At 39.7% G+C, this 576,716-nt stretch overlaps 2 protein-coding genes, 2 long non-coding RNA genes, 1 other non-coding gene and 1 pseudogene across 12 annotated transcripts; 3 read left to right on the plus strand and 3 right to left on the minus strand.

Moving 5' to 3' along the window:
- The first annotated feature begins 62,910 nt into the window (after nucleotides 1-62,910).
- On the plus strand, nucleotides 62,911-115,800 carry TMEM154 (transmembrane protein 154). 4 transcript variants are annotated; one of them, XM_045465683.1, is made up of 8 exons: nucleotides 62,929-63,116; nucleotides 84,563-84,823; nucleotides 84,915-84,953; nucleotides 91,631-91,658; nucleotides 92,914-92,999; nucleotides 95,136-95,193; nucleotides 108,183-108,232; nucleotides 112,935-115,800. In XM_045465683.1, the coding sequence occupies exons 1-7, from the start codon at nucleotides 63,029-63,031 to the stop codon at nucleotides 108,196-108,198; spliced, it is 576 nt and encodes a 191-aa protein (XP_045321639.1). In that variant the 5' UTR covers nucleotides 62,929-63,028; the 3' UTR covers nucleotides 108,199-108,232; nucleotides 112,935-115,800. The 4 variants fall into 4 exon arrangements, with proteins under 4 accessions (XP_045321624.1, XP_045321639.1, XP_045321635.1 ...); XM_045465668.1 differs by lacking the exons at nucleotides 108,183-108,232; nucleotides 112,935-115,800 and adding an exon at nucleotides 104,158-106,570 and having other exon boundaries at nucleotides 62,911-63,116; XM_045465679.1 differs by lacking the exon at nucleotides 112,935-115,800 and having other exon boundaries at nucleotides 108,183-109,143.
- Nucleotides 106,946-108,086, plus strand: LOC123591405. Its single transcript, XR_006709306.1, has 2 exons — nucleotides 106,946-107,392; nucleotides 107,621-108,086. It is a non-coding gene; the product is annotated as an uncharacterized LOC123591405 (long non-coding RNA).
- Nucleotides 115,801-186,357: 70,557 nt separating the features above from the next.
- On the plus strand, nucleotides 186,358-417,187 carry FBXW7 (F-box and WD repeat domain containing 7). 5 transcript variants are annotated; one of them, XM_045465713.1, is made up of 14 exons: nucleotides 186,358-187,490; nucleotides 258,864-258,911; nucleotides 321,040-321,089; nucleotides 321,754-322,335; nucleotides 386,212-386,294; nucleotides 389,533-389,674; nucleotides 398,217-398,351; nucleotides 403,921-404,044; nucleotides 406,415-406,551; nucleotides 407,499-407,612; nucleotides 408,835-409,016; nucleotides 411,031-411,256; nucleotides 413,917-414,127; nucleotides 415,215-417,187. In XM_045465713.1, exons 4-14 carry the CDS (start codon nucleotides 321,823-321,825, stop codon nucleotides 415,481-415,483), a joined length of 2,136 nt encoding a protein of 711 aa, XP_045321669.1. In that variant the 5' UTR covers nucleotides 186,358-187,490; nucleotides 258,864-258,911; nucleotides 321,040-321,089; nucleotides 321,754-321,822; the 3' UTR covers nucleotides 415,484-417,187. The 5 variants fall into 5 exon arrangements, with proteins under 5 accessions (XP_045321669.1, XP_045321663.1, XP_045321656.1 ...); XM_045465707.1 differs by lacking the exon at nucleotides 258,864-258,911; XM_045465700.1 differs by lacking the exons at nucleotides 258,864-258,911; nucleotides 321,040-321,089.
- LOC123596384 lies at nucleotides 250,092-260,124 on the minus strand (annotated as a pseudogene).
- LOC123591431 lies at nucleotides 282,406-283,710 on the minus strand. The gene is made up of 2 exons (XR_006709314.1): nucleotides 283,170-283,710; nucleotides 282,406-283,051 (listed from the first exon to the last, which is right to left on the minus strand). It is a non-coding gene; the product is annotated as an uncharacterized LOC123591431 (long non-coding RNA).
- Nucleotides 365,348-365,454, minus strand: LOC123596547. Its single transcript, XR_006711723.1, has one exon. It is a non-coding gene; the product is annotated as a U6 spliceosomal RNA (small nuclear RNA).
- Nucleotides 417,188-576,716: the final 159,529 nt, after the last annotated feature.

The following is a 576,716-nucleotide window of genomic DNA, read 5'->3' on the forward strand; positions in this document are numbered from 1 at the left end:
AAAACCCTAGAGGAGAAAGCAGGAAAAGACCTCTCTGACCTCAGCCGTAGCAATTTCTTATTTGACACATCCCCAAAGGCAAGGGAATTAAAAGCAAAAATGAACTACTGGGACCTTATGAAGATAAAAAGCTTCTGCAGAGCAAAGGAAACAACCAACAAAACTAAAAGGCAACCAACGGAATGGGAAAAGATATTTGCAAATGACATATCGGACAAAGGGCTAGTATCCAAAATCTATAAAGAGCTCACCAAACTCCACACCCGAAAAACAAATAACCCAGTGAAGAAATGGGCAGAAAACATGAATAGACACTTCTCTAAAGAAGACATCCAGAAGGCCAACAGGCACATGAAAAGATGCTCAACGTCGCTCCTCATCAGGGAAATACAAATCAAAACCACACTCAGATACCACCTCACGCCAGTCAGAGTGGCCAAAATGAACAAATCAGGAGACTATAGATGCTGGAGAGGATGTGGAGAAACGGGAACCCTCTTGCACTGTTGGTGGGAATGCAAATTGGTGCAGCCACTCTGGGAAACAGTGTGGAGGTTCCTCAAAAAATTAAAAATAGACCTGCCCTATGACCCAGCAATAGCACTGCTAGGAATTTACCCAAGGGATACAGGAGTACTGATGCATAGGGGCACTTGTACCCCAATGTTTATAGCAGCACTCTCAACAATAGCCAAATTATGGAAAGAGCCTAAATGTCCGTCAACTGATGAATGGATAAAAAAAAATTGTGGTTTATACACACAATGGAGTACTACGTGGCAATGAGAAAGAATGAAATATGGTCCTTTGTAGCAACATGGATGGAACTGGAGAGTGTGATGCTAAGTGAAATAAGCCATACAGAGAAAGACAGATACCATATGTTTTCACTCTTAGGCGAATCCTGAGAAACTTAACAGAAACCCATGGGGGAGGGGAAGGGGAAAAAAAAAAAAAGAGGTTAGAGTGGGAGAGAGCCAAAGCATAAGAGACTCCTAAAAACTGAGAACAAACTGAGGGTTGATGGGGGGGGGAGGGAGGGAGGGGAGGGTGGGTGATGGGTATTGAGGACGGCACCTTTTGGGATGAGCACTGGGTGTTGTATGGAAACCAATTTGACAATAAATGTCATATATTGAAAAAAAAAAGAAATAACAACTGTTTATACCACTTCAGATATTAGCCAGGAAAGGAAAAATTACACTTAGTTTTAAGAAAATAAATAAATAAAGAAAGAAAGAAAGAAAGAAAGAAAGAAAGAAAGAAAGAAAGAAGAGTGTCCATTTACAACGCTTCCAAATGTAGATTGTAGAAGCTGAGTCCTTTGATTTACCACCTAGGGCTTGTGCACCTTGTAGATGAAGCCAGCAAGCTCCACCCTTGATCGCATAAAGCCCCAAAGAGAAAATGCCCTTCCGTGCTACTTGTGCATGTGACCTTCACAGACAAACTTTTACAAATCATTAAAGTATCAATTCCTGCCGTAGACATGAAAGAATAAGTCAGACAGACCTAAGCTCATGCTTTTGAATGTAAGCTCTCTGGGGTAGGCTAGCATGAGAGGATCAAGTAGGGAACACCAAGAGTCCAAGAGAGCACTGAGGTCAGGAAAATTATTTTGGGAGCTAGAAGTTTATATCAAGCCTGTGAAGGAGTGGCTGGAAAGTGATCTGGCTCATGTTACTCCTTGCTGCCTGCCCCAGCAGCACAAGGTGACTTCAAAGAAGTCTGCGGGAAAGGGTGTGCGGAAAGGACAAACCATCTTTCCACTAAACTTACTATTTGGTTTACTTTCCAGTAATTTCAGTTTCTCAGTGACTTTAACCAATTTAAGTATAACATTTACCCTAAGTAGTATGCTCAAAATCACTTCCCAATCCCCATGCCCCAAATCCAAACCATTAAAACTTGAGGCTCCACTTAAACCAGGTTTATGCTATCAATAAGGTTTTACGTAGGTCAAAAATCACTACATTAATGATATATTCTGAGGAACCAGGGCTCGCTGATTTCTTGGATAGAATCAGCTACTTTTCTCACTGTCTCATAAACGTCAGTTTCTGCCCGTCTATTTCTTCTATGATGATGATAGCTGCCTTATATTGGATGCTTATGGTGTGCGTGGCACTATGCTAAAAATTTTATGTTCATTATTTCATATAACAGTTGAATAGCAATTACCCTGGGCAGGCATTATCCTGATTTACAGGTGGGGAAACTAGTAAGTGTTGAAGCTGGAATTTAAGCATAACTTTAGAGGATAACTCTAACTGCATCCCTAGCTACGTATCTTTTTCCTCCAGGAATGCCCTTCCCACTTCCCTCTGCCCAATAAAATTCAGTGAAGGCCCAGCTTAAATTCTGTGTGCTCTGATAAGCGCTCCTAGTGCCTATATCGATCTCATCACAGAACTCGTAAAACCTTTATTTCTTGAACTCAGAGGAAGAGCGCATTAGTAAAACATGGAGTATTTGAGATTTCACAACTGATCACAGTTAAAGCACATTGAGGGCTTACTGTGTACAAGGAATTGTTCTAAGAATTATAGACGATTAACTGATTTCATGATCACAACAAAGCTGTGAGGTCAGAACTGTTATTATTTCCACTTTACAGATGTGTAAACTGAGGCAGAAGTTAAATGTCTTTCCTAAGGGCACAGATTTAATATGCATGAACACATAGAGTAGTACCCAGTACACTTTCTCTGTCTTTATCGTCGATTCATCTTCCCAGAAAGAAAATAAGGCCTCTTCCCTGAAACAGATGTTGGGCTAGAAAGTATCGGAATTGTTATTTCATTTAATTCACTCAACAAATATTTATCGAGGACCTACCATATGCCAGATACTGTTCTAGGCATCAGGAATACAGCATTGAAAGCAAGGGCCTTGTCATAACAATTCTGTAAAGGCGATTTATCAGCTTCATTATTACCAACGATAAAACAGGTCCATACAGTTAGCCAGTGAAGGCTTAAGGTTTAAATAGAACCCTCGCATATTTAAAAGTTCCAGGTCTTTCCCTTACAGGAAATAAGGTTAACCTCTGCCTGTGATCCACCTAATATTACCTATTCTCCCCCGTGGGACTTAATGCACTTGGAAATTAGAAACTACTGTTTCTCTTTCTTACATTTAGGTTACAATTTCCCAATAACATCACCGCCATCCTCAGATAGTATTTATGTAATGCATGCACGCTGTATTACTGGTGAGGCTGCTCCCTTCCTCTCCACGGGAAAGCCTTCAAGCAAATGTTCTGTTTGTTCAGGGACTACCCTTGTTGGGGGCATGGGGTAGGGTAGGATGGATGGGTCTTAAGCCCCAGTTTCTTTGCCTTTTCCTAGAGTCCCTAAAGTGACCCCTAATAACCCCCAAAGAACTCTACTACACAGGACACAAGAGAAACCATTGTGATCAAGAGAAAAAGCTGTTTTGGGAGTCAGAAAGCCTATTCTATTACCGTTTTTCATTTCTTACTTAACTCATGCCTGTGTATCAGGTACTATGATCCAGACACCGTCCAAAGCATTTTACAAATACTAACCCCTCTTCGATTCTTGATTTGAGTCCCAATTTTCCACTCACAAGTTGTGTGATTATGGTCAAGTCAGTTAACTTTTCTGAGCCTCCATTTCTTTATCTGTTAAATGAAGATAATAAATTGCAAGAGTCCAATGAAATGAGTCACATGCCAGTTTAGAAACCATTACAAGTGTGAGTTCTTGGCATTTTGCTAACCATCACTCTATAGACGTTAGATGTTTTTTCCCCCGAGGAGCTCCTGGTTTGTGATGCCAGGAGTGGATTGGACAAGCCTAAGCTTGTAGGGACTGGGTAATAGAATCGGCAACTACATCTCAGGTTACAGAAGAGCATGAAATACAGTAAGATGTCCATGATACTTAGAATGCCGTGTGTGTGTGTGTGTGTGTGTGTGTGTGTGTGTGTGTGTGTATGTAAATGATTACTACAATAAACCTAGTCAATGTTTAATCCAGAGTTTATCATGGTCCCCTCACTATCCCCTTTTCGAAATCTTAGTCACCCTTCAGGTCTCAGCTTAGTTATTGCTTCCTCCAGGAAGTTCTCCTAATTCCCCAGACCCACATAGGGGCTTTGTCTGTGTGTTCCCCCAGCATTCTGTGCTTCCCATCCCCTTTCCTTAATAGTTTTCTCCATCCAGCTTCTCAACCAGACCACAAGCTGTATGAAGCGCAAAAGCAATTGCGCTAAAGAAACATCAGCAAGACCACCAGCCACACCTACTTTCTCAGCACTGTATTCTCAGCATTTAACAGATATCCTGGCACTTAGTAGGACCTCAATAAATATTTGTGTGAAAAAGTGATTCTGTTTCTGGACTGAAAGGATATAGGGAGAACTGAGAACCACAGTATGTTTATAGAGGACCTCCAGAAAGCTACTGTGCTGGGAATAATGATCTCTTCTTATTACAATAAAGCACATAGCAATCATGTGCTCCTAAGGGGGATCTGAGACCAGTCCAACATCCAAAGTCACACTGCAAATGCGTAGGAAATCTCTGTTGATTTCTCATTCCTAGAAGACCTTTGCTCACTAGCCCGTTAAGCACCTTCATGTGACTGCAAATCCTTGAAGGTGGGTGTCTATAATGAAGGATTAAGTCCAGTTTTGAAAGTGAAGCTCAGGTCGGACAGGTGATCTTTTTTAAGAACTTGGTCTCCGAACTATAGACTAGCTTGGAAGAAACTGGAAGGGAAGCCAAACAGTGTTGCATTAGGAACTTATTTGGAGTGTACAAGTATCCTTGTCAGTTTCGGAAGGGTCAGCGAGTATCCTGTTCACTCAAGAATTTCATACATTGCAAGGAGATGAAATAGTATTGAGAATGAAATGAAATGTCATCCACAATGAAATGCAATGTCTGGGAAAGGGAAAAGAAGACAGGCAAGGATGATAGGGCTGACAGTCATGGGCAGACAGCCGTTTAGCATAAGTTAATTTACTGGCCAGCTCGATCCAAAAGGATGCTTCTATCTGGCTTGCAGTATGATATATTAGACTCTGACATGATGGGAGAAGGGGAGAGGGGAAGAAGGACGTTTCCAAGGACGTAATATATTTTATGTATGAATTGCAGAAGCACAAGAAAGACCCAGAAGAAACTGATAAGTGTTTTCATCTTTTTAGACTATGCTGTCCTTGTGTCTGTGCCAGCTCCTTCTCTGGAATTGTCCGGCTCAAGCAATTTGATGCATGATGTTAAACTATGTATCTCCATGGAGGCAAACAAAAAGTGTCATTGGGACTCAGCCAGGGATACACATATACCCACACCCATATGTATACGTGCACGGTGAACTTTCCATGAGAGTCAACTAGAAAGTAAGTCAGTCCTGTTACCTGCATATTTCTTATACTATGACTTTATACTGGATATTGGTAAACAAGGCCTCTGGTTGTAATTCAGAAACATGTTAAATGTGATGACCTTGGTTTCTGAAAGCTCAAAATGTTCACAAAGATTGGAAGACAACTTGATATAGTGCTTTTATAATTATAAGTGGCTGACAAAACCAGCTCCTAGTAAGGCATCTGAAACTTTTGCCTTTTCCCCCTGAATGTACAGGGAGGCAAGCACAGAAGCAATTGCACAAGAGAAACATCAAGGAGGTAATGAAGACAAAACATGATTAGACTTCAGCCACCCTCCTGGAGCACTTTGGACGGAGGATGGGGGTACTCAATACTTCCTTTAAATAACAGGGGTGATGGGGCGCCTGGGTGGCTCAGTCGGTTAAGCGGCCGACTTTGGCTCAGGTCATGATCTCACGGTCCGTGAGTTCGAGTCCCGCGTCGGGCTCTGTGCTGACAGCTCAGAGCCTGGAGCCTGTTTCAGATTCTGTGTCTCCCTCTCTCTGACCCTCCCCTGTTCATGCTCTGTCTCTCCCTGTCTCAAAAATAAATAAACGTTAAAAAATAAATAAATAAATAAATAAATAAATAAATAAATAACAGGGGTGAGAGTTTCCATCTGAAGGAAGTCAGGTCTTCTGACAATTGAAAGCTATTGTAATAACGATCTAATGACTCTGCCATTGCTATCATTTTTTGTCACATGATTGTCAATCAGAGTAAGGCCCAGGAAAAAGAAAAGCCATTGTCCTGGGCAGAATGACCGGGCTATGGCTCCTACCTTTGCAGTCATTCTACCTGCCTGATCTGAAAGTGTTTGTGGTGCCAGGGAGGAGCGCCCAGGTGGCTCAGTTGGTTAAGCGTTGGACTCTTGATTTCCACTCAGAACATGATTTCACAGTTCATGAGTTTGAGCCCCGCGTCAGGCTCTCCACTGACTGTGCGGAGTCTGCTTGGGATTCACTCTCTCCTTCTCTCTCTCCCCCTCCCTTTCTCTTTCCCAAAATAAATAAATAAACTTAAAAAAAAAAGTGCCTGTGGAATACCTTGCCTACTGACAGCTGCCTCTGGAAAAAACAGGAGGTATAATTTGATTTGCAAAGTGTCTATACACTTGCAATTTTGGTTTTAAGTATAAAATGAAATCGTATTATAAATGCACTTTAGGAGTTTATTGTATAAAGGGTATCCATGGTGTACCCTCTCAAATGCAAACTCTTAAAAACATTACAGATAATAATATTGTAACAAACGTATCCTTTGAGTTTGACTTTTAAATGGCAGATTTTCTTATAGTGAAATACCTTTATATTCTGGAACCTATTTCTGTAATCATTCTTTGTTTCAAAGCAATGCACTAATAAATCACTGAAATATAAAATATGTTCAGTAAATGTTTTCTTAAAGTATGGAACCAACACAAAGTTTCCCCCTTTATATTTCCTGAGGTAGAAATCTATTTTAACTATTATTTCATAAAAGAAATAAGAATTTGGCATCCAAAAAGTAAAAAGGACATGGCATAAAGGACAGTTGATAGTCTGACAACAAACACAGATGAAATATACTTGTATGAACATACACATTTTTGAGTTTAGAAGAATTGCAACCTGAAATTTTATTTTACAGTATGACATTGTATATAACTGTTAGTTTGATGATAAATGTTCAATTTATTTTCATGTTTTACCTTTATCATTCTCTATTAAACTCTGTTTCTCACAGATTTGTTAACAAAATTGGAATGACATTCTTTTTTTTTTTTTTTTTTTTTTTTGTGAGAGAGAGAGGAAATACCAAGTTGGGCTCTAAGCTGACACCATGGGCTTGAACTCATGAACTGTGAGATCATGACCTGAGCTGAAACTGAGAGTCCAACCAACTGAGCTACCCAGGCGCCCCCCTTAAAGACCCTATTTCTAAATAAATCCACATTCTACAGTTTTCATTGAACACGAGTTTGGGGGAGACATTATCTAACCCAGTACAATATGTGGCCCATTGCAGAAAATGGACAAAGGGGGTGGTTATCCATTTATAAGATGGAAAATTTATTTATTATTAACTTGTTTTTCTTACTACAGCTAACTACGTAATGATTGTTGACAATCAAAAGCAAATTTGACCTTTACCTTATCCTCAAGGACAGTGGCTCCCACGTGCTGTACCATGGAACAGCACATGTCCAGGGGATTTTCACAGCAAGGCATCTTTCCCCATAAACTCTGCAGGCTCTAAGGTGAGGCCCCCAGGGCCAGCCTCAGCTAAGAGTCACTGACTAGGAGCTTCTTTTAGGCATATGGATTCACAGTTCATGATCTCACGATTCGTGAGTTCAAGCCCCATGTCAGGCTCTGTGCTGACAGCTCAGAGCCTGGAGCCTGCTTCAGGTTCTGTGTCTCCCTCTCTCTCTCTGCCCCTCCCTGCTCGCTCTCTGTCTCTCTCTCAAAAATAAATAAAAACATTTATAAAAAAGTATTTTAAAAAAACAAGAGAAATAGGGTCTTTGCAGGGGTGCCTGGGTGGCTTAGTTGGCTGAGTCCAATTTCAGCTCAGGTCATGATCTCACAGTTCATGAGTTTGAGCCCCTCATCGGGCTTTGTGCTGGCAAGTCAGAGCCTAGAGCCTGCTTCAGATTCTGTCTCCCCCTCTTTCTCTGCTCCTCCCCCACTCACACTCCGTCTCTCTCTCTCTCTCTCTCAAAAAGAAATAAACATAAAAAAAAAAAAAAGAGGGTCTTCGCAGACATAATTAGATGTAATTTGTTAAGGATCTTGAGATGAAATCCTCCTGGATTTAGGGCAGCCCTAAATCCAATGATTAGTCTTCTAATAAAAAGAAGAAGGGACGGGCGCCTGGGTGGCGCAGTCGGTTAAGCGTCCGACTTCAGCCAGGTCACGATCTCGCGGTCCGTGAGTTCGAGCCCCGCGTCGGGCTCTGGGCTGATGGCTCAGAGCCTGGAGCCTGTTTCCGATTCTGTGTCTCCCTCTCTCTCTGCCCCTCCCCCATTCATGCTCTGTCTCTCTCTGTCCCAAAAATAAATAAACGTTGAAAAAAAAAAATTAAAAAAAAAAAAAGAAGAAGGGACACAAAGAGACACAGAGCAAAGGAGGCCGTGTGAAGACAGGCAAAGATTGGAGTTAATGCAGCCACAAGCCAAGGAATGCCAGGAATGGCCAGAAGCTGGAAGAAACAAAAGCATCCTCCCTTACAGCCTTCAGAGGACGCAGGGCCCTGCCAGCCCTTTGATTTTGGATTTCCAGCCTCCAGGACTGTGAGAGAATAAAGTTTTGTTGTTTTAAGTCACAGAGTGCTGACATAGCTGGGAAAGTAATGCAAACATCTTTTCCTTTTTATGACTCTCTTCTCTTTCTTCCAGAGCCTGCAGCAGCAAGGGTACTATGTTCCACAGGAGCTTCTGTGTGGAACCTCTTTCCGGACCACGTGACACATCTTCACAAACTCCTCCCTGGCTCTCAGGCTTCATGTGTCGGTCATCGTTCACCATCTTGACTTCTAACCCTGTGCCATTTCTCCTGTATTTGCCTCTGTTTGCTTCCTTGTGCCCTGAGTGTGTTTGTGCAGGCAGCTGGGTGCTTTGTCTGCTGCCCTTTTCCCCCACGTGAGGCCCAAGGAGGCTCAGAACCAACCCAGTGGATTTACTTCTGGAAGAATCAGTTATGTCCAGGTCTTTTCTAAGACAGTCCTGTTCCTACTATTCATCTTCTTGCCTCAGCATTCAGGCATTTGCCACCAGTATTTATAATTACTGGCCCATTTCAGAGTCTCTCTCTCTCTCTTTTTAACCAAAACAATGTCTCCGTATTTGGTGACCCTCCCTGGCCCCTGTGTGTCTGCTCTGGGGCTATAATAATCCCCTACTAAATTCAAGGCTAAAAGCAGACCCTCACTGCTCTCTTTAAGACAGCCAACATCATACCTTAATCAGCCAAGAAAGTACACGAATATTTACCGAGCACCAAGTTAAGGGCCCGGCACTGCATTGGAGGGTTTCATGAGTACATATCACCACGTATCCACCAACAGAAAGGAGGGAAATCCCTTAGTCTTCCTTTCCAGCCCGCTGGCTCTCCCCAAATGCTGGCCCTCTAAATTCCTCAGGGCACCCCGACACTGCAGACAGGATCTGTTTCCCTGCTCAGATACTTGGAGTTTCTCCAGCTAATGTAGAAACAGAGGAGAAAATAATTCCCTGCCTTTCCTGCACCCTATTTTTGTCTTTTGGGTAATAATCAGAGGGAAATGAAACCAGCTATGCAGCAGACATACCTTAAAGCCTCCTGTCCTGGGTTGTCTTCTCTGGCCCCTTGCCCAGCCTCTGCTTGTTCCCAAAGGCAGCCTGCTGAGGCTGAGCAAAGCTACCTCTGGTGCAGGGACTCCCTGGAGTTGCCAGGCTACAGGGAGTTCTGGAGGGCTTGCAGGAGAGGGGCGCGGGCAGCAGGCGTGATGGGGATTCTCAGGGAGCTCGGGCAGTAGCCATTGCCAACTTGTATAGAAAAATTTATCATTTTAACAACCAATATGGCCACACTGATGGGTGCCCAAGGATATGAGCCCTGCCTCACGGTGCCACCAATACTGAACAATTTAACTCTCTGAGATCTAAATTCTTCATGCATCAAAGGAAGCATATTTGTCCTGCCTACCTACAGTATTATTATGGGTCATAGTCTGTAATGAATACTCACTGCTGAATTGCAGAATTTAGATGACTTAAAAAAATTGTTTTAGGTTTATTTTTGAGAGAGAGAGAGAGAGAGAGCACACAAGCCAGGGAGGGGCAGAGAGAGAGGGAGACACAATCTGAAGCAGGCTCCAGGCTCTGAGTTGCAGCCCGATGCGGGGCTCGAACCAACGGACCTCAAGATCATGACTGGACTCTTAACTGACTGAGCTACCCAGGAGCCCTGGATGACTTTTTGTTGTTGTTGTTAATGTTTATTTATTTATTTTGAGAGAGAGAGAGACAGAGAGAGGCAGAAAGAAAGGAGAGAATCCCAAGCAAGCTTTGCGCTATCAGCTCAGAGCCCCATGAATCGAACCGCGAGATCATGACCTGAGTCAAAATCAAGAGTTGGACACTTAAACCAACTGAGCCACCCAGGTGCCCCAGAATTCAGATGAGTTTTACATAAATGTTACCTTTATATTCACCAGGACTAGCTGTATGACCTTGAGCAAATTATTTAATTTTTCTGTGCTTGTTTTCTCATCTGTAAAACAAGAGGTAAAAATAGTCCCTAACTCATAGGTTCGTCGTGAAGATTACATGAGTTGATACACATAGGATGACTGACACCATAATAATAATTAGGTGGCACTGAGCTGCCAGCTACTGAAGTCCCAGAAGTTGAAGGAAAGGTGTGGGTTCCGGTTGTAAAATGAAAGCCCCGAAGAAGACCAGAAAGAGAGGTTGTACTTTTGTTCTGTTTAGTTTGGTGGATATTTGTATTACTAGATGCTGATAGCTTCTAAAATGAACAGAAAAGGCAGAGAGGATTATTTTTCAGCTCTCACAAGCCTTCTAAAAAGTTTTCTCTAACTTCCTGAGTCATCAAATACCATGCACTGTCTTTTCTTGACAACCTTGTTATTTTTTCCACTATTCCCTTAGGGGACTTTGGGCAAATCATGTCACTTTCCAGAGCCTCACTTGCAGTTCTGTCAAACAAGGACAAACAAGTGAGAATCAAGCAAAATAAGGTATATGGGAGTCCTTTGAAAATGAGAAACATTGTATGAATGTTATGGAGGAAGACATTTTATGATTTATTAAATACACAAGCACAAACATCTCTTTAAGGTTGGAAATGCTCCCATAGGAGGCATTAAAGCCTCGAGAGAAACAAGACCTATGGAGATCGTCAAAAGGATGAAGACTATGTATCGTGAAGGCAGGTAGACCAGAAGGCTGGAGAGTGACTTAACAAGAGTGCTTACCTACAGAAAAGGTTAGACAGGATTATGGTCAACTCTTTCCATCTTCGCTGATGACAGAATACAAGAAAATGGGCATCAAAGAGAGGGATTTAGATTAGCCATAAAGACTTTTTCTGCTGGTGAGGATTTTCAAAGATTGAATGCCTGGCTCGATCTGCTTGGGGTTTCTTCCCCGAAGGTCCATAGATTTGGTATGCAGTAAGGACATGAGAGAGAATCAGCACTCAGGGGGCAGATCAGAGGTTTTCTAGGACTGAGGAGCTCCGGGTGGGAAAGGAAAGGGAACCAACCTCCCATTCCCGAAAAGATCCCCTATGTTCCCAAACTGCCATGTCCACATCCACACTTTTCTTTTTTTGTTTTTTTAAAATTTTTTTTTTTCAACGTTTATTTTATTTTTGGGACAGAGAGAGACAGAGCATGAACGGGGGAGGGGCAGAGAGAGAGGGAGACACAGAATCGGAAACAGGCTCCAGGCTCCGAGCCATCAGCCCAGAGCCTGACGCGGGGCTCGAACTCACGGACCACGAGATCGTGACCTGGCTGAAGTCGGACGCTTAACCGACTGCGCCACCCAGGCGCCCCACATCCACACTTTTCTTGAGCAAACTTAAATTTTGAGCTTTTGTCAATTTACTGATTCATGGCCATCCTCTATCTAAATTAGCATTCTTGCTTATTAAAGGATTGTTGCATTTACAGGTTAGGGGCACAGACATGGAAGTGGAAAATTCTATGTTCCCATCCTGATTTTGCCCCCTTCCAGTTGTGCTGCCCTGGTTAATTAGTTGATTGCTTTACATTGATTTCCTTATCTGTAAAATGGAGATAATAAAGGTTCTTACCTTAAGGGGACTGTCAGCATACTTGGCACAGAGCAAATGTCCCAAAGTGGTGGCCAATATTATGCTAAAGCGACCTTGACATAGTTTCAAAGAGGTGCCTCTTAGATCTTGCACTTGGAGATTTGTTTGTTCTATTAGCTCAGCGTTTTAGACTCACCCACTTTCTAGTCTGCAGTGTCTTCTTTTTTATCTAAAAAAAAAATGTATTCTCACTAGAAAATACATCTCTTTCCCTGTTTACTCTAGTTGCAATTCTCTGAACTTTCTCAAACTCCATTACATCTGCCTTGAAGGGAAGTGACCTGGAATTGTCCAAGCGATGTCCTCCCCAAAGGCAGAAGGATGGATTGAATAATTTATTAAGGTACCTTCTGGCAAAATGAATCTATGCAATGATGCTTAGGTTAAGGAATTTTTGTTTGCAGCCCGCCTCATCGGTTAGCAGAGATCTCATTGTAACACTAGAGGTCACTGTTAAAGCAATATTTCAAAAGCATAAGCCTTACATCAGCAATAAAATTGAGAAAAAATCCTTCAGAACACGGCAAGGGAAAAGATATTATACGGATAGTTTGAGGGCAGCAGCTGGGATTTTGTCAAGTTCCTAAATTGAAATCTGCTTCTAATCTCTTCTTGTTTCTCACCCCTAGAAAACAATTCCGCTTTCCCTGTAGTAGTAAGACCTCTACCTGGGAAGACCTAGGACTGAGAAATCTGCTCTGCCTGGCCTGCTGACTTCCAAATCAACCTCTCCTGCCCAGACACATGAGCCAAGACTACTTCTGTATTTCTGAGCATCTTCAACTCCCTTCCATTTATCAATCTTCCCTGTCTGCACCTGCCACTCAAAGCCTGCTAAACGGGAATTGGAGAATCTGTTTCCCAGACCCTTCACCTCCTCCAATTTCACATCCAAATAGACTCCCTTCTTAACTTCCCCACTGGTAATTAAGACCGGATTCAACCTGCAAATTAAGGCCCTCCATTCACCAAGTCCTGTTGATTTTACATCCTACCTGCCTTCTGTGCAATTGGAATAATAGCCGTACTCCCTCCCCTGTGTTGTGGAGATCAGATAAGGCTACCTTTAGGCAGCAGCCAGAAGAGGGCCCAGTGTTAGGCCACCCCTGTGCCAGAATCACGCCTCTCCCAGCAGCCATCCAGGGGGATCCCAGAACATGTGTAGCTCCTGTCAAGATCCCTCGGTCCCTCCCAATCTGTCATGTGAACATCAGGGCTGACCTCACCATGTCCCCTATCCTCACTGATGTCTCTCCCCATGAGACCCCCAGGTGACCTCTCATCCCTGGGAGTCTAATGCCCACCCTATTTCCTGACCTCATCTGGCATTCCTCCCCACCTCCAGCCCTCTGGAACTTGGGTCAGTCATCGGCAGAATCTTCCTTTCACTCTATCTCCTCGGAGTGTTCCTTTCACCTCCCTAACTGAAACTTGGCTCTGTCCCCTAGGGACACTGCTTCCCCTCCAGCCTCTGCAGTGGTGGTGGGATCTCTTCCATGGGGCTGGAGTGGGATGGAGCTCTTTTTGCTCCTTGTTGCTACCTCTAGACCAGGCTCCAGTCATTGTTACCACATTTTGATCATTTTGATATCTGTCTCACCTTCACTTTCCCCAGAATCATCCCGTCTTGAGTCTTAGCCATCTCAAAGGACACACAGATCAGCTTTCCAACGCGCTGATTTCTCCTCCAATGACCCTGTCCTCCACCTACCGGACCTCAATTGCTCACCCCCACGACCTTACCTTAGACAAGCACTGGCCAAAGGAACTTCGGGAGCTCATGATGGAAATATTTAATCTACTCTGTCCGGATGGCCTAGCCTTAGTCACAAGTGGTTGGTTGCTAAACACCTGAAATGTGACTAGTGCAACAGAAGGAAACAGGTTATAAATTTTATTTAATGTTTAACTAATTTAAATGTGAAGCATCTATCTATGCTTGTATTCTCCTTGTGCTGTCCTGCTTCTATAGCTGAACTTAGCTCTATGCTAAGATCAACTCACTTCCAGCGTCTTAGAGCCCGCCCCTCTCACTACTAAATTCTCCCCCCTTTCTTCATCAGTTTCTCGGTCTCCACAAGGTCATTTCCATCAGCCTACACACATGCTGTTGTCTCTCCCGTCTTAAGAAAAATCTCCCCATCTCCCCATCTTGGGACCCCAGCTCCCCATCTTGCACTGCTGTATTCCCCTCATTCTCTAGAGCAAAACTCCCAGAGAGAATGGCCTACACTCACAGACATCAACTTCTCTCCTCCTATTATTGCTTGAATCTCCACTCAGAAACTGCTCTTGACATAGTACCCATGACCCCGTATTGATAAATCCAGTAATTATTTCCCAACCCTCATCTAACTTGATCTATCAGCAGCATTGTACGGATTCTTGACTCTCTTCTCCTTGGAACACTTCCTTCACTTGGCTTTCAGGACAGCACGCTTGCCTGGTCTTTCTCCTGCCTTTCTGGCTGCTCCATCTTTCTGTCCTGTAATAGCTTCTTCTTCAATCTACAACCTCTGAATGTCAGCAGGCCCAGGGGTTAGGCCTGGGACCCTTTCATTTTTCTACCTATTCACTCCTCAGCCGATCTCACCCAATCTCATGGCTTTAAACATCACCCACATGCTGATCATTCCTGAATTTTCATATCTCCAATGCAGACCACTCCTCTGAAGTCCAGCCCAAATTATCCAGCTGCCAACTTGACATCTGTAATCTAACAGGTCCCAAACTGAACTCCCAATGTCTACCTCCCTGCAAAAATAGCTTGCTCCTCCTACAGTCTTCTCCATGTCAGTTAAGGCCAATTCCATTTTTTTCCAGCTGCTCAGCCAAAACCATTAGAAATACCCTTGGTGTCTCTCTCTCGATCGTGCACACACACACACACACACACACACACACACACACACACACGCACACACTATATCTGATCCATTAGCAAATTTTATAGACTTTGTGTATCTTCAACTGTAACCGGAAACTGATCACTTCTCATCACCTGCATTGCAACCTCTGTGTTCGGAGCCACCATCGTCTCTCTCCTGGATTATAGCACTAGTGGTTTCTCTGATCCTGCCCTTGTTTCTGCAATCTAGTCTCAAAAATCAGAAAAAATTCAAGTTACATCATGTCACTCTTCTGCTCAGCATGTTCCAGTGACAGTCACTCGGAGTAAAAACCAAAGTTCTTATCATGGCTTTCAAGGTCCCATGAGACTGGGACCCTATTATTGCTTTTACCACTTTCATAATTTCTCTTCCCCTCCTTCACCTGAGACTGGCCAAACCAACCTTCCCACTGCTACTGGAACTTATCACGTATGCTCCTGCCTCCGGGACTTTGCACCTGCTATTCTCTCTGCATGGAAGACTCTTCCCCAGATATCTTTGTGGCTAGGTCCCTCATTCCTTTGGTCTATTCAAATCTCACCTTTTATTGAGGTCTTTATGGACTCTGCTATCTAAGATTTTTACACCCCTCCTCAACACTGCATTTTCCCTTTTCCTGCATTATTTTTTCCCTTTAGCTCTTAGCACTATCTAACTAATTTTTTTTAATTTAGCTTTTTTATTGTCTGTCTCCCCAAGTAGAATATAAGCTCTATGAGGGCAAGGATTTTTGTTGGTTTTATTCACTGCTATCTCTGGATCTGTGTCTGTGATATAGCAGAAACTCAGCTATTTATTGAACGAATTAATAAAATAATTCCCATCGCATCCTTAGAACAGTGCCTAGCATATAGTAATTGTTTTATGAATCTCAGTTGGTATTTTTTTATTTCTTTTACTATCATCTCCACCACTACTCGATTGGGGCCTCCTTCCATCCCTGCAGCAGTTTGCAAGCCTCAGACTCTCACCCTCTCCAGCCTTGACTATCTCTCTGGTCTCAAAAGTTGTCTTCTAGCCGCTGGTCTTGCTTCCTGGAGACCTACCCACTGCTTCCATAGTTTGCTTCTCGAAAAAAAATTTGATTCTTTCATTCCTCCTATGGTCTCTGAAAGCTCAGTTCTCACTGTTTCCATAAAGCCTTGCTGTCCACTCCAACAAACACCGGGTCCCCTTCTCAACTCCAATGGCACTCACTGTTGATGCCAAGCAAATTCAACACTTGTCAGTATACTGAGCTATCATTTCAATTCAATCTGCTGGGCTATAATATAGTGCACTGTTATTTAGTAGTTTCATGAGGATTCATTGTTTCTCCTCAATTCATTTCTACCCCAGAACAATCTAATACTGCTTTTGTATAGTGCTTTAGCAACAAAGGGCTAGAAAGAGTATTGTATGAGCCCCTATGTCTCCATCCACAGCATGGAAGGGCTTAATAAAGAGTAGGTTCATCCTGTTACACGCTAGCTGAATTTTCAGTACTTACAGCCCACATGACAGACAGCACAGAGGCTTCAGGGCCAGATTAGTTCTGTCACTTTATGACCCAAATGAGAGACTTGTTTATGGAGCCTATTGCTTCACTTGCACAAATAGAGAAAATACCTAAAACACATGGTTATGTGAGCGTTAAAAGTACTCATAAGTAGGGGCACCTCGCTGGCTCAGTTGGTAAACCATTGAACTCTTGATCTCAGGGTTGTGAGTTCAAATCCCACGTTGGGTGTAGAGATTACTTAAAAATAAAATCTTTTTTTTTTTTAAGGACTCATAAATAAAGCCCAAAGTACTCAACATGATTTGATGTTCTCCTCTCTTGCCACCATCCCTCATCTAAGATGGTTCTCAAGAGACATCTGGGAATTATTTTCTTCTGAACAAAATCAGGTAAAACAGGATTCCTCAACCATGACATTATGTCGCTCTGAGCCTGACAGTTGTTGTGGGGATCTGTTTTGTGCATTGCAGCATCCCTGGCCCTGCCCCCTATCTACCACATGCCAGCAGCATGCCCCTACCCTCCAGTCCTGAAAACCAAAGATGTCTCCCCTGGAGGACAAAGTCACATTGGTTAAGGACCACTGAGATGATGCTTATGAAGTCATTCTGTAGGACATGCAGTTTATAAAAATGGCATACTATTTAACAGTTTATATACAACTGAGAATGACCTACTTACAGCTTAGGTAATTAGACAAAACTTGGGGATCAGGTAAGGGAAACAGAATGGAGAAAGAGGTCTTTGCTTCTCCCTGAAGAAGGAGATTCCTTCTGACCTTTTGCCTAAACTGCCCCTCCCTCCTGTGGGGGGACCAATTAGGGCAGGGAATGGGAGGCTGGATCAAACACACCCAGTTCCTATATCCAGGAGGGTCCGAGCAGATAAAGTGCCTTAAAGATCTGAGATACTTTCCTCTCCCCATTTGAAGTCAAGATATTAAGAAAGTAGAAAGAGATCTTTTCTCCTATATGCAAAATGATACAAAAGTCTGCTATAGTATCTTGGTAAATGTTGGAAAACCCCTGACTTGATGAGTTATAATCAATATTTAAAATAATTCATAGAGTACCTGATAAGATTCTCAAGGTGAGTATTTTGAAGAAAAAGGCAGCCTATATATAATATGATTGCTCTTACTTGGAATTAAAAAATTTTTTTTTTCAACGTTTATTCATTTTTGGGACAGAGAGAGACAGAGCATGAACGGGGGAGGGGCAGCGAGAGAGGGAGACACAGAATCGGAAACAGGCTCCAGGCTCTGAGCCATCAGCCCAGAGCCTGGCGCGGGGCTCTAACTCACGGACCGCGAGATCGTGACCTGGCTGAAGTCAGGCGCTTAACCGACTGCGCCACCCAGGCGCCCCATGGAATTTAAAGAATATTTTCAATATTTCTGAATCCAGCTTAAAAATTTTATTAAGAAAAACCATTAATGTATAGTGAAGGTTTAACTATTCCTATGTATAGTTATATTCATCCATTTTATGAAACAACAGTTTTTCTCTTGCTTCCTTTTCCATTGCAGAGGATTATGGAATTTCAAAACTGAAAAACGCTTCTGAATTTTTTAAGTTTTTAATCTTCTTGTGTCATGGGTCCTTTTGGCATTCTTGTAAAGCTTGTTGACCTCTTCCAGAATAATTTTTTTCCGGTTAATTAATTTTTTAATTTACATCCAAGTTAGTTAGCACATAGTGCAACAGTGATTTCAGGAGTAGATTCCTTGATGTCCCTTACCCATTGAGCCCATCCCCGTTCCCACTACCCCTCCAGCAACCCCTCTGTTTGTTCTGTGTAGTTTTTTTTAAAATTTTTTAACGTTTACTTATTATCGAGAGGCAGAGAAGGGGCATGAGAGGGGCAGAGAGAGGGGGAGACACAGAATCTGAAGCAGCCTCTAGGATCCAGCTGTCAGCACAGAGCCTGACATGGGGCTTAAACTCACGAACTGAGAGATCATGACCTGAGCCGAAGTCAGATGCCTAACTGACTGAACCACCCAGGCACCCCGTTTGTTGGCTATATTTGAGAGTCTTTTATGTTTTGTCCCCTGCCTGTTTTCTATTATTTTTGCTTCCCTTCCCTTACAGAATAATATTTTTAAATGCATAAAATAAAATGCCTAAGATTCCAGAAATGTCAATCATGTTGAGATAAAGTTATCAATATACATTATTGATATTTATCAATATATATTATTGATATATTATTGTTTATTTTTATGTTTTTCATTCTGATAAAATACACATAACTTAAAACTTGCCATCTTAACCATTTTTAAATATACCGGTTGAGTGACATTAAGTCCGTTTGCTCTGTTATGCAACCATCACCACCATCCATCTCCAGAACTATTTTCATCTTGCAAAACAAACTCTGTACCCATTAACCAATAAGTCCCCATTCTTCCCAGTCCCCCAAGCCCCTGGCCACCACTATTCTGCTTTCTATCCATAGGAATTTGACTACTCTTAGTACCTCACACAAATGGAATCATGCAGCATTTGCCCTTTTGTGACTGGCTTATTTTACTTTGCATAATGTCCTCAGTATTCATCCATGTTGTAGCCTGAGTCGGAATTTCCTTCCTTTTAATGCCTGAATAGTATTCCAGTTTGCTTAGCCATTCATTTGTCGATGAACATTTGGGTTATTTCAACTTTTTGGCTATTGTGAATATCGCTGCTGTGAACGTGGGCATACAAATGTCTGTCTGAGTCCCTGTTTTTGATTCTTTTGGGCATACACCCAAAACTAGAGTTGCTGGATCATACAGCTATTCTATTTTTAATTTTTTGAGGACCCACCATACTGTTTTCCACAGTAGCTTCATATTTTACATTCCTACCAACAGTGCATGAAGGCGCCAATTTCTCCACATCCCCCCAACACTTGTTATTTTCTGATTTTTTAGTAGTAGCCATCGTAATGGGTATGAGGTAGAATTTTCAGTGTTTTTTTTAAAAACCAATTTGTAATATGGTAATATATATATGCTCTTTATTAACATATTAATTTTAAAAACTCTAAGAAGTTCTAATCCTTATCATAATTTCAAAGTAACAGTGAGCCCGAGCAATATTTCAAGATATCTGCAACAATTGTCATATAATATGAAGATGCCTATGGTTTCTATTGGTAACAAAACCCAGCTAATATATGGCAAATAATGCTGCAGCGTGTTGACAACATTCACAATGGGAGAAAATGCCCATTTTTGGTTAAAGGTTACTGGAAACAAAATACAATATTTTCTCCCATACAAGTTTATAGACCCCCAGATATTATCTTTGAACATCTTGGGGGGCGAGGACCCCAGGTTAAGAATTACTGATCTAGTTTCTCTCTCATTTGATAGGTGAAGAGAGTGAGGCCTCCAGGCGTTAAGTGATTTGCCAAGAGTCGCAGTCACATAGCTGGTGACAGAGCTGGGACTAGAACTCAATTTCTCAGTTCCCAGTCCCATGTGTTCCTTATCCTAGACATCTCATGCAAAATGATCCCCACGTGAGTCCCCTCTCTGTGCACCACAGCCTTTTGTGTACTTCTTTGCACACAGTAGGCTCAGTAAAAAGACAGGATGAATGGTGTATATTATAAACAAGAGAAACCAAATGCATTATGCGATCAGCGCCCTTTGCTGAGAGTCTTAGTGTGGGGCTACTTTTTTCTAGCCAATGGCAACAATGAGATAGACATTACTATTTAATTTGTATGAATTTAAGAAAAGGAGGTTAAAACTTACAGGTGTTGTTTGCTTCCAACATACGTATGTAACAAACATTTTTCCCCCCAGTGAATTAGTGAACGGCTGATCTTTTAAAGTCATCTGACTAATATTTAGACATAGGTCTTAGAGATCAGTTTCAAGTTTCCAACTATTTTAAAAAATACTGTTATCTCATAAGTTGGGTGTTGTAGAAAACAGCTCAACAGCACATGTGACCACATCTGTTCTTACCTGTTTGGTTTGTTAAGAAAGGGCTTGCCCCAGCCTGAAAGCAAAAGAAACAGAAGTAAAGCCTCAAAGAAAAAGAACACAACGAACTCAACCTTTGCTTACATTGCCCAGGTCATCTCCAGACCCTTGCTTACACCTGAAGGAATCTGCTTAATCTTGCTGGTAGTTTTACATTTGTTCTTAAAACTTACGATGGCTTCTGATGAAAGCTAGATGACAATTCTTCTAAGGCATGTGCTTATTATTAGATGTATTTAGATTGGTTACATTAGTCAGCTGTATGACATGAGCTCTGCTGCAATGGATGATTTAATGCCCATGTTCCTAGTCGGTAGTGGGCTGGTTAATAGGACCAGTTTTCTGCATCTTTGGTTCTGAGAGAAGTGACAGAAACTTCCAAGCATCTGTTTGCTTCAGTTTTATCTGTCTGCCAACAGGACGCTTACCTATTCATTTGCCAAATAACTAGACTGGTATTTGTTCCTGGAAGGGAATCACCTCCATTGCTGATATGTCTGTGCACTTGGCGTGTCTAGCTTTCACCTGAGGCAAAGGGCCAAGTCTCTTAAGAAGTTTTATCTGTGTCAAGGCCAAAGGACTGTTGCTCTTTTTGTCTAAATAGATCGACTGTTCCCTAAGAAGATTTTAAACTCACTAGCAGAGAGAAACATCGGAATACTTTGGCGTAATCTTTATTTTGTTTTCTTGGCTTTGGGGAATGATATCAAAACCGTGTTAGACTTTCAGGCTTCTCGAGCTAGTTCCTGAGATACTTCCAGTGTTTGCTCTCTGACATACAGACCACATTTGACTCACAAATCTTATTTCTATGACACGGCATGTCCTATTTTTACTTTAAATATTTGACAATCTCAATCTCAATGTGTTTAAAGATGAATAAATGCACACGTTTCCAAGGCTGGGAAGCAGCCTCTCAGGTTTCCCAGTACCACATGCGGTGCTATGCTTAAGAAACCTGCTGTTCTTGGGGCGCCTGGGTGGCGCAGTCGGTTAAGCGTCCGACTTCAGCCAGGTCACGATCTCGCGGTCTGTGAGTTCGAGCCCCGCATCAGGCTCTGGGCTGATGGCTCAGAGCCTGGAGCCTGTTTCCGATTCTGTGTCTCCCTCTCTCTCTGCCCCTCCCCCGTTCATGCTCTGTCTCTCTCTGTCCCAAAAATAAATAAAAACGTTGAAAAAAAAGGAAAAAAAATTAAAAAAAAAAAAAAGAAACCTGCTGTTCTTAAAACATGTTTGACAAGAGAGTTCAGCCCTGTGGCATGTAACCAACTCTGGTTTTTAAGGTCCAGAATTATCATTTTATTTGATCTCCCAGACAATTATTTTCTTTCCCTTTTTATCTAGGCACCAGAATAGGCTAAAAGTGATGAGAAAGTGTGGCCCTGGATCCTCTGTAATCTGCCAGATCATCAATATTCTGAGCAAAGTAATGTAAATCGCCATTTATTTATTTATTTATAAGTTTCGTGTGTGTGTGTGTGTGTGTGTGTATTTAATGTTTATTTATGTTTGAGAGAGAGAGAGAGAGAGAGGGAAAGAGAGAGAATCCCATGCAGGCTCCTCACTGTCAGCTTGGAGCCCAAAGTGGGGCTCCAAACTCACCGGAAGCAGGGGCTGGAGCTCACCCCATCCGGAGCCCAACTCAGGAACTGTGAGATCATAACCGGAGCCAAAATCAGGTGCTTAACCGACTGAGCCACCCAGGCGCCCCTAAATCTCCCTTTAAATCCAGATTGCTACTGTGTGTTTCCAAAGTGAAAAATTATAATAATAAAATCAGTCAGTGGGTTATGGCTAAACCTTAAGAGATCAATTCTAACACTGAAGCCCACTGGGGAGCTTGGCGAGGGGTCTTAGTGACATTTGAACCCTTGCATCTTTGAATTCCTGTTTCTGGTGAGAGTTGCTGAGCAAAGAAGTAACACCGGTAGCAACTGAGCACCCCACGCCCCCACACACGCGTTTAGGAGAGCCCACCCAGGGAAAGGGACCATGGGGTCCAAACTCTGTTCATACAGAACAGAGCTTCTCTGTGCAACTGACATTACTGATTGGCCCTCAGGCCAGCAGCTTGCAGAACCAGGGGACAATGAGCTCTTGACATTCTTGGGGTAAACGATCATTTTGACTATTTATTCATGCGTTGTCACTGAGGCAGCAAACACTTAGTGAGTTTCTACTCTTGTAGCACTATTCTAGGTGCTGGGATACAGGGATATGGGGTGAATAAGAAAATAGGTCCCCTCTCTACTGAGCTTATATTCTAGTTGGGAGAGAAACAAACTACAGGACAGGGTAAGTTCATATAGTGATAAATTACACTATGATAGGATACAGTGGGATCTATAAGGGATACCTGTTTGGTTTTGAAACCCAAAATGTAGGCTTTTAACTCTGCCACATTGTCTGCCAGGCTAGGGCACTCTGGTTCATGGCTTTGCTCCTGTGGTTCCCTGTTCTGGAACGTTCTTTGTCCACATTTCCACAGTGCACAGTTAGGCTGTCCCTTACCACTACATACATATTAATATATTGTACACACACACACACACACACACACACACAAAACACACCCCTGAACCATCTGAAAATCAGTTGCAGGCATTCTGATGCCCTACCCGCAAATACTTAAGCCTGTATCTCTTTCTTTTTTATTTTTTTAATGTTTATTTTTGAGAGAGACACAGAACCAGAGCGTGAATGGGAGGTGGGGCACAGAGAGAGGGAGACACAGAATCTGAAGAAGGCTCCAGGCTCTGTCAGCACAGAGCCCGACATGGGACTCAAACTCACAAACCCCAAAATCATGACCTGAGTGCCACTGCTCACCTGACTGAGCCACCCAGGTGTCCCATGCATGTGTCTCTTAAGAACAAGATGATTTTCCCACATAACCACAATAATGGAGATGAGATCTTGGAATCTGAACTTCTCTGGTGCAGTGTTACCCCCGAGCAATGTAACAAACCATGAAGCAGTTCTAAAGTACCCTGGATGCACAGGCAGGGCCTCCTCAGTGTTGCCGCTGGGTGTCCATGAGTCAGAGAAGCAGAGATTTGTCGTGGAGGGATGTAAGTGTCAATGTCCCACGGGGGTCCACAAAGAACTCCGTGATTTCTGGGGTTGGAATTGCTCTGTTCTGTAGAGGTGCCTTTCCTTCGAGTGTGTGATGGGTGAAGATAATGAGTATTCATCTCCCCATTTCAACTGTTAAGGAGCATGGCCGGCAGGACCAGCTTCCTGGGCCCTGCAGTCCACAGGCTCCAATGTTTAGAGGGGCCCAATGCTGGGCTTAATGCTTGGCTGTTGCCATCTTGAAATTCTTAAATATTCTGGGGCGCCTGGGTGGCGCAGTCGGTTAAGCGTCCGACTTCAGCCAGGTCACGATCTCACGGTCCGTGAGTTCGAGCCCCGCGTCGGGCTCTGGGCTGATGGCTCAGAGCCTGGAGCCTGTTTCCGATTCTGTGTCTCCCTCTCTCTCTGCCCCTCCCCCGTTCGTGCTCTGTCTCTCTCTTCCCAAAAATAAATAAACGTTGAAAAAAAAAAATTAAAAAAAAAAAAAAAAAAGAAATTCTTAAATATTTTGAGCAAGAACCCTACATCTGCATACTTGGGCTTCATACCTGTTATCTAGCTAGTTCTAATCACAGGTCACAGGAATCCTAACAGTTCAGAAAATTATCAACTTTTATCTGCTTATAGAGAACCTTAACAACATGTGAAAGTTAGTAGAAACAGGAGATTTAGATCTACGCAGACTTCTTTGAATCTGATTTCTGTGGGGATTCTGTTTTCAGAGCATGCTAAGTGAGGATGATATCATTTTTCAGTGTCTGGCAAGCATTCTTCGGGCTGCTTCAGACAAGGATGAGGATCTGAAGGCCTACCGCACTTACCCACCTCAAGGCGACATTCGTCTAAGGCTTGAACATGGCTTCACCCAGGCCAACTTCTGTATCCTTGGTCACACTAACAGGTATGGCTCACTTCTGTTCCATCATTCACTGACCACTGATGTATGCTTTTCAACCGCTAATGATTCTGGATCCAATTACCAATTTAAAGGAATGACAGAGGCCAGAGGAATACTGGACTACCACGAATGCCATCAGCAAAATCCAGACTGGAAAACTCTCAGGATATACAACTGATTCTTTCATAAATAAATTGCAAGTCTCGAAAGAGAGAGAGAGAGAGGCTGAGGGAGAGAGAGAGAAAGGGGCAATTTAAAGATTAAAAACAACAACAGCAACAACAACAAGATTTAAAGAACACATTGACCAATCACAATATATGGATCTTATTTGGATGCTGATTTAAAAGAAAAACTGTAGGGGCGCCTGGGTGACTCAGTCGGTTAAGTGTCCGACTTCAGCTCAGGTCATGATCAGTTCGAGAGTTTGAGCCCTGTGTTGGGCTCTGTGCTGACAGCTCAGAACCTGGAGCTTGCTTTGGATTCTCTGTCTCCCTTTCTCTCTGCCCCATCCCCACTTGTGCTCGTTCTCCCTCTCTCTCTGAAAAATAAATAAAAGCATTACTTTTTTTTAATTTAAAAGAAAAACTATATGATTATGAAACAATTCAAAATTTGAATATTGACTATTTGCTCTACAGAATTTATTGTTAATTGTTTTACCTGTGGTCATTGTGTTATGGTTATTTTTTTAAAAAATCCTCATCTTTTACACATGCACCCCAATGTTTATAGCAGCACTATCAACAGTAGCCAAAGTATGGAAAGAGCCCAAATGTCCATTGATGGATGAATGGATAAAGAACATGTAGTATATAGATACAATGGCGTATTACTCGGCAATCAAAAAGAATGAAATCTTGCCATTTGCAAGTATGTGGATGGAACTGGAGGGTATTATGTTAAACAAAGTTAATCAGAGAAAGACAAATATCATATGACTTCACTCATACGAGGACTTTAAGAGACAAAACAGATGAACATAAGGGAAGGGAAACAAAAATAATATAAAAACAGGGAGGGAGACAAAACATAAGGGACTCATAAATATGGAGAACAAACAGAGGGTTACTAGAGGGGTTGTGGGGGGGGATGGGCTAAATGGGTAAGGGGCATTAGGAATCTACTCTTGATATCATTGTTGCACTATATGCTAACTAATTTGGATGTAAATTAAAAAAAATAAAATTAAAAAAAATCCTTGTCTTTTAGAGTTACATACAGAAATATTTTGGGATGGATTGATATGATGTTTGGAGGGTGGAATTGCCCTTGGCTTACCGGTTATTAGGGGCTGGGTGACTGGGATATGAGGGCTTATTATACTATTTTGTTTATTTTTGTATGTATTCAAAATTCTTCATTACGAAAAATTTTTTTAAATGCTTATTGGTTAAAGTAGTATTGGGTAATAACCTGAAGTACAAAATAAATGTCCACAAATCAATAGTAATATAAATAAGTATATTTGTATTGAGTGAATAAATAAATGGGGAAGAAGAGACAAATGGAAAAGAACTCCAGTAACGAACGTAGATACTTTCCCCTCAAGGAGAGTAACTCCTCACTCTCTGAGTGTGGCCTGGGCCTGGGTCTTGCTGAGGTGCCGTGGGAGGCGGGGAGACAAAGGGGAACTTTGCAGTGGAGAAACCTGACGAACACTACCTCAAGCGGGGTGATCAAGGCTCATCACATCAGCAGTCAGGCATAGTGATACTATTGTCCTTCGTACAATGTAATGAGAATGGCTCTTGGCCTCTGTGGTCTTCCTCCTAAAAACACATTAACCCAGTCTAATCAGGCAAACCCAAACTGAGGCCCATTCCACAAAACACCTGACCAGTATTCCTCAAAACTCTCAAGGCCATCAAAAACAAGGGAAGTCTGAGAAACTGTCATGGCCCAGAGGAACCTAAGGAGACATGACAAATGTCATGTGGTATCCTGGTCAGGATCCTGGAACGGGATCCATACATTTTGCCAATGGATATTAGGCAAAAACTAAGACAATATAAATGATGTATGGACTTTAGGTTAATAATCACATATTAGTATTGATTCTTTAATTGTAACAAATGTACCATACTACTGTAAGATGTTAATGATAGGGGAAATGGGGTATCTGGGAACTCTTTGTGCTATCTTTACAATAGATCTATAAATCTAAACTGTCCTAAAATAGAAAGTGTATTGTTGGTGTAAGTTGATTATTAAGTAGCGTGTGGTAGTATGATGGACTGAACTTCTCACTATTTCTCATTTCTTTTATTTCTCTTTTCTTTTTTGAGCGAGAGAGCGAGTGAGCAGAGGAGGGGCAGAGGGAGATAGAATCTTTGATTTTTTTGATGTTTATTTATTTTTGAGAGAGAGAGAGAGAGAGAGCGCGCACACGAGCACAAATAGGGGAGGGGCAGAGAGAGAGGGAGACACAGAATCCGAAGCAGCTCCAGGCTCTGAGTTGTCAGTACAGAGCCTGACCAGGGCTCAAACCCATAAACCCGAGATCGTGACCTGAGCCGAACTTGGAAGCTTAACTGGCTGAGCCACTCATGTACCCTGAGACAGAGAGAACCTTAAGCAGACTCCACACGAACCGTGAAATCATGGCCGTGAGGTCATGACTGTGAGATCATGACCTGAGCCAAAATCAAGAGTCAGAAGTTCAACTGACTGAGCCACCCAGGAGCCCCTAATTTCTCATCTCTACTTTTAATTTTCTTTTGCCCCCCCCCCCCACAAACCTGCATTCCTTAGCCAAAGACTGTTTTAAGTATGTCTATGAGAGAAGACATTGAAAGTGACTAAAAGGTGCTATTTCCTAGGCACCCTCTTGTCCTCCTGTTCCTCCAGGAGAGGCAGGTTGGTGCTCACTTCACACTTGGTACCAGATCCTACCTCAGGGCTGCAGATACATTGGCATGCCTGCCTCTTCTGCAGGAATGGGGAGCGGGGGTGCGAAAGGAAGAAAACTGTGATTAACACAATAATGTTTTCTAAGAATTCAGGTGAATTGGGCCTGTCCCTCCTCCCCCGTCTCAGCAGAAGCATCTCTCATTTACATCTTTATCATTACAGAGAGAAAACGCTTCTCTTGGAGAGCTCTCTTGAAAGACTTTGGTGGTAATTGTAATATGGGGAGGGAGAAATCTGGTGAGGTTACGGGATAAAGAATGAATCATGCAGAGAAAATATTTTTCTTTATTTTTACTTAAACCAGGGAGGGAGAAATATTCTAAGCAGAGTATATTCACAGGCATTTCACTCACAAATGGGTCCACTTGCTTGGCTGCCAGCTTCTTGTTCAAACATCTAGGATGTATCTCATTTACTCTGCACTTGGTAAAGTTTGTCTAGCAAGAGAGCCTATGCCAGCAGTGTGGGACTCTCCTGTACTTAAATTATCTTTCTCTTACTTCCAGTGACGGCTGAGAAGATGCAGTTCAATACTCTGAGTCTTCCTATCACTCAACAAGAATGCCCGGTGGGGCTTGGAAAACAACCTTATTGCTCGGATCACAGCTAGGTAGAGGGTGGTCTCCTGGGTGGAACCGTTCCTGCAGGGACAAGGTTTATCAAGCATCTACAAAGACAATTCTCTCTCTCTTTTTTTCTTTTCTTTTCTTTTTTTAAGAAAGGAAATGTTGGAGTCCTTGGATCAATTTTTCAATGTCTTTGGAAGCTTTAGGTGTTTGTTTTTCCTAAGTATATTCTTTGGAAAGCCTGGAGAGGAAAGAAAAGTGGTCCAATTGCACACAGATGGTAAACCCACAGCTCCCATCAACAGCAGCAAAGAAATAATCTTGACTCAAGCAGGCAAACTCTGAAATAGGAAATAAAGCCTTGTGAGAATGAGGAATGAAAGTCCCCGAGTCAGAATGATAGGCTGCTCCCGGGAGACCCACAAAATGGCACGGAGTCCTGTCCTTCCCCAAGAGAGGCATTTTAAAAATGGCAGCAAAGTAGATATTGAGCTGGGCAATCAATCAAGTCATTGGATACGTTGTTCAGATTTCCTGCAGTTTTCCTCACTGGACCATAAAGTCATGAAAGGACATTGCAAAGAACTACAAGAGACTATAAGTGAATATTCATCTTCTCTTGAGATAGGGAAATCCTTTCTAAATATGCCATTAAAATAGAACATAAGGAAAAAGATACAGTGTAAATGTAAATGAATATGATACAGTGTAAACTAAAAATGTCTGTATATATATTTTAAAACACTGTAAAAAAACATTAAAAGGCAAATGGAAACTTTGAATAATGTTTCCAACACACCTTGCAGACATGAGATTTAAAATCTTAATATATATGGCACAAAAACAGACACTCAGATCAATGGAACAGAATAGAGAACCCAGCAATGGACCCACAAATGTATGGCCAACTAATATTTGACAAAGCAGGAAAGAATATCCAGTGGAATAAAGACAGTCTCTTCAGAAAGTGGTATTGGGAAAACTGGACAGCAACGTGCAGAAAAATGAACCTGGACCACTTTCTTACACCATACACAAAAATAAACTCAAAATGGATGAAAGACCTGAATGTAAGACCATCAAAGAAACGATCAAAAAAAGCAGGCCAAAACCTCTTTGACCTCGGCCACAGCAACTTCTTACTCAACACGTCTCCAGAAGCAAGGGAAACAAAAGCAAAAATGAACTATTGGGACCTCATCAAAATAAAACTTCTGCACAGCAGTGGACACAATCAGCAAAACTAAAAGGCAACTGACAGAATGGGAGAAGATATTTGCAAATGACATATCAGATAAAGGGTTAGTATCCAAAATCTATAAAGAACGTATCAAACTCAACACCCAAAAAACAAATAATCCAGTGAAGAAATGGGCAAAAGACATGAATAGACACTTCTCCAAGGAAGACATCCAGATGGCCAACTGACACATGAAAAAATGTCCAACATCACTCATCTTCAGGGAAATACAAATCAAAACCACAATGAGATACCACCTTACACCTATGAGAATGGCTAACATTAACAACTCAGACAACAACAGATGTTGGTGAGGATGCAGAGAGAGAGGATCTCTTTTGCACTGCTGGTGAGAATGCAAACTGGTGTAGCCACTCTGGAAAACAGTATGGAGGTTCCTCAAAAAATTGACAATAGAACTACCCTATGACCCAGCAATTGCACTACTAAGTATTTATCCAAGGTGTGCTGTTTCGAAGGGGCACATGCACCCCAATGTTGCATCACTATCAACAGTAGCCAAAGTATAGAAATGTCCATTGATGTAGAAATGTCCATTGATGGATGAATGGATAAAGAAGATGTGGTATATATATATATATATACACACAATAGTGTATTACTCGGCAATCAAAAAGAATGAAATCTTGCCATTTGCAACTACGTGGATGGAACTAGAGGGTATTAGGCTAAGCGAAAATAGTCAGAGAAAGACAAATATCATATGACTTCACTCATATGAGGGCTTTAAGACACAGAACAGATGAACACAAGGGAAGGGAAGTGAAAATAATATAGAAACAGGGAAGGGGACAAAACATAAGAAACTCTTAAATATGGAGAACAAACAGAGGGTTGCTAGAGGGATTGTGGGAGGGGGGATGGGCTAAATGGGTAAGGGGCATTAAGGAATCTACTCCTGAAATCATTGTTCAAATCACTATATGCTAACTAACTTGGATGTAAATTTAAAAAAAATCTTACTGTATAAATAAAATAAAAGAGAAGGCCCTAATAGAAAAAAGTATGTAAATAAACAAACTGGCTATTTATAAAAGAAAAATTCAAATGGCCAATAATTTTATGAAAAGAATTGTCTAGGAAACAAGTAAACAAGGAAATGCACATTAAAACAATCACGAGGAAACATTTCCACCAAATAAATCACAAAGAAAAAATAACTAGCATTGGTAGACATTCATAAAAAATAGTACTTTCTTTTTTTTAATGTTTATTTATTTTTGAGAGACAGAGAGAGACAGATCATGAGCAGGGGAGGAACAGAGCGAGAGGGAGACACAGAATCGGAAGCAGGCTCCAGGCTCTGAGCTGTCAGCAGAGAGCCCAGTGCAGAGATGCAACTCACAAACTGTGAGATCGTGACCTGAGTTGAAGTCCGACGCTTAACCAACTGAGCCATCCAGGCTCCCCAAAAATAGTACTTTCATATATGCAGAATATAATTTGGTATGTTCCTAAAATTTGGCAATATGCATCAAAAGCCTTAAAAGTAAGTTTTTCTTTGGCCTAGGAATTATCATTAAGAAATAATTGAGCATGTTTATAAAAGTGTTCAAGGATGTTTATAAAAGTGTTCAAAAGGATGTTCAGCTCAGTATTGCTGATGATAGCAAAAAAGCCTCTGAGTTGGGTTGATAGCCATCAGCTGGGAAAAGGTTCGGTAACTTATACTGTGGCGTAAGTGGTTAAGAGCATGTACACTTGACAATGCCTGGGGTTCAGATCCTGGCTCTTCACTTAGTAGCTGGGTGGTTCTCTGTGTTTCAGCTTCCCTGCTTGTAAAATGAGGATAATTTTATAGCATCTGCCTCATTAAGTCACTGTGAGCATTAAATGGGTTACTGTGTGTAAAGTGCCTGCTATATTCGATGTGCTAACTGCTGTTACTATTATTGTTCTTTCTGTGGATCCAACATGGCCATTAAATATGTTGTAGAACATCTAAAAATACAGAGAAATGGATATGATACACGAAGTGGGGAAAAAAGCAGATTGCAGAAGAGTATCCATAATATCGATAACAACTTTGTAAATACATGATTTATGCATACATAGACAAAGAAAATATATGTCTGTATAGGCAACAGATCATATGTTAGCAGTGTTTATTTCTGGGGGACCTTTATTTCTTCTTAATCCTTTTCAGTATTTTATGAATTTCCATCACAACAATATAATCAGAGATGTAAAAAAAATACAAATCCGGGGCGCCTGGGTGGCTCAGTCGGTTAAGCATCTGACTTCAGCTCAGGTCATGATCTTGCCATCCGTGAGTTCGAGCCCCGTGTCAGGCTCTGTGCTGATGGTTCAGTGCCTGGAGCCTGTTTCAGATTCTGTGTGTCTCCCTCTCTCTCTGACCCTCCCCCCGTTTATGCTCTGTCTCTCTCTGTCTCAAAAACAAATAAACGTTAAAAAAAATTAAAAAAAATACAAATCCATTTTTAAACAAGCTTTATTTATTTATATTTATTTAAAGTTTATTTATTTTGAGAGAGAAAGAGACAGAGTGGAGGAAAGAGCAGAGAGGGAGAGAGAGAGAATCCCAAGGAGGCTCTGCATTGTCAGTGCAGAGCCCAATGCGAGGCTCGAAAACATGAACCCCACGAACCATGAGATCATGACCTGAACTGAAATCAAGAGTTGGACGCTCCACTGACTGAGCCACCCAGGCACCCCTACATGAAGATTATTTAGATGTAGCCCTGTTGCACATTCCCTTATCTGACAGGGGCAGGGTGAGGTGGAACATCCTTCCTGCTCCTTTGTTAAAGTCTTGAATTTCACTCCACCTCGTAGTCGGTAGCGCTTCCGTTTCCTTTCCCTGGCTCAAGGCTGGGCTCCATCCTGGTCCTCGAGGAGCTGGCAGGATTCTGGGTCCCATGAGTCCTATGAAGGAAGGAAGTGGAGCAGGAAGCCGGTATCTCCAGGGTAGGACTGGGATGAGTGGGGACCACTGCTGGTTTCTCTGTGGTAAGCAGTGGAAATTTGAGAAGACCGTATTGGGGCTTCTGCTGGAGTGGAGCCTGGTGTTAGAGTTGAATTTCAAATGTTGAAAACACTCGTTTTCCTGTTGCCTTGATGAACAGCAAGAAGTACTAGACAGGTAGCGTTCATCCCCACCTCTTGCTTTGGCAATCAGGGCAAGGTCTTTAAATGACTCGGCCTCCTGTGCTTGTCTTATTTCCCAGAATTGCAAAACGATGGCTTTGCTCGCGCCTCCCCCGGGGGAGAATGGAGGGTGAGAGAGGCCTGAGATCCTAATTGGCTAAGGAAGGCCACGGTACTGAGATGTGCAAATAAAACAGGTTTTTCCCTTTCTCCTTGGCTGAAAGCAAGAGAGAATTTGGGTGAGTCTAGGTCTCTGAGTCACTGATGGGCTAGTTTCAGTCTTTCCTGAGGCTTCTTGGTGTTTCTGTCTCTTGTTTCTGGAAGCTGGCATACAGTGGGTGCTTTACAAAACTTGCTGACTGGTAAACAGATAAATGAGCAGTTGAGAGGATGAATAAATGAGTAGATAGGCTGGTTGGCTGGAGAACAGGGAGCTGGAGGCTGACCTGCCTGAACGTCTTAATCTTCCCCTTCCTTTAAACTTCCAGGGAGTAAAGAGTGCAGTTCACTCACAATTTCTCCTGCTTTCAACACCAAAGCTGAGGCATTAGCGGGCTAAGCTAACTGGAGACAGCCAAATACTGATGATTTGGTGCAAATCAGGCAGGTTATTAATAGCTGTGGGTTAGAAAAGTGTTTTCCACGTGAAGTCTCATGGGAGAAGGACAACTAGCAAAATTTCCAAACCAAGTTCCAAATCCTGGGTGTTGATATAAATAAAGCTGGCGTGCATAGAGATCTAGGCAGACAGGTGGTCGGGAGCTCTCTGTCATTGGATATCGTAGGAATCTGGTGCTCAGAACTAGGACAACCAGTTTCTTCAGATCTTTGCAACGGGTCGAGTTTATTTACAGGTGAGAATGCAGAAATAAGGGCACTAGAGCAATGGGCTTCAAGCCACCCATTCACTCTCAGGGAATTGGAGCACAAGGGAGAAACCACGGATCACGGCAGAGTGGTTCCAGAAGGACTCAGGATCCAACCAGAGTTCTTCTGCCTGGGGCCCCTAGTCTCCCCACCAAGGGCTGCCAGCAGAGGCGAAGGCTAGGTGATTCCACAGGGAGAGCAGAGTCCCCAGAGGCCAGGAGCTGAAGAGGCCTGTACATTCTCCTGCTGAGATCTAGGTCATTATTATCTCCCCCTTCTTCGAACACTCCCTCTCCGCTGGTTCCTTCTTCCTCTGGAAACCAACATGCCCTGGGCTTTCTTATCTTAAAAAAAAAAAAAATCCTAAATTGCTCCCATCTTGAACTACCAGCACTCATTTCCCCTTTTATTATCAAACTTCTCAAAAAAGAGACCCACACCCAGTGTTCCTCCACTTCTTGGTAACTCGTGCTTTCCTTAATCTTTTAGAATAGAATTCCCCAATGCTTCTTAACTGAAATTGGAACCCAACATTACCATGCCTTCTGAGTCCCTAGATCAGTCGTCTCTGCCCAGTTTTTAGCCTTCTTGACTTTTTGGTAGCATCTTCTGACACTGATGACCACTGGTATCACTTGAAACTCTTCTTTTTGACTTCAGAGGCATTTCAGTATCTCGATTTCCCCTCCATGTCCTGCAATTTCTCTCCTCTGCTTGCAGAGTGCAGACAGTGCTTAGTGGGACAGTATGGCCCAGTGGTCACAGGTCCATACTCCGTGGTGCATAGAACAGTGCCTGGCGCATTGTAAGCACTCGAAATATGTAGCCCACAGGAAAAGAGCCTTCCCTCCATGGCCCTGCCTCCTCAGACCTCTTGCCCACTCCAGGGGTCTCCCCATGGGCAGTTGTGTCCCCACAACACCCCAAAGGCCCCTCTACTGGAGCACTTCCTCCAGCCCAGGCACCGGAATCTGTTACTGCAGGAAGGACCTGTTTCCTCTACAGATCTGAGAACTGCACAAGGAAAAGACCCTGTCTTTTTCACTTTTTCAGACCCAGTGAGTCACACTGTGTGGAGTTCCAGAGATTCTCATGTTTTTGTCTGCTTGTTTCTAGAAGGAAATTAGTGTAACCAAATGTGTGTCTTCAGGAGGCCCTTGCTTTCAAAGCTACAGATTTATGTTACTAACTCCCTGCTGGACATTTCCCATACATGTCTCAGTTTAACTGAACCCAAACTCATGGTTCAGAACCGTCATTCTTCCAGAAAGACTCAAAATCACAGCATGCTCGCTGCCTTCTCTCTATCATCCCTGACATACAGACCCCCAATTCCGGGGTATTGTATCTCCCCGCTCCTTCATCCAACCCATCTTTTCTTTTCCCAGAGCCCCATGCTGGCCAAGGCCCTTCCACCCAGACTGATACGGTGGCCTCCTAACTGTACCCCTTACCTCTCCACTCACCTCGCTTTGATTCATCAGACCACATTGGGGCCAAGTCAACCTTAAAGCTCCATTTTGGTTCTGTCACTTCTGTATCCTCAATTAACCACTAACAGGGTGTAGATAGTAATAGAGTCTGGGTGGGCCTCTAGTTCCCCTTCCCAACTTCCTGTGCCATTCCTTCCAACACAAACACTGGGTGACTTCCTTTCCCTAAAGACAGCAGGCATTCTCACCTTTGTGCCCTTCACTTGGAATATCCCTTCCCTAACTTTCCACCTAACAAGTTCCTAGTAATCACCCAGGTACATGCCACCTGCCGTGGACTGCCTTCTCCCAGTTTACCATGGCTAGAAGTGACACTTCTCTTCTCTGATCTCCTCAAACATTTAATTCGTACCTCCCAATATGAATGAGGGTAGATATATCCGTTTCTGTCTCATCCTCCCTTGAAGGAAGGGACATTATCCCTAGTGCTTTGCACATTTTAGGGGATAAATATTCATTTGCATGATTGAATGAATGAATTGCTTTATCAAAACTTTGTACTCAGGAGATCTGTGATCTCCAGTTAGCATCATGAGCTCATTTCGACTCTAGTTAAGTCTGTGATAGCTGGCCCCTCTAAAGATTCCATTAGAGTTAGGCTCTGGGGAAGTATATACAGCCTAAAAATGAGCCAAAGTAATGAATGAGCCATTCCTCAAATGTACGAGTTATTGAGCGCCAATGAAAGTAAGGGTAGGGGCATTTCATGGAAACAGTGGACCAGATGAGGCCCATTTGGAAAGGTTTTTCCTAGAGATCTAGGCCTGGAACTTACAGCACGTCTCAGATTCACCATTCAGTCCTTGGGTCCTGGCTGGATCAGCCTGGGGAACATAATTAGGAATTCCTCCTTCCTTTCCTGTTCATACATTTGTTTCTTTTCTCTCTTTTAGTCTCTGCCTATCCCATAACCCATTTCTGTAGAATCTTAGTTCCAGAACTTAGTATTTCCCGGGAACTAAGGGATAAGGCAGAAAACAGGAGGAGCAATCGATATTTTGCCAGCAAGAGGTGCCGTTTGTGACCCTCTAAAATCTGACACCATCCAGCTCAAAAGTCAGTCCCTAGTTTCCACAGAGCACTACAGACATTCAGTAGGAGGCCTGACCAATTCAGAATAGCCACAGGGATCTCCAGGAGATAGGAAGACAGGAATTAGCCTGTATTTAGTGGAGTTTTATAGGTAGTGATTAGACACTTGTTAAAAAGCAATTATTGAATGATTAAATACCTGTGACTGACCCCTTCCAAGAGCGTGGTCTGAAAAGCAACATCTTTACATCAAACAGGATCTTGTTTGGAAATCTAGAATCTGAGGTCCCCATTCAAGCCTACTGAATCAGAATCTGCATTTTAGCATGATCCTATACTGATCTGGGTCCACATCCAAGTTTAAGAAGCACTGCCATAGCTATTTTATATTGGTCTCTAAAAAACATGTTACAAGAGCCAGTATCATAAAATCTGTCTGTGACCTGCTCCACTGCAGAGACTTGCCTTCTTCTGAAAGGGCAAATGGTGGGAGGTATCACCATGGAAGATGTCATTAGCAAACCGTCCATTTCTCCCAGTGCTCATACGGTCACCTCCCTTCCTGGCTCAGATCAAGGGGCTGTTGTGACTTAAGAGGCTGTTGGAATGGAAGCAGTGGGGAAGAAGGGGAGAAGTGGAGGGGTGTATGGAGATACCAGTTCTCCACGGCTGTTCCTACTCTGCACACTGACTCCTGCCACTCCCCCTGTGGCAGATCAGGAGGGGTCAGAGCAAGAAGCCTTGGAAGTCTGAATGTTTCCTAAAGAACTACCAGCCCTGCTGGTTTAAGAGAAAGGCAGCCCCAAACCTGGAAATAATCAAAATATGCACCAGCAAATGAATGGTATAGCAAACAAATTATGGTATAGTCATATGATAGGATACTACTTAGCAATAAAAAGGAATAAATTATTATTATTATTTTTTAAAGTTTTTTTAACATTTATTTATTTTTGAGACAGAGAGAGACAGAGCATGAACGGGGGAGGGTCAGAGAGAGAGGGAGACACAGAATCTGAAACAGGCTCCAGGCTCTGAGCCATCAGCCCAGAGCCCGATGCAGGGCTTGAACTCACAGACCGCGAGATCGTGACCTGAGCTGAAGTCGGACACTTAACCGACTGAGCCACCCAGGTGCCCCTAAATTATTATTTTTTAAGTGTTTATTTATTTTTGAGAGAGAGATAGAGACAGAGACAGAGCATGAACAGGGGAGGGGCAGAGAGAGGGAGACACAGAATCTGAAGCAGGCTCCAGGCTCTGAGCTGTCAGCACAGAGTCCAACGTGGGGATCAAACTCACCAACTGCGAGATCATGACCTGAACCGAAGTTGGACGCTTAATGGACTGGGCCACCCAGGCATCCCAGGAATGAATTATTGATAAATGCAGCAACATGGACAAATCTCAAAATAATTCTTCTGAAAGCAGCCAGACCAGAGAGAGAGAGAGAGAGACAGATAAAGAGAAAGAGAAAGAGAAAGAGAGAGAGAGAGAAATACTTGTATGATTGCATTTTTATAAAACTTTTAAAAATTGTGAACTAATCTATGGTGACAGCAGATCAGTGGATCTTGAGAATGAGGGACAAGCAAAGGCAGGAGACTGGGATTACAAAGTGGGCATGAGGAAATTCATAGGGGTGACAGACACATTCTCTGTCTTGATTCTGGTGATGGTTTCCTGGATGTATGCACATGTCAAAATTTATCAAAGTATATGCTTTAGAATGTGCAGCTTATCATATGCCAATCATATGTCAATAAAACTGAGAATGAGACAGAGAGGGGTCAGAGTGACCAAGAGCCAGGAAAGAACAATGAGGAGAAAAGAATAATAGAAGCGTGGAGCCAGGGTGATGTAGGAACCAGAGTTAAGGCCAATCCTGGCACCTTCTGGCCTCCACACTGGGAAGGCAGCATGCCTTGTTGGGTCCCATCCTGGACATGCCAGACTAGAAATGAACTTAGCGGGGGGAGCCATCGAGGCTCCCAGTTCATCTTTGGTCCAAAGGATTCTTTTCAGAACCAATGGCAGGCTGGCTCCCAGGAACATAGGCTTTCTGCGATGGAGAACCCATCCTACCAAACTGGTCCTGAAATAGACCTCACTTCTCAGAGAAACAAAAGACAATGGGTCGGGAGGGACTGTCCATTCTGAGCCATACCTGGTTCTCTGTTTTCTAAGCCAAAGTCAGATGGCTTTCTGGTGGGAGAGTGAGGCATGGCTCACCAGGACAGTGGCCCCGTGGCCTCGGTGTGGCAGAGGGGAGGCACAGAGGGTAACCTGGGGTTGGGGACCTCCTTGAACTTGGCACCTGCTTAGCACATGGTAGGCGGGGCTGTCTCCCCATCACTTTCACCCTGGAGGTTATCCTCGTGTTGAATGGCTTATGGTGACCATGTTCAACCTCAGTGGCTACCACCTACTATATGACCACTAATGGTATGACATTGTTTATAAAGGACAGCCCTGACAGAGTCCCTCGCAGTTGGGTTTAATCAGCCACACAAGCTGACTTTCTTTTTAGTATCACCTCTGTCAACTAATCGGCAACAGCAATTTCCTCCAGAGCTAGAAGCCTGTGAGGGAAGCTGTACTTATTTTCAGTGGCTCTGAGGTGACCTCTCTTCTATAGACGGGGAAGGAGGCAGTGACATGCCCCTTCAGGAAAGGCTGACTAGAGATACGGTGTCATGGCCATTTACACAGCCTTCTGGAAGACAGATTCTAACTCTGGCTTCACATTTTTAAAATTAAGGTATAATTTACATATGGTAAAATTCACCCTATGTGTATAGTTCAGGGAGTGTTGATAAACACATAGATTTGTGCAGCTACCCCCATAATTAAGATATACAAGAGCTCCACCTTTTCCAGAATTCCCCCATACCCCTCTGTAGTCAACCCCACTGCCCAACCCCTCTCCCTGGTAACCACTGATTTGTTTTCTGTCCCTGTGGTTTCTCCTTTGCAAAAATATCACATAAATATCCTGTAAGTGGAAGCACATGGTATGTAGAATTTTGAGTCTGGCTCCTTTCACTTAGCCTGTTTCTGAGGTTCATTCATGCTTATAGCATGTCTCAGTGCTTCATTCCTTTTCATTGCTGGGTAATATTTTGTTGCACGGATGTAGCGTAGTTTATCCATTCCCGGTAGAAGGACATCAGGGTTGTTTCCAACTTTGGGTGATTTTGAATACAGCAGCCATAAACATTTGCATAAAGGTGGTTATGTGAACGCAGATGTTTATCTGAAGTGATTGCCCCATTTTATGTCCCCACCAGCAGTATACGAGAGTTCCGGTTGCTTCACAGCCTCACCAGTACTTGGTATTGCTAGCTAGGGTTTTTGTTTTTTTTTTTTTAAGTTTATTTATTTTGAGAGAGAGAGTGTGTGTGTGCAAGCAGAGAAGGGGCAGAGAGAGAGGGAGAGACAGGATCCCAAGCAGGCTTTGCGCTGAAACGGGGCTCAAACTCATGAAAGGTGAGATCATGACCCGAGCTGAAACCAAGAGTCAGGTGCTTAACCGACGGAGCCACCCAGGTGCCCCTGTTAGGTTGTTTTTTTAAGCCCTTCTAATGGGCGTGTGTGGTAGTACCTGGCTGTGGTTTTAATGTGCATTTCTCTAATAACAGACAATACTGAGCATTCTTTCATGTGCTTGTTTGCCATCCGTGGAGCTTTTCAGGCGACCTATTCAAACGTTTTGCTGCTGTTTTAGCAGCTGAGGTTGCCGCTTTCCACACGCCGGGGCTGTTCCCCTGACACCTGCCCTGCACAGGCTGCTTTCGAAACTGAGAGTAAAACAGGGCACCCTGAGAAATTGTGGGGAGGGGAAGAGCAGATAAAAAGATCAGTGTGATGCTGTCCAAAGAAAGGGTGTTTAGGTACAGTGTGGAAAACAGAAGGGGTGTTTTCTCAGATGGATCTATAAGGAGGAGGAAGACAGGAAGGGGGAAGGAAGCCCTGTGTCTCCTGCAGGAGGAGTAAAGGTATGCTACATTTGGCCTGGGGAGATGAGAAACACTGCTATTCTGGAAGACTACCCAATGAGATACTGTTTCCTTGGGCCTTTCTGGAGAAGTAGGGGGCAAGTAATAATATGCAGAGGCTAGGAGTTACAAGTACAAAAGGTGCAGCTGTGAGTATGAGACCATGGCTAGCAAACCACTTTGTGCCTCATTGTGTCTAGCTTGTTGTCAAAGTTCCTAAAGAGTATCTCCCCCATGTGGATGTGAGGTGTGGGGTCAGCATCCCTGCTGAAGCAGAGGCGACCCGGCCACCGCTGTGCATTTACCTCTTAGATTGGTCACGGAATGTTCTCAGTGCTGCTTGTGCCCAGCGCTCGCTATGTGAGGTGCCGGGTTGGTCATTTCCCTGCTGACCTGCCCTCCAGGTCTCTCTGGGGCCCCCCGGGGGTGCGCACCGGAAGAGAAAGAACGGTTCACGGACAAGCCGTGGCGCTGCTGATGGCAAGGACCCCAGCGTGGATGGGACTCACGGTAGGAAGGCAAGCTGGGGCAGGGAGCAGAAGCCTTCCACGCACATATGTTCCGAAAGATCACCTCGGAGAGGAAGTGAGCCTGGGATACAGTTATGTCAGCAACAGGGTCAACGCATAATTCAGGAGAAATCCCTTCCAGGGGCATCCGGTGGAAATGTGGCACCGTGGTGCCTCTTAGCCATCAGGCATCCTGCCGCAGATAGTTACCATGCTCCCCGACATGCAGGGCAAGGGCTGTGAAGTCATTCTTTTTGGTGGGTATTTTTTTTTTTTTAAGTTTATTCATTTATTTTGGGAGAGAGGGCATGAGTGGGGGAGGGGCAGAGAGAGCGAGAAAGAGAGAGGGAGAGAGTGAATCCTAAGCAGGCTCCACACTGTCAGCACAGAGCTAGATGCAGGGCTTGAACTCAAAAACCGTGAGATCGTGACCTGAGCTGAGAGTCGGATGCTTAACTGATTGAGCCACCCAGGCGCCCCTAAACCTTTTCTAATTTTTTCTAAGTTTATTTATTCATTTCAAGAGAGACAGAGAGAGTGGGTGGGGGAGGGGCAGAGAGAGAGAGAGAGAGAGAGGGAGAGAGAGGGAGAATCCCAAGCAGACTCCACACTGTCAACGCAGAGCCTGATGCAGGGCTCAGTCTCACAAACTGTGAGATCATGATCTGAGCCAAAATCAAGAGTCAGTTGCTTAACCGACTGAGCCACCCAGTCACCCCTTTTTTTTTGTATTCCCCACTCCCACACGATAGGGTCTAAGGGACGGGTGATGGATAAGGCTTGGGAGAAGCAGCAAGGATGCCTGAGGCCGACTCTCCAGATAGAAAACATGAGCTGCTTCTCTTACTTGCTCTCCCTGAGAGCTCTTTAGAAAACAATCATCCGTTTAAGCCACAGGCGTTCAGGCCAGGCCGAGTGGGCCTTGAAGAGGGGTGGACTCCTTTTTTTCCTTAGAAGGATTGTCTGGATGAAGCACTTCGGGCCAGAAACTGCTTTCACTCTCAGGATCCTACTCTGAAGGTTATAGACGTTTATTTGCAGGCTTGGAGATGTTCTGATTTCAAATATTTCTCTTTGCTCAGTACGTGGTTCCCCCGCCCTCCAGCCTTTCAGTGAACTCACCTGAGAGAAGTATTCCTTCCCTTTCTGGCTTGAATGGCATTAGAGGTCAAGGGTGGTTCTCTTCCTGGGGATAGAAGATAGCCACCCACACTCCCTTTAAGTTGGTGGGTGGTTTGACCCAGGGCACCGTGTATGACTAAGCGAGTTCATCAGAACCCAGGGCATCACGCGGTGGTTTCTGTTTCACTGCAGAAAGATCTAAAGAGGCCTGGCGCAGAGGCTTGCCCCTCAAAGGGCGCTCGCTTTGCACTGCACAACCTTCCTCCTCCAAACTTACACATCTCTGAGTCCTCACTGTCCTGGAGTCCCAAGCAGATTCCCTTGGGCAGAGAATTGCTAGAGAACATACTACTTACTCTATGGAAGGCTTCAAAGTCCAGCTGTTAATTTTTTTTTTTTTAATTTTTTTTTTTTTTTCCAACGTTTATTTATTTTTGGGACAGAGAGAGACAGAGCATGAACGGGGGAGGGGCAGAGAGAGAGGGAGACACAGAATCGGAAACAGGCTCCAGGCTCTGAGCCATCAGCCCAGAGCCCGACGCGGGGCCCGAACTCACGGACCGCGAGATCGTGACCTGGCTGAAGTCGGACGCTTAACCGACTGCGCCACCCAGGCGCCCCCAGCTGTTAATTTTTGAATGTGGTCTAGGCACTGTGGCAACATAGGAGTTTTGTGCATCGATTTCCGTAAGTACTGATCACGGCACCTTTGCTCTTATAAATCATTTAGATTTATGAGGTGGTGTAGTCCACTCTTACTTGTATCTGGCGGAGCCCAAGAACCTGAAGAAATAATTATTATAGACGTGCCGTTCGTAGATGCCCTTGAATAGTGCTCTCACCGCGCATATAAAATGTGAGCCCAGGGAGGTTTGGTGGCAGCCCTGTTTTCTCTTTGAGGTATACTGACAGGGGAGGCTGGGGGGGTTTCTTTCTGTTCCCAGAGAGCTCTTATTTTTTGGTATAGAGAGGAGGATCGAGCTAAATATTTAATTAGGCGAATAAACACCAGGAAAAAGTGAAGAACTTTAGTGTAAAGAGGGAGGTTTTAAGGATTGGCAAAGGTGACCTTCCTACACGGAATAATACATACCCATGGAAGAAAAATGACAAGATTTAGAAAAGCAAATTGTAGAGAACAAAAAAGTTGCCATAATCCCTCCCACCCGGGGTTCATCACCGTGGCCATGCTGATGCACGCTCTTCCTGAGTGTGTCAAAATGTGTGTGTGTGCACTTGCCTATGCACATGTGTGTTTGCTTATGATTTTATTTTTACAGAAAAAAGGCACACCTTGCATGTTTTCTAACTTGCATTTTATTTTATTTTTTAAGTGGTTTTAATTCCAGAAGTTAACATACGGTGTTACGTTAGTTTCAGGCGTACAATACAGTGATTCAACACTTCCATATTACCCAGTGCTCATCAAGATAAGTGTACTCTTAATCCCCTTCACCCATTTCACCCATGCCCCCACTCGCCTCCCCTCTGGTAACCATCAGTTTATTCTCCGTAATTAAGAGTCTGTTTCTTGGTTTGCCTTTCTCATTTTTTCCCCTTTGCTCATTTGTTTTGTTTCTTCAATTCCACACATGAATGAAATCATATGGTATTTGCCTTTGTAACTTGCTTTTTAAAAAATTGCTTTTAGGGGCGCCTGGGTGGCTCCGTCGGTTAAGCACCTGACTTCAGCTCAGGTCATGATCTCACCGCTCATGAGTTCGAGCCCCGCGTCGGGCTCTGTGCTGAAAGCTCAGAGCCTGGAGCCTGCTTCCAGTTCTGTCTCCCTCTCTCTCTGCCCCTCTCCCACTCATGCTCTGTCTCTTTCTCTCAAAAATAAATAAACGTTAGCCATACAGAGAAAGACAGATACCATATGGTTTCACTCTTATGTGGATCCTGAGAAACTTAACAGAAACCCATGGGGGAGGGGAAGGGGAAGGAAAAAAAAAAAAAAACAGGTTAGAGTGAGAGAGAGCCAAAGCATAAGAGACTGTTAAAAACTGAGAACAGGGGCGCCTGGGTGGCGCAGTCGGTTAAGCGTCCGACTTCAGCCAGGTCACGATCTCACGGTCCGGGAGTTCGAGCCCCGCGTCGGGCTCTGGGCTGATGGCTCAGAGCCTGGAGCCTGTTTCCGATTCTGTGTCTCCCTCTCTCTCTGCCCCTCCCCCGTTCATGCTCTGTCTCTCTCTGTCCCAAAAATAAATAAACGTTGAAAAAAAAACAAACAACAACAACAAAAAAAACTGAGAACAAACTGAGGGTTGATGGGGGGTGGGAGGGAGGGGAGGGTGGGTGATGGGTATTGAGGAGGGCACCTTTTGGGATGAGCGCTGGGTGTTGTATGGAAACCAATTTGACAATAAATTTCATATATTGGAAAACAAAACAAAACAAACAAAAAAATTAATAAACGTTAAAAAAATTTTTTTAAATTGCTTTTATGACAGTTTTTTCATTTCAATAGGTACTGAAACAGAATCATATGGATGTAGCACAATTTACCCAGCTAACTCCTTCTTAGGTCTTTTGCATCAAATGAATCAGTCAACTAACAAGTGCCAACTGATTTTGGCACCAAAGTCCAGAAAAGATCTTTCTGAATTAGGAAGAAAGTCAATATCATGCCATAGGCTGGGGAGAAAAAGACTATGTAGAATGGGGGAAAGAAACATAGTTTAATGTGCTGAAGCCCTAACAAAAATTAGGGTGAATATAATGGAAATCAGGTAATGGATCTAAAGTAATTTATAGTTTTGAAGCCGGATATTCTAACTTTTTTCTTATCACATCGAGCCTCAGTTTCTTAATCTATAAATGCAAATAATTGTTTCTATATCAAGGAGTAACTGCCAGCATTACATAGGGCATGTAAAATACCTGAAAGAAAGCCTGCCACAGAAGAGCATATGTGCTCAATATTTCTTAATGTTTTTCTACCTGTTTGTGGATTGTGGTTGCGGGAAACCGGGAAGAATGAGACCTTTACACTGTAAACAGATGCGTGTGCTGTTTGGATCTATTCTGCCAGTTGTTTGCAAAGGTGGTCAGAGTTAGGGAGTTCCATGGAGATGATTTTCAAGTCAGATAAGACTTCTACGGGTCTGTCGCCTTCAGGAAAACATTTTTTTCTACGGTTAGTCTAGTCGGCCCGACAGGCGTGTTGTGACGCTTTGGTTCTCAGGGTGTGGTCCCCAGAGAGCTGCAGTAACATTGCCTGGGAACTTTTTAAGAAATGCAAGTTCTCAGGCCCCACCTCAGACTTACCGCATCAGAAACTCTGGGGGTGGGTCCAGCAGTCTGTGTTTTAAGGAGTCCCGTAGGTGATTCTAATGTGTGCCAAAGGCTGAGAACAGCTAGTGTGGCAAGAGTCCCAGAAACCAAGACTCCTAGGTCTAGAATATACTCCAGCTCTCCAATACACTGTGGGACCTCGGGCAAGTGACTTTACTTCTTTAATCCTACATTTCTCATCTGGAAAATGGGAAAATAATATCTCCTTGCCACCTTAAATGGTTGTTTCATAGATAATAAATTTAGGAAGAGGAAAGATATTCAGATAATGTGTTATCTAAGTGGAGGGAATACTTATCCCCTGTCCTCAGGGAGGGCACTGTATAAAACATTCCTATCTGACGAAAAATGGTTCCATTATTATTTTTTTAAAGTTTATTTCTTTATTTTGAGAGTAACAGAGACAGAGAGTGGGGGAGGGGCAGAGAGAGAGAGAGAGAGAGAGAGAGAGAGAGAGAGAGAGAGAATCCTAAGCAGGCTCCACTCTCAGCGTGGAGCTGGATGTGGGGCTCGATCCCGTGACCCTGAGATCATAACCTGAGCCGAAATCAAGAGTCAGGCACTCAAGTGACTGAGACAGCCAGGCACCCCTCTCCTGCATAAATCTAAATCACCTTGCACAAGCATCTTCAGTATCTCAAAGATGTTCTGAAGATGGTGTCATCCAATGGGAATGAAAGGTGTTTGGCAAAGTAAAAAGCATGTATGAGAGGTAACATTTATTATTTGTTCTCTCTCTCTCTCTCTCTCTCTTTTTTTTTGGTCTTGGAAAAAATGAACATCACCCTGTGGGTGCTAACCCTTCATCTACATGAAGAACGTTATTAAGATGTCCCTCCAACTTCCTGACTTTTCTGGCTGAATAGTTCTGCTTTCTTTTTGCCTTTGCTTGAAAGCCTTCCTCTTCTCATTAGTCACTTTTGCTTCTCTGAGCTCTTTCAGGTTCTATAGGGACAGTCTCTCATGATGGTGCTGCCCAGACCTCTTGAGTTCGGGAGGGCAGAAATGCACACAGAACCCTGGTCACCATCAGAGAGAGTGCTGGGAGCATGGCTGCACAGTGCTAGCACCTGCCTCCACAAGCAAAGCGTTGTGCTGATGCCTCACAGCAAGGCTGTGGGGCTCTGGACACAGCTCAGATGCATTTCCCTTGGACTGTAGTTGCCCTAGTCATTCATGTTTTATTTTGCATTTCCCTTGGCGTGGCATCTATTTTATTTGTGCCTAATGATCTTTGCTCTTCTCCTGACACCTTTGATTACTCTAATAGAAAAAGAAACCTAACATATTCATATACATATCGAAATTTAGAATATATGTGGGTAAGAAATGCCAGAATCTCATATACAGTTCTCTTTGGGAAGTGAGATTACAAGCAATTTCATTAATTTTCTTCTTGCTTCTCTGAGGATTTAAAATTTTCTATGATTGACGCATCAGTTTTTAAATTATTTTTCAATAGTTTATTTTATTTTTTTAGTTTGTTTTGAGAGAGATAAAGAGAGCACGAGTGGGGGAGGGGCAGAGAAAGAGGAAGAATCTCAAACAGACTCCACGCTGTCAGCACAGAGCCCATGTGGGGCTCGAACTCATGGAGAGCATGATCTGAGCCAAAATCAAGAGTCAGATGCTTAACCGACTGAGTCACCCAGGCACCCCTCAATTGTTTAATTTTTTTTAAAAGCAAAAAATGAAATTGGAAAAGTAACTCCCTGCATGCTCACAGGACACCAAACAGGAAATGCTTGTGTTAAGTAACGTCTCACTGCCGCACCTGAGGTTCCATTCTGGAAGAATACAAAGCTTTGCTTGACCATAAGACCTGGTTTGTCCAACACTGTCCCAGTTTTAGCACTGAAGCTTGGCAAACCGGGACAGTTGGTCACCCTACCGCCTGGCCCTCTCCATCTTCTTCTTTTTGCTTGATCCACCATGGTCACCAACCAGTCTCTGCATGGCCCTTCTCTCATGTATCTGGCTCTGCCTTTGCTGGGGAGGTTCAGCTCAGTTGAGTCTTGCGGACAGGGAGGAGCCTCAGGAGCATCATTTGGGTTTGTTGGCTCAAGGGAGGCTCAGCAGTAGAGGGCTAATGTGAAGAGGCAATTGATCTGAGCTCACTACCCAGGGGAGGGAGTGCGAGCAAAGCCTGTGGGACACGAAAAGATGAAGATTCAGTAGAAGAGTCAGTGTTACGAAGGGAGCTGTTGATAGCGCTCCATGGTAGTGCTTCTCAAGAGGGTAAAGGGAAGGAGGGAATAATAGTCGAGGTCTTCTTCCTTTTGACATGAATTATTTGGGGACTTTGGTTAGCTGTATTTCTCCATTTTCGTTTAAATATGTTATATTTGCCTAATCTGGAGATCTTGGTTTACAAAGGGTTCATTCTCAATCAGTGGTTCTCAATCCTGGCTGCATAGGAAAATCACCTGAAAAGTTTCAAGAAAATATATGTATTATATATATATAATAAATATATATTAGGTATAATAAATAAATATATAATTACGTATAAAGAATTTACATATATTACATATAATATGAAAGTTTACATAAAGGAATTTTATATATTGTAATTATAGACTGTGTAATAATATGTAATTAACATATATGATAAAATTTTATATAAATTCATTTATATATATAATTATATGATACATATATATAATTTCCTAAGGATATATTTAAAAGACTTCATATAGGGGAGCTTGGATGGCTTAGTTGGTTAAGCGTCCGACTTTGACTCAGGTCATGATCTCATGGTTTGTGGGTTCAAGCCCCGCATCGGGCTCTGTGCTGACGGCTCGGAGCCTGGAGCCTGTTTCAGATTCTGTGTCTCCCTCTCTCTCTCTGCCACTCCCCCACTTGTGCTCTGTCTCTCTCTCTCTCAAAAATAAAATGTAAAAAAAAATTTTTTAAAGACTTCATATATATATAATTACATATGTAAATTGTAATACAATTATACATAAATATGTAATAACGTGTATATTACATATGTAACATGTAATAACATGTATATGACATATATGATATACATATTATATTTGCTATTTTATATATAAAATAAAATTATATATAATAAAATGTGTTAGGAATTCACATATATGATATTATCATTACATACTTAACCCTGAGGCTCTCAGCCAGTGGTTCAAAGTTATGGCTGTACAGTAGAATCACCTAAGGATTTCTTAAGAATGCAAATGCCAGGTCCCCACCCTCAAGGATTCCGGCTTAATGGGCTTGAGGTGGATCTGTGATACCACATTATATAAATATCCTCCAGGTTATTCTGAAGTGTAGCAGGGTGACAACCACTGACTTTGAAGGGGCAGCCAAGTAGGGGGTCAGTTGGGAGTGGTCAGAGGACCTGTTGGCCCAGCGCAAGGGCATTAACCCTGGAACTGGTCCAGTGTTGGTTTTTATTTTGCCCTTTTTGCTTATTGATCTTTTACATCTTACAAGGCTTGATGTTTTAAAATGTCTATTTTCCTTTTGGATCCTCAAATTTTATCTCCATCAGAATCACCAGGAAAACTTGTTAAAACAGAATTAAAAATAGACCTACCCTATGACCCAGCAATAGCACTGCTAGGAATTTACCCAAGTGATACAGGAGTGCTGATGCACAGGGGCACTTGTACCCCAATGTTTATAGCAGCACTTTCAACAATAGCCAAATTATGGAAAGAGCCTAAATGTCCATCAACTGATGAATGGATAAAGAAATTGTGGTTTATATACACAATGGAATACTACGTGGCAATGAGAAAGAATGAAATACGGCCTTTTGTAGCAACGTGGATGGAACTGGAGAGTGTGATGCTAAGTGAAATAAGCCATAGAGAGAAAGACAGATACCATATGTTTTCACTCTTATGTGGATCCTGAGAAACTTAACAGAAGTCCATGGGGGAGGGGAAGAAAAAAAAAAAAAGAGGTTAGAGAGGGAGAGAGCCAAAGCATAAGAGACTCTTAAAAACTGAGAACTGAGGGTTGATGGGGGGTGGGAGGGAGGGGAGGGTGGGTGCTGGGTATTGAGGAGGGCACCTGTTGGGATGAGCATTGGGTGTTGTATGGAAACCAATTTGACAATAAATTTCATAGTTAAAAAAAAACAAACCGGATTGCTGGGCCCCACTCCAGGAGTTTGTGATTCAGGAGCCCTGGGGAGGAGCCCAGTCATTTGCATTTCCAACAAGTCCCCAGGTTACCCTGGTGCTGCCTCTCCAAGAACCACACTTGGAGAACTGCTGTCTTATTTTCTCCTTTCATCCTTTAAGTATTTTGGTTCTCTGGATTTAGTGTTTAGCTAGATCTTAATTTTCCTCAGCTTTTGTTTCCCTCTTCCCATTAAACTATGCTACACTTGATTTTTTCTTATAGTTTATTTAGATTTTTCTTACTGCCTTTAATTTACACTTCATTTTATCTATCTATCTATCTATCTATCTATGTATCTATCATCATCTATCTGTTTTTGTTTGTTTGTTTTTGCCCTTTTGGCCCACGTAACAGACTGTTAGTTGCCCACTCAAGGGTCATTTTATATCCCCCTTTCCCGTTAGCCCCGCCCCAGTTTTGTTGAGGTGTTGAGTGGTCATCGGCCTCATGAGAGCCTCTAAAGTCTCAGGGGTGATCTTTTTTCCATCTTCATTAAGATGTAATTTATGGGGCACCTGGGTGGCTCAGTTGATTAAGCATCCAACTCTTGGTTTTGGCTCAGGTCATGATCTCATAGTTTGTGAGTTTGAGCCCCGTGTTGGGCTCTATGCTGACAGCGTGGAGCCTGTTTGGGGTTCTATCTCTCCCTCTGTCTCTCTCTCTCCTCCTCCCCTGCTTGTGCGCTCTCTCTCTCTCTCTCTCTCTCTCTCTCTCTGAAGATAAATAAATAAACTCTAAAAAAAAAGTGACTGGCAAATATATTTTAAAAAACTGTAATTGACAAATGATATTGTAAGATAAAGTGGACATCATGATGATTTGATGCACATATACACTATGAAAAGGTTTTTCCCATCTAGTTAATTAACACACCCATCACCTCACATGTTTATCTTTTATATGTGTATATGTGGAGGACTTTTAAATTCTACCATCTTAGCAAATTTCATTTATGTAAGACAGTGTTATCAGGGGTGACTCTTAATTAGACTAACCCAAGAAAGGTAATTCTACTTCCTTTGCCAGTGACTAGCGTAAAAATGGCAATGTGAAGGGAATTCAGCTGGGGGGCCCTGGGAAAGTTTTCCTTGTAAGCGGAACCAAGAACGTTCTTTGTGCCAGACTTCAGACTGTTGTGTGAAGGTTTGATCCTTAGAGAAGGAATAGCCATGTAGCATCTGTGAGGGAACAAGCCTCAAGACCAAAGTCAATCCCCTGAAGATAGCAGAGCGGAAAGGTGGAAGGAAACCAGGACCTTGATGATGTCCTTGAGCCCCTGAACTAACTCTGGACCCGCTTTGTTTCCAGACTTTTTGTCATGTGAGATTCTCCTTGTTTAAGCCATTTTAAATTAGGTCGTCTTTTTCTTGAAGCCCAAAGCATCCTATGTGATAGATGTTATTTTAACCATCTTAAGATCACTCTATTTTTATTTGTTTGCAGATACTTGTGGATACATCTTAAATTTCTTGAGATCAGGGATCACGATATTTTTTTGTTTAAAAAAATGCTTCATTTTTTAAAGAGCAATTTTAGGTTCACAGCAAAATTAAGGTACAGAGATTAACCATATACCCCTTCCCCCCCATATGTATAGCTTTCCCCATTAAAACATCTTCCACCAAAGTGGGGTATTTGTTACAGTTGAGGAAACTACACTGACACTTCCCAAAAGTTTACATCAGAGTTCACCTTTGGTGTTGTTTGGACAAGCGTACAACGTAAATCCACCATGACAGTGGATATCACACAAAGTTAATTTCACTGCCCTAAAAATCCTCATACTCTGCCTGTTTATCCCTCCCTCACCCAACCCCTGGGAACTATTTATCTTTTTACGTCTCCATAGTTTTGCCTTTTCCAGAATGGCATATCGGTTGGAATAATACAATATGTAGCCTTTTCAGATTGGTTTCTTTCACTTAGTAATATGCATTTATGTTTTCTCCCTGTCTTTTCATGGCACAATAGTTCATTTTTAAAATATGGTTATTTATTTATTTATTTTGAGAGAGAGAGTGTGAGCAGGGGAGGGGCAGAAAGAGAGGGAGAGAGAGAGAATCCCAAGCAGGCTCCATGCTGTCAGAGAAGAGCCAAGCCATGGGGCTCCATCTCACGGACCGGGAGATCATGACTTGAGCCGAAACAAGAGCCAGATGCTTAACCGACTGAGCCACCCAGGCGCCCCAATAGCTCATCTCTTTTTAGCACTGAATAATATTCCGTTGTCTAGATGTACCACAGGTAATTTATCTACTCACTGACTGAAGGACATCTTGATTGCTGCCAAGTTTTGGCAATTATGAACAAAGATGTTTCCAACATTCATGTGTAGGAGGTTTTTGTGTGGACATAAATTTTCAACTCTTTTGGGTAAACACCAAAAAGCATGATTGCTAGATTGTACGGTAAGAGATTATTTCGTTTTATAAGAAACTGCCGAACTGTCTTTGAAAGAGGCTGCACCATTTTGCATTCCCACCAGCAATAAGTAAAAATTTCTCTTGCTCCACATCCCTCACCAGTGTTTGCTGTTGTCAGCATTCCAGATTTGGGGCATTCTGAGAAGATATGTTGTTTTAATTTACATTTCCCCTGATGACATACGATGTAGAGCATCTTTTCACACGTCTCATTTCCATCTGTATATCTTCTTTGGTGAAGGTCTGTCAAGGTCTTTGGCCCATTGTTCAATCAGGTTGTTTGCTTTTTTATTGCTGTTTTAGTGAGTTCTTTGTATATTTTGGATTATAGTCCTTTATCAGATGTGTCTTTTGCAAATATTTTCTCCCGGTCTCGGTCTTGTCTTCCAATTATCTTGATATTGTCTTTTGGCATCATGACATTTTATGCAGAGTTTTTCCAAGGTTTCTGATACAACTCTGAGAGAACAAATTAATTATTTCGTTTCCATAAATATTAAGACTTACTTTGTATCAAACTTATGCTAATCACTTGGAACTAAAATGAAAATAAGCATATATGGGTTTTGGTTGTTCAAAACAAAAACAGGACATCTGGCCACCTTTAAAGACAGAGGTTTTATTGTAAGGATGTGTGTGGATGGACCTCTCGCATCTCATAGTTCTGGGCCTATCCTCTCCTTGCCTTCAGGTTATCTGACCCACGTAGGTCTCTCCTCTTATGTTTGTGAGTTCTACCTTTCTCCTTCCACTAACCAACTGCCAAAGGGCCAGAAATTCTTTCAGATTTCAGAGGGACATATTTATATTAGTTTATTATCACCTTTATAGGTAAAAGCCCTCAGGCCCACCAGTCTGTGATCACTAGACAGCTTTGGGTCAAGTGCCACCTTCGGTCAGCCAATAAATACCGCAAGACAATAAAATACCCTGATATACCTTCCTTGAAACTCTAAGAAGTTAGGAATGAAAGGCACCATGACTAGCATGCTTAAAGGGTTTAAAAGGGTGATTTAGAACGTAACTCCAGAACTTCTATCTTTATTCATTGTTGTAATACCTTCACTGTGTGACCCGTTTTCCATGTTTTAGAGAGCTGTTAATGACTTCTACCTTTTCAGATCAGAAGAATGAAGTAAAACAGAATCAAAGTCTTTCTTCCAAAATCATTAATGATTTTTGGGGCATCTGGGTGGCTCGGTCGGTTAAGTATACAACTCTTGATTTTGGCTCAGGTCATGATCTCATGGTTTGTGAGTTCAAGCCCTGCCTCGGGCTCTGTGCTGATAGTACGGAGCCTGCTTGGGATTCTGCTCTCCCTCTCTCTCTGCTCTTCCCCTACTCATGCTGTCTGTCTCTCAAAATAAATAAACAAATAAAATAAAATCAGTAATGATTCTTAATTTCTTTTGAGGAAAAGAAAAGGAAAGTAAGTTATCAGGGTTAAAACCAAAATGTGCTCGGGGCGCCTGGGTGGCGCAGTCGGTTAAGCGTCCGACTTCAGCCAGGTCACGATCTCGCGGTCCGTGAGTTCGAGTCCCGCGTCGGGCTCTGGGCTGATGGCTCAGAGCCTGGAGCCTGTTTCCGATTCTGTGTCTCCCTCCCTCTCTGCCCCTCCCCCGTTCATGCTCTGTCTCTCTCTGTCCCAAAAATAAATAAACGTTGAAAAAAAAATTAAAAAAAAAAAAAAACAAAAACAAAAACAAAATGTGCTCTATAGGAACAAACAATCAATCCCCAGTGTCAGGATTTCTAAAGGACTAACAATATTTAGAAATATTAAATTAACTAGTTAAGATAAAAATAATGTATAAGGCAATGTTGTCATTTCCCCCCCTTACAGTCAAATACTATTTACAGTATCATACTGGCATAAACTTCAAGAATAAAAAGAGTTACCTGGAAGATAGACTAGGTTCCTCTACTTAGTTAAATGGAAAATTTTTCAAGTTTTCATTTAAATTCCAATTAACATTCTCTGTAATAACATTGGTTTCAGGTGTAGAATTTAGTGATTCATCACTTACATACAAAACCCAGTGCTCATCACAAATGCCCTCCTTCACACCCGTTACTCATTTAACCTATTCCCCCCCACCCCCACCACTCCACTTCCCTCTGGTAAATCTCAGTGTGTTCTCTATAGTTTAGAGTCTGTTTCCTGGTTTCCCTTTCTCCCCGCCCTTGTATTCAACTGTTGTGTTTTTTAAATTCCACATATGAGTGAAATCATATGATATCTGTCTCTCTCTGACTGACGTATTTCACTTAGCATAATACTCTCTAGCCCCATCCACATTGTTGCAAATGGCAAGATTTCCTTCTTTTTGATGGCTGATTTTCCATTATATTCATATCACATCTTCTTTATCTATTCATCAGTCGATGGTCATTTGGGCTTCTTCTATACTTTGGCTATCATTGATAATGCTGCTATAGACATTGGGGTACATGTGTGCTTTGAATTAGTATTTTTGAGTAGTGCGATTGCTGGATTGCAGGGTAGTTCTATTTTTAACTATACTGTTTTCCAGGAACATTTTTATTTTTAAATGGGAAAACACAAGTGTGATTTCAGAATTATTCTTTGAAAAAATAATTTTTCTTTTCTTTCCTTTTCTTATTACTTAAAAAAAAAAAAAAGCTCTGGAAAGAAAAAAATGGGTGACGCTTTTATTTTCTGCCATCTACTGACCTGCATTTTCTCATGTGTCTACAGTGAGTGTACATACAGTGAGTGTATATGACTTTAAAATATTAAAGTGTTATATTAATATAAGAATGGTAAGTAAGTAAAAGGCAGAAATTTATTTGGTGTATGGCCCAGTGGGGTGCCATAAGTAAATAAGTGTTTTCTTTTTTAATGCTTTTGAGGGTGATGATCTCTCTTCCAGAGTTAGCAAATGTAAATGACACTAGATATCCTGGGGACACACTGTAGCCTATTTTGATTCATTGGAATTTAGAATTGTAGTAATAAACCTATTTGGGTAAGTGTCAGATGACGGCTACTTATACGAGTATTCGGGCTATGACTTCACTTGCCGTGTATTTAGATTGCACCCAAAAGGACAGCTGTGCAAGATCCTATTTTTATGTGCCTCCAATTCCTCAGTAACTTGTTTCATCCAAATTGTAGCAAGCCACCCAGTCCTCAGCGAAAACCCACCAACATCAATGCAATGCTTTTAAATGCAGATCCTTTTTTGCACATGGGCAGGGGAATGTTATTTAAAAGAAAATGTTTTTCATGGGGTGGACTTTCTAGACCACCCGTCAAACCATACCGCTATTTCATTGCCAAGGCATCCAGTTCCATTCCTCCGGGACTTTGTCCCTGCCTTCCTTTCCAACATTGCACTCCACTTTCCAACCACATGAGATGGCCCTTCCCTGAGCAAGCCAAACGCCTTCAGATCAACCCAAACAAACCCCCAGATACAGCTTTCAGGTGTTCAAATACAAAAACGCAAACATGAAAACCTCTATTCTCTTGTGTTTGATTTTTTTTTTCCCCAAAAAAGAGGCAAAGTGTTTTGCGAAACAAAACAGAACAAAACACCACCCTGAGGATGGAGAACAGTTTTATGCAATGGGAAAAAAATAACTACACCGGAGGAGGAAAATTTAGGCGGCGTGTGCACTGGGGAGTAAATATTCTCCCTTGTGAAGTTTCATGAATTTAAACTCCTGGCAGGGAGAAAGCGAGAATTATCTTGTTTCTGATTTAGTAACTTGTGACCATTTACAAAGGCATAAAAGAGATTTTTAAAATCCCATTTGAAAAAGGGCCGTTTTTAGAGTCTTTAATTCCTCTGTTCATTCAGCATGTGTTAATTGGTTTTAGGCTCTCTTGTGGGACAGAGCTTTGAGCTAGAGGAAGTCTTCAAGTTAACTCACACATGGTTCCTGCTTACCAGAAGCCAATGGTCACTTAGGGCAGAAAGAGATTATCTAAATTATAAAATCTAAATATGTTGTGATAAAGGTCACGGGTAGAGCTAAAAGGCTGCAGGTCCTATCAATATGCTTCCTCTCCAATAAGCACGGCCATGGACAACGTTTCGAGTACAGCTGTTCAGGAACTCAAGTCCAGAAATGCCATGAGTGGTAACACAGCATGACTCAGCCATATATATTTGCTGGCTCTGGACTGAGCAGTGGCCCTTGAAGGAGGAAGCAATAAGATGGCAGTGGCGAGTTGCGTGTGAACCACCCTCGCTTTACTGTCTACACTATGGTGTGATAGCCACGTTATGCAAAACTTCATGGCTTTGCCAAAAATAGCTCTTATTTTCTTCTGTGATTTTTTCCACTCAGGTTTGCAACTTGTGAAAGAAGAGTCTTAAGAGATCCAACGGTCAGCTATTGCTGCAATCCTAAATCTCCCCGTAGCTTATAATCATAAACATTCATTTTCATACCCATGGGTCTGTAAGTCAGCTGAGGTTTGGTTGAGCAAGGCTGGATTCCAGGTTTCTGACCTTGTTGAGGTCTGCTTCACATTATGGGGCTTGTGATCTCAGATCACAGAAATGCAAGAAGGCAAGCCAGATTATGTGATGGCTCTTAAAGAACTTTGCTCACACCCGGCATACTCTCTCCCCCTCCCCCCATATTTCACTGGTCAGGGCAAGTGATACATGGCCCGACCCAACATCACTAAGGCAGGAAAACAAATGCTGCCTATTTGGGTGGAAGAACTGCCAAGTAACAAGGGCGTGGACATAATTTCTATAATTCAGAGAATTATGACATACACGGGTAAGTGACGTCTTCCCACGCAGTGGAGCCACTGCTGACCTTTGGGCACTGGAACATGGTAACTGACAGCAGTGCCCGGTGCCCCTGTGTGTTTATAAGCTGATGTGATCATAACTGCAGACTTTGAAGACTCTTGTTCCTGTCTTTAAATGAGCTTTGAGCCTGCTGCTTTCCCAAACAGTGAAGGACACACATCCTCTTTTGTTTTCGGTGCCCTTGCTTGCCTATTCCCTTCCTCCTGCCCCTGTTCCACAGCCGCCATGCTTGTCCAACCCACCATGTTTATGGCTGCTCTGTTCCAGATTCTCAGCTGTCAGGCAGCTCTGGGAGTCCCCTGCCCTCCATTCTCATTCAGCCCGGTGCTATCACGTTGCTGTAAATACATGTCTGCATTTCTGAAGCTTGGTGTTGAAGAAAAGTCTTGAGAACCTGGCTGGGCTGTATGTAAACAGGTCCTGTCTTTGGAAACAGAGGGCCAGCTCTCCTCTGAAGATCTTTATGTGAGCTTGCCCCCCAAAGAATCTCACAGCCTCATGGTAAGTATGTGGGTACTGGTGCTGTAGAGGCCATCTAGTCAACCCCGCTGTTTTATTTATTTTTTATTTTTTTTTAAGCTTATTTATTTATTTTGAGAGAGAGAGAGTGCGAGCCGGGAAGGGACGCAGAGAGAGGGAGAGAGGGAATCCCAAGCAGGCTCTGCACAGTTGTTTCTCCTTATTTCTTTTTCTGATTTGCAATTTCCCCCGAAACCTCTCTGCCTTTATATGTTCTAGTGTCATTGGTGCCGAGGATTCAATTGGGTCGGACACCATCAGCTGAATCTAGGAAGTCAAATGAAACACGAAAACCAATAAAAGGCAAAGCATTTGTCATTCTGAAGTGGATGGTACAGATACTATGTATTTCCTAATGACATATGCCCAACTTAAAAATTACTTGATGGAACTTAGAAAAAAAAGTTATTGAGATATGATTTGATCAAAAATGAAGCAGCAGTGGAAGAAGCTGAGCTCCTTTTAACAGGTGTGGGAGGCCCCCGATGAGTAAGACTGGGGCAGTCATGTGGGGAGGACTTTCTCAGATCTTCTGGGTCTATTCTGACCAACGCAGTGGAGCCGGGGACAGAGGAAGGGCCTTTAGCTGTGCGGGAGGCAAGAGAGAGACTTCTGGGAGGGCTCCTTAGTGGAGGTATCTCCCAAAGATGTCCTGAAAGATGAGTTGCATTAGCCAGGGAAATAAATGTTCCTAGAAGTGGTAAGGGAAGCTGGGCTAAGGAAAGTTACACAGTCAAGCTTTACTCTTAATTCCAGGCTTCCTGGCAAACAAGGCAAAAAGGGGAACAAAATATAAGTACTATTTATTTCTTACTATGTGAGAATGGGGAAATATCTTTCCAGGAGCTAAAAACGAAACTCTAGAATAGTGATTCTCGAGTTTTAGCATGTGTAAAAGTCCCCTCAAACATCATTAAACATGCAGAGTTGTAGACCTGAGCTCCAGAGATTCTGACTCAGTAGTTCTGAGGTGGGGTCCAGGACTCTCAAATAAACAAGCCCACCCAAATAATTCCAATGTAGTTTCCTCTTTCCACCCACTTAAAAAAAATACTGCTATAAAAGGAATTTTTTAATCTACCTGCTCTTCATCTGTTCATTCAAAAAAAATATTAGGCACTGCCCTAAATGCTGGGGATAGACTGGAGAACAAGACAGAAAGGTCTTCTGCCCTCAGGGAGACTCTGGTCAGTTAGAGGATGGCCTCTGGGTCCCTGGACCGGTCAGCCTCTTCTCCTCAGGTGCTCCCCAAAGGGCCCTCCTTACCCAGATCGGCACTGCGTCCCACATGCTAATCGCCTCTTCTGTTCCTAACCACAGTCTTTCTCAGTTTCATTTTTGGTGACAAGGCCATCTGCCCAGACCCTGGAGACTCTGTCACAGAGCAGGGGCAAGCTGAGGCCTATGGTGGGAGGCCCTAGGAGTCTCCAAATGTTGCAGCAGCTTCTCTGAGTGACCTGTCGAAGAGGGTGTTACCAGAGTCAGCAGCAGCCTGAATTCAGGGACAGAGACCACTGAGGGTTCTGACAAGTGCAGATGGGCACTCGGTCAGGATGGACCAGCTTCAAAGACAGTGTGCTACTGACTGAATATTTTTGTCTCCCCCAAATTCAGATGTTGGAGCCCTCCCCTGCCAATATGATGGTATTTGGAGATGGGGCCTTTGGGAAGTGCTAAGGTTTGATGGGGTCATGAGGGTGAGGCCCTCGTGATGAGATTAGTCTCTCATAAGGGACACCAGAGAGTTTTCAATGCCATGTGAGGACACAGCAAGAAGGCAGTGATCTATAAACCAGGTAGAGGGTCTGCTGAGAACATGACCATGTGGGCATCCTGATCTTGGACTTTCAGTTTCCAGAACTATGAGAAAATACAGTTGACCCTTGAACAGCATGGGTTTGAACTGCATGGGTCTATTTATACACAGATTTTCTTTGATATGGTATAGCACTGTCAGTGTATTCTCTGCCTTATGATTCTCTTAATAACATTTTCTTTTCCCCAGCTTCCTTTAGTGTAAGAATTCAGTCTATAATACATACACAAAATTTGCGTGAATGGACTATTTGCGTTACTTGTAAGGATTCTGGTCAACGGTAGGCTATGAGTAGTTAAGTTTTGGGGGAGTCAAAAGTTATGCTGGATTTTTGACTATGTGAAGGGTTGGTGCCCCTAACCCCTGTGTTTTTCAAAGGTCAACTGTAAATGTTGTTTGAGCCACCCGATCTATGGTATCTTGTATGGCAGTCCAAGCTCACCAAGATACAACAGAATTGCCGTCAGCCACTCTCCTCGCTGTAGTTTCTCTGCACACTCTGGGGCTCAGTTTAATCCTGCCCCAGCCCTGCCTTGCCCACTTATCTGCATGGGGGCTCCTGCATGAGCCCCCCTACTCTTCCTACTACCATGTCTGAGATCCGGCCTTCTTGTTAAGCAAGCACTGAAGAGTCATCAGCTACCACCATCTAGCATTTAGACAAAGAAAAAAGCTTCAGAAAGTGTGTGCATGTGTCTCAGTGTGGGTGGATGTTTTGTGTGAGTATGCATGTGGGTGTGTTGAGAGACAATATATAGATGGACAAAGGCCAGACCATATATGTAATAATAAGACCGTAACCCACTGTCTGGAGCAAACAACTCAGGAACCCAGACTGCTATAAATCAAATTTGTACAAGTCAGACCCTATCTCTAGTAACTGGTCCATAACAACAGGCCCTACCTTTATTCTTTTTCCTAGTTGGAAAAGCCAAATATGGACCCCTAACCAGACACCAGAGCCAGTAATTAGAACTCGATTCTAGTTCCTCAGGTCAACATCCTCCTCTAAGGGCATACTCGAAGCCTTCTCTTTTCTGTCCACCATTAAGTTTTCCTACTCCTCTGACTGCCTTTGCGTCTCGGCCAAAATGCAAGTGATGGTGGTTGACTCCTTTGCTACATCAAGTTCGGAATAAACAGTGTCTGCTTGTTCTCATTTGGATAAGTGTGCGGGAGTGTGTAAGCATGTGTATGTGAGCATATGTGTGTGTGTGTGTGTGTGTGTGTGTGTGTGTGTGTATCTGTGTGTGTTGAGAAGGGCAAGGTTGTGAAGGAAGGAGAATTATACAGGGGGAGCCTGCACTCACTGTGAGATCTTATCACTTTTTGGTTTGCTCCCTGGATGTCCCTCCTTTCAGGGCCAATGGGGAGGGAGGGGTGGGCGGGGAGGAGGCAGGAGGGGAGGGAGGAGGATTTGGATGACAGTCACTTCTGTAATACAGACACTTGATTATAACAGCCAAACTTTGGGGGGAAGTAATAGAGTCCCCAGAACCTGTAACCAGTTTCCTCCCCTGCCCTTCTGAGCATGACAAGGTCTCATTGCATTTCCCAGCCATCATCCTTCCTTCCTTCCTTCCCTTTCTCCTCTCATCGTTGAAAGCCAATGGCAGGCCCCAAGATGAGGTCGTGTGCCTGCCTATGGGCCTGTATTCCCTCTAGAGTCTCCCCCGCATCTTGTGGTTGTGACTGGGCCCCTGACTTCCTGTTACAAGCTTATCAGGATTTAATCTGAGGCCAGGCAGCCTCTTGCCCAAATTAGCGGGTTAGTAAAATTAGAACAAACAGAGGTAAATAGCCCTTACCTAGCACACGGTATCCCTGTGATTTTAACTGCAGCACAGAGATTACTGAGGTGCTACAATTTTCTGATTGGTGATGGTAATTTTCCACCCTTAAGATAAGCTTAATCACGCTAAGGTTCTTAGAGAGCACAAGGGTCAAAAGAAAATGACATGGTTGTGCAGGCTTTCTCCAAGGCCTCAGTTTATTTTGCACATCATTCTAACTGATGTAGTGTTGCTCTGCTCAGGAGCAAAGCAGGGCACGCTGGGAAAACTTGTGAGGAGCTACCTGGCGGTGCTGCGGGGCTCCATAGAAAACTGCAGAGAAGAGTCTATGGTCCAGCCACAGACACCTGACTCTGCAACCCCTCCCCCCTCCCCTCCCCTCTCCTTCCCTCCCCCTGAGCCCTGGGCCTCCTCTCCTGCACGCGCTTGTCACAGATGGGGATGTGCTGCTAATACAGGAATATCTGCCAACCAGACTCAGCGCTAGTGGTTGGGGGGGGGGGGGGGTGCAGGGCCTGCACACTTGCTCAGGGAAGAGTCTGATTACCAGGTCTTTCCCTGTTGTTTTCCAATCAGCCATCCAGTTTTGAACTTGCCTATTTTCTTCAGCTGTTTGTCCTGTATTGTCACCTAGGCTGCAAAAGCATATTTTATCAGCTGACTTAAGCCAGTTTAAAACATTAAAATGAATACTGTAAATCCTTTATCAAAGTGAACTTTTCATGAATCACCAATGCATTTCTTGTGAATAAGAATGAAAGGCACTGAAAAGCAGCAACGCACTAACCCAATTCCATTTACCGCGAGTGTTCACACCAACGGGATCACTGGAGAGGAAGCTGACTGGAAGGGGGTGACGCATAGTACCTGCAGGCAGGGGTTAGACACAGGACGGGTGTCCAATGCCTCTCTCTCTCTGCCTGCCTTTCTTGGCATCTCCACAAACACGATTATGGAATTTCACTCTGTAGTGCTTAGGCCCTCAACCCAAACCAAGGGAAGCACTTCCATTAGAACACAAAACCCGAAAACACTCTAATCTCCCCAGCTGGCTGGTCTAAACAGACACCCCCTTCCTGCATTGTTTCAACTGGGCAGGGTTGCCACCCCCTTTCTACTCCTCCAACTCAGTCCTATTTTGTTGCTAACAACCTCCGAGAAATGTATTGTTATGTAAGGAGGAAGAAAAGTGGAATGCGGATTCCCGGCCCCCTTCCCCCACCAGAGCAAATTCTGCTTCAGAAAGGGGCCCTTTAAAAGGTCACTTCTTTTTTTTTTTTTTTTACCATAGATCCAGCCATCAAGCTCTTTGGTATTTTCCCAAAGGGGTTAAAAACTCATGTCTGTACAAGTGCGTGCACACGGATGTTGCCGGCAGCTTTATTCGTAATTGCCAAAACTTGGGAGCAGCCAAGACATCCTTCAGTAGGTGAATGAATTAAGAAGTGTGGTACGTTCAGACGACGTAGCGCTATTCAGCACCAGAAAGGAATGAGCTTATCACGCCACGAAAAGTCACGGAGGAACCTTAAATGCCTATTACTAAGTGAAGGAAGCCAATCTGAAAAGGCTACATACCGTATGATTCCAACCATGTGCCATTTGGGGAAAGGCAAAACTACGGAGGCAGTAAAAAGATCAGTGGTTGCCTGGGGTTAGGGTGGAAGGAGGGATGAGTCGGTGGAGCATGGAGAATTTTTAGGGCAGGGAAATGATTCTGGAGGATACGATCATGGTAGGTTTATGTCATTACACGTTTGCCGAACCCATAGAGTGTGCAACACATGAGAGAATGTAAACTATGGATTTGGGGTGATTACGATGTATCAGTGCAGGTTCATTCATTGTGACAACTGTACCACTTTAGGAGGATGTTGATCATGGGGGAGGCTGGGTATGTGTGGGGGTTGGGGCTATATGGGAACTTTCTGTACCTTCCTCTTAATTATGCTGTGAACCTCAAACTGCTCTAAAAAAATTAAGGCTTTATAAAGAAAAAAATATAAAAATAAAAACAAACAGTAAAAATCATTTCTCTCTAGGGAAGCAGAGCACATCCAGGCATGTGGATAGCATTGTCCTTTCTCTTCCTAGGAGTGAGGCGGCACTCAGGGCCCCGCAATGGTGATGTGCTTGGCTGCAGAGAGGTGGCCCGGTCATTTTCTGATGGTACAGGTACGTCCGCTCTCTGGGCCTGAGCTGTCCAACACAGCAGCTACACGAGTTATTTTCATTTAAATTAATAAAAAGAAAACTACAAATTCATTTTGCACTGGTCTCATCTCAAGTGCCCAATAGCCTATGTAGCTAATGGCTACTGCACTGGACAGTGCAGATTTGGGACATTTCCAGCATCTCAGAAAGTTCTACTGAATACTGCTGCTCTAAACTCTGGGCAGCCGCAGATTCTCACCTGGGGATTGAGTAAAATCACAGATGGAGAATGCTTGTGGTCCAGGACCCTCAGTCCCAGATCCCAAAAGCCATCTGAGCAATCGACACTGTTTTCTAAGAGACAATTACAAAAGATGGGGGCCCGTGGCAGGGCCGGGACTGAAAAGGGCTTGAGAGGTGTTACTGACTGAATCAGTGCTTGCAGAGCAACTTCTCTTTTGCAATCCTTGCTGGTCTGACAGGCTCCTGCAGAATTACATCACTTCCTAAAAAACAGGCAAACACCTCTCCTTCAAGTCAGCACCAACCCAAACAAGCAGGAAACAGGAAATGTTCAGGTTTCAGGGAGGCTGAAGCCCAGCGCAGCCCAGCACAGCATCATGCCGGGGCGAGCTGACAGGAAGGCTTCCGGGGCTGCCCTCGTCTTTGCCCTGGTGATCGCGCTCCTTCCCACCAGCCAGGCTCTGGGTAAGCTACCTCCCGGCTTTCCACCCCAGGAAAGGAGGATTACGAGGCTTGTTTAGTGCCCCGGGCTACAGAACTCTGCCGGGGAGGGGAACACCCAGAAAATCTAGTCCTTTCTATGAAAGAAGGAGAGAAAATCAGAATTGTAGTTTGGGGGGGTGGAGTTGGGGGCGGCTTGGCTGGCTTTCCCCGCAGCTGGCCAATCCTACCCCAGTTCACTCACGTGGGGTCCCTGTAATTTACCAGCTTTAACGGGCATGTTAAGAAAACCATAAACTTTTTGGCAGTTCGTGCAAAAGAACATTTCAGTCAGCTGAAACAGAGAAATAATGAATTTACTTTTAATAAGGTGGGCTGAGAAATCTGCTAGTCCTAAAACCTTTTGTGAAAAACTTGGGTATGGAAATATATGGCTAGAAATTATACCAAAGAAAAACAGTAAGTTAAAAAAAAAAAAGTAAACAAAATTATCTGAGGAGTTACCAGGCATCCATTCCAACTTATCAAGAGAAGTCTTTCATCTGTTTTTCTTTGATCTTGTTACGTTGGGGGATATTTTCTTTGCATTGATTGTTACTACTGAAACTTTATTGTTTTTTTTTAATTTAATCTCTTTAAATCTTTAGATTAAATCTTTTTAAAATCAGAGAGTGTGTGTGTGTGTGTGAGAGAGAGAGAGAGAGGCAGAGCATGAGGGGGGGGGGGAAGGGCAGAGAGAGAGGGAGACACAGAATCTGAAGCAGGCTCCAGGCTCTGAGCTGTCAGCACAGAGCCCGATGTGGGGCTCAAACTCATGAACCGTGAGATCACGACCTGTGCCGAAGTCGGGCGCTTAACCGACTGAGCCATCCAGGCGTACCGTGAAACTTTATTTTGAAAAGTGATGTGATTGTAGCCAATCAAAGGTATCGGAAAAGACAAAATGTTAAATCTCAGTATTTTGAGCTAAGAGCAGCAATCAGTTTATACCCTTGACAGTTGCTACAACAAAAGCACGATCAGCCTCAATTGCCTCTTACAGTTTTGTTGACTTGCCCTCGGGTAAATAAACTCACTGCCAATAGTTTATGTCAAGGGACAGTATTTCAAGCAAAAAGGAAGTTCTCAAGCTACAATTCTTTAAATAGGATGGGGGGGGGGGGCGGGGCATCAGGCCCTGACCTAGCAGATGTGGCAATTTCCTGGAGATTCACAGTCAACACCCCACCACACCATCCCACCAATTTCGCTTGCCCTGGGTGCTCTCCATGTGGTCTTGCCAGGCATCCGAGGTGGCAAATGAAAAGTGAAAGGCAAACCATTCCAACCAGAAAGATGTTTGGTTAAAATGGGAGGTAGTGTTTAAGGTGAGCCGGCGGGGGGGGGGTGGGGGGAGACAATGTGTTATCTTAGGCACGGTTTGGGGGCTGGGAGCGAGCACCAAGGTGACACAGCTCAAGTTGCATTTGGTGGCACAGGGGAGGTCGGAAGGCCAAGGTCCGTTGCCCCGCAGCTCTTCTGACTGAGGCTCCCCTGTTCTCTCCTCTTCCCCGGGTGGAGAGCCCTCTGGGCCAGACTCCTGTCCCCGCGGGGCGTCCCTTCACACCCCAGGAGGCAGAGCCCAGCCATCCCACTGCCACCTGTTGTGAGTCTTAGAGGTACCACCCGTGCCTCAAAGACGCGCTGAGAGTAATATTTAAGCTTGCCTGAGTATTTTCTTGACATTTCTGAGTCCAAGCGTCTGCCATGTGGGAGACGCAAAAGGATCATCTGAAGACCCAGTAAAAGTTTTCTTTCTAAAACCCACATCTGATCAGTGGCTCTTCCACATGAAGACCTTTGGTTGCTCCTCACTGATGCCCCTTAGACTCTCACTTCAACCTCCTTTCCATGGCATCTCCTCCCATGTGCCCTCCCACTGCCCAGCCACAGTCACACCCAATGGAGCATGTGCCCCAGGCCTGTGTGGCTCATGCTAAAAGTGAATGACAAGTTCTCTTTTTTCTACTTAATGAACTCCTAAAGACCCAGACTGAGAGTTAATGCTTCCTTGATGTCTCCTTTCACCGCCCCTTGCCTGGCGTTCTGCCTTTACCTGTATTATGCTTCTATAAACATAGCTAATCACATTAAATCCTAATTGTATATATGTCCGTATCTCCCACCAGCCTGTGAGCTCCTCCAGGGAAAATCCTCTGTAGCTCATCTTTGCCTTCCTCGAACCCTGTTCGAGCGATATAATGGATCTGAGGCTGATCACTAAAAGCTGATGAGCTCCTGAAAACAAGTATCGTTAGAATGTCAGGGAAGTCAGAGGTGAAAAGCTGCATTTCAGCCAAGTGCAGGGTTTATCTGGATAATCATCCAAGACACTTACTGGGCCCTGTCTGGATTTCCAAAGTCAGAAAATGCAAAAATGCCCACCTGCAAAAAGCTGTATAATCGAAGTCAAGGGGAAGTCTCTTACAAAGGCTGATTATATATTTTTAAATTAACGAATGCATATCATTGTGAGCCCATGGGGCCTAAGACTTCAGGATGTGAGTTGGTTTATAGGCGTCACACTTGTATTTCCTTGGATTCTTCAAAAAGTATCTTGGAGATGTTTGGTAGTAGAATCCAATCTGCTGAACAGCCTGACTCTCTTCCTTGCAAACATATTCCAGGATACAGCTCAAATCAAGCCAACCACAAACAGGCAACATAATCTCATACCTGCAGTTACCTGGACCTGTGTCAATACCTCTGAGTCAGTGTCTTTTCTCTCTATAGAGAGAGCCTGATGCAGACTTGATTATTATCCCAAGTGAAATAATCTGCTTAGAAATCACCAGGAGAGAAATGAGAAAACAGCTTTTCTGGGATTTTGACCAAACAGATGAGCCTAGTAGAAGAAAAGCTGTGGATTTAAGTATCTTGGCCAGGGTTGGATGCTAAGAAAATGCAGACTCAATGTCAAGGCAACATTGTGTCCAATGAGTGAGGGAGTCATTTCCACCTGGTTTCTTGCGCTGTGCCCTGTCGATGTCAGCTTGACAGTATCAGAAAGCTAAAAGCAACTTCCCAGACACCAAAAACATGGGATTTATTATCTGCTTTGGGCATAATGGTTTGTAGAAAGGAGGGCTAAGGGCATGACACAAAGAACAAGGAGGCTGTAACTGTTTTGGTGGCCAGGGTTAAACACTGGGTTTGACACGGACGACTGGGAGATTTTCTATGCTGTTTCAGGAGAGCATTAGCTAAACCTTGGGAAGAAAGAATTAAATAAAATACTAGTTACATAAATGGAGTTGCACTTCTCACACTGATCTCATTTCAACGAATGTGACTGGCATCTGCTATTGCCTGGGACAGTTCCAATTTCAAGTAGCAATAATGATGATACCAAACACATATAGTATTCATTGTATGCCAGGCGCTGTTCTAAATTATTTATACTAACTCATTTGATTTTCCTAACAACCTTAAACATATGTCCCTCTTTTACGTATGAGAAAATGGAGTCACTGAGAGGTTAAGTGACTTGCCTCAGGTCACACAGTTAAATAGTAAAGTAAGATTCAGTCTCAGGAATCCATGCTCTAACATATGCTGTGATACCTCTGGATTTTTAGGCTCTGCCAGGATATGTGGCTAGTTTCAGGTTTAGAAAAATATATCTCTGGTATCCTTCTAACTGTAGATGCATTCTTAGTTGGAGTCTAATGTTACTGCATATTAATAAAGGAGCTGTATCTGGTTGGGTCAGAGACTGGTCTACAGGAAAAAGGATGGAGGGAGTTGGGTTGAACTTTGGCCTTTAGAGGGGGAAGAAAAGGCTGCAAGGTGCAGAGTGAGCAACAGAGAATCAGGGGATTAGCATAGTTAAGACCAGAAGCCGGAAAAATGGAATGATGAAGTCATTGGGTAAGAGGCTTCGGGGTGTGGGAACCAGGGTCAGTCGCTGTGGGAGAGCGCTACTGACCAAGCAGCCTTCAGGGACCAAAAAACAAAACAAAACAAAACAAAACAGGCAGAAAGGGATTGATTGAGGCTTAAAGTCCCTCTGTGTCCAAAAGCCTGATCTAAGAAACCAGAAGAGGGCTGGATTTTGGCTGGGATGGGCCCAATTCTGCAAAGAAACAATAGAACCTGCAATTTGCCTACCTGTGTATAGTTTGCACCATCCTCAAATGTTGGCAAAGATGTGGAGAAACAGGAACTCTGCACCACCGGTGGGAGGGTTAGTGCAATCACCCAGTCCATCCTGCTGCTTAACCCATTCATTGGGCTTTTAATTTCAGTTATATTTTTTATTCTAGAAAAAATTTTTTCGTTTTCAGAAAAAAATATGTCTTGCTTTTATTTTTCCTTAAAAAAAATTTTGTTAATGTTTATTTATTTTCGAGGGAGAGAGAGACAGAGCATGAGTTGGGGAGAGGCAGAGAGAGAGACACAGAATCTGAAGCAGGCTCCAGGCTCTGAGCTGTCAGCACAGAGCCTGACATGGCACTGGAGCTCAAAAACCATGAGATCATGACCTGAGCTGAAGTTGGGCCCTTAACTGACTGAGCCACCCAGGCACCCCTGCTTTTATTTTTTCTTGTGTTATTTATTTCTTCTATGTCTTTGTTTTAAACATAGTATTATCTAATAGTTTTATCTGAAGTTTATACAGACCTAAGCCTGTTGTTCATCTCAGTTGATTCCCATTCATGATAGAAGTCCTGGGGGCACGAGGCACCTGGGTAGCTCAGTCACTTGAGCGTCTGACTTGGGCTCAGGTCATGATCTCGCGGTTTGTGAGTTCGAGCCCCGCGTCGGGCTCTGTGCTGACCACTCGGAGCCTGAGACCTGCTTCAGATTGTGTCTCCCTCTCTCTCTGCCCCTCCCCTGCTCATGCTCTGTCTCTCTCTCTGTGTCAAAAATAAACATTAAAAAAAACTAAAAAAAAAAAAAAAGAGAAATCTTGGGGGCACTGAGGATACAGTCTGGCACACAGAGGAAGACTCACCCCACTTAACAGAAATCCAACTTTTTTTTTATTCCATCACCAACGTATTGTAAATACTTTACCAATACAACCTAGTCCTGTCACCACAGAATAGTGTTTGGAAGAAATGGAGGCAGGGATGTGCTAGGCTTGAGGAGAGTCAGAGGTTAGACCTCAGGCTTAACCCCCAGCATTGGCATGGAGAGGGGGAGGCTGAGCAGGCCTCAGGGGTCAGACTCCAAGAGTTACAAGAGGAGGTGCCCAAACATCATTAAAGGCGCCAGCCAACAAACCAGAGTCTGCTGTGGAAGCAAGTTGACGCCAGAAACAGATGACCAAAGATGCCAAAGCTATTGCCAACGAGAAAGAAGCAGACAAAATCAAATTGAAATCAGAAGAGGGGCCAGGTCCACAGTGTCAGGATGAGGGTGAGGTCAGCCTGGCTGTGGAACACTGGTCTTTGACTTAAAACTTTGTGCTAATCACTGCTCCTTCCCTTCTTTTCTTTTCCTTAAGTTTATTTAATTTTGAAAGAGACAAAGAGAGCATGAAAGTGGGGGAGGGACACAGAGAGAGAGAGAGAGAGAGAGAGAGAGAGAGGAGAGAGAGAGAATCCCAAGCAGGCTCCTCACTGTCAGCGCAGAGCCTGATGTGGGGCTCAAACACATGAACCATGAGATCCTGACCTGAGCCCAACTCAAGAGTCAGTCACTTAACTAACTGAGCCACCTAGGCGCCCCATCCTTTTTCTAAAACCATGGCCTGGTGTTTCAGCTTTAACTTTTTTTTTTTTTTTTTTTAATTTTTTTTTTTAACGTGAGACAGAGAGAGACAGAGCATGAACGGGGGAGGGTCAGAGAGAGAGGGAGACACAGAATCTGAAACAGGCTCCAGGCTCTGAGCTGTCAGCACAGAGCCCGACGCGGGGCTCGAACTCACGGACTGCGAGATCATGACCTGAGCCGAAGTCAGACGCTCAACTGACTGAGCCACCCAGGTGCCCCAACTTTTTTTTTTTTTTAAGTTTATTTATTTCGGGGGAGAGAGAGAGAGAGAGAGCATGTGAGAGAGGCAGAGAAGGCCAAACAGGCTCTGTGATGTCAGCATGTCACAAACTGTAAGATTATGACCTGAGCCGAAACCAAGAGTGAGATGCTTAACCCAGGCGCCTAGGCACCCCAGCCTTAAGTTTTGAGCCAAGAGATGGACAGAAGTCCCCTGAAAGAATTATATAACCTCTCATATCCCTATGGCCCCAAACCTTTGCTCTAGGAAATCCCCATAGGTCCCCATATTCGTCTCCAAATTTAAATTTCCTATATCATCTTTTTCTTTTTTCCTTTCCTTTTCTTTTTTCTTTTTTGTTTTTTGAAACATTTTCTGGACCCTGGGGATTTCCTTGCTTTTTTGAGGTTTCTTTATACATTTAAAAAGTTGCTTCTGATATTTCATTCAGTATTTCTAGGTGTGGCATATTGGGAAAAATTTTCAGGTTACCAACCATACCAAAATACTGGAAAAGGAAATTTTTTTACACAACCAGTCTGGAGGACAATTTGGAAATATTTAGTCAGCTAAAAATGTTTGTAGCCTACAACCTCAACAATTTAATCTCAGGTGTATATACCAGCTCAAAAACAAATGTGTGGCAAAAAGTCATGGCCAAGAATGCTGACTGTAGCACTGTTTGTAAAGATGGAGAAAATAGAAACAACCTAAGTGTTCATGAACAGAAGAATATGTGAAACTTAATATAGTCACAAAATGAGGTGTCATATAGCTGGTAAAATTAATGAACTAAAGCCAAATGTATGAAGATGAATTAATCTCAACTGTAATGTTAGCCAAAAAAGCCAATTGAAGATTATTTTGCACAGAATGATTACATTTACTTAAAGTTTTAAAAACACTCCAGGGGCGCCTGGGTGGCTCAGTCAGCTGAGCATTTGACTCCTGATTTCGGCTCAGGTCATGATCTCGCGGTCGTAGGATCAAGCCCTGCACGAGGCTTCGCGCTGGGCTTGGAGCCTGCTTAAGATTCTCTCTCTCCCTCTGCCCTTCCCCTGCACACACATGCGTGCTCATGCATGCTTTCTCCCACAAAAGTAAATAAATACATAAAAACACTCCAAATTGTGCTTATATTGCTTAGGGACATAGGCATATTTTAAAAGTTGGGACTGATACACGTTAACTTTAGGAAAGCAATTACCGTTGGAAAGGGAGGGAGGGGAATGAGATCAGGGAGGAGTACAAGGAGGGCTTCAACTGTATCTATGATGTTGTGTTTCTTTCAGAAAAACATGGTAGTCCTGGGGTCAGCAAATGAAAACCCATGGGCCAAACTCAGCAAGCGTCCCGTTTTTTTCTGACCCGTAAGCTAGGAATGGTGTTCATATATTTAAATGGTTAAACAAAAACTTATATAATAGCCTGTATTTTGCTTTGTGGGCCACAAGATCTAAAACATTCATTCTCTGCTCTTTAAGGAAAAGTTTGCCAATCTGTCCTCTAGTCGATGTAGAAAATTGTAAGATAATTAGTGGTGGGTACCCAGTTATCTGTTACAGTAGTCTCTATTCTTTCAGGTAGGTATACTTTTATAATGAAAAATAATGAGAGTGCCTCTGAGTTTTTCTTGAGCTTTCTGCCATCGTCCCTTTCCATAATTCCCAGTCTCTTTGAAAGAAGTCAACACACCTTCATCTGGACCCACTGCAATCTGGCTGCTGTGTCAAACACAGCATTCCAATTGCTCTACCTGGGTCATCAGTGTCTTCTAAGAGCTAACCCCCAGGGACCCATTTCTGTCCCTATTGCACGTTTTCCTCCGTATCACTTAACATAATTAACCAATGATTGAAATTGTCCTCTTCCTTGGGTTTTGCAATGCCTTTTTCTCCTTGATCTCCTAGCACATTGAATGCTCCTTTCCAGTTTTTGTTTAGGAGTCTTTCTCTTCCACCTGCTCATTTCATAGCATGTCTGTCTTTTATTTCTGATTCCTTATATCATTCCTGGGCCATGGTATCCATGTTCGTGGCTTTCACCTTACTTCTTGGCTGATGATTCAAAACAAAACAAAACAAAACAAAACAACCTCCCACTAGGCCTATCTGCCCAGCTTTATACCTGCATTCTCGTCCTCAGTTTTTCTTGGACAATGTCACATGGGCCTTAGGCTCAGCATGTCCAGAACGGAACTCCCTCTCAGCTCCCTGCTAGTTTAAGCCCTTGTTAGCTCTCGCCTATTCTAGTTCATTAACTTCTTAACCTGTCTCTTGTGTTTAGTCTCCTCTTCAACCCTGTTTCACATGGCCTCCAGAGCAATAGCTCTATAACAAAAAGCGATCATTTCTTCCTGTATCTACCCCTTCGGTGAGATTTCATTTCCTTTGAGTAGATTCCAAATCCCTTGCCATTATTACGAGGCCCCTTATGAGTTGTCCTGAGTTCCTTTCTTGCTTAACCCTTGACACTCCCCACCACACGCCTGATGGTGCAACTGCTTGAATGTGCCAACGCTGTTGGGTCACTGAGCCTTCCCATGTGCGTCAACTGTGATGCCTTTCCCTGACACCTTTGCCTGATAAACTCCTGAGATTCAATTTAATGACTTTCTGTGAAGGTCACTAAGGTGACCTCCTCTGTGAAGATTTCCTGAATCTTCCACCCCCAGATGAACAAATACCTTCCTCTCCCATAGTCTCATGGTATTCTGTATACAATCATGGCTTTTGTTAAACTGTATTATAGGTATTGATTTATGTGCCATTGTCCCTACTTACCAGTGTCTTCCCTGGGAAGCATAGACCTGGTCTCATTCACCTTTATATCCCAGGACCTAGAATAGTGCCTGGTACATAATAGGCACACAACTGACTGGGGAATGAATGACATAAAATTTATCCAAGATTTACATATATTCATGACAAAGTCATAATCATTTAAATAATAAAATGAAACTATGGTCATACCTGGATAAATATGATTTTTTACTTACCCCACTTTTTTTTTTTTATTCCAAAATGTCAACTATCCCATATCTTTTCATGTATAAGTAGTTTACTTCTGTCTTCTCAGACCAAAACAGGCAACAATTACTGCTTCCCTTCTTGGAGAGAATACTATGTAACCACATCTATTGAGTAGTATTGAGAAAGTATTCTTATCTGTCTTCCTCTCAAAATAGGGATGGGGGGGCGCCTGGGTGGCTTAGTCGGTTGAGCATCCGACTTCAGCTCAGGTCATGATCTCATGGTCCGTGAGTTCCAGCCTCGCGTGGGGCTCTGTGCGAACAGTTCAGAGCCTGGAGCCTGCTTCAGGTTCCGTGTCTCCCTTTCTCTACCCCTCCCCTGCTCACGCCCTGTCTCTCTCACTCTTTCTGTCTCTCTTTCAAAAAGAAATAAAAACATTTAAAAAAAATAGGGATGGAGTTTAGACCCAGAAAATAGGTATTGAGCAGCCTGACGATTTGCAGAAAGACCAGGTAGTTACAAGCCTTTGGGGGAGGCTTTTGAAAGGAAAACAAAAGGAATATAATAAGTTCCATGGATAATACATTTCAAGCCAGTAAAAGAGGATTTGAAAACTCAAAAAAGAAATAAAATTTCTGTAACATAAAATAAATAGAAACATCTGCCTCGGGGGACGAGGACAGCACAGAAACATTTCCTCCTTAATTAAATATGGTGAAAGGAAAGTTCCCTACCAGGGCAGAGTCCAGCTGGTGGTGTTGCGTTCCTTTACCTTGAAATAAAACCAATAAATCTAGTCTGTTTTAGGAATTTGAATTTTTTTCTATGTTTTTTTTTTGCTGTACATGAACTAAAACCATCTTTATTATTTCCTACTTCCGCACCCCATTGTGGTTTTAATAAATAAGAGTCCAGTAGTTACTAGGGTTTCCTGACATCTGGTTTTTTCCTTCCACTTAGAAAAATATTTTTTAATTAAAAATACATTTATTCTTTTCTGAACATTATGCTTGTTTATTTATTCATGATTAAGACTACTATATTTAGCAAATAAAAATATAGGACACTCAGTTAAATGTAAATTTGAAATAAACACTTTTTTTTTTTTTTTTTAGTGTAAGTACATCTCATGCAATTCAGTGTAAGTATAGGCCACACAAATATATTGCATGGGACACATTTGTACTAAACAAATTATTTGTTGTTTATCTGATATTCAAATTCAAGTGGGCGTCCTGTACTTTATCTAGCAACCCTATGACTATCTTTTGTCAAGCAAAGACCATCCTTACATTGGTCTGTCACTAAAACCACAGACCTTTGGTTACGTAGCTAGTTAATAAATATTAGAAAAAAATTAGGCTGAGTCCTAGATCAGTTATTCAAATAAAAGTAAAGGAACCATGCTGAAAACAAAGCAAAACACAACACCCTAATGATTACATAGAACCAGGAATCCGAGAGTGGATCACCTTTAGAGAATCTACTCGTGCAACCCATCACAATAAAAACTAGAAGGAAAAAAAAAATCGTGGGATTGTATTAACAAATGCAGAAGGGGCGCCTCAGTGGCTGAGTCGGTTGAGTGCCAATTTCGGCTCAGGTCATGAACTCACGAACCGTGAGTTTGAGCCCCGCGACAGGCTCTGTGCTGACAGCTCAGAGTCTGGAAACTGCTTCAGATTCTGTGTCTCCCTCTCTGGCCCTCCCCCACTCACGTTCTGTCTCTCTCGAAAATAAACATTAAAAAATTTTAAAACAAAACAAAACAAATGCAGAAAAGAGGCTGGCAAGAGAGTGGAACTGAATTGCATCCCGAGCTCAAGCAGCAACACTGAATTTTCAGTGCTTGAGGCCTGTTAGGTTGTCCAGGAGGGAGGGGCAGGATAGAATCCCTTTCAAGGTAAAATAGGACCAGAAGCAGGCCGGCCTCAGACACTAGCCTCAGACACCTGGACTCAGAAAGTCCCATCCACGATTTGTTCCACTCAGACACCACTTCAGAGACCTGAGGAAATTGCCTCCTTCCTCGGCCTCCTGTAAGAATCTGTCAAACAATAGAACAATCTCTTGCTGTCTGCTCCCTCATACTGGTTACACCCTCTCCCCTTTCTCAGGCTGCTCCTGGTGAAGACACATCAGCCCCTGAGATACTAGCCCACATCTCCTTTCCCTTCGCTCCTGTCCTCCTTGTCTCCTATATGTCCACAAACATACATCTACCACTTGTTTTTGGGCTTGGCCCTGTCTTTCAGGTGCTCTCTCTGGCGACACTGAGCCCATGCTGATCTGAGCAAGGGGTGCATCGCCCAGACAGTGGGCCCGTGTGCACGGTGCAGGAGCCCGCCTTGTCTCCCCTCCCTACTCGGAGGGGGCTGATAGCAGGCCAGAGAGAGGACAAGGGCATGGCCAGGAACATCTGACTCCCACTAACTCTCTCGAATTGTAATTTTGAAACCGGCTATTCGAAAGAGAGATAGAAATCTAATAAAAGTAGAAAATATTCAGATTAGTAATGATAATAGCTATCATTTTAAGAAAATCCTTTTTGTTTCCATTTGTTTTTTTCCCCATTTGTTTCTTCATTTCAGCTCAGGTCATGATCTCACGGTTTGTGAGCTCAAGCCCTGCATCAGGTTCTGTGCTGACAGCGCAGAACCTGCTTGGGACTCTCTCTCTTTTCCTCTCTCTGTTCCTCCTCCGTGGTTTTCTCTCCCTCTCTCAAAAATAAATAAACATTAAAGAAAATACATACATTCCTTTAAACTGCCAGGTACCACAAGGCAGAACAGGTCTCCAGCATGCAAAAAGGTAGTCAGATGGTCAGAAATGCAGCTTCCCCAGGTGAGTAACTCCCAACTGAGACAGCCTCAGGGTCTGGGCAAGTCCGGTTAAATATGAGCAAGCTTTCTTTTGAAAAGACACCAAAATAAAAAGTTTAAAACAAACAAACAAAAAAGGCATCCGAGCATGGTGGGCCCCCTTTGTGGGCACGTTTTAATCTGATAGTAAATTACAAAAAAAGAAAAATAAAATCTGATAATAAACTGCAGCTGCAGGTGTGCTTCTGGAGGCAACGAGGTAAAAAATACAACCAAGCTTCGCGAGTAAATTCCCAGAGCAGACTACCGCATGCAAGCATTTTACCAGATGACCCTCCTCAAAATAAGCCAAAGAAACATTTGTTAACCTTCTTTCAGCATATGGTTGATGAGAAAGGGTGTACAAAATGCAGGCATTGCTGTATGTGAACTGCCTTTACTTTCTTTCTTTCTTTTCTTTTTTTTTTTTTACAGTTTGTTTATTTAGAGCATGCAAGCATGAGTGGGAGAGGGGCAGAGAGAGAGGGAGAGCGAAAATCCCAGGCAGGCTCTGCATTATCAGTGCAGAGCCTGATGTGGGGCTTGAACCCATGAACTGCAAGATCACGATCGAGCCAAAGACAGACAAGCAACCGACTGAGCCACCCTGGTGCCTCTGAACTGCCCTTTGATAGTTAAAACCCGCCCTTACCCTTCAGCACTATTGTCTTCATCTGTTCAACCATAGTTAAAACTCTGACCATACCTTCTTCAGGTAAATATGTCAGGAAAATACATTAGGTGAGTATTTCCACTTAATCAAAATGGTCAAATAGTACAACAGAGCTTACAGTGACAACCACAATCTCTCCATTTCCCTAGTCCTGTCCCCAGAGAGAATTAGGTCACCCAGCCTTTACATGTGGGAAACCATGGGAAACACTAGAATCCCCCCACCCAAACAAAACAAAAACTAGGAACATGAAATTGTATCATTCAGTATTTTTAACTTTGCATTCAACAGTTCCTCTCATTTAGATAACTTTTTAAAAAAAAATTTTTTTAACGTTTATTTTTGAGACAGAGAAAGACAGAGCATGAACGGGGAGGGACAGAGAGAGAGGGAGACACAGAATCAGAAACAGGCTCCAGGCTCTGAGCCATCAGCCCAGAGCCCGACGCGGGGCTCGAACTCACGGACCGTGAGATCGTGACCTGAGCTGAAGTCGGACGCCCAACCGACTGAGCCACCCAGGCGCCCCTAGACAACTTTTGAAGAAGACCACCTTAGATCCGTGTTTCTCTTTGTGACTAAGAATGTACAGTGTGTATTCCTGGAAGAGGGTGGATAGAGGCAGGAGGACATTATATTCTTGATAAAAAGGTAAGAGATGTCCCCGCATTTTCTCTCAGACTAACATGGCCTATTTACATTTCCTAAACAACTTTTACCCGATGGCAGACAGGGTTACAGGTGCTAGGGATACAAAAGACACCAAACTGTGGAGGCATCAGACAATAAACAAGCATGTGGGGGCGCCTGGGGGCTCACTTGGTTAAGCGTCTGGCTTTGGCTCAGATCATGATCTCACGGTTTGTGAGTTCGAGCCCCTCATTGGGCTCTCTCTCTGCTGTCAGCGCAGAGCTCTCTTCAGGTCCTCTGTCCCCCCAACTCCTCTGCCTCTCCCCTGCTCGCTCTCTCTCTCCCTCAAAAATAAAGAAACATTAAAAAAAAAAAAAGTACCTGAATGAAGTACTCTCAGATGATAAACAATAGGTTAGTACTGTTTTGAATCCAAGCAAATGGGAGAAAGGCAGAACGCTTCAGAAACCCACCTGTGGTCCATGCAGGCTGATATCCCAGTGGCCCAACACCAAGGAGCATCGTCCATCCACTTGGCCCTGGTGTCTCCCTGCATCCAACACAATCACCCTCCCACAGACAGGTTGCAGTCGGGTGAGCCTGGTACGTCATTGGTTCCCAGTTGTTCCCTGGCCCATCGCAGTCCTATTCCACAGATGCTGAACAACTGATTTGTAAACAGACACCAGCACCGAAGAGATAGACCATCTGATGGGTGCCTATACCTATTAATTTTGCTCTCAGACGCTTCTTTCTGTATAGGGTCTCCGCTCATCTTTTTTTTTTTTTTTTTTAATATTTATTTTTGAGAGAGAGACACACAGATTGTGAGTGAGGGAGGGGCAGAGAGAAACGGAAACAGAATCCGAAGCAGGCTCCAGGCTCCGAGCTGTCAGCACAGAGCCCGACGCAGGGCTTGAACTCATGAGCCATGAGATCATGACCTGAGCTGAAGTAGGACGCTTAACCGACTGAGCCACCCAGGCACCCTCCAATCACCTTTAAAGCTTAGTAACAACAAATTAAAATAAAGTCAATTGAATTACAATTTAACTCAGTTACTCTCAGCCTGGCATACTTACTGAAATCACTTGGGGAGCTTTTAAAACATGCCAAGGCACAGCCGCTATAGATACCCTCACTGATTTGGACAGAGCTTAAAACCCACCAGCTGATGTGGGTGCATGGGAAATGTTGTGGACAAGAGGCATCACTAATAACTAAACACAACTTAGACCAATGGCTCTCAAAGCATGGCCTCCAGGCCAGCAGCCACCTCATTTTGTTAGAAATGAAACGTTTTAGCTCCATCCCAGACCTACTGAAGCAGAAACTCTGGGAGCGGTGGTCAGCATGCTGTGTTTGAGAAACCCTCCAGGTGATTCTGAAGCTAAAGTTTGAGGACCCGTGGTTTAAGGGGGCTCAAGGCTTCAGTGGTGACTGTTAAGCTATTCCGTTCTGGCGACAGAGTCGGTAGCTGCTAGACAAGACTTTGGTATCCCACTGCCTGACCTCTTTCTTCTCCAGTTCGCCAACGAGGAGCACAGAGAACAGCAGTGGGGAGTGCTGGGTGGCCCAGGGCAAGACCAGAAATGGGGAGGGTCTTCAGCAGTGGTTCTCAATCCCGGCTGCACGCTGGAGTCACCTGGAGAACTGTAAAAAAAAAAAAAAAAAAAAAAATCCTGAGGCCTGCATTCACCCCAGATACAGTGAGGTGGAAAGGTTTGGGCATCAGGAGCGTTAGAAGGTCCACAGGTGATTCTAACGTGCAGCCAAGGCTGGGAACCCCCTGTTTGCTTTTATCTCACCCAACACTGACTGGCTCTTTGCTGTGCGCAAAGGTCCGGGTGAATGAGAAGCAGGCGGACTTCTTGAGTTTGGTGTCTTAAGTATCTTGAAATTCAGATACTCCCGTTTCTCCACAGAGCAGGGCAGAATTTGAATGCCTGACACCTGACTTGTGTTTCCGTTTGTTTCGTTATCTGAATTATGAAATCGTTGGCACAATTCGTGCATGGAGTCTACATAACAAATGAAAGAATGGGGCCTCTGATTGAGGCCCAACAGACTCCGTGGTATCCTGAGTTTAATGCCATTCTCTCAACATTGTTTTATTTTACGTTGGAACATCAGTGTGGCATTCTCTCAGCTGGTATGTGATGCCTTTTTATCTTTAACTTAAAAAAAAAAAAACAAAAACAAAACAACTGGAGCGTGGTTGCGTATTTGTTCCACTTTCCAGAAAAGAGAAGTCAGCTACTTTGCTTCACGGAGAAGCAGAGTCATTTCCACTGAGTGACGGTGTTTGGAGCAGTGATAAGGGCCGACGCGCCCACTCAGCTGCTCTTGCTGCCGGGTTCGCCTGGAGGCTTTTCTCCCAGTTTCCCACGCACGAAGATTCCCCCCAGGGTCCTTGCCAGGTTTGTGGAATCTGCGTCCCAGATGTGTTTGCATGGCCATCGTCAGCAGTCATTTGTCAGTGACTCCGTAACTGTGCGGTTGATTATCTGGTGCTTTTAGGATTGGAGGATTAAAAGCAAAGTGAGGGGTTGCAGCGTGGCTTTTCGCTGGCTCGTGCCTCTCCCTGTTCGCTGTCATGCCTGAGCCTCTCTATTTCTGTAGCGTTTTCAGTTTTACCCTCAGGCCATACATCACTTACCCTGAAATATGTCCAGACTTAGGTGAGAAGACAGAGCAATCAGATGAAGACGTCAGAGCAGGCAGATTAGTCCCCAGGGGGACGGCCGAGAAACCGGTAAGTCTAGAGCTGGGGGAACGAGAACGGAGCACTAAGCGAGTAGCAAATCTACCAACACCGGGCGCGTGTGTGTGGTGTCCTGTGGGTTACTTGGCATTTTCATGGTTGTGATTTCCTTTGCTCTTCACAGGAACACTGTGGGATAAGTAGGACAGGGCCTCCATCCCTGGCTTTTAAGAGAGGGTCGAGGGGCGCCTGGGTGGCGCAGTCGGTTAAGCGTCCGACTTCAGCCAGGTCACGATCTCGCGGTCCGTGAGTTCGAGCCCCGCGTCAGGCTCTGGGCTGATGGCTCAGAGCCTGGAGCCTGCTTCAGATTCTGTGTCTCCCTCTCTCTCTGCCCCTCCCCCATTCATGCTCTGTCTCTCTCTGTCCCAAAAATAAATAAACGTTGAAAAAAAAAAAAAAAAAGAGAGGGTCAAAGCAGCGAGGGGCCTTCCCAGGCCCTGCCGTTCTGAATCCACATCCTGCCCGCCCCGATGCTATGGAGATGTCCACAAAGTCCACACACGACATAAGACACGGCCCTGCACATTCTGCCCCACACACGTTCTGGGCTCACTTCCTGATACAGAGTTCTGGGTTCTCCCATAGGAGCACTAGACTCCTTAGGTTGTAAAATGTTGCTTTTACCCAAGAAGCATAAGGTGGTTCCTACAGGAGGTTACCATTGACTATTGTGGGCCTTAGCAAGTGTTGCTCAGAAAAAGCTGGGGTTTAGGGCACAAGGGTGTCTCAGTCCGTTAAGCATCTGACTTTGGCTCTGGTCATGATCTCATGGTCATGGGATTGAGTTCCGCATGGGGCTCTGCACTGACAGAGCAGAGCCTGCTTGGGTTTCTCTCTCTCCCTCTCTCTCTCTCTGCCCCTCCTGCCACCCTCTCTCAAAATAAATAAATACACTTAAAAAAAAATCACTGTCTCTAAAAAAAAAGAAAGAAGGAAAAAGAAAAGGCCGGGGTCCATAGATACGATGGAGGCAGAGTAGCTTTAGGGGGTGCCGTGCCCACGGGGGAAAGAGTTGCTGTCACCCCACAGGCCGCAGGAGGAACCTCCATAATGCTCTACGGAACAGTCCCCTGAGTAGCCCTCTGCACTGCCTGCTTTTGTGACCACTGGCTCCTCTGCGGTTCCCACCTTGGTTTTGTCCGCCTCTCGTTTCACCTCACTCTCACCTCTGTTCCCTTGGTGAGTCACTCTTGGCTCCTGAGTTGATTCTATGGCTCACCTTGGTTTTCTGACTCCCCTTTTGACGGCATCTAATGCTGCTGGGGCTAATGCCCACCGTTTTTCAACTTCCCCCCTTTCCCATCAAAGATACCCTGCATGCCCCGCACTTTTCTGACTTAGTTTCTGCTGGTCCTCATGGTGTGAGGCCCGGGCTGGAGCTATCTTGGAGAAGGCCACCAAGAGCAATTTGGTGCTGTCCTCTCTCCCCCTGCACCCAACACCCTTGTTCCTGCTCTCACCACACTTAAGACAAAATACAGACCATACGTGCATGGGTACAAACCAAAGGATGCAGGGGTGTTTATTGTAACATCATTGAAAATGCAAAAGAAACAACTTAAATCTCTGTCAATAGGAACAGGTAATGATACATCCAAATAATAGGGGGAAAGACAACTGTCTGTATATAGACATGAAATAATCTTGAAGGTCACATTTTTTAAGTTTATTTATTTAGTTTGAAAGAGGCAGAGAGAGAGAGAACCCCAAGCAGGCTCTGTGATGTCATTGCAGAGCCCAGTGTGGGGCTGGAACTCAAATCATGAGATCCTAACCTGAGCTGAGACCAAGAGTCAGGTGCTCAACCAACTGAGCCACCCGGATGCCCTTAAGATCAATTAAAAAAATTTTTTTTTATTTATTCATATTTGAGAGACACAGACACAGTGCAAGTAGGGGAGAGGCAGAGAGAGGGAGAGAGAGAGAATCCCAAGCAGGCTCCGCACTGTCAGCAGGACGCAGGGCTTGAACTCATGAAACCATGAGATCATGACCTGAGCTGAAACCAAGAGTCAGACACTTAACTGACTGAGCCACCCAGGTGCCCCTTAAGATCAAATTTTAAGTGAGAAAAGCAAGGGTCAGAGCAGTATATACATTTTGCCTCCCTTTGTGTTAAAAAAAAAAAAAAGAAAACAGGAAATGATACTTACACGTGCATTGAGTTTTTCTGGAAGGCAGCAGAGTGGGTTACCGCTGGGGAGGCACCTTGAGTGAGCGGGGGAGGTGGTGGTAGAGAAACTTCCTTTCTGAGCTTAGTATCATGTGTCTAGTACCAGTTCAGAAAATTCTAATTAAAAGAACAAAGTAAATACCCTAGAAGCAACATAGCAACATGGAAATAGATGGGGCGTTGGGGGTCCCCCCTTGGTTGTACACATTAGGACATCACGCCACAGGGGTAAATAATTTTTTCAAATTCTCACTACTATGAAGGGACAAGCTATGACTAGAAGCTTCGCTATCATTTGGTACCTATGCTGTAGGGAATGCAGCTATAAAACCCTATGTCACAGAACTTATAAAGGACAGGGTTGTCCCCCAGGGCAAGACATTCAGGACTCAGTTTCTCCATTTGTAAAATGTGAGCAAGGAAGTTGTTGGGGGGAGGAAATTAGGTTGTGGCTGTTTATCCTAGATCCTAGCACATGCTAAGCATATGATAAATGCCAGCCAGTGTTCTTTATTATTTGTGGCTGTTGTGGTGGTGGATGGGGTGGGAAGGGCTGTAAGGAACGTTGTAATGGAAGTATCTGGAGATGAAGTCTTGTAGGGTAAAGAAAAATAAAACAGAGAGGGAAAGAGACCCCTTGATTCTCATTTATTTAAATAGCCGCTAGAGATTCTGAGAGAGTGATGTTTAACGTGCAAAACGTATGTTAGGGTGTATGTGAGAGGGATGTTGGGGAGAGAAACTTCACCCCCTTTCACTCCAAAATGTCACTAGGGGCCAGCTGTGACCAGCACTGTCCCTTGTGCTAAAAAATAAGTGTACGTGACCCAGGACCATCTGGTGTGTTTCTTTCCATTTCTCTTTCATTCCTGATTATCTAAACACTCTCATTATTCCTGCCACCTTATTTCCTTTCCTATTTTCTCTTCTCCTGGGGCCACAGGTCAAATGGTGACTCAAATCCTTCCTTGGAGAGGTGTTGAACATGTCCTGCTGTGCATCTGGGCTGAATTGCTTAGAAGGAGCCCCACAAAGCCCAGGTTTCTGGGACCCATCCCTCTCTCTTCCCCTTTGTGCCAGGAAACTGCTTCCTTCCAGGCGAATCGGCGAGAACAGGGGTTCCCACTCTGGTTCACCACCTCGTGCCTTGTAATCATTGTATCCCTGTCTTATCGGAGGGAAAACATCGTGTGAATTTCAAGGCTCAGTTTCAATGATCGGCCACCTTGGGTTCACATCCTCCTCCACGATAGCTCTGTGACCATGGGCACGCTGTGTAACCTCTTTGCCCAGTTTCTATCTGAAAAAATGGTGAGGACAAAATGAGATAATCTGGGTAAAAGGCAGAGCACAGGATTTGGCTTAGTAAATTCTCTATAAAGGTTAGCCTGAAATAGTGGCGGCAGCCTCAGCAGGCCTAGAAGTAAGCAAAAGAAATAAAAAAGAAGTCTGGGTATTCGAGGAAGGTCTGTAAGCACTGGCCTCAGAGAATAGGGGGGTCAGTATTTTCTACTGCACCTGAGTGTGTGCCCCTCCCTTGCCAACCCCCCAAATATGTCTAGTCATTACTGGCTGGATCATCAGTGAATGATGCTATTTGGTCTCAATAGTTCTGCGAGCTGGATGACTTTAATGAGGAGATTGTCCTACTGGACAAATATCTTTTCCTGGATTAGGGTGATATATGATGCATCAAAGCTTTTAGCATATGTGTTAATATTATTAACTTATTACCTTATTTCAAAGACATAAATATTTCAAAGACTTAACCCAGACCGAGGTCAATACGTAGTAAATATTTTTTAAAATCCTCCTTTTGGGGGCCCCTGGGTGGCTCAGTTGGTTAAACATCTGACCCTTGGTTGCAGCTCAGGTCATAATCTCACAGTTTCATGGGTTCAAGCCTCACATCAAGCTCTGTGCTCACAGAGCAGAGCCTGCTTGGGATTCTCTCTCTCTTTCTCTCTCTCTCTCTCTCTCTCTTCCTCTCTGTCTCCGTCTCCCTTTCTCTCTCTGCCTCCCCCCGACTTGTACTGTCTCTGTCCCTCTCAAAATAAGTAAATGAACTTAAAAAAATAATAAAAAATAAAATCCTGCTTTTGGCATAAACACGTGAGGAACACCAGCTAGTTCTACTCTGCAGTTTGTAACTGACTCTGATGTTTTTGGGGGGGCATTTACCAATGTGATTATCAAGTGGATTCCCTGGTCTTGGGGGATACGGAAATGTTCGTGTACATAGTCCAACAAAAAATTAGACTGTGATCACACATATTTTTAAATAAAATAAATCAGAGGAATTCATGGTCATCCAGTCATGCGAATGGATAAGGTGTGGAATTGGCTCTGTTACTCAGTGCGGTGGTGGCCTAACCTACAGTAACAGAGGATGGCTTAAAGCAGCTGACTTTTCTGTTTGCATAGCACCTTTCACTTAGAATGTTCATATAAGTCACCTTACTTGATAAGTTTTCTATAGCCTAAATTCATGCTCTTACCCTCAGTGGGCCCCATTTGAATGATAGGCAACATTATGCCATAGTAACATGGAAACCTTTGGTTGCCTTACTGTGGTCACTACATAGCCGGGTGAGGAAAGATTTCTCAGATGATCATCAGGCTAATAGTCCTTCCCTGTCCTGTGATGAGCCCCAGGATGGTTTTAAACACAATCTGAAATTCAAAGAGAATAAACTTGTTTATAGCTTCTTAATAGGGGAAGCTCTTTCTATTCTAGGGAAAGATGCTTTCTATTAAATACATTTAAATATTGGTTCCCTAGTCTCTAAGGGAGCTTCCCCCTCGAGAATTTCCCTTTACAAATGAAATACATGTTGTGTTTTTATTTAGAATTCAGGAAGACTTGTGTCTGATAATCTCAGAGTCTCCATTCTCTGCAGCATGTGAGACTGAGGCTGATGTCTAATCAGTCTCCCCAGTTTCCACGAATTCTTCTGCACTGATAGGCAACCTTTTATGAAAAACTAGGACAGCATGCATTGCTTTATACCTGAGTGCTGTGTGGCAAGTAGTTAACTTCCAGGAAACATGAATTTGGATTTATCCAGAAATGTTATAGAAATAGCATGGTGTCCTCTAGAAGATGTTCTGGAATATCACCCTTGACATGACGAAGCTTCTCTTTGCGTAAGTGTGTCCAAAGTATCTGGTTAAGGCCCAACTGCCTGTCTCAGTGGGAGGTTTATCTCTGGGCTCCGTCCGATTGCATGTCCAATATACTCCCAGCTTGAACTCCATTTATGTTAAATCAATACTCTGTCACAATGAACCGGATGACCAAATGCAGTAGATCAAGTTTACCACTGGATGCATGTAGGGTAAATGTAAAAATCATTGAAAACATAACATACTAGCTTTGTCTCCATGGCAATCTCAATTTTGTGTGTGTTCCCTCAGGGTATGTTGAGGACCCGGAACAGTCAGCAGATGGGCCCCTGGAAGTGGAAAGCCGCGATGGAGACTCTACCATTCAGACGACGTTGGCTGCAGTGACCACAGAAATATTAATCACAAATACAAATTTTACCTACATTGAGGAGGATGCAGATCAGCACGAGTTTATATTAATGGTGTTGATCCCGCTGATTTTATTGGCCCTCCTATTTGTAATACTGGTAATCCTTGTAACACGCTATAAAAGGAAAAGAACTAAACAAGGTAAATATTCTGTGTGTTCCCACTTCCAGACAATTGCTTCATGTGTTAATGAACAATCAATAAGGCAAAAACACTTTCTGCTTTTACACAGAGCCTTCTAGCCAAGGATCTCAGAATGCCTTACAGACATGTGAGTATGATCCTAATTAATGCCTGTTGGGAGTTGGGGCTGGGGGAGGAAAAGGAACGGAGAGGTTTTAAAGCGAAGCAACAAGGACTACATAAAATAGTAAGTGGTGAACACTCCCTTATTTTTCAAACAGAGAGCGGCTTCAGCCTCAATTGAAATTTAAATCACACAACTGCCATCTCTGTGCTTAATCCAGACAAGGGCCCAGTCTAGAACTGGCCAATAGGTCCGTGCGACATTCCCTGAGTCGGAGGAAATAATCGAGCTGGCAAAGCAGTGGGTCAGATTGGGGTTGAGGATGAGGAGGCTGAGACCTTGGGCTCAAGAAGAAGATTCTCTCATACAGATTTCCGTCCAAGATACTGTTTTCTCCTCCATGCCACATCCCAATTTGATTGTGTAAAGGCCTGAGTAAAGCATCATTCTTATTCTCATTAAAGCTATGACAACTTGGGGCGCCTGGGTGGCGCAGTCGGTTAAGCGTCCGACTTCAGCCAGGTCACGATCTCGCGGTCCGTGAGTTCGAGCCCCGCGTCGGGCTCTGGGCTGATGGCTCAGAGCCTGGAGCCTGTTTCCGATTCTGTGTCTCCCTCTCTCTCTGCCCCTCCCCCGTTCATACTCTGTCTCTCTCTGTCCCAAAAATAAATAAACGTTGAAAAAAAAAAAAAATTAAAAAAAAAAAAAAAAAAAGCTATGACAACTTTTGTATGAAATTCCTAATGGGCTCAAGATTACCGTCATCAATCTGGAAGCAATCTGATGGAGAATTCCTTAGGTCAGAGATACACGCGATGGGTATTCAGTGCCAATTCTCGGAGCAACACATACTAGGTGTCACGGTAGTTCCAAGTCCAAAGCAGACTTGACTACTTCTGGCTTGTGCTGGTAAAAAGGACCCCAATTAGATTTTTAAGTTGAAGCCTTTAGTTCTTCCAAAAATCACTCAAGGGGTGAGACCATCCCTGATAAGCTCCATATTGATATGTGCACACAAAACTCGCTCTCTATCCCTCACACTCACTAATGGGGCACCTCTGGCTTTGAAATCAAGCTCTTGGCCTGTGGATCTTGCTCACTGTCCTCACACCAGAAGAGGCTTTGAGATCACGACAGGAGCTATAAATGATCATTTTCCATTATGCCAGCAGGTATGGTAAATGTGAGCTAGGGAAGAAGCCCTGATGTGCATTACCTTTCTTGGCAAGAGCCAATGTAAGAGATTCCAAAGGAGTAGGAAATACACCTGCTTTCTCCACTGCTTGAAATTTCAGGGTGACCTAGTAACAGTGGTCACATGGGAGCTCCTTTGTAAGCTAAAGAAAAAGATAAAGCAAACAGAGATGTCTGGACCCCATTGTTTTGACCTCATGGAAAGTAAGAATTTCCTGCCTAAACCATAGTCCCTCAGCCAGTCTTACCTAATGGTGTCATGGGGTTTGGAGGGAGGATGCCGGGTGTCCAGTCAAATGTTCGTGCTCCTAGGCTCTAAATACAGAAAGGGCTTTTTTTTTTTTTTTTTTTTTTAATGTTTATTTATTTTTGAGACAGAGAGAGACAGAGCATGAATGGGGGAGGGGCAGAGAGAGAGGGAGACACAGGATCGAAAGCAGGCTCCAGGCTCTGAGCCATCAGTCCAGAGCCCAACGCAGGGCTCGAACTCACGAACCCTGAGATCGTGACCTGAGCTGAAGTCGGACGCTCAACCGACTGAGCCACCCAGGCGCCCCAGAAAGGGCTTTTTGATTAAACTTCATTGTGAGAACCTTAAAGTTCAAAAGCCATTCATGATCAACAACGGGCCTCGATCTCAGACATGGCTCATGTACCCCGCATTGGGTACATGAACTGTTGGCTGTTCCCGGAGTGTGGCTTACACTTTTATGACATTAACGTGCCTGGTTGCCACTGTTCCTCTGTGTCAGATTTCCTTCTTGTCTGCGTGGCAAATTGCCACCCTATTCTTCAATGCCCAGTTCTTTTATGAAGCCTTGAGTAATCACTCCCCAGGCAAAATTAATCACACCTCTTCTGTGCTCTTACAGACTGTGTTCACACTTACTGTGCACAGTGTTTACACTGGCATGAGTTGCTGATTTGTCCTTTTTTCGTTAATTTTTATTTTTTGGTCTCTCTTACGAGGTTATGTTCTCTTTAAGGTCCAAGAGAATCAAGAACTTGTCTTATTTATCTTGTTTAGTAGTATGACATCAAGGTTAGAGTATGGACTCTGGAACCACACTGCCTTGTTGGCTTTTTTCTTAGCCCTCTGACTTCTCTGATTCAGCTTCCTCATTTATGACATGGGCAAATCCAACACCTAGCTGACAGAGACGGTATGAGAATGAAATGGGTTCATGTATGTAAATCACTTAGTAGGAAGAGTAGCTGGCATATTGTGTTACCCTATTAGTATGATTACCCCTTTTACCCAACCTAGTGCCTAGCCCGACACATATATTAGCTGCTCAATGAACGTTTGTTGAATGAATGAGTTAATAAAACAATCTTAGAACTTTTTTTAAAGAACAGCTATTCTCAGAGATAAAAACAAATTTGCAACTTATTCTTAATACCAATTGGCACCTTCTTTTTGGTTTAAATATGCCTCACTGTAAGAGAACACAACAGAAGGGCATCTGGGTGGCTCAGTAGGTCACACATCTGACTCTTGGTTTCAGCTCAGGTTATGATCTCATGTTTTTGTGAATTTGAGCCCCACATCAGGATCTGCGCTGACAGTGGGGAGCCTGCTTGAGGTTCTCTCTCTTCTTCTCCCTCTGCCCCTCCCTGATTGGTACGGTCTCTGTCTTTCTCAAAATAAATAAATAAACTTAAAAGAGAGAGAGAGAGAGAGAGAACACAACACAGATATCTTGAAACGTCCAAACAATTGCTAATCACAAGTTTTGATAGAGAGAAATTTATTTAAATATTTTCTTTTACTAGTCACTCCTTTGGTATAGATACAGACGGTTAACTGCTTAACAGATGGATGTCTCCTCAAACAAACTAAATGCTGAAAGGTTAACAACTTCCGTCCACTGAAGTCCCCCTATTCACATAACACCACATTATAATGCAAGTCAATAAAAGGAGAATACTTAAATTAACAAAATGTTATTTAAATATTTTTTTCCGGGGCGCCTGGGTGGCTCAGTCGGTTGGGCGGCCGACTTTGGCTCAGGTCATGATCTCGCGGTCCGTGGGTTCGAGCCCCGCGTCGGGCTCTGTGCTGACAGCTCAGAGCCTGGAGCCTGTTTCGGATTCTGTGTCTCCCTCTCTCTGACCCTCCCCCATTCATGCTCTGTCTCTCTATCTCAAAAATAAATAAACGTTAAAAAAAATTAAAAAAAAAAATAAATATTTTTTTCCAGGAAAAATAGAACTGTCATACTGGGTCAGACCAGTAGTTTTCTTGGAAAGTATCCAAAACAATGTTTTGTGGAAGGGCATGGATGATGTGCTCTCAGAAAGTTAGACACATTGGTATTTCCCTCACCTGAATAGAGCCTGGTATGCGCTTCTGCACCAGTTTGACCACCGGGGGGCGCCTTCCCAACTCATTTAGAAAGAACACTTCTCGGGGCTCAATCAGTTAAACCTCTGACTCGTGATTTCTGCTCAGGTCACGAACGCACAGTTTGCGGATTCGAGCCCCATGTCGGGCTCTGTGCTGTCGGTTCGTAGCCTGCTTGGGATTCTCTCTCCCTTCTCTCCCTGCCCTTCCCCCACTCTCTTGCTTGCTCTCTCTCCCTCTCTCTCTCTCAGAATAGATAAAAATTAAAAAATATTAAAAAAAAAAAGAAAGAACATTTCTTCCTATTGGAAATTACTTTTTCTCTTTGGGCCTGTCCATTTCGAGTCCAGGAAAAGGGAAATGCTGTGTACTAACCTGATGCTCTATTACCATTCTTCCCAGACCTGCAGGCATTAAATTTGCAGTTGTTATTATTTAACATTTATTAAGTGTTCTGATGCGCTGTGTCTGAGAGAGCTGCAGGGAAAACAGCTGGCAGGAAACCATCACTTTAAATAGACTGTGGCTACATGACGCCTGGGTCTGCTCAGTACATCTCCAGAAAGAGTCTGTCTCTTGCTCAGTGTTCGGCATGGAAAAAAGATAAATGAGCCACTTTCCTGTGGGGCTCCTGCCCTCAACCCCTCGCCCCAGCGATGCCACCATCTGAGGTACACAGAGGAGGGTAGCTGGCAGTGGGGGGCATTGTCAGGCTGAGTGGGTGTAGCTGGGAACCGCAGGCCGAGGACGAAGTGGGTAGGAGGGTGTGAAATGGAAGGACTGTAGGAGGGAAAATGGAATCGAGTGCAGGTGGGGGGCTGTGTAAGAGGTACATTTGCCCTCCGGTGGCAAAGGGAGTAGATGGCTATTAATAAAGAGATGTAGGCCAGGTGGAGTGGAGTGGGCAGGACCTGATTGCTGAGGACACGTAATTGGTCTCCCTCCTGGTTTAATGCTCTGCTCTGGTGTGCTCTCCCAGATGTTTTTCTGTTGCCATGGTGGCTGGGGCAGGGGTAATGGTCTCGGAGCAGGGGAGACGAGGCCGCAGAAGGCTCTTTGCTCTGTTTGAATACTGATTACAGGAGCTTCCCATTTGGTGCATCTGGAGTACTTTTGTAATGGGTTTTTAAACTTTTCCATCGTCTGCAGGCAGGGTTAGCTTTTGCTCACCACAAAGCCTGCAGGCGCTCAAATTATAAAGATAAATCCATGCCCTCTACGGTGGGGCTGTGGGGCCACTAGCTCTCTGAGAAATTAGTTGGGGGTGGTTTACTAAGCAGGGAAAGAGGGGGAAGGAAAGAGAGGGAGTGACAAAACAGGGGGATCTTTATGGGTCACCTGTAGGGAAGGCTCAGTTGTGTATGGGCTTTATTTAAATTTTTTTTTTTTTCAACGTTTATTTATTTTTGGGACAGAGAGAGACAGAGCATGAACGGGGGAGGGGCAGAGAGAGAGGGAGACACAGAATCGGAAACAGGCTCCAGGCTCCGAGCCATCAGCCCAGAGCCTGATGCGGGGCTCGAACTCACGGACCGCGAGATCGTGACCTGGCTGAAGTCGGACGCTTAACCGACTGCGCCACCCAGGCGCCCCGTATGGGCTTTATTTATAGTAAAATCCTTTAAGGAAATAGCACGTCAATTTTAGATGAAAGATATACATATATAAAATATAAATGAACATACTCCCCTTTCCCCAGTCTAAGTGCCTGAGGAGTCAGACACCTGCAGGAAGCATCAGGTTCCTAGCAGGGGGCAGAAAGATATAACCCATAGGCCCTAGAAGGTAAGCAGTGGTGGCTCGAAACTTCCATCTGTGCCCAGCTTTCCTGGATCAGCGATGCCATGAAAGCTTGCCAACCCACAGGAAATTATAGTGGCTCCCAGCTGCCAGGAGCTCAGTTCCAGGTTCTTGCTGGTTGTGTTTGCTCGATGGGGACCTACATTTCTGCAGGCCAGGCAAAAAGAGACCTCCAGTTGCCAAGGATCAGGACCAGTCGACTATTTGGTGGGCCTCTACAAAGTGGTTTGCCTCTCAATGGTTTTCACATCATAAAAGGTGCTGTGGGTCTATGCTCTCCACTCACTTGACATCATCGCCTCGTTTCTCTGGATGCATCACTTCCCCTGCCAAACAAAACAGAGCTTGAGCTGGGTCATTGGGCTCTGATTCTTGCCACACGTTCATCTGGAGCCTGATGGGCATTTGACAAACTGTTACCTGGTTCTCACCTCAACCACAGCAACAAAAAGCAAGTTTGCTCAAAGCTTTGTTTTTATGATATAGTTAAGTCCAAGACATTGGGTATGAATTTAACCCATGTTAGACCATCCAAATTAAGGCCTACTCATTTATTCAATACATATTTACTGGGTGTTTGCCAGGTATCGTGCTAGCTGGATGGGAGGTGGGGGGATAGCAGGACAACAAGACAGGCACGATCTCTGTCCTTCTGAAACTGTGGGAGCGACCAACAAAATTAAGCAGATGGATTGACCAATGACAAACGTGGCAAATTCTATGAGGAAGCAAGCAAGGTGCTGAGCTGGGGGACAACTGGAAAGGTGGACCCTACTTCAGAGATAAGAGGGAGGGAGGGTGCTCCCTGAGGAGAGAGTATAAGCTAAGACCAGAAGGGTGTGAGGGGTCCAGCCATGCAAGCAGCAGGGGTGAGAGCAGAGTTCCAAGGGGAGCCCTGATGAGTACCCTACAACCTGCTCTGGGACAAAGGGACAGTCACAGTGCTGGGCTTGGTGTGTCACACAAAAAGACAACAGCAATGTGTTGAACTGGGATGTGTTGGAGTAAGGAAGGGGCCAACGAACAGTCCCTCTTGTCTGACTCTCCCTTGCTTCCCATTGCCACTGTTTTCTTCTTCAGATGGATTAAAAAAAATAATAATGAAAAGGGAGAAACATCTGATTTGAGGTCAACACTCTCAGAGAACCATCATATCTTTTAAAAAAATACAGATTTCATGTGGTAAATTAGGACCTCATTTCAATATGGTGCGTGTTTGACTTAAGAGTTATTGCTCCCTAAAATGCAATTTACTTAAAGTTGTCTCCTGTCTTTGGAAAGGAGATTTCAGCTGTTGTTGAACTAAAAAGTTGTTCTAGACAATGAAAGCTAACATGACCTTTATATCTATTCTCTTTAGATGAACTGGGAAGTGAGAACATCAAAGTGTAAGTTCCTGCTGCCTCCCACCCAGCTCAGTGTAGACGAAGATATCCGGGAGAGGAGTAGATTAGAGAGCCATCTGCCTTTTTAGGAGTTTTTATTCTGACACCCTTGAGGGTCCCCTTTCATCCTGGGCCCCAGGAGAGGGCCCTTAGCAGCCCAAGGGGGAAGGGGATGCACCTGTCTCCCAACCTCAGTTCAGTGGGAGATCTGGGTGAAGAACAGGGTCCTCTCCAGAAAAAAAAAAAAAAAAAAAAAAGTCTTTGAATGCTACCAGTTCCAAATGCATTGTAGTTTAAATATTCTGACCCTGGGTGTATTTCAAGGACGTTGGTTCATTTATTCTGATTAAAAATTTTATCACCAGGAAAGATAACATTCCCTGGTAGGAAAGGGGAGTCCTGGCAGAGGCATAAAGTTCATGCTGCAGAATCACAGTGAGGGCGGGAGGGAGAAGGGGAATGGAAGGGGAGAGGGAGGAAGGATGGAGGGAGGAGTGGGCAGAAAGAGAACAAGATGCCACCAGAAGAGTGTTCTGGGGCGATGTCACCACCTCCTCCAGCCTTCCCCCCTAGCAACCTTGCTTGTTTAGACACTTTGCTGGCTTCCTCCATACGCCCTCCTCTCACACCCAGGCTCCTCTACGTGCCTTCCTTTCGCGCCCCAGCCGTGGTTCTGAGCTGGTGGTCTCCTCCCCAGCCCCATTTACGTTAACCAGGGGCTTCTTTTCCATAACCGTGTGCTCTGAATCCTGGGAAGTGAGGGCAGTGGGTTTCTGAAAGCAACGACTCCATTTCTCTATGTCAGAAAAGCCTGGGAATTGAAAGGAGGGGTGATGAAAGCAGCCTGTCCACAGTGGCCTCTTGACTTGGGGCACAGATCAGAAACCTCAAGGAAAGGGAAGTGAAATTAAGCAAGGCTACCATGCTAAATAGGGCAACTCCCCAGAGGAGCCTCATGGTAGAAGCCTGGCAACTCAACTTGGTACCTAATTTAGGGAAGCAGTCAGAGTCTCCTGGGCTCCCTTGCAGCCCAAGAGCTGGGCCGTGCGCCTTCCATCATTGGATCAGTGATAGATGAAGGCTTATTGTAGTTCGAGCCTTTCCACCTCTTAGAATTTGGTGAGTAGGGCAAAGCCCCAATCTGCCGTGGAGTGTCACATACCAGGTCAAGTTCACCTTTCCCGCAGTCAACATTCTGGGCTTTCCCAAAATGAGACTCGGCACACCACACTCCTTTGTGTTTCTGTTCTCGCTCCAGCCCCATTTTTGAGGAAGACACACCCTCTGTTATGGAAATTGAAATGGAAGAGCTTGACAAATGGATGAACAACATGAATAGAAGTGGTATGTGGTAACCTAAAGTTGCTTTTCCTGTCCTCTCTGGCATGTGAAGTTTGCAACGGTTTTATAAATGTCCCGTAATTGTTGGAATGTGACGGTGTGAGCCCAATCCGCGTTAGATCTGGAGCATGCGGGTAATCAACTTAGGTCTGACTATCCTTAAAGACTCAGTTTAAGGGGTGCCTGGTGGATCAGTGGGTTAAGCGTCCAACTCTTGATTTCAGCTCAGCTCATGATCTCACAGTTTATGGGATCAAGCCCTACAGCAGGCTCTGTGCTTGTAGCAGTGAGCCTGCTTGGGATTCTCTCTCTTCCTCTCTCTTTCTCTGCCCTCCCCTGCTTGTGTTCTCTCTCTCTCGCAAAATAAGTAAATAAACATTAAAAAAAGAAAAGACTCAGGTTAATTACTGCATCACATGGTGCCATTTGTTTTTATTTTTGTACAATCTTTTCAAACAGACTTTTTCAAGAAGAAGATGATTTTTTTTTCAAACGAGGAGCTCTCTGGGTCCAAACTATCTGGAAAAAGCTAGCATCTGGCATTACCTTATCTACTGTAGAATTTAGAGATCTATGATTTTAATCTGTATATGGATGTAAAATTTTGCCACGTATAATTTACATAGATCAGTGCTGTTCACTGCCATATGCAAGAGGCACCAGCCATATGTGGCTATTTAAATTAAAATTTAAAAAATTAAATAAAGTTAAAAATTTTCAGTCACACTAGCCACATTGTGAATGCTCAGTAGCCACTTGGGACGCATAACTACTGTATTATACACACAAATCTAGAACATTTCCATCACCAAAGAAAGTTCTATTGAACAACACTAATACAGATAGTAATATAAACATCCTCCTGTAACTTACTTCCTAATTGATATCTGGAAGTAATCGCTGTATGTGTTCCTTACTTTTCGTTAAATCAATATGTGGGTTTAAAAAAGGTGGTAGCAGGGCACCTGGGTAGCTCAGTTGGTTGAGCGTCTGACTTCACTCGGATCGTGATCTCACAGTTTGTGAGTTCAAGCCCCGAGTTGGGCTCTGTGCTGACAGCTCCAATAACTGATTTTTAATGCTCAGATTATCTTCATGAAATCCACTATTTATATTATCATATCATTTGTATTGTTAACATTCAACTTTAAAAAATACCCTGGGGTCTGTCAGATTCAACAATAGTGAAGCCCCAAATCCAGAGACCTGTTATTAGAATTATTATACCAGAGGCTTATCAACATAAGCTTTCCCAAAGATTAGAACCATTCGATGAACTTGTACAATTTTGAATGGAACAGTTTTTCATAGCCCAAGACTGAGGCAAGGAAGGCTCTGTAAAGCATTTGGGGACAGGGGCAGGTTACTATAATAATCGTTAAGGCAGTTTCATTTTGTTGTTTTTAGTTTGTAAAATACACATACATAATAATTTGGCAAATGCAAAAATAAAAGTAGAAAGAAGAAAAAAATTATACCACCCAAAGACAACGTCTCTTAATAATTTGCCATCTTTCCTTTTGTGCCCGAGATAATAGTCATACATCAGGATCCCATTACACTCACAAAACCAGAAACCCAGAAAAAGGCATATCTATTTCGTAACTACAGCAGAGAGTTATTTTGACACATAGGCGATGGAGTCGATGGATTTTGTTTTTCCTTACAAATAACCGTGACATGATAGGAGAGAACTCTGACGACTTTAAGAAGGTTAGTCGTTCCTCAATTCACTGGCTGCCTTTTGATCATGCATCCTGACTGAAATCATTCTACAGGCTCATCAGGACCTCCGGTAAAGCTATTTTATTCCAGTGTCTAACCTGAAACATGCAGATTCTAGCTTTTGGAGCAACAGTGAGGTTCTTTGGGGACTGAATAACCAAGCAGTGATGAATTGTGCCCTTTCCAACAGGGCCAGAGGCATGTTGAAGTCTTGTATCTGTACTACTAATGCTTTTTTCCATTTCAAGAGCCTTGCCATCATTAATCTTTTAACCTCTGGAACTCCCTAGTGAGGCCATTTCTGTACAAGCAACCACACAGAGCTGGGAAATGTGGCGCTCAAATGCATGAGTTTTGTGGGTAGAAAATAGAATTTTGGTGATTAACAACGAGTTTGCTTTTATTCTGTCCTAGCTGATTGTGAATGTTTACCTACTTTAAAGGAAGAAAAGGAATCAAACCACAACCCAAGGTACTTCTAATTTCTACCATTGATTATATGTGTGTGTGGGGGGGGGGGGGAGGGTATTGGAGACCAGGGTAGAGCATTTTCATTTACCTTCTCTGCGCTTGTAAATTTTATGTGACAATTTACATGGGTATATAGGTGTGTAGTGTGGAGAAAAGAAAGGTACAAAAGTACAAAGTAAATAGAAAGATACAAATAGAAAGGTACAAAGTAAATATCCTAGTGACTCTATCTTTTGAAGTAAATGAATACTGGCATTTTCTTTGTCCTTCTGAAGAGATACTGTTGAGTCGGCTTCTGTTTTAGCCACAAAACTTTCCAACTGTAACAAACTATAGGTTTGTTTACCTTGGATAAATAGATGTTTGGTAAGGAAAACAGATGGAAGCGACAGCCTTACTGGATAACTGTAAATATGAGTGAGCAAAATGAACATATAAAAAACAAAACAGAACAAAACAAAACCCCACCTGGATTGGATTGTCATAGGAGAGAAATTAAATGAGAATTTTAAAAACATATTCCATTCTACCACTAGGTGGCTCTGCTTGATAGAAAATTTTAGTGGTCAGCACCCCAGAATCTTGTTTAAATTTTGCTACCTATTGTGAGGCTAGAAATGACCACGCCTGGGGTGTTTTTGATCAGAGGACTGTTTGGTCAGGACGTGGGAAGTGTCGCAGGAGAAAGGATTGATGATTCAGCAACGTGGGGACTTGTTCCACACAGCAGCGCTGTGATTTGGGGGCACCAAATTGTTGGTAGGGGTGACTCAGAGGTGATCAGCGAGTAGGGAACTTGACTGAGCCTGTGACTGAGACTTTACGCTTCTGTTGGAGTAGATAGAATAATCTTTCAGAGCAGGGTAAATACCACCCGTCTTCTCTCCCTCCATGTTAACCAGAGGTCTTGTGCCTGTCATCTTAAATGCTTCCAGAGTGCAGACATTTGTCACGGGCAGTCCCTGAGGCTGGAGCCTTGCAGGAAAAGACTGATAGTGGATGGTGATCGGGGCAGTCAGATGTTTGTCTTCTAGCCCCTTTTTCTGCTGCTTCCCTTAAACCTTATCTGAAAGGTCATCACCCTACATCTCACACATCACACCTCTGCAGTCTTAGTGAGGTAAACCTCGGCTCTGATTCGGAAGTCCGTTTCTTATTGAAGATTTCAGTCAACGTTACCAGTCCAAGTTTTTGCATGTTAAAAATTCATCACTGGTTCAGAAAAAATTCTATCCCATGTAAATGAGGTACCAGATATTAACAAGTAGATGAAAGGGAAAAAAATGCTAGCGGGAGCATCACAAAGGCAATTACAAAAGGATATTTTCTCTGCATTTTAATCTTACCTAAAAATGAGTCATGTGTATGTTCAGCACATGGCTACATGGCTCAGATCACCACCAAAACCCTATAAATATCTTATGACTGTATTTCTGATGGGCACCCACAAAGTGGCATGGAACACCGGTGGTTTTTATACATCTGCCTCTTGGTTTTTGGAATTATTGGCAACATAGAAGAAACTTAATGTTGAGAACTATATGGTTGGGAAAGCATCTTAGAAATCACATTTTTGAAATATTGAAAGGTTGGCCTTTGAAATAAGCTCTAGGTCATTTCTGCCTGTAAGACAAAAAGCCTTAACCCATTTGGAGAGCTGCTTTATGCTAAACTATTGTTTTTAAGGGGAATGTCTACATTCCTCTGTTGGTCCAGAACTGTTCGGCTTTAATTCACAGGACAGCCATCAGGCCTTACGTCATTCCCTCTCAGTGAAGCCAGCACCAGCATTAAGAACCAGCAATGGCAAGTCCCAAGGCTTTGGTGCCACAGATACTTTCTGACTGCCGCAAAGAGTAGTAAAATATTGTAAAGCAAATCTAATTTTTAGTCACTGAAAAGTCAGAAAGGTACAAAGCACTCAGAACAAAGTCTGTCACAAAATAAGCTCTCAATAAGTGTTGGTATTCTTATTATTCACTTAACATTGATATACATAAATTGGCTGCCTTTTGGGCTAGTGAGCTTGTGTCCAAAGGCCCAGGCCCACTCACAGTACTGGTTGGGGCATTTTTTTTTTTTTTTAAGACTGTATATTTTAGAGCAGTTTTAGGTTTACAGCAAAACTGAGCAGAAAGTACAAAGAGTTCTAATACCCCCACACATGCACAGCCTCCCCGGCTGTTGGCATCCCACACCACAATGGTACATTTGTCACAATCAGTTAACCTACTTTGATACATCATTACCCCCAAAGTTCCCCATTGGCTTTTAGCTCTGTGACTCATCCTTCCTCTACCATTTAAGCAGTGTACAAGTGACTGCAATGCTTCAGAAAGTATGTAACAGTCACTGAAGATTGAACTTAGTAGAAAACACACTTCTCCATCCTCTTGCTAAACTAAGACTTCTGGACTCTATTTAAAGGGCTCAATCCCTGTTGATGCTAGAAGGACACCCTGACGCAAAACCTCTTAGGCATAAAGTCCATGTAGTTCTGGAAAAAGGAGTCGATCTGGTCACCATCCTACACTTAATGCACCACATTGGATACAAAGACTTTTCTTGTTAGGGTCCATAATCTCCGGCCTTTCAGAACTTTCCCCATGTATCCCATTGGCAAGCCATTGTTCATTACTTTGCCCTGTCCTCGTTGAATGGACATTTTCTTTTATGCTGTGGAACCTAAAATCTAGCACAGATTTTAATAAATGCCAGAGACATACCGAGCACTATGGGAAGTTTATACTGTGGTTTTTGTATCTTTAAAAAATCCATAAGAAAAGACAACAAAGGAATTGTGGAGGAGGGAGAGTTTTATATTCTTATTTCCTTATTGTTATTTCCTTAGCATTTTCCTCCTAATTCGTATTGGTTCTGTGCTCGGCGGTATAAGGGGTAGTGGGAAGAGTGTTAGTGGAAGTCGTGTCCAAGGGGTGTGGCAAGGCTGTGGGAGAGGTCTGCTCTAGAGTTGAAGAGAATTTCATCACTGACACGGTTCATCTTTGCCAGCACATGGTGACAACAAAAAGCAGATCTATTGAGTTGGTTTTATTATTGTTTAAATTCTCTGTAAAGAACGCACTCCCTTATTGTCTACCCCCACCCTCACAGAACCTTCCTGAATGGAGCTAGATAGTGGGAACAAGAAGGGGAGAATCCCTTTCGTCATAGTGCTTAAGGTGTAGCCAGCCTGTCCCTTCTTCCGGAGGCCTTTATACTTAGACAATTTCCTGCAAGCACGATGTTCTGTCTCTGTAAGCTTAGGTGAATAACCACAGAAAAGGAACTGCAAATAACAGCCAAGGGTCCATCTTCTTTCCTTTATGCCAGTTGGCCACAGTGATGAGTTTATATTGAGTGGGGAACGACTAGGGAAAAAATCGATTTGGTTTCATTCAAGTAGATTTATAATTTTGAAAGCTCATGAATAACAAAAACAATAAGACATTTGTATAGCATTTTATATATGCCAGATGCCTAGGTACTATCACCTAGGAAATTAACTAGTTAGAGGGTGAATAACAGCATCCCTGTTCTGGTTTTGTAATAATTCTATTGTTTATCTTATGATTCATGTCTGAGCTCAATGACATAAAAATGGATCACTTCAATATTTCTCAGGAAAATCCAGTTTAGTTTAATAAAGAATTCTGTGAATTTCTTCCTGTTTCCTCTCTTCTCTTCACCTTTCTCTCTTTTTTTTTCTTAGAAAAGTATGATTGTTGATGTAATTTTACAAAATATATTTACTGAACACTTAATATGAACACCTAATGCCAGACAGGGCCTGGCATTGTCTATATCATGCCAGTTCGACCAGTTAAAAATGAAACAATCTGTATGAGGAAGCCTGGAACTCAGAGATGTTAAGTGATTTGTCCAATTTACACAGCAAGTTTATGAAATGTAATATTTCTTTTAAAACTACATTTTCATTCTCTTTTATTAATTAGTTAAAATAAGAGATATTCCACAAACTAAAAGATAAATTAGAGATTAAAAAAAAAAAGAAGGAACACACAGCAGCAAGAAAGGCAGCCACCATGAGGCTGATACGTGAAAGTATTTGGTAGATGATGCATCCGTCGTCCCATATATTCATTGAAAAGATCATTAACTGCAAGAACACAGTGGTTTTAGTGAACTCTTTTGACCTCTTTGCTCAAGTAAATCTCTGGCTACCTCCAGTTATTTTCTTTGTGAGTTTCTTTCCTCTTTTCCTTTTTTAGTCTCTCAAAAGTCTTTTAAAACTCAACAAGTATTTAGGAAGTATATTAAGTGCCAACTGGTTTCCCTCAAATCTGAGCTCTGTATTATGAGGGATACAAAGTAACATATGAGGAGTACAAAGTAACCATTTATAATCCTGCAGGATGATAATCTCAAATAACATTGTTAAAATGCAGGTGTGTGTGTGTGTGTGTGTGTGCGTGCATGCTCATGTGGTGAGTGAGAGATGTACTAAATTTAATAAAACACAGCCTGCTTGAATAGTGGCCCAGATTATGTCTACTGTGGGCATGATCTATGTGTCTTGGATGAATTTTAGGCCTGCCTGTGATGTTAGCCAGATGTGTGACCTCTATAATTCCCCCCAGGGCCAGGCCTCTTTCGAGAAGGAGAAGGGACGTTATACTGATGAAAAGGAAGGGAGCACGATCTTATTGTTATGTGAGTTTGTGCTATCCTGAGCTCTGTACTTCCGCAAAACCAAGTTAGGGAGCATCATCATGTGAGAAAGGTTTAACGTAGGTTTATTACCATCTTCAGAGCTAAGCAACATTAGCTGTGGTCATAAAGAGGGATTGTTAGAAGATAAACCGGTCAGGAGAACAAAGATGGCTTATCTGATCCTACCTGCAACCAAGGGGGCAGTTAGGAAACAAGGTGTTAAGAGCTGTATCTGTCCTCATTTAACTGCTAGCATTCCAATTAAATGCTTTCTTAAAAATAACAAATCGATGCTTTTTCATCAATTCAATTTGTTTTTATGGTTTGTAGGCCTGTTACTATAAAGGCCTTTAGGAAAGCTGTCCCACATTCTGAAAATATCTGTATAACACTCTGAGAAAAATTCCTCACTAATAGACAAGACACTAAAACTGCAGGAATGAACACCGAGGCAGACAACAGAGGTTGGAAGCAGGATTACTTACTTTATTTGTTGCAGTCGTGTGGCAGTTTGCCAAGGTATTTTTAACAGAACTCTAGGATTTGCCAGAGTTAACAACGTCTGGGCTCATTTGATCATTTCACAGAGATGATAAATAGCCCCAAAGACAGCAGGGAACGCGTCTAACTAAATAGAGGGAAGAACGTGAGCGAGAGAATGGCTCTGGGCTCAGGTAGCGGGCCAGATCCCAGGCTGCTGACTTGCCCACAGGCCTGATGGCCACCGCACCACGGCCAGTAAAAACTCGCACGTGGGATTTGCAACACTAGGAATGACCTGAGGTCCCATAGCTGAGGCAACTTGTATCCACGTTGGGACCGTCTTGTGTGGCAGACCCTGTCACGCTGCTCACTGTCCACAGAGCTGAGCGCCGAGTGCCACGTGTGAGCTTCTGTGCTCTTCGGTGCTTGAAGTTGAAGCAGGAGGTGGACAGCGTCACACGTGAAGCCTTCAGAATGCTTGTAGAGTGTTCTAAACAAACCGCATTTAAGGGCGTTCTCAGAAATGGAAAGTTTGTTTGGGAAGATGGTTTCTGAAAGCCTTTGGATATTTGAAGCAACGTTCAAGCTTGTAGTTCACTGACGGATATTTGCTAGCTTAGAATCTGCAAAATAAGGATAACATACGTTCATGGGTTTGCACGTCAGGCCTGCAGCATAGGGCCTTGTATTTGCTCACCTATCCTTTACAACAACCCTAGAAGGTACATGGTATTATTATGCATGTTTTGCGGATGAGAATAGGAAACTTCGGCTAAGAGAGGTCAACTTATCCAAGGTCACATAGCAAGGAAGTGGCTGAGCCCTGGTTCAAGCTCTGGCCATCTGACCCTGTGCTCTTATCTACTGTGCTAAAAGAGCCACTGTTAGCGCACATGAACATTAGTACTACCATAAAAGAGCAACACGAGGTGTGAAATACCAAGGCATAAACGTAACCAAAAAATGAATGGCGTAACATAAAAAGAAATTGTTCAAAAATGTTTTGAGGGACATAAAAGATTTTTAAAAATAGAGATGTACTGTGTTCCTGAATGAAAGACTCAACAATGTAAACATTTAAATTTACGGGTGCCTGGGTGGCTCAACTGGTTAAGCATCTGACTTTGGCTCAGGTCATGATCTCCCAGTTTGTGGGTTCGAGCCCCGCGTTGGGCTCTGTGCTGACAGCTTAGAGCCTGGAGCCTGCTTGGGATTCTGTGTCTCCCTCTCTCTCTGCCCCTCTTCCACTCATGCTCTCTCTCTCTTTCTCTCTTTCTCTCAAAAATAAACATTAAAAAAATTTTTTTTAATTAAAATTTAGAACTCTGCCTTACACTTTAGATTAAAATAGACTCCAAATAAGCTTAAATGTTAAAAAAAGAAAAAAGTCCAGGGAAAATATAGAGGAATTTTATTATAACTCTGAGTTGGGAACTAGTTTGAAAGCATGACACACAAGTCAGAAACCATATCAGAAAAGCATAGTTTTAACTACATTAAAAACTCTAAATTTCTGTACTTCTAAAAACACAATAAATAGAATGAGAAGGAAAATAAAAACCGGGGTAAGGTATTTCCCATACACGTATAATAAATAAAAATTATGATTCTTAAAACACAAAGCAATAAAAAGATAATAGTCCCATTTTAAATATGAGTAAAAATTATCAATAAGCAATTTTGCAAAAGAAGGGATGGAAATTACCAAGAGAGCTTTAAAAAATGTTTGTTTTTCTCAGAAATTATAAAAAAGTAAATATACTATTTTCACCTATTGGATCAATAAAAAATGAAAATAATAATATCCAGTATGGGGAAGGATGTGGGGAAAAAGATATTTCCCTAAAGAAAGTGTGGGGAGAAAGTAAATTGTACAAAATATCTAGGGAAGGGGGAATTTGAAAATGGGCTCCTCAAGCTTTAAAAGAGCACACATTTTAACCTGGTAATTCCCCTTCTAGCCATTTACCCGAAGGTAACAAATGGAAGTGTGCAAAGATGTAGCATTTTTTAGGCTAAATAAAGACTATTGGAAAGGGTCTACATGTTTAACAATAAGGGTGTGTAGTTTAAAAATGCTTTTTCATCTCATGAGGCAATGAGATCCTCTAGAGCCACTAAAAAGATATTGTGTATTTATTAGCAAGGACTGAGGTCTCCAGGCGAATGAGAGTGAGCAAAGCAGTCGATAGCACAATATACGTAATAGGATCCTACTTTTGTACAAGAAGAATGTATGTCATTATCAAGGGAAGAAAGTTTGGAAGAGTGAACACCAAAATGTTGACTGTAGTAAGATTGTTGGTATTTTTGCTTTGCTTATTTGTATTTAGTTTTCCAACAGAGGCTACGGATTGGTTTTATAAAAATTAAAAAAAATCACATCTGTTGTAACAGCTGGACGCAGATCAGCGTTGTGGACAAAAGAGGGCTCGTGCCCACTACGAGTGAGGCTTTGTGTTATACTGTGCTTAGGGGAGCTGAAGTTTCCAGATAAGGCCACAGAAGGAAAACCCGCAGTTCAGAGACTTATGTTCTATAGAGATGAACTTCTGGATCTTAGAAATAATATTCTGCTACCACCCAGTTTCCAAGAAATGGAACCTCTTTGCCCGGTTTAAGAGTGGTACAGGGTAACTTAAATGAAGGGGTTGTTAAATCTGCTCTTCAGCTAAAAACTTTCTTAATTTTCCATCAGCTTCCCACTGTAAATAAATTTTGCTACAGAAGTTGTCCTTTTGTTCACAATTGTCCTCCTCCTCCTTTCGTACTGGTTGTCCGCCCTTATCACATCATCTTCCCCCGGTCTTCACAACACAAATACAAACACATAACCATACACACTATGTTTCCCCTCCCCTTTCGTGGATAGATCTATTTATCTGGCTACCTATCCGTCTACCAAACTGCTTCAAAGTCTTTTTGGAAACACATGCTGTTTCCCTGAGCAGGAGAGCCCTGAAGTAGGAGTAAGAAGAATACAGTCCGTTGCAGACTACCCATGTCTGTGAGCTAAGGAGATACGATGTTCTGTTGGTTATTATCATTCGGGCACTTCCTTGGACACAAAGGTCACTTCAAGTAGGGATGTTCTGGAATTTGAGTGATGGGACACAAAACTGAAAAAAGAAGCAGGAGGAGAGGGAGAGTGGCCTGCTCTCCAGGAGACGTGGGTGGAGGTATGGTCTCACTGGGGAAAAGCTGCAGAGCCAGCTATGTGGCCAAGATAGCCAAGTTAGAAACAAAAGCCCAAATTAGCCAGCCAGCACAGTCATGTCCGAATACCATGTCCGTAATTTATGTCTATTCACACCCCAAGATGCCTAATGGTTGAATTCTAAATGACACGGAGAAAGCACCTCCGGATCCTTTGTGGATACGAACAAAATGGGCTTTTGAAAACACGCCAGGACCACCAACTCCTGAAAAAAACAATGCATGGAAATTTTTTTAAAAAAGGAAAAAAAAAAAAGGCAATTTGGCATCTATTCATAGAGAATGGGATTCGTTTTAATTAAGGGTGGGGGGAGGGACCCCCAACTCCATCTGGTTCTCTCCACATCAGCACGAGGGAGGGATATTGGAGCAAGAGCTAGGGATTATTTCTTGGCTTTCATGGATTTCCTCCTCAGGGATCAAGTATAAAATCCAAACCAACCTTTGTTTCAGAAACTGTAAGCTGGACACTGTTGGCTTCCTGACTGTTTACGTTCTCTTGAGTCACCTCCACAGTGGAGTGACCAGCTCTTGGTAGCTTCTTGGAAATACACTATTGTTCTCTCTCTCTCTCTCTTTTTTTTTTTTACAGTGACAATGAATCCTGAAACTGAATGGTGCTAATGTTTTCCAAGGAGCAGCCCTGGAGGGAGCCTGCTGAGCCTGCCAACGGAGGATGAAGAGAATGCAAATTTAATTAATTTCAAATCAACATAGACACAAGAACCTTTTGCTGTGCCTCCCAACGCCCACTCTCCCTAACGATGGCATCACCTGTACTTGGAAGAATGCACGATTGAGAAGCGCCGGGCAGAGGCTTGGCTGCCATCCACCGTGGCTTCTGAGGGTGGAGGAGCCACGGGATGCGTTCGCCTCTCCTCAGCGCCTGTTCCCTCCTCTCCACCAACCTCTAGCTGCCTGTACTCACTGCGGCCACACTCTCCAGGTCCTTGTTCCCTTTCTGCTTCATTCCTTGGAGTTTAAATCAGGAAGCTGTTTTACATACGGCCTCCTTCTGGGTCACCTTGTTACCTAATTAGCTTTGGATAATTTCCTCTGATTAGTCAAGTCCTCTGATAGGTCCTCTGCCTTCAGCAGGAACTTTCTTCCTCAAGGCCAGTTACGTCATGGAAAAGACAGCGAACAAAGCGCGTGCTTCACTCTATACATCATCCCCGGGGGTTGGGAAGCGCGTCTACCTGCCAAGAAGACAGAGTGAGAGTCCACCGTCCTGAGGAGATGTTGTCTGGTGACCTGCGGACTCTGAGTTGGCCAGACAGGCCCCTTGGGCACTTCTCGGAGGAAGAGGAATCTGCAGTGAAGGAGTGAGATGATCTCCCTCTCGGCCAAGATCACCAGCGTGGTCACATTTCTCCAAAGCTCGTTCTTGCTCTCACCACACCTCTTTGCCTTTGTGTGAAGAGAACATGGGCACAGGGGGTCATCTGCCAACGCTTTATATTTTTGAGATCTTTAAAGTCGTTTGCAACAAACAGAATAGGAACAGGCAGATACCTGCGCCCGTGGCAGGCATCACCCACTGTACCTTCCTGTCAGGCTGGCACAAGCCTCGTGTCTCCCTGGACACAGCTTTCCAGGAGGCCGCTATCAGTCCAGCAGAGGTGACATTCTACATGGGGTTTGTTGACATTCTTGTACAAGAAGCAACGGCGCCAGATGCAGAAGGGCCTGCTTATCATTCCCATTCACGGAAAATCAATCCTCACTGAATCCTTGATTGTCTAATTCTGACCTTTAAAGCAATCTAGCAAACTGGGAGTCCTCGGGTCTTCCGCAATACCTGATATTGTATTCCAGGAAAGAAACAAAGAGTGAACACTTTATTTATTTTACTTTCCACATGTAAACTGAGGGGAGACGAGGTTCACCACACATTTGCTGCTGAATTTGGGGTCTTGGGTTCGAAAGGCTGCCTTAATACATAACAAAACTACCCCTCTCCCCCTTCTCGGAATCCCTCTGACTGGTACGCACCTTCTGAACTATGCCCATCACTTTAAAGGCAGAGCTCCAAGCCAGGGAAATCTTTCCGTACAATGAAAGAGAACTATCTGGTTGTGTTTAACCACTGCTATTGTGTTATCCTGGGACTTCATGGAACTGTGGCAAAAGACAGTCTTTGTGGTATATAATGTCAACAGATTCGTCTGTCATATCCTCGTTAGCACATCCTAATAAGGCATTTTTGTTTTCACGTCTGCTTTGCATATTCATATTCAATTTGTGGTCGACAGTGACTCTCAGATATTTATGCCAAAATTGCCATTTTCTGAATTATTATTTCTGCCTATTTTGTTACTTTGTTTCTTCTCCACGTTTTGACTCTTTGAAGAGTCTTAGATTGCTTCTTTCTCTCTCTAGGTATCTAAGATTTTTGCTGAATACTTACGCCTATAAACTTTATCCAAGTCTATCAACCAATGCACCTAAAAGGTCAGAGAATGATAAGGGGTCTTGAAATCCCATTTTGATTAAGCAATACTTTATGAATATTTTAATACAGTTAAAATATTCTCATTCCGTATTTAAGATAACTTTAAATTTCAGAAGAAGCAAGCTTCAGTAACATGTCATTGAATTTATGTCTGCAAAATGTCCTAACCTCTATAATTGCACAGTCTACAAGGAATTTTTTTTAGAAGGTAGTTTATTCTAGCAAGGTCTATGAACCAAAGCAGTGAAGGGTCAATCCTAGCATCCTGTATCTTTTTATTACTGTTCAATCAATAGGTATCATATATTTATGATAATTTCAATAACTGCTTTTAAACCCAAACTTAATTTTTATGTTTCAGACTATTGTTGGTAAAAATCACATTAATTTGCCCTAATTGGGTAGCCAATCAGAGCAAAATCTGACTTTAGAAAATTTTAAAGATATATAACTTTCACTGCATATTTTTGTACACTTTAAGCAAACTAGGTTAACAATATTGCCTAGTTAAACTCCTCAGGGAACTTGTTTTAATAAACATACAAGATTATCGATGTGTTACTCTTCTTTTTTAAGCTTATTTATTTATTTTGAGAGAGAGAAAGAGAGAGAGCGTGTGCATGCGAATGGGGGAGGAGCAGAGAGACGGAGAGAGAGGATCCCCAGGCCGATTCTGGGTGGGAAACCTGATGCGGGGTTCCATCTCAGGAACCAAGAGATCATGACCTAAGCTGAGATCAAGAGTCAGGCACTTAATAGACACCTAACTGACTGAGCCACTCAGGTGCCTCTATCAATCTGTTACACTCTCTCTCTCTTTTTTTTTTTTTTTAATTTATTTTATTTTGAGAGAGAGACAGTGTGAGTGAGTGAATGGTAGAGAGAAGAGAGAGACAATCTCAAGCAGGCTCTGCACAGTCAGCACAGAGCCCGATGCAGGGCTCGAACCCACAAACCCGTGAGATCATGACTTGAGCCGAAGAGTCGGACACTCAACCAACTGAGCCACCCAGGCGCCCCTCAGTCTGTTACTCTTAACTCAGTGATATGACTCCTCTTTCTGGGAAGCTCACTGTTATCTAAAAACAGGCATACAGCATGGATCAAAAGTCATATCCAGGGAGTGACAAATGCCTCTCGCAATGTAAAATGTTTTAAAACATGCCTTTGTCTATTTTTAAATTTTGACTGTTTAAACTATCAATTTGCACCATCTCTGGAAGAAGGCCCCTATGACAAGTAAACATAAAATATAGGCTTTAGTTTCAGTTTCTGTCAGAATTAATACAAATTCTGAAGGTAGTAGGGTGCTAAGACACAGCTTCATACTGGGAAGACACTGCTGAAATTCTCATTGTGGGGAAAGCATTGAGTTTTAAATTTTTTTTTTTTTCAACGTTTATTTATTTTTGGGACAGAGAGAGACAGAGCATGAACGGGGGAGGGGCAGAGAGAGAGGGAGACACAGAATCGGAAACAGGCTCCAGGCTCTGAGCCATCAGCCCAGAGCCCGACGCAGGGCTCGAACTCACGGACGGCGAGATCGTGACCTGGCTGAAGTCGGACGCTTAACCGACTGCGCCACCCAGGCGCCCCAAAGCATTGAGTTTTATGCTGGATTAAATTTACACATGCTACTTTTTCACCGTCAGAAGATACTCAGGATGAATCCTGGGGTTCCACTCAGTGTACACAGCAGGCAGGCCAGAGTAGCTCTACCCATAGGTTACATTTCTTCAGTCTTAAAATAATAAGAAAAGTCACTGTATAATAGTGTGGAATGGAATTAGTCAAATTTTTTATTAATAATTGCATAATTCAAACAATGAATTGCCTAAATTACTTTGCTCGTTTGAGCAGCTCTTTGACATTGCCTTGGTATTGTCCTGTCTGGCACCACAATTTTATTTTCCTCTTAGTCCTTTTGGGAGTAGCTATTTGTAGATACTCGGTGGGGTTTCTTGGTTTGTTTTGTTTTTTTGTCCCATTACCTCTTCTAAATAGCATGTCATATTCGTGAGATAGCAATCCATACAATTATATAAAATAAAACCTTTAAAAATCAATTCAGTAGATGCTCTATGCTCTTTTTAAAACGGTATCTTAAGAAGTTAAATTTCTAAGCCAAAGTACATCCAATAACATTGAGACTTTCATTTCAGTGCCATACAAGTTTAGAAATACAACACTGAACCATTGAAAACAACCAAAGGTGAATAGATGTTTTCCAGTTGGACTTCAGGTGTAGAGGGCTCGGGAAGTCATATTCCTCACATCCCATCACATTATCATCACTGGCTTTTGGTACTTTATGCATGAGTAATTGGGCCTTTTACATGAAAGATATTCTTCACATTTTCACTTCTTTGGTCTGCATGGAAAGAACAAAATGAATGATACATAGAAACTACAAATTGTAAGCAACACTTTCTCCGGTATAAAGATCAGTGGAGAGTAATCACTATATTACTCTGACTTTGGTGAAACCCTGACATTATAATTAACATCAAGAACATGGGAAAACTCTGCATGTTTAATAAATGCTAGCCTTCAGAAAGAGCAGAGGTTATAGTTTTCCAATGAGTGAAAAAATAATCTGGTAGATCATTAATAATTTCACTTGTATGCATCTTGTTTTTAAAGTTAAGTGAAAATAATGTAAAAAATGCTGTATTAGACTCTCATTTTTCAAGTAATATAAAGCCTTTCCTCAGAAGGTCACTAAGATCATCAGATGTTTATTTATCACTTGGCTTCAATGTATAATTTCTATCTTATAAGTCTCATGTCAGAAATGGTCCCATCACTATTGATTAGAACTGATTTGCAAAACTACTAAAGTTTTAAGACTGATTACAGGTTTTAGGTTCTTTTCTCCTGCCTTGTATGCTGAGAATAATATATGTAATAATATTTTTCCTTTATAGCTTATGGCTTTAGAAATGTCAGATATCCATTACATATGTATAAATTATGCTCAGCTGTATGATTTTTATAAAAAATTAATAAGTACATACACGCTGGTAAGCTAAAGTGCTCATTCAGCAGTGTTAGATGGAAAAGCATTTTTGAATTTAACTGAAAAATAAAGCATTATAAGAGAGGAGTAAAGAGTGTCTTTGACAGTAGTTTCTATGTGATTAATGTATATAAACACTTAAGATAAATGCTTATTTGAAAGTAAGGTGTTTGTTTACTAAAATGTTGTTGACTAAGAGTAAAGGAGTGAATTATACATCTGTTTAAAGGAAAATTCTTTTAATTTTACTTGTGACTATGAAAAAGAAGGATTGTTACCTTTTATAATTATCTCTTTTGATCCGTATACCTTTTTTTTTAGTTTTTTTAATGTTTCTTTATTTTTGAGAGAGAGAAAGAGAGAGACAGAGTGTTAGCAGGGGAGGGGCAGAGAGAGAGAGGGAGACGCAGAATCTGAAGCAGGTTCTAGGCTCTGAGCTATCAGCACAGAGCCTGATGTGGGGCTTGAACTCAGGAACTGTGAGACCATGACCCGAGCCAAAGTCGGAGGCTTAACCAACTGAGTCACCCAGGTGCTCCGATCCACACACCTCTTTAAATAAATGATGCAATACCAATTTTAAAGTTCTTGTAGAATTCAACCTGCTTTATACAAAATTGTCTACCCTAAAAATTAACTGGGTTTTCTGCACACCTAAAAGATGTTGTAACACATTCTTGTCTTTTTTCTTTACAAAATATTTTTAAATTGAGAAACGAAATTTCAATTGTCTATGGAATGTAATTTTTAAAAGTATTTCTAGTAAAAATAGAAAAATCATAGGGGCGCTTGAGTGTCTTAGTTGGTTAAGCATCCAGCTCTTGGTTTCAGTTTAGGTCATGATGTCACTGTTCATAAGTTCGAGCCCCAGGTCAGGCTCTAAACTGACAGTGCAGGGCCTGCTTGGTATTCTCTCTCTCTCTCTCTCTCTCTCTCTCTCCCTCTGCCCCACTCCCATACTCTCTCTCTCTCTAAAATAAAATAATAATTAAGAAATTAAGAAAAATCTTAGAGCTAAAGCCTTCTCTTTTTCCTAATTTCTCGCTTTTGTTCACGTCTTTAATTTTAATTTCATTTTCTACACCTTGACATTATAATAGTTGGAACAAGGCTGACAGACAAGTTCATAACACATAGATAATATGAAGACATCCGTGAAAAAGGATGCATTCCTGCACACAAACCAGTCGGTACATTGACAAACAACGAGCAGAAAGATTCCCCTTCAAGGCCCCAACTAACATAAAACCTGGTCAGTTACGGCATTGATACACCCCTAGAGTCTGCTGCAAGGTATACGTCCTGCCTATGTTAACCAGAGTGACTATGTGACTGACGTGATGGGGCAGATCGGCCTCGAGATGGCTTGGACCCAAAGAGCAGACAGCCCCACGGTCTCAGGGAAGGGATATGAAGAGAGAACAATAATACTAACTGGAACTTATTGTGTGTATCAGTTGGGAATTAAGTTCAGCTTCTAATACTAGACACACAAAATGAAATTATTTCAAGCAAGATCTTTTTTGGTCACACATGAAAGAATACAGAGGTAAGCTGGTATGGTAACTCCATGGCATCTGAGCCCTGGATTCCTTCTAACCCTCCCCCCCTCCATTAGTGCAAAGCTCCCATCCTCAGGGGTGCCGTTCGGTACACATGCCCCAGCGTGGTGTCCACAATAAGGACAGAAAGGGAACCAGCACAGGGCGAGCCCCTCTAAAGAGCTTTCCTGCCAGCCCGTTGAAACAACTCGGCCTACATCTCATTAGCCAACCTATCTGCAAGGCAGCAGGAAACTGTAGGGTTGGTACAGGTAGGGTCTCAGGGTTGGTACATCATCATTCCCAACAATGAGGGTCTGCTTCTCAAAGCAGTGAAAGAATATTGGGTATCTGATGAGGTAGCAACACTGGCCATAAGGTGCTAAGTACTTACCATATATCGTCTTGTTTTAATCCTCGCCATATACTTAAAAAAAACGTTTACTGATTTTGAGAGGGAGAGAGAGAGAGCTCCCATGTGCACGTGCACACACACACACATGCACGCGAGTTGAGGAAGGGCAGAGAGAGAGGACGAGAGAATCCCAAGCAGGCTCCACACTGCCAGCACAGAGCCCAATGTGGGGTTCCATCTCGTGAACTGTAAGATCATGATCTGGCCGAAATCAACAGTTGGATGCTTAACCTACTGAGCCACCCGGGCACCCTTCACAATATACTTTTACGATAAGATTAGGGAACTTATGAATTTGTCTCATGTCTTCCTAACTCCAAAGCACATGATCTAAACGTCTACACTAAACTGCCTTCCCAGTAATAAGCAATAGGAGGGTGTTTAAGAAGGTGTCAGTCATTGTCAAGGAGGCCTGAAGGTGGGCAGATTCAGACCAGAAGTAACAGAAGCTTCAGGAGGGCAGTGAAGGACCCCAGGACCAGTAGAAATGGTATATCATGCTGAGAAAAAAAGTCAGGGTTTGGAATAGGGGTGATAAGGTAAAAAAAACTTAGTTTCTGGACCTAGGTTCCGGTAAGGGTTTGGTCACTGAATAAAGAAATAACGAATGAAACTTAGTGGCTTAAAACCAGCAACAATCATTTATTTTGCTCGTGAGTCTGCAATTTGGGTGGGGCTCATTGGCAACAGCCTATCTCTGCCCAGCATCATCTGGGCAACCGAATTGGGGCTGGGGGATCTGCTTTCAAACGGCTCACTCACATGGCTGGCAAGTTGGTACCCAGCTGTTTGATTCGGAACCCAGCCAGGCGTGTGGGCCAGGGGCCTTGGTTCCTACTACATGGGCTTCTCCATGGCTGCCACACAGCATAGTAGCTGGATTTCAAGAGCAATATCCCAAGAGAACAAAGTGGAAGTACGTGGCATTTTTAGAAGCTAGACTTAGAAGTCACATATCATCACTTCTGCCATACTCTGTCACTTGAAGCGGTCACAAAGTTCAAGGGGGAGAGAACATAAACTCCCCCATTCAATGGGAGAAGTGTCAAGAGCGAGTGGGATAGGAGATATGTTACAGGCATTTTGGAAAACGCGATCTGCCAAAATTTGCATGGCCTCATGTAACACAGAAGAAATATAACAGTCAGTCACACACCAAGTGTCCCTAGGAATATTTGATTTCCCTTGAGTCCAGGGAAAAGATGGATGATGGCCATCTTTGGCTTGGACATACATCCCTGGTCCAATAATTTTGGGCAGGTTTCATCAACTACATGAGGCATGACACATAACATAGAAGAGCCTAGAAGAGTGGGTGGATCAGACACAGAGAAACTTACGAGTATTTTCAGTACGTACAGTTATAACGGGACCAGATTAGATTGTGAGCACCTTGAGGATGGGGATTAAACAATGTTAGGCAGGGGCGCCTGGGTGGCGCAGTCGGTTAAGCGTCCGACTTCAGCCAGGTCACGATCTCGCGGTCCGTGAGTTTGAGCCCCGCGTCAGGCTCTGGGCTGACGGCTCAGAGCCTGGAGCCTGTTTCCGATTCTGTGTCTCCCTCTCTCTCTGCCCCTCCCCCATTCATGCTCTGTGTCTCTCTGTCCCAAAAATAAATAAACATTGAAAAAAAATTTAAAAAAAAATGTTAGGCATCTCTGTATCCTGAACAGTGCGTGGCACTAGTAAAAATGCTCAATAATCATGGAAAAACTAATCAGCCACTGAGCTAAGAGTCACTGCACTACCCTTACTCGTACCAAATCAGTATTTATCACCAGTGAAAACAGGACCCAAATAGAGGTTTGCTTATTTCCTGTTACCATTTTCTACCCAAGTTTCCAGTTTCTACCCAAGTTCACCTTCCAACTGATAGATTCTGTTATCATTTTTTATCTTTATTTGAAATTATCCTATTATATGTGCTTTTTATTTCCAGCTATCTTAAATCCAATCCGGAAGCTGGCAGAGAACAATCATAATTGAACCAACGAGCAAGTGGAGGTGGAGGAGAAAAGGTGGACCCCATTTGGAGGGGAAGGAACACAAGGAGGGACCGGCAGGTCACTGAAACCCTCTCAAGATGCTCTTTTGGCTCAGCGCTGGGCTCTTCTTCTTTGCTCTCTTGAATGTCCATGGGGAAAAGAAACACAAGTTGTATTAATAAAAAGGTTAAATGATCTATTTTAGGTAATGACACAAGAAAGATGTGGATTGTTTCTTCCCTGGATAGGGAGACAGATGAACAAAATAAGAGGTGCTGTAAATCCTCCTTGAAACGTTTCCCAGCCAGCACTCAATGTAGACAAAGCCAACCAAGTCACCTAATGGGGCAAGAGAGTAAACTATGGGACCCATTTATTTCTCAGCTCCATGAATCTGTAAAGAAACTCTTCCATCTTGTTACATGTGGTGACTAATGCCTTTTTACCTCATGTGAATGTGCCTTCCTGTTTGTAACCCAGAAGGACCTTTCTGTTCTGTTCCAGACGGACCTCCATCCTTCCTCTTTGCTTATACTCCCCAACCCTCTGCCTTCAGGGACCTGGGAGGGAGAGATATATCTGGGGAGGCAGCCAAATGAATTGATGTTAAGACTTGTGTTCTGAGTGGGGCTGGAGCACAAACAAGGGGAACAAAGTGGGCTGAAGGAGGGGGTAGGGAAAGTGGGAGGAAAAGTTCTTGGGGAGTTCTCTGGCTAAACAGGTGAAACCAAGACTAGTTGTGAAAAACAAAGGGGCAGGATAGGAGTCAAAATCTGGGACACAAATCTGAAGCAGGAGTTAGAAGCAGACTAGAAAGGGTTGGGAGTGAGGTGAGATGGGGTCTGGGTGATTTTGACAATGGAGCTGAGCTATCCAGAGTCTTCCTTCAGTGGCCACTGGATGCACAGGGAATGGTGGCCCGCCTGGCTTAATGGTAGAAGGGCAGAAAGGACACTAGACAATAATACCTTGTCTACGGTAGAGTCGGCTCACCTCCCTGTTAAGTTGAGAAACCCAGTTCCAGAGAAACAGTGTGAATAAGAAGGCTAGACTAGGATTCATGCTCCCACAGTGTTGGGACACATCCCCTAGCCCCTATGAGAGCTGTGAGAGTGGTGACAGCTAGCTGGATTGTCTGAGAAGGGCTATGCCACCTTCATCTCTGGTCAGATCCAGAGCAGGCCACACGAGGCACGGCAGGGCAAGGCCCGACACTTTCTTCTGCATAGATTTTTAAAATTTATCCTAAATGAATGCACCTCCCTAATTTTTTCTCCTTACGTGTAACGTAGGTGTGTTTGTTTAAACAAGACTCTTGATTCCATGAGGAATTTTCCAACTCAAAATACCTCAGACGAAAAGAAACGTACAGGCTCCGGTAACCAAATTGGGCAAAGCAGGAAGTCGCTGCTCTCAGAGAGAACCTGACGCAGGTTCAGCTACAGCGAGCAACAGCCACACCAGGGACTCAAACGCGATGAAAGGTTCTTCAGTATTCTTGTCTTCCGTTCATTGTCTGAAACAACCTTCTCCACGGGGCTACAGCTATTGTAGCTAGTGGCTCCAGGGAGCTCATCTTTCCGTCTTTACCACCAGAGCAGAAGGGAATCTCTTTCTCTCCCCCAGTTAGGAAACGTCCCCTGGAAGGAATTAGATTAGACTGGCTGGGTTTTATGCGTAACCCTGTGAAAATGGTATTGGGACTGACTGGGGTTGACATGTCCTTGTACTACCACAGTATTCATGTGTGTGTGTGTGTGTGTGTGTGTGTGTGTGTGTGTGTGTGTTTGTGGTACACATTGGTTGGTTGGTTGTGGGGAAGAGAGTTTATGAGGAAGCAGTTTCGAAAGGGGATCGGAATGCCATGACCACACTCAGGGCATTTGGGACCAGCCAAGGACACAGATACCCCCTACACGTGTTCTTCTCTCCCGTTCCACTTACCTATCCACGTTCAGAGCCACAACTCCAGAGTGGGCCAGGTTCTCAGGAAGGTGGATCTACTGATGCTTTTCGTTTCCTTCTTTGCACATTTTTGGTATTTTCTAAATGTTCTACATTTAGATACATAAATTTGTATCACCTTTGTAATTTATGTTACAAAAATGAGAGTGGGTAAGTTCTCCTTAGTGGAGGCAGAAATATTAAGAACTCATAGAAAAATCCAATATTCTTCCAGCAAAGGAATGTCTTTTGAAACTCAGTTGCAAAGCTGCATGAATATATTTAGGTGTATGTGACCAGGACCACTTTTTGTAGAAAAGAAGAAAGGGTTCTGCGGGAGGGTTGGTAAGAAGCCCTCAAAGCCTTGCCAGGGTGGAATGTATAGTTTTTCTTCTGCGTGCCTTCCTGTATCCTGGGCTGAACGTGGACACACTTTGCCATTTCTCTTCAGGGACTATGGGAGAATCAGGGCAGTTTTTGAAACTCTGCCTTTACCTTATGGATCATGTCACCATTTTAGGACAGGAGCAGAACGTATTAAAGCAGTTGTCAAGGTCTTGAGACGCTGAATGTGAACAAGTCAGAATTAGAAAGGTTTTCTCTCTCCCTAACGCATAATGTCTAATCACTTGGGTTCTTTTCATTTTTATTTTTTTACTGTAAGGATCTTTAAATATTAAAGAATATTTTGAATAAAGAGCAAAAATATCCTCCATTTAAAATTCTCTCCCTTGTTTACTTCTGTAGTTGCCACAATTTCTCCAGTTAATACATACACTTTTTATAGAGTTAAAAAAAAGTAGTGAGAATAAAGTCCAGTTAAAATCCACCCCCCCCCCCCAGAGAAAATCATTCTTAATTCCCCCAGCCTAGCATGAAAATTTCTATTCTTAGGAGTGATGTGGAGTCTCCAGCAACTCTTTCTAAGAAAGGGAATGAGAGCAGAAGGCTGAGAGGGAACCCTGGTGGGGTCACGCAAGGCCACTGCCTCAAGCCCAAGAGGGCATGCTTTCCTGAGGAGAGCAGGACTCCTTAGCAGCTGCTGTGGGTGGGTTTAGAGGGGTCCATGGGAGAGGGACCCAGCCAGAAATCCTGGAGAGAGAAAAAACACTAGAAGGCTTCCCTGAAGATGCCACTGGGATCCATTCGTTCAGCAAAAATTTCTTGAGAGCCCCCTATGCACCAGGTAATAAAGATGCAGAGGAGAGGTGAGATAGCGTGGGGAAGCCCAGAGCCTCTGGAGCCAGACTGGCTGGGTTTAAATGCTGGCTCCACGCTTCTGGACAGGTTACCAAACCTCTCTGCGCCCTACTTGCCTCGTAAGACTTTTTTGAAAAAACGCATGAGAGGATCCATGTGAACACTCTGAACAGAGAGTGCCCGGTGCGTGGTACGGATGGTGGAGTGCTGGCTCTTACTATTGTCTCTGCCCTTAAGGAGATCACAGTCCAGAGGCCGAAACGGCATAAACTGAAAGTCTGTGGAACGAGATGAAGGGCCTGCCAGGCTCATTTTGTTAAGATGCAGAGCTGTCGGGAGGCTCTCCTGTGGAACAGCTTGTGGGAAATCACGCTGCCCAGGAGTCTGGCTCCAGGCACCATTTTGTAGGTCATTGGATCACAGAAGGCACTGTCACCTAGTGAGAGTCATTCCAACTGGGAATGACAGCATGATGATGAAGGCTTTTAGTGAGTACTCACTCTGCGACAGATACTTTTAGACATGCGCCATGTGAATGAACCCACTTAATGCCCCCAAGTAAGTACACTATTACCCCCATTTTACAGAGATGGGGTAACTTGCTCATGGCGCACAGGTAGTATGTGGTAGAACTGGGATTTGAACCCAGCTGGTCTGTTTTTATTTCATTTAAAAAAAATTTTTTTAACGTTTATTTAAACGTTAGAGACAGAGCATAATGGGGGAGGGGCAGAGAGAGAGGGAGACACAGAATCGGAAACAGGCTCCAGGCTCTGAGCCATCAGCCCAGAGCCCGACGCGGGGCTCGAACTCACGGACCGCGAGATTGTGATCTGAGCTGAAGTCGGACGCTTAACCGACTGAGCCACCCAGGCGCCCCCAGCTGGTCTGTTTTTAAAAGCGGTCTGCATGTTCCCAGGCTCACCGTGCAGATGCGCCATTTTCATTGACTACAAAGGGATTGTGTGAGGGGTGACCCTGAATGACATTTTGCCCACATATTTGAGTATCATTCATTCGTTCCTTCAGTTGACATTTGCTGAGCCCCTTGCTCTAAGTGGGGCACGGTGGGACCTATTGGGTACAGAAAAGAAGCAGCCAGTGTCCTCCCATCAAGCTGTTTTGGGAGATAAGGCTTGTGCCCAGATGCAGAGTGACAAGTTCCCGGGGAGGAGCAGATACAGGGCTCAGAGACACAGAGGAGGAAAGATGACTGGGTTGGGGACAGCAGGCAAAATCCTGAGGGAGAAAGTTGAGCTGGAGCAAAGTCTTAAAGGTCAGAGGGTTGTGACAAATGGTCATTGGAGAAAATGGCATTTCAGTTCCTAGGGAAGAGCACGAGGAAAGGCACAGAGTCGGGGAGCGCATGACAATACAGTGTGGCTGCAGCACGCAGGGCGTGTGAGGGAGAGCGAGCTGCACACGAGGAAGCAGGCACCGGGAAGCTGGGGCCTTGAACTCTGCCTTGGGAAGTTGGATTTCATTTAGCAGGAATGAGAGCAAAACGCTCAGCACTGGGATTTGGAAGAATGATCCTCACATGTGGAGGGTGAGTTTCAGGGAGAGAAACAAGTAACGGGAAATGAGTGGAGCAGCAGAGAAAATCCAGGAAAGAGGAGAAAAGAAACGGGAAGGACACAGGGAGGCCAGGTCACTGCCCACCCTCCCTCAGCCACTTAAAAGCCTTCAAATGCCTCCCCTTTGTTTTTCAAATGAAGCTCAAAGTCCTTAATATTTGTCTGAAAGCCACCTTTGCCTCCTGGATCCCTCATGGCTCCTAGTGCTTTAGCCAACAGCCTCCTTTCAACCCCTGGAGAGTACCCTGCCCCTTCCTTCCTCAGACTTTCTCACGCGCTCTTTCCTCTGTCACCTCATGCCCCTCCCTGCTCAAATCAGGCCCACCCATCCTTCAGTCTTCAGCCAAGCCAGAGCCTTCCCTGGCCCCCCATTGTGTGTTCTCAGTACCTTTTCTTCGTAGCCCGTGCTGCCATTGCAGTTTCACAGTTGTTTGCGTGATGGTACAACTAATCCCTGTCTTGGCTATAAGCTTCACGAGAACAGATAATCCCCTGCCCTCGAGAGCAAGCATCGGGAGAACCGATAAACGTCTGTTTGCCTTATTCTTGTACCCCCAGCGCCAATCGTCTCTTGCGCTAGTGTGCCCTTAGAACATTAAATCAACGAAAGGAGCAGACACGGGATTCGGCAACTGACTGAATAAGAGAAATGAAAATGAACACCGGGCCTTGAGCCCTAGTGGCAGGAAGCGTGGTGTGGCCATTTGCTGCAGCAGGGAACACAAGAGAAACCAGTTTTTTTTTAGGTTACGGTTTTCAGATTAGGAATCTAGCGTTGTGCAAATTGATTTGGAGGTGCCAGCAGTTCATTAATTTGTCCAGCAGGCCGCAGTGACTTTAACACTACAATTTACGGGAAATATTACAGCTAGAGAAAGGAAGAGTGACGAGTTTGAGGGTATATTAGTGAGAATTAGTTGCCTGCATGTAGCAGAATATCCAAGAGGATTTATCGTTGTCTCACCTAGAAGAAATTTGGAGGTAGGACACCCAGGGCTGGTATGGTGGCTCTATGGTCATCCGAGACCATGGTCTCTATCTTTCTGTGCCACTCTTCTTAGCATGTGGGTTCTATCCTCAAAGCTGCCTTTGGCCCCAGATGACTGCTGGAGCTCTGGTCATCATGCCCATCCTTCTGGCAGGAAGGAAAAAGACGGAAGGTGAGAGGCGCTCCCCTGAAAGCCCGATACACTTACATCTCATTGGCCAAAAACACTAGAAATGCGGTGCATCCAGCTTTAAGCAACGCTGGAAAATGTAGTCCTTTAGATGGGTGCATTGCTACCTTGAAGAAAGTCAAGGGTCCTATTAAGAATATTGTCTATCGGATGAGCAATGGCTGATCCACCACAAGAAGCGACAGCCTAGATGAGATACTCGCAGTCATGAGAGAAATGGGCAGTTTCACAAATGCTCCCCCACCTGACAGGAATGAGCGTCCAGTCACAGGTACACGGAATTTTAGAGGTGCAAGGAATTTCAGTGATCACTTAACACAATCCCTGCATTTTGCTGATGAAGAGACGTGACCCGTAGAAACAGGTTTGGCCGATGTCACACTGCAAGTGGGGGGCGGAGCTGAGGCGAGAACCAGATTCCCTGGATGCAGTGGTGGAACAGAATGTGGGGAGGGTTTGGAGCAGCTCCAGAGGAACACACATGCCTGCAGAAAGGCTCGCTTCGTGCAACACTGCGGTGATTCAAAGGCGAGGCTGGCATGGAACAGTCTTGGGTTTGAATCCTAGCTGTGTGACCTCGGGCAAGTTACCCAGTTTCTCTGAGCCTCACCTCCTCATCTATGTAATGGGGTGATGGCCCAGAGCAGGCACTTTATTACCGCTAGTCGTCATTTTCGTTATTATTAGAAAGAAATGTTTTTAGAATAACAATCAGTGAACAACCAAAACAGGAATGAATGAAAGTACACCAGACAGCTAGCCACCTAAGATGCTTTTACTCTTTGTTTGCTGAGAGATTTAAAGCTGGATAGGTGGTATCTTACACGCCCTAGCATTAAATTCTATCACGCGAGCTTTCTGCACGTGCCCTACTGAGAATCTGTGCTTCCTTGGACTCCTTGTGGCCTGCCTGCCGACCACGCCATTCTCCTCTGTGACCCCTGTGCCCCTGATAAGCACACCAATTCTGTAACAGGGTAACCAGACACAGACTTCCTCCACGTCTCGATTTCAGTTTCCCTTTCCCACCCTCACATACCCCTCTCACTCCTTCACCTTCTCCCCACCTTCCCCTCCCATTCATCAGGCAGCATATTTTGCGTGTTTATGTAAGACTGAGCTTAGTGTTGTGGGACACTCCAAAGAAGACAATAGTCATAGACTCTGGCCTTGAATTATTTTCAATATGGTGACAAATGCGTGAGCCGTAATGACATTTTCTTAGGCACTGTGACTTGGAGGTAAGGTACATATATCTGTTCTATAGCTATATTGTTCCCCCTTTGCTGTCATTTCCCCAACTCTGTCATCACCTACTCTTTGCAACTTTACATAGTTTTGTGTCATTAATTCTTGCGGAATTTTAAAGGCTGGGAAATAGTTATATTTATGGCTTCTTCTTTCCTATCTTTAAAAAAAAAAAAACATCAATTCCATATCAATGCTCAAGGTAAAATAGCATTAAATTACCAAATGAAACATGCAAAATCTGTAAACACTACGTGAGATCCTCATTAAAATTAATTTATTTTCTTTGGGCAAATACCAGGTTCCAGTTTTATTTGGAAATGCGGAATTTATGTCTGTTGTAAAATATAGTAATAAGTCCCATATTGCTGTGGCCAGAACTATATGCCAGCTGGAGAGGAAATAGAACTCAGTATTTGCCTGTCTGGGAAGGTTTCACATCCAGAGAGCCTGAAGACCTCTCTGTAGTCAGAATGCTCTTGAATTTCCCCTCCTACAGGGTTCTGCTTCTGCCACTAGCTAGCTGAGTGACTTTGGGAAAGATGCTTCACTTCCCTGGGCCTCACTTTCCCCATCCGCAAAACAAAGCAGCTAGATTAAATCATCTCCAAGTCAACAGCTGTCACACCAAGTATGCACAAAAAGCATCTCTCTGGGCAGCTTCTTAAAAATTCGAAGTCTCGAGTCACCAGGCCAAAGGGGGTTTGGCCCAAGGACCAGTTGTCCTAATGAGCATGTCAGATCATTCCGAAGCAGGGTATCTGTAGACCACACAGAAATCTGCCAAGAGCTCTTATTCAGCCTCAGTGGGCTGCATCTTCCTCTGAAACATATTGCAAATATAAACTCTCAAAGAAGAAGGAGATGGAGAAGGAGGAAGAGAAAGAAAAAGAATAAGCAAGAACCCTATTCCCCCTAAGAGCAGAAGTTTGAAGGACAGGCACCGTGGTTCCCAGGGCTGACTGTTGGCACTGACCTCTCTCTGCCCTGAGTTGCTGAGCACTTGCATCTCGACACACACTGGGGAAGCTTGATCGGAGGCTGCCTTTTCCATTAGCTTACTGTTCCCTATGAATGAATGTCTTATCTGTTTCAAAGTATAAGACCTCTGGCAGTGAGGTCTGCTTTGACTTCCTGGGCATTTTTAGCAGCCTCTGCACAGTGCCACATGAGACCCGCAAGACTCGCTCAGATACCGATACAAGTGAGGCATGAGTAACTCTGAGTCCTGTAAGAGGAGGTCTTCTCAGTTTTCCACCCGTGGGAAACCTCACGTGTGGCTCCGTCAGCACCCACGTACAATACTTTCACAGGCCAGCTCCCTTCATTATAGATCTGAGAGGGAGAGGCTTAATTTCCCCTGATGAGCTCTTCCTTTTGCTAGTTTAGGGTGATGGGTACAACTGGGCACCCTTTGGCGTTTAAATTAGGGACTGCTTAGTACAGGAAGTTGAAATACCTACAACAGTGGCTAAAACTTCCTTTGTGCTGGGCAACATTCTAAGTACTTTACTCGTACTATCTCCTGTAAACCTCTCGACACACCTACGAGAGAGGTATTATGATTGCATTCAGTTTCCAGAAATGGAAGCCCAAAGAGGTTAAGTAACTTGCTGAGGGTCACCATCTCGTAAGCAGGAGACCCAGGATCCCAGACCAGGGCAGTCTGACTCTGCAGTGGAAGTTCCAGATCACTTGGCTCTACTGCCTCTCTTATGTTTTGGGGAGTCTCAGCTCTCCCTCAGCTGTGGCCTGTGACCCCAAAGGTCTCCTTCGCCATTCCTTTCCCACGTTTCCCGTTTGGAAGGGCTGTGTGGAGAGAGGGCCAAGCAAAGAGGGATACTGCTCTTGGGGATAATGGAGGACAGCCTGGAGGACTTCCTTCCCAGTAAACATTCAGAAATCTGGGGAAAGCAGATAGCTTCGTAGGCAGAGAAAATACTGGAGCTGCTCAGCAGTGATGATCAGACCCTTCGGGGCCCTGCTGTAAACATACCTGCAATTGCAAGAGAGAAGCTGGAGTAGCTTATAAGCCCCTCTCTGCCACGCTCCAATGACTTCCAAGGCAAAGGTCTAGTGTATTTTCCTTTGAGGGCTGTACTCTGCCCCTGCCCCCCCCAAATAAGTATGCTCCTCTTGTTCTTCAGGTGATTAGATAAAAAGATAAAATGCCTTGCACATCTACAGTTTCCTCCTGCAGGAAGTGAGCGGATGGGAGAGATTCACCGTAATGATGAGTCACCACCTGGATTTGAAACAAACACACCTACAAAGAGAGCAGGGTGTAGACTCAGTAAATAATCAGCCGACTGGCACTTCTGAAACCAATTGCTGCCACGGATTTGCTTTCTGATTTTTTTCCTCTTCATTTTTTACTGCTTTGGAGCCGTCCTAAGCAGCAGCCTGTTCCTTCTCTCCATTAAGATTCAGAGCGATCCCTCCCCCTCTACCTTCAGAGTCCTGGGAGCCAGGCTCAGCAACAGAGGGGAGAAATGAGGGCAGGGCTAAAGAGGAACATATAAAAAATAAATGAGCCATTCATAAAAATGAATATTATTACCAAAAGGAGCCGTCTGCCAACATCTCCATGTATATATTAACTCAGCTGCTGGGCTTTGTAACAACGCAGAATTAAGCCAATGCATCATCTTTTTAGTAGTTGCTCAGTTGATCTACTATTAACTTTAAACAACCAATTGTGAACTGAGCACTTCACCGTGCGGTAATGATGATGAGCCTTCGCCCGGTACTATTTTTTTATAACGTAAGCTAGAAAATTGGTAAAATAAATTCAGCTGTGCTTAGTATGCTCCCGTAGCCCTTCAAAACCAGACATTCAGGTGTAGGAGGGAAACTGCTCAACTCAACCAGCTTTGTGAAGTCATTTGCACAAATTCTAAAAACCGCCTTTATTTTTCTCCAGCTTAGCATTTCTTTCCCTGAAAACCCGAAATGCCAAGATGTTGGACTTTTTGCCGTCTACATGAGAGATTGCAGATGGCTTCTTTTTCTTCACACTGAAAGACATGCATATTGGATGCCTGTCTTTTCCTCCGAGGCCTGCATGTCGGTCTAGGTGACAGTATGAAAGGAGCCAGCAAAGAGCCTGTGTTGACAGCAGGGTCCTGGAGACACACCGAGCACCTGTTTCTCGAGTCTTGCTCGGCACTTTACTGGGTCGCCCCAGGCTTTTTGTTCTTTGCTTCTCAAGGCTGGTGTTGTGATCTGGCCCCTGGTCGTAGGTTGTGACTCTGAAGAAGAGTGACTGATTTCCACATGTGGCTTGTGGAATCCATGCTGTTCCTTTGCAGCCACACCTTGTAAATCTCTCCAGGCTACAAGCTGGTGTCTGTCCCCTGTGGTTCCGAGAACAATTCGCAGCAAACACTGACTGGAAGGGCCATTATGGTCGTTGATGTTCTCACCATCTGGAATGGTTACAGTTGTCAGGATCCGAGATGACTCAGTGTGCTGAGGAATCATTTCTCTAATGGCAGCACTAATCAGGAGGGACGAAGCCGTTGCTAAGTGCCGCTGCATGGAGAAAATACCATGCCAGATGAAAAGGAAGGGCCGTTGATTTGCTTTCGCTCATTTGAAAATAAAGTGGCTTGGAATGTCATTCTTGTTTCTGTCTAGCGACAGGCCATCTTCCGTGACAGGCCATCTTCCGTGTCAGGCGCTGGCACCTCGGGCCAGCCTTCAGGAGCATTGGCTGTTTCCATGGGCAAAAGACCTGTGCTGTGCTGTCCTTTCTGTGTGCCCTGAGATCGGGCAACTCTCTGATGGAGGCTTAGCAGTTTGGTGTAGAAAGGGTAGCACAAACAGATGTGGATGGTCTTTTAATGCAGCGCTAGCCCTCGTACTATTCCTTGCAAACCCTAACCCTGCCATGGACACCCTACTGCTGTCCCAGTTGGACCCTGTGGAAATGCCCATCCACACTGGAGACGGAGGTGGGGGGGGGGGGGTCATCATGCTCATTCTGGACCTTAACTGTTGCCTTCAGAAGGAATCAACCCTGACGACTCCTTGATTTTGGACTTCCAGACTCCAGAACTGTGAGATAATACTTTTTTTTTTTGTTTTTTTTGTTTTATGCCACTCGATTTGTGGTAATTTGTCATGGCAGCCTTAGGAAACTAATTCAGCGGGGGACCAGCAGACCTTAGATGTCACGAGAAGACATCAGACGAGAGCCACACAGTCTCCCCGTATGACTAAGGGTTTTCATCAGCTCCTTTCTGAGTTGCTGCACCAAATATCCTTAGAGTTTGTGCTTGAGGTCACTGTATTGTAAAACATAGGAAGTTTTCGTTTCATGGTGGGGGCGGGAGTTGATTTATTTGAATCCACTCCTTTTGTTACCATCAAAGGAGTCCTAAATCCAGGCTGAAAAGCTCACCCCCTAACCTTTTCCCCATAGGGCGGAAACAAGCATACCATGACAATTTCCCCTGGAGGTGACAGTTCAGGGTATCCTTTGTAACTATGTCACAGTCTTTGCCATGCGGGGGCCACATCATCCTTTTCTCTAATCTTCTTCCCATCCCTCCTGTTACCTCGGCCTTCTTTGCCTCGTGCAGGTACATATCCATTTCACCCATGATCCTAAGAATCCTGATATAAGGAAATCTAACAGCATCCTTAATCTTAAAATGAAAGCGAACACTTATGTAGCATTTGCGTATTACTAAAAGAACTCCATTTAATTCTCCAACCAACTTGTGACTATCCCTCTTTGGCAGACAATAAAATTGAGGCCCGGAGAGGCTAACTCGCCTAAAGTCAACAACCGGTAAGTGATAGGACTGACATTAACCCACAAAGTCTGGCTCGAGAGTCCGATGTGGATTCGCTGTGCAAACTGCCCTAAGGTTAGCAAGCAAGGAAAAGGCACAGTGGGGGGGGGGGGGGGGGGGCTGGCCACTACATGCTACCTTCTGCTTCCCAATGTTCACCTGCCATTTGGGACTATCCCACTTGAGACTGAAGTCCCCCCGTGTAACACGCTGATCCAGGCAAAGACTCACAGCTCCACCTGTAATTCCTCACAGCAATACCACGACTGAGCTGGGATGGTTAAAGTGAGCCTCTACAGCAATGTGGACGGCAGCGTGCTGTACCAATGGTACTCAGGATGTGCCCTGCCGCCTTGCTCCCAGGCTTCCTCTACCATGGAGCCCATCTTATTCCCTTCCCCAGAGGTGAGGTTGGAAAATTATGTCTAAATCCAGCCCAAGGGCAGGGGGAGGCTATGAGGAGAAGAGGTGGCCCTTCTGGTCTGCCTGCCTTGCTCCCTCCCACTTCTGGCTCCCTGCTGAGATCCAGCCTCCTTCTCTGGGAATGACCACACCCACATCCCACGGGGAAAATCCCGCCTGCCTCTTTACCCATGTGGCTGTGGTCTTATCCTCTAATCTCAACAGGACCTCCACATCCTGATATCACACACCCTGAGGTCTGCAGGTTGAGGAGCAAAAGGAGGGACCGTCCATTATATCCTCTCGGTAATGGAGGAGGGCAGTTTCTGCTCATGACAATAGTCATTTCATCCTCCTGTAACTTGTCAACGGAGATGCATTCTTAGCTCTGTTGGCTATTTCCTCGTTGCTACAATCAAAAAGACATTCCATTAAAGCAGTGAATAAGAAAAAAGGAACTGAATTTACCGAGGAGCATGAGAAACATTTGTTTTTTGTTTCACACATTCATTGCAAATGAAGGTGATGAGACCACAGCTGACTCACAGGGTTAATCAATTAGCCCACAACACTTAGAAAATGAACTTGACAGTGACACAGCAGTAGAAGCTAACACCTGGCTTCCAGGAAGCTGTCCCGAGCCTACATGCTTTATACTCTCTGGTCCCTACTGCCCAAAACATTACGGTTTTGCAGGCACCAGCTTCTGATTCTGCCTGTGCCAATGACTCTGACAGTTAGCTCAAAGCTAAGGCGTGGTGTGTTAGAACATGATTTCAAATTTAGTGACATTTCAGTGCTGGTCAGAGGCCGCATACACTGCAGAAATGGAAGGATGGTTTTTGCTTTGGGGACAATCTGCAGGATGCCTTCTTAAACCACTGCCTGATGAAAAAGAGAATCCCCCTTCCCCTAACCACCCCCCACACCCCGCCCCACCAGCGGAACCCTATTTCTGATTTTGAAGTAAACGCAAGTTGTATGTTATGTGCTGAAAATGAAGTTATCTATTTTTTTTAAAGCCATTTCTGATTCAAAGCAGCAACTTGCTATAGTGATTATGATAGTGGTTTAAGATCAAGTTCTTCAAAAGAGAAATAAGATCATCCCAAATGTAATTATGTTGAAATATGAAACATTAAAAGCTCAGCTTACCAACAGTTCATAGTCTGGGCTATTATGAAAGCAACTGAGTCAACTACAGAAAAGCTTCCAGCAGAATCCACCAAGACACTTAGAAAATAAAGATTATTGGGGCTCCTGGGTGGCTCAGTCGGTTGAGCATCTGACTTGGGCTCAGGTCATGATCTCGTGGTTTGTGAGCTCGGGCTCGCGTTGGGCTCTGTGCTGACAGCTTGGAGCCTGGAGCCTGCTTCGGATTCTGTGTCTCCCTCTCTCTCTGCCCCTCCCCTGCTCATACTCTGCCTCTCTGTGTCTCTCAAAAATAAACAAATGTTAAAAAAAAAGAAAGAAAAAGAAAATAAAGATTATTGATTTTTTTTGTTGTTGTTAAGGAGCAAGAAGAAAACTTAGTGATTCAACTTCTAATCTTAAAGACGAGAGGGGAAAAAGAGGTTTGTAGATAAGTTTGAACAAATTTCTCAGCCCCAGAAGGGATGTTTTTTAGTCTTGTGAAGTGTCCCCATCTGGCCTCTGAGCGGCCCGTGTTAAAACACACAGCCGCAGGTTGTTCCTAGTGGCTGACCTGAACTGAATGCCACAGTGAACTGGACAAGGGCCTCTTCGTCATTTTTAACACCTCCCTTGTGCTTAGCTCCTGTCCAGCTCACTAAAGGTTAGAGATATTTCACATTTTTTGCAATTTTTTTTTAAGCACCAAGGCTGACTGGTTGCATTGACTGTGGTTACCACACTCCTGCTCAGTCTTGCTAGTGATGGGGAAGTCTAGTGTTTGTAGCATCATCTCTTGTCCGCGTGCTTTCTCTCTCTCTCTCTCTCTCTTTTGTTTTTGTTTGTTTCATTGCAGTGAAATTTCTCCTAACCTTCTGACTGGCTTTGTTTTGGCCTATCTACTGAGCTAGGAACCAGGAGGCCTGGATTTTGAAGCTTAATCTCACTATCATGTAGTAGGTCGGACTTCGAGTTGTTCCCTAATGTCCTCTGTAACTCATTTCCTTATCTGTAATGTGGAATTTATGAACCAAAGGATCTTTAATTTGATGTGACTTTCGATGCTTTTTAGTATGGTGAAAATATTTTTTCTCTCTTTTTTTTAGATGAAGACATTGAAGATTAGGGAAGTTAAATGAATTGCTTCAAACTACCACCTTCCAGGATTGAGAATAAAAATGAGGTAATAAGGAAAATCTATTAGAGTAACTTATTTAATACTCCAAATTCATAGTAGTCTTTGGCAAAATATCGAGGTAGATAAAGACTGTTTTCTTGCCTTTCAGCTCCCCACTTATCTCTGAGCACCAAATCTGGAACCACTGTTTGCCAAGAGGGACTGGTAATGCAATCATAGCCGGTTCAATGCGGCTTTTGATATTACACTGAAGGACAGCTGTATATAGCTTGTATACCTCAGAAAAGATAATACTACAAAAAGTATTGGTAATTAAGCAACTTTTAGAAACATGAATGTAGCATTCTAGTAGCTTTTCAGTGTTAGCCTTTTGCTACTACTATAGAATCTTGAACATAAGAAGATGAGTGCACAATGAGACAGCATCTGGAGGAAAACGGACAAGATATTGGCAGCTTAGAAGACAATCTCTGGGGTGAACATCATTCTCTGTTCTTCCTTCCTAAAAACTTGACAATTTAGAAGGCAACACAATATGAAACAAAGTTACCTCAGAGAGTGAATAAAACATGATTAATTTTCTGATACCTTCATTTCAGTATATTTTGCCTATTTTAATTAGCTAAAAAATGTTGACCTAAATTCTTTTTTTTCATTTTTCTTTTCTTTTCTTTTTTTTTTCTTTTCTTTTCTTTTTTCTCTTTCTTTTTCTTTTCTTTTTTTTTTTTTTTTACATAGAGAATACCTTTATGTATTTTTTTAAAGTAATCCCTATAGGGATGCCTGGGTAGCTCAGTTGGTTAAGCAGCCAACTCTTGATTTCAGCTCAGGTCATGATCTCAGGGTTGTGAGATCGAGCCTGGCATCAGGCTCCACACAGGTGTGGAGCCTACTGTCTCTCTCCCCCTCTGCCCCTCCTCCCTCTTGTGTCCTCTATAAACAAATAAATAAATAAATAGGGGCACCTGCATGGCTCAGTCAGTTAAGTGTCTGACTTCGACTCAGGTCATGATCTCACCGTTCCTGAGTTTGAACCCCGCGTCGGGCTCTGTGCTGACAGCTCAGAGCCTGGAGCCTGTTTCAGATTCTGTGTCTCCCTTTCTGTCTCTGCCCCTGCCCTGCTTGTCCTCTGTCTCTCTCTCAAAAATAAACACTAAAAAATTTAAAAAAAAAAAAAAAAAAAAAAAAAATAAATAAATAAATAAATTTAAAGTAATCTCTATGTCCAATGCCAGGCCTCAAATTCATGACCTGAAGATTGAGAGTCATGTGCTCCACTGACTGAGCCAGCCAGGTGCCCCCCAAAATATCAATCTAAATTCTTTTTTTTAATTTAATTTAATTTTTTTATTTTTACATTTATTTATTTTTGAGAGACAGAGAGAGACAGAGCGTGAGTAGGGGAGGGGCAGAGAGAGAGAGAGAGAGAGAGAGAGAGAGACAGACACAGAATCTGAAGCAGGTTCCGGGCTCCAAGCTGTCAGCAGCACAGAGCCCAACTCGGGGCTCGAACCCACGAACCGTGAGATCATGACCTGAGCCGAAGTCAGACGCTCAACCAACTGAGCCACCCAGGTGCCCCTCAACCTAAATTCTTAAAGCAAATCTAGAACAATACCTTGGTTCAGGGCTACAAACAAGAACCCAGTGCCAGGGGTTCATGTTAGGCTTGGACCAACAGCCTTAGAGTCATGGGGAGACTTTTTTAAGATGAAGATTTTCCAGGTCCTAGCACTAGATGTTTTGAATCAGTTGAAGTGGCATGGGGCCTGGGCATGTGTATTATTTTACATTTCCAGATGTTTGTCAATATCTACTGGTGTGATGCATCGGCCATATGCCCAGGTCCTCTTTGAGAGGTACTCCATTGTTTCAGACCAATAGTGGAGACAGTATATAGCAAAATTTCAGAGCAAGTCAGAATCAAGTCACAATCTAGGGAATAGATGGCACGCTCATACTGGGTACTTGAAGAAAGATTAATAAAGAAGAGAATTACAAAAACATGGGTAGGGTGTAGGGAAATCCACAAGGAGACTAGCAACAGTATGGAGTCACTACAACCTGAAGCCTAAAGAGTCAAGGAAAGGGAGTGGTTATTGGAACAAACAGAGGCCATATGGACAGGACCACCTGACAGGATTTGTGGTCTTGAAAAAGGATGCAGCCATTGTATGTCAATGTTCAGGGCAGCATTATTTACAATAGCTAAAAAGTGGAAACAATCCAAAGGTCCATCAACAGATGAATGGATAAACAAAACACAATAGGTTTATGCAATGAAATATTATTCAGTCTTAAAAAAATAAAATTCTGACACATGCTACAATGTGAATGAATCTTGGACACATTTTGCTAAGTGATACAAGCCAGACACAAAAGGACAAATATTGTACGATTCCCCTTCTAAGGGGTGCCTAGAATAGGCAAATTGATAGACACAGAAAGTAGAATAGAGGTTGCTAAGGGCTAAGGGGAAAGAGTGATAGTTACTGTTGAATGGGTATGGAATTTCTGTCTGGGATGATGAGAAAGTTCTTGAAATGGATTAGTAGGGATGGTTGTACAACATTTTAAGTGTGTTGATTTGTATACCTAAAAATGGTTAAAATGGTAAATGTTATGTGTATTTTACCACAATTTTTAAAATGCAGATAGAAAAAAACAAGAAAAAACCAGGGTGCGGCCAACTCACAGCAATTCCTCAAGGAGAAGGTCAGCTTCTTTGTTCTTCTCCTGCCCAGTCTTCAGCCAGAGTCTCTTACCAGTTGAACCCAACTGGAATGCACAGAGCAAGGGAGCCCATTGATGTAGTTCATGAAGATCAGCCATGCAGGGGACAGAACAGGGTGGAGACGAGATCTGAAGAGACAAAAGGCAGCTGAATAGCATGGGGCTCCCGTCATTCAATCATCTACTCTGTAGAAGAAGCATCAATCCTACCACCAGAACAACATCAAAAAAGCATTGGAATGAGAAAAGCTGGTGGCAGGTGTTTTCCCCTTACCCAGAAACAACCTCACACAACCAGTGAACACAGTGATGAGTTTTCAGATTAACCCAGAAAAATCTTTGTTTAAATGCCACAATAGTCATTCACATCTTTTGATCTAGAAATCCCATTTCTAGGAAACTACCTTAAGGAAATAATCAGAGAGTAGACTCAAAATTACACACAAAGAGATTCACTGAAACGTTATTTATAATCACAAAAAAAAGAAACATGAAACGTCTGGCATGTACCATATCTTAAGTGGGAAGGCAGGCAACAGGCTGAATATACCTGTAACGTCAATTGTGCAAGAGACTACAAACTATACTAATACATTAGAGAGGTCATCTTCAAATGATTGGATTAAGAATGATTTCTTTTCTTTTTCAAGCTTTCTTATTTTTCAACATTTCTGTGTTGAACATGATTTACTTTGATAAGAAAAAGCAACACATGTTATTTTTTAGAACCTCGTGTCTGCCTCGCAGATAAACACTCTCAATACAGTGACCTATGGAGTTTTCCCTGCCATCCTCTGTAAAAGGCATTGATTACCTGCTGGCTGCCTATTAATTTGAAGGGAAGCAGGCGGGGTGGGGGGGGGGGGGAGGGCAGCCACCTCCTCCCAAACAGACAGCGTGTGGGGCTGAGGGTGCAGCTTCCTTTGATGAAATATTGCTAAACGATGAAATTCTATCTCCCGCAAGAAATTATTTCTGCTGGCTGTGCAAACGTCAGGCTGGAGCCTGCCCTTGGAGAGGCGGCTGCATTACTATGTATTTGTAAAATCAGCAGAGCCTATGCATGAATGGTCACAGCGGTTGATTTTACAAGCTACTCACGACGGGCATCTGCGCATAGAAAACCATAGCTCAGAGAAGATTTAACCTATTGTGATTCCTTCTGATTTCATGCTTTGCCATCTTGAAAGGGTGTCATTTTACCCAAGAGAAAATGCTCTTGGGTAAAATGACTATAGAGACATAGGAAACTACAATATATTAGCCTATATAGAAAGGGACACTTACACAGGCCAGAGGTCCTGCTGGGTCTGCCAGGTGCTGGGCCTCTACACTTCAGACTCCATATTGGTGATATGCCACATCAGTATTTGGTGGCACCAAGGCACCTATCTGCTTCTGACTTCACACTAAGTCATTGCTTCAAGCCAGCAAATGGTAAGAGTTTTTAACTCACACAGACTGTGCTTTCTTCAGACTGCATCTTGGTGAAGTCCCCAAACTTCATCCTGTCTGCCTTCCCCAAAGTATCATTTAAAAAAAAATATTTGTCTAGTTTTGAGAGAGAGAGACAGAGAGAGAGAGAGAGAGCGCGCGCGAATGGGGGAGGTGCAGAGAGAGAGGGGGACAGAGGATCCGAAGCGGGCTCTGCACTGACAGCAGAGGGTCCGATGTGGGGCTCGAACTCATGAACCATGAGGTCATGACCTGAGCCAAAGTTGGAAGCTCAACTGACTGAGCCACCCCGGCGCCCCTGAATTTTGCCCTTCAAATCATCTTCTGGGGGTTGTGATGTTTTAACTAGGGAAATTAATTTTGCCATCTGTGAAATCAATAAAACATTACAAAAAATTACAAGAGTGCTTCCAATTTAAAAAATTAGAATACAAAAATCAACCATTGAGAGAAGTCATTCTTGTGGCTAAGAATGATTAGAGTAGACCCAACAAAAAAACTTGTGAAGCCTTTTCAACAAGCTGCTTGCATCACATCCCCAGAGACACTGACCTACTAGGTTTTGGGTGGAGAATGCACACTGAAAATGCTTTACTTAAGAGAGATCACATTAGAATTACTGGAAGAAATGAGGCAATTCTAATAGCCCTTATTGTTAGTAGAATATTTTCTGAACGACAATATATCATTTTCCTTTATGCTTGGTTGCATCCAGACAAGAAGATGTTTACCCACTGCTTATTCTTGCCCCAGACCACTGATTTAAGATTCTAGTAAGATCCAAGGAGACAGCCATCTTAACCTAAAGCAGAAGGATTCTCCTCCTCTATTAATAACGTCTTTCCTAACTGAGCAGCTCATTTTTCCCATAATTTTCCAAGTTATGGCTGAGAGTTCCTGATCTCAGGCCAGAGCGAGAAGGAATTCATATTTCTTATTGACTCATGTGGTATTATTTCTAGACAGAAATTAAGTGTGAGCATAAATAACTTGGCCAAGGGTACAAAGGATGAAGATAGACATATCTGAAGATGCCTGCAGATGCAGAACTTAACAGTGTGGATGCATTTGACTCTAATTATGCATCGATTCCCATGGAGGAAGGTGGAAATCTTTTTGGTCAGTATTGGACAAGAACATAATTCTTTCTCTCCCCTCCTTCTATCCTACATAAATGTATCACACTATTGAAGTTATCAAAACAGTATCATATCAGACAAGGCCAGAAAAGGGGGCAAGGCTGCCTTGGTTTTTTGTACATGTGATCAGAGTTCTGAAAAAGTTGTCAAACTACCATGTCAGGTAGTAAACGTTCAGTTAACACAAAGGAAAGTGTTTCAATCAGAGGATCATTTCTTTATTAATTTAGAAATACAGAGTGGTAATTGTATGTTACTATTACTTCATAGCCAATTATTCCATCTATCTGGGTTGAGCCCTCAGAAAAGGTCTTGATAGCACCTGCTGGGAAGGAAAAGACACAGATTCACTTTCAAGCGGCAATGCTTTCAAAAACAATGACTCTTTGTGGGCTCTCAGCAGATACAAAGTGATCCATACAGACAAAGTTGGTGACTTACACTGCCAGAAAGAGATATTACCAACTTGAGTGACTGCTTCAAAATTTCTCAGGTGGTTTAGGATTTCTGTCCCCTATCTTATTAGGGATAGGTTAGAAGGACAGAGTTCCAAACCATATCTGGGATGAAATAATAGTAATTGCTGGGCAAAAAACTCCCTTGAAGATGAGACTAACTGAGAGTAATTCACAAACAGAACTACTCTGCGTCTCTGCTTCTCAGGACTTCCTTCTAAGCACGCCACTGTTATCAAGAGTTTATGTTCAAAGCTTTACAGCATCTGTCCTAGATCTTTCCAGAAAAAGGATTGCTAAGCAGGAACAGAATGATCGCATCGTTCACACTTGAACTCAATGTGATGAGCACATTTGTTTGTCCTCATTAAGTGCAGTGTAGCGGGTGCTAACCGACATGCAGAGGCAGCAAGCTGGGGCACGGCTAGGGAGCCGGGAGCTGGTCAGGAGAGCTGGGCTCTGCCTGCAGCCTGGGGAGATTACTGCTTCTCTGAGCTCTCAGGGAGAGCTTGTCAATAAGAAGAGGCATTTAGGGGGAGGTTGTCCAGAAGTTCCCGGGATTCCAGGAAATGCCCAAAGACACCCGGGGCGGGGGCGGGGGGAGGGCGCAGGAGGAAAGCCAAACAGGGGCAATACCTACAGGCCCTTGCTCCTCTTTCAAACAGACCATCTCTGATTGGATCCTTTATCTGTATTGAGTTCTAAGGAAGCCTGATCTTAAAGGTGTAAAAACCACAAGACTAGCTAACCTTCACGTTCTTTACTTACAAAAAGGCGAAGTGAGCATATCTTTTTTTCATGGTCAAACATCATGGCAGCTAGAGCATGGATTCTGGAGCCAGCTTGCCTGGGTTCAACCCTCATCTCTTATGTCTAGAGCGGTGTGACCTTGGGCAAGTTTCTTAACTTCTCTATGCCTCAGTTTTCTCACCTATAACATGAGTAATAGCAGTGCCTGCTGCATAGGATTCTTGTGAAGATTAGATGAGGTCATCGATATGAAGCCCACAGAACAGTGCCTGGCACATAAACAAGTGTTTCCTATTATTATTGGCCCCAGCTAGCAGCAAGCTTCTGGCCAGCATGGCTAATAAAGCCACAAAAGGAAATGCAGAAGAGCTCACTCATTCCGCGGAAAGGTGCTTGGGAGCATAATTGGATTTGCTGAAAGTGCCTTTTTAAAAGGTACTGTTGGTTTCTGATTCACATTTGGGAAGAAAAGCAGAACAGAAGGTGATAAATTCCTTTATGGGAGAGCTTGGCAGGAAAGGCAGATGCGACTGTAAAGTTAATTGGTGAATGGGAGGCAGGACCCCTGGGCAAAGGCGGACTGACGGCATGAACACGTTCTCCCTCTCCCGCTCCGGTTTGTGGTGATTAATTCATTAGGGATTCTGAAAGGCCATTCTTGGGTGGCTGCTGGTCCTGTCTTTGCCCAGACAAGGATGATGTCAGCATATAGTTTATGGAGTTCTGCAATCCTCCGGAGAATTCCAGGAGCTTCTAGAGCGTCTCCAGGCGGCTGGCCAGCACTCTGAATACTGGATCCCACTTGAGCCTTGTGTATTGCGACTTGCTTGCCTCCATCATGATTTCTATTGTTGTTGTTGTTCTCTGTACAAGCACTGGGGCATGAGAAATAACCTCAAAATTTCCTTACGTAAGACTCATTTTCCTAGCCCTGCTGGCTTGAATCTCCCTGGGAATTGGGCTCCATTTCTCAGCCCCTCCTCTAATTCATGAAGAACACAGAGTGAGATAACACACCAGGGATATGCCAAGTTTAAGATGCAAAATTTAAGATCGTCAAATGTGTCGTTATTTTATATGCCACTAAGAAAGAAAGAAATACTTGCTAATTAGACTATAATACCAACTTAAAAAAATGTTTGAAAATACTCCTTCCAACTGACTTAGACGTTTTAAAGTCACACATCATTCTTAATATAAATACATGCATACATAAAAAGGAAAATATCAGGTTAGGTACTCCTAAAATGTTTTTCATGCCAAGTCTGAGTCTTCTGAATCACTTTTAAATCCTCGGTCAAAATATCTGTGTTCCTTCACATAATATCATTCTCTGTGCTGTCAGGGGCAATGGGCATGTAAAATGTCAATGTCAAATCATAGTGTAAATTTCTGAAGACACTGTAGACGGCCTGGGGACTCAGCACAGGTGGGCCACCCATGCCACATCTCGATTGAAACGCCGCATGAAGAGCTATGACAGGTCTGTGCCTGTGCCAGAAATGACAACTCGTTCATGACTGCCATCAGGCCAGCAGTAACTGTAAGTTGCATCCCGAGTGAAGGAACATCTAAGTGTGCAAAAAGAAATGTGTATCTTAGAATCCATGAATTGGTAATAAAGGTTTACACTTGTTGTTTTAAGAGGATGGGTTTAATTCCCAGGAAACTTTTCAAAGATTGTTGAAAAACTGTACCTCATCCCATTAGTCAGAAGATACACAGCAACGCTCTGGCCTTTTCCAAGAACTTGACAGTTCCTCCTATCAGGACATGCTGGAGGATCAGAAGATTCCAGAGGGGAGAGCCAGTCTCAGGAGAGGATGGCTGCTCATGGGATGTGTTTTACATTCACCCAAAGTGTTGTCCCCTTAAATGAGCCATTTATTTGTGTGATGGCATTGTTATTCTCCGTTAAAATACAAATACCCTTAAAAAGGTCATTCAGTATCACTGTCTGATTAATGATTTCTCCCTTTTAGAGTGGAGTTTGCCAAAAGTTTATTTAAAGGAGCCAACCCTTTAAACCACACCATTTTTTTTAAAGTAATCTCTATGCCCAAAGTGGGGCTCAAACTTATGACCCTGAGATCAAGAGTCACATGCTCTACCAACTGAGCCAGCCAGGCACCCCTCTGAAGGAGCCAGGTTTTTAAAAAGAAAAATCTTGGGGTGTCTGGGTGGCTCAGTCAGTTAAGCATTGACTTTGGCTCAGGCCATGATCTCATGGTTCGTGGGTTCAAGCTCCACGTTGGGCTCTGTGCTGATAGCTCAGAGCCTGGAGCCTACTTCAGATTCTGTGTCTCCGCTGTTCGTGCTCCGTCTCTTTCTCTCTCTCAGAAATAAACATTAAAAAAGAAAAAGAAAAAAGAAAAGTCTCTGAATGTTTCGATAGCATAAAGCTTAGATCATAAAAGACCACATATTGTATGATTCCATTTACATAAAATGCCCACAGTGGGCAAATGTCTAAAGACAGAAAGTAGATTAGTAATTGCCAAGGGCTGAGGGGAGGAGGGTGGGGATGACCGATAATGGGTCCAGGGTTTCTTTTTGGAGACTTAAAACTGTTCTAAAATTAGATTGTGGTGATGGTTGCCCAACTCTGTGAGTATACTAAAAACACTGACTTGTACACTTTAAGTGGGTGAATTGTATAGTATATGAATTATATCTCAACAAGGGATTTAAAAAAAGACACTTATCAGAATGTGTTCCGTGTGTGTTAAATAACCTAACCAGAAGTTCTTTTACACTTATCCCAAGGATATATATTTAATAAAAACTTAGAATTATTTTGTCCAAAGCAAAGCAGAATGCTAGGGACTATGGCAAAAAAGAAGTGATCTCTCCTTGGAGGAACCCATAATCAAGGAGGAACAGGAGAGAGACGTATATGTAAATAACTGGGGACAGGGGAAATATTCTGAGAGAACTGAGGACATTTGGGTGAACTCAGGACCTGACTTGGCCTCAAAGGCATTGGACTTTGTTAGGTAGGTGTGGGGAGATAGGAACAGGGGCAGAGGTGAAATAGAGAAATGTTTCAGATCCTCTGCAAGCTGAGAGAGGCTGTTGGCAAGAGGCCCCAGTCCAGGTGAGTTGATGGGTCCAAACCACCAAGAGCTCCTCCAGACAGAGTTTAAGAATTGATGAGCCAGAGAGAGTGAGGGTCAGTGGAGTGAAACCAGAGAAGGTTCTGAGACTGAGTGGGGAAATGTTGTCCCCAATGTGAAAGGAGCAGGAGCCCTGAGCAAAGTCACTCAGCTGCTGGGACAGATCCTGAACTCAAATCCGGGTTTCCTAACTCTCATCTCAGTCATCCCTCCCCTCGAATTACTGTCATAACACATTCTGTGCCATCGCCGCACCCGCCATCCGTGGTCCTGGGAGACTGTAGCCTAGTGGAAAAGTGCAAGCTTCAGAGAGGTGGAAGACAGAAGTCAAAGAGACAGTGAAGTAAGAACCTACTCTTAGTCTTTTTCCTTATGTCTTCAACCTCTCTTTCTTAACCTTAGGATCAGAAGCACTCATGTTCCACGAACACCCATTCCTGTCCCACTGACCCCTGTTCTTTATGGGATGCTGTTGACCTGGTCTGCCCATTCTGGAAGCTTGACTGCAACTAACAGTAGGATTTGTGAAGGACAGCTTTCTTTCTTTCACAAAATCCCTAGATTGTTTTTTTTTCTTTAATTTAGGAATTTATTTAAAAAAAAAACTCAGATAAGTTTGAGATTGATTGAATCCATACTTTGGTAATGAGCAATACAAAGTCAACAAATTGTTGACCCAGTCAAAATTTACACACGCTAAACTTATAAAAATACACAGAACAGTTCTGGTGTTAACTTTTATTCCGTCCTTACTGAGCATTTCATGTGATTCTTAACCAGATTTCACTGAGGTCACTGTGTCTGTGTTGGTCGTCACGATCTTTTCTTTTTCTTTCCCTGGATATTTTCATTAAGTAATCCCCTACTAGGCTCCATGCCGTTCCTCGTCCATGCTTGTTGTCATCAAAATGGCGATTTCCTCGCATGAAAGCTTTTCATTTTCTTTCTCCATCTGCAGTGGCCCAAAGTGCTCCTTTTAAGAACAGAATCCTCGTCAACTGTGGTTCTCTCATAGGCCAGCTATGTATGCATGTGGAGCAGGAGGCAAGTGTTTCCTCCAGCGGCCACCTGTTATCCAGGAAATTCTCCCTCCACCACCCCCTCTCTCAAGTGATTCTTTGCTCTGTGTTGAGCTGTCCCTGTAAGCTCTCAGAGAAGCAGAGAGGATGTTTATAACTTCTTGTTTTAGTACTCACTTAAAAAAAAATCTCTATCCGGCTCAGAAGTCATTGGCTGATGTAAATACCCTGGTTTTGCTCTTCTCCCTTCTCTGTGTAGCCTCTGCTCAGCTTCTGTTCTTAGTACGGGCAACTTAACTCCCTGTAGTGGTAACCTTGCTCGCTTCCTCTGCAGAGGAGGAGCAGAGAGAAAAGGAGAGAGAAAATCCCAAACAGGCTCCATGCTGTCAGTGCAGAGCCTAACACAGGGCTCGATCTCATGACTGTGAGGTCATGATCTGAGCCGAAATCAAGAGTTGGAGGTTCACCAACTGAGCCACTCAGGTGCCCCAGGGATAGCACTATTTAAAGGAAAAGCCGAAAGGTTATGGGAAGCCTCACTTGGCCTCCCATTCCAGCTCTCTTTAGTCCTGATTTTGTATCTGAACTATTTCCTTCTTTGATCAGTAGATGCATGCTAATATAATACTATAACCATAGATGCCTAATTAATTCAGGCAAAAAATACTCCTATCCATCTGTACCATCATGGTGGATAATCAAAAATTTGCACACTTATTTTTATTAAGTAAAAGAATAGTGTAAAATTAACTTGCTTTCTAATTCCGTAATATTACTCACAGAAAATTCCATTCCTTCAAAATATTTGATTATATTGGCTAATTCACACTATGTGATATTTTATACTGTTTACCAAATTATCACATTGGAGGAAGTCCAAGCCAGATGCTTTTAAAAAATGCATTCTTCACAAACTAGGAAAAGATCCCAAACTCTGAGAGAATCCCAGATGTTTGAACATTTTATCTGAACCAGTTCTGTGATGATAAAACCCTCTTGTCCTTCATTTTGTTACATCAAATGACTTCTTTATTGTGACTGATAATTGAACAAGAGCAGCTTTGGCTAATGCCATTGTGGACATTATCTCTTCCCATAAACACCAGCAGAAGAAAGTTCCGGATTATTAAGAATGGTCATGCTCTTTGACTCTTTCATGATTATTTCTACCGACTTTTTGTATCTTCAGTTTAACATTCCCAACATATACACAAATACTACCTTTCTTTGCTTATAGGCTAGGTCATGGAGAGCACTGTTACTTAAAATTATTTTAGGGGTGCCTGGCTGGCTCAGTCAGTAGAGCAAGTGACTCTTGATCTTGGGGTTGTGAGTTCAAGCCCCACGTTGGGTGTGGAGATTACTTAAAATAAAATCTTAAAAAAATAATAAAATTATTTTATTGACTTGCATCTCAAATGATTATAAACTTGAAGACTTCCAGGGGCACCTGAGTGGCTCAGTCAGTTAGGCTTCTGACTTTGGCTCAAGTCATGATCTTAAGGTTCATGAGTTCAAGCCCCACATCAGGGCTCTGTGCTGACAGCGCGGAGCCTGGAGCCTGCTTCAGATTCTGTGTCTCCCTCTCTCTCTCTCAAAAGTAAATAAACACTAAAAAATTTTTTAAAAAAATTTGAAGACTTCCAAGCAACAAAAATATTTAAACAATTTTGTTTTAAGTTTAAATAGTTCCCCTCCTTTTTCAAGGCCAATTATCTTGTGTTCCCATTTTGTATTCATTTAACAAATATCCATATACTATTGACTAGTGAAAAGATAAGTGGAAGAAGCAGTAATGGTCAACAAAGAAAAAATGCATAATTAAGTATGTGGTAAATGTTATAAATTAAAAGGTGCAGTGGGATATTAATGGTGTGTGTATGTGTGTAGTTAGGTAAAGGGAGGCCTCTTGGAGGAGGTCACACTGAAACTAAGTCCTGAAGAATGAACAGAAGGTAGGCGAAGAGAAGGGAAGCAGGGTCTCAAATAGAAGGAACAGTAAGTACACGGCCTTGAAGCAGAAAAGAGGTTGTTATATTCAGTTGGAGAAAGGATTTCAATGTGGCCAAGACGTGCAGGACAAGGGAACAAATAGGACAAGATAGGATACATGGGGCCAGAAGTTTAGATCTTCCTTGGAAGCACAATCTGTTAAGGTTATCAAACAATGGCGTATCATGATGATTCAATCCATGTTTTAAAAAAAAATTACTCTGGTTATCTTTTGGTAGGAACGGGGAAGCCAGGCCACTACTACAGTGATCCAGGAAAGAGTGGAGAATGGCTTATAATTAGAGAGAAACTTTTGGGAAATGAGAAATATTCAAGGAAGTAGAAATGGCAAGATTTATTGAAAGTGAGAGAAAAGAGGGAGGGAGAAATCCAGTATGACGGGATTTTGGATTTAGTGACTGGATGGAAGAGGGTACTACTCAGTAAGATGGAGGAAAACTAGGAGAGGGAATGTTCTGGAGTGGGGATTGGGTTGGATCAAGAGTTTTATTTTGGAGATATTGACTTTGAGATGCCTGTTAGGAAAGTTCTGTATTCCTAAGAACGGTCATGCTCTAAGACACTTCTGTGATTATTTTTTTTTCCTTTTTTTTTTTTTTTTTTTGAAGGAGCTGGAAGTTTATTGATTACACTGCAAGGGAGCAGTGGGCAGGACAGCAAAGCAGAGACTGTCTGCTGTGATTATTTCCATCAGTATCTTCAAACTGGGGAAATGGCAGAAGCAATTTGATAAGTAAATTGAATGTATGGAGTATATGAACTTAGAGGAGAGGCTTGGGGAAGTATTTAAAACCATGGGTGTAGATGAAATGCCCTAGGGAGTGGATATTATGAAGGAAGAAATTACAGACTGGTGAGCCACTAAATTCTATTGAAAGCATTATTATGCTGTATGTTAACTAACTTGGATTTAAATTTAAAAAAATAAAATCTTTTGATACAATGTCAAAACACTCCAAAGATCTTGTGCATGTATTCATTTACCTTTGTTCCTTGGCACTTTATGTTTCTTATTGCCCTTAAAAATGAGGTTTTATTTTAAAAATTTACATTGATAAACAAGTCACAGGGATGAAAAGTACAGTATAGGGAATGCAGTCAATAATATTATAATAACTTTGTACGGCGACAGAGGGTAACTATACTTACTGTGATGAGCATTTGGTAACGTATGTAATTATCAGATCACTGTTGTACACCTGAAACTAATGTAATATTATATGTCAACTGTACTTCAATTAAAAATAAAAGGAAAAATTTTAAAGAATGAAGAAGGTATTGAGGAAGGCAAGTCAGCAAAGAGGACTGAAGACTAGCTGAAGTAGGAAGGGTGCCAGGGGAATGTGGAGTCAGGAAGGCAGGCAGGAGAGTGTTTTGAGAAGGTGGAGGTGGTTGCTCATTTCGGGAGGAGAAATTTTAATGAACTGGTGGAAGCTGAAGCCATATGCGAACTTGGGAGTACCCAAAGGTCATGGTGGTTTTAAATGCCTGTTTAATCCAACTGTGTATAAAGTTTAGTTTACAAACTAAAATCCCACTAACCGCACAGGTCCCAAAGTCAAGCAAAATGTCAAACGTCCTGCAGAACCTTCATTCCTAGAAAGAGAGAGAAATAACAGAACACCTGCAGAACTTGTAACATAAAAGATTTGGTAATGTACATAGTAAATTTCAGTAAACAAGTCAAAGAACAGACATTTTGTTGTTTTTGTTGTTGAAGTGGGTGGATTTATTTACTGTTAAATATTCCTACATAAAATGTAGGTGCACTATGAGTGCAACTCTATGTGAATCATGCATATAGGAGGTAACACGCAATAATGAAGTTTAATCATTCACAAGATTAAAAATATTATGTTTCTATTCCTATTCTATTCTCTTTTTCTAAAAGAATGAGAACGGTTTGTTTCCTGTGACATGAAAAGTAAGGAACCGAAGTTTCTATAGTTTTTGCTCAACGGGTATACATTTTTTGGCTGATGGGAACTTCCCAGACCAGACAGGTATGAAACCACCCCAGACCACACGGTGAGGCAGTGGGAGGAGTTGTAACAGGTCTTCCTCATTGGTGTGCATATTTTTTTCCACCGTTCCTTTAGCATTACAAAATAACCAACTCCTGAAGCTCTAAAATCAACTTTTCATCTTACTCCCTAACTTCTCTGTGACAAGATCAGAGTTGGCTCTAAAAGCATTATTTATCTGCATAATTTCCTACTTTGATTTGTACACCTAAGCATGATTCCCTGGGTTTGTTTCTCGGGATGGTTGGAGTGGCTGGACCACCGTGGCTTCCCTGGCTGCTGTCCAGGCCCCAGCTGTACTGCATGTAGGCGGAAATGAAGGATGGGAGAGGGTGGGGGAAGGGAGAAGCAGTTGCCTTAATGCTGTCAGCTAATACTTCGTTACTTAATTATTGGCACCTTCCCACCACGGGCCAGCAGAAAGAATCTCAATTTAGTGCCTGAGGTCAAAGGTGGGGTTGGGCAAAAGAAGCAAGGAGCAAAAAAGCAAGGTGGATTGATCTTCGCCAACCTCTCAGCCTGGTGCTTGCTGAGGTCAATCTTTAACATCAATTTTTACTTACTAAGCATTTATCGAGTGCTTTGGATAGTCACCGTGCTTGCTGCTGGCCAGATTCTTAAAACACCTCACTGTGATGATCAATTATGAGAGACAAAACAATATTGGGGTATGTGTCCTTTTGAAATGCAAATAACTCTGAGAAAAGTGATAAAAATTGCCACTGCTTTTGTAAAATTCGGAAACTCAGACCTTGCTCCTCTGAGCCCCATTTAACACCTTTTGCACACTCTACCCACTCAATTAGAGGAAACTGGCAAGATGAAAGGCACAGAGCTTGCAGATTAAAATATATCTCAAGAACCCTTTCCATGCTCCAAGGTAGAAATTATTCATAGAATTATAGATGAACAAATCTCCCTCTTTTAACTTTAAAAAACTGTTTAGAATACTTTTTTTTTGTACTAGAGTCAAATTATTACTTCTTCCTCATTTTAAATTTGTTTTATTTTAGAACCAGCTACTTCTCCTCTCAGTTACTGTGACATCCATTTATATTCAAAAGAATATAACCTAAGATCAGGTAGCATTGATGTTATTTGAAAGATTTATCATTTACTTGCATTGAGAAAAGACACAGTTTTTAAACGTCACGTTCAAAATGTGTGTAAACATCTTGAAGGAGTCACTCCATGATGACATTACACATTCTCTTTTGGAAGAACCTGATTTTAAAGCTCATTCCTCTGCTATGACATTTCTTAATGCTCTCTTTGCACAAAAGATTCTTAGAAGGATGAAGAGGGGAAAAAAAAGCCCACTTTTTAAAAAGTCTAACAAGATGTTTCATGAAAGGGTAGAATAAAGGCAAAATGACATGTGATCCAGAGGCCTCAATTAAGCCTTTCTGAGCCTCAATTTCCTCTTCTGTATAATGGGGGATAATGATAGCACCCACATCCTGGATTTACTGTGAACTGTGCAAGAGATGGCAACTATTATTGTTAGGAAGCTCATTTGGGGGGTTGGATGCTCATGTGTTTGTTTTGGGGAGGAGTTTCACCCAAGGGGACCCCAAAAATAACTCAAACTTGTATTTTTTGATGAAGTGACAGATTCACACTCAGTATTCTAGTTTGTGAGACATGAGGGAAAGTTCAAAGCCTTTATGAAAAAAGAAATTTTGTTGAAGCCTTTTTTTTTTTTTAATCTGGCTTTTTAAAAAAATCTACTCTTTTTTTTCTTTAAGTAATTAATTTATTTTGAGACAGAGACAGAGAGAGAGAGAGAGAGAGAGAGAGAGAGAGAGAGAGCACGAGCAGGAGAGGGGCAGAGAGGAGGGGGAGAATCCCAAGCAGGCTCCATGCTGTCAGCGAGGAGTCTAATTCAGGGCTCGAGCCCATGACCATGAGATTATGAGCAGAGCTGAAATTGAGAGTCAGATTCTTAACTGACTGAGTCACCCAGGCACCCCTTGCTGAAGCCTTCTTAAAGGACACATTCATTTATTCAATCGACATACATTTACTGAAACCTACTACATACCTAGCATTGTGCTAGGTGCTGGGGAGTGAGCTAAATACTTTCTGATATCCCTGAGCTTGGCTCTAATGGAGAGGAGATTGTGATTGGCTAAATAACCACAAATAAATAATACAGTCGATAAGAAAAGCTATGAGGCAAAATTCTGCCTTTTTTTTTTTAATCTTGGAAAATGGAACAGATGTTGAAAGAAATACTTGGGATGTCTAATTTTGCCATTCTTCCATCTCAGTGTCTCTCATAATTGATAGGTATGATGTTGGTACTTGGGCTCCCTTGTCTATGTGTGGCATTCTTTGTTAAGACAAACTGTACCAAATACATGTCGAATTTTCAAGATTGGATTAAAACATGGAATCACTGAAATGGCAAACTGATGACTAAAGCTATAGGTTCATTTCATGGTCATACAGACATTTTGAAGGGGCAAGAAACCCTGGACAGGAAGGCTGGGGTGGACCTGGGGAGTGGAGGCCTGAGGAAGCCAGGGACAAGATTCCCGAAGCAGTGGTCAAGGCCCCTCAATGAGGACATCCTGAGTCAGAGTGACAAAAGGACTGAGGCAGGACTAGAAGGATTAGTCATTGCACCTGGAAAGCAAGTCTCTGGGAGTGGAGGGGGAGGGGGGCATTGTGTTTATTTGTATTCAAAGAGTTTATCCAGAAGGCCTCTGAGAAGTGTTTTTCAAACAGTAAGTCATGACCCCTTCTTGGGTCACAAAATAAATTTAGTGGGTACCCACTGGCATTTTTTTAATGAAATAGAAAAAAAATAAAATAGAAAATGTCAGTGTACATTGTCTGTAATAGGGATGAGGTTGTCTGGGTTTGGGGGTGTATGTGTATACTGGGTGGCCTCTGGGGCCCAGAGCCTGTTCAGTGGTGGGAACACCCTGTCCCTCAACTACTTTTCCCAGGATCTGGTCCTTTAAAGTAAAGCCTTTTCCCAAGCAATTTAGGCAGAGACACGGGTCGCAGAGCAGAGCTCCTACCCAAGCTCAAGTTCAGGGATCGGTCTGAACCAAAGATGGTATATGGATGTGGGGGCTGGCCTGCAAAAGGTACAATCCAGAAGAGACATCCCTTGAAAATGAATGATACAGAGACCAAGTACAAGGCACAGGCATTACCTTCCTTCCATGGGAAGGAAATTATATAGGTTGGATTTGGCCATTTTTGTAACCTGCAAAATGGCAATCTCCTATATTGAAACTAAGAAGTGGGTTGGCCCAGGCTTGGAGAAGTCCCCTGATGATGCAGCCTCATTTAGGACCTGACCTGTAAGTGGGAAAGGTGCTGATATCAGAGAAAATTGGAAGTGAGATTAAAGTACAGGCTTACATCCATATTTTCGTTCCTGGGCTCTTTGCCCTTGAGCAACTGCTCTGGGCACCTGTCAGCTGTCTGTAACTGAGGGCATTGTGTTTTAAACAAAGTATGCTTAGAGGTAGCTTCCTTCTCTCCATAGCACCTTTATGACTAAGACTGCTTTCCAAACACTGTCATTGTGTTGAGTTTTATTTCTCCCACTTGATAAGATACTTCTCTTACTGTGGTTTAAAAAAAAAATTAAGTTAGGGGCACCTGGGTCGCTCAGTTGGTTAAGCAACTGACTTTGACTCAGGTCATGATCTCCCTGTTTGTGAGCTCGAGCCCCGTGTTGGGCTCTGTTCTGACAGCTGGAGCCTGGAGCCTGCTTCAGATTCTATGTCTCCCTCTCTCTCTAACCCTCCCCTGCTTGCACTCTGTCTCTCTGTCTCTCAATAATAAATAATAAACATTATTTATAAAAAAATTGTTTTTAATAAAATAAAAATTAAGCTAATTTATGTAATAACTTTTTTTGAAGGATCAAAGAGTTGGTCATTTTATTTGAATTTATAATTTCTTTTTTTTTATGTTTACTTATTTTTTGGGGAGAGAGAGAGAGACAGAATGTGAGCGGGAGAGGGGTAGAGAGACCTGACCTGAGCTGAGCAACTGAGCCACCCAGGCGCCCCACCCCTACAGATAGAATTTCTAAGTTTAGGTCTTCCCACATTGATTTTGGATGACAGAGAGAACTCTCAAGGAAAGAGGGATGAATAGCTGGTCTTCCTTGGAGCCGTTAGAGTATTCCAGTAGCTCAGTAATCCAGGACTCCTTGATGATAAACGGGGAGGTGGGGTGAGGGAGAACTTTGCACAGGTTTGGCAAATGGTGCAGTCCCTTTTTGCTGAGAGTTAAGCTGGTAGAGAGGGAGTGAGAGAAGTGGCTCTGGGCTGGGGATACAGACAGATAAACTGTCAGGGAGGAAAAACTAGTAAAGCAGTAATGGAAGATACCAACTTTCATGCTGGTGAAAGTTCATGAGTGGTGAGGTGAGGGTGGTTCTCTGCAGAGGTGGAGGAAGAGTCTCAGTCCAGGGCCCCCAGAATGGAACATAAACTGTCAAGAGAGATGGCACATCTCCAAGATAACCACTGATTTCTTTCAAATGTCCCACCCTGCAGTGGCAACTTCAGCCTAGGTCTCTGACCTACTCTTTGCGAATCTGAGTTCTTCCTTTTCTTAATCAAGGCCGAAGGGCTCTTTATTTCAAACGTGAAGAGAAGGAAATGTCTCTTTAAAACTCTTACATAAAACTTTCATGTTGTAGAAAAAGCATGTGCTTAGAAATGAGACAGAGCTGAGTAGCATTTTTTTAAATGCTCACCACAGACTAGCTGTGAGCCCTTGGGTAAGATAGTTAACAAGTTAGGAATCTCAAAGAACTACAGTCTCTTACCCTGGAAATCAAGAAAATAATACCTCTTTTGTAGGATTGTTATGAGAATTACATAAGACAAAGTTTATAAAGTGCAAGGCTGGGCACTCAATAATGAAGTTAGTATGTATGTTATGATCTTTCCAGTCCAACAAGCAGTTAAAAGACAACCAAAACAGAATTTACAACTCTTTTAGAACACCAGTGTTGATCATAATATAAACATTTGGGGCAGATTTGCAGAATTTATAATTCAATACGGGGGTCTTTTCAAAGGCTTTTATGAAAGTGTTGCATGAAGCTGCTTAGACAGTTAAGTGAAAATTCTATATCAAGATCAAAGAAAATCCATCCAGTTTTAATTCTTGAGAGATTATCAAGTCTAAGAATTATTCAAGCACTTTAGTTTCTTCCTTTTCACTTCTGCTGTTTAACTTTCTCTGTTTTATATTTAATTTTGGCTTCTCTGTTACGGTCAGTGTGACCAAGGTTTGGAACAAAGGCTTAAAAATAATAGACATTTTAGACTTAGAGCTAAAACATACCTTAGGGATTATCCAGTCTAGTACATTCGAGATGGGACCCATGCAAAAATAACACTTCACTATTTTGTCATATCCCCATATCATTTACTTAATTTTTTTTGAGAATCACTTTATTTTTATTTATTTTTTTTTACATTTTTTAAATTCTATTTTTTTTTAATTTACATCCAAATTTGTCAGCATATAGTGCAACAATGATTTCAGGACTAGATTCCTTATAATGCCCCTTACCCATTTAGCCCATCCCCCCTCCCACAACCCCTCCAGTAACCCTCTGTTTGTTCTCCATATTTAAGAGTCTCTTCTGTTTTGTCCCCCTCTTTGTTTTTATATTATTTTTGTTTCCCTTCCCTTATGTTCATCTGTTTTGTCTCTTAAAGTCTCATATGAGTGAAGTTATATGATATTTGTCTTTCTCTGACTAATTTTGCTTAGCATAATACCCTCCAGTTCCATCCACATAGTTGCAAACGGCAAGATTTTATTCTTTTTAATTGCTGAGTAATACTCCATTGTGTGTGTATATATATATACATATATATATATATATATACATATATATATATATATATGTATATATATATATATATATGTATATATATATACACCATATATATATGGTGGTATATATACCACATTTTCTTTATCCATTCATCTGTCGATGGACATTTGGGCTCTTTCCATACTTTGGCTATTGTTGATAGTGCTGCTATAAACTTGGGGGTGCATGTGTCCCTTCAAAACAGCACACCTGTATCCCTTAGATAAATACCTAGTAGTGCAATTGCTGGGTTGTAGGTTAGTTCTATTGTCAGTTTTTTTTTTTTTTTAATTTTTTTTTTTCAACGTTTATTTTTTTATTTTTGGGACAGAGAGAGACAGAGCATGAACGGGGGAGGGGCAGAGAGAGACGGAGACACAGAATCGGAAACAGGCTCCAGGCTCTGAGCCATCAGCCCAGAGCCTGATGCGGGGCTCGAACTCACGGACCGTGAGATCGTGACCTGGCTGAAGTCGGACGCTTAACCGACTGTGCCACCCAGGCGCCCCCTATTGTCAGTTTTTTGAGGAACCTCCATACTGTTTTCCAGAGTGGCTGCACCAGCTTGCATTCCCACCAACAATGCAAAAGAGATCCTCTTTCTCTGCATCCTCGCCAACATCTGCTGTTGCCTGAGTTGTTCATGTTAGCCATTCTGACAGGTGTAAGGTGGTATCTCGTTGTGGTTTTGATTTGTATTTCCCTGATGATGAGTGATGTTGAGCATTTTTTCATGTGTTGGTTGGCCATCTGGATGTCTTCTTTGGAGAAGTGTCTATTCATGTCTTTTGCCCATTTCTCCCCTGGATTATTTGTTTTTTGGGTGTTGAGTTTGAGAAGTTTTTTATAGATTTTAGATACTAACCCTTTATCTGATATGTTGTTTCCAAATATCTTCTCCCATTCTGTCGGTTGCCTTTTAGTTTTGCTGATTGTGTCCTTCGCTGTGCAGAAGATTTTTATTTTGATGAGGTCCCAGTAGTTCATTTTTGCTTTTGTTTCCCTTGCCTCTGGAGGCGTGTTGAGTAAGAAGTTGCTGCGGCCAAGATCAAAGAGGTTTTTGCCTGCTTTCTCCTTGAGGATTTTGATGGCTTCCTGTCTTACATTTAGGTCTTTCATCCATTTTGAGTTATTTTTGTGTATGGTGTAAGAAAGTGGTCCAGGTTCGTTCTTCTGCATGTGGCTGTCCAGTTTTTCCAGCACCACTTGCCGAAGAGACTGTCTTTATTCCATTGGATATTCCTTCCTGCTTTGTCAAAGATTAGTTGGCCATACGTTTGTGGGTCCATTTCTGGATTCTCTATTCTGTTCCATTGATCTGAGTGTCTGTCCTTGTGCCACTTAATATTTTTCTTTAGGTTGACTGTCTTAAAAAACATAATACCTACTTTGCTTCTAAGCAGTAATATTCATAAATATCACAGGTTTGATAGGCTAGTAAAATAAATACATAACCTAAAGCAATTGTCCACAGGCCACCTAAAATCAACTCATGTACTACCAGTGGCATGAGGAAGATAGCACACTTGGGTAAACACTGATCACATCTGCTCCTCTATTTTATAGACGAGGACACTGAGACCCAAAGAATTGAAGAGTCTGCTCTCGCAACTTTAATAAAAGGCTTGATATAAGAAGTTGGTAATTAGGGGTGCCTGGGTAACTCAACTGGTTAGGCCTCTGACTCTTGATTTCAACTCTGGTCATGATCTGGCAGTTCGTGAGTTCAAGCCCCATGTTGGGCTCTGCACTGACAATGTGGAGCCTGCTTGGGATTCTCTCCCTCTCTCTCTGTCTCTCTCTCTCTCTCTCTGTCCCTCCTCCTGTTGGTGCTCTCTCTTGCTCTTTCTCTCTCTCAAAAATAAATACATAAACATTAAAAACAAAAAAAGAATTAGGGAATTAAAAACCATCTCAATATTTTAGTAGTACCATGCCTTGCTTTTCATGTTTCCCATACACTTCCTAGAATCCAAGAGAGTAGGCAAAATAAGGGTTGTCTTAGTGAAAGAGAAAATACTGCATATTATATATCGCTCCTTCAAAAAACTATGGAGATGAGTCAAAGGACAAAGAGCTAGATTTTGTAATTTGTTTCTCTCTTTAAAAAAGTTTAATAATCATCTGAACACAGTCCAAAGCTGAATCATTTACCTCTGTTCATACCTGTTTATGGAGTTTATTTTTACTGACCAGATTAAGGTCAGCAATATTGGCCTTCTCCTGACCCTGAATGCCTTGTTCTTTGAAACTCGAGTGTTAGTTCCTGTTTGCACTATTGTACCTTGTTAGAGAAGGTATTTCTATTCTCCAGAGAGTGAACAATAAGCTACTGTATGTTCGGTCTCTAGGGTTCATTTCTTCATGTTTTCATTAGTTTTATTCATAAGATTCTATTAGAGTCAATTGTTAAATTGCTGGAAACGTCCCCAACAAAGGACAAAAAGGTTCTTCTATAAAACAAGAACAGCCCATCCCCTGCCCAGACTTGAAGGACCATAAATTGGTGTAATAAATTGCAGAATATAAGCAAGTAACTTTTCTTCCCACTCTACTAAGGGGCCTGGGATTTGTGAGTCCACGTCTGAAAGTAGGTCAGTAGCATAGTAACAAAATCCTACTAAATACAAGTTGGAGTTCACTGCTTTGAAAAACTGTAGTCCCATCTAGTTAAATCAGAGTCCATTACGTTCATTTTGATGGATTCAGTTATCATACATAATCTGAAGTAATTGAAATCATTGTTATAATTAATAGTAGTATCTCATTTGAGATATTCCTTTTTAAAAATATTCTCCTTTTACTTCCAGAATTAATGGTTAGAAAAACATTCCTCAGTTTATCCTAGAGGTTTCATTTGACTCAATTCCATTGTGGAGTCACATTTTCCTAGTGTTTTAAAGATCCTAGAATCCCCTTCTCTCTACTTTGAGCTCATGGAAGCATTTGAATACAAATCTGTTTTGATTCATTACTACAAAAGCACATTATCCAAAAAGGTACAAAATTTGAGAGTAAGCCTGGTCATGTAATTTCTTGCCAAGAACATAAAAGCAAATACACGACTTAATATTTACTAAGAAATAAGTACCCAAAGGGGGCCAGTCAGTAACAAAGACAGAAGCACATGTAACGCTATGTCAAATGAGAAATCTGAGCATATTCATTGGACCAAGTATTAATCTTTTATGAATTGTACAATTTTAAATAAAGCAACATGGGGGAAATTACAATAGAGTTAAGAAAAGAGGCAATTCGGGGGAATTATAATATATTGAAAACACATGTCGAATACTTCCCTCAATACTGATGAATGGGATCAAGCCATACTCTATCTAAGCCTCACATTGTTTTTGCCTCCTACATTCTAGCAAAGTCTGAAAACAGCAGCTAAGGAGGCAGGGATGGAGATGTTGCAAAAATATTTGTTTTACAGTGCAATGGATGCTTATCTGATTTTAAAGTAAATGTTCCCTAACAGACATCTGCTTAATGGTGCTCTTGTGCTCCCCCCCCCACCCTCTTTTGTGTAATTTTTTTGCCCACAGCATTCCCTCAAAAACTACTAGAGTGGCTTTTGCTATTCTTTAATTTTTTTTTAAACAATGGCCAACCATCTCTCTAATACACTGGTAGAATATTCCCAGAACAGTTAAAAAGCCTCTCTATTACACATTAATGCCTTGTTCACGCTATGAACTTCAAGACAATTTCCCAACTATTTATTTGCTTTTAGCACTTTTCCCTGCAAACTCAGAAACCAGCTGCCATTCCTTTTATACCCTTAAAATTAGGTGGGAGTGTGTAAACAATGAATGATAAAATGAAAGGGCTCTGGCCTCCCCATTGTACCTCTGGAAGAGCTCCTTTAGGAACAGAGGGACCCTCCAGAGGACAATTTCGCCTACCTGGGCTGCAGTCCAGCCGATGGCATCTGCAGGGTGGCATCTTATTGTGGCCGAGAACACACCTGCCAGGCTATGCCAACCCTTGTCACTTGCATTTAAAAACAAGACAGAGGATGAGACTTCTGACTTAGAACCAAGAGTCGTGTTCTGACAGTGCCTCTGTGAATTATACGATTTTAAATAAGCAACATGGGAACACTGCAATAGAATGAAGAAAAAAAGGCAATTTGGGGGAATTAGAATATATTGAAAACACATGGCAAATACTTCTGTCAATGCTAATGTGTGGAGCCAAACTCTGGTTATCCTTCTGGCTCCTTGAGCTGGACATATTTTTCATCTACTCCTTGGACCCTCTTCTGGAGACCTGAGTTCCAAGCTCATCTTGCCTTCTTGCCCACTCAGGACCCTTCGTTTCAGTAGCTGTTTGCCCTGTTCGGTGGCCACACTTTGCCATTTCCTCTAGGTCAGTGAGCTGCCTCCCATCTTACGTTGGCTGATACCTCATTCCCTCCCCCCTTGTGTGTGGCTTTTGCATGGTCTACTAAGCCTATCACCAGGACAGTGTTGACCTGGGACATCCTTGGTCGGTCCTCGTTCTCTCTAGCCTATCCACCTCCCCACATCTCCCAACTTCCTGCAGTCTTGTACTGGCCCCTATCCAGTTCCCAAATTCAGAAATTAAGGAATCCAAAGATAGATTAAGATTCTGGCCTGAACCAAAAAAGAACTACGTAATTTTGTTTAAGATGTGACAAATGTGAAGTACTCAGGTGATCAACATCCTTGAAAGTTGCCATTTACTCAGAGGAATTAATAGCTTTAATTGGTGAGTATTTCTCAGTACTATATTCTGGAGGAACAGCGTTCACATCTTTAATCTGAGGGGAGAAAGGAGACAAAGGGTGGTAAGGGCCAGAAAAATGTGAAAAGGATCAGAAAATGGGACTATCAGGAAAGATGAAAGAACGTGGGATATTTGTTTGTAAGAAGAAATTAATTTCCACATTTATAACTCCCTTTAAGAATGTGATGTTACTACATGAGCAGTGGATTTTATTGTCTTTTCATTTCTTCTGTTCAATAAATACTACTGAAGATAAAACACAGAAGGAATGTGAAGAGAGTGTGTTCATTCTAGTGCTTTCTGAGGGTGGAACAGGCAATGACTTAAAAGGCGTATCATGGAGATAAGGAAGAGTTTCTTGACAGTCGCCAGACCAGTATTTCCCAACACCCTTATTTCCTCTCCTATCAGCATGGCCTAGTTCACATTGTCTAAAGATAAGTCATGAACTGTTCCTGTTCAGAGACCCAGTGATTCCCTTTGAAGAACATACTCCAAGGACAAAGAACAAAGGTAACTTCCACAAACTTGTTCAGAGTGGCATTATTCAAATTATAGTGACATCTTTTAGGGGTCAGCCCAGCCCGTGAGCTATGCCATCATCTGTAGGAACTCCTCCCACCCTCCCTCCCTGGAGATGCGGCTCTGACCTCCATGTTTGTAGTGGGTAATCCCTCTCGCAAACTCAACCAGGAATGGAGCTAATGCAAGCCAGGAGGTGGCCTGGGACAGAAGATTGCAGGTTAATCCCTGGATGTGGTCAGAGTGATACAATAAACTCTGAGGTAACTCTGTTCCTCTGCAAGAAGAGACAATGAGGGTAAAGGAAAGAGAATGAAGCAGATTCACTAAGAAAAACAGGGATAAACAAAGAATGGACTGTCAACATTCTGGCTCCTTCCAGACGCCCAAACTGCATTTCTACCCTTTCACTTGGTGACACACCCCTCTATCTTTGAAATAAATTACTCTTTCAACTTAAAGTAACTTGAATCACCTTTTGCTTCTTATAACCAAAGCCTTAACTAACACACAATAATAAAAAATTGGAAGCAAATTAACCCAAAATAAGAAAATAAGTAAATTATTGTAGGTCAGCATGATTACTGATCTTTTAAAGTGATTATCTACATGGAAAAGTGCAGGCTGTAAGGCAGAATGAACATATCGCTTGGGACTTTTAAATGGTAGACTTAGTCAAAGAGGACCGGAGGAGTATACAAAGTAATGTAAACAGTTACTAAGGGCATGGGAGTTTTGGACACATTGTTTATACAATATCTTTGAAATTCAGACCTCTGGCAGTTTGCGGCAGTGATTTAATACCCTGCTTCAAATCTTTCTCAGAATATTCATTTTTCTGATATAGTTATCCCCCATCAGTTATCACCTAAAACTTGAAAGTTGTTCTTGAGTCTTTTTTTTTTCTAAGGAGCCTTTTATTGGGAAATGGTATTTAGAAATTACAATTCTGGGTGTGATTTTGAAATCATCCCTACCCTTATATGGAGAATGGAATAAAAGCAAGTTGAGTATAATTTGGGACATGGTCTAGGAGACAGTGTGATGGTCCATCCGGACTACCAATAAAAGGAGTCAGCGATCCTTGAAGAGTAAACTGATTATACAGGTCTGGGGCAAGAAATGTGAAAGAATAGCCTGGAACATCTTGCCAGACCAGATAGCAGTGAAGCAATCCAAGACTACTAAGGTCATGTCAAAAGGACTCAGTAATCAACCCACAGAGACTTCCACTGACCCTATATGAGATAATTATGTATTGATAAAAATAATAATCATAAGAGATTGATACAGATTAAGGTGTTTAGATCCATGAATTCATAATAACATGAATTTATATTATTATACATACACACATAAAAACCTTTGAAGGATACTAAATGATTATCTATGTTGAAAATCCTAAAGAATCATCTTAAAAAATCTTAGAACTAGGGTGCCTGGGTGGCACAGTTGGTTAAGCGTCGGACTCTTGATTATGGCTCAGGTCATGATCTCACTGTTTGTGAGATTTAGCCCCTCCTCGGGCTCTGTGCTGACAGCACGGAACCTGCTTGGGATTCTCTCTCTCTCCCTCTCTCTCTGCCCCTGCCCTCTCTCTCAAAACGAATAAATAAGCTTTAAAAACCTTTCAACTGTTTTAAATTGCATTTTAAATAAAAGCCATCCTGTAAGACCATGCTTGATCTGGCACCTTCTAATCACACTCATCTTATTTCATGCCACTTAACCCCTTGCTTATGATGTTCCAGCCATATTAACTTTTAAATAAACTTGCTTTTTTCTGCCCTAGGTTGACCCCTCCTCATGCTTCAGATCTCAACTTGCCTTTCCAGGGGGATCTTTCCTGACCATCTTAGGAGTAAATCCTATTAATTCCCTCCCTAAAATCGAACATATTTTGTATTTATTTTGATTGTTCATTTGTTTTTCCCAGTGCACTGCGAGTAAGTTTTAAGGGGGGAAGAATGCCTTATTTCTACCCAGGATCTACCACGTACCCTGTAACTCTAGGCACTCTGTAACTATTCATGGGGAAAGTAAGTGATGTTATCCATTGAGTTGAGACTAGGTGGTTGAAAAACAGGTGAGACTCTCAAATAAGTAAGCGAAGGTGATTGTGGGATCTCTAGAAGGGCAGAAGCACTAAGTCTGTGTATACCAAAGAGCCAGGAGCATGCTGGGAATAAAAAGAAATGTGATTTCAAGGACAAGGTCATTGTGGAGATTAAGAAACCGATGTGATCACCTTAGGTTTGGGGAATGCTTTTATGGAGAGTTAAATTAAAAAAATTTCTAGTACCACTTTAAAAATAAAACTTGTAGAGTTCCTAGGCATTGGCCTAATTATTCTCAATTAATGACTCCCATATTACAGATAATAAATAAGAGAACCTTTCCATTATGTACTTGGCTATGGCATCAGGACAAATAATTCTAACAACTTCTATTAGTATATCTGATCCTTGGTAGGTATTTTATTTTATTTATTTATCATTTTTGGAGAGAGAGAGAGAGAGAGAGAGAGAGAGAGTGAGAGAGAGAACAAGGAGGGGAGAGGGGCAGAGAGACTGGGAGAGAGAGCATTCCCAGCAGGCTCCACGCTCACCATGGAGTCTGACACGGGGCTCGAACTCACAAACTGTGAGATCATGACCTGAACTGAAGTCAAGAGTCAGACACTCAACCAACCGAGCCACCTAGGAGCCCCTAATCTTTGATATGTCTTCATGTGAGCTTAGGTGTATGTATAGAAAACCCATCATGGTTATATTTCGTGCTTTGGCAGCTTTAACAATGACACAGTACAAATTTGTCATTTATGATTGGGAGTACTATCATGCCAAACACTCCTTTTAATTTTTTTTCTCTTTTCAACCAAGAACTTTTCTGAGGCTAGCTGTTAGCAAAATCTGTCATTATAGTTTCTGAATATTAAAGCTGGGATAAATGAAATTCTTCATAAAAATGTCAGGAAGCTAATGGGTTCTGAATAGCACGTGACTTTTTCTACCTGTGTCTTAATTAATAAAACAACATAAATACATTACAGAAAGTTTGGATGATCAGAAAAAGATGAAAGAAATCAGACATAATAAATCCCCATGACCCTCATGATACAAATCTCATATATTTTCTCATATGCTCATTGTTTCCTAGTTGTAATCTCAGTGTACATTTTAAGTTTTTATCCTAAAGTTTTCTTCGGTTCTGAAACAGAAGGCAAGCAAATTAGATAATTTACTTGTTTGTTTATTTATTTATTGTGAGAGAGAGGGTGCAAGTGAGTGAGGGGCAGAGAGAGTGAGCGAGAGAGAGAGAGAGAGAAGTGGGGCTCACTCAAAGCCTGGCTCGTGTTCAACGCAGGACTCGAACTCATGAACTGTGAGATTATGACCTGAACTGAAGTCAGATGCTTAACCAACTGAGCCACCCAGGTGCCTACGAATTAGATAATTTAAAGTAGACATAGAGAAGGTGAAGCAAATAGAGGAGACAGATTAGAATGAGTAGTCATTTGAGATGGAACCTGATTGGCAAGAAAGAATCAGCCTTGTGACTGAGCCAGAGCATTCTCACACATAAGGCAGAGAGTACAAGGAAGCAGGACAGGAATAAACTTTGAGGAACAGAAAAGTGGCCAATGTGGATAGAGTAAATGAGCAAGATGAACATGGACGAAGATGAGTTGGGAGAAGGAAGGGAGGAGGGAGATGAGGTTTGGCCATCAGGACATACATCCCCTCCAGGATTACACAGCACTGGGAAGCACTCTCCAAAGGAAAGGGATATTGCTACCAGGAGATTCGTAAGCATGCTGGGCAGAATAGAAAACAAACAAACAAACAACCCAATAGCTGCATTGCATGGTCATTCAATTTACATAATGATTTTTTTTTGGTGAGTAATATTCCATCATATGTATATTTTATTGACTTAATATTTTTGCTCACACTACCATTACTAAGTTCTATATTTTAGTGAAACAATTCCTGATTGTTTCATAATGTGGCTGTTTCAAGTCTTTTTTAATCATAAATAGTACTTTATGATGGTTCCAGTGCATATGGCTTTTTCTATACCTTATATTTTCTTCACCTCCAGAAAAAGGACCATGTATAACAGGGCATGAGATCTTCTTGTTCATACATTTTGTTAAAGTTAGTATTTTCTAAAAGGTTTTGTCCATGTGAAATGTCAGTAGAAATTCATAAAGCATATACATTTTTCTGTCCCCTCTACATTAATAAGTATTATCCCTTTCTCATTTTGCCAACGTAATAGATGATAACTATACATATTTGCTTTGTGAAATCGTAACTGTTGGTGGAAATTTTTATTTAAGGTTAGTTGTGGCAACTCTTCTGCAAATGTTCTGCACATGCCCATTGTTGATTTATCTATTAGAGTCTTAGTAATTTTTGTATCTATTTATTTGAACTCTTTAAAGGTCCTCTTTAAAGAACTTGTTAAAGTCCCTTCCCATAAGTAACTGTGTTTTCAAGTTTGCAGTTTGCCTTTTTAACTCTCAAAATTATATTTGTGTTTATATTGTCAAATTTTTATTTTATCTGTTATTTTCAAGCTTAGAAATTCATATTGTTTCCAGAGGCTTGGAAAATATTTAATTCTATTTTATTTTAGCTCATCTAAAGATGTTTTTTTTCTTTTTCATTTCTCTACATAGTCTAATTTTATTTTTTATTTATAATGTGAAATGAAGATATGAGCTGGTTTTTCTCTCAATTGGTAGCTGTTCAACCCATTACCATTTATTTTTTATTATTTTTTAAAGTTTATTTATTTTGAGAGAGACCGCTTGCATGGGGGAGAGGTAGAGAGAGGGAGGGAGAGAGAATCCCAAACAGGCTCCATGCTGCCAGCCTGATGTGGGGGTTGAACCCATGAAGCCGTGGGATTATGACCTGAGCTGAAACCAAGAGTCAGTCACTTAACTGACTGAGCCACCCAGGTGCCCCTCAACCCATTATAATTTATGAACTGATCTTTCTTTCCCAGTTGATTTGGGATACAACATTTAACATATATTTTATGCATGCTAGAACCCATTCACAGGCTATTATGTTCCAGTGGGAAATTTGTCAATTCAGTCCTTATACCAGCACCACAGAGTTTTGATTCTTACTGCCTTATGTCTTAGTATCTGGTAGGGCTAGCACTCTACTTCATTTCTCTTTAGAAAATCCATGTTATTTTCATTTGTTCATTCTTCCAGATGAACGTTAGGATAACTTCCAAAGTGAAAAAAGAAGAAAAAAGATCCTATTAAACTGTTCATTGGAACTACATAATATTTAAAAGAGAAAATTTCTGGAAAATATCCAAAGGCTAGGATCAGAGTTTCCTGTCATCAAATAGATCCCAGTTCTGGTATCTTGTTCTCCTCTGTCCAGTTTGCTCTTTCTTTTTGAGAACAAAATTCATTTGCATGAAGAATAAATTTCCTGTTGCTGTGGAGCTTTTATTTAAAATTTGTATTTAAAATTTTTTTAATGTTTATTTTATTTTTGAGAGAGAGACAGCGTGTGAGCAGGGGAGGGACACAGAGAGAGGGAGACACATAATCTGAAGCAGGATCCAGGCTCTGAGCTGTCAGCACAGAGCCCGACGTGGGGCTTGAACTCCTGAACTGCGAGATGATGACCTGAGCAGAGGTCAGACGTTCAACCAACTGAGCTACCCAGGTGTCCCTAAAGTTTGTATTTTAGACAGCACTTCTGTTGTGGTTGACCTCAGAATTGAAGGTAGGACCTAAATAAGATCAGTGGGTTTTTGGACTAAAGTTCCTATACTTTTCGTTGTCTCTTGTTAGTTTTAGTATTTGCACAGATCTTCTAGCACCCAAAAAAGGACAGATTTTCAGGATGGGAATTGCTTTCATTCATTACATTTGTTGTACTTACCAAATTTATTTGAAAATATGAAGGTCATGTGCCACTTGTTTGGATAGCTGATTTCTGGCTTGCTTCATCATTTGTAAGTTTATTATAGAAAGCGGGAGCTGCAATCTTTACCCAGTAATCCTTAGTTGATAGCTGCAGATCCTGAATTACAGGAATGGTGCACCCTGGAGTTGTGCAGTACGTGGCCATATGCTACAGCCTTGGCGATAACTGCTGAACTTGAAAGCAAGTCTATTTATTTCCTTCCAGGATCCTATCAAGGGTTGATTTATACCTTAAAGTCATTTAGGCACTTTCCTTCGTTCTCCTTAGAGAACCTGTCTTTTCCAGCAGGGAAGGAATAATGATGATGATGATGATGATCATCATCATCATCACTACCACCATACACTATCAGTAAGTTTTGCTCTCATTATCTCATTATACCTCCATTGTAACTGTCTGTTGTAAAGGATATGTGTTATTAAACCTCTGTTTTAGAGATGTGAAAAATGAGGTTCAGATAGACTATATGAGCTCCCAGGCTTGTAGGTAGTAGGATTGAACCTTCTGATAGCAAAGGCCAACCTCTAGGTTAACTCCTCCTTTAGGGGCTATTGAGGGAATGCCCCCAGCCAGTTGTGGTCCAACCCTTTAAGATACTAGTCTAATGTCTGGAATCTTGGAGAATTGTGTGTGCGTGTGTGTGTGTGTGTGTGTGTGTGTGTGTCTGTGTGTCTGTGTGTGTTTGCATGTATGTCTTGAGTAGGTTATAGTTCCGAAATGCTATGTTCAAGTTTGGGCTCTCCTGTGTGGGGTAGGATTTAGGGAAAACCTTATTGCTTTCTTTTTGTCACTTTTCTTTACCACTTGATATGTTGCAATTGGTATACAGGTAAAACCAGCTTAAAATTTCCACCTACACCAGATTTGAAGAGTAAAAGAAGTCATCCAAGATCAGCCAAAAGAGTGGGTATGGAAGGAAGAAGAGGCAGTACTACCTCTCAGTCTTTTTGGTGATGAGAAAGATGACCTAATTGTATAAGCCTGCAGTCTGCTTTGTTTTGTTTAAGCATCAAATGAGATACCTCCTTCTCCCCTCCCTGCCATAGCTGGGTTCAACTGTCTATAACATGGAGATCCTTAGAAAGAGTACAGCCTGTGTGTGTGTGTGTGTGTGTGTGTGTGTGTGTGTGTGTGATAGCAGCATATCTCTGATGACTTACAAAACCACACACAAGCTTTCTGTTTCAGGAGATCATAACTCTTGCATCTATTTATATGCAATATGGATTGTTTCACCTTCACTTTTCCTGTCTTCACACATTTACTTCGTCTTAAATGTTTGTTTTTGTCCCAGTCAATTTTACGTACATTTCTATTTATTTTTATTTACTTATTTTTTATCTTAAAAAATTTTTTTTAACGTTTACTTATTTTTGAGAGAGAGAGAGAGAGACAAAGTCAAGTGGGAGAGGTGCAGAGAGAGAGGGAAACACAAAATCCAAAGCAGGCTCCAGGCTCCAAGCTGTCAGCACAGAGCCTGACACGGGGCTCGAACTCACGGACTGTGAGATCATGACCTGAGCTGAAGTCAGATGCTTAACTGACTGAGCCACCCAGGCACCCCACAAGCCTTCTTGATACATTCAAGTTGGGCAAAATGACAGTGATACCAGTATCTATATCTTGTGCCTTTTGCAACAATATAATAAAACAATGGCAATGCATTGATTGCCTTTTATGTGTCAGAATCGACAGGGAATTTATATACATCTTCTGATGTAATCCTTCTGAGCAATCATTCCCATTCTACATGGCACTCGTGTCGACTCAAGTGTTAGCCTACCCAAAAGCTACAAGACTGGAACCCAGATTTTCAAATACCAAATGTTTTTACTTAAAAAAAAAAAAAAAAAAAAAAGAAATCCATCACATCTTTTCAACTGTACTCTGGATGTTCTAGCATATATATATATATATATATATATATATATATATATATACATACACTAGAACATACATATATACATATATATGTGTATATATATGTATATATGTATGTTCTAGTATATACCAGATCTGGTATATACTATATCTAGTATATACATATCTATATATCTATATATCTATACTAGATCTAGTATATATATCTATACTATATATACAGTATAGATATATAGTAGAGATATATACTATATATATATAACTATATAGAGCTAGATATAGATATATATAGTATAGATCTAGTATATATATATATATCTATATATATATATAAAATCAGAAAATAACAATGATCCTCAGCTTTTTTTTTTTTACTAATTACTTCTTTTATTTATTTTTTATTTTTTAAAATTTACATCCAAATTAGTTAGCATATAGTGCAACAATGATTTCAGAAGTAGATTCCTTAATGCCCCTTACCCATTTAGCCCATACCCCCTCCCACACCCCCTCCAGTAACCCTCAGTTTGTTCTCCATATTTAAGAGTCTCTTCTGTTTTGTCCCCCTCCCTGTTTTTATATTATTTTTGTTTCCCTTCCCTTATGTTCATCTGTTTTGTCTCTTAAAGTCCTCACATGAGTGAAGTCATATGATTTTTGTCTTTCTCTGACTAATTTCGTTTAGCATAATACCCTCTAGTTTCATCCACGTAGTTGCAAATGGCAAGATTTCACTCTTTGGATTGCCGAGTAATACTCCATTGTATATATATATACCACATCTTCTTTATCCATTCATCCATCGATGGACATTTGGGCTCTTTCCATACTTTGGCTATTGTTGATAGTGCTGCAATAAACATGGGGGTGCATGTGTCCCTTCAAAACAGCACACCTGTATCTCGTGGATAAATGCCTAGTAGTGCAATTGCTGGGTTGTAGGGTAGTTCTATTTTTAGTTTTTTTGAGGAATCTCCAGACTGTTTTCCAGAGTGGATGCACTAGCTTGCATTCCCATTACATTTCTATTTAATTGTCATACTCCCTAAAGTTTCTATTTTTTTCTCCTGTGGTAGGTAAACATTTTCTCTCCTAAAGAATCTTGTGATCAAGAGAATAAAAAGCTCTTCTATATAGTTCTTAGAATAAGAAGCAGTCTTTTTTCTTTCTATACTGCATCCTGCCTAGCATTGCTCTGGTTGGCACTCAATAGGTATTTATTTACTCAAAATAGATTCTAAAGAATACCAAATTCATTCAATACCCAGTACCACATTCATTCAAATGCCACATTCATTTACTCATTCATCTAGTTTCTGGTAGCTCCTTTTATGTTGTCCTGGAGTGGAAGTAAAGGGCACAATAAAGCTTCAAAGAGTGTTTGTTTGTTTTTAATTTTTTAAATGTTTATTTATTTCTAGGAGACAGAGAGACAGAGTGTGAGTGGGGAAGGGGCAGAGAGAGAGAGGAAGATAATGTTTATTTATTTCTAGGAGACAGAGAGACAGAGTGTGAGTGGGGAAGGGGCAGAGAGAGAGAGGAAGATACAGAATCCAAAGCAGGCTCCAGGCTCTGAGCTGTCAGCACTGAGCCTGATACAGGGCTCGAACCCACCAGCCATGAAATCATGATCTGAGCCGAAGTCGGATGCTTAACCAACTGAGCCACCCAGGCACCCTTAAGATGTTTTTATTTAATAGATTTTATTTAAAAAATTTTTTTTGAAGTTTATTTATTTATTTTGAGAGACAGAGAGAGTGAGTGGGGATGGGGCAGAGAGAGAGGGGGAAAGAGAGAATCCCAAGCAGGCTCTGGACTGTGAGCTGGAGCCTGATGCAGGGCTTGAACTCATGAACCGTGAGGTCATGACCTGAACCAAAATCAGAAGTCTGATGCTTAACCGACTGAGCCACCCAGGCACCCTTAATAGGTTTTAATTTTTAGAGCAGTTTTAGATTTACAGAATGTGAGCAGAAAGTGCCAAGAGTTTCCATATACCTCCTTCCCTTTCCCCAGTTTCCTTATTATTAACATATTGCATTAGTGTGATGCATTTCATATAATTGATGAGCCAATTATCAATACATTATTATTAACTAAGGTCCATTACATTACATTACATTAGGGTTCAATCTTTGTACTGTACATTCCATGGGTTTTAGCAAATATATAATGACATATATCCACTATTAGAGTACCACGCAGAATAGTGTCACTGCCCTAAAAGTTCTCTGTGTTCCACCTGTTCATCTCTCCCCCCTGCCCCAGAACCTCTGGAAACAATTGATCTTTTACTGCCTCTGTAGTTTCCCCTTTTCCAGAATGTCATAAAGTTGGAATCATACAATATGTACTCTTTTCAAACTGGCCTCTCTTCACTTAGAAATGTGCATTTAAGGGGCACCTGGATGGCTCAGTTGGTTGAGTGTTCAACTCTTGACTTTGGCTTAGGTCATGATCTCATGGCTCATGGGAACCAGTCTCACATCGTTCTGCACTGACAGTGTGGAGCCTGCTTGGGATTCGTTCTCTCCCTCTCTCTCTGCCCCTCCCTGTGCTCCCTTTCTTTCTCTCTCAAAATAAATAAACTTAAAAAAAAAAAGATATGCATTTAAGTGTCCCCCCTGTATTTACGAGCCTATAGACTTTTAAAAATTCATCAACAATAGGTGTGTCTGGGTGGCTCAGTCAGTTGAGTGATTTTGGCTCAAGTCAGGTTTGAGCCCTGCATCAGGCTCAGTGCTGTGTCAGCATGGAGCCTCTTTGGAATTCTCTCTTCCTCTCTCTCTACCCCTACCTCACTCATGCTCTCTCTCTCTCTCAAAATAAATAAATAAACTTTAAAAAAATTCATCAGCAATAGCTAGTAAACACCTACTATGTGCCAGGCACAGTGATGGGTGCTGAGTATGCTGCAGTAGACAAGACAAGCAAGATTGTTGCCCTGGATCTAAGCTTCAGAACTGCCAGATGGTCAGTACCCCACACCAGATTTTCCAAGGCAACAAGTACTGTACTGGTTGTGTCGAAGGTCTTCTGAGGAAATCATTTGCTTACATCATCAACTTGAGGGTACTGATGGTATCTACAAGTGATTTACCATGTTCCTGACGTACCACTTCCCTCTCCTTTGTGTATCAGGAATGAACTCTCCTGACTCACAATGTAGATCCTGATCTAATTCTTGACTATGAAATCTGATGAGACCAGAGGAAAGCCACTGCCCCGAAAGGTGGTTGCGGCCTGTTTTCTTAGCTTAGAGCATATCTAGATCCTCCTTCCTACCTAATGACTAACACACAGAAATTTATTTCTGCCTATAGTCAGCAATAAAACCTAAAATTGTAATTGAAATTTCAAAAGATAATTTTCTAATCACCAATAATATTGTTGCAAATGAAAATATAAGGCATCTTCCAAATCTTTTGTTGGTTTCTTCCCCCCAAGATTGGCAAGATGCTTCTTATATGTGCTAGATTTCCTGAGATGAACAAAACGAGGAGTCTAGTCCCAGGCTCAAATCAGGTCTATTTCATTTAAAAATATTTCACATTTTATGGGGATTTTTTGAGTTTGTATGTTTCTTATTATTTACTCACAAAAAGTTTTCAATGTTGGGGCGCCTGGGTGGCTCAGTCGGTTGAACGTCGGACTTTGGCTCAGGTTGAGGGTCCGACTTCCGCTCAGGTCATGATCGCGCTGTTTGTGGGTTCAAGTCCCGTATTGGGCTCTGTGCCGACAGCTCAGAGCCTGGAGCCTGATTCTGATTCTGTGTCTCGCCCTCTCTCTGCCCCTCCCCTGCTCACGCACTGTCTCTCTCTGTCTCAAAAATAATAAATAAATAAACATTAACAAGTTTTCAATGTCTATTTATTATTTTGAGAGAGAGAGGCAGAGTGAGTGGGGGAGGAACAGAAAGTTAGGTTTTTTTCTTTTTCCTCTTTATAGTTTTCTGTACTATACCGTGTATTTACCAAGTCATGAGAACCAAACTGGTTTCAACCAGACTAGAAGATAGATTACATATGATGATATCATAATGCCTGAAGAAAGGAATAATTAGATCCGTGATTAATACATGAACACAATGGGAATACTGAGATGCCCTACTTGTCAGCAAATACTGTCACAGATTTTATTTTAAAGTCTTAGGCCCACAAAAGAGGACTGTCAAAATGGTTATTAAGTCACAAAGAATGTGGACGCCCACAAACAGACCATTGTTTTCAACCCTATTGCAAGAAAGAAATCTATACCTGAAAGATAAGAAAATCTGGATAAAAAATAAAGAAAATATTTATTAACTTTAGACTAAGAATATGCATCTGTTTATGACAAAAATTTCTATACTAAAGATAAGAAGGGGGCATGACGATTTCAATTATTCGGGATGACTGTTATTGGTATAAAACAGAACGTTTAAAAATGAGAAATATTTAAGGTAACAGCTTGTTTTTTCCCCTGTGGTCTTTCTTCACATGCAGGGTGCAGCCGAAGTTCTTTGTCTTGGAGACAATCTGTATTCTCTTAGATTACAAGCCTATTATAATTTCTTTTTCCTTCGTTAGTTTTCTATCCTTAGACATCTAATCATAGCTGCTGTTTTCTTTCCTTCTTTTATGAGGGAAGTTTTATATGGAAGAAGCAGAAAGTTGTGGTCTGGTATATGGGTGTACAGGACTTGCCAGGTCTTAGGATGGGAACTGCAGGGGATACAGGATGAGTCAATCCTTTCATTCAGGCAGTGTGGGAATGAGCCAGTGCCGCTTGGAGCCATACTGGAGCCTGAGGCTCTGGAAAATCAGTCATACTGATCCTGTCTCTCTCTGTCTCAAAAATAATAAATAAAAAAAACATCCTGTCTTTATTTAAAATTTTTATATCATCAAGTATCATCATCTAGAATTTGTGTTAACTTAAAATTTTTTAAATGTTCATATAAAATATAATATAGATATTATAAAAGCTTATAATATCATATTAGTATGTAAGTATTATAAAATGAACTGGATATGGTACATTCTGTAAGATACATTTTTTAAAAGGTGGTGATAATGTTCTAGATTTAAAAAGACTAAAGAGATCACAACCAAAGGCCTAGAATGAAACTTGATTAGGTACTGATTTGAAGATACTTGATCACTGAGTTTTTTGCTACCCTTTGAAATTTGTGTCTCAGGTGGGTCCTCCCTTGCTTCACCCTTGTCCCAGGACTGGGAAGGATTTCCCGGGGCACTGTAAACCACCGTGGTCCAAGATGGAGGAAGATGCGTCTGGCCACAGTGAGAATCAGCAGTTTCCAGAAGAAGCCTTTAAGAATGAGGAGCATTTCTGCTTGTCAGAGACAGTTGAAGGAGGAGGAGAGCAACCCGGAAACACAGACATCTGGGGCCGAAAGAACAACACAGCCAAGGGCATCAGCAGTGCAGGCATGAGGTCTGCAAGTGGCAGGCAAGCCCAGTAATGTGGGGATGGAATACGTATAGGTAGAAATGGGAGCAAAGGCTGAAAAGAGAGACTTAGATCCTTCTGTGAACTACCTCTATGTTTAATTCTAGAGGTAATGGGGGGAGGGCCTACTGAAATTTTTTCTTTTGTTTTTTAAATTAAAATGCATTCTCGGGGCGCCTGGGTGGCGCAGTCGGTTAAGCGTCCGACTTCAGCCAGGTCACGATCTCGCGGTCCGTGAGTTCGAGCCCCGCGTCAGGCTCTGGGTTGATGGCTCAGAGCCTGGAGCCTGTTTCCGATTCTGTGTCTCCCTCTCTCTCTGCCCCTCCCCCGTTCATGCTCTGTCTCTCTCTGTCCCAAAAATAAATAAATGTTAAAAAAAAAAAATAAATAAAATAAAATGCATTCTCAATGTTTCCTTAATTTATTTTCAAGCGTTTTCATAGAAGTAGTTTAAAACGTAAAATGTATTTTTGCTCTTGTTTAAGATATATGCCTCTTCTAAATCCACTGTAAAGTGACATGAGTGAAAATAGAATATTAGAAATTTAGAACCAAGTAAGATAAAGACTTGGTGATTGATGATAAACACAATTCCTATGCAGTCTGGGTTTTCCAGGACGGTCTCAATTTAAAATTTTCTGTCTTATTATTTTTATTAGTACGTTGTGCCCCCCCCCCAACTTTTTACAGCTTTGTTAAGTCGTAATTGAGGTACAATAAATGGCACATATTTAAATATTTAAAATGTACACTTTATCAGTTTTGACGTATGTTGTCAAACATACAATGGTTTCATACAATGTGAAACCATCACCACAATCGAATAATGCACATATGACCACCCCAAGAGTTTGCTCAAGCCCTTTGCAACCTATCCCTCCTTCTGACCTTCTTCCCCCATCCCCAGGTGACCACTGACTGCTTTCTGAAACCACAGATTAGTTTTCATTTTTCAGAGTTTTATATAAATGGAATTACTGAACGTGTACTGAACATGGTACATTTTATGAGACATGTTTTAAAACAGTGGAGGAATGTGCTAGACTTAGAAAGTCTAAAGAGACATAACCAAATGTGATAGGTGAAACTTGGATACTGGTTCGAAAACACTAAAGACCACACTAGGGACAATTTGAATAGAACCGGATACTACATGACAAAAAGGAAAAAAATATGAATTCTCTTGGACGTGAAAATGGTATTACTTTACGTAAAAGAATATCCTAACATTATATGTTGAAGCATTTATGCCATTTACACCCAAATGGTTCAGAAAGATAATTAAATAAGACAATATGGAAACACTTTAACAACTACTGAATCTACATGGTAGGTATAAGGGTATTTATGGGTCTTCTCAAGTTCTCTGTATGTTTGAACTTTTTTTATAATAAAAGTTGGGGAGAGGGGAAAGGACAAAAAAGTAAAAATTAAGACCCTCCTGAAAAATCTAGCTTATAGTCAATCACTAGGCTGTAGCCAAGTCTTTTTTCTACTTGTAAGTCTTTCACTGGTCCTCTCTATATTCAATCCCATCACCCCACACCTGATTTAGAATAAGCACACATCTTTAAAAGTTTTTTACTAATTCTTGAGAGAGAGCGTGCATGTACGTGCACACATGCGAGGTGGGAAGGGGCGGAAAGGGAGGGAGAGAATCCCAAACAGGCTCCATCCTGTCAGCATAGCACGCTGCACCCAGTTCAGGACCTGAGCCCAGATCAAGAGTTGGGTGCTTAACCGAGGTGCCACCAGGCCCCCTGAATAAGCACACACATTTTAAGCAAGAGCAACAGTGAATTTTAACCTTCACATTAGATCACATATAAAAATTAACTTAAATCTGATCATAGACCTAAACGTAAGTGCTAAAACTATAAAATTTCTATAAGAGAAAAGAGGAGAAAATTGTAGTGACGTTGGATTTGGCAAAGATCTCTTAAATACACACAAAACACATAAACTATAAAGGAAAAAATCAATAAATGTGGCTCCACAGAAATTAAAATTTAAATTAAAACTACAATGAGATGTCACCACACAGCTGATAGAACGGGTAAGTTTTAAAAGACCAATGATACCAAATGTTTGGGAAAAAGTGGAGTGACTGGAAGTCTCACGTACACTAGTGGGGATGCTAAGTGATATAACCACTCTAGACAACAACAGTTGAACCAGTTCTTAACAAGTTCAGTATATACCCAACCAAATGATCCATCATTCAACCTTTAGATATTGACCTAAGAGAAATGAACAACAGGTAAAGAAATAAATTCCACACAGTGGAATTAAGCAATGAAAAAAGAACAAATCATTGATGTTGGAGGGGGAAAAGTCCTCAGAATAATGATACTGGAGAAAGCCTACATAATGTTGACAACGGTGATGACTCTTTAGATACAACACCAAAGGCATAGTTGATAAAGGAAATAATCCATAAGTTGGACTTCATCAAAATGAAAAACTGCTCTGTAAAAGACAATGTCAGAAGAATTAGGGGACAAGCCATAGGTTGGAGAAAATATTTGCAGAAGAGCTCATCCTTCAAGGCTCTGCTCAATGAGCCCCTCTTCGGAAACCCCGACCTCCTTCTCCTTCCTAACCACAGAGGCTAAGTGTTTTCAAGCCAAATTGCAAATGTTACTTTATTTCATCCATTTACTCAAAAAAAATTATTGTGTACATGCCATGTTTTAGGCACTGTTCCAGGCATGGAGCATACAGTAGTGAATAAATCAAATGAAGTCTCTGGTTTATATTCCAGTGGATGTGTGTGTGGTGGTGGGGGGGGGGGGGGGGGCGGGGCGGGGAGACTATAAAGAAATATAAGTATAATAGAATTTTAGGTATAAATATTACTGTGATTAATTTAAAAAAACAGTGGAAGAGTAAAGGGCAATGAGGTGGTGTGTGCCATTTTATTTTATTTATTTACTTATTTTGAAGTGTAGTTGACACAATAATGTATTAGTTTCAGGTTTCAAAATAGTGCTTCAACATTTACATACCTGATGAAATGACTACCACCATAAATCTATCTACCATCTGTCACCATACAAAGATGTTACAATATTATTAACTATATTCTTCATGCTGCACATTACATCCCCATGACTTTATTTTAAAACTGGAAGTTTGTACCTTTTAAGCCCCTGCCCCTGTATTGCTCATTCTCCCACCTCCCTCCCTTCTGGCAACCAGCAGATTGTTCTCTGTACCTATGAATCTGTTTCTGTTTTGTTTTGTGTGCTCATTTGTTTTGCTTTTCAGATTCTACATATAAGTGAAATCATATGGGATTTATCTTTGTCGTATTTCACTCAGGATGATATCCTTTAGGTCCATCCATGTTGTCACAAATGGCAAGACTTTATTAATTTTTATGGCTGAGTAATACTCCATTGTAGGGGTGTGTGTGATTTTAGAAAGGAAGTCAGGGAAGGTATAGCTGGCAGTCATTTGTACCCTACCCGTGTTCCCTAGGTACTTTGGAACGATCCAGTACAAGCCAATCTCATTGGAAACACTTGTGATTCCCTGCCTGTGGCCTGAGGGCTTCTATCTGAATGTGGGGCAGGCCCATGCTTAGGGAAAAGACCTCAGCCAATGGCAATGGGAGGTAGAGAATAAACATCCTAGCTTCCCTGCCTACTTTGATGTGTATTCCACCTGTTTTCCAGAGATTCCCTGTGAGATTGAGCCCCAGTTTTCCTCAGCAGTACTCTGCTCATTAAAGGGCTCTGTATTAAAAAAAATAATATAAAATAAAATAAAATAAAGAAAGAAAGAAAGAAAGAAAGAAAGGGCTCTGTATTTCCTCCCCTTTCTGTCTTCTCTGTTCCTCTGCCAATACTCCCTGATATCACAATTGCTTTTCAAACATGCTACATGTACGCAAATCCTTAGTTTTGGAGGAACCCAGCTTAAGTCAGTGGGTCCTAGGGTGATGCAAGGAAGGATACTCTCGGAATAAGGTTCCAGAATTGGATCATTTGCTGGTCAGATGGCAATGAGGACCCAGTTGCTGTTGATAATCTTGGGAATGTTCTAGCATCATTTTTACTAAGAGTCTTATCTGTGATGAATTGGGATAGTGTGAAAATGTAAGAAAATGCACTGGCCTATAGAACAGCTCTAGAACTGTATGAATAGATGGGGGGCAATGGTAATTATTAGAATTTTGAAGTTAGTTTATTGTTAGCTGTTGGAGGAGCCATGGAGGAAGAAAATAACAGGCTGAGATCAGGTAACCATTAATTTAGAACATAGTTTGAAAGAAGGCCAGAAATCTTGTGTGGCATCTTTTAAAGGGAGTCTCATCTCCTGTAGACAGAGAGTAGAATAAGCTGAAAAACAAGACCTCAAATTTGATCTTCAGTACAGCAGGAGAAGGTTGAATCCACTGCCCAGAAGGTTTCTTATGCTAAAGTCAGTGACTTGAAAGGGAAGAAGAGGAGCCTTGAGACCTCTGAGAGGAATTGCTGGGTGGACAGGATTAAAGACTTAACTCCCCAGATTTCTCTGGATACTCTGGGTCAGAATTCTTTGGAGCCCTTCCTCTTGCTAGAGGAAAGCAGTCTCTGATTGCCTGAGGTTTGTGCAAAGGCTTTACCTAGGGCTGATGTCTTACAAGATGATGCTTGTCTGTAAGACCTTTCCTTGTCCCTCTTTATTGCTTCTAGACCAATAACTAGAAGTCTTATTATGAGTCCAGCAGGAAAATACTGCTATGTGAAGAAAGGTATTCTTCACCGAAAGCTCTGCAGAACCTGGCAAATCCATACCAGCAGGAACTGGGAGAATTGGCCTGGAAATGGATCTTAAAGGTGCTGGATCAGGGAGGATAGACTATACTATAAGGCTGGATGGCACAGAGTTTATTAATAAGGGTGCATTATTCAGTGACTCAGGACTTTATATCCTGGTAGAATGCCTGGTAGAATGCAACCACTACGTTGCAAAAAATGGCTCTTTGAAACTTGAAAACAATGATGAGATGGAGATACTGGGATTTCTTAGAAGAAAGATGAGGAAGGGCTAAAAAAATTCAGGTAGGTTAGAATTAAGAATGCATTTATTATGTAATACTAGAGAACCCACCAGCTAACAATGTTCCCTAGGAGGGCTCAGAGGCTCCTCCCTTCACTAAAGTGGTAAGTATTATGCTGGTACATTCTGAGAAGCTCAGAATTGGTTGTCCTCTAGATCAAGATTGATGGTAAAAGCTGCTTCAGAGTCAACAGGAATAACAGGATTCTAGAGGCCAGGTTGGCAGCACTAGGCCATCAGAGGCAATGGGGATGTAATTATCGTCACATATATTAACATGAATTAATCTTAGGGACCTAATGTTGATGAGGGGGGTGGGCAGGTGAATTCTAGAAGAATGCATGAATTGTTTGGATTTTAAAAACATGCAAAGTGAAAATGTAAGTATGTGTGTGTGTGTGTGTGTGTGTGTGTGTGTGTGTGTGAGAGAGAGAGAGAGAGAGAGAGAGAGAGAGACAGGTTAGTAAACACAAAACTAGAATACTAGAATAATGTAGAATAATGGGTTCTGGAAGAAGTGGGAAGAAAATAGGGATGGAGGGAGATGTATAATAGGACTTCTAAGGTATTGGTAATATTTTCTATCTTAGGTTGTGAGTACACAAGTGTTCATTTTGTTGTTATTCCCTTTACACATAAATTATGCTTTTTGAATGTATTCAATATTTAACACGAATAAAATATAGAAATAAAGCCTAACCATAATTTCTTTCTGTTGTGACTCACAGTAGAGACTACAGGCATCAGATAGATCCAGATTCAAGTCAGGTTGGTTGTACTACCTTAGGGAAGTTAATGAGTCTCTGAGTGATAGGTTTCTCACCAGTAAAATGATTTTGATAATGTCTTCCAAGCAGGGTAGAGGTATGGATTAAACGAGATAATTTATATAAATCTTATAATCAGTGCCTGGCACATATCAGGTGCTACTGAGTAAATTTGTCTATGCTTCCCAGTTTCTTCCCATTCAGAAATTTTCCATCTTCTTCATTTCACTTCATTTCAATTTAATTATTTCCTGTAAGCAAAAAATTATGTTGGGTGGGCTACGCCTTAATTTAAAAAATATTTTAGTTTCAAAAGACCATTGTCTCCTTTGATCCTCTCATTCAGTCTGCATTGCCAAGCACAGGTTGCAATATGGAAAGAGCCGCAAGAAATCTTAGCAAATGAATAAATGTGGAAGGTGGGTGTAATGGGCTGAATTGTGTTTTCCCAAAGTTGAAATTCCAATCTCTAGTACCTCAGATGTAACTGTATTTGGAGATAAGGTCTTTAAAGAGGTGATTAAGTTGAAATGATGCCATTAGGATAGGGCTCTTATTCAATATGCCTCCTTATAAGAAGAAGAGATCCCAGGGATGAGCTCCCACAGAGGAAAGGCCATTTGAGGATACGTTGAGGAGGCGGGTATTTGCAAGACAAGGAGAGTGGCTTCAAGAGAAGCCAACCTTGCTGACACCTTGATCATGGACTTCCAGCCTCCAGAACTGTGAGAAGCTAAAATTCTGTTGTTTAAGGGGCTTGGTCTGTGGTATTTTGTTATGGCACCTTTGTAAACTGATACAGTAGGACAAGTATTATTATCCCCAACTTATAAATGTGTAACAGAGTCTTAAGGCTTAAGACCTTCACAGATTTACACAAGCAATAAAAAGGCAGAATTGCCCACTGAACTGAATCTAGGTACCAAATTCTGGTTCTTTTCACTATAGCCTGTTACTTTTCAAATTGTGCTATATTAAGATGTTTCAGTCTATATAAACTTAATTTAAATTAAATTCTTATTTTTATCAAAGTAATATATGGGCTGATAAAAAACAATAACAAAAATAAACAAAAAAACAAGGTCACCTGCCTTTTTCCTTCCTCTAATGTTGGCTTCCTTAGAGGCAACCACTTTCAACTCTTCAGGTGTTTTTTCCTCTTAGTATTTGCATCTAAATAACATGCTAATACAGGTATGTCATAGTTTTTCAAACCAAGATGTCATCTATTAAGTTCCTATTATTAAAGTTGAGTCTTTAATTATCTCAATATGTACAGACACACACCATTATCCCATGCCCTTCATCTTTAAAAAGTTTTATCACCGTCTTTGATACTTTTCTTCTTCTGTATTATCTGTTTTCTCCAGGCTACTTTTCTTTCTTGCTTTCACATTAGGCTTTCCTCAAATGTCTGGTGATCCTCGGCTTTCCATTCATATTTAAGGAAAAGTGTGTTTTCTGCGTTACCCTGCATTTGTGCCTTCAGAAGCAACTAGTGACTTCAATTTTTCCATTTTCTAGGGTTCCATATCAGGGATTGGCTGGTTATTGCTGGACACGCTGCTACAGAAACTTAGGTTTTAGCTTCCTTTTCTCTAAGTTAGCTGTTCCTGTCTACCTACTATTTTCTAGAATTTTCTGACATCTCTTTTCTCCTGTTATCTCCTGTTCTGTTTGTACTTTTTCTACCATTACTATTATTTTAGGGGGCTTGGGAGGAAATAGAGACAAACATAGGTCTTTAAATAGGAGTCAACATTTCTAGTTTTGACTTTTTTAAGATTTTTACTATTAGTCAATAAGCAATGGTTAGTATCAGTTCAATGCATAATGAATATGAATGCACAGTGCACAATGAATAAAAATATCTGTGAGTAACTATTTTTCCAGTTGCCTCTGTCCAAGCCTCTTTTATATTGAAAACCTCAGCTTGTGTGTTATGGGTAATAAGAGTAATATAATATTTTATACTTAAGTATCACTTACACTTGAAGACTTTCAGGCTTAGAGCCAGGTGAGGAGGGTGAACACATGGAGAGAAGGACCAGTGTGGAGTCAGATTCTGAGCGGGCTGAGGAGGCCTTCCACGTGGTGACCTTCCACCTGGTGGCAAAGCCTGAATGGGGGGAGGAGAAGATCCATCCAGAGGGGTGGCATGCCCTGAGAAGTTGGGGCACAGATTCCATGTAAGGTGAAAAGGCCATCCATACTGTGGGATAACCTGTGGTGAGGTGTCAAGAGGCCAGGTTTGTTGAAGGGCATGTCTGACTTGGAAATAGCCTGGCACAGGGGTCCTAGCTCAAGCAGCTATGGGGAAGGAGGGGATACCTGCAAGGGGGCAGTGGCAGTGGTGTGATTTTGGTTATATACCAAGTGATTGATCAAATAAGTAAGTATATTAAGAATAATGCAAGTCAGGTTTTTCACCCTAGGAGAATGAAGTCATAAATATGGAAACGGAAAAAACTAGAATAAACCTCCAGGTGTTAGGGGTGCCTGAGTGGCTCAGTCGGTTGAGTGTTGGACTTTGGCTCAGGTCATGATCTCCCTGTCTGTGAGTTCGAGCCCCGTGTAGGGCTCTGTGCTGACAGATCAGAGCCTGGAGCCTGTTTCAGATTCTGTGTCTCCCTCTCTCTCTGCCCCTCCCCCACTCATGCTCTGTCTCTCTCTGTCAAAAATAAATAAATAAACATTAAAAATTTTTTTTTAAAATGTTTAAACTTCCAGGTATTGGAATGGAATTAGACATTTTCAGTGTGAACTCACGAATTGCACCGTATCTATATTTATATGGCATTGATATTAATATATAAAAACAGATGTAAATGTGTGTATGCATGTGTGTGTATGTATACATGTTCCCTAGCTCTGTCCATCAAGAGAGTCTGAGACCTGTGAACTCCAAATATAACCAGCAGACCCACCCAGACTGTGGCTTCAAAATACTGTTCTCCACTTAAAGGGACCGAGCAAGGCTCCTTGGTAGAGTGCCAGATTTATCATATAGAAATACAGTAAATATTTAGCAAATAAGAGATTATTGCATGGGACATGCCTATGCTAAACACTTAGTTCATTATTTACATGAATTCAAATTTAACTGATGAATCTTTATTTTATTTGGTAACCCCTATTCTTCAGAGAAATGATTACTTCCAACACTGGGGAAGGGAAAGTACAAGATGAGCCTGGAATATTTTGTTGGGCTAGAAAAAAAAATACTAAAAAAAATGATGGGACAAAACGACATAGAAGCCAATTTGGAGGGGTCTCCACTGGCCAAATATAGGACATTGTAAGCATCAAAATAAATAATAATAGTAACAGATTATAACTCATTAAACAAGGAAATCATGAGCCCATGCAGATATAAATAAAAGAGTAAAATGAAAATTTGATGAGGAATAAAATATTTATTTAGAACTAAAATATCTCCTCACAAAATTAATACTCATTAATTCCAAACGGAAAAAACAGTAACTTTATTTTGGAGTTACCTAATTGTGGCAAAGCCTGGCAGACTCCATTTTAATCGAATAATTAAACTGGACTTCATCAGTAAAAGGACAAACTGAAACTGACTCAATACAATAACAGCACTACTCTGGTGGTATTTGTGCTAAACATAAACACACCCAAACTGAGGGATATTCTACAAAACAACTATCATCTTCAAAAATATCAAAGTTGCGAAAGTCAAAGAAATATTGAGGAAACATTTTAGACTTAAAGAGATTAAAGAGATGTGGCAAATGCAACACACATTCTGAAGCGTACTCTATTTTGCTATCAAGGTTATTACTGGGACAATTAACGAAATTTAATGGCGGACTCAGGACTAGGTGGTAGTTAATGTTAATGTAGTCAATGTTAATGTCCTTATTAGGTTGGCAATTTCCTCCCAAATGGGTCAAGATAAAGAAGTTCTTTAAACTGTACTTACAACTTTTACATAAGTTTCAGATTGTTTGAAAATAAAAATGTTTATTTTTGGTTTTAATAGGGAAATGAATATTTAATCATTCTTACACATAGGTCTAAAAACAGAGCTTAAAATGCCACTAATAAGTTTGCAATGATGATGTAAGAGACTAAAAGCCAACCATCTGGAGATCACAAATTCATTTATTTAAAAATGCTCTTGAAATTAAATTGCTAGAATTTTTCAGCTACAAGAAGCAAAAAAAGATTCTGTATATTACTGATACCTGCATGCAAAACATGAAGGAAAATTGCTCTTTAAAATAAAAACAAATGGAAGCTATTTCTGGGATTCAGACAGTGGCATTTCATCTCTGGGGTACATAGTCCTTTTAAGAAAAACATCTTTAAAGGTGTAATGGACTGAACGTTCACATGTTGAAATATTACTGCCCCCACCCCCACTTCCTGCACAGCCATGTACTAAGGGGCGAGGCCTTTGGGAGGTTATTAGGAGTAGATGAGGTTGTGAGGGCATAGGGCTCATGAATGGGATTAGTAGTACCCTTGTAAGAGTTACGAGAGTGGTTGATGCTCTTTGTTCTTCATCATGTGAGGCTACAACAAGTGGACAATCTGCGACCCACAAGACGGCTTTCACCTGAGCATGGTGGCACCCTGCTCTCGGACTTCCAGCCTCTGGAACTGTAAATTTCTGGTGTTTATGAGCCACCCGGATTGATGGTTTCTTGTTATGGCAGTCAGGACAGACTAAGACAAAGTGTGTCGGACACTGCCGATTTCCTACTCTTTGTCTGTTCTTCCCACTCTCCTTATTAATGGAATTCCAACTTCACTTGGCACCCCAATGCCCAGCAAAAAGGCTTCTCAGCCTTCTTTGGGTCTAGGCATGGCCTCAAGTTCTCTCAGTGAGACCTAAACAGAATTGTGCTGGAAATGTTGGGGAGAGAATCTTCATTTCCTCATACAGGCACCACCCTTTCCTTTTCCTTCCAGTCTGCATTTAAATGTGATTCCTGAAAAAGAGCCACTTATTTGTGACTCATTAGGCAACAGGCTTGATGATAAAAGTCAATGTGACATGGATGGCAATAAGGATGGCGAAAAAAGAAAAGTAGCCTAGGTACCTGATGGTACTATGAGCTGCTATGCCAATCTTGGATTCCCTACTAGAGGATTTTTCATTAAGAGAAAGAACGAATCCTCTAAATGTCTATGTCTATTGGGTTTTATGTTATTTGCATCTGTATACATTATTATTATTACTATCTTTATTTTATTTTTTAAGTAGGCTTCACACCCAGCATGGAGCCCAATGCTGGGCTTGAACTCATGACCCTGAGATCAAGACCTGAGCTGAGAGCAAGAGTCAGACGTTTAACTGACTGAGCCACCCAGGCATCCCTGTGTGCATTATTAAAAATGAGTTTGATGGGATTTTTCATAAAAGGTGGAGATCCAAGAGAGTTGAATGGCTTGCTCAATAAAATAAAAGGAATCTTGAATTTAAGGAGATTGTTTTGGAGAGATATGAGGAATGTGTGTGTGTGTGTGTGGGGGGAGGGTGTTAGAGTAGCAGATATAGGGTGATGGAAAGAGACCTGATAAAATACATAATCAGTGAAGAAAATCCCTAAGTTTGCAATTGGCCAACAGTTTTAGGAAAAGTTCTGACATTGACTTTGAAGTTGTTTCCTGTGCTATAGAAGTTGGTTTTTATACTATAATAACCACTTGTTACCCTTCAACCTAAAAGTGCACTACATAGAACCGTCTCATGTTGATGAATGGAAATAGTAGTGTCCAGGGCAGGGCATGGCATTGAAATAATTTGAACAAGCCAGCCACAGTGGAGAGAGGTGGCTCTGAACTTTTCATAGCTTATCAGATGGTAGGTCATGACATTTTATTTGGTTTTAAAAGAAATGTCAACCCTGGAATAAAAGGCTGGAGAACCTGAGGATTTCATCTTTGGGATGGCAGCCTATTTGTTGAAAAGGCAGCCTTAAAGAAATACCTGGAGGGTATTGGTGTTCTAATATGTGGTACTTCTTTCACGGAAGAGTCAATCCCTAGAGTTCTTGTTTTCTTTTCTCTAGAGGTTCTTTTATAGTTTGGAACTGAGAATGGAACTCAGAACTCATGTTTCTATAAAAACAGTTTAACAAAGGGGGTTTGCATTCTCATGTCAGGTCACAAAGGCTTATAAAACCCAACCTCACTAGACTGGAATACTAACATAAGGACTTGCTACTCTTTATGTTTCTAAATGCAAACTCGGTATTAAAGTCAGAAACTTCACATAACTTTACATTCTGCTCAGTTCACTGTCTGATTGAGGTCAGATAGAACTCCCCTGCAGAGCAACTAAAGAATCTGAACTCTTAGCATGTGATCTAGTGTCTTAGCATCCTTTGCTTTTAAGCATTGTAGACAAGGGAGAAGTCACAAGCTGATTGTCTCAAAGGAGACTTTAGAATCAAACCTGGGAGTGGCTCTATTACTTTTGCCCGCTTTCCCTTGGTCAGACCAGTTACATGACCCCAGCCTAATAGCAAGGGAAACTGGGAATAGAGTCTTCCTATGTGGTCAGGAAGAGGAAAAAGGAATGTGGGCATCTTGTGCCTACTTTGCAGGGTTTTGTGAAGATTGAATAACTGCATATTCTAGGTTCTTGACAAATGTTATGCCCTTTCCCTCCTTTGAAGTCAGCTCAGTACACACTCATGGTGGTGGCAGGTTGCACTGGTGGTGGGTTCTGATGCAGAGGACTCCTAGTGAAAGGGTGTTGGTAAAGGAAATCAGGTAGATTCTGGTAGAGCTAAGAAGAGGTTGTGGTAGCCTGGAAGGTGGGCAGAGAATAAGAGAAGATAAGAACTGTGCAGTTAGATGCTCTTGAAAGTGTTCCTGGAAAGTTAGGACAAATTCGAGGAGAGGCAAAAGAGGTAATAAGGGTTTGGGCTGGGAGAAAAAAACAGAGCTTTCCAGGAAAAGCATGGTAGGGCGAAGGCGGAAGGAAGCAGTGTCTAAGAAAACGTGTAGGCTACTTTCAGAAAATAGGGGAATGTTCAGTATCTCCGTGAGTTCCCCACTTATTAAAGCTGCACTAAAGTGGTGTCAAAGGTGAATGAAAAGCTACTGGGTAAAGGGAGACCATCCTCCACAAAAATGCATAATGTTTTTAGAAAGAAAATATACAATGCTCTTAAAATATAACATTGTCAAAGACAGAAATGACACAATGTAAAATAATGATTTCCAAATATTCTTGGAGAGTCCAGTTTTCAGTTTCTCCAAAAATATCTACGTTTAAATAGGATTGAAGAAAAAAAAATATGATTGAAGAGTGCAATGTGTGAAACTTGATTGGATCCAGATTGGGGGAGGGCACACACTATCAAAAATATTATTGGTCGCTTATATTTGAAATTTGCTAAGAGAGATCTGAAATGTTTCAATGTCACCACACACACAAAAAGGTAACTATGTGAGGGGATAGATGTGTTAACTAACCTCAATGTGGCAATCATTTCACAAATATGTATGTATATAAAATCATCATGTTGTACACCTTAACCTTGTATGGTGTTATTTGTCAAATTATATTCCAATAAAACTGGAAAAAATACTTGGGACAATTAGGGAAATCTAAAAATGAAGTACACATTTCGATGTAGATTTCTGTTCATTTTCTTAGGTCAGATTAAAGACTAAAGTTAGGTATATCCTTTTGCTTAGGTGATACCTGCTTAAGTCCTGGGAGTGAAGCAATATGATGCCTGCAACTTAACTTTCAAATGGTCTCAGGAAAGTGTAAAGCTAATAGAGCAAAATGTTAACAATGACTGGATCTAGCTAAATAAATATGCATTATACTACTTTTCAGTGTTTCTGTATTTTAAAAAAATTGTCATAATGAAATTCTGAAAAATGACAACAAAATTGAAGGTTTCTAGCATGTAATCATTTACTTGCTTATCAAGAGAATAAAAGTAGTCACCCATTTACTTATAGATCATCAGATGAAAATATATTCTGGTGGTGCCTGGAGTCAAGTATCAAACCTGACACATACTAGGGAGTAGACTAGTTCCACGAAGCTAGAGATTAGGTCTGTTTTGCCATTACATGTTCAGCACTTACTTAAGTGCTAGGAAATAGTAGATGATAAGTAAATTTTTGTTCACTGAATTGTCAAGTAAATGGGAAAACTCTATGCTTATGATAGATATTCTAACACTTTTATATTTTCTACATTTCACTGCCTTTGGGAAGTTATGGTAAAAATAGACATATAATATTGCTGTATCCAGTACCTTTGGCGAGTCCTTACTGTTAATCCAATAGCTCAGCCTTGAATTTCAAGCCAGAACATTTTAAAGCCTTTGCTCTTCAGAGTTAAGTTACATCTAATCCTACCTTATCAGGATTTTATTAGGTAAACACACTTTGTGACTATTAATGATAAAACCAAACGAAGGGTTTTTCTGAGACTCTGAGGTTAAGTTATCAAAGATTATAAGTGATTTACTTATTTTCTGTTAAAACTAGTAATCATCTATAATTCATTTTTACATCTTTTTGCAAATCCAGTGATGATAAAGGCAACATGGGTTTTGCAAATCCATCATCCAGTGATGATAAAGGCAACACAGGGGTGATCTCATCAGGCAGTTGATAGGTTTTCTAGGTTGATTTGTTCTTGGATTTACAAATGTCATTATGTTCTGACATTCAACATTTTTAAACAGCATTATTAAATTATTAGGGAGCTGATCACGAAATCCACGGGCCTTCTCTGAATTATTTTTCACTACTAACCATTGCTTTCTTTTGCACATTTTTTTTCTTGGATACTGAGAAAGTATGGTGGTTCTCTGAAGAGGCGATAAGGTTTAGTGAAGGAAAGAGTGGAGAAACCTTCTTCTTCTTCTTTTTTTTGAGGGGGGGAGGGGCAGAGAGAGAGGGAGAGAGAGAATCTTAAGCAGGCTCCACGCTTAGCACAGAGCCCCACATGGGGCTTGATCCCACAACTGTGAGATCATGACCTGAGCTGAAATCATGAGTTGGCCACCCAACTGACTGAGCCACCCAGGCACTCCTGAGAAACCTTATTTTTTTAAAAAACAAGTTTCCATGCAATCCCTTTATAGAATTTATTTATAATAATCTTTAAAATTGTATTTATTTATTTTTATTTATATCAACCTTAATCTGATTCTAAAGCTGTCAGACTTAAAATAAAATAATCTTATTCAATGACAGAATAAGAAGTTTGCCATATGGAAGTGAACAATATTCTACAGAGCATTGGAATTAATTTATCTTACTGCTCCAGAAGACTGAGTCAGTGGGATATAATGGCAAGAATACTTATTAGGAGACTTGGGGTGGAGTCCAGGCATCCTATTTACTTGCCCTTTTGACTGTAGGTAAAATACTTAATTTCTCTGGGTCTCATCTTCCTCCAGCTTTAAAATATCGCTGATTTGGGGGTGCGTGGGTGGCTCAGTCAGTTGAGCATCTGATTCTTTTTTTTTTTTAATTAATTTTTTAATGTTTATTTATTTTTGAGAGAGAGAGAGAGAGAGAGAGAGAGAGAGAGAGTGTGTGTGCAAGTAGGGGAGGATCAGAGAGAGAGGGAAACACAGAATCCAAAGCAGGCTCCAGGTTCTGAGCTGTCAGCAGAGCCTGACGTGGGGCCTGAACTCATGAGATGTGAGATCATGATCTGAGAAGAACTCAGATGCTTAATTGACTGAGCCACTCAGGCACCCCAAGCGTGGGATTCTTGATTTTAGCTCAGGTCATGATCTCATGGTTTATGGGATCAAACCCTGTATCAGGATTCTCGCTGAAAGTGTGGAGCCTGCTAGGGATTCTCTCTCCCTCTCTCTCTCTGCCTCCTTTCCACTCACATGCACTTTCTACTTCTCACAAGATAAATGAATAAAAACATTAATAAAAAATAAAATATCACTGATTCAACACAAAGAACTGACAGATATGAAAATGATAAAGACAACCAAAGAGAATATGTTGGGAAAATTTGCCAGGAGAGACATGTATGGTATGTATTCAATATTACTGAGTAAAATTAGAAAACAAATAAACCCAACAAACCATGTATTTTAGCAGGGACTTCAGAAGGAAAGAAAAAGTCACTGTGGCTTATAAAATGAATGAAACTGGGAAATGAAAAAAAGAAGTGTGTAGGGGAAACAATTTGTTACATAGTTGCCTATAACATACAAAGTAATAAAGGACAGAATTCAGTTACATAGATTCAAGAGAATAAAATTTGCCTTTACATACTTGAGGGAAACTAACAACAAAACCCAAAACCACCACAAGAAATTCCAGCAATAATAGTTGAAAGCATGGCATTATTTTGGAGGGTAAAAAACAAAGTAAAAAATAGTTTCATCCTGTTTTTAAGAAGTTTATAATCAAATTCATAAAAGATAATTAGGTAAGCTATATTTTGGAAAGAGTCGTCCCAAATATAATTCATTAGGTAGCATTGTCTTACCTGAAATAAATTGTTCAAATGTGGACTATAAAAGGATATTGGAAAATCAGGCATCTCAGATACTGGGCATGAAAAAGTCAATTACACACTTCACAAGAGGAAATCCAAATGGCTACTGGATATATGAAAAGGAACTCAATAGCATCAGTACTCACAGAAATGTAAACTCAAACCACAATGACATCCTACTGCACACCCCCTGGACCGGCCAAGGGACTGGCAGTGCTGAGTGTGGCTGAGGGTGTGGAGCAATGGGACTCACGTACATGGCTGGCATGAGTATAACACTCTAGAAGCAGCCCCCAGGTATATATCATACAGAAACTTGTATAAATGTGATGGAATACACACAGGGAGAATGTTCACAGCAGCGTTTTTAACAGTTCCAAACTGGAAACGATCCAGATGTCCATAAACAATAAAATGGCTAAATAAATTATGGCATATTGCTACGATGAAACATGGTAATATGCAGCAATTAAAATGAACAAATCACAACTATATGAACAACCTGAACAACGTATGGCTTCCAAACGACATTGTGAGAAAGCAGCAAGCAAACAGGTTACATGTTATGTTATTCCATTTAATAAAGTTCAAAAGAAAGGGCAAAACTAAACAATATACTGTTTAGGGATGTACGCTTGTGAAAAAACAATAGAGAAAAGCAAGGAAATGATTATCACAACAAGTTAGAATAATGGCTACCTCTAAAAGAGAGGGAAAGAGTTGTGCTCAGGAAGGTCACCAGGGGGGCTTCTAGGATGCTGGCAATGTTCCATTTCTTGACCTGGTGGGTCACAGGCAGGTTTCTTTTAGAACTACTCATTATACTGAATAACTGCTTTATGCATTTAAGCGTATATTTCAAAATAAACATGCTAAAAGTAATTGAAGACTTTAGATGGCATTTCTAGAAACTTTACCAGATGTTTTAGCTTATGAAATCTTGACAGTAAAAACCACTGATGTGGGATAATAAAACACTGATTAAATCGTTTATCATAAGAACTCACTTCTCAAGTGCAGGAGAAAAGAACCCTACAAATAACCCTTTGTTATATTTTAACATAGTACGTAGATCTCTATCACACACAAACTGATGAAGCAGGGAAAAGTACTGTTACCTGAAATTTCAGATTTTTTGGAATTTTGAACTAGCTGTTTTCTCCTCTGGATTAATAAGATGTAAAAGAAATAAAGAGATGCAGACTAAGTTGAAAATGTATGAACTTCCTCCTCTCCCGTTGCCAGTTCCAGCTGTTTCCTCCAGTTATCACGCTGGGTGGTGAGGTGGGTGGATTTTGCCCAGCAAGCTTAGTGCTGCTGTTACTCCATAAGTAGGTGGATGAGGGCTCTCCTGAGTGCTATTCTGTTCTCACTACTGAGGTTCTAAGGTGGAGCCACTGACAATGAAAACAGATCAGGCTGCTGACAAACCCCATGTGGTACAGTACATACTTTTCTGGAGGCGTCCTCGGCTGGGTTGCAGAGCTCTGATGTTTGCGCTCTTTATCCAAAGCCCACAGAACTTAAAATCTGAGGTGCTCAGGCTTCACAAAATCTCCTAAATCGGCGGATTTTACTCATTCAATTTCCAGCAGGAAATTAGGAAGGGGGAAAAACCAAATAAAGATTTATTTTGTAACCAGGTGGGGCTATAACTTGCTGGTCACATTCCCTGTGAGTCTTATTTGGAAGGACATGGCAGGGCATTGGTCATGACAAGGCAGTCAAATCCATGCTAGCTTAAGCAGGATAGTTAGCCTGGCTCTTGGAACTTCGGACAGTTGGGCAAGTGCCACTTTGTCTCTTCTTGCTTCTGCAACATCCGCTTCCCCACTTCCATTGATCTTTCTGCAGCATTTTAATAAAAATGAGCCCTTGGATTCACCCAGTTAGAAGTTTCCTTGGTATACTGTTTGCGTATGGTGGTGGTAGAAACCCCGAGCTTCCACAATTTGCCTATAAAAACTTGCTCCTTATTCCCTGAAGTGGAAAGACTTGTAATATCCACTAATGCTGCTTCCCAAGCAGGTAGGGTGTGCCAGGGTCCGGTGACAGAACTCTAGAATCTGCTTCCTTTCATCATTGCTGCCGCTTTCATCTCCGTCTCACACTATTCCCCCCGACAGGTGCAAGACAGATTCTGAGGATTCTGGTCCTTTCATCTTAAAACATTTCTTTTCCTAGAGAACTACACTTTCAACTTCATGAGTTTTTATTTGAACTTACTTTCCAGGATAACATCTGTAGGAAAAGCTGCATAATCGTACTAATACTTAATTTAGAGAGGAGATAGCTTTTGAGTCAGACCTGAAACACAGGCCAACATTTCTTGATTATGGTTATAGATGGACACTTATGAACAACCAAGACCAGCTCTCCAAAGCTTCATACAAGCAAGAATGAGTACTAAAAGTGAGACAATAAAGTCAAATATCGTTCTGTAATCTCCGGGAGGACGGCTCCCTTCCCTCGCGTCGGCAATTCGCCCCCCTTTACACTAAAGACACAAGTTGTGACACCGTACCCAAACCGCACCCCTATTTCCTTTCGTGGCGGGGGGGGGGGGGGGAGGGAGGAGGGCTGTATTACCACTCTCTTCTTTACAATGCCCCGCAGCTTACAAAACGCTTACACTTCCATCAACTCCTCTGAACTCCGCGGGTACCTCGGAGGGAGGCATTCATTCATCAAACATTTGCTCGGCCGGACCACACGTTATCGGGTGCTAGGTCTCGCCCCAAACCACGGGAAGGGTGGGACGCTCGCTCCCTGGAGCAGGTGCAGCGGAACGGACGTCGGGCAAGTTCTCGCCCAGTCTGGCTTTCCGAAGGCCCATTTGGGGCGATATGCCTCACCTTCGGGGGGTGCGCGCCCGAGCATGGCCGTGCGGCCTGGGCCTTCCTCCTTGCTCCCAAAGGAGCCGTCACCACCTGCCCTGAAGGAAACCTCTACAGAGCAAGCTCTCCCCGCCGCCGTCGGGTCAGGGGTAAGATCAGGCGGCAGCTTAGGCTCCACTCGGCTCCTCCCCTTCCTCTCTTCAATTCTGACGCGGCCGTAGAGGCGGCGGCAGCGGCTGCTAGTCCCGCGGCCCGAGGCGCACCCACCCGCTCGCGGAGCCCAGACTTCCTCTTCCCTTGTAGCGTCATCAGAGCGCGCTGGAGTCAGCCAGGGCGGGGTGATTAGAAAGGGGGAAAAAAAAAAAAAAAAAAAGGCCAGCGGAGGAAACGTCCCGGCGGAAAGAAAAGGGAGGGGGTGAGGGGAGCTGTTGCTAGGTGACTTGCGTCATCGGGCCGCGCCGCTTTCCTCCCGCCCCTCTCTGGAGTGAGGCGAGAGCCCCGCACAGAGCGAGCGAGACAGCGAGCTGAGCTCCGGGCACTACCGCCACCGCAGCGGAGAGCGTGAGAGCGAGGGAGCATCTGAGAGACCCAGCCTCCGCGCACTGGCCACGGCCGAGACCTTCGTCCTGACCTGGACCGGCGGGAGTCGCGGCCACCCCTCTTTTCCCCCCCTCACCTTCCCGGCCGGCAGCGGCGGCTGCACACGCCGGAGCCCGAGCCGGAGCCGGCGGCTGGGGGGGCTGGGAGGCGGCTACCTCAGGCCGGGACTAGTCAGCTGCTCCGCGGTGAGAAGACGCTGAGGAGGGGGTCGGAGCTTCTGTCTCGTCCCGGGGCGCGGGGCGAGGGACCCCCAACGTGTAGGGAGGGGGTCCCAGCCGCAGCGACACATGCGGGAGCCGGGAGCGGGGGCGGCGCCGAGCGGAGCCGGCCGGGTCCCCCACCTCGCCGCCGCCTCGGCCACCCGCCCGGGGCCATAGCATCTTGCCCCCAGAGTGTATGAACCCGGGACCCACGCTCAGCAACCACCCCCCGGCCGGGGGGGCGGGGACCCCAATGTGAAGCGGCGGCCCCGGCGGCGGGGAGAGCAGGACCGGCGCCACCGTCCTTTCCTTACCTTCCCCCTCTCCTCAGCCCCCTCGCGAGGGGGGGGGGTCTTTTCCCTCGGCCTGTCGCCGGCCCCCCGGCTCCTCGGCAGGACTCCGGGAGGAGTTCTTAGAGCCCCCTCCCCCGCCCCAGCCCCGAGGGCGGCGGGGCCGGGGGGGACCCGGGGGGCCGGCCGCAGCCTCAGCCCAGAGGAAAACTTTATAAAAGCAAAATCGGGAGCCTCCCAAACGTGACTGTCCCGGGAGAAGTGGCCCAGGACGGGCAGCAGACACAGCCTGAAGGGACCCAGGAAGAGGAAAAGCGGAGGTAAGCGGGGCCGCTGCCGCCTCCTCTGCTCCGGCAGCGCGGAAGAGACCCGGGTGACCGCCTGGCTTAGAGACACAAGCACCGCTTCTTCCTCAGTAACGCGCCGAGCCTTCCGCAGCTGCCGCTTCAGAGCGAACGAGGAAGGGAACCAGCCCACTTTCTCAGCGCCGCGGCTCTTCCCTAAAGTGTGAGTGGCCCCGGGAAAGGGAACGGAGGGGTGGAACGTGGGAGGATACCGGTTCGCTCTCCTGGAGTTTGGCTGATGTTTGACCGGAGTGTTGGGAGAGCGTGGATCAGAGGGTGTATCTTTATGTTTACAGCGAGGAGGAGGGTCTTGGATCGTCCACTGGTTTCGAACATTTAATACGTCGACTAGGCAAGCTCACAGGTTCCCTTAGGGGAGTTCTGCCCCTCTCCAGGGTGGACACTTGCACCTTTCTGGCCAGTAATTGGCAAAGGGAAATTGAGGAAGCCAAAGCATATGTGCACACAAAGGACATCTCTGTAATACACCTTTTCCTGGTACAGCGGGTGTGAAACCCCGCTGTGGTTTTTGTTTCGGGGCAACTCTTATTTGGGCTCCCACGAGGGAACCTTTTATCCTGCGAACCCCTGAAAGTAAAATTCCTTTCTTCTTTTGCAGTTTTCCTCGAGAGATTTTCATTTCGGTACCTGCTGGTGCAGGAATTTTTTTACCTCCTCATTTCTTGGGTCCAGTTCCTGTGCATCAGGACACTGTGACAGATTTCAGTTACTCAGGAAATTCTGAGTTCTTAGGAATCACAGCTTACTTGGAGGAGAGCATCTAGTACTTTAACCAGTTTTTAAAAGTTGGTACATTTTTTCCTTACCCAAATGCTTTTTTTTTTTTTTTTTTAAATGTTTGGGTAGCATATGTCCTAATTGCTGGCATTTTTTTTTTTTTTTTTGTACTTGGCAGAATGACTTGAGACTTGCTTGTTTGAGTTATCTTTACTTCCCTATCAAATGAGGAGAAACTTTTTTTTTCAAATGAGGGGAAACTTCTTTAAGTTTGTTTTTACTTATTTTGGGAGAGAGATCCGTGTCTGCTCAAGTGGGGGAGGGCCAGAGAGAGAGAGAGAGGGAGGGAGAATCCCAAGCAGGCTTCACACTGTCACGCAGAGCAGGACACAGGTCTTGATCTCACTAACCGTGACATCATGACCTGAGCCGAAATCAGGAGTCAGTTGCTTAACCAGCTGAGCCACCCAGGTGCCCCTGAGAAACTTTTTGGTATTAAACTCTTTGAAGAATGATTATTTCCCTTCCCTTCCATTATTGTGAAGGTGAAGTCTATAAAAATCTTTGATTTGTATCTTAGGTATCCTCTCTAGTGTCAAGTTGACATGCGGGAAAGTAATGAGCATTTCATATACTTCTACAGACCTTAAGGGTTCAGTACAGGGTAGAATTTTATTTAATAGAACATTGGCAGCACTATACTGAGAATTGTGGTTCCTCCAGACAGCAGTGTGGACTCACGCCCTCTGAAGCCACTGCTGAGAGAAGCTTTTTGGGAATGAACGTGAGCCTCGGGTTATCTGTGCTAACTTTGTCATTCAGGATCTTGGCTAAATGTATTTAAAACTTTCTCAAATAGTGTTTGCATCTGTACTTTTTCTCCTTGAGGTAATGAGTTCTACAAGCTTATTAGACCCTAAATTATTTAACAGTTCATTTATTTATCCCAAACCTGTCTCTCTAAAGTTGTAAGACACATCCAGAGTTCTTGTTCTGAGAAGTGCTAGAACAAGCTGGAGTTCATCTTTTCTTGGTTTTATAGATTTTCATTGTTCCTCTTTACCGTGTGTGTCTGTCTTAGAATGATATCTTTCTATTCCTTGATCACTTTGCCCTCCTCAGGAACTTCTCCAGCTATTTTGTTTCTCTTTATATATTTGTGTTTGTTATGCTTTTTAAAGGAACCTTAGGTTCTGTCTATTTTAAATGGGTACTGACATGAAAATACTGATTAGTGAATATAATGTTAGCTGTGGAATCAGAAGCAAATGTCTCTGGACCTGTTTGTTATCTTATTTTGAGACCTTGAGGAAGTTACGTATCCTATGTTTCACAAAGATGGGAAGAAGAGAACTCTAGTCTTGACATTGGCTGTTTTTTTTGGGGCAGGAAGGGGAGACAAACCAACAAACTATAATTTGAAGGTAGATTTGTACTCTATCAAAGTTGCTTACTAACTTTAAGACTTATTTTTATTGCTCTGACTATAGATTGGTTAAAAAGCATGGTAATGTTTTATTGCAAAGAAGCAGTAAAGTGTTTGGGGTCCATTTGGGGTCCCTGCCTTTGAGATGCTTTTATTTATGGCAGAGACAATGAAACACAAGTTGCATAAAATCATAGGAAAGGGAGCATGAACCAGTGTTTGTTTATAGCCACTATATATTATACTACTATGTTTGGTACCTTTAGATATAAATGTATTTGAATATTTTTCATTAGAGAAGTGACTATACAAAACTAATTGGAGTGTCTGAGCCAAATCTGGGAAAGAAGTTCTCTTTTAGGATGAAAGGAGCAGTGGAGGTAAAGTGTTTAAGGCTTTTGGAATTGGACGGTGTGAGAGACAAGTATAATTAGGAAGTCAGCTTGATGGGAATACAGATGGAGATTGGTTGTTGAGTCAGCTTAGGGTCAGTTTGTGTTTGTGCAGTTATAGGAGTATAGCCCAAAGAAGCAATTGAGAGCAATGTTCCCGAAAAGGTAGTTTTAAATGATTGAGGAGAAATTGTATTTTAGGTCAAGAGGCATTATACCTGGAGTAGGATTTTGTTTTTATAGGAAACCAACATTAAAAAAATTTTTTTTGATGTTTATTTATTTTTGAGAGAGAGAGAGAGAGCACATGCACACGAATGGGGGAGGGGCAGAGAGAGAGAGAGAGAGAGAGAGAGGGAGGAAGGGAGACACACACAGAATGCGAAGCAGGTTCCAGGCTCTGAGCTTTCAGCACAGAGCCCATCATGGGGCTCAAACCCATAACCCATGAGATCATGACCTGAGCCAAAATCAGACGCTTGACCGACTGAGCCACCCAGGCATCCCTAAGACAACCAGCATTTTTACACCATGGTCATCAAAGAGCTATACAGTTGCAAGAGTGAAAAAGAAGATGCCCCCAGTATTTTAGTTGGGTGCTAGTGGTTTCTTGTAGAAAATAAATCAGAAATAAGGCAGTGGACTTTGTTTTGGACATTAAATTTTAGGGTGAAAGTTGATGCTGATGCAATCTGAAGATAGAAAAATAGTTAAACTAATGAGTGAAATGCTGAAAATGTAGAGTTAGGAGTCATTTTCACAGTATTACGTTTTCTTGAGAGAGCTGACAGAGTAAAGAGATGAGAAATGTGTATTTTTACTTGGGCGGGGGGAAGGAGATCTGTTAAAGTTAGCAAAGATGTAGTAATGACAGAGAATGGATGAGACTGTACCTAAGAAAATGTTTTAAAAGTAGGTAAGACTTGAAGTCAACAGGGAGGAACAGCTTTTAAACATGGCTACCATGTTCAGTATTAGGACACGTGAGTCTATATTTTTGAAAGAGCTAACAAGTTTTTTGTAGAGTATATAGGTCCCTTGAGATTAAGTTTCAAAGAATATATAGGATTTCACAGTAAAGGAAACTATACATGAAAGCACAGATTTGTTTTTATAAAAATTTGTGTTTTTAAAGTTTGCCCTTCATTATTATCCTGAGTTTGGTCTTTAACATGATGAAGTGGGGCTAAAAATAGCTGGCAGAGAAGCCCGCTTCCCCTGCTTGCAGTTGATGTGTGTCTTTGTGTCCCATACAATGGAGGGGGATATTCCTGTGTTGGCACAGCAGTGCTGAAAATGCTTTTTTTTTTTTTAAAAGCCTTTTTATTAAAAAATAAACAAAAAACGACTTGGCATTTAAAAAAATTCAGCTGTCTTTGAAGCATGAGACACCGTAAGACTTTTTTTGTGGTGAAACCTGCAGCTAATGGAACTAGCATTTAGTGTTGACTGACAAAGATAAGGATTGTGAGATAGGGTACACACACACACACGCACACACACACACACACACACTTCTGTCTCCACACATTTTGTGTTCCTTAGTTCAATTCACCACCTTCCTACTAGCTTCTTTGGCCTCTTCTTAAGGGTTTAATACAGGGAGCTAGATCTTAGGTGATTCTAGGATGAGGATACAGGGACTAGAATATATGCCATACAGGTGCCTTCTCCAGCCTCTACTTTCCACAACATTTTTTATGCAGGTAAAACCATGTTTAGATGAACTTAAAGGGCAGCCTTTTCGGGTTGACATGATTTACTAGCAAAGATAGGGGGAAAGGTGGGACTCTGGTAGGAGGGAGTGTTAACCTCATGTGCTTTGCCTTGGCAACTTTGGGATTGATATGGGATAATTAAAGACCCTTGGGTGTGCATTCGTGTTTTAGTACTCATGACCTGAAAGCCTACACCTAGGCTGGCAGCAGCTCAACTTGTGTATTTTAGAAACAGTTCTTGGAGAAGTCGTGAGTTGCTCTCACATCTCATTGTGTAGAGGAGGGGTTGGTAAGCTTTTTTTCTTTTTTTTGGTAAAGGACCAGTTAGTAAATATTTTAGATTTTGTGGTCCACATCTGGTACAACGATTGAGTTCTGTTCTTGTAGTGTAAAAGCCATAGCAATATATAAGCAAGTGAGTGTGACTGTGTTCCAGTAAAACCTTAAACAGTTGACCCTAGAACAATGTGTGGGTTAGGGGCACCAGTCCCCTGTGCAGCAAAAATCCATGTATGACTTTTGACTCACACCGAACTTAACTATTGATGACCTATTGTTGACTAGAAGCGTTACCAGTAACAGTCTGTTAACACATTTTTTGTAGATTTATATGTATTATAGACTACATTCTTACAATTTACTACATTCTTACAATATTGAAAGAGAAAAGAAACTTATTAAGAAAACTTTAAGGAAGAGAAAGTACATTGACAGTACCGTATGTATTGAAAAAAATTTATGTGTAAGTGGATCAGCGCAGTTCAAACCCATGTTGTTCAAGGGTCACCTGTACATAAAAACAGGAGGTAGGTTGGATTTGGCCTGTAGTTTATGGAACCCCAGTGTAGACAACTGCCCAGGTCCACCAACATATGGTATAAGCATTCCATTACAAAGATTGGAGTGGCTGCTTTAGGTGTTCTCCATTTTCTAAGTGAGATGTGTCCTTGAGGGTTGTGTTAAAATGATTCTGTAGTAAATCTGGAGTCAACTGTTCAAAATACTTTTGCTTTCAGAGTGATGAAAACTATGGATTGAGGAACAAGGTGGCAGTCCTGTCTATAGCATCTAAAAAATACAGACTTACTTGCATTTTCTTATTCTAAGATAAATAATTGACATAGTGGTATACTGGCTATGTGTCATAGCTGAAAGTATTTTTGAAGAAACTTGGTGTAATTTTGGATGGTTTTGAAAATAAATTGTAAAGCATTTATTTTAATGTAAAATTATAAGTGTTTATGGTTGGTTTGAATCAGATGAAAATATTAGCCAAGTTGTAAGAACATATAGTTTTGATACTTTTTTTAAAAGTTTATTTACTTATTTTTGAGAGAGAGAAAGAGAGAGCAGGGGAGGGTCAGAGAGAGAGAGAATCCCAAGCAGGCTCTGCTGTGACGTGGGACCTGATGAGGGGCTTGAACTCAGGAACAGTGAGATCATGACCTGAGCCCAAATCAAGAGTTAGCCGCTTAACTGACTGAGCCACCCAGATGCCCCCAAGATTTGATACTTCTGTTTCTAAAAGTCTTAATTTCTTGCAATGACCAATTCAGTATGTAGAATAATGGGGTGCAGTTTTTGTTCTGTTAAGTCTTAACAAATCCTCTATTTTTTTTAATGTTTATTTACTTTTTAAAATTTTTTTATTTTTTTGATTTTTGCTCAAGCACGCAAACAGGGGATGGGCGGAGAGAGAGGGAGACACAGAATCTGAGGCAGGCTCCAGGCTCTGAGCCATCAGAACAGAGTCTGATGCGAGACTCGAACTCACAAACTGTGAGATCATGAACTGAGCTGAAGTTTGATGTTCAACTGACAGAGCCAGCCAGGTGCCCCTTCTTAACAAATCGTCTAAATAACTTAAACGTATACTCTAAAAAATGTTTGCTGTATTCTTAAGGGTAAATGTAGCATGGATGAACTTATTTCTTAGGAGACACTGTCTCAAATGTATTGTTTAGGAAGGATAATTCACTTTGTACAATTTTACATTATAGCTAATATCAAAACATTTGTTTCATATGTCAACAAATACTTGCATTAGATGATGGTATATTTTTACCCTGACTTCATAAATATTATTTATTTCATGATTCCCCTATTTATTGCAGGGGAGGAGGTGACCCTTGCAATAATGATAATTTTTAAATTAGTTTCTAACCTGCTTTTATGTTTCATAGTATTTCTACACATGTAATTGGTACTTCATTTCCTCTTTCATTAAAAAAATGTATACAGTTTGACAATTTAGGCTACCTTTTAGTAGGTCATTACAAAGTTGCTTTCCTATTCATTAGGAGAGGATTCTTGTTCTTTTGAAAATCTTAATTTTTGTCATTTCAAGTAATTTTCTCATTGTCTTAAGCTTAAGGATAGTTGGTGATTTAAAAGACACAAGGTATTCATCTCATATCTGCAAATATTACAAATAAAAATATTCTATATTGGTGACATTTTCAGTGGAGCAGGGGAAAGAATGCTGTAGTAGTGTTTTTCCTTTTTTTTTTTTTTTAAACTTAGCTGCATTGTCATTACAAACAGATGAGTAAAGTTGCTTTCAAATAATAGACTTTTTTTTGAAGAGATTTTTTATTGAAGAATAATTGACATACAATATTGCATTAGTTTTAGGTGTACAATGTAGTAATTCCATATTTATATACATTAGGAAGTGGTTGCCACAGTTAAGACTAGTTATCCTCTGTCACCATGCAAAGTTGTTACAATATTATCAACTATATTCCTTATGCTGTACATTATGTCCCATGTTGTATTTATTTTGTTATTTGAAGATTGTACCTCTTTATCTCCTTTACCACCTATTTTATCCATCTCCTCATCCCCCTGCTCCCGCCCCCTTTCTGGCAACCATCAGTTTATTCTTTATGAGTCTGTTTCCTGTTTTGTTTTCTTTCTTCATTTTGTTTTGTTTTTTTTTTAAATTCCACATGTAAGTGAAATCATATGATATTTGTCTTTCTCTGTCTGAATTATTTTACTTAGGATAATACCCTCTAGGTCCATCCATGTTGCAAATGGCAAGATTTCATTCATTTTTATGGCTGAGTAATATTCCATTGCATATATAGACCACATCTTCTTTATGTATCTGTTGATGGACATTTAGATTGTTTGCATATCTTGGCTGTTGTAAGTAATGCTGTGATGAACATCAGGGTGGTATATGTCTTTTTGAATTAGTATTTTCATGTGCTTGCATATGCTCACATATAAAATTAAACTAGTATTTTCATTTTTCCAGATACATACCTAGAAGTGGAGTTGCTGGATCATATGGTAGTTCTATTTTTAATTTTTTGAGGAACCTCTACACTGTTTTCCACAGTGGCTGCACCAGTTTGTATTCCCACTAATAGTGCATGAGAATTCCCTTTTCTCCACATCCTTGCCAACACTTGTTATTTCTTGTTTCTTGTTTTTTTTGTGACAATAGCTATACAATTATTTATTTTACATAGAAGTGGTTTTTACACAGCCATCTCTAAGGTAAATAAAGTATATGATCTTTTTCTAAGAGCAGGTTTTGATCAGGAAATAGGTGAACAGACCGTGTGTGGAGACTCTGAATTCTTGAAGGGAAAGGATGCTATTGAGGAAGAAGTGAGTTAAGGAAGAAGTTATTAGTGATATGCCAAATTTCTCTTACCATATAATTTGGCTGAAATCTGCCTTCATCCAACTTGGTAGCAAATTTTGAGTAAATAATGAACTCTTGCATTTAAACCTTTTTACTTGGAGACTTTTTCCTGCCCAGTGTAAAACCAGTCTGTCTTATGCCTTAATGTACTTTTCGATTTTTGCTACTTTCTTTTGAGACTTTCATTGTTTTTTTCTCATGATACCTTTTATAGTATGTTTAGAGTGTATTTTCTAAATATACTCTATGTATATGACATTTCCTGAACACTATGGGATATGTATTTTCTAATAATTATACTACTTCACACAAGTATATTTAAAATTTCCTCCTATCCCACCTCAGAATTGTGAAATATTTGAGGGAACATTTGTACTTGATTTGGATTTTGAATGGCTAATATGTAATAATTTCTCTAAAATATTCCTTTAAATTTTTTGGGTAACTCGATTTCTTTAAAACAGTAAGCTAGTACAAGAAAGTATGAGAGCCTGTATGTGTTGTATTATCCTGCAGTGCAGTGGTTGAAAAATAATAAACAAAAATGTACCAGAGACCTCACTGCTTGAGTATCTTTTACTCTTTTCTCTATCACCTAAGGGATAGCTAGTGGATCACTCAGATATTGTGCAGTTTCTATTGCTTTGCTGTGCTGCCTCTGCCCTTTCTTTATAGCTGGGGGTAGCTACTGGAAATCTGGGTGGCTTTAGGTAGCATGTATTGTGTGTGTCTGTGTGGACATATACCTAGTGTACTGTATTAGGTGCTCCTTTCTGCATGACTGTTCTTGGATTTAGGAAATATTGAAAGACACAGTGCAAAATATATATTTTTTAAAGTTTATTTATTTTGAAAGAGAGAGAAAGTGTGAATGTGGGAGGAATAGAGAGAGAGGAGAGAACTAGAATCCCAAGCACGCTCTGTACCGTCAGGGCAGAGCCTGTCGTGAGACTTGAGCCAATAAACTGCAAGGTCATCACCTGCGCCAAAGTCCACGCTTAACTGAGCCACCCAAAAGACATAGTGCAAAATATTTTTAATGTCACTTAGCCTTTCCTCTGAGAGGATCATCATTGGGTAAGATACTGTTTTCTTCTGGCTTTTTTTTTTTTTTTTTAAGAGAGAGAAAAGAATGAGTGGGGAGAGGCAGAGGGAGAGAGAGAATCTTAAGCAGGGTCCATACCCAGCGTGGAGCTGAGGATACTGCTCCCCGGGGTGGGGGTGGGGGGGGGCGGGGTTGATCATGACCATGAGATCATGATTTGAGTCGAAATCAAGAGTTGGAAGTGTAACCAACTGAGCCACCCAGGCACCTCTCTTCTGGCTTTTTCATCCCATAGCATCTTGAGTGAACCCAATAATACATGTTAGTGTAACATGTGAAGTCTGGAGACAAATTGCTGGTTTGTTTTTAGAAGAATGTATATATCTTATCAGACTTTTTAGGATGGCTGACATAAAGTAATGTGACCCATCCCTGTTAGTTCTTTGAGTTAAAGATCTTTTAAGGTATGATATGGACAGCCCTAAAGTCAGGCCTTATATTGTCCAGCATTTAAATTCAGCCCTAGAATTTGACAAATAATACTGAAGTAATTCCGCAGTGTTTTCAGAAGTATCTGAACTAGCATATGATTCATTAACATTTTATTAAAAATTCTTAAAAACTAGAGAATGACACACTGCTGTGTTTATTATTTAGAGGAAAGAAGGACTGATTTGAACATAACTTGAATTTGAGTTCATTTCCAAAGACCTCAGTAGTACTTGGATCACAAAGGACTCTTTTTTGAATAATTCATTGATTATCTCTGAAAGTGACTGTGGTGTAAATTGTTTATTTAGAAATATCAGGATGCAATTTAGTTATCAAGTCTCTTAACTGTCCATCTCTTTAGTGCTTGGGAATAAAAAGCTTTAAAAAATTATGAAAAAGCTGGGGCACCTGGGTGGCTAAGTCGATTGGGTTGTCTGACTCTTGATTTCAGCTCAGGTCATGATATCGTGGTTGTGAGATTGAGCCCCGTGTTGGGCTCTGGGCTGACAGCATGGAGCCTGCTTGGAATTTTCTTTCTCCTTCTCTCTCTCTGTCTCTGTCTCTTCCCTGCTCATGCTTGCTCACTCTCTCTCAAAAAAAAAATTAATAAACTTAAAAAAACTATGAAGAACTTTAACAAGTTTTATCTGTATCATTATATCTGAAATTATCATTACATCTCAAATTAAGATTGAAGGAATTTCATTTATGTGATTCAGTTTTAACTAAATTTTAGTTTTCTCCCTTTTTAAAAATGATTAGTATGTGTGTGTTTGCTATTCTGTTTTCACTTTTTGTGTTTATTATACACATCAGTTTTCAGAAATAACTTTTCCTTCAAGCTTGGCATAATCAGTGTTCTTTTGGCCAGCATAAGAAACAAATGCTTCTTGACTGTTTTATATTTGGAAAGTTTCTATTTTGAGAGCAATTTGGTGATGTCTTCATAGTCTGTTTATTTAATAGAAGTGTATATTTAAGATAAGTATATGAAAAAAATCCAAAGGCAGAAAGAAAATATTGAGATATATTTCTTAGTAGTGATTATCTTGCCAGCTCTTGTCCTCATTCTCTAACTTCTTTTAAGGCAAGTTTGTTTTAGGTTTTGATGTAAATGCAAAAGCTAGATTGGTTTACATATTAATGGATCTCTAGCTATGTGGTTAATTTAATAAAAATTCTGGTTCAAAAAAATCCAGCTATTTTAAATATTTTTCTTTGTTGGTAGCAGTTGGAGTTTATGCTTCTGGAGTTATGCTTCTTTCCATTTCAGAGATTTTTCAAAATAGGATTTTATGATTATGACTAGTTTACTAGGTAGATGGGAGAAGAGCATAGTTTTTCTAGTGACTGTAATTTCTTTTTATTTATTGTGTATGTAATACCAGAAGGTTATATAAATAAATTTGTGGATCATCCTTTTTCTTTTGCATAATTGGTGGTCTCTTAATTGACTACCATGTGAATTTGAGAACATAAACTTTGGAATGTTGCTGTCATGAGTGGGGAATCTTTTTCTATTGAATATTACATAGGCAGATTTCTTTTCACTGAAGAAATATTAAAATACTGATTTATTAGATTAGAAATTTAGAGCAGGAGACAGAAAACTTCAGATTTTTTTGTGAAGGCCAGATATTTGGTAGGAGAGGTGGGATGTACAGAGGGCGGGGAGAGCCACAGAGCCAAGGAAGGAGGGAAGGGCAGATACCAGGGAGAATGGCACCGGAAGTTTTGAGGTCAGTCTTAGTCAGAGGTCACACCCTGTTATTTCTTCGGGTTTGTGGAGTGGGGTGTTACCACATGTTATCTACCATCCTTTGAAATGTTGATTAGATTAGCTCCTAGCTTTTCAACATCTGGATTCTTTAAGCCATTGAAGTTTTAATCTGTTTGGGATAATCAATGTATCCTAGGGTGGGAAAATTTCCACAATACCAGCTGTGGGTATTGAAGGGGCAGACAGGGTTTTCAACTGCTAGTGGAGTTTCTTTTTTTTGTTTTTGTTTTTGTTTTTTTTCCTCTTTGGCAAAATTTCCCTAGCTTTGCCTAAGTGGGATGCGTGTAATTCTGTATATGTGACATAGTGGTTGAGAGGCAAGCTTTGGAGATGATAGACCCAGGTTCAGCTGTATTGTTTTGTGACTTTGGGCACATTTATTCTGTGTGTGTTCCTTGTAAAAACTGGGCGATAGTAATAATACCTACCTCTTTCATAGGGTAGTCAAGATAGTCAGTATTCATTATAATATATGAGTTAATGCATTACGAGGTCTGGCTCAGAGTTAGTGCCCAGGGAATGTTAGTTGTTGAAATTAATAGTATTAATATTATAATATTGTTATTGTTGTTTCTGTGAGGTTGCTGTTTTGAATGCCAGAGGCATTTGTGATCTTCTGAAGAGGTCACTATTTTGAATACTGCCTTTTTTCAGCAGCAGGTATTTATTGAACACCTGCTATGTCAGGTATTGATCTGAGTGCACAAAACATAAAAATCCCTGCCCTCCTGAAACTTATATTCTCTTTGGGGACCCAAGATACACAAAGCCAAATAGATGACCCATCACTCATTTTATGAAATGTGTGTTTGACTTTATAGCTAAGCCTGTGTTAACCAACCCTATCAGCTTTTACTTTAGATCGTTTTTTGTTTGTTCTTCTTTCAGTGCTTGAGAGTGTTTGGTGGCAGGAGCACCCTAAAAGCATGGAACTAGTCTCATTGTCTCAGGTTATGGCTCAATCTTAATTTTAAGGCAGTCTTACACTCCTCATCATTTCCTTGACTTACTACTTAAATTGGCTATCACAGACTTTCCTTTCAGTCCCCAAATTTGTTTTGCACATTGTATGCAGAAGTGGTGCTTCTCCCTATCTCATTACCTTTTGCTCATCCATGTCACTTCTTAAGAAAAGGAATTGACTACTAGAAACCTTTTTAAAGAAATATTCCCTGACTAATCTACTGTATACTTTTCCTTCATCTATTTTGTTATTCCCACCTTCTGTCTATTGTTAACTGAGATATTTAACTAGTTTATTGCCTGTCTTGTGTTAAAAAATTAAAAAAATTTTTTTTATTTATTTTTGAGAGACAGAGAGACAGGAGACAGCATGAGCCGGGGAGGAGCAGAGAGAGAGGGAGACACAGAATCCGAAGCAGGCACCAGGCTCTGAGCTATCAGCACAGAACCTGACGTGGGACTCCAACTCACGAACCATGCGATCATGACCTGAGCCAAAGTCAGACATTTAACCGACCCAGGTGTCCCTACTCTCTGTCTTTTAAAAAAATATTTTTCTTGTTTCTTCTGTTAAATTGTAAGACATTTTAGGTTAGGGACCACTTTTCTATTCTGAGCCTTTGCTTCCTCGCTTGAAAAAAAGATACTACCTATCTCACAGGGAAGCTGTGAGATTTCAGGGAGATAATGTGTGAAAAAGGTCCTGAGCTAAATCCTAATAGTAGTTTCTTTTTCTTTGAACCACTCTAGTTCTAAAGTTGATACTGGGCATATATAGTCAGTGCTTAAAAAAAATACTTGTTAAGTTATTCTGAAGTGAGGTTGGAAGTCTTGTAACTTCTACTTGTGTGGCTAATTTTAGTTTTTACTTCCAGATGAGGTTGAAAACGTTACTTTTCATGTATCAGATAATAAAGGTGAGACATTAATAAGAGAGGATATAACAGTGATTAGGAGCAGGGACTCAAGCCACTATCATTTGGGTTCAAATACAGACTACCACACTTACTGGTTGTGTGACATTTGGCAAGTTGTTTAATTCTGCTGGTTTTAGTTTCTTTATTTGTAAGATGGGGAAGACCATAACCAACTCATGGATACTATGTTGCTAGAGTAAATGAGATAATAAATGAGAAGCACAGAGCAGTGCTTGGCACATAACATTGGCCCCAGCGAACATTTGGCAATATCTGGAGGTGTTGTTGATGGTCACAGCTAGGGAGAGGTATGTGTGCTACTAATATCTAGTGGGTAGAGGGCAGGTATAAACAATGTACAGCACAGCACCTCACAACAAAGGCTTATTTGGTCCAAAACATCAGTTGTGCAAAGGTTGGGAAACCCTGCTTTATAAAAAGTCCTCTGTTTCTCATTTGGGTATTTTCTTCATACAAGGTGCTTTGCCAATTCCATTGTGTATAAATACTGATTATTGATAAAGATAAATCACAGACATGGATCTCATTTAACATTCATTTTAAAGGACAGATATAGGGGAGCCTGGGTGGCGCAGTTGGTTAAGCGTCTGACTTCAGCCAGGTCACGATCTCGCGGTCTGTGAGTTCGAGCCCAGCGTCGGGCTCTGGGCTGATGGCTCAGAGCCTGGAGCCTGTTTCCGATTCTGTGTCTCCCTCTCTCTCTGTCCTTCCCCTGTTCATGCTCTGTCTCTCTCTGTCCCAAAAATTAAAAAAAAAATAAATAAATAAAGGACAGATATAAAGGAAAATTAATAGATTTCATGATTTTTAAAAAAGATTATAGGGTAGTTACTCCAAAAGTAATCTAAAAGTGCTTCCATTTATTATTCAGAAACTAGGAAAGATTTCCAGGTGGATTTTACTAATTTGTTTTTCTAAATGGCAAACTGTTCATGTAACAGTGTATCAAGAATAGGGAGCTTATGAGATGTGAGTGCCATAGTGTGTAAATATTCATAGGATCAAATATACACTAATGGACAAAGTAAGTATCAAGGTTAATGGAATGATCTATTGGGAGAAACCTTGGATCGCATCTAATTTCCCTCTCTTGTTTTAGTACTCACCACGTTAAGGGCTGTTTAACTGAGGACTTCATCTTTCTATTAATCTCTCTCCCTCTCTTTTTTTTTTTTTTCCTGTTTAAAATTGCACGTTTACCATTCCCTATTTCGGAAGCTTCTAAATTGATTTCTTTGCTACTGTCCTTTATATTCCTTCCTGAATTGATTCTGCTTAAAGGGGAGCCTTTCTAGTCTGGATTCAGTTTACCATTCAGACCTCTGAGCACCATCCCTTTATTTCTGGGAGAGAATTAAGTGCTAATGCCCTAAGGTTGGAATTGGAATGAACTAACTTTTCTTATGCATGGTATGAGTTGTATATCATCTTTGGGAGAATTGGCGAAATAGTTCATTGCATCATTTCCTGTATTTTGTATGTCAAGTGATTTTCCTCACTTGTGTCTAAACACTGATTGTATATCCATATATACACATGTAAAGTATGTATATACTTAATGCATATTTGTGTGTGTGCGTGTATGTATGTGTGCATGTATATACTTTCACATAAAATTGTCTCTGCACTTTGCTCTTTCCTCTGTCTGGAGTATTCTTTTCCTTTCATCTGCAAAACATTTATCTCTTAAGACCCTACTTAAATATCATCTTCTCTAGGAAGCCTGCCCTCATTAATGTAAGTGGAATTAGTTTTTTTTTTTTTTTTTTTTTTGTTTTTTTTTCTGGTTATCCACAGTCTCTGTGTGGCTTTTATAGCACTTAAAATAGTTCATATTTTTCTCTTCTGGTCAGATCTTTGAGGGCAAGTGTTATGTCTTACTCATCTTTCAGTTAATATCTTCTCCCCCCAAGTGCCTAATATTTACTGCTCTTTAGCAGGCATATAGTTTGCTAACAAATGAAAGAGAAAAAAAAAAAAGATTGGAAAGATTTTTTTAATGCGCTCTGTAAGAGGAGGACATTATCATGTCACCTTTGCTTCAAAGTGCTTAGTGTAGTACCTATTCATAGGTGTTAAATATTTATTCAATGACTTAGAAACCAGTTCTAATAATGGTTGGAAGTTTCGTGTAAAGTTTTTCTTCTGTATTTCTAGAAGGCATATCCTAAAAGTAAAATAGCCTAGATATTTGGTACCTCTGATGCATTAAGTTGACCTTTCTTTTCCTGACTCAGTAATGAGACTTTTATCCAGCAAATACTTTCTGAAAGATGCTTTTAGTTGTTTTCTTTTTCTCCTGTGGGTCCATTCTAGTGCTGAGCTTGTTGAAAAGGTGAATGTGTAGTATCTGTGCTACATCATGGGTGAGTAAGTAAAAGGCCTCTGTTCTTCTCTGTACATTTGGGCCCAAACAAAGTGATTATATATTTTCTCTCAAGTATGGATAATGACACTATTGAAGCGTGAGAGAGAAAAAAGGCAATTGGAGGTGAGGAAGTTGCCTACTAGGTCTCTTTCTCTTTTGATGATGATTGATTTTTCCTCAGAGCTGCCTCCATTTATTTATAAAGAATTAGCTAGAAGAGAGAGGGGTGTGAATCTAGAGGATAAGAATATAAGTTTGATAACATGGTAAATGAGTATTTTGATAATTATTGTATTTATAATCCTTGTTACCACTTATTGAATGTTTACTATATGTCAGGCACTATGCTAAGGATTTTTGTGTGCATTAGTTAATTTATTCCTCCCAGTAGTCCCTAGGAAATAGATAGTAATAAATTTGTTTTATAACAAGAAATAGATTCCCAAGAATAACTGGGATTCAAATCCTGATCCATCTGATTCTGTGGTCTGTGCTTTTAATCACCATGCATGCATACTGCCTCTTAAGTTTCACGGGAGTTTTGTACTGAAAATGGGACATCAACAGGTATACTGAGATAGGAGGGGAAATAGGATTTCACCCTGTATATATTTGTTAGAAGGAAGACGATTAACAGACTCACGGAGAAGCAATTCCCAGGTTTATGTCCTGACACACAACAATTGTGAAATTTAAGCTTGCCATTTGAATTGACTTGCATTAACCTGCAATTTTCATTAAATTTAGTCTTGCTCTTGCTATGATCATCAGGAGCTAGATACATGTTCAGCAGTAGAAGAAATCCATCTAGGCAAAATCTAAGAGATAGTGGAGCAGAGAGATTTTTATAACTTTTTCTGTGGGTAAAATATGTTTTATAGTTACACTGAACTGTTTTGAGATTCTTGTTTAGGGGATGAACCACGGAAATCTGTTATTTAGGATTTGAAAATTTATAATATGGCATGAGGTATAGCAGAAAATTTGAGAATCAACACTTGTTAGGCTCTAAGGTATAAATTGTTTAAGTCAATGCATATCTGTGGTGTGTTTCCCTTATGTGATTTCTTAGACTATTTTTGTTATTTAAAAAAAATTCTTTCTTCCTGCTTTTTCATACTTCGTACAGGATTATTCCTTACAATTAGTTTACTTATAGGTGTTTTATATTTAATAAATATGGTGAACACATTATTTTTATTTGCTCACAGGAGGTTTAAATAGTTTTCATAATTTTATTTTGTTACCTAAATCTAAAATGTTTCCTGAAAGATTTTCTCTTTCTTCTTTTTGATTGTATTTTAAATGCTGTATTTGTAACTTTAGTTATATACATTTGAACTTTGCCTTTTCCAGAATTTTAATTTATGTTTTTGTAAAATTGTATCAAAACTTACTTGCCAAAGCTAAGAGTAGGTTGCTGAATGATGTTCTGTTAAAGATTAAAAACGCAGAGTAACACCAGCATTCTTCACAGAGCTAGAACAAACAGTCCTAAAATTTGTATGGAACCACAGAAGACCTCGAAAAGCCAAAGTAATGTTGAAAAAGAAAACCGAAGCTGGAGGCATTACAATCTCAGACTTTAGCCTGTACTACAAAGCTGTAATCATCAAGATAGTATGGAATTGGCACAAAAACAGATATGTAGATCAATGGAACAGAATAGAAAACCCAGAAATGGACCCAGAAATGTATGGCCAATTAATCTTCAACAAACCAAAAGAGTATCCAATGGAAAAAAGACAGTCTCTTTATCAAATGGTGCTGGGAGAACTGGACAGCAACATGCAGAAGAATGAAACTGGACCACTTTCTTATACCATACATAAAAAAACTCAAAATGGGTGAAAGACCTAAATGTGAGACAGAAAACCATCAAAAATCCTAGAGGAGAAAACAGGCAGCAACCTCTTTAACCTTGGCCTCAGCAACCTCATACTTGACATATCTCCAAAGGCAAAGTATAAGTAAAAGCAAAAATGAACTATTAGGACCTCATCAAGATAAAAAGCTGCTGCACAGCAAAAGAAACAATCAGCAAAACTAAAAGGCAGCTGACAGAATGGGAGAAGATATTTGCAAATGACATATCAGATAAAGGGTTAGTATTCCAAAATCTTAAAAGAACTTACCAAACTTAACAAACACCTGAAAAACAAATAATCCAGTGAAGAAATGGGCAGAAGACACGAATAGATACTTTTCCAAAGAAAACATCCAGATGGCTAACAGACACATGAAAAGATGCTCAATATTGCTCATCATTTGGGAAATACAAATCAAAACCACATTGAAATACCACCTCACACCGGTCAGAGTGGCTAAAACTAACTCAGGAAACAACAGATGTTGGGGAAGATGTGGAGAAAAGGGAACCTTTTCGCACTGTTGGTGGGAATGTGAACTGGTGCAGCCACTCTGGAAAAGTGTGGAGGTTCCTCAAAAAATTGAAAATAGAATTACCCTACGACCCAGCAATAACACTACTAGGAATTTATCCAAAGGTTACAGGAGTGCTGATTCATAGGGACACATGTATCCTAATGTTTATAGCAGCACTATCAACAATAGCCAAATTATGGAAAGAGCCCAAATGTCCTTCAGCTGATGAATGAATAAAGAAGATGTGGTATATATTCTTACACCATACACGAGAAGATGTGGTTTATATTCTTACACCATACACAAAAATAAACTCAAAGTGAATGAAAGACCTAAATATGCAACAGGAAACCATCAAAATCCTAGAGGAGAAAACCGGCAACAACCTCTTTGACCTTGGCCTCAGCAACCTCATACTTGACATGTTTCCAACATGTCAATACTACTTGGCGATGAAAAAGAATGAAATTTTGCCATTTGCAAAGTGTGGAAGGAACTGGAAGGTATTATGCTAAGTGAAATAAGTCAGTCAGAAAAAGGCAGATATCCTATGTTTTCACTATATGTGGAATTTGAGAAGCTTAACAGAAGACCATAGGGGGGAAGGGAAGGAAAAATAAGTTACAAACAGAGAGGGAGGCAAACTATAAGAGACTTAAATACAGAAAACAAACTGCGGGTTGATGAGGGTGGAGGGTTGGAGGGTGGGGAAAATGGGAGGTAGGCATTGTATACGCTGTCTGTTACCTAACTTGACAATAAATTACATAATAAAAAAAAGTACAGGACATAGCACTGGGTTAAGATACTATTTTTATCATTTAATAAATTATTATTTGTGTGTGTCTAAGAATATGGCAAGTTTTAAATTTGGGATTCTCTTCTATTTAACATTAATTACTGGTTATTAATTATTACAATAGTTTTTTTTTTAATATCTAGCGAAAGTAGCCTATCTATATTGCCTTCCTTTTCCAGTATTTTTCTGGTTAATTTGCTGTTATTTTTTTAATTTCAAGTCAGCACATCTGGTTAAATAAAAGCAAAAACAGAACAAAAATGTGCCTAAGTAAAATTGAATTCTGGTAAATAAGAATTTAGGATTTGGGGTGAGGGAGTTAGATAATCATCTCAGGATTTTAGGATTCTAAGGCTTAGGCTGATTAGTGTTTTTTTTATATTATCTACCATAGGTTGTCTTTTTTAGAAATGAATGTTAATATGACACTGTTATAAAAATAATATTGATATCAACATTTGAGTGCTTAATGTGTGCCAGGCACTCTTCTCTGTTCTTTATTTAACTTATTCAGTTCTCACCATAGACCTCTGAGGTAAGTATTGTTAATGTCCCTATTTTATAATTGAAAATTTGGTACAGAGTAGTTACACATTCTCAACATGTTACTTTCAGTTAGTAGTGGAACCGGGTTGTATTCAGGCAGTCGGGTTCTAGAGCCTGGGACCTTGATCACTACTCTATACTATATCATCTGTAAATGTACATAAATGTAAATTTATTTCTTACATGTTATTTATAGAACAGTGCCTGGCACACAATAGGGTCAATAGAAGTACAGGCCATCTTCAGTGGTATTTAATTGTGTACTCTATAAGGCTGCAAAGCATGCATTATTATCCATTTATGTATGTATGTGTTTTTTTCTTCTATTAATTAGACTCCAGAGTTTATTCAGATTTTTTTATTCCTTTTTTAAAAAATAGTTGAGTTCCCTGAGGTTCTTTCTTAGAAGCCATATTATTGCTCAAAATTATATGGCCATGCTAGATCTCAGAATTAGCTTTTCTCACCACACATTCAATTTTACTTTCTGTTAGAAATGGATAAAGACTGAAGTTGATTTGTTTGTTTTTTTTTATGTCATTGGTTTTGAAAGGCAGAAACAAATATACTAGGTTTATAGTATTGTATTCATGCCCAGTTGGTGGAGGAAATAAATTCTCAGGTGTTATAAAGCTTTTCTTTACCTGTAAAGTTTTGGGAGTAGTATTATCCTACAGACTTGTGGTATTGAATCATATCAGTCATAATAATGTGAAGTATTAGAAATTGTTTTGACGAGAGAATAAAGAATAACAGGCTTTAAGAGAAATGATATAAGCCACATTTCCTCATCTAAGGAGTCATTTGTAGTAGTTTTTTTCCATTACTGCATTGCAGATTACCACAATTTTAGCAGCTAATCTCACAGTTTCTGTAGTTCAGGAATCTGGGCATGGTTTAGCTGGGTTCTATCCTCAGGATCTTACAGGATGAAATCAAGGTGTCAGCCAGGGCTGCAGTTTCATCTGAGGTTCAGCGTCCTCTTCCAGGCTCATTGGTGGTTGGCAGAATTCAGTTGCTTATGTTTGTAGGATTGGTGTGCCATTTTCTTGCTGGCTGTCAGTCAGGGACCATCTCCGTGAGGCTCCTGTAGGCCACCCTTAGGTTTTTGTCATGTGGTCCTCTCTGTGGACAGTTCACAACAAGGTTATTGAAAGACAGTGGGAGAATCTCTCTCCGTTGAAAACTCTCTGCCTTCTTCTAAGAACTGATCTCTTTAGGTCCAGCTTCACCCACAAGAATTACCCTAATTTAAGTCAACTGATTAGGGATTGTAATTATACATGCAGTATCCCTTCATAGCAGCACCCAGATTAATATTTTGGTTGCATAGCCTTGAGAAGATGTGTACACCAAGGTGTTGGAATCTTGGGGACCACCTTTAGAATTCTGCTTACCACATGATTAGTTGTAAGATATATCATGACTTTGCGTATCACTAAAGAAGAAAAATGCTGTATTAAAGTATGATACAATGCATTATTAGTACTGGGATGTTGCCTTCTAAAAAAAATAATAAAATGGAATTGTGGTCATTCTTCCAAGGACAAATATTTGCTTCATGAGTATCAAATTTATTCCCCACTGCCGTATTTCTATGTTGTGTTTTGCAAGCATAATTTTTGTTTCAATGCTGAATCTTAGTGTAATCGTTTCTTTTTAAAATTTAAGTAATGTCTACACCCAATGTGGGGCTTGAACCCACGACCCCGAGATCAAGAGTCACATGCTCTTCTGAATGAGCCACCCAGGCACCCCCATAGTGTAATCTTTCACAGGGAATGGCAGCTGTATTTTGATTGCCACAGGACAAATGGATTGCTTTTCTTTGTTTCCTATTTGTTTTTAATTACCTTTATTGAAATATATACAGTGAATCACATCCATTTAAAGTATATGGTTTGATGAGTTTTGGTAAGTGTGTATACCTATGAAACCACTACCACAATCAGGATATTTCTACCACCCTCAGAAAATTCCTTTTGACTCTAGGCACTCAGGTTTTTAGCCCAATTATTGATGTGATTTTTGTTAGTATAGATTATTTAACATTTCCTGGTATTTTAAGCAGTGAGGAAAAAAAAAGGATATGGAGACAGGATATTCTTAATTTTTTGTGTTTTTTTTCAGTTGGGGTAAAATGATCCTCCTTGAAATTTTCTGAACACAGTTCTGGGATGTAATTAATCTCTACTTTGCCTAGATATTTTTTTTCCACCACATGCAGAGTTGGCTCTCCTGAACCATATACGTATGTGCTTATATTGCTTCCTCATCCACTTTTCTACTTACTGTCTTTGTTGGGCCAAACAGAGAACTAGAAATTCCAAGCTCCTAAAAAATTTCACATTGTTACTATCAGAGGTTTTTCACCTGTTAAGATCGTCAGAACACCCCAAGAAAAATCTCAAAATGTACTCATTTCTGTTTTGTTAGGATTTGTAGTACAGTTTGGATTTTAGGAAACATAAAAGATTTCGCTCATAGTCAACTCCTTACGGTTATTGCTTGTTTCATGTTGTTTAGTGTGTGCAGTGTTTTCCAGTACAGGAAACACTCTTAAGGGAAAAGTCTTACTTCCTGGAGCATAAGAAAAAGGGAACTGAGGGAGAACCCAAGTGAAGCTCTCAAAAAAGCTCACTAGCTGCCATGTAGTACAACACTGTCCAATAGAAATCTAATGCAGGCTAGATATCTAAATTTATTTTTTATTTTTTTCCTAAGTTTAAATTATCTAATAGCTACATTAAAAAACTAAAAAGGAAACAGGTGACATTAATTTTAATAGTATGTTTTATTTAACATAATATATCCAGAATATTATCATTTCAACAAGTAATTAGTATGAAACCTGAAAACCTATTAATGAGATATTTTAGGTTCTTTTTTTTTTTTAATTTTTTTTTTTTTTCAACGTTTATTTATTTTTGGGACAGAGAGAGACAGAGCATGAACGGGGGAGGGGCAGAGAGAGAGGGAGACACAGAATCAGAAACAGGCTCCAGGCTCTGAGCCATCAGCCCAGAGCCTGACGCGGGGCTCGAACTCACAGACCGCGAGATCGTGACCTGACTGAAGTCGGACGCTTAACCGACTGCGCCACCCAGGCGCCCCTAGGTTCTTATTTTAGTACTAACACTTTGAGATCTGGTGTATATTTTATACTTACAGCACATCTTACTGAGAACTTAGCCACATTTCAAATGCTTACTAACTAATGGCTAATATGGGATAATGCAGATGAAGATTATGAAGGTTTTTGTTCTGTTTTTTCTGTTTGAGGCAGTAGATGTGGACCCCACAAGAAATTGGCTTTAGTAAAAATGTTTAACTCTAATAAGTGAGAGCTTTAATGTTTCAGGATGGTTTCTATGGTTGAGATACAAAGGTTTTTGTTTATAAAGGTAAATACAAAAAATATAACATTTCTCATTATACAAGTAATGTCATTGTTGAAAATTTAGAAAAGTCTGTACAGGAGACTACAAGTTGCCCTTACTTCAATCTAAAAATAACAAAGGTCAGTCAAACTTTTGTTCAATTTCCTCTTTGTGAATGTTTCATTTTATTTTTGAAAATTTTAAAAATAATATTGGCATTTTATTTAATTATTTAATTTATATTTGAGAGAGAGAGAGAGAGAGAGAGAGAGAGAGAGAGAGAGAGAGAGAGAGAATAAGCAGGGGAGAGGGGCAGAGGGAGAGAGAGAAAGAGAATCTTAAGCAGACTCCATGTTTAGTGTGGAGCCCAGTGCGGGGCTTGATCCCCGGACTTTAGGATCTTGACCTGAGTCGAAATGAAGAGTCAGATGCTCAACTGGACTGAGACACCCAGGTGCCCCGTGAACCCAGGTGCCTCTGGAACACAGTAATCTGAATGGTGCTCCCTGGGCTGGGGTTAATAATAGAAACCCTGATGGTTATGTACTCATTGCTAAACCAGTATAGTTGCTTTCTATTTTTCCTGCCTGCAGTCTTTTACACATATTCCAACTTTTTTTGTTGTTGAAATACAGTTCACATACCAAAAATTTTACTCTTTTTAAAAAAGTACACAATTTAGTGGGTTTTTGCATCCATCTCTAACGATATATCTAATTCTGTAGCATTTTCATCACCCCAAAAAGAAACCCCTGTCCATTAGCAGTAACTTTCCATTTCCCCTTCCCTCAGCTCTCTGGCAACCAAGAATCTACTTTCTGTCTCTATGGATTTGCCTATTTTGGTCATATCATAAATAGAATCATAAAATATATGGCCTTTTGTATTTTGTTTCTTTCATTTAGCATAATGTTTTCAAGATTCTTCCATGTTGTGCCATGTATTAGTACTTCATTTTTTTTTTTTTTTTTTTTTAATGAATGAGTAGTATTCCATTGTATGGAGATACAGCACATTTTGTTTATCCATTCATCAGTTGATGGACATTTGAGTTTCCAGTTTTTGGCTATTGTGAATAAATCACCCAGCTTTTGAGATCACGTTCATTCTCCAAGAACATTACTTTTTTAACATCATCCTTCATTCTGTTAAAACTTTTGGTGGCTCCCTATTGCTTATATAACATAAAATACTTAAAAGTCTTTACAAAGTATGTCCTCAAGCTGCTTGCTTTCCATTCTTTTCCTTTGTGGTGTTTTGTACTATTTTTAAAATATATGTTCATATTAATGATAGATTAGACAATATAGAAAAATCTGTCAATTGAATTCACTTAAAAATTACTTAAAATTTCAAGACTGAAGATTCACATTAACAAACTAAGGAATGAATATATATCTATATATCTATATATCTATATATCTATATATCTATATATCTATATGCTAGAATAGAATAAAAAGAAACGTAATAGTAAAGAAATGTTTTTCTTGCATTTGTCCATAATGTCAAACAGAGACATACTCATTTCAGTCATATGAAAAAAACCCCTCATTTGAATCTGCCTTTCATATACTGAACTCATTCAAATTATTCATTTTCTGATTAACACTATTAGCAGCTTGTTTTTTCTGGAGTCTTAGTTTTGTTTTGTTTTGTTTTTTTCTTTTTTTCCCTCCCTTCTTCAGATATCCAGATAGAGTCTGTCTTTTTCTCCTTTTGACATTTCTGAAATAGTAAAAATGAAATAATTTTACATATACTTAATGTTTCTAGAATGTCTTTATACACACACACACACACACACACACACACACACACACACACACTGATATTGTCTCGCATTTTATAGAAAGAGAACACAGTGGGGTGTCTTTCTACCTGGAAGGAAACATCAGGAGTGGAGAGGATGCATTCCCACTTTTTAAATTTCACAGTGTAACTTTGAGATCTTTTCATAATAGTATTTTCAGAACTTTCATCATTTTTTCCCCTGCAGAATAATTTCTCCAAAGTGAGATTACTGGGTCAAAATGTACATCCACTTGAAATTTGTTTACCTGTACTTTTAAGTATAGAAATAAGAGAATATAAATGGGAAAAATTAAACTGGATTTTTTAGACTTTGTTTATAGATGGAAAAATGTAGGATCACAATTTTAATTTTTTTTTTAATGCTTATTTATTTTTGACACAGAAACAGAGCCTGAGTGGGGGAGGAGCAGAGAGAGAGGGAGACACAGAATCTGAAGCCAGCTCCAGGCTCTGAGCTGTCAGCACAGAGCCTGACGCGGGGCTCGAACCCACAGACTGCGAGATCATGACCTGAGCCGAAGTTGGACGCTCAACCGACTGGGCCACCCAGGTGCCCCTAGGGTCGAAATTTTAAATAATTGGTCATGGTCACGCAACCAATGTAGGGATCAGGAGGCTAATCCAGGTGTTTCTGATTTTAAATAAGCTCCTGTCCTTTCTGTTCTATCCGTATTGCATTTGAGCAAAAGGCAAAAGAAGTCATGCCAGCTTCTTTTTGGAGAGAAATAATAGAATTCTAGACTTTATTTTCTGGATCAGTACTTTAAGAAGCTTTGCATTCTGAAGCCTGTAAGTGTACTTTGCAATTTTCAAAAAGAGCCATATCTGATATTACAAAGTATCACGAAATGATAATAAATAAAACACTCCAGGATGAATTTGAATAAAATACTGAGAGAAAGAGATCCCAGCATATATAGGTATTTATCAAAGGCAGCATTTCACAATGGTGGGAAAAAGCTGGATGGCATGCATTATGTTCCAACATCTTTCTAATCATTTGGAAAATAAATGAACTGTTTATTGCTTAATTCTTTATGCAAAATAATTAAAAAAATTAAAAGATACTATAAAAGGACTGTGTAAGGTCAGCCTTTTGATTAAAGAGGCTTAACTCAGTGAGTACAGTCATGAAAGTTTTTTTTTTTCCCATTGTTTTTTGAATTTTCCTTAATTGTGCCTTAACATTGTCATGGGTCAATGCCCTAGCTTTCCCAATATTTCTTTAGTTGCAGGAGTTCTAGTTATGCCCCTGACAGGGCTTGATGTGTGGCTGGAGGGATCTATAGCACTCTTTCACACTCCTTACACCCCTCACCCCCAACTGTTTTTGGGAGTATACATTTATGCAGCTTTTTTAGAGAGCATTTTGACAATGTCTATGAAATAAAGTGAATATGCCCTTAGAATTGGCATTTATACTTCCAGGAATTTAATACTGCAGATACACACTTTTACTTGAAAGATGAGTCCTTAGGGACAAAAGTTCTTTGTTCTGATAGAAATTCAGGAAAGCTTAAACTCTTTTTATAATTTAGTGTTTATTAACAAGAGGGCTGTTTATTACTTTTCCAGCAAAATGGTGAGATATGTTACAATTTAATTTTTGGACATCTCAGTTATTCCCAATTTTTTGGTAAGAGAAAAAATGCTGCCATGAACGTCTTTGTGTATGTGGTACCCATTCATGAGTGTTGAGAATATTTCCAATGGCTATATTTTGGAAAGTCTTCTGCTTTACCTTTATTTCCTCCTCATACTTCAAGGAGCGCTTCAGTGTAAATTAGAGCTAATTGCTTAAATAGGTGTGTGACTTATAACGGGCCTTTTAACCTTCCTGAACAGGAGGTTCTGTAGATCTGGGCCTCACAGGCTGACATTTTACAGCAGTAAGAAATGGAACTCTTTGTTGTTGACCACTATCACATTCTTTACCATCCTATAGAGGATATGTGAGTGAGGGTGCTGTTGGTATTTTGTATAAGACAACCCATTGGTGAGATAGTCATGCTTTCTCGGTCCCTTCCTCCACTGTGATACCATTGTGTCACAATTGTGTATAACTACTGATTCAGAAAGCAACTTCCAACACTTACTATGGGGATAATACTCCTCCCAGTTGAAAACTATTGTAAAAAATGTTGGCGGTAATTATGTAAGATTATTTGTGATTTTTATTGGCTTCTCTTTATCCCTTAATTCTTTATCAGCAAGGAGCAATGGTAATTTAAGTTACTTTACCTCAATATATACTCTAGAATATGCCATTTTGTTTATTATCCTTGTGAAAGTTTGTGTCAATAGCAGTAGTTTCTTCATAGATACATTAATAATTGATATGGTACAAAAACAAGGCTGTATTCTGACTTACCAGCTTTGTTTTATTTAATTGGTAGTTTTACTTTTTCAAACTCAGAAAAACATTGCAAAAATATTACAAAGAATTCCTATATGCTCTTCATTCAGGTTCCCCAAATGTTAATCTCTTACACAATGACTGTGCAGTTATCAAAGTCAGGAAATTAGCACCGATATAATATTACCTAATTTTCAAGCTCTATTCCGATTTCATCAGTTGTCTCACTAACATTCTTATTCTGGTCTAGGATCCAATGCAGGATCACATGTTTTAGTTTAGTTGTCATGGCCTCTTAGTTTTTCTTTAATCTGAAACAATTCTATGATCTTTCTTTGTCTCTCGTGACTATTATACTTTGAAGAGTACTGGTCACTAATTTTGTAGAATGCCCTACAATTTGGATTTGGGTGGTTTCTTCATGATTCAATTAATGTTAGGAATTTTTAGTTAAGGATGCTATGGAAGTGATACGATGAATCTTACAAAGAAACACATGATACTGATTTGTATGTGCTGTTTGTTACTGGTGATACTTTCTTTGCTTGGTTTTAGGGTGGTATGGATTTGTCTGCTGTAGTTGTGCTTTTCCTTAGTAATTGATAAGTATCCTATAGGAGGATACTTTGTGACCAGGTAATTATTTTCTTTTCATACTCTTGCTCTCTAATTTTATTTTCATTGATGATTCTTGCCTGAAATTACTATTAGGGTATTTGGCAAATGGTGATTCTCTGTCTCCATCATTCCTTCTACATCTATTGGTTAGAATTCTCCTACAAGAAAAAGCTTCCCCCTATTATGTATGTATTCACTTTTTTATTTATATCGGAATAGAGATTTTTATTGTAAGTATATCAAATGGACTCTTGAATTCTTATTCTTTGGATTTAATCTATCACCATCATTACTGATCTTGGTGTTCTAATTATCTCAGATTTGGCCCTTGTGAACAAATCTTTCAAGGAGGCTCCTGATCTATCATTTTTGAGGACTGTTTGATTTTGTAGCACCACAAGATGTTTCAGGCTCATCTTGTACTTTTCTTGCCCTAGCCCTGGAATCAGCTCTTTCACCAGGGAATATTCCTCTATTTGAGATTGGAATTCTTCCATGCTTTTTTCCCTAATACTTGTATCTCACCATCTTTTAAAAATCTTTCTGGCTTAAAATCATCACTTTGGATGATCTGGACGCATAACCCTGCTGTACAGAAATTACTTTATATTCGGTAATTCTCTTTGTAGCAGACTCTGTTTAGTTCCCATGAGACTCACTTTCTACTGAGTAAAACTGGAGGATTTCTTCATACATTGTACCAAAATCATTGAAACAGAATTGAAAATTTTCTTTGGTTTTGTTGAGTAATCATGATAGTAGCAAAACACTGTTCTAAGAGCTTCCTTATAATGCTTATGGTACAGAAATGTTTTATATTATTTATTTATTTATTTAGTTTAGTTTAGTGGTTTCAGAATTTTTTCTTAAGAAAAATTTTGACTTTGCCTTAAGTACTCTTGGCTCATTTCCATATGGGAGGTGGTTCGGCCATCCATCTGGAGTACCATTTTGATTAGCCTTTACAAAGTCTGCAAAAGATTTCAGCCTTCTCTGCTAATTTAGTTTCTAAAACATGTGTTTGCTCTTAATGAATTCAGTATACATTAGATCCCTGTCACAGACTTTAACTTCAAATTTGCATTCTCTAAAAGGTGGGAAAGGGAAAAATTGTGAAGCATTATTTAGAGGCCATAAGTTCCTACATATTTGAACTTTAAGTGAGACATTGTAACCCCATGTTCTTAGACGATGTTGTTTTGGCGCCACAGTTCATTCATACTGACCATTAATTTATCTTGATTTTATCTTGAATTTGTGAATTATGTTTACCAGTGGTTCTCAAAGTGTAGTTCTATACCAGTAGTAGTGTCAGTCTCACCTTGGAACTGGTTAGAAATGTAAACTTAGGACCCACCCAGAGGAGCAGTTTGTTTTAACAAGCCCTCCAGGTGATTCTGATGCACTTATTTGAGAAACATTGCTGTATACATTTCCTATAAATTGTTTCAGATTGTTGGTGGAGGTAGGGAGTAAGAGTGCCAATTTATCTATTTACTATATTACCTGTTTAACCTAGCTCTTGGGAATATTGAGATATTTTGAAGAAATGTGTTTGTAAATTAAGCTCTGTAAAACATCTCTCATATGCAATGTTTTGTAGGATCTTAATGGACATAATACTCTAGTTGATTTTGAATTTGAAAAAAGTTGACGTATTAGGCCATTTGTCAAAACAATTTCTGGTAGCCATATGTTAAGTATGTGCAATTCACTGACATTAATTATGTACAACCATCACCACTGTTTATTTCTAAAACTTTTCCGTTCCCCAAGCAGAACTGCCCATTAAGCAATAACTCCATTCTCTCCTCCCTACAACTGCTGGTAACTTCTAACTTACTTTCTGTCTCTATGAATTTGTTCATTCTAGATATATCCTATAAGTGAAATCATATAATATTTGCCCTTCTGTTTCTGACTTATGTCACTTAACATGTTTTCAGGGTCCATCCATGTTGTAGCATGTGTCAGGACTTCATTCCTTTTTATGGCTGACTAATAGTCCATTATATATATATACACCATAGTTTGTTTATCCATTCATTTGTTGATGGCTACTTGAACTACTTTCACTTTTTAACTATTGTGAATAAGGCTACAGTGAACATTGGTGTCAGTATCTGAGTCTCTTTTTTCAACTCTTCTGGGTATGTAACTAGGAATGGAATTGGAGGGTCATATGGTAATTTTATGTTTAGCTTTTTGAGGATCTGTCAAACTGTTTTCCACAGTGACTGCGCTATTATACATTCCTACCAACAATGTGTGATGATTCCAGTTTCTCCACATCTTTGCCACTGCTTATTATTTTCATTTTAAAAATATTTTATTTAAATATTTAAAAAATGCAGCCATTCCAGTAAGTGTGAAGTGGTATCTCATTGTGGTTTTGATTTGCATTTCCCTAATGACTAATGATGTGTTGGGTATTTTTTTGTATGCTTATTGGCCTTTGTATATATTCTTTGGAGAAATGTCCATTCAAGTCTTTTGCCCATTTTTAAAATAGGTTGTTTCTCTTTTTGTCATTGTGTTCTGGATATTAATCCCTTATCAGATATGTGGTTTACCGGAATTTTTACTCATATGGTAGGTTGCCTTTTTACTTTCTTGACAGTATATTTTGATGAACAAAATTTTTTAATTTTGATGATGTCCAGTTTATCTGTATTTTCTTTTGTTGCTCACAACTTGGTGTCATATCTAAGGCTCCATTTCCATGATCATGGCAGTCCAAGATCATGAACATTTATCCCACTATTTTTGTGTGTTTTGTGAGTTTAGCTCTTATTTTTAGATAATTGATCCATTTTTTTTTTAATTTTTTTTTTCAACGTTTATTTATTTTTGGGACAGAGAGAGACAGAGCATGATTGGGGGAGGGGCAGAGAGAGAGGGAGACACAGAATAGGAAACAGGCTCCAGGCTCTGAGCCATCAGCCCAGAGCGGGGCTCGAACTCACGGACCGCGAGATCGTGACCTGGCTGAAGTCGGACGCTTAACCGACTGTGCCACCCAGGCGCCCCGATAATTGATCCATTTTGAGTTAACTTTTGGTGTGAGTCAGGGAGGGGTCACCTTCATTCTTTTGCTTGTGGAAATCCAATTGTCTCAGCACTATTTGTTGAGGAGACCATTCTTTTTCTAGTGAATGGACTTGGTACTCTTGTTGAAGATCAGCTGGCCATAGATATGTGGTTTAATGTCTGAACTCTTAATTCTGTTCCATTGGTATATGTATTTATTCTTATGTATTATGTTTTGAATATAAGTTTCTCATGCTGATTTTTTGCTTAAAAATAAAAATTCTTTAGGCACTTTAAGTGCTATTTTTACTTTTTGTTTTTAAAAAACTAAAATTATGAGTAACTCCGAACATTTAAAATATTACAGTTGGTAAATTCTAAAGAAGCAAATTTAGTATCACATGGTAGGTATTCTCCTGGGCCTCTGTGGAAAGCATGAGGATGCACAAGACTTGTTCTGTTCTCTACCATCTTAAAATTTAATTCACTAACTTAAAAAGCCCTATACTTTTGCTTTGCCATTTATTTTTTGTGTGAACCCAACATCATGATGTCCTTAGGAAGTATGTATAGGATATGAGATGCATATCCCTGTTGGCAGGAAAATTAGAAGGTTTAGATGTGATAGTATCACTTTTTTCCCTTTTGTATGGTTCATGTCTTTGCTTTTATTTATTTTTTTTTTTTTTCAACGTTTTTTTATTTATTTTTGGGACAGAGAGAGACAGAGCATGAACGGGGGAGGAGCAGAGAGAGAGGGAGACACAGAATCGGAAACAGGCTCCAGGCTCTGAGCCATCAGCCCAGAGCCCGACGCGGGGCTCGAACTCACGGACCGCGAGATCGTGACCTGGCTGAAGTCGGACGCTTAACCGACTGCGCCACCCAGGCGCCCCTGTCTTTGCTTTTAATAAGCACTGAATTTATTACTCTCCTTATCTTTATATAATTTGCTGCTGTTATATTCTGTTACTAGCTTCCTAGAGAATGGGTCTCTCCTGTTTTAGTTTTTACAAAAGACTATATAAGCTATTGCAACACTGACACCTACCTCTTCTGTATTACCTTCTGTATATTACCCATCCATCTGTAAATGCTACAAAACATCATGTATCACTGAATTTTCCTTGGGCAAATTTATATTCTGATGCTGAGAATTGTTTACTATGTGTTCTGCATTTGATGTGATAGGCTATTGTAACGTGAACTTCCAGGGTGATATTTTAGGTAGTTAAGAGTGATGTTGTAAAGAATATTCTTTTTTTTTTTTTTTTGGCAAGAATTTAATTATGTTTATCTTTAATCTTGTGTAGAGCAGCACTGTGTGATAGAACTATAATTTGAGTCACGTATGTAATGTAAAAATTTCTAGTAGTCTCATTAAGTAAAAAAAAAAAGCCTAAATTATTTTTACTTAATCTGATATCTCTAACATCATCTTAACATATAATCAATTTTAAAATATTGAGATAATTTACATTTCTTTTGTACAGATTCTTTGAAACCTGGTAGATATTTTACATCTGAATTTGATCTTCAGAAATATTTGATCTTTATTTAGATTTCATAAAATTTATGGTTGAAAAAATAGATTCACAGATCTTTAGGAAACTCAATTTCAGTTGACATGGATTGTGGGAAGATTATTAATGGAGCTCAAATATTTAATATTCTGAGTTTGGATAAATATGAAAATGTTTTATTAAGCATATTTCAACTCCTTTGTGTGTTTTTTAAAAATTTTTAATGTTTATTTTTTGAGAGAGAGAGAGGGAGAGAGAGAGCATGAGCAGGGGAGGGGCAGAAAGAGAGGGAGACACAGAATCTGAAGGAGGCTCCAGGCTCTGAGGTGTCAGCACAGAGCTGGGCGTAGGGCTTGAACTCACGGCGTGTGAGATCACGACCTGAGCCAGAGTTGGATGCTCAACCAACTGAGCCACCCAGGCGCCCCTCCTTTGTGGTTTTTAAAGCTAGAAGGGCCATAGCTCAACTAGTCATAGCACCTGTTTGAAAAAAAATTTTTTTTTCTGTTGTCCTTTGAGCAAGCCGAAGCAGTAAGCTAATGTTTTTGATTTCCACAAAATAAATGAATGCTGTTGCCAGTCTTTATTCCGTTCTCAATCATGACTGTGAAAACAGAGAGAGATATCTAGAGACCTATTTTAAAAATTAGAAGAGTTAGTTTATGAATAAAGAAGGAAGGGAAACTTGTCTTGAGAGAACTTGTTCGCAAGATTGTTTCCAAAATACTTTCTTTCTTTAAAAAAAAAATTTTTTTTAACATTTGTTTATTTTTGAGAGACAGAGCATGAGTGGGGGAGGGGCACACACACACACACGCACACACACACACACAGACACATACACACAGAATCTGAAGCAGGCTCCAGGCTCTGAGCTGTCAGCATAGAGCCCGACACGGGGCTCGAACTCACAAGCCATGAGATCATGACCGGAGCCACCCAGGTGCCCCCAAAATACTTCCTGTAGAAGTAGTCACTAGAGATGGTCTTTGAATAAAGGGTTCTGTGATTAAAAGTTTGAAGAAACACCATATAACATAATGGTGACCTACTGAAGGTTTACAGTACACAGTGATGTATTAGAGACTGAGACATGTTACAAAAAAGAAACTTGCTAAATCTTGTTTATCCTGCCTGCATTTCTTAAACTTTTAGGACAATGAAATTCCTTTTTTTATTGAAGTCAAACCTATCTATCCTATGAGAAATGCTGCCCTCTAGGGGCATAAACTCAATTGCTCTTGAATTTCAGTACCATAATGCTGCCTCATCTTTGTGTGTAGAAGTTGTAATAATTATACTAAATGCATAACAGAATAGCCGATTAGAAAAATCTTATATGGTTAATTTTAAGAAAGTTCAGAAGATGGAATAGCAATGGAGTTGTTATTTGGACAGATGACATATTTATGGCTGCTAATAATCTTTCAAATACATTTTCCTTATGTGGAGAATTATGGACACATAATACTTCAAGACTCCAGATTTCATGAAGTCTCTCTTGCTGGCAGAAGCCCTCTTTCCCTGTCTTTTTGAAGACCTATAACAATCTATCTTATGACTCTTACCACTTAAAGGGAAGCCAGTTTCCTTCCATAGCCCTTCCACAGTCCTTATTGTTTTCAGAACTATAACTGGAGTCAGACTGTAATAGCATGCTGTACCTTTGCATAGTCAAAATGGGAAGAAAAGGATTATATATTAACATTCTAAAAAAAGATTTTTGGTAACATATCATCAGGAACTTCAGTAATATATGTAAAGGTGGGTTTTGATGATGAGAGGGAAACCTGCATTTGGGTTCAGTGTATTGGCATGGTGCAATTACCAGAGATTTTGTGTTGAGTATTCTAACTCAAGCAGCTAGAAGATGTTCTAATTGTTTGCTCCTTTCATTGGTCTGAACATTGGCCTACATACTAAATGAAGTTGAATGCCTACAAATTCATGGTGTAACATAGAGGAAGAAGTCAGAAGATTAAGGGACATTTGTTTCCTCTCCACCATTATCCACTAAGAGGTCCAGAAGATACTTCATTCCCCAAGGGTAATGAGAAATACTTTGAGGACAGTGCCAGCATCTATAAAAGCAGTATAATTGCTCTTGTCTATAGGTAGGAGGAGATACTGCCATTGAAATGTCTCTTTGATTTCAGATGGTAGGATTCTCAGGATTTAACTTTCATAGGCAAGGTGGGCATCATTTCCATAAGTTAGCATGACAGGCATGATGATCAGAGATGCACTGACTTGATTGCTTCATTTTGGCTATAGCTAAATGATGATGGGATTCCTAGGTCTAAAATAGATGGGGAGCCCATTAAGGTCTTACTTGATCTGTATAACCAAAAATTTTAGGACTGAAGGTCTGACTTGAACTATCGTAAGAGTGAGTTGAACTATCATAAGAGTGAGCTGTAGTTCTTCGCAGTTCCTTGACTTGAGTTAGGTGTGTAGAACCTGTTAAGTTTTCCTTTATTTGTTTATGTATTAAAATTTTTTTTCACTTGTTTTTCTATTCTTACTGCCATTTGCAGTTTAGTTCATAGGTTATAGAAAAAACCAGAAGGGAAGGAGACATCATCCAGAGATTCTGATATTGGGGCTGTGTTCAATAACTGATAAGATTGTTTTTTATCTCCCTTTGAGGAACAGAAAGGGTTTTATTCCTACAAGGCTTAGTTATAATATGTCAAGCTTGAGAATTTTGTTTGGAGCTTGAAGTTTGGAATAAATGTGTATGTTGTTTGATAGCCGAGACTTGATCTATATTTATCTCATTTCAATAACTCATTAATGTTGGAGAAATTTGTATGTTTGGGGCCCTGTAGAAGACAGAACTCATTTTTCTAGCATCCCTTGCAGCTAGGACACAGGCATGTGATCTAGATTATGTTGATCAGAAGCATCTGTGTAAAACATGAATTCAGAAGAGAAAATTGCAAGGAAACAGCTCTCACTTGGAATTGCTTCCTAATGTGGATGTTAGGTGGTGACACATTGAACTTTTTACAGGTAGCAGTGGCAGACATCCTAGTGAGCCTTATTATCTGAGGCTCCGCTTTCACGGTACCAGGGCTCACAGGGTGGGAACAGTTTGGTGGGGAGACTTAGGTATTTTTCCTGGTTGCATACCTCCAAGCTGATTCTTGGGCTCTTTGGGGGAGAATTCTTTGAATCTCCCAATATATGTTAATAATTTCTTTTTCTATTGAAACTGCCTGAAATAGTTTCTGTTGTTTGCCACTAAGAACCCTGATTGATCTAATTATAAAGATTGCTTATTGTCAGAATATTTTATTTTTCTAATTAAGATCCAAAAGTTGCCAAGACCTTATACTTTATTGTTTTCTCCCCAGAGGTCTACATTTCTTTGCCACCTTTTTTTTTTTTTTCTTCCTAGAATGCTGATTTTTGTACCTTTTGAATTGCTTCCTGTCCTTCACTACTCAGCTTGAGCTCCACTGCTGTGGTGAAACCTTTCTTGTACATCCCAGCAACTTGATGGGTTCTTTTCTTCTTCTGAATTCCAGTAACACTTGCTTTGGTGTTAAGAGCTAGGGTTTTGTTTTGTTTTGTTTTGTTTTGTTTTTCTTTCTATACATATCTTAGCTCTCACACTAAATAATAAGCTTCCTGAGAACTGGTGAGATACCTGTTTGAGTCCCTTGCATTATGTAGCAGAATGCCTTGCACCTATTAGATTCAAGGTTCAGTAGAGTCACTTTCATAATGTATAGTGATTAGAATTGCTGAGAATCACAGTGATACCTGGTCAAGTGAGCTAATAAACTAATTAGATTTACTTTATTTGGTCCTACTGAGACAAAATAGTCTAGCCAGGAGACCCAAATTCTGTCTTTCTCAAGGAGTCAGACACTTGCTTCTCATCCCTGTTTTTATCAGCAGGTGCACTGTCTTCTGAATTACCATCTTCATAATGTTTTGTAATTTTTTACTTTGACAAAGACTTCTGTTTTCCCCTTCCTTTCTAGTTACTTCCATTGTACCCTCTAGAATTGCTGTTCATAATCAGTAAGCTTAGTGTTTTCAGTTTCTTCTAGAAATTTGTATAAATTATGAAAGAATTCAAACACAAAAACTTACAGAAAGTAATGTAGTACACCTGTGTACCCAGCCTCAAGGTCAAATAGAGGTTACCTTTTGCCTCCTTTGCTTTTTCTCTTCTTTTAAAATTTTACTGCCCCCATCCTTTCCTCCCTCCTTCAGAGATGCTCATTATCCTGAAGTTGTTGTGCATCATGCCTCTATTCTTTTGTACATATAAAACATTTACATAGAAGATGATGTGATTGTTTTCTAGATGTATTCACATTGACACATGTAGGTTTAGTTTATTCTTTTTAACTGCTGTTTGGTATTCTACGTTGAATAAAACTTAGTGTTACACTAAGAGAAAATGAATTCCTACCTTCGGCATATAATATTGTAATGAACAGTCTTGTACATAAGTGCCCAGTCAATGTGTAACTTTATCTAGGTTGGGCACACAAGAGTAGAATTGCTGGATCATAAGGTACAGGTGCTATTTCCTCTTACCAGGTATTGCTAAGTCCAGTCCAAAGCAGAGGTACTACTGTGTGCCCACCAGCATGTTTCCTCCCATTTTTGTGAAGATTTTGTTTTATCTAGCCACTACTTTTTGCCTCCCTGAAACATAAGAAACTCTTCTCATTTCTCTGATTTCTAGTAAAGTTGAGCATCTTTACAAGAGTCTTGTTCATTCTGGTCTTGTATTTTGGGAATCTTTGTGTTCTTTGGTAATTTTCTTTTTCTGTCAAATATTGGCTTTAATATTGATTTGTGGCAATTCTTTTTATAATCTGGATATTAATGTTTTTGGTATTAGCATTGCAGATATCTTTTCTATCTGTGGGTTTTTGAAATTTTAATTTATTTTTTTATTTTTTAATTTTAATTTCAGTACAGTTAACATACAGTGTCATATTAGTTTCAGGTGGACAATATAGCAGTTCAACAATTCCATACAGTACCTGGTGGTCATCGTGACAGGTGCCCTCCTTAATTTCCATCTCCTATTTCATTTATCCCCTGACCCCCCTCCCCTCTGGTAACCATCAATTTGTTCTCAGTAGTTAAGAGTTTCTTGGCTTGTCTCTTTCCCCTTTTGCTTGTTTTTTTTTTTTTTCCCTTTAAATTCCACCTAAGAGTGAAATTAGAACATACTTGTTTTTCTCTGAGTTATTTCACTTAGTACTATACTCTCTAGCTCCATCCATGTTGTTGTAAATGGTAAGATTTCATTCTTTTTTTATGGACACTTGGACTGCTTCTATACTTTGTTTATTGTAAATAATGCTGCTATAAACATGGGGGTGCATATATCCCTTTGAATTAGTGTTTTTGTATTTTTTTGGTAAATACCCGGTAGTGCAATTACTGGATCATAGGGCATTTCTATTTTTAACTTTTTGAGGAACCTCCATACTGTTTTCCACAGTGGCTGCACCAGTTTGCATTCCTAAAGAGGGTTCCTTTTTCTGTACAACCTCATCAATACTTGTTTTGTCTGTGGGTTGTTTTTAACTTTGGCCAAAAGTTTAAAATTTACAGATTTGCTACATGGGTTTATTGTTAGTCTATTCTGTACCATAGTCTTACTTGATTTGCCTGATTTCTTGTCATTATCATACTGTATTGATTATAATAGTTTTGATACGTCTTTTGAAGCTTGATGAGGTAAATCCCTGAATGAATTTTAGGTTAGCTTGTCAAATTTTATCCCCACCTCAAAGAAAATCCAACAAAAAACAAACCCTAAATCATGTTGGGATTGTGATTGGAATTTCATTGAATTTACAAGCTACCTTGGGCATAATTGATATCTTATTGGATGACTGTGAGATATATTTCTGTTTAAGTGTTCTTTAATGTTTTTCAGTATAGTTACATTGTTTTCACATGTCTTTTATTAGATTTATCCTTAGGTTCTCTCCTTTTTTTTTTAAAGTTTATTTATTTTTGAGAGACAGAGAGAGACCGAGCACGAGCAGGGGAAGGTCAGAGATGGAAGGAGACACAGAATCCCATGCAGGTTCCAGGCTCTGAGCTGTCAGCACTGAGCCGACATGGGGCTTGAACCTGTGAACCGAACCGTGAGATCATGACCTTGAGCTGAAGTCGGATGCTTAACCGACTGAGCCACCCAGACATTCCTTAGGTTCTTTATGGTTTTTTTTTATTATGATGAATGAGAATTTTTATACAAATACATTTTGTAACCACCATTAATCAGTTTGGGAAACAGATTGCTTCTTTGTACATTGTTTTTGTATCCGGCACCCTTGCTGAACTCTGATTCTAATGATAGATTGTCTTGGATACCCTCTGTAGTTCGTCATATAATCAGGGATTAGTGATTGCTTTTCCCAAGCCTCAGCCTCCTTAATTTTCTTGTCTTATTGGGCTGTTTAGTACCCCTTTACTAAAATTACAGCCCTTCCTGGGTTTTGGCTTCATGTGTGTGTTACCATGTGGAGGAGGAAGAGGGATCTCTGTTCTAAAGTCTCTCACCAAGGTCCAAAAGGGTCATATTTAGTCCCTACATATAAGTTAAAGGCCAAGGGAATAGCTTAAGACTAGTAACCCATCCTAGGGCAGAAGCATTGTCAACTGGCAATCTTAACTAGTTTTTTTTTCTGTGTTACTGGCACTTTAAGGTTTTTCTTTCATGGTAGCTAAAAAGTTTATTTAAAAAATGATTTTGATTTATCCTTTCTGAATGAAATTTCTGTGGGAAGGCTTTACAGGTGATCTAATCTGATATATTGTTGGGACTGGAAGTATAGTCTATACTATATAAATTTCCTTAATTGAAAATTTTACTCTATTTGGGGGTTCTTTGTGCCCTGCACCCCACTCATGCTGGTTTTTGATGTCTTACAGTATCCTATAGCATAGTGGTTTAAGAGAGCAAACTTGGTTAACTCTTTTAAAACTTCTCTGAGTTTGTTTCTACATTAGCAGTGGCAGTATCATTTCTTACCTTACAGATTATTTGTGAGCATTAAATTCATACATTTAGAACAGTATTTAGAACAGTGTCACTTTCTGTTCTAGCTTCCTTTTAGCTGTTATCTACTGCCGTCTTCGTACATTATTATTCTTGCAAGGTGGTGGCACATTGCTCATAATCTTGTAAATTTTAGGTCCTACAATGATCTTGGATGATTTCAGCATCCATATGGATGATGCACCAACATCCTGAGTCTCATTTCCCTGACCTTTTCAAATCCAGTGACTTTGTTCTCCAGTCTGTTGTATTACTCCCGTGGGAATTATTAATAACTGTTCTGCCTAATAAATCATTAAAAAGTACCTTATATCCTTGAGGGTTGTTTGATTATATAACTGTTGATTAGCCATTGCCACTGTTCTACCAACTCATTTCTACTTCTAATCTTTTGGCTTCTCATTCTTCCAGTTATCAGCCTTCTCTATTTTTCTATCTTTTCTCTATCTCTTGTTAACTGAGAATCTGTTGTCTACTGCTTGTCCATATCCTAGATCCCTCTTACTGGATATATTGGTCCCAACTGTCTGACAAAATCCCAGTTCTGAATTAACCCCATGATCTGCTTCCTCCATTTCTGTACCACCTAAATGCTGCAGTAGAAAATTACTTGAAAGAACATACTTTTTTTCATTATAGATTCATGATCATCAAGTGGACCCTATTACTACTTGAAAATCTATTACCTTCCTCTTGTCAGCTGGTTTCCTCATCTCCACCATAACTGCTTTAGTTACCCATTCTTCTCAGACCTCCAACAGACCTCTTTCTAGAGAAGGCATTTCCTATTATTTTTCAGTGAAATAGGAGTACTAGGTGGTTGCCATTAGTTGCCCACTGTTTTACTATTTTTTTCTTCTTCCTTAATGTTAAAATAGAGGCAGTACTGTTTTTTATCTAGGACTCTCTTGCCTTCTGTCCCTTTGGGGTACCTTACACTGTTGATTATTTCTTGTTTTGTATATTCAGTTTTCTTTCTTTACACTGAGTTCTTCTCCTTACTATTTAAAAAAACAAAATGAAACAATAAGGCTTTATGAGCACTACATTACTAATCTTTTGTTCTCTTTCCTAGCCAAATGCTTGAAATCATTATTTATGTTTGTTTCCATTTCTCACCTTTGTCTCATCTCAATTTATTCACTCCACCAAACAGTATTTGCTAATGATAGCAGTGACCTCTGTTTTAATAAATTAAGTGGATGTTTTTAGACTTGTTCTTATTTGACCTCTGTATTAGAAGGCTAAGGCTGTCATAATGAAATACCACAGACTGGATGGCTTAAGCAGCAAAAACGCATTTTCTCACAATTCTACTGGCTAGAAGTTTAAGGTCAAGGCGTCTGCAGGTTTGGTTTCTTCTGAGGCCTCTCTGCCTTGGTTTGCAAATGACCATGTTCTTGCTGTGTTGATGGTCTTTCCTCTGTGAATGCACAGCCCTGGTGTCTGTGTTCACGTTTCCTTATAAGGGCACCAGTCAGATTGGATTAAGGCCTAGGTGATAACATAATCACCTCTTTAAAGGCCCTATTCCCAAATACAGTCATGTTCTGAGGTGTGCTGGAGGGCAGAGCATCAACATAGGAATTTGGGGGGAACACAGTTCAACATAACAACCTCCTAGAAGCTTTTAGCATTGTTGAAAACTTCTCCACACCCTTTGGTATATTATTCTTCAGACCTCTTTTTGGTCATTTATTTTTAATTAATTTTTTAATTTACATCCAAGTTAGCATATATTACAACAATGATTTCAAGAGTAGATCCCTTAATGCCCCTTACCCATTTAACTCATCCCCCTCCCACAGTCCCTCCAGCAACCCTCTGTTTGTTCTGTATATTTAAGAATCTCTTATGTTTTGTCCCTCTCCCTGTTTTTATATTATTTTGCTTCCCTTCTCTTATGTTCATCTGTTTTGTATCTTAAATTCCTCATAAAAGTGAAGTCATACGATATTTGTCTTTCTCTAATTTTGTTTAGCATAATATCCTCTAGTTTCATCCACGTAGTTGCAAATGGCAAGATTTCATTCTTTGGATTGCTGAATAATACTCCATTGTATATATATATACCACATCTTCTTTATCCATTCATCCATCGATGGACATTTGGGCTGTTTCCATACTTTGGCTATTGTTGATAGAGCTGCTATAAACATTGGGGTGCATGTACCTCTTCGAAACAGCACACCTTATCCCTTGGATAGATATCCCATAGTGCAATTGCTGGGTCATAGGATAATTCTATTTTTAGTTTTTTTGAGGAACTTCCATACTGGTTTCCAGAGTGGCTGCACCAGTTTGCATTCCCACCAGCAGTGCAAAAGAGATCTCTCTCTCCACATCCTCGCCAACATCTGTTGTTCCCTGAGTTGTTAGTTAGCCATTTTGACAGGTATGAGGTGGTATCTCATTGTGGTTTTGATTTGTATTTCCCTGATGATGAGTGATGTTGAACATTTTTTCATGTGTTGGTTGGCCATCTGGATGTCTTCTTTGGAGTAGTGTCTATTCATGTCTTTTGCCCATTTTCTCCCCTGGATTATTTGTTTTTTGGGTGTTGAGTTTGATAACATTCTTTATAGATTATCGATACTAACCCTTTATCTGGTATGTCATTTGCAAATATCTTCTCCCATTCTGTCAGTTGCCTTTTAGTTTTGCTATTGTTTCCTTTGCTGTGCAGAAGCTTTTTATTTTGTTGAGGTCCCAATAGTTCATTTTTGCTTTTGTTTCCCTTACTGCTGGAGATGTGTTGAGTAAGAAGTTGCTGTGGCCAAAGTCAGAGAGTTTTTGCCTGCTTTCTCCTCGAGGATTTTGATGGCTTCCTGTCTTACATTGAGGTCTTTCATCCATTTTGAGTTTATTTTTGGTTATGGTGTAAGAAAGTGGTCCAGGTTCATTTTTCTGCATGTTGCTGTCCAGTTTTCCCAACACCATTTGCTGAAGAGACTGTCTTTATTCCTTGGATATTCTTTCCTGCTTTGTCAAAGATTAGTTTGCCTTACGTGTGTGGGTCCATTTCTGGGTTCTGTATTCTGTTCCATTGATCTGAGTGCCTGTTTTTGTGCCATCTTTTTGGTCATTTAAATTGTAATTTCTTGAGTCTTGGTCCTAGGATGCTTTCTCTTGCCTCTTTGTTTTTTCTCACCAGGCAGTCTCACCACTTTGATTTCCACTAATGGAGGGAATTACTTCTCTCCATAAGCCCTTACTTATCTAGCTAAGTTCCAGTCCTATTTAATAACTCTGCTTAGTTGTCTCAGAGGCACCTAAGCAAAATGAGACTAAATCTGAATTTAGGATAATCTCCATCCATGTGATTTAACCCTAGTCTACCTACATAGCCTTATCTCATGCACTTTCATTTTTATTCCTTGGCTTCTTGGTACAAATATGCTTTATCATTTCCTTCAGAGTCTTTGTTCTTGTTACTTTCAGTATGTCAGTACTCCTCACCTTAAAAAAACACTCCAATTTTGGGGCATGTGGGTGGCTCAGTTGGTTGAGTGTCTGACTTTGGCTCAGGTCATAATCTCATGGTTCATAGGTTCATGCCCTGCATTGGGCTCTGTGCTGACAGCTCAGAGACTGGAGCCTACATCAGATTCTGTCTCTCCCTCTCTTTCTGTCCGTTCCCCGCTCATGTTCTGTCCCTCTCTCAAAAATAAACATTAAAAAAAAAATAAATAAAAATCCCCAATTTTTAATATGTATCAAAGTTCTAAGCATTAGTTATTAGGAAAATGCAAATTGAAACTAGGAGATAACTACTAAAATTAACTATAAGGACTAAAATTTAAAAAAAAAGACTGTAATATCAAATTTTCCAGTAAGACAGCCAGAACTCCCATAAATTGCTGGTGTGAGTATATACTTGTAGAACTACTTTGGAACACCATTTGTCATTTTTATATAAATTTAAGTATATACCTGTCTTTGGATTCAGTAGTTCTCTTGGGTATTTTCCCAAGAGAAATGAAAACCTATGGTTACAAAAGGCCTTATTCAAGAATTTTTTTGGTAGATTTATTTATAACGGCTAATCACTGGGAACAACCCAAATGTCAATTGATAGGATGGATAATGGACTGAAAAGTTTTGGTATATTAATTGCTACAGTAGAATACTACTTGGTAATAAAGAGGAAAGAACATATGCAAAATGACATGGAGGAATCTAAAAAAAACTCTCAGGTGCTGGACACAATACAGTACAATTCCATTTATATTAAGTTCTCAGATTAGGCAAAGCTGATCTGCGGTGAAAACAATTTAAAATATTGAACAGTGGTTTGATCATTTGGTTGTGGGGAGAGTAGTGGTGCTCAACAGGGAAGGGGCATAAAGATTTCCTGAAAGGATGAAAATGTTCGGCATCTAATAGAGGTGTAGGTTATACACATTTATCTATTTGTCAGAGTTGTATAGGTAAGTGTATATTTCAGCCTATGTAAATTTTACCTAAAAAAAAATTAAGCTAGGTGTCAGAGAGTGGAGGGTATAGATAAAACAAGAATGGCAGGGTGTCGATGGTTACAGAATTTGGGTTATGGATACATAGGAATTTATTATACTATTTTGTATATGTCTCAAATTTTCCACATGAACAGATTGTTTTGTTTTGGAAATCTGAAAGTTATAAAGACATGTCAACAACACCTATTCTTACAACTGGCTTAATAAATAAAATCTTAACCAATATAATTCTTTTCCCTTGTGAACCAAACCCTGATTCCATGTCCCTTCCCGCCACCAACTATCATCCTAGATTTCTCTTCACTTTTAAAAGAGGTTAGAGTGGGAAAGAGCCAAAGTATAAGAGACTCTTAAAAACTGAGAACAAACTGAAGGTTGATGGGGGGTGGGAGGGAGGGGAGGGTAGGTGATGGGTATTGAAGAGGGCATCTTTGGGATGAGCACTGGGTGTTGTATGGAAACCAATTTGACAATAAATTTCATATATTAAAAAAAAATAGAAAAAAAAAAAAAAACATTCCAAATATCAATTCTAAAGTTCAGTTTCTTAGGGGAAAGTCTCTCCTGACTCGAAACACTCCATAGCTTAAGTGTCCCTGTTATGTGATTTCATGTCTTTTATCCTAATTATGATTTATTTGTTTGATTACTTCATATCAATCTCTCCATTAGACTTAAGTTTTCAGAGGGCAGGGTATATTTACTCTTATTGTCTTAGTGCCTGGCATAATAAATTTATTGAATGATTGTATTAGTGTCGTTTTCTTCTCTTTAATTACAGATTTCATAAAAATTGAAGAGCTATTATTCCATACTTCGATTGTTGGATCAGTATGTTAAAAAAAAGTTATGAATGTGAGCAGATTCTTGATAGGTGATAATTCTTTCTCATTTTATGGGCAACTGATTAAAAAAAAGCAATAATATTGTGTACTGAGATCTGGAACCATGTCCAAAAGTCCTGTCACTTGATTCCCAAATACTCTTGAGCTTTATTATGTTGTCTGTTTCTTACTTGGAAGCATGTGAGTAAAAGACCCCTTTCCTATTTACAAAGATTATTCTACATACCTCTTCTTTTCTCTAGTGTGCTTTCTCCCTTGCCTATTAGTTTATGTTTATAAGGGATGATGGTCTTGTTTTTTTCTTAAATTTTATACTGTAGGTATATATTTAAATTTTGATTTGCTTCATTGCCTTATGAAGGTATGAACTAGTGAAAAATAAAGATTGATAAAAATGTTTTGCGAATAGTTACACCATTAAACATGTTATTTTTGGTGCAAATACACGTTAAAAGTACTGAAGGGGAGGGATTGTGTTTTGATTTTTTATTTTGTATTTCAAAATACTTCAGTAGTTTAACAGAGTAGCTAAATTTCTGCTATGATTGCTATGATTGTTGTTTACCTCGTGCTGCTTTTTGGGATATAGCATATTACACAGTTAGGAGTGTGGGCTCTGAAGAGTCAGATTACCAGAATTTGAGTCCTGGTTTCAGTTTCCTGGCTGCATGATTTTGACCAAGTGACTTAACTGTTCTGTGCCTCAGTTTCCTCGTCATTAAAACAGAGATGATAATAGTACTTGGCAGCATTGTGGAATTTTTATGAGGTAGTGTGTGCAATGCCTGACACTTAGTAAATGTTAGATATTTGTATTACTTTTTGGGTTCTAGGGAACCTAATAAAAATAATACCTTTTTCTCTGAGTTTTTTTTAATCATCATAAAATGCACATAATACATAATTTGCTATTTTCACCCTTTTAAAGTGTACAATTCAGTGGAATTAAGTACGTTCATAGTGTCCATTAAACAATAACTCTCCTTCTCTGCCTCTCCACAGTCCCTGATAACCTAACCTCTGTTTTACTCTCTGTTTCCATGAATGTGACTATTCAGGGTACCACATATAAGAGGAAATCATATAGTATTTGTCCTTTTGTGACTGGCTTATGTTAGATGGCATAATGGTTTCAAGGTTCATTCGTATTGTAGCATGTGTTGTAGCTGTTGATTCTTATCTTCATTTTTTGTGATTGGAAAAGATACTTTGTATGATATTGGTCTCTTTGAATTTTCTGAGGGTTGTTTTGTGGCCTAATATCTGTTCTTTCTGGGAGAATGTTTCATCAGCATTTGAGAAGAATGTGTATTCTGCTGCTTTTGGATGGAATGTTTTATAGCTATTACATCACTTCAGGTTGATGTGAAAAGACATCAGTGTCTCAGAGAACCTCTGAGACTGTTCATTTTCCTTTTTTTCTTTCTATTCTACAGACTGGTTAATCTCAGATGATGGCTCTTCAAATTTGCTCATTATGTCTTCTACCTACTCAATTCTGCTACGGAACCTCATTTTTACTTTTCAGCTAATGTGTCTTTCAGTTTTAGAATTTCTGTTTTGTTCTTTAAAAAAAAATTCTTTATTGATCTTCTCTATTTGGTGATATACCAGTATCTTTGGCATGGTTCTTTTCATTTTTTGAACATATTGAAAATAGCAGATTTGAAGTTTGTCCGCTAGTAAGTCCACTGTCTGGGCTTCCTCAGAGATGGTTTTTACTGACTGCTTTTTTTTCCCCGTGTATGAGCTATACTTTCATATTTCTTTGTAAATCTTGTAATTTTTTGTTAGAAACTGGACATTTTAAATTACACAATATGAACAATTTAAATTACATAGCACAGATTCTTTCCCTTCCCAAGATTTGTTTTTGTTGTTATTAGGTAATTTTTCTCAACTAATTTGTAAAATCTGAGTTCTTTGTCACGTGAGGTCATGAAGTCTCCACTCAGCTTAGTTGTCAGCTAATGACCGAACAGGGATTTCCTTGAATTCATGGAAGCTATAAGTCTACTTGAGAGATTGATATGAAATAATCAAATCACAATTATGATAAAAGACATGAAAGCACATAACCGGGGCACTTAATCTCGTGAGTGTTTCGAGTCAGGAGAGAGAGACTTTCCCCCAAGGAAGTGACCTTTAGATTGATATTTGGAGAATGTCTAAAAGTGAAGAGGGATTCAGCATAGTGGTTGGTGGGGGAAGGGTATGTGAAATTAGGGTATGGTTCATAAAGGAAAAGAATTAGATTGTTATGGTTTTATTTATTAAGCCAGTGGTGAGAACATCAGTGCTACTCATTTGTCTTCACACCTTTGATTAAAAAAACCTTTTCATGTTGAAAATTTTAAACATATCCAAAATAAACAGAACCATATAATAATTTTTTTCCTCTTCATGTTTTTCAGTGCAGACTGGTGCTTTTCATTAGTGGGAAATGTGTAAAGAGCCAGTCTGGATTAAAAAAATTCATTCATTCATTCATTCATTCATTCATTCATTCATTTTTAAGAAATCTCTCTGCCCAAAGTAGGGCTTGAACTCTTGACCCTGAGATTGAAATTTGTATGCTCTGCCAACTGAGCCAGCCAGGCACCCCTGAATTTCTTTATCTTAGAACATCAGCCTCTGGAGAGCTTCTGATTAATTTTTGACTCCCAAGTCAAAGCATTAATAGACTTTCTAGTATGGCTGGGTCCAATTGGGTTAATTCACTGTGGCCCAAGGTCATGTAAAGACATTGAGTTCCCAAGGTAGCTACTGTGAGAGGAGGGTAGTAGACATAAGAGATAGTGCTTGAAAGAAAGCAAGGGTGCAAGGCAGATAGTACTGTGTTTACAGTAAGGATTATAGTGAAGTAAGTTTCATGATTTATTCTGCAAATTTTAAATGCAGTCTCTTGACCTTATTTGAAACTCTTAAAATTGATCAACAATATGACTTTACAGTCCATGAAAACTGATGTTTTTCTAATACTTTGAAGGGGTTTAAAATACCTGTTACTGGAACCAGTATTTTATTTATTGATTGATACATCTCTTAGATTAGCAATTAGGCAGAAAATGCTGAAGTTAATTAGGAACACATAATAGGTGTATAATTGTACCAAGCATGAATCACATTTGAAAATCTAGTATTCATGTATTCCTGAGGCACCTAATGCCCAAAAGCTTCTATATCATATACTTTTTATTTAAGTGTATTTACTTGTTTTGAGAGAGAGAGCGAGCGCGTGAGTGGGTGAGGGGCGGGGAAGGAATCCAAAGTGGGCTCACACTAACAGTGTGGAGCCTGACATGGGGCTTGAACTCATGAACTGTGAGATCATGACCTGAGCCAAAATCAAGAGTTGGATGCTTTAAGGGGCACCTGAGTGGCTCAGTTGGTTCAGTGTCCGACATGGTCGTGATCTCACAGGTTTGTGAGTTTGAGCCCTGCATCGGGCTCTGTGCTGACAGCTCAGAGCCTGGAGCCTGCTTTGGATTCTGTGTCTCACTCTCTCTCTGCCCCTCCCTTGCTTGTGCACGTGCTCTCTCTCCCTCTCTCTCAAAAATAAACGCTAAAAAAATAAAGAGTTGGATGCTTAACTGACTGAGCCACACAGGCTCTCCAGCTTCTGTTTTCAATAACTTCATAATACATTAAGCTTTTGGGCATTCAGGGTACCTAAGGAGTGACCTTTCTTTAAAAAAAAAAAATCTGGGGGCTCCTGGGTGGCTCAGTTGGTTGGGCATCCGACTTCAGCTCAGGTCACGATCTCGTGGTCCGTGAGTTCGAGCCCTGCGTCAGGCTCTGGGCTGATGGTTCAGAGCCTGGAGCCTGCTTCCAATTCTGTGTCTCCCTCTCTTGTTGCCCCTCCCCCGTTCATGCTCTGTCTCTCTCTGTCTCAAAAATAAATAAACGTTAAAAAAAAAAATTAAAAAAATCTGAATATCATTTACGCCTTCTTATGACTCTTTAATGTCTGTCCACTGCATGGAAAAAAAAGTCCAAATTCAAAAGCGCTTCAAGAACTAATGTTTCTTACTAATTTCTTAGATGCATGATACATTCTAGCCTTATAAATTCAGAATTTTTGCCTGTATTGTGGTGTTTTATGTTCCTGTTTTTATATATAAGGTATTCACTAAACCTAAATATATTTTCCTTTATTTTGCCTCAAAGCCTCCTCATTGAAGACTTTTTATCTTGTCTAAGCTCAATTATATCCTTCATGCTGTTACATTTAGTAGTTAATATTATTATAAGCTACCATACAGTAATTTTTCTAGATGGTTGTCTTATTCCTTAAATTGATTTGCTTGAGGGCAGAAATTGTATATTAATCTTTGCATGTGTCGCTTACTGTAGTTGATCGATTAATGCTTATTGGGTAAATGAACCTTTTTATTTTTCATTTTGAGAATATTACAGGGATTGTTCCTTAAAGTGTTTATTAGACAATGGCACAGATTTCTACACAGATTGGCTCTATGGGAAAATAGAGAATAATTAAATAAAAGTAGTTTCATCTAGGAAGTTTTCTGAAGCTAGAACTAATATGTTATGAAATTAGCTAGAGTGGGGAGTCACATTTCTAGATGGTTATGTTTTAGTTGTTAAAGTAAATGGCATATAAGAGAACTTCTAAGTTCATATGGCAAAAACAGGGAAAAATTGCAAAGTTAGAGTCTCTGAGGTTTCTGATGTTTCATAGACTAACAAAAGGTTGCTTTATTAGCAGCATTAATGAACAAATCGCTTTATTGGCTTAGGCATACTGGTAGCTTTGTCGGTCCAAAGAGCTAAGAGTTCTCATTTCAATTCATGATTATGTTAGAGTAGTGAAGTGAAAGCCATTGACCTTCTCTTAAGCAGAAAATAGAAAGTTTTTACAAATAGATTGAAGCATTATAAGAAATGTGATGAAGAACTAACTTATCAAACCACTTAAAATTTTTGAGTTTGAAAAATGTTTTTGTGCATCAATTTTACAATAGTAGATTTAAAAGAATAGACTTAACTGGTTGCTATTTAAAAATAATAATTTTAGTAGGATGGTTTTATAGAGGTAGTTCAGAATGATTGAAAAAATGAATTATTAGAATGGACAAACTTTTCAGTTCTTCAAATGGTGATATATATTAAGATTAATATGAGATACAGAAGATATTAAACTTTAGAGAAGGTATAATGCCACTCAGATGGCATAGCTTCCAAGTTATCTTTTATTTAAGTAAATGAAATACATTTTGCTTATTAGGATCATTTTTGGGAGTGCTGATTGGCTTCTATTAATTTACATTAGAGATTAAAGTAGAATCATGGGGGGGCCTGCTTCTAAATCAAAGGTCTTCAAAACCATAGTTTTAAAGGCCATGAATTACAGAAGTAAGTATTGTATAGCTGTATAGAACCAAGATTTGTATAGCAGCAATTCATTTATAATTTTAAATTTCTAAATTATAAGATATTTAAAGATATAAAAAATACAAGAAGGAATTTAAAGTGCTCATGTATCCAAGTGGCCAAAATTGACAAATATTAACATTTTGCTAGAATTGTTTCAGAACTTTTTATTTACTTAAAAAAAATTTTTTTTTAAATGTTTATTTTTGAGAGAGAGATACAGAGTGTGAGCAGGGGAGGGGCAGAGAGAGAGAGAGAGAGACAGACAGACAGACAGACAGAATCTGAAGCAGGCTCCAGGCTCTGAGCTGATAGCACAGAGCCCGACATGGGGCTCGAACCCACAAACTTTGAGATCATGACCTTAGCTGAAGTCAGATGCTTAACTGACTGAGCTACCCAGGTCTCCCTCAAAACTTTTTAAATAAAAAGTTAGTTGAGGATGGCTAATCTCATTCTTCTGTCTTTCTTGTAAGAGGTAATTAGTAGTCTAAAGTTATCCATTGTTTTTTATACTTTTATGCACGTTTGCATAAAAAAATTAATAGGATTGATTTAGGTTTAAAATGTAAATATTGTTTAACACCTTTTAACTTCCTTTTTTTTCACTCAATGTTCATATCAGGATTATCCATGTTGAGATATGTGTGTGTGTATATATATATATATATATATATATTTATAAACTTTATATATATATGTATATATATATATAAAGTTTGCTTATGTTAACTTCTATATTATTAGTTTGTTCCATTATTTGTGATGTTAAACTGGATTAGTTGGTTTAGCAAATGCTGCCAGATTTCTCCATTGTAAAGATATCTTTTTCTCTTTGGTAATTAATCCATGCATGGAGGCTGAGGAAACATCAAGGACCTTTCGCCCAATGATTTTAACATTCATTGTTGATATTTGCTTGAATCATTGATTACATTGATATTTGCAAAATGATGATTTTTTTTTTAGTTCTGTTTTTTTTCCCACATTTATTAGCTGGTATTCTGTGAGGAAGAATTTCTACTCTCCTTTTTTTCATTATCACTGTGGGCTCATGGATTCTTTTATTCAGTGAATTAAAATCCATTATTGTTGTATTTCTTTTGAAGGTTCAAATTGTTAAAATTTAGCCAGTGGGAACTCATTCAGTCTGGTTTTGGTGTCTCTGTGATAGGTCCCATCATTTTTAGAGCACTTAATTTTTCTGGCACAACAGAATGTTCTGTTCTTACTTTTATGCTTTTCCCACTATGGACCTGGAAATGGCTATTTCTCCAAGGACCCTTATTCCTCTTGGTGTAGTTCCATCACTACATCATGGGCACTGGATATGTTCTGTATTACTGTGTATCACTGTTCTTTAGGGACTCTTTTCACTGGACAGAGCAAGTGGTCTAAAAAAACCAGTAATATTTGTAATTCCAATCTACTACTGCAAGGTTCTTCTCTCTTCCTGTTACATATTTGGATGTCTCTTAACAATAACATCAATATACATTTATTTATTGGTTCTGTCCTTCAACATATACACAACATAATATTGAAATTGCCATACCAATACTGCTGCCAACTATAAACCCAATATGTAAGGTTTAAGATTTCTATGCAGTTTTTTGTTCATACAGTAGATCCCAGTGAAGGTATGTAGTCAGAGTACTATGCTCGTAAGTTATTTTAATTAATTATGTTTTTATGTCACCTTGATAAACACTTGATAATCTGTTTTTGCTCATATTCAGTTTTAGGGCCCCATTATTGATTTAATTTTATTTACCGTTTTGAGAATAGTAAAACTACCATGTCTACAGGTCAAAACTACATAAAAAAGCATTCTTAAAGGTCTTCCTTCTCAATCACTATTTTCCATTTTTACTCACTTTGTAGGTAACCAATTTCATTAATTTCTGGTTTATCCTTGTGTTTCTTTTTATAAAAATAAGCCTATTTATGTGTGTGCATGCATTTATGTTTGTATATGTTATTCATGTTCTTTTTTACACAGAAACACTAGATATGCATATTCCTTATGAGTGAATTTGAGCATTAGCTTATTGAATTCTAGGAAAACATTTGCTGGTATTTTTATTTGAGTAATGTTATTACTCATTAGCTTGGGGAAATCAACATCTTTATGATAATAAGGTACTTTTGCAAGAGAATAGGGGGTCTTTCTATTTGTTTATTTACTTTTGTATGTTTCAGAAGTGTTTTAAAGTTTTCTTTATAGAAGTTTTACACATTTACATTTATTCCTAAGTATTTTTATCTTTTTTGTTGTTTTTTTATAAATACTGTTTTCTGTTCAATCAAATAAGCAATTTGAAATTTTTTCTTTTTACTAAGAGATTTAAGCTTGTTTACATATCTTGATATGATGGGTGTTTTTCTGATTGATGTGTTGTATTTACTGCTGTTTTTTATTCTATCACATAGTGGTCTGTTTCTCTACTTTTTGAGAATTATTTTCTTACTTAAGGAAGGTTGATATTTTTGTTTTAATGGCTAAATTTTCGCAGTGGACTTAGACTGCTGAATATTGTTTTGTCTGCATTAAATGAATATCCTTTGACATTCACTTGTTACCTGTTTAACACCAGAGAGCTGATTCTTCTCAGTTTTTATTTCCCTTTATTTTACATATTAAAAATTCCATTATAATATGTGAAAGAATATAATATTTAAGTACCATTCTTCTGTCCTTGTCCATACCTTTGTTTTAGTAATATATCTAAAATTAAATACATTCACTGTTGTCTCTGTTTAGTAAAGCTTTTGTCAAAGTTTCCTCTGTCTTTATTTGATGGGATGAAATTCATTCTTTTGTAGATTGCTCATAATGGGCTATGCTTAATATATTTCCGGAGTTCATGCAAGTTTAAATCTGTGTTTGTTTAATAGCCTTGATAGTTAAAAGGACACCTGATTGGATATGAAATCCTTGGTTTACACTTTGATTCCTTGGATTTCTTGAAAAAGGTGCTACAATGTTGACTCACTTTGAATGTTGCTGTTGAGAAATCTGATGCCAACCTTACTTCTTTTGTAAGAGGCTTAGTACAGTATTTTTGTTGGAAGCCCCCAAAGGTTTTTTTTTTTTTTTTTATTTACTATTAAAATTTTATTAGGCTATGTTTTAGAGTTTATTATTCTGAGATTGTTTTTTCAAGTATATAGATTTTTGTCAGAATTCACATATATCATATTTCTTCCTGCCTACTACAACATACATGTATGCATTTGTTTTTGTTTTTGGAAATACTTTTCAAATTATAATTTTAAATATTCTTTTATTTTGCTTTTATTCTTCATAGTTATCAGTTATGCATGTTATAGCTTCTTCACAGATCTGTGGTTTTTTATTTGATCGTTTTTCCTTTATTTTTATTCTCTAGTCTGTCTCCTTGCTCCTTATTTTCCCTTATGTTTTTATTTGAATTCAGTCTTACTTTTTATAATTTAAAAAATGATTTGACTTTTCCTTCTTCTTTTTTTCTTTTTGTTTATTCTCCCAAGTAGGGTCAATTATTATTTCATATCTTGCTGTGTTTTGTCAATATCTATTTTGGGTTTTTGATTTTTGCTTACACACACACAGACACACACATGCAGACACACTGTATTTACTTCAATTTGGAGTATTAGTTGACAGTTTTGTGAATTTTTTTGTGGTGAGAATTTTCATTAGCTGAAGTGTTTGGATTGGAATTTCCATTTTTTTTTTCCCTTAAAAAATTCTTTCTTTTTAATGTTTATTTTTAAGAGAGAGAGAGATTGAGTGTGAGCGGGGCAGGGGCAGAGAGGGAGACACAGATTCTGAAGCAGGCTCCGATCTCTGAGCTGACAGCACAGATCCTGACGTGGGTCTGGAACCCACGAGCTGTTAGATCATGACCTGAGCCAAAGTCATACGCCCAGCTGACTGAGCTACAGCTGCCCCTTTCCATGTTCTTATAGTAGCTTTTTAATTAGTGTTGTCTACTACTTCTATTCATTTCCTGGCTTAGCGTTACCAGTTGTATGTAGACAGGGGTGAGAAATTTGCTTGGCTTATAATATTTCTTGTTCAAGAGCTCTCCCTTTTGTTGGTATAGTGAAGTGCAATTTCTTTAATGTATAGGTTATTTATTTATTTTTTTGTTTGTTTTTTTGGTCTGGGAGGGTGAGGGGAAAGGGGTTTGTATATTGTACACTTTTTTAAATTTTTTTTTTTTTCAACGTTTATTTATTTTTGGGACAGAGAGAGACAGAGCATGAATGGGGGAGGGGCAGAGAGAGAGGGAGACACAGAATCGGAAACAGGCTCCAGGCTCTGAGCCATCAGCCCAGAGCCTGACGCGGGGCTCGAACTCACGGACCGCGAGATTGTGACCTGGCTGAAGTGGGACGCTTAACCGACTGCGCCACCCAGGCGTCCCTATTGTACACTTTTGAGATTCTTTTTTGTTTTTGTAGAACACTTAATTTCCACCTTTTGCTTTCTTCTTTCCTTTTACCACCAAGCCTCTAAGGGTGTCCCATCTTCCTGAGACTGCCATCTCTGATCTTTCATACTTTGAACCCTCCCTATCTGTTCATTGGTAGCCAGGAATCTGATCTACTCTGGGACACCATTTCTTAGTACTTTCCTATTTACTGTAAGACTTTCGCTTTCTGGAAATTATGTGTTCCACCTACTCCAGGCTCCAGTTTCCTTCTATTTGCCATGCAGTCTGTGCTTGATTCTTCAGAATTTGCTTTGCTAAAATTTTACCCCTTCCTCAACTTATATCTAACATGGACTGTGTATTAGTCTGCTGGTTAAGCCAATGGTGTGGCTTATGGGTAGTTTTATTTGCTCTCTGGGTTGATGCTTTTTTTAATTTTCGATTTTGAAGGGTGTATGGAAAGATTGGATTTACATGGGGCTGTTGTTGTCCTATGAGAACCTGGAATATAGTCGTTTGACTTTTAACTTTGTTGTACCCCTTCTAATACAGAAGTTTAAAGTTTTGATGACGAATATATCAACTTTTTCTTTTATGGCTTTTGTGCCTTATTTAAAATAGCATTTTCAATCTTCATGTCTTGTGAGATTATCCTATATTGTCTTTTGAAAGTTTTAGTTTCGATTTTTTCAGGTGTTGGTAAAACATAATACCTAGAAAGTTTGATCTACAGTGGGATGTTGTAGAGATATATTTTTACCTTACTTTTTTAGTGGATGTTTAATTGTCCCTGAATCATTCATTTAAATAGTCCTTTTTCTCACTTCTTGTAATACTACCTTTGTCATGCATGAAATTTCTGTATACACACAGATTTGAATTTGGACTCTGTGTTCTTGTTCATTGGCCTCTTCGACCTAATACCGCAGATCTCACCGTTATGAATGTATAGTAAATCTTCGTTTCTGGTTGATAAGCCTCCTTTCTTTTTACCCTAAAATTTTTGTTTAATCTTGGTCCCATATTAACTTTGAGAAAATTATTTGGCTTTGTTTTTAGGTATGAACTAAACTAATAGCAACAATTATTTGTTTTTACTGAAACAAGGGATCAACTTGACATTTTTGCACCTTCTGTGTGTATATATTATCTTATTTAATTTTTAAGCACCTTCTGTGTGTATGTATTATCTTATTGTAAGCAATTGTAACATGTAGGTATTGCTATGCTTGTTTTACTTTGAAGAAACCAAAACTTAGAAAAGTTAAATAATTTTATTCAGTAAATATTGAGTTACTACTATATGTACTACCATGCCCTAGAGCTGGAGTAATAAATAAAACTGGTGCTAATATAAAGATTTTTAAAAAGACATGTAATGATCGTTAATAGTTACAAAATGTAGAATTGCTTGGTTATTTTGTTTGTTACACATATGAAAAAAAATTTTTTAATGTTTATTTTGAGAGAGTGTGAGAGAGAGAGAGAGCACCAGAGCAGGAGAGGGGCAGAGAGAAAGGGAGACACAGAATCTGAAGCAGGCTCCAGGTCGGAGCTGTCAGCACAGAGCCCGACATGGGACTCGAACCCATGAAACATGAGATCGTGACCTGAGCTGAAGTTGGACGCTTAACTGACTGAGCCACCCAGGTGGCCCATGTTACATACATTTTAAATGGTAAAGAACCACATTAACGAGAATTTGCAAAATAGACAAAAGGATAGAAGTCACCAGAATAATTGAAAATATTTAAATTCATATCTACTTTCTTCATAGTTTCTTGGCATATAATTTTTATTACAAGTTTATTTAATATTTCAATCAGATGTATAAGTGACACATTATACATAACAAAATCATATGTAGTTGAGTGTGCCATATTGTAAAGTGGATCTTTTTAAGATATCACATGACTATCACATGACTTAGTAAATAGTTTATTAAAAGTGAACCTATTTGGATGGGTCTTAGTGATACTGCCTTATGGAAGGCATCTATATTAAGATGACATTTATTTATGTAGCCGTGTTTATTAGAAAAATGATCTTCCTTCTAACTTTGCTCTGAAATCATATGTCATGGACTACTGTGGGTCTATGGAGTTTCCACTGATAACATAATATGTCTTAGTCTAGATCTCGTCTACCTTAAGGAAAAGACTTAAAGGAAGAGATGATAAGCTTCGAGTGCCTATACAAATTTCTCTTTTGTAAATAATTTGTTTATACTTGCAAGTTTGATTACATAATTTGGGTTATTTGCTGTGATATATGCTTATATGCAGTGCCTTTTAAAAAGAGGTAGGCAAGACATGAATGTTAATTGAATATTTTCCATGTGGAAGTAATTGAAGATAGAAGGTGTAGGAGTGGAGACTCAGAACTCTTTCAGTATAGGAATGTCCAGCCAAGTTTTGATTTTTCTGGCCATATTTTCAAGTATTTACATTTAGAAAACTTTCCAGTCACCTAATAGGGTTATTCAATTGGAAAGTTTGGAATATGCTATAAATTTTCTTAAAAACATACATTTATGCCAAGGTTATGTACATTAGAATATGTTATTTCTTTTCTTAGTGCTAGATAGTTTGTTAGAATCAGGTTTGGCACCAGAGAAAATGTATGTTTCTAGATTTTACTCATTTGTAAAAATTATTCTTAAAGACAAAATAGAAGACAGGGGTCTTGACTTTCAAAACTCTTGTAAAATGACCATTAAAGATGAATTATTTTTTTTAATGTTTATTTATTTTTGAGAGAGAGATTGTGAACAGGGGAGGGGCAGAGAGAGAGAGGGAGACAATCCAGTTCGGAGGCTTCAGGCTCCGAACTGTCAGCACAGAGCCTGATGTGGGCTCGAACTCAGAAACCGTGAGATCATGACCCGAGCTGAAGTTGGTTGCTTTAACCGACTGAGCCACACAGGTGCCCCAAAGATGAATTAAATGATAAGTTTAAAAGATCTTTGTTACAATTCTTTCAATTATGAATACAACTATATAATTGTTTACTACTTATCAAAAATATCCATTGTGGTCATATTTAATACTTATATTTAAAGGAAGGCCAAACATTACTTTTATTAGTTCCTAGTTTAAAAGGTATTATTTTGACAAATTTTGTTAAAAGTATTAGAAATACATATATACACAACACATCTATGTATGTATATATTTCAGTCGTTATGAACTTACATTTTCTGTCATTGTGAACTTAACATTAAAGAAAATACGTACTTATGACCTAGTATCATTTGATTTTTCTCACCTTTACTGTTAATAGTTTCTTCAATTTTAAAAGAAATTTGTGTGGTCTTTTATACCCGATTTAAATAGGAAATTTAGATACCTGACTGTTCAACCAAAGTATTTGTCCATCAGGGTATATATTACAGTCTATTTTGTTTGTATTGCCTTGTTCTTGATTTTGTAAGGTCTTGCTTTTTATGTAAACTTCTCTAGTGTTTGGTGGTATGGTTTAGTAGGGTCTGGCCTGTGTGTAGGGAGAGTCATGCACCCGTAGGATAAAGATAAACACCATTTGTCCGAGCATCAATTTTACTTAAAGAGTTAGAGAGTAGAAACGTTAAGCTAACTACACTTATTGTGATAAGCACTACATAATGTGTAGAATTGTTGGATCGCTATGTTGTACAATTGAAGCTAATACGACATTGTATTTTAGCTATACTTAAATGGTAAAAATTTTTAAAAAATGGCTATTCTGAATCCTGAAAAAGAAAAAGAACGTTAAGCAATTTAACTGTTAGGTAATTAGAAGATTATATAATAAGATGACTTCACAAATAATATAGGATTGAATGCAAAATGTGTGTTGTTTTTCAAAAGTTTTTATTTATTTATTTTGAGAGGGAGAGAGAGAGAGAGGGAGGGGCAAAGAAAGAGAGAGAGAGAGAGAGAAAAGAGACAGAATTCCAAGCAGGCTCTGCACTGTCAGCGCAGAGCCTGACATGGGATTTGAACTCATAAACTGTGAGATCATGACCTCAGCTGAAACCAAGAGCTAGACGCTCAACCAGCTGAGCCACCCAAGTACTCCAAATGTGTGTTAATTTTTAACATAAGTAAGACAAGCATTTTGTCTTTCATGTAGGCTCTTTAAAAGTTTGTACTCTGCATTGTCACATGTTAGGTGGAACTGAGGATAGGGTGGGTGGGATGAGAGAGTTATATGTTTATTACTTTTACCTGTGGTGGCATTTTGCTAGGGACACTAAACTGGAATGTTGTGACAAGTATTGTTTTAAGGTATTTTACCCTTGACTTTCTTGGTGTCTAGGATACCTTCCTAGGAAATTAATTTGACAGAATCTGCTTATCAGGTACAAGGCCTATTTATGGGTTAGTAGTTTTTTATGTTTTTAAAGTTTATTCATTCATTATTTCTGAGAGAGTTGGAGAGAGTGAGTGAGCGTACACAACTGGGGGAGAAGCAGAGAGAGAGAAGGAGACACAGAATCCAAAGCAGGCTCCAGGCTCTGAGCTGTCAGCACAGAGCCTTCCCTGCACAGGGCTCAACACAGAGCTCTAATCTGGAACCTTTGAGTTCACAACCGCTCAGCCACTCAGCCGCCCCCTGTGGGTTTGTAGTTTAAAACTTAAAGGCTTCCTAGTCGTGAGGTATATCATCAGGACAACTTTGTCTTCTTTTCTCCACATCTTTAGAATTTTGATCTTAGGTCTTGGTTTCAGTCTTTTTGGTATTTTTGTTGTCATTATTGTTTAATTTTGTAAACTGTGTTTACATTTTCTTTCTGTCCACTTAATTGGGCTTTGTATTTTTCTTTGTATGAATCTTGTGTCCCGAGGAACTTTGCATCTGAGCATTTAATAATTGAATTAGCTGTTGTGAGTGGATTCATTAAAAAAAATTTTTTTTGATGTTTTTATTTATTTTTGAGAGACAGAAAGAGACAGAGTATGAGCAGGGTAGGGGCAGAGAGAGAGGGAGACATAGAATCCAAAACAGACTCCAGGCTCCGAGCTGTCAGCACAGAGCCCGATGTGGGACTCAAACTCATGAACCGTGATATCATGACCAGAGCTGAAGTTGGATGCTTAATTAGTTGACTGTTCCTGAGTGGATTTATTTTAAATGAACAACGTGCCATGAGTAATATTGTATTGCAGTTGACTTCCTTTTCTGTGGTGCTTTTACAAAGTTGCCAGTATTTTTATTTGCTCTCCCCCCATATGTATAGCCAAGTAATTACAAAAAAGGTGCTCTTTGCCATATTTATTCTATAAATGGTACGGTGCATTTGAACTACAAAGAGGAGGACATCCTTGTTTTATCTTTACCTTTTAAAGGCAAAGTTTGCTGATTTTTATTTTTTCTTTAATGGGAATTTTGATTTTTTGTTTTATGTATTTGACATCATTTTAAGAAAAAATACTTCATACTTATTTTGGAAATTTATGTAGAGTACATGTTACAACCCATAAAGCTACATGAAATATGTAGGAATAAATTTAACAAGAAAGGGATAAGATTTGTATGATGGAAATAACATTTTATTCAAGGTTCAAATAAATGAAGAGACGTTACTACTTTTCAAAATGAAAAACCCACTGTTATAAGATGTAGACTTTTTGAAAATTTTATCCATAAAACTAATGCAATTCCAATCAAAACAACAATTTATTTTTTCAGTTTGAAAAATGGGGGGAAACTTGACAACTTGATTCTCAAATATATGAAGTATATGAATCAGAGTATCCAGTAGAAGTTTTAAAAATAAAAACCTGACAAGTGTTTTATGGTATTGCGTGCTATACTGTAAAGCTGTAGTAATTAAGGGGTGTCTGGGTGGTTCAGTTGGTTAAGTGTCTGACTTCGGCTCAGGTCATGATCTCGTGGTTCATGAGTTCCAGCCCCGCGTCGGGCTCTGTGCTGACAGCTCAGAGCCTGGAGCCTGCTTCGGATTCGGTGTCTCCCTCCCTCTCTGCCCCTCCCCTGCTTGCACTCTGTCTCTCTCTCAGAAATAAATAAACATTAAAAAAAAAACTGTAGTAATTAAAAACATTGATAGTGATGATGCAGGAAGAGTCCAGAAAGAGTCCGAATAAATGAAAAATGAGGAGAGTGTATAGACACACAAAGCACAATGTTATTTTTTTAACATATCAAAATGTAAAGAACCATATATTTGAAAAGGAAAACAGATTTGCCTCCATTAAAATGGAATAGACTTCTCTAAGAAAAAATATTATAAGAGGGCCAGATTAGTAGAAAATATTTGCAATTTGTAGCAAAGTTTTAACAAACATAACAGAGCTTCTAAAATTAACAAAATTTATTCTCAGTTTTTAAGAGTCTCTTATGGTTTGGCTCTTTCCCTCTCTAACTTTTCTTCCCCCCCCCAACCCCCCCCCCCCCCCCCATGGTCTTCTGTTAAGTTTCTCAGGGAGGGAGGGGAAAGTGGGTGATGGGCATTGAGGAGGGTACCTGTTGGGATGAGCACTGGGTGTTGTATGGAAACCAATTATTTGACAATAAATTTCATATTAAAAAAGTAAAATTAACAAAGCTTAGAAAAATGAATTGTGAATAAGGAATAATAATTCTAAGAATATGCATGATTTTATAAAAGTATGCATAAAGATATATATTTATCTTTACATATATATCTATATATGCTTATATATCTTTACATATATATATATATAAGTGTTAATTATAGCATCATTTGTAGTAGCAAAATGTTGGAAGCAATCTGAATGCCCACTAGTAGAGAAATGGCTACATAAATTGTAGTACATCATCCATATTTTGAATATTAATAGATTGACCAAAAAAATTAAAATCTAAATGTCATGAAATAGCAAAATGTCCAAGACATATTATTAATATATAAAAAGAATCCTATAGTCTGATCTCATTTACTTAGAACTATATTATTTATGGTAATCTTGAAACCATTCCAAAATACAGACAAGACATTTAAATTAACCTATTAATATTATTAGGAACCATAAATTTAACATTAAGAGAATATAGACAAATACAGCCACTAAGGCAAACCATAAGAGACTCTTAAATACAGAGAACAAACTGAGGGTTGCTGGAGGGGGGGGTGGATGGGGGGCTGGGTTAAATGGGTAATGGGAATTAAGGAGGGCACTTTTTGGGATTAGCCCTGGGTGTTATATGTAAGAGATGAATCACTTGGTTCTACTCCTGAAGCCACCGCTACACTGTATGTTAACTAAATTGAATTTAAATAAATTAAAAAAATATATTAAAAAAGTCTTTTACTATCAATTGAATGGAAATATCAATATGAATCTATGATTATACACATATATAGTCCCCTCTTCCTTCTAGTAGAAGGGCTTATAAGCATCAGCAATTGCAGTAGCAATAACTACACTCAGCACTGATAAGATCGTCTCTAAATATTGTTCCTACTGAAAGGATCCAAGGCTTCTGTGAAAAATTGCAGATCCTAGTTCTTGGGCAGAGAAAACAGCCAGAAAATAAGAAAGTGCTCAAAAGCTATTGTATCACATCAGCAGAACCCCCAAACCCCAGCTCCAAAGGAGTTCCTACTGGCCATATCTGGAACTATCTAAGCCTTAGTGAGAGAATTATTGTAATTAATTATAAAACCTTAATTTGAAAAAATAATTTAGAAGTCCAGAGTGATAAGAGGGATAAAGGAAAAGGGAAGCCTTATTTAGAGAAGAGAGAAGTTAATACATTTTGAAGCGATGTTAGAACTAGAATATTATCATAGTGAAAACTCCAGTGAAACACTTTAGACCAGAACCATCAGTGAATGCCAAAACCTTGGAGGAAAGACTGCTGGAAACAGGGTATACACATAATACCAAATTATTATCCCACACATCACTTACTATTACAAAGGAGAAAATGTGCCTTTGCAAATAGAAAGATCTGTAAGTTGCCACTTGAACCAAGTGGTTCAAACAACATCGGTATGTTTCTTGTTGTGATGTACCATGGAATACTTACCACCTTTGAAGTCTTCTCACCTAATATGTTTATTCTGTATCTGGTCAGGTCCCCATATTCCATGAGTTAAAATCTTTTATTAGTTCTAGGAGCTTTTTTGTAACCTTTGTCTACATTTTCTATGTAGATTGTCATGCATGCAAATAAAGACCATTTTTTAAAAATGAAAAAATTTTTATTTTTTTATTTATTTTTCATTTTTTTTAAATGAATTTTTGAGGGCGGGGGAGAGAAACAGGTGGGGAAGGGGCACAGAGAAAGGGAGACACAGAATCTGAAGCAGGCTCCAGGCTCTGAGCTGTCAGCACAGAGCCCGATGCTGTGCTCGAACCCACGAACTGTGAGATGATGACCTGAGCTGAAGTTGGATGGTTAACCGACTGAGCCACCCAGGCACTCCAATACCATTTTTCATTTATTCATTTCCAATTTGTATGCCTTTTTTCTTATTTTTTCCTAACTGTTCTTGCTAGGGCTTCCAGTAATGATGCTGAATCGAATAAATGTCTTTGCCTTGTTCCTGGTCTTTTATTAGTTGTTTATTGTTAAATATAGAATTAGCTGTAAGTTTATTTAGACAGCCTTTAGTAGTTTGAGAAAATTCCTGCTTTGCTTTATTTTTTTTTTTCCTTATTGGTGAGAAATGGATGCTGGATTTTGTCTAGTGCTTCATCATTAGCTGTGTGGTTTTTCTTGCTTCATTAACACGATCTCTTTCCTTGTTTGATTTTCAAATATTGGACCAGCTTTGTATTCTTGCTGTATACTCTACTTGCTTATGAGCTGTTACTCATTTTTATATTGCTGGGTTGAGTTTGCTTATTTATGTTTTTTTGAAAGAGAACTGTTCATTACTTTTATATACAGAAAATTCAATAGCGTCTACTAGCCCAGTTTGGTGGCTAATTCTTTAGCCTTTGCCTTTTCCAACTTGGGAATGCAAGCCACTAACTTTGGACCCAGGATGTTGCCTTCCCAGTGATGGCACATCTCATCATGTCTGTCATTGTAATTGGTCCTGATAGTTTCTACCAGCTTGGCCAGAGGTCCTTTGTTTTCTGAGTTAACCTGTGTGAGAGTGACAGTGGTGCAGATCTTCCTGTGGACCAACCTGGCCTCCCCCTTGATGATGCAGTAGGGAACCCCCAGCTTATGTCACATGGCAGGCAGGAATACAACCAGCCAATGAGATCCACATCATGTGCAATTACTACCAGCTGCGCCTTCTTGTTTTCTACCAGGATGGTGACAGTATTAACCCCAGTTTGAATAACAGGCAGCCTTTTAGTGGGGACATCCCCTTTGCTGGTAGCTTTTTTCAAGGTTTGGGCCAATAATCTCTGCTGCTTCTCTCACTTTGTCTCTGGTCTGTGTTTGTGGGCCAGCTTAAGCATTTGAGTAGCTGTTTGGCAGTCCAAGACCTGGGTGAACTGGTTAATTGCAGGAGGCACTTTTAGACGTTTATAGAAAATAGCCCTTTGCTGCCGCAGCTGGATGTAGCGGGGCCATTTGATAAAGTGGTTGAGGTTCCTTTTGGGCTGGATGTCCTGTCCAGTGCCAGAGTTCTTGCGTATTTTCTCAAACAGGGGATTGACTACCTTCTTGGCCTCTTGCTTCTTTATAACAGCAGGGACTGGGACCACCTTCTTCCCCTTAGTCTTCTTTCAGCATCTTGGATGGCTGGAGGAGAGAGATGAGTTTGCTTATTTTGTTGAAGAATTTTGTATATGTTCATGAAGGATGTTGTTTCTGCTGTTTTCTTACAGTATCTTTGTCTTGCTTTGGCACTTTGAGTTGGGAGTAAATTCTACTTCTTTTGGAGTAAATTGTATTTAATTGACATTATTTCTCCTACATATTTTGTAGCATTTGTTGTGAAACTTCAAAGCATGTATTTTAGTTTTTGGAAAAATTTTAACTACAAATTTGTTTTCTTTAATATATACCAGAAAATTCAGGTTATCTGCTTTTTCTTGGATGAGTTTTTCTCTTTTGGGATGAAATGATACATTTCATGTTAGTTCCTGAATTTGTAGGCATTAATTTGTATTACCTAATTATTATAAGTATTCTGTAATTATTTTAATGTCTAAAGTCTATAGTGAAGATCCCTGCTTTCAGTCCTCTTGGTAATTTATATTATCTTTCTCTTTTTTTTCCCCTTGGTTAGTCTAGGTAGAGGTTTATTAATTTTATTGAGCTTTTTAAAGAACTAGCTTTTGTATCCATTTATTTTTCTCTATTTTACTATTTTCAATTCCATTGAAATCCATTGATTTCTGCTCTTTATTATTATCTTATCTTCGTGCTGTTTGCTTTGAGTTTATCTTACTCTTCTTCTTTGCCCAGTTTCTTAAGGTGGAATCTTTTCAATTTAAAACTTTTCTTCTTCTTCTTCTTCTTCTTCTTCTTCTTCTTCTTCTTCTTCTTTTTAAGTTTATTTATTTTTGAGAGAGAGGGAGTGAGCATGCAAGTGGGGGAGGGGCAGAGAGCGAGGAAGAGAGAGGATCTCAAGCAGGTGCTGCACTGTCATCACAGAACCCTATGCTAGGCTCAAACTCACCAACCATGAGTTCATCACCTGAGCTGAAATCAGGAGTTGGGTGCTCAACCAACTGAGCCACCCTGGTGCCCCTCTTTTTCATTTCTCATATAGGCATTTAATGCCATTAATTTCCATCTAAACACTATGTTGATTGCATCATACTAATTTTGATATGTTGTATTTATTTTCATTTTCTAATTTCCTTTGAGCCTTCTTTGATCCATTGGTTATTTAGATATGTAGTTGAATTCTTATTTTAGGGATTTTTTGGGAGGTATTTTTCTTTTACTTATTAATAGCTTAGTTCCATTAGATAACCTATTTTGTATTTTTTTAGTTCTTTTAATTCTTTAAATTTTGTTAAGGCTTGTTTTATTTTGGTGAATGTTTCATTGTACACTTGGAAGGAATGTGTATGCCTCTATGGGTCGTTGGAATAATTTGTTTTGAATGGAAAGGGAAAATGTTTTAACTTTTTAATAAGATTAGACCTTAAATCCTAATTCCTTGAAGCCAGTAGGGTAATAGAAAAGGATATTGGTGGGGGGCACATGGGTGGCTCAGTTGGCTAAGCAACAGACTTTTGATTTCGGCTCAGGTCATGATCTCACCGTTCGTGGGATGGAGCCCCACGTTAGGATCTGCCCTGGCAGTTCAGAGCCTGTTTGGGATTCTCTCTTTCCCTCTCTTTCTGTCTCTCCACCCCCACTCATGCTGGCTTGTGCATACTTGCTCGCTCTCAAAATAAATAAATTAGAAACTTAAAAAAAAAGAAAGAAAAGGATCTTGGGGATCTTGGGATTCACAATACTTGGTTTTAGATAGGCTGCCTTTTGCTATTTATATTATTTCAGATAAATTCTTTTGGGCTTTTGTTTTTTCTAGTTGTTAAATAGTATTGATACATTTGATTTTGTGAAATTCTTCTTTTCTTTAAAATTGTACGCATCAAGTTTTATAGTACCAGGTTTAAGGTTAATAGGTTTATTGTTTACTCCTTTTTTCGGTTATTGTATCATTCTTTTCCTCATTTTTAAAAACATAGTCTGAATAGTGTAGTTTTAGGGATTATATGAGATGTTAGGACCCAGTAAAGTTTCAATCTATTGTAGAATCTGCCAGTTGCAGATATCAAGGTAGCAGTTTATGTTTCTAGATAAAGGCCATGTTTCTGGAAAGGGTTTAGAATTCTCACAGTGGTTGTATATGTCACTGCAATAAAATGATCAGTTGGGGCTTGTGTTGACTTAAGGAGCGTGAAAATGATGGTGAAAGATATATAAGGCACAAGCTTTGAAAGAAGTACATTGTAAAAATTGGCAATTTACAAGAACTTATGAGGAGTTTAGAAATACTTGTAAGGTTTGTGGGAATGTTGAAGAATATGGTGGGGGCTTAACTTTATAAAAGAGTATTTGTGTAGCGAAAAGGATTATATATAAAATGTAGATGATTTACAACAAAACTTGTATTTTGTAGTGTTGTAGCAGCTGGGACAAGTCAGATATTTTAAAGATACCATGAATTTACTTTTTAAATTTGTAAATAGTGTCTATGGTAATCAGAATGTTGAGGGATTCTGGGGCGCCTGGGTGGCTCAGTCGGTTGAGTGTCCAACTTTGGCTCAGGTCATGATCTTGCAGCCCGTGAGTTTGAGCGCCATGTCAGGTTCTGTGCTGATAGCTTGGAGCCTGGAGCCTGCTTCCGATTATGTGTCTCCCTCTCTCTCCGCACCTCCCCTGCTCATACTCTGTCTCTCTCTCTCAAAAATAAAATAAACATTAAAAAAAAAAAGAATGTTGAGGGATTCCTTTCAAACACTTTGAAGTATTGTTTAAGCATTTCTTTGCAGTTTTGAAGCAATCAGGCAAGATGCTTCAGAGGATAAATACTGAGTGCTGTGTCTTCTTTGTTCAGGAAATAGAAATGCAACATGAGATTTTTAAAGTGCAAATTTACATCTTTTGCAGAAAATGTGATGGGGTGAAGGTTTTTGAAAACATTTGAAGGTTGTACTGGGATTCACTTCTGTATAAGGTGGAGATACACTGTTGATTTGTACTGGGTTGATTTGTGAAATATTGTAATTAGACTAAATTGAATGGGTGATGGGTAATTTGAGAAACGATTTCTAACGTTTGTTCCAGGTTATTCAAGATCTGATCTTTCTAACTACTTACAACTTTTGACTAGCTGAGATCCTGCTTTTTTTATATTCATCACCAGTCTACCTCTTGCTTTTCCACCTACAAAATTAAAATAGAAAACAACAAAAAATAACAGTATATAGGGAATAATAAATAATATAGGGAAATATATCATTAGCATAACATATGAATAAGTGTATTTAAAGATGCAAGATTTTCAAATACAAATATTTGCATGGTTATAGTTCATGAGCAATCTTTATTAAATTTGTTGCTAGGTGAACGGTATGTAGTCATTGAATTCATTCATTCTGCGTCTCTTTTGTTTTAGGGGAAGACTGTTCTACTTACATCCTTATTGTCCTCTTTGGGATCTTTAGTATTACTGGAAATTATAGTTAGGTAATTTTTTTTAATAAACCCATGTCTAGTTCTGCAGGCTCTTTAGATGTTGGATGGGATCTGTTGGTTCTCAGCTTCAGAATTAATAACTCTGTGATCCTGATCCTTTTCCTAGTATATGTCTTGTTTGCTGAGATGTGTGACCTCTGGAGAGGTCTTCCTTATATTCAGTAAGTTGATCTTTCTCTTTTAGGAAGATAAGGCAAACTTCTCTTAAGGGAGGTTCCCCCCCTTTGAGTTCTAAGATGTCTCTCAGATTAACAGATTTGTTCATATCAAAATTTCCCAAAGTGGGAATGGTAAGTCTTACTCTTGATGAGTAACCTGGTGAATACCATTTAGAAAGAGAAGTACCCCGGATGCCTGGGCTTCTCAATCGGTTAAGTGTCTGACTTGTCTTCGGCTCATGTCACCATCTCACAGTTCATGAGTTTGAGCCCCGTATCAGGCTCTGCATGACAGTGTGGAGACTGCTTGGGATTCTCTCTCTCTGCACCGCCCCGCTTCTCTCAAAATAAATTTTTTTTATAAAAAAAAAATAATAAACAAAAAAAATTACAAAAAATAAAAAGAGAAAGATAAGTACCTGAATTAGAAGAAGCAGGTATCTGGCTTGGGGGTGGAACAAATGGTTAAACTGATTAAAAAATCAGTTTTGTGAAAGGGTTACTTGTGCACCTTATGTCTGAGAACTGTACCTGAGTGGTCAGCTACCTACTAGTAGAACACTGATGACAATTTTTGGCTGATTGGAGTTTTGGAGTAGTCTACCAGGCCAGACAAAGTAGAAAAGTAGATTAATACTTCTATATTGATGAACTTTTGCAAAGTGAACACATCTTTGTAATTGTAACCTAGATCAAGATAGTTACTTCTCTAAAGCTTCCCTGTGTTCTGTCCCAATCAAATAACCCCTTTATCCCAAAGTTAACTCTATTCTGACTTTGTGGTCAGAGATTAGTTTGGCTTGTTTTTTGAATTTAATAAATTACACACACACACACACACACACACACACACACACACACTCACACACTCCCACCTGACATTATGTTTGTGATATGTATCCTGTTTTGTTTTTAGTTTCCTTTTTTTCCACTGAGGTTTAGGATTACACGAACATGTAATGCTATAGTTTATTTCACCCCTTTCCTAGTGGACGTTGGATTATATGGAGTTTTGGGCTCTTTAGATAATGCTGCTGTGATAAACTTTGTATATAGCTCCTTGTGCATATATGTACACATTTCTATTGATTGCAAAATTAAGAATGGTATTACTTAGTCATTGGGTGTGGATATGTTCACCTTTGGTAGGTACTTCCAAATAGTTTTCCATACCGGTTATACTAATTTACATTCCTACATGCAGTGTATGAGAATGCCAGTGGCTGTACTTTCTCACTTGCCACTTGGCATTGTCTGGTTTTTAAATAAATACTACACATTTCTGTTGATAATAGTATCTTATTATGTTGTCTGTATTTTCCTAATAGTAATATTGAGTACCTTTTCAATATGCTTATTGGGTTTTGAAATTATTTTCTTGTGAAGTTTTGTTTGGTCTTCAGCCTATCTTAAAAATTGGGTTGTCTTGTTTTTGATGATTTGAAGTTGTTTTTCTAAAAAAAATATTTTGGGGGCACCTGGGTGGCTCAGTTGGTTAAGTGTCTGACTTTGGCTCAGGTCATGACCTCATGGTTCATGAGTTTGAGCCCCGTGTTGGGCTCTGTGCTGACAGCTCAGAGTCTGGAGGCTGCTTCGGATTCTGTGCCTCTCTGTCTCTGCCCCACCCCATTCATGCTCTGTCTCTCTCTCTCCCAAAAATAAATAAATATTTAAAAAAATTTTCATACCTGAGTCCTTTGTTGGGCATGTGCATTATGAATATTTCCTCCTGCTCTGTAGCTTGCATTTTAACTTTTTATTTTTTTTTATTTTTATTTTTTTTAATTTTTTTTTCCAACGTTTTTATTTTTGGGGGGACAGAGAGAGACAGAGCATGAACGGGGGAGGGGCAGAGAGAGAGGGAGACACAGAATTGGAAACAGGCTCCAGGCTCTGAGCCATCAGCCCAGAGCCTGACGCGGGGCTCGAACTCACGGACCGCGAGATCGTGACCTGGCCGAAGTCGGACGCTCAACTGACTGCGCCACTCAGGCGCCCCGCATTTTAACTTTTTAAAGAATACTACTTTTAAATTGTAATGAAGCCCCATTTGTTGTGTTGATCTTTCTGTCTTGTGTAGGAAATCTTTGCCTATTTCAAAGTCATGACAATATTTTTCTCTCATATAACCTTTATTACTTAAAAAAAAATTTTTTTTTCAATGTTTATTTCTGAGAGAGAGAGAGAGCACGTGTGTGCACAAGCGAGTGCAGGGGAGGGGCAGAGAGAAAGGGGGACACAGAATCCGAACCAGTCTCCAGGCTTCAAGCTGTCAGCACAGAGCCTGATGTGGGGCTTGAACTCAGGAACTGCAAGATCATGACCTGAGCCGAAGTCGGACTCTTAACCGACTGAGCCACCCAGGCTTCCCAAAAGCTTAATTGTTTTAAAATTTATTGTTTAAGTCTCTGATATACTTTCTCTCCTTCCTTTTTTTATGGCCTGTGGATGGATGTAATGAAATTGATGGATTTTGATTTTAACAGTGGTAGTGATAGAAAATCTATTGGTATGCCTTACTCATAAGAAAACATTTTGATTTTATTTTGTATGTGATATTTTAAGTTCTGGTATGGTAACATTTTCTGTTAGTAAGATACATGATTTTGTATTCTGGTAATTCTTTAAAAGGGATTTATTTTTTTTTTAAATTTTTTTTTTTTTCAACGTTTATTTATTTTTGGGACAGAGAGAGACAGAGCATGAACGGGGGAGGGGCAGACAGAGAGGGAGACACAGAATCGGAAACAGGCTCCAGGCTCTGAGCCATCAGCCCAGAGCCTGACGCGGGGCTCGAACTCACGGACCGCAAGATCGTGACCTGGCTGAAGTCGGACACTTAACCGACTGCGCCACCCAGGCGCCCCTAAAAGGGATTTAAAAACATTTTTTCCTGACTCTAAAAGAGGCAGTCTAGTTTTGTGAATTGTATTCTGTCTTACTTGTTTTGTTTTTGAAGAGTATAGTGCCTTAAAGACATTGGGTTGTTCAGCCAAAGGCAGCTGTTATATTTAAGCAGGCGATTTAATTTCTGTAAGACTTTTTTAATCTATAAAGCTAATTTAAGAAAAGTGTGTATAAGTTTTTTCAAGTTGTGAGCAATGTGCCTGGCAAGCAATAAAATCTCTATAGTTAGTGCTTTATTCTTGAATTTTGAACTTTGTTTTGAAGATTATTATTAAAAAAAAATTTTTTTAATGTTTATTTTTGAGAGAGAAATAGCGCACGCATGAGCAGGGGAGGGACAGAGAGAGAGGGATACACAGAATCTGAAACAGGCTCCAGGCTCTGCGCTGTCAGCCCAATGCGGGGCTCGAACTCACAAACTGTGAGATCATGACCTGAGCTGAAGTCAGACGCTTAAGCGACTGAGCCACCCAGGCACCCCTGTTTTGAAGATTATTTTGACTTGAGACCTGATTGAAAGGGTATATACCATGCTTATTATAAAATTATTGATAACTAACTTTTGTAAATAGTAAAAGTAATCTGCCTGCTTATACATTCATTTCCTTTTATTGTAGATAAAATATTTTAATTTTTTTCTGTCAATGTAAGGTTGAATTTAAAATGCTTCCTTACGTTAATGAAAAAAAATAGAGTGAATACTTTGTAAAGACTTTTCCACCTCCTTGTCTGTACTTTAACTCTGTAGTTAGGTTGTCTAGATGCTGCTTACAAGGTGGTAACTACAGATACCAGAAGTGTAGTGTATGATATTGTCTGTTGATGGTCAGGAAGAATTTAACAGTGCTTCTCTAAGACCTTGTTAGTTTGCTCTTGTCTTGGTTGGTAATTTTTGAAATCTAATTTGTTATAGAGCTCATTCTTTGTAGTCTAGTAAACTCTACTAATATCTTGATAATTCATTAGCTTTTCCATATATTATACATAAAATTTAAATTCTAACATTAGGAAAAATTGTTTTATATTTATCATGTGCCAAAGTTTCAGCATGTGATGTGTTTAAGTGTTGTGAAAAAACAAGTGGGATTCTTGGCTAGATTTTACAGAGTAGGGGTAACTTATGAAGTTCAAAAGTTCTTTCTTCTCCTCTTCCTCCTCCTCTTCTTCCTCCTCTTCATTTTGTTATTATTATTATTATTTAGGGAATCTCAACCAGCAGAGGGATTTTTAACAGGCTACCTAAGTATTTGGTAAGTACGTACTTTCAGTGTTAAATATTTTGCATGTTACTTAAGTTTGCATGTATGTTACCTTAGTGACGTTTACAATAGTCAGTGTAAATAACAAATATAATTTATATTTCTTATAATTTTTACTTGGTACTAGAATTTGTTTATAGATTTATTCTGATTCCTTCTGATTTATTCTATACACTGTATCCAGAAAATTCTTTTAGTGTGCAATCTGAGTATTAAAAGAGTTCGATGGCAGAGCTGTCTTAGCGGGCAAGAATGCTAGTAATTTGGTGAAGGAAACACAATTTTCCTCATGTGAGATTTTTGTAGCAGTTTTCTATTAGCTGGTGACAGTAATACAGATTTCTTCTTTAGCCATCCATTACTTGACTCCTCCTTACATTAGGTCCTGTTTACCATAGTAGGTCAATATGAAGACAAATACTCTGGTAAGGCCCTAAGCTATTTTCTCTTTGGGGTCTAATTTCATTGTAATAACATTTTAATATTAAGAATTTCATAAACTTATGCTTTGGTTAATAGTGATAGATTTAAAAATTATTAAATATACTTCAGCAATGTGAGGCATTGGATTATCAAGTGTCATAATATAGTTTTTTAATTGTTTTAATGTAGTCTGTGAAATATTACTAAGGATGAATAAATTTATTTGATTAGCTATTCGAAGTTTTCTAGATATATGAAGAGATATTTAATAATAAACATTGATTTTTCTTATTATGATTATTAATGTGTTTGAAACAATATGTATTTAACCAAATGTGTTTCTAAAATTCTATAATCATAGTTGATGCTTAAATATTGAACAATTACACTATTCTGCTTACTGTATATTTATAATAAATGTACATTTTTAGGAGCAAATGATGTTATAAAAATCTCAAATTTTTACTATTATGAAATGTGGTAACTGAGTCCTGAAGATATATTAGGTAGAACAAATCAACATAATGTGTTTTCTTCCCCATTGATGCATATATTTGAGTTAGTTTGAGGGAGGCAATCATCTTTGCATTGTATATGCTTATGATATATATTTCATTTCTGCAAATTTATTTTTAGTAGCTATTGGAATACATTTACATATCAAGAAATTCATCCATAAGTGTACAATTTGGTGGTTTTTAGCATATTCAGAGGTGTGTAACTGACACTACTATCTAATTTTAGGATACTTCAGCCCCACCTTGTATCCGTTAGCAGTCATTCCCTAATTCCCTTTAAACACCCTGCCTGCCTCCCCTACCCCACAGTCCCCTTCTCCAAGCAACCACTAAATATTTTCAGTTTCTATAGATTTGCCTATTGTGGACATTTCATATAAAAGAAAGCATATTCTATTTGTCTTTTTGTGTCTGGCTGTTTTTGCTTAGCGTAATGTTTTCAAGGTTCACCCATGTTGTAGCATGTGTCATTCATTTTTATGGGAAAAACCATTCCATTATATACCATATTTTTTGTATCCATTCATCAGTTGATGGATTGTATCTACCTTTTGGCTATTAGGAATGCTTCTGCAATGAACATTCTGGTATAAGTTTTTGTGTGGATGTATATTTTTATTTCTTTTGGATATGCGCTTAATAAGGGTAGAATTGCAAGATGTGATAACTGTCTAAGTCTGAGGAACTGTCAAAATGGCTGTGCTATTTTATAATCGCACCAACAGGATACGAGGATTCCAACTTCTCTACATCTTTATAGATGCTTGTTACTTTTAGTCATTTTTTGTTTTAGCTATCCAAGTGAGCGCGAAGTGGTATTTCATTGTGGTATTGATTTTCATTTCTATAAAACTGATGATGAGCATTATTTCATGTGCCTATTGACCATTTACATATGTTCTTTGGAGAAGTGTGTGTTCAAATCTTTTCTCATTTTTTAATTGGATTGTCTTTTGTTAAATTGTAAGCATTCTTTATATATTCTGAAAACTATTCCCTTATGAGATATAGGATTTGCAAATACTTTCACCCATTCCGTGGATTGTCTTTTCACTTTATTTCTGGTGTCTTTTGAAGCACAGAAGTTCGTAATTTTGATGATGTTCAGTTCATCTGTTTTTTCTTTTGTTGCTTGTGCTTTTGGTGTCATATTGCAAATTTATCTTTAAATAAATATTCATTTATAGTTTAGATCTGTGACAAGGTTTTAATTACCACAGGACTGTAAAGCATTGGCATTTTTTGTGTTTGACAGCCAAAGCCCAAAGGAAGCAATTATCTTTATATTTGTGCTTCAATTCCTTAGTTAATTGTTTTAAGGAAAATGCTATGTTTTGATCCCATGGGTTACCATGAAAATGTTAGCTGTGTGTGATATATCCATTGATAATAGTCTTGTGAATTCATGTGTAGTTTTTTTTGGATTGTATGACACCTTAGTTTATCATGGCACTTAAGGTATATTTGATGTCATACCTTAATAAACTATGGACTTTTAGGCTAACACTATTATCAGAATTCTTTTTATCTTTTCCAGGAGGAGAAAATAAATTTTGAGAATCTTACTGATTTTAGTCTTGTGCAGGATATTTGTAGGCACTAATTTTTTGATGTATTTGTAAACTTACATATGGAATATGTATACTTTTCCTTCAAGTTTAATAAGTATGTATCTTCTTGATTTTTTTTTTTTTTCAACGTTTATTTATTTTTGGGACAGAGAGAGACAGAGCATGAACGGGGGAGGTGCAGAGAGAGAGGGAGACACAGAATTGGAAGCAGGCTCCAGGCTCTGAGCCATCAGCCCAGAGCCCGATGCGGGGCTCGAACTCACGGACCGCGAGATCGTGACCTGGCTGAAGTCGGACGCTTAACCGACTGCGCTACCCAGGCGCCCCATGTATCTTCTTGATTTTTATGGGACAGTTTTAGTTCCTTATTTTTTATCTTGTGGCTTTTATCAGTTGAAGGCGTATTTCAGAATGAATTGTTCTATAATGTTTTCTAATGTTGGTTTTAGAGAAATGGCATATAACAATGGAATATCACCACTCTTAGTAGCGTTGGTTTTCTGCGTAAGGGCAAGGGATTGTAATATAGTGTGATTAATGTATTTTTATTAGGGAAATTTACTTTTGTTTGTATCATTCATATTATCTAACACTGTGTTAACTTCAAATAATGAAATTTTATAGAGCCAAAATTATTGATATTCTTTTTTTTTAGTTGATTTTAAATCGTGGTGTCCACTGGTTAAGCATTCACTTGTCAATTGGTAGGTAACATTGTTCTTCACTGTGATATTTATATAGTTTGTTTTATACCACCCATGGACATTTTGCATTGGAAAAGGAAATAAAAGGTGAAACATGTCATTTTTGATGGTATTACATTTTCAGTTATAATAAAAAAAGATTTAATTGAGAGTTACTTCCTTCTATGGTATATGTCAAATGTGGCAGTTAAGAGAGTTTAACCTATTTATGGCTGAATTAAGGCAAAATGGCTTTTGTGCACTATACTTTCTTTCTCTTGTTCTGTATGCTTACTAACAATAATTAAGTGTATATTAATTCTGAGTTATTTATATTTGAAATGGGGATTTTAATATTAATAGAGACACTTTTTTTCTTACAAGAGTAAGAGGAGTTGCCCTTTATTTAAACCACTAATTTCTTACTGAAGTCAATCGGGGTTGCTTTATATTCTAGGTAGCAGATTCTCAGCTCATGTCCTAGAGTTTGCTATTCTACTGATGTGCTTCATAATACACCTTGCAGATATTGGTCAGGGTTGTGTGGATAGAATAATTAAACTATTCTTTGTCAGAACGGTCTTTCACTACTTAATCTTACTGAGGAAAGCTCAAATGGCCTTGGATTATTCTAAATGTCACATTATTTTTGTACAAATGTCTGAAAACCATTACACAATAGTATTGACTCCCTTTTTTCCCAGTACAATTTCTGTAGCAGCATCATGCAAGGAAGTTTTCCTAAGAGCTTTTTCCTTCAGAACTCACCCCCCCCCCCACCGTTTTTAAGGAAAAGGTTGATCCAGAGTAGCCCACTTTTAATCTAGTAGTCATCTCAATTTTATTCTTTTTTTTTTTTTTTTTTCCCAGCGTTTATTTATTTTTGGGACAGAGAGAGACAGAGCATGAACGGGGGAGGGGCAGAGAGAGAGGGAGACACAGAATCGGAAACAGGCTCCAAGCTCTGAGCCATCAGCCCAGAGCCTGACGCGGGGCTCGAACTCACGGACCGCGAGATCGTGACCTGGCTGAAGTCGGACGCTTAACCGACTGCGCCACCCAGGCGCCCCTCAATTTTATTCTTATTAATACTTAAGGTTTCCATACTTCTGATCTTTCTTCAGAAATTTCCAGTCTATTAATTGAAATAATTACAACTGTTCATTTCTTTGGTTTTGTTCCCTGTTCATGGACTTCCTAGATTTGGTAGAGTTCTATCTGATTACGGTCTTTAGAAGTTTCTAATATAAATTGACACTTTTCCTCCTAGCTTAGCCTCAGTGCTTCCTGGTGATCCTTATCTCATTTTGATCTTCTATTTCATTCTCAATATTAGTTATTTGGAACCTTTCCACTGCCCTCAAATGACCAGTCCTATTTCTATTTTTCTCATTCTTTTTTCATTTCATATTTTATACTTTATTTCCTCTATCTTCACTCAAAGAACAAAATGTTTTCATTTTTTTCAAAGGCTAATATCTATATTCTTAATCTTATCCCTTCTTCCTTTCACTTGAACCTTGCTGTTTTCTGTTATTCTCATTTTCCATGCTGGGTTCTCCATCTTATCACACTTAATCTTGAAAAATGCCTTTTACTGTTACTCTTTCCCTATCCTTCCCTTTATCACTGAGCTTGTTTGATTTGTGGTCCAGTTTCTTAATTCTTACTCAGCTACCTTCTGCAGTTTGACTATTGTTTCTACTGGCATTCTGCTTCCTCAAGTGAAAGTAAACTTTTCTTACCTAACCAGATAGTTAAGCTCATGTTAAAATGCTTTACAACATCCCTAAGGTAAGACTGAGTTCCAGTTGCTAAATCTGTGTGTTTTCATTTCTCATCCTGTCCTACTTTTTTTTTTTTTTTTATAGCATTTGGTATTTTGCTTCTTCTTAACATTCACTTCTCCCTTGTATTCCATAATAACTGTGCTTTATGGTTTTTCTGTGATTTCTCCAGCTACATGTTCTTTTTGTTACTGCTTTTTTCTTTCATATACCTCTGAAGTATAAACTGCATTGAAGCTTTGCTCCTTGCTCCTTCTCATTATGCATCATTTCTAGGAGATGGTCTCTGTTTTTATTATGTAAGTTATCACAAATTTGTGATGACTCACAAATGCCACATTTTCCTTCATTGTTTGTTTGACTTCAATTATTATGTCCTTAGCACCCCTAAATTATTATTTCTCAAGCTGAAAAATTTGCCTTGAACATGCTTGATATATTGTTGGAATTTACTAAATGCTTATTGAATCAGTGAATGAACTCCTTATCCAAGTGCCCCAATCTGTTCGGTTTGTTCTTTTTTTATATGTAATGATTTTAACCATTCACCTATTTTCATGTTACAAACCCTATAATATCTTTGACCAATTCTTGTCTACCCTTGTTAGCATTAATTATTATATTTTGGTTCTAAGCTTAACTAATGAGGTGGATGATGTTCTCATTTGCAGATGGTAGAAATAGGGATCACAGAGATTGTGATGTACTTATGATTTCATGGATAGTGGTGGAGTTGAAAATTAAGATTATGTTTCTGATTACATGTTTCCTGGTTTTCACAGAAAACATTGTTTCTAATGATAAAAGCAGTATGATAGATAATAATTACTCTTAATGTACTATGTGAGTTAAGAGAATAAAGACTGGAAGATGGTAGGAGTACTTTAAATTCTTATGTGATGGGATGAAGGTCATAATTCAGAGGGAGGAATGAAAATCAAGGATGTGAGAAGTTTTTCACTCAACATTAATAGAATTTTGAGATTCTGACATCTGGTAATGATGCAGTGATGCCAGTAAAGTAGTTGTTGAGTGAACCATCCTTCAGATAACAATTATAAAATTATAAAATCTGGATCAAGTATTAAAGTTCATCTGTGTGAAAGCCACAAAAAATGACTTTAAATGAAGCAGAAGCCAGATTAAAGGTTACTCTTTAAAGCCTGCAACTGCAAGGGCGCCTGGGTGGCTCAGTCGGTTAAGCGGCCAACTTTGGCTCAGGTCATGATCTCGCGGTCCGTGAGTTCTAGCCCCGCGTCGGGCTCTGTGCTGACAGCTCAGAGCCTGGAGTCTGCTTCAGATTCTGTGTGTCCCTCTCTCTGACCCTCCCCTGTTCATGCTGTGTCTCTCCCTGTCTCAAAAATAAACGTTAGAAAAAATAAATAAATAAAAAAAAGCCTGCAACTGCAATGTGTAAGAATTGTATGTTTGTAGCTTTCTTGGCTTTGGATGCATCCCAGCCTCCTGTAGTTCCAGTAGCATGGGACAGAAGTTAGGGCTAGCCAAGCAGCTGGGAATATACTGAGAGAGATTCTAGAAGCAAAAGAACCATTGAAGAGGTCAACAAAAACTAATGGAATTTTTCACCAGCCCACCAGCATTGCAAGCAATTCTAAAGGAAGTTCATTGAGTCTGAATGGAAATGGCATCAGGTTGCAAGTGCCATTTACAGTAAGGAATCAACATTAAAAAAAAGTGAATATGTGGGTAATAATAAAAACTATAAATTTTTTTTAATTAAAAAAATTACCGATGATTAAAGCAAAAACTATGATTGTATTGTTCAGTTTAAAATGTATATATGAAAATAGTGGCACAAAGTTGGAGTATTTCTGGCTTAATTTGTATTTCTCTGATGTCAATATTGAGCATCTTTTCGTGTATTGTTGGCCATTTGAATATCTTCTTTGGGGTGAAGTATCTAATCTCAAGATTTTGAGAATTGACTTCTATACAATATTTAATAAACATGTCATAATAAGACATTATGATAAATTGACATTAATACTTAGTATTCTGGCTTATAAACCTTCTACTTAGGTTATCTTTTAGTTTTTTTCAGTAATGTATGGCAGTTTTTTTTAAGGTGATAAGAAATATTAAACTCTATGCTTAGTAGGTAATAATTCCTCATTTTCCCCTCTCTTAGGCCCTGGTAATATGTACTTCCTGCTGTATGAATTTTCCTATTCTAGATATTTCATGTAAGCGGAACCATCCGGTAATATTTGTTCTTTTTGTGTCTGACTCCCCCCCCCCCCCCGCCCCCCAAGAGAGAGACAGTGCAGACATGCTAGCGGGGAAGAAGGGCAGAAGGTAAGGGAGAGAATCCCAAGTAGGCTCCATGCTCAGCACACAGTGTCGTGGGCCTTGATTCCGCAATTCTGGGAATTTCCTGAGCTGAAATCAAGAGTTGGTTGCTCAGCCAACTGAGCCACCCATGCGCCTAGAGTTTGTGTCTGGCTTTTTTCACTTGTAACGTTTTCAAAGTTTATCTATGTTGTAGCATGCATCAGAATTTCATTCCTTTTTATGGCTGGATAATATTCCATACTTTATTTCTTCATCTGCTTGTGGATACTTGGGTTTCCCCCCTTTTGGCTATTGTGAATAATGCTGCAGTGAACATTGGTGTACATGTATCCGAGTCAGCTTTTCCATTCTCTTGGGTGTATACCTAGAAGTGGAATTGCTGGGCTATGTGGTAGAATTCTATGTTTAGCTTTTTGAGAAACTGCCAAAATGTTTTCCACAGTGGCTTCGCCATTGTATATTACTAACACCAATTTACAGGGGTTCCAGATTCTCTGTATCCTCACCAATGCTTGTTATTTCCTATTTGTAGTACCTTTTGGGGGTAGATTTCCTAGGATTTTCTGCATAAACAATCATATATGAACAGAGACAGTTTTACCTCTTTTTTGATCTTTTTGTTTTTCTTTCTCTTACCTTTTTATGTTGGATTTCTAATTATGAGGATAAATAATGAGAACAAGCATTCTTGCCATGTTCCCAAACTTAGGGAGACTATATTTGACATTTCATATTAAATCTGTTATTAGTTATAGGACTTTCATAGATACCCTTTATCTGGTTGAGGAAGTTCTTCACTGGTTCAGTGGTTTGGTCTGTCTTTTTGTTAATGGTATTTGATTTTGATCATTTAGTTTTTTTCTTTCCAACTATTCCTGTGAATTACGGTGATTATTTTTTCATGTTAACTCTATATTCTTAGATAAACTTCACTTTGTTAGGATGTATTATTGTTTTTATAATCACTGGATTTGATTTGCTAAAATTTTGTCAAAGCTTAAAGTGCCCTCTTTTCCTCTGTTTTGTATAATACTGACATATGTTTGTATGCCAGACATAGAATTTATATAAAACTTGGCATATGGTTTTCTTAAATATTTGATAGAATTCAGCAGTGAAAGTTTTCTTGAAGGACGGTTTTGGATTGTGAATTGAATTTTACCCCTTGGTAGTATTGGTGTTTTGCATTTTTCACAGTATTTTTGTTTCATTTATTTTGTTGAATTGGTTAGTACAAAGTTGTTCATAAGATGCTCCTATTATTTTTTAATGCCTGCAGGATCAGTGGTGATATTAGCTTTTTGATTTTTGATGCTAATAATTTATTTTCTTTTTCCCCCCTTATCAGTTTGCTAGGTGCTTATTAATTTTTTAATATAATAAGTTAGCAAAGAGCCAACTTTTGGAGATAATTTTCTCTATCATTTGTTTGCTTTCTGTTTAATTGCTTTCCATTTTTTAATTCCTTCTTACTTTTGATTTAATTTTCTCTTCCTTTTAGCTTCTTATATTGGAAGCTTACTCTTCTCTTGTTTTCTAGTATAAATGGCTACAGCTAAAGATTCTCCTTTTCATGCCTCTTTAACTGTATCTCAGGAATGTTGACATGTTGTATTTTCATATCACTCAGTTTAAAAATACATTCTTCTTATTTTCTTGGGTTCCCTCTTTGACCAGTAGGTTATTTAAAAGTGTATTGCTTAATGTCCAGATATTTTGGATATCCTATGTATCTTTTTATTAATGATTTGTAATTTAAATTTGTTGTCATAGGATAAACTGTTATATCAGCTCTTTGAAACTTATACAGATGTTTATGGGCAGTGCTTATTCTGCAGTTTTAGGTTATAGGATTTTGTAAATGTTGCCCATTAGGTCATGTGGGATAATGTTCAAATCTTTTTTATTCCTGAAATGTTGGATAATAATGTTGAAATCTTTTTTATTCCTGAAGTTTTTTGTTTCTTTGCTTATTTATGGTAATTGCTGCTTACATAGTCAATCCACATTTCTCTTACATAATCTAGTTATTAGATTGGATATTTTTTCTCTTTTAAAACAATAGTTTTATCCTTCATTTAGCTTTCTTGAGTTAGTTTTACTAACGAAGAGACATACATCTTATTTTACAGTGATTAAAAATGTATATATAAATTATCATAATATTCTTCTGCTCACCCATATGTCACCTAGGTTTTGAACTTCTTTTTCTTCCTTGTTTTATTATTTTTGTTTGGATGCTAGAGAAAACTGTAGTTTATTGTAGTTGTGTACTATGGGGTTCTTATAATAGTATGTGTGTATGTAGTTCTATGTTGTAGTATAGCATTGCCAGGGAAAATTTGGTTTTGTTTTATTTGGGGTCTGGTGGAAGCCATCTTATCCTCATATAAATTTACTGCTACCTCAACACAGCCTTCTATATAATAAAACAAATTTCTGTTCTTAACTATAGTATGAAGTTCTGATTTATAATAGTTTTTTTTTTATTTTTATTTTTTTAAATTTTTTTTTTTTAACGTTTTATTTATTTTTGAGACAGAGAGAGACAGAGCATGAACAGGGGAGGGTCAGAGAGAGGGAGACACAGAATCCGAAACAGGCTCCAGGCTCTGAGCCGTCAGCACAGAGCCCAACGCGGGGCTCGAACTCACGGACCCTCACGGGCCGCGAGATCATGACCTGAGCCGAAGTCGGCCGCTCAACCGACTGAGCCACCCAGGCGCCCCTGATTTATAATAGTTTTAACTTAAATCACAGTCTATACAGTAGGCAAATTGGAAAAATATTCAGAACATTTAAAAAATGGTTATTTAATATGTGGCCTCCACGGTAAAATAAGTTAAAAGAAAATCCTGTTATTGCCTACTATGAAATTGGATAGCCTGGTTTTTAAAAGTTTAAATTTTTAAATATGTCAATTATTTGGGGCACCTGGGTGGCTCAGTTGGTTAAGGGTCTGACTTCGGCTCAGGTCATGATCACGGTTCGTGAGTTCGAGCCCTGCATCGAGCTCTGTGCTAACAGCCTGGAGCCTGCTTTAGATTCTGTGTTTCCCTCTCCCTCTGCCCCTCCCCCACTTGTGCTCTGTTTCTCTCTTTCTCAAAAATAAATAAACATTAAAAAATCCTAAAAAATATCTCAATTATGTAAGTCTTCTCTGCATTGGATCATTCTTTCTTTTATAGACCTTTAGTAATAAGAAAGCCAGTCTAGTTCACCATTCAGTTTTTGAGACAACTGGTATGATTTGAACTTAAACTTTGATGTCAGGCAGGTTCAAATCCTACATCTGTTGCATACTCTTCTCATTGTGAACTTAGTAATATTTTGATTATATTCGCTGTACTTTCTTAAGAGATGCATTTCTGATTTTTTATCGTTTATTTATGGTTGAGAAGGTGAGACAGAGTATGAGCAGGGGAGGGGCAGAGAGGGAGACACAGAATGTGAAGCAGGCTACAGGCTCTGAGCTGTCAGCACAGACCCCGAAGTGGGGCTCAAACTCACAGGCTGTGAGATCATGACCTGAGCTGAAGTCAGATAATCAACTGAGCCACTCAGGTGCCCCTTAAGAGATCCATTTCTAATATTCTGTTAAGCTTCCTGAGATTTGTTGATAATTTTTTCTCCCTATTAATGTTATGTAACGTTTGAATTCCTGTAACACAACTGTATTTGGTAATAGTGGGTAATTCTTTTAATTTTGCTTTTTTCTTATTCAGTTATATAATCATCTTCAGGCAAATATATGAAAAGACAGAAATATTTGAAGGTTTTGTAAGTAATTATGGCAGGTAATTTGTTTGGTTCTGACTAAAGCTGAATTGAGAATATATTTTATTTAGTTTGGATATAGTATATAATTAGATGGAGCTCAGTCATTACCATGTATAGTTAAATCATTGCCAACCGTCCATTGTAATTATGTCTAGTGTCTCCAGGCATCATGACAGGAATGTGTAAGACTAGAGGGAGTATTTCACTCTGAATGTGTCCTGTAATGGCCATTACTGGCAGTATGAGGCCACCGCTAGTAGTGGAGGAGAAACTATATTTGAAATGTAGAGTCAGAATCAAGCCCGTGGAAACATTTTCAGGTGTTTAAAACTGTAAGATTCAGTTTTCACCCCACAGATTGAAAATGTCAGTGCTCCTGTGTAGAAAATAATTGATAATGTAATGTGTATATAATTTTATAGGCACCAAATGTTTTTTCTATTTTGATGAAAATGCCATATTTAATAAAATTAAAATATGTAATTTCATCTGCTTATTGGAACACTTTAGTAAAGCAAGTAAGAAATGATAAGACTTCTGATTTGGCTGTATGTTAAGGGCATATTATATTACATTTATTAATTAAGAGAAAAGTTCAGATAAAAATTAGTGGAATATGAAACAATGATTAAATAAGTGCCATGAAGAATTAGAAATTATTCTGATGTTGTGAAGTGCATTGTGACATAAAAATGTTCTGAGGACAGAAAAGCAATTCATTTAAGGGGAAAAATAAATTATAAACAGAAATAATGAATGGACTCCTGGTTTTTTGATAATCCAATTAATGAAAAAGAATGACTCATATGAAAGTATTGGAAAGATATCTGAATGACTTACTTATTTGAAATCAAATTCTCTGACCAGTGAACATAGCAAAATCTCATAACATACCAACAATGACACTGATGATTGGTTAATAAATGTCTTAAACTTTGAGCATATAAGGTTAGTTACTACACAAGAAGACTTAAATTGAAATCTCAAATTTCTGTACAAAAGAAGCTTGATAGAAATTCATCACATTTGTCAACTCTTTAGAGAATTTACATGACGTTTCTGGTAACAGGTTGTAAAGTTTACAGTTTGTACAAATTTTGAACAACTATGCCAGAGTAAAGACAAATTATCCTCTTGGTCTCTGTATAGGGAATCTTATAAAATCTTGTCATTCAAAAAGTCAAGCAAAGAGTACTCAATCAAAAAATATAGGAAATATTGTATAACAGAAGTGTTTCAGACTTTTAATTAAAATGTTATTTTTTTGGACTGTGTGTACTTATGGTATTTCTTAGTCTTTTAATATTTTGTTGATTTTTTTTCATTTCAAATATGTATTCACTTTTCATTTCTAATTTGTAGTCTTTCTTTTAAATCCTCTAATTTTTAGAAGCTTTAGGCCCCTCAAAACCTAGATTTGCCCCTGTTAAGAGGATAGAGCATGGATGCAAGTGGGATCTGATGGGATTGGCGGGGCATGGTTTAGAGGGACTGTGTCTTTCTGAAGAGGTGGCAAGATCTGATGAAAGGCATGGAGAGAACCTTATGAGTGTTTGTGGGAAAGAGCAATTCAAGTAGGATTCCTGTAAATTTAAAGGCCCTATTGTGGGAATAAATCTGGTGTGCCTATTAAAAGGAGACAGTGAGGTTGGCGGGGTGGGGGGTTGGTGATGAGTTTGAAAAGGAAAGCAAGAGCCAAATTATATATGACCTGGATAGGAATTTAAGGAATTTATATTTTGATTCTAGTTATAATGGGGTTACCATTGGAGAATTTATCGTATTTTCAGGCTAGCAGTGAACTCTTTGATGTACTCATTTGGAGACCCAGGCTTCTTTCATCTTTTAGGTCTGTCATCCTGTTGTGCTTTATTCTCACATGCCAGCCATATCAGGATGGAGAAATAACCTGCATACTAGCTTTCTTAAAATATCTATCACAGAAAAGCATCCATTACTTCTAAAATTCATTTTCCTTTGATGAGAATTTAGTTACATGTAATTGCAAGGGAGCCACATGCGTTACTATGGAGGGTGAGAATGAATTTTGGTTAGGAAATTTGGTATTGCTGCCACATTAATACTTATGTATTAGGGCCTAAGATCTGATTTATTCTAACTTATACTTAGTGTATCATTTTAAGGTTATACTATGGTTTGATGTTTAGCCAGTCTCTTATTGCTAGATTAGTTTCGAAGTCCTTGGTGTCAAATGCAAGTCTGCAATAAACAACCTTGTTACATCTCCTTGAGATGTTAGGGCAGCTAACAAAAAGTGTAATTGCTGTATAGTAAGGTATAAGCACTTAAAAAAATGTACTAAATACTGTGAAATTGTCCTTCAAGAGTTACTCTCATCATCAGGGGATGAATATGTTCTTTTTACTACCTTCCTCATTAATACTTGATGTTGTTTTTGATAATCTTTCAACTGAAAAATGTTTTCTCATTGTTTTTGATTTGCATTTCCTTTATTATTGATGAAGCTGAACATCTTTTTGTAAGTTTTTGGCAATTTCTACTATGAATTGTCTATATGTTATCATTTTTTCTCTTGAAATTGTTTTTTTTTTAAATATCTGGTTATTATTTTAATCCTTTGGGTCTTCTGTTTCAAAAATAATTTCCTAGTTTGTTGCCAGTTAAGAAAAAATTTTAATACTATTTGTTATATATGGTGTTTCTATATTGTTTCAGTATAGGAATGAAAAATTTTGATATCTTGGACTTTATATTACTGGTTTCCAAACTATTCTGGGGAGCAAATATTACACAAATTCTATAAACTAGTGTTTTAGAATTTTGATGTTTATTTTTTATTTTCTTTTTGTTTAAAAAATTTCAAATCTGCAATTGAGAAGATAGTACAATGAATACCTGTATACTCTTCACTTAGACTCACCCATTGTTAACATTTTGTTAGTATTTTGCCACTTTTTTTTACTTTGTATATCTATATTTGTGCTTATATCCATATCTACATTTACATATACATATAAATTTCTTTTGGTTACACATTGAAAAACTAAAATTCATATTTCCTGACATGTAACTGCTAAATACTAAACATGAATGATGTAAGAATAAGATTTTTTTTTCATATATAAGCATATATATTATTACACCTGTGAAAAAGAGGTTGGCTTTCATTTCTCCATTTATGCAGTACTTTCATTTTTTATTATGTAAATCTTAGCTTTCATAATGGTCTACACAGGGGTGCAGAGTTTTGAACCCACATTTCACAAAGAACTTTGAAATATCTGTCAATGGGCATGTGATATTGCTCCAAGAACGAATAGCACTAGAAGGCCTTTATAGTTCAATACAAAGCTTAGTTACAAATATGTATCCCAGTATTTGTAAACTGATACCTATTTTATTTAACTTAAAAAAATTTTTTTTTGAGAAGGGCAGAGGGAAAGGGAGAGAGAGAATCTTATGTACTCCAGTGTGGAGCCCTACATGGGGCTCCATCTCATGACCATGAAATCATGACCTGAGCTGAAATCCAGAGTCAGATGCTTAACTGACTGGGCCCCTGATGCCTTTTTAATGAAGGAGGAAATTTTAGTGGGAAAAGAGAAAAATGTGATGCCAAATGAGGAGAAGAATCAACAAGCAAAAAAAAAAAAAGAATAATCCTATGAATGAAAGACTTTGAACATAAGTGATTATGGTCAATAAAATAACATCGATTATTTGTGTAGTATTGCCATGAATCTACACACTGTCACTTCTAAGCTGGTTTTGCCACTAGCATCTTTGCCATAAATGGTGGTGAAAATACTGACCACAGTGTCAATAATACTAATAGTCATTTATGTAGTTAATGAATCAGTAAGTGTTTTATCTTGAGCGTATTCTGTTACAGATAATGTTTCTACTCATTTTAAGTTTTGGGTGTTTTTAGTTTTATACATTTATAATAAGTTAACAGTTGTTGGAAGCTGTTAGTGATTTGGCTTTGGATCGAACTGTTCCAATATATCTTTTAAAAATTTCTCATTGAACTGCTTACTTATCTTTATGCATCAAGATTTTCTTAATATAATCTAACCAAAACAGTACAGAAATAAGTTGCTGAAACTGATAAAAACTCAGTGATTACATATTTTTGTATTTATTAGCCTATTGCCTTATTAATTTTCTTTTTTTTTATTTTTTTTTAAATTTTTTTTTTTTTCAACGTTTATTTATTTTTGGGACAGAGAGAGACACAGCATGAACGGGGGAGGGGCAGAGAGAGAGGGAGACACAGAATCAGAAACAGGCTCCAGGCTCTGAGCCATCAGCCCAGAGCCCGACGCGGGGCTCGAACTCACGGACCGCGAGATCGTGACCTGGCTGAAGTCGGACGCTCAACCGACTGCGCCACCCAGGCGCCCCACCTTATTAATTTTCTTTATGTAAATAAATATAATTCATGAAATCTAACTCATAAAAATTTTATACTAATAACATTGTTCCTATATTTCAAATGTTGGAGTTCTATATAAGATTTCATTTGGAAAGTGTTCAATTAAGGGAAAAAGTTGAAGATCTCTAGCTTCTATTAATAGCATAAGGTAAACATTTTCTGTTTGGTTAGTATTATTATTTGCCATGGATGACTGGCTACTTCTTTAACTCAGAGTAAGTATTGTATTTCTTTATTTATATATAGTACATCCTCAGACATTGCTCTTCAGGGTTTCTGACTGGCCTGAACCCACTTGTTATAGAAATTAGCAATTCTAGCTCCAAAGTGATTAAAAGCCTTACAATAAAATATAAATTCCATAGAATATGTTCTGGGTAGTAAAACAATTTAAAATGTTTTTTGATAAAACTAAATTTTAATAATATATACTTTTCTTTTTAAAAGGTAGGATATTATGACCATAGTTTTAGTTTTGGATAATGTAGGGTTTCCAGTTTGAATCTCAGTTATTATAAAGTGATGCCATTAGAGAGACTTTATAGTTTAATTCATCCCTGACTTTTAGAAATAGGTCGGTGTCCTATGCCATTTTTCTCCAGGATTTCCTCTTTCCCACACCCCTAATACCTATTAAAACCATTATTATCCTACATTTTATAAATAGGGAAAAAGGTTCTGCTTCCCTCTTTCCCATACCTATTATTATACACAAACAGGAGGTGTTATTAGGCATTTATAAAGCATTACTTTCTATAGTTTGTAGTACAAAGAAAACCGATGTATTCTTGTATTGACTGTGCTTTTGAAAACTCTAGTTCCTGCCCTGCCCCTCCACCTGGTTTGGAATCACTGCTTTGTGACTGTAAGGCCAGTCTGCCTTTGATATAACTCCCTGTTGATCACCCAGGGTTGACTGAATAAACCGCTATGTATAAAAGGAATCTTGGGACTGACTATTGGGTTTGCTGTTTGCATGTTTTGGTTATTACTCTTGTAGTTAATTGAATAGAGTACTGTAGTACTCTACTTGCTCTAAAGAGATGGAGTAATGATGCCATCTTGCTTATTAGGCAGAAACTAGTATAAAAAAGGGCTCTTTGTTTTACTACAGAGCCAGCTTAATTGGAAAAAGTAGAAGTGCTAATGGTTTTGAAAATATGATAATTCTCAAGTCATCCCTCTGGCTTGACTATTTCTCGTTATCAGTGGCAAATTCAATGCTCTTTTACGTAGTGAAGTTATGTTGTAATCTGAACTAGCTTTCCATTTTGGCTAGTAATTTAGTGGAAAATAACCACTTTTCTAGACAGAATTCTTCACTTTTCTTTTGGGGCCATTTCACTGCACCGTGGAGGAAATATGCAGAGAGGAAATAACTAGATGCTGATTGCCATAAATTAGATTACATCAGGTAGGGAACATTTTAATTATTGTTATCTAGCTATGTTAAGACTGTATTTGATTTTGCCTTCATCTAAGCTGTAAAATGGGAAAAAATGAATTGTCTGTCTCTACACATATTAAAACTTTTTTGTAATCCATGGAAGTTGACATAACAAACTGAACATAGTTGGGTGGTTCTCCAGTTACACCCCACTCCTTCCTTCCTTCCTTCCTTCCTTCCTTCCTTCCTTCCTTCCTTCCTTCTAGTTTTTCTTCTTCTTTCTCTAGCTTTTACCCTGTAAATGCTTTTCCTCACTTACAAGTAAATCATTCTTTTTTTTTAATGTTTATTTTTGAGAGAGAGAGAGAAACAGAGCACAAGTGGGAGAGGGGCAGAGAGAGAGAGGAAGACACAGAATCAGGCTCCAGGCTCTGAGCTGGCAGCACAGAACTTGATGCAGAGCTCTAACTGACAAACTGTGAGATCATGACCTGAGCCGAAGTAGGACTCTTAACCGACTGAGCCACCCAGGCGCCCCAGTAAATTCATTCTTAGTGGAGCTGGTTCACAAAGAGATGGGACTGTGGTAGCAAGTCAGTAGGAGATTATTATGCTGACATTTTTAAGTGAGCAAATGGATGTTTATTTATGAGGTGATGACTTGTTTAAGACAGTATTGCCTGCTAAGAGTTGTGTGACCTAGTGCCCAGATGCGTTGATTTCCTAATAGTGTCTCTGTGCTATGATGGGTCATGCACATCTGGATCATTCTTTTTAATTGACTAAGGTGATACATTTCTTTTATCTTTTGAGAGTTAAACATATCAAAAGGCAAGTCAATTTATTAGATACTCTCTTAGAAGGTGAAAATAAATGTGCCTTATCACTAGTAAAGTTTATTTTGGCCGCTGTGTCAATCTTCTTAGAAAGTTTATGTATGCATGTATATATGTTTATTCTTCAGAGAGAGGAGGGGGAGCAGAGCATGAGTGGGGGAGGGGCAGAGCGAGAGTGAGACATAGAATCTGAAACAGGCTCCAGGCTCTGAGCTGTCAGCACAGAGCCCCGTGTGGGGTCAAACTCACGAGCCGTGAGATCATGACTGGAGCTGAAGTTGGATGCTTAACCGACTGAGCCACAGAGACACCCCAAAAAGTTTATTTTAAACATCAAATTATAAAAGTTTCCTGAACTTTCTCTCCCCCTCCCCCACCTTTTTTTATGGGGTTGGGGATGACAAGAGTGGTAGAGAAACCCATTGGAAACTTACTACAATGACTCTTTTCCTTTACCTTATGACTAGTAAACATTATAGGCTATATAGACTTATTCTTGAGATATCACTATTACTAATGTCTTTTTTGCAGTTTTCCTTTGAATAAATTGATATGTAAAAGTAATTTGCTGTAAAGCCTTTATTTCTGAATTTTCCTGATGACTAAAAAACCTTTTAAAAACATTTTGCACTTATTTGAACTAAAATGGTTATTAAAAACACATACATTGGTTTTATTTAGATAAGCTTTTTATCAAAGAAAGTTATTTAGAATGTGGAAGTACATTGTTTGAATAATTGAATGGGTAACTTTGGTCAATGGTTATTTATTAATGTGTTACAACTTAAACATATCTATGCATTCAGTCTTTATTTTTCCAAATCTTTTTCTCATGCTGTAGGGCTTTTTGTTTGTTTGTTTGTGGGAAGGAAGATATATAAAACAGTAAACGTTACTGTATTTTTAACCGTTGTCAACTTGAAAATCAGTGCTTAAATTTAAAACAAAATTTAGTGCTATTTAAGTGTAGAATTCCTAAATGTATAGTTCCCTCTTCTGTCTTTTCAGAGCTATTGCACCATATTAAATTTTTCAAATTAATTTCAACAAGTGTTCAAAAATCACCAATAGACTTAAGTTGCTGTTTGATTCTTTGAAGTTTGAAGGACTTCTGTGTCTGCTACCTGTATCTCTAGTATTTCTGTTGAGGTTGGAATTTGGAATAGGCATCATCAGAAGTTATTTGTAGGAAATAGGAGAGATTGGGGTAGAAAGTAAGTGACACAGTGAAGAAACATACAGACAGTTTCAGAATATAGGAAAGCTAATGTGGTTTCTCCAAGTCAGTGGCATGAGAAAGAGGGACATGGGAAGTTACTCTCAAGTAAAAGAGATATAAGAAACATAGTAACCGCAAACAAAGAATGGTTCTTGTTTGGATTCTTTTTTAGATCAAATTACCTAGAAAAGACACTTTTGAGATGCTATTGGAAATATAAATATTGACTGGTATTAGTTAATACCATAGAAATTGTTAATATGAGTTGTGATGTCAGTGATTTTGTGAGTATATAAAGCAATGGATAAATTATTTAAATATACATGATATATCGGTGGGTGGGAGAAGGAGTGACTTTATGTCTAGGATTTACTTTAAAATATCTCAAAAAAGAAAAAGAGACAAAGGTAAAAATATTGGTAATATCTTGGATAACTGTTGAATATGGATGATGAGTGGGTATATAGGAGTTCATTATGCTTTTCTACTTTTATATATAATTGAGATTTTTCATTAAAAAATAAAGTTTTTGTGACCACTGACCACATTTTTGCTGCCACTACTAACATTTAGAAATTAAATGTAAAAAAATTATATTTCTAATAAGAGAAAATGTGTTTCTCTAACCATTTCATCCTTCCTCCCCCTCCAGCACCCACCTTTCCTTTCCAGTTGTCACCATCTGCTATGGTATTTGTTTTGTTTGTTGTGTGTCTTCTCCCCCTGGAATATAAATTCAAAGAAGGCTGGAAGGATTTTTATGTTTTGTGCGTTGTTACATCTTCATTATCTATACCTGCCTAGCATATAGTAGGTGCTTAGTAAATACTTGAATGATTGAGTGAGTGAGAACCAGAGCTCAAGGACATGGGGTTTGATTAAAGACAGAACCAAGGAGATCCTCTTTCAAAATTCCTGTGGCTGGGGCGGGGTGGGGTGGGGTGGGGTGGGGTGGGGTGGCGCCTGGGTTGCTCAGTTGGTTAAGTGCCTGATTTCGGCTCAGGCCATGATCTTATGGTTTGTGAGTTCGAGCCCCACGTTGGGCTCTGTGCTGAACTCTTGCTCAGAGCCTGGAGCCTTCTTCAGATTCTATGTCTCTTTCTTTCTCTGCCCCTCCTCTGCTTGTGCTCTGTCTCATTCTGTCTCTCAATAAAAAAAAAAAAAAAAAAAAAAAAAAAATCCCTGTGGGGTTTTAGGCTCAGGCCATGATCTCATGGTTTGTGGGTTCGAGCCCCACGTTGGGCTCTGTGCTGAACTCTTGCTCAGAGCCTGGAGCCTTCTTCAGATTCTGTGTCTCCTTTCTCTGCCCCTCCTCTGCTTGCGCTCTGTCTCATTCTGTCTCTCAAAAATAAATAAATGTAAAAAAAAAAAAAAAAATTAAAAAATCCCTGTAGGGTTTACTGGGGGAAATGTGGGCTAGTACATAAAAATTTGGGGGATAAGAAGCCTTCTCTTTCCTGTTTGACTATATCAAACATTCAGCTGTTCTCACTACAGAAATTACTCTAATTAACTTATTATAGTGTAAGTTTTCTAATTGTCTTTCATATAGTCTTGAGAGGTTTTTTCCCCATAACCAACTTTTTATTACTGAATGCCAATCCCTTCTTGAGATGTATTTTATTTAAAGTTTATATATTTCTTCTCAGGAAAAAAAAAATATTTAAAACTAGTGATTTATGTACAGGCATGATGAATTTTAGAAACTGTTTTTATGGTTTCTTTTTATATTAAAAATATATAATCTCATATTTTCCATTTTTCTAACAATGGATTTTGTCTCTTTTTCATTGTATGTATGTTACTAGTAGTTATCCACTACTTAAAAAATAGGTGTTGGTTTTTAATAGTACTGTGAAACACAGCCAATAATAATTGTACTTAATAAATAAGATGACTGAAAGTTAAGTATTAAAAGTGACATCAGTGAAAATTGAAAACATTTTATATTTGCTTTTCTAAATGAATATTTTTAGGATTACTGCTTTTAAAATTACTGAGGTAATTTTTTTAACCAAAAACTGTAAGCCTTGATTTAAGGGAAAAATGTAAGCAGAGAATTGAGTGAGTCTCATTTTTTTTTTCTGGTCTGGGTACCCATTTACACCCTTAAAAATTATTGAAGACCTCAAAGAGCTTTGATTTATATAGGTTACGTCTCTCAGCATTTACCCTATTAGAAAGTAAAACTGAGAAGTTTTGAAAGTATTCATTTATTAACTTGAAAAATAATAGCTAATTACATGTTCATACAATTAACATATTTTTGGGGAAATAGCCATATTTTTTGAAACAAAAAATTAATGAGATAGATGATGTTGTTTCACATTTCTTTAAAGTCCAGCTTAACAGAAGACAGTTGAATTCTCATATCTGCTTCTGCATTCAGTCTGTTGTGATACTACATGCCATGTGGGTTGAGGAAAACTTCAATGTATATTCATTAGGTATTGAGAGTGAAAAACACAAATATTGTCTTGGTATCATGAAAATAGTTTTGATCCCATAGACTCCATATAAAGGTCTCAGGGGCCCCCAAGGTCCATATTTTGAGAACTGCTGGAATTACTTCCCACTGGGATGCTATATGTGACAGGATAGTGTATTAAATGAAAAAGTAGTTTTAAATAATGTAATAGTGTCAATTTGATAAGTTTTTGTTTGATACATTTTAGTTTAAAGGAACTATTGAAGTTAGCTTGTGCTTACTTACATACATAAATCTGGGCACTGAGCAGCCCTCACCTACAGGGTTGTAGTTGTGGATTTCACATCTTTTGGACTACCATGTAATTAGGATGGTCACCTTATTTCTTAGAGAAGTAGAAATTCAATAGAAAGGTTAAAATCTTTAAAACAAGTTTTTGATATTTAGAGTTACTTGCAATTAAGGGGGAAAGCACAGTTAGTTTGTTAAAAATAATCATGATGCTTAATTGTCATTGGTGAGCACATATTAACATTTCCCCTTCCTTTTACACTTATCTATAGCTAGACGATTAAAGATACTGTTTATATCTAAATATTGTTGTTTTTCTGATAGTTTTAAAAGCTTTTTCTTTGTGGATATGCTTTCTTCCTCCATCTATATGCAACCTAGGAATCAATAGTACATTAGATCAGCTGACACTGAAGGAAAAATAATAAATGATGAAAATAGCCCTTATTTCTTACATTCTATTTTAGTTATAACTCATATAAGATCCAGAGGGTATTGGTGGGGGGATGAAACATTATACCTCAAGTTATTTCACAAGTGAGCTTTACTTTGGGATCTTTTATGCTTTTGTTTAAAAACAACATTGATGTTGGGTAGCTAATAAAATAACTTACTCTCATTATGCATTTGGTGGGGATTTTTATTGATGCTTGTCTGTAAGCTTAGACAAAGATTTATTTATAGGCTTTTGTTAATTATAAAGCTAATAGAAATCAAATTATTATGGGCATGCTGTACATTTGTTGACAATGTAAATTGTATGAGGTTTTAATGCTTGGTACATTGTTCTTATGTTAGTAAGGTGTTATGTTAGTAAGGTTAATTTTTCATACCTCCCTTAGCTTCCCAATCTCACATATTTGATAGGAAGAGTACATCAGCAGCAATAAGACCTTTTTCCCCCAGCGTGTCTGACATGCATCTGAAAATGTGACAGAGAGGAGCTTTAGCTAGATTTTAGAAGTTCTTTTGTTAAATCATATAAGAAACTTAAACTGATAAGACTTCACATTTTTCACATAATGTGTTCTTTTGATGAATAGCTGTATAGCAGCAGCACAGGAAAAGCAGAGTTCTTGGCAATACCAGCTCAATTGCATCTGCAGATGAGGATTTAAAATTCTCTGCAGCAGACAGTACCTCCAGCAGGCGAGTAAAAGGTTACTGCATTATTTTGCTTGTTTGTTTCCATAGCCTTTATCTACAAAAGAATTTTTTAAAAAATTTCAGTGTGAAATGCATGCCTGTTTTTAGATGTTCTGGAAATTGATTTAAGTATAACAGGAATCTCAAAAGGGCAGTGCAAGGTGAAGGAAGAGGCAATGCAATACTGGCTCTTTTAAGCTTTAAATCAGAAACGAAATTGAGCATGAGGCATACACAAATAAGGAACCTTTCATTGCCACAGAAAACAGGAAGTTTTAAAAATGTACATTTTCATTCAAGGTGTTTCTTATTACATTTAGTTTTTACACTATCTCCCTCAAAAAAGGTGCTAACAGAGATTGGTAATCATTGGTCTGTGAATGTTCGTTAAGTTACAGTTATTTGGAATATGATTATTTGGGAAGACTTTAAAGTATTTGTGTGAATGTCACCCTCCCTTGTCCTGGAAACTTAATGTGAATCATAACATGGTATAAATAAATATCTTTATACATTATTGGCAAAAGAGGATGCTTAAGTACAAAAGATACTATAGTATGGCTGACATAGTACAATTGTTTATGTTTTCTGGGTGGTTTTTGCGTCTACTTAATAAGATGCAAATAACCAAGTGAGAGAAGATTCAGTATCAAAACAACCAGGTTTTTGGTGGCTTTTCTCTGTGTTGTCCATACCTATATGTATCCACATGCCCTTTTCATTAAAACTCTTCTAACGTTTATGATAGCAGGGGTCTTCTTGGATTATCTTGCTTATTTATTCCATCATTACTTACACCCCTATTTTTGCTATAGAATTTTATCACTCCATAGTTCTCAAGTTTAACTACGGTATTCACAGGGAATTTTTTTACTTTGCATATCAACCACCGTCCTGCCCTCTCCCAGCAATACTCAAAAGATTTTTATCACCTACTAAGTTTTGTTTTAAAAAAAATACACATGCCTATGTTTTTGTATTTTAGATCGAATAATAAGATAGAAAACAATTCTGTAAATCTATAACATAGAAGTAAAACCAGTAGATTATTCTTACTGTGACTGTTTGGCAGACTTCTTGAATCGTAGAGTCATAAAAGGTCAGCAGTTCTGATTGGTAAGTTAAAGAATCCGTCCAGTAATTTGCTCCCTGTTGTTTCTCAAAGCAATGCAGCAGCAGTTCTTTTCCAGATATTGAGCAGTTCTTGAACAGTGTGTATGAGGACAGGGAGGGGTGGGGCTCATTCCAGTTGGTTGTTGAAATAGTGTGCATTTACAGAGGGAACAGGTTGGATAGGCTGAGCTGAAGGAGTAGGCAAACAGATCTAAACTGATGGAGGACAGAAAGAGTGGTTAGTATAATTTCGGGGTGTAATATCTTGAGTTTGCTCCTTTGTTAAGTACTTGGGCTTTAATATAAAACAGTTTGAAATATTAAAGCACCTTACCTTATTTCTAAAGAGTAGCCGGGAGACTTCTGTTTTTAATGTCGACTTTTTCTTGGCGATGAGTTTGTGTCTGGTATCTTCCTTCTGATAGGAAGCTGATGTTTTATTCTTTTTTAACAGTGTTTCTTTCAGCCAGAGAGCTGCAGAATGAGGCAGTTAGCCAATTTTGAGTATATATGGGACATTACCAGTTCTGATTTTTTAAGTTAAATTCTCATCTAACGAACAAGTCAATGTGTGGCTGTGGCTGCAGCATTATTTCTTCTTTAATGAAGAGGTTGAGCCGTTCGACCTGCTGCTCCGATCTGTTCTCTTGTAGCCATACCTCAGACCAGTTGCAGAGATTATCCATCGAATGTCCCAGGCAACCAAAGGTAACTACATAGATTTATTTCAAATAAAAATATACAATTAAAATGGATGCATTGTAACTAGGACCATATGATTAAAAATAAAAGACCAATTAAAGATGTTCTTAGCAGTTTTCTTGACCTTGCAGTAGCTATCCAATATCATTTTGTCATCATCAGATTGTGTAGCAATGGAAATGCACTGCAGTAATTGATTTTGTAATAGGATCAGGTGATTTACTAGCTGCACTGACAACCACTTGCTTGCTTGCTCTGAGCTGTGGAGCACTCTAATGGATGTTGTGATTGCAGCCTGAAGTTGATGTGAGACTGCTGGCCACTTAAAGCAGCAGTGCTTATTTTTTTAAATTAGAATAGTAAGTTTAAGAAAATCTTCTTTGCTTTAAGTTTGGGTAGCCTTAGTAATTTTATAGCTAATTTGAGTGCCCCCATGACATTTTAGAGATTATATATTATTTCGTTCATCAATCCATAAAAAGTTCATTGGTACTAGTCATCTTGAGTATAAGGAAATGTACAGGAAATGCTCCCTGCTATTAGTTCAGCCTCAACATATGTATCAACATAACTCTGGTACTGATCATGAGAGCATCTCTCTAAAATATAGGATTTGTGTTAACTATCCTGTGTCATATAAGTGAAACAATATTGTTAGCATTTGTAAATTTTTTCAGTTTCAAATTCTAGCTGTATAGATTACAATAATGGAATTATGGCAAATTCTTGTATTAGTGAGTTGTAGTTGAGTTGTTGTGTATTCCTTTTTTGGTCTTTTGCTTTGTTCGTGGTTTCATAGATATAACAACATTTAGGAAGTCTGAGTCAGACCAATTTTAAAGTATATTGATGACAACATATAGTAGCTATTTTAAAGTAATTTTTAAGAATACAACAAAGTAAACACTTAACATCCAAGATTATTAATTTTCAGTGATTATAATCTAATAATTTTTTTCATCTTCTATGCCTTTGAAACAAATACTTTATTACAAAATACAGGTCTAAAGCTAACGCAGAATAGAACTGCCATTGCAGAAAGAACAGTGAGACTCAGGTACCCCAGACTTTGCCCACTTTAAAGTTTTGCTTGGGGCTTTGCATAGGAAAGAAAATGAATCTCCTTTCCCTTTCTCGCCAACTCCTCTACCTCTCTATAGTACATAAAGTGGTTTGTGCAGAACATGATGTAAAAACACTGAGTTCTCTGTTCTTCACTAGTTTATATTCTGTAACTACATTTATGTTTTTGCTATGATAGGGATACGTTTTCTTTCAGTCACACCCAAAAATATTTACATTAGTTAAGTAATGTTAATAATTTGCTATAGAAGAAATTGAGCATGAAGTTGCCGTTATGTATGATATTCAAACTGCCATGTGAAGACAGCTTTTCCTTCTCATGTACTTAAATACTTGGTGGTAATGTTTCTTGAAAGACGTAAATATTACCAATATAATTCTGCACTTTATTCTGAATTCAGTTACTTCAAACATTAATTATGGAAGACTGTAATATAATTTAACAACTAGTATTTGTAATCTTCTATTATTCAATAAGTAAAAAGTTTATAGCCACCCTCCCACCCCACCCCCCATCCCCATAAAGAAAAACAATCCTCTGTGAACACTGTAACATGAACATATCATTTGGGATTTGGTCGAGAATGTGTCTAAATTTCATATATATTGAAATGTTAAATGGTGGATTAACAACAAATAAATCATTAATATAAGTTTCATTGGAGTGGTGGACATGAAAGCTTGCTTCCAATGTGTTGAGTAAATGGAGGAAAGGCAGTGAGTATCAGAAATGTTGACCACATCTTAAAAAGGCTTGCTTATGAAAGATAGAAGGTACTATGAATGTTCTATATTAGACAGTAATTCATGTAAAATAAACAGGTAATACTTTGTGAAGTTCAGGCCCTAGGAGAGCTGCCTTTTCTTAAGGGCCATGGATCAAGCATCAAAAGACCTGGATTTAATTATCCTCTGCCACTAATCTCCTTGATGACCTTGATCAATTTATATATGAACGTTTTTATTTAATTTCCTTAAATACACTCTTAAAATACCCATTAAAAAGAAGGCAAATAATACTTGATCTGGAGGCTGTAGAAATTGGAGTTAGGAAGAAGGATGAAATTTCTTAAAGAATCAGGTTCTGGGTGATATTGAAATGTTTCCATTTGCTTACTTCATCTCCTTTTTGGGGGGCAGAGTCGAACATATTTCAGCTAAGAAAATGGTTTTATCTTTTTCATATCCAGTATTCTCTAAATGTTTAAGAGAACAAATTTGGGACTAAATTCTAGCATTACCAATTTTCCCTAACGCTGTCTAACAGTGTTGTTAAAAAGTTTATTTCAGTTCGTAGCATATTTTTTTTCAGTAATTTTTTTTTTGTTGTTGTTGTTTTTAAAGGCAGGCTTTATGTTAGTAGTGCTCTTCCCATATATGGTCTATCAGATAAGCTGTATACAGTTCTCTTTGTTAAGCAAAGTGATTGGTGGATTGATTGAATTAGGTGCTTTCAGAGTGATGATGATATAATAATTACAACAAACATTTGTTGAACTCTTAATTTGGATCATATGCATTTCTATGTTAATTATGTCATTTATGAGATAGGTATTATTGTTATTTTTAAAGGTAAGGAGGGAGGGGAAGGTGGGTGATGGGTATTGAGGAGGGCACCTTTTGGGATGAGCACTGGGTGTTGTATGGAAACCAATTTGACAATAAATTTCATATATTGGAAAAAAAATAAAGATAAGGAAACTAGGCTCAGAGAGGTTATAGCATTTAAATCACACAGCTAGGAAGCAACCTGTGTTAAAATTCATATTTAAAAAATATATATCATATATATTTTTGCTGCAGAAGAGATTGAGTGTAAGGTATAGATATATATTTAATTATAGTAAAATACTGTAATATATTTTTAAAGTATTTTCACTTTCAGTTAAGCAGTGACTTGCAGAGATGAAGCCAAGTTTTGGTCTGAAGACATTATATGATCACCTAAGATTTGTATCTTGAATAAGAAATAACTGATGTATTTACCTCTTACTTAGCTATTTGGAGTATTTTTATGTGTTGCAGTAATTATTCATATAAAGCATTTGTACTTCATGTGCAGTCATGTTTCTCAAAGTATAGCTCAGAGATCACTTTGCATCTGTGTCACTTGTGGTAGTTAAAAGCACAAATCTACATCAGAACCTCTTGACAGAATCACTGGAATGAGATCCAGGGATTTTCATTTTTAAACAAACCTCTCAGATGATTCTTATGCATACCAAATTTTGAGAACCATTGATATTGAAAATGTGCTCCTTTTTTACCTTTCTGTGTATGTTGCCTGTCAGCTTTCCTTTCTCTAAGAATTAGCTTACAAATCACAGATGATTTATAAAATCATCTCTCACACCGTTAAAAAAAAAGTTTTGAGACAGAGTGAGCAATTTCATATACTAATGGTGAAATGTAAATTGGTAATGTTAATTCTTTCATGGTAGGCATTTTAGGAACATGTTTAAGTAGTACTTAAAATGTTCATAAACTTTGACTCAGTAGTCCTACCTCTAGGAGTTTATCTCAAGGATATAATTCAGAGATTTGCAGAAGGATTTAGGCACACGAATCTTCATAGACTAGCATCATTTTTAAAGGTGAAACACTGAAAACTAAATAAATGAAGGTGAAACACTGGAAATAATTCAGTGTCAAATATCAAGGAGATGGGTAAATGAGTTTATTATATCCTTTTGTTTGAGCCACCTTCCAGCCTTAAGATGTCATATTGGGAAGAATATTGAAGATGTGCGAAAATGCTCATAATAGAGATAAAGTTTTGAAAGAATATAAAGTTGTATTTATACATCCATATGCATATAGTGCATATGGTATTAGGTTGAACTGTATGAAATTGCTGTTTTTGTAGGTCAGTGAATAGTTGAGTATTAGCATTTTTATGTAGTTTAATCTATTATATTAGTTTTGGAAATATGTATTTGTCACACGTTGTTGAGAGGGAGACCAGGAGGAAATACAACAAATTTATAAAGTGATTATTTCTGGATGTTGAGATTATAGATAAAGTCTCCTTCTTTATATGTCTGAGTTTTTCAAGTTTTCTACTAAGTCTTCGTTTTGACCTTTATAATAGAGCAAAATATGTTGCTAACAAAACCAATTATTAGAAATAATTGCTAAGCTTCTGTGGAATGCCCCAAGTAAAATTTTGTAGATTTCTTTTAAGGAAGCATAAGGACTCCATCTGTACTTAATCTCTTACCTCTTTTATTTGCTGTCGAGTATATTTCTGCAAATGTGTATATAAACCAGTATCTACCTACCAAATTTTGATTGGATTTAAATCTGCAGTGGAAAATATACTTTGAAAGGAGAATAACATCAATTTTACAAGTGTTTCTTTGTCAATAGGCTTAAAGATTACTGATCATATGCAGCAGTCTGTTGGGTAGCCACTTTAAGCAAAAAAGCCATTTGGGTTTTTGCTTAAAATTTTAAATTAAAATTGCTAAATTTGTATAATTAAGTTAATTATAAATTAATGTGATTTTAATTAATTTATAAAACTAAGTAGAGTTTTTAAAATTGGTTATGTAATGTATAATCTTTGGTTTTAAAAAGTTAACTGTTCTTATTTGAGAGGAAGGTAGTCCTCCCCACCCTCATTTGCTTTAATGGTTCGGTTTTAAAATTGTGGCTTAATAAGAATTATATCTATCATATTCTAATTTATCACCAAATACCAGATATTGGATGCTTTATGTATGTTCCCTTTTAATTCTTACGTAAAACCCACTCATTAAGTATAAGCTTCATTTTAGAGTTACAAGTGTACTTGAGATTATTTGAAGTGGTGTCTTTGGGTTTTTACTTCAGTAATGTCTGACTTCAAGGCCCATGTTCTTATCCTTGATATTATCCAGGTCCATCTGAAATGTATATTAAGCATTCATAAATGGGAAACAAGGAAAACTGTAGTATAAGTCTTCCTAATTCAGAATGTCAAAGAGTGGAGGAAAATAGAAAATGAGTAATTATTTCTTGTTCTTATTCAGTCACTTGTTATACTCTAATCTGGACAGTACATGTGTGATTTCTAACATTTACTCATAGCCTGCTAATAGCTAATTTCTTGTGCAAATCACTGGAAATCCTAAAATGGAAACCCAAAATTGCCTTCTGGGAGTTTATGGTCCTAATGGGAAAGGCAGATAACAAAAGAGGTATTTAATAAGGTATTTCAGAACATAGGTATGGAATAGAAGCTGTTGGAGCATAAAGATGTTAGTTCTGTTTGAGAGTAGTGGTGAGAGGTACTTGGGAACCTACCTTAGAAGATGTTAATTTTGAGGGAGGCGTAGATTTTATTCTTTCCATAGGTCCTGGGAATCTGCATATTAACAAGTATTCTTGTCCCTTAAGTGTTCTTTAATCCCATTGAAGTTTGAGAACCACCACTGTAGGTGGCTGTTGAATCAATGATAGTGAATATAATAGCTTGAGGAGAGTATGTAGAGTGAGAAAGGAGAAGCTAGAAACCTAAAAGCAGTAGTATTTTAGCAGAGAGAGGTTTAAGGCTAGAGAGAAGGAGAGTTTCATAGTTACTAAACTGCGTATATGAATTAGGCAATGGAAGATCCTAGGAAAGTAGGCATTGGAAAGAGAATGCATCAAAGGAGAAACAGGTTGTAATAGTGAATTGGGTCGAAAAGGCCATAGATTTTATTCGTGCATTTTCTAGAGATAATCCCCATATTATTTGCCAAGTAAAATCATTACTCTGGGCTTTACAGTAAATTGTGTCTTATCTCTTTAAATCAGAACTACATGTGTATCATGTACAAATTGACATGAGTAATTGTGGTCTGGCCCCTAGAGGGGTTTATAGACAGTATTCGATAATGCAGCATTGTCATTGGATCAAGATGCTGTTAGATTAGATTCATCTAACAGTTATAATTCATATATAATAAGTGGTGTCTTTTAGTGTCTAGGGATAGGATTGGATGTGACTTATATTTTGTGAGAATAATCAAGAAAGTAACAGGAGGAAGTTATTTGAAGCTGGAAGAAGAAAGTGATGGAAAAAGTTATGAGTTACAAGTGTATCCTTTCTGTTTCTCTCATGCTTCCACATTTATTTAATTTTCTTAATTTTATAGATTTTTTTTTTTTTTACCAGTATGTTTGAGTTGTAAGCATATACAGTCACAAATTTTGGAGGAAAAGTCTGAGAATTCTGATTAAGATTACAGTATGCAGGAAAAAAAAATGTTCTTTTTTACCCTGAGATAAATAGTAACTAAAAGTCACACTGTTAACCTTTTGAAGATAATGTTTAAGAAACAGGTTAATTTCTAAAAGAAAAACTAAACATAAGTAAGTATGGGAGCAAAGGTTTGCAACATATTCTGTCTCTGTCTCTGTATAGGAAGGAAGTTACTTTCCAAATGTTGGAGTTGACTGTTGTGAAAGTCATAGCAGTTCATCTTCTAAAGATTGCCTTTTAGAATTCATTTCTTAGAATTATATCTGGGATAATTTTTAGATACAATTTGGTTTAACTGAAGAAGTCCTTGGTTACTGAAAAATACAGATTAGAAATCATTGCCATTTACCTTTGCTGATTACGTATGTTATGATACTGACTTTTGCTTCCCTCTTCATTTTTATTCTGTGACTAGAGCTTTATTACAGAGGGAATGGAAAATAAAAACTTTATTTTTATTTTGCAAATCCATATAGTTGGATTAGAGTGACTCCCTTCTAATTAATAAGGCTTCACTTACGTACATTGTTTTGCATCCAAAAACTAATGTCTTGTACTTGTGATTGTTTATGCAAAGAGAAGCAAGAATGAGTTTAAAGAAATTGAACCTTTAAGCTGGAGGAGAATGATTAATGGAACAAGTTTCTGGAGGAGGTATAGGGGTAGACAAAAGAAAAAAGACTGTTAGTATTAGTCTTGGAAATGATAGGGAACACTTTTTTTTTCCTCAGAGACAGAAGAGAAGGAAGGAGGAGCAAAGGAATAAAATCTTTGCGTTTGAGATGTTGAAAATTGTCAAGAACATAGCTGTGAAAGCTTCAGTCATCTCAATAAGGAGATTAAAATACTCATTTAGCAGTATAAATTCTAGTGTTTAGTAAGCACTTTATGTAGGACAGTTTACTTTTGAAGTCTCTTCTTTTTGATCACAGTGGAAACTATTCTTGATTGGTATTTTATTTTTTTTTTAGTAAGAAAGATAATTTTGCTACTTACATCTTGAAAATTTTGCATAGAGGAACATGTTCCATAGTGAATGTTTTTGAAAGCAAGTCATCTAAACTCAGAGCAGTTATTGACCTTTTGATAATCCCTGAGCCAGAATTTGATTCAGAGTGTTACAGCAATAAGCATGAATTGGCAGAAAGAATGAAGGTGGTATGAATGGTCAAGGTCCACGTGACATTTAATATAAAGTAGGTAGGATGTGATTTGGGGTGGCGGTGGGGGATGCTTAGATTGTATGGGTTTACCAGATTGGTGTACTTATTCTGTTCAAGATAGTATTTTTTTCCCCATTTCCACTAACTTGTATACCCCTTCCTTCCATTTTAAAGTGGTAGGCATGCTCTACTGTTGTTTCTGACTTCAGTGATTTGTAATTCAGGATGTATCTGTTTCAGAGCATCATAAAAAGTATGTTTAAATTCCTAATGTACCAAGTGTCTGTTGACAGATGAATGGATAAAGAAGATATGGTATATATTTATACAATGGGATATTACTTAGCTGTAAAAAAGAATGAAATCTTGTCATCCATATGGATGGATCTAGAAGGTATAATGCTAAATGAAACAAGTCAGAGAAAGACAAGTACTATATGATTTCACTCATATGTGGAATTTAAGAAACAAAGCAAATAAACAAAATAAAAGAGACAGAAAAACCCCCAGACTCTTAAATATAGGGAACAAATTGGTGGTTACCAGAAGGGAGGTGGGTGGGGGCATGGGTGAAATAGGTGAAGGGGATTAAGAGTACACTTATCTTGATGAGCGCTGAGTAACAAATGGAAGTGTTGAATCACTACATTGCACACCTGAAACTAACATAACACTGTGTGTTAACTACACTGGAATTAAAATAAAAATTTAAAAATACTCTCAATGTAAAATAAAATTTTAGGTAAAAAAATTGAAGAGCTTTTAATTTTTAATAACTTTTATTATCAGAATTAAATTTTGGTTAGGGTTTGGCATTCTTAAATTGTTAGAGATGTCTTAGACATGGGTTGTAGACCAATATTTAAATGCCAAAGTCAGTTTTTTTGTTGTTCAACTTAGTAAAGAAATGTATTCTCTTTGACCAAAGTGGGTAAATATTTTCTCCTTAACACTTTGACAGTTTCATAAAGAAAATAATTCAAGTGTGCTGTGCTGTAAACTAAAAAGATCACTCCTAGGGGAAAAGCCTGAATTATTATTGTAATGAATGTCATCCTCCTTGTGGCGTTATTATAAAATTGAAGAAACTGACTCAAAATATTATTTTTAATACATAGTATGCACTAGAACTTTAATTTACTTTAGCCTAATTTTGAGATCTTCTACCTTTGTTACTATAATCTGTATTTTAAAATGTTATTATCGAATTTGTATTCATTTCAGGTATTTAACTCCCAACTCTCTATTAGTGTTATTTAAAGCAGAAATAAAAATGGGCAATATTTTGGTCTGACAAAGTAATTCTTAAAGTGTTTAGTAGCAGTAAAGGTTAACCTGTTGGTGCAGATTCGTTTTATCCCATAACAGCAATACTGAAGAAGTTAAGCTTGGCCTATATAAAGTAAGTGGTGACACTGGGTTTCCTTAAATACGTAATACAAGCAGTTCTGTTATAAAGCAGTAATGTGTCTCTGGAAAAAAACTAGAGATCTGCAAAATTAGGCCCTAGAAATAGGGACAGGCCACACAGAAACCTATGCAATTTATAATCTGTGTATTAACAAAACTGATAACAATTCTGATAAAAATAAGAATACAGCTAAAGATTTACCTGATATCAGTTGCTTAATTCTGAGTCCTAGGATTTATGCCTTTTCCTTTGAGATGTAGGTCCATGAGGACATTCAGTTCCACTTAAATAGATTGTCAAAATTAAAAATTGTGACCTAAGATGTAGACTTCTTTATCAGTCCTCTTTACCCACCCATCCGCCTTATTTGGGGGTAACAACAACAGCAACAACAACAGCATGAGGGAAATATTTTCCTGGTTTCTTGATCTGTACTCTTTGCTTGACCAGCTAGTTGAGCCTTGTGGAAAGCCTGGCAGTTCTTGAAGCCATTAACCAGCCTCTACTTGCCCTCTTCTACCAGAGTTCTATTATTTTCCTTAAGGTCATCGTATATTGCTAAATCTCTCTCTGTGAGAACGCTTGTCCCTAATGGCTTTAAAACATTACTTTGTTCGAGAAAATTCTTTATGGACCAAAGTGACTTTCACATTATACTGAACTCATCCCCTAATGATGAACAAATGAACGAATTTCTGCTACAGAAATGTGTTCTGTAGAAAAATAGACTGTAGTCTCTAGCTGTCTCATTGTTTTGCCATTAATGCTTCATTTATTGAATTTGTACTTGTATACATTCATGCTTGTATTTTTTCCCTATGCTGTTAATAAGTGCCTAGCATCTCTCCTGTAGTGTAGGGAGAGGAGCAATGTGGTGGAATAGCTTTGTCCGTAGAGCACTATTTATCCCTTACATTTGTATAGTCTTTGTTTAAAAAAGGTGGTGTGGATTATGTTATCTTTTTGTCAGATTTATTCTATATTCTGAATAGTTTACGTATTAATTTAGGTATTAACATTACCATGTACTAAAGGAAAGGAACTTAGGAGTTAAGCAGACTTGCGGTTGAATCAAATTTAGGTGACTGAGTTTTGATTATTGGAGAATAATACTAATTATCTGGTGGGATTCTTTTGAAGATTAAGAGCCATATAAAACATCTAGTGCAGTGATTAGCACATAGCTGATATTCAACAAATATTCTGTGATGAAACTTGAGACTGCCAAGATTAAGTGACTTGCCCAAGGTTACCTTTCTTTGTAACAAAAGTCAGATTCACTGAATACCATATTTCTGATCTGTAGTTTTATATGGAGAAAAGCAAAAGCAAAACAAAACCCATTTATAGGTTTAGAAATAGAGCTATAAAGATATATACACATACTCATGGGTGCACACCTACATGTAGATTCTCCTGATTTAAGGTTTCTTCTTCCCTTAATTGATTAATATGTTTTACTTGCTCATATTCTTTTCCAATATTGATAGGATGATGATAAAAAATTGGTAGGGAAGCTCTTTACTTGATGTAAGATTTTGCTCTAATTAGAGTAGTGCCTAAGGTTGTGTCAGCAGTTTAATTCGTGCCTGTTTGCACTTTTCTGGTAGACGATAAAATGTTTCCTCAGCTAACCAATAATACTTAAGCATTGGCAAATTTATTGTTTACTTTATTAAAAAAAACATGGCATTTCCTCCAGTCAAAAGAAAATATACTAGATTGCTTGTTTTATACTACTGCATTATGTTGACCCTGTTAGGTTTTTTTCTTTTTTTCTTTTTTTTTTTTTTAGGGTTGTTTATAATGAATATGGAATTAATTTGGTGAATATGAATTTAACCCCTTTCTATCTGTTTTTCAGTAAAATTTCTACTTTTTGAGATTTTTTTTTTTTTTTAAGTTTGTTTATTTTGAGAGAGAGAGAAAGCATGAATGGGGGAGGGTCAGAGAGAGAGGAGACGAGAGAATCCCAAGCAGGCTCCACACTGCCAGCATAGAGCCTGATGTGGGGCTCAGACTCATGACTGTGAGATCATGACCTGAGCTAAAGTCAGGTGCTCAACTGACCCAGGTGCCCTAAGATGGCTATTTTTTTATCCTTCTATTTATAGATAAAAATACAGCAACAAATTATTTTCTTTTTCCCAGCTTACTACCTCTTTGTGGAAGAAAGAAGGACTATATCATCAATATTTCTGCAACTGAGATTTATTTATGTTACCTGCAGTTTTTACCTCACAGTAATTTTTGCAGTAATGTTAGAGACTATGCATTGGATTTTATGGAAGATGTATTGTAGTAGTTGTAATTATGTTCTTTTATCTTTTGAAATTTAAGAATTAGAACTCAGGACTTGGCCTTGTAAGGTGTCTGATTTCCATGAAGTTTTTGAACTGATACTTAAAAGATTGAGATTAGATATCCAAATTTGCATGTAGTAAGTGATTACTTTCGGAATCATGTTATATACTAAGACATATTTCTCTTTAGAATTGATAGGTATGTTTGATCAAATTTAAGAACCTTGGGGCACATAATTATTTTAACTACCAGAAAAGAAAAAAATGCTGCTATTTAAATGATAGTATGCATCAATTTCTAAGATGCTAAAATATGAAGAAAATGTGTGCCTGTTAGAATCTGTGAAATATGGTAGGTGTGTATTCAGATTTTAGGACTCCTTTTTGGCAAGGAGCAAATTTTGTCTTGCTCGTTGTTGAAGACCCTACTCAATTCTGTATACACGTTTAACTCTACCAATTCTTTTTGTCTTGTTTGTTGCTTCCATTAGTATTTATTGACTGTCTTTTATGCATAGAGCTGAGTTCTATTTCTGATCACATAAGACTTCTTCCTTCTTGGAACTTTTATCATGTTTCCAGAGCGTAACAAAAACCATTAATTTCTTAATAATTATTAAGTAACTAACTTAGATCTCCACGTAGATTTCTAGCTCTCTTATGGGTATGTTTGCTGTTTTTTATGTCATGTCACATATCTGCTTCATTGCCTAGCACATAGTTGATAATTTGTTGTAATTTCTTGATTAAACTTTGTTTAGAATGGTAGGGAAAAGAAGTAGAGCATATACCTCAAAAGAATATCTATGTAACTGTGCTTTGTTTGATGTAATCAGGAATTTTGAATTTCATAAAAATGTGTTTGGACTTTGTAAGTCTAAAATGAGACACCAGAAACTTCAAATTGCTAACTGAAATTTCGATGACATTTCAAGAAATAAGGTGATTATGGCTTAGTATTTATTCACACACACATACTTAATTTTTAAAGAGATATTAAATTCTTATGTTTATATAGTAAAAGTGATATCCTGGCACCTTATACTTTGAATTTTTATGGCCTCTTTGACATTAGAAGAAATCCAGAAAAGCCAAGTGATCTGGCAGCTGTGACTTGTCCCTCAGCTGCACAGTGAATTACTGTTTTGTACACTGCTTGTGGAATAGCGGAGTGAAGACGTGTCTAAAGTAAATTCACTGGCTTCCAGAAGCGCCTGGGTGGCTCAGTCGGTTAAGCGTTCGACTTCGACTCAGGTCGTGATCTCGCGTCAGGCTCTGTGCTGACAGCTCGGAGCTCAGAGCCTGGAGCCTGCTTCGGGTTCTGTGTCTCCTTCTCTCTGCCCCTCCCCTGCTTGTGCTCTGTCTCTCTCTGTCTCTCAAAAATAAGTAAATGTAAAAAAAAGAAATTCAAAAAAAAATTCACTGGCTTCTAGCTATGTGTTGCATTCCCAAATTTGTTGAATTTGCGAAACATGGCAGCTATTGCATTGCAGCCAGAACAATGAGTCTGAATATTTTCTATTAGAAAATGTTCTGAATATTTTCTATTAGAATCATCAGTGCAGGCATCAGGCATTTTAAGATACTTTGTCAAATTCTGTATCTCCTTCTGCTTTCTTTTGAGATCATATTTACTGTGACAGTTTGGAATGCAAATGATTGTTGGCAATTATCCAGGTGACACTGGGCCATTGCTGATGAATCGGTAGGGTAGTTCTTATTAGATTAGCAGATTTTACCTATAATCTTAATTTTTTAAGATTGTAAAGTATAGACATAGAAAACTGTATAAAATAAACATAACCCTTATTGTATTAAGATAATACATTCTGGGGTGCCTGGGTGGCTCAGTCAGTTGAGTGCCTGACTTCAGCTCAGGTCATGATCTTGTGATTCAGGATTTGAGCCCCGTGTCAGGCTCTGTGTTGACAGCTCAGAGCCTAGAGTCTGCTTCAGATTCTGTGTGTCCCTCTCTCTCTGCTCCTTCCTCACTCACACTCTGTCTCTGAAATGAGTAAGTGTTAAAAAAAATTAAAAAGGCAATACATTCTTGTAACTACCACACAGCTCTCAGTGCATAGAAGTTTTCCAAGTATGCCATATGCTTCTCTGTGTGCCCTGAGACAATCATATTCCCTTCCTTTAAGGAACTCCCTTCCTCTAAATTACTCTAAACAGTAATCATTTCCTTGTGTTTATAATTCTCTCACCTAAGTGTGTCTCCCTAGATACGATTGTTTAGTCTTGACCATTTAAAAAATTAGTTTCTATTTAAGTCTTTTTAATCTGCACATTTATTGTCCAGACATTTCTTTCTCTTAAAATTTATGTTTGACCTGTTTTTCATGGTCTGGATTTGACCAATTACATACATATAGTGCAGTTCAACACATTCATCTGTCCTTTTCATTTCCTCGAGCTGGCAGGTGGATCTAGAGGCTTTATTAGACTTGGTTTGACTCCTCCGTCTAGTGGGTAGTGTGTTATTTCATTAGAAGTCACCTAGTATCTGGTGTCCCTCCTTTTGTGATGTTCCCCTTAGTGCTTCTATCCATTCATTTATTGACAGGTCCAAAATGATGATGTTCTTAGTCTCTCTTTTCTTTTTCATTGACTCACAAATAATTTTATAAAGAAACGCCTTCCCCTTGTTATTTGATTTCTTAGTGCTATGGTACATTTAGGAAAGGGAGTAATGCAGTACTACTGCAGCATATACTAGTTAAAGTTTTGGGACTATATTTGAAAGCTGAAACCCTCTAAATTGTCAGTGGTAATTAAACAACTGTAATATTTAAAATTTTAGATTGGAAAAATAAAAACTTGCCAAATATATCAAGGGTACAAGTTTTTCCAAATAATGTATAATAGCAGTTTTCAAACCTGACTGGTATACCAATGCCCATCAGAGGTAGAGCATATAAATGGTATTTTTACTCTTGGTATTTTTATACAATAGAAATATACAGGAATGAGAATGAAAATGAATCAATTACAGATAAACAATGTAAACAAATTTTAAAGACACAATGCTGAGCAAAAAAAAAAAAAAAAAAAAAAACCCAAACACAGAGTATAAACTTGTTATTTCAATTTTTTAAGTTTATTTATTTATTTTGATAGAGCAGAGAGGGGCAGAGAGAGGAGAGAGAGAACTCTAAGCAGGCTCCACACTATCGGTGCAGAGCCCGACATGGGGCTTGGTGAGATCATGACTTGAACCCATGTCAAGAGTAGGACGCTTAACTGACTGAGCCACTCCGGTGCCCCAAAACCTATTATTGCATTCATATAGAGTTCAAAAGCATGCAAAATTGGTCGATGGTGTTAAAAGTTACTATGGTGGTTACCTTTGTGGGTGAAGAGGTGGTTTCTACAAGGAGTCACTACAGAGGGTTCTGGGGTATCAGAATGTTCTTTTCTTTTTTTTTCCTTTAAATTTCACCTTTGTCAAGGTATAATTGACACACAAAACTGTAAGATATTTAAAGTGTACATTATGGTGATTTGTATATGTGTACACCATGAAAGGATTCCCTCATTTAGTTAATTAATGCATCCATTACCTCACATACTGATCTTCTTTTGTATATATGTAAGAGAGAACATTTAAGTTCTACTCTCTTAGCAAATTTCAATTATATAATAGTGTTGTCAGCTATAGTCACCATGTTTTACATTGATTCTTCAAACGTTACTAATCTTTCGGCTGAAAGCTTATACTAACTTGTCCCTGTGTTTTCCACCCCTAGCCCACTCTTCTGCTCTGTTTCTATGAATTTGACTTTTTTGTTTTGTTTTGTTTTAACATGTAAGAGACACCATGCAGTATTTGTTTTTGTCTGGCTTTTTTCATTTAGCAGAATGCCTTCAAGATCCAACCATGTTGTTGCAAATGTCAGGATTTCCTTTATTCTCATGGGTGAATAATATTCCATTGTGTATGTGTGTGCGCGCGCGTGTGTGTTCATCCCATTGATGTATACTAAGTTGTTTCTCTATCTTAGCTATTATGAATATGACGCTGCAGTGAATATGGGAGTACACATATCTTTTCGATACCCTGTTTTCATTTCTTTTGGCTATATACCCACAAGTAGGATTGCTGGGTCATATGGTAATTCTATTTTTAATATTTTGTGGAACCTTCATATTGTTTTCCACAGTGGCTGTGCCAGTTTGCATTTCCACCAACAGTGCACAATGGTTCCCTTTCTCCACGTCCTCCCCAACACTTGTCACTTGTCTTTTGATGGTAGCCATTCTAAAAGTGTGAGGTGATAGCTCGTTGTGGTTGTGATTTGCATTGAGCTGATGATTACATTGTGGAGAGTCTTTTCATGTACCCATTGGCTATTTGTTTTTTTTTTTTTTTTTGAAGTTCCTCTTGTAATATTCTAATCAGATTTTTTTTAAAGCTATTGAGTTGTATGACTTTATGTATTATAGATATTATAACTCCTCATTAGATATACAATTTGCAAATATTTTCTCTCATTTCATCAGTTGCCTTTTCATTTTGTTAATGATTTCCTTTGCTGTGCAGAAGCTTTTCATTTTGATGCTGTCCCCTTGTTTATTTTTTATTTTTGTTGCCTTTGCTTTTGGTGTCAAATCGAAAAAAAAGTCATTGTAAAGACCTGTGTCAAGGAGCTTATTACCCTCTGTGTTTTCCTCTGAGAGTGTTATGGTTTCAGACTTTACAAATTAAGTCTTTAATCCATTTTGAGTCGATTTCTGTGTATGGTGTAAGATAGGAGTCTAGTTTCACTCTTTTGCATATGGCTGTTTTTCGAAACACCATTTATTTAGTGGAGAGAGTGTCCTTTTCCCACTGTATATTCTAATCTTTAAAATAGAGGGTTACTTTGTAATCACTAGAGAGGGTTCTGGGGTATCAGAATGTTTTAGTTTTTGATCTGGTGCTGGTACTTTTGGTATGTATCTTATATTCAAATAAAAGGTCAAAAAATGAGCAATTATGGTTTCCAGACTGGGCAAAAAACAACTTGTATGCTCACAGAATTACTTGGAGGTTGAGATTCAGTGGATCTAGGCTAGGACTCAGGTTTCTGCATTTAAGTACCTCCCCCACCCCCATGATTTTGATGCAGTTTACTTTGAGAACAAGACTTTTTTGTTTAAAAAATTTTTTTTTAATGCTTATTTTTAAGAGAGAGAGAGAGAGACAGAGACAGAGTGTGAGCGGGGGGAGGGGCAGAGAGAGAGGGAGACACAGAATCTGAAGTAGGCTTCAGGGTGCTGTCAGTGCAAAGCCTGATGCGGGGCTTGAACTCACAAACCGTGAGACCATGACCTGAGCCGAAGTTGGATGCTTAACCGACTGAGCCACCCAGGTGCCCTGAGAACAAGACTTTTTTAAAAAAAGCATTCTTCTAAAATTTGGACTAGTATGATGATACTTATTAAATTTAACAAAGTGGTTCAAATATATTATGCACTTGACATTAAATAGGAATGTAGCTAATAAAGACATTAAATGAAACTTCCAAAATACAGAATAGTTTTATAACCTAGAAATCTCTCCATTTCTTATGATAATTTTTAATTAAAAGCATCAGATTCTTAGATATTTTTACTTCTTAGTTATTTTTACTTCTATCACTAAACAGAAGGTTTCTCCCCACCCTTTCTACTTTTTTTTTAATCCTCCTAAAGAGTTCCCACATGTGCAACAATGAGTAGAGAAATAAAAACCTACTTTGCTTCTGAATAGTGTGCTGTGTTCAATAAATGTTTTATTCTTAGAGAGCAACATGTTACTGGGCTCAAATTTATGTCACAACTAAATAATCACTACACATCCTAAATCTGTAGTGTCAAAACCTCAAATTTAAACCTAACAATATTAAGGATCTATAATATTAATAGCTTATTATTAGCAAATAAGGCAACATTGAACATCAAATGACTGTTATGTGCTTTAGAATAATTAAGATTTTTTCCCTGAAATTAAAAATAAAGCTAATGTTCACTAGCTTTGCAGATGATTGTTTTGATATCAGTTGACTATACAGATGTATCACTGGGGTTCTGTTAAAATGCAGATTCTGGGGTGCTTGGGTGGCTCATTGGTTAAGTGTCCAACTTCGGCTCAGTCATGATCTCGCAGTTTGTGAGTTCAGGCTCCGTAACAGGCTTTGTGCTGACAGCTCAGAGCCTGGAGCCTGCTTCGGATTCTGTGTCTTCCTCTCTCTCTGCCCCTCCTCTACCCCTCCCCTGCTCGCTCTCTCTCTCTCTCTCTCTCTCTCTCAAAAATAAATAAATAAAATGCAGATTCTAATTAAGTAGATCTGGAGTTGGGGCCTGAGATTTTACATTTCTAACAAGCTCCCAGGTGATGACAGTAACTGCTGGTGGAAGACCAGATTTTGAATAGCAAGGTTCTGCTTTCTTGTCTCTTCCTATTGCTTTTTTTCCATTTCTGTCAGAATAATCTTTTTAATGCATATATATGACAGTGTCAGCTCTGCTTATAGCCCTTTGGTGGCTGCCAGTCTTGAGTTCATCTTCCTTATTGTGGCCTACAGAGATTCTCAAGTTGGATCCTGTCTGTCTTGAACCTCATCTCCTAGCCCATCAGTTTCCTTTCTAGTAATTGTCTACCCTACAATTCAGTTTTAAACCCAGCAAAACCAAACATCTCACACATCTTTATTTCTTTAATTAGTTACTTTTTTCATTCTCCACCCCAAAGTGCAACCTAAAAGTACTTTTATTACTCACTTTAAATATTATGTTCTTTGTGAAATCATCCAAGGTCTCTCTGCAAGGAGTTAATTATGACTCCTGATCCTGGAATACCAAACAGTTATTATGAAAACTGTCTCAAATGAAACCACCAAAGTGCCAGATAAAGATATAGAGAGGTAGATAAATTTATTGATTTAACTACAGTGCTGACATGACAAGAAGGAAATCCACAGTGGCTAAGACAACCTGGGAGCTAAGAGTGGGCTAAAGCCACCTTTTGACCTGGGAGTTTTTCAACAGGTAGAGATCTTGGTTTCTAACTTTTGGGCTGCCTTAAGTGCTGGAGACAAAGAGGTAAATTAGAAGGCCACACAATGTGGGTATCTAATAGGAGACCCGCATGTAAAGCTGAGATCCGAAAAGGATCTAGAAGGATGAACAGAAAATAAACCTAGCACACAAAAATGGACAGTGAGGGACCTTTCAGTTTCAGTTTTAGTTTTGGGAAAAGGAGAGGCAGGATCCTCCCTCCACCTCCTGCATTTGTAACTGCAGGTAGATTCTCACATAAAGCTCTATGTAGCTCTAAAATCCTCAAGCAGTGAACTTAATTTAAAGTGGTCATCAGAGGTGGTAGTGTCTCTGAGCAGCCAGCTGAAAAAACCGGATTTTTCTCTGGAGCAATGTAAATTTAGCCTAAGGCTCAGAGAATTCTACAGATAAAGTACCAGGGAAGAATGCAGCTTGAGAGGCAAGTAGATGAATAAAAAAAAAAAAAAAAAAGATTGAGACGCGAAAAACAGAATGTAAAGGTCTTAACACACCTGATTGGAGTTTCAAAGAGAGATGATAAAAAGAAGGGAGAAAAATAAATAATTCAAGAGATAATGACTATGAATTTTCTAGAACCGTGGAAGGTCTTCCAGGAAGCTCAATGAATCTCAAACAGGATAAATAAAATGAAATCACATCTAGACGCATCATAGTGTAGAACATGTAGAAGAATCAGGATAAAGAAAATATTTAAAAAACAACTACAGAGGAAAGACCATTTCCTTAAAAAAGAACAGCAATTTGGCATTTTGCTGAGGTTTGATAGCAATAGTGGAAGCCAGAAGACAGTGGAATAATATCTTCAGTTTGCTGAGAGAAAACTGTCAGTCTTATATCTATAACCAGTGAAACAGTCTTTTAAGAAAGAGGCAAAGCAGAAAGTTTTTCAGGGAGTGGGGGGAAAACTGTCATAGTTATGTATTATCCCCGGGATGGTCTATATTTGCTTTTAGGGTAACATTCTAGACCACTGGCATTAACAATAGACTTAGATTTTCAACATGTGACATTTAAAAAGGATAAAATGTATCTTTGTATACATAAAGAACTCTAGTTTCCATTATCAAAAATTATCTCTGTATAATAGTAACATTGTTATTTTATTCACAACTTTAAAATATTACTCCCTGTTTTAAGAGATAGCTGCTTAAAAAGTCAGCTTAAACCTTTAAGTTAAAACAAAACAATCTGGGAAGAAGACAGAAACCCGGGTTTTGTGTCTTTCTGAATCTACTTACAAGTAGATAAACAAGGTACCCAAACAGACAACCTGTGGGCAACATTTACCCATGACAGTGTATTCTCTGAACCATAAAATACGACTGGGTAAGGGCAAAACACCACTAGCTACAAGGCCTGAGTGTATCAATCAGTGTATTAGTAGGAAATAGCAAGGGCAAACAATGGGGATCAAACTTGGCAACAGGACAGTGCCTCAAAATAGTTAACTGGGAAAGCCAGCTGGCCAGTTAGCAAATGAAACCGGTAGGTCTTTTGCCTACTTCAACAATGAACGAGTGCAGTGGGCCTTCAGTAAGGTCTGTGAGGGCAAGGGTAGTTTAACCCCTGGGAACTTTCAAAGCTGACCTGCCAGGGCTGTCTTTCAGAATAGGGCCTCCTCACACAAAAGGAGAAGCTGTGGGAATGGAATCAAAATTGCACAGAATACGGACAAAGGAAAGAGAAGTGCCAGATGAAAGTTGGGGAGAACAGAGCCAAGAAATCTCAGGAAGCACGCTGCATGTTTTGTTTTGCTTTGTTTTGTTTTTTAAACACTGTATATGACAAGGGAACTCTGTAAAATTAGACCATTTATATTAGACCAGCAGTATCCAGAGCAAGGAAAACCAAAGGCCTAAAGTATGCTGAGACCACATGTGGGAGACTTTAGTTTTGAGTATTACTTGAGAGGAGTAGTCACTTGGAGCTGTCCTATCATATCAGGAATGATTTAATGAACTTGGTGTGGTTATGCTTGAGTTTGGGCTAGAGTGTATAAATATAAAGTTGATTAAAAAAAAAAAATGCAACATGTTGCCCAGGTAGAGGAGGCTGCCAATCACTAAAGATAAATTTTAAGCAGAGGTTTGGTCCTCTCTCATCAGTGCTACTTGCGTTTATTGAACACCTGCTGTGGGTCAGATGCTAATATAAGCACTTGACCTGTATCAATTAATATTTATAATACCCTTTGAGGCACATTTTTCATAAGCCATGCTTATGACCTAGTAAAGAGAACCTGGGAGCCTTAGGACCTTGCTTCTAATTCAGCTCTTCCCTTCATTAGCTGTTGTGATGTTGGGCAGGGTACTTAAATTTCTAGGATCACTTTCTGAAACTGTAAAATAAAGGGATTAAAAAAGAATACCTCTAAACTTTCTAGTTGAATCTATTGATGTTTTGTGCTCATAACTTTTCTGACAACCTAGAGCAGCAGTTTTCAGATTTTGGTCTTAGAAACCCCTTTACCCTCTAGAAAATTATCGAGGACCCCAAATAGTTTTTGTTACATGGATTCTATGTATCAATGTTTACTGCATTCGAAATTAAAACTAAGAAATTATAAAAGCATAAGCACAGTTGTATCAGACATCACAGTAATGGCATCATCACAAGTTGTGTAGTCAGAGGTTATATACATTTGGAAGAGAATGAGTGCAAAAGCCAATAAGCTCTTAGTATTATGAAAGTAGGTTGACCTCAAAGATCTGGAAAGTCTCAGCAATTCTCAGGGGTCTGCCCATTACATTTTAAATACCATTGACCCTGTTCCTGTCCTTTGAGAGGTTAGAGAATAGTTTTCTTGCCACTGAAAAAGAGTTGGAAATGCATCCTTCCCCATGTAACCAACCTTTGGTATGTTTTGGTTTGGAAGATAGTTACTCTAACCTTATAAATAAGTACTCTAGCCCAAATTGAGTAAAGATTTGAATTTGAGTATCTTTAATAACTGCTGATCTCCTTTCTTCTAATGTTATACCTAACTCATGATGAAGTAGCCTATTTTCAAGCCTTCTTAAAATTGATATTAATAAGCTGTTTAATAGCTAATAAGAATAACATTAAGTACTCACTTAAAGATGTCAGGACATCTTTAAACATTTACATGCATTATCTCTGTAATTCTTACATAATCCTGTAAGATAGAGGTACCATTTAAAATCCCCTTTTGCAGGTGAGGTAACTAAGATTTAAAGACATTAAGTAAATTTGCTCAAGGTTACATAACTAGGTGTGGTGGTAGATTTAGAATTTGTACAGTCTAACTACTGAACCTGGGCTGTTAACCCACTGGATATTATTACTTCAAATTTATGGAGCTGTGTCACTGTCAACTTGGCTTTGACATTGTGCTGAGATGGTCTATTTCTTAATGTTCTTTGTTGATATTAATATTATTCTTATTAATATTACCCCAGTGAAAAACCATTAGCTCTGCTGGAGCCAGGAATGGTTAAATTTGATCATAGTACTGTGTGATTTCTACTACTCTGGGAGTGAGAAACTGTGTACCAGATGGATAGTGCTTAAGAGGCAGTGGAGCATGGTTTCTGAATCTCATTTCTTCACTTTTTTTAAAACTTTTTTTTTTTTTTTTCAACGTTTATTTATTTTTGGGACAGAGAGAGACAGAGCATGAACGGGGGAGGAGCAGAGAGAGAGGGAGACACAGAATCGGAAACAGGCTCCAGGCTCCGAGCCATCAGCCCAGAGCCTGACGCGGGGCTCGAACTCCCGGACCGCGAGATCGTGACCTGGCTGAAGTCGGACGCTTAACCGACTGCGCCACCCAGGCGCCCCTCATTTCTTCACTTTTAAAGTAGAATCTACATCATAAGTTTGTTTTGACAGTGAAATCAAGTTTCAATGTAAAACATTTAGCAAGGCCTGGCACAAAGTAAGATTCAGTTAATAGGTAATAACTTATTTTGGAGTTGTGTTGAGAATTGATAAGGAAACAAGATTACAAAGTTGGATAGCTACTTTGGGTTATAGTCTATAGCATTTCATTGCTTTGCCTAAAATCTTATCTGTTTAAACTGGCGAAATACTTGTAATCGTATACAAGTATAGAGCTACATTTGCAGATTCAAATATAGCTTTAAGAGCACTTTGTAACTAGTAAGCAAAAGCAGTTAGAATGTGTGCATGAGTTTTTGGGTGTGGGGGAGATATGGTGTGCCCCCTTTTTCCTACAGGGGGTCTAGGAGAAAATCTCATGATTTCTTTTACTTTGCTGGGGGCATCCTTAAGGCTTTTTTTTTTTTTTTTTTTTTTTTTTTTTTACCAGGGCCTAGACCCACTGTCCAAGGCCTTGACTGGAAGAAAGGTGATGTTTAGGGGTCTGAGAAAGAAGAGTGGTCTCTGTCTCAAGAAGGTTCTTTTATATAAAAGAGATAGTAGTAATGGTGTCCTGTTACCGTCACTTGTGCCTTTTGTTTCTCTTGCTGCTGCAAGATCCTTAATTATGCTTTGTTGGAAGATAGGTTGGCCTAGTGGAGTGAACACAAACCTTCGTTCAGACATATCTCCGTTTCAAGCCTGTTGCTAAATCTTACTAAGTCTTTGGGCAAGTGACCTTAATCTGAGACTGTTCCCTGTTTTGTAAAATGGGAATAATGATCTCAGGGTTCTAGATTAGATGAATAAGCTGTACCTAACATATTGTTAGTTTCTAGTGGGCTCTCTGTTTGCTGATTACATGAATGCAGTGGAAGCATCTTTACGAACCTGAATATAAGACAGGCTTCTTAACTGTAAAGATGTCCAGCTAGTATTTCTTTTCTCTATCTGCGTAGGTAAGTTTCTGCAGAAGAAAAAAAGGCATATTTTTATGGCTTTCAGTTATTATTATTATTCTTTTGAGTTAGCATTCTAATTTTGTCTAGGTGGGAAGAATAACTTTGGAGTGAAGGAATCCTGTTGGAAACTTGAAGTTCTAAGAAATATTCCTCCTAACAAATCTTAAAATCACTAGTTTTGGAGAGCAATGACCACTGTTTTTGTCTGCCCGGTTATTTGAATGGCTGAGTGTAGTGGTAAAATCCTTAGGCAGTCCTCATTGTGATAAGGAATTTGAGTTGTGACCAATCCACAATGCTTCCTCTTAGTTTTAGATTGAGTGTACAACACAGCATTGTGCTGAGATTGCGGGTGTTTGGAAGTTTGAGAGTGTTTTACAACCACTGCCTTGTTAGGTTTGTCCAGAAATACTGTTCTATAACCTGAAAAATTTTAAAAATTTCTTGTCTGAAAATTACAGATCATTATGTAAGGGATCTAGTTTACTAATCTAATCATTGTGACAGTATTGCTTTATTTGTACATAAATAGAGAAGATCTTTGTAAGAAAATCATGATACTTCTTACTATTTAGAAAATAATAGCTCTCAGTCTTGACTAAAAAAAGGAAAGAAAAAAGAATAGTGTTTAACAGATTATAAATGTTTCTTGTTATTAGAATTAATGTTTTAGATGTTTTTGAGTTTTTATTTTTTTTGTGGTGATGGTTTTTGCCTTTTTTGCTTTTACAGTTATCATAGTATTGACAGATAAGGACATTGGTGGGCAGTGATGGAGTCAGGCTAGAATGAAGCTTATTTTATTTTATATAATTATAATTATATAACTTTTATTTTTCTCATTCATACTATGTCTTACAAAGGTCTAACAAAGGTAGATTTTTTCATAATTTTTTAAAAACGGTATTTTTTTTTTTGGGGCGCCTGGGTGGCGCAGTCGGTTAAGTGTCCGACTTCAGCCAGGTCACGATCTCGCGGTCCGTGAGTTCGAGCCCCGCGTCGGGCTCTGGGCTGATGGCTCAGAGCCTGGAGCCTGTTTCCGATTCTGTGTCTCCCTCTCTCTCTGCCCCTCCCCCGTTCATGCTCTGTCTCTCTCTGTCCCCAAAATAAATAAACGTTGAAAAAAAAAAAATTAAAAAAAAAAAAAAAAAACGGTATTTTTATAGCCATTGCTCTCTCTTTTCCCTTTTTTTTTTTTTTTTTTTTTTGATTCAGGGCATATGTCTTTGGTCAGCATTGTATTACCAGTACCTAGCTCATGTTAGAGTTTAATTATTTCTGTTTGTGAACTCAAATACACATTTTTTGAAACCACACTGTGTGCAGTGCAGTCAGGCAGTATTTCCCCCAAGGCCCACTCAGCCTTCCTGCCAAGAATTTGAAGAGGAAGATGGAATGATTGTTTCTTAGAGTCTCTCTGTGAATAGTGATTCTCTGACATATTCATCTGAATGAAGTAATTGTTTTTCCTCAGTGAGCAAGAAAAAAAATCCAGGCAGCAAGTTACCTGAGTTCTAACATACTGATGGAAACCTCCCAGGAACCTAGGCAAGGGGGCATCCAGCAGTAGCAAATGAGAATAGGATTCCTAAATTTAAAAAGCAGATAACAAGACATTTTTTTCCTTTGTGGTCCACATTAGTTGCCATGCTAAAACTGCTAAGATAGGAACTTTATTAAAAAAAAAAAAATAGATTAGTTTCCTATAGACGAAATTTTCTATATTACAGTGGTGTGCTTTTTCTGAAGGTCAAAACCTTATTGTAAAATGATAGTGAGACAGAGTAGAGGCCAGAGCTAAAAGGATTTGAGTAAGTGCTTGCTCATTGCGGTAGTGTGCATTCCTTAAAGATGCTGAGTTATTTCTGAAACTTAGCAGATTCTGGTTTTCTTTGGTACTGTGGTCATTGGCTGTTTAGGGTAGTGGTGTCAGATTGTTGTTCCTTCTAGTACAGTTGCTATTTTAGCTCTATTGTATTCTTCATTCAAAGTCCTCTCTACCTGCTATAGAATGTTTCACAGTGTATGCTGTGCTGACTCCTTAGTACCAGGAGTGTGGACTCTGGGAAAACTGCCACTTTACTGTTGAAGTGGAAAAGTCAGTATTCTGGACTTCTAGCTTGGCTCTCTGATGTGATTGTATCTGGTATTAGTGTAGAGAAGACCCAATTAATGGACTCAGAGCAAAGAAGTTCAAAGCCTTTTTCAGCATTTAACAGGCTCGCAATAGGAGTCAAAAGGCAGAGAAATTTTATCATTGTCCTCAATTAATACATATCCTCATTTTTAATTGAGGTGCTTTTTATATAAAGTGAAACCATAGATGAGTTTTGACAATACATACACCTATGTAATCAGCACCTCAGTCAAGAAATGGAATATTTTTATCACTCCCCAAATTTCCCTCATTCTCAAGTCCATTCGATCCATACTTAGGCAACAACTGTTTTGATTACTGTCACTGTAGATTAGTTTTTTGTATTCTTAAACATCATATAAATGGAATCATATAATGTTGCCTTTTTTTCTGGCGTTCACTCAACAGTTTTTTTTTAACGTTTATTTCTGAGAGAGAGGGAGAGAGAGACAGAGCATGGGGGAGGGGAAGGACAGAGAGAGAGGGAGACAGAGAATCTGAAGCAGGCTCTGCACTGACAGCAGCAGAGCCTGATATGGGGCTCAGCCTCACAAACCATGAGATCATGACTGAGCTGAAGTCGACACTTAACCAAATGAGTCACCCAGATGCCTCTCAACACACTGTTTTTGATACCCATTTTGTTTCATGTATCAGACATGCATTCTTATTTCTTTGTATTCTTATTTCCATTGTATGAATGTATCACAATTTATTTATCCATGGTTCTGTTGGTGAACATTTGAGTTGGGTTCATTTTTGGTTCTTCTCAATAAAGCTGTTATATGATACCAGCCTATTTGTGGACATTTCTGTTGGATAAGTACCTAGGAGCATCACAGGGTGTGTGTGTGTGTGTGTGTGTGTGTGTGTTTAATGTTTATTTTTGAAAGAGAAAGAGTCAGAGCGCAAGCAGGGGAGGGTCAGAGAGGGAGCGAGGAAAACACAATCTGAAGCAGCCTCCAGGCTCTGAGCTGTCAGCACAGAGCCTGATGTGGGGCTCAAACCAATGAACTGGGAGATCATGACCTGAGCCAAAGTCAAATGCTCAACCGACTGGGCCACCCAGGCACTCCACAGGGTGTGTGTTTTTATAAGAAATTGCCAAATGGTTTTCTACAGTGGTGATAACATTGTACAATCCCACTAGCCATGTATGAGAGGTTTAGTTGTTTCCTGTCTTTACCAATGTGTGGTGGGTTTGGTCCCTTTTAATTTAGCAATTCTTGTTGGTGGGAAGTTGTAGTGCATTGTGGTTTTAATTTGCATTTCCTTGATCGCTAGTTTTATAGAATACCTTTTCATATGTTTATCAATCTTTTTATATTTTCTTTAGTTAACTGTGTCTCATCCAATTTTTCACTCAATATTTGAATGATGAATGACTAAGTTGGTACATGAGTGACTTCTGTGATTGTTGACTTTTATCACACACATTTCAGCATTTATATGCACACCTGATACCCCTCCTGCTCCAAGAAATGATGTTGGCACCTTTCTACCTAAAAGACCTGTAGGAGAGATCTATTTGTTCAGTGATAAGTGTGTGTTTTTTAGAAGTAGACTTTAGTTTTGAACTACCACAAAGAAATAGAAATATCTGGTAACAATGTAAGATGAACACTTAAATTTTCATATTTTAAAATCTGTATTCCCATGCTTTACTTTAGAATGTATGAGAAAAGTTTTTGAATGTATTCTAGGAAATGGAAAAATTATCCTATGAATTTTGTATATATTTGTTGGTTAACGGTTTTAAAAATTGCAGGAAGTAATAGATTATATGGACTGTAATAAAGTTATATGGACAGTTGAGTACACTTCCCAAATGTGAAAAAAGCCTATATATTGTCTATGTCTAATCATTGGCATATCCCTGCACTTTAAAGCTTAGCATTTTATTATATACTTGATATGTGGTGTCAGTTAACATCAGGAAGAGAGAATAAGCAAAAGTAATTCCTGTTTTCTTCATGGAATTGGAAGGTGAGACACTTGAAATAACCCACCTGTTCACTTTTTTAGCCTTCTACTTTCTATAATATACATTATAAAAGACAACTCACACACAATATGTCAATCCTTTATGGTCAAGCTTATCCCTTTATCAACCCAATAGTTACTGCATTTCTTTTATTATTAGTGCATGTTCCCAACCGTTCCCTAAATTTTCTACCACTATTTTATTTTTATAAGCAGAAGGGGGAGGTCCTTGTATTCAAGACCTGTGGTTGCCAATTTCAGCAGTTCTGTGACACAGAAGAATAGAAGAGTGAAGGAAGTGACTTACATTGCCAGATAGAGTTAGTAAAGGGTGGGCAAAGAACTGTGTCAAAGAGAAGAAAGACATCTTCTTACAAAGATACAGACATATGAGAACATAGAGCATATTAGGAGAATACAAGTAGATAATATTTTTGGGTAGTGTATAGTTTAAGACAAATCAGTTTATATTGAAGATGGATAGAAAGGAGACCAGATTAGGAACATCTTGTGTACTGTGTTTAGGAGTTCAGATTTTATTCTATAGAATAGTTTCAAAAGTTTTGCAGAGTCACTTGGGTTGGTTTGTTTCTGTGAACAGTGTTCTCCTCCAGTTGTCCCTCACAAGCTCTCTTTACCTGTTTAATGTTTTGCCTTCATTTGAGCAAAGAGTTCAGCATGTAAAAAGTTTGGAAACTGCCACTGAGATGTTAATATTTCATGTTCTGGCAGCAGTATAGAGGGTAGGTGAGAGGTATAGGACACAAAAGATGGGAAGATTATTAAGGATGCTGTTCAAATAGTTTGGGTAAGAGGCAGATAGTTTCTGCTTATTAAACAGCACTAGGGAAGTGGAATCGATTGTGGATCTGCTTAAGAGGTAGACTTAGGAGGACTTAGTGATGATGTGATTGGTTGGCAAAAGTGTCAGGACAAGGCAAAGGTAGTTTGTAACAAGTAATGGGAACCAAAATGATGTCCAGATTTTCCCCTGCTCCCCATTTTTTTTAACTTCCAGAAAAGTCCCAACTATAGTCTTAAGAACTTATTTAGTCCCAGAACCATTTGATAAGTTTGCCAACGTGATGTACCATCACCCCCAAACTCTTGAGTATGCATTTCTTATAAAAAAGGACATTCTCCAGCATAATCACAGTATAACCATTAAAATCAGGATATTGGCATCAGTGTATAGATTTTCTATTCCTCCGACCCCAAATACCTTTCACTAGTTGTTCAAATGCTAACTCCTATAATAAAAAGATTCCATTCAAAATCATGGACTGCATGGAGTTATCTTGTATCTGGAACAGTGCCTTGATCTTTACTTTCATTCCTTTCACACCTTTGAAGATTATAGGGTAGTCATTTTGAACAAGGACCCTCAATTTGGGTTTGTCTAGTGTTTCCTCATTAGTGGATTCAGGTTATGCATTGTTGGCTAGAATTTCAAAGAAGTGATGCTATTTTACTTTCATTACTTTTTATTAGGTAAACGTAATATCAGTTTGTCACATTACTCATGTTCACTTTCAGTCTTTCTCAATCTTTTTACATTGGGGAAACACTTAAAATAATTTTATCTTAGGAATCACATAAAAATTATTATATGTACAGCTCATGGTACATCAGCTTGATCAGTAAGTTGTAGATAAAATAATTTATTGATAATTGTCAGCCCTCTTTTGAGTAGAGAATGTTGTCTGTGGATCTGTTTGTATTGGAAAGTTCATTAGTCAGTCGCCTCTTTTTGTGTGATTCCCTCTTCCCACAAAGTGTATCTGTTTTTTTTTTTATTTTTTTTTTTAATGTTTATTTATTTTTGACAGAGAGAGAGAGAGACAGAGCACAAGTGGGGGAGGGGCAGAGAGAGAGGGAGACACAGAATCTGAAGCAGGCTCCAGGCTCTGAGCTGTCAGCACAGAGCCTATGTGGGGCTCGAACTCAGACCGTGAGATCATGACCTGAGCCCAAGTCGGAGGCTCAACCAACTGAGCCACCCAGGCGCCCTAGTGTATCTGTTTTAATACAAGTTAGTAGAGCAGGTAGAGATTACAGTTTTTGTTTTTTACTTTACTACTTTGTCTTTTTTGCCTTATTCAATTAGGCCTTACCATTAACTTCTACTGTACGAGATCCAAATTAGATATGGTATGTGCAAGAGTAGTTTTCCCTTCATGTTTAAAACTAAAAATGACATTTTAGCGAACTTTTCTTGGGGGAAAATACAACCCCCTGTTAATTAAGTTTAACTTACTTTCCTTGAGATAAATATCTTTTATCTTTGCATAAATTTTTCAGACTCATAAGAAATGTAATAAATTTCACATAACAAGCTTAAACCAAAATGGGGCTTAATTTTTCTTAGTGTAGGTTCAGCAGATTTAATTTAAATAAAGGTTGTAAATTCATTTTAATATTACTCACAGCATGAGAATTTTTCAACAGTGTTGAATAGTAAACCAACTCAAACCATAAGCCAAAACAATATGAATAAAAATATTGCCTAGACACTGTTTATTTTATAAAAGACTTGGAAAAAACATTTCCTTATTCAGTGATATGATCTGGCTTCAATGCAGGCCTAGCAGTTAGAAAAGTACTTCTTTTATTAGGTTTTAAAGACACTGCAGAGAAGGAAGGAGCTAGCAACAGAGAATGATATCAAGAAAAGAATGATGCCAAAGGAAATTAAGGGACAAGAGAGTGGTAAAGAAGAGGGAATGCTTATTCAGTAAATGTAAAAAACTACAAAAATGGTAAAAGATCCAGTGGGATTTAGCAGCCAGTTTAAAATTTGGTTTTAGTGGAGTAAATGCAAATTGCAGATGTAGTAGAGTTGAATGGGAATGAGGAATTAAATTTGGCCAAAACAAAAACATATAAGTTAAAAAACAAAAAATAGGTATTGTAATGTGAACTGAGAAATAGTGTTTTATGTTATTTCCAGTAAAGATATATATGATTGATGAGCCTTGTGGACTTAACTCATTGTTCCAAACCATAAAGTTTGCTGCTCACATGAATATTTGCACAGTGCTCCCCATATTGTTCATTTTGTGTTGCTTTTGTTAATCTACATTGCTAAGGACCTATTTAGCCAATTTTGGAGTCCCTGGAAGATTTTCACCTTAAGGTACATCTTTGATTTCCCGGTTAACTACAGTATAAGCCATGTGGAACTAGAATTACCCAACAAATTCTGTGCGTTTGAAGTATCAATCTTTTTAGTCACGTATTTATTTTTTTATAGCTTGTGTTAACAAGAAATTTGATAAAAGAAAAAAATGATAAATAGATGTTAAGGCTAGATTTATACCCAGTTTAAAAAATACAACATGTAGCATGTTCACAGTACAGCTTTTAAAAATGTATTTAAATATTTGATATTGTGTTTGTGACCTGGCTTGAAGTTCTTTGGTGAGAAAGAATGTATATAATTGACTTTAAAAAGATTTAATTATTATTTACTGACTAAAAAAATGCTTTGAGGACTAAGCTGAACATTTATGGCTTTGGGTAGGTGCTGAAGAGAGCTGTGGTGAAAAAGGAACGTCTTTTTCCTGAGGAAGCTTAAAATCTAGTGGGAAGGGACAGATAATACATGAATAGACGGATAGATAGATAGGTGGGCACTTACTGCATTGCATACACTATTCCAGTGCTTTTATACAGTGCTATGGAGAAGAGTAAAACAGGGCAAGGGGGAAAGGAAGTATGATGCAAGGGAGTTATTATTTTTAAAACTTCTTTTCAATGTTTTTATTTTATTTTTGAGAGACAGAGTGTGAGCAGGGGAGGGACAGAGAGAGAGGGAGACAGAATCTGAAGCAGGCTCCAGGCTCTGAGCTGTCATCGCAGAGCCTGACGTGGGGCTCTAATTCATGGACTGTGAGATTGTGACCTGAGCTGAAGTCGGATGCTTAGCTGACTGAGCCACCCAGGCACCCTGGGAGTTGTTATTTTAAATAAAATGATTAGGGAAAGTGTCATTGTTTAGGGGACATGTGAACTGATTCTGAAGAAAGCAATGGGCAGAACCATATGGATCCACTGGGAAGAGCATTCAGGCAGAGGGAGTGGCCAGTGCAAAGGCTCTGAGATAGCAGCATATTTTCTTCTTGAAGAAAGAACAAGATTAGAAAGAGTAAAGTTAAAAAAAGAACAGAATATAAGCACATAGTGTTGGTGGTGTGTGTAGATTATTATATAGATAGGTAACCATAAAAATTGACATTTATTCTGAGTGAAATGGCATTTTATTATGTATTCCCAGATACTGTTAATCAGTTTGGCTATAATTAACAAATAAATTATTAACTTGGGGTATGTATAGATTTCATTATATGAGGTTGGAGTGTTGGTAAGTGGTGTGGCCAGAAGAGGGCTCCTGGTGATTAGGGAAGCTGCTTTCGGATTCAGGGAAAATCCTAAACTGCTTGCTGAAGGTGATTGCAAGTTTTAAGTTATCCTTTTTGATCATCAGTACAATTTGGTTTGTTTTCCTGCAATCTATGTCTTAAAGCTTCTTAAATGACTTTGTAGTCTAATGGATCATCCCGTGCCATGTAATTTTAAAAATGTCTAAAAATTTCATAGTCATTTGGAGGCTTTGGCAGTTTGCTTAAAGTTACCCCTTGTTTTATTAGTGTAACTAGTGTTCCTCAGTTACTTAGATTTAAAGGTAATTTCAAGGTTAATGTTTGTCTTGGAAACATCTTTTGAGGCTTACAGCTCTAATTTACTCTTAAGACAGGCTTTCAGAGCTCAACTTGTTTAACATGTGAACTTGCCCTCTTTGATTCCTTTAAGCATCCTGAAATAAGTTCAAATGGTTTTGAATAATCAAAGATTTTTGAAAAGCAAGGTTCATGAGAAATTAGTCAAAAAGTTTCTGAGCAACTAGTTTAAAAAAAAAAAAAAAAGCACTGAAATTAGGTCTGAAATGCCACTAAATGAACAAAGTGTAATGACCAAAAGTTAGCCACTATTTTCTGGGACGTGGGTAAAAGTCCTGGAGTAATTCTCTTCTATCACAGTAACCTTATTTCTGATTTTTTTTGAAAAGCAAAATTATTATCATACTTCTCCTTCATCCTAGGATGAAACTGACTGTTGAGGCATCTCTTTCTTCAGACATCCTTAGGTTCATAATTCCCTGGACTTCACACTATTGTGAAAGATGCTGCCAGAAGAACCCTGTTTTGCCCACTGTAATTACAAAGGGAAAAGTGATGCCACTCTCTCCCCTTTTCTTTCTAGAGATTACTTTATACAAAGTATAACTTTATTTAATATAGGCTGTCTGAATTTTCATTTATGTGAGAAATCTAGTGATGGAATATCTATTAGAGCTTTCAATTTCTTTGATCATTTATCCTTTGTTATATATCCAGAAGCAATAATTGGTAATGCTGTGGCTTCTTCATTGGTATCTCAAAATACTGTGTGAATCTTGCATTGCAAGCACAGCTCTGTCTAAAGAATTGAGATAAAGTAGGTACAATTCATGCTCATTATTTGCAGATCTGTATTTGCAAATTTGCTTATGCACTACAGTTTATTTTTGACACCAAAAAGCAATATTCATGATGTTTTCACAGTCATTTGTGGACTCGAGCGTGCACAGGGTGGCAAAAAAAATCACTTGGCATGCACATTCCTTTCTGAGGTCAAACAAAGTGACTCTCTGCCTTCTTGTTTCAGCTCTCATACTGTAAACAAGTGTCCTTTTTATGGTTTATTTAGTGAAATATTTTTCATTAAAAGCTTTTCACTGGTAATTTGCCATTTAAAATGGTCTCCAGGCATAGTGGTGAGGTGCTGTCTAGTGTCGTGATGTGCCTTATGGAGAGCATAAGACAAGCTTTGTTCAGGCATGAATTTATACTATTGCTGACTGTGAGTCAGTGTTAATGAATCAACAATATGTATTCAGTACATGTCTTTATATAGAAACATACATATGAAAAGATTATATATTGATCAGTTGGCCAAAATGTTTGTGACCAAGGCTTGTAGGAACTTAACTCTGTGTTTCCTCTAGGAGCAGTGGCTCAGTATTTGTGGTAACTTTATAGAACACAATTACTGCGAATAATGAGAATGGACTGTGTTTAATTAAGGGTGGTGATTTATAGAGATTTTAGGTATCTGAAATATTTCATAATTACCTCTTTAAACCATTGTTTCAGGTTTGTTTAAATACATACACACATACAGAGTTATTTATAATGTAAAATCTGATTTTTTCATGGGTTCTGGTTGGGTTAAAGGTCAGCGATTAACTCGTAAAGAAACATTTCCAACATTATTCTCTAGAAAATTAAAATGTGCCTGAAGCATATTGAGTGTTCAGCAAGTATTTGTTTTAGAATAATAATAATCTTTGAGCACTGTAGTGATTCTGGTTTTGGAAAAGAAGGCTGAGTATCAGTGTTAGAGAATAATACTCTTAGGATTTTATCATCTATAGTTAATGTAGACTGAGGCACATAAAAGAAAACTCAGTTGAATGTCTCTTTCTGGTCTCTACTTTGCTTGAAGCTAGCTGGAAGCTAGCAATCTTGAGAAATTTACTTAAATCTCTTCCAGCTTCAGTTGCTTTGTCTGTGAAGTGAGGAACATTTTCAATTTAAAATTTCTATGGTTTTCTTGACTTCGAATCATTTCCATTCTTCTCATGCCCAATTGTCAAGGGAATTGTGTAATTTAATGTCAAAGTATATTAGCCATCAGACTTTATTTTCCTTACTTCCAAGTTTGGTCTCACTAGTTATTGATAAAAACGTAAGTTATGTATTTGATATATCTTGACATTATATACTTCTGGTAAAAAGAAATAAAAGAGCATTTCTGGATTTTACACTGACTTTTTAGGATACAGGATTCTGTTTGTTGATGTTTGTGTTTCTTACAAGTTCTAATTCTACAGAATTACAGTTTTAAAAGTGAAAGTGCATTTTTTGTTAATACTTTATTAGCTTTTCCTATATGGCAGTTTTAAGTTTTAGGTCAACTTTGTTTTCTTTTTCTTAATGTGGGGCTTTGTAAACAACTTTTTAAAAGATCCTCCCCCCCCCCCCATAGGTATTTAATCGATTCTGATCTTATTGGATAAATATTTATTATTTTAATTAGGTCATTAGCTTCTTTAATAGATTATTATTAGAACTAATTTCCTAAAAACACTGGATTTTTTTGTTTAATTTTGTGTTTATGAATACCAATAGAAGATGAAATTTTCATTCCTATTTTCCATTCCCAAACTGGGTCAGAGAAATCCAGTCTAATATATATACTACTTGGACAAATTTTTATGTAAGTCTGTCAGATATTTTTAGCCTTTTCAAATATTCTGGGATTCCTCTAATCTGACTTTTAGCTGTGTCATTGTATATTTTATATTGGCTGTGCTTTAAATCTGATTCTTTTACTTGGATTTACCATTTTTGACCAGGTCTGTTTGTAAGAATCTGTATTATTTTGAAAGCTATCTCTATGCCATGGTTGTAAATATGAGTCAGTTAACTTTATTGGCTTAAATTAAGACACTTTATCCTCTGTTCTTCCCAATATAACACTAAAGTTACAGAATGATAGTGATTTGAATTTTTGTTTTCATAATTGGCAACAGAAGTGTTCACCAGTGACCAGTACTAGTACTATTTTAGAAATGCCAGTCATACACTTTCTATTTGTTGATAGGCTGACTGCTTACCAACAGTCTCCTCCCTACTTTTCACATATTCTTTATGATTAGCTTTATGACTTTTGTTCTTTCACCTTTTGCACTTTATGAATTGCTTTCAATATGGCATTTAACCTGTTTCAGTCTCTTAAAAATTTGCCTGTTAGGTTGGACACACAAAGGGCAGTTGGTTGGGGTTTGCATTATCCCAAGGTACTGACCCTGTTATCTTGCTGTTCTATGCATAAACATCCAAGTGAAAAATGTTCTGTTAATGTTAGGAGAGCTGACTTTAGATACAGTTATGAAAGCAAGATTTTGATTGTTTGAAGGAAACCTATGAATAGTAGATTTACCTTATATACATTAGGATACTATATATATTCATTTGTGTAGGTCAGTGTTTTTCAGCATGTTATTTTTAACCTGCCTTTCTCTAATGTTTTCATAGTTTGTCTTCTACATATACTAGCCAATAAGACTTTGATGACCTTTATTTTCTGTAGTTTTTTTAATTTTAATTTTTTGTAGAAAACAACAGATAGATTATTTAATGTGCTTTTCCTAAGACCTACTTTCCACCTCAAATAGAAATTTTGTTCTTGTTCTTGTCTGAGTTGTAAATAAGAACCACTTGACTTTTTAAAGCCATATTTACTATGTATTACATCATAGCTTATGGATATATTTGATCATCGAAATCTCATGCACCTAGGAAAGTTTCCTTCTCTCTCCCTAAAGGACCATTTCATACTTCTTTCTTCAAATTTCTAACACTCTTCTCCCAAGATCACTCTGATGATGATGACAATGATGATGTTGCTTCCTACTTTAGAAAGAAGAAGGAAAACAGTTGAAGGAATGAGTAGAGAATTTCCAAAGACTTCTACCTCTGTAAAAACCCACCTATTTCCAGCTGTTTCCACATTGAAAAATATGGTAAAAAGAAATAAATTTAAAGTACCTGTGATACCACACTTCTTTTCTATCTTTTGCCATAAAGTTTCCATTTTTTTTAACTAAAACTAGTCCTCCATTTTTGAATTCTTTCTCATCATCCCCTTTTAATTAATTAAGAAGAACACCACAATTTCTTCTCTTTCTTGATTACGTTTCAAACTTTTTGTTTTGTACCAGATCACTCTTGTTAATATACAGATACACTATACTGCTAGGTCTCCAGTCTTGAAGAATAAAAAATTTTCTTTTAATTCTGTTTTCCCTACCAGTTACCACTCCCTTTTGTTTGTTCTTTTTTGCAGCAAACTCTGTTTGTACCTACCATCTCTGTTCTCTTTTCCTACTCTCTTAAATCTACTTTAATCAGATTTCAACTAACAAAACTCCTATTACTAGTGACTTCCGTGTTACTGAATCCAATGGTCAATTCTTTCTGTTCATCCTACTTGATCTATCATCAACAGTTGTCATTTTATACTTTGTCCTTCGGGGTATACTTTCTTTACCTGAATGTTTCGAAGATACCACCCATTCCTAGTCCTCCTTGTTAGTTACCTTTGTTGGTTAGTCTTCTCTTTGAATGTTGGAGCGTCTCATAGCTCAGTCGTTGGAACTCTTCTCTTTCTATACTTACACTTCTAGTTGTAATTAGAATTAAAGAATTTTCCCCCCACGCTACAGCTTATTTCTTAGCAAGTGTAGATTATAGAAAGTAAAATGAAATATTGCTATTTTAAAGCTACCTTTCAGACTTTCGAACCCCATTTCAAAACTTGCAGTGAGAACTGAGGCACTTTGGGAGATTTACCATCTAGTGGCAAGGGTTCGAAAAGTAGATAAGGCTGTTTTAATAAAGACCATTGTGATATAATGTAGTTATTCTTAGGACATGATAGAAGATGTATGTTGTATTTGTTTTATCTCACAAACCTATAAAGATATTTTTAAAAGGAGTTTTATATGAACTTGGGCAGTGAATTGGCATTATTTTATATGACCTCAAACACGTCCATGTAGATATTTGCAAAGGATGAAATTTAGGAATGACCATTATGAAAAGATTTTATATCAGATCAAATTTTAGTGTCAGTCTATAAAACTTACAAAAGCAAATGTGTCTGATATATAGCATTTGAAAATGCAGTTAAAAAATAAGTTTTAGGTGCTTACAATACCACCGCCCAAAAGCAGTTTGTATTTTGAAATCTTGTATTTATGCAGTTTAAAAATCATGTTGTGATCGTGTAATTTCCCTTAGCATAATATAAACATCCATGCCCTCAAATTTTTAAAAATGAACATCGTGTGGGGCGCCTGGGTGGCTCAGTCGGTTAAGCGTCCGACTTCGGCTCAGGTCATGATCTCACGGTCCGTGAGTTCGAGCCCCGCGTCGGGCTCTGTGCTGACAGCTCAGAGCCTGGAGCCTGTTTCAGATTCTGTGTCTCCCTCTCTCTGTGACCCTCCCCCGTTCATGCTCTGTCTCTCTCTGTCTCAAAAATAATAAACGTTAAAAAAAAAAATTAAAAAAAAAATGAACATCGTGTTTAGGAATTGCACTATATGTATCCCATCTCATGGATTCCTTTTCTTGAACGTTTGGGTTTTGATTATTTTTATTTACATTTATTTTTATTTTTTGCTTTTGTGGATAAAGCTGCAGTGAGCATCCTTTGCATAATTTTTTTTTCTGTTTTAGGATTACTTCCTTAGGATAGATTGCCAGAAGTGGAGTTACTGGGTCAGAGGGTATGAACTTATGAACTTTTTTTCCTTTTTTAAAAAATAAAAGTAAAACTTTTTGTTTATTTACTGTCCATTCAATTTATATTCATTGTGAACGATGAAAATCATAATGAATTATACTTGGTGCCTGTCGGAAAACTATGTCTTAAGGCAAGGTTCTATGATCAGAGAAGTTTGGGAAATTCCTAAGGTAAGAAGGCCTTTTTATCTTGGTTTACCTCAGCATTTCCTGAACTTAACTGAGCATTGAATGTTTTTTGTTTTTTGTTTTGTTTTTTGTTTTTTTTTATGATGTACTTCATAACATCTTCTGGAAGCTTTACAAAAGATATCATTTATGAACTGATTTAAAATTGAAAATGATTTTATTGGTTAAATTATATTTTGTTGGTCAAAGCAACTAAATTATCAGGCTTCATTCTAAAATTGTTTAAAAGATTAAAATAAAGCTGTTTACTATGTGATTTTTGTGTCTGTCTTTATAAAGTGTCGTAATTTCTACATTTTAAACTTTATTGATTTCTAAAGAACATCTTAATGTCTCCATGGCATCAGATACTTTATAATCTTTAATGAAATTTGGAATATAGACCTAGGACATAAAAGTGGAAGATAATATAGATTGAACAAACCTTTTTCTCCCCCCCACCCCCATTTTTCCCTACAGAATGTGAAATCCTTTGCATCTTCTGATAGTCTAGCCAAGGTCCAAGAAGTAGCAAGCTGGCTTTTGGAAATGAATCAGGAACTGCTCTCTGTGGGCAGCAAAAGACGACGAACTGGAGGCTCTCTGAGAGGTAACCCTTCCTCAAGCCAGGCAGATGAGGAGCAGATGAACCGCGTGGTAGAGGAGGAACAGCACCAGCAGCAGCAGCAGCAGCTCCGACAGCAAGAGGAGGAGCACACCGCAAGGAATGGTGAAGTCATCCGAGCAGAACCTAGGCTTGGAGACCAGAACGACTCCCAGCAAGGACGGTTGGAAGAAAACAACAATCGATTCATTTCGGTAGATGAGGACTCCTCAGGAAATCAGGAAGAACAAGAAGAAGACGGAGAACATGCTGGTGAGCAAGATGAGGAGGATGAAGAGGAAGAGGAAATGGACCAGGAGAGTGATGATTTTGATCAGTCTGATGACAGTAGCAGGGAAGATGAACATACACATAGTAACAGTGTCACAAACTCCACTAGTATCGTGGACCTGCCTATTCACCAACTCTCCTCCCCGTTCTATACAAAGACAACAAAAGTGAGTATATTTAGTTCACTGTTCCCCTGAGACGTTTACCTATCCACATTCATTGTAATGAAACTGTCCTCACGCTCTTTGTTATTACCACAAAATTCATCATCAGATGTGTAGTAATAAAATGAACTAATTTTTGTTTTACAGAAAGTATTAGAAACAGAAGTACTGATAATGGCACAATCTTATTACAAACGGAGGGAAGGGTAATTGATCCTATTACTATGAAAAATCATTAATATCAAATTTTACCATAAATTTTATCCCTAGGACGGGGGTTAGTAGTTTGTGTGCAGCGGAGAGTGTTGCAGTGAAACACGATTTGTGTAAATCAAATCGTAAAGAAACTTTTCTTATTTACAAAATGCAGCTGCTGGGGTGGGCTGTGTATTCACAGGTGTCACTCCAAGGCACAAGTTATTGTCAAGTTTCTGCCACCACTTCCCTTATCTGCAGTTATTGTTTTCCTTCCCATTCCTAGAAGACAGTTCTATTGTATGTGCCTTCTTATCTCATTCAGCTAGTAGTAGCCCATGGAGTTAGCCACAGTCTTGTTTCAAAAGGTAGGCAGACTTCTGTCTAAACCAGAGAAATCTTATCAGCTCTGGGACTTGTTGATTAATCTAGTGCTAGAACAACATTTCCATTGGATGCAGTCCTTTGTGGCTATGCCAGAAATTAAGGACTGAAGTATACCAGTCAGTCATACTGTCTGTCATCTTTGCTACTAGATAGGCAGGGAGGTCCTGAAACATTGAAGTCCGACTGAGATGGAAGGAGGAAGTGATTGGGCAGTTGCAGTAAATTTGTAATTGCCGGTGCTTGTTTGGGATGGCATGTGGGCTTCTTTCCTCAAAATACTCCTGGTTACTCCTTAAAATTGTGGTTATGACAATGGGTGGGGATTGTAGAAGAAAAGAAGCAGCATTATTTCTCTCACTCCCCAATCTTTCTGTTGTAGTCTCTCCCCTTCCCTCCTAATCGAATATAGTCAAAATGAAATGATATAGTGCCTAGGCTTTACCTCAAAATAATACTGAAGGGGAGAAAAGGAGACAGTATAGATTGGTCATGAGTTGCTGATTGTTGAGGCCAGGTTACAGAGATTAGGGTGGGGGTGGCTCATGAGTATTCTTCTGTGTGGTTTTCAAAGTATGTTTAAAATATTCTATAATTGAAACATTTTTAAGTTGTAAGGAATATGAACACACATACACACTAACCCTAGAAAATGATAATCAAAGTTGTAAATAGGAGTTTTCTTTACATACTTGGTCTTGTTGACTAGCTCCTAAGTCAAGTAAGTGCTGACTTCTCCTCCTCATTGAATTTTATTTTCTCTGTATTTTGGTGCTGTTGAAATTACAGGAAATTCAATAAGACGTCAGGTACTTTTTGCTGGACTTAGAATTTAATCAGTATTTTAGGCAGTGTTGCTACCTATGGTCTAAATTTAAAGAGGAGAGAAAGTGAAAAGAATTATATTCAGAATGAATGAGTTATGTAACACAATTTTCCCCCCCTCCCCCCCCCCCCCGCCCCAACCAGGCTTCTACGCTCATAAATCTTTATGTTTGCATGCTGTTTGGTTCTTTATTTATCATTTGAAAATTAGATAAAAATCATGACTGTCCATGTAGAGTAGACTTATAAGTTAAACAGTTCTTTGGTATGGAATATTTTCATTCAAATGATAGCTTACTTACTTTACAGACATTAAAATGAATAATGTCCGTAGTAGTCTATCCTCTTGTTCTTATTTGCTTATTTTTAAATTTTATAGTGAATCAGTGATTTAGCCCGTAAAAAATACACAAACAGATGTAACATCGTCTCCCTTAATGTAACTTGACCTGGAATAAAATGTCTCAGGAACTAGGTTTAATACTTGAATTGCTGTATCATTTTTGCTTAAGGTTGTGAAACTTTAAACTCCTTCTAAAACATGTTTATCCCTAATTTACCTAGCCTGTCTGCAAGTTTAGATTTTATTTAGTTGGTTTGAGAAGGGACTGACTTCAGTAGTGATTTATATCCATTCTGCCATCTCTGTCTCAAGGTGTTGAAGTGCTTTGAATCTCTACCCCTAATAGCTACAGCCTGCTTTGTTGGTAAGGCTAAGACCTTTTACAATGCAGTCCACCCAGCTTCTGTCCCCCAGATCTCTTGATCTCTCCCCCTCAAGGTTACTACATTAAAAGAGGGGGTTCCTACCTCTCTTTTTCTTGAGGATTCAAGTGGAAGAATGGGGCTTAATATTTTACTGCATTATCTTGTTTAAGAAAGAAGTTTAATTGAAACTAAGCATTGTTGAACAATGCAAAGCTATCAGTGAGTTCTATATTTTAAAGACAAGAAAGCCAGCTAGACAAAACATATAGTTTTCCAAAAGGAGAAGTCATTAGATTGTTCTGTAGGAAAACTACCAGTACACAGGTTTGACAGATGCTTTATCTTTTTTTTTCCCTTCAAGATGAAACTGTAAACAGAACTTTTAGGTCTATTTTATGTAGTTATATTGTTACCTCCTTAAAAACAAAGTAACAATTTTAAGGCAGTTTTTTCCTAGTGTCTCTCAGGTCATGAAATGCAAGATATTGTGCAGTCCACACAAGGCCACAGGAGTGGACTGAGTACTAGCAACTGCAGGGATAGATGTGTATATGTGCATGAGTGTCTGTGTGTGTGTGTGTGTGTCTGTATAGGTATGCTGTGTACATACTTTTGATATGTTGTTTATTTTGAGGTCATTTTCCTTCACAAATATGGCAAGAAGAATATAAACTATTTGACTGCCAAGGCAGCAATGCCCTTCTACAATGAGGTATTTTGAGCTTCATTTGGCCCATTTTCCTTTTTTCTATTCTTGAAACTCTTCTTTAGGATCATTCCCAGAGTGCTTTATTTTCTCACCAATACTTTACAGATGTCACCTGTTACTTCGTTGCTTAAGAAGAAAATGTCGGTCACTCATGTATATAATAAATCTTAATATAGTAAATAAGGAAACGCTCTCATTATTTCAAATATAGAACTGTAGATTGCGAGTAACTTGTTTTGTGAGTGTTCCGCAAGACCAGCAAACATTTCTAATACATTTTAACTTGATAAACGAGCAATGTCTTGCAATACGAGTACCATGTGATGCCAAATGTCACATGATCACAACTCGCTTTGATATACTTCCTAGTGCTTTGATTACAAGCATGTTTCTGGAATGAATTATGCTCCCAAACCAAGGTTTTACCATATTTTTATTTTGGAGCAGCTTTAAATTTTGATCATTCTAAACATAAAACACTTCAACAGACTTTACCCTTGGCCACAGTTTCTTTTAAGTCTTCTTAAACTGTGACTTTTAAGAAGAGTAGTGGTATAAGAATCATTTTTAACCCCCCCCTTTTAATGTTAATATGGGATTCGCCTTTTACTTTACAGTTTTATCCAACATATCTTTCACTTTTTTGTTTTTTTTTTTTGTGTGGGGGGGTGCAGTTTCTTAAATATACCCTGGCGCCAGCTATACTTACTTATTCAATCATTCCTGAACATGCTGTATATGCAAATATATTAATGAGAAAATCCACTTTTGGTCTTTCCTTGCCTTGGTCTTTTCTTTGAAAACATACTGAAACTATCAAAACTCTTAGGACAGTCTTTTTTTCCCCCTAGTCACCAAAGATTTGTTCATATGGGAACCTACGTAATAATGTACATTAGAAATTTCAGACCATCTTAATGTTAAAAGTCAAGTGTAAGGGCAGTCAAGAATTGGTATTTATTAAGCCCGTATACTGTTTGCAAGTTCCTGTGATAGATAAGTAAGTAGAAGTTACAGAGAGACCAAAAATGACACCGTAAGTGACCAGAGATTTTAATCCACATCTGCCTAATTTAACAAAACAAAACAAAACAAACAAACAAACAAAAAAAAAACCCACACCTTTCTTTCCATGTGCTGTGCTGCCCCTTATGGTAGAATTTGGAAAATGTTGCTACACAAGATTTTCAGCAGAACTACAAGTCTATTCAGGTTCTAGACTCTGGAGTGTGATAACTTTCTAATACAGTGTCACATTTGAAATCATTAGGGCTCAGTTAAGTGGTTTTCTGTGTGGTATTTAACAAAAATTATTGAGGATATAAAGGTTCAAGGCTAAAATTGTAACAAGAAGAAATGACAGTGAAATTTGAGATTGGAAAACAGGTATCACTTTTCCAGAGTACACCAAACCTGTTTTTAACCAAGAGTTCTGTGCTATTTCTGTAAATTTGACTGGTCTGCCTATAAACTCTAAAGTCAACTTGCTTCCTCAGATAGGAATGCTCATCTTTTCAATTTTAACTCCCTCTGTACAGCCTTATATTAAAAAAAAAAAAAAAAAAAATCTTGGCGTGCCAGGGTGGCTCAATCCGTTAAGTGTCCAACACTTGGTTTTCACTCAGGTCATTATCTTATGGTTGTGAGATTGAGGCCTCATTGAGCTTGTGCTGGGCGTGGAGCCTACTTCAGATTCTCTTTTTCCTTCTTTTGCCCCTCCCCTGCTTGCGTGTGTGTCTGTGTGTGGGGGGGGGGGGGGGTGCGGATCTTGTTTTCTAAGGAGATGCCCAGTCTGTACATAAAACTCTTTTTACATGTTTAATGCAGAGTAGCAACTCATTTTCCACTAAAATGAAAAGCAAATGAGGTTACCATTAGACCAAGTCTTTTGTATTCTCCTGATGTTTTCATGAACAAAACCATGCTTGAGTACCAGTTTCTGCTTCTTCCATGCCTGTCTTGTTGTCTTCCATCTGTTGTCACATAATTTTGTTCCTTAACCTCAAATTAGTCTATTTTTTCCCATCCTGACTGTTAGATTTCTCCTAGTAACTAAACAGCTTTTTTATCCTTTTTGCCTCAAATAAGAAATAAATGTCTATTAAAATTGACAAAAGTCTGAGGCTTTTTCTTGTTTCTAGATTCTAAACAGTAGAGAAATTGGGCACAATGATCACCAGCCAATTAGGGGATCAGAATGACAGTTTTGTTTCTAGTCTTCCATTCTCCAACCACTCTTTTGAACAAGAGCTCCTGAGAAACTTTGTAGGACAATGTGACTAACATCTGAAATCTAACAGGCTGTAAATTCTATTCTGTTGAATGCAGAGTTCTAGAGAGTGATGTCTGCTTCAGGAAGTCCCTAGCCTTCCTTGTCTTGTTCTTGTTAAGACAAAGAACTTAAATTCAAATTCTGTTAGGTGTAAATACATCCAGAGAGCAACAAGAGCTATGTAAGGCAGTCATCTTGAATAACATCCACTAGTAAACATAGCCCAGTGAATAGAGCCTTGCTTCCCACCTTCGTGAAGGAGGATACCATAGAAATATTCACTTTGCCCAGTTTAACCCAATTTTAAACACATGGATTTGGGGCTCCTGGGTGGCTCAGTCGGCTAAGCGTCCAGCTCTTGATTTCGGCTCAGGTCATGATGTCATGGTTCGTGGGTTCGGGCCCTGCATCGGGCTGTGCGCTGACATTGCAGAGCCTTCTTGGGATTCTCTCTCTCCCTCTCTCTCTGCTCCTTCCTCACTTGTGCATGCATTCTCCCTGTCTCCTCTCTCAAATAAACGTTAAAAATTTTTTTTAAAGACTTTAGGAAAAAAACCACGTGGATTCACTCATATGTGGAATTTAAGAAATAAACAAGCAAAGGCAAAAAAGAGAGGCAAACCAAGAAACAGACTCTTAACGACAGAGAAAAAACTGGTGGTTACCAGAGGGGAGGTGGGTGGGGGGATGGGGAAAATAGGTGATGGGGATTAAGGAGTGCACTTGTGATGAGCACTGGGTGTTGTATTGAAGTGTTGAATCATTAAATTGTACACCTGAAAATATTACACTGTATGTTGACTAACTGGAATTTAAATAAAAACTTTAAAAAATAAACATGTGGAGAGGATAGTGGAAGTGGAGGGAAGGGGACACCCTGGAGAAGACGGGTTTTCCCTTAAAATGGTAGAGTGAAAATAACTTTTCAGATTTGAACTTGAATTCTGATTTTGCCACCTATTATATGACAATGATCTCATGGACTGTTTCTTTATCTGTAAAATAAGACTATAATACCTACTTCTCAGGGTTTTTATAAGGATTAAGTAAAAAAAAATATATATATATTTATATAATATATTTAATATATATTATATAAATATATTATATATATTATATAATATATTATATATATTATATATATAAATATATTTGTATATTTATATAATATATATATATTTATAATATATATATATATATATATATATATATATATATATATATATATATAGCAAGTAAGTACTGTAGTGCCTGGGACACTCAGGTGTCAGTTGACAATGAAGGCTTGTGACCTTATTTCTGTTTATCTGTCTCCTATCCCTCACCCTTAATCTCACAAATACACTTCATTCCCCACAAAGGAAACAAGTCTTGTGTTTTTTTTTTTTTTAATGACCTTTAGAGTTCAGTCATCATATCACCCTCTAGTGGAAAAAAATATAAATAAATAGATAAATACTTGAAAGAGTATAGTTGTGGATTGGGAACAAACTGTAATAAGCTGAGCCCATCTCTGATAAAAATAAAAATGTGACCTAAATTTCCAAGGGAATGCTATTCACAGATCTTCCCAGTTGATAGGTATATGCAATTTCCTTTAATTAGAATTTGTCAGGTTTCTCTAAACTTCATTCTTTTAAAACATGTTTGTTTATTTTTAAGGTTTATTTATTTTTTGAGAGAGACCAGAGACAAAAAACCAACATTTTTGTTGGTGATGGGGAAGATGGTATGAAGAGGATAAAGGAGTGTATATCATCATGGGTTCTGTTTTCACTTTGCTGGATAACTCCAAAATTATGTCTTGAGCTCTCCTCATTCACCCAAGCCTCAGTCCTGCATTTCCAGTTGTCTCTTGGGCATTGTCATCTGAGTGATCCACTGAATGCTAAAATTACTATTTCTTCATACCAATTTTTAATTTTCCTCCTCAGATTTTCTGGTCTCTGTTAGTATCCTGATTTTCTTCTAGTCCTTTGGTGGAAAAATGGTTTGACTTTTTCTTATCTTCTAAACCTATAGGCCCACTGAAGAGTTTAACAGACTTGAATACTTGGTCTTCCTTTTACTTACCCCCAGGTGCTTGTAAGATCCAAATTGGACAGTCCGTGTTTAAAAATGTTAGCAGCATCTTTGCTTATGTTTCTGTTTCTTTGCTTAGGCTACAATGTGATGTGCTTGACAATGAGTTAGCAGTATGAATGATTGGATGAATTTTTTAAAAAATGGATTTTTATCTCTGTAATGATATCTGGTGACTGATTTCCCACTAATGAAGTCAAATCCATAATTGGACATTTGAAGTCTTTCACAATCATACTGTAGTGTCTTTCTACCTAATTTCATTTCCATGGATCCACTTGCTTTTAATGATCCCTGTTTCTTTCTAGCTGGCCAGATCCTTCAAACCCAGGTCTGATTCCATCTCTATTTTTATATCTTCTTAGAATTAGAAAAGTCATTGAACTACTTTTTGATTCTTTACATTACACAGTTCATTTGGTATTGCCTTATGACTTTTGGGTAAGTTTTGTCTTGAGTTACATTTCCTACTTTTTTTTTTTTTTTTTTTTTTTTTTTTTGAACAGTAGAAATTTGATGTATTTGTCTCTAGTGCTAATTTAGGTTGAGAGTTACAATTCGCAAATTGTAATGTGAACAATTCTCATTTCACCTCTTAAGATGTACCCAGGCTAGACTATAAATTATAAATAAGCATGGCATTTAAATTTAGATTAAAACTCAAATATGCAATATAAAGATAGTTACATTGAAGAATGTTACAATACAATTAGCCATTCTAGGGTAAGACTCTCCTGAGAAGTTAAAATTCCAATTTAAGAACCATATTGCTAAGATGCAGAAATTAATTGAAGGCAACTTCTATAACCGTTAGCAATCATCTCTTTGAAGAAAATTTAACAGGAAAATACTTAAAAATATAATGTTTGCTGAAAATATAGAACTCAAAACTGTGTATACAGTATGATCCTACTTATGAAAGAAACATACATTAAACCTGTATATGCATGGGAAAAGATCAGGAAGAAACCGCATGTTAGGAATTCCCTCTGAATATGGTTATTTCTATTATGTATTATATACTTTTCAGAATTTCCCAAGCTTGCTACAACAAGCGTATATTACTATGATTTATTAAGAAATAAACTGTATCTCCTGGAAACTAGTTCGTATTTTACTTAGTCCTTTGAATAACTTCCATAATAATGCTCCAATAGAAGATTGAACAGAAAAGACCCCTCATACAGAAGGGCATTATATAATGATCTCTTCATAAAAATGCAACTGAATATACTGGAAAGCAATGAACTCTAAGAGTTCTTTGTGTAACCAATTCTTCGTATCTCTGGAACTCAGGTACCACCCTGGCAATTTTCTAAGGTCAACTTCCCACATTATTACAAGAGTAACAGTTATATAATAGTACCTTTTTTTTAAATTTTCAAGACATTTATTTATTTGTTTATTCAAAATGTTTATTTTTGAGAGAGAGCGTGAGTGAGGGAGGGGTAGAGACAGACAGGGGGACAGAGGATCTGAAGCGGGCTCTGCCCTGACAGCAGCCAGTCTGTGTGGGGCTCAAACTCCCGGACTGTGAGATTATGAGCTGAGCTGCAGTCAGACGCTCAACTGACTGAGCCACCCAGGTGCCCCAGGACATTTATTTAATACGTAGTTTCTTTAGAGAGTTACTTAGAATAGCCTTGACAGCAGTTTTGGCTGTCCATGAAATGTGAATATCATTTAAAAATCTTTCTATAGGCAATTTCAGAGTCTTTTAAAACATATTTCTAAAGTGCTCTACCGGGAAGTCACCAGTGCTTTCCCTCCCCTCCGCTATTCCCAACCCCGTTTCTTCAAACTAAGTAATGTATTTAAACTGCTTAGGTTTTTCCTCCTAATTTTAAGCCTCCTGAGATAATGTCTGAATGAGAGGGGACCTTTGAGGTCGCCAAGTCCAAACTTGTGCCTTTGGCTTTAGCAATAGACTTGGGCTTCAAAATGAAGTCATCACAAAGAAAAACTACAGTGTGAAGTAATATATTTTTAGACAGTTCTACATGATGACATCTGTTACTCTTCTTTGGTCCTTGTTCTTCCATCTAGAGCAGTGACGGCCCTTCTTCTAGAAGACTGGCTGTCATATTTATCCATAATCTTTTCTCCAGATTGAATCCCTTCAGTGAGTTTTCCAGGGTCACCCTCGTTGTTGCTCTTCTCTGGACAGGTTACTCTTGAAGTGTTATGTCCCATAGTCAACGTGGTGCTGCTGACATGCAGTAGAGCCTGACTATTACTGTTCCTGTTCTGAACCTCATCAATATAATGAAATAGCATTGATAATGATATTAATAGTGATAATAAACCATTTATTGAACACCACTTACTCTGTGTTAGGACATTGTGATACACTCTTTCCTTATAGAATCTCATCCTGTTATGTAAGTTCTAATTTTTATCCCCATATCAGAGATGAGAAAGAAGAGGTAAAGTAATTCATCATTGGCCAGTCAGCTGATTAGTAGTAGTGGAGCTAGGATTTGAACCCAGATATCATTCTGGGTCCAGATTGCAATTTGTTAAAATTTGAAAATTCAGTGAAACTGTAATTTTAGGAGGAGGTGGACTGTTGACTAACCCATAAAGCTACCACCCTAACATTTGTTTTCATGCCACCAAAAGTTACCCCAACTTAATCTCTGCTCCCATGGTATATTTAGTATGACTCATATCACATTGTATTAAAATTGTTTTGCTGCCTCCCTGTTATTCAAGCCCTTTGACTTCTTATTTCTCTTGCCTAATAATGTTTGTGAGGTATAAGATGCCCCACTACCTAATAACTTGTCAGTAAATAGTGAATAAAATTACATATTACTTAAAAGTCCTTGACTACATGGATACATATTTTGCATAAACAGTGATCAGTGTATATGCCGTTTTGTATTCCTGCTTTTAGCAACATTTATGTGCAGGTTTTTATGTAGACATAAGTTTTCAACTCCTTTGGATAAATACCAACAAGCATGGTTGATAGATCATATGGTAAGAGTATGTTTAATTTTGTGAGAAACTGCCAAACTGTCTTTCAGAGTGGCTGTACCATTTTGCTCTTCCACGAGCAATGAATGAGAGTTGCTATTGCCAGCTTTTGTTGTCAGTCTTTTGGATTGTGGCCATTCTAATAGGTGTGTCGTGATATCTTATTGTAGTTTTAATTTGAAATTTTGTGAAGACATGATGTTCAACATCTTTTCATATGTTTATTTGCCATCTTCTTTGAGGTGTCTTTTTAGATCTTTTTTGCCCATTTTTTAATTGAGTTGTTCATTTTCTTATTGTTGAGTTTTAAGAGTTCTTCATATATTTTGTTCAGCAGGCCTCTATCATATTGTCTCTTGCAAATTTTTCTCCCAGTCAGTAGCTTGTGTTCTCGTTCTCTAGTCATTGTCTTTCACACAGCAGAAGTTTTTAATTTTAAGGAAGTCCAGGTAATCAATGATTTCTTTCATAGACTGTGCATTTGGTGTTGTATCTAAAAGTCATCATCATACCCCCCCAGGGCCATCTACATTTTCTTCTATGTTATCATTTAGGAGTTTTCTAGTATGTGTTGTGTATTTAGGTCTATGATCCATTTTCAGTTAATATGTGCACGTGCATGGCCAGTTGTTACGGCACCAGTTGTTGAACAGTCTTCGCCCCATTGTATTATCTTTGCTTCTTTGTCAAAGATTACTTGAATATATTTATGTAAGTCTGTTTCTGGGCTATTTTGTTCCTTCTTGTTTGTTTGTTTCTTGTATCCACAAGATTATTTATGGGTAACCTGTGGGGAGTCATCACTGGATAGCTCCTCTCTGTTGAATCCCAACCCTCGAGTGTATAGTTTGGGCAGGTAATGTTAGGCAGACTCTGTGCTGGAAAGAATAGGAGGTAAGAAGAGCTGTCTGTCTGAGCTGTCTGTCTCTCTCATTTACTAGGCATAGTCCTCGGGCTCATCCACCAACCTCCTTGAGCCTCAGTTTCTTCACCATTAAACAGGAATAGGGTAGCTGTCCTTACTGCAAAAGTGTTGTGTGGAGTTTAAATGAGACGATAAATGTGAAGTGCTTTGCAAATTTTATTTTAACATTTTTAAAGTTTATTTATTTATTTTGAGAGAGAGTGCGCCAGCAGGGTAAGGGCAGAGAGAGAGAGACAGAGACAGAGAGAGAAGGAACAGTGTGGAGCCTGATGTGGGGCTTAAACTCACAAACCATGAGGTCATGACCTGAGCCGAAGTCATGACTGGGATACTTAACCGACTGAGTCACCCAGGTGCCCCTGCTTTGCAAATTTGAAAAAGCCGTACAGACATAGGAGATGATCATTTTTATTGTCCTCTTTATTTCTACATTAGGTGACATGACCACAAACAAGGCAGGGATATATCCAGTGTTGCTCTTCGTTTATTTTTTCTTATTCATTTACTTTTAGGGTTTCTTTTTTTCCAGTCAAGATATGCATCTTTGCCCTTATGATCAGTGAGGGATTCCTTCCAACATGATAAGAGGTGAACGTAAGTGCAGATAAGCTCATTATTGCAAGTTTCAAGATCTACTTACAGTGGAACAATACTTGTGCATTATCAAGAGAGCAAGTTTGGAAAGGAAATGATATTTTCCTTTTTGATTTGTCCTCTTACCAATACAACACTGTCTTGATTATTGTAGCTTTATAGTAAGTCTTGAAGTTGGGTACTATCATCAGTCTTCTTTGTTCTTCTCAGCCCTTCTGGGTCTTTTGCCTCTCCACATAAACTTTCGAATCTGCTTGTTAATTTCAATAAAACAACTTCCTGGGATTTTGATTGGGATTGCATTGAATCTGTAGATCAAGTTGGGAGGAACTGGCAACTTGACAATATTTAGTCTTCCTATCCAAGAACATGGACTGTCTCTTTACGTAGTTAACTCTTTTTTAATATCTTTTATTAGAATTTTGTAGTTTCCCTCATCAGATCTTATACATATTTTATTAGATATACTTAAGTATTTATTTTGGGGGGTGCTAATGTAAAAGGTAATGTGTTTTTAATTCAGATTTGCCTGTTCATTGCTGTTACAGGAAAATGATGGACTTCTGTGTATTTACTTTGTATCCTGCATTCTTGCTATAATTGCTTATTAGTTCCAAGAGTTTCTTTCTTGATTCTTTCTGATTTTTGACATAGGTGATACTCTCATTTATGAATAAAGGCAATTTTATTCTTCCTTCCTAATCTGCAAATCCTTTATTTCCTTTTCTTGTCTTAACTGCATTAACTAGGACTTCTAGTATGATGTTGAAAAGTAGTAGAGAGTGGGGTGCCTGGGAGGCTCGGTCAGTTAAGCATCTGACTCTTGGTTTTAGCTCAGGTCATGATCTCACAGTTCGTGGGTTTGAGTCCCACTTCAGGCTCTGCACCGACAGCAGGGAGCCTGCTTGGGATTCTCTCTCTCCCTCTCTCTCTGCCCCTTCCCTGCTCGCACGCACATGCTCTCTCTCACTCTCTTTCTCTCAAAATAAATTAATAAACTTAAAAAAAAATTGATTTAAAAAAAAGAGACAGAGAAGTAGTAGTGAGAAAGAAAATCCTTGTCTCATTCCTGATTTTAGTGGGAAAGTTTCTTACCATTAAGTGTGGTATTAGTTGTCAGGTTTTTCAGATGTTTATCAGGTGGTGAATTTTTCCTCAATTCCTAGTTTGGTAAGAGCCTTTGTATCTTTTATTCTTTTAAAGGTAATTATTATATGTATAATATATACAAGATTCAAAAACCTTCTTATTTTCTTCATCTTGTTTCTACCCTACTCTCTACCTGAGAAATGGAGGTTTATTTGATATTTCTGAGCATAGAGGAATTTGGGTTACTTTGATATCTTTGCTTAAGTTTTTTCCTCATCTTTTAAATGTCTTCTGTCCTCATCAAGATCCATTCAGAGCTCACCTTCTTTAGGAATATTTCATAGAAATCTGAGCAAAATTCTGGATCTCCATTAGCTCTTTGTTTTGAACTTATATTGTGGTAATTATAGTCACTTTTTTCCTAAAATTTATGTGTATTTAGATTGTTGACAGACCTGATTCTCTGAGATTCTCTGTGTCTTAAAGGACCTTGTACTCTGCATACAGAAAATGCTTAAAAAACTTGAACTTTCAGAAAACAAAATCTTTATGTATTTTGACAAACACTGTCCAATTTAATCCTGTTCCACTTAATGTAAACATTTACAGGTTTTTAAAAAAAAATTTTTTTTTTAACATTTATTTTTTTTTGAGACAGAGAGAGACAGAGCATGAACAGGGGAGGGGCAGAGAGAGAGGGAGACACAGAATCGGAAGCAGGCTCCAGGCTCTGGGCCCGAACTCACGGACCACAAGATTGTGACCTGAGCTGAAGTCGGACACTCAACCGACTGAGCCACCCAGGCGCCCCAACATTTACAGGTTTTTGAACCTGAGGATAAAACTTTAAATTTGTCCCTTTTAGATTTTCTAATTTGTAATTTTCCATTGTGCCTCCATTCTCACTCAGTTTCCATTTCACTCCTTCTTAATGAAGGATTATTTCATCACCAAGATTATTTTATCAAGATTCTGTCTTCTAGCATTTTCTATGTTCCTCCCAGTTCTGTAATTCTCAATGCATATGTATCCACATCCAAATAATTAAATCAGTGATATTTTCAGTGAGGAAATGAAAGCTAGGTTGAGACCTTAAAGGCTAGGTAGGAATTAGTGTTGTGGGAGGCTATAAAGAAATGAAAATAAGGAATCATAACTTTGAATAGTGGCAGAAGTTTTAGAAATAAGTATAGAGCCTTTCTAGGTGACTCTTTGAATATATCCCAGATGTCTGTGTGGGTTTATATTGGGCAAATTTATTTAAATTTTCTTTGTTTACAATTTGTTTCTTAATGGTTTGCCAATAGCTAATGGGTACTTTAAAAGATTGTTTACAGAGTTTCCATGGCATAGGCAACTTACCTTCCCTTGACATTTAGAGGACTGATCTTGGTGCCAAGTACAGGAACTTCACAATATCTTCCTATAGTTTCTAAAGTTTTAACTTGGAAATATTATTTGCTTAATGTTACATGAAGTGAATGAGATAGCAGAGAGTTTAATTTAGATTTTGTTCATATACCAGTCACCCCCTCTCCATCTTTTCCTCCCCAAAACTTCAGTATGTAAAAACAATATTTAAAAAAATAAGGCAACATAAATTTTAAAAATATTTACAAATCTGGGGCGCCTGGGTGGCGCAGTCGGTTAAGCGTCCGACTTCAGCCAGGTCACGATCTCGCGGTCTGTGAGTTCGAGCCCCGCGTCGGGCTCTGGGCTGATGGCTCAGAGCCTGGAGCCTGTTTCCGATTCTGTGTCTCCCTCTCTCTCTGCCCCTCCCCCGTTCATGCTCTGTCTCTCTCTGTCCCAAAAATAAATAAACATTGAAAAAAAAAATATTTACAAATCTATAATAAACTTGGGTCCATTTTGAAATTAGTGTTTCACCAACTTTAATTTAGACAGTAGTTATTGATTACTAAGCCTTTTATCAGTGATTACAATCTTAAGAATCTTATTAACAAGATTCTTTTCTGCTTATAAGTCTTCTTTTTAGTTTGACTCTTATCCTAGAATCTCAATCCTTCTTTGACTTCTCTTCTGGGGAACAGTTTTCATGTATTTCCTTGCTTTGTTTGCTATATTGAATCTCTTATCTATAAATTATGATAAAGAGAAAAGCCAGGTTGGATGAATTATAGAAGTAGAACACAGAAAAAGTATGGTTAGAGAATATAAATTAGCTGTGTTTTAAATACCTAATTTGTAGTCATGATACTATTATTTTTGTTTCTTCTTTGAAAATGGCCTTAAATTCAGTGCTGTTTAGTTTTAACTGAGAAATGCTGTTTGTTTGTTTGTTTGTTTGTTTGTTTGTTTTCTATTTAGCATTGGGATTTTTTAATGAGAAAATGTTTAAAAGCATTTCAGAATTCTTTTAGTGAACACTCTAAATGTGGGTAGTAGTTTCAAAGAAGGCACAGGCAAGTAAAGCGACAAGACGTACAACTTAGGTTTTTGTGAAAGTCATACATGAGTATGTTTAAGCATATTTAGTAAATCAGAGAAAGTTTACTATGAAATATCATATAAGAATTAAGAATTCATCTGTTTCTTCATTGAACACTAGAGGGCCATAGAGTACCTTATTGTTATTGATTGAGCTGCTTTTAACGTATTTAAATATATTTAGTAATTGCTTGTCTCTCTTCTACTTTGTGTCCTAGTACACTGTTTCTTGCTCAGAATTTGAAAATAATATTTAGAGTGGTTATGTGCATTGATATGTGAGATACCTAGAATTGTCCTTTTTTATTTGTAACCAGGCACTGTATATCTTTATCTGGCTGTTTTTAAACAGCAATAACAACAAAAAGTGAAGAAAGTAAACGTTGGGATAAGTGTACATATGTGCATAAACTTTGCTTTGAGAATATAAGAATGTTTTTAAGAAATTTCTCAAGTAGCTGCACATAAATGCAATAAAACCCAAAAGTCTTGTCATTGTTAACTGCTCTGGGCTTCCTCAACATACATGTGAGGAAAGAATGATCCCTCCAAGCTATCTACTCCAAATTTCCTCTTGTGTGAGCATTGAAGGTAATTTTGCATGGTGTAATCACCTCAGCATCCTGAACTAAAAAAGAATATTTGAACAGATGATTGTTCTTCCTCATTTTCTTTTGGTTGCTTGGGGTGAGAAAATGAAAACTGTAATCCACAAGGTCCAAATATATCTGATGAATGAGTGTGGAGAAAGTCACGATTGAGCCAGTAAGATTACTCAGGCTCTTAGGAACTGCTGGGTGTGTGTATGTGTCAGGACCCACATGCACCCTACTGTGCATGTGCGTCTTCCCAAAAAAGTGTGAATATTCAGTTAAAAAAAACCCATAAACATTGTACAGGCTCCAGAAACTGGCTTTGAGTTACATTTAACCTATAGACTACAACTGATCTTTTTCATCTCTTTTTTTTTTTTAATTGAAGTATAATTGACATATTGATCTTTGATACCTTATAAAGAAGTTCAACATCTCAAGTAGAGCCTTGGTTAAATTTTTATTTCTCCCCCTAAATATACTTTAAAGAAATAATGACAAGTTATTATTTATTGTGCTTATCAGTTGTCATTTTAATTTTTATATTATGTTTTCAGAGGAGAAAATAAGGACATTTTCTCTTTAGCTACTATTTTTACTTTTTGTAAAGAAAGATTTGGTAGAACTCAATGAAACACATTGTTTACACGTAGAGGGGAGCATGTAAGAGGATTCATGTGACAGAAGGGGCAATAATACATTTAAAGACTTAACCTTATCTTTTGAGTTTCTCTCCCTTAGATATGTTAATTTTAATATCTTAAATTGTTATCTCAAATTAGTACTATAATGAAGTGATAAATTGTAGTCTTTAGTTCTGACTTTTCCTGAGGAGATAGTCCTGTTGAATACTGGTGACCTTCTATTCAATTAAAATCATTGCTTTGTAAATGTATTCTTTAACTGATAAAGTTATATTTTCTTTGTGTTCGTGGTGTTTTTTGTCAGTCTAGTTTTCTCAAAACGTTTATTGCTGTCTTTTTGACAGACATGAGCTTAAGTGGTTAAACACTGAGCTTGAATTCTGATCTTTTTGTTCAGGTGATGAAATTAGCTATTCATAGTATAATCTACTTGGTGAATGTTCTGTGGTCCAGAGTATAAAACAAGTAAAAAGAAGAGATCAGTATCTGGTTATGGTGAGAGACACTTGAATGGCTTCCTCCTTGAGGAGAGATATTAGATGCTATTGATAAAGACATTAAAGTATTTATTATCTTTTCAGCATGTATCTGGAGAAAACATTGCCTTATTAGTTAAAATTGAGTTCAGGTTAGCAATATGACTGCACCGAAAGAACTGCTATTTTTCTTCTAAGATGTGCCACAATTTTATATTAACTTTTGTGGGAATGGGAGGGAGGAATGTGTGGCATTTAACATTACTATGCTAAATACCTGCATCCACTGTAAGGGCATTTCATTTCTAAAAGGTTAATGCAAGAGGGGCAAGTGCAGAATTGAATGTATGTGGTGTTTTACAAAGGTAAAAGATCACTTTGATTCCTTCAAAAGGCAGAAGGTTTGGGAAAATCAGGTTAGTATGAGTAGTAGAAACATTTCTAGAATCTCATTCACCTGTATTGTAAGTAGTTTCCATCAGTGATTCCTCGATCATACTGAAATGATTTTCAACCAGAGAACTTTCTTAAGCTCACTTCCCCATATCACAGTTTACAGGAGACACAAACTCAAGAGATCATCAGGGTCAGAAAAGTAATTTAAGTTAATTTAATTGACTAAACATAAGACCCAGAGAGCCAGAGCATTTCTGAAGGGGGTTAGTGTGAAAATTGCAATCCTAATATTGCCTTATTTTTCAATTTTTGAAAAGTCACTGGAATTCTGGAATTGTTAAGTTTTTTATAAGCTGGTGTTTTTCACCAGGTCCAGGTTTTTCTTTTTTTTTTTTTTTTTTTAAATTTTTTTATTTATTTTTGGGACAGAGAGAGACAGAGCATGAACGGGGGAGGGGCAGAGAGAGGGAGACACAGAATCGGAAACAGGCTCCAGGCTCTGAGCCATCAGCCCAGAGCCCGATGCAGGGCTCGAACTCACGGACCGCGAGATCGTGACCTGGCTGAAGTCGGACGCTTAACCGACTGCGCCACCCAGGCGCCCCTAGGTCCAGGTTTTTCAAAAGCATTTCTTAGGCTGGTTTGACCTATGGACCACCAATTTTTCACTAGACATGATACGAGGGAAAAGAGTGTGCTGTTCATCACTCATTGCATAATTAAAATAATTTGCATCAGTGTAGATCCATTAAGAGCATGAGGTTGTTTGGAGTAAAAGTACAGCATTTACATAGCCCATTAAGTGCCTTAATCAGTGACTTGAGGACTTTTTTCTTTATGAATTTAATGTACTAGTTTTAGGTGTTAAACTGCCAAATAAGTTGGTCTCATTTCAAAGAAATGTGTATCCTAATTTCCACAGGTAATTTGAGATGGCCTATGTGCAGGAGAAACACATAGAATAAAATGATCAAATGTACATGAAAATTAGTACCAGGGAAAATACTGGAGTAGATTATGAAGACCAAGCCAGGAGAAAAGATGAGGAAAGAATTATGATGAAATGGAGTAAGGTTGGCCACTCATAAGGGCCTGTACCAGTATTCTTCAAGGTGTGACCCTAGACTAGATGTGTCAGAAACATCTGGAGAGCTTACTAATGATGCAAGTTGCTGGGTTACATTTCAGAACTACTTAACCAAATCGCTTGGGTTGGGATGTGCATTTTTAATAAACTCCCACATGATTCTAATACAGATTAAAGTTGGCAAAATACTGGCCGATGATAACCTTGTCTCTCTGTTTCCTTGTGATTAAAATGAAGAGGAGGATATGCTGGTTCTCTCTAAGAAAGAGAAAACAAGTCAGTCTCTCTCTCTCTCTCTCTCTCTCTCTCTCTCTCTCTCTCTCTCTCTCTCACACACACACACACACACACACACACACACACACGTAACCCCTTTTCCTAATATATAAAAGGAATTTCTCACATGGGGCTTCATGAGTGATTCAATAGACTGTGCCCTCAATAACATATCTATAACAAATACAAATGCTTATGAATAGCAGTAAGCAGAGACTGTGATCTCTGTAGTCACACTGTGAAGTTTTCAATTATTAGCTCTGTAACTTCGTGGCAATTTGACCTTGGGCAAACTGTTAATTTCTCTTGTAGAGTTATCTTAAGGATGATAGTAGCATCATCAGTAATACAGTGTTGAGAGGATTCAATGAGACAGTATACATAAAGTACTTAGAAAAGTGGCTGGTAGATAGTAAGTCCTTAATGAGTATTAGGTATTGTATTTCATAAGATTTATTATTGTCAGGTTATACGATCATACTAAAACTGACTTAACTAACTACTTACTCCAGGCTAGATAACATGCTATGCAGAATATTTTTATTTCCAAAGATACTTATCTCTTAGATACATTGAAACTATTCCACTGATTTTTGCCTAAATTATTGTGACTTTTAGCATTGAGTCCAGCTGTTTGATATTTATAAATTTTGCCCCTGTTAACCATGAAGCACTTTTGCTAACAGATTTTTTTTTTTCTCCTTCTAATTGGTTGTTAATGTTAACCCTAGAAGGAATTTGAAAGAGAACCTGAAAGTAAATTTTGGTGGTATTGGGGCTTTGAGTCCTCATGTGAAAATGTTCAGAAGGGGTGGAAATGCTAGTTCTATTCTATAATGATATGTGGGTGTTCTTGAACTGAATAGCTGGAACTAGAATAAATGCAAAAGAAGATTCTCTTTGGTACTTCTATAGAAATCCTATAATTAATTACTGCTTAATACTACAGAAATACCTAAATTTCTCGCAGTTAAGAGATGATTATAAACAAATGATAGCAGTCATTATGAATGGAAGAATAGTTTTCAGTCAGGTTGAAATTATTTCTATTTCGGATGCATTCTAGAGAGCACATTTTGTAAAATGTTGGTATAGCTACTAGCTGCATCTGATACAGAATGCTAACTTGATTCCTCTTAGTAGTAAGAATCCTTGGTAGCATCTTGCATGTAAACTTTAACTTCCAATTATATAAAAAGTAAATAGAAGAATGATGATTGTTTTTATAGATCACCAGGGCTAAAAATAGTGTATAAGATTATTATTGTTTAGTTGTTTGTTTTTTTTAAGCAAAGGATTTACTTTGTTCAAATGTACCATGTCCTGCTGTTCATTTGGTCTTTACCGATGCTGTTATTGAAGGTAGCTTCTCTGCTTTAGAAATCACAATTGCTTTTAGAAGCAGCTTTACTTTCAAAGTGAAAATGCTTTAATTTTCTGTTTTTGGTTGATCTTAAGTGGAAATTTGTGGTTATTGAGATCAGATGCAAATAAGGAATGAAGTATGAAGAAAGTACTTGTGAATTTGTAAAATAAGTTATTCATTTGCTTAGTTCCAGATGTTGGTTTTATATGTCTACATTATAAATTTCGTTTTCAAGAATGAATTGTTTGTACTTTGCCAATATGCTGCCATCTGTCTTAGGGTCTAATGAGTGAAAACTTTAAATATGCTGAAGTGCATCCATAATGTTTATCACTTTCAGTTTCAGTTTTCAGGTTTATTTTGTAATACTCATTCACTCTGTTAACTGGTATAGAAGAGATTAAAATTTTAAGAGAATTCTTGTATATCATTTAGCTATCAATAATCTTATATTTAGTTTTTGTGTTTTTTCACTCCAGAACAGAGCAGAGATTGCAAATTGCTTATATAGTATTTTTTTAACACACTCAAATTTGTTGCCAATAATTGAAAATCTGGAGAGTTCACATAAAAATATTGATTTTTTTATTTTGCAAATGTGTAGTATCTGGCTTTACTAAGCTCATGTGTGTACATAACAACAATCATTTGCAATTTTAAATGGGCTTTCCAGGTCTTAAACCTGATCTGTTTCCTTCATTTTGCTGCCTGCTCCTCTAGTCATTTGAGTTTTGTTTGAATAAAGACAAGCATGATTTTAGGAAATCCAAAAATAAGTTGAGTTTTCCTTTACTTGTCACATATCAAATTCTTTTGGATATATATTCATACCAGGGCAATGTGTAACAGTTTGTCAAGTTTATTATTAAAATAGCCAGAGACAAGGGGCGCCTGGGTGGCGCAGTCGGTTAAGCGTCCGACTTCAGCCAGGTCACGATCTCGCGGTCCGTGAGTTCGAGCCCCGCGTCGGGCTCTGGGCTGATGGCTCAGAGCCTGGAGCCTGTTTCCGATTCTGTGTCTCCCTCTCTCTCTGCCCCTCCCCCGTTCATGCTCTGTCTCTCTCTGTCCCAAAAATAAATAAACGTTGAAAAAAAAAAATTAAAAAAAAAAAAAATAGCCAGAGACTTGCTTAACACCTCATTTCGAATTGGGTATCATCAAGGTGAGAATTTGTCACCAAAACTTTTGCCACCCTCCAAATACCCAAATTTTCATCCTGGATCCCCTGTTATCCTTTCCATTCTCATTTAGTTTTGAAGTTAACACTCTACTAAGATAATATTTATCATATTACAACAGTAAACCAGTGTTCTTGGTGCTCCTTGTATTATTGTAAGATGTTTCAGTTATCTGTTGTCACTTAACCAGTCATTACAAAGCTTTATAGATTATAACAAACAACAACTCATTTACTATTTTTCATTGTTCTTTTAGGTTATGAATTTGGGAGGGGCTCACTTGGGCATTGCTAATTCAGGGTTTCATTCAGATGGTATCTACAGGGGAAATAAGAGTTTAGAACAGCTGGGGGCTGGCCAAGAATCTTTTTCTTGGGAAACTTGGGTGGCTCAGCCAGTTAAGCATCCAACTTTGGCTCAGGTCATGATCTCATGGCTCGTGAGTTCGAGTCAGACTCTATGCTGACAGCTCAGAGCCTGGAGCCTGCTTCGGATTGGGTGTCTCCCTCTTTCTCTGCCCCTCCCCTGCTCGTGCTCTGTCTCTCTGTCTCTCTCTCCAGTAAATAAATAGACATTTAAAAAATTAAAAAATAAAAAGGAATCTTTTTGTCTTCATATAGTCTCAGGACTTCTGCATGTGTGGTCTTTTTACCTGGGCTGTTTTAAGTTTCTTCACAGCATGGTGGCCTCAGGGCAATTAGGCTACTTAAAACAGGGCTACCATGTGAGTATTTCAGTAAGTAAGGTGGAAGCTGAATCTCTTAAGACTTATACTAGAAAGTCACATAATGTAACTTACACATTCTCTTTTGTTTGAAATAAACTTCACTTGTCAGTGGAATGCGTGTCAGAGTACATTGTAAGAAGAGCATGTAAGATGGGGGATATTGCAATGACCATCTTTGAAAAATACAGTCTGCTATAGGGGGATCATAATATCTTTGCTTTTATAACTGTTTCTTTTTTTCTTTTCATTTGGACTTCATAAAATTCAGGCCCATTAAAGCAGATTCCATATATAATATATGTGTCTTACACAATACTTTATTTCAGTTATCTAGAGCTCCGTTATCTGGCAAACTTACATACCTGAAACATATACAGTAAAACCTTGGATTGCAAGTAACTTGTTCCGTGAGTGTTCCACAAGATGAACAAACCTTTCTAATAAATTTTAACTTGATAAATGAGTGATGTCTTGCAATACGAGTAGTATGTGACACCAAGCATCACATGATCACAACTGAGCCAATGGTTCTTGAAATTCATTTTGATATATGAGTGCTTTGGATTACAAGCATGTTTCCGGAATGAATTATGCTCACAAACCAAGGTTTCCTGTATCGTAAAAAGTAAAACTCCAAACAGCCCAATTATAAAGTACACAAGTAAGTTAGGCTTAGCATTCTATAGAATAGAATATGCTTTAAAAAGAATTTTTTTTTTAGTATTTATTTTTGACAAAGAGTGCAAGTGGGGGAGGGGCAGAGAGACAGAATCCAAAGCAGATTCCAGGCTCTGAGCTGTCAGCACAGAGCCCAACATAGGGTTCACACCCACCAACCTCAAGATCATGACCTGAGCCAAAGTCAGATGCTTAACCAATTGAGCCACCCAGGCACCCGAGAATAGAATATGTTTTTAATACAGAACATGAGTTTAGGAATTAGACATGCTAGGGTAAAAATCTCAACTCCACTGCCTCACAGCTCTGTTGCCTCGAACAATTTTTTAAGCCCTTTGGAGCTTCAATTTCCTTGTCTATAAGATGTAGGATAATGATACTTCCCAGTCTTTTCTAATATTTAAGTGAAATATAACATGATCTACTAGGAGCTCTGTCAGTGTTTAATTCTTCTCCCATATCACTGTATCAGTCTGAAAAAAAAATGCATCATATTTTCTAAGCCCTGTAGCTGTAAACTTCCTTTATATCTCCTATTGGTCTCTGATAGTCTCCTAGCATCCCTGGGCTTCCTGCTTCCATCCTGTGATCTTTGTTTTATGCATAACCAAGAATTACAGGGATGGAATTTTATTTTTAATCTTAATAACCAGTTAGTGTTTTATTTCCTGGGAAGAATGAAAACTTAGACTACCGTTTATTTTAAACTTCAGCTATAAAATTAATGTTAGTGTGTAATTTTGACAATGTAAAAGGCCAGTGGTATCAGCTGTCAGCCCATGCAGGAATGAGACCCTATATATGTCTTTTCTGTAGCTTAATTCTATACTTAAAGTATATTCTATGCTTAATGAATAATTCTATACTTAAACTTGATGTTAAAGTGAATATTGATAAATGAGTACTTTGTCAGTATTCACTGAATATTGATAAATCTCACATGCTTTCATAGCATATTACTGAGAATTATATAAGTGAAATTGTGGAACTATGTTCATCTCAAAGTAATTGTTTTTTATTTATAATTGTGCCAAACTTAACAGTATAATAAACATAGTTGTCTTCCCCCTCTGATTTTACTTTTTATTTTTTTTTTTAATTTTTTTTTTTTTTAACGTTTATTTATCTTTGAGACAGAGAGAGACAGAGCATGAACGGGGAAGGGTCAGAGAGAGGGAGACACAGAATCTGAAATAGGCTCCAGGCTCTGAGCTGTCAGCACAGAGCCCGACGCGGGGCTCGAACTCGCGGACCGCGAGACCATGACCTGAGCCGAAGTCGGCCGCCCAACCAACTGAGCCACCCAGGCACCCCTGATTTTACTTTTTAAATTGTCAACACGGTCAAGTATCTTACATTTCCATAGATTCAGCTCTTTATTTTTCATAGGATAAGTTTCTATAATGTGTTAAACCATCAATTTGGTGAACTTAACTACATTGGAGCTTAATATTTTTAAAGCTGTACTGAAAAACCACCTGCATAACATTATTATTATTATCATCATCATTATTAAAAGATTTATTAATATTATGCCCTTATTTATGACTCCCTGACCCACAGCACTCTTCAGAATTTTTTTTTATTTTTTTTTCTTTTTGAGAGAGAGAGAGAGAGAGGCAGGCAGAGAGATAGAGGGAGACACAGAATCTGAATCAGGCTCCAGGCTCTGAGCTGTCAGCACAGAGCCCTGAAGCAGGGCTTGAACTGAGGAACTGCCAGATCAAGGCCTGAGCCAAAGTTGGATGCTTAACCGACTGAACCACCCAGGTGCCCCACTCTTCAGAATTTTTGTAGGAGAAATAAATAATTGATAAGTAATATTTAATTTAACTGAAGGGTTAATGAACCTTTAATGCTTAAACTTGTTCATAAAAGTAACTTAAATGACGTGTCTTCAAAAACCAATATTAGTTTTTGTCTTCTTTCTTACACCTAATTTTATTTTGAGGATTGTGGAAAATTAAGTTTCTTTAAATCACTTTGTCATCTCATGAGGCTTTTGCATGACTGAAATACCTGTAATTACTGAGTCATTTTTGTCATAGTTGACTTAAAGGTATAACTATAATAATCATCAACTGAATTCTTGGTGAGCAGCTGTGTAAGACCACTTTAACAGCTGGGGTTAACTCAGCACAGACTGTAAGAGTTAAACTTAATCATGAGGCAAGTTATATGTTAAAGTCATTAAGGACTTCATACTGGGCATTTCTGAAATACTTAAAAAATTTAATCCTATAGTTGGATTTTTGTTTTATCACAAATATTTCTTTAAATGTTTAATGAAAGAATGAGAAGTGTCATTTTAATATAACAAAGTTCTAAGACAAATATGGCAGTAAAATCCAAAGTTTGCTTGTTAAAAAAAAAATATATATATATATGTGTGTATATATATATATATATACACACATATATATATATGTATATATATATATATTCTGATGTCACTAAGCTGCTATGGTAAGTAGGAAATAAAAATATATATAAATTATTATGGTATAATATGGAACCAGAAAAATCTCAAAGATTATTTTTCTTGAATTTCATCTGATTACATCATGTAGCTTTTTTCCAGTGAAAATATTTTCTCATCATTATACAACACTAACATATATTCACAATAAAGGGATAGTTTTTAGAAGGTATACACAAATGAATTGTAGCAGTGAATTTTATCTAGATGTATTTTGTAACTATACTGTTCACCAAACTATAATAAAGGAAGGCGCACCAAATTGACAATCCAACACTATTCCAAGAAGGCTCTATACGTGGTACCAACAAAACTGTAATATACTCTTAAAACTGCAAGAGACTTCATTCTCAGTCATCTAGTCCAGCCTCCTCATTCTAGAAATCTGAAATCTGAGACTAGTTAAGAGACTTATGTAGGGTCACTGGTTAGTGGTGGAGCTGAAACTACAACTTAAAATTCACCCAATGTTTTTTGGATACTGATAAATTTACCTGGAGTATCAACTGCAAGTAATTTGGCTGAGAGTTGATAGAGTTTAGTCAAGAATAATTTAGTTGTAAATAAGTTCATGAATAGTTGGGTTTTTTTGAATCATGAAATTTCTAGTGTACCATGGGGGTAGTTTTGTCATCATTTTGAAGGACTTGTCTGATCAGTTTTTCTATATTTTACTTTTTATAAGTTTATTTTTAGCCAATCATTTAGAAATAACGGGAAAATTCCAGTAGAATTCAGAAACAACCTAAATGTCCAGCAGTCAGATCTTGGGTATATAAATCAAAGCAGTTATAATACTTTATGTAATCTGCTATTGTAGCATTTTTACTTTGACATTGTAAAGTATGTACATGACGCATACATAATGCTTTTATTTTGCAAATGTCTGATTACCAGGTCACATTTTTATAACACTTGTATAAACTGCATGTGCTGTTTCAGAACTCAAGCTAATTTCTCTTACGTAGTTAGGGGCTGCCCTTGGTGCCCACGTAAAGAAAATTAGCAGGGAAATAAACGTTCAAGACACCCAGTGGATGCCTAAAACCCTGGATAGTATCAAACTCTGTAAATACTATGTTTTTCGTATGCAAACAGACTTATGATAAAGTTTAATGTATAAATTAGGCATAGTAAGAGATTACCGACAATAGCTAATAGTAGAATAATTATAATAGTATACTAAAATCAAAGATACGTGAATATGATCTCTCAATATTGTACTAACCCTTCTTCTTGTGATGGTGTAAGATGATAAAAATGCTCATGTGATGAGATGAAGTGAGGTGAATGGTGTAGGCATTGTGGTGAAGCATTAGGTACTATTGACCTTTTGGCAATATGCCAGAAGAAAGATCATTTGCTTCAGGACCTCAGTTGACCATGGTTAACTGAAATGCTGGATAAGGAAGGGACTGCTCCGTTAAATGTATACATGACTATTTCAAATACATTATAATTGGAAGTTGTAATCTTAGTTGAACACTTTGAGCATTTAAATGTCTTTTATAACTTTTTAAGGAATCATTTTGAATGTTTTTAATTTTTATAAAATGTTTCTATTCACTTGACCTATGCCTTTTGTGAATAATAAAATTTTAAAGGGAATGCCATATATTTATATTTTCCTTGCATTCTAAATCTGATTGTATTTTTGTTTCTACGATTGAAGTAACAGTCTATTGTTCAGAATTTTTTTTGTTTTTTTTTGCAGTTTTTACAAGCTTGACCATTCATTTATCATTAAGCAAAGAACTTAATTTCTTGATTTATCATTGTTTGCCTCTGTTTAAATTGCTCTCTTTTTACATAGATTGCTTAGACTAGGAAGACACTTTAACACTCTGGTATCTAAGGTGTTAGGAAAGATGGAAAAGAATGACTGACATACAGAGAATAATGTCTCATTCTGTATCCCTGAATACATGAGTATGTTTTATAATACCATATTCTTGTCTCAAAAGGATCTTGAGTCTGATTTATTTCACTTTTATAGTGGTATAATATTTAGCATGTGGAATTTTTTCTGTTTCTGCCAAAGTGTAAGTCAAGTCACTTGTTTAAATTCATAGAGGTAGTGAATGATACGGAGTTTAAATGATGTATGCTGATATTCTTCCTGTCAGAAGTTTTCGATATGAGACTTTGTAAACTCTTGGTATGAAATCATTCATACTTGTAGGTAAACTTATCTTCCAAGTGAGTTGTTTCAGCTGATTCAAGAACAGTTTATGAAAATGGAAAATCTTTAAGCTACTGTGGCCTTTGGTCAAAAGCAGTTAAATCCTAGCCTTCAATATAATAATAAATGAAAGAAAAGGTAGAAATCCAGAATAAACAGCTGTAAATCTTTTTGTAGCTGTTGTAAGAGAACTGGAATGTATGGGACCGTAATACATTTTAGAAGTACCATATTGGTGATATTTGGTACACTAGCATTTATAAATAATCATCTTTGACCAATAAAAACTTTTAGAAGAAGGAAAATCAGAAAGTGATGCGTGGGCAAAATACCTTACAGAGATCTTCTCTTTACCACAAGTTCCCTAATGTTGTATTGTTGGATGGATAGTCAGTGACATCTGGAATCTTAAAAGACATCACAGCTTCATTTTTAGGTAAAAATTTTGCCAGAATTATGGAAGCCTTTCTAAAACTTATAGATGATTATGTTTTAAGATATTCTATCTTAAAGTTATTACAGATGGATTTTAGAATCTCTGTTTGCTTTCCTAGTGATTTTAAAATTGAGATAGAATACAAAGCTCTATGTGATTTTTGATCCTAATGGAGTGGCGGTAGGTAGTGGTGGTGGTAGTGGTAGTTGTTGTCGTTGTCGTGGTCGTGGTTGTGGTCGTGGTCGTAATGGAAGCTAACAGTACTGAACACTTACTAGATGTGAAGCATTGCTCTATGTGCTTCACTTACATTAACTAAGTCAATACTGGTATAAATCCTGGGAGGAGGTTTTATATAGATGAAACTGAGGCATAGAGTCATAAATTTAAGGTCAAACCACTCATAAGTAGTAGAACCTCAGGCTTTGGATTAAGGTAGTTTGGCTCTAGCATTGATGCTCCTACTTACTATATAGCACCTTGTTAATATTTGTTCATAACATCTTAAAAAGAGTCTGTCTGTTTGAAGAGTTGAGCTTGGGAGGAGAGTTAATAAATAAGAATATCTTAAGTGTTTTAAAAAATATGATTGAGTTGGGGCACCTGGGTGGCTCGGTCGGTTAAGCGTCCGACTTCGGCTCAGGTCATGATCTCACGGTCTGTGAGTTCGAGCCCCACGTCGGGCTCTGTGCTGACCGCTCAGAGCCTGGAGCCTGTTTCAGATTCTGTGTCTCCCTCTCTCTCTGCCCCTCCCCTTTTCATGCTCTCTCTCTCTCTGTCTCAAAAATAAATAAACATTAAAAAAAATTAAAAAAAAAATATGATTGAGACCAAGACTTTACTTTTTCTTGAACATATGGAACTAGGTGCATTTTAAAGTGTTAACAATTAGAGTTCTTCTATGCATGGTCTATAATTTCCCTCATTGTTTTTTTTTTCTTCTGTATTTAAAATTTTGGTATTTTGAATGTTTTCATGCTGATTGAGAACATTACTTTAGAAGTACTGTTAACTTGAATCCCCCAAAATGATGAAACTTGGTAGTATATACTTTGGAAAATTAATACTCACTTTGCTCAGTTTCTAGTAATATCTCTTTTTTACGGAAATATATTGTAGGCACACAGTTGGATTTAGTGTTTGGTTTGCTAGTGTTGCAATACTCTGTACTATCCAGTTGAGGGCAGCTATTTACTGATTTAAAAAAATGAGTTGAATTAAATGTCATTACTTTGTGTTCATCAGAACTTGGTTATCTAATGTAAAACACATTTAATATACAAATAGCCTTTACTACTCTTATCATCATAAATAGTTTCTTAAAAATGAAAAACTGATATTCTGCTTCATAACAATTTCTGCCCTCTTACAAGCAGGAGACAGAACACTGTTCATTTTAATTTTAATTTTCTTAGTCCAAATTTTTTTTTTAGTTCCAAATCTTTTTTTTTTTCTTTCTCCTTAGGATCAGACTCCAAGGAAATTAGAGAGCTTCATATTTTCCTTTAAGACTATCTATATGTAAATACATGTAACTGTAAAGTTTTTTGATTTTAAATCTTTAAAAAATTTAAAATATAAAAAAGTTTATATTTAAAGTTTTAAATATAAAAGTGAAAAATTTATAATTTTCAGTATGTTATCTCTATTAATCAGTGGATTAAGTAAAAGTTAAGTTTGGAGTTGATCTGTTTGATTCAGGTTTCTGTGCAGAAGAACTTGTTAAACTTGTGGAATGCACTATGTTCTTCTAATTTTTCTGCATTAAAATAACACATAGTTTAAATTATATCTTCTTTGTGGTTCAAAGAAAGGAATTTTGAAGGTTTAATTACATAACTGATTTCAAAGGTATCACTGAGAATTTTTTTGAGAATAAAGAATGTCAGTATACATAAAATGATATATAATATTAACAAAGTGGATACTGATAGTAACTTGGAAAGGGGCATTCCATGGGAGCTACTGCATGCAACAAAGGGATTTTTCTGATAAGGAGTAAGATCATGTTATATTGGGGGAAAAAAAAGTCTTATGTTAAGAAATAAAGTGAGCATCAGAAGAGGTGATAGGACTAGAATGAGGCTGGAGATATTTATCGCCCCTGTTGGTGAGGCTGGAGACATGGTTATCTTAGATATCAGCCTCACCTTTTTTTTTTTTTTTTGCCATATCAAATTAACGATTCCCAGTACACTCTCTTCTATCCCTAGATCTCTGGGTTGTTTTTTTGGGGGGAGGGGGACGGGGAGAGGGGTGATTATTGTTCTAAATTATTTACTTTTTTATTAAAATAATTTTTTTTGTTGTGGTTAAATATCCATAGCATAAAATTTACTATTTTGACCATGTTTGAGCATACGATTCACTGGCTTTAAATACATTCACAATGTTGGGCAGAACATCTCCATCTCTATCTCTAGAACATTTTAATCTTTTCCAACTGAAACTCTATATCCATTAAAAACTCACTTTCTAGACCTTTCTTCCACTTGCTGCTGGCAACCACCATTCTACTTTCTGTCTCCATGAATTAACCATGCTAGGTACCTCATGTAAGTGGAATCATACAATATTTCTCCTTTTTAAACTGACTTATTTCACTTAACCATTATATCTTCAAGGTGCATGCATGTTGTAGCATATACCAGAATCTCCTTCCTTTTTAAGGCTGAATAATATTCCATTGTATGTGTGTACCACATTTTGCTTGCTCATTCATCTGTCAGTGGTTACTTGGGTTGCTTCCACCTGTTGGCTATTGTGAATATGTTGCGACGTATGAATATCTATTTGTGAGTCCCTGCTTTCAGTTCTCTTTTGGGGGGGGTTTACCCAAAAGTGGAATTGCTGGATCATGTGGAAGTTTTTTGAGGAACTGATAACACTATTTTCTACAGTAGCTACCTCCCACCAGCATTTACATTTTTTTTTTTTTTAAATTTTTTTTTTCAACGTTTATTTATTTTTGGGACAGAGAGAGACAGAGCATGAACGGGGGAGGGGCAGAGAGAGAAGGAGACACAGAATCAGAAACAGGCTCCAGGCTCTGAGCCATCAGCCCAGAGCCCGACGCGGGGCTCGAACTCAGGGACCGCAAGATCGTGACCTGGCTGAAGTCGGACGCTTAACCGACTGCGCCACCCAGGCGCCCCCAGCATTTACATTTTAAGTTCCCATCAACAGTAAACAGTGTTCCAATTTCTCTACATCCTTGCTACCACTTCTTATGGTATGTGTGTATATCTGTAGCCATCCTAATGGGTGTGTAGTAGTGGTTCATTCTGGCTTTGATTTGCTTTTCCCTAGGGGTTAGTGATATTGAACATCTTTACATGTGTTTATTGATCATTTGTGTATTTTCTTTGGAGAAATTTGGTTGTTTACTTTTGTGTAATTAAAAATGTCTCCTCTGATAATGCATTTTTAACTGCATTTGAAATTGTGGTATGAAAAATGCATTTTAACTGCATTTTTAACTGCATTTGAAATTGTGGTATGAAAGGAAAATGTAGTTTAATAAAATAGCGTCTTGGTGGGGCTAGGAGTATTTCTAGTGTATGGATTGGCTTCCTAGTAGCCCACTTTATATTTAGAAAGACAGATCTCTCCAATGTAAAAAAAGAAATCACTTATTTCTGACATTCTCCTTTCTAATTCTTTCCATATCACATTCTAAGTTCCCTTTATAGAGATCAATAAAAGCTATTGGAAGGAGAGATAAGTGAGATCACTGGCTTTTGGAAAGGACAGTGGAATGGATGGAGAAAACAAACTAGTTAACCGAGCGTTGTGAACATAGTTCGTGTCGATTACCTACCATCTATTAATTCTCACACTCAGTTTTTTTTTTTTTTTCTTATCTTCGTTAACAGTCTAGTTCATGGGTTTGAATATAAAGCGTAGTATTAAGTAACACTGGCATAAGTGGTTAATTTAGGGAAATGTTTGAGGTAATGCTGGAAAGATTAGTTTGGGACCACTTTGAGGAGAGTCTTCGTCTCCAAATTGAGGAACCATTGAAAGTTTCTGAGGTTTGGATTGTACACCACATTCTCTGTGTTTTAGGAAGATTTATCTGACCATGGCATGTTGGAGAAATTAGGCACTAGCGATTTGCGATGAATGGCTTAGTTACTATTTACTATAATAATTTCCCATCACAGGCTACATTTATAAGTACTTGCTTTTATATATATATATATCTTTAATCACATGACATATACTTTCAAGTGGAATCACTGAGTTTTTCAGAATTACAGCAATTGAACTGACATTTGCAAACAACTACAATGTCTACTGATAAGATTAATGTGAAGTGCATATTAATAGCTTTAGGGAGCTAGAGTGAATTTAATGTTTTAGTATGAGATAAAGAATGTTATGTATGGAAAAGAGAGCATGCTTAAGATGAATGCTTGAGAATATAGTGCTCATTCTGAATATATCTAAGAACAAATGTGTGTATGCATACTGTCCTTAAATGTGAAGCACATTTTAAAAACATTCCTAAGATATTAATGCTGATATTTGGGTAAGGAAGACTCAAGATATTTGAGAGAAAATACAGTATTTATTTTTTAGAGTTTTGTAAGGAAAACTTTACTTTCACTTTCTAGGGAATACCTGAGTTAGTAGTTGCAGAAGTTTGAAAAGGGACCCTACAGCATTGCCCTGCTTTGGTTGTATTCCCATTACTGACTTTGTATGGGAGGTTCACCAGCTGTTTGACTGGCAGGAGCAGGAGCTTTCACTTCAGTAGTTTATAATTCCTGGCTATTCTAGGATAGTTTGCACTTCACCAAGCCTCAGACAGGTCAGGACATTTGGTAGGAGAAGGTTGAAAGACAAAAGCAGCAGGCCTTGGGTTCTCAGCCTTTTTGTTTTGTTTTGTTTTGTTTTTTAATTAGAAAATTATATTTTAATTTGGTGGCTAGAATTTTTAGTAATGTGCCTGTATTACATGTAGAAAGTATTCATCAACTGAGAGGAGTTTTAAAATGTCAAAACCAGGAAAAGCTACTTTAAACCATGGCTTGGTTCCTGTTGATCTTAAAAGTGCAAAAGAGCCTCTACCACATCAAACTGTGATGAAGATATTTAGCATTAGCATCATTGCCCAAGGCCTCCCCTTTTGTCGAAGACGGGTAAGTCTTACATTTAAAAAATAGGAATATTTATTTAAATGAAGTTCTTCTGTCTTCTTTAGTGAAGAAATGCTCCAAATTTCAATTGATATTTATAAATTATCAGCGCATTATGTAGCTAGATAAAACTTATGTAAGTAGTAGTTATAATAGAACGAGAGCCTAGAGGGCAAGGTTACCCAATCCACCTTTTTTTTCTCTCTCATTTGTTTTTCATGATATTAGAATCATTTAAATTTATTTAAAATTGGCAAATGTGAAAAGCGTGTCTTAAGTATGTTGGCAAATACTAAAACCCCAAATTTGTAGTTTTTATTTTGTGAGAAAAGCAAAAAGCTGGTGGTATTTTTCTTATACATGGGAATTACAGCATTTAGCTCTTTTAAAGAGTATTCCAAGTTCCCTAGATTTACCTGACCCTTAGAACTGTATGATTTTAAATTGCCATTTCTTTAATTCAAACTTAATGTAATAGGGACATTACTTTTTGCTGTTATATCAAATAAAAATAGCATGCAATTGTGTGGCAGTTACGATACAGTTTATATATAGACAATCCTGAACTAACAAACATTTTGTAGAACTTGTGCTAACATATAATCAGGTTATGATCTATTGGATGGTTTTCAGGATGACATTCTGCTATGCCTTGCCAAGTTCTGACCCTGTTAATGTTAGCAGTTTTATTGTGTTTTCTGAGTTACTTGGTATTGCTAGTCTGCATTATTAACTAGAGTAATATATTTTTAGATCTAAAATATGTTTATGATCCTGAACCCATTAAGCCAAAACAACAACAAAAACAACCCAAGATTAAATGGGTGATTGCATGTAACAGTGCTATGAATGTTTTAGTTTCCTTTTTTACCTCTTTTTCTTTTTAAACTAGTGGGGAAATATCTATTGAACAAGTAGATTAACACAGAACACCTGAAAAGTATTTTTCCTCCTTAGTAAAAAGAATCTTTTATTTGCTGGGACTTAAATAACCTTTGTAAGAACATGTTTTCTAATTATCTTAGCTTCTTTTGAGGAGTACCCTCTTCTACTCCAAACAAGTGGTAGCCATGTTGAAAAACATCTTGATTGGGGTTTAAATGTAATACAGTTTAAACATTGAAAATAGAATACAGATATCTCTACCACCCTCTTATTTTCTTCTTTACTATGTTGTCAGAAAGTGTTTGTCTTCGTTCACTTTGTCACTTTTATAACTTCTGAATGAGGTCACTGTTCTGATTTAAGCATTTACACAGAGGCCTCGAATAGCTTCAAAGTCATTAATAAACTAATTTATTATTTTTATACTTCTATAAAAGAGAATACCAATACAAGTAAAATTTTAAACTGAAGAAAAGAAATGTGGGTGTTTGAAATCAAAAGGTTAAGATACTAACAAGATGATTTTGTTCTTTGTTGTTGACTGTTTTAAATAAACTTAGGTACAATATATGGTAGATTACTTCATTATGTCACAGTGTATATTTTTGCCTTTATCTTCTAACATGTACATGAAATTTAAAAGGCTCAGCAACAGATTCTGTAAGAAAAATTAATAGAAACTTCGAGGCTTTCCCTGAGGTCTTCCTAGGGTCACTATGCAGCTTGACTTTTCTGGGTTACTATGTTATGTTAATTTATAGCCTTGCATTTGTAATAGTAGAAGAGAACTAAATTCGAAAAATAAAATTCACACAAGAACATTTTTTGGAATAGTTAAAAAACACGTTCAGTTTTAGACAGCCTGCCTGCCAGTAACTTATAATTGCATAACTCATTGAATCTGACTACTAGAAATATTAGAGGGATAGCGTAATTATATCCCCCTCCCCTCCCCGGAATTCTGTGCCTGGTTAATTTAGATAGCTTTTAATTGATTTGAATGCTCTTTGCTATTTAATTTACCAATTTTCCCTTGGTAAATTGATGATAAACATTTAAAAAATGTATTTTTCTTTATCAAAGATGTAAGGAAGACTTGGTATGGTACGTAATTAATCGTATTTTGTGTGTAACATCTAGTATATCTCATATTGGGTACATTTTATTTTCAAGCAGATTGTTCTCTACTGACAACAAAGTACACAAAGCAGATAGAGTTCTGTATTTTGTAGGCCATTTTTTTTTCTTCCTAGTAGTGAGCTAATGTGCACTACAGTGACCTCTTACAAGACTTTAGCAATCTTGACCTAGTAAAATTTGAAAAACATGGTATTGTCCTTCCATCCCTCATAGATATTGATCCACTTAATGTTTGCACAATAAAATACTTCGAAAATTGTGAAAAATCCTTTAAAATAGTTGATGTAACTTAAACTTCAATTTGTATCTCTTGAAAGGTTTTCAGAAAATTTATTTACCTCATATTAAGTGTAAAATTGGTATTGGTAGTCTAACTTATTATATAAATTATTCTAGTCTCTCATTAGAGGCAGTTTGGACTTAATAGAACAATAAAGAAATAACAGTCAAGTTATTAACCAGTTACTGTAAATAAAAATATTTTTAGTATTAAGGTCCTCATACTTATTATGAGGAATACTTGTTAAAATTCTTGTTAAAAATGTAGATTCCTGGGTTCCCCTCTTTTGGATAATCTTATGTAAGAGATCTGGATTAAAGCTCAGGAATCTATCTGTATTTTTAAAAGTCTTATAGGTAATCCAGACACGAAAATTTGAGAGGACTAGTTAGTATATAACTTTATTCTAAAAGAACTGATTGTCCTTTAGAGGAAATTTTACAGGAAAAGCTTACTTAATCTATAAAATAACTGAAAATTTTGAATTTTCTTTGAAATTGGAATGCCTAATTATGATACTACTGCATTTCTTAAATCCTGAGGTACATTATTTTTTTTTTTTTGCATTTTAAACATATATCAGAAATATTTAAAATGCAAAAAAAATGTACCTCAAGATACATCTTGATGGAATTTTATAGCTTATTTGGCAGCATTTTTTTTCCTTTTTAGTGATTAGAGAAATAATATCTTTACAACTAAAAGAGGAAAATGTACTTCAGTGCTTAAATCTCATTTAAATGGTTTGGAGACTTTTAAGCACTTAGAATATTCTTGTAAAGTTACTCTTCATTGTTATTGTTTTGGTAGAAATTTCCAAATGACATGCCGTTGTTGGTTTATACAGGGCTTTTAAAGATACCTGACTATGCTGGTTTATAGACAAAATACTGCGTTTAGAATGCCTGTATTTTCCTGGGTTTGAACTGTGTACTGATTGTGTAGCATAAGTATTGGCAACACCGCTAGGAGAGTGGTATAGGACTGCTGGTGGGAGTGGTGGGAGGGGAGGTAGGGTTGATATGGGACAAGGACTCGTTGTCCCAAAACCCAAGAGCTCAAGCAATAATGAAATGTATGGGAATAATGAAATGTAATGGGATTTCTGATAATTGAAAACAATTTTGTGGGAAGTATATTCCATATCAAGTTTTGTTCAAAATACCACATTTAAAACAATTTTTCTTTAAAATGCAAATAGAAATAAAATTAGAATATTTGTGTCATTTGAGAAAACGTTAATATCACTCCTGCATGTTGTTATCATTGTGGGTTAGTTTAAATCAGGGGTCCACAAGCTCTTTCTGCAAAGGACCAGTAAATATTTTGGGCTTTGTGGACCTTATGGTCACTGTTAGAACTATTCATCTCTGCCATTGTAGCATGAAAGCAGCTTTAGGCAATACTTAAATGAATGGGTAAATGGACAGGACTGTGTTTCAATGAAACTTTGCTTATAAAACAGTGAAGATAGATTTTTATGATTATGATAATACTGCAATAAATCTTGTGCATACATTTTTTTGCTTGTTTATGAGTTTCAGCTCATGGTAAATTTTTAGAATGAGATTGTTAGTTCAAGCCATAAATCTTACATTTCCTTTAAAAACCTTACATTTCCTTTCATCTTTTTTTCTAATTCTTTTGTAGTTATGTAGAAAAAAATATTTGTGTGGCTAATTGCTACAATTTTAGCATACTGCTTATTATTTCTCTTCTTAATATACAGCGTTAAGTATAATAAAGCTATTAATTCATATATAACCTACTAAATGCATCCATAATTTTTTCTACTGTTGTTGATTTAGACATTGACCTGCTTTGAACTTTTTTGTACATAAATCTTTAACATCTCTATACACAGATTTCTAGAAGTAGGATTATTGATTGGGTCAAGGAGTATGAACCTTTTTAGATTCTTAAAAAATACTGTTAAATTGCTCTCCAGAAAGTTGTACCAATTAAAAACCAGCACGAGGGATTTCTAATGTTGCTTAAGAGAAAGAAATCATATTCTTTCTTTTTTAAAATTTATTTTGAGAGAGAGAGAAGAGTGGGGGAGGGTGAGAGAGAGAGAGAGAAGGAGAGAGAAGGAGAAAGAGAGAGAGATTCCCAAGCAAGTTCCTCAGCATGGAGCCCGATGTAGGGCTCAGTCTCAAGAACTGTGAGATCATAAGCTGAAATCAAGAGTCAGAAGCTTAATGGACTGAGCCACCCAGGTGCTCCTTAAGAAATCATATTCTAAGTAGATTTATTCCTACATGGCAAAGTTTTGTGGATTTTACTTAGCTAATACTCGATTATTTTATTTCCAATTTTAGTATTCTAGGTTTTTTATCAAAGGAATCTTTTTCATTTTGAGAAAATAATGAGATATGTTTATATATAATAGCTTCAGGAGGAAAATATGTAAATAGACCAAGAAATCATTTGTTGCTCATGTAATTTTATTTTTTATTCTTTTTGGAAAATATTTGCCGTAGACCTGTCACCTATTATTTTCACTATAATTTTCTTCTTCTCCTCCCATTGTTTTAAAACTACAATCTGTGTTTTTATCTAAATGGATGATCTACATATGTAGTTTTATGATTTATCACTGATTTAACACATTATCTTTACCGCAAGCCTTGTGGTTATCTCAGTTTTTGCACCACCTTAATTTATCATTTTATATTTCTGAATTATAGTGTGATATTTGCACAGTATAAGTGACAGCCTCTCTCAAAGTGTACTGCTATTAATAATATGTATGACAAGAGTACTTCTCATACTAACAAGAGCAGCTGCCAGAAATAGTTGCCTATTTCTTATAGCACTACTACTTACTTTTACATTTCTGACATAGCTTTGCCTTTAGCCCCAATCCAGGTTTACATTTTTTTTTTTTTTAAATCTAGTCTAGCCATGATTAATTTTCATTGAAAGTAGCTGTAGCAAGTCTGGTCTTTTAAAATGCCTTGATGCCTGAAAGACATCTCATGAAACTCAATATCTGTTTCATGGAACTCTTAGGCAATTAGAAATAGATGGATGTTTACCTAACATACAGAAATATGAATCCTTTAAAAAGCCAGCATCCTCCACTTCTCTCCCAGATTGGTCTATTCAGGTGTCCACCAATTATATTTGTGCCTCTGTCTTTCTAGATCCTTTATATGACCTCACAGTCTAGCTTCCCTGTCTGGTTGGAACCTTTCTCCTGGCATTGATTGCATCTACCTTTGTCCTCATACACCAGTGGAACATATTGTAATTGTTGCCATTACCTTTGGCCCTTAGGCATATATGTACTGCCCAGTGATGTTATTTGATACCTTCATATAGTTATCTTGTCTCCTCAATTAGGCTATAAACTCTTAGAGTTCAGAAATTATCTTTAATGTCTGTCTTTTTATGCTCCTAGTGATACGCAGAAGAAAGTTAGTATAAATATTCCTATGACTAATTCGTTGAAGTGTGTGTTAAACTTGGAAGATTCTGAAGGAGTTTTTGTACTGTTAAGAATATGACATGTTTTTGTTTACTAAATGTTTTTAAATGACTTTGCAGCTGTGATTTTGAATATTTCATTTTCTAAATTTAAATAAACTCAGATACAGTTTGACACTTAATTTTAAAAGTAATTACTACTTACCAATTTTGAAAATGAAGGAGAAACAAACATAGGGTAAAATCATTTAAATGGCTACTTTCAAGAGTCTACAGTAGCCCAAAAATGTCAGAAAATGCTGAAATAAAGAAAAAATATTACAGTACTTTGGACAGGAGGAAGAACAGGGTGGTGATATGAGCAAGTCTGGAGAGATATTTTAATAGGGTACCTTATTATTATTATTTTTTGAGTAAACTAGTAAAATGTTACTTCCTAGGGTTATTTTCCTTACACATATATTCCATTGGAAGTGGGGAAGAGTTGACATTTTCAAATGATCTGGTAGTTTTTATTATCACTATTTTATCAATAAAGGAATTAGTTACCACATATCAGACCATTCTATTTTAGATCATGTCAGACTTTTTCTTCTTAGGAATGTTTCATGGGTCATGCATAAACATAAATGAACAGAATATAAATTATAAATTTTCTTGTGGTCTTATTCTATGTACTGTGCAAGGTACTGGCTATAAATAAAAAGGTGATGATTCTTCATCCCCGGTACCAGTGGATGGATATACAAAGGTGAAAAATCACAATCCTTTAAGCATCTTAGATAGTCAAGTGGTAAAAACCATAAACAAATCTTTATTGTATAAAAAGATAATTGCTTAAATGGACCCATGTGCAAAATACTGTGGGAGCACGAGAGGGTCACCGAAGTCTCAAAGCACATGGCTCAAGAAAGGCTTCACAGTAACTTTGAATCAAAACATGAAGTATGTTTGCTAAGCAGATGATCAGAGAAGTGATGGACAGAAGGAACCTGTATTATTGCTTGGGCTCACATCTTGGTGTTTCACATTATTTATACTTCTGCAAATTCACTTACCCCTTGACATGACATTTATTAGTATTAATATCAGCCAAAAATATGTATGAAATACTTAGAACAGGGTTGGAAATTTTTCTAGAACCCGTGGATATAGCAGTGAACTAGATGGACAGGGACCATGCCCTCATGGTGCTTAGATTCTACTTTAGGGAAACAGAAAAGTAGTTGTTAATGCCAATGTTTCGATGGCAGTAAAATCAGGTAATAGTATATAGTCTAACTTGGGATGCAGAGGAGGCACTATACTTTCCATATAGGAACTCATATAATCCTTAAAATAACCTTGTGAAAGAGGTGGTGTATTATAGGATCCCTGTTTTACAGATGAGGAATCTGAGGAGGCACAGGAAAGTTAAATAACTTGCCCTTGAGTTGATAAGCGACGGAGCTGAGATCCTAACTCAGGCATCTGGCTGTCATATCACAAACACTATGGTATACTGACCGTTGTAGGGTTTGTTGAGTGAACAGATCCATCCTTAGTTGCCTAATGTTTTAAGGGTTAACTTTTGCTATGTAATGCTGGGTTTTTAAATATGTAATTCTTAGCTTTGTTCCCACAATTTATGATGGCTTCAATATCTAACTAACTCTGATAACATTGCTTTCTAGATGGTTTTTGTCATCAAGTGATGTCTTGGTATTAGGCTGTGTCTCAGTTGTCAAATATGAATGTAAAACAAATTATAATGTGTTTTAGAGGTCTACAACTACATTGTAGAAATAACTGCCATGAATTTTTCTCCCTTTTGTTGATAGATAACAATCTGTTTAAGTAGTTCAGTAATTTTAACATCACAGGGCAAGGCTATTAAGTTTAGTATGGGAGACAGTTGAAAAATATGCTAAAAAATAAACTTGGTACTAAGTTCTGGTAATGTAAACACATATGAAATAAATCTACTGTCCCTTGTCTGCAAACCAGAAATCCAGCAAGTCCTGAGAACTAAGAACTTTTTTAAAGTTAGCCAACCCTAACTGTAACTGACATAAGACCGTTTTATTATTTATCTGAATGGTCCTATACTTTGTTGCAAAAATATTAATGTATAAAGTACTGGAAGTGTTCAGTAATACATATGCACTGTATTACTTTTCTAAACTCCAAAAAGTTCTGAAGTCAGCAATACAGCTTTCTGCAAAATTGTGGGACTCCACAGACCTTTGAGTTTTACAGCTGTCACCCACCTACAAAAAATGGAATACACTTTGAAATGTCAAAGTAGTCAAAGCCTTGTCTTAAGTCTCTGGGCACATGCATATTTAAGTACTGTAAAACATACCTTATATAAATGGATACCTAATTTTACTAACCTAGTTATAGGCAGCTCCATATAATATATAATGATAATTCAGAGCTTATATATTATTTTTCTTTAGGGATTAAATGCAACTCCTGTTAGCCGACTTATACATTAAATGAGGAATGAGAACCTCTGCCACTGTTTTACTTCTTCTAGTATTTCTACATAAAATTAATAGCACTAAATTAATTTTTATTCTGCTAATACGTATTAGGCATACTTTCTGTGTGTGTTGCTAGTGTAACCAAGATGAGTAAGACAGAGGCCTTCCTTTAAGGAGGCTACAGATGCTGTTCTGTCTCAGAGACTTATCTCATTGTCCCCACTTTATGGTCACATATCAAAATCAGAGGTTAATTAGCTTATACAACAAATAAACATCTATTAATTGCGAGGCACAATTCTAGGCACTTTAGATACATTAGTGAACAAAGCAGAAAAAGTCCTACCTTTTATAGAATTTAACGTTTTGGTGACCCTGAGAATTCTGCCTGGGTGGGGACAGCGTGTTTGGTGTGCTCCAGTATATAGTGTGTCACCAGACTCCTTTATTCAATTGTACGCTTTTCTTTTCTAAATCAACTGAGGGTAATTTGTCTTATAGTTTCTCCATTTGTTTGTATAGATACTACATACATGTGCATTCATATACAGACACAGTCTTTCTCTGACTTGATAGGATTATGTTGGTAATTTTATTGAAATGTATAATCTACTGGTTTTCAAATACTGTTAGATAGTATCTAGCACAGAATAGTATTTTGAGGTCCTGAAAGATTAAATACGATTCCATTTTCTTCCATTTTTTCATATTCTTGGAAGGAAACTTTAATATCCTATCAAGCTCACCTAGTGATTTCTTTCTGGATTGTTCCTGCGTCAGAATTAGAGTTCTTGGCCCTGACTTGTGGAAAGTTGCATAAATTAATGTGTGTCTCACATATAAACCAATTATATAATGATAGATATAATTTATAGGAGATGTATTTATGGTAGATATAAATGATAGATATAAGTTAAGATTTTTTTTTAATATTATAGAAACTTCACCATAGAAAGTAAGAGCGGAAAGGACTACCATTTATGGTGAAGCCAATGACATTCTAAATGTTAGAAGTTACAGTTCAGTTATTTCCATGATGCCACACATCTCTTTATTTGCATATATAGTGTTTTATCCCTAAATTGTGAAAAGTAAGATAGGTTTTTTTTTTTTAAAGTGACTCTGATACTAGGTTTCTCTTGTGACTTTGGTAGTATCTCTATATATAAATGTTTATATATTTATAAACTTTATTGACATTTAGTTAGGGCTAGAGGAAGAACAATTAAGAATAAGTATTTCTCAAACATTAATACATTAATACTGACTCCAAAAACACAGAGCTAGTTATTTGTTTCTGATTATTTTATATTTTCATGTATCTTATATTTGAGAGAAAAAATACAATTTTGGGTGAAATTCTCTTAATTTTTTTCTCCTTGCTAGTATTGAAAATGTAAATCAAAACTTGTAGGTTATTCCTATATTTAATTACATTTTTATGTGTGGGTGATTACGTATAGTTCACTTGGGCACAATTTAGGCTTAAACAGCTTTTCAGTATTCCACAAAAATCTGCATTATCACTTTGGATTTTAAAATGTCCTTGTTACTACTAGTTTGAACATGTAGGGGCAGTATAGTACTGTTTTTGTAAATCTTGTGTGAATTTGTGGGATTTTTGAATTGGTTAAGTGGTGTTAAAAGTTCGTTCTTCTTTTGGAAAATGCAGTTGTATGTCTTATTTTTTAAGGGATGATTGGGAGTATTTTATTAAGTTGGAACTATTCTTTCAATTCAGGTTCTGATGCATAGTATACAAATCTTTTATGTTAGGGAAGCTCATGGCCTTGTTATATTTGAAGTCAAGGAATATGTTAAGCTAACAGGAAAAGTACATTTTTATAGTTATACAATAAAATGAAGACAGGTAAAGTGGATTTACAAAAATATGCAAAAATAGTAAAATCAGTGCAATTTTGCTCTTTTTGTTTTTTTAAATATGGAAGCTTCAGGAATTTGTGTGTCATCCTTGTGCAGGGGCCGTGCTAATCTTCTCTGTGTCGTCCCAATTTTAGTGTGTGTGCTGCTGAAGTGAGCACCAAAATCAGTGCGATTTTGCTCTTATTCATCCTGTACCAGCCTTTTCAGACATGAGTGTTTAACTATGAGAATCTTTTAAATAAAGTCTTAATTTTTTAATCTAACAAGTGAACACAATTTAGGTTACTAAACAGTCTTATTTTAAGTTTCTTTAAGAAGTATTTTTTTTTTTTTTCAGTATCAAAACGATTCGGGTTATTACAAAATTGATAGTTTTTTTCCCACTTAAATTGATTTACACTTAAAAACAACTGACCACTTTTCTCTTCCATTTATTCATTCAATAATTGCTATGAGTCAAGGACTGCTTTAGGCGTTTGGAGTACAACAGTGAATGAAACAGACTCAAATCCTCATCCTTATGGAGTTTATATCAGAATAGCCGAGTGCTTAACAGCATAGATGATGGAGTCAGTTAGACTTGGGATTGCATTCTTAGCTTCACCACTTACTAAGCCTCATCTGTAAAATGGAGATTAGTAGAAGTACTTACTTTCATAGGGTTGTTGTAAGAATAAAATGAAATAACCTATAGAAAGTATGGTTATGTAATAAGAACTTAATAACTATTACGAATTCCGCATAAGGCTTTTTCAGTGTATTGGTAAAGGTTATAATTAAATCTCCTTATATGATAGTACTTATTTCTTTTACTTACAGTTAGTGTTTTGAATATTTTTTCATTTTTAGTTTGTTCAAATTGTGAAAGAAAATGCTTAGCACCAATTTTAAATGGTCATTTTCTTAAATAATTTCCTGAATGACTGTTAATCTCTAAATGGAAAGCTACTGCATGTGAAAAATTAATGTGATTTGTTCTACTTACATTATGTAGATTCATTCACTGTGACTATCATCTATGTAAAAATTAACCCCATTATGTCTTCCTAAATTAAGGTAACCTGTGCTATCTTAGTATTTTGTTTGGAGTTTCTCAGATGTTTAGAATAAATGTGTTGGCTTCAATACCATTAAATTAAAACAATTTAAATCGCTGTATAAGAATTAAAAAGAGTGTGTTGATTCACATATTATGTTAGCTACTAAAATGTCTAGTAAATAGTTCCCATTATGATTTTAAGCTCTGACTCCATTTCTTTCCCTAGAGGCCTCAAAATAAGTTAATTAAGAAATGGAACATACTTGCTAACATATTTGAAAACGAGCTTATCAAAATGGCCCCTGGTATATCGTTACTGTATAAGAATTGAGACTGAAAATATTTAAGGACTTGATTCGCAGGTCTTAACAAAAGTGCTTAGAGATTTAGATCTGTCTTTGGTACCCTGTGCTGCTCTTGGTTCTCTTTATTTTTTAATTACGTGGAAACCCCATATTTAACACATATACATACATGCGGATGTGGCACACGCACACACACCTACAAGCACTCCCGGGCCCCCCATACACGCAAATGAAATTCTCACGCACCCCACCTCTGTTGAGTAGCTTATCTGCTGTGTTCATGCTGCAACTGCTTCATTGAGGGGAAGTGTTGTTCTGCTGTTTTCATATTAGCTTTGTTATCATGCGGTATTTTCAGCTGCTCATACTCATTACCATACAGCTGGTATGTAGAGAAGACAAGGAAGCAAGCAGAAGTTGTACTGTCTACAAGAATAAGAAGCTCTCTTGCAGATGGGGTGCTGGCAGATGGGGCATGTGTTTGAACAGGTTTTACTAATAACAGAGTGCATTAAAAATCATTCTGAGAAAGTCCTAAGGTCAGTGCCATGAATTCAGAGCTTGAGAGGTTGTTCAGCTTTTTGTAGACCTTTTTAGAATATTAATTAACTCTCATACAAAAAAGTAATAAATGGCTAACCACAACCTCACCCAAAATATTTTTTATCAGTTTTTCCTTTTTCATTTTAGTATATTTTCTCTTTAATGTAATTTACAAAGCATTGATACTATTCACTAGTGTTTCTCATTATCTTGCACTGTATTTTGTAGTCTTCAATATATTTACTTAAAATTCCCAGACCATGGTTGTATACAAAAGTACATATACTTTGAGCAATGTAATAACATTCTTCAGTTTTAATATATAAATGTTAAAATATTTCTTAGAATGAAAAGCAAAGAGGATTTAGAAATGCATATATATAGTGTTGACTACAGTGAGGTTTAAGATGAATTATGTTCTATCTCCAAAGTTAGAAGTGAATGGTATGCCCCAAAATGTATCTTTTGTTAAAATTATCATGAAATTATTATGAAAATGCTTTTCATATTCACAAAACCAAATGAAGTAGCAATGAAATAACTATCAGGAACTTTTTTTTTTTTTTTTTAAAGTATTTCAGTGGGATCTTACTCCTTTTGGCCCTTTTCATTAAGTGTAGTGTTTCTTGCTAGATCCTTTCTCAATGGGAGGTCATGATAAAAAGCAACTAAAGCAAAATAAAGATAGGCGGTTATGTGTAAAATGCATAATATTCAATTTAATTTTAATGGAAATGTCACTTAGCTTGCTATTTTGTTCATAGAGATTAAAATATATATTGCCAAAGGTTGTTTTGCCTTTTTTTTTAAAGCAAATATTACTTAAAATGGTTTTGGTAACTCTCAGAAACTTTCAATGCTTCAGATTTCTTGTCAGTAAAATGGAGATTCAAAAATGATATCTCTTGGGTTAATACCAATGAATAAATAAAATACTGAGATCTGTGGGATATGGTGTACATTAAGTGTTGTTAAAACTGTGTATATTCCTTTTAATAGTAAAAGTTTATTTTCTGTTGGGCATTTTTAAAGGTACAGGAAGTTCTAAACCAGGTTGGTTTTTTTTAACAAAGATAATTGCATTTTTGTTGTATATCAAACTATATTTCAGTTTAGTTTATGCTTGAGTTGTGTAACTGATAAATAACTAGAAAATTGTATTACTTTTCCCTGAGGGGGGATATACATATATAAATATATAAGATGATATAAATAAAACTATATATAACACATACTAAATAAATAATATATAAAATATGTTACCTACATCACCTTCCCTTATATTTAAAATTATATGAGCTTTTCAAATTATGCTGAAAATTAACTTTTACGGTTATTTTTTCTGTAGTTTTGTGTCATTATTGACTAAAGTATGTGTTACATTGCTCATTATCTCATTCAAATATTGTTTTTTGATACCCTGTTAAGTGCAGGATACCCTCACCCTATGTGAGGAGTTGATGTACAGGAATCAAAATAGAAGTGGTCACTGCTTTCATGGAACTTACAGTTTAATAAGGGACATGACATGATTAATGTGCCTACAGTGTGACAAGGCGTTGGGTCAAACACTGTGGTTAACAGCTTTAGAATGGGGAGGAGGTGGCTCAGAGAAGGACTATACACAGATGATTCCCATGTTTTCATCTCCAATCTAGACCTTTGTTCTGAGCTCCAGAGCTAGTTGGAGCATGATATCCTCACCTGGATGTCTCAAAGACACCTCAAATCAAATATGACCAAATATGGAATTCGTGATCCTCCCTACCCCAGGAAAAGCAAACAAACACTCTTGTCTAGCATCCTCTCTCATGTCCCATCCAGTGGGAAACCTAAGAACCTAAGAACCATAAGAAACCTAAATGTCATCTTTAATAATTCCTCCTCCTTTACTTTTCATGACTAGTCAGTCTGTCATCAAATCCTATTAGTTTTATGTCCTAAATGTCTTGTAACTGTTCACTTCTACCCGTCTCTTGTTGCACCTAGGTAGTCTAACCCACTGTTATCTCTTGCCTGGCCTGGTGGAATAAATTCCTCACATAGTCTCTCCACATCCACTGTCACTTCCGTTCTGTTTTTAATACTACATTTAGAATGATTTTTCAAGAGGCTTATCTGATTATTTCTTTCCCTTCACTAACATGCAGCATTAGCTTTTCACTAAAGACCAAAATCCTTTATGAGGTCTTGCATAATCTAGCCCTTATCCACTTCTCTTAACCTCATTTTGCATTTGCCATAGAGCCTTTATTTGTGCCTTGCAGCCATTAGGGGTGCCCTTCCCCCACCACAACACACTTTAGTCATTGCTTCTCTTCTCTGAAGAGACTGCTTCTTCTTATCTGAAGAAGACTTCTCTTCTCTGAACCTCTAGAATAGGTCAAAACCTTAACATTACACATTTTTCTAAAACTCTATAGCATTTACCACAGTTTTACTTTGGCTTTGTTTTGTTTGTCTTCCTCTCTTACTACACTGTAAACTGTAGCCATGAAGCTGAGACCATACTTATTTTAACTTATGTGTAATAGACACCCAAATAAATACTGTTGAATGAATGAGTGTGGGAAATCAAAATAACCATATAAATCTATATTTGTTTTAATTATGTATCCCAGGTAGAATAACAATTGGAGATAGTTGAAACAGTGTAGGATAGAATCACAGAGATAGGCATGTGTTATCAACACTGATGTTTACTCCTAGGAAGTGATAACCACACATGGATCAAACTGATACTAAAGATGGATTGTTCCTTAAAAAAAGATCTGTGTGATGAAATTAAGAAACAGGGCCAAAGTGATAAAGTGATAACTGCATTTTGAAGCATATGTTTGATACATACTCCAAAAAGTGCCCCCTCAACACTACTACGTATTAATAAGTTAGGTATTTTTAGTCTATTAAACTAAAAAATTCAAAATCAAGTAAAAGTCTTAATACCCTTTTAAGGGAACTTAAGGGAATTAAGTGTTGTGGGGTTGTGATAAGCATTTAAAACAATTTCTTTAGTGTTATGATACATAACTTTCGTCAGTTTTCTATAGTGTTCAGATCATTTGGGTAAGGGTGAAAGACTATTAGCCCTTTCAAAAGGACTTTCCAATGAGATACTTCGGTGTATTCTGTTCTCAGCTTTTTTTCATTATTTCATGTTTTAGAGATACAAAGTATAGGACATGAGGGAGTGAGGAGGGTAGGCTATGGTTCTTGGCGGGGGAGGGGGGTTAGGAAAGGAAGCAAACCTATGTATTATTGTAAACACTGTTCATCAGATAGATTTTCTTTCACTGTGCCTACTGATGGCTGCCTACCTTCAATATAATGTCAAAGATAATGGGAGCAGTTCTTCACCAAGGGGGCATTGGCAGTGGTGTGTTAATTCTTTGTCAGGCTGCTCTTGGTAAATTCCCGGAAGTAAAGTGTATCAGAGTACACAATTAGCTACCTAGTTTGTCTCTTCTTTCTCAATGTCTGCTGTGATTCTAACATAGATCTCATCTATAATCACATATTTGCATACTGAAACAGCTCGGGAAACATCCTAGAGATTTCTTAACTACCAGTACTTCTTGCTATGTATGTAGAAAACACTATTTCATTTTCTGTAAACTGGAGACCAAGATTTGCCTGTGTTCAAATCCTAGCCACCCTACTTAGTTGTCTAACCTTGGGGAGAAGTTACTTAAGCTCTCTGTGTCTGTTTCCTCATCTGTAAAATGGGATAATAATAGTACCTATTTCACAGGGTTGTTAGACAGTTTCAATGAGTTTACGTAAGTACCTAGAAGAGTGCCTGAAGTTCTCTTCCGTGTATACTTCATTTTCTTAAGAGAAATTTTTTTTTAAAGAGTTGCTTATTCAAGTTTGACTAGTTTACAGTATTTTTTGATGGTGGGCAGTTAAGGAGTATTCAAATCAGATTAAATGTAGTGTTTGTTTTTCCTTTTTTCTTAGGTTTAAAATATTGCCATCTGTGTTTCTTGAAAATATCTCTTCCTCTTTCTAGCTCTATGCATTGTCATATAAATTGAGCAATTTCATCCATCAATTATATTGATTCGTCATTTTTTTTTATTGACTTGTCTGTTCTTCCTCCTGAATTGGGAGTTCTTCCAGGGTAGAGGTTACATCTTGCTCAGTTTTTCATTCTTTTTGCTTAGTGTCTGGCTTTTAGTAACCCTGGCTAAATATTTCTTGAATGCAGCAGATCTAGAACTACCAAAATAAAATGTTTGAATCACTGTTTGGTTTTCTTCTCCCATCTTGTTTCATTGTTTAGAAAATAGAGAACCATTATATGACTCAGGATTCATTTGGATGAGACTCATAATATTACAGTGGAATTTGAGGTTAGAGTCTCCCCATAAATTTTTCTCACATAATTTCCTTTTTCTGTGTTCCCTACATAGAAAAACAAGTACAGTACATTTCACAAAGTTAAAGTCTTTGAAATACATGAACTGGTGGAGTATAAATGACATCTTGGTCTAACAAAATCTTTTTTTTAATGTTTATTTATTTTGAGAGAGAGAGAGAGAGAGAGAGAGCGAGCAGGGGAGGGGTGGAGAGAGAGGGAGACAGAATCCCAAGCAGGCCAAAACCCATGAACCATGAGATTATGACCAGACCCTAAATCAAGAGTTGGATGCTTAACTGACTGAGCCACCCAGGCTCCCAGTAACAAAATCTGCTTATTGCAATTGCTTAGTAAAAGCTAGTTAAATAAAAATGTCTGAAAAATACCATTTAATTTTAATCTGCCCTTTACATTGTGATCATGATGATTAACCTGTCTTTATTTAACATCTCTTGAAAGTTATTCTAAGTTCTTAGTATGTTGTTTTGTCTCTTGATAGAATAACTTTTAAGGAATGTCTGAAAATGAAGAGAGGGGTGTGTGTGTGTGTGTGTGTGTGTGTGTGTGTGTGTGTGTGTGTATGCATGTCTTTATCACAAAGGCTAACAAAATATTACAACTTTAAGAATTTTCTGTAGGGGCGCCTGGGTGGTGCAGTCGGTTAAGCGTCCGACTTCAGCCAGGTCACGATCTCGCGGTCCGTGAGTTCGGGCCCCGCGTCGGGCTCTGGGCTGATGGCTCAGAGCCTGGAGCCTGTTTCTGATTCTGTGTCTCCCTCTCTCTCTGCCCCTCCCCCGTTCATGCTCTGTCTCTCTCTGTCCCAAAAATAAATAAAAAAACGCTGAAAAAAAAAAAAAAGAATTTTCTGTAGTTCAACATCTTTTTGCTAGCTTTGACTTCATGTAATTTGGTAGATTTAAGCTATTCCTCATAGGATTTTTTTTTTTTCATATTGTAAAAGTTTGAACATGTATTGACTCAGTTAAAAAGAATTTAAGATTCAATTTCTTAAAGTGTTCTCAAATCACCATGTAGCAGTTCTCAACAGACCAGCTGTATGCACAGAGCAGATCTTCAATTGTAATGCACATTTGTTTAGTAGTCATTGTGCCATGATTACATACCATGAGTTCACACAACTGGAAGGAAACTCATGATACCCATCCTGCAGAAAGAACATTTTAGAATCCTGTATCAAGTGAGGCAAACTTTCAAAGTTAGTTTTTAAACATTTGGAGGCCTTGAGTATTTATAGATAAATATGTTCTTAAATATTAAAGAAATTTAATAAAGAAAGTGAACTTAAAATATATCTTTTTAATTTTTTTTTAACGTTTATTTTTGAGACAGAGACAGAGCATGAACAGGGGAGGGTCAGAGAGAGAGGGAGACACAGAATCCAAAACAGGCTCCAGGCTCTGAGCTGTCAGCACAGAGCCTGACGCGGGGCTTGAACTCACGAATCTCAAGATCATGACCTGAGCCGAAGTTGGAAGCTTAACCAACTGAGCCACCTAGGCACCCCTAAAATATATCTTTTTAAAACAATGTTTAATGTTTATTCTAGGGAGAGACAGAGAGACAGAGAGACAGAGGCAGAGAGACGGAGACAGAGACAGGGTGCAAGCAGGAGAGGGGCAGAGAGAGAGGGAGACACAGAATTCGAAGCAGGCTCCAGGCTCTGAATTGTCAGCACAGAGCCCGACGTGGGGCTCGAACCCACGAACCGTGAGGTCATGACCTAAGCCGAAGTTGTATGCTTAAATGACTGAGCCACACAGGTGCCCTATAAATAAAATATTTCTATTCTAATAGTTTTGCCAAGATGTCAAAGTGCTCCTGACTATTGACCTTACATTCACTGCAAATAAAAAAAAACTACCATAAATCATATACCTTTTCACATTAACAGTTATTTTGAAAATATTTCCATGACAGGCAAAAATTATGTCAAACTTTACTCACGACCCATCTATTTCTACTAATCTTTCTTTGTACTCTGCTTTTATTTACTGAAACTTTATAGTCTGTTGAAATCTCCTAAAAAGTTAGGGGATCATGCAGATGTTATGCTACTCAATAATTCTAGATTCTTTCAAAGCAAAGAATGCAGTTTCTTAAATTATTGCTTTAAAATATAATTTGATGTTTCTGAAATGACTCTTTAGAATTCTCCTTTTTAAGTGTAGTGGGGGCATGATTACTGGGTTCTCCTCTCCTTACTTGACAGCTGCATCAAACAAATACTTAAAGAGCAGGCAAGGTACTCGAAAATAAGTAAAGAATTGATTAAAGATCACCATGATGCTAGAGCAAGAACCTGGTGTGATTTATGTTTCATATTGGCCTTGCACCAATATGGAATTAATAAGTGTTTTTGAATAAGTGAAGTAAGTTTAAGTCCACAGACTTTGATTCATAACTAGAGTTTTAAAAGATTAAAGTTATCCCTTCTCAGTTTAAATTCTTGTGGAAAATACGTAAGATGATTGAGATGAGAAGAGATACTATATTTTAAAAAATACAGTAAGTTTGAATCTGGACTTTATGTATCTGGTAGCCAAATTTTATAATTGGACATAATTATCAAAATTGGGAAGCCAACCAATAAAAGATTACCGAGTTGAGAATAATGTGTATTTTAGATTAAGCAGATCTTGGGTGACAACATGCTGATGAGAGTGTACCTAATAAGTAGGGTTGCACCTGAGGCTGTACTTAGCTTTAGCTGAAGGCTTTTTCCAACTTTCAGATTCTGTGGTTATGTTCTGGAATTTTTTTTTATGATCACAGATAAGCAGTCTTAAAAAGTGTACCATGGGTAAAATCCTTTTGTCTCTAATAACTAAAGGTAACCATATCATTTACCATTATAGACATTTGTTATAATAAGGCTGGATGCATTGTCCATCTATAGAGATCTGAGCCCAACATCAGTGTCTTTCTCAAAAAAAGTAAATTATTAAATGTAAGGATAAAATCAGAACATAGAGAATAGAAGAGCAAGGTAATAGAGATATGATGCAGTAGATACTCCTTCATTCTTATAGAATTGAGTTATGAGATATAAAGACTTACAATAGTGCTTGGCACATGGTGTAGCCTAATAAAGTAGTATAATTCTCTTTTCCAAGTTTAGGAATCTTTTGGGATAGCTGCTGAGTTTGAGAGTAAGTGTGAGGGAAATGAAAGAGTAATTGCTGCACGAAAGAGTTGAAAAGAGTTATATCTTCTTTAATCAGTAACTGAGAATTACTTTGTAAGCAATATTTAATTTTATATATATTTTTGAAAATATAAAAAATAATATAGGCAAAAATATATACAGAAGTTCTGTTGTATTTACTCTTATCCTGAAAATCCTATAATGACTTCACAATTAAATCTAAACTCTTGACCATGACCTACAGGATCCTACATGATCTGGTCCTTGGTTACCTGTCTGACTTCATCGTGTACCAGTCACTTCATCTTAGCTAGACTGGCCTTATTCTTGTGGATCCCAGGCTCTACTCTATCATTTTGACTTAAAAGTTGTTTCCCGGGTGATGCCATTCAAAATTAGCCACACTTCTTTACTACCCTAGCTACCTACTGCTTTCATAGCACCCTGTTTGATTTCTCTCTTAGAACTAAGCATTATATGAAATTATCTTAGTCATGTATTAGTTTGCCTATTAGATGACTTCTCCCCCACCCTGCCCTGGAATGTTACACTATAGGAGAGTAGAGAGCTCATCTGCATTGTTTGCCACCTTATACCTAGAGCCTAAAACAGTTGTTGGCACATACTGGGTTCAAAAGGTTATGCAAGTGAACTTGTTTATTGACAGGTAAGAAAAAAGAGGGAAAATCTCTTATTAAGCCTCTTAGATGACCATTGTGAATATTTTAATATATTTACATAGGCTTTTCTTTGTGTGTGCACACACACACACACACACACACTTAAATATTTGCATATATATTTTACATTGGACCATACTTTATATCATGTGTTTGAATCTCACATACCTTCTACTTTACAGTAGCCCTTCCCCTAGTTCTTTACATGATGAACAGTTACACGGTGAGCTAGAATGCTCTACAATGAAGTGTTTTCCTTAAGACTTCCTTAAAAGGAGGCTTTGAGTCTGGGGGCTGGAGAGGCAGGACATGGGGAGAAAGGGTTGGGAGCAGAGCAAGACAAACTGTTTAATTTTCCAAGTATGTCATGCACTTTTGAATACCAGAGGTCCTTTCCCCACATATTGGTGAAAATCAATGAATCATGTACCCTACTGCCCTGAATTACATTTTTTATTGTCTTTTCATCAAGTTTTTGGGAGATTATCACGTTTAAATGAATGTTTATTTCTGAAGTCTCTTCATTCCCCCCTATATTCAAAAGTACAAGCCGTTTGTGTATATGATCTGGTAGGAGTGCCTATTGAAACAGAAGGACCCCTTATTAGTCAGTGTTTATAACTAAATAAAAAGTCAACAGTCTTTACGCCCACACAGTAAAGTTCTCCTTGTACAGAAGGACACATATTATCCCTAAAATGGGAGAATGAGTCATGGCAGAAAGTACTTTTGAAGAAACCGTTACTAGTAAATTAAAGAATATTTTAACTGTAATATTAAATGTTTGGATTAGGAGGTGTGTTGGTAAATAGTTTACTCCTTAATGCACCTTATAAGACCAGTGAGTACTAGAAGTCTTACATATGTTAATTCTTCAAGGTAGTGATAGTGTTATTTCCACATGTCTTTAGTCCACAGATGATAATTTCCTTTTTCTTCCTTAACATCTAAAAAAACTTCTGTTTGCTACCAAACTCAGAAGCAAGACTATTTTATATGAAATTTTCTATTTGAATGATTTCTTCATTTTCTGACCTCCTACACTACCCAATTTGGCACTTGATAGATATTGTTCTCTATTAGTTTCTTGTCTTGCCAGCTGGATTTTAAGTATCTTGGCGGGGGAGAAAGGTTACTGTAATGTTTTTATTTGTCCTCAGCATTTTGTAGATATTGGGATATAAGTGATTATTTTTTAATTGATTTCTTTTAACCTAAATCTTTCAGTTTCTGTCACCTTTTCCCAGCCACCATGTCTTTGCCTCAGATTTCCCACATGTAGCAGAAGCACAGTCAGATGGATCTAGATAATCATTCCATGAACTGAATAATCAAGATTTAATCATAGTTTGCCTATGCAATTGCTGTTTGCAAAATATAACTTTTTGCTTCCTTCTTTAGCAATGTCTGATTTTTTGAGCCTAACTTGCTTGAGCCATCACGTATCTAATGGAAATCAATTAATAAGTAGTGAACTTGGGACCGGAGTCTAAGGTTCTAATACAGCTGTATAACCCTGAGCAAGACACTTAATTCTCTACCCTCACCTTTCTCACCTGTTAATAGCAGTTATTATTTTATAGGATATCTGTTATATGCTGGGCATCTACTAGGTCCTCACAATGACTCTGTGGGCTAGGTTAGTAAAGTTGATAGGCGGTAATTACCATTACAAAAACTAGAGCTCCTAAAAGGTCAACCCCTACGGAGGTTCCACTCTAATAACAGCAAAGCTGGTGTTTAAACTCAGGTTTCTCCAATTCCAAACCCCATGTTCATTTCATAAATGAAGGAGAACTAGATTAGATGACTTCCAAGTTCTCTTCTAGTTCTAAACGTTATGGCTTCCTGCTATTAATGTTGTTGTTGTTGTTGACTCAGTATGTACAACTTTTTTTACTTCTCAGCTTTTAGCCCCTTTCTCAAAACTTTTTGGTTATAACTAAATTTAAGTCATGACTAATCTGTGACTTATTTAAGACATTAATTCCGGAATTTTAAACAAACCTTGAAACAAAAGGCTATTTTAATACTAAAATATAAGATTGATATAGCACACCTACAGAAATTTTTTTTTTTCCGAGTAGGTAAATGTATTTGAACATCACAACCAGCAGCAGTAGATATGGAACTGAATAAAGAAAGTAGAAGAGTGAATAGAGTTCTAGGTCTTCTATTGAGAGAATATTGATTTCATCCCTTCTCTATATTTGCTGTTTTATTTTTCTTGAAATCAACCTTATTTTTATAGTTTCTCATGATATTTTCCTTACTTTGCTGAAGGGTTACTATAAAGCAATTACAACAAAATTTTGAGAAGGAACTTTTGGATATGAATTCAACATACTTACTGATGGTTGATTTTGGATTTGAAGCATGAGATGTAAAGATGAATTGATTTCTAAAGAAGTCAGGATACATTCCAGAGTGACTTACTTTGTCAATTATTGCAGGTATTGCCCATCTGTATAGAGATATTATAAGGAACGTTTTGGTGCATGGATTAAATCTGATAGCTCTACCACAATATGAATTTTAGCAGAGCAAACAAGCAAAATTCCCATCTTTATTGTTTTCTTCTGTAGCTCTGATAAATGAAACTCTTAACTTGCATCTGGTATGTATGTATGTGTGTGTATATATGTACTTGCACATATGTTTATCAGATAACTAATTTGGCCCAATTAGAAGGGATGAAAAAAGCTTTTACTGCTTGAATTAATGTTGCAGTTTATTTGTGTCAAATCCTCAAGGACTGTATTTTTGTAAAGAGAGCTATAAATACCAGAAACTTCAAGAAAAAGAAAAATTTATAAAAGTACCACTCCTAAAATTATAGTTATCTTAAAAATTATTTAAAGCAGTCTGAGCTATATTTTGATTTGCATTTTGATTTACAGTAATATTTCACTATTTGTTTACTTGGATGATAGTTTCAAACTAAATCTGGCTTACCTTGTTTTATTTTACATGTTCTCAAATAACTGGTTTTGAACTAATATCAATGTGAATTCTAAGAGTCAGAAGTGTGTATATTACCCTATTCTGTGTCTTAAATTCAGTGGAGGAAGAAAAACATTTGCTTAATTGCATACTCTCCTGTGCCTGACAAATTCTAGGTTGCTAAATAAATGCTTAATTAATGAATAAGACTGGAAAATAGCTTATTGATCAGTACTGCCACCTACTTGCATTAGGGAAAATGTAGATGCTGGGCGTACATATTATTTTAATTGACAATACCCGTGATATGACAAACTATTAACTTGCCAGTTTTAGTTGTGAACCTTTTAGTAAGAACTCACATCCCAGAAAGTTAATGACAGTGGGTTAGTGTGATTTCAAAAAGTTTGTTTTAGCTTCAGTATGCTTGGCATTCCTTTGATGTTGAAAGTTTGAGCTGTCTCTAATTTAAATTCTATGCTTGGGCAAGACAGCCAATTGTTGTGGTAGGTAGTTTTTCTAGTGTAATATCAGAGTGAAAAATGTTGTCTTGATAATAAAGAAAATCACTGGCATATAAACACATTCTGTTATTATAAAATGGAAGTAAATTTTTAAATGTTAGCAAGATAATGAAAAGAACCAATAATAGTATAATACCATCTAGTACAATGGATAAGACTTCTTAGTACTGAGTATAACATATTTATGCTTTAGAAAAATGATGTCCTGGTTGCTACTATTTATTTGTATGGCCAGTTATTCAAAAACATTAATTATTGTTATGTATCATTTTTCTATTGTGTCCTAGAATAAGATGGGAGCCTTCAAGGAGTAGATAGTAGTGGAGAAAGATATATAAAAATAAGGACAATAATTTTTAGGTATGATGAGTGCAATAGAAGAATTTATTTAAAATGGAAATAACTCTGAGACCCAAGATGAGGAAAAGTACTCTATTACTCCTTCCGTTGTTGACACTGTATAAAGGTACATACTTCTCTGAAGATACATAATTCAGTGAAGACTGCTTGACTGTTTATATTTTTCTCACTATTTATAGGTAGAATAATTTGGTTTCTGTCAGTGACTACAACTTGCCCTTCTAAAAATTTAGTCATCCCAACTAATTGCTCAGAAAGAACCATTTCTCTTATGCTAGCTCACAAGTTAATCATTCGACTACCTTATTTCCCAGAGGCTTTGCCTCTGAGGCGGTACATCTTCATATCTTTGTACTGTTTTTTAATTTATTTATTTTCTTTCTTAAGTTGCTGCTCTCATCCATTCTCATACACGTAGCTCAATGGAGTTGTGATAAGATGAGCATTGAATCTGAGTTAGCAGTCACTCCCCTTGCTGATAGATTTCCAGTAAGGCTTACAGGTTGTCAATCAGCACAAGAAATATTTTTTTTATACAACGGGAAATTTATTGCTTAGCTGGAATTACATGAAGGTGTATTGTATTGTAGTGGAAATATGTTTAATACATTGAGTATTGATTCTAAAAATTTGGATGACAAACACAAGTATTGTCTCAGCAGTAATGGTTGACTAGTCTTTTTTTCAGTGAACTTACTAGTTAACATTCTAGCATAAAGTGTAAAATACTTTTTTTCCTAAACTTATTTAACATAGATTGTGGACTGATCTCAGTTTGAAATGTTTCTGTCTACTTCAAGGGTCAGAAAAGATAGATAGATACACACATAAAGGCTTTTTCATTCATACTACTGAAAAACTTAAGTCTCTGAATAAAGTTTTAAATATCTGTATTTTAGGGGCACCTGGATGGTTTAGTTGGTTGAGTATCCAACTCTTGATTTCAGCTCAGGTCATGATCCCAGGGTTGTGGGATTAACCCCTTCAGCAGGCTCTGCACTGAGCATAAAGCCTGCTTGGGATTCTCTCCATCTCTTTCTCTCTGCCCTTCTCCCCTGCCCACATGCACACGCTCTCTCTCTCTCTCAAAACAAAAATTAAAAGTAAACAAATAAACAAATAATAAAAATATCTGTATTTTAGTCAATACTCTCAGAAATAGGAATGGAGAATGTTTGGTTTTTTTTTTTTTTTTTTTGCTTTTTTAAAAAATTTTATTTTTTATTTTTTTTAAATTTACATCCAAATTAGTTAGCATATAGTGCAACAATGATTTCAGGAGTGGATTCCTTAGTGCCTCTTACCCATTTAGTCCATCCCCCCCTCCCACAAGCCCTCCAGTAACCCTCAGTTTGTTCTCCATATTTATGAGTCTCTTCTGTTTTGTCCCCCTCCCTGTTTTTATATTATTTTTGTTTCTCTTCCCTTATGTTCATCTGTTTTGTCTCTTAAAGTCCTATGAGTGAAGTCATATGATATTTGTCTTTCTCTAATTTCACTTAGCATAATACCCTCCAGTTCCATCCACACAGTTGCAAATGGCAAGATTTCATTCTTTTGGATTGCCGAGTAATACTCCATTGTATATATATACCACATCTTCTTTATCCATTCATCCGTCAATGGACATTTGTGCTCTTTCCATACTTTCTATTGTTGATAGTGCTGCTATAAACATGGGGGTGCATATATCTCTTCAAAACAGCACACCTGTATCCCTTGGATAAATGCCTAGTAGTACAATAGCTGGGTGAATGGAGAATGGTTTTATTTGCTTTTGTTCATATATATATATATCATGATGAAATTAATAGATCACAACTTTCATTAATAGAACTTTAGAGAATATTGAAAATTATTTTTATTTTATTTATTTGAAATCTGGTAAGAGATTTAGTTGGCTAGTTTTGCTTGCCAAATTCTTTCTTCACGGTTCAAATTAACATTGTAACAAGATAGTAGGGAGAATTGTTGAAACAATTAGGAAAATAAAATCTTCATGAGTACTTAACTTATGTAATGTTTATTACATTCTCATTTAAAGGATAAATTAATAAAAATAATTATCAAATGGGACCCATGGAATGTGGGGAGTGTGGGGTGGTAGAAAGTCTTTTCAGTGTATACTTTTATCATTTTGATTTTTGAATCGTGTAAATATTTTACCTATTCAAAAATAAAACATGAATATACATACCTACATGTAAATATATGTTTGCGAAGGTCAGGTGTCACTTTAACTTCATACCATACAAAGGAGCCATTCCTTTGAATATAGAAAATTACGTTATTTTCTTCTTTAAATATCCTAGGTTTTGAGGCAGTATCCCTGCTTTATTAAAGTTGATCTATGTCCTCAACTGAGTAGACTTAATTTGAAAAAGTTACTTCATCTAAAGACAGGACACGATTTCAATTGTAATCAAGGTATATACTGTTACATGATTGGTGGGAAGTTCATTTGTCCTCTAATAAGCTGGTTACCACTGACCAATTTTAGAGAAAATGTCAGGTGTTCATTTTATAATTAGCTAGTTTCTTCAGATAGCCCGGAGCAGAGGCTGATGGTGGAGGGGAAATCACTTTTTTTGGCTTTGTATTTTTTAAAATCTTGAGTGCTCTGAATCTTCTAACAAAAGGGTTTTATGGGTCTCTTCCTAACCATTGGATTCCCGCGCCCCCCCCCCCCCCAAAGACTTCTTTTCAGAAAGAACTTTCCTTTGAAGTAAGCTGGTTGTTTATTTAGAAAATTAACTTTTTGCTGGGTACTTGTACATATTGTATCTGAGGGCAAGAATTTAAGAGTCAGATTTTTTAAAAAAGATAATATAATATATAGAATATACTTTCCAGAAGAATCCAAGATGTACATCTTCATAAAATTTTGGATTATCTTATTTCATTTATTTTTTTTTAAGTAAAAGATACTACACTAACTTAATGTCTGTTATAAAGGTAAACATTTATTTTTTAAATTATGAGACTACTTCATGCAGCATTTAGAATCATTTTCCTAATGAAAGTCATTTGTTAACTATAGCAGAGAGTATTAAAATGTACTAAGTCCAAATACTATTTCTTTTTTCTGAAGAAACATTTTAGGTACTTAAATAACTATAGGCACGCAGTTTACTTGTAATAAAGAATGTTAATGGGGAGGGTAGGAGTTAATTAACTAGACCCTTAATAACGGGCCAAGGAATCTTACAATTGCCTCCCTCCCGAAGCTAGTTGTGTAGCAAGTTGCAAGATAAAATATCTAGATTTGTGAGGTAGTCATTCTGAGAAAAAGGTTGCCTTCAGGCAAACTTTGGTATTTATTATTATGTAAAATGCCTTTTTAATGGTAAGCAATGCACGTTGTCAAAGTAATTCTGGAGGTAGAAGTGCAGTACATCCTGTTTACTCAAGATTAAATGAACAAATAAGGGTAGGACTCCCAATAAGCCCAGTTTTTGCTTTCTTTGAAGAAACAGAACATTTTGGCCAAACTTTACACACTTAATACTAACTAGTCTGATAGTCTTAAGATATTGTCATGATTACCAAGAATTGATGAAGTGTGGCAATTTTCTTGAAAACTATATTTGAAATGAAGGGAATGGAAAAACATAGGGAACATTTTCATTAAATGCCAATATAAGAAGTATGCAGGTTAAGATATAACTTATTATATAATTTCTGCAAATGCTCCAAGCTCCAAACTGGCTTACTTTATTGTAAATCCTCCCCACCCCCCAACAAAGAATATTTAATTTCTCCCTTCGGGATTGCTCATTTTGTATCTTCTAAGCTACTTGAAAAATGTGATCAGTCTGTGCCAGGACTGCAATAGGATAACAGTTAGTGGAAATAGCCTGCCCTGCCTCTGTTGGGAGGACTGTATGGAAAATATATTCCATTTTCAAAATGTTTCTGAAAGCACTTATTTGTGGAAAGGATGCTTGCCATTTAAAACTCTTCAGAAATGCAGGTTTTACAAAATACAAAATAATCTCCTGAAAGTTTGAAAGGGGAAGGGGGCTGTCGTGTGGGGGCGGGCTCATTTGCTGCCCACATCCTCCCTCTGTTCAGTGCGTTGTGTGCTTACGGGTTCCCTGGAGCGGATCACCATATAATTGATGTGCAGTCTGCATTGCTGAATCCTGGACTGCACCATTCTGTGTTCAAGGGAAGATGTAATCTGATCCCTCTGCTGCTGAGGGAGGAATCTGTTCAGTCAAGGCTTTGACAGGGCATAGTCTCCTCCAATAATCTTCTCGGTTCTCTCTCATTATTCCCTCGAGTTCTCCTCAGTCAAGCTGCATGTATGTATGTGTGTCCCGAGAAGCGGTTTGATACTGAGCTGCATTTGCCTTTACTGTGGAGTTTTGTTGCCGGTTCTGCTCCCTAATCTTCCCTTTCTGACGTGCCTGAGCATGTCCACATTAGAATCTGTGACATACCTACCTGAAAAAGGTTTATATTGTCAGAGACTGCCAAGCAGCCGGACACACGGGGGCACAGAATCACTGAAGGGGAAAAATACAGAAAATATGGGTTTCTACGGCACACTCAAAATGATTTTTTACAAAGTAAGTAATCTGTTTTCTTCCTGTGTTGTATGATTGTGTGTGTGTGTGCCTGCCTGAGAAGGAAAATCTGTATCATCAGAGATGGCTGCAGTATCCTCTAATTTTGGTGGGTGGCTGGATGGCTGGTATTCGGTTTTATATCGTGAATGTAAGCAAATAATGCAAAGACAACGTAAGCTGTAAACAGCTTTAAATTTAAAATAAAATGTGTATTTTAATCCGGGAATTTTCCACTAAAATATATTTAGACTTTAGAAATGTGGCTCCGTTAAATGCTGACCTGGAAATACTCTACCCTTAGTTGGCTTTTAGTGAGTCTTTTGCCTTTAATTTTTCTGTATCTTATACATATTTCTTTTCTTTTTCTTTAGTTGACTCTTTTAAAGTCTAGAATCACTAGAATATTTAGGACTTCTATTTTAAAAGATCGTATTTACTTTCTGTGCCCCTTAAAAAATTGCAGAATTAACGTTTGGTTCTAAAGTCAGGATTTTCAGTAAACAGTATAATATTTAAAAGACTTCTGTAGTCCTATAGAAAGTCCTTTATTTTGTAAAATATTCTGAAAATAAAAATCCTTTCCAAATGGTTCCCTTGATATGTATTTGGGGCATTTTTATCCATTGAAGGATTTCTAAGATGGAAATAAAGTTTGCTTTTGGTGGCAAATGGCATTTGCACCAATGTGTATTTGCAAGATACCCAGGGAAGTTCTGAAAGCCAGTATTACAACTTAATTAGAATGAATATCAAAGTTTCTCATATTAATTTTGAAAATAAGAATCTGTGCAAGTTATTAAAAAAGCTAGATTTTTAAGGTAATCTGTACCGACTGACCTTCCTGAGAGCTACATTTGCGTGTATGTGTACGTGTGTGTCTATGATTTATATATATGCAAGCACGTGGCTATCTATATATTAAATCCTATATATTTATTTTTGGCTTTTATTAAAATTATTTGGAGAAAGAAAATAATGGTTTTTGAGAGGAATCACTTTAAAACAACGTAATGAGTACGGAAACTTCTGAAGGGTTGAATTAAGACCAATTCCATTTCTTTCCAGTAGGTATTTCTTGAACTAAGGCATAAATTGTGGACAAGCTTGCTGTACCCTCACTCTAGCTCCTGATGTCATAAGATCATCACTGTATTTTGGAAGACTTTTTCATGATGATAAAAATGTCTTTATTATCCATAGTGTGGTTCAAAATGTGTTAGAGTCTTGATGGTTTTCTTTAGTATTTATAGTGCAGCATGCTGTTTTATGATGTTCCCATGTGAGGCAGTAGGTAAGAAACTAAGTCTGCTGCAAAGCAAGGGTTTTTACCTTATTCTAAAAATGAGGATAGCTCTCTATCACTCTGGGGTTACCTCCCCCACATAATGTTCCATAGTACAGTAATTAATTAGCAGACACAAATCAAAATAGAAAAAGTTGCATCTTATTAGATTTTATTTTCTAGTTTTATGACATATCTATAGTCAGATGACCTCAGTTAACAGATGGTGAAATATAAAAAAAATAAATATTTCAATATTGATGTTGACATACAATTCTGAATATATTTATGGTATTATACAGATATAGCATAAGAAATACTTTAAAAGTATAGATGTTGAATATACCTTACAAAGATGTACAATTCGTTCTTTGTAAATGTTTTTGTTGATGTTGCTGAAATTTTCAAGTTAGAATATTTTGTCCTGAGTGAGCATCTGTCAGTGAAGTTATATTCTGTGTAAATATCAATTGATGGCTTTTTTCCACCTTTTTTATACCATCCCCAGGCCTCTCTCCTGTTACAGATTTACTTTTTTACTCTCCTCATTGCCCATATTCATTGCTTTATGCCTTATTATAATTACTTTTCAAGATCATCTTATTTACATTGTTCTCTTCACACTTTCATAATAAATATGTGTTTTAAATTCAGTTACTGTTACTTCCATTCGGGTTTTGAAATTTTGAGTTTTTTTGTATATTTTATGTTGAAATACGTTTTTAAAGGAAAGTGATGATCACTAAGAGAGATACGTTAAATATGGTTCTTCAATGTGTGTATTAACATGACATTTCCCCCTGTGTTCTTAAACTGGGAAACGTGAAAGATATACGACTCTCAAGGAATATGTATGATGAATATCAGTTTTTAAATCACCATATGCTATTCTTCTGAACAAAATATTGGGGGGGGTGGGTAATCACCTTTCTCGTCTTCAAAGAGTAAAACAAAGTAGAACTAGTAGAAGAAATCATAGAACATTTATTTTCTACATACATTAACTATGCCTAATTAATGAAAATTTAGGCTTATAAAAATTTAAGAAATTTTTTTCAATAGTACCAATGCTAATGTTAAGACAGTTGGACAGGTGATTTTTTTTTTAAACCTATCTTATTTGCTTTACCTTATAGATGAAAAGAAAATTGGACCATGGTTCTGAGGTCCGCTCTTTCTCTTTGGGAAAGAAACCATGCAAAGTCTCAGAATATACAAGGTAATATTAACCATAATTGATTCTCTCATGATTCTTATGTTTCTTTAAAGAGTTGATGATTCCAAAAGCATTTCTTCCAGTTTATTCTCGTAGAATTGTAATGTTACTGGTACTGTTGACTCTGTAACACATTTTGAGATCACTGAACATTGAGAAATACATAGTCCCAAATAAGAAGAATGACTACTGCTGTAGCTTATATTTTCTTACTAATACTTTGAAATAAGACACAAGCACAAGTTCTCTTATAAGCAGAATTTTTAAATCACAGTTTTTAAGGAATTCTAAAAAGTAAGTTCTAAAATATGAATATGAGCAAATATATCTTGTTACTATAGCAACAGCTGCTCTAGGGTAGATATTTATATATGCAAAATTGAAGATACATTTATTAGCAGTGAAATAAAGCTCACAGTTACTAACTAAATCTTCCTGTGTTAGGAATCCCCTTTTATTTTCTTGGTATATCTTATGTTTTTAACACGTCCATATCCACACCAGTAAATTAGGTTTCCATAACAACTAAATACAATTGTAGTCTTGTTTTGTGCACCATTCCATCATTTTTTGGATTTTGCATCAGTATAAACCTTTTCCCACTCTCACGCTAATTAGGCTAACTTAAGCACAATATCTATTACCCAGCCAATTAAAAATGGCTTTAGATGTTATTTGGAATGTGGTATTTTAAAATTTAAATGACAAAAGTATCTTCAGAGCTTTTTTGGTCTTTTCTGCATAATTGTCACTTCTTCAAATCATTGATTAAAAGTTAGCTATAGAAGCCCTAAGAACTTCATGATGGTAACATTTCTTCTTTTTTCCTTAAATATTTTGATTTAGAGTTATGTTTATTATATAAGATGCAATAAATTTAACATTGCTCAGACTTAAGTTTCCGTGATGGAGAATTGCTAGAGATTGCATCTCTCTCTCTCTCTCTCTCTCTCTTTTAAGAAAGAGTTTATATTTTTACTTCATCCAGTTGTGGAAAATACTTTTTTTAAATGCTCTTCTGTGAAATTTAGAAATCATAAAATTAAATAGTTCTCTATGCAAAAAATGCGGAGATGATGCAGAGGAGAGAAATAAAACTATCTCTTAGTTATTTAAGAAATGCTTTCAGTATGATTTCCCATGTTAATTGTTTCCCTCTTAGTTACCCTTTGCCTTTTGACAATTTCACTGTGTTTGGCACTTCCACCAGAGGGTGTGGGGTGATAGACACATGAAACTCTTCACTTCATTTTTGCTTTTTCCTTCTAGTCTTGAGAAAGTATTTCTCGGATGAGAACGTTGAGTTTAATGTTAAAAATGTACTACTTTTAATGTATAGATTGCAGTGAACCATATCATTTTGGTCTTCTATTAATATGGCTGATACCAGGACAAAGGTATTAAATTGTTCAGTTGTGTTTAAGGCAGCTTGTAAACAAATGCTGAATTTTTACTACAGAACACATTTTAAGAAAATTTGTCTTTAGTTGCTCACTTTTTGTTGTGAGAAAATACCTGAAAATGTGCAAGTTCTGTTTTCAGCCTTCTAACATATAACTTACCAAAGCAAACCAAACTGCATATTGATTTCCATGTCTTTTTGGAGACTTTATCAGTATATATTTGATGCTTTTTAATTTTTTTGACAGATTTTCTAATAATAAGAATGAAACTATGATTTTCTGTCTTCCTTATTAGAAAATTTATGATCACATTCTGTTTCATTTTGGAGAGGAAGACAGAGCTTACCTCTGAAATTTGATAGCCAGCATGGGGGCGCCTGGGTGGCGCAGTCGGTTAAGTGTCCGACTTCAGCTCACGTCATGATCTTGCGGTTTGTGAATTCGAGCCCCACATTGGGCTCTGTGCTGATGGCTCAGAGCCTGGAGCCTGCTTCGGATTCTGTGTCTCCCTCTCTCTGCCCCTCCCCTGCTCACGCTCTGTCTCTCTCTGTCTCTCTCTCTCAAAGATAAGTAAACATAAAAAAAAAAAAAAAATTTGATAGATGGGAAAATAGATTTAATTGTATGTTAGAGATTATCTTGGATGTATAATATTAAAAGGTTTAAAGGTGGTAGATATGAAGATTTCTCTGTAAAATCTGGTGACTAAAATACATTTTTTAACAAAATAATGAAATATGCTGGATAGAAAAGGATTGAGGGTATTGTTTCATTAGTAATTTATCAGAGCTTAGATATTCAGCTAATAGGCTGTAATTTGTATGTTCTTCACATATAAAACACTTTATTATCATAGCTCAATAAATTGAAGATTATTTTACAAATGTAACTATGAGTCTTCCTGAACTTTTTATTCAAATGTCTCCAAAATAGAGATATTCAGAATTTACCTCGATTAAATAATTTAATTATATATTGAAATTAGGAAGAAAGTTTAATATATTAATAACTTGGTTATAACTATACTTTTCTGCTATTAGTCATTTTTAGGAGAGTTGGACAGTTTTAGAGATAGATCATTTAGTCTTAACTCTTTGACTTTACTAGTGGCAGAATTGAAGGTTTATTTTCTGTAATGTCTCAGAGTTTAAATTATTCTATGAAAGTGTTCAGATGATCTCATTTGATTCAATTTTACATATCATATAGTAAGTTTTCAATACTTACTGTTTTGAGTAAATACATGTCTAATCAAGGCTTGTTCCTGTCAAATGTTATTTAGACTAAGCTTTATAAATAACAGTGGAAAGTTGGAGAGAGAGAGATAAATATTATAAATAATTTAGAAAGCATCTGAGTTGAAAATTAAGGAATAATGTGTGTGGTGAAATGTCTAAAATATATGAGCATACTGCTTCTACATATGAATTTTTTAAACCATTAATAAGTTTCACACCCTTTTTATAAAGGAAATTTAAACTTCTATTTAATTAAGTTACTGAAGACCAGTCATAACAGAGGTAGAACCTGTATCTTCTAAAGAAGTATTGTAACATTATTTGTATGTATCAACAAGTTGCAGTTTTGCCATAGAGATTCTGTCATGTGGTTGCAGTTAGCATTGCTGGGATAATAACAGGTGGCTATGTAGGAGGGAGGAAACCTGCTCTAAGAATAGCGGAATAGATTTTGTGTATCCTTGCTCTCTGGCAATAAGCAAATAAAAATAATAATTCTGTTGATGTTTGACATATGCCACATCACATGCTTATTTAAATTAGAGCCCATTATTCTTAACAAATACCTACCTTTGTTTCCACTCTTGTGTTTTTTTGTAGTACCACTGGACTTGTACCATGTTCAGCAACACCCACAACTTTTGGAGACCTGCGAGCAGCCAATGGCCAAGGGCAACAACGACGTCGAATTACATCTGTCCAACCACCTACAGGCCTTCAGGAATGGCTGAAAATGTTTCAGGTGACATGTCTAAACACAGTATTTGAAATGCTTCACTTAATTGCTGCAAAAAATAAGGGATTTTTCAGCCATGAGAAGGAACTGTTACATGCTACACCATGGATGAATCTTAAAAACATTATGTTAAGTGAAAGAAGCCAGTCACAAAAATGACATGAAATATCCAGAACAGGCAAATATATAGAGACAGAAGATAGATTAGTGATTGCTATGTGATTGGTGAGGGGATGTTGGGGCTAGCTGCTGACAGGTATGGGATTTCTTTCTGGGGTGATGGAAGTGTTCTGGAGTGGACAGAGGTGATGGTTGTACAGCAAGACAGGTGTTCTGGAAACCATTCAGGTGAACATTTTAAATGGTGAATTGGACCTTGTGAGAAGTATATGTCAATAAAAAAAGCTATTGAAGATAAGGGAGCTCATCTTAATTTTTAAACGCATTAATCAAGAGAATCCAGTGCTTATTTTGTATAAGTGTGTATTTGTTTTGTTGTTGCTTTTTAGATAGTAAGACCTTTCTTCCTTTTCTCTTTTATGTTGGGGTTTCTGAATGTACTTGTTTTCCAAAATTTCTTGCTTAGAAGTTAAGCATTTAGGAGTAATGCAGGAACTCCTCTAATTAGTCACTTGTGGTGATTTAGCCATCACTGTTACCCTAGTAGCCTCCAAGACTTTGATACAGCTTCTCTTCATCAGTGCCATGCTGGTGTATGGCTTGTTGTGTTCATATGCTGATTACTGTATTTTACTGGCATTTAAATTCTTTGAAAGTTTACCAGGAAGATTGGCTACAACCAAACCTCTGTTAAGAATTTTGTAAATCCTGGTAGTGATATTAAATAGATTTATCTCTTCTTCCAGTGAGACAATGCATATATATTAAGCATTTAGCAAAATAGTTGACCTAGATTAAACACTTAATTATTCTTTGTAAATATCAAATAATATAAGTTATGTGAAGTCACGGTATCTCTGATATTATCCATGACATTAATGTAAAATGAATATATTTCCTTACCTCTAGCTGCTTGATTGGTAGTATTTTATGAATGCATATGGGAATAAGAATGAATAAGGGAAAAAGAAGATACTTTGTTTGACTTTATCTGATATTTCAGATTTTTACAATATCCATTATGTAAATCCTTATAAATTAAATTCCTGGGCAAAAACTAAATAAACGTCCCAGTCTTTTTCTTCTGTAGCTGGAAAATTCACTTGAATCAGTGTTGTTTTTAAATGGATTTTAAAAATTGTTTTCTACCCTTCAGGTGATTTCAGAGAAACTAGGGTAACCTTTTTTTTTTTTTTTCCAGTTGTTGACTGTAAGGTTAGAGCAGTGGTTCTTGACAGGGGGCAGGTTTTTCCCTCAGATGAAACAGTTTTGGTTGTTGCAACTGATGGGGTGGAGGGCAGGATGCCGCTGGCATCTGGTAAGTAGTGGCCACGTAAAGCACAGCCTCCTATAGCCGAGTGTTGTCAGGCCCCAAATGTCACCAGTGCTGGGACTGAGGATGGAAGTTGTGTGTCACTCTCATGATAATGTTATAAGCCACTACAATCACAAAGAATTTTTTTTCTGTCTTCATAGTCCTGTGTTGATTAACCTTACCTTTCCCCAAGGATTAGTACCCCCCTTCCCTTCTCCCAGTTCTTTTACCTTAGGTTCCTGATTTTTTTAAAAATTTTAATTAATTTTTTCCTATGCATGAACTCAATTTTAATTTTTTTTATCATAGCCTTTCGATACGAAATGTATCCCATCAATAAGAGGTAAAAAGAAGAGTCAGACATTCATAGAGTCACAAAGAAATACTTCAAAGATTTTTATCATCTCTGATTAAGCCAAGGAGATGGGAATATGGCTGTGTGTTGTCAAGCACACGCACACAGTGTGAGCGGCAGAGCGCTTGAGAATAACGCAGAAGAATTACTTAATATCATTTTTATAAGAAAGCATCAACATGATTGAAAATTTTACACTATTGGTAATAGTTTTCTCATCATTGTGGACAGCGTGCAAAATATTTATTTTATATGAAAAGCTTTATTTCTTATCACAAGGATGTCAAGTGATTTATTTTGTATGTGACATGGGCCTATTTTTTCCGGTGTTTTAGAGTACCAAAATATTCTTTGCTAGACATTTAGACTTTTCCCAATTTTAAGAGAACTCTCTCAAATATTGATTTATAGAAGGGAGGGAGTATTTGCTTTATTTTGCAGTGAGGATGTTTTCAGGAGTTCTTTGTAGAATGTTTACTTGTTCAGCTCATTCATGCTTTTCTTAATGAGATGTCCACGTTACCACATATTGTATGTCACCAAGTCTGAGATGCCTAATATCTAGGTTATTAGATGCATCCCATCTTCAGAAATCTTATTTGTAAAAAAAAAAAAAAAACAAAAAGTTTCTTACAATAAATGGGATTCAATAAATTAAAGAATATTAGGCTAGCCTTTGTAAAAAAGCCCATTTGATTGCTTTTCGTATGAGAAGTAGATGCAGTGAAGACAACTTGTTCTTAGCTAATAGGAATAACAGGTAGAATTATCCCTCCAGGTATAGTGTTTTTTTCAGATAAATATTCTGCAACAAAGAAATCTTTTAGCAACAAAAAGTCAACTAAACAGGTGAATCAGGACCTTAATCTTTTGAGTACCATATCTGTCTCTTACACACCCAGGTCCTCATTGTTGTGCATTGCCCTTTATTTTCAGGGCTGGTGCCAAAGTAACTAGAGATGAATCACTTGCCTAAAAGCTTATAGGGCTTTCATGGCCAACTTGTAGAGAGATATAATTTCATAGTAAAGTAGGGGAGTCATGAGTTGACCCTGTGTGCTATAGTGGAGGGATAATTAGACTGGCATGATTTCTACAAGTGTGCTGTGGGGGTATTTAATGATGACTTTTCCGTTGCATAACAAGCAAAATGGGAGAGCTCATCCCCTTACTGTTCTGCTATTGCTCCTAAGGCAGTGATACAGCATTGTTTTGGTCCAGCTCCATCTATTCCGACAAAGTACTCTGTACTCAATTTATAAATGGAATGAGAACAAATGATATACCATTTTGGATAAAGGGAAATTGAAACAAAATGGCATTGCAAAATTGAAGTGGAAATTCAAAACAAAACAAAAAACCAGAAATTTTGTACTGTGTAAATTTTTAGTAGCCATTGGTTCTACTTTTTTTGGCAGCCAGATTGATGCTTCAGGTTGTTAATTTGGGGGCAGAGGATTGGTCATTTTGTTTGTGCATTTGGGTGTTACATATAGGTTTTTTTACTTGAAAATTTTAGAGCAAGTAAAGGCATCAATAACATTATTATGATCTTATGTTGAAATTTATATTTAGAGGCATCCTGATATAAATGAGAAGCACATATGACTTAGAAGAAAAAGATCTTAGTACAAATTTTGGCTTTGCTCCTTAATACTAGGTAATTTTATTGGTATTACGTAACCACTCTTGCCTATTTTCATCCTCTGTAAGACAGATACAACACTAAAAAGTCGTCAAACAGGAGACAACATGTAAATGTGCTTAAAGCTTTATGTGGAAATAACACTGGAGACTCAATGTTCGTTTCTTCTCTTGGTCAAGAAATAGCCTTTGTGAACCTCCGTTTTCTCAGGTCTAAAAAAGGGCTATTAAAAACAGCTTCATACAAATGTTATTAGCATTATTTTAATAAAAAAATTTGCATTGCATTAAAATAATGAATGTACTTTGAAAATACTAATACTCAAATATTTTTTAAATGATAAAGTAGAAAATACTTATGTGTTTTGACATTAAAAGTGGAGTAAAAACACTCTCTTGAAGGATTTAATTAAGTACCACGGTAACACTTAGAAATTGTACATGTTCTCTGTTTTATTTAGATCTTTTTTATTTGCTAGTCAACAAAATACCAAAACAGGATTATGCCAAAATAAAATGAATTCAGTGTTACTTTGCAATTGTATTTGAGGCAGTATGGTTAAGAAACCTTGCGTGAAGAAGAAAGTGTGTGTTTAAGAAAGTCATGAGAAATCGGTTCTTTACCACATGAAATTCAGGCGTGGTACTACCGAAAGTCACAATGTGTACATATCTGAATGGGGTATAGAGATCATCCAGACTAGTAACCAACAGTGTTTGTGAGTCACTTGCATCAATACTGGATGAGTTGTTTATGTGAAACACAAAATGTCCTCAGCCCCACCTTGACTACTGAATCAGACTCTTTGATGATGAGTTCTAGGACTCTGATTCTTACACTCCTCAACCAGCATTTGGGAAACACTGGTCTGGACCAAGCCCCTCATTATACAGGTGGGGTCTCTGAGATTAATTAAGGGACTTTCATATGGTTCCATGGTGAGTTTACTGGTGAAACCCCAGCCCCTAATTGCAGTTCAGTGCTTCTTATATTCTTCACTACTACCTTCATTCTCTAATTATCTGAAATAAAATACTGCTTTCGTGGGGAATTTTCAAGTTTGCATTTGCAATTTTGCCAACAAATTAAGTTTTGTTTCTTTTGATCCTCGCCAAATTTGGAATGTTTTTCCTATCTCCTTAAGTAAGTTCTCACATAACTTTACCATAAAAGACCAAAGGAAGATGCTTTCATCCAGGACAACTATTTTTTAGAACAGAAATAAAATAATTATCAGAATTATCCAGCAATTTTGCAGATGCAGAAATAAGGCCTGCAGAGGTTAAAGTGTAATCTAATTAGTGTCAGTATCACCTCTAAAAGTTGGGTTTCCTGATCTGAAATTGACTGCTATTTCCACTATTCCTCATTAAAGGAATGAGGGTTGTTGTTATTTTGTTTTAATATAGTCACTAACTGCTAGTTTTTCAAGTTAATACATACTTCCCTTGCTGGTAAACCATGTATGCAAAAATTTGGAATCAGTCTTGGAGCCAAACTAAACAAGTAAGTCCTAGTAATACCATCAAATATAAATACCAGAAACACTCTCTGGAGAGAATTTTGAGTTAGTGGTGGTGTGGTATTTCCTGACTCTTTGGGGATTCATTTATTTATTCAACAAATAATTACTGGTGCTAGGTTCTACTTTGGATTTGGAATACAATAGTGAACAAAACAGACCAAAAACTCTTTTCCACAGAACTTACATTATAGGAGAGGGATGGAATGGGGGCGGGGGGTTGGAACTGGTTTGCAGTTTTAAAAAGGTTGCCTGGAGTTGGTCTCAGAAGGACATAGGGAAGAAGCCATGTGGATATCAAGGGCAAGAATGTTCCAGGAACAGCAAGTGAAAAGGCTCTGAAGCGGAGCATGCTTGGTTTGTCTATGGCTAAAGCGACTAAACAAGAGGGAAAGGAGTAGGAAATAGAACCTTGTAGGCCAACCCAGACTGGTTTTTACTTTTAATTTTTTTTGAAAAATGTTTTTAATGTTTATTTTTGAAAGAGAGAGAAACAGACAGAGCATGAGTGGGGTAGGGGCAGAGAGAGAGGGAGACACAGAATCTGAAGCAGGCTCCAGGCTCTGAGCTGTCATCACAGATCCCAACCTGGGGCTCAAAGTCATGAGCCATGAGGTCACGACCTGAGCCGAAGTTGGACACTTAACTGACTGAGCTACCCAGGTGCCCCTGGTTTTTACTTTGAAGTCGGAAGCCACTAGAGGGTTTTAAGCAGAAGAGTGAGTGATTTTTAGCAGTATCACTGACTGTTTTGTGAAGAATAGAACAAGGAAGCTTGTGGAAAGGAATAATCCACGCGAGAGATAATATAGTAGCTATGCCAATGTAGTTAACAGTCAGATTCTGGATATATTTTGAAGCTTAAGGCCTTAAAATTCATTGATGGATCAGAACCATCTAACAGTGGTGAGAATGGGAGAGTTAGGGATGACTCCAGAGTTTTTGGCTTGAGCAACTAAGAGAATAGAGTTACGGTTTACTGAAATAGGGAGGATTATGGACATGCATATTTGAAGAGAAAGATCATGGATATGTTAAGTTTTTATTGCATATCTAAGAATACATGTTGAATGGGCAATTTTATATACCAATCTGGAAGAAATCCAGGCTGGGGAGAGGAAAGCTTTCTATATTGTTCATACCTTTGTCGAAACCATCTAAGGAAAGTGACTTTAAGTAATTAGACTATTGAATATGTGTGGTAGGTGGAAACAGTCTCATTTACTACCTAGCTTGCAGCCTGTGTTGCTAATCCTTGTCAGTGGTATAATTTTAAATAAAGGGTCACAAAGTAACATCTGTTGAATGTATGTATAATTTAAACACAGATATGCATTTAATTTTATTTGACTTGTTAAATCAAATATTGTTTAAAACAAAAACATTGTTTAAAATCTTAGAAATATTTTCCTATGCAAGCATAATTTTTGTCATGGACTTTGCTTAAATATATAGAAATTTCTGACATAGCTTTTAGTATTTACTTAAAATCTGAATTAGTTGTTTATTTTTTATTCTGGCTTTTCACATTCTACACCCGATCCCCTAAAATCCTTGATAAAATACGTTTTCCATCTATTAGCAGTAATATATCATGTATTAATAATGTTTTTCTACCCTTTTCTTTCTTAAGAAAACTAATAATTCATTAACTGAAAAAAAGACATTAAACAAGTATATTGCCTTAAAGTAGAAATATTCATAGTAGCTATTCATGTCATTAATCTATGTAAGGTACATAGAGTAGTAATATGTTGTAAGGTTTTTCACCCTATTACTGTAGAAGATTACATAGGATACCTTTATTTTTATATCAAAATTTAACCATAAAAACTTCCAAAAATTGTTTCTAAGGCAAACAGTCATATATGCAAAGGTGTTTAAAAAGTTTTCAATAATTAAATTAAATTTAATTAAGTAATTAAGATTATTGTGCTATCAGGTTACTTAAAGCTGCATTTTAATCAAGTCAGCATAAGTTATCTGTTACCCAAATTGGATATGTCCTCATACTTGTGTCCATGAATGGAGGGGAACAACATATTTATGAAAACCCACCTTCAATTCTATGAGGAATCTATATCAATAAATTAGAGTTTATAGTATTGATAGTAAATGATCAGAGATGAGGGGAGATGATCAGTGTAAGTTTTGTTAAAGAGGTAAATTTTGAACTAGGATTTGAAGCTGTGTGAGAAAAACTGAACAAAACAGTCGAACTTCAAAGTAACTGCTTTTCATTGGTCATGAGTATGCAAATACATATATTTGAGTAGTTTTTATTTCTGTGCATAAGTCCTCACCCTAATTAAAAAGGGTCCAAGGTGGGTTCTCAAGGAGAATCTTCTAGGTATGCAGGTATATGGAAGTAAAAGAAAAGAATACGATTTATTAGAGTCTATGTTTCCTCATATTTGGTGGTAAAATGGGAATGTTTCCCAGAGTTTTTATGATTAAGTAAGATAATGTTTGTGGTAAGTGCTTTGGAAATACTATTGAAATGTTTGATAGTATTAACATAATCTACACCTTATAATAGGAGTTTCACCTACAATGAAATTCATTGTAGATTCTAAAGGGACAAAAAAAATTTTAACTACAGTACTTTAAAAAGTATTCTAAATAAGGCTTCCTGTGTCCTGAGTATATCTCAGTTTTCAATTATTATCCATTTCATATATTACAAAATCCAGGTTCCTAGTTTGAGCAAGAAATGGAATGTCAAATTGGACATAATAATTCACAAAGGTACTTAAATCAGCCTGGTCAAGGATGTTCTTTCACTTAAGCATCACAAAGTTATTTACATGTTTTACATGATTATTTTGAGGGGAAATTCTAACACTCTAAATTATTCACATAGCTTTTTAATGTTTCCTTTTAAGAATCATGGCTTTTCTGTGCAGATGTTCCTCACTGGCAAAAAAAAATTTTTTTAATAATCCCCTAGTATAAAGTAGTTTCTGTTTTTTAAAGTATAATAATGCGTTTTTGTCTTTCCCATAAGTAGTACTTTGTTTCTGACCCTTTTGTTCACATTCTAGTATCAGTACTAAGTCAGTTACTGTTTTATGTTTTTGCTGCTTTTAATTTCAAATTATTTTCACATAATAAATCAAAGTTCTTTTATTTTGTGGAAGACACTTGTCAGATTTGCAGTATATCCAGCTATTAATTTTTCTCTAAATCATGCTGCCAGTCTCCTCTGAGATGGGTTCCTTATTAACACTATCAAATTTTATGGTGCCCACTGGAAAGAATATAAAATACCTTGTTTACTTAGTAGCCCAAGTTGATGTTTCCAGATAAAACTCTGATTTCTTATCTTGATAGTAGATGAACATATAATATTTATAATAATATGGTACAAAAATATTTGTCAAAATCATGACTTTTTCTTAAGCTTTTATAAAATAAAGGTACCTAGTAAATTTGATGAGAATAATTGATTATCACTTCAGTGACTCCTGGAGAAACTTTCACTGTAAGCAGCCACTTTTTATGTTATGTGTAAACGTGGATTTTCCTTTATGAGTTTATAGCTTGAGACATCTATTAAAATAATAAAAATTTCTACTTCCTTTTTGATAGAGCTGGAGTGGACCAGAGAAATTGCTTGCTTTAGATGAACTTATTGATAGTTGTGAACCAACACAAGTAAAACATATGATGCAAGTGATAGAACCCCAGTTTCAACGAGACTTCATTTCCTTGCTCCCTAAAGAGGTAAGGATTATCAATTATATTCTTCTGGGTGCTATTTGATAATATAACTCCATAGCGACCACCTTTAAACATGATCATGCTAATTATGGTATTCAGTATTGTCGGTTTAACGCTCTTAATTAGTGTTAAAGAGAGATGTAAATGATATGCTGCCATGACTTAATAGTATCATTTCCAGATTCAAGTATATTTATGGACTAAGTGACTTCTTTCCACCCCTGCAGTAAGTCATAGGAGAGTAAACTATTGAGTTTCATTAATTTGATTATTCCTTTATCATAATTTTTTCCCAGGTTATTTGAAGCCCAACCTTTAGTTGTCTTGGTACATTTATTATATATAGTAGCAGATTTTTTTAGAAATTCTGATTTTATTAAAACAGATTTTTGTTGTTTGTTTCTCCAAAATCCCTCTGAGACTAATAGTTTTATGATTCTATTGAATGATAGTTCTCTGTTAACTCACATTATGTAATTTTTTTTTTAATATGTGGAATCTCACATGTGTATCTTTTTCTACTAATCATCCTTCGTCTTTCCCCATCTCTCTCACTCTCTCTCTCCCATGCACGCGCGCACGTGCACGCGCGCGCACACACACACACACACACACACACACACACACTCACAGATTTCCTGCATCGATTACATCCTTATGGCATTTCTTTTGGAATTACTTATGCCTAGTTTTTATATCTTTATGTGAACTGACACTATTTTTTATCATAGATTGATTTTGATCACATGGGCATTCTTGGCTGCATAAATGAGGCATAGCTTAGATGTTGTTCTTTTATTGATGTTATAGGCTTCACAGTTTCATTCCTGTCAGCAAACAAATAATATGACATTAAATAATCAATGTCACGTGGTTTATATTTTCACAAATTATTCATGTGCCACTAATTATATGTCAGCTAAGAAAACAATATATAAGACACTAATATACTACTGCAAATGATCTTAAAACTTCAAATATGAAGAGAAAAAGAGTCAGTTTTTTTGGATAACCATTCTAAATATCCTAAGGGCATTAAACATAGTCTCAATAATTTCACATTGGATATGAATAAAATAGTTTTATCATATTTAATGTATGAAACTAAGCATTACTCTAAGAGAAGGCAAAGTGGAAATAATATCTTTTTCCTGAAATGTTTCTTCTTTGGAATGATTTTTTTTTAAGTGGCAGAAAAAAAAAAAAAAATAGCATTGTCCCAGAAAAAATTTTTTATTCTTGCTGGCTCATGCTAAACCTGAACCTTTTGAATAGAATTGGCTTATGAAATGACATAAGCTCTCTTTGCTTCCAGAAAGACATTCATAATAGGTAGCACTTTTATAAGTATTTGACTGAAAGTAAAGTTAGTCCCTCTAATATTTTCTTCATGGTTTCCCTAGATATCCTCCTTATTTTAGAAGGTAGTATCTTTGTTAAAATACAGACTTTCTCTTAGTCTAGTTTATCCTCTTGTCTCTAAAAATGGTGAATCTTTTGTTTTGCTTTATTTGTATTTCCATAATAACTTTTGAACACAAAAAATACTTAAAATCCGAAGACTATGAAAATATTTTTAAGAGTCTAAGAATTAAGCACAAATTATTGATAACCAGTGTAAATGCAATAAAGATTTTTTTGGATTAAGTGTTCTTTTCAAGATTGCCTGAGGAAAAAGTAGGGAGGCTAGAGAAATGAACAAGAGTGAGCTCTGGCTTAGCAGATCTTCTGCATTTTCCCTCTTTTTCAACTACTAGGAAACATTTCATATTTTGAAAAAATGCTTTATTTTATATTCGGAGAAAGAATGGTATAGATCTAAGTCCTTAAGGAAACTATTATCTTATTGGAGACTAAGTGCTATTATTATTTAAAACATCACTACTTTCATGTCAGGAAATGGACTTGTAATGATTTTCTTATAATTCCTTTCAACAGATCTCAAAGCTCTTTACCAACACTTACTTTTTTTTTTTTTTTTTTAATGTTTATTTTTGAGAGAGAGAGAGAAAGAGACAGAGTGTGAGCTGGGGAGGGGCAGAGAGAGAGGGAGACACAGAATCCGAAGCAGGTTCCAGGCTCCGAGCTGTCAGCAGCACAGAGCCTGATGTGGGACTCGAACTCACAAACCATGAGATCATGACCTGAGCCGAAGTCAGACACTCAACCGATTGAGCCACCCAGGCAGCCCATCAACACTTACTTTTTAATCTCAAAAACCTTGATAAAAATGTCACTAGTCTCACGTGGGAGGCTTGTGATATACTGCATTATCCTTATTTTTGTAAATAAATGCCAAGAAAAGCATAGTGATGCAGTAGATGACCTAGAACAAAACCTAAATTCTTCAATTTTTTTAAAGTTTATTTACTATTTATTTGGAGAGAGAGAGCAAGCAAGCAGGAAAGGGGCAGAGAGAAGGAAGGAGAGAAAGAGAATCCCAAGCAGACTGTCACGCAGAGCTCCATGCGTGGTTCAAATTCATGAACCGTGAGATCATGAGCCAAAATCAAGAGTTGATGCTTAACCAACTGAGCCACTCAGGTACCCCCCAAACCTGAACTCTTAACATAGGATCAGCCAACAATTTCTTTATTCTTTTTTTAACCCCTGTTTCACTAGTTCAATCCAGGGAAATACAGCAATTTGCTGGGAAAGTATTAGTTCCCTCTCACGTATAATATGGTGGTCTCTTACATAGGTTAAAGAGAAAAACAAAAAATAGCAACTCTCACTGAAATGACAAGTTTGGTCAAGGAAAAGGTTATCTAAAATAGATGTTCAATTTAAGAGCTTCTGTCTGTTGAGTCCTTAGGAGGAATTACTAATCCAGATTTTACCTTTACGAGAAATGAAAAGAGGGGTGTCTGAATGGCTCAATCAGTTAAGTTTCCAACTCTTAATTTTGGCTCAGGTTATGATCTCATGGTTTGTGAGTTCGAGCCCCATGTCGGGCTCTACACTGACAGTGCAGAGCTTGCTTGGGATTCTTTCTCTCTGCGCCCCGCCCCCCGCCTCCCTCTCTCTCAAAATAAGCATTAAAAAAAAAAAAAAAAAAAAAAAAAAGACAAATGAATAGAAAATTGGATTAGCCAGACCATTTTACTTGGCCACAACAAACCTATACTCCCCTGCTATGGTATTATAGAGATGTTGTTCAGGACAATGCCCACTTTCTGCCTCCTGCAAGGAGCCCCACATGACTAAACCTTGCTTCCTTTGAGGAATTGTTATACTTCCCCCATAATACACGTTAAGAATTGTATAACTAATTGTTGTTCCTTTTGTGCTTGGCAGTTTAATTAAAAAACCATGTAAGATATTGTTGCCAGTGCATTTGTGTTCTACTTTTTCCCTGATTTAAACTTAACTTCTTTTATGATTTATATTTTTACTGGTTCTGATTTTCTTTTTCATATTTTTTATTTTCCTATGTGTATTTTCTACAATACTTAGATGTTTTTAGTAGAACGACTAGATTTAAATAGAATAAGTTGAAATTCATGGTTGAGTTAGGGCCTCTGTTGTTTTAAAGGAAAAATGTACCAGTTACCTGTGGAGTTAGCACTTCAACTTCCGTTAGCACCTAAGTGTTTCTTTACTCTTTAATGCATTTCTCTTTAATGCATGCAGACACTGGACTAGGTGAGCTCATAATCACCAGTAGTGAAGGAAATGATAGATGATTTAGGATGTACCTTTGAAATCTAAGGTGCTCTGGATTCGTTTTCTAGCCTTTAAGATCCATTACCTGTTTCTGTAAATTACCTGATTTCTACTTCAGCTGGATAACTAAAACAAAGAATAAGACTTTTTCAGATGACCATTTTAAATATGTTGGGCATTAAATAGCATCTCTTTTTCACAAATATAACTTTGTGCCTTTTAATTTCTATATTAAATATGAATTTCACATAGAAGAAAAATATGGTGTTATCATTACTGTTATACTGGCACTAAACAACTTGCCCAGGCTTAATTTCAAAATTAAGTGACTTATAGAGTATCCATTAGAAAAGTATAATGTTGATACCTATATCTATCTATATCTGTGTCTATGTTTGTGTATTTGTATATGTGTATGTACGTATACACATATATGTAGATTGTTGGATATAGTTATGCCTTTTTGTTTAAAATTACTCAGTTTCTAAATATGATCCTGAATGGGCTTCTCCGATAGACCAAAAATAATTATTCCACAAAAAGGTTTTTTCTGTCATTTATCAGTAACAGTATTAAATTGAATACTGACTGGCTGGAGTACTTTCTATATGAAGTGTACTCAATAAATATGTGATTAATGATGAGCTCTCTCTATATAATGTTCTTGGGTAAGCATAATTTATATCATGTAATTACTGTTTAGCATCAGAAAATAATTCAAATTGTGCTTTTACTCCCTGTATGGCCTTTGGCCCTTTAAATGATAGTTTGTTTTAATTCTTGTAATTTAATTTCTGTGAACACTAAACTTTATTGCTTTGTTTAGATCATTTGGGTTCTAATATCATAATTTAAATTTTTATGTGATTAGTGAGGCTAATTGGATAAGCATACTCACAAGTTACCATCCCCCTCTTTTTTCTTTCTTCTTCCCTTATTTACTTGAATTGATTATACATGCTTAAAAAAAAATGATGGTTTGCAACCCTTGGAAACAAAATTTTAAAATCAGTGATATACCAAAGAGCTGGTACAAATATACAAATATATCTGGCCCATCAAGAAAATCCCCACCAGCGATGTAAAGTAATTAGAACCTAATTGCTTTTATATGTCTGTGGAGCAGTTTAGTAATTGTACCCTCTTGTCATTTACATTGAAGGGTATAAATGTTTGAGAAGTTCATCATTGTGATAATAGACACTTTGATGTGATAAAGAACTATTAATCTTATCTATCAGAAGTGATCTGAAATCCTACCACACAGAATATCTAGATATCTCATTTCTTTTTTTTAATGTTCATTTGTTTTTTAGAGAGAGAGAAAGTGCAAGTGGGGGAGGGTTGGGGAGGGATGTGGAACAGAGGATCTGAAGTGGGCTCTGTGCTGACAGCTTCAGGGCTGACAGCAGTGAGCCCAATGCAGGGCTCGAACTCACAAACCACAAGATCATGACCTGAGCTGAAGTTGGATATTCAATAGAGTGAGCCCCTCAAGCGCCCCTGAAATCTCATTCCTTAATTTATGTCATAACTTCAGTGAATTTACATGGTAGTGGGAAAAGTACAAAATCTAAATGACTAATAAAGTGTACATACACATACATACGTACATAAATGGTAGAATTCTTGAGTTGAGGCTCACAGAGCAAAAGAGCAGAGGCAGAGAAGCTTAAGTATTCTTTGCAGAGGTGACGTTAGTCAAGTGAAGTTCATAAAAACCAATAGAGTGAGTTTTTTAAGCCTGGTATATGTTTAAGATTAACTATTAGTCAATTTCAAAAATTAGAATGTAGAATTATATTGTGTTTATCTAAAAGTGCTTCATTCTATAGTAAATGATTAACTTATTATTTTTGTATGTGTATTTTTAAATATGGACATACTGTGCTTTTGCTTTTCATAGCTGGCACTTTATGTGCTTTCATTCCTGGAACCCAAAGACCTGCTACAAGCGGCTCAGACTTGTCGCTACTGGAGAATTTTGGCTGAAGACAACCTTCTCTGGAGAGAGAAATGCAAAGAAGAGGGTAAGGTTCAAAATCACAAAGAGAAAATCTTTAGACTCTGAAAAAGCAAAGTGACTCTGAAAACAAATAGCAAAAAGTAAAAATTAGAAGTTTCATATGTGCACATAGAATTGAAAAAAGAGAACTTTGGCCGCTTATCAAAGAATGAAAAATTAGTCTTCATTTACATTCACCTACTTACATAAAATCCACAGGTTACCCCACACATTCAAATGAGCTAGATCTCGCAGCTAACCCCTTTAATGAGCGATAGTAAAGAATAGCAAATGTATCTGATTTGCTTCCCAGTCTGAAAAGATCGGATGAGGATGATTTAGAGGAAACCTAAAAAAAAAAAAACAAACCAAAGCAAAACACAGACCCATGTATACAGAGAGCAGACTGTTAATTGCCAGAGGAGAGGGGAATTGGGGAGGCGGGTAAAATAGGTAAAGGGGATTAAGAACTATAAGCTTCTAGTTGTAAAATAAGTAAGTCATGGGGATGTAATGTAAGCATGGGCAATAGAGTCAATAATATTGTAGTAACTTTGTAAGTTCACAGAGGATAGCTAGATTTATTGTCATGACAATTTTGCAGCGTATATAAATATCAAACCACTGTGCTGTATACCTGATACTAATATTGTATGTCAGCTATACCTCCGTTTAAAGGAAGGACAAACCAAAGACCTAAATAGGAATTTTTGTTTAAAATAAGATAGCAATTAATTTCTACCAGCAGTTTCATGGATGAGAAAGGTGTCCGTCTCTCCAATACTCACAATTAAAGATCGAGTTACAATTGCAACTGTCCTTGGGAGAGAAACTCACTGGAATTCACACTAATAAATGACTACTCAGTCATATAATGAAGGAAGGAAGAAAGGAAACCCCAAAATTATATTAACAGTATTCAAATATTCCATATTCTATTCTTTTCTTTCACAGACATTTATTGAACACCTCCTATGAGCTAGAGATTCTTAAATGTTGGGGATATAGTACTGAACTCCCATTTTCTTCCCATCATGGAGCTTATGTTCTTGAAAATTGTAAAAAAATAAACAAACAAACAGAACAAAGAAAAAGAAAAAATCTCCTTTCTTAGTAGAGGAGAAGGTATTATCTATATTAAATAACAAAAGGACATTTTTTTTCCAGCAGGCATCTAAAAAAATTATATTTTTGAAAAAAAAATGTAAAAATATGATTTGCCTCTGATAAGCAAAAATTTTTGGAAAGAAAGGTAGAGCATGAGACAGATACTCTACAGGTTACCTTCTCCTTCATGGAGATCACAGTTGATAAGGGGCACTGATGGTTAATAAAGCTGGAAGGTGAAGATCCAGGATACCTGGTTTCTGTCCTGCTTTTGCCCTGTCTGTAGCTTTGACTAGTGAAACCTTCTCTTCTCAAGTGTCTATATACATAAAGTGGGATTAATCATCCCTGCCTTACCTTCTCTCATAGAATCATTATTTTAATGACTTTTTAAAAAAATGTGGTAACATATACCTAAGATAGAACTTACCATTCTAACCATTTTAAAAATTACAGTTCAGTGGCATGAAATACATTCATGTTTTGTACAATTCATCTTTGGAACTTTTTCATCTTTCCCAGCTGAGAGTTGATATCCATTTAGCAGGAACTCATTCCTCCTCCCTGCAGCCCCTAGCATCCATCATTCTGTTTTCTGTCTATGAGTTTGACTACTACTCTATGTGCCTCATATAAGTGGAATCATACGGTATTTGCTTTTTTGGGACTGACTTGTTTCATTTTGCATACTGTCTTCAAGGCTTATCTGTGTGGTAGCATGTGTCAGAATTCTCTTCTTTATCGAGGCTGAATAAATATTCCACTGTATATATCCCACATTTTGTTTCTTTATTCGTCCATCGATGGACACTTGGGATGCTTCCACCTTTCAGCTATTTTGAATAATGCAGCTATGAACGTGGGTGTACAAGTATCTGTTCAAGTTTCTGCTTTCAATTCTCTTGGGTGTATATCCAGAATTGGAATTGCTGGATTATATGGTAATTCTGTGTTTAATTTTTTTGATGAACCAGCATACTCTTTTCCATAGCAGCTAATATACCATTTTATATTCTCACAAACATTGCATAAGGGCTCACATTTCTGTACATCCTGACATCCAACGTTTCATAGAATTATTTAGAGAAAGAAATGAAAAAGTCAATATGAAAACATGCCACAGAGAATGCAAACTTTACATTATCGTTTTATAATACAGTATTAGAAATTGGACAGTGTCCTGTATTTCAGTGGTTTTGAGCATAAGGGAAAATGAGATACATTATAAAATGGGTAATTTTTATTATTGGTGATGGCAGTTATACTCTTTATCTCTTTAAAACTTTAGGTATTGATGAACCATTGCACATCAAGAGAAGAAAAGTAATAAAACCAGGTTTCATACATAGTCCATGGAAAAGTGCATATATCAGACAGCACAGAATTGATACTAACTGGAGGCGAGGAGAACTCAAATCTCCTAAGGTAACTGAACTCTTGCACAGTATAACAGAAAGCACTGATCAGTGTTGGTACCTGATACACTCTTCTTGGCCAGCAGTATAACTTGACACCTATCTCCTGTGGAAAGAAAATAATATATTTTAAAATAACCGAAAATGTAACTGACAGCATTGCTCTGTTGCTAATTTCTCCAGTCTGACAACTAATTGTACTTGAATAAAAGATAAGTTGAATTGCATGTCATTCTATCTTATGTAAGTGACAATTTCTGAGTATCCTGTTGAATTTTGTGTCATATGCTTGAGATTTTGCTTGCTCTCTGACCACGTAGTTAGAACGTGATTTTTTGAGCAGTGCCCATGTTTTGTGTTTTTGGTGGCTTTTCTGAGTTTTATTTCTCTAAATATAAGTGTAATACTGATTTTCTGTCTTATCCTAAGTATATAAAGAGTGACAAAAATGCTTATATTATACAACCGGAAAAAAGCAATTAGAGATACCGTTACATTAATATGTATACATTATAACAGGCTTTTTTTTGTTTTAAGTTGAAAAAAGTTGATAATTATCGTTACTTTTGTCTTTCTCGTTTGTAGGTACTTTTGTTTTTGTGTGTGAAAATTGCAAACCATAGATGCATAGTTTTTGGTTTGAATAGATAAATAGATGATTATAAAATACATTTGTGTTTGAACCATCTTTATGAGTTTTTGACTCATAAAAGTCTTGACTCAATTTTAATAGTTGATATCTCAAGTATAAAAATCATAGAATATGGAAAACAAAGAAAATGTTTAGTACTTGATTCATCATTCAGGAAGGATGGATGCTACCTCATATTTTATATAAATTGTATTTTAAGAAATAGACTATAGATTGCGGCTCCTATTTGTGTCTTTTTCTTTTCACTGGTATTTTTAAAAATTTAGTTTAATAATATATTTCTAATCTGCTCATCTATCTTGTAGGTTCTGAAAGGACATGATGATCATGTGATCACATGCTTGCAGTTCTGTGGTAACCGAATAGTTAGTGGTTCTGATGACAACACTTTAAAAGTTTGGTCAGCGGTCACAGGCAAAGTAAGCTTTCTTCTTTCCACACTTCACATTTTATGTATGCCTTTGCAGGGACCAACCAGGAAAAAAATAAGGGTTCATTTTTGACTGCAGCTTATTTTGATAACAAATATCAGAGCTTCTAATTTATTTAGTTTTTCCGGTGGCACAAAGATCATGTTTCTCAGGATACGATGTCATTAGTTTCTTCTTGTAAATAGTCAGTCTATCTTTGTGACTTAGCTATTGTATAATTCTCACAGGTGTGCTTTATCTTTTTTTGGTTAATTTTTCCCACTTTTATTAGCCATCTCGCTTATATTGTCTTTTTTAAACTTTTTTAAAACTATGATTGAGGGATATGTGTTTTTTCTGCTTTGTTGGTAACTTACCTATAGTTTAGAAGTTGAATAAATCATGTTAATGTAGACTTATCTCAAGCCCTATGAGATGAAAGTTAGGCAGATACGATATATAAGTGAAGGAGTTTGAAGAAAAGAAGTAGTCTAAGCAATTAATTTCACTGTACGCAGTATTATATTTTAATTGTTCTATAGTGAATACTTATTTTTATCTGTCCAATGGAGAATGTTTTCATGACTTAAGTAACTGACCAGCTAAAAAAAGTAGAGGAAAATGTGAAAAAAACAAAAACCTTGTCTTTTAAGATGTCTTACAACACGTTGATTCTTGGGCAAGAATCTTCTAAAATATTCCAAGTCAGATGTTAGAAATTTTTTTAAAGCAACTTCATATTTCCACAGTGTAATATTAGCTTTGGACTTATTTCAGAGTTTTAATATCTGTCTTTACTTGTCCAGAAGTACTTTGCCTGGCTCCTAACTGCTGCCTTGGGGCAGATTCAGATGAAATGTGGTATGTAAGCCACACCTAACACAGTTGGCCTTCTTTCATTGAATCCATTCATATGGAAGAAAGAAGTTGCAATTTTATCATTATTTCATCAAAAAGACCAGGCTGGAGCTGTCTTACTTTAATGAGAAGTGTTTTACTTTCTACATACTTGTTCCTCAGTTGTACGTGTGTGTTTAATATATAATGCTACTGAATAAAAAAACCAATAAATAGTGATGGGATCATGTTATATTGATGTGAGGAATTATTTTCTGATGTGCCAGTCAAATTTTATAAATAACTTTACCCCAAAATTTAATGAGCTACTGAAATGTTATAATACATCATTTTCTTTTCTACGCAAAAGTAATCATCTTAAGTGTTTTTCCAGTGTCTGAGAACATTAGTGGGACACACAGGTGGAGTATGGTCATCACAGATGAGAGACAATATCATCATTAGTGGATCTACAGATCGGACTCTAAAAGTGTGGAATGCAGAGACCGGAGAATGTATACACACCTTGTATGGGCATACTTCCACTGTCCGTTGTATGCATCTCCATGAAAAAAGGTAAGGGGAAATCCTTTCTCTGTTACTTGTGAATCTGAGGCCTTTTGTGTAGAGTTCAGTTGTATAAAACTGTGTTTATTAGAGAGATAGTGATAATGTGATGTTAAATTAGACTTTATTAGACTTCAGATGTTTCTATACTAGCAAAGCAGTAGTGTGTTGGCTTAAAATTGGGGGATTGTCTAAATTTCCGTCTTCATTTAGTAATGTTGTTGGCTTCCTCCTTGAAATTCTATTTTCTAATCTTGTGTAGCATTTTATTGTTGTACAGCTTTGATGACTCATCATCTTCAAAAATTTCTCTCTCTCTCTTTTTTTTTTTTTTTTTTTTTTTTTTGGTGTTTATATCCCTGCTAGTAGATAAATTCAGTTATTCAGGCTTCAAGCTTCTGAGTCTTTTTAAATACCCACCCACCCTACCTCCACTCCATCCTATCCCCTTATATCTAGGCAAAAGCTGAGGCCCATGGGTTTTAGTTTATTCTCATTACCAGTCACCTGAACTATTGACATAGCTTTCACACTTGGTTTTCGCACCTTTTACATGGCTGACAGAGAATTCTTTTCTAATTATGATAGTGTCATTGCCCTTTGAGAGCCTTCTGTTGTCTATCGAATCAAGGAAGAAATCCTCAATCCAGTTTTCAAAATAGTTTCAGCCAAACCAAACTGCTTGCCTTTTTTTCTTCTCACTGCCTTCACTCTTGCTTTGATCTCCTTCTACAAAGCCCTCCTATTAAAATCCTTTCGATCTCCTATTGGCATGTCTTCACAGTATCCCTGTTAAACAAATGTGATTTCGACTTTACTTTGTCAAAAAAGGTCTGATGGTTCTTACCATGAATCTCCTGCAGTCCTTACCTTTAATTCTGTCCACAGCATCTTCTTTATGAGAACCATTACATTAAGCAGATTTCACACTAGATTTGTAATATGTGAAGAAAAGTATCTTCTCATATGTAGTTTGAATCTACCTTGAACAGTGCGCTCTACTATTAAAATTTGGGGGGTTTGATATTGAGAGACCTTGTATTTCAGTTTCCATTATGTTCTGACTTAAATCACTCAATGCTGTCATTTTCTGCTCTTCCAAATGTGGAATCTATGGCCTTTCGTTATCTCTTTGGCATGACATGAAGATACCTGAGTTTTCAGCTCTCCTTTGTAATCCAAAGGCGATTGTAATATTAGTATCACTCTGGTCTTCAGAAGAGCATAGTTTTAATAATGTCAGGCCAAATTTTTAAGGGATCATTGTTGCCTCCCTATGTGTATCTTAAAATCTGTACATCTTAATGCCTCCATGCCTATTGACTATAAATATAAGCATATGCAGCCTTCATTTGAGGATTTTCTAAAACTAGTAAATATTACCAGAATTATATGGTGTAAGACACATATCTTTAGCTGTTTAAATTTCAAATTCAGATTTGTTTTGTTAAATAACATTTATTAATTTTTTCCCTAATCACAAAGAGAATATATATTCATAATTAAAATTTTGGGAAATGGCATAAAGAATAAAGAAGAAATATAAAATTCAAAATACTACACCAGAGTTCTCCCACTAACATTTTATACATGTTGCCCACATTAGCATTTTATTTCTAAAATCAAGATCTTATTGTATATATTTATCACTTGGCAGTGGTGGCGGCTGCTGCTGATGCTTCTTCTCTTCCTTCTCCTCCTCCTCCTCCTCCTCCTCCTCCTTCTCTTTCTCCTTCTTCAAATACAATACAATAGTTTTCAAATTGTCCCACAGAACCCGAGGTGCTCCACAGCCCCTTATAAATGGAGGAACCAAAAGCAGGCAGAACTCTAGGCTTCCCAACCAGGATAACTTGACTTGTGAATGTTTATATATCACAGTTTTATATAGGATTTCTTTGAAAACAGGTGTTCCTGCTTAAGAAAAGAAAAAATATAATAACCACTGACTTTGTATATCACGTTTATTCATGCTGTTAAAAATTCTAATACTTTTTTTCTGTTGTTTTTTTTCCCTTTACAGAGTTGTTAGCGGTTCTCGAGATGCCACTCTTAGGGTTTGGGATATTGAGACAGGCCAGTGTTTACATGTTTTGATGGGTCATGTAGCAGCAGTCCGCTGTGTTCAATATGATGGCAGGAGGGTTGTTAGTGGAGCATATGATTTTATGGTGAAGGTGTGGGATCCAGAGACTGAGACCTGTCTACACACGTTGCAGGGGCATACTAATAGAGTCTATTCATTACAGGTAAGAGATCCTATCTCTTTTATCCCTTAGATGCTTTACTGATGAATCATAAGATTGTTTTACTCAGACAATTGCTGTCAAATAGCTAATTCAATACAATCCAAAAATTACAGATCAAATCATTCTGTTATATCATATAGTTTAAAATTGGCATGAAGAGGGGCGCCTGGGTGGCTTGGTCGGTTAAGCGTCCGACTTCGGCTCAGGTCATGATCTCACGGTCCGTGAGTTCGAGCCCCGCGTCGGGCTCTGTGCTGACCGCTCAGAGCCTGGAGCCTGTTTCAGATTCTGTGTCTCCCTCTCTCTGACCCTCCCCCATTCATGCTCTGTCTCTCTCTGTCTCAAAAATAAATAAACGTTAAAAAAAATTTTTTTTAAATAAATAAATAAAATAAAATTGGCATGAAGAAAGTATAAATTTTGAACTCAAATGATTTGTTTAAATTTTTCTGTGATCATTTTTCCTATAAAATACAAATATTTGTCTTGGAACTTGAGACTTTGGAGCCCTAAGTATTACTATATTAATTATTGGGTAGATAGTCTCATAGGAAAATAACCTGGATTTTAATAAACTCCTTAGCAGAGGATTAATTTGGCCAAAAGCTGCCCCTCTGCCTTGATAGCTGAAAGTTGATGGACCATGTAATTGTGATTCCATCCCATTCACAGTGGAAGTGGAGCCTTTCTCCATAAAGCTGCTCTACCAGATGCTCTACCAGCACAGGGCTAGTGATTTGTAGTCACAAAGAACTGGATTTGACTATACTGATGTTTTTTGTTTACATTTGAACCTGATATTCTTGAGTAGGTTGCCATATTTTGAAACAAATAGGTTAATAGAAAGTTTAGCAAATGGGTCTTGTTTTATTTTCTGAAAGGCAGCATTTTCATTGTAAAAATTTGTCCATTACTGATATAGTTTATTTACCAGCTACTGCCTATTAGTGATCAGCAGATTAGTACACAGTCCCAATGCTGACAGTTCTCTATTCTTGGGATATTTGTTTCTTAATTCATGGAATACTGTCTATGTCACAAAATATTGGCATATAATACAGATGTGTTAACTTAGAAAAGATTATGAATTTGGTGGAGAGAGAATTGGCTAAAGTTTTTTTTATGTTTTGTGATATGCTCAGAACCTTAATGAATATAATATTCTCATTTAAGTAGACCATTAGATTGAGAGAAGAGGTAGCAATATTATTATAGATATTCTAGGAATTGATATTTATTGCCTTTTGGTATAGCTGGGAAGCTGGAGAAGAGGTACCTATATCGCTTGCTTTTGTTATCAAAATGCCATCTCTTATAATTTCAGATATAATTATCTGTTGGCATATTTCCTAATTAGCATTTGGTTCTTATAAATGAAGTTTTTATTTTACAGTTTTTAATGGAACTTACTTTTAAACATCATGAGAGTTATCTCTAGTCTTTTCATGCCTTAGGTGTGTTGATAAACACAGCCTTTAATCACAAGCTTTGTCCATAGTTTCAACTTTCTGTTGTGAAGTAAGACTCCAATAGTAATCCTTATTGAATTATCCCAGATATTTAGCTACTAAGTGTGGCCAGATGATTTGAAAGTAATGCGTTCGTGTTTTGCTTTGTTTCTGCATCTAGTTTGAAGCCACTGGCCATAAAAATAGATAGATAGATAGATAAGTAGATAGATAGATAGATAGATAGATAGATAGATAACAATTCTGATAGAGGCTTCTGAGAACGCGCACTGTAGATTTACTTGATTACATTTATCCTGTTACCTCATTTTGGTCCTGGCATTACTGGTTTCCCATGCTTTATTTTCCTGCCCTTTATTTATTTATTTATTTCCTGACCTTTATTTATTAAGGTCAATAAATAATATTAAGAATATCTGGTGGCCAAAATGAACAAATCAGGAGACTATAGATGCTGGAGAGGATGTGGAGAAACGGGAACCCTCTTGCACTGTTGGTGGGAATGCAAATTGGTGCAGCCGCTCTGGAAAGCAGTGTGGAGGTTCCTCAGAAAATTAAAAATAGACCTACCCTATGACCCAGCAATAGCACCGCTAGGAATTTACCCAAGGGATACCGGAGTACTGATGCATAGGGGCACTTGTACCCCAATGTTTATAGCAGCACTCTCAACAATAGCCAAATTATGGAAAGAGCCTAAATGTCCATCAACTGATGAATGGATAAAGAAATTGTGGTTTATATACACAATGGAATACTACGTGGCAATGAGAAAAAATGAAATATGGCCTTTTGTAGCAACGTGGATGGAACTGGAGAGTGTGATGCTAAGTGAAATAAGCCATACAGAGAAAGACAGATACCATATGGTTTCACTCTTATGTGGATCCTGAGAAACTTAACAGGAACCCATGGGGGAGGGGGAGGAAAAAAGAAAAAAAAAAAAAAAAAAAAAGAGGTTAGAGTGGGAGAGAGCCAAAGCATAAGAGACTGTTAAAAACTGAGAACAAACTGAGGGTTGATGGAGGGTGGGAGGGAGGAGAGGGTGGGTGATGGGTATTGAGGAGGGCACCTTTTGGGATGAGCATTGGGTGTTGTATGGAAACCAATTTGACAATAAATTTCATATAATAATAATAAAAAAAAAAGAATATCTGCACTTTCTAGTCTAATAAACTATGTCTGTTGTAGTTTGATGGTATCCATGTGGTGAGTGGATCTCTTGATACATCAATTCGAGTTTGGGATGTGGAGACGGGGAATTGCATTCACACGTTAACGGGACACCAATCGTTAACAAGTGGAATGGAACTCAAAGACAATATTCTTGTCTCTGGGAATGCAGATTCGACAGTTAAAATCTGGGATATCAAAACAGGACAATGTTTACAAACATTGCAAGGTAAGTATTGGCTACTCAGCTTTAGTTGTGTTCATTAAAAATGGGTTTGTCAGTCAAAAGAAATATGGAGCTTTTATGTCACAAAAAGAGTTAACCTCATACAAAATGAAAATGCTTATTTTGGATAAGTTTATGAGCATTTCCATTCTGACTTGACAGAACGAGGCTACGCTTGAGAAATTGTTTTAAATTGTGTTAATATAAAATTGTTTAATCACGCCTGCATGTACAGTTAACTCTACCTAACCTTAAAGGACAATGTGAAGAAAGATCTTGACTGTATCACGGAAGCAACAGACTCCTTTTGTTTTTTGAGTCATCATTTTTTTTTAATTTTGAATTTGTAGGCTGATTTTAAATTAAAGAGCTACCTTACTGGGGGAAAAAAAAAAAGCACATCTCTGATCTGATAGGAAATTGCTTTGGCCTCAGCTTAGACCTTTTAACCATCTACTTAACTAGGATGGAAGGAATAATAGCACCCAGTAAAATGAAGAAAGAAACATGTGAAAGCCACTAATATTAAATGAGGCATAACAGTGTTAACATTTTATGTCATGATTAACTTTTTATTGGTCTTAGTCCTTAAAATGTGTTGTTTTCGTTTTGTTTTGTTACAGTGAGGCCATCTGGTGGTCTGTATTCTAGCTTTCTACCTATTAGTATTATCTGTTCCTCAGAGTTTTGGAATTGTGTCCATTCAGCCTTCGCCTTTGAGTGGTCAGGTCAAAGTGGTAGGGTAGTAGGTCTCATGCCCATTTGTCCATCAGCAGAATACATAGAATACATGAAGGTGGGCTTTCCACATCACCACTAAGAAAGCTCTTACTTGCACAGCCAGAAAACAAAATGTGTGCCTGGTAGCTAACAAAGCTTCCTGGAAAATACAACTCTTGTTTCAGTTTACAAAGAGCTACCAGATTTTCTTACAACTCTGCTGATCCGAAAATACTCACAGTTTCTAAATATGCAGCATTTTAAATATCTCATTTATTGTATGTTCTAATGTAGAAGTGTACAATTACAATGTAACTTACCCATCACCATGATTTCTAACCAGTAATTAAATTCCTTTGGTTTTGTCCAGGTCCTAACAAGCATCAGAGTGCTGTAACCTGTTTACAGTTCAACAAGAACTTTGTAATTACCAGCTCAGATGATGGAACTGTAAAACTATGGGACTTGAAAACGGGTGAATTTATTCGAAACCTAGTCACATTGGAGAGTGGGGGGAGTGGGGGAGTTGTGTGGCGGATCAGAGCCTCAAACACAAAGCTGGTGTGTGCAGTTGGGAGTCGGAACGGAACTGAGGAAACCAAGCTGCTGGTGCTGGACTTTGATGTGGACATGAAGTGAAGAGCAGAAAAGACGAATTTGTCCAAATGTGTAGACGATATACTCCCTACCCTTCTCCGTGGAAAAAAAAAAAAAAAAAGAAAAAAAAAAGAAAAAAAAAGAAAAACAGAAAAAAAAAAACAGAAAAAAAAGAGAAAAAAAAGAAAGAAAAAAGAAAAGAAAAAGAAAAAATATCCCTTGTTCTCAGTGGTGCAGGATGTTGGCTTGGGGCAACAGAGCGAAAAGATCTACAGACTAAGAAGGAAAAGAGGAAGACATGACAAACCGTAACTGACAAGAGAGGCGTCCGCTGTCTCATCACATAAAAGGCTTCACTTTTGACTGAGGGCAGCTTTGCAAAATGAGACTTTCTAAATCAAACCAGGTGCAATTATTTCTTTATTTTCTTCTCCAGTGGTCATTGGGCAGCGTTAAGGCTGAAGCTTCGTTACAGATTCTGCTAGCCTGTCCTTTTACCACTGAGACCTAGAAAGGAGCTGCAATAACATCCAAACAAGGACTGGCTGACTTTCTAATTAGAGAGCATCTGCAACAAAAAGTCATTTTTCTGGAGTGGAAAAGCTAAAAAAAAAAAAAAATTACTGTGAATTGTTTTTGTACAGTTATCATGAAAAGCTTTTTTTTTTTTTTTTTTTTTTTTTTTTTTGCCAACCATTGCCAATGTCAATCAATCACAGTATTAGCCTCTGTTAATCTATTTACTGTCGCTTCCACATACACTCTTCAATGCATATGTTGCTCAAAGGTGGCAAGTTGTCCTGGGTTCTGTGAGTCCTGAGATGGATTTAATTCTTGATGCTGGTGCTAGAAGTAGGTCTTCAAATATGGGATTGTTGTCCCACCCCTGTACTGTACTCCCAGTGGCCAAACTTATTTATGCTGCTAAATGAAAGAAAGAAAAAAGCAAATTATTTTTTTTTATTTTTTTTCTGCTGTGACGTTTTAGTCCCAGACTGAATTCCAAATTTGCTCTAGTTTGGTTACAGAAAAAAGACTTTTTGCCACTGAAACTTGAACCATCTGTGCCTCTAAGAGGCTGAGAATGGGAGAGTTTCAGATAATAAAGAGTGAAGTTTGCCTGCAAGTAAAGAATTGAGAGTGTGTGCAAAGCTTATTTTCTTTTATCTGGGCAAAAATTAAAACACATTCCTTGGAACAGAGCTATTGCCGCCTGTTCTGTGGAGAAACTTTTCTTTTTTGAGGGCTGTGGTGAATGGATGAACGTACATAAGAAAACTGACAAAATATTTTAAGAATATATAAAACAAAATAAAGTTGCTGGTCAGTCTTAGTGTTTTACAGTATTTGGGAAAACAACTGTTACAGTTTTATTGCTCTGAGAAACTGACAAAGCAGAAACTATTCAGTTTTTGTAGTAAAGGCGTCACACGCAAACAAACGAAATGAATGAAAAAGTCAAATGGTTTGCCTCATTCTCCAAGAGCCACAACTCAAGCTGAACTGTGAAAGTGGTTTAACACTGTATCCTAGGTGATCTTTTTTTCCTCCTCCTGTTTATTTTTTTTTGTTTTATTTATAGTCTGATTTAAAACAATCAGATTCAACTTGGTTAATTTTAGTTATGTAACAACCTGACATGATGGAGGAAAACAACCTTTAAAGGGATTGTGTCTATGGTTTGATTCACTTAGAAATTTTATTTTCTTATAACTTAAGTGCAATAAAATGTGTTTTTTCATGTTAGTATGCCTGTTTCTTCCACTGAAGTAAATAATGCTTCATTATAAATATTTAGGGTTTGTCTCTAATATTTAAGATATCCAAGTCTTAGTTTCTTTGTATTCCCTGTAATGTGATACAGAGATCAGCACTTCCAGGTCTGTGTGATACAGCTAAAGTAAGAATCATGTGCCACAAAAGAGAATTTTGTTTATCACATTAGACTATAAAGGAGGACACTCCACTGTGCCTATCTATCTCTGTGTGACATTGAATGTATAAATACGAAATCAGGGTCCCTCAAGCGGTTTCAGAACTTTGGTGATAGTTAACAACTAGAGTTCCTATTAAAAAAAAAAAGTTCATCTTTATTAAAATTTGACCTCCTGTTGAATACTTACCAGGAACTTGCTGTGAAAATCTCTGAAGCTCCCACCCTCCCTGAGAAGTAGGTACCGTTAGCTCCGTTTTAAAGGTGAGGGCATGGGGCGCCTGGGTGGCGCAGTCGGCTGAGCGTCCGACTTCAGCCAGGTCACGATCTCGCGGTCCGTGAGTTCGAGCCCCGCGTCGGGCTCTGGGCTGATGGCTCAGAGCCTGGAGCCTGTTTCCGATTCTGTGTCTCCCTCTCTCTCTGCCCCTCCCCCGTTCATGCTCTGTCTCTCTCTGTCCCAAAAATAAATAAACGTTGAAAAAAAAAATAAAAAAAATAAATAAATAAAGGTGAGGGCAGAACTGGCTCAGACTGTGGAGATAATTTGTCAGAAGCCGGATAACTAGCAGAGCAGAGGGCCTGCGTTCACAGCCCTGCTCTTTGAGAAGAAAGAAACCTAGGCGCGCCTGGGTGGCTCAGTCGATCAGCTTAGGCTCAAGTCATGATCTCATGGTTCGTGCGTTCAAGCCCCGCGTCAGGCTCTGTGCTGACAGCTCAGAGCTTGGAGCCTGCTTCAGATTCTGTTTCCCTCTCTCTCTGCCCCTCCCCTGCTTGTGCTCTCTCTCTCCAAAATAAAGATTTAAAAAAAAAATTAAGAAGAAAGAAACCTAGAATTTTGACAGACTAAAGCAGGGCTTTGGAAAAAGTAAGTCATTTTTGTGGTACTTCCAGGCTCTTCTGTTGCTGGTTTAGTCAACAAATCTAATATTTTATTAATGTCCGTGAAAAAAACGAAGTTCAGTTATTCAAATTATGTAGCCACTCAAATAGCATGTTCTGTCTCCTACTCACCCCTCCTATATATTTAACATTTTATTTAATCCCTACATTTAATCCCCAGGCCATAGATGAAAATCTAAAACTTAATAAAAACGGATGCTGCCTAGAGAATACATTTCTCACAATCATAAAGTGTGTGTTCTTTACTCATAGAGCAGCAACTCTTGAGCCTCAGGCTCCCAGAGGTACTAAATCTGAACATCCAGAGTGGGGTCCAAGAATCTGCATTTAAACTAGCTCTCCAGGTGAGTCATGTTAGCTCACTTGGTTAATTGGTCCCCAGCACATTATAGACACAGGACCATCAGGGAGAAGTGATGGGTTAAGTGGAAAGACAGAAAAACCACATGGCTAAACACAGGCAAAAATCGTATTAGGTCTTGAGTGCAGGGGCCAGCAGCCTTGCCTGCACTAGGATAAATCAGTGTGTAACCCAGAGCCATCACTGCTGTTGACATTGACAACCCTGAATGATCAAGAAGTCGTAATTCTGTTTGGTGATCTTGAAACTGTTTGATTTTTAATAATACAAATGTGGTTTAACTGTAACATAATTAAAGAAAAACATCATGTACATTATAGGGGCGCCTGGGTGGCTCAGTCGGTTAAGCGTCCCACTTTGGCTCAGGTCACGATCTCGTGGTTTGTGAGTTAGAGCCGCACGTCAAGCTCTGCTGGCAGCTCAGAGCCTGGAGCCTGTTTCAGATTCTGTGTCTCATTCTCTCTCTGCCCCTCCCCCACTCGCTCTCAAAAATAAATAAAGGTACATTATAGAATAGAATTGAGTTCACAGGATTTGCAGACAACTAGGTCAGAATTCAAGTCCCAATTTTATAATACTATGTAGTTTCAGGAATTTCATTAGATTTCTTGAACTCCTGTTTCCTCATCATTTAGTATGTAGAGAATACCCACCTGCTAAGGTTATTGTGGGGATTAAGTGAAATGTTTTAAAGCACATAACACACTGATGGCACTTAACGCTCAATAAATGGTAGCTATTATTAAAACTTGAGGAAAATAGACCCAGATAATTGTAACTTTCTATATTTGGGAACAATTGAATGTTTTGTGACTCATTCAGGTATGTAATAAAAATAGTATTTCTCTATATATAGCAATTTATGTTTTTTTAAGTGGAGTCCCATAGATTTCTCATTTGAGTCTTACAGAAACCTTTGTGAGGTAGATTGGTATGGGGCACCTAACAGTGATTTTGTTCACTAAGTATTATTTTATGACTAACTGAATAATCTTTCTTGCAATGGATCTGTTCCTGAAAGGGGATATGTTAACCTGATGCTAAAGGAATTAAATTATTGTTGGTGTAGTAGGAAAGGTCATGAAAGGAACTCTGCTTTGTGGCCTCCTCAGTGAAGAAGTTCACCACCTTATATAACGGAATTTTTACATCTTCACACCAGAATACAGTCAGTCCCCACATTAGGTGTTACAAGTTCTCAAAGATCAAACATTGCCTGGAACTAATGCTAAAATTAAGACACAGAAGTAACCCTTAAAAGGCCCATAGCAGGTACTCGGTAAATAATTGTTGAACTGGGCAAAGGGAGTTTACTGTCTTTTTTTATTATTGGAATTTTACTATTTATAATTTATTATTATTTATAATTTTGGTATTTTGAAACTCCCTTATTGAGATTCAGTAACCACAGCTATTCCATTAATTTGAGACAGCCAATGTATACCGAATGGTTCAGTAAATGTTCCAGCCTACCTATTCGTTTTATTTCAAAAAGTAATTTACATGTAATTGTTGGTATTAACTGTTTTTTTGTTTTGTTTTGTTTTGTTTGGTATTAACTGTTTTTAAGCCGCTTTCTCTGACTTTTGAGCTAGTCTATTATAAAGTCTCCTTTCTGTTTATCTCAATTGATTACAGGCTACAATCAAACAAAAAAAGAGGACTTTTCTTTTCCCTGAATGAAACAGGAAATCAAGGGCAGCTTCCCCAGACCCAGTCTGTGCCTTGCTTTCTATCCACTCCTCCCTGACACTCACTGCACTTTGAGAAACAAATACACAGAGGTGTCTGCTCAGACTCCTGGAAAGAGACTGCCGACTCCTTCCTGGCTGCTGTAACTCCTCCCATTCTAGGCAACCAGGTTTCAGCAAGTGTGCCTGGCAGGAGTGGGTTCACATTACATTCTTTCCTGAATCCTTCTTTCAGACACAACTTGATTAATTTTCCCTCTGGGAACCATCCTCCACCCCCCAATAAGAATCGGTTAGGATTCTAACCTATACTCCATCAGACTCATCAGCCAGTAAAAGATTCAGTCTTGTGCCGGACAGCAGCTCTGTGAGAAACTCCTGTTGTCTGGCCGTTCTACTGAGAGTCAAGGGTTTAGTGTTGCTGACAGATTAATTTGAATAAATGCTTCTGACACAGGTTGTTTTATAATCCCTGCCTTACTGCATTTTGAGGAACACACACACACACACACACACACACACACACACACCCATACAAGAATATATTGATTGGAACCTCAGAAGAAGCCTCTTGTTCTCAGTCATAATAACATCATTTCCCATAAGCCTTTTCCCTCTTCATCCGTGAAAAAAATAGGAATGGTCCATGTGAAGGGAAGGTGTTGATAGTCAAGAGGAGAGTTCCTAAGTCTTTTCCAGGATAGATCAGTGGCCTCTGTGGGTGAAGAGGATGTGTGTGTTCACATAATGTTCCTGGAGCCCTGCCGGAAGCAACCGTATGGTAATTTGAAAAGTTGATGCCTAATTTTTGATGTCAGCATTTTCTACTGCCCAGGAGATGGATTTTAAGTTAGATTCAAGGTGGCTGCCCCCAGCTCCCTTTTACTGGGAGTGCCTAGTCATTGATTTGAATTACAAACAAAAATTACATGGCATCATTCACTAGCCAATGTGTTTCATTATCCATTTGGTTAATACTAGTGATGCCCAAATGAGTGAGGTTCTCTCCAGCTTCATCCTTCTGCCACCTTCTCTTTCTAGGTGGAAGAGACCAAAAATATCAAAAGGTAATTTCAAAGGTTCTTCAGGGAAAAGGAAAGCACCAAAAACTGAAAGGACTCAGAATACACCTTTCCCCAAAGTGTGAAGTATAAACAAATTCTAGATCCAGTTCCTAGGAAGACTCATTGCTGAGACGAAAGCCTGGCAACGTCCCAATTTGCAATTGAGTGTAAAAATAGCAGAGTTTCTATTTCAGATAATCTGATGCTCCCCAGGATTTTTAAGGACAAGTAACCTCAGAGTGGACATCTCGACATTTCATTCTTTGCTTTGAAAAATCTATCGTGGCAAAACCTAAGAAGGCTGTTTATCCTTGGGTTTGGGTTTGCGTTAGCAGTCATGCTCTGCAAAAGAAAAATAATGTTGAAATCGCACTTGCAAATCAAAGGTTCAAATATAATAGACCACAAAAATATATTGCCAATTTGCTCTTTTTCTAGGAGGTTCATAGATTATAAAATAGACATCAAACCACTACTCACCATAAGAGGAAGGTTATTTGCAAGACTTTTTAAACTTATATTGATGACGCCCATTAAGACTTTACCAAACCCTTATGCCTTGCTAAATGCAATCAGAGAGACCATATAGTCCCCTGCTACCACAAGCCTTTCAGTCTGAGGATGCTTTCTGTTCCTCTAAAGTGAGTTTGAGTAGCTTAAATAAATTCAGCAGGGACACGGTAAAGTATAGAGGTTAAAAGTAAAACCACACGCACTTCTGGTAAGAGATCTGGGTTTAGGAGGCCTGACGCTTATAAACTTAAGGACCCTCGTAAAGAAAAGACCCCACATAATTAGATCCAAAAGTGAGCATTTAGAATGATAAAGATTATAACAAGTTACTGAAGCCTTGATATTGCAGATTCCTCTTTTCTGAGATCTCTTTAGGCAATTACCAGAATTGCTTAACAGAAGTGCTTCTGATTGCAGCCTGGCTTCCCCTTCCCACCTGGAACATTCTACAACTCCCTGCAACCCCTAGCTTAACAGCTTAGCAGGGATCTGTTAAATGAGGGACGCTGAAGCTTCGCCTCATCGGTTTCAGGGAGAATCCAGCTCTGCCTCTCTCAACTTCAATTCCGTCATCCGTAAATGGGGTAACATGTTATGGGGATTACATGAGACATTGTATGTCAAGCACTTGTCAGAGTGCCTGATATGTAGTAGGTCTTCGTTAAAGGCTTGTAGTTATTACCAGTAATAAAGTGTGGTAGCCAGCTGCCATTGTACACTTATATGTGGTTATTAAAGCTTAGCACAGTTATAAGTATTTTTAAATCATTTATTATTCATTTAATCCCAACTGTCTCATGACGTATTATTATTAATCCCATTGTACAGATGAGGGAACAGATACAGAGATGTCAAGTAACTTGGTCAAGGACACACAAGGGAAAAAAAAAACTTGGAGAAACTGGGATTCAGACCTATGCATTGTGGCTCTGGAGCCCGAAGTCTTAACTACTATATTACATATATTGATTCACAATTGCCTTTCAAATACAGGAAACTGTAGAATGTCTTAGGTCATATCAGACAGTGATGTAGCCCTCAGTCCCAACCTGTCAACCTGGGAGCTGACATGAACCTATAGACGCAGGTAAGGTCCTGGGTTTCAGCTAGGGATGCCTGAAGAACGGGTGTGCGGTAATTCCTGGTACGGCTTACCTGCAGTGAATCCTCTCGCTTTTCCCAACTGCAAAGTCAAAAGTGAGTGAGTTGCCTATAAAGAAAGGATTTATTGTAAAAGGTTCACACAGCAATGAGAATACAAGCAAGGTGGGTAAAATAATGTAGTATTAAAAGGTTGTTTCCAGATAATTTGGGGGGAAATATGCTATTTCTACAAAAAAAGGGTACTTTAATTATGTAAGAACATTTGTTTTTTTCCTTTTTAAATCACTATTGATACACCTGTGCCTCAGACAATGAGGCAAACGAGAAGTAAGCTTTTGCACTCTGTTACAGTCATGAGGAGAAGCAGGGCCTTGTTGAAGTTAGACTGACACATAGTGGATCCTCAGAAAGTGCTGGCAGCCAGTAGTAGTAGTAGTAGTAACAGCAGCAACAACAACAAGGAAGATAGTTGTGTTCAGATTCTATCTTAGCCACTTGTGTGCCTCGGAGAGTTTAAAAATCTTTCTTGAGGGGCACCTGCATGGCTCAGCAGGTTAAGCGTCCGACTTTGGCTCAGGTCATGATCTCATGGTTCGTGAGTTCGAGTCCCGTGTCGGGCTCTGTGCTGACAGCTCTGAGCCTGGAGCCTGCTTTGGATTCTGTGTCTCCCCCTCTCTCTGCTCCTCCCCCCCCCCATTCTCTCTCTCTCCCTCTTTTTCTCTCTCTCTCTCTCAAAAATAAACATTAAAAAAATTTTTTTAATCTTTCTTGGGGCACCTGGGTGGCTCAGTCGGTTAAGCAACTGACTGGTGGTTTCATGTCAGATCATGATCTCACAGTTTGAGCCCTGCGTTGGGCTCCAGAGCTGACAGCACAGAGCCTGCTTGGGATTCGTTCTCTCTCCCTCTCTCTGCCCGTCCCCTGCTTGCACCATCTCTGTCTCTCAAGATAAATAAATAAACTTAAATCTTTCTCAACCTCTTTCATCATCTATAAATGAGAAAGTACCTGTTCTGAGTGTTACATGGAATAACATGGAGCACCTGGTATAGGTGTGGCTGATTATGGACTCAATGAATGGGAGCCATCGTTAGTACTGTCCTTACCGCCAACAATAGTATTGGTGACTATGTCTCAGGCCATCATTTCAAGCTTAATCTGGAAGAAGAGATCGGTAAGACTTTCAGAACACAATGCTCAAACCACCTTCCAAAATGTGCCAGGAACCTGAGAATAGGCTCCCCTGTCAGAAAGTAATATACAATCCAGTGTAAAATGACGCATTACCTCTTTCTCTCCAAAGTCCTACTTAACAGTAGAGCACTTAGAAAGGCACAAGCCCAAAAGAGGAACAGGACAGGGAAATCAAGAGACAAAAGATTTCAACAATTTTGGATGAAGGAAAGCAGATGAAGGAGTCGTCGCTAGACAAGTAGATTAGAGAAACTAGAATCTAAAGTGCCCACAAAGAGGGGGATACTAATGAGAAGTGAGCTAATTCCTTTTTCGCAGAAGGCAAGGGCCACAACGTGGGCCTGAGAACTGGGAAATCGGTTGAAGTAAGAGCACATGTAAGGTTGGGGGCTACCTGCCCCTTCCTCATCTTATTTTTTTTCTTTTAATTTTTTAATGTTTATTTATTTTTGAGAGAGAGAGAGACAGGGCACAAGCAGGGGAGGGGCAGAGAGAGAGGGAGATCCATAATCCAAAGCAGGCTCCAGGCTCTGGGCTGTCAGCACAGAGCCCAGTGTGGGGCTTGAACCCACGAACCATGAGATCATGACCTAAGCTGAAGTTGGAAGCTGAACCGACTGAGCCACCCAGGCACCCCTCCCTTCCTCATCTTCTTGCATACAGGGGACTATCTTGTGAGCCCCTAATCTCCCTGCCCACATTTAGAAGAACTATGAAGGGGATGTGATCCAGATTGAGTACATAGCCATAGGAGAAAGTAGCAGGGGGGAGACTCAGAAATGATGGTGGAGATTACATTACTGCAATTCTGTCTTACCCTCTTCCAGAATGCCAACAGTCTGGCATATACCAGGGGATTCTTTCTCAGAGAAGTGAACAACCTGAGAAAAAAGTCTCCATATACTGACATTGGGCAGAGAGGTGAGGGTTCCTCCAAGGAAACTTGGCTACTCACCCAAAGGAGAGATGCCTCATTCAGTGAGCTCCAACCACAAACAGAGAGCTTTCTATCCACTTTTCAGTGTCTATCTCTTAAATATGAACAGATAGTTAAGAATCTGAGTGACTAAGCCAAAAAAAAAAAAAAAAAAAAAAAAAATCCATGAAGTAAACTTTGAAAACTATAATAACAACCTCAGGGAGGTAAAATACTGCTTCTTATAATACAAGAATGGGGTGCAATTTTTAAAAGGCCTTATAGGAACTAAAATGTGGTAGAAATGTTAAAAGAAAAAGAAAAAGCTTCAGTGGAAAATAAAAATTGAGGAAATCAAACAAAAGTTAGGTGGAAATTAGTAGAGAAAATACAGAGAAAAAAACTGAGTGGATCAGTCTGAGACATCTAACATCTATATAACAGCAGTTTCAAAAAAGCAAATAGAGAATAAATTATTCAAAAATTAATACAAGAGAAATAATAGAATTGAAAGACAGAAAACCCCTAGAATAAAAAGGCCCACTGAGTGTGTTTAATAAATGCGTGAAAAAAAAGTCCACAATGATTTATTTCATCGTTAACAAAATTTTGGAACCCTTGGGCTAAAAAGAAGACGCTCAAAATTTGAGGAGAGAAGGGGCACCTGGGTGGCTCAGTCAGTTAAGCCTCTGACTTTGGCTTAGGTCATGATCTCTCGGTTCCTCAGTTCCTGGATTTCAGCCCCCTGTCGGGCTCTGTGCTGGCTCCTCAGCCTGGAGCCTGCTTCGGATTCTGTCTCCCTCTCCGCCCCTCTCAAGTTTGCACTCTGTCTCCCTCTTTCACTCAAAAGTAAATAAACATTAAAACAAAAACTTGAGGAGAGAAAAATCAGGGCCAAAAAAGGAGAATTGGAATTTTAGACTTCTCAATTATAAATATTTAATAAATATTTATAAACAGCAGCATCTGTTGCAAAGGAGACAAATTGCAAAACTCTACAGGCAAATTGTGTTCAATTTAGGATTGCACACCCAGCCAAATTATTGACCAGGTGAGAGGGAGAATAAAGATATTTCCAGACATATAAGGAGAGCAAACACTACCTCTCACAAACTGTCTTAAGAAGCTTGAGGAAGATGCAGTCCCACAAAACAATGAAATAAGCCATGAAAGAAGAAAATGTATGGTATACAGAAAATAAGGATGTCAGTACAGGAGAGGCATCGTAAGATGATAGAAAGCATCTGGACTCTGGAACTACCAGGTGAGGTGAGAGCAGAGAGGGCCTTAGAGGAAGTCTCCCACGAATACAAAAGAGAATGATGAACGTCATCTCGCTATCATGTAGATCAAAAGAAAAAAAAAAAAAACTTCTTGGTATTCAGGACATCTGATGATAAAGTCAGAAATTATTTTTTAAGTTTCAATATATTAAAAGCAATGCAACAGATAAAACCCGAGGCAATTATTAATTCGAAATACCGTGTGAAAAAACATAAGCATAGTGCACTATTTGGTTCTCCAGTAAACCATATTTATCAAGCCATAAAAATGTAAATACTGATGAAGGATTTTGCTAAAATGTATGGGGGGTTGGGGAGGGAAGTGGGGTGCAGGAAGAGAGTTAAATCCTCATCTACCCTAATTAGAAGTTATCAATATCTAAAATGAAAAAAAAAACTAAAATAGAGGAGAAGCATATTTTACAAAAAGATAGGAGATAGAAGAATTAAATAAAGAGTTACAAATGTCTGCCTCTGTGGCTAGGGGAAGGAGAAGATACAGCGTCTTGATACGTTTTCCTTTTGTGCATTCCTCTGCTAAAACTGTATTTTTAAAGCAAGATAAAAAAAAAAAACGGTGTGGGAGATTTCAGAAATAATGGCATTTCTTTGCCCAGGCCAGTCGGCGTTTTTCTTGTCAAGGCTCTGATCTAGCCAGTCACCAGAAGCCACCGAGTCTTCTGGCACAAGGAGGGGCTTAGGGGCGCTCCTTCTGAAGAGTTCCACAGCAAAATGGAGACACAGATGAGAGCTGTGTGTGGGCAACTTACCCAGGTTCTCTTTGTCTTTGTTTTTTCATCTGTGAAAGGGGCCCCATGACAATCCCCCCTCATTAAGCCCCTGGAGGACTGAATAAAGGAGCCACGTGATGTGCTCAGCATAGTCTCTGGCTAATGAGTTCTCACTAAAGGATACTTTATTTTTACCACCATCCCTCAGCCCCAGAGTGAAAACTAACTGACATTAAGATCTGGAACTAGTAGGATCCAGAGCTTTTGACTTCTGATTTGAGCACGTACGGACAGGTAGACTGAGTCGTAGCCCTGTTCATGCTGTATCAAGAGCGGGAGCTTCATTCTTCTGCACGTCACTGTCCAGTTCTCCCAGCACCATTTGTTAGACTGTCTTTTTTTTCCATTGGATATTCTTTCCTGCTTTGTCAAAGATTAGTTGGCCATACGTTTGTGGGTCCGATTCTGGAGTCTCTATTCTATTCCATTGGTCTATGCGTCTGTTTTTGTGCCAATACCATGCTGTCTTGATGATTACAGCTTTGTAGTAGAGGCTGAAGTCTGGGATTGTGATGGGCATTGAGGAGGGCACTTGTTGGGATGAGCACTGGGTCTTGTATGGAAGGCAATTTAACAATAAATTGTATTTAAAAAAAAAGAGAGAGAGAGTAGGAGCCACTTCTGGAGACCCTTCCCCCCTCCCTGACCTGTCTTTCCATCATCTCTTTCTATCTGGCACTGGGTTCCAATTCTCCCACCAGTATCTGAAGCGTTTTCTCTACTTAGAAATCCTTCTCAGCAAACGAACATGCCTGAAGTTTTCATACGTGAAGTTCAGGGTATGTCTTTTGGAAATGATTTTTTCCTTTGAAATTCTAGATCCAAATCTCAGAAGGGCCAGAGTGGGGGCCCAGTGGAAGAACAGGAGAGAGGAATTGAAGAATTTCCTTCGTGCGTGTATTACGTCCTGCTAAATGGAATGCCGAGGGTACGTACACAATTCCCCCGAGGCCCAAAGGCTTTGCCATGCCTGGGAACTGTGCAGTGCATACTGGTACCCAGTGCGGCTGTGACAGGGTGTGCTGTCGCTGTGAGTTACTCCTGCCCTTCCAAACCCACCTCGAACCAGCATCAGCGTTGTCCGTGAGTTCTCCATCTGCCCTGGCTGCTCTCTCGAAGGCTCTAGAACCAGAGCGAGGCTCAGGGGGGCCCCGGGTGGGGGGGGGGGGAGGGAGCTTGCAGCTGCCAGCTCAGCAGTCCAGGCTGACTCCTGAGGTCTAAGTGACAGAGTGCAGCCACCTGATCCTTTCAAACACATCCTAGGTTGCCAGGAAGCCCCCAAACATCAGCCGTCCCGTGTCTGCATGTGGCGGTTTGTGGTGTTCGGGTGCGGAGCCACAGGCTCTTCATTTGTGTATGTCTCACTGTGGCTTTCTGGTTGGCGGTCTAGACTCTTAACCCAGTGAGATTCCTGAAGGTTTCAGAGCGACGGGAGAGACCATTAGCAAGTTTTTCTTTGTTGAGAGCTACTTAACCATCGCCTATCAGACAAAATCAGCTGTTTGTTGAAGTGGCGGCTTCTCACTTTTCTGGTCCTCAGTGACTATTCATAAGATGTTTCCTCAAGTTTTACTTTTGTGAACAGATTGGTCTTAGTATCAGCACCCTCGGTGAATTTTTTTTTTTTTTTTTTTTTTTTTTTTTTAATTAAAGGAGCCGTCAGAGGCCCAGGGTCTAATTTAATTAAACTACTTTGCTTCATAACCAAAGCTTCGATGGAAGCATCTCTTCAGGATTGATTCACTGCCTCTGGAAATGGGCCTGAGTTTCCCGCGCAGGTGTGGCACGTTGGAGGAGGAACAGCAAGGAGAGAAAGGCTGTGACATTTCGTCTTCTCTCAGTTCATCTCATCTACTCCAGCTTTGGTGAGTACAGCTCTTTAAGATCCCTGGGAGAGGGATTCCGGTACCCGCTCTCCAGAGCCTTCCCACCCCTGACCACACGGCCCTCTCCATCTGCAGGCCCCAAGCCTACGCACACCTAGTGTTTCTGTTCATTGCTGCTCAGCTAAGGAGTCATTGCAACGGGGAAAATAAATTAGAACTAAATGAGACTGAGATTCAGAGTCCCGGAAGCATGACTGCCGATGAGCATTACTGGTTGTTTTATGTCTCCACTGCCTGGGGGGGAGAGGGGGGGCTCCCACATCAGTGACTGGCAATCTGGCTAATCGGTACACGGAAGTCTGGAGAGGGGTCCCACTCGCTGCGAGAGTATCTGTCTTCAAGTTGTGTCCACCCCTAAGAAAAAAATCACGTACCTACGGCATATTCGCAAATCGTTAAAAAGCTCTTACTTCACTCTTTTCCCTTGCCTACCCTGGAGAAGTCCAAATTAGAAAACTTCCTATTTAAGACAATCAACAGAGGAGAACAACAGATCAACTTGAGCTAATATCAGTAGCAGGAAGACCAATTAACAAATTCATGAATTGTGCTGCTTACCCGTATATTCCTAAGGTTAATTATGTGCTCAAGTAATAGCTTTTGCCTTGATTATGAGACCCTTAGGAAATAAAAGTGTGTTTCCACTTTACAAGTATGTTTGCATTTCAGTCCTGCCCTGACACCACAGGAACTGGGTTCCGCAAATACCTCCTCTGCACACAGCTATAATCGAAGGAGAGATTTAAGTAGTCTCAAGACTCAATGTGTAAACAGAAACATAATTCATAAAACTGCTAACCTCCACCTACACATGTCTCTCTCTTTCTCTCTCTGCTTTGGATTATTTATAGTGTCAATTCTTTCCAGATGTTGTGGACCGGAGAGTGTCGAGTGAAGCATCTTTTCCCATTATTCTCTGTTGGGAAGAATCCGTAAAATTAGCTCCTGGGCCTTAAATATATGTACAGAAGAAAGAAACATCACCGACATTTTTAGGGGACACTCAGCAAAGGCTGTTTCGGCTTCCTGTTAATTAGTGTAGCTTACATCTTTTGAGGGATTATCCCATGGCAAGCACTTTATGTGAATCCATTCGTATAACTTTCTCTGAGCGTATGAGACAGATACTATCATTATCATCATCTCTCCTTTACAGGTGAGGAAACTGAGGCACAGAGAGATCATGCAAACTGCTGTAAGAACTAGTTAAGTTAGAGTTTGAACGTGGGCAGTCTGACTCCAGAGCCTACACACGGAACCACCAGGTGCTGTTGTCTCTTCCTTCGGGGCCCAGCTTCGGTACACAGGGTTAGAGGACAATGGGTTATGTCACAAAATGGAGAAGCGACACCTAGAATGGATACTGTGTCATTAGTAACCTTCAAGTGAGGTGAAAAGGTACCTCTTCTGCCTGCAATCACTTCGGAAGTAATCTGACCCAAAGTAATCAGAGTATCTGTTTCTTTGGGGGCTGCTGAAAGTGTGACAGAGATGTGACCAGACGTCTCTGTCAGGCTGATCCTTCCCTTGGCTTGCCAGGAGCTCCGGGCCGGCCTGGGTGGGGCACCCACCGAGTGCTTGCTGAAGATGGGTTGACCTCATGGCAACACGGCCACGCCTTAACGGAGGCAAACTCTGACAATGTGGATAAATGAAGAGATGGCTTATTAGCTTTTAACGAAGACTAACCACAGAATTCTCTAGAATAAGATACATGTATCAAATTCATTTTGTATCTACCTTTTCACCAGAGCACCTTCTGGAAAAGGGAGGCGATACGTCCAACAGTTGTGTGCGTAGGTTGTGTGTTTAGGTTTACAGCCAGGTGACCTCAGGTGTGCCCCTCAACAGCCTCATCTGTGAAAGGGTATCTATCTCATAGGCTGTAATGAAGACAAAATCAGATAATCCAGGTAAAGAGACTCAGAGTGTGGTCCTCGGACCAGCAGCAGCTCACGGGCCGCCTTCTCAGAAATGCGGACTCTCAGGTCCCATCCCGGACTTACTGGGTCAGAATCTGTGTTTGGCCCTCCAGGTAGTTCACCTGCATGGTCCTTCATCACAAATACTGAATTGGCGGAGCCATAGTAAAGCGAACACATGATCACTGTTAGTTGTAATTTTATAAACTGAGATCATTTACCGTCAAAGTGAATTCAGCATCGCTGTTCTGGGAGTAAAGTATGCAAAGGGGGAGAGGCCTTGGAAACGAGCTGCGAGTTCCCGGTTGGAACCCCCCTCCCCTGTCTCCACTATTTGTCATTTTTCTAAATTCTCAGAGATGGAGAGAAAGCACCTGAAGAAAGTAGCAGAGACTATCTGGGGAAACTGTTGGGAGAACCAAAGTCAGGGAAACAAACAGTCACAAAACATACAGCTTTTGCATTAGGCAGTGATGGAAGCTGGCAGGTCATGCCTAGCACCGAAACTAGAAAAGGCTTTTTTAAAAAAAATTACTATTATTATTATTTTCAGCACAACCCAAGCCTCCTGCCAGATCATGGCTTTTAATTTAAGTGCACAGTTACTGCTCAAAAGTGATTCACAGGTCTTTAAAGAGCCACTCTCCTTTGGAAGTCAGTTTAGAATGCAGAGGGTTTGAAGATTAGTGTTGAGAGTGAGAGCATTTGACTGCCTAAGGATTCAATCTCTCAGGTACTTAGATATTTCGCAGCGAGAACTGATGTTCATTAAACTGTAAGCAAATTAGAGTTCAAGCCAAAGATATAAAGGAAGACGTAATTAGTGTACAGGAGCCATCCACCATCGTTAGGCTTCTCGTAGGTGAGAAGTCTTCTACTTGAGAATTAGTTCCTTGCACAAAAGAAAATTATGCAGCTGCTTTACGCAGGCTGCCGATGCTGTGTTTTATTGCACTCAATTTACAATGAAATGAAGCAGAAGTCTGCAAGACTGCATTAAAGCGTTAATTTTCCTTTTGGGCTTTACCTCCATTTTATCTTTAGAGGAACCCAGAATGGTTTGGTAAATAGAGTATTTTGCCAGCCAATAAATAAAAAAGGTTATTTTTACCAAGTGGACTCTATATTGCTGCTACACGTGACAGAAGCTTCTTGGGAGTTCAGGGGATGGGAGGGCACGCCATCCTTCAGCAAAACCGGTTTGGAGAAAAAAAACACTGCTCCGTGTCCTCCAAAGCTGACTGCCCAGTGGTGGTGTCAATTCTGACACACCATGAGGGCTGCCTTCCTGGGCCTGGGTTCCAGGCACAACTTTAGGGAGACAGACAAAGGAATTGAACTTCCAGAGCAAGAGAAATCCATTAGATGTATTGTAGTACCAATCCTGCAGCTCCAAAAGGAGCTCTGTAAGAAATGAAATACCAGGTCTCCCTCACCCCACCCTGGAACACTTTATTTTCAGGCAGTCGAACTAGAAATACTGAGGGAGCCATGTTTGAGTTTGTAGAACTGCCACATGCCCTACCCGACACCCCCCTCCAACGATCCCTCCACAGACACTGTGATTTGAAAGTTGGGACCAACTTGTAAAGAGCTTGGAAAGGGCACTCCCTTGAATCTGGAGGGCAGTGGTAGACCAGCAAGGTTGGGGGGAAGGCTATGGACTGTGACCCTAATTCTCTGGGTCTGCAGAGCAAGCAGAGGCCCCCTTGGGTCTGGACTGAAGGGAAAGACAGTGGATGCAACAAGCAGCCAAATAGATCCTTGAGGAGGAGCCGAAATATGGCGGCTTCCTGGAGGGGCTGGGGAGGAATCTGAAAGCTGGATGGGAGATTGGCAGCTCAACAGGGGCATCACACCCAGCCTGTCCTCCACCTGCAGCCTGGAGGTCTGGCTTTGTAGGAAAGGTGCTGCTGCAGCTCAGTGGGCTGGGAACACTGCTTTGGAAGCTAAATAATGACAGTACTAACAGCTACCTCTTGAGAGCCCATTTTTACAGTGAGTCTGAGAAATGGGTGACTTTTATCTCTGTTTTACCAATGAGCAAACGGAAGCAAACAGAAACATGCTGCCATTTGCCTAAAGTCACCTAGATGGATCGTGGTGGAGATTGGAGATTAGCATCCACCCAGGAAACTGAAGCTGGCCTCCCTCTCTGCTTAGTTCCAGAACATTCTGGAAACTGGGAAATGTGTAAGACACAAGAAGAAACTTGGGATATTATTTCTGAGGGAAGGAGCAGAATGTCTAGGAAAGTGGCAGAAGTGGAGATTTGGGAAGGCAGGGAAGAAATGAAAAGAAAGAAGGATCCCAAGAAGGAGAGAGCATTGTTAAGAATGGAAGAGAGTTCATGGCCCCAAGTTCTGGGCAGTGAGAAGTGAGGCTCTCCACTTCATTCCCATTTTGTTTGAGTCAAGAAACTCCAAAGCTTCCTGGAAGCTCGAGTGTGGCAACAACAGCCAGGATGGAACCTGGAGGGACATGACCCAAACCACTCCAGAAAGTCCTCCCCATCGTGGAACATAGGGCCAAGGCTTGGTGACAAAACCCCAGTTAGAGCCCGAGACCCCTCCCCACCAATTTTCCCTGCCCAGAGGATAGCCAGGGATGCTCCTCAGGGACACTCTTTCAAAGCAGTAGGAAGCAGACCTCACACCCAGTCTCTGTTTACCTAAATCCATCTTCCAGAGGAGGCTGCTGGTGGTGCCTCACTGGGTTTTGGAAAAGGGAGGAGAGGGGACCCCCAAATGGACAGGTGTGATGCCAGGGCCAGATCACATAAGGCACTTCTTTCTGGAGCTCTGTCAGTTAGTGGCGGTTTGATTTCACACCTGCCTTTCACCCAGTGCCTTCTTCCTAAAAGCACCATAGTGTGTTTTGTTTGTTTGTTTTATAAAGTGTACATTTCAAATTTAATTTTCTCAGTGGCTTTTAAGATACTTGCACCAAGACTTTGGAATCACTTGATGAAACATTGAATGGGGCGGAGGGGGGTGGTGGTGGTGGGAGAGGGAATACAATAGGAAAATAGAGAAAACTAAAAACACGAAGTCCTTTCTGCCAGCACTATGCATGAATCATTAAAAAAACTCCCAAAGCAGCAATATATCTGCTGTTTTGCTTGGAAACAGCAGCACCTGGCACTCCTGAGTGTTTCCTGGGCTTGGTCTGTCAGTGCCTGGCCTCCTCCTCATCAATTAACATTTCTGAAAGGTCCTTCTAGTGTGACATGTGAGGGCACTCAGCTTGCTGTCCTGGGCATCAGGCAGCTGATCCCTGATATTTTGTGAAAGAAACAGGTCCTGCCGCCCTCGTCGAGGGTCTGGGGGCTGTGGGAGGAAACAGAGCAGAACCAGGAGCATTGAGAGAGTCCAGGAATGGAGGGAAGGCCCTGCCAGGCACCAAAGAGGACTCAAGTTAAGTCTCCAGTCTGGACCCCTCCTGGGGGACACCAGGGAAGCCCCTGACCCAGGAGTCCCCCTCAAGAGGACTGCTGGGAGCTGCAGGGATGGAAACGGGGTAGGAGGGGCTTTGGACACACAGACACCAAGTGTTCTGAGATTTCCAGGACTGCCCCGATTCCCGATTCCCTATTATTCTTTTCAACTCATTTCTGCTCTAACGCCGCATATACATTGCTAAAAACCCTGAGTTCTACAAAATGGCATGCTAAAAAATAATAGGGCTTATGGGAAAAATAGATCTGGGACAGTTCATAAAAATCTGTGGAACTTGGTAACCAGAACACTAGCAAAAACAATCACAATCCTAATAAAATATGAGCCTGTTTATATGTCTCCTGGCATTTGCACTCAGCATCACCGGCTGTGAATTCTTCCCAGCCTTAACTTCCCCTCATCTTGTTCTAAACGTGGGTCATGGAGGGCACTTGCTGCCACTGGAGATAAGTGCCATCAACAGTGAAAGTTCGATTCATGGTATAGGTTGCCTTATTAGGTGTTTTTAGCTTTGGGGGAAATATAATCAAGCTCCTAGGAATAACTCTTGTTAATAAGAAATATTGAAGAAGAGGCTCCTGGGTGCCTCAGTTGAGGGTCTGACTTCGGCTCAAGTCATGATCTCCTGATTCGTGAGTTGGAGCCCCATGTCGGGCTTGCTACCAACAGCTCAGAGCCTGGAGCCTGATTCAGATTTTCTGTCTCCCCCTCTCTCTCTCTCTCTCTCTCTGCCCCTCCCCCACTTATATTCTCTCTCAAAAATGAATAAACATTAAAACATTAGAAATATTGGAGATCGGTGAATATTTTCAATGGCACCATGAAGATAACAGTTAGCCAAATCCAATGTAAACCTGATCTGAACATGCTTTTTTCAAACAGGGAAAATTGAGAAATGACTTGTAACAGGTGATATTCAAGCATTAGTATTCATTTCATTGGGTGTGATACTGATATTGTGGTTATGTTTGTAAAATATCGGTTAGACATAAAAACAAAACCATGAGGTAGATATGTCAGAAAATGTTAACAGTTGTTAAATCTAAGAGATGTGTATGTGAGGTGTCCTTATACTATTCTGTTTTCTGTTTGAATGAGATATTTTTGTAATAAAAAAATATGGGATCTTGTACTGCCAGAAAGTAAAGGAGGGCTCAAAAAAAAAAAAAAAAAAAAGAAAAAAAAAAGAAAAAAAAGAAAATGGAACAAAAACCCCACAGTTATGGGAGCAGGCCAACTGAAAGAGCTCCCAATGGCCAAGGTTGGACCAGTTTGAACAAGAACAACAAAAAAAGTAGCATTAAAGATAACCAAAGTATAAAATAAATATTTGTAAGTCCACACTGATATTAAAGAATGATTGTATAAATCAATAAACTGTGGAAAAAAGACAAATCTTCTGTGCAGAAGAATTCCAAATAAGTCATGTTTATATATACTCTACCCCCAAGGAGGTGGATCGCAACAGTGTGGGCCGTGCATAGTGACTTCCTTCCAAAGAATATGGGAAAGGAGGGAAAAGGAGTATCTTTACAAGTGGAGAAGCCTGGAAAATACTACCTCAGCCTGATGGTGATCAAGGTCAGCATCACCAGTGGTAAGTCATGTTGCTAACATGTATCTTTGATATATAATAGAAATGTCACTTGACCTCTGATCTCCCTCAAAATTCCTATAACCGCAGTCTAATTATGAGAAAAACATCAGACAGATCCCAATAGAGGGACATTCTACAAAATACTTGACCCATACTCTTCAAGACTGGTCAAGTATTTTGTAGAATGTCCCATTTATTAGGATTTGATGACCAGAAAGGTCATCAAAGCCAAGGAGAGTCTGTGAAATGATCACAGCCCAGAGGAGCCTTGGGTGACTTGATGACTAATCAAAATGTGGTGTCCTGGATGGGATCCTGGAACAGAAAAATGACATCAGGTAAGGAAACCTGAATGGAGTTTGACAAATGTACTATACTGTACTATGCTAATGTAAGATGTTACTAATAGAGAAAACTGGATGTGGGGTATATGGGAACTCTCTGTACTATCTTTATGATTTTTCTGCAGATCTAAAACTGCTCTTAAAAGTAAAGTGTATTTTTTGAAAATAGGAGCAAATAAATTAGCAAGATATAATTGCCCCCTCAATTATATTTTGATTTTAAAAAATAGCTTGGTGTACGATTGCCAGCATATATCTTGGGGCAGTTGAGGTAAAGGAAATAGACTTACAGTTCTTCTTGAGAAGAAAGGATCATCTGTTGGCTTGAAGTTATTGCAGTGATGGAGTCTTGGCACCAGGTAGAGAGACATGGGAGAGAAATGGCAAAACATAATTAGAACAACTAGAAAGTTTAGCCCAAATGGAAGTCCTTTGGTAGCTGACAAAAATCCTCCAGCCCAGAAGTTTAACCAATCATTAAAGGAAAGAGAGGGGTTGTTTAAAGCTATGATAGGTAAAGGCATTCAGACCAGTGGACCAGTGGACCAGATGTGACAGGATAGGGACCCCCCCACCCTCTCACTTCCACTCATTGTTTATCCATTCTTAGATCTTCCCATATTGCCAACCTCAACACCTCTGGAAATACCCTTGGTTCGCTCCCATATTCTTACCACTGACTTACTTTTTTTAAATTTTATTTTATTTTTAATTTTTTTAAAATTTACATCCAAATTAGTTAGCATATAGTGCAACAGTGATTTCAGGAGTAGAGTCCTTAGTGCCCCTTACCCATTTAGCCCATCCCCCCTCCCACAACCCCTCCAGCAACCCTCAGTTTGTTCTCCATATTTGTGAGTCTCTTCTGTTTTGTCCCCCTCCCTGTTTTTATATTATTTTTGTTTACCACTGACTTACTTGATTGTTGGTTTGTTTTTTTTAATAATAGCTTTATTGGGATATGATTCACGTACCAAAAATTTCACCCTTTTAAAATGTACAACTCAGGGCGCCCTGGTGACTCAGTCAGTTAAGTGTCTGACCCTTGATCTTGGCTCAGGTCATGATCTCACGGTTGGTGAGTTTGAGCCCCACATTGGGCTCTCTTGTTGTCAGTGCAGAGCCTGCTTCGCTTCAGATCCTCTGACCCCTCTCTCTCTGTCCCTCCCTCACTCATGCTCTTTCTCTTTCTTTCAAAAATAAACATTAAAAAAAGTACAAGTCAGTTGTACTTCATGTATTCATAGAGTTGCACAACTGTCACCACTCTCTAATTTTAAAAGTTTTCATCATTCCAAAAAGAAATCCCATATCCATTAGCTGTTACTCCTCTCAACCCCCACTCCCTGACAGCTACTAATCTGCTTTCTGGTTCTATGGGTTTGACTATTCTGAACACTTCATGTACATAAACTCACACACTATGTGATCTTTTGTGACTGGCTTCTTTCACTTAGCAAAATGTTCAATATCCGTTCATGTTGTAGAATATATTTGGTACTCGATTCCTTTTTTATGGCTGAGTAATTTCCCATTGTATGAATGAATATGCCACATTTTGTATATCCATTCATCAGTTGATGGACATTTGGGTTGTTCCCATTTTGGGGTTATTATGAATAATGTTACTATGGTCATTCATGTACAACTTTTGTGTGGTCATAGGTTTTTGTTTCTTTGGAGTGTGCACCTAGGAATGGAATTACTGAGTCATATAGTAACTCTGTGTTTAACTTTTTGAGAAACTGTCAAACTGTTTTCCAAAGTGATACACCATTTTGTAATCCCACCGAGAATGTATTAGGGTTCCAATTTCTCTTCACCAACACTTGTTATTGTCTGCCTTTTTTATTGTAGACATTCCAGTGGGTGTCAAGTCAGGTATCTCAATTGTGATATTGACTTTCTTTTCCATAATGAATAGTAATGTTGAGCACCTTTTCTCTTTTCTTATTTTTCCAGTTTTGTGTGTGTGTGTGTGTGTGTGTGTGTGGTATAATTGACAAATAAAAATTGTATATGTTTAAGGTGTACAACTTGATGTTTTGATATGTGTATACATTATAAAATAATCACCACAATCAAGCTAATTAGCATATCTATCATGCCAGATGTTAAGTACCTTTGCACCAACTTATTGGTAATTTGTGTATCTTCTTTATAGAAATGTCTATTGAAATCCTTTCCCAGTTTTAAAAATGGATTATTTGCCTTTTTATTGAGTTATGAGAGTTCTTTATAAATTCTGGAACCTATAAGTTCTTTATAAATACAGGTACTACTTACTAGATATACAATTAGCAAATATTTTTTCCAATTCCATAGTTTTTCCATGTTTTTTTTTTTTTAATTCTTTAAGTAGTATACTTGGAAACACAAAAGCTGTTTTCTTTTTTTTAATGTTTATATTTATTTTTGAGACACAGAGAGACAGAGCATAAGCGGGGGAGGGGCAGAGAGAGGGAGACACAGACTCCGAAGCAGGGTCCAGGCTCTGAGCTGTCAGCACAGAGCCCGACGCAGGGCCTGAACTCCTCCACCGCAAGATCATGACCTGAACCAAAATCCGACACTCAACGGACTGAGCCACCCAGGTGCCCCAAAAGTTTTTCGTTTTGATGAGATTCAATTGATTTTTTAAAATCTCTTGTGCTATTGGTGTTGTATTGAAGACACCATTGCTTAACCCAAGGTCATAGAGATTTACTCTGATGTGCTCTATTAAGACTTTTATAGTTTTGGATCTGGCATTTAGGTCTATGATCCATTTTAAGGCAATTTTTATGTATGGTGTGGATTAGGGGTCAAAATTCATCCTTTTGAATGTAAATATCTAGTTGTCACAGCATCATTTGTTGAAAGGACTATTCTTTCCACTATTGAATTACCTTGCCAGGCTTTTTGATGACCAACTGACCGTAAATGTAAGGATTTATTTCTATTTCCTTGTTTTTTTAATAGTTATTATTTTCTTGGGGAGCCTGTGTGGCTCAGTCGGTTAAGCGTCAGATTTCGGCTCAGGTCATGATCTCACGGTTTGTGAGTTCAAGCCCCGCGACGGGCTCTGTGATAACAGCTCAGAGCCTGGAGCCTGCTTCGGATTCTTTGTCTCCTCCTCTCTCTCTGTCCCTTCCATGCTCATGCTCTGTCTCTGTCTCTCAATAATGAATAAACGTTAAAAAATTTTTTTTTAATAGTTATTATTTTCTTGTTACAAAGAAATATTCGTGAGAGAAGTTTTTTTTTTTTTTTTTTTCAACGTTTATTTATTTTTGGGACAGAGAGAGACAGAGCATGAACGGGGGAGGGGCAGAGAGAGAGGGAGACACAGAATCGGAAACAGGCTCCAGGCTCTGAGCCATCAGCCCAGAGCCCGACGCGGGGCTCGAACTCACGGACCGCGAGATTGTGACCTGGCTGAAGTCGGATGCTTAACCGACTGCGCCACCCAGGCGCCCCGAGAAGTTTTTAAAAATATGACAAATAGACTATATTAAATACTATATTAAATATTTTCTTGTTACAAAGAAATATTCGTCAGAGAAGTTTTTAAAAATATGACAAATAGACTATATTAAAACATGCTGTGATCTCATCATCTAGAGCAAGCCAAGTTTTTGAAAACTAGATTCCAAATAGTTTTGAGGGACACCTGGGTGGCTGGTTTGTTAAGTGTCCAACTCTTGATTTCTGCTCAGGTCATGATCTCATGGTTTGTGAGATCCAGCCCCTTGTCAGGCTCTGTGCTGATGGTGCAGAGCCTGCTTGGGATTCTCTCTCTCTCCCTCTCTCTCTCTCTGCTCTGCCCCCCCATCATGTGTTCTCTCTCTCTCTCTCTCTCTCTCTGTCACACACACACACACAAATAAATAAATAAATAAATAAATAAATATTTAAAAAATATATTTTTTTGTAATGCAAAAACCTGGGGCAGAGGGTATAGGTGTTTTGATAGTCTCAATATCCTAAAAGCTCTGGGGTAATTCTTATGTGTAGCCATAGCTGAGAACCACACGGAGAAAGGCCATCTTGGGTTGTGCAAATGTGCTCAGCTGTGGGCATGAGGGTTGTGCAAGCATTCTGGGAGCGAGCTGCCATAGGCAGCATCGCAGCAGCTGAACTTGGACCTGAACAGTCAGGGTGTCAGGGTGTGTGGAGTGCCAGACATAGCCTCACAGGTGTCTCCTCCCTTCCCATTGTTGCCATTTTTGGAGAAGCATGTCCATCCTGCTCCTACTTTGGTGACCCACCAGACTCAAGGTTTAGCCTTTCTCTGTCTATGCTATTACTATTTCTGCTGGGCTCTTTTGATTTCTTTCTAATGTCTCTCTTTCTCTAAGTCTTAAATGTGCAACCCTCCAGAAGAAGATCTGATTGGAATGATTCACATCTAACATGGAATCCTCATTCTTGGTCACTGGAGGTGACTGTATAATTTGTCATTCAAATTGGGACCTTTCTGAGAGTGAATATGAAAGCTAATTATAGTTAAGCTGGAGAAACAGATATGAACCGAGACTGTTCCAAGTAGACTAAGATGTATCGTCACCCTACTTATAGGCCACCAATATTCTTTAGTTTTAGTGTAGCATTTTCCAAAGTGTGCTCTGTGTGAAACACTATATATCATATCCTTCTTCTTCACACCTGTTTTGGTGGTTTATGGTGCACATTAGCATATTAGAAGCCAAGAAGGAGTTGATCAACTTTATTTAAGATTTCCTATGTTTGGAGTGCCTGGGTGGCTCAGTCGGTACGCGTCTGACTTCAGCTTAGGTCATGATCTCGAGTTCCTGGGTTCGAGCCTCGCATCAGGCTCTGTGCTGACAGCTCAGAGCCTGGAGCCTGCTTCAGATTCTGTGTCTCCCTCTCTCCCTCTCTCTCTGCCCCTCCCCTGCCTACACTCTCTGTCTAAAATAAACATCTTTAAAAATTTAAAAAAAAAAGATTTCCCATAGTTATTGACTGGGTTCCTTTTCAGTGTGGATTCCTTCTTTCACTTCTCATGACCTACCTCTAGCCAACCGGGGCAGCCCAGCCCAGCCCCTCGAACTCAGTGACCGGGTCAGGGATGGTCACCTGAAAGAACTTGGGCAAAGGAGAGCACTGATCCCAGAACTTGCACAAAAACTACCAAACATTTTTCTCTCTTCTTCTCTGGAAGATGTGAGGTAAACACGGAATTGCTGCTGCTATAAAGTGAAAACAAGCCCAAGTATGCCATCAGCTCCCTGGAGGGCAGAGAAGAAAGTTCTGCATGCCACTTCACCTCGGCGGTTCCCCAAATGAGAGACTACTTCTAGCAGAGGATTAAAAAAATGGCAATTATTCCTGTCAGTGACCAACTCAGAGGCCATTCATAAGAAAAACTGCGGAGACAGATAAATCACTTCCCCAGAAAGAAACTGGGTCCTTGGTGACATTGTTGAACTACTCCTTGGATGGTTTCTCAACTGAATCCAGCCCTGACTTTGGGTTACTAGTTAATTACATACCTTTTGTTCCTAAGCCTGTTTGGTTTGGGTTCTCTTTCACCTACAACTAAAAACACAAAAATAAAACAAACAAAAAAAAAACCCAACTAGTTTGGAGAAAGCTGATTTTTGTCTTAATTTTCTAGACCACAGACTCTCTGGACCAGGGTAGTGGGGGTAGCAGGAGGAGGTGTCACATGTCACAAATGTGAGCAGCCGTTGATGAACACCTGCTCGGGAAGAGGGCTGTGGTAATGGCAGGCTGGGTGTACTCTTTCGTATTTTATTTGACAATTTAGCACAAACCATGTTCTATGTCATTAGATATCCTTCTGCAACGTGATTTATAATCTCTGTGTAGTATTCCATTGTATGCATTTATTCTCCATTTACTTAACCACCCCCCTAAGTTGTTCTTTTTAAAAATAATGTAAATAATGTTTTGATGAACATCTTGTACATCATTGTTCATGTTCATCTCTGATTATTTCCTTATGACTAGTTATTAGAGGTGGAGTCGCTAGGTCGAGTGGTCTTACAGTTTTATATACGATTGCCAAATTGCTCTCCAGGAACGTTGCATCAATTTATACTCCCAATACCTGCACAGGAGGGAATGTGTGCCTGCAACTCCACATGTGGACATTTAAAAATCTATGCCAATTGATAGGTAGGAAATATCTCCTTGTTCCAAAGTGCTCTCATTTTATTGTGAATTGGCCATCATTGACCAGTATAGGTTATTTCTAGTCTGAGAAGTGGGAAGGTCCACAAGGAACGCATCACCAAATATACGGGGGAAGAGCCCCGAAGGCCGCAGGGCAGTGCGGGGCACCCTGCGAGCTGAGAGCCTGAGTCAGGTGGGCGCCTCGCCTCCCAGAGTTCTGGAGCCGGGCCTGGGATGTGGAAGGAAAGAACTGAAGAGAGAAGAGCAGAGCACAATGGGAGGGGGGCTTTATGAAGACGGATCAGCATCAGGTAAATTCCTCTTTCTGGAGAGACACTGGAGAGGAAAGAGGACAAGGAAAAGAAACTCAGATCCTTTCCGGGGGAGAAGATGCCAGCCAGGGCTTGCTTCGGCAAAGCCATTAAACCCAGTTGTCATGGCTCTTCACCCCATTTCAGAGGGGTTCTTGGAGGAAGGTGAGGGCCTCGTGGCCCTGGGATGGGGACCACCCTGCCTGCCCAGGACCGAGGATGCCTATTTAGATTAAATGCTAGTTCTCATTTCGGGAATAAAATTATATCGGTCTTTTTTGTCTTTAGTCTGCGAACAGATCCTGCAGGGACGTGCCAAACACCCATCTTTCCTGGACTTCTCTGGCTGGCCTGCAGACCCTCTTTTTCTGCTTGAACCTTTCTTTCTTGTCGACATTTGCCCGTGGCTTTTTGGTTCTGCACGCATACCGCACCCCAAAGACAATGGGACCTAAGATTGATTTTAAAGACCCATGCATTTTGTTTCTCCCAACTGCAAAAAAATCCACACAAGAACAAAGAATGAATACCAATTGCACACGCTTTGCCAGCGGAGATAATGACTATTAACATGATATTCTACAATCTAGTAGTTTTCCTTGGCATAGATAAATATGTGATCTTTTCCAAGTGTGATTTCTAAAGGAATACTCTTTCCAAGACCTCCCCCAACGTCTCCTTCCCCCATTTGCTCCAAATAAATCGTGTGCTACAGACTCATGAGTTTATTGGAGAAAGAGAGAGAACAAGGTGACTGCTTTAGAAATTCTCTGTGATGAGCATAAAGGAAATTACTACCTAACCACACATTTCAAAGATTTTCTTTTGTACAGATATGACCTGTCAGATGGCCCCAGCTTCCTAAGCTTCCAGGGGGTTATTGTGAAAGAGATTCTTTCTTTCTTTTCTTTAACAATCATAAATGGAAAATAAGATCCAAGCTGGGTAGTATCCAGGCTGAGCAATTGCTGGGAGAATGGGAGGCAAACAGGAGCAGACAGCGTGGTGGCCGAGGTGAGGCGTCGCCTCTCTGCGGGAAGCAGGCAGGGAGGTTTCCGGACAGGCTCAGGAGGGCTCCACCTGGTTGCCAGAGCAGGCCTCTCTGGAGGACCTAGCACAGCCTTGGATCCCAGATGCAGCACTTACTCTGGTAGCTTCTTTGGTTTCACTGCTTCGCCGCCAGGGTATTTAAGTGCAAGTTTGCCAATGATGCCCTCGGGACACATAGGGGAGCCCCAGATGTAGCGGCTGCTGAAGGACTGCTGTAGACCAGGGCACCCCGCTTCCTGACCCCATGTGGCCCAAAGAGGCCCACCACCAGGATGAGCTCTGGGTCTAACCCAGTCCTTCGAAGGCCCAGAAAATTTGTGGAGACAGTCCTAGAACTGCACTTGGCTCATCTAATTGGGGAAGATTTCTTGAAAAAGAATAATAAAGGTGTTATCCTGACAAAAGCAAAGGTAATTTTTACTGAGATGCTTCGCGGGTCCTTTGGCGCTCTTTAAGAATACTGTAGACAGCGGTTCTCAAAGCACGGCCCCAGACGACGGCATTGACTCGACAGAAATGCAAGTTATGGCTTTCCCCAGCCTAGGGGACCATTGCTTAGACCACGCCCGCATAGATGTGACTAGGAGCCTCTGAAAGCAAAGCGCATTCTGATGGAGCTTCATTTGGGGAAGACTTGGGAGGAAGACCTTGCCCATGCCTCCCTCAGGGACCCAAGTGCACAGTCAGAATACAGTGGAGAGAGAGCAGGCGGCAACTTGAATCACTCATCGTTCTAAAACAAACTCATCCTTCCCCTCGATCTTGCTTCACTTCCCTCTCTCTCGGCCCCCCACCCTCACTCCAGTCCCTGTCTTCCCACCCTTGAATTTCTTTTCTTGCCCCTGGATGTCCTCACCATACTGGTCCTTTCAGGGACCAGCCACCCCTTCCCTGAAGCCTACCCTGATTCTCCCCGGTGGGAAGTCTTGCTCCTTTCGCTGAACTCCCGTGGCATTCTGCCCAAAATGATATTGAAGCCCTTGGAGCTCCAGGACAGTGAGCTCTGGGTTACAGTCACCTCTGTCACCTCCACAATCGTGCCTGCCCCTGAAGGAAGGAGAAGCCCATGAGCATGCCATGAACAGCGAGTAAGAAATTATAGCGAAGACGGCTGGGCAGGACTCTGAGGGAAGAAGACTGAGAAGCCCCAGGAATAAATCGGCATCTAAATGGTGACATGATCTACCAAGACAAATTGGCCCCCTAGTTTCCAGTTTAAAGATTGATTATCACATTAATGTTAAATTTTATTTAAATGAGCCTATTTCTTCACAGTGGGCATTCAATAAAATGTCCCTATGGAACAGAATATTAGGAGAAAAGAATAAAGGCTCAATGAAGATGGGAATCACTGAAGGTAAAACGAACTGCATCCATAAAAATATCTCTTTAAGAGTTATTTCCCTAGTTTCCAAGCCATTCAACCCTATGTTTCTTTTTGCTACCAGCACGGGTTGCTCCTTTGTGTGATTAACAATGAGTTCTTTAATTTTCTACCACTTGGCCATGCTGCACGGAGGTTCAGCAAGGTTCATCCTTGTTTCCCCAGCCCGCTCTGACATTTGCATCTCTCATTTCAGGAATGCAAGTGTTGAAAGGCACACCCTGGCTCCGGTGAATCTAGAGCAAATGTTGTTTTAGCTTCTGCCTCACCCCACCGTTTTGCGTAGATCCACTGAACTTAATTCAGCACCAGAATACCCATAATGTCTTGCACAGACTATTGGTGAGAGGTCAATTTACCCCTCTTTCTACAGATGTGACAACTGGCCTATTCTTCCTGTCCCAACCCCATCGCAGCTGCCCATTGATCTCAGGCTGTGTGAGAACAGCCATTCAAATTCTAATCGTTTCCACCAGAGCAAGTGGGGTCAGCACCAACTGTGTTTCTAGGTGCCCATGCACCTAGATGTGAACAGAGCCCTGGGGGCCGGTGAGAACAACAGTCGGAGCCAGATGGATTGGATCCCTGCCTTGGCACTCGCTAGCTGTGTGACAGTGGCTTGGAGCTAACCTCCCACAGCCCAGTGTGGCCTTCCCTGGAAAATCCCCACCTCAAAAGGAGTTTGTAAGGACTGAAGGAGAGAAGCCGGGAGGGTGCTTGGCACGATGTCTGGCACGTAGTAAGCGCCCAATAAAAGATGGCTCTTGGCTACTGATTCTAATGCTAATAGCAGACTTCCTACTTGATGTTCTGCTGGATCACTGGTGCCAGTGTTTTACTGTTTGCTGTCACCTCTCTCACAGGCTCCTTTGGGATGGCCCTGGAGCCCCTACATGAACACAGTCCCCCCTGGGGCATCATCCCAGATGGTTTCCAGAGGCCGGACTTCTCCCCTGTAGCGCTTGAGTATCACCTCATCTAGATCACCGGGAGGGCCGGACTCCCTGCCCTGTAACAACTTGAGAACAGGCACTATGTCTTCTGGTTCTGTATCTTCACTCTCAGTGAATCTCTGCTGAATGAACCCACGCAAAAACAACCCTGCTCCAGTTCCAGGGGTGTTTCTGCATCCTGACACCTGCTGTGTCACTACTTGATCTGGCTCTCTCCTGTCCCTGGGGCTCTGGATCCTTCTGGGTGAGTGAGAGGCCCTCCTCTCTCCTGGTTGCCCATCCACACCCCCCAGCCTCCCACCTGGAGCTGCCTGCCCCTCCCTCGGCAGGAACAGTGGAAGCCAAGGCTCACTGATGGCAGAGGATCAATACGGCGCCCTCTGCTAAAGGAAAAGTTCCCGCAACGAGATAAGCCTGCACCGTTTAGGACAGTAACCCAGAGCCTTTCTTTCTCCAATCCAACTTCACACAGAAGCAAAAACTTTTATTTGAACGTACTTTGATTTTAAATATTATCCATCAATGTGCACTTAAGAGCACCCGATATGTGTTTAGCATTTTACTACATGCTGGGGCTAAGAAAGAAGGACTGTGTTGCTTTGAATATCAAGTAGGTCTCCTTTACAATTATAAAATAAAACCTGCATTCCTGCTCTTTGCTTTACTCGTGACCCCAGTTCCCTCATGCACTCAAACTTCGTCTCCAGGAAGGGAGCCAGGGGTCAGAGGGTATTGGCGTGGGAGGAGGTGGTCATAGCGCACATTATTTCACTCATTGTTGGTCACATTTTCATACATTTCATAGCAACTCAAGTCAATACATGATATAGCATTTAGTGAGAAATAAGCACCGAGGTATTAATATAATTACATCTACATTTAGATGGTTATCAATTAATGTTAGACTCTGGTTTTCTTGTTCATTTTAAGAAAAATATTTTGGTGCTTCCATGTTGGTTGGGCCAGACTCCAGACCTTTCAACTTCCTCTGTGGTAGTTGATGCATGCAACAGACACGCTAGGAAGCTAGCTCACAGGAGGGCCAGGGAAGGTTGCGGGGCGGGGTGGCAGTTGCGGGGGGGTGGGGGGGGTGGGGGGCGTAGTAAGAAGATAGGACCTCCCAGGAGCTTAGGCCCAGGCATAGCCGGCCTTGCAGAGATTGAAACAGAGTCCAGGAAATGGAAGGATCTAGCACAACTCTTGAGAGGAGTTCTCTCATTCCCTCCCTAGTAGGACTTTATTGATCCTCTGCCATTACTCAGGCTCAGCCCCCCTCTGCCTTGACTTCCACTTCCTGCCTTTCAAATGAACCCCTGCATCCTCTGGCCAGGGCACAACCCTGTACCTTGAGGATTTTATGTCTTCCGTTTCCATATAACTTGGGTTCTCCCTTGGCCCACTGAGCTCCTGCCATGTGATGTGCAGGTGAATCTTTCCCGCTTCTGGTTCCGTTAATCAGATGACGAATTGTGTCACCGCACCCCACACCCCCATTCAATTCTTAGAGAATCAGGGGTGCCCTGATTGGCTCCATCGGTTAAGCACCCGACTTCCACTCAGGCCATGATCTCACAGTTCCTGGGTTCGAACCCCACATCGAGCTCTGTGCTGACAGCTCAGAGCCTGGAGCCTGCTTCAGATTCTGTGTCTCCCTCTCTCTCTGCCCCTCTGTCTCTCTCTCTCTCAAAAATAAAAACACATGAAAACATTTAAAAAATAGAAAAAGAAGGAAAATTGGATTTCAGCAGCTTGTCTGTTTGGGAAAGGTGTCGCTTTGTGCCAACTCAGAGGCCACTGGCTGAGGACAGAAGTAAAGAAGGCATCTCCGTAAGCGCGGTGCCGCGATGTCAGGGACTAGTCAGGGGCAGCTCTTCTCCTGCTGCCCTGAACTGTGAGCTCCACCCGGGCAAGAAGCAGGGGTTCTTTGCTCACAACTGTCTCCTCAGTACACAGGACGAAGCCAGTCGGTTCACATCAATTTGAGTATTTCTTGCAATAGGAGTGTCACTGAAATACTTTCTCCCTGCACTGCCTTGCCTGGCTAAATCCTACTCAGTCAAGGCCCAAATCAGGAGACTAATGCCCACAAGCACCCTGGGTGTACATCAGCCCGTGGTTCTCACTTTATCCCGTAGTTGTTCATTTAATCGTCTTAGTAAACAATCGCCATTTACGGCAGCCCCAAAGCTTTTGAATAGCTCCTCCACCTCCTGATAGTTCCCCACGATAGAAATCTCAAATTCCCATTCAAGAATGTCTCCAGTTCCCAGCCTCATGTGCCAGAGTACGGATACTGATTTATATTCTGCCCGTCAGATACACTCACGCAGGACTGGAATTCAGATCTAAGTTTCGCAGGAACAGAAGCAGGACACGGGCCATTCGTTCCACTGACCTCGACCGTGGCAGCTGTGGTGTGGTTACGAAACCCGCAGAGGTGACGATGGCTGCCTCGTTCAAAGATCCCTGCGTGTGGCAATGACAGCTTGTCTTTTGGCAGACTATTCTGGTGGAGTCCTGGAAGCTCAGCCTAGAGCCTGTTTCTCCCCAGTGATTTTGTGAGATATTTATAAACTTAATTAACGCCTTTCAGCTTAAACTAGCTGGAGTGGATCGTATTGTCGGCAACCAAGAACCGTGACTGATACCTGCCTTTTTCCTATCAGACCGAAGCTCTGGAAGTCAGGAACGTTCCATGCTCGTCTTGGAGGCTCCAGCGCTTGTCACAGGGCACGACGCGTAGTAGGCTCTTGGTAGCTGTTGATGGAGATTGTGGATTCATGCGGTAGTCGTCTAAATTTGCTTACCCGTGGACAACTCTTCCTAACTAGTTAGTATTTTTGTTGAAGGCAAAACTCTCCTTTTGATAAATTGTACATTCATCTGCTTATACTGATCTTTGTCCATTTCAGCAAATGGGTTGGGCACTGTGCATGTAAAGCTGAATAAGGTAGCATCCTCATTTCTCCTTCAAACCAATGAGGAGAGCCATCATTTTACTATGTAACTGTGATTTGTAACCCATGGTTGGGAGTGAGAAAGCAAGCAAGTGAGATGGTATTTGGCCATCCTATATGAGGTGTGAGCGAATGCCAAAAATACTACGTATGGTAATTCTAAACTATTCCTGATTTAACCGGCGTCAACTCCTGATGATTTGCGCTGATGGTGAGGAAAACAGCTTTGACCGTCTGAAAGAAGCAGATCAGCTCGAATAACGTTTACATGGGGCTTTGGAGCTTTTCTTTTCTTTTCTTTTCTTTCTTTTTTTTTTTTTTTTTTAATGTGGCAGAATCTTATGTTCTGGGAATTTATTTCAAACAACACGATGAAGCAGAACTGGAAAGACTTGACTCGGTTGGATCTGGGAATCCTTCCAGTTTCCCTCGCCTGCCCCTCTGTTGAAACCTTTCCTCTAACAGCTTCAATGCTGGGAATAGACCCTTCATCCACTGGATTAATGCAAAGCACCCAGAGCACCGCTGCCCTTACTGAAATCTTTCTGAACGTTGGAAATATCATTAAGTGTTTCATTTCCAGAGTTTCCCTGTTGGGATACAGGGCTTATAGAAAATCAGAGCAACATGCAGTTGAGGTGACAATGAAAGAGGGACAAAATAGTATCTTGAAAGCAGAAAAGATACAGCCTAATCTGCTGACAGACCTTGAATAGTTTTTATGTCTCTATTTTCTCCACTGCCTTGGAAAAAAAAACCCAAAAACTTTTCTTTAACTTTCCTGGAATCCCAAGTTTTCTCAAATAATAGCCATTCTTGGCATTCACTTCTCGCCAGGCACAGGGTTACAAGCTTTCCCTACATTATCTCATTTAATCCTCACACTGACGTTCTCTGGTATGTGCTCTCATCCCAGCGTTACAGATGAGAAGACAGCTCAGAGGCAAGAAGGAAGGAAATGTGCGTAAGGCCACATCGGCAACCGTTCAAATTCTGGCTGTTCTTCCTCCAAAAACTGTGTGCTTCCCCCTAGTCTACACTTCCCCAATACTAAGGAACATAAGAGTAAGTTCCAGGAACATCCTCTTGTCCTTTTCGGCATTTTGAGGGACTTAAAATCTTTCGCATCCTTCTCCTATTTCAAAATCGGGTCCCTTCTGATTATTTTCAATGGCTAAGCCTCAAAGTGTACAAGTCTACCCCGTATGTTTTTACGAAACGTATTCCATGACAGAAAATCACATTCTCCCCACATATGGCTAGTTTGTGCTTCTGTGCGGCTTCTAAAGTGTGACCGTAGGAGTCTGCAAAATAACATCTCATATGTCTATGGTGGTTTTTTTTGTTTACGAAGGGATCATGAATCTATTATCTATTTTTAATCACAAAGCTATGAAATTTTACACATACGAAAGCCAAAGCTCCAAAAGGATAACAACGGGTCATGATTATATACATGAATATGTATATTGTAAATGGCAGAGCTGAGCCAGATACAGGGGTCCTCGGACCCTGGGCCCCTCACTGCTACTGAGATAGCCTGGCTGCCTTGGCTCCCAACAGCTCCCCTGGGGAAGAAGACCCAGCTGAAGTGACAGACCATCGAAAACAGGGCTCGGAAAGCTCGACTGTAATTTCCCACAAAAGGAGAATCTTCAAAACGGTTCACAATTAAGTTTCCAGGGGCATAAATGTTCCTGACATGGAGTTTCAGAAACACAATACAGCCAAATGACTGCTCTTCAGAGCACGCAGAACAAAGTGTAATTTCACAATTTAGACCTCGCTTTTCACAGTTTTCAAGCAGCTTTCTGGGAAGATCTGTGTGTTTTGGGGGTGGCTGGCGCCCCCAAAGTACCACAAGTTCTGGTACTTTATGGCCTCCCTGAACTGTGTGGAGAGGTCTTCATGGGCTGGTGGAGAATGCTTCCCCCTTCTTGGCTAATTGCTGCACAACTTCCCGCTCTCTGTAAATGGCAGATGACAAAACTCCCAAAGAAACTCCTCAGGGCTGTATTTGCCCATCTCAAGGGAAATTAAAATACCCACATTTATATGCTCTGATGTTTGGGGCCTCATTTGCATATTTTATTGAACACTCACGCAGACACACACACACACACACACACACACGGTTTTCTTTCAAGAAGGAAAATGCATCTCTCTGTTGGCACTTACCTGCATAACCATGTAGACACTTAGAATGGTTTGGAAACCCCCAGGAGGCAAAATGCATTGGAAAACTTTGAGAACAGTGTTCATTTTACAGCTTTCTCTATAGCCTTCCTAGATACTAGGCTCAAAATTTATCCAGTAAAATCAGTCTTACAATCGTAAGCATTCAGCAATAAAGTCTTTACACAATTTTTTTTTTTTTTTAGATCTGAAAGTTCTCTCATAAGTATAGGAAAACCCCCAGACAAAGGTGAGAGCAAGAAGAGAATTTATTCTCTTCTTGGGCTTATTGCCTGATGTTTTTAGTAGACAGTTTCTGAACAGGTAGATGGGGAAAAATATATATGTGACACATACACACCATATGTATGTATATGTATGTGTACGTGTCCTTCTCTATGTATTTTTTTTTTTTTTTAATTTAAACCTCAGGAAGAGAAGAACTATGATCACCCTCTTTTGGCTACCCTGTCTAGCTTTGAGAATTGAGGTCAGTCAGGACTCAAAGACTCTTAGGAACAAGTGTCAGGAAACCCCACTCAAATCAGTTTAAGCAACAATAAAAGAAAAAAAAATTCGTTAGCTCATGTAGCTGGAGAGTCCAAAAGTAGTGAAGCTTCAGGAATGGCTAGATCCAGGGCATCATACAGTGTCATCAAAACTTGGTCTCCTTTCTCCATCTCTTGGTGCTGATTTCCTTCTCAGCCAGACTTTATCTCGCTCCCCAGAAGATCTGAGCTTATAACCTACCAGCTTATCCACTCCAGTGAAGAGAGTGTCTTTATCAGTAGATTTAGTAAAAAGTCCTGGGACCAGTTGGTTTATGTGTCCATCTCTGAACCAATGACTGTAGTCAAGAGGACAGATCATGAGATAGATTGTGTGATCAGGCCTGAACCAGGCACCCATTGTCAAAGCTCAGAACAGGGTCGACTCACCTGCACATATAGCCTGAGAATGGGGGAGAGATGGTTTCCTGAAGCTAAATACAAATTCTGCCCCCAGAAGGGGACATAGATACTGGTAGGCCAAATATACAAATGTTCACTACATTTACAGACCCCTCAGGATCGATTTCAAGACTCTTGTTTTCTCTAATTAAGTCCCATTATTCTCCATAAACTAGTTTTTCAAAGATAGGAATCCTATTAAGAGGTGAGATAGTGTTACCTCCCCAGTTAATCTGTCCTAGCCCTTTACCTGATGTGGTTAACTGGATTACTATTCAAAAATGTTTGCTGTGTGATAAAATTGCATAGAACTAAACACAGACATACAGACAAATGAGTGCATGTAAAACTGATGCATGTGGATAAGATTGTACCAATGTCAGTTTCCTGGTTGTGGTATTGTTCTAGAGTTGTGCAAGATGTTACCATTGGGGGAAACTGGATGAAGGGTATACTGAATCTCTTTGTATTGTTTTTTATAATGCATGTGAATCAACAATTATCTCAAAATCAAAAGATTTAAAGAAATTGGTTGCCCTTTCCTGGGAAAAATGTGTATTTCCCAACTCCATCAATGGCAGATGTTGGCCAATGAAATGGAGTAATGACAGTGCTGGGCAGAAGCTTTAAGAGCAAGGTCACGGTTTGCCATATTCTCATTTCCCTCTGCCATGATGACTGGCAACATTCCAGACAGAGGTGGCTGAGTACTTTAGCCTGGGTCTTGGAGAAGAGCACAGCCAGCCCACAATGGACATGTAGTGTGAGCAAGAAAGCAATCTTTGTCACCGTGAGCCATTGATACTTGAGGACTGTTACTGTAGCATAACCTGGTCTAGTGCTTCTCAGACTCTCTAGCTTGTTTCAGAATCATCTGAAGAGCTTGGTAAAATGCAGATTTCTGGGCCTCGCTCCAGAGATTCCACTTCAGTACTTTTGGGCTGGGACCTACGAATTTGCATTTCTTTCTTTTTTTTTTTTTTTAAGTTATTTATTTATTTATTTAATTTGAGAGAAAGGTGTGGGGCAGAGAGGGGGGAGACAGAATCTCAAGCAGGAGCTACAGTGTTAGCGCAGAGCCTGATACGGGGCTCCATCTCACTACCTGAGCCAAAATTAAGAGTCAGAAGCTTAATTGATTCAGCCACATAGGTGTCCCAGAATTTGCATTTCTAACAGGTTATGCTGATGTAGCACATCAGAGGGTCACATTGTGAGTATCACTGACCTGGTCCATCTTGACCGATAAATCTTCTTGGCTTTTCCAGGGACCCTACCCTTGAACTTCCACAACTTGTCCATGTCCCTCCTATCACAGGGTCTGGAACTGGGGCTGGAACACTGCCTGACAGATACAGGTGCTGAGTGAATCAGTTCACTAAATATATAGCCCAGTATTCTTGACAGAACTTAGTCTACCGACTCAAGTGAAAAAAAAAAAAATCTTTCTAGCCTTATAATCCCAGTACAATGACTGTGATCTTTAAAAAAGATGCTCAATGTCACTCCTCATCAGGGAAATACAAATCAAAACCACACTCAGATGTCACCTCACGCCAGTCAGAGTGGCCAAAATGAACAAATCAGGAGACTATAGATGCTGGAGAGGATGTGGAGAAACGGGAACCCTCTTGCACTGTTGGTGGGAATGCAAATTGGTGCAGCCACTCTGGAAAACAGTGTGGAGGTTCCTCAAAAAATTAAAAATAGACCTACCCTATGACCCAGCAATAGCACTGCTAGGAATTTACCCAAGGGATAGAGGAGTACTGATGCATAGGGGCACTTGTACCCCAATGTTTATAGCAGCACTCTCAACAATAGCCAAATTATGGAAAGAGCCTAAATGCCCATCAACTGATGCATGGATAAAGAAATTGTGGTTTATATACACAATGGAGTACTACGTGGCAATGAGAAAGAATGAAATGTGGCCCTTTGTAGCAACATGGATGGAACTGGAAAGTGTGATGTTAAGTGAAATAAGCCATACAGAGAAAGACAGATACCATATGGTTTCACTCTTAGGCGGATCCTGAGAAACTTAACAGAAACCCATGGGGGAGGGGAAGAAAAAGAAAAGGAGGTTAGAATGCGAGAGAGCCAAAGCATAAGAGACTGTTAAAAACTGAGAACAAACTGAGGGTTGATGGGGGGTGGGAGGGAGGAGAGGGTGGGTGATGAGTATTGAGGAGGGCACCTTTTGGGATGAGCACTGGGTGTTGTATGGAAACCAATTTGACAATAAACTTCAAATATTGAAAAAAAATAAAAATCAGGCTCATTTTTTTCTGGATTACAAAATAAGAAAATGTCTGTTGTAGAAAATTTTTTCAGACCCAAAAATAAGAACCAACCCATAATCTAATCACCCAGAGGAAGCTACTTGAAAATCCTGATACATTTCCTTCCTGTTTTGTGTCACCCATGGTTCTGATAGAGTTGCCTACGGTACTAACCCATGTCCGGTTCATGGTTCTCCCAGGCTTCTTGGCTTCCCTTTACTTATAACTGTTCTCATCTAATCATTTCCCATCTGTTTGTACAGTCTTTCCCCAAGACTTTTTCACCAGGCCCTTGTCACTAGTGTTCTTTGGTTTGATGCCTAAAAGATCAGCAAGTGACTGATGTGCCCTTGCCCGTGAGTTATAGAGTTCCTCTTCAGTAGTACCTGAAGACCTTCTCATGCTGGTGTAGGCCCCACATCCACTGCTTTTCAGGGCTTGGGCTCCCTGCCATCTACCTGGCAGCTTCTGGCGCTGTGACTTGCCAGAGAACCAGGCCAGGATACAAACCACTACAGGTCCTAATGGGGTCTCTGTGGGAGCCCTCTAAAGGGGAATGCCAGACCTGTCCTCTGCACTCAGGAGGAGTGTGGAGATGCCAGAAATGACCATAATCCAGAAGCTCAACAATGAGCCAGACTACCGCTGGGAGTCCAACAAGGGATGGAGGGAAATAGGCTCTCCTGAGTACCCAGTGCGTGCCGTGTGAAGGGTCTTTAGAGGCTTTCCCATGTCACATTCACAATCCTCCTCTGAGCCAGCTTTTAGGTTTTACATAGGAAGGAAACGAGAGTTTACGAGGTTCAGGTACTATTTGTGTGACTAAAAGCGAGGAGAGAAAAATCTTGGTTTACTTCCAGAGTCTGTTAGCTCATGCAAATAAAGGCATGAACTTCCACGTAAGGATAGACTGGCGTGCTCATACTTTAAAAAGTCTGAGGAAGGATACATTCAAGGACTCTGACATGAAAGAAAAACTTGTGCTTGACCACGGATGGGCTCGTCCAATCCCAGATCCTCACCACAGAAGGAGACCCCATAAACCCCAGATGGCCAAGGTGGGGTGATGTTTAGACCCTCAGCCTCTAGAGTCCAACTTCTCAGGTTCAAATCCTTGTGAGCTCTGTATCCTTCAACACGCCATTTGACCTCTATCTCAGTTTCCTCATCTGTATAAGAAAGGATGATAATAATAGTTCCCACATTATAGGGGTTCTTTAAGGATTAAAAGAAGCACATATAAAGCACTTTGTAGAGCACTTGGTACCATAGTAAAGGTTCGATAAATATTAGCTATTATAATAATTAAGGAGCATGCTGCACAGCCTAAAAGAGGTAACCAGATCAAAGCGAAGCTTACTTCACAGGGTGGGAAGTAAACTTGCTTCACTTCTTTTAGCCCCAAAGGTGGCACAAACCGAAAATAGAAATAGAATAGGAAAGGGCTAGATCGTGAGTGGGTAACCTTTTCTCTACCATAAGCCAAGGACACACGAGGGGAAAAAATCCATTTCTGGCCCCACGTAAGTCAAAGAAGAAGCCATCATGGGCTGCGAAGGGAACTCAGTTAGTCACCGGTTGCCATGCCAATGCAAGCATCACCCTTCCACCTACTCCCCCATCAACACATTCGAATAAGTAACAATGATAATAGCATGCACTAAAAATGCTATTTTTAAAAAAGCTAAATGTACTTCTATCAAAAGTCTGTTTTTTAGAAATGATTGCTGTAGGCCCCATCAATATTTGCATAGAACCCCTAAAATGGGTTGAGTATAATCACAGAAGAGACATCTTCTGTACATTGGTTAAGGGCTTTTTGGATGAGGGCTGAAGGAGGGAGGTCCTCCTCACATTTTAAGCTTGACCAAACGCCCCTTTGTGGTGTCAGAAATCGAGCTAGGGTTAGAGAGCCCTCAGTTTACTCTGCTTTCTCCCCACCCAAAAGCCTGATGTGGATCCCGGACTTCATCACACCTTGTTTTAGTGTTACTTGGGCATCTGCAGTTTGGTGATGTGTTTCTCCAACTAAAAAAAAAAAAAAAAATTGATCTAAGAATTTAGTTTCTCATAATGAATCTTAAGAAACACCGTAACTGACATGCAAAAAGATTTATAATAGCAAAAAAAAACAAAATAAAACAAACCAAAAAACCCAAACCCAAAACAACCAAAACACAAAAAATAAAAATAACCTAAATGTCCAAATTAAATTGCTGTGCATCCGTGTGCTAGAATATGATGAGCTATTAAAAATGAGATGGTCAAAGCACATTTGATGAGGTGGGAAATTATTATATATTGTTAAGTGAAGCAAGCAGGTTACAGAGCAGAGGATTTGGTAAAATCCAACCTTGATGTATGCAATTTTATGCAAATATATGCATAGGAAAAACTAGTAGTGTATTACTCTAAAATGTTAATGGTTATTTCTGGATGATAGGATTACAGGTAGCTGTTAGTTTTCTTTCGTGCCTTTCTATATCTCCAAAAAACACTTTTTATGATAATTGCAGATTTCTTTTGTAATCAGAAAAAAAAATCCAATAAATTGTATATGCAGAGAACTGATGGCCTACTGTGTGCCTGGTGCACAAGAAGACATGACCTCAGGGAGAGCTGCAATTGGCTCATCTGTGGCCGGGCCGCACCTCACCCTGGGGCACCAGAGGTCACATCTGAGGTGTCAGCCAAGATAACTAAGTTCAAGTCTGAGATGACCTGGGCTCTCAGAGGATTTGTCAGCTCCCTGAAGAAACACTTTGCACTTCCAGAGCTTGGCCTCACTCAGCTCCGTCATCAACCGTGTTTCAGTGTCTCTAATTGGGCCGCACATTCTGGTTCTGAGACAGCTACAGATCCTGCCCTAATGCTAATTTTCTCATGGAAATTTGAGGGTGGGGGTCATTATTGAGCTGTGGATGCCCCACATAAGTTTTTATGACCAAATAAATCCTCACCGTCGCCTGGCTCTGTCTCCCAAAACTCCCATCCATCCCCTAGGTCCAGGAGTGTCATGCGAAAAAGTAGCGGGAGAAGCTGTCCCTCCGGGTGCACAGCGTTGATCACTGTGTAAGACTACAAAGGGAATTTCTCAAAGTCCAGCCCTTCAACCACCTGCCCTGAATTTCCTGGCGTGAAAATGCAGATTCCTGGGTCCGCTCAAAGTCCAGCAAAATCATCATCATCATCATCATCATAATCATAGAATGAGGTTATTCTATGCACCCTAGAATTGGGGGCTCACTTCCCCAAGAGCCTGAAAAGGGGAAGTAAGAATGCCCAAGCATCTGGACTAAGTAGTGTACAGAGGGACACCACACCTGACCTCAGATCTAAAAATACTCAACCATTTATTGTGTACTTGCTGTATGCCGGACACACCCCTGGTGCTTTATATCCTTGATCTCAAATAATCTTCTCTACTGCACTCCCAGGGAGGTTTTTATCCAGATGAGGAAAACAAGAGTAAGAGTTTACTGGAACTCACATTAAGAGTCTTCATAGGTGAACTTGACCACTGCAAATGGTTCCTGTCCCCTCCCTTCTCTGGTTTTCTCTTCTCTCTTTCCCAAACCCACACTGTTCACCCCATGGATGTCTTCTTTCCCAGACACCTTCACTGCACGTTCACCCTCAATGCTTTTCCAAGAGCGATGGCCGGCTGCATGACTGTTGCATAGTGTGCTGAGTAGGGCCGAGTGTGGATTCAGCATAGGGCAGACGTGTATTGGGCGGGGGCCGGACTCTGCTGCAGGGCGTGGCTAGGCTTCCATGCTTCCACCACGTGGCCCCTTCTCACCTGTCCCCGCTCCCACCACTACAACTAACCGTGTGTGCCAGAGACAGCCACTTGACTACCACAGAGACATTTAGCCGGGCAACCTTAAAGCTAGGCTTCGTTACATGGGTACGTCCTGGCCTTGGGAGTGGAGGTGATGTGTACGACGCAATGCCTTCCCTCCATCCTGTTCCGGCGCTGTGGGTGTGCGGGTGAGCCATCTTGGATCACGTGGGCCAAGCGGTCATCCTAGGAATGGCAGAGCAACAAGATGGAAAAGAGCCGAGATCTTTTAGGACTGGACGAGGGAGAGCAGCCAGGACTACACAGCCTTTCACGAGAGAAACGCGTACTTTTGTTTCAGCTGACTGCTATTTTGGGGTCCCCTGATGCAACAATCAAACTAATCCCCCCCAGAATTGCACTGAGCTGACCAAAGTTTTCTCCCAGGAATTTGGAACGAATACCCGGAGCGTTTGTTAGCTGTGAGGGGCCCAAAGGCCACGGCCACAGTCAGAACCCTGGCCAGCCCAAACGGAGACCTGGTTAGAGAAAGGAGCATGAAGCAAACGTGCAGTGAAGAGGTTGGAGAGTGGCATCCTGGAGAAGGTGGTACTGCCATTCCCAGTGACATTCCAGGGCCCAGCATAGTTTCTAAAGGGCCCAAATGTGTATCTTGCTTTTGAATGTTATAATACAACATTGCCCTGTTTTCTTTTTTTTTAATTATTTAAATTATTTGTTATTTTAAAAAAATGTTTATTTTGAGAGAGAGAGAGAGGGAGAGCACATGCGTGTGAGAATGGGGGAGGAGAGAGAGAGAGAGAGAGAGAGAGAGAGAGAGAGAGAGAATCCCAAGCAGGCTCCAAGCTCAGTGTGGAGCCTGATGTGGGGCTTAATCTCAGGACTGCAAGATCATGACCTGAGTCAAAACCAAGAGTCAGATGCTCAACCAGCTGAGCCACCGAGGCACCCTGACCCTGGATTCTCTTTGCTCAAGCTTCATGTACTGTGGTAAGTGTTTTATTTATTTATTTTTTGTCTCAGAGCTGTTGGTCACTCAAGGCTCTGTCTTATGACCACCCTCCTCCATTGGCAGGGAAGCTCCCTAAGAGAAAGGCATGGTGTTAGTGCCCGTTCAGTGCTGGGCACACAGATGTTCAGTAAATATTCAGTGAGATGAGTGACCCAGTCAGTCATGGGTGTCACTGAGGCAGGGAATTTTCATGGAGGAGCTTCCTCAAGGACACAGCTCACAAGTGCCAGCTTTTCCTCCTCTAACTCATGCTTTCCACGGTCTCGTCCAGATTCTGGCCCAAGCTGTTTCCAAACCCTGAGTGCATATTCTCTCTTCTCGCTCCTTCATTTTAAACCCCCACTCCAACTTTTAAATCTTCACTCTAGTTCATCCTCCTCTGAGGGCTTTCTTAGAAAAACCCACCCTTTAATGCCTTAACATCACTCCTGCCTCAATCTCCTTCCCCTCCCAGGAATGGCCCGTCTTTGGGGAGCTCACCAATTGGACTATCAGTTCCCGTTTTGGGCCACATCACCGCCTTTCTTGGTGGCCTAGTAGGGCACGCGGGCTGCGGGCTCCTTCCCCCAACCATCAACCTCTTGTGTCCTGCTCTGAACATAGTGATGGCAGTGATGCTGGCCCACGGTGGCCTCTGTCACCCAATACAGTGCTCTAGGCTCTGGGAATTCAGTAGAAGACAAGACACCTCAGCATTTCTTATCGAGGGCAGTCACCACCGATTAGTGCTGAACGTGGGCCAGCTGGTGGGCCCTTCTCTCCAACCTGAAGCAGGTTCCACCGTGTTGGATACTGGGGATATACAACGAATCAGATCTGGTCCCGCCCTTCTAGAACCTGAAGTGTCCAGGTGAGGGTTGCCAGCAGAGATGGAAGTAAGTGGAGGGTTCTGTAGGGCTGGGCTGTGCTGGGAACTGCCCACCTCTCTCGTCCTTTGTCTGAGACTCTTCTCCTTCCCCATCTTTGCTGCAGTTGGAAGAGATGCCCATTCAGAGCCAGGTGCCGTGGTGAGCTCAGGCCTGAGGGGCTGCTTCCTGCTCTGGAGTTCCCAGCTGTGAGACAAAAGGGAAAGACACCTCCCCATAGGTCTGTCTTTAACCTTCGGTCCCAGGCCTGGATGACCCAGGTTACGTGACGCTGCAGGTGAATGCCGCTCCTGGTTAACCTTCATCTGGGGCTGGCCCTGGGTGAATGGGGAGGGAGGGGAGACTGAACTGTTTTCCTGCCACAGGGAGAACAACAGAAGCCCAGGCAGAGCCCCGCCCATGCCCTCAGGAGTGACCCATTCCTGCCCGGCTGGTATCTGAGAGGGGCTTAAAAGGGTGGACAGGGGTCTACGCAGGTTCCCCCTGACCATGGAGTTAATACCAACGGAGCCAGAGAAGGGCAGCCAGAGAGAAGGGTAGAGGACAGGGGATGGCCAGTGTCACAGAGAAGCCAGCTCAGGCATCAACAGTGCAAGGTCTTGCTTCGACATGGATGATGGAGCAGAGGCACGGGGAGGCCTGGACCACCTTCAGAAAGGCACTTCTGGGGAGTGTTGGGAGGAGCCAGGATGCCTGGCTAGGAATTTTCTCTAGCAAGATCAGCCTGACCTCAGAATTGGAAGGGACTTTGACCTGAGGAGTTCCGTGGCAAGCTGGTGTCTCAGGGGCAATGTCACCCAGAGGTACCACCCAGTCCAGGCATGGGGAGCAGGATTGGGGGGGGGGGGGGCTGAAACTGCCTCTTGGAGCTGGCCAGGCAGGTTTACAGAATAATTACAGGGCCCCCGGTGTGGAGACTGTTTGCATATGATTTGCATGTGATTTGCACATGAATAGCCTGCACTTTCTGTTCCCAGGCAATTTTCAAGTTAAATATTAATTGTTGTTGCCCTTAGGGTTTCTAATATCTTGATTCTGGTTTCTCTGTTTCTTCTTGCCCCCTTGCTGTCAGTGACCATGATCTCTAGGTGGCTGGGGAGGAGAGGGACTGACCAGGTGGGGAAAGGGCAGCCCCAGGCATGGGGGGCGGCCACACCTCTGCCAGGTGAGGGGTGGCCTCTGGGGCTGGGCACCCAGGAAGAGAGCAGAGAGGGGGGTTGGCAGGTGTGGGGGATCAGATATCAGCTGCACACAGAAAGTAATAGGCATGTAAATCAACAAACCAGACATTGCTGCTAACGAACCTTCCTACAGTCCTCCCACCCTGGCAGAGTCTTCTCTTTCAGAGAAAGACCTCTCTTTCAGTGGTCCGTGCCCCAACCCAGGCCAGCCTGCCTGCCCCGGCCCCTCGCACTGCCCAGGTCTCCATGCTCCCATCCTCTTCCTCACCAGAGGTCTGGCCACAGGCAGCTGGCTGACGGGGGGTGGGGGGGTGGGGGGGTGGGGGTGTGGGGGTGTGTGGGGGGGGGTGAGGGCGTGGGGGGGGTTGGGAAGGTGAACCCCGCCTGCCTGGGCCAGACCACTGCAGAGCAGTGGTTAGCCCACCAGCTCCGAGACTGACTGTGTGCCTGGATTTGGATCCTGGCTCTGTGCTCTACCAACTGTGCCACTTTGAGGAAGTGGCCGAGTGCCTGTGTGCCTCCTGTCGTCTCCTGTGAGATGGAGTCACCCGTAGCGCCTGGCTGATGAACAGACCCCGCTCCCTGAGAGTTAGTCGTGGATATTTGTGCCCCCGGTGTGGGTCACCTGGTCCCAGCCTTGCGCCGCACCAGCATTGGACCATCCAGCTTCTGCTCAAACATTTCCTGAGGCAAAATCTTACCAGTTCTGTTCTCCTGAGGGTTGTTTACACCACGTGCATTATAACCACATTAAAGGAGCTTGGGGAAGGGAGCTCAGAGCCTTTCCAGGCGGCCCCTTCTGTTCTTGATCAGCTGTCATTAAGAAAAGACTTCCTTGGGCTTTCTCCCGGCTCTGCCCTATGCATGGACTCAAGTCTGTTTTCTGGGACATCTGCCTGAGAGCCTGTGAAAGATTTCAGGACGTACTCCTTCCTGTGCCTCGTCTCCCCATGCTTCTTAGACCAAACACCTCACTCTTGCCCCAGAACATGGTGCCCCGCCCCCCCTCCCACCCACTCCAGAGTGGCTCCTGTGGGCCACTGATTAAGCTGAAAGAGTCCCATTTGGAGTTTGCCAGCACCTGACTGGGTCCAGAAAGTCAGAAGTGTGAAGAACAGCTGAACTGACCAGAATTGTGCTAAGAGTTGTAAATACATGCTCTCTCTTAATCCTCACAGCTGCGGTAAGAGGTAAATGCTATTGTTAACCCCATTTCGCAGCTTTGAGAAATGAGGCTTAGGGATGCTGAGGAGTTTGCTCCAAATGGCTCACCTTTTATGCTGGGGAAACTGGTTGTGACCCAGACAGGCTGGCTCCAGCCTCCAGCTACCATCTGCTCCTGGACTAGCTCCCCAAAGGTGTTTTTTCTCACAACTGGGTTTTCTTTTTCTTCTGTAAGAGATAAATGAACAACATATGAATCCTCCTAGGATCTGCCTGTCTCCATAATCTGCATTATAAGTGGATGGGTATGTAGCAAGCAATGGTCTTTGTTTCTTTTGGCTTCCCTTATAGATCTGAGGCCTTGAATTCCCCCTGGGCCTCCCTTATCCAAAGGATTCCTACTTTGGCCTCTCTTTTCTACAGATTCTCTTGACATCCTCCCTGCCCCCAGTTGACTCGGTGCCTCTGTGACAAGGGCACCAACTCCTTCCTACTCGCAAGCTCCAACCCAAATTTCTTCTCCTCCCTCCACATTACATCATGAAACCTGCTCACACATGCTTCAACTCAGGCCCACCATGGGCTGAGCACTTTCAGCAGCCCAGGTGCTGGGGCCCTGACTTCCCAGAAAAGTGCAATTTCTGGAGGGCTTTCTAGGCTAGGGATCATGAGTGTCCCCCAGGACGAAGGGCCAAGGTCCCTCTTATGCTGGGAAATCACTTCTGGTGACCATAACCTTATTGGAACTGCATTTTTTTTTTTTCAGCAGAAAAGTCCAGAAATCTCTGCAAAACTCATCCATGCACCAATATGATTAGGGAGGGTGAATATTGTTAGGAAAATGGTTAATAAAGTTGTTACTTTCTTTACCTTTTCAAGAAAACAGCTCTGGAATTAGGGTTTCTATTTAAAACTTCAGGAGCCTGTGAAGTAACTAGGAGCCTGGGCGGATTCTGACTTTATTGAGAGTACCCCATGAATGACTGAATCTTTATTTTGTGAATCCAAGAGAGAGCACTCGGGAAGAGGAGGACACTTATTCACATTCTTATTTCCCTGGACACAGGATAGATACTGGCTAGTGAGTTTGTTGGTGGGGAGGTTAGAAGTTCAAAAGTCACCCCTTTAAGTGCCATCCATATCCCATCAGGAGGGATCCAGGAGAAGCCTGCGAATTAAGGAGACTTTGTTCTAGCTCCTTTTCTCTCTTCAACTGCCCTCAGACCTTAGCTTCCTCTTGTTGGTTCTCAGTCTCTGTAAAATAGACTGCCCTAGGCTGGCCTAGGTTTGCCTAGATCCTCAGTTTCCAAACTTTTAGCATTGTGGTCCCTTCTCTTCAAAAAAAACTCTTGTGATCCAAAATGCAAGACAGAAGAAAGACAGAATTCAGCTTTGGCTGTGTTCTCTGGGGATGCGTCCTTAGAGCCCTAGAACAGGTCAGTTTGGGAAACTTTCCCTACTTGATCTCTAGATGCCTGTCAGGTCCAGGGGAACCAAAGGAGACTCTGGTTCTTGGAGCTTGGACTTAGTCCATGGAAATTGGACTTCCCCCTGGATAGGCGAGAGAGCTGAAGTGTTGATAGAATTTTCCGGCACCATACTTGGTGGTCTCTCTCCTTGCTTCCTTCTCACCTTTTCTCCCACTGACTCGTGCTCCTTCTTTCCTTCTCTCTCTGGCATCTGGAGGCAGGGCTCAGCACCAGTTGTGGTTTTCATTGTGGAGCCTAAAGCTGCTGCAAAGCCTTAATCTGGAAAGTTCTCCTGGGCCTATTGAGAGGACTAAACAGCATTCTTCAATGACATCCCCAGACAGTGGCCCACGCTAAATGGAGAATGGCTGCCTTGGGGTCCATCATGAATGAGTCAGGAGGGGTTGCCAAAACAGATCATTATTTCTTGAATTTATTGCCTCCTTTACCTGAGGTACAGTGTCAATGTCGCTGAGAGAAATTTCTTTTAATGTCCTGGATCATTAAAACCCAATAATCTCTTTGAAATGGCTTAACTGCTTCCTGCAAGGAGATAAAGTAAATAAAACTGTCGTCTCTGTGTCTGCTGTCACTGTATTGATGCAGGATTTCTTTTCTTTTCTTTCTTTTTTTTTGTTTAATAACAGCATTCATTTTAGTTCGGGCCAGTGCATTTATGCCATGCTGGTGGTTTATAAATTTGGTAATTAAATCCTGTTATCTTGACACTATGGGCAGAATAAGAAGCAGTGTGATGCTTCCGAAAGAAAAAACACTGTGAGGAGAAAGAGATCTGTTTTGTATTTTTTTTTTTTTAAATCATTTTCACAGAGTCTTTTTTTAGTGCTAGATAGTTGACAGATCCCGACTGACAGAGAGATCCTTGTGTGGGGAAGGATTCTAATGAATCCTGTGAGATTCTTCGTCACCCCAGCAGACTAAAAAGTGTATGCTATTTGTAATCCCACACACCTGGAATTTTATCTAAGCTCTGTGGCTTACTAGTTGTGGGGCCTCAGGCAAATCACTCACTCGCCATATTTGCCAGGGTGCTTTTGGCTGCAAACAAGAAAAATCCCAACCCAGAATGACTGAATAATTACAGAAAATGTTTAATATCCTATAAGAAGAAGTTCTGGTGTAAGGTAACTCCAGGGATGTTGAATTCAGCATCAATGTAAATGAAGTGGCCAGACTCTTTTCAGTGTTTTCCTCTGACATCCGCAGTGGATTGGCCTGGGCTCCTAACCTGGCCTTGCGATTGTAAGATGGCTGCTTCAGTTCCAAGAATCCCACATAGATCCAACAATGTGCAGCCGCAGAAAAGTGTCTCTTTTATCAGAAAGAAAGCAGTTCCTGGAAGCTCTCTAGGAGACACAGCATCACATCCTATTGGCCAGAAGTGTGTCACATGCCCACCTCTAAACCAATCACTGGCCAAAGGAATGGAATAATTATGATTTGCTTAGAAAAAACATAGTTACCTCCTCCTCCTTCCCAGGCCCGTGATGGGACCCCTGAAGTAGATGGCCGTGTAGAGAAGTCTGGATGCCCAAGCAAAACCAGGCTTCTGCTAGACAAGAGGATGATGGGTGAGTGGTTGTTGGGCTGGCAACCAATAATGTCTGCTACAATATCTTTGAGCCTATTTATTCATCTGTAAAACTGGATCATAAATACCTACCTTTATAATCCTGTTGTAAGGATTCAAAAAGGTGAATAATAGATGTTAGTTCCAAGCCTTTCTGTTGTGGACAAAGTGTTAGCAGGAAAAGAAGCTGACAAGTTCTCCGGAAGAGGCTGGTTGGTGGGCACGGGTATGTTTCCAGTTCAGCCCCAAGAGGCCAGAGAATCAGGCCTCCACTAATGATAGAGCTTTGTGCTGGAATTTTCCTACCAAACATGTGGTTAGCCTAGGTCAGTCCTCCAGGTGATCCTCCTAGTGGTCCTCCTGTGGTCTGCCTTTTACGTTTTCTAATATGCTCATGACTCATATAACTGGAATATGGACAGGGGTGACCTTGTTTTCTATTGCAAAGTGTGTCTCCAGCTAACAAATGGTGCCATATGGGCTTATTTCTAATTCCAGTGTTGAGTCTGCCTTACATTCCATAGGAAGAGGGATACAGGTGAAGCCTATGGCATCCTGGAGCCGCTCTGCCTCATCATTCCTCCAAGACCAAACAGACAGGAACACCGAGGAGGTAAAAGAAATTCTATCCTGAATAAGCCGAAAGTTCTCAAATTAGTAAACAGTGTGGAGGCCAGAAGTTGGAACCCTCATCAACTTGATCAAAACCCTTGCCCAACATAAGGATTGGCCCTTCCAGACCTGACTCTTGGGAAAAGGGTGCCTACTGTGAATGTTTCTTCCCAAACAGCCTCTCTCTCTCTGATAACCCCTTGCCTGTGAAGTCCCCTCTTTCAAGTCCCTCGGTCCACCATCATCACCCTCTTCCCTAGGAGACCCCATGACTTCTTGTGGAGCAAGAGGTTCCTGGACACACCAGGGGAGAGACTAGTTTTCATTAGGACAGGTGTGGGGGACAGAGGAGGTGTGCTGATGCTAATTCACTACTTCCTCTCTAATGCACCCGAGAGGTAAACACATCTCCCCTAGGCAAAGTTTTACTTGGTTGGAGACTACACAATCTTAACTTGTGTAAAGGACATAGCATTACCCCTATTAGGAAAGCTTTGTTCCTGGCCTTTCCATAACATTACCCCCTGCCATTATTGTACTCAAAAGCATTTGGCTTTTTCTTGAATCTGCTATTGTATTACATTACAAGGGCCACACACTGACAATGAAATGGCTCTCTCTGTGGTACCCAGGAGGGATGGCACCCGCTTGGATTATATTCTTTTGGATTCCCCTGATGAAAGAGTGGGGAGGATTTCACTGCATGTAGTTTTGCTTTTGGTCTGTGAATGAATTGCTCATTTCATGAAAGGTAGAAGTGGGGAGAACATGAGCTTGTTCACCACAACATAGAACACCAGAATGAATGGGTAGAAAGTGAAGTTTCTACACTTAGGACAAATAGAAGGAAATGTCACATTATCCAGCAAAAAACCAAGTTTTTAAAATTTCTTGTTCCAAGAGATGAAAAAAATAAAGTTATAAATAGCCCTTTAAAGAATAGATTTGCATATAGTATGGTTGTTTACCAGGAAAACCCAAAGAAATGAACTAAAAAGCAATTAAGATTAATAAAATAATATCATCTTAAGGTCCATTAAAAGAAGAGGATACAAAAATCAGTAACATTCCTGTGTACTTGGAATATTCGGTCAGAAAAATACAAGGGACAAACAAAAAAGTGTTGGTCTAGAGCAACCTTCCTTCTCCATGGAATTTAGTCAGGCTACCTCCTACCTATTGACCAGATGTAACTGTAGACATTATGCCCTCAGAAAGGGCTTCCCAGATCCCTTAGACTGATTAGATACCCCCTGTAGTGTGTTTTCAGAGCACTCCGTACTTACTTTGGTCATTGGAATTACCAATTTTTGCTCAAGTGTCTATCTTTCCTACTAACTGTATCCTGAAGGTGGGATAGAGAATGTCTTCCTCACTGCTAGACTTAGTGCCTTGCATAATATTGTTGAATGAATTAAAGAATAAACAAAACAGAATATTACTTAGGAAAATCTCTCTTTAGAGAAATGTGTGTGCCCTGTATGAAGAAACATGATGTACTTTACAAAAGATCAAAGAAAACTTGAGAAGATGTGGACAAGTGCCTTGTTCTTAGATGAAACAGCTGGGTATTGAAGAGTTGTCCTTCTGCCCCAAATAATATATAGACTTAATTGTAATGTCAACTAAAATCCTTACAGTGTGATTGGGGGAAATATTATAAAATGATTCTGGAAGGAAAGGTCCATAAAGGAAAATTCTGGAAAAATAAACTATGACTTTCCTGCAGAGAGCATCCTGTATCTTCCTCTATCTCTCCAAGTAGTCTCTCACACACAGCATGGTTAAGCACCCCATCCCCCTTCCCTGACTGCTGGGTTCTGTCATGGGGCAGGCTCTTGAAGATAGCAGAAAGGCAAGCAGGAAGTCCCTGGGCTAATAAATCTCTGGTTTTTTTTTTTATTCCAGAAAGCAGTGAGAGCTCAGTGCGGGCAGAGACAAGGTAAGCTTGTGAATGCTTTTTCAGAGTTGGCACTGATGTGGCTATTGTGGTGGGACAGTCACAGTCTGGGACCTGGACAGGATGCAGCTGGAGCTCCCAAGGTTCTGTGCAAGCATTTGGGTATCTTTCTACATCCCTTCCCTCCAAAGGTCCCTCCCCAATGGCTAGTCTGGCAGTATCAGTCCCTCCATTGTCCTGCCTCTGCTTATTGTTTGCCTGATCATCGCCTCCTTATAGAACATGCTAGAGCAGCATTTCCTGGGGAAGGGTGATTGTGTGCCTTGGTTCTCTGGGATGTCCTCAGGAGGGTCTTGTTGACTTCTGCAGCTCTTCCAGTCTTCTTGCTCAGTAGTGTCTGTAAATCAAGAGTATCTTAGCCTTGATGAAGATGTCCCCAGCTCCCTTTGACACATCTGGTTCCATCAGTGCAGGTCTCAATACAAGGAGTCGGCAAGAACAACGGGAAGCACTAGGTGGTTGAGCATTTAAATATCTCATTCTTGAACCAAACAATCGGTCAATGTTTAACATCTTGCTCCCTCACCTCAAACGTCATTAAATCAAATTTGATCGAACTCCCTATAAAAATATATCCATATTTATTTATTTATAGCCATATCACTTTACTTTGTCCCTGAAGTTGGAACATACATTGTAAGTTATAACACCTAACTCCATCCCCCCAAACATTTAAACCCATTAGAAGAACTCTCACAATTATTATCAAGTCCCAGCAGACAATTCCAATGAATTTCCCATTGGACACAGGACCACAAATATTCCCATTGGATGTAGTTTTAGTGATATTTTTAGACCAGGCCAGGGGAGTAATTTCTCTCTTTCCCATTTTTGTTTCCAAATGATCCCAGCTCAAAGATGGATGATTACAACAGGTGACTGAGGTCAAGAGTTATTGCATAACAAGAAACCAGGTTGGGAAATCTAAGGTCCAAGAAATAGAAGAGAACAGTCCAGTGAGTTCTGAGGTAAAGGGGCCCAAGGAAGCCACTGAAGTGGAGAATTCAGGGGAAGATGCAGGGGGCAGTGGGTGAGATGCTCCAGGGATGTCATCAGGAGCTGGTTCTATTGTTGGCTGCTCCTGCAGATGCTGGTCACAGGGGAGTTTGGATGTGCCTGGGAAGGGATGTATTCTCTTGTCCTTATTCCCTATGAAGAGGTGAGCTACTTGCAGGCAGGAATTGATTGAAACTTACAAAGTCAATCTCAAAGTCGCTAGTTTGGGACCATATATTCCATGAGACCCCAGTCACTGCTGCCTAAGTGAGAGCATACTCAAATTCAGACCCTGTGCTTAATTCCATGGAGACTTGTTCTTCCTTCACCTTCCCTGAGGCGGGGGGGGTGGGGGGGGTGGGGGGGGGTGGGGGGGGAAGTGTTGCACCAGTGTGCGCCTCAGCCAGCTGAATAGGAAGTCCATCCTCTAAAATTGTTCTTACACACCCCTTCCCCAGAGCTTTCACTGACTTCTGCTATCCTTTGTGTTCAGCTTGACTACTCCACCTGGCAGATGACCCAGAATCATGGAGAACCACCACTGTCTAGAAGTCCTCACACTGGGCTCTGTGCCAGCTACCTTGCACATTATGGGGGCCTGAACTATTCTCAGCGTAAGGGACCAGTGGGTTCTTCCTAAGGAAAGGGGATTAACTAATTGCCCTAGTGGGTTTCCTTCAGCCAATGCCCCATGCTATCCCCATGCTTGACCTCGGCTTGCTTCTTTCTCACCAGCTAAAGCTCTGGGGCCACTGCGTGGCTGGGACTGTGCATAAATCAATGACCAGGAGTGGTAAGAATGGGATTAGGAGATTTAGAATCCGGGTTTAAATCTCAGCTATGCCATCAGAGCCACAGAGTACTGTGGATGACTTTGAGCAAGGCATGTAGCCTCGCTGAGCTTGAGTTCTCCCATCTACAAAGATGGGACTACTAATACCTACTTCCTGGGGTTGCCGTGTGGAGAATAAATGAGACAGTATGTGTGAATCCACCTGGCATTTGGTCAGTAAATCTTTAAGCCCATTCACAAATCTTGTAGGACAGAGTACAATTTCTCATCCCCCCCCCCCCCCAGAAAATTTATCTTCGTCTAACCCTGTGGGTAGAACCTGTGTTCTCTTTTCCTCATACCCTGTGAGTAAGCAAGCTACTAGCAGGCAGGAATTGATTGAAACTCCCAAAGTCGATCTCAAAGTGCCTAGTTTGGGGCTACATATTTCATGAGAGCCCCACCACTGTTGCGGATGTGAGAGTACACTCAGATACCCGTGTGGAACAAGCCAAAGGGACATAGCAGATTCTGCATTTACACAGTGCAGAATCACACTGCCAGTAGGTGCATCCTTAAGCGAGAAAACGGCTGTGTAAATATGATCTATACACACCCCCACATGGATTAAAAATATAGGCCAATATCTACTTGCCAAGGAAAAGACTAACTCTTTTCTTAAAAGGATATATTTAGGCCTGACAGTGAATCCCAGTATTTGCTGAGAGAAGGGGCCTGGGTCTGACGTCATAACTTCCCCACCTCTGAAGGGCTTGTCCTCCACAGTGCCTTCGGGCTCGTGCTCCGTAGAGCTATCGTTTTGACAGGTGAGGGGAGGCAGACTCCACAAAGCCTTGTTAATTTTGGAGGTGGACTAGCAGGATTGACACGTGCGGTGATTCCTCACAATAAGGCCATTGAAATAGTGTTCGGAAGGGGGTGAATGGAAATGGGTTCTGACATCTTCTGTACAAGGTGACGACGGATCACATTTAATAACCATTTTGTGCCTGTCTCTCTGGGCTTGTTTAGTGGCTTATTCTCCTCTTGATATCAGGGCATGGCTCCTATTAATCTTAGGGAGAGAAAGGGGGGAATTAAGGAGAACTCAGCCTCTGAAGAGGAGGTTTTCACCCCTTGACTTGAGCTTTTCCTTGGATCCAGCGATTGGCCAGCGAGTTTCCTAGAAATAAAAATGACTAGGTGAGTTTTGAGAATGAATTCAATTCCACATCCACCTGACTGTTAATCCCACTACGCGTAGCACAGAATATTTAGAGGCGAATTTCATAAAAGGAGGATAGGGAAGCAGAAGTAGCCTGAGAGCCCACACTAGGACTTTTTATGAGAAAGCAAATTTAACTGGATATTCTTGCAATCGGTGTTTTTTGTTTGTTTGTTTGTTTGTTTGTTTGTTTCTGGTCAAGTGTTAAGTTTTTCTACTTGATTTTGTGCCTCTCAGCATTGATGGTTGGGTCAGATTAAGGACCACCTTCAGACTTGAGTTTATTCTCAGTTACTTGGCTTAGTTTCTCATGAGTCATGGTTTGCCAGGAAGCTCAGAGATGCTGGGCCAAGCACATGGACTGTTGCGTGTGCCCTCATTTTTTCATCAGTTTACCTTTTTGGAAGCCATGTAGTAGCTTCAGCCCCACCAGTAGCACCTCTCACTTCAGGGGCCTCAGGGTAAAATACCACTCAGGCAGTGGATAAGTACGGGCAGTCCTCCTTGCTTTCAAAGTCATCATTTTCCAAACCTGCCTTGTAGAACCCCAGGACCCAGACTCTAGAAGGAGACCTGCTCTCTATCTCTCCAGGAATTGAGGAAACGTTGTTGTAAGGAACATACCCTGAGATATATCCAGGGCTTGGGTTTGGTTGGAAATGGATGACCTGAAATCATCCCGTTACTTTTCAGTACAGAGAATCTAAGCCCTGTGCATATGGGTGTGTGTCTTCATTTCCCTTTGCTGAAAGCATTCACAGACTGTCCTCCTTTCTTTTTTCCCTCTGGCCCCAAGCAGTAAAAGTGAGGAGCCCTTGCTTTTAAAAAGCCTTTAAAACTCTGCCACTGTCTACTGGAAAGTGCTAATTCCTGAGTCTCCCGATGATTCTCACCTCTTTGTGGATCACTCAGAGCTTTGGTGCTTTGGGCTATAATCAGTCTTACTTTTCATCTTTCATCTATTTCCTGCCTGCGACACATGGTGTTCCCTGCCAGTTTCCACTTCCTCTATCATCCATCTATCTCTATCTACCAGCCTATCTATATATATCTACCTGTCTGCCTATGTATATATATCTCCATCTCTATGCTCAGAGTTGACAAATGCTAGCGAGACCCATAAAGAAAGAGCCCCTTCAAGTTTAATGCACAGTAAATATGCATCAGTATATGCCTGAAATGACCCATGTAAGATCCTCTGCCACACCTCCTCAAGAGAGTATTATTATCTTTCCTAGTCCTCTGAGAAAAGATCAGGGATAGAAGACAATGTCATTTCTGGAGGGCTTTTCCAGAGATGGTGGGTCTCTGCTTTTTGAAAGGCTAAACATTTCTTTCTTTCTTTCTTTTTATTGTTTTTGAAAGGCTAAACATTGCTTAAGTTTATTATTTATTGAGCACTTTTTAGGTGATGGGCACTGTGCTGGGCCAGAGGTTCAAAGATAAATAGGTCATAGCCTCTCCCCTCCAGGACTGCAAGTCTAGTGGATGAAAAATTGATCTGAAGACATTGCAAATTACTGGATTTTACTTGCTGTTGCAAAGTGGTCTAGAGAAAAAACTTAGTGGAAAGCAGACACTCAGCCTGGGTAATCTAACTGGGAGAACAGAAGAAAGCCAGCTGGAGAGAAAGGGAGAGAGAGAGAGAGAGAGAAAACCTGGCAAAATGGTTGGAAAACAGTAACTATAACCAGACCATGCACTCAGGGAACCTGTCTTTTTTGTTCATTGTTGTGTTCCTAAGGTCTAGAACAATGCCTGAAACACATTCTGTGTTCACAGAATTATTTGTTGGATGAAAGGATGGATCTCGGTGGCTCATTTCCCTCTCCTTTTTGGCTTGGCCATTTGCTGGAAGGAATCCCCCACCTCCCCAAGATAGGAAAATGCCATTGGACAGGTATATCTTGGGAATTTGCACCATCTGTTTGGGGCCCCATGGAGAGGATGCACCAGATGGACCCCAGATCTATTTTGGTCTTTACTTTGCATGTTTCTTGTTTTTCTGCATCCCATGCAGATGGATACTCTCAGGTTACTTATAGCAGGAGTTTGCATACAATAATCAAACAGTTGCTCTAATACCAATGCAAATTGAATTATTTTGGCTTTGCATTCTTCAAAGGGCTTGTAGCAAACACAGTGTTAAATAGGTGTGGTACCAAGACTGTTCCCATATAGTATCAGCTGTCACCAGTTTTGACCCTCATGCCCAAGACAATTCTCTATGAAATATGGGTCACAATGATTTTATTTGCATGAATTTCTCACAGGTTTTAGTAACAGACCATTAATAGATACAAACTTCTAAATAAAATTCAGTGCTGGAAAGTTTAATTTAATAGTATATTAAATAATTAATACACACAGTTAAGAATGTAAATATGGTTCTTATATATTAGGATGTTCATGATTTTAGGATTTATAATGGTGAATAATTGAAAACTGTCCATATGTTCAACGATAGGAGGTTGGTCTAAAAAATTATGGTACATTCACATGAGGTAATACCATGTAGCTATCAAAAAAGCATATTTCAGGATAATACTCATAACAATATGAGAAAACGATCATATTATATATATATGCATAAACATATATCATGGTCTAATCTTATAAAACTATGCATTCCTACAAAAAAAAAAAACCCTGAAAAGATACAGTGAGTAATTGCACAGTGAGAAGATCAGGGGTGACTTTTTTTTTCTCTTCCTGCTTTTCTGTTTTTAACAATATTTCTACGATGAACATTCATTCCTTTTGTAATCTAGAAAAAAATGCAATAAACGCTATTTTGAAAAATTGTCCCTTTGGTTTCTTCCAGTCAGGGCTTTGTATCTGGAATTTATATAAAAGCTTAGTTCAGGGCATCTGCTATTAAAGACAACCAAAGGGAAAATATAAAGCGTAGAGTCATAGTCTTTAAAGTAGGCATTTAAAAAGTTGCTTTTAATTTCATCTCAAAAGAAAGAGGTAGGTGGTGTCTTCTCTGCAGAGATTTATTAATGCTGGTTTGCACATCACCCAAGCATCTCACACATGCCCTGAAGCCCATCTATAAAGAGCTAACATGTATAGGCAACACATGCGTTTTTCACATCCATAAATTGTGCACTGCTCGAGGCCAGTCGTCTATCAAGTTTTCCCAGCAATGAAGACCAACTTGTGGAATCTCAGCTTTAAAAAAAAGCAGCAGAGCTTTGGGAAGAGGAGGTTCTCAAGGAGCAGAGTTTGTGGACCCTGCTTTCGCTTTTACCCTCTTGCCTCCCAAGACCCTGTCTTGGACCTTGGCTCCGCTCAGGCCTTTGGAGTGGCCTGGTCATGCACAACCTCATGTGTAAGCCCATGTTGGTTAAAGACATGAGTTTCCTAAAGCCTGAGGGAGGAACAGTCTGACTCATAGCCACTGTTTTAACTTGAACAGTCACACTGTAATAGCTACGCAGCGGGCTCCAATGATTAGCAGCAGTATTTATCTTTCCTAGTTCGCATTTACAGTGACACTCGGTGTTACCCACCCAGATCCAGCATCTATCAAGTCAGCTGCGTCATGGGCACTATTTTTAACTATAGGGAGAGGAGCCATAGCTAATGTCATCTATGATAACACTGTAATTAAAGTGTCCTGCATAATGAGGAAATCTAATAAATAAAGTATAGCAAGTATTATGTTTCAGAACAAACAAATGCTAGAATTTAGGTTACCTTAAAATCCAGCCACTACCACATAGCCTCAAAACTTGTCACTGCAATTGAGAAATGAGTAACAGCCTTCACTATCAGAGAAAACAAGATTAGGGGCAACCTTCCCAACATGGGACTGAGACACTGACGGTGAGAAATACAGAGCACAATTTGCTTGACAAGAACTGGTAACCTGGGACCACCCAGAAAGACAAAAAGAAAGGGACTAGTGATTGAACGTGCCCAGATTCTAGTGTAGCATGTGATAATGGTTTTCAAAAATAATGATACATCAGTGATAAAAACACATAGACTCTGCTTAGCTCCTTAAAATCAACTTCATTACCATTGCTAATTTTATCATGTTATTGTATCACCGCAAATGTGAGAAAACTGGGTGACCGGTGTCCTTTTATTTCCACTTGAGATTTGTTCCAGGGAAAACTGTAGATGTTTTTGCTTTCCTCTATGTCTCCTACACAATCTTTGAACTAGCTTCTAGATAAGAAGAAATATCTACCCTTCAGTCCTATGATACTTCCCACTTCAGAGTGGAGAGAATACGGAGGAAAGCTTTTCTGCGAAAGAGAGAAGGGGAAATATGATACATGGGGTAGAAAAGTCGAGAAGACAAGAAAATATCTGGGGATGCTCTGTATCACCTTTTGGTTAGAAGAATTCCAGTATCTGTTGTCCCTCTGAGCATGACCATGAGTCGACGCCTTTGACCATTAGCAGAATAGCCATGGGAAGTTTATAGCCTATGGTGTTCTGATTGCAAAAGAATCTAAGTTCCAGACAGCTCTGACAGGTCAGCAACTGGAGAATGGGCCAGACCAGCCCAGGATTTCCATTTTGGAGCTGTTAGCAATTACAGCTGTTCACAGGAGCCCAGGGCTCTGCAGCCGCCATCTGTATGATTTCACAATGCCAGATTAAGCATTTATTGAATGAATATATAAATCAATGAACTGCATAATTGGAGAAAGGAAGAAAAGCTCCAGTGAGCCCTGAGGGCTACAAAATTCCCTCTAAGTACCACTATCCACATTCTATAAGTTTTAACATGTAGTACTATCATTATAGTTCATAATGATTATATTATGGTTTCATTATTATTTCATTTTTGACACATGAATAATCTGGAAATAAATTTTTAATTTTAAAGTGAATGTTCTAAAACGTTTATCTTTTTATTATTTATTTTTAAGCTAATTGCATTTCATTATAAAATATGATCTTTAACTATACAGATTCTTTGAAATAGGTCAAGACTTGTTTATTGACCTCTATTTTATACATGTACCATTTCGCATATGTTCTAGAATAAATCTCACACATGTGTTATCTGATTTTCAATCCAGGGATCAATATATGTCCATGAAATCAGGTTAGTTGTGTTGTCAAATCTTCTATACCTTTCTTAATTTTTGTGCCTGCTTGATATATCAGTTTCTAAGAGAGGTATGTTAAAATGTCCCACTAGGTTTGTGGGTTTGTCAATTACTCCTTGTAATTCTACTAAATTTGATTTTTAACAACTATTTGTTTCATTTATTTATTTGCTTTTATTGAGGTATAATTGACATACAACATTATGTTAGTTTCAGGTATACAACATAACCGTTCCATATTTGTATATATTCCAAAATCATCACCATAGTAGGTCTAGTTAACATCCATCACCATACATACATAGTTAGCTTCTGTCACCATATATAGTCACACAAAAATTTTTTTTCTTGTGATGAGAACTTTTAAGATCTGTTTTCTTATCAACTTTTAATTATACAATGCTGTATTATTAACTTTAGTTACCATGCTGCATATTAAATCCCCATGACTTATTTTATAACTGAATTTTTACTTTTTGACCCCCTTCACCCATTTCCCTCACTCTCTATCAAATTTGATTTGTGTATTTGATGCTATAGTTGATGTTTGTGTTAGTCATACAATATTAAATTGCTAATTTTTTCCAGTGTATTCAGTGTTTTATTATTAATGAAGTAGTTTTCTAATATTTAAAAGGCTTGAAGTTTATCTTATCTATATTAATATAAGTATATATGATTTCTTTTGGTTAATATCTATACAATATTATTTTTGAATAGGTTACTTTCAATCTTCCATTTTTTAATATTTTATTTTATCTTATTTCAAGTTTATTTATTTTGAGAGAGAGAGATTATGTGAGCAGAGCAGGAGCAGAGAGAGAGAGAGAGAGAGAGAGAATCCCAAGTGGGCTTTTCACTGTCAGTGCAGAGCCTGACACAGGGCTTGTCTCATGAACTGTGAGATCATGACCGGAGCCAAAATCAGGACTCAAATGCTTACCCAACTGAGCCACCCAGGTGCCCGAATTTTTATATTTTAGATATGTCTCTTATAAACAGCATATAGCTAGATATTTAAAATATCATTTGATTATCTCTACCTTTAATTGGCAACTTTAGCCCATTTACATTTATTGTGATTGTTGATGTATTTGAACTTATTTTTTCCATCCTGTGCTATTTGATTTTTTGAATACCTTTTTCTTTTATTTTGTGTGAGGATTTTTTTAAGAAAATATCTTTCCTATTACTTTTAGGAAATTATTAATTACATTTTCATTATTTTAGTGGTTACCCTTAAATGTTTAATTGTGCTTAACAAAGGCTAAAGTTACTTAGTATCTCTTAAGCTTAAACTTTTAGCATATTTAAATCTGACCACTCTTTCACATTTTATACATTACTGTTGACTGCTTTTTAAAAATCTCTAAATTATGCACTATTTTTTAGCCCTATACAGTAACTACTTTTTTAGATTTATTTGCATGTTTGTCTATTCTTAACTTACATTGCTTTTTGCATCTTAGATCTTCCCTCAGAGATCATTTTCTTTCTTCCAAAAGTATATTTTTTAAAGTTCTTTTCATGATAGTTTGTTGGTGATAAACTCTCTCAGCTTTTATATGTCTGATGGAATTTGATATATCTTGGAATGGAGTTGGCAAGGTTTGCTGATGACTGGAATAGAGGGTGATAATGAGGGAAAGAGGGTAGCCAAGAAAGTTTCTAGCAGAGTACTCCCCCATAGCAGGCACATAAAAGGCACTTACAGATGGTGCAATGAGAAGCAATGAGGGGTAGTGTTGCTAATTATAATAAATTCTCCCAAACAGACATGTAGGTCCAAAGATTAAGTTCTGGGTCCCTAAGACATTTATAAACAATTTCAGGTGTTCATTCATTCACCAATTCATTTTTGAACTTCCCAAATCTACTATACATTTATTCATTCATTATTTAATTTGTCATTTAAGCAGACTTTTAAAACATCTACTATATGATAGCTATAATATTAGGTGATGAAGATACAAAAATGAATAAATACTTACATGGACTCTGCCCTTGTGGATCATGCAGCCTTGTGGGAGAACAAATAGTAATCAGCTAATCAATCACTCAAATAAACATAAATCTGTGATTGTGGTTAGTGCTATAGGTTTCTAAAGAATCTATAATGGGAGGTTTGACCGTCAGGAGGTCAGAGTAGGCATCTCTAAGGAAGGAAAATTTGAGCTGAGAGCTAAAAAGTGACAAGGAGTAGAGTACCTGGGTGGTTCAGTCGGCTGAGCATCCAACTCCTGATTTCGGCTCAGGTCATGATCCCAGGGTCATGGAATCAAGCCCTGCATTGGGCTCTGCACTGAGTGTGGAGCCACCTTAGGATTCTCTCTTCTTCTGCCCCTCTCCCCCGTTTGAGTGTGATCGCTCTGTCTCTCTAAAATAAAAATTAAAAAAAATTTTTTTTAATGACAAGGAGTAAACTAGGTAAAAAATGGGTGAAAGAGCCTTTCAGGCTAAGGAAATGGCAAGGGCAAAGTCCCTGTGGCAAGAAATGGCAGGCACAAAGCCTTGTGGTAGGGATACAAGCATAAATGGGGGAGCAAAGGGCATTAGTGTGGCTGGAGTAGAGAGAGGAAAAAGAAGGACTTAGGTAGAGACTGGAATAATAAGGAGAGGACAGTTTTGGGCCTTGATAGGCCACATCAAGGAAGTGTCCTTATCCTGAGAACAATGAGAGCTGCTGACATGATTTATGCAGAGGTAGTGACCAGATCAAATTTGTGTTTTGAAGAGATGCAAGCCTCCCGGTTTTTCCTCCTGCACTGACTGACTTGGGGACTGCAGAGTGACTCTAGCTTCTTCCAAATAGCAACTCTCTGCTTGTGTGGGAGGGAAGTCTGGGCATTGTCCACTCAAGGGGCCTGCTCATAAAACTTTCAACACAGGTGAAAATAGACAGTGGGAGGTTTTTCTGGGACAGACACGGGTACTGTTGGTTTCCCCTTCTATGCTCTAAGCCGACTCTCAGAAATATGCTCTAAGTGTCTTGAGGAAGCAAAGGTATAATTAATCGAAGAACAGCCAAAAGGGCCCTCATGAACCTTTGATCCTGGTGGAATGAGAAGCTGTAGCAATTGAGGATCAGTCAGTCCAGGACTGCTTAGTGCATGGTTTTCTGTGACCTCCCTTCCTGGTGGGACTTTCTGTCTCCTTTCTTCCCTCTGAGCTCTCTGGAGCCCTAATGTGGCTGGGAAGGGGCAAGATGGGATGAAAGAGAAGTAGTTGGTGAAATGGGGGAAGAGGAAAAAAAGAGAGCATCAATAAAGAAGAGGGCTCACAGTGTCAAAAGCAGGGCCAGTGTGGAAAGAGGGTCCAAGGAGAGCTTTGGCACCGGTTCCAGGTTTCCCTCTGTACCTAACCCACTGTATGACCTCAGGCAGATGATGTAATCTCTCTCTTGGCCTCTGCGTCCTCATCTATAAATGAGAAATTTCCCAAGGATGTCCACACACCCGGGAGTACAGTGAGGGGTGTCTGTGAAAAAAGATGACGTAACTTCCTGTGGAAGATCAACCTTGCTAGAAGATGTTTGAGGAAAAAGTGTTAATTTTATACTAAAACAAATATAGGCATCTTGATTTAGAATGCAAAATTTACAGTTTTTGAAAGGATATAATAGGCAAAGTCAAAAAACTTGGTCAATGTTTTTCCCGCTATTATTCAGGGTACTTGAGTGAAGAAGGTTGAGAAGCACTGGATTAGATGTGCTATAAGATGCCCTCCAGCTCTTTACTATTACGATTCTTTGGTTTTATGATGAGGATCAAGGAGAAGGAGGATTAAGCAATCTGTGAACTATAAAAGGATTTAGGCGACCCTTTTAGGTTTAGGAGTGGGTATTAATGTGGGCGTTCAGCTGTGCCTCATGCTCTCTCATGCTCTGGCTTTGAAACCTCCTGTTCCTCCTGGGACAGGCCTCGTCCTTCCTGCCTGCCTGGCTTACTCCTCCTTGTTCTTTAAGAACTATCATAGCGTTCCCTCCTAGGGGATGCTTTGTCACTTCCTTCTTCCTTCCTGTTCCAATCCTCTAAAGTGCTGACTTGGGCAATACCCGTGCTCCCTGCTCCCTGTATACCCATAGAACTCAATAGGTAGTTCAAATTTTGCACTCATGGGGTTATAATGTATCACTGTTTTCTTCCATCATCATGTTAACCTGCCGTTTAACTAACTTTCACACTTTTTGGAGAAAGCAGTCCCGATGTAAAAACAAGCCCTTCATTATATACTCTTGCTGACCTCTCTCGCTTTGGGTCTTGTAACTCTTAGAGACTGTGGCCACGTCTAACAACACTTTGTAGTTCCTCAAAGTGCCACACTGTGCTCTGTTCCTTGTTCCTATTTCCCAGAATTCTGTTTTCTGGAATGCTTTTATTCTTGCCTATATGAAGAATCCCTTTTTATCTTTCAAGACTAGGTTCAATTGTCTTCCCTTGGAGAAGCCTTTCCTGGCCTCCCATGACTTCTCTGTGTGAACTTCATTTCTCCTCAGACCATTGCCTACCTCTTTTCTAAGGTCATATACTTGCACATACTTATATTCTGGTGGGAAGAAAAAGACAATAAAGGAAATATTTACTATGTCAAATTTTGATATACATTTTTCTTGGGGGAAGGAAGAAACAGTAAGTCCAAAGGCCAAATCATGTAGGGCATCTTAGGTCCCTGTAAGGTGTTACTGAGTGAGCAGAGGAGTGGTCTGATCTTATTTACATTTTAAAAGGCTCACTCTGGCTGCTGTATTGAACACAGTAGTCAGGAGGCTAGCGCCTTTAGATAAGATATAATGGCAACTTGCACCAGGATGTAGCAGTGGAGGCAGTGGAAAACGGTAAGAATCTTGATATATTTGGAGGGATAGCCAACAGGTTTTGCTAATGGATAGGATATAGGATCTGTGAGAGAAAGGAGTCAAAGGTGACTTTCCAGGGTTTTGACCCAAACAACTGGAAGGATGAAGTTAACGTTGATGAGAGAGGAAGACTCTGGAATGAGCAGATCAGTGGGAAAGACCAGGACTATAAAATTTAAGGTGCTTATAGACATGCAAGTGTCACTGGTGAGTAGCAGTAGCAGATATAAGTGTGGAGTTAAGGGGAAAGGGCAAGGTATACATGAGAATTTGGTGTCACTTATACACAGCTGTACTGTAAGCCCTTGAGATGGCAGGAGGTCACTTAGGGTGTGAATGTAGACCCAGAAGAAGAGAAGCCTGTTCTGAGACTCAGTGCATTCAACAGTAGGATGTTGGGGGAAATAAAGGGACCGAACAAGGAGACTGAGAAGGAGCAGCTAATGAGGCCATAGGAGATCTGAGTGAGGTAATAACCAGGGGCTCTGAGGAAGGGGAGAAGTGCCAAGATAAATGGGGGTAGGGGTGCTGAAAAGTATCAGTACTGGAAATGAAAGGCAAAGTCATAAGAGTATATGAGAAGTTTTTAGGAAGCTGATGTATTTGCTTTTAGCCATGCTTAACACTGTACGATTAGCAAATATAGAACTGGAATTGAAAACATTTTATTTTCACTTGAGAGGAAAATAACATTTATTCTCATTATTGGCAAATCAAAAAGGTTTCCAATATTCAGTATTGTCAAATATGGTCTCCAAGGTAAAGTCTGCATAGAAAGAAAGAAAGAGAAAGAAAGAAAGAAAGAAAGAAAGAAAGAAAGAAAGAAAGAAAGAAAGAAAGAAAAAAGGAAAACTCACTTCAAAAGTATCATTTCAGAAATGCTGTATTGTCCAGAAAACCTTCGGTACATATATGCTGGCAAAAGATCAAACAAAAGCCTCAGGGATGGTAAATGACAATGAAGACGAAAAAATAACTAAACACCACTCAAATGTGTTATAGAAAGTATTTGAGGTTGTGCTATGGCCCAACTCTTCAGCATTTGCCTCCTCTCTCTGCAGCTTCCTCCTACTTTGGGTGGGCAGAACTTCTTGCTGGAAGTTGGCTACCTTCTGGCTAAAGATCAAAGCCTTGAGGCAGGATCAATTCAAATGGTACTGCTTCTCATTTTCCATTAATCCATCTAAAACTTGCAAAGAGTATCAGTGCTAGATGAGAGATCATCTAGACCAGCACAGTCCAACATCATGTTATATATCATGTTGAAATATCCTACAAGCCATACATACAAATCACATTCTTAATTTAAATTTTCTAGTAGCCACATTAAAAAAGCAAAAGAAACAGGTAAACTTTAACTTAATTTTATTTGACCTAGTATATCCAAAATAATATAATTTCAACATGTCAATATAAAAAAATGGGGAGACATCTTACATTCTTTATTTCACATGAAGCCTTTCAAACCTTGTTTGTGTTGCACATTGCAGCAAATCTCAATTCAGAATAGCCACATTTCCAGTGTTCAGTATTCTTATATGGCTAGTGACTACTGTAGTGGACCACACAGATCTGGATTATGTCATTCAGTTTATAGATGAAGGGGCTGAGTCCATGGGGGAGAGAAATGCAATAAAGATTGTTTAGCATGTCAGTACTAGCAATGTCTCTTGGCTTCCAGTCCAAAGAGTTTCTCATATGTTCTGCTGTTCAAAAGAAATCTCCATTTAACTGTTCTTGGCATCTTAATTTTCATACTTTGGTCATAAAAAGTCCATCCTAATCTCTATTTTTCAGTCCCTTTCCTTGGATTTTTTTGGTGATCCTGTGTGCATCAGAATCACTAGAGAGCATGTTCATAAAGCAGGTTCCCTGATCTCACCCTCTGAAATTCTGATTTAGTAGGCTTGCAGTGGAATCCCAGAACCTGCTTTGAAAACAAATGCTCAGTGATTATAATGCCGTTAGTCCATGGACCAACTTGAGAAACATCCTTCTAGCTTCTTAGTAGTTCTTGAGGGAGATCTTAAAAGGATTGCCACAGAACAGTTCAAAAATGGCTTCAACTTTCCTTCCCATATTCCTTGGGTGTCTGGAGCCCTCCCAGTCCTTGCTGTTCTTTCAAATTGGAATGTTATCTTTATTGTGTCTTCTCTAGTCTAAGATCCTTGAAAGAAGGATGGGAATTCTTGGTTTCCCATTTTTTTCCAGGGACTAGCCCACAGTAGTGGGAGTAAATACTTGTTGAATGAATGAGGAAGGAATGAATGAATGTTGTGGAAGCTTTCTTATCAAAGGTGCAAAGGAACAAAGACAGAATTCTTAGACTCTCCTGGCTTCATTTATGCCTTTCCCTTTTGCGTGTAGTTGGTTTGTTTTGGGTCTTGGTGACATTCTTATGGGCCAGAAAAATGGGAGAAATGACAAGGTCATTATGAGATTGTCTTGAACAAGTATATAGGAGGCTTACAAGTAAGTTAGAACTTACTTCCCTTGGTGAAGCCTCAAAGAACAAAGGGTGATCTCTGCCTCGAGCGGAGTCTTAGTTTAAATCCTGAAATGACCCTGGAACTTAGGGATATAACATGACTTGGCCTTTGAGAGATTGGTTATCCTCGAGGTGTAACAGAGAAAAAAACTTAGAGGGATTGAGGCCAGTTGGTGGAATTTAGTCTTTCACTGACTGCTTAAAACTATAGGATATTGTTTTAAAATATTAAAATGGCCAATTGTGGGGCACCTGGGTGGCGCAGTCGGTTAAGCATCCGACTTCAGCCAGGTCACGATCTCGCGGTCCGTGAGTTCGAGCCCCGCGTCGGGCTCTGGGCTGATGGCTCAGAGCCTGGAGCCTGTTTCTGATTCTGTGTCTCCCTCTCTCTCTGCCCCTCCCCCGTTCATGCTCTGTCTCTCTCTGTCCCCCAAAAAATAAATAAAAACGTTGAAAAAAATTAAAAAAAAATAAATAAAATAAAATGGCCAATTGTTTGATTTACGTTTCTTCCCTCCATGTTTCTATTACACCATTCCCACCACCACCACCATCATGACCACCTCTGCCACCGTCATCCTCATCCCTCTCCCTCTTCATTAAGAGTGTCTCTTCCTGACCCAAGTCACCTTATAGAGAGCTCCTCTGACATCTGTCTGTAAGATCTGCATAGCCCATAGGGTGGTCTGGAATCGAAAGAGGCAGGTACATCTATGAAAGCTAAATATAATACACCGTACACATGGAGTCTTATTTTATTTTTGTTAATAAAAGAAAATGATGGTTAATGGTTGTTTTACACCTACTTTTCAAATATCTATAAAATCAGTTAATATTCTTTATGGTTAACAGAACAGACAGCCCTATAAAAATACCTTAATATGTCAGAGAATATTATTGAATTATGAAATCCTTTCATTTTTTATCTCTGCAGGCTCTCCCACACCGCAACTGTCTTCACAATATTGCTGTACGTTACCCTCCTGAAACAGGCTTCAGGTTGGAGCGGATTCTTTGTCTCTGGCCTTCTCTGGACTTACTGATTCCAGGGGATTTGAGGAACCTCATGAAGGAAACCGAGAAGGTGACCTAGAGCCAGAAGGGAGACTGAACAAGCCACCATAAACTTGTCCCCAGCCTCTGGCCTGGCATAGGTCCTTCTACCATCCAATCCTGACCATGACGGCCTTCGTAAGAGAGAGTGAGCCTCCACACAAGGATTGCAGTGGCATTTCTCCTCTGAAGGTCTCAAGGCAGGGGCAGGTGGTTGCTGTGTCAGCCCAAATCACAAAACCACTCCAGAGATACCCACAGAGCCCTGGCTTCCACAGTCTGGTATCTTTGGGCGTGGGAGATAATCAGAGCAGGGTCTGGCCCATTATAAGTCTCAAAAAATATTGCCGAATAATAAACGAATGGATCTGCCAAACAGACCACTTCCTTTTTTGCCCTTACATTTACTGATTCATCTGCATCTGCAAATACAGACATACATTTATGTGTGGCTCCGTATTTAAATTTAAGTGTTTTCTTTTTTCTTTTCTTAGTTTTCTTTTACTTCCTATTTCTTTATTCTCTGTCCCCTGAAAGCTCAGGTCCTCACAGCTCTGTGTGATGTGACTACGCACAGCAAGCTCCCAGAAGCCGGGACATGAAGAGGAGAAGAAAATCCTCTCTTAGAAACTGCTTTGGGAGCACCTCTACCTCACTCAAAAGTGGAGCACCCTGGACACATTCAAGGGGTGGCAGCCAGTGAGAACTCCACTTTCACATGGTCACAAGGAACAAAGGCCCATTAGATTGCTCTTACTGATTCAGAAAGAAGGGGACAAAATGGTCTCAGGGAAACTGGGGTGGCATCTGAGGGGGGGGGAGCCTGAGGGAGCTGGATTCTAGAGCAATCCGTCAGCTGTGGCCCCAGTGAGAGTGTTTACCACCTCTTCAAAGAGACTCTGGCTCTGGGCATGTGATGGCCAGGAGAGATACTGCCAGGCTGAGTAACTTCTTCTTCTTCTTTTTAAATGTTTATTTATTTTAGAGAGAGAGAGCAAGCAGGGGAGGGGCAGAGAGAAAGAAGAGGATAGAGGATCCTAAGTGGGCTCTGGGCTGACAGCTTTGGGGTTGACAGTGGAGAGCCCCATGCGAGGCTCAAACTCATGAACCGTGAGATCAAGACCTGAGCCAAAGTCAGCCGCTCAACCTATTGAGCCACCCAGATGCCCCCAGGTTGAGTAATTGCTCCCCACAAGCTTACCAGCTGGGTCCTGGGGCCACTGGGTCTTTGGTGGCAGATGAATGGTTTGTTCCTCGGTTCTGAGGTGGAGACACGCTGCCTTTACCGAAGGTGATATTTGGGAGAAAGGCTACTTGATGAATTAAGGAAGAAACAGTAAAGAGGACACATCTGTGGCCCTTTCCTGGTGGCTGGTGTTCAGAGGAGGAGGGGCCAGGCGTCCCCTTCTTGGAAGTTGCCCTGACTTCACTGGTCGCCTTGGCCTGGGGCCCCCAGGGCTCCGGGACTATTTAGGCCCGTGCTGGCATGCATCACTATGCCGGAGCCCTGTCCTGTGGGGCATGCAAGGGCCCATCTGAGGAAGGCTTGGGTCACTTAGCGATGTTGGCGTGAATGTCTCAGACCCAGGAGGAAACAAGCTGCCTGATGAGCAAATGTTGGTGGGACATTGATGTCAAGGTGAACAGGAGCCACACGTCGTCCTCCTCCCCTCCACACTCCCTAATTCTCATCTATTTTACAGATCAGGTGATAATTTTTAAAAATGTATTTATTTATTTTTGAGAGCGAGAGTGCACTGCACGCCCAAGCACGTAGGGGAGAGAGAGAATCCAAGCAGGGTGCACAACCTCCAGCATAGAGCCTGATGTGGGGCTTGAACCCATGAACCAAACCGTGAGATCATGACCTGAGCCGAAATCAAGAGTCTGACACTTAACCTGGTGAGCCCCCCTGGGCGCCCCAAGGATCACGTGGTACCTGGCATGGTCATCGGTGTGCATTGCTGGGAACAAGGAGAACGAACGTGAGGGTGGCACAGCAGAGTTGCTCCCCAGTGCTGCTCTCTTCACATTCCGGCCCCAGCTGTGGCCTCCACCGCCCGCCTGCTCAGCATTCAGGGGAACCCTTGCCATGCACCCAGCAAGCAGCCAGGACCAGGCAGCTCGGGTCCGTTTCCAGCCAGGGTGACAGGCACATCCTGCGGGTACTACCTCTGTTGTACACCCTGTGCACCCAGGTACCTTGACCTCTCCCCCAGAAAATTCAGGAAAAGAAAATGCACCTGATAGGTTTCTCCCTGATGATCTGGTCTTTTTCTGTAACGGCTCACACAGTGGCAGACCTTTGCTCCTTTCGGACTTGTCAGGATGTTTTTCTCAGCTTCCATCCCATTCTTATCAGGGAAAATGATGTGAAGTCGTTTTAAACTGGGAAGCACCTAAATCTTTGAGGTTACTTTATGGCACAGTCGTGGTATCCACAGATTAACCTTCTCACTTTCGGAGTGTTTTTTTTTTTTTTTTTTTTCAACCTAAAGGCCACTGCATGTCACGTTTGCCTTCTTGCTGTGGTATGAAACTGAATGTCCCTGAGGTGTGGGTCAGCAAGCCTACCCTGCCTCCCAGCACCCACCCAGCAGGTCGGCTTTGATGTTGTGTACTTATTGGGTTTCTGAGGGAGGATTAGGGATTTGAGGATTCCGGAGTCTCATACCATACAAGCTTACTTACTGTATTGTCTCTCAATATGGAAGCATATGGAAGTTTGGAAAGGTAAGACGGGCGACCGAACAATCAGACTTCTCCAACCTTAACCCCAATCAAAAGGACTCTGAGGTCTCAAATCTAAACTACTGGAAAACCTTGGTGTACTTGTCATGGGCTTACACCACAGGTGCAAATGTCCTAGCGGGATTCTTCTGGTCCTTCTGGTAATAATTTTGGATGGGGTCTCAGATCCAAATTTCATTAAATATACATTATGGTAAATTGGGCTGTAAGGAGGATTCAGTGGATTGATTTAAAAAAATCTGTGTAAAGTGATAGCCTGTCAGACCAGAGGCAGAGGGAAAGGGCCAAGTCTCAAGAGTGAGCCTCGAGGTGATTCTACATGATTAGCTCAGACACTTGTTCCACAAAGTATTTCTCTCTTCTTATTCCACAGTTCTGTTTCTGACATATAAACAAGACCTTGGAAAGTTTAAATGGACCAAATACCTTTGCTTTCCTGATATTATTTGGGTGCATTCTGTTCATAGTGAGCAGCTGGGTATTGATCCGATTAGCTCTGAGGTAGAAAAGTTAAGACTCACCCTTCTTCCATCTCCTGAGTAATGGGGACCATTTGTGATTTCTACAAAGTAAATTAACCTTGCCTGGATGAGAGTGATTGCTTTTGGGTTTTGCCTTTGGGCAACTTCAAACTTAACCCAAGGACAATTTAAGGCGTTCACCCACTCAAATTAATTTATTGAATAGGTTAGGCCCACAAGCTATGGGCATAAAAAGATATAAAGGTGTAAAACCATTAGGAAAGTTTACTAGGGTCGTGAAACTATCACGTGTGTCCAAGGACCTATAATGGGAAACAAAAATTATTTGAACAGTCTGATGAAAAATCATTCAAAAGGGACGTTTGACAGTATACAGAGAGATTCGTTGTCATGTTGAATTTTCTCCTTTTCTGTCAGCATCGTGGTCCCACCCAGTAGGGCTTGAGACGCAGATGAGGCAAGACGGAATGGGCATTCTGGTTTCCCTGGGAGGGACTCATTTTAATTGAAGGATTGTTTGGTTTTGTTTTTATTCCTGGTATACATCATTCATGGATTCCATTTCACCTCCTCTCTTTCTACTTCCTTGTCGCTCACGATCTTCTCCATCTTTTTCATTGAGTGGGACAGGGGAAGGGAGGGGAGAGGCAGAAATTAAAAAAAAAAAAGCCAGGGCCACAAGCAGAACTGAGGTGGACAGGGAGGTAGAGCATCAGGTCGGCTCTGGGCTGTCTTCAGCTGGAGCCGCCAGACCAGGGATCTCACCGAGGGTACATGGGACAAGGAGGGGGGGCGAGAGACCGAAGCCCCTGTTTGCTCTCTCTTGCTGCTGCTACTTGCACACCCTTCTTTCTCCACCTGGGTCACCTCACTCTTTGTTTTGTGTAAAGAAAAACCGCACTCCTCCTGTGTCTCTCCTTTACTCTCACGTGGTTACCACACTCATGACATTTCTGACGCCATGTATGTGGCGCTTTTCCCCACATCAGGAAACTCTCTGTAACACCGGCTTGGTCCTACGATATAACCCAACTCTGACACAAACCGGAGTTAGAGAATTCCCCACAGGTTAAGGGGTCAATCCCATGAGACTGCCCCCCCCCCCCCACTTCAGACACCAACTGCAGGTAGTAAGGTTATCCACCCAGATTACCCACAAATTCCATCTGACTTGGCTACAAATTGGAGGTTCCTGTGATGCCTCCCCTTCAATTTGATTATTTGCCAGAACAGCTCACAGAACTCAGGGAAACACTAATTTATATTTGCCAGTTTATTACATAATAAATTATATGATACAGAATACCGATGAACAGCCAGATGAAGAGATACATACGACCCAGAAAGGTCCCAAGCACAGGAGTTTCTGTCCCTGTGGAACTGGGGTATGTCACCCTCCTGGCACGTAGATGTGAACACCAACCCAGAGGCTCTCGAGATATTGTATTTTGGGATTTTTCTGGAGGCTTCATCAGATAGGCTTGGTTAATCATTCACTCAATCTCCAGACCCTCTTCCCTTCCTGGAGGGAAGGATGCACATGGGGTTGAAAATTCCAAGCTTCTCATCATGGCTTCGTCTTTCTGGTGACCAGCCCCCATCCAGGAACTAACCAGACATTATTTTACTCTAATGAGGAGTCACCTCATCAGAATAGAAGACAGTTTCATCCAGGAAATCCCAAAGGGTTGGGACCCAGGGTCAAAAGCCAAATATTAGGACAAAAGATGTTCCCCGTGCTCTTATCGCTTTAGGAGCTCTGTGCCAGAAACCAGGGGCAGAAACCAATATATTTTTCTCTATTATTTCACATTTTGCTGGAACTGATTGCCTCTTCTTCTGAGACACCTGTTGTGACCCCCAGGGGCAACCTCCTGTGTGTCCCGGGCATCCATGCTTACCCTCATCACGGTCCTCCCCACACACTACGTGGTTGTCTCTTTCCCACGAGCAACCTGCAAGCTTCCTGAGGGAAACGGTCTCATCCATCATGTTTGCCATGCTATTCCAAGTACAACGCTCAGCTCAGGGAACGTGTTCATGAATATCCGATGAGAGAATGTCAAATAAATGTCAGGCCCTGATGTATGTTGCCAGAAAAGGAAATGTACCAGCCCTCTCCCAGAGAAAATAAATTCCTATCATCAGACTTCTGCCCGGTAATCCTTCATAGATCACTGGGAAAGGTGAGCCAGCTACTTCCCATCCATTCTTATTTCTTTGCTGACCCGCAGGGGCCGGGTACTGCACCGGGAAACGTGCACATGGCCCTTTGAAATGCACTTAGTTGGATTGCTCCTTCCCACTTTGCCATCTGGAGCCTTCATATTGTTAACAGAACATTCTTTAGACATTTGTCAAACTCCCGGCATCAAGCAGTCCTGTTCCAGCACATGACTTCCTGTAACCACGTCCTGCCGACTTCTCACTAGTACATTACAAATAAAAAGCACACCCAGAGTGGCTCATACTTCCCCTCTCCAGTGACCTCAACCCCACGAGACCGGGGAAGCCGTGACTCAGACTCAGGAAAAAACACTGCTGGTGTCACCAGCAGAAACCAAGGATCCTCCTGGGCCGGAGCTGGGGATATTAACAAATCCATTAGATTGGATCATTTGCGCCACCAGCTCTCTTTTCTTTAGGGAATTTGAATGTTCGAGTGCTTTAAAGTGGAGATAAAACGACCCATGATTCATGTCCCTGTCTTTCTGAAGAGTTTCCTTGTATAAGCTCCAACAACCTCTGCAGTTACTTGAAGGTTAACACTATTCTTTCCCAAAAAGGAGAAAACCATTTCATTCTTCTATTCATTGCTTTTCTCCTTCAGCACCTGAAAAGGAGGTGAACTCCCCCCTGTCCCCCACCCCCACCCCTTTTCATTCTTACCAAGAGAATCTCTTTCCTACTCTCACTTGTCTGGCTATTTTAACATTGAAAAAAGCAGAGTATAATTCTTTGACTAATCCTTCAAGAAGACTTTGGTCCCCCCCCACCCCCCGCCCTTTTTGTTTGTTTTTATTGGCTATTAGGCTAGCAAATTTTGGATTTGAAGGGCTCAGATCCTAGGCTAGCAGCATGCTGAGCTCATTATGCAAAGCTCATGCACGGGAGAAAAAGTATTGAACTGCCTGGGTCTCAGCACGGGGAGTTTTTTAGAAAAGCTTTGGTTCTGTTTTCTTAACTGGCCTCCTGTAGCTCTGAAATGACGGTTCTAGTCAGCATCTGGTCTCTTTGGCATTGGGGTAAGAACCCTCAAAACCTTGAGTGTGTCTAGAAGGTCTGAGAGAGACTCCAGTCCCGGTGTCTAGGAATTAGACAAGGTCCAGGAAGTGGGGGTTCTGAATCAGAGCATACCTACTTACAGAGAACTGCAGGATCACCAGGGGTGCCTGGAATAATTTATCTGTGACTTTCCAGTGGGACCAAGGACAAATGATCGTGCTCTTTAAACCACTGCCTCTGCTCTGCTGGTGGAGGTGTGGATTGAGAGCATCAGATGCCTTATGCGGCCCAAGGCAAGTTGAAGAGAAATTCCAGCTCCCAGAACCATAGGAAGAGGTCCTAAAGTTTCAATTAAGTGATTTTCTTTGAAGATTTTTGACTTGCATCAATTCTCCAAAGTTCATTCACTTTTCAAAGCAATTTCCCTCCAAAGGGTGGTTTGCTCTCCGAAGGAGAATTTTAATACTGATGTGTGTCATTTATCTCCCACATCTTTTCTGAGAAGACATATTGTAGAAAAGCCATTAGGAAACACTTTGTATAATAGTTCCTTCACCCTTGAAACACCTTCTGAGAAGTAGGAGGAGGAGCTGAAAGGATATTCCTCCTCCACCACTTGCCCTGTTTTGGAAGCGTAGAGATTGAAACTCGTGTGTGTCCAGTGCTGATCGGTGGTGTCCAGCTTCCCAGTGGCCCCTCCATCTGACCTTGTCTGTCTTCTGAAGATGAGGACCGTCTCCTGCCAAGAACCTAACTTGTGATTCTGCTTGGTTTGACTCATTCTCACCAATGCCATGTCTATGTATATCACAAGGAGCTTCCTCCATAAATCTGGGGTTTTAAAAATATAATTTATTGTCCAATTGGCTTCCATACAACACCCAGTGCTCATCCCAACAGGTGCCCTCCTCAATGCCCATCACCCACTTTCCCCTCTCCCCCACCCCCCATCAACCCTCAGTTTCTGTATTTAAGAGTCTCTTATGGTTTGCCTCCCTCCCTCTCTGTTTGTGATTCCCCCCACCCCACCCCATGGTCTTCTGTTAAGTTTCTCAAGAGCCACATATGACTGAAAACATACCGTATCTATCTTTCTCTGATTGACTTATTTCACTTAGCATAATACCCTCCAGTTCCATCCACGTTGCTACAAATGGCCAGGTTTCATTATTTCTCATTGCCAAGTAGCATTCCATCGTATATATAAACCACACCTTCTTTATCCATTTGTCAGTTTATGGACATTTAGGCTCTTTCCATAATTTGACTATTGTTGAGAGTGCTGCTATAAACATTGGGGTACAAGTGCCCCTATGCATCAGCACTCCTGTATCCCTTGGGTCAATTCCTAGCAGTGCTATTGCTGGGTCATAGAGTAGTTCTATTTTTAATTTGTTGAGGAACCTCCACACTGTTTTCCAGAGCAGCTAAAACCATAGCGTAGGAACTTGGTTTTTTACAAAAGTGTAATACTTTGAACGAATTTACTATAACAGATACTCATTCCAAGTCCCCCGAACCTTCTTTCCCCAAGGCCATGACCTTTTCTTTAGTGTCCTTCCAGAAGTATTCTATTTACAAGCATGTAAGCATTTGTATGTACACGCACACATACACATGCAATTTACATTTCAAAGATTGCTTTTCCCACATAACAAAAAGAAGCCTTCAGAGTTATACTGAATAAAGTTTATAATTTTTAATGCTGGCTTGGCATGAGCAATGATAATAAACTATTACTCATTCTCAGTGGGAAAAGGGTATTTCCATTTTCATATATTCTCTATATGACTATGTTCCATATTCACATGCATACGTATTCTTTTGTTTTTATATACACGTCAACATGTACTTTACTTCCCTTTTTAAAACTTTGTGATAGGTCTTGGGTTTGAATCAATACATAAAAGCTTATGTATCAATACATAAAAATAAACCTATCTCATTATTCTTTAACTGTTACATGGAATTCTTTAATTAGCTCCTAACTGTTGGGGCTGCCAGTATAATGCTGTGATGAATATCCCTGTGCAAATTGTCAACATATGTAAGTATAGTCATAGAATAAATTTATAGAAGTAGAGTTGTTTGGCCAAAGAGTATGTGCATTTTATTATTTTTTCTTATTATTTTTTTTAATGTTTATTTATTTTTGACAGAGAGAGAGAGACAGAGAGACAGAGAGAGAGACAGAGCATGAGCAGAGGAGGGGCAGAGAGAGAGGGAGACACAGAATCCCAAGCAGGCTCCAGGCTCCGAGCCGTCAGCACAGAGCCCGACGCGGGGCTTGAACTCATGGACCGCGAGATCATGACCTGAGCCGAAGTCGGACGTTCAACCGACTGAGCTACCCAGGTGCCCCATGAGAGTGTGTGCATTTTAAAGTTTGATGTACACAGACAAATTTGCTCCCCAAAGAAGTTGTATCACATTACACTTCAATTACATGAGTGTTTCTCGGCATCTTTACCAACATGACATATTACCAAAGTTTTTTTTATCTCTACCAACCCGATAGGTTACAAGCTGTATCTTTATTTCAATTTACAATTACTTAATTAAAAAAAATTTTTTTTTTTTTGAGGGAGAGAGATCACGAGCAGGGCAAGGGCAGAGGGAGAGGGGAAAAGAGATAATGTTATGCAGGCTCCACACCCAGTGCGGAGCCCAATGTGGGGCTCAATCTCACAACTGTGAGATCATGACCTGAGCTGAAATCAAGAGTCGGATGCTTAACTGACTGCCCACCCAGGTGCCCCTACAGTTATTTAATTTTAAATGAGATTAGGCACCTTCTCTGTGTTGGAAAGCCATTTGTATTTACTTTTCTGTTGGCTACCTTTGCATGATCTCTGCCCATTTTTCTATTGAATTGTTGATTATTTTATTATTGATCCATAGAAGCCCTTTATATATTGAGGAAATGGGTCGATGATTCATGCCCTCTAAAGCCCTCCCTCCTTTTTTATTTCTAATGATCAATTATTGCTCTTATATATGACCTTCCTTACTCTCTGTCCCACTGTCTCTTCTTTACTTTCTTATATAGTTACTTACATATCTTGTTTCTTTGGACAGGAAAGAAGGATGACAGTCAGGCTTGCAAGGAAGTACACTCTTGAATATCCAATGAGTATATATTTTACCAAGTGTATATGAGGAAAATGCCCTTTATCTGGCATCTGTATCAGTGTCAAAAGACTGTTCTTCCTCTTGGTTCATTGATGGACACTTGGTAGCCTTGTATCTTACTTGTTGACTATAAATTAATGCCCGAATTCAACAAACTTCTTAAACTTATATTTACACTCCCTTATTTTTTGTTTTTCTTATAACTCCTTCTTCCTTCTAATTTACTCTCTGATAGTGGTCATTATTTGGCTGGTACAAGTAGTTATCTCTAGACTCTTAACTCTTCTTTAAGTATCTGGGGCAGGATGATTTGGGTGGTAAGATTCTGATGGGAAGAGAGAAAGCCTCATGTTGTTGCTTCAGGACTAGTCCCAGTCTTCTGTCTCAGAATCCTTGGGCAATGCTTTCCTCTAACTGATTCTAGAAGATGCCCCCCACCGCCCCCCCCCCCACCCCATGAGGCATACTCTCTCCTTAGCTTTCTGTTGAGAACCCACCTTTCCAAATCATGTAAAAACCAATTCAACTTTAGCTAATGTGGTAATGATTTGTGGGGAGCAGCAGAAATTCCTCTGTAATTATGTGTGAATTGATGTGTGATTTCCTAATGAGCTTAAGTGAAGAAATCATCGTTTTGTGATAAATGCTTTATATCTTAAAATGCCAGAAACACATATCTAATAAATTCAATCAAACTACTCTCATTTATATAACATTTGCAATTATTATTTAACATGCTGGCTTTCTTTGCTGCTTTACTGCTTTGGGTAATTGCAGAATCCAAAAGTTCCCTATTCATAAACAAGGCCACAGAAACTCATTACATAGGAGTTTTTCTTACTGCAATCATAAATGAGTTCATTTTGAAAAGTATTTGCATGCTGTGTAGGCTAAGACCCCCTTATCAGAAAATGCTGTAGTCACTGAATGAGTTTGCTAAATCAGGGACATTTGTCCCTGGAATGAGAGAGGTTACTCTCTGACACTGCAGCTTGGGCATCTAATAATGTCCAAACAAGTTGGGAAAAGCATCCAATGATAAAAATACGGTTCCTCTTCATTGAAGAAATGAGCCCCAATGAGTTAAGTGGTCATAGGGCAGCAATGAGCTCAATGACTTTAGCACAGAAGACAGCATAATATATTGATTGAAGAGTCAGTTCCAAATTCAGATTCTGGGTATGCCACTTAGTAGCTGTGTGATCTTAGACAAACTAGTCAATTTCTCCAAGCCTCAGTTTACTCATGTGTCAAATAGAGACAGTGCTTATTGTTGTTGGGAGAATTAAATGAGGTGGCATATGTGAAAGTCCAGGGCACTCTGACTGGCACATAACAAACGCACAAGCAACTGTAGCTAGACAAATTGATAGTCTTAAACACTGATAAATATCAGGAGCAAAACTGATCCTGCCCCCACCCCACCCCAAGCATTTTCCCTAATGGCCGAGGTGGTAGTTCGTCTCATACCTAACTTCTATCCAGATGAGAGAATGACAGGAATTGATCATTGGTCCCATTGTTCTCGGGACCCAGGGCCATTTCCTGATGGGTTATACTGCGTAGGTTGTCGAAACCCTAAATGAATCCTTTTTTAGTCAACTGTGTTAAATTTGGGGTTTGGCAAATGGAGGCCCAAACTGGTTTCCAGACTCCTATCAAAACTAGCAACAGTTGACCTAGAGTTGACAGACTGTATTAGAAACCTGTGTGGTATGAGTCTTGCCAGGGCCCCCTTCTAAGAAACTCTGCCCTGTCCACAGGCCCTGCCCGAGGACCAGTTACAGGAAGCCATGATTTTTGCTACGGAATTCAGCCCACTTCCGGCCTGGGCCGCAGCTGATTGGACAAGCATGGGCCTAGGCCCCTAGGCCCTCCCTGCACTGCCCAATGATGGGGAGGGGGTGGGAAGCGAAGCTTGGCCAGTCACATTTCCTCCCTGGGTAGTTGAAACTAAAAATAATGGTGGGGAAATCGCAAAGGCATGGGCCTAAAGAGGTTCTAATGGATCTGGGGCAAGCTAAAGTGAAGACTGCACAGAAAGTCAGAGAAGGGAATGGAAGCGGCAGGGAGTGGAGAGGAGAGCCTCTGCGCAGAGAAAACGGGGTCAGTGTGAGAGAGAGCCAGAGTGTAGTTAATTCTGGGTACTGCTCTGGTTCCAGATGGTTTTCTAATTGCAGCCAGAGTCTTGACACATCTCCACAGACCCCCTGTTCCTTGAGGCAACTTGAGCAGAGACCCCTCACGGGCACTCATAAGAGACCACCTCAAGCCCAGTGTGGGCTGCTGCAAGAAACCCGTGGTTGCAATAAATAGGTAAAATAAAGGTCAGAATTGGTAGCAGCGGCAACAATATGGAGCATTGTTAATTATTCTACAAGGAATCTTGTTATCCATTTATTTTATAGATAACAGTGCAGACCTTGTAAATTGTAATAGAATGTTTGGGCTTCTGAACATAAATGAATAAAAAGATGTAAATTCTCAAGGTATTTAATTCTAATGAAATTCAAAGAACTTAAACTTCCATTCAAATAGAGAAATCTATTATCTTTGTAGACAATTGGCTTGTTCATCGGTCCTTCCAAGGACATTAAATAAAACATGTATGAATGTTCCTTTGTTGGAGTCTGCATAGATTTCACAGTGGCTAACATTTTTCCTAATAAAGAAACAACTTTCTGTCCTTTTCTTCCCCGTATTTCCACCACCGCCGCGTCAATTCGGCGTTGTTCTTCACCTGGACTATTGCAGTTTCCTCCGAGTATATACTGTACCATATAGTATATAGTAAGCGCTCATTAAGTGCTTTGTGCGATGTTTTTGCTGCATCCGAACTAACCAGAATTCCTCAAAGCCATTTTCCTCACACAAGGAAACAAGACTTAAAACATATGCATATATTTTTTACTATGAAACATTCCAAACGTATATAAAAGCAGAGAGAATAATGCAATGAAGTGTCATATATCCATACGGGAAGGACGAGGAATGATCAATTCAGGACAAATCTTGTTTCATCTGTATATTCACATATTCCCCCATCTCCTCTTCTTTCATGCTGATTTTGAAGCAAATTCAAGCTATCCTATTATTTCCTTCATAAGGATTGCTATGGTATCTCTAAGAGAAAAAATCGTGATGTAACCAAAATACCATCCTCACAACTAAATTAAAATAACAGCTTAATATAATAAATATCCAGTGTTTAAATTTCCCTAATTATCTTATTTTTTTAGCTTCTTTATTTGAATTATATATCAAATGAGCTTAACACCTTATAATGTTTCACAGGTCTCTTAAGTTGCTTTTAATTTATAAGCCCCTCCTCCTTTTTCTTTTCCTCCTTTTTAAAGAAATCTCCTCTCCCGTTTTCATTCTCTCCTTCTCTCTTTTCCTGAAATTTATTTATTGAAGAAAGAGGGTCATTGTCCCATAGTTTTCCACAGTCTGAATTTTGCTGACTACATTTTTCTGTTGTTAAAATATTTTTTTTGTCCACTCTATTTTCCTTACATTGGTTTTTTAGATACAGACTGGAGTCTCACTTGGATTCGGGTTCAACTTTTTGGCAATACCTTAAAGGCATTAGAGTATACTCCATGAAAAGGCACAAAATGTCTTTTTGTCTCCCTTCTTGTGATGGTTATTGCCTGGATCCATTAGATCATTGGGGGTTGCAAGATGGCGATGTCCTAATTCTGTAATTCCTTCTTCATTTATTAACAAGGCGACTTCTAACTTCTCATCAACTGTTTGCTTACTCTGGGTACAGTTCATATAGGAAAGGCGAGGTAAATGTTTGATTCAAATTTGTTTGTTGATTCCTCCAGCATCCACTACATGTGACCAGTGAGTCTTTGGAAAGTATTATTCTGAACTCATGGATTAAGGATATCTGAGTTGTTTCAAATCAATTCCATTTATTATTCTTATTGATGATCATAATGTTCTTCTCTACCTTTTGCTCCTGGGAGCTTCTTCAAGTTGGCTCCTGAATTTTTTGACCTGGCTCCAGTGGTCTTTGATGTTTTCCTTGCTGTCTATATAACAAGATGTTCCAAGCTCATCTTGTATATTTCCTACCGTAGACCCAGAGTCAGCTTTTTCTCCAACAGATATCAGATTTTTCTCCTGGTTCTTTTAGTGGAAATGCCGTATAAAGACCATAATCTGGGTACCAGGGATGTTCATTGGTAGAGCATTGGTTTTCATTTCTTGGTCTTTTCAGAGTAAATATGCATTTTTTAAAGATAAAATATATTTTTGAGTTCATACTTACACTTCCAATTCAAATTCAACACTATGGAGTTTTTAATTAGTCAATTTTATATATCTGTGAATTCATTGCAATTTTTTCACTTTATCATGTATTTCCTTTCTTCTTTCTTTTTTATTTTGCTATGATGTCTCTTGCCATAAAAAAGTATTTTATTTTAAATTGTTAAGTAGTCAGATTTATCAGTCTTTTCCTTATTGCACCTGAATTTTGAATGATAGTTAGGAGCGTTTTCCCCACTCCCATGTTACAGGAAGTTTCATCCGTATTTTATTCTAATACGTGTATGGTTTCATTTACGTTTAAATTTCTGATCCATCTGAAATTTATCTCATTGTGTCTGGATGAAAAAAAGATCCAATTTTATCTTTATCCACATGGCTTTTCATTTAACCCAACATTACTTATTAAAAAGTCTATCTTTTTCCTCTTAATGTAAGATGCCACCTTTATCCTATATTAAATTTCCACTTGTGATTGGTCTTATTCCTGTACTATTGATCTTTCTGTCCATTTGTGTGCCAATATCACGTTGTTGGAATTATGGAAGCTCCAGAACCTGCTTGCCCTTTTCTGAGCTATTCTTGGTAGTGCAGAACTTTTGAATGAGAACCTATCTTCATCTCTCCTATCAGGTTCTATGCCCACTTTCAAAGATAACATCTTGCTGATGGTAAGTGAGATTGAGGGAAGACATGGATGGGCCCCTTAAAACAAGATTTGTCATGGGGCCCCTGGGTGGCTCAGTCAGTTGAGCATCCAAGTCTTGATTTTGGCTCAGGTCATGATCCCAGGGTCATGGGATGGAGCACCCAATGGGCTGAGCCTGGAGCCTGCTTGAGATTCTCTTTCTTTCTCTCTGCCCCTCTCCTGCACTTGCACGTGCTTTCTCTCTTAAAAAAAAAAAAAAAAAAAAAGACAGGAACTGGCAAACTATGGCTCATGGGCTACATTTATTTGTATATCAAATTTTGTTGATGGGGCGCCTGGGTGGCTCAGTCGGTTAAGCGGCCGACTTCGGCTCAGGTCATGATCTCGCGGTCCGTGAGTTTGAGCCCCGCGTCGGGCTCTGTGCTGACAGCTCAGAGCCTGGAGCCTGTTTCCGATTCTGTGTCTCCCTCTCTCTGCCCCTCCCCCGTTCATGCTCTGTCTCTCTCTGTCTCAAAAATAGGTAAACGTTAAAAAAAAATTTTTTTTTTAAAAATGAAATTTTGTCGAAATACAACTATATTGTCTATAACTGCTTTTGTGCTACAATGGGAGACTGGATAGTTGTGATAAAGACTATATGAACAGCAAATCTTAAAATATTAAAATACTATTTCTGGACCTTTACAGAAAAAGTTTGCTGACCCTGCCTTAAGATAATACATTGGCATCCTAATGGGTCTTCTAGAGATAATGTTTAACCCCAAACAGGACCCACTACATAATTTGTGGGGCCCAGTGCAAAATAAAAATTCAAACCCCCTCACTCAAAAAAGTGAAAAAAGTGCTGTGAATGGTAGTAAAATAGAAAGCTTTTTCCTTCTGTGTTTTTCTCTTGATTTGTCATATTTTTGTATTTGCTCTATAATGTCATTTTAAATAAAGAAAAATTAAAAATTTAACTTACTAGCATAAATTTTACCTTTCATCTTTACATCATCCAGTATCTATTTTAAATGTAAATATAAGAGCATTTAACTTGTATGCAGAATCACTGGAATTATGCAATTCATATTTCTTGGCTTGTCCCCGGAGGATACCTGCAGTTTGCGGGGGGAGAAAAACACAAGCCCAAAAGGTTGGAAGGAGAGAGAGAGATTCTCTCAGGCATGCGGTGGGCCCAGGACAGCAAGTGCAGACCCTTAAGAGAAGCCCAGGGCACAATCAGGACACAGAGGGCTTAATGTTTGCCTGGTTTTCTTTCCTACAAACTGCTGGACCAATGCTCCATATCCAGGCCTGGGGAGAGAAAGTCCCACAGGCCCACCACCGCCAAGAAGAGGATACCCCCAAGGATATTGCAACCTATGCTCCAGTACAGCCGTGTGCCTGGATCAGGGGTGGGCAAATCACCCCCTAATGCAGAGCAGAGTGGAGGGATGGTAGTGGTCATTAAGCAGGGCTGGGAGAGGGGAGTAAAGGGGGCAGCGCTGGGTGCTGAGAACCTGTCTTAAGAAGGTGGAGGGGCAGCAGGAAGCCCATCACATGTTCCATGTCTCATTAGATTTCACTTACAAAACACAAACTCAAAATAATTAAGAATATCAAGGCTGCAAACCATAGAGCATCAGATTTGGGGCCGTGGATAACCACACTGCTTGCACACCCCTGACACCTCCTTGATCTCAAGTAATGACCCTGTCCCCCTGGGGAATGTCTGTCTACACTACAGCTGGAGGGGAATGAGTGAGAGTATAGATATCATTGGGAGTGCTGCAGATGGGACATACCCCTCAATGACATCTTAGAAGGATTGCCCATCTGCTTAAGTCCTACTTTTTTTTCGTCCTTTTTTTAACATGCATTTTTTTTTATTATGGTAACATATACATAATACCATTTTAACAATTTTTTAATGTTTTTTTTATTTTTGAGAGAGCGCAAATGGGGGAGGGACAAAGAGAAGGGGACAGAGGATCTGAAGTGGACTCCGCACTGACAGCAGGGAGTCTGATGAGGGGCTCCAACTCATGAACCCTGGGATCATGACCTGAGCCGAAGTCTGATGCTCAACTGAACCATTCAGGTGCCCCCATTTTGACCATTTTTAAGTGAACAATTCAGTGTCCTTAAGCACATTCACATCGTGTGCAGCCATCAGCATCATCATCCTTCTCCAGAATGTTTTCATCTTGTAAAACTGAAACTCTGTCTCATTAAAGAGTAACTCTTCATTCCCTGCTGCCCCCAGCCCCCTGCAGCCGCCATTCTACTTCCTGTCTTTATGAATTTGACCACTCCAGGTACCACATTTAAGTAGAATCATATCGTAGTTGGGTTTTTGTGACTGGCTGATTTCACTTAACATAATGTCCTCAAGGCTCATCCGTGTTGTAACATGTATTAGAATTTCCTTTCTTTTTAAGGCTGAATAATGTTTCATTGTATGTATGTGCCACATTTTGTTTATCCATTCATCTGCCAATGGCCACTTGTGTTGCCTCCATGTTTTAGCTAAGGTGAATAATGCTGCTGGGAACGTGGGTGTGCAAGTTATTGTCCTTTAACACTTGGATCCTCTATCACTGAATGCACCTTTACGTAGGATTGTACTGATGTCGTAGCTACTCTGTAGGGACCTGGGGCCTCAGAGACATTCCAGGGTCATACTCGATGCCCCACTGAGTATTTGGTTTCTAGCCTGCCTAGACTGGCAATAACAGGAAAATGTTTCAGAAAGAGAAACCACTGAAGCATTATTTTTCTTTGTTTCTGCAAAACAACTTTGGTTTATTTTCTCTCATTTGAGGCTTTGTTTTCACCTATGCAAATGTGATTCATCTTTGAGCGCTGGAGAAGGGCCTTAACTAACATAATTACTTCACCAATCATTTCCTCGGCTATTGGAAATCATCTTTTTAGTGAGGTCGACTGCAGTTGCTTGAGCTCTATACAGACCCCAAATAACGAGCAAGCTTCTTTTCTTAACATGCTAATTATTCTCTGAAGCGCGTGTTGTTTTAAAAGGCGGATTTAATTGGATGTTAAATCTACAATTGAAAGATTAAATTATGAAATAAACAAACATATCAGTCTAATAGGTCTTTGGAAAAAAAATTAGTCATTCCACTCCAGTTTTTGTTAAGTGCATATGCATTCAGATATATATTTAAATGCCCATTTTGCTGTACCTTGTAGCTCTCTACCTGAGTTTTTTCCTGGGCTGATTCCAAAGGAAATCCTCTCAGGAGGCTGAGTAAGCTTAGGATTCTGGGAGCACTGGCCCCAAAATAACCTTTTGCTTAAAGACTTTACCTATATAAATGAAATTCATGAAATGTTGAGAAACCATTTTGAAATGAATAATGCTGAAGCGATTCCAAGGGTATAATTTGGGATGCATCAAAGGTGGTGGTTAGAGAATACATTTGCCTCACTGTAAGTTTAAAGGAAATCAAAGATCAAAACAGGTACATGTTCGAGAAGGAAATTAAGAAATGAGAAGTACATCACAGCTATGTAAAAATCCCAAATGATTTTTTTTTTCAGAAAATTATTTCAAGGCAAAGCAATACCTTTTTTAATAGAAAAGAATGTGACCCCCCCCCCCCCACAAGTTTATAAAGCAAGCTTCCTGGGAATAGGAAATAAGGATGAGTAGCTCTTCAACTTGACATTTTAAAAAGGAACAAGAAAGCAAAGATCTTTTTCTCTCCCCCTAAAATAAGTACCCATCGGGGAGAATGGTAATACAGCCACAATACGAAGTTTCTTTAAACACGGATGCCCAGGGCTGGGGAGATGAGAGGGATATGCAACATACTCCACCATGTTTCAGTCAGCTACACTAGACTAAGTACAGACGCATCTCCAGCGTAAGACTGTGGCTCTTTCCGAGACAGGGGTCGGGTGTGTGAAAGGGGGAGCCAGGTGACAGCATCTTCTCCCTGTTGTCCTTGCCTCTTAGGAAAATACCGTATTAGGTAGGTACCTCAAGGGGAAAATTCTAGTACGTTGTTTGGAGAAAGATACTTTCTTTCATTGATAGTTTACCAAACAACCATCATTTACCCCTAAATCAGATGAATTTTTAGCACATTACTTTTCCATGTTTTAACACTTGGTAATGAGATTTTCTTGAAGGCGTCATTCCAGGAGTAGTACATTCGCCAAAATAATACCTTTTGTTGATCAAGCCTTTAATTTTCATCTAATGAAATTCCTTGTCTGTCTTTCATTTACTGTCTACTTGTTAGGTGATGCTAAGACATTCTAACAGCGTAGAGTGACCGGGTCTGAACACCGTTTGAAATCTACAAAATTTGTCCTTATATTGTTAGTTTTTAGGTGTGAAAATGGCAATATAGTTATGGTTAAAAAAGGGGGGGGGGAGTTTTGTCTTTTACAGAGGTATTGAAATACTTCCGGATAAAATGATGTAGTGTTTTCTTTAGAAAGAATGTAGAACATAAGCAAGTGGGGAGGGACCTGAGTGAAATAAGACTGCCCAGGCACAGATGATTGTGGAAGTTGGTCCTGGGGTACCAGTACAGGTACGTATATAGGAGTTAAGTATACTGGTATCTATTGTGCATATGTTTGAAATTTTCCATAACAGAAAGTTTTTCTTAAAAAAAAAAAAAAAAGCTGTCTTTACACTCTTTGCTTAAGAATCCTCTCCCACTTCCCCAAGTAAAAGAGTGAGTGCAAAGGAGTGAGTCTCTGTTCTCAAAAGAGGGTCGCATGCCGGATATATGTGGTAGCAGTGACTCTCCTGTGTTTTCTGTTCCAGCCACACCATCACTGCTGGGAACAACTGCCCAGGGACACAACCACCTGCTTCCTGCTCTGGGGGGGAGTCACACCAGGTACAGGAGCCACGGCTCACAGCAGGTGGAGGTGGAGAGTGCAGGTCCTCGTAATGAGACTTGTAGAGGCCAAATTCCTACCACCAAGTACCATTCTTACCATTGAACAAAACTCTCTCCCGGGTCCTGTTTCTTTCTTCTCTGTGTATTGGGATGCATATGTAGTGCTCTTATCTCCCTACTAATTGCCAATCCTTTAAGGGAGAAAGGGAATGGAAAAGAAAACCATTTACTAAGTGCTTATTTATTATGTGTTAGACATAACAATACACACTTTACAGGTGGTATTTCATGTAATCCTGTGAGGTGTTAGGTAATTTAAAAAACCCTGTGAGGAGAGGTTATTTTTAAAAATCCTATTCTTACAAAAGAGGAAACTGAGGTAGGAGAAGTTAATTGACTTGATGGTCTATGTAGCTTAGAATACCTTTGGTTGCAATTAAATAATAAACCAAGCTCAAACTGTTTCAAACAATGAAAAGAAATTATTAGCTAAGGTAACTCAGTAAATCCCAATATGCAGCAGATTTTAGGGACAGGTCTGTCAGCGTTTGCTTGTTTGTTTGTTTGATGTTTATTTATTTTTATTTATTTTTATTTTTTTTAAGGTTTATTTATTTTTGGGAGAGAGAGAGAGACAGAGCATGAGCAGGGGAGGGGCAGAGAGAGAGGGAGACACAGAATCTGAAGCAGGCTCCAGGCTCTGGGCTGTCAGCAGAGACCCCCATGCGGGGCTCATACTCACAAATCATGAGATCATGACCTAAGCCAAAGTCAGACGCTTAACCGACTGAGCCACTGAGCCACAGGGGCACCCCTCTGTCAGGGTTTTTAATTCTTGTGTCTCCAAGATTCTCCAGATTCTGCTTCCCTCCATGCACTGGCCTCATCTGCATACCAGCTTCCCTCATAGCCACGAAGAGGCTATGGCAGCTTCAGGTCTCATGTGGGCATAACATAATCGGGGCAAGAAAGGCTCCTGTCTCCCCAGCTAGTCTAGTAGTAGACTTCCCAGTGGTCTCTGCGCCTGTCCATTCATGGAGAGGAAGGACTGGGAGAAATAAATCTAAGGTGGCCCAGCTTAGTGGTTGAGCAGAAGGAGAATGTTGGTGGTCATTTCTGGTTTGGGGAAAAGCAAAAGGGATTGTGGGAAGAAAGAGCCAATGGAGAACTTTTGTCTTTCATCTGGAAGAAGTGGAGAAAGGTTAGAAAAGAGAGACGGGCTCTGCTCTGTTTTGTATTCAGTGATGTTTGCTGTGCACCTATAATTCACTCTTTCCTTTAACATTTGCTAGAGAGATAACACAAAGGATTGAAATACTAGTAATTCATTTAAATTGTTGGATTGTGCTTTTCTGAACATGACCCTGCGCTGAGAATGGACCATATGGGACTCTAGGTTTTGTTTGAGTTGCATAATGAACTGAAGCAAGATACAAGCAAGAGCCAAAAAAGAGTAATATGGCAACGTGCATCGTGGCTGTTTAGAAACTGAGGGCTGCTGGACGTGGGAAAGGGCTGATAGAGGAGGCAGGATTTGATGTTGAGGAATGCAGAAGATTTGGTTGGTTAAGCCGGCAAAATAAAAAGTTTGGGACTATGCATAGAAAATCACATGAGCTTGGGGATAAAGCAGAGAGTCTGTGTCGGGAAGCAGTAGGTTGAATGGTAAGGATACAAATAGCTAACATTTATTGAGCACCTAATATGTGCCAGATGCTGATCATATTTTAACTGGCATATTTTAACTCATTTTAATTCTTATTAAAACATGGAAAGGTTAACTAATTTGCCAGAGGTCCCACAGCCGGTAAATCGTAGAGACAAGATTTACATCCTGGGAGTGTGACTTTGGCCCATTCTCTTCGCAACTACACAGGCCGGGGCCAGTCAGGGGAACGGCTCTCTCTCATGGGCAGCGGTGACTTGCCAGAGGAGAAACACGTGGAAAGCAGAAATTTAGAAAACATTCGTCTTGTAGTATATTAAACAAATCTTCAACGAGGAGAGCGTGCAGGTAGTGAGGGTAAAGAGAGGAAGGCCCAGACAAAGGTAGTGTCAGTGGGAAGGTATGAACAGATTCAGTGTCTCCATAGACTAAAGAGAGACAGCCTCAATATTCGGGACACAATTAATCAGATTTGTCTCTCCTCACTGGCCCCTGAGGAACAGACCCTTGATGGTGGCCTTGGATCAATAGGAAAGGTGAGGAAATGCCCAGAGTTGAAGCACAGCCTAAGGACAGGAAAATACAGGACCAGGGCATCCAAGTGGCCAGGGAGCAAGAGGAGGTCATCAGGTGGAGAGCTGGGAGGACTCTCCCAAAATTCATTGTGTGCTAGCAGTTTAAAAGCCAAATGCTGCCCATGCAGCTATTGATACATTACACTAGTTAGAACAATGAATTGAGCATATATACAGCTACGTGGATAGAGCTCAAAAATCCAAGGATGAGTAACAACAGAAGACACAGAAAGAAATTCACAGCACAGCACCACTGATGTAATTCAGAAACCTCGTACACCCGCAAAGCCAAACCACACATTTTGCGAGGGTATAGTCATTCAAGGATGTGTACGCGTCAGGTTCGTCAGGGTGGGCACCTACAGGAAGGAAGGAAGGCTGGAATGGAAGAGACCTCCTCCCAACAAGAGGGGACTGCAGATGGATGATGATGGTGCGGCTTGAACTGGGGGTAGGGCCACCTCACCCACCTGCACCTTCCCCAACAAGGGCAAAGGGGCAAGAGATGATCTTGGCTGACTGCGCATTGCCCAGGGCTGGCCCAGGGGGAGAATCACTGCAGGCCAGGTCCAGCTCCTTCTGTCTCTCCTGTTTCTGGTGCTTTTGAATAGGGGTACAGATAACTCTCCAACCAGGAGCTGCCAGAGCAGGACACAGGCTGAGGGATGGCAAGGTGGTGGAGCGAGAAAAGCATAGGAGTGGCCTGGTTCTGCCACATCTGGCTGTGGGACCCAGCCAACCCATTTCCTCACTCTGGGCCTGGTTTTCTCATCCGTAAAAACGGAGTGTTTGCATTGCACTTTGTCTAAAGTCCCTTCCAGCTCTAAAATTTCTATTCTCCCAAGGCACCTGGGTGGTTGAATCGGTTGAGCAGTCTGACTTTGGCTCAGGTCATGATCTCACTGTTTGTGAGTTCAAGCCCTGCATCGGGCTCTCTGCTGTTAGCAGGGAGCCTGCTTCAGATCCTCTGTTCTCCTCTCTCTGCCCTTCCCCCACGCGCGCGCGCGCACACACACACACACACTCTCTCTCTCTCTCAAAAATACACGAACATTAAAATTCCTATCCTCCCTCCCACCCTAGGAAAGAAACCCGCACATCCCAAGGAAAGTCTACCTCCCCTTTCTCGCACCTCTGAGACATTCCGGAGTGTGTGCACAGGCTCCACAATTCACTTTCATGGCCAGTGAAAATAAAGCTGATCTGTCAATGACTTCTCAACACGCTGACATGGGAATTACAAATAAATTTCTGCAGATGTTATATTGTGTTTATAATGTTGTTCGTATGAATTTATGAAACTTGTGAAACCCTAAACATTTGTCTTCCTTGAAAGGAAGGAGTTAGGTTTGGTCAACAAAATGAACCATGCCTCTGCGTGTGTGTGTGTGTGTGTGTGTGTGTGTGTGTGTGTGCATGTGTGTAGGGGAAATGTGTCTGATTGCTGTAATTTTCCTTTCAGTAATGGACTGATTTCCACTTCTAGTCAGGAACACCCAATCAATCGATACTGTTGACCGCTGCCACAATTGCCATGGTTTAACACATTACCCCTTTTATTTGTACTCCTGTGTATCTCTTCTGTGTTTGACAACCTCTTTCTCTGAGCAAGGAAGGATCCCTTCTAGTTCCCCCAAATAACTTGTTTTGATCCTATTGTTTGTTACAATGCAGGTGTGAACTATTTATAAGTTTGCCTAAGTAACGGATTTGGAGGCAGATTACTTATAGAGTCAGAATCTGTTATATGTGAAGCACTAAGGAAGAAGCTCAGACTGGAAAAGGGAGTATGAGACGTGTTTCTACTAGAGCTGGTAACGTTCTGTCTGCTGATCAGGAAGCTGGTTACACAGGTACATTCAGTTTGGGAAAAATTCATCAAGCTATACAGTTACATGCCCTTTCTGTATGTAAATTATATTCCAATAAATTTTTCTCTTTTTTTAATGTTTATTTATTCTTCAGTGAGAGGAGAGGAGACACAGAATCCAAAGCAGGCTCCAAGCTCCGAGCTGTCAGCACAGAGACTGTTGTGGGGCTCGAACTCACAAACTATGAGACCCTGACCTGAGCTGAAGTCGGATACTTCACCATCTGAGCCACCTAGGCTCCCCAAATTTTTCCCTTTTAAACCCAAGTACTTGAAGTCACCAGTATCTCTCATCTTTGTAAGAATGTCTAGTGGTTAATTATCATTTAGTGGATTTAAATTACTACTGGTCAGACTGAATCTCAGATTCGTAGAATTTTAAACTTAGATCTCAAAAATAATTTAGTTTAATTCCTTTTTTTTTTTTTTTTTTACAGCTGAGGAAATGCAAGCCCAGAGGAGAAGTGGCTTGCCCAAACCCACACAGAGGTGAAGACACGGTCAGCCTCGCCCCCTCCTCTTGGCCACCTACAGATACAGTAATGGTACCATCAAAAAGACCTAAGCTGGGGGGCCTGGGTGGCTCAGTTGGTTGAGCGTCCGACTTCGGCTCAGGTCATGATCTCACAGTTCGTGGGTTCGAGCCCCGCATCGGGCTCTGTGCTGACAGCTCAGAGCCTGGAGCCTCTTTCAGATTCTGTGTCTCCCTCTCTCTCTGCCCCTCCCCTGTTTGCGCTCTGTCTCTGTCTCAAGAATAAATAAACATTAGAAAAATAAAAAAAAATACCTAAGCTGTTGGAGACAAATATACCTACTCACACAATTCTTTGGTGCTCTCAGTCTAAAATGAGGAATTATTAAAGAAGATAATTTGCCAGTGACTGAAATGTGCTGCTGCTTACAAAAAGGGGTATTTTTTTAAGTTTAAAATTAAGATAGTTCTAGAAATGCAAAACAAGGCAATGACTATGTCTGCTTGCCTCCTCCTCCCCCAGCGCGTGAGATGTTTGGAGGTGTGGAAAGCAGGTAGCCAAGAACCCTTGGTGGGGGAGGCCCAGAAGAGGAGCATGGATGTCTAGCAAGAATACCTCACTCCTATGCTGCCAGTCAGCCTTGTCTTCAACTTCTAAATAAGGTACCAACACCCCCCCGCCCCTCCGCCAATTGGGGAAGATCTACATGTACTCAATTATGCAGAAGTATGAGCTCGCAGTGGCAAACTTGCATTTTACTCAGGATTTTTTGCTACCTGTTCTCCCTGGAAGAGGCACATAAAATAAACACTGTGAGTCGTTTGGGCAGTGGACTGGAAACTCACAATCTATAACTCAGGTTACCTGTGTCGGTGTGGGAAATGCTGTACTGGTAATTTCAAACGAATAAAACGGGTTTGGGGAAGAAGGTGGGGTGGAGAGAAGGGAAGGGGAGGAAGTCGCAGCTGGAGAAAGAAACAGAGAGTGAGAAAGAATGCCCCAAATGGGGAGCATTGTCACTGAAGTTTGTGCTTTGGAGCAAAAGGCAGGCCTTTCTCTGGCAGGGCAAGTGCTGAATTCCACAGGTGAGGAAGACAAAAGGCTTTAAGCAAGGATTCAAATAGGGAAACTCATAACCCATATTTGTTGTACTGGAATGAAAAGCTTATACCTGGAGTTTATTAGTTTCCCCCATTGTAATTGTCTCTGGCCACATGTACAGTAGGAAATACCAAAAGGGGCGGGAAACACTGGGCCCCACAGATTCTCTACCCGATAACTGTGGCCTGTCAAGCAGGCCTAGATAAGGCCAACAATTCACCTTGTTTGACCTCCGGAAGGTTAGGCAATCAGATAAGGTGGCCCAGGGAGTACCAGGAAAAGCCAACAAGTTCTTGTTGCTATTAGGACTTAAAACTTTTTTAGCAGTGGGGGCCCCAGCCAGGCTTCAAGAATCCACAGGTGACTTTGTTTTGGGAATACCCTTTCCTAGCCCCTCACCCAGCACAAAAGGGATTTTGCTTTCTCCAACTCTATGTCAGCAAAAGCCCTGGTGAAGTCCAGCCTGGCCTCCCCATCACTGGCCCTCTGGCCGAAGCTCCCTCTCAGCCGGACCTGGGTGGATGCTCACCAGTTCAGCCCAGGCTGCTACTTTTCCCCTACTCTTGTCCTCCCCAAGGCCTAGTGGAAGGAGCTGGAGAAGCTACCAGAAGTTTGGGATCTAGACCCACGGTAAGACCACTTTCCCAGGGGCAACAGAGAGCACGGGTGGCCAGCCAGGATTTCCCCCAATCTAGCGCCCTATTCAGGGTTGTAATCCCTGTTGCTGGAGGGCAGGGTCTGCCCTTAACCTCAACTATGGCTCATTTCAGGTCCTTAGAGAATGGTTGTGGGGTTGCCGGCCCTGCGACCCTGGTCAGGGTCACAGCGGGGAATTACAACCAGAAACATGGCACTCGGTCCTCATGGCTCTAGCCACCCCTGCTTTCTAGACCCACCCAAATCTAGCAAGGAGGTGACCCTGAGCCTCAAGAAGCACGAGCAGTTGGGAGGCCTCTGTGTGAGTTTCACTCTTACCTAGGATATCTTGACATGACTACGTGTGGTGACGTTTCCATTGTCCGTTTTTGGATTTTCCTCTTTTCTAACAAGATGGGCCATAGGGAAGGGAGAGTGTGTGGTGGGGGGAAGCACGAGGAGGGTGCAGCTGAGGCATGTGTAAGGTCTGACACATTCAAAAACCTAGAGAGGCTTCAGTCATCCTAAGACTCAACAAATGTTTACTGAGCTCCTATCTTCTGGTGAGCATAGCTCTAAAACTTCCAGACCAGAAATAAGCAAAACAGATCTTGGACTTCGTGGAGTTTGTATTCTAGTTGGAGATATGGGAAAAGTGACTTGAAAAAATTGAGGGACTTGTTCTACTAAGGAAAATGCAGCAGGGAGAGGGACAGGGAGTGCTAGGTTGAAGGAGTATGGTTTTAAATAGGGTGGGCAGGGAAGGTCTCACTGACTGCCCTACAGTTTGGGGATTGTTGCTGTTTTGAAATATTTCCACCTCTGCTTCCCCTTTGCCAAGTGCGTGGATGATGGAGATAAAGTCAATAATCCAAAGCCCTGTCTTCCTCAGTCTGTATCTCCAAAATAAGACACCCATTCCTCTCAAACACCCAAATCACAAAGGCCCGGGCCCCACCTGTCAAATCAGCAGAAAGGTCAGACTTTTCTTAGGGTTCCCTCCCCAAATACTACTGAGAGTCACTGGGGTGGGTTGGTCTTGTCCATTATTCAGTCCCTGGTTTGCCTGCCTGCTGCCACCCTCCCGGAGAGGGAACCACTACAGGTACCTGGGGGCTGAGGATGTCCAACCTGCTTGGCCTTTACCCTGGCCTAGCAGGTGGCCAGCTGTGTACTTCATTTGCTGGTTTGGAGAAGCCCTGATGGGCTCACATTCATTTTCATGTCCACGTTGTTCCTCTACTACTCCTGCGGATCTTTGATCATTGACCTTGGCATCATCTTTCTCAGCTTCTGACCCAGCATATCCCTTCAACTTCCAAGTATGGATCACCTTCCTTAAGTAAACTTTCTCTCGGGGCTGTATTTTTTTTGGGGGATGCAGTTTGGGGTCACCTGAATGGCTCAGTTGATTAAGCAACTGACTCTTAATTTTTTTATTTATCTCTTTTACCATGCTAAACATAACTATTTTGAACTAAGAAAAAAAATCAACCAATTTGAGAGATATTTGTGGGCTCAAATTGTTTGGATTTGCTGATAGTTTGAGGAATTGGGAGTGTGAAGAATAATCCACAGGTTTTACAGCTTATTTAGATGGAGATACAGAACATGGAAGAAGACCAAGATTGTAGGAGAAAGTTATAAGTTCTCTTTGAAGTTTGAAACCCTTTTAAAGCAGTTGGACACAACATAATCATTGACATGAATTCTAAATATGGAATAGGAGAAATAGAAATACTCCACAATGATATATTTCAGTTATTGACCCAAGGATTATTTAATAGCTATCATCTCAAATCTATCTTCATTTAATTATGAACTTAAACTTTTGATTCTTCTATGTGAAAGTGTATAAATATAATCTTAGAGGGCTCCTGGGTAGCTCAGTTGGTTAAGCGTCTGGCTTCAGCTCAGGTCATGATCTCGAGGTTCGTGAGTTAGAGCCCCACGTCGGGCTCTGTGCTGATGGCTCAGAGCCTGGAGCCTGCTTTGGATTCCATGTCTCCTTCTCTCTCTGGCCCTCTCCTGCTCTCTCTTTCTCTCTCAAATAAACATTTAAAAAGTTTTTCAATAAAAAAGTATATAATCTTAGCAACTTTAATACTTCCTTATAAATTTGCCATTATTTACTTCTGATCATTTTTATATTTCAGTCACTATCATTAACACTACTCCAGGAGTATTCTCACGTGATTGGGAATGGACATGAGGAAAACGACAGAGCAGGTGAAGGTAGAGATGGACATGAGATCCCAAAGTCATCTGTGTCTATTGCCCTTTATATCAGGATGAGACAACTTCTGGTAACTTGTCACACATCTCTTCCTCTGGATGTCTAAATGTATTTCCCATCTTTGAGTTGCTCTTCCTTTTCTCTGTATCATTTATCTCCCCTGCTTGTTTTGGCTTAGACTGGGAACCAGGAGAGTTGACCCTCAGCCTATAGAGGTCTGACCTCTGATAGGACGCTGGAGGAGGGGGATGCTGCTGAGTAGTGCTGGAGTGTGCTCCCTGTGGGTGACCAGCACATTCAGGAGGCAATTCTTCCCAAATATTATGCCAGGGGGACATGTTTGAGAACTGTAAGAGAGATTAGCACATGTAATCCCAGTCCTATAGGCTAATGGCATCATAATTGAGGCTCAGAAACTTCATCTGAAGTTAATGAAGTGAGATGATGCCTCTTCAAAAGCACTTGGTAAATATTCATTAAATCAATGAATGAAGAAATAGATTTGAAGAGATTAAATAACAGCAACACAACAACAGCAGCAAACCCAAACAGTTGTGACTGTATGTTCTCAGTGCTTGCTGTCCCAAGTGTCTTACCAATTTGGAGTTTGTTGACCCTCACAACCACTTTATGAGGTAGGACTTTCTTATCTCTATTTCCAGATGGGATCTGGAGACCCGAGTGGTTTCTCAGCTAGTAAGTGGCAGAGCTGGAACTCGACCCCCTACAGTCTGGCTGTAGCCTTTAGCACCAGTATACTGTTCTCTCTGTCTAAGTAACCTGCTCAAGGTCATGCATGGATACTATTTGAAACCAGGTCTGACATCAGACCATGTGCTCTCAACCACTGCTATGGTCAGAATGTTTGTACCCTCCCTAAAATTTATATGTTGAAACCTAACCTCCAATGTGATGGTACTAGAAGGTAGTAGGGGCTTTTGGGAGGTAATTTCGTCCTGAGGGTGGAGCCCTCTTGAATGGGATTAGTACCCTTATAAAAGAGGCCCTAGAGGGTTTTCTCACTCCCTCCTGCCATGTGAGGGTACTGCAAAAAGACGACCATTCATGGGGGCACCTGGGTGGCTCAGTCGGTTAAGCATCCAACTTCAGCTCAGGTCATGATCTCACGGTTCATGAGTTCGAGCCCTGTGTTTGGCTCTGTGCTGACAGCTCAGGGCCTGGAGCTGCTTCACATTCTGTGTCTCCCTCTCTCTCTGCCCTCCCTCTTTCTCTTTCTCTCTCGCAAAAAGTAAATAAACATTAAAAAAGAAAAAAGACCATTTATGAGCCAGGAAATGGGTTCACCAGACACCAAATCTGCTGGTGCCTTGATCTTGGACTTGCAACTTCCAGACCTGTGAGAAATAAATTCCTATTGTTTATAAGCCACCAAGTCTGGCTATTTTGTTAAGGCAGCTCAAATGGACTAAGCCACCATTGTATATTATTTCCCTAAAGGATCATTGCCTATCAAGAAAGTTTCTGTATGTCAGGCCATTCTCCAGTTCCAGGCTGCTTCATTTACCTGATCAATGAGTCTATTTCCCTTTCTCACAAGAGAAAAGACAGAGACAAGAACTGTTAAAACTACTTGCTTTTTTGTCATATAGAAGAAAAAAGAATAGTTGTTTCACTAAAATTTCCACAATTAATCATCCTGGGAAATAGAACCGAAAAGTTATTCTCCAAAACTCACAACAGAAATCTTTAGCAATGTGAGGACTTGCAAAGGTGCAGACCTCAGTACTTATTGTTGAAACAGATGATGGAGGCACCTGTTATTTCACAGGTGAGAAAACTAGGTGGAGAGAGGTTAAGTGTGCTTTATCTCCAGTCATGAGCCTGGTTAGTGGCAGCCGGGAGAAGCAGATCTCCTGACTCACTGTTTAACAAACCCTCTGTTCATCCTGTTTGGCCTCAGATTTCTCTCTGTGACCTGAAATAGCATTTCACCCATTCATCAGTCGCTTATTAATTAATTAATTCACCCTTGAATATCTACTGAGTGCTTTCTTTATACCATGCTCTTTTCTCTGTGCTGGACATGGAGTGGGAAAGAGGACAGATATAATTTCTGCTTTCATGGAGCTTACAATCTATTGAATAGATAGGCCATGAATGAATGAATGAATTAAGAAATAAAAAAGAAAGAGGGAGTAACAACTACCATGATGAAAGCAGGATGTGGAAAAAAGGTCAACTTTAGCTTGGGGTTCAGGAAGGTTTGGAGGGAGTTCATTTAAGTAGAACCATCATCAGTGGTGATAGGAAGGCAGCCATCTTGAGGGATAGCATCCCAGAGCTGAAGCCCTTAGAAAAGGGCCCTTAGAAAAGCAGGGGCTTGTCGAGTCTGAAGAACATGAAATAAAACAATACAAAGGAGGGAGTGAGGGGGGCAATCTATGCTATTGAGTGGAACACTCAGATCAAAAAATCTCATCAAACCATTAAGAAAGATGGTTATAATGCTATGCAACAAGCTAGAAATTGATCATGGTATAATGTCATGGCAGGCGGAGGGGGACAGGAAATATTGTATGGAAGCCATGACTGCAACTGTAAAATTTACATGTAAAAAGCCTGTAAAGGAGATGATTAGAATGTGTGAACTTGTGGGATTATAGGTAATATGATTTCTTTTTTTCCATTTCTTTATTGTTTCCAATGTTTCTCTAATGGGTTTCATTATTTAAATGGAAAGACCGAGTGTATAAAAACAAGTTTTAGCTGATGCTTTAAAAATAAAAATAGGATTAAGTTCTTGGGTGTTCTAGATTAGATTTGAGTTAGATTTTTTTTCACTTATGTGTTTTCAAAGTAATATATGCATATAGATATTTAAATATCAAATAATACTATAAGACATATTGAAAAAGAGCCATCATGCCCTACCCCTACCCAAACTCAGGTTCTATTCTCCTGAGGCAATCACTTTCAGGTCTTTTGACTGTTTCACATTTTTTTCTGGCATTTATCCCTGAATTTCTAAATAACATGCCTCTATTTTTATTGCTTGATTTTTTCCATCGTCTTAGAAGTTCTTTTTATCTCTCTCCCATGTTAGAATCCACTTTTTCTTAGCCCACATATTGGTTTACTTCCTTGTTTTGCTGGAACACAACTTCCTTCTTTTATTGAAACACAACTAACAAAGAATGCATGCAAAATAAATTTGCATGTTTGAATAAACTTCTGCTCTGTGCTCACATTTGACTGATAATTTGACTGGGTATAAAACTCTAGGTAGGGTTCTTATTTTTTTTTCTCCAGTTTTTTGAAGGCATAGCTCTACTGTCTACAAACTTTCATTGTGGCTCTTGAAAAGTCTGACAACATTCTCATTCCTGATTCTTTATATATGATCTCTTCCTCCTACTTCTTGCACCAGAGCTTTTACGGTCTTCTTCTTATCCTTATTTTAATGAAATTTCATTCATTACTTCATTTGGGGTAGATCTTTTTATTGGGGCCCTTTCAAACTGGATACTTGTGTCCTTCAATTTGGGAATTTTTTTTGTTAATTCTTTAATAATTTCTCCCCTTTGTGTTTTTCTCTTCTCTCCTTTTGGAACTTCTGCTACTTCTGTGTTGGACCTCTTGAGTGATAATCACATTTTCTTATCTTTTCTCGGCAACTTTTCATCTCTTTTGTTCTACTCTCTAGAAGAGTTCCCTAACTTTATCATCAGCATTTTCTATTGAATTCTTAAATGTCTACCATGATATTTTTAATTTTAAAGAACTATTTCTTGTTCTATAGTTCCTTCTTATTATATTTATCCTTCATAGTATAGTATTGTCTCTCATATTATTTCAATATTAATTATAGTTTGTTGTTATAGTTTCCTCTGCTTTTGCCTTGTTTCATTCCCTTCAACTTACCTGTTTCTGTTTTTGTTTGTTTTGGTGTATGACTTTCATATTGGGAGCTTTCCTCAAGTGTCTGTTAATACATTACGACCTATTTACTTGTAAGACTGAGACACAAAAGAGATGATAGGAAGCTCTAGGTGGGAGAGGGCAAGGCTTATGGATAGGCAGGCATCCTTCATGGCAGAATGGTGTTATGAACTGAATTCTATCCACTGCAAATTCATATGTTGAAGCCCAAGTCCCAAAGTAACTATTTGCAGATAGAGCCTTTAGCAGGTAATTAATGTTAAGTGAGGTCATAAGGATGAGCCTTACTCTGATAGGACTTCTAAGAAGAGGAAAAGACACCAGAGAGTTCTCTGTGCTTTTGCATAGAGGAAAAACTATGTGAGGACATAATGAAAAGGCACTTTCTGCAAGCTGAGGAGAGAAGTCTCACCAAAACCAAAACCTGTTGGCACCTTGATCCTGGACTTCCAGCCTCCAGAACTGTGAGAAAATAAATTTCTGTTATTTAAATCACCCAGTCTATGGTATTTTGTTATGGCAGACTAATATAAATGGCTGGGTGGGGACTTGTTCATCTCACTGTGGACTCTCCCCATCCCCACCATAAGGGGTCTAGTCCATTTCTTCAGACACTTATCCTCTAACCTCTTGTTTGAGAGTTAGAGTAGGAGTGGCTATAACTTTGGAAGCTAAACAAAATGAGGGTTTAGGGGAGGGGGGAAATCCCTTAAAACAGTGGGTTTTCAGTACATTTGTCAGCTAAATCCAGTGTCCCCACGGCCAAGCCCTTTAGATTCAACTTCTCCCTTTTGACCCTGCAGTCTCCTGAGATAAAGGAAGGACAGCCTTCTGGCTGAGTCTGTTGGGAGTAAGAATTTGGGATTCGTTATTCATTATATGGATTTACAACCAATGTTCTACTTTTCAGCCTCACCCCTCACCTCTGCCTTCACATGTATATGGTGCCTCCAGCCTCTCCAGGGGCCTGGTTCACAGAGATTTGCTTCCTGTTGGCTTCTTAACCCTTCCCTATTCTTCTGCAGGAACTTCACAGAAAGCTGAAGCCAAAGTGGTTTGTGCGTATCCAAATACTTTAATTTATTAAATTATGTCATTTGGAATATATTTTGAAGAGTATATTTAATATATATTAAAAGCATATTGATATAATGAATACCCATACATTTACCACCCGACTAAAAAAGGGGGAGATTATCAATACCAGTGAGTTTCTTCCAAGATGGATTGTTTCCCAGACCAGTAGATTCATGCTTTTCACTAGTTCAGTAACATTTGCATTTCCTCCATTCTCTCTAGCCTCTCTTTATAAGACTCCATCACGTCTTCTCAGCTTGTCTTCCACTTGTTTTTAACCTCTCCCTCATATTTTCCATATCCTTGTCTCTTTACATTTGTTGCATGTAATTTACCTAAGATCTCAGTGTATTCTGGCAATAGAATTTGTCAGAATGTCTAGTCTGTTACATTGCTGGAAAAGGAAGTCCCCAATCTCATCTCTATGCTTTCTATCTTGTAGTGGTTCATCGACATCACTGGTCTGCTGCTATCTCCTTTTTTTTTTTTTTTTTTTGGTTTTATGATTTGAAACATTTTCAATTCCTTTCCTGTCATTTTAAAGGCATTCCAGGAGAAATTTGAGAAAAACACTTTTGTTCAATCTGAAATGTTTAAATGGAAGTTGGTTAGGATTTTCTTTTAGAATTGTGTAGCACTGCCTTAGGTCTAATGTCGCCAAGAAAGGAAATTCACATGGAAATCTATCAATACAGTCATTTAATATAGCTTTTGCTTAGGAGAAATTATTGGGACAAACTCCTAAGTAGCTTGATAAGTGTTCTCCTTTAATGTTCTCTATTGTGAATCATCCTGTGGATAGAAGGACGTGTTCCGAGACTTATCCAGATGGAAAACTACATATTTACATTTCATAATAAAACTTTTAGGAAAGATGCATTAGTCATCTTGATTAAAGAACTGAACAACTTAAGCTGTTTAGAGACAAAAGACCAAACTATTCATATTAAATTTATTGTTCTGTCCATGAAGAAAGATTAGGTCTGAAATAACCACTTCTTAATTCAAGTGACTGGGGAATCACTCCACCAGTGCATAAATCATTGCTGGGTAACTACTAGTTGATTTCACAACTTCTTTGAACTGAAAGTACTTTTGTAAGCCTAAATTCTTGGTATGTGAGTATGAAAATACTTCATTGCAGGGCATTAGTATGAGCCAGTGTTCTATCTAGACGCAAGCCCGGAATTGCACCTACATGTACTATTTCCTTTGTGAGCTAAGAATCTGTCCACAGAGGCCAGTCCAGGTCATCACTTTGCTATGATCAGGTAGGGTCCTTCCTAGCAAGGCCCTGCCCCCTGCTGGCCCTGCCTATCCATGGGCAGTGTGGCCCCAGGGCTGGGTTTGTTCCGCAGCTATGACAAACAGTCGTCTGTCTTAAAGCACAGGCTCTAATTACCCCTGCCATTAGCCTGCCTGGCAAGACTGCAGATGTTATTAATGGTCATGAAATTATCCAATGCCTTTCAAAACTCCAGAGCCAGTTGATGTTTGTTCCTGTGACCTCTCACAGTATTTCATTGCTTTGTCCATTTTGCTGCTGTATTGAACTTTAACCTTGAGCACAGAATAAAAAATTAGAAGAGTATCACTCTCCTCCATTTTCCTTTTCTCCTCTTATCAGCCTCCCAATTCCCTATTTATTTTGGGATATAATTCAAAATTTTGCCTGAATTGCTGGACTGTTTATTTGCAGGGAGCTCTTGATTGTATGGATGTGCCATTCTCCCCCATCCCTGTTCATCTCATAGATCATTTTTCAAAAATTAAAAATAACTCGTTGCTCCTTACTAGAAAATCAATATATTTTCATGGTAGGAAAAATTAGAAGAATGTCGATGAGCAGAAAGAAGAAGAAAAATCCATAATCTTACCTTCCTTAGATAAACACTATTCAAATTTTCTGTTATATCTTTACAGATGTTTCCATACAGATATTTGAGAAATATGAGATGATAGTGCTATAACAATATTAATAATAACTAACATACATTGACTACTTAGTATGTAACAGACCCTCTTCAGATTGCTTTTCCATGTATTAATTCACTGAATCATCTCAAGACTCCTATGACGTTGGTTTAATTTCTATTGCCATTTTGCAGATGAGGAAACTGAAGCATGGAGAGGTTAAAAATATTGCATAAGGCCTCATAGCTATTTAAGTGGAAGAAACGTTATTTAAACCCAAGTAATCTGACTCCAGGCTCTAAACTCTTAAGTAATATGTGATATTGTTATCTAACCTTTCCATCTTTTTCCTTTCCTTCATTTTTTTTTCTGAGCTTGAATATTTATCCTTTCCTTCATCTGGAAATTCCTCAACCATGCGTACCCAGAAACTCTAATGTAGCTTCTATCTAATTTTGTTTTGGAAGGACTTTTTGGGTACACCATTTTGTCTTATCTGAATTATAGACTAGGTCTATATTTGGCCAATAAACACATCATGGCAGGATCTATTTAGAATATTTAGCTGGTTATCAGCTGGTCTGTGCAAAATGTATTTGACTTGGTCTCTGGTTGATAGGAGAGACTGAAAAATGTCCAACTGCATAATAGACCTATTCTTGAACAAGTAAGGGTGTAGAAGCATTTTCCAGACAAGTCACTGATTGACTAATATGTGGGTAGAAACCATGTTTGTTCACTCCTTTTTCTTTTTAAAAAATTTTTTTTTTCAACATTTATTTATTTTTGGGACAGAGAGAGACAGAGCATGAACGGGGGAGGGGCAGAGAGAGAGGGAGACACAGAATCGGAAACAGGCTCCAGGCTCTGAGCCATCAGCCCAGAGCCTGACGCGGGGCTCGAACTCACGGACCGCGAGATCATGACCTGGCTGAAGTCGGACGCTTAACCGACTGCGCCACCCAGGCGCCCCTGTTTACTCCTTTTTCTAATCCATGTGACAATGCCTTGCATGCAGCAGACAATGGGTACTTATTTGTAAAGTTGACAAGGATGTTCCAGGAGAGATGGGTTCCAGTTTCAGTCTCACTACAGATTAGCTATTGGAGTGGAGCAAATTACTAAACGCTTTGCCCCTAACCGCTTCTATGCTGTTAGTAAATCTTGGAGGCCCTAGGATATCATTCCTGAAGATTCTTAATTCCTATAGAAGAATTGTCTTTTGGTTTCCAAGTTCAATAGTTTTTTTTTTTTAATTTTGAAAGACATACAATTTTAATTTCAAAAAAGTGTGGGGGACAAACAGATGATCTCTTAGATATTTTAGTACCTTCCCACCCCCCATTTTGACATACATTACAGATGACATTACATATAGGATACCCTCTTGTGGGTGACCCAGTGTGGGAATCATGGCCTAGCACAAGGATAAGAGAGTCTGTAGGATTATGTATAATCCCCAGTCTACTAACTGTAACCCTTACTTACTCTCACTTAAGAAAACACATTGACTAAGGAACATTTCAAAACCATCATAATAAAACTGTGAGGGAGTGGTACAGGAACAGGCATAATGACCAGAGAGACAGAGAGAGAGCGAGAGCAGAGAGCCTTGGAGACAAAACTATGTACCCATGGGAAACTGGTATATATGAGAACTTCTTCCCAAATCAGTGGGCAGAACATGGATCATTGACTGGATAGTGTTGAGAAAACTGACTCACTGTAGGAGGAAAAAATGTTGGATTCCCATATTATAACATATACCAAAAAAAAAAATTCCAAATGGATGGAAGATCTACATATGAAAGGAAATATACACACATCCTATAGATAAGTATGTAGAATCTCTTTGTGGCTCTGGGGTTTGGAGCAAATTTCATAACCAAGATCCAAACCACATAAAAGCCAAAATTGATGGGTATGGCTATATCAAACATAAAGATTTCACTTGAAAACAGTTAACCTACCTGACAGAAGGCATTGTGGAAAGATGTTTGCAGTGTCCAAAATCAATAAGGAATTAATGCCCCAAGGAACTTCTACAGGTTGGCAAGAAAAATATAGGAAACCCACATAGGAAAAATATGGGCAAAGATATAGGCAGTTCATAGAAGGAGAAATCCACATGTGAATAAACCTATGAAGAGATGATTACTTCACCAGTAATCAGTGAAATGAAATTTAAATTACAATGCAACCCACTTCAAAATCATCAGATTGTCAAAATTTGGAAATCTTATTAGTATCAAGTGCTGAAAGGGATTTGGAGCAACGGGAACACTCTGACCCTGCTGGAGCGATTGTAATAGCTTGTGCTCCTGTGATTCTACTCCTGGGAGGACCCCAGAGGTGGGCTTACCCAAAGCTCTGTGTGCGTTCCTGCAGCACCATTTGTGGTAACAAAGCATTGGAGTCAAGCAGGAGTCCATCCCTAGGACAATGGCCAGGCATCTGTGGTTTTCTGTAAAGCTGTCAGCAATAATAATTAGATTTACATAAAACAACAAGGATGGATTGCAAAAGCGTTGAGTTGAATGAAAAAAGTAAGAAAGAAAATGAGATTTATAGCACATTGCCTTTTGTAATGAAACATGCACACACAAAGCAATAGCATATGTTATTCAAGTGTACACATATGTCTAAATAAAGAAAGGAGTGAGGGGTCTGGAGCGAGGCAAGATTGGAGTGGGGATCAAGAAGGAGGAGAGAAAACCCAAATAAAAGGGAGGCCTTTTATGGATTGATGAGTACACTCTGAACTAAAAGAGTAAAATTAATTCAAGTCTGTGGCCCAAAAGAGAAGAAAAGGAAGTAAAATCAAATTGGAATTCACTTAGGAGGTATCCTTATGGTAACAGCGTTGAAACATTCTGTTTATATTCTGTATAGCAAACCACTGATAAGTTGTAGCTCTTCATTATTTGAAACGGATCACTGGTGCAGACTGCCCAGCTGTCAGGACCCGGGGCTGAGAGCCATAGTGGGAGCTGTTTGTGTTCACAATTCTTCACCTGACACAATCCTACAGAGGTGGACATGGCCATAGACACTAGAGAGGCAGCTTCAATATTTGAGACACAATTAGGAGACAGATATAGAAAAGGTTTGCAATTATTTATCCATAAAGACCTAGTGTGAATACTTCTTTATCCATATTTTATTTCCTCCATCTACTATTTAAAATCTCCCCCTTATATTTATAGAATGAAAATCAGAACTCTAAACAGCTCTAACATCATTTCCCTAATTCCCCTAGCCTGCACTGCTCGGATGTCAGTCTCCAAATTCCTAATACAAATGAACAGAAGACAAAATCATTTCCCAGGATTGTGAAATGAAGTGTTTCAGCAGAACACAGAGAAACAGTTAAATTTTGCAAAGCTGTGAAACTGGAGAGGGGGCTGTCCTCAAAATCTACCAACCAGAGACCTGGAAGGAATTAACCTGCTTGAGGTTCATTTCTCTCTCATATCTCCCCACCTATGGCACTAACCTCACCTGTCAATTTCATCAAAGAGATACTTGAATGGATTCTCTAATCTGCCCCTACTCCAAATCAATAAGTTAATTAAGGTGATCTCAATGAGCTTATTAAAGAACCAGGTCTTTTCCTTTCATGTTATGTGGTTCCCAGTGAACTCCCTTTACAGTGGTATGCTTATGAGAGGCATCCAGGAAGACGAGCATTCCTTACTAATTTATTCTGGTCATAAATGGATTTGTTTTTTTTTTGTTGTTGTTGTTAACACACCTAACTGCAAATATATTGTGTAACCTCTTTCAAGTCAGAATTGAGTGGGTTTCTGTTTCTTATTTATGTACTATTTATGTACTATTTGTCATTTGTCATATTCTTGGTTTCATACAGAATTGCTATAGATTCACTTTATCCATTTGCTTTGAGGATCAAAATGGAACTGGTAAATAACACGATTGTTTCTTGTGATAACTGACTTGGAGGCAATGTGTGTGGCTTGTGTCTCCCATGTGAGGTCAGTCCTTGGATCTGAACCCGTGAGCATTGATGGTAACCAGAATTACTTTAAGGAGGAAGTGGGGCTAGTGTCCTGGGCACTAACTCCCTCTCGGGGGCTTCCAACCAGTGGCAGTCCATTATCTCATTAGTCGCATAATATCCAAGTGAGGAAGCAAGGAAGGAAGATGCTAATGGAGTAATGAAATGGTATAAAGCACTTTGCTAATGAAATAACCACTTCCTGTTCCCCTGCCCCCAATCCCTAAGGCCAGATGCAGAAACTGAGGCAGAGGAAGCTGAAATTGCTGACCCAAGATCCCCAGAGAGAGTCAGCAGCAAAAACCAGGTTGGGGGACAGAATGTTGCCACCCAGCAAGCTGATGTAACCTGTTTTTTTTTTTTTTTTTTTAAAGAAATGCCTAAATAAGGGCTAAATTGCTCACTGAAGATAGCAACAGACTTTTCTTTCTCAAGCAGCACCGGGTGTGGGTAGCTGGGAAGTCAGAAATGTGCTGAGATGGGGGGTGGGCACGGGGCCAAGTTAAAGCCATAGTCAGGCTCTCAGAAGTGGGCACTTTGGGGTGCAGCTGGCCACTTCTGCCGACTCAGTGCTTTGCTGATAAGTACAATTCAATTTGGTTCACATCTTTATAGACACACACAACACATATTAAACTGACCTCATTTGGTCTAATTCCTCAGGTTTTTACCCAGGCCTTTGAGGCTATTTTCTTAAAGAACTGCTTTGATAAAGACTTTCATTTTTAAAGGAGCTGATTGCATTTAAGTTTCTTCCCTGCTTTAAAATTATGAGCCTACATCTTATTGGAAATGTTTGGAGAGTCACTAGGACACTTCTGGGTTGTTTTTTTTAATTTTTAAATTATTCAAGGGCTTCTGCTTGTGGCGCTCACGGTCTCTACGGCCAGCACAGTGGGCTCTGGGTCCTTCTGGGGGGTCCTCTGTGTTCTTTTGCTCAGTGTCCACAGACTTCAGCCTCCTCCTCACGGCTCTATGACATCTGCCTTCTTTGGAGGAGGGGAAACTAAGGTATAAATGGCTGTAAGACAAAGGTCAGATGGATAAATCTTTAATCATGGAATCACAGGCATGTGTGAGAATCTGTGAGAAGAGGGAGTTTTATGACATTCCGCTGATAGCTTACTTGGAAACATCAAGTAAGGCATCATTCTTTTTATTTAAAAAAAATTTTTTTTTAACATTTATTTATTATCAAGACATGGAGAGAGACAGAGCATGAGCAGGGGAGGGGCAGAGAGAGGGGGAGACACAGAATCCGAAGCAGGCTGCAGGCTCTGAGCTGTCAGCACAGAGCCTGACGTGGGGCTCGAACTCACAAACCGTGAGATCATGACCTGAGCCGAAGTCGGATGCTTAACCGATTGAGCCACCCAGGTGCCCCGAAAAGCATCATTCCTGAAAGAACACAGGTGCTATTGCTTTTCCCTTAGATTCAACCTATACAACATATGTAAAATTGATAATGTGAATGAACGCATAGAAGTTATTCATTCACTCACTCGTTCAATAGACACAAAAAGGAATAAGTAACAGCCCCATAAGCCAGGGAGCTCACAGATGTGTAAAGAAATGATACCAGTGGGGGCGCCTGGGTGGCTCAGTTGGTTAAGCCTCGACTTCGGCTCAGGTCACGATCTCACGGTCCATGATTTCGAGCCCCGCGTCCGGCTCTGGGCTGATGGCTCAGAGCCTGGAGCCTGCTTCGGATTCTGTGTCTCCCTCTCTCTCTGCCCCTCCCCTGTTCATGATCTGTCTCTCTCTGTCTCAAAAATAAATAAACGTTAAAAAAAATTTTTTTAAAAAGAAATGATACCAGTGCTAGGTGGTAATAAGAAGCATAGTAGAGGTAGATGTAAACAACAGAAGTTTCTGGCACAAAAGTGGAAGTTCAATGAATTTATAGATAATCAAAACTCAAAAAGACTTTTATTCGTTCCAAATTCTAGGTGAAGCTGGCAGGAATTATATTTAGTGGAGACAAATATATGGTCCAGCATGGATCTAAAAAGGCCAGTGAAATAATTGCAAGATCAGGGATACCTGTTGATATGATGTGGTGGGCAAGAACATAGGCTATAGAGTTGGGTAGGCTTGTGCTTCAATCCTGGCTCTGTCATTCACTTCTACGATCATGGGCAAATCTCTTCACCTCGCTGTGCCTCAGTGTTCTTATCTGTAAAATGGAAGTAATAATAGATCCTGCTGAAAGGGTTGCTGGGAAGTTTAAATGAAGTAATACACTTCAAGTGCTTAGAAAAGAGCCTGACTAATAATAATGATAATAATAATAATAATAATGATAAACACTCAGTAGTATTACAACTGTTATTATTCATAAAAAGTTCTTTTAGAAAAGCAAAAAACCCCCACAAAAACAAAAAAACAAAAAACAAAACCAAAAACAACCCAAACCTTGGTATTGCAGCTTGCCCAGTTGTAATTAGCAGTTTTCTGATAAGCTCATTGGGTTGTGTACCCGTCTCCCAAAGGGATAGGAGGCAGCGAGGCGAATTGCTGCTTTAGATCTGATAGTCTTTCCAAAAGAAGAAAGTGGCTGTGTGTCATCCTAGGGTTCTTGATAGGCAAGAAGAGAAAACCTGGGTTTGGTTGGACATAAGCTCAATCTACAAGGAAAGCACAGGACTAAAGCAATCACAAGATTATGGGGGAAAGTGAAGGGCTAAATGAGCTGAGGCAAGCCAAAAAAACGCTCAGGACCACAAAAGAAAGGTTCTAGGCAAGAAGATGGGGGGAGGGGAGAGAACAGCACACCCAGCGTTTGCAGTCAATGGCCAGAGTGTAGCGGGCCTGGAGAAGGCAGGGCTCTGGGAGACATACTTTTGCCTGTTTTCTCTGACAAGGAGAATGTGGAGGATGAGATCTGGTTTGTGGACACTGGAAGCCAATGTTTTTTTTTTTTTTTTTTTTTAATGTTATTTTTGAGAGAGAAACAGAGAGTGTGTGGCTGGCGGGGCAGAGAGATGGAGAGGGACACAGAATCCAAGCAGGCTCCAGGCTCTGAGCTGTCAGCACAGAGCCCGACACAGGCTAGAACCCACCAACTGTGAGATCATGACCTGAGCCAAATTCACATGCTTAATCGACTGAGCCATCCAGGCGCTCCAAAGCCAACAAGCTTTTAAGAAACACCTAGCTACTCTACATGAAATCGGATCTCTGGAATAAATGATGTATTGCAAAGTACTGAGGCAACTTGCCAATGAGATTCTGCAAGTTGTTATGGGTTGAAATTAGAAGAATCTTGGAGAAAGGAAGGCGTGTTGGAAAAAAAAATGCTGGTGAGCACATTTGTGTATTTTCAGAAATGGAAAGGAAGTTGACTTTATAGATACAGACAGGTAAGCACGTTGTCCATCTTGGACAAAAATTTGTTCTAGAAGGGTTGATTTGTGAGCACCTTGAAGAGAATGTGTTGATCCCTAGACCACAGCACTGGGTGACAAGGATCAACCCACACAGGCTAATCTCATTTCTCCTTCTCCTCTTCCCTCTTTTTCCTTTGGTGTTCTTGGGCCAAGAGTGTTGAGAAGTCCACTGAACTATGTGTTTGTCTTTCAGCAGAGCATATGATAAGCCTCTCACGATGTTGCTGAAGCTAAGAAAAAAAGGGGCTGGATTCACAAATAGTTAAACTTGGAAACGGTTGGAATGTCTGTAAAGAACAGTGATAATGGAAAAGCTCAGCTGGGGAGTTTCTAGCAGTGTGGGATAAAGCTCTGCCTCACCCTGTGTCCAGGTCAAACATTATTTTTGCTCATGACTACCACTTATTACATGCCCACTATGTGTCATGTAATATATATAAAATATCACTTGATTGTTATAAAACTCCATGAGATATTATTTTACAGAGCGATTAACTTTCCCAAGGGCACACAGACACTAAGGCAGAGACTGGGGATTTGAACTTTAGGCTTTCTGAGTCAGAGCCGTTGCTCTTCCTGTTACACTAAATGACTCAAATAGCCTAAGTGGGCGGGAGAAATGGTGAACACACAAAATGAAATCATCAGGATCCAAAATGATACCATCAGAGGTACAGAACAAATCCAACAAGAAGTGATTTAACTGGGTAAATTGAAGATTGGAGTGGTCTCCCCTCCTCCTTGTAAGAGCCCTACAAAAGTACAGGATGGAATCGACATGGCTTTGGAGGAGTTTGGGTGACCCGAGACATTAAGGTGATGTGGCAGCCCAAAAGAAAAAATAAAACAACCCCACTAATTAGATTGTGGTCCATCTTGAGAGGATATGATAGTTAAAATGAGATTTGGAACAAGAAAACCAAAGAAGAGCTATGTCTGCTGCTTGGAGCCAGTTGCGTAATGTCTGTGGAGTGAAGGGAGAAGACAGAATTCCTTTTGACTGTCTCCACTTTCAGGGATACACCAGGACCACACAATGTCTCACTGACTGCTGGTGAGAGAGAGAGACCTGGAGCAGCAGGCTACCTCACTATCATCTCCTGGAGCCACTCTTGAACTGGGATGTAGGCAAAGTTCTAAGGGAAAGTAGCTGGTGGTCACATCACGTGGGGGACAAGGGAGGAAAGACGCTAGAGATGTTCAGCTACGAAGAGACCTCTTGACTGGTCTCGACACACTGAAAGGGCTGTCATGTGAGAGCACACGTCTACTAATTCTCCAGGACAGCGGCCTTCAAACTTGCTTGGCTGTTACCTGTAGGAAGAATTGCATTTTATATCTCAACCCAGAGGACACATAAATACACACATATAACTGAAATAAGCATTCCGGAAAGCATTATTACCTTTACTACCTTCAATTTACTTTGATATTTTCTCTTGTATTCTATTTTATTCCATTCTATTTTGTTTAAAAAAAAAAATTGGTTGAGCCCGTTCAATTGATATCCTGACTTATCGGTGGGTTGAAATGCATAGTTTAAAAATCCCTGACTCAGAGACTAGAGCGAGGGTGCAGAGATGGAAGCTACGAGGTGTCAGCTCTTGCTTCAGGATCACAAAAAACATCCATCAGGCAGAAGTGACAGAAGATGGGACTGGTTTCTTCAGGAAGCAGTGAGCTCTTGCTTCTTCTGGTATTCAAGCTTAGGCTGAATGAAAGCGTTATGAGGGAAGGATTCAAACATAAATGGGGACTGGATTAAATCGACCACAAGACCCTCTCCATTTCTGAGATGCCACTGTTGAATTAGTTCCAGCCCTTTAAGGCTATACTAACGGAAGCATGGAGTACCTCTCTCGGGAGAGGTATACCTCGCCATTCAGACCACAAATCAGAGTATCAGAACCAATCTGGGGACACATTTGGAGATATATTTTTGAAGCCCCTCACTTATTTGTTCACTTGTCCAACAAATATTCATGGTGTATCTGCCAAGCCAAACACGATCTAGGCTCTGGACATGAAAGACCCACGTCGCCCAGGCTGGGTGGCACTCACTGCCCAGTTAGGAAAAGAGAATCACTCAACACGTACTTTCTGAGTGCCTGTCAATCACTGCTTTGGGTACTGGGCATATATCAATGCAAAAACAAAACAAAACAAAACAAAAAACAGATTAAAAAAAATCCTTGCTTTCATGGAGTTCACAGAGCATGTACAACCATTGATGGGTTCTGTCCGTGGTACATGCAGAGTACCTAGAGAGGGCAGGGACCAAGTGCAAGAGTCAGGGACTTGTCCTTGAAGAGGTGGCATTAAAACCACCTGAAAGATGAGTACTGGTAGTCTCAGGGAGAACGGGAGACGAGGGCAGGAAGGAACATTCCAGATAGAGGAACAGCAAGCGTCTGGGGATATGAAAGAAAGGTGGGCTGGCTGGGATGCAGGGTCGGGGGAGATCTGACCCCACAGGGTCAGGAAGTGGGATCTGATGCTAGAAGCGAGGGGGGAATCCATTAGAGGGGTGTAGAACCGTAGGGACATCTAGGGTTATAGAGAAACACAGCGGGAGAGAGACAAGATAGATTTGGAAGATGCGTAGGAGGGAAAATCAGCCATACACAGGGCGTGAGCTGGAGGGAGGGGACAGGAAGACCCTTGTGTTACTGTCTTCAGCAGCTGGTGGGGATGGTGGGGTGAGGGAGGGAAGGTGTCCTACTCCTGGAGATGAGCAGCGGAGAAGATGGGGGTAGAGAAGGTGAGGTCGGTCTAGGACATCTTTGCTCATGCAGCTTTCTCTCCTTAAAATACTGTCATCCCACTCGTCTGCTGGGAAAACACCTGTTTGTCCTCCAACACTCCAGCCCCCACGAGGCCTTACTTAACCCTCCTCTTTGTCAGACAGAAGCAATCCTCCCCACTTTGTATTCCTGTTCTTCCCTTCCAAACTTTGGTCACTGCCTCAACAACGCTCTGTCACATTTATTTATTCACCAATAATAATAATAATAATAATGCCCATGTATATTTACTGCTAGCCAGGCACTGTTCTAGGTCCTTTTCATGCATTGCTTCGGTTAATCTTCACAATAGCCTTTTACGTCAGTACCATCACTCTCCCCATTTTAGGAGGAAATGGAAGCAGTCAGGTAACTTCTCTAGCTCACATGGCACTACTTGTAAGGGCAGAGCTGGGATCCAATCCCCAGGGTGTCTGGCTCCAGGGTCCATGCTCTTAGTCATCGCATGTGTCTGTTTTCCACTGGATTGTAGATCCTTGAAGTTAGTGCCCAAGTAATATTGTTTTCTTCAGGAAAAAAAAAAAAAAACACTTTGAGAGCTTTAATTACCAAAATTAGAACAATAAACACAATTGCCACTTGTAGGCAAGGCCAAAGTGAACAACTATCCAGATTTTCTTTTCCTGCTAATCCCAGAATTTTTGTTATTTGAAACCCAAGATGCAACCACCATCGTTGAATTCTTGAGTTAGATCTGGTCCTACCCCCTGATTTTAAAGATGAGAGACGAATGTTCTGGAAGGTTAAACATCCAAGGCCAGAGTTTGAGGTCGTTACGGAAGGGTAGGTCCAGGTGCCACATGTTTCTGGTTGTAATGCCAACACTTGAGTGAGTAGACTGGCATGGGTGTTCCACTCTGTTACCTGCTTTCAACCTTCGGTCCCTTCTTGTTGTCTATGAACGTAAAAACTCCAAGCTCATGGTCACTTGAGTGTAATCTACACCAGGGTGGGGGTCCTTATTTTGCCCACTGATATATCTCAGTACCTCAAATTATACCTGCCACACTGCCAGCCCTCTTAACGTATTGGATGAATTACTGGGTTCTCTGAACACATCTTGAGCTTTCCTAACTTGACAGCTTTAAATGGGATATTTTCTTGCTAAAAATCTCTTAATTCTCCAAATTGATTCTCCAATTTTCCAAAACCTTCCCATTCAAGCTCAGATATCATTTTGTGAAAGCTTTTTGAACGTTCCTGCTGAGTCCCTGTGGTATCTCTGTATATTGGCTGTGTGTGTGTGTGTGTGTGTGTGTGTGTGTGTCTATGTGTGTGTTGAGAACATTCAAGATCTAGTCTCTTACATTTTGAAAACAGTCCTAGTGCCCAGCACAGCATCTGGGCCATAACAGGCCCTTAAAAAGGTTTGGTAGAATAAGTCGATGGCAAGAAAACATTCACACGTTTAAATAGGGGTTAGGATTGTCAGCGTAAAGGTGGGGTTGGCAACATTTTTCTGTAAAGGAACAGATAGCAAATATCTTAGGCATTGTAGGCCATAAATTCCTGGTTGCGACCGCTCAACTGTGCTGTTGTAGTGTGAAAGCAGCCACAGACAATACAAAAACAAATGTACTGTGTTTCAATAAAACTTTATGTATGGATACTGAAGTTTGAATTTTGCCTGACTTTCATGTGTCATGAAATATTATTAAAAAAAATTTTTGGGACACCTGGGTGGCTCAGTCAGTTAAGCGTCTGACTCTTGATTTTGGCTCAGGTCATGATCTCAGGGTCGTGGGATTGAGCCCCAAGTCAGGCTCCATGTTGGGCCTGGAGCCTGCTTGAGGTTCTTTCTCTCCCTCTGCCTGTCCCCTGCTTGCACTTGCATTGTGCTTTCTCACTCAAAAAAAAAAAAAAAAAAAAAAAAGAAAATAATTAATTAATTTAAAAAATTGTTTTCAACTATTTAAAATGTAAAAACCATTCTTGGCTCACAGACTGTGAAAGCCAGGCTTTGGATGGACTTGGCTTATAGGTCATAGATTGCCAACCCCTGGTCTGGATGGCGGGCTTAGAGCTGGTGGACGGAGGTGACTTTGACTTCCTAGAGTTCGCTTCAGTACCCTACCTTCAGTAGGAGGGGCTACTTACTGTGTGCACGGGGGAGCTGCCGTCACAGACATGTCCGATCGGAGGGTCTGGGGATCACCTGGGTAGGGAGGGAATGGAAAGGAGAGTCCCACTGAGGGGTGGGGCAGGGGTGGGACATGAGGTGACCTCTACAGCCCTTTCCTTTACAAGAGTCCCTGCAGCAGCTTCCTGGGCTGTGGAATAAAACCACAGGAGCTGAACAGATGGGAGAGAAGAAGGTCATTCTGAATTAGTGAAAAGGTCTGAGTTATAAAATGGTTTATAAGAAATTATGCTTCATTGTGTTCAAGGACATTCAGCAATCAAAGGAACACTTAACAAAGGGATGTCAATAATCCATTTGAATTGCACTTTGTATTTTTCAAAGTGCTTTCCAGTACATTATCTTCATTGATCCAAGCAGGAACCCGAGGAGATGGACAATCCCATTTTACAGGTGAGGTCACACCATCTGAGGTGGTTCAGAACCAGATCTGTGCTGCCTGATGCAGCCTCCATAGGCTGGCTGTTGAGTAGATAAAAGTGACAATTTTATATTTTGTATCAAGGGTGTATTCTGGAGTTTCAATATGGAGTTTCATTTATATTATGAGCAAACATCCCTAACTCAAGCTAAGTTTTTAAAGGTTTTTTTTACGTTATCTCTACAACCAATGTGGGGCTCAAACTCATGACCCTGAGATCAAGAGTCACTCAGTCACCAACTGAGCCAGCCAGGCACCCCAACTCAAGCTAATGTTTATCCCTTTAGTATGTACTAGAAACATGGCCACATACCCAGAGTAGCATGTATACTTTGTCAAACCATGTATACATATATATAGAGAGAGTGTGCATGAGCCAGAGAGGGGCAGAGAGAGAGAGAGAGAGAGAGGGAGAGAGAGAGAGAGAGAGAGAGAGAGAGAGAGAATCCCAAGCAGGCTCCACACTGTTAGTGTAGAGCTCAATGTGGGGCTCAATCCCATGAACCGTGAGATCATGACCTGAGCCAAAATCAAGAGTTGGACCCCTAACTGACTGAGGCACCCAGGCGCCCCTGAGTTTGTCAAACTATATTAATAAAATATAGCAAAAGGTCATTAAAAGCTGACAAGCAAGAATACTGGACTTTACCCTGTTCCCTCACATCAGGATGAAAAAGGTGTTTCCACTGGGTTATCTCCAAAAAGGAGGCAAATGTTTTTCCCTTGTAAATGGCCTAAAGGTAAACAAATGAACTTTGAATTAGAAAGGTATTTCAGGGTCTGAAATTCTTCCATCTGGTAGATCAGTAGTTGAGACAAATGAGGACTCTGCCATGGGAGGGAATCTAATCCAGTTGTCTTGTGGTGGGTTTTCTCCCTCCGTGTCCCAGAGAGTATGACCTGGGGGCAAACCCAAGAAGCAGCCAGCCAGTAAGCCCTCGTGATTTAGGGGATAAATCTGCTTCCCCCACCCCCCCTTCAACTTGGGGCTCTCATCAGCATCTCCTTGCCAAATTAGGCTTTGGCACAGTGAAAGTTGCCTTGGCAAACTTTTTTAATTTCCCAAGAGCAACTTCCTGGTTCTTAATTAGGCCTTTTATTCCTAGATGTCTATATTTAACTGTGCTCTGTTAGCGCTGACCCCTTTTGGATACTGCCAAGAACTTCAGGGAAGTGGCAGTTGAGTCTAGACAGGGCAATTATTCAGATAACTAAGTTCCCCAAACCGGGTCTTAAAGCAGGACACTAGGAGGAAATGCTCAGTTGTCACGTGATGCCTGCCTGACTTCATTAGGTAACTGCCCAGGGCCACCTCACTCTGCCAGGGAGGCAGAGAGCATACCCGTAACCCATGGAAGGATGCAGGCCAGTGCCGTCAGCGTTGCGCCCATGAACTGGGTGGAGAAGAGGACAGAAGGGAAATGATGGAGTGGGAGAAAGTCCTAGAGAAAGGCTCTCAACTCTGAGGGAGGATACACCTCACAACCATAGTGCCGCGTGCAGGCTGCCTACCGTACGAAAACATTTGTAAAAATTTAAAACGTCAATAACAATTATAATGTATACTGTTTATGGATGGCATAGATGCGGTGAGAGCATTGAAAAAATCCATGGTAATTAAAAAAAAAAAAACCCAACTGATCCATTTTTTTTTTTTTTTTTTTTTTTTCCTTTTTAAAGAAAAGAGAAAATGCATGATGTTCAGGAGAGCAGTTACCTCTGGGCAGGCGGGGGACAAGGGAGGGAGTCTGGGCAGGGCTCAGAGTCTTCAGCTGAGTCTGTGATGTTTACTTTTTTCTGCTGGGTAGAGGGTTCACGGGGAGTCACCCGTGATATTATTAGTATACTCTTTAGCGTGCCTGAAATCATTCATTAAACGTGAAGAGGGGCCGGAAGGAGAGGCAGGGCTATGTTTGTTGGGGATGGGGTGGGGTGACAGGAAATGTCTCAGGAGAGGAGAGCCTGTGGCTTCTCTCCTCCCTGAACTGTGATCAAAAAGCCTTTCGGGGAAACAAGACTGTTTGTGGGACAGCTCCAGATGGAAGTGCAGAGAACAAGGTTCTAGAAACGGTTCTGCCTCGTTCAGGAGCTGAGTGATCTGCAGTAAGCCCTGGCTTCTTTCAGGGCCCTCCGCTCAGTGGAGATCCTCTGATCTTGCCAAAATCGAGCTGCCTTTGGCTGTGGAAGTCGTCCCTGAAAGGCCCGCAGCACCGCCTTGCTGGGGAACTGGCCTCACTGTGTTGGCTGCTTAAGGGGCAGTGTGGGGGAGGGGGTGTGGGCTTATAAATACTGGACAGAGTCGGGTTAGATATCTGCTTACAGAGCTCTTGGCACTTTGCAAATGACCCTTGGCAATAATTACATGGAACAAGAGTATTATGTTGTTGTTATTGTTGCTGTTGTTGTTATGGAGAATTTTGAAGGTACATAAAATTAGATACTATTACTCCTATATTAAAAAGTACCCAGCCCCCAGCTCCCAAAACGAGGAACATGTGGTCTTTTCCTGTTTATCCACTGGTCTACTCTCCATCACTTCTCATGTCATTTTGAAGCAAATCTCAGACAAAAGACCACATGTTAGTCAGGGTTCTCCAGAAAAACGAAACCTTACAACTATTCTCTCTACCTAGATGTATTTTATTTTATTTAAAAAAAAATTTTTTGGGGGCGCCCGGGTGGCTCAGTCGGTTGAGCGTCCGACTTCGGCTCAGGTCACGATCTCACGGTTCGTGAGTTCGAGCCCCGCGTCAGGCTCTGGGCTGATGGCTCAGAGCCTGGAGCCTGCTTCCGATTCCGTGTCTCCCTCTCTCTCTGCCCCTCCCCCATTCATGCTCTGTCTCTCTCTCTGTCTCAAAAATAAATAAACATTAAAAAAAAAATTAAAAAAAAAATTTTTTTTAGCGTTCATTTATTTTGAGAGAGAGAGAGAGAGAGAGAGAGAGAGCATGTGCAAGCAGGGGAGGGGCAGAGAGAGGGAGACACAGAATCCAAAGCAGGCTCCAGGCTCTGAGCTGTCAGCACAAAGCCTGACACAGGGGTCGAACCCACGAACCATGAAATCATGACCTGAGTCGAGGTCAGATGCTTAACCGGCTGAGCCACCCAGGTGCCCCATACCTACATGTATTTTAAGAAATTGGCTCATTTCAGTTGTGGGGGCTGGAAATTCAGGTAAGAGTTGACATTATAGACTTGAGTCTGTATTCTACAGGGTGGAAACTCAGGCAGGGTTTCCTCTATATTGGTGTCTTGAGGCAGAATTGTTTCTTATTCTATGAACTCAGTCTTTGGTTTTAAGGCCTTCAACTGATTAGACAAGGCCCACACACATTACAGAGGGTAATAAGCTTTACTTAAAATCTACTCATTTAAGTGTTAGTCACATCTAAAAAATATCTTCATGGCAACATCTTGCCTAGTGTTTGACCACAATGCTGGGCACCATGGGTTGGCCAAGCTGACACAAAATTAACCAGCATTTAATTAACAATTATTTCAGTATGTATATCTAAAATAAGGACTCCTTTTTTAGAACAACTACAATATTATCATACTAAATTAAATGAACAATTATCTTAAAATCCTCAGACATCCAATTAAATCCAATTTTAGCTTTCCAATTGTCTCATAAATGTTGTAATTTTTCTTTTTATAATTCATTGGTTTTCGTTAGGATCGAACAAAGGGCCACAACTTGTGGTTGGCTAAACATGTGTCTTATAACTCTTAATTTACAGGTTCCCCCAACACCTCTCTCTCTCTCTTTCTCTTCCTTGTAATTAATTTTTTAAAAATATAATTTGTATTGTAGAAAATAGAAACTCTCGGTCTAGACTTTGCTGGTTGCGTTCTCTTAGTGACATTCATCACGTTCCTCTATCCTCTGTGTTTCTGCAAACTGGTAGTTAAATTTAGAGGCTCAACCAGGCATTTAAAAGAAACACCTATTTGCATAATTTTAAGGGCTCCCTAAAGAATCCCTTGTCACCCAATCTGCAAACAAATAAACAAACCAAAGCAACATACTTCCCCTATTAGCCTGCTGAAACTTAATATCATAGTGCTAAAAACAATTTTGTTTTAATTACCAATAAAAATGCAATACTCCTGGGGCATCAGGGAGGCTCAGTGGGTTAAGCTGCCCAACTTCAGCTCAGGTCATGATCTCAAGGTCTGTGAGTTCGAGCCCCGTGTCGGGCTCTGTGCTGACAGCTCGGAGCCTGGGGCCTGCTTCAGATTCTGTGCCTCCCTCTCTCTCTCTGCCCCTCCCCCGCTAACACTCTCTCTCTCAAAATAATAAATAAACATTAAAAAAAATTAAAAATGCAATACTCCTAGAAAAGGGAAAACTTCTTAGACATTCACTGTTTTGTTTTGTTTTTTTAAGATTTTATTTTATTTTTGAGAGAGAGAGTGTGCACATGAGCAGGGAGGGGCAGAGAGAGAGGGACAGAGAGAATCTTAAGCAGGCTTTATGTCTATGTGTTACCACTGTGAGATCATGACCTGTGCCCAAATCAAGAGTCAGACACTTAACCAACTGAGCCTTCCAGATGCCCATAGCCATTCACTCTTGAGTATGAATGCTTTTATGATACCTTTTCCAAGTCAGTTTCTGAAAGTGAGGGAAGAGAGCAGAAAGCCAGTGAGAAGAGCACATGGGTAGTGGGTCAATGAAGCACGGGGACAATGAAGTCACTATGGGAAAGAGAATCTGTTAAGATGGGACTCACCTTCAAAGCCCTCTTAGCTGTTGAGCATTCGTGCCATGGGCACTGTATTCAGTGTTTTCAAGCAACTATTTAGGTTGAATCTTACAACAATCCTGCGAAGTGAGTAGAACTTATACCCATTTTGAAGATAGAAACACTGAGGCTCAGCCTGACTTAAGCAACTGGTTAAAGGTCAGGTGGCCAATAAATGGTACATAAGGAATAAGGATGTGGAATAAAGATTCCTCCCCACTTTCCTGGCCTGTGTGCTCTTTCCACCAACCCACAGCTGCCCCTCCTGCCCCTCTACTTTGTTACTTTCAACTTTGGGCTGGCTTGACAGGAGAGGTGAGAGATGATCCCCTGACATGGGTGCCTTCCAACCTCTGGTGTAGCCTGTTCCTGGACACATTCTGGGGATCGTGCCCAGAATCGGTCCATCCCAGAAGACAGTCAGGGATCTTCCCAGAGGCCTCTGAGTTAGCCAGCCTGTTTTGTTTCCTTTTTCTTTTTTCCTTTGCCCTTTCCTGGGAAAGAAGATGGAAACTCTATCTCTAGAAACCCAGCCAGCTGATTAGACAGGAAAGATGCTTCTGACTTCTGTGGTGCTACCATGAGTCAGCAGGACTTTGAAAGAAACCTTGTTTATTGTACCAACGAAACTTAAGAGTAACAGAAATAATGATGATTAAAAAAAAAAAAAGAAAAAAAAAAGAGGCCGTCTCCCAGAATCACAGCAGTCCAACAAAATCAGCTGTTTCTATGTCTTGGTGTTCCTTGTCAGCCTCTGGCTGGAGGCATGTGCAGTCCTTGAGCTCGATTCGACTCCTCTCTGAGCCTACACAACAGGCAGAGGAAGCGAGGAAGAGACCGCTCTCCCTCTGCCCTCCTCCGAATCACAGCCATTTTAAGTTGCTCAATTTGAAGCATTAACCTGCAAGACTCTGCATCCGGGGAGCCAAGGAGAGGGGCCAGCGGAGTCTTGTTAACTTAGCGCTTCCTCATTTTCTTCTGCTGGCCTCTTTGAGAACACAGCCATGAACCTTCGTAGGATAGCTCTTTCTTTTAGAACCAGAAGTGGAAGATCAAAACTAGCCAAGGTAATTGAGAAAGAAGGAGAAAGAAACCAGCTGTAACACACAAGCAGTTCTGATCTTCCTGAATACTGAGATCACACACAGCGGCAACCCTCTCTCATTTCTGGGTGTCTAAAGCCTCATTATTTGGAAAAACGTATTTCATAGGCAATTTCAACATTCGAAGACAAAAAGAAGTATGTGAAGCCGGTTGAACCTTGGACGATTGTCAGTCATTTATTCATATTGTATCTGTTCAGTGAATGCTGAAGTTAGGCCACTGCTAACCTTAATCCATTTTGTACGTATTGAGAGAGTTAAGCCAAGCTGTGCACCATCTCTCATTGTAGCCAGCTAAGAGGATGGTGGGGTGCATTTACTATCATTACCTATGTACAGTAAAGCTTTTGAGACATCCTTAAAGAGAAATGCAGCAAGAAAAAAAAAAGTTAAGTTTTTGAAAGCAGTCATTTGTCTTTAGCCGAATTCATCTGGGTATGATACAGGTTGCTGCAGACATAAAACTGTCTGGAGTCTGGCTTCAGGGTTTAGAATTATAAAATATTCATGGCGTATAATTTTGCATAATTTGTTTAGCTACCAAGACATAATTTAGTTATTTGGCGCATGAATCCTTCAGAAGGCCTTAAGAAGAGAAAAATGGACTTTAAGACGTTAAATCCAGCTTTGATGCAAATACAGATAAGTTGAACTTACCCTGTAGTGCCCAATGTACTCAATACACATAAACACACACACACACACACACACACACACACACACACACGTGCGCACACACACGCACACCCCATCTGGGTATAATTGATTCTTCCTAGTGATCCTTAGCGCTGTTTCACTGGGCATTTTATATGTATTACTTACCTAGTTTCACTCTACATGTGATTGCCTATAAACTCAAAGGAAAGAGCTACAGGACATCTTCAATTTCAGTGAGATGCATTGAGATCATACAATTCCTTGACGTTAAGTTCGATGAGATAACAAACATCATATTTTATGTATTCAAAGCATAAAGAACTGACCTCCATGTCCAGCACATGTCCTGTGCTGAGCACCGATGGATGCATTTGTCAAAAGAGGTCCCTATTCCCCGGAGGGAGCTCACAATCTAGTTGAGACAAGGCATACAAACAGGAACAACCAGAGAACAGCTAGCTCTAAGGCATTATTGAAGCAAGTGCAAGCCAGCATGGCAGAGCCCTCAAAGGAAGACGCAGAGGAAATGCAAATAAGGGAAGATGTGCGTTCTTCTCGCCTGCCCAGGCGAGCCCCTGTCTCTCTCTCTGGATGATGTTGACATGGGATCACCTGTCTCTGAATCTTCAGTCTTGCCTCTTCCAACCCATTCTCCATATTGCGGTGGTAGAGGATCTCTCTAAATGCAAATGTGTTTCCCTTACCCTACAGCCCAGCAATTGCACTACTAGGTGTTTATCCAAAGGATACAAAAATGCTGATTTAAAGGGGCACACGCACCCCAATGTTTATAGCAGCACTATCGGCAGTAGCCAAATTATGGAAAGAGCCCAAATGTCCATTGAGTGATGAATGGATAAGGAAGATGCAGTGTATATATACAATGGAATACTACTTGGTGATCAAAAAAAATGAAATCTTGCATTTGCCACATCGTGGGTGGAGATAGAGTGTACCATGCCTAAGCAAAATAAGTCCATCAGAGAAAGACAAATATAATATGATTTCATTCCTATGTGGGATTTAAGAAACAGAACAGATGAACATAAGGAAAGGGAAGGAAAAGTAAGATAAAAACAGAGGGAGGCAAACCACAAGAGAATCTTAAATACAGAGAACAAACTGAGGCTTGCTGGTGGGGTGTTGGGTGGGGGGAAGGGCTAAATGGGTGACAGGCATTAAGGAGGGCACTTGTTGGGATGAGCACTGGGTGTTATATGTAAGTGATGAATCACTAGGCCCTACTCCTGAAACCAATACTATGCTGTATGTTAACTAACTTGAATACATTTTTTAAATTATACATAAAAAATTAAAAAATTAAATCCCATTTGATATAGAAAAAGAAAAAGAAGAAAAGAAAAAGCCCAGACAGCTTTAGCTTGGTATGCAAAGTCCTTCCCCCGTGCCCCAGGCAGAATGACTTGCTTGGTTCTTTAAGAGCCTTGCTCCTCTTAGGGCACCTGGGTGGCTCCCTCGGTTAAGCGTCTGACTTCGGCTCAGGTCATGATCTCGCGGTTTGTGGGTTCGAGCCCCGCGTCGGGCTCTGTGCTGACAGCTCAGAGCCTGGAGCCTGCTTCGGATTCTGTGTCTCCCTCGCTCTCTGCCCCTCCCCGGTTGTTCTCTCTCTCTCTCTCTCTCTCTCAAAAATAGACATTAAAAAAAAATTAAAACAAAAAAAGAGCCTTGCTCCTCTTGAACTCAGGGTTGAGCTTCTCTCCACTTGCAATGTTGTTGCTCCCTTGCCCCACTTCCTCCCTTACTCCGTCAATTTCAGCTTAGGCTTCGTCCCTTACTGGGAGCCTCCTCTTACTCCCTGAGACTGGGCCAGTACTCCCTACGTGGCCCCCATTGCTCTGGAACTTTCTCTGGCCTACAGAGCATTCTCAGTGTCAGTAATTAGAAACCAATGAAGTTCGTAGAGATCTGAACTCAGAACTTCTGGGTCTGAAACCAAGACCCATCGTTTACTAGTTTAGTTTTGTAATCTTAAGGCAAATTGCTTACCTTCCCTGTAGCACTATTTTTTACCTGTAAAATGACAGTACCTACGACATATGGCTGTTGGAGGAATAAATGAGATTATATATGTGAAAATACATAGACTAGGGCCTGGCATTTGCTCGGTCTTCAATAAATGTCAGCTACTATTAGGATAATGCTTGCATGTTAAAATAATTGCTATAATTTGTGATACATAAATGCACATATAATACATCCATACATGTATCCACACATTATATATAAGGCTTAATATTATGTGATATAACAGTCTTGTCTATTGTTCTGATAATTACTGGTTATTATCCCCCTCAATACTGTATACTTCTGCTTCCCAACCGAGCAAGCTGTTGCAGCCAGTCCCAAGGCTGACAAATCAATACCCAGGCTGTTTGGGAGATTATTCTAAAGGAGAAGGACAGGGGCCAGGTGTTTTTGTGGCTGTGTCTCTCTCCAGTCCTGGGCACAGCAGCTGGTGGGTAGATGATGTGCAATAATTATTTTGGGAATAAATGAACGAATGAGTGAATGAATGAATGAATGAAGTGAGTTGTGTAAAGTTTCTTACGGAAACAGAATTTTGGGTGGAGAATGGAAGAAAATGCAAGTAGGTGGGGAAGCCTGTCCTGTCTGAGGGAACAGTATGATGGAGCCAAGGAGCAGAGTGCATGCGGGGCCAGGGAAGAACACCTGTGCCTTTTGTGGGGTTGGAATCGTTTCCTGTGTGTGCATATATCACTTAAACCTTCGCACACACAGTGTCTGACTGGAGGGGATGTCTGGCCTATTGGAGCATTGAAAACAGGACAGTAAAAACAGAGATGGGGAAAAGCATAAAGGAAGAACAGTGAAAACAAGAATTCTACATGTAAGCAAAATAGATTTGATTGCAAAATGACTACCAGAAAATTGTAATTTCATATGAATTTTAAAACTAACCTTTTACGGATTATAACAGTAATACATATTCATTGCAGAGAATGTGAGATATGCAGAAAAGCAGACAAAAAATAAAAATTCACCCACAATCCCACTACCAAAAATAACCACATTGATGCACTAGTTATGCCTCTAGTGGTTTTTTTTTTTTTTTTTTTTTTTTTTTGCCCGTGCACATGGACATTATTGAATATAAAATTTTGCATCTTTGTCACTCCATTATGGGGAATATCCTGGTCCAAACCCCTCATCCTGTATTTAGCTCTGTTGCCTGGGATTCCAGACAGTCTGTTACAACAGGGACCCAAGAGGGTTAGAGGAAAAGTCTACTCTCTGCTGGGCCTTGGTTGGCTGGGGACGTGCAGGTCCCTGCTGGAACTCTATGAGGGGCTGACTGCAAGCCAGAGGCCACTGGTCACTGTCAGCTTCAGAACTATTTCTAGGCAGCCCCTGGCTGCCTTCCTGTCGTTGATCCTGAGATGACACCAGTTCCATAGCCTGGGCCCGTTGGGACTCAGCTTACTTTGGTTGCCTCTCTCCGCACTGGCCTTTTGTCCACAGGGCTCAACTGTCTGACTTTCGAATTTGGTATTAGTATGGTCTTGGTGGGTTCATGGAACCTTCTCTAGATTGTGGGGACCCAGGGCCTGGACTTGGCAGATGGATTCTGTGTGTGTCAGCGTGTGTGTGTGTGTGTGTGTGTGTGCACGCGCGCGTTCAAGTGGGCGTGTAGATGTAGTTTTGGTTCTTGACTGCCCCTGGCCTAGAGTGTAGGAACAGATTGAATGCACTTCCTCTTTCCTTTCCTTGCACAGGCTTCCCTCCTGGCCCCGCTGGAGTTCTGATAGAAGTGAGGCCAAGATTCGCTATCTAGGACCAGGGCTCACAAGGGTGACTTGATTTCAGAAATAAAGGAGCACTCCAGATGTCACAAGTAGGCTGTAGTGTTGGGCCTGGCCTAGCAGCTCAGCTATTTCACTCCACAGCCCAGAGTGCTGGCTTCAAGCTCCTCAAATCCCACCGGGCTGAGGTCAAAGTTCAGTCTAGAGCCTGGGCCAGGACTGAACCTGGGGTGGAATAGTCAATGGATTGCAGGACTGAGATGGGGAGGGGTTCTGGGTCTGGGAAGCAGGCCGTTCTCAGCAAGAAGAGCTTTTAGAAATTATAATCCATTTTCCCCCACGTGTGAGAACCCCTTTTGGCCATCTCCTGGCAAAAGATCATGTAGCATCTACTTGGACATGCCCAGCGACAAGGGGCTCGTTCATTCATTAACCATTCAGGCTCTCAGAATGATGATAGGAAACTCTTCCACATTAAGCTGAAATGTGCTTCTTGGGACCATCCATCCAGATGCCCCAGTGGTGCCCGGGGAGTAGACCACAGTGGATGCAGGCTGGACCCTCCCTATTGACAGCTGTAGCTGTGCACTCCTTTTCTCCTGGGCCAGGAGCGAGGTTTCTGCCTACCTCTGAGTGTCAGCCTGGCAGAGAAGCGAGGCTGGGATAGATCCGATCCAGGGACAATGTAACTATTACGCACTCTGGTCACAGTGGAGTCTTGGGGTTTATTTTAGGGCAAGCAGAGGCAGGTGTGGGATAGAACCCTGAGCCAGGAACAAGGCAGGACCATAGAGACAGATTATATTCACCCTTCAGGTCTGTGGCCCTACTGGATTAGATGCTTGCTGAAACCAGGGTGACTCCCTTCTCTGTATCAGGCCTACTATTGGGTTCTTTTTGTAATCAAACATAATTTAAAATTTTCAGGATGGCAAGATACTTATATAGAACGGACTTTCCCCCCCCCCCCATTATTCTCTATGCAAAACAAGACAATAAAATTATTTCAATATTACTTTGCTTCAGCCCTCTACTTATGAGTTAACTTTGTTTACGCAGTCTCAGCAAATTTTAACCCCTTTCCTCCTTTTTGGGAAAGAGATACGCAGGTTCTGGTCACAATAGGACATTGAGTTCAAGGTATCTGACCCTTTCTGTCATCTTTAGGGCAGAAATAATCGGTGGGTGTGGCATTCAATCACAACTCGTTACTTCAGTTAAGGGCTTCCCGGGCAGATCACTCTGTTCTTTTGTAGCAACATTAAACAGTAAGCAATTTTCTGACTATGATTGTTCACGTCAAATTTATACATAATCTAAACACCGTTTACTGCAGCAAAACAAAATTTCGCCTCTAGAGATAGGTGCGTACACATTTTGGTGTGGCTTCAGATCCACAGTAAAAAATTTTGACTGGTTATTTCCATCACCTTCCATCTTTTCTCAAGAGAGAATTAAAATGTGTGGTACCAAGGGAGCTTCAAGACCACATGGAATAATTAACCAAGGACCTCCTGGAACTCTATCAAAATCTGACTGTGGGTCAGATCGAGTTAGAAAACATCCCATTCAACATAAGAAATGACAATTTCCAGCTAAGAGAAGAAAGGGAGAGTCCTATTAAAAATCGAAGAGGTGGATTTTAATTGAGAGTAGCAGTGAGGAAGTCTTTGGGCTTTGGGGCAGGAATGCAAAATACCTTACCTGTCTGTTAAGGAGGATCTTTCGAAGAAATATTGGAAGGCTGGAGGCAGAGAGACCATTTATGAGGTGTGCTAGTTTGGCGACAGGTTAGCTGTTGTTATAAAGAGACTCCAAACTGCAGGGCTTAAATAATAAGGCAGCAGTTCTCTATATCTTGTTTGGTATGATGATTACATGGGGACACACAACTCTCAAAACTCAATGAAAGGAACCCCTAAGATCTTTGCATTTTGGGGGTGTTAATTGTGCTTCAGTTAAAAACAAGTAAACATTCATTTCTCTTTCACCTAATTGTCCAAATGTGAGTGGATCAATTGCAATCCGGGCTTGTGACCAGTCTGCTTGGCTGTCCTAAACATGTAACTCCGTCTCTGCTGTCCAGTAAGGGGGACAAGGGAGGAGGAAATCCACGGCAAGAGGTTTGTCTCCAGGTGGAAGCAAACTTGGAATTGGTGTCTCCACTTCTGCTCATATGCCATAGGTACAAACTGAATCGCAAAGCTACGTACAAGAAATATACACCCAAGCTGAAAATGCCACGTGACCAGCTGAAACTCCAGAGGGTGGGGCTCTGTCCTCGTACAGAAAGGAACAATGGGAGAATGATGCTGGAAAGAATTGAAAGCCTCCACCACCTGGGGTAACTCTGATCCGTGATAGCCATGGAGCAGAAGGGCAGACACCAGAGTCATTCGGGGACAGAGCTGACCCAATTGTGTCACTGTTGGAACATAGGAACAGAGTTCAAGATAATTACAATTGGTTATTGGTTCCAATGGGTTGGATTGGCAGGTCAGGAAACAGTGGAGCCGTGATAGGAATGGGGAAACAAGGAGACCGGCTGGTGTCCTGGGGTGGGGCAGACAGAGGAGATGACGAAGACAGACTTAGCCTCTATCCTTAGAGATGTTTAATAATAGAGAGGCAGCTGTCACTGCTGTGTAGGGCGTGGCTCTGCCTGAAACCAGGGAGCTAAATGAAATCACTTTTTTTCTTAACCAGAAAGTTGAGCGTTCTGAAGGTAAAACAAAGCAGGAGCTGGTGGCTGTGAGTGGTCGGAATCTCTCTAGCCGTCAGCGTTCCAGGGGGGATTCCCACATCACCAACCACGGACATCGGCAGAGCGTCATGGGCTTATTGCCACTTTCTCTTTAGCACGACCCGCAACACACCCTTTTCTGGATCTATGCTGCTCAAACCTCTGGCCACAACCCACTTCATGACCATTTACTGAGTTGTATGCTGCATTTTAAAGCATGGTGACAGAACAGCAGATCAGGAATGGGTGTCTGATTCTTGAGCACCACAGTGACTGAGGGAGTTTGGGAGTTGGGAGAACTGAGGGGCCCCAGTCTTCCACAAAGTGACCAGAAGAAAACACTTGTCAAACGTGTGTGGCTTGTCCTGCGTTGCCATTCAGCCCTGTGTTGTATAAATTGAGAGCAGTGAGCTTTCTCACAGAGAAGATTAGAAATGCCTTCAAAGCAGTGACCACACATCCTACTTCTTTGCTTTCACAGCTACTCCTGACAATGCTTGGGAAGTAGCTAGTTGTTAAACTAATAACCATATTGGACTTTATTCCGTGTTGAGGGCTTGCGTAGTGATTCTTCAAGCAAAGGGTGACTTCTTTTTAAGTTTTTTTTTTTTTTAATCTTTATTTTTGAGACAGAGAGAGAGAGAGAGAGAGACAGAGTTCAAGTGGGGGAGGAACAGCGAGAGAGGGAGATACAGAATCTGAAGAAGGCTCCACGCTCCAAGCTGTCAGCACAGAACCCAACGTGGGGCTCGAACTCATGAACTGCGAGATCGTGACCTGAGCAAAGTCGGATGCTTAAGTGACTGAGCCACCCAGGCACCCCAAAGGGTGATCTTTTTTAACCAATCTCCTTAAGCCTCCCCATCTTTACCCACCACCGGACATGGGAGTTCTTCCAATAAGTGGAGAGTTCATATGGTTTATGCCAACTAGAGGAAATGTGAGTATGATTCCTTAAGCTGTGGGACCTTGGGTAAGCCTTTAACTTTGCTGGGCCTCAGTTTCATCGTCTGAGACTAGAAATGGGAGTTAGATGAGGTGTTAGCTAAGAACATTTCACAGCATTACTATTCCATGATTCTCTCTTAGATCAAGCTGCTTGCCCTCCAGGCATTTTTTCCAGACATTTGAGGTTTCAACTCCTCCACCTTCTTCTTTGAGGTAACAGAGCATTCCCTGTCTTGTGCTTCCCGCCCTTAGGGGAAGGCAGTTTCCATGATTCTGGTTTGGTTAGGGATATAAGCACAGATAGGAAAGCAAACGATCCAACCGATACACTATTGTATTCGTTTTCTATTGCTGCATAATGAATTGCCACAAAGCTAGCAGGTTCCAGCAATACGAATTTATTATCTTGAACTTTTTGCAGTCCAGGAGTCCAGGATGCGTTAACTGAACTCTCCGCTCAGTCTTCTCAGCTGAAGTCAAGGTTTGGCTGGGACGGCAATCTCATTTGAAGCTTGGCACCCTCATCTAAACTCCTTCAGGCATGAGCAGAATTTAGAACTATGTGGTTGCAGGACTGTGATCCCTGTTTTCTTGCTGGCTCTAGGCCAGGGGTCGCTCCCCTCCAGGCTGCCCTCAGGCCCTAGCCATGTGGCCTTTTCACAACACAGCAGCCTGATTCTTCAAGGCGAGCGGGAGGGCAGCCTCAGATGCTTCTTGTCCATTTTAAAGGCTCACCTGATTAGGTCAGGCTCACCTAGAATAATCTCCCTTTTGATTACCTCAAAGTCAACTGATTAGGGACCCTGATTACATCTGCAATATTCCTTTGCCATAGATCAGAGAGGGATATGTCCCATCTGGGAGAGGGCTGTGGACACAAGGTAGCAGGAAGTTTTGAGTGAGGAGTATCTTAGAATTCTGCTCATCATGGCTCTGAAGGTATGGTTACAATCTCAAATGCCTACACAGATAGGCACGGTTCCCCAAGGGAAACTCCTAGAGTCTGCAAGTAGAGAGTAGTGGGGTCTACGGTGAACTGGGGAAGACATGCCTTCCCTAGACACGGCAACCTGGGCGGGTGCCACACTGATAGCCAAGATGATCTGGAAGTCTTGATATCCACGCAAAAACTCCTGAGTTTTAAATCTGGACAGCCATCACAGAAATGGTTTTACAATTTCAAACTTAGCAAAAAAAAATTTAAAACCCCCAGTGCAGGTCAGAGGTAATCTGTCACCCATCAGTGTGTGAGTTCTGTATTAGAGAAAGCCAAATCTAGTTGAAGGAAATGATAAACTTGACCTAGCCAAGGAGAAACCCAACTTTTAAGGACAAAATTGCTTCAGGAAGACTGTGATCGTGGCAGTCAGCCAGGGCCCCGTAACGTGGCAATGCATCTTGGGCGCCAGAAGCTGAATCTGTAAGGGAGACCCCTGAGGTGAAGCAGAGGGGGTAGAGGTGAGCACGGAGAGAGGCATGGGCCCCACTGGGATCACTGCACTAAAACAGTATTTACCCTGAAAAAAGACTTTCTGCCTCGTAATGCAGGTCCGTGAGCAGTGTGGCACGTCACGTCACATTTGTAATGCAACACCTTCAATGGTTTGCTAGAAAATTGCTCCCCAAATTATACTTCTGTGAAGAGTACACAGTAATAATGCACCACAAGGGCAAAGAAAAATGTATTGCAATTGGATATGTTGAATAATGTAATGTTTCGACAATACCAAAAAGAATGTTGTATTATTAAATTACCACAGCAGTTTTAAAAAGCACCGTTAAAATCACCATGAGCCGGCATTAAGAGTGAGAATAACAAAGACTGAGTTTTTCTGAGGGTTATGGTGGGACAAAAATCCCTCCGTCTACTTATAGTCTCAGAAAACAGACAGGCACTTACAGGAAAGGATGACTGCAGTGAAAGAGAAATCACTTTGGCTCTCATTCAATACAGGAGTGGCAAAGTTATAGAAGTTTAAACATCTCTATAAGGATTCTGCACAGGTACAGTGAAGCGGGCGTCTGAGCAATTACACAGAGATGTGATCAGCACAGGGGGCCATTCTAGATCATTCAGGCTCCAGAATGCATACCTTCTCTGGAATTTCCAGGCTTTGAGGGCAAAAGAGTCAGTGCTTTCAGTCCCCTTAATGGTGGTCATTTCCTGTAGACCTGACCGGTATCCAGGTGTGTTATGAATTATGTAAAGTTTCACTTTCTGAACCTCGCGTGGTCTCTCCCCATAAACTCCCTCACTCCAGATCTGTTCTTGCTGGCTCCCAATTCCTCCCTGATCCTTAGATGACTTTGCTTTCTTGGAAATCAACCCACTTGGATTTTAACGCTTATGTAATGTGTCAATTAACCGATTTGATGCCTTCTTGATCTTCTCACAGGAGAAACCCAGAAGAATTGTCCTGATCAAGGCCCTTTGACTTCAGGAAAAAGAAATCCAGCAAAACTAGTTCAAGAAAAGAGGGAAACTAGTGGAGAGAGAGAGAGAGAGAGAGAGAGAGAGAGGTGATTTCATAGTTTCCAAGAGCTGGTTCTGCTGCTGGGGCTCACATGGCCCTGAGACCAGAACCGGGGTGCTTGCAAAAGAAGTTTCACTGTCATCCCCAAACTCCGGGGGCTGTTCATGTGGCTGCACTTATGGAGGTGGCCTTTGGTCTTTAAGGAATTGCTTCCTCTCCGCAAGTCTGCTTCATTTTCTTCTGTCAAGGGGGAAATGGCCACCTCAGTTATAGCTCTGCAGGACTCATCAGCAGTAAGACCCCTCATAGACTGAGGAGTCTGAGGCCCAGTTCCAGCCTGGAGTGAGAGGGAATTGGGTCAAACCCACCTTAAGCCCAGTGGGAATCTGTTCGATTGTCGTTTTCTTTCCTGTCAATCTCTTATTCATTAAACTTTGCATTGTCTTAATACCGTGACCCAAAGTGGGTGGAATGGGAACAGGGTTGGGAAATGCCACTATCTGAAATGGAAACCCCAGAAGGCCTACCATCCCATGGATGAGATTAACCGTCTGCTTGAGAGATGACGTGACATGTGCTGCAGATAAGCTTAGAGAGTCTCTCCAGATGCTTCGAGAAGCTGCAGTCTGAATGCCATTGATGTTAGGCACATAGTAAGCATGGAAATGGTACCACATTAATGATACAAATAAGTAGTTGCTTTGCTTGGGATACTTAAAAAGATGAAGATAAAGAATGGGTTGAAGAGTTACCATTTGTCTCTGGCTCTGTCCAGAGAGCCTTGATTGGTTCCAAGGGTTTCCTGGCCCTTTTGGTGGGTGCCACTCATTAGGCAGATGCTCCTTAGAGCTTGATGATGCCAACCATGAAAAATCTTCCCATGCCCTGCTCTGTAACCTTGCCTTGAGTTAGTAATTTCATTTTTCAAAAATACTTCCCACTTTAGAAAAAAATCTACTCAGCAGCTGTCAGCCAGTCTCATGAGTTTGATTAGCCTGAACCAATCATCCAGAACTTCAATGAACTCACAAAATTGAGCTCCTGAACCCTAAGATCTGAAGACCCTGGTGATCTTGTCAAGGTGCCAACCAATGAGCTCCTACCTCGCTTGAATTACCCCAAAGAAAAGTCCTTATAGCCCAAGAGAAGCACAGTGAGAATCCCTGTGACAACTTTAGAGGGTCAGTGGTTCAGGACCTTCTTTTCTCCAAAGCTTTATTAGCAAGTCTGGCAGGGAGGATTCCCAGCCAGGCAAGGGGCAGGTAGCTCTGACATTGTGGCACAGACACATGTGACAGGTAGAACTCTCAGAATCCTTCAAGTCACCCAGGAAAGGCAGCTACTCTTCCTGCCTGTAAATATGGCAGCAATTGCCTGAAGTCTGTCATGAAAGGGTGGGACAAGCAGAACTTTGCCTTCTCACGAATAGTCTGGACAGTTTGATTAAGGCTGACTACAGGGTTTTCTCTCCTACTGTTCCAACTGTAGGTCTCAGTCTGCTCAGGCTGTCACAACAAAATAGCATCGACTAGATGGCTTAAACAGCAGAAATTTATTTTCTTATGGTTCTGGAGGCTGGGATGTCCAAATCCAGGTGCTGGTCAATTCAGTTTCTAGTGAGGATTCTTTTTCTGCCTTGCAAATGGCTGCCTTCTATCTGTGTCCTCACAGGGCAGAAAGGGAGGGGGTACTCTGTGTCTCTTCTTATAAGGGCAGTAATCCCATCAAACCAGTGCCCCACCTCATGACCTAGTTCCATTCCAAAGGCCCATCTTTGAAAATCATCACATTGGGGGTTAAGGTTTCAACATATGAATTTTGGGGGTGGGGGGACAAAACATTCAGTTCATAACAGTTCTTTTCCTTCTTGTCCTTATTATTGACTTTTCCTCAGGATTCAGAGCCTGGGGTTCAGGCCCCTGGGACCTGTGGTGCAGAGCAGACTGGAGGTATTGCAAAATGGAGGCTCCATGTCCTTTCAGAGAAGAGGTGCTGAGAAAGAAGGGCAGTTCGTGGAGCTTCCCTGGATGGAGCTTGTCCCTTATGAGCATGCCTACATAAGGTGTTATAGCTCAGGGACCAAACCTAAGGTGGTAGAAGGAGATGTGTCGAGACGTGACTCGGACCAATTTGATCATACGCAACTCTTGTGCTCCTTTTGGTAGGTGGTAGGTGTTTTGAGGTCAGCGAGGTTCATAGCATCCCACACTCTCATTACATTTATTAGCAAACAGCATAAAACAGATCATGCAACCTTTCCTGGAAGCTGAATAATATCCCAGAAATGATCCCTTTAAGTGCTTTAGCTGTCACCTTTGATGACAGTTCATTTGAGGCAGACGTGACAATAAATTGGGAGTAGGTTGATACTGTCTTTCTAGTTGGCATCAGACAACCAGATCCTCCAACTCAATGGATAGTTACATGCCATTTAGAGGACATGCTTTGGGTTCCATCCCTAAGAATATCACCATAGATTTTGTTGTTTTTTATTCAAGTTTATTCATGCATTCATTTTTGAGAGATAGAAAGCGAGAACATGGGAGGGGCAGAGAGAACGGAGAAAGAGAATCCCAAGCAGGCTTCATGCTGACAGCATGGAGTCCAATGTGGGGCTCGAACTCACAAACCATGAGATCATGACCTCAGCTGAAGTTGGGCACTTAACCAACTGAAGCACCCAGGTGCCCCTTCATTGGATTTTTGTACTCTTTTCATATAAGGGTGGGGGATAGCTCTAAAATATTTTTGTCAGTCAACATGCTTCTCTGGCTTTAGCACTTAAGCCTCTCTTTCTGACTGGATTTAATATTCACTCTTGGGTTCCACACACTTATAGCTACATTTGGGGGTTTCCCACTGCCCAACCCTGTTCCTTAATACCCAAACTAACCCAGCCAACTGTACCAGTTCTCCCTGCCCTGAAGTGAGGTTGAGAGGTGGCATTGAACAAATATCCAATAGGTATGGGAAGCAGAGTAACAAGAACATGGTCATTAATATGGGCCTTAACTCCCGTTAGACCTGGGCTATATTCCAGCCCTTCACTACTTGCTGTGTGACTTTGGGCAAGATGCTTAATGACTCTGATCCTGTTTCCTCAACTATCCAATTGTGTGAACATTGACTTCTGCAAAATTCCTGACACATAAAAATAGCACAATAAATGCTAGATATTATTACCAGTATTATTGTTGTCCTTACTCAATAGGTAAGCAAAATGCAGGGGTGTGGACTCCCTGCATCTGATTCTGGTCATCTAAGAGCTCCTGGACTAAGTTCTTGATGGGTTGTTGGTCTTGGTAAAAGGGGGGTAGCAGTGCCAGAGAAGACAGGCCAAATATGGGGAAGAAAAATGACAATAACTGGAAAGGCGGTCAGAGAGAATCCAGGAAGAATTAGAGGCAGAAACCCCAACCAAGAACTGGAACCCCAGGGCTCTGGGTCTCAGTCCAGGGGAAACCCAGTGCGTACAGGGAAAGCCCAGCACAACCAGGCCTCACTGGTAGCAAAGGTGAACCTGAACTGTAATAGGATTAGACAGGGCTGTTTACCTTGACAGTCAGGATTCATCCTGAGGAATAGGGGTGTAGAGGAGCTGGAGATGAGTTCCAAACAGATTTTCTCAGTATGAAAAGCTTGAAAGGGGTCAGAGTTGGTTTCCGGGATATGAGGAACACACAGTATGAATTTCCCCAGGCCAGATCCTCAGCAGAGATCTTTGGCTGTGTCCCCAAGAGAAAATTCTAGCTAAAACCCAAATTGCTTGTTTATTAGCAAATATGAATAATGTACAAATTAAACCACCTGCTCTTGTTGAATTAATTTAGGTTATACTGGGGCCGGGATGGAGTGGCTGATGGTTAGTTAACACAATCATGCAAATTAACACACGCCTGACTTCCAGGCAGATCCCCACTGTCCACAGCAGGGGCCCTAAGGGAAATCAGGCAACAGACCTTCAAGAAAGCAATAATCTCTGCTTTATCTGTTCTGACAGTTTTCAGCTACTTTCCATGGGAGTCTTTTGGGGAGAATATTCAGTACCTTTTTTCTTAGCCCAGTGATGCAGGAAGCAGAAACTAAAACATGGAAAAGAATAACTTGATAATTGGTATCTTGGGCTAGTGTCCTTCTGGCGAGCTGGTGATGTTATCTTTGTGTGTCTCACATTTCTATCAGCCCCAGGGACTTACCTCTAAGCGACCAGAATTTTCTCTATCAGGTGGGTTATTTAAGGTTGTCTGGAAGACACGTACCTGGACCACCTTGGGTGAATGGGGCTTACTTCCAAGACACAAATGGAAGGGGTAGAATAGGACATCTTTTCCTTTTTAGCCACATACATTTGGGGTCTCAGCTCAGTGAGGACTAGAAAGTGGAGAAATGGAGTCACTTGGATCTAATGTGAGCCCACACACCCAGCATTCATATTTGCCAAGAGAGATGTCTTACTGGGTCACCTTGTCACCATCCAATACAGAGCATCTCTATTGGACTGAGTCCGTGCAAAGCCACCACACTGGTGGTTGGCCACCCTCATGACCAGGTTGGGGCACCAATCCTGGGTGTGATGAGTTATGGCCCAGGCAGCATGATTGGCCCAGTAGATAAAAGTACAAAGCTGGGGACACAAGCATTTTTCAGAAGGGGGCTGACGGCATGAAGGCCCTTATTTCATCATTTCATCATAGACCCATCTCCAGAATACCTCTGTGATTTTAAGTTTAAATTTTGGCTTGGATCTTTATTGAATCAGCTGTGAAAGTTTTGGGAGTCTACTTAAGCTTTCTGATACGTAGTTTCCCAATCTGTAAAATGCGAGGGCGAACCTAACCTTAAAATGTATGATGGGCATCAAATAAGAAATTTGGCTATGAAAGCATTTTGTAATTCTAAAATGCCATACAAAATTCTTTTGTTTTGTTTCAAACTGTTGCTTTTATGATACTGCTTTTGATCAATGTGCTTAGTTATTTAAAAACGCAATATTACAATGCCGCCAGAAAAAAAAATAGAAAAAAAGATTGAGGTTAAAATTTCTATTACAGATAAAAGCTAGGATATACAGATAACTAATTGGATAATATTAAGCTCTTCTTTTAATTAGATATTCAAATCTCCATTCAGTACTTGACTACGGAGCAATCCCCCTCAGGAATCGTATCAAACAGAAAGTATTAGCATCAGAACTTCACTTGGTTTTAAAGTTTGCCTCACATTCCCTGTGGGTTGTTGCATGTTACATTAAACATATGGTAGGTTGCATGTAGCATTAATTAACTTTTGTTAAACATCTTGAAGAAGAGCAACTATAGGAACGGCTGCTAAATCCATAGATTGTGTATGTGTATTACTCTACTCAATGTGTGTAAACAAACACGAGATCTAATTTAGAGTTGACATATAAAAATTGGTAATGGATGTCACAGCATAATATCAGTAGAGGCAAAATGATTTTTTAAACACTCTTCTGAAATGTTCTGCCCTTTCTCAAGGGTAATTTGTCTGTCACTTCCTGATGTTCCAGTTGCCCCACTGGCTCTGTGAGCGGCATCAGAGCCTGAATTTCCCTACAGGCAAAGGCCCAGAATAATAATCCTTTGTGCAAACAGCTGCTTAGTTATGCTTGAGGTAAAAATCGTGATGATGGGCAATGTATCATCAAGAAGCCTCCATCTGATTTGGAGACATCTTGATGGTCTGTGTGGCACAGGCCTCTGGTTTGCTCAATGAAAAATCTGCTTGGTAGGTATAGTTCGCTGGGGCTACCACAACAAAGTACCACAGACTGAGGGTTCTGAACAGAAGAAATTTATTTTCTCACAGTTCTGGAGGCCAGAAGTCTGAAATCAAGGTGTTGGTGGGGTTGGTTTCTTCTGAGGCCTCTCTCCTCAGCTTGCAGATGGCTGCCTTCTCTCTGTGTCCTCACAAGGTCTTCCCTCTGTGATGTTCATGTCATAATTTCCGCTTCTTATCAGGATACCAGTCATACCAGATTAGGGTCTGCCCTAATGGCTTCATTTGAATTTACCTCTGTGAAGATCCTATCTCCCCAAACAGTGACGTTCTGAGGTTCTGGGGGTTAGGACTCCAACATGTGGACTGAGGGGACACAATTCCTCTCAGTGGGGAAAATTTTTTTGGCTCAGGGCATCCATTCAGCTAATGAAAATATTTTCTTTTCTTTTCTTTTTTCTTTTCTTTTCTCTTTTCTTTTTCTTTTCTTTTTCCTGATTTTTTCCTGTTAATTCCAAATAGCAGCTCTCCCCTATAGCTTCCATTTTTCATCCTCAGTTCTCCATTTCCAAAACCAGTTCTGAGTTTTTCCCGAGGCTGGTTCTGGTCTGCTGGAAGAGAGTTTCTCTGATCTAAAGACCATAAAGGAGTCATGTATGGCCCCAGTTTATGCTGGTGAAAGAGGATCTGGAAAATGATGACAGTTGTGGGAGATGGGCAATGACTGGAGCCTCAAGTGAGCTCTCAGGCCCATGAACTGGCTATCAGGTCCCTAGAACTGAATGCTAGAATGGCTACTCAGCAAGTCTGATGGAACTTTCTGTGACAGTGGGGATGTTCTATATCTCCTCTGTCTAGTACAGTAGCCATTAATCACATATGGCTATTAAGCACTTGAAACATGGCTACTACAACTGAGAACTGAATTTTTAACTTTACCCAATTTTAGATAATCTAAATTTAAATAGCCACATGGAGATAATTGCTACCATATTGGACAGCACAGCCCTAGACCAAGGATAAATAAGAACAGTTCTGGTATTTGTGAAATCCAGTCAGATTGGGGCACCACAAACCACCCCCTCCAACACACACACTCTCCATACCCTCTGCTATCAATTTAAATGGCCTTTGGAGAAAAAGCTATTGCAAAAGTTGGCTGTGGTATTCACTCCCTGCCACCAGCTTCAAGTTGGGGGCCCCATAAAAAGCTAGCTTGGTTTATTGCTTTGCATACAGAAATCTCCAAGAGACCAGATGAGTATAGATAGGAATGTTCCTTAGCCACAGTGGAAATGTTTCTTACTAAGAAATATACCTCTCTGGAAATATTAACTTGGCAGATGGGTTGAAGGTACTTTTGAGCCTATTGTGGCTTCCTTTGCAAATACTATGCTTAAATTGGAAGTCTCCATCGGAATGTGGCTTTAGGCAAAATAGGCAGGATCCATAATGCCTGTTGGTTTTTAGCAGGGGCCAGTAATATCACACAGTGTAAATGAGATAGCATCTTTGGAAAATCAAGTCACTTTTGCTCACTCTGATCATGCCTCTGGCTCTGCAGAGCTTAGGTGAGTGCCAGTTTGGAGACCCACCATTTTTATTTGTTATTTCACAGAGGTAAGCAGGGTGGGAGCTGCCCAAGACAATGAAGGTAGCCATTACCCTTCGTTGGGCTAAGTGTATAATTTCCCCAGTGATCCTCTGAGTAATAACAAAAACTTATGTGAGGTACAGGTAGTGTTATATTCCCTGGGGCTTAATATGGCCTTCACTAAAATTGATTTTCTGAAATCTTGCAATATGCCTCATCAAACTAAATGAAACCTGCACTGGTTTTATAAGATGTGATTGGATTCCATGTGATAAATTAACCCTCACCGTCAGAGAGGCACTGGGTAATAGGCTGGTTCATTTCAGCCCCCACAGCTGCCATCCAGGATTTTAATTTTTCCACAGGTCCTTATTTAATTCCCTCTGGGATTGGGAGGAACTTCCACCCAAAAGCCTCTGTGGGCTTAGCTGGCACAGCTGAAAATCATTTCTCCCAAGATGGCGATTTATCTCTGTCTTCCATGTGAAAGAAGCTTGCCTGTGGTGAAGAGAGGGCTTCGAAGGACAGAGAACAAAGGCGAGGCACATGCAGGAATTTGAGGGCTTTAGGGAAATGGATTCTGTAAGTGGTCAGAACTGGACTTTGAGGAGAAGATAACTTTTATTCCTCCGTGACCCTTCCCACAGTAGCATCATTGGTTATGTTAGGAGGTATTAGACACCCTGTCATGACCTGCTTTTTTAAACTGTGTGTGTGTGTGTGTGTGTGTGTGTGTGTGTGTGTATTTACAACACTTCTTGGACTGCTGAAAATAGCTTTGCATCTCTGAGAGAAAAATGACTGACCATCTGAAACTGAGCCTTCCATTTGTAAAATAAACCTGTTAGTTGTGCCTAAGCAACCCAAGGGGGACATCTTCCTTTGGAAGGGAAAAGTAAGTATGGTTGAGCTTTGGTTCAACCTGTCCCTAGGAGATGGGCTCCTAAGGAAACAGCTTGAGAGAAATTATTGAGAGCAAGTCCTAGGGGAGGAAATCATCTCTTCTGTGGGAGCAACTGAGATCCATTAGGCAAGGATACCTACATAAGCATTTCCAGAAGACCATGGTTTTTCATGACAATATTGAAATCTAACTAACATTATGCACCAAGTACCTGGGGAAATCGATAGCAAGATCGCTTATCAAGCAGAAAGATACCCTAGATGCAAGCATTATATTGCTAAAAATCCAACTCTGTTTAGACAGACACTCTGAGCGGTGGAAGTAGCAAGGGTTTAAACAAACCAAGTGCCAGGTTCCCTCTCTAGACCCACCACAGCTCAGAGCATGTTCATTCTTGGCCCCACTCCCTTCTTTTTCCTAAGGTCTTGCCCAAGCTAGTAAGTTTCAGAAAAAGCAAAGAACTGACAGCTTTCCCCAAGCAGACTGTGTAGTGTCTTGTTTAGCTGGAGGGTAATCTTTTCAGGGAGGAGAACCAATGTGGGAGAGAGAGATTTGGGATTTGTGAAAGATTTGGGGGAAGGGGATGAGAAAAATGTGGGGGTGTTTTCTGTTCAGGAGAAAAATGAAAGCCACTGTTTCTCAACCAGAGACCAAATTATTTATCCAATAGAACAGACTCTTGGGGTAGTGAATAAAGTTACCTGGGAATACAGAGAAGTAGGTTTAAGAGCAATTAGGTGTCACTGAGGAGTATTTTGCAGTGGCACAAAATAATGGGTCAATTTTCATTATTAATCATTAAAATAGTCACGATACAGGCTTTGTTTGCAAAAATGTTTTAGCTTTGTTATTCAAATTACTGTTTTCTTTATTAAAATAATAAATAAACAGATCCCGGCATGCAATTGCCCTTGTCTGGTTCCTTTCTTGCTTTTCTCCATTCTTATTTATTGCTATAACCTGAGTGTCAAGGTGCATAAGAAATGCTCTGTTCTTCACTGGGAGGGAGGCTTTCTAAGGAGCAAAAGTTGACCCTGGACAGGTTCAGCTGGAAGGCTGAGCCCACCTAGCTGGGATAGTTTCCTGGGGCTACCATGACTGTCTCTCCCTTCTCTTAGCATCTCCAAATGGGCCATTCTCCCCCACCACTACTAGGCAATGACTATTTGCTGTTGGTTTTGTCTGACCCTGTCAAGACCTGAAACATGACCTGTGGCCTGGATGCCTTGTTAGGTTTGATGTAGGTTCTAGACTCCCTTGAACTCCGTCATCTTTCATTTTACCCTTGAAGTGGATAAAATGGAGGGAGTAACCTTGGGTTAATTAGGATCTGCCATTTGTTTATCTTTCTCCTCTGACCTCAGTATTCTAAGTATACCGAGGTATATGGGGTGTGTGTGTGTGTGTGTGTGTGTGTGTGTGACAGAGAGAGAGAGAGAGAGAGAGAGAGAGAGAGAGACAGACAGAGGGAGAAATGGTAACTTAATCAGAAAAAGAATAATCCCTCCATGCTGTAACCTCTTTCTGTTTATGAAGGGCACCTTCAAAGGGAGCCCCAGCCCTTTGATAGCATGCTAAAGTGTTCATTTTTAATTAGTTTCTACTTTCTTCATATTGCTGCAATTAATCCTGCTTCCTAACTTTCATCTCTATAAATAAAGGTATTTAACAGAATTGTAGGGTATTTATATCCTCTGTACCTTCTGTTCTATCTTGCAAAAGCACATTATTCCAAGAGATGCATGTGCTCTGACCTTATTCCAGAAGGTGCAAAAAGAAGCAAGTTTCCTACCATTTATGGCTTCTTGAGAGTTGAATCTCTGTCTCCAGGACACTGCTGGGCCCAGATTTGCTCAAACAAGCCCAATGGGGTTGTTTGTTGGGCCCACATGCTTCAGCCTGAGCTTCTCCCAAAGGCCACAATGATCTCAGAGGCACACTGAGGCCGTGTGGGGCTGGCTCGGCCCTGGGATGAGAACTACGGGGAGCACTTAGCAGCCATTGTGGCTATGGGGCTCAAGCAAAGGTTCTCAGCCACCCCCTCCCCCAGATCTGTAACTGTCATCTTCAGAACTAAGTCATCAGGGAGACTTACCAAGGTAATAGTGAATAAACAATTTGAATTCTACAGGCCCCATCCCTAAACCTGGATGTGTTTGTTGATTGGTAAAAATAGAATTTGGGTGGAGAAAGTACCTTGTCCTATATGGTAATTCAGCCCTATTTTGGTTTCTAATCTGAACCATATGGCCTACATTCCTTTACCCAGCAGTGGGTGTGACTACCATGTAGGGGGTGTGGAGAGGATGAGGGCTGAGACGTTGTCAGTGTCAGCACGTGGACCACTGTCCTTGGTCCTGAACACAAAATCTTGGCATGTGGGGATATGGTCACATTTCACAACTTAGAGATGGTAATGTTTACTGTTCAGCCTCTTTTAGAAATTCTGGGCGAGGTCAAGGAAGAGGCAGTGATAGCAGAGAATAAGAGAGGGTGTCAAAGAGATACAACTACAGTGTGGGGAAAAAGGATTTTTATATTTATAATGATAAAAAGATTTTATTTGGACAAAGGCGTTCAGTTTTTTCTTTTTAATATCATCTTTAAGAGGAAAAAATCGGTTTCTTCCCTGCTACTGAAGAAACATGGCTGTAGCTTATGCTTGACAGTGTGGCTTATGTTGTATAATATCTGGATGATTTCATGTAAATGTGACAGTTACAAATCGTATTTCCTCCGAGATGTGTCTGAGGGTGTCACATGCTGCTGTGTCCCCTCCCTGGGCACCAGCCTAACACAGCTATAGTCAAGTAACTCCCTTCCTGAGGGTACACTTTGCCATGATCATGAGAATGTACATTGACCACCATCAATTCCTAGTTTATATTAAGGCTTCTCCTAAAAATTCAGCTGCACTGTCTACCTCCTCTCAGGTATGCACTCTGCTCTCCCCTGTGTCCCTGCAAGCTTCCCCCCGCCCCACCTAAGCGCTCAGAAACATCTTTCACCTTACCACAATTCAACCCACAATCTCTTGGCCTTGGAATGGGTTCAGTACGGAGGAGAGAAACCAAGAATAGCATTTGAAAGTCTCATGCCAAGGCTGACAACGTGAGTAGGTTTCTAAGGACTGTGTCTTTTCAGATGGAAACCAAAACTCAAGATGTTTTTAATTCCTTGGCAGCCTGTCTCCACCTTGACTTTTCCATGCAAGGAGGTGTAAGAAGTCTATTTACAACTATTGTATAATGTAAAGGCAAATTATTTTGTTGCTACGTTTATTCCTGGTTAATTGAGAAAATTATTCCATTTAGCCAAGAGTAAAACCTCTGAGATTTTTCTTCTCGTTTCTCTGCATGTCTGGGGAAACAGGCAGCAGTAAACAATCATGCCCTATTTTATTCCTAGTTAAATGAATTATCATAATAATAATTACCAGTAAAAACATCTGGTTTTGGCACAGCTCAACACAGGGATTTCTCAGGGCAAGATGTGATCTTTACCCTCCATTCTTAACCTTTGCTTGACTTCCCAGCTCCCTAGACTGACCTCCACAAGATTTGAGCAAGGGACCTTTGAAAGTTAGTGCTACTTTCACATTTAGATGAGCCATCCCTTAAGAGACTTTGCTGTTGTTGTTATTATGCACAATACCTTTTTTGTATGTCTTTATTTCTTGTTTAGCTTTCTATGGAAACCATTTGCATGATAACGGAGTTTTGTTCTTTACATCTGTTCCTGTTGTTTTCTCCCAGTGTGACCACCTTGTCCACTTGCTGCGGAATTCACCAGGATGCTGCTTCCTGAGCAAGACACCTCCTGGGGTTCCATGCTCTGAATCTGGGGATGACGCTAATGCTCTTATCAGATGGGGAATTTGTTTACAAGTTTAAGGTTCCTGAAACAGGAACAAACTTAGTTACCCAGAGAAAGCCTTACAGACAGAGAACAATTAAGGCCTCAAAGCATGGTCTGGGCACCACTTCATCAGAGCTACCTGGGATTGTTGTTAAAACACAGATTCTGGGCTCATACCCTAAACCTACTGAATCAGAATTTCTGACATCTGTATTTTTACCCCCTCCAACCCCACAGGTAGTTTTAAAGCCACACTAAGGTGGATGAGCTACTGAGTCAGAGTAGGAGAATATCTCATCAGGCAAAGAACCTTAACCTCGTGGTTTGGGGCCTGACATCTGTAAATCTGCCTACTAATTCTGGGCATTTAAGAGGTTTGCTTAATGTAACTGATGCTGACATATGTCTGGCCACACAAATGTGTTCCTGGCAGTGAAAGCTACAACGGGTTAAGGCATTGAAGCTGTCTCGGGACTCAGCGTGTCAAACAGGAAAACAAAGTCAGTATGACCAATATAGTGTGATGGAAGCAAAGTTCATGGACCAGGAATCAGAAGACTTGGGTTCTGGGTTTGGCTATGTCATTATCAAATGCTCAGTCTTGGTCACACAATGTTGTTGATCTGGGCCTCAGTTTCCAAATCTGTAAAATGAAAGGATTAGAATAGATCTGTGTTTTTCATGCTGTTTTCCTCAGGGTCCTAGGGTCCTAGGAAAATCAAGAGGCAGGAAAGAGGCTGAGTGGGTGAGGTTCAAGATCTGTCCTGCCCACTTCAACCAGAGAAGCTCAGCTTTTGTCTCTTTCATACATCACACTTCTGCAAAGAAGGTTGTTTTTGAGAAGAGACATCTGCTGTTTAAAAAAAAGGTAAAAGCAGGGCGCCTGGGTGGCTCAGTCGATTAAGCTTCTGACTTAAGCTCAGGTCATGATCTTGTGGTTTGTAATTTTGAGCCCCACGTCGGGCGGGGGGGGGGTGTTGCTGACAGCTCAGAGCCTGGAGCCTGCTTCAGATTCTGTGTCTCTCCATCTCTCGGCCCCTCCCCTGCTCATGCTCTGTGTCTCTCTCTCTCTCTCTCTCAATAATAAACATTAAAAAAAAAAAAGGTAGAAGCAAATTATTTGACTAGATGATGTGTAAGATCCCTTCGAGCACTATGATTTTAAGATAATGTTTTAGTGGGTTCAAGTTGGTTTACCTAGGAAAATACATCTTCTTTTTAAAACGGAGGATTATGAAAGACTACACCAACCACTTTTGCATGTCAGATCCATCTTACAAAATGTTAATTTAACATTTGCAATTTAAAAATAAGTCAAGGATATAGAAGTTCTATTTCTCCCACAAGAATAGATATAAACTTTAGAATGTTTCTATCAAAGAGAAGTTTGGGCTTTTCCAACCCCAAGATATTTTATGAATAGTTAAAGATAATAGCTGAATTCATAACACTGCTAAGGTTTTCCTCAAAGGAAAGCAGCAGGGGTTGGTGGAGTCTGAAGTGTTTGAGCAGGTTGACAGCAATGGCTAATATTGGGTTTTGAAATCTATGTGTATTTTAATTTTCTGTGTAGGCTGTATTCCACATTAATAATGGACAATCTGGAGTTGATTGTTCTCCGCAAATAGCTGCTTCATACTGGCTTTTCCATCAAATCACTCAGAGCAGAGAACAGAGCTATGGCCAGCAGACAAACATTGGGCTAAACCCCATCTGTCCGCGAGTGGACTGCGAGACCCAGGCCAAGTCCCCCAGTCTTTTCCTGCCCCACTTGTACCAGGTGAAAAATAGGGGGAAGATTTGTGGCTGACTGTTTACATTAGGGAGTTCCTTCACATTAGGGTAGGTTTTTTTGGAAAGTTCATGGGTGTGTTAGTGTCCTAGGGCTGCCATAACAAAGTCCCACAGACTGGGTGGCTTAAAGAAGAGAAATTTATTTTCTCACGGTTCTGGAGACAAGAAGACAGAGATCAAGGCATAGACACGGTTGGTTTTTCTCAAGGCTTCTGTCTTTGGCTTGCAGACAGCCTTTCTATCTTTGTGTATGTTCATATGGTCATCTCTCTGTCTGGTGTCTCTTTTTCTCTGTGTCCTAATCTCCTCTTCTTATAAAGACATCAGTCAGATTGGATTAGGGCCCACCCGAGTGACCCCATTTTTATTTAATTACTCTTTAAAGACCCAGTCTCCAAATACAGTTACATTCTGAGGTACTGGGTGTTAGGGCTTTGACATGTGAACTTCAGGGGACACAATTCCCACCGCTCAGCCCATAACAGTGGGTCAGTATGAGTAGAGAGCTTTGAGTTGTACTGAAGAATTACTTGTATTATTACTGTTGTTAATGTTACTTATTATGAGGTTGCTACTACTTAGGACCCATTTTGCCCTAGATGATCAATTTCTGATCAGGCCATCTGGGGTGCTGGTCTCCAGGTTTCCTGCACAGAACTGGCCAGTCCTGCCCAAGCCTGGTATGAAGAGTGTGTCCCTTCTTAAAAGGAGTCCAGGCCATGGGAGTGCAGTGGAGCTGGCTTTCCAGGTTGCTGGTTTTGTAAATTCTCCATGCATGTCATTTACTTCTGTCCATTCAGCATAAGGCATTTACTGATGAAATCATTTAAATTTTATTTTGAGGTGGAAGAACAAGCCAAAAAATTTTTTTGAAGATACCAAATAAACAATAATGGCTCTGCCAGAATAAGGATTTTAACAGTGGGACAGTACGTCTCATTTCGATTCATACGGGAAGGATAAAAATAGCCCAACAACAATGGGAAATTATGAAAAGTGCCTAGAGCTGTCGCTGAAAGCCCAGTAGGGCTGTGAAGGGAAATAAATGCATATCTAGAGGCTACATTTTGCTCTCATTTGCGAGTGCATATCTTCTTGGGGTGGGCATCTACTCGTGCTTGATAAATACCTGGTGATTGATTAATAGAGAAAGATTAGCTGAATACAGGGCTGCAATCCCAGACTTTTTGCTTTTAATATTTAAAGAATTCTGAGCTTAAGCCTTCCTGTGTCATAATAGCTTAACTTCGGAGCAGGAAGGAGAAGACACCCCCTGCCATTCAGGAATGCTTAGGGACTCAGAGTTAATGACAGTCACGGTGTTCTGTCCTAGGAGGACCCAGACGTGTATCTAGAACAGTTTAAATGCTTCCAAGCACTCCCTTTCAACTCTGATTTCGGAACTATTTTCCTGGGTGTGTTTGTTAGTGGATACACTCTGACCACATTGTCTATTGGCCACTTTTTCTGAGCTGGCGTTGGGGGTTGGGGGACAGTGCGTCCATAACGTTTTCGCTCTCGTGATACACGTAGAAAATGGTGTTTATAGGGCATGCTGGGATAACCAGGTGTGTCAATCAGAGTCCAGTTCAGAAAATCAGAAACTGCTCTAGTTACTATTACAGAGAGAGTGGATTACAGGGAACTGGTTAAACAGGCACTAGAGTTGAGACGGTAACCCGGATGAAGTATTGCCGCTGGACCCCTCTAGGGTGGGGAACAGAGGAGAGGAGCTGGGGACTACCTGACCTGGAGCTTGGAAGAGGGTCCCAGACAGCTGGGACCAGTTCTCTGAGGAGGGGCTGCTGGTCAGTGGCTGTTGGTGACCGAGGAACTTGGAGAAGGGAGCCTAGCCTGCCGGGGCTTCGCTTCCAGGAGGGGCAGCGCCTGGTTGCTGCTGGTCCTTTTGAGGCGGGCGGTAAGATACATTTTCGGATGGTGGACAGAAGGTGGAAACTAGAACCCACTGCTGCTGCAGGGTTGAGGAGACAATGCTCGGTCATCATCGACTGAATAACCAGCAAACAGGCAGGAGCACATCCTCTTCCTCCCCTCCCCTTCCAGTCTTCTTCTCCTGCTCCTTGTAGTTAGAACCCTGCAGGGAGTCATCTGTAAAAGGAGAAACATTTGCAGCTGCCCAGCACTAACATCACAGAGCAGAGTACAGAGGGTGGCCGTGGAATCCGGAGGCCATAGCTTAATAGTTGGCACCCAGGACTATCAGCCCAAGGGGGCTGACCCTACTCTCCCAGCGAACGTGGGGAGCCAAATCTCAGCCTACCTGTAAACTGTCGAGTGTTGGACCCATTGGGAGGTGCTGGTTTAGGGGCATAAGTGTCAGCAAAAATGAGATGCACTAGTGTGTGGTGGGGAGAGGATGCTGCCTGGGGACCAAGGCAGGACCTGGTGCATGTCACGAGACAAGGAGAACGCCAGTGGGGCCTGATGGGAGGACAGAAGGAACCCAGTGTCTGAATGTGGGCTCTGCGGAGTGAATGTCGGAGCTAAAGGCAGGTTCCAGCCCTTAAAGCCATTCTGACCTGGGGCAAACTACTTAACCTTCCCCAGCTTCATGGTGCTGCTGTGAGGATTAAATGAGATAATCCGGGTAAAGTGCTTAGCCCAGCGCTTGTCACAGGGTGAGCATTCAATAAGTGTTAGTCCCTATTATCAGAAAATTTGTGGAACTCGTTCATCCACTTTCTTTGTGATGGTGATTGTTGTGCAGGCACATGATGACTCATTTTCTCATCCTGACAGGTCTGTGCTACCCAAATGCTGCATCGGGTACAATTTGATCTTTGCTGGCCAGCTAGATAATGCATCCACCCTTGCAAATCTGGTAGGGAGAATGGGTCCATACAAGGTCATTTCATCCAGGAGGAGATTTTTCTTAAGCTAAATAACAGTGTGGCTCTAGCACATGTGACCAAGTCAGCTCCCCTGTTAGCAGGGAGCTTAATTTTATGTATGATTGGAATTAGTACTCTTTTCCCTTATTTATAAACAGCCATGTTACAGCAGCCATTACTCAGTTCCTTATTACTATTCTTGGTGACTGTGGGCATCTAACCAAATATGTGATTATATATGGGCTGGCTTTATGGTTGGCCTTGGGAGGCACCAGTTTCCACGGCTCTGTGGTGTTTTGAAGGCACTGCAAGGCCCGGGATTCTGTCCATGAGACCAGCACAATAACACTTGCTTCAGACTGCAAGCAACCTCTCAAAATTTATCCCATGGTCTTGCTCCTCTGTCCTGTTCCTGCCCCCCATATCTGGCTGCTGTCCTTGAACTTCAAGTTTAACCCTCAGTCTGAACGGTGGGCACCTACCTAATGTTGCATGCTGCCTTGGACCAAATGTGACTCTCTCATCCCTGACCTGGCTTGTCCAGGATTCTGGATCCATGCACTGGCTTTGCTTAGGTCAATTAATGTGTGTTGGTGGGGGAGGAGCCCAGATGGAGAAGATCTTTGTCTATTCGAAGGTATCTAACATCTCACCGTTAAGAACGCATTGCTTTAATCCAATATAGAGCTTGGCATGATAATGGTTTTTACTTGAAGAAAGGGTGTCATGATAAAGCCATTTGGGAAACAGTGGGTTAAACAAGGTTAAATAGGTTCTCTCTTCCCCCAAATCATCTCTGAGTTGCTAAGGTACTGATTTTAGTTGGTGAATCTCCAACAAAGAAAGAAGTAGCAGTCACCCAATAGTATATAACCATCAACTCATTTTTTTGAAAGAGTAGTGCTCGGGACTGGAAACTATTTCTAGTTTAGACACCAACCTTTTCTTATCATCTCTCTCTCTTCCTTGGTGTCTTCTTTCTAAATTTTTTTTTTTCAATGTTTATTTATTTTTGGGACAGAGAGAGACAGAGCATGAACGGGGGAGGGGCAGCGAGAGAGGGAGACACAGAATCGGAAACAGGCTCCAGGCTCTGAGCCATCAGCCCAGAGCCTGACGTGGCTCGAACTCACGGACCACGAGATCGTGACCTGGCTGAAGTCGGACGCTTAACCGACTGCGCCACCCAGGCGCCCCTGGTGTCTTCTTTCTAAATAAAAATATTTCTGGAAGGAAATATGTATCAAATCAGCGTCACCTTAGTGAGACTTAATTCGATGAGTTTCCAAGCCATTTGGGTTTTTCCTGCACAAAGACTCACAACCGTCTCTTTCAGACTGTCTGCCTGGGCTCGGCCTGGCAGGTTGTGTAAAAGAGGTGGGTGGAGGGATGCCTGGGTGGCTCAGCTGGTTAAGCATCTGACTATTGATTTTGGCTCAGGTCATGATCTCACGTTTCGTGGGTTTGAGCCCCGCGTCGGGCTCTGGGCTGACAGCACAGAGCTTCCTTGGGCATCTCTCTCTCACCCTCTCTCTCTGCCCCTCCCCTGTGTTCTCTCTCTCTCTCAAAAGAAATAAACTTTAAAAAAAAAAAAAAAAAAAGAGGTGGGTTGGAAGAGACTGATGTGGGAGATGTGGTTCCTGAAACACCAATCTTTTCCTTTATTCCTTATTTTGTTTCCTTAATTACCTAAGTGCTGACTTTTTTGTCCCTTTTGTGTTCTCCAGATGGCCATTGATCTGGTAGAGATTAAGATAATGGAATATTTGTGATGCAGGGGGTCCCTGTGCTGATCTCCAGCTGCTTCTTGAATGCCACAGTAGTGTCTCCTGATTCCAAGGCCAGGGCTCTTGCGTCCTGAGCTAAGATGCCCCCAGGACTGTATTAATAATGTCTTTTTATTCCACAGTTTTGATGCTTAGACATCTTGAGGCCTTGCTGACCAGAGAGACTGCCCCTCCCAAGACTAGCTAATTCCTCGAGATAGTAAACAAATCTCCTTGCCTACAGTTGTGACTTTCAATGCAAACCAACCAATCCAGAACCCACACCCCCAACCTCCTCCTCCATCAGAGTCTCACACTCCAGGTCACTCTGCATGTTCTAAGACCCCAGAGCCGGGCACCAGGCAACTAGGGATAGCCCCCAAGCCCCAGAGCTTGCTGAAAATTTCCAAACTAGCCAATCTTAAACTTGTTTACCCCGCCTCACCCGTTCTTTGCCACAGAATCCACAATAAAGGCTCTTGCCTCAGCCAATCCCCATCTCTGTTCAGTGACCCTGGCGCCTCCTCTTATGATGCCCCCTCCCTGGATGGCATAGCATTCCCCCTCCTCTTGGGATCTGTGAGAATAACAAACTATCTTTTCAGTGAGAGTTGTTTACTGATCTGTACCATACCTGAATAATAAGAAAACCTATATATTTTTAATGTGTATTTATTTTTGAGAAAGACAGAGAGAGAGCAGGGGAGGGGCAGAAAGAAAGGGAGACACAGAATCCAAAACAGGCTCCAGGTTCCGAGCTGTCAGCACAGAGCCCGACACAACGCTCGAACCCACGAACCATGAGATCATGACCTGAGCCAGAGATGGACACTTAATCAACTGAGCCACCCAGGCGTTCCTAAAACCTATATTTTTAAGCAGGGCTTGGTCTCAGGGAACTGCCTGAATTTTTGGAAGGACACAGAAGCTCTCCAGAATTTGGGCAGATGGAGAACCTGAAGAGGGGTCTTCTGGTGGCAGAAAGTTGTATGGGTAGAGCCTGCAGTTTTCCACCCTTGGAGACGGACTCCCTGAGGGAGGGCCTGTCATCATCTCTCCCGGCCCCAAAGGATTTCTCTTTCTTGGGTCCAACACTGACAAAGCCACAATCCCTTCCCCCTGTTCCCTTTCACACAAGCCAGACAAGCCAGATTTTCAAAGGGAAACTGACTTCAAAAATAAGGGAAATCAAAAGGAAAATACACCAAGAAAAAAAAAAAAAAACCAAACAACAACAAAAAAAAAAACCCACCAATGCACACATGCACATGAACAAAAAACGAGAAGTAAAACAGAATAAAATAAAATGAAGGGAAGAAAAGGGAGAAAAGCTAAAAACAGTCAGCTTCAAAGCTCTGGGTTGCAGCCACCCTGGCCACGTTCCAATCTGATCCTTTTAGTCTGCGGTGAGATGAGCTGTTTCTCAGTGACAGTGAGCCTCCCCTTCCACAAGTGCTCCATGCCCCAGCCCTCCTCCCCCAACCCCGTTACATTATTGATTAAAAAAACAGCCTCATTATGGGGTCCATTTGGCAGTAACTTCTCCCTCTTTGGATATGGTCCAAGACGAACCACTGCTATGCTCAAATATTTCTCTGGAACGTAACTATTCCATCCAGTTTGCACCCTGCCTTAGCTCTCAGGCCACACCCCTTCCTGCGGTGCCCAGAGCCCCAACACCCACCAAACTCCATCTGTCTTCTGCTGTCGCTGCCTGTCCACCAGCTCACTGTGGCCCTTCTTTAGCTTTGCTGCGTAGGTTTTTCTTCTTGTCCACTTGGATGTGACAACCCAAATCTTGCTTGTCTGACTCTTGGCCTGTGACCTTGACACTCTGGAAGACTTGGCCATAAAAATTGTCCCAAACTCCAGTCTAGGCTTTTGGAACACTGTTGAATAGAGCCCTAAACTCCAGATTATCCAGAAGGGACAATGTACAGAAACCATGTTATTAGAAGCTATTCTCTATGTCCCCACATATAGTAAACAAACACCATCACTCCCATTCAAAAAAAAAAAAAAAAAAAGAGAGATAAGCTAAAAAGGTAGAAGGCATAGACGGACTGAGGCAAGGGCAAACAAGGCTCTCTGAGGTTACATGACACTATTAATAGCTATAACAAATATCATTTCTCCTACTGAACAAATCACTATGGGACTCCACCAATGTGTTGGGTACCATGATTCTAGGCACTGGGGATATATCAGTAGCTAAAACAGACAAAAATGTCCGTCCTCACACAGCGTATATTCTAATGGAGAGGAGAGAAAGACCCCAATAAACAGGCAAATTAATTAGTATGTCAGAAGGTGGTGAGTGCTGATGAGAATCAGGAAACTGAAGCACACTGAGGGAGAAGTGCAGGCCAGAATCCTAAAAGTCAGTCAGTAAAGTCCTCACTGATAAGGTGCCATCTGAACAAAGACTTAAAGGGGGTGAGGATGCAGATATTGGGGGAAGTGTTTTAGGCAGACAGTTCTAGAATAGCCAGTGCAGAGGCCCTGAGGCCGGTGCGGCTGCAGCAGAGTATATGAGGGGAGAGCAATCAGAAAGGGAAGGGTGCAGGACTCCAAATCGTGGGTGTGGTAGCCATCCTAAGAACTTTGGCATTTACTTTGAGTGAGATAGGGAGTCAATGCCAAGTTTGGAACCGAATGATATAATCTGACTTCGATTTTGAAGGAAATACACTTTTTTTTTTTTTTTTAAAGATTTTATTGTTTTCAGCAATCTCTACACCCAACATGGGGCTCAAACTCATAACCCCGAGATCAAGAGTCACATGCTCCACCAACTGAGCCAGCCAGGGGCCCCGAAAGAAATAACACTTTTAATGTATTGAACACTTAGGGTGGTGCCACGAATTGCACTAATCACCAAACATGCACTGTCTTCAAATCTTCACAGCTGCTTATAGGAAAAGGTCCTATTATTGTAATCTAAACTTTAAGAAGTGAGGAAATTGACTCAGAGAACTAGGAAACATGTCCTAGGTCAGCTAATAAATCAAGACGGCTGGCATGGAACCCCAGTCTTTCTGATTCTGAAGCTACACTTGAACCATCCTTTTGTGCCTTGGGACTTGTTACTAATGGAACCCATTGGGCTTTTGCCTACACAGCTGTGGGACCCAAGGAATTTAACAAAAATCCCCTACCCCTGGACAAGCAGAGCAAGACTAACTCCATTTTGTGCTACACCCACCATCTCATGTATAAACCCCGCATGACCTACTTATTGCTTAAGACACTCCCCCACCCTGGTCAAGCCGCTGAGCGCACCCTTACTGGAAACCAGCTCATATAGGAATGCGGAACCCCTAACCGCCAAAGAATGTAAACCCCGCCTTTTGCCCGCCAAACTTGGGCGCCAATTCTGACCAGAGTGATAGGCTAGTTCAAACAGTTACTATAGGGTAAATTGTAATTCAATTGGCCACCTGCGTGTGGACTGACATGACTATGCAACTTTCTGTGTGTGTTACAATCTCATTGGCCACTGGCCCCTATAAAACTGCTACGCCTCTTAACCTAGGGGTCCAAGTCCCTGCTCCGCTGTGTCGGGTATGCTTGGGCCCAAGCTCGAGCTTGCAAATAAACCCTCGTGCGTTTGCATCGGTATCGGCTCCTTGGTGGTCTCTCGGATTCGAAATGGGGGGCATTACACAGCCAGGGCCTCAAGTGGCCCTGGGGCCCCAACCTTAGTTTCCTTTACACTGTCTTTGCATGTTGGACATTCCCCCCCCACCCCTCGCCCTGCTTGGCAGAATTTAGGTCCTTCTCCTTCACACATGGTGCACTGTTGTTCAAAATTCATACTCAAAGCTTGAATGCATGCACTGTGAAGGTGCTTAGTGAAGGCAAGCATGTGAACATTGCTTAGTAAGCCTCTTCTTCAAACCTATGGGTCAATAGCCTTAGGACCCCATGATACACATATGACCCCCTCCCTTCTCCTGTTCCTGTGTGACCTGTATGAAGCCTGGGTCTCTTGCAGCTCATAGGGACCCTTGGCACCCCAGAGAGAACAACAGATCATAAAATTCTAAGTGCCCCTCAGATTTGAATATAGTGTCTTAGCATCCATGTCCAAGTGGCTTTAACTGGTCAGAATCTAAAACATGGTCTACTGAACAATGTTTGGCCCATATAAGCCATTTGGGTGTAACTGTGCAGTGTTCATATAAGGGGTAAAGAGTCCATGAGAAGAAAAGGCAGTTCTACTGGGGAAGTGGTGGTGAGAAGCTGTTTGGACCAATCCAAAGGCTTGGACCAATTGGTCCAAAAGAGTTTGGACCAATCCAAAGGGCTTCATTTTCCGCCTCCTCTGGTGAGCTACCCTAGGCCCCAAGATTTTTAAACAGCTACAAGAGCAGAAAACTCTAAGTCGTAGTTACTATTTTAAGTGCATATGCACCTGTGATGTTGTGATTTATAATGAGAAATATATATTTGGTTTTGTTCCTGTTCCTGGCACAGAGCTCCTAAAACCATTGGAATTTCCTAAGTGAGGACCGCGATAAGGTGTCTTTTGTTATGTGAATGAGGTGACTTTGGTAACCTAAGGTAACCCAAGGTGGGGGTGGTGGTTGCGGGAGGGGGGGGGGGACTGACCACGTGATCAGAAAGGTGGAACTTTCAGTCCAACACCAGATCTCTGGAGAGGGGCAAGGGGCTGGAGGTTGAATCAATTGCCAGTGGCCAATGTGTTAGTCAATCACGACTATGTAATGAAGCCTCCACAAAACCCCAGAAGGACACTTAATTATACTTCAATAATAATAATATAAAAAAAGCTCAAAGGACAGATTTGGAGAGCTTCTGGGTTGGTGAACACGTGGAGATGTGGGGAGAGTGGTGTGCTTGGAGAGGGTATGGAAGATCTGCCCTTTCCCCAGACATGCCTTCTTACACCTCGACATCTGGCTGTTCCTGAGTTATTTCCTTTAATAATAAACCAATGGTCTAGTAAGTAAAATAATTCTCTGGGTTCTGTAAGCTACTCTAGCAAGTTAACTGAACCCAAAGAATGGGTCGTTGAAACCTCCGATCTATAGCCAATTGGTCAGAAACACAGGTGACAACTGGGACATGGGGTCTTGTCTGATGTGGTGGGAAGCAGTCTTGTAGGACTGAGCTCCTAACCTGTAAGATTGGATGTGTAGATAGTGTGAGGATTAAGTCGAACTGTAGGACATCCAGCTGGTGTTGGAGAATTACCTGATGTATTAAAAAAACCCCACATACACACAGAGGAATCGAGTGCAGGATTATAGCACCTCATTGGGAGCGAAAAGATAGTGGGAACAAAAAGAGGGCAGGAGAAATGCTAATCTGAGCAATATCAGGCTCAGGTGAGACTCTTTCCCGGGCCATTCAAACAAAAGGGGGTGGACTTCTCTGGGGGAGACAGACAAGAGTGTCTTACAGAAACAGGAGTCTGAAGGAGAGGGTACCATTCACCCAGGCCACTGAAGTATAAAGCCCACTTTTGCACTGCAGAGAGTTCTGTGCAACACATGACCTTTACTTTCACCCAGACTTTATTCCAAGTGCGCTCTCTCACCCCGAGAGGCGGGACAATGCCTCGGGCTTCGGTGACAAAGCATCTGGCAATAGGACGGATACCAGGCTGGTGGAGCCTCTGGCTCTTGACAAGCCGAGCTGGAATGTTGTCATGTCTGGCCAGTGCCTGGGCACCTTCTGTCTACACCGACACAAATCTTGTGTCTACCCTCTCCTGAGGACTGGAGCAAACCCTGACCCAGTGATGATTTTCTATGCAGCTCTGTCTTTCAGAGGCAGACAATCAGGAGGGCTTGGGAGGTTTTAAATGAGGCTGGGAAAAGGTGGCCTTTTGGAGCAAAAGGAACAAAGGGAGCAGTCTGCAGGGAGCTGATGTTGGGGGGAGGGGAGTGAGTGTTACCGTGACAGTGACCATTGACATTGTCACCTGCGTGAACCCAAGAATCACTGGGGTAAAAATGAGTCAGAACCCCATTGGAGCAGTTCTGAGTCCATTCGTTCCTTTATTCAGCAATTTAATTAATGTACTTATATTTGCATGATGATCAGCTTGGAACTAAGAACAGAGACAAATACAATCTGGTTTGTCTTCAAGGGATTTGCAGTTTAGAGCGACACTGTTCCATGCACCTTTCTGAGGGGCTAGAGATGTTCCATAATTCTGCACTATTTGCATGTGGCTATTGAGCATTTGATACGAGGCTAGTGCAACTGAGGCACTGCATTTTACATTTTATTTAATTTTAATTCATTCAGATTTAAATTTCACTGAGCCTTGAAGAATAAGATAAAATAACTGAGCCAACTGAGCCTTGAAAAATAAGATTAAAAATAATCACTTTACACAAGCGTGGTCTAGCTAAGCTCCACCAGGAGGTGAGGGGGTTTTCCGCACTTCTCTAGTACAAGTGAAGTTCTTCATGTTACCATGTCTTAGAGAGATGACTGTATCTTTTCCAAGCCAGTCTTCCTCTCCTCACTCTCATCTTTTTTCCCTCTAGAGATATAGAGAGATCTGTTGAGCCAGCAGCAAAGCACAGCCTTCATTTCTTGCTCTATGTAGTCACCATCTATCCATCCATTCAACCACCTATCTGCGTATTCAACCCTCTTCTGATTCAACTTCCTTCTCCTAGAAGAGCCGAGGGACACGGGTAAGCGAGAAGCAGCGTACAGAATAAGCATGAGACGTGAGTCCCAAGTACACAAGCCACATAAGAGACAATGTCTTCAGAAGGTGCCTGGTAAATGAAATCTCTGCTCCCAAAAGGCATCAGGTGCTGCTAATGGCTTTGATGAGGCCATCTAGATGTATCTCAATTACGCTGATTACTGGATGAATTTTTCAAGATCAGGCAGGTTGCAGTCAAGGTAAACCATTAGCAATGACAATGGCAGTTAACAACAACAAAGACAGATGTCTGCCCCAAGAACACTCTCATCATTTTTGTCCTGGACACCTCCAGTTCTTACCTTGAAGGTGGCTTTGTTCCATCACTAGCCAGGGGCTAAGCTGTCTCTGCTGGCCAGGCCTGGGGCTCATCCACATCCTCTCCAGGGAAACCAGCCAAGGAAATGGCCATGTCCTTGCTTCAACTGTGGCATCCCATGAGCCCCACCATATCTTGAATTGGCAGGTGAGGGATTTCTTATCCATTTAGTGAGATATTTGAGGAGAAAAGGGGTCCAGAAAGGTCATCCACATAATGTAAAATGTGTGCTCCCGTTTATGCATGCTCGCACACGCAGGGCTTGAATACTAGGGGATGTCAATGGGTTGTTTTCTCTCAGCTATTTCTTTTTCTCTCCATTCACTAAATTTTGCTGAGAAAATGTGGATGACTGAGAAAGAAGAGTTAAGTGGTCTGATGTTGGGGATGGAGTGTGAGGGAGGCTATTATGCCAACAAAATGTTGAGAGTCTTCTAATTTTTAGCCAATTGTTTAAAAGCCAACAGACGGTGATGCTTATGAGATGTATAATTCAAGGCAAATCTGTCCAGATAGAGAGGATAAAGCATCTTTCACTTGGCTAACAAATGTTGAGCTGCATTCAGAGAAATAAAACTGACAAAACCCAAGGCACATAACTGCAACATTGGAGAGATGAAAAACAATCCTTTTTTTTTTTTTTAAAGACGTATATGTACTTGAATAAGGAGTTGGGATTTTCCTATCCTTCACCACTGATGAGTTATGTTATCAGTCACAGGTGAAGCAGGATGTATCCCCAAATCTTAACTATTTGACGTTTGTCTACTCTTTCCAAGGTCATGCTGCCTTCCCATTTTTCAGTTTTCCCAACTTTTTGTTTTGTGCCAAATAACATGATCTTTGTTTCATTAATATTTAAGAGTAATTTAGATTGTGCCAGATGATCTTAAAGCTCATTTAAATCAGCTTGAAGATAATATTAAGCTTTCTTCCAGCATAATCTACTACCATAAACGATAGTGTCATCTGCATATAAATGACGGGCTAAATATGATAATGAATAGCGAAGATTACCAATATAGAATGACAACTGCGTTTGATTTCAGATAAATCTTTCAAGGATCCATTATTCTGTTTTCAGAGTTAAAGATGCATTGTTTTTGTCCAAATCTTCTAAAGGAAAACACAAAAGGTTTTCATGAAATGAATCTTTTATTGCATTAGAAAGGGAGGGGGAAAATGTCCACAAATTATGCACATATTGTTTTGCAAATACAATAATTAGAGTTTGCACAGATCATTACTTTATTGGATTGAACGACTGTCTCTTGGCAATTGCTGCTTATTCTTCATTTTTCCCTCTTCCTCCTCCTCCTTCTTTTGATGACAACGAACACTTTTAAATACTGTTTCACTAAAGACTGGCTTGAACACTTAAGTTGCCATAAGCCTATGGGATTTTTGCCCATGCTACCTTCTAGGGGACATTCTTTCACATTCTATGGACATTTGAATTTAATAAACCACATCTTCCTTTTTTATTGTCCTAGAACTTACTGGCAATATCAGTTGTTTGAATACAATACGAATTTTGGATAATTATGCATCAAATGTGATTTGTAAGAACTAAAGTAAGGATAAAGATTTCTCTCCTAAGAGACTATTTTTAAAGTCAAAAGGAAAATATAATGAAGGGAAATGAAGGGACAAAAATAAACATCAATGTCATTAAACATGCACTGACTTTTGTGCTGCAAATGCAGTCATATTTCATTTTTTCTGTGGATGTTGGGCAAAGTTAGGCAAAATAATGATTTTCTTCTTTTCCTCCCTTCTATCATTTCTTCCTTTTATCTAACTGTCCCATCTAGCTTCCCCTGAACACAGAGGGCCTCTAACCCCATTCAGAAGTTCTGGGGGCTGCTCTTGGAGTTTCAAAGCTCTGGAAAAGAAGGGAGAGTTTGCCTTTGGGCTGGGAAAAAACGGTTTTTCCACTCTTTAGATTCAGTAGAGCTAGTCGCTGTTATGGGCCCAGGGACATGGACTCTTGGAGAAACAAAACATGGAAATGTCAATAAGCTTCCTGTGGGCAACTGCATATGTGCTTGGTATCTCCTCACACAGCCTCTGAGACTCAGAGATACTCAATGCTTGTCAACTGAATGAGTGATTTGAAATATCATAGTGTTAGAAGAATTCTGTTACGGAAGATAAGTGTTTACTGCTCATCCACACCACAGGAAATACTCAGGCAAGCCAACAGCCCTCCTCTTCTTGGACCCTCCAGCTTTGCCTACACTAGAGGAACTGCTTCCTTGACTTTCCAGTCCTGGAGAGGAAAGACCTTAAGAGAAAGGAAAGCCTGGGAAGCAGACGTGCCTGAAAGGTTGTAAGGGAACAGGTTGTAAGCACACTCTAGGTATGGTGGGGAGATCTGGGGTAGAAGTCAAGCCTCA

The sequence above is a fragment of the Leopardus geoffroyi genome, chromosome B1, assembly GCF_018350155.1.
Source record: "Leopardus geoffroyi isolate Oge1 chromosome B1, O.geoffroyi_Oge1_pat1.0, whole genome shotgun sequence".
NCBI lineage: Eukaryota > Metazoa > Chordata > Mammalia > Carnivora > Felidae > Leopardus > Leopardus geoffroyi.

What these genes read in the sequence shown, in the direction of transcription:
- FBXW7 (XM_045465713.1), top strand. Translation starts at nt 321,823, where the DNA reads ATGAATCAGGAACTGCTCTCTGTGGGCAGCAAAAGACGACGAACTGGA. An exon ending in GAGAACTCAAATCTCCTAAG is followed by an intron (nt 406,552 to 407,498) that starts GTAACTGAACTC and finishes TCTATCTTGTAG; the next exon opens with GTTCTGAAAGGACATGATGA. An exon ending in ATAGAGTCTATTCATTACAG is followed by an intron (nt 411,257 to 413,916) that starts GTAAGAGATCCT and finishes TGTCTGTTGTAG; the next exon opens with TTTGATGGTATCCATGTGGT.
- TMEM154 (XM_045465661.1), top strand. Translation starts at nt 63,029, where the DNA reads ATGCCGGGGCGAGCTGACAGGAAGGCTTCCGGGGCTGCCCTCGTCTTT. An exon ending in TCAGAATGCCTTACAGACAT is followed by an intron (nt 84,954 to 91,630) that starts GTGAGTATGATC and finishes TATTCTCTTTAG; the next exon opens with ATGAACTGGGAAGTGAGAAC. An exon ending in GGAAGTGAGAACATCAAAGT is followed by an intron (nt 91,659 to 92,913) that starts GTAAGTTCCTGC and finishes TTCTCGCTCCAG; the next exon opens with CCCCATTTTTGAGGAAGACA.